This window comes from Geotrypetes seraphini, chromosome 1, assembly GCF_902459505.1.
Source record: "Geotrypetes seraphini chromosome 1, aGeoSer1.1, whole genome shotgun sequence".
In the NCBI taxonomy this organism is placed as follows: Eukaryota; Metazoa; Chordata; class Amphibia; order Gymnophiona; family Dermophiidae; genus Geotrypetes; species Geotrypetes seraphini.
Genome location: NC_047084.1, coordinates 462057135 through 462544721, shown reverse-complemented (window position 1 = coordinate 462544721; position 487587 = coordinate 462057135). Strand labels below are relative to the sequence as shown.

The window sequence follows — 487587 nt, the reverse complement described above, 5'->3', positions numbered from 1 at the left end:
CGAGGCATTCTTCACCCTCAGGGCGCCCGAGGTCGAAGCACCGGTCGGGCGTGCCTCGACCCCATCTCGCCGTTTGGCAAAGCGACCCCGGGACTCCCCCCTGAGGCGGGGCCGGTCCCCAGGGGTTTGCGCCGCAGGAGATCTCCGGGTCTTGGAGTTGTCTTTGTCCAACCCCCGGTTGTTTAAATCGCCTGCCCAGTCCGGGGCTCTGCGCCGGGAGGCCACAGCTTCGAGGGGGGCCCCTTCTCTTTCCCGAGGCGTATCGCCTTGGCGTCGGCAGACCTCGGTGCCTCGGGAGTCCTCGGGGTGTCCTGGGGCTCGGGGCAGGGCACTGATAGACTGCCTCATTACTCTCGGGAGGCTTCTCCCTCTTTTTCGGTCTCGTTTGATCACCCCCTTCGAGGGCCGGTCGGACAATCGCCCGTCTTCCTTCACCCGGTTTTCAGGACATGGGGAAGGTGCTCCATCTCGACCTCCAGTCTGACTCTAAGTACACCAAGGAGTTTTTGGAGGAGATGGACCTCCCTTGTCCTCCTCGGGAGTCTTTGCGGCTCCCTTTGAATCCGATGCTGCGGCAGGCGTTCTTCCGGAATTTGGAGACCCCATATGCGGTCCCGGCTATTCCGTTGAATATGGAGTCTAGATACCGGACCGTTCCCTGCCCGGGGTTTGAGAAGGCGCAACTTTCCCACCAGTCCCTGCTGGTGGAATCTTCTCTGAAGAAGTCTCATCCCTCCAGGGTCTCCGCGGCAGTCCCACCTGGCCGGGAGGGGAGGACGATGGATAAGTTTGGCAGAAGCCTTTACCAAAACTCCATGATGGCCAACCGGGTCTTAAATTATAATTCTACATTCACCTCGTATCTTAAGGTCCTGGTCAAGTCCTTGCCTGCTTTTCAGGGTGACTTGCCCGTCTCCCACCGGGCGGAGTTTGGGCAGCTGGTGGACACTCTTGCAGCTTCGTCTGCACATGTTCCATGTGGCTTACGATGCTTTCGAGCTTTCCTCTCGGGTCTCCGCCTTTGCGGTTGCCATGCGCCGTTTGGCGTGGCTCCGTATTGTTGATATGGACCCCAACCTTCAGGATCTATTGGCCAATCTTCCCTGTTTGGGGAATGAACTCTGATGACTCAATTGAGGCGGCCACTAAGCGCCTCTCGGAGCATGAGCGTTCCTGTGCATCTTTGGTGCGGCCCAAGCTGAAGCCCACGCCTCCTAAGGCTTATCAGCTGCCACCCCAGTGGTACCCGCAGAAGTCGTCCACCTCCTCGGCGCCAGCAGCTGCAGCGGGCTCCTAAACCTCAGACCCGGCTGTGTCTAAGCCCGCGCCGTCTTTTTGACTGGCTGAGCAGAAGGGGGCTGGCCTCCTCCGCCTTGAACCCCCACCCCTCTTCCTATCGGGGACCGTCTCCGAGCTTTCTACCAGCATTGAGCCCGCATTACCTCGGATGCTTGGGTCCTCACCGTAGTCAGAGAGGGGTATTCGCTGAACTTCAGGGAGTTAACCCCAGACAGTCCTCCCGGCGTGTCGCTTTCGAATTGAGCGTAGCTTCCTTTGCTCCTTCTGGAGGCTCAGGCTCTTCTTCGTCTTCGGGCGGAGGAGGTTCCCCCTTGTCAGCGGGGATGGGGGTTTTACTCCAGGTACTTCCTGGTCCCCAAAAAGACCGGGGACCTCCGTCCTATCTTGGACCTTCGGAAGCTGAACAAGTTCCTGGTTCAGGAAAAGTTCAGGATGCTCTCGCTTCCTGTTTTGTATCCGTTGATGGACGAGGGGGACTGGTTGTGTTCCCTCGATCTGAAAGAGGCCTATACTCATGTGCCTGTACATCCGGCCTGTCGCCGATTCCTTCGCTTTCAGGTCGGGGACCTGCATCTGCAGTACTGGGTCCTCCCATTCGGGCTTGCTTCCTCCCCCCGAGTCTTCACGAAGTGCCTCGTGGTGGTGGCGGCGGCTCTGCAGTCGAGGGGCCTTCAGGTCTTCTGCGCCTCGATGAAAGAGGGGGTTATTTCAGTGACCCGTCAGACTATTACCTTCCTTCAGAGTCTGGAGTTCAAGGTGAACTTCCCAAAGTCTCAGTTGTGCCCCTCTCAGTCCCTCTAATTTATCGGGGCTGTGCTGGACAAGGTTCGCCTCCAGTCCTTCTGCCTCCTCCTTTGCAGGCCACGCTCGTGCGGCTGAGCCAACAGGTTTCCCTGCAGACTTCGTACTCGACCAAGCAGATGATGGTCTTCTTGGGACACATGGCCTCCACTGTGCACGTCACACCGTTCGCGAGGCTGCATCTGAGGGTTCCTCAGTGGACTCTGGCCTCTCAGTGGCAACAGGATCAGGATCCCGCTTCTCATCTCATTGCGGTGACTCCTTCCTTGAAACGCTCACTCCATTGGTGGACCAGCTCTTCCAATCTTTCCAGAGGGTTGCTCTTTCTCGCTTATCCGCATCAGAAGGTTCTGACGACGGACTCCTCGGCGTATGCTTGGGGGGCACATCTCAATGGTCTGCGTATGCAGGGCCTTTGGTCAAGTGCGGACCGTCGTTGCCACATCAATTTGTTGGAGCTTCGGGCCATTTACAATGCCATGGTGGCCTTCCACCATTTGCTTCAGGATTGGGTGGTCCTGGTACGCACGGACAACCAGGTTGCGTTGTATTATGTCAACAAGCAGGGGGGGACGGGTTCCCTGTCTCTCTGCAAGGAGGCTCTTCGCCTTTGGAATTGGGCATCCCGCCACATCTTTCTTCTTGCAGTTTACATCCAGGGCGAACACAACTGCCTGGCGAACAAGTTAAGTCGCCTCCTGCAACTGCACGAATGGTCTCTCCATTCCCAGACTGCGTCAGGTGTTTCTTCGGTGGGGTCTCCGCAGATAGATCTCTTCACCTCGCCCCTCAATCACAAGTTACCTCTTTTCTGCTCGAGGCCGATGCGTTCCTTTTGGATTGGACGGGCAGGTTCCTGTATGCGTTTCCTTCCTTCCCGTTGATTCTGAGGACGCTTGTCCATCTCAAGTCTGCCTGCGCCTCCATGATTCTGATCGCTCCTTGGTAGCCTCGGCAGCTGTGGTTTTCCCTGCTTCTTCAACTCAGTGTCAGGGATCCTCTGCTTCTGCCTGTGTTTCCTTTTCTGCTGTCTCAGAGTCAGGGTTCGCTGTTGCATCCCAATCTGCAGTCTCTACATCTGACGGCTTGGTTCCTTTCCACCTGACTCCTTCCCTTGAGTTGTCCCAGTCAGTGAGGGATGTTCTGGAAGCTTCTCGGAAAGCTTCTACTAGGCAGTGTTATGCTCAGAAGTGGACTAGATTCACCACGTGGTGTGCTTCGAATCAGGTGGAACCTTTGTCTTCTTCTTTATCTTCGGTTTTGAATCATTTGCTTCATTTGTCTCGGTCTGGCCTCAAGACCAATTCTGTTCGTGTACATCTTAGTGCGATTGCCGCCTTCCATCGGCAGCTTGATGGGAAGTCGCTTTCTGTCCACCCCTTGGTTTCTTATTTTATGAGAGGTCTCTTGAATGTCCATCCTCCTCTCAAGCCTCCCCCTGGAGTTTGGGATCTCAATGTGGTTCTCGCTCAATTGATGAAACCCCCCTTTGAGCCCATGGATAAAGCTCATCTGAAGTTCCTTACTTGGAAGGTGATCTTCCTGCTTGCCCTCACGTCTGCTCGCAGGGTTAGTGAGCTGCAGGCTTTGGTTTCAGACCCACCTTTTACTGTTTTTCATGACAAGGTGATTCTGCGTACTCATCCCAATTTCTTGCTAAGGTGGTGTCAGATTTTCACCTTAATCAGTCTATTGTTCTTCCGGTGTTTTTTTCTAACCCCCATTCTCATCCTGGTGAGGTGGCGTTTCACTCTCTTGACTGTAAGAGGGCGTTGGCGATCTATCTCCAACGCACCCAGTCTCATCGGAAGGTTCCTCAGTTGTTCTTGTCTTTTGATCCTAATCGGTTGGGACATCCTGTTTCCAAGCGCACCTTGTCCAACTGGTTGGTTGCTTGTATTTCCTTCTGCTACGCTCAGGCTGGTCTCTCACTGCATGGTCGGGTCACGGGACATAAAGTCTGAGCAATGGCGGCTTCTGTCGCTTTCCTCAGGTCCATGCCAATTGAGGAGATCTGCAAGGCTGCCACTTGGTCTTCAGTTCATACCTTCACCTCTCACTACTGTCTGGACACTTTGTCCAGGAGCGACTGCCGGTTTGGCCAGTCGGTTTTGCATAATCTGTTTTCCTAAATTGCCAACTTCCTTCTGTCCCTTTTTTGGTTAGCTTGGAGGTCACCCACATGTAGAGAATATGCTGCCTGATTGTCCTGGGATAAAGCACAGTTACTTACCATAACAGGTGTTATCCAGGGACAGCAGGCAGATATTCTCGCAACCCTCCCATCTCCCCGGGGTTGGCTTCTTTGCTAGCTATCTGAACTGAAGACCATGAGGAGTGGATGCGCCCTCTAGTGGAGCGGGAAGGCACACACATGCGTGGTGCAGCACCAGCAAACTTGAAATCTTCAATCAAGTTTGCTTGAAAAGCTGTCCGCGTCGGGGCTTCTTGGATGACGTCACCCACATGTAGAGAATATCTGCCTGCCTGTCCCTGGATAACACCTGTTACGGTAAATAACTGTACTTTTTGTGGTTACACATTCAAAGCGGTTTACTCACACAGGCAGTCCCAGGGTTAAGAACATAAGAGTTGCCTCCGCTGAGGCAGACCATAGGTCCATCTCGCCCAGCGGTCCGCACCCACGGCGGCCCATCAGGCCCACTGCCTGAGCAGTGGTCCCTGACTAATTTTATAGCTTACCATTTAAATCTATCCCTATAATCTACCTCTATTTTTATCTATACCCTTCTATTCCTTTGGCCTCCAAGTACCTATCCAAGGCTTCTTTGAAGCCCTGTAGCGTGCTCCTGCTTATCACATCCTCCGGCAGCGCATTCCATGTATCCACCACCCTCTGTGTTAAGAAGAACTTCCTGGCGTTTGTTCTAAACCTCTCCCCTTTCAATTTCTCTGAGTGCCCCCTTGTACTTGTGGTCCCCCTTAATTTGAAAAATCTGTCCCTGTCTATTTTTTCTATACCTTTCATGATTTTGAAGGTTTCTATCATGTCTCCTCTAAGTCTCCGCTTTTCCAGGGAGAAGAGCCCCAGCTTTTTCAGTCTGTCAGTATATGAGAGATCCTCCATGCCCTTTATTAGTTTAGTTGCTCTTCTCTGGACTTTCTCAAGTACTGCCATGTCTTTCTTGAAGTACGGTGACCAGTACTGAACACAGTACTCCAGGTGCGGTCGCACCATTGCGCGATACAGTGGCAGGATGACTTCCTTCGTCCTGGTCGTGATACCCTTTTTAATGATACCCAACATTTTGTTTGCTTTCCTTGAGGCTGAGGCGCACTGCTCCGACGCCTTTAATGTTGTGTCCACCAATACTCCCAGGTCCCTTTCAAGGTTGCTCACCCCTAGCGGTGATCCCCCCATTTTGTAATTGAACATCGGGTTCTTTTTCCCTATATGCATGACCTTGCATTTCCCTATGTTGAAGCTCATTTGCCACTTTTTGGCCCATTGTTCTAGTGTTGTCAGATCCTTTTGGAGATCTTCGCAGTCCTCCATGTTATTTACCCTGCTATATAGCTTGGTGTCATCCGCAAATTTGATAACCTCACATTTTGTTCCTGCCTCCAGGTCGTTAAGTAGTTGCACTCCCCTAACACTATTCCTGCTATGTGTGACTGCGGTATTCTGTTAGCATGATATTTCTGTGTAGCATTCTGTAATAATTTAGCTTATTCAATTTTCTTGATAGTAGAGGGGATATATGTGAAGGGGAGGGGAGATATTGTTTCTTTTTATATTTTAATAAAATACATTCAACATAAAATCATAACAGGCTTGTGTGGATGGGATCAGATGGTTTGCGAGAGCTCGCTCGCAGAGACAGGGCGGAAATGGGGTTTTTTAATTTCAGTTCTAGTAGTTTGCCGGTCCACAAAATAATTTTTTTTATTTCTGCCGGTCCATAGGTGTAAAAAGGTTGAAGAACACTGCTCTAAGACACCCTGCCCCACAATTCTCCCTTTCTATTCCCTCCCCACCTCAGCATCTCTTTCCCTCACTTCCTCCATCCTATTTCCCAAGTTCATGCTTCCCTCCCTTTCTTCCATCCTTTGTCCGAAGTTTGTGCCCCCTCCCTTTCTTCTGTGTCCCAATGCGACCCTTCTTCTCCCTTCCTATTTCAACTCAAGTCTCTCCTCCCTTCCATGTCCCAATGTGCTCCTTGGCATCCCTCTGTTCTGCTTCCCAAATTTGTGCCTCCTGCGTTTACCTCCACTTGCCGGCTCCCTCCTCCCAGAAGCCTTCCCTCTGCAATCAGAGCGAAGGCTTCTGGATTAGCGGGCCACATGCACAAGCCACTGATTGCAAGATTTGGGGACATGCAGGAGCCGCTGCTTGCGGCTTTGATAACAGAAGTGCGGCAAGGGCATGTTGGAACACAGAAGAGAAGAAGTGGGTCACGTTTGGACAGGAAGGAAGGGGCATGTTGGCACAGGAAGGGAGAGGCAGTTCCCCGGTTCATAAGTACGAGTTTGACACAAGTCGAGCATTCTTACACTAGGGAATGCCTGTATACAGGTACTTATTTGCTATATGGGGCGATGGAGGTACCCAGTGTCACAAAGAGCAGCACTGGGATTGATCCCATCTTGGGGTGCTAAGACAGCAGCTTTACCATTAGGCCACTCCTCACCTTCAAGGTGGCCAGAGTTGAATCTAGCATTCTGTACAATTTCTAATTCTTTATGATTAAATGCTGGTGTCCTTAATTTGTCGTTCCCTGCCAATTTTGGGGCACAGACCAGAGGTCTGCTTGGCACCAGTCCTACTTCCCAACTACTAGGGTGCCAACTCTTCCCCCCCCCAGACCTGTTGCAGGCCTCTGCTGGGCCTGCCGTAAGTCCTAGTGGTCCAGTGGTGGGCTGTGACCGGAGGGATCCCACCTGTCTCCTATCCTGGCTGACTGTTACAACTTTTACCTTCCCTGTGTACTGTTAAAATTCTGGTGGTCCAGCAAAGGAGGGATCCCAGACGACTGCATACTTTTAAAATCCCCAGTGGTCCAATGGAGGGCTGGGACAAGAGGGATCCCATTCGCCTCCTGTCCTGGCCATCTGTGAAAACTTTTACCTCCCTAGCATACTTTTAAAATCCCCAGTGGTCTAGCGGTGAACCAGAGCAGGAGCGTTCTTCCCATGCAGAGCTGCTACTGATTAGTTGCCGTGAGTTCTCATGAGGCCTATGATAACTCATGGCAGCCAATCACTAGCGGTGCTGCACAGGGCAGGAGCGCAGGAAGACCGCTCCTGCTCCAATTCACTACTGAACCACTGGGAATCTTAAAGGTACGTAGGGGAAGCGCGGGAGGGAGGTAAAAGTTTTAACAGACGGCCGGGACAGGAGAGATCCTTCCTGTCCCGGCTCACTGCTGGACCACCAACTCTTACAGCAAGCCCGGTGGAGGTCTGCAAAGGCATCAGGAGGGAGAGGGGACAGGGTACAGAGCCTTACAGGGAGGGGGAAAGGGTGCAGAGCCAGGGAGGGAGGAGGGCTGGGTGCAGAGCAGAAATGGAGGTGGGGGAACAGTACACAGCCTGGCAGGGCACTTGAATATTAACCCAAACCGCCCCCGGTTTGTATTCGAGTCATTCTTTTTTCCTCCTTTTTGGGGGGGGATAAGGTTACCTAAGTTTATATTTGAGTCATCTTATATTCAAGCATATACTGTATATTTTTTTTAAGTCACAGTGCCAAAAGCCAGGCAGGTAATCTGTTCTGTATAATTCTTTTCTGCACTATAAATGTAGGAAAACATAAACACGCCAAAATAAACGCAGAAAGGAGGGCTGTACCAAATATTTGTATTTGGCCAAATAGCAATTTAAATTCAAAATACAAATAATCTGAGACTCTACTATGCTAAATCCTACAGAAATAAACACTTGATCTCTGATTTCATGTTGCTCCTTTTCTTATTGGTTAAAGCTCAATGCCCATTATTCATATTCAGTCCAATAGTAAGATATGCTATTCGTTACAGCTCTAGAAAGAAGTCAGAAAATAGTTTTATCATGTAAAAAATAGGTGTATAAGTAAATTCATATTATATTTACATTAACTTACAGCAGAATTTCTCATTGCCCCATGAGAACAGTGGTGGTGGTTGGGGCACTGTTCAACTGCAGAAGGCATCAACTCCTTTTTGTACACATATAGATAAAAAGTATTTACAGACCAATATCCTGAAGTTGTTTTTTTTTTGTATGTACATGAAGTCTTTAAATAAAATCAGGTGGTAGAACTAGGAGGAAAACTTTGTTACAGGTATATGAAACTTAAGAGACTATTCCACACTGAGGAATTTCCTCTTCTTAGCAGTGCGTGTGTAAGGGTGCCAGCGCCATTCCACCTCCGCTGTATTTTCATTTTCCAAAGTTCCCAGTTTAATCATATATACTGTAAGAAGCAAAAAACAAAATATTTTTTCTTTACTCCTACTAAAAAGAGTACACGCAATTATAATGTAATGTGTCACTGAAGATATCTACCACTCCCACTTTAACTTTTGAGGAAAAATTTCCAAACTGCTTATGCTTGTGTTGCTACAACATAAGAACAGAACAATAGCCATTCTGGATCAGACTTATGGTCCATGTAGCTCACTATCATGTTTACACAGTGGCCAATCCAGGTCACAAGTAACTGGCAGAAACCCAAATAGTAGATACATTTCATGCTACCGATCCCAGGGCAAGCAGTGGCTGCTCCATGTCTATCTCAATAGCAGACTATGGAATTTTCTAAACCTTTTTTTTTAATCCAGCTACGTTAACTTGTATGCATGGTGTAATTGTTATGTACATCATTGTGTAGCCCACCCAGAATTTTGGATGAAGTGGGACATACAGAATTTGTAATTAAGAACTCTTGAGAGAGCAGAGTTTCTCAACTTCAAGCCAAGTATTCCCCTAAGCCTAGCAAATACCAACCGAGTACTCCTGCCCCATAATAATAGTACTAATTGTAATGCAATTTCTTCCATCCATTTTTCAAGTACATAAAATATAATCTTAACCACAAAATTAAAACAACACAAAGTACACCACAGAGAGAAAATGTTAATTATCATTTATATTCTTTTTTTCAAAGAGGTCAACGCAGATAACTTTAAAATATGCAATGTCACCTCAGTAACAACTATAAAAAAATAGACAAATATAGTGCAAAATATAGACAGCAGATATAAATTCTCAAAACGGACATATTTTGATCACTAAATTGAAAATAAAATCATTTTTCCTACCTTTATTGTCTGCTGATTTCATGAGTCTCTGATTGCACTTCCTTCTGACTGCATCCAATGTTTCATTCTTTCTTTCTGCCTCCTGCATGCTTCCTCTCCTCCAGACCTCATTCCATTCCCCACCCAACATCTGTCACTCCATGAATCCAACTTTTCTTGCTCACTCCTCTGCCCCATTGGCAACAAGTTTCCCTCTCTCTCACACTCCATCTGTCTTGAGAGATCCAGGCATCTCTCCCACCTCCTCTACTGTCATATTCAACATTTCTCCTCTCATCCCCACTGCCCATCAGCACCATTTCTCCTATCACCCCTCTCCAACAGCATGCCACATCTCTCCCTCCATCACCATGTCCAACATTCCTCCCCCTTGCATCCTCTTCAATCTGTCCCTTTCCATCACCATATCCAACATTTCTCCCTCTCATCTTTCTATTCCTCATGCATCTCTACCTTACTCCTCTCTCTCTCTCTCCATACCCAATTTTCCTTTCTTCCTTTCCCCATGTGCACCATCTCTCACTCACACTCATGCCCAACAATTCTCCCTTTCTATTCCGTCCCCCATGTCCCAAGTTAGTGCCCCCTTCCTCTCTCCATTCTGTGTCCCATGTTCATGCCCCCCTTTCTTTCTGTGTCAAGTTTGTGCCCCCTTACTGCCTTTGTCCCAAAATTAAGTTGCACCACCAGGGATCCCTGCCTGCCCCCCTGAAGTTGACCCGTCCACAGAAGCCACTAGGGATCCCTGCCTGCCCCCGAAGCCGACCCTTCCAATGAAGCAGCTTGGGATTCCTGCCTGCCCCCCCTTCCCCGACCCATCCAAAGAAGCCACCAGGGATTCTTGGCTGCCTGTCTGTCCTACTGCACACACCCCCCAAAGCCGTCCCTGTTACTTTGTCGGAGCCAGACTCACTTTATCCTTTCCCAGCAGCAACTCCATGCAGGGACGGCACGTGCAGCCATTTACACGCTGCACATGGCTGGCCCACAGTCCTTCCCTCTGACATCAATTCTGACGGAGAGAAGGTTGCGGGTCAGCTACGCAGCATGCGAGTTGCTGCCTATGTCCCTGTATGGAGTTGCTGCTGGAAGAGGATGGAGCGAGTCTGACTCTGACAAAGTAACAGGGATGGCTGGGGTGGGGTTGTAGTGGACGTTCAGACAAGCAGAGAGGGATCACTGGCAGTGGGGAGGCAGGAAGGGATCCCCGGAAGCAGATTCAGCAGTGGTTGGGCAGGGAAGGATCCGTGGTGGCCAGGCTGTTGTACACCCCTCCCCTGGCCCCCAACAAGCAGCCCACATACTCCCAAGGGTATGCGAACCGCATGTTGAGAAACACTGGCAGAGTTTTGGTAAAGATAGCGACCAAATTTATCCATAGTACAACCCTCACGACCTGGTTGTGCAGATGTTTAAATGCTGGAGGTTTGTTTGAGGGTCAATTCCACAAGCAACGATTCATATTGAAGTTGCGGCTTGTCAAAACCAGGACAGGATTATTATTCTGCAGAGTGAATCAATCTTTCGTGGAGCTATGGTGACAGAAAGAGGAGTCTCCCAATTTTTTTATTTTTTTTTTTAAATGCCTCTTTGAGGAGACCATGTAAAGGCAACTTAAGAAGTTTCTTAGGAGGCTCATCGAAATCCAAGGTATCAAGGAGCTCTGCTTGGGCCTCAGAGTCAGCCTCTAATTTATATTCTGAAAATATTAGTAAAATATAGTATTTAAAATTGCCAAAACTCTAATGAGGTTTTCTGTGTATTCTTCCCATGGTTTCACAGGCTGCATAAAATTCAATGGTGGAATGGATGAGCTGTGGAATAAACCCCAGAACCCTTTTACTGGAGGTGTAGAGGTTGGGGGGAGGGTGACTAACAAGAACGTATGGGACAGGTCAAAGATCCATCAAGCCCATTATACTGTTTTCTGTGAGAGGGGCAACTGGTAATGAAGAAGGGATGAGAATCTATAAAACATTGGGAAGTAAGGTGTCTGATTCAAGTCTGATCATCTTAGAGCAGTGGATTTTAACTTCGTCCTTAGAGACCACCTGGCCAGTTGGGTTTTCAGGATATCCACAATGAATTTACATGTACTGTCTTCTTGGCATGCAAATCTCTTGTGCATATTCATTGTGGATACTCCAACACCACAATTAGCCAGGTGGTCACTGAGGATGGGGATTGTATTGAATTTACTCAGCTACAGATCCAATATGGGTTAGCTGAGGGGGATCTATTTCAGGTTATGCAGGTTCAGTATATATATATATATATATATATCTATCTCCAAAGGGAGTGATAGGGGAAGAAGTGACAGGCAGAAACACTTGGGAAAGTATTTGGGATTTTCTGCAGAACCCAGAAGGGGATCATTATGGTGCTGTATAATTTTTTGAGAGGTGGGACTTCATAAAATTTAATTATATGCATAAGTGGAAGCAAGATTTATGGAAGAACTTAGTAAATCTCTACAGGTAAGAGTGTTTACAGCTGATAAGATTTCTCCGTGTCCTGGTTAGTGAAAAAAAACTTATAAGGTGCTAACAAGATGGTATTTTATCCAAGACAAAATTAAGAAGATTTTCCTGGGATCGTTGGACAGGTGTCAGAGGCAATGTGGAAAGCCTGGCATATATTGGCATGTGTGGTGGGCTTGTCCAAAGATCCAGAAGTTTTGAACAGTTACAGACATAATTAAGAAATAAAAGAGTATGGGTGAGTATGCATCCCAAAATCTATTTACTGTGTTGGATAATGGGGAAGAGGGAGAAGCATGTTCAGAGAATTGGATTGGGGGATGGTTTTATTGTTTTATTTTTGTAAGGACTGGGGGTTTGGGATTACTATTTATGCTGTTTTATTTATGTAGAAGATTTTTATTGCATCACACCTTGAGTTCCCCCCCAAAATGCATATTATCAAGTGTGAATAAATACATAAATAAAACTTACACTTCATCTCAAACCTGGGCCCCACTTCAGACAGTTCTATGTTCCGGTGATCTGTTTTTTTATATACATGATGCCTACAATAAATACTGCAAATCAGAAATTAATGGATTCTGAAAGGGACTAAACAGCAATAATAAAAATACAATGTGCTATAAATACAATATGTGGCAGCTGCACTGGTATAAATATATACAGTGGTACATTGGATTACGAGCATAATCCGTTCCAGGAGCTCATGTGTAGATGCTTAAATGCTGGAGGTTTGTTTGAGGGTCAATTTCACAAGCAACGATTGATGTTGAAGTTGCAGCTTGTCAAAACCAGGACAGGATTATTATTCTGCAGAGTGAATCAATCTTTTGTGGAGCTATGGTGACGGAAAGAGGAGTCTCCCAATTTTTTTTTATTTTTTTTTTAAAGTGCCTCTTTGAGGAGACCATGTAAAGGCTCATGCTCAGATGCTCAAGGCCCAGCAGACGAGGAGGCCGATCTTCAGGCATCGGTACCAAGCACAGGACATGCCAGTGCCGATGCCCAGATGAGGGTAAGAAGCGTCGGGAGGGGTGCCGGATTGCGTCGGGGGGGCGCTCGTAAATCGAGCCATGCTCGGTTTCCGAGGCACCGATTTTGCAAATGTTTTGCTCGTCTTGCAAAACACTCGTAAACCGGTGCACTCGTACACCGAGGTACCACTGTATTTTGAATAATCAGGAAGACAATAAAAACTCACCTCTTCCCCTTACACTATAAGAGTGCGCCAATCTAAATTCCCCAGACCTTCTGACAAAGGGCCCGACTCTCCACTGTTTCGAGTCTCAAACTATGTTTTGTCCTATGTCCGACCATGCCATGTGTTATCATCCAGTGTTATACCACACTCTGTCACACTATTCACCGTCCTTGTCCTACTGTACTTTACTATACACCATATTTGCCATACTACAATCTCTCATGCCAAGATTTGCCAAATGTTTGCTGTTCCATGTCTTCTATGCTATGTTTTGTCATACATGGTTGCCTAACCAATTTTGCTAGTCAAGTCATACTATGTTAACCATGCTTTATAATACTATTTATCCTAGGACAAGCAGGCAGCATATTCTCACATGTGGGTGACATCTCCACGGAACCCGGTATGGACAGTGGTAAAAGTGTATTGCTACTTTTAGAATTTTAGAAAGTTTGCAACTGTCCACACCGTGCATGTGCAAGTGCCCTCCCACCCGATGCTGGCCTGCAGTACCTCAGTTCTTCGCTTTCTGCAGAGTGAAGAACTGAATGTTGCCTTCCCATCAACATATTTTCTTTCTTGGCTTTTTGCCACCTTTATTATATTATTTTACTATCTTCTTCGGTCTGTAAAAAAAAGAAGAAAAGTTGTTATATTCTTTTCCGTTTTACTTCAGTTGGGCCTTCAGCCCTCTGGTTTTCTACCTCGGCAGGTTTTTCTCTTTTCAGTCATCATTGAGTTTATCCTTGCCGTCAAGCTTTTTCTATCCATGTTGAAACCATCGAGTGGCTTTTGGTGTCAGCGCCCTATCTCAATCAGTAACCCGCATAGTTGGTGTTTGCAGTGTTTGGGCCCTGAACATCGGGTAGATACCTCTGCATGTTGTTCCATCTTACAAAAACGCATATTGAAAGCTCATCACATACTGCAGGAGAAGCTGTTTGGATCGACAATGGACTCTGGAGAGAGATCAGATCCTCCGGTACCGGTGGCACCACCATCGACATTGGATGGCATTCCAGCATCGGGGAAGCCTGTTAAGAAGCCATCCTCTTCCCAGCAAGCATTGCAGGCCTCTACAGCATCAAGTCCTTAGATGCAGGCCAAAGGTCGATGCTAACGCTCTCCTTCAGTGCAGGCTGCAAATTTTTCAGGAACTCCTCATTGAGTTTTTCCGAAGGGAGATCAGTGACATGTTCAAGTTGCACTCGACACCAATGCTCACATCAGCTCCATCAGTACTGGCCCAGCCTAAGCATAGCAATCCGAGGCCACAAGGTACCAATTCCAGGTCTACACCACGGCGCTAATCTACTTCACATTGGTGCTCTTCTAGTAGACATAGACGCATCAATCCCCCTCCTTGAAGTGTCCACATTCTTCATTGAGGTCTCGATGCTCTCCATCGAACCATAGACACTCTACGTTAAAGCATCATTGTTCTTAATCACATCGATCCTATGCTTCCAGCTACAAGAGATCTTCACATCATTCATCTTCATCGGATCGGTACTGAAGACATCAAGAAAGTTCTTCTTGCTGATCCCACCAGTTAACTGGGACTCGTGAAGTTGACTCTGATCTCTCTCGTTACCATTCTAACTCTGAATGTTAGTCTACTTTATCTGCTCCTGAATTATATGGTATTCCTTCAGATCCCTCTTCACCTCCTCCTAAAAGGTCTCCTCCTGGAGCACTTTCTGACTTAGTACAAACCATTATCCCAGGACAAGCAGGCAGCATATTCTCAACATATTGGTGATGTCATCCACAGACCCCGATGCGGACAGCTCACGAGCAGACTTGTTAGAAGAGCTTTCAGAAAGTTTGCGATTGCCGCACCACGCATGTGCGAGTGCCTTCTCGCCCGACGTAGAGTGTGCGTCTCCTCAGTTCTAAGTTTTCCACGGAGCCGAGAAGCCCTCGTTTCAAAGCTCTGTTTGAGAGCTAGTTCTAAACTCGTGCCTTCTCTCATCGCGGCTCGTGTATTTTATTTTACAGGGTCGCTGTGTTAATTTCGCGTTTGTTTAAAAAAAAAAAAAAAAAAGTTAAAGTTTTGTTGATTTTCTTTCGTCACGGCGGGGCTTACTCCGCGGCTTCAGCCTACGGGCTTCGATTTCGCCACGGCTGTGTTCCATTCCATGTCCAGGCCGGTCACAGGGTTCAAGAAGTATAGCGTGATCTCCATCACTGACCCACACAACTGGTGTGTACACTGTTTAGGAACTGACCATTGCCCGGAGTTGTGCAATCACTGTGCTACACTTAAGAAGCGAGCGCTTAAACGTCGTCCAGATTCCATCAGATCTTCCCCCAAGAGAATATCATTCCAACCCATCGCAGACCACCCTTCTTCAGGAAGCTCAAGTTCTGCTTCATCTCCGTGCCATCAAGGAAGTTCCTCTGGAACAGCAGAGCAGGGGGTTTTACTCTCGTTACTTCCTTGACCCAAAGAAGACGGGGGATCTGCGACCTATATTAGATCTCAGAGCACTCAACATATTTCTTGTCAGAGAGAAATTTTGGATGCTGTCTCTAGCATCCTTGCATTCCCTTCTAGATCACAATGATCGGTTATGCTTTCTGGATCTCAAAGAGGCTTACACTCACATTCCCATTCATCCAGCCTCTCGTAAGTTCCTCAGATTTCAGGTGGGAAATCATCATTTTCAGTACAGAGTGCTACCCTTCAGCCTGGCATCATCTCCTAGAGTTTTCACCAAGTGCCTAGTAGTAGTAGCAGCAGCTCTGCGTAACCATGGTCTTCAGGTTTTCCCGTACCTGGACGATTGGCTCAAAGATTCAACATCTCGGGGTTATTGTAGCGACCCAACAGACTACTTGGTTCCTCCAAAGTTTGAGATTCGAAATCACCTTTCCAAAAACCCAGCTACAGCCCTCTCAGACTCTACAGTTCATTGGAGCTGTACTGGACACTGCAACTCGGAGCATTCCTTCCTCAACAACGTCAGGATGCTCTCATTCAACTTTATCAAAAAGTATCATCCCTCACTTCACTCTTAGCGAGACACATGATGGCTCTTATCGGTCACATGGCCTCTACAGTTCATGTGACTCCTTTTGCCAGACTTAACCTCAGAATTCCTCAGTGGACCCTGGCATCTCAGTGGGCACAGGCTTTCGACCCATTTTCTCAGCACATTACAGTGACTCCTTCGTTGAGAGTCTCTCCACTGGTGGATGCTCTCTTCCAATCTCTCCAGAGGTTTACTGTTTCAAATGCACCCTCATTAGAAGATCCTTACGACAGATTCCTCGACCTACACTGGGGGGGGGGGCTCATCTCGATGGTCTCCATACTCAAGGCCATTGGTCCAGCACAGATCATCAGTGTCATATCAATCTGTTGGAACTCAGAGCGATCTTCAATGCTCTCAAAGCTTTTCAACATCTTCTTCACGATCGGGTAATCCCCATCCAAACAGACAACCAAGTCGCCATGTAGTATGTCAACAAGCAGGGAGGAACGGGATCGCTCTCCTTTTTTCAAGAAGCTCTGAAGGTTTGGGACTAGGCAATCCTCCACAACACCTTCCTGAAAGCTGTCTACATCCAAGGGGCGAAAAACTGTTGAATTGTCTTCTGCAACCTCATGAATGGATACTCAATTCCTCTCCTCTTCATCACCGAGCAGGAGAATGACACATCCATTCTCAGGACCCCTAAACATTTAGCTTTGAAACCGACGGTTGGGGTACAGGAAATGGCTGGAGATGCTGATTCCTGGCAGCTGGTGACCTCCTCCACAGGTAAGCATAGGAGACCCATCCCCCCTTCTTCAATTTCTTCATCCTCTTCTTTTTTATACCAACAGGGCAGTTTTACATCTACCCCCCACCTCACCCTGAAGAACAGATTCCAGATACTACAGGATGGGACTGCCAACGAGGAACAGGATGAGGTCCAACCCGAAGCTCCAGTTCCAAAGACTTATGATCATCCCCCCCCCGAAGAAGCGCAGAGTTGTGGTCATTGGGGACTCCATGCTGAGGGGCACCGAGGGACCAATCTGTAGACCAGATATACAGTCAAGGGAGGTATGCTGTCTGCCTGGAGCCAAGATCCGAGATGTCACCGCCTGTCTAGATAGACTACTCACGCCCCAGGACCACTTCCCCATGCTTCTTATCCACGTCGGAACGAACGACACAGCCAGGAACACCCCGGAGAATATAGCCATTGATTTTGGAGCCTTGGGTGAGAAGCTGAGGCAGACGGGAGCACAGGTGGTCTTCTCATCGATCCTCCCAGTTAGAGGCAAGGGAAGAGCCAGAGATGAGCGCATCCAGAGGACCAACGAGTGGCTACACAGATGGTGCAGGGAGATGAACTTCGGATTCCTGAACCATGGAGAGGCACTACAGGGACTTCAGGGACCAGACGGACTTCATATAACCAGCAGGGGTAAGAACGTCTTCGGACACCGACTAGCCCGTCTGCTTAGAAGGGCTTTAAACTAGGTAAGTTGGGGGAGGGTTCCTGTGCAGTAGGTAACTATCCTGAGGAGGAGAGTCACAGCTCCACTTCTGAGTCTGAGGTAAGTGCTCACTTTGCTAATAATACTAACAATACCAAGTCCGAGGTAAGTACTCATATTACAAATAATTCTGAGTCCGCAATAAATGCTCACATTGCAAACAATTCATTAGGGGGCAAAATAACTCGGACGGGAAACTCCCCACAGGGTCCTAGCAATCACAAAGCATGGAGAGCTATGTATGTCAATGCACACAGTTTAGGCAATAAAATCCTGGAACTGGAGACCGAGATAATAAATGCTGACCTAGATGTGGTGGCGATTTCCGAAAGTTGGTTCACGGACTCTCATGGGTGGGATATGGCTATACCGGGTTACAACTTACTTCGTCGAGACAGAGAGGGCAAGTTAGGAGGAGGGGTAGCACTATACACTAGGGAGGACATTAAAACTACGAGAATCACGGAGGTCAAGTACTCCGGAGAATCCCTCTGGGTAAACCTAGCCAGAGGCAAAGAAAAGTGTCTGTATCTTGGTGTAATTTATAGACCACCAAGACAGCTGGAAACAAAGACATAGAATTAATCCATGACATAGAGAATATCACTTTAAGGGGAGACACAGTACTGCTAGGGGACTTCAACATGCCGGATGCAGATTGGAACACGCTCACAGCGACAACCAGCGCCAGCAGAAGGCTATTATCCACCATTAAAGGAGCACAACTCAAACAACTGGTATCAGAGCCCACTAGGGCACAGGCGATATTGGACCTGGTACTCACCAACGGAGAAAGCATATCAGAGGTCTCGGTAGGCGATAAGTTAGCCTCCAGTGACCACAACATGATATGGTTCAACCTCAAGAAAGATTTCACTAGATCAAGCACGGCAACCAGAGTACTCAACTTTCGAGGCGCTGACTTCAAACACATGGGAGATTTCGTCCATCACACACTACAAATCCAAGCTGTGGCCAATAATGTGGAGGATATGTGGTCAACCTTGAAATCTACCCTACATGTAGCAACGAACCGATACATCACATCAGCAAGCAAATGGCGAAGAAACAATAGACCCCAATGGTTCACCGCAGAGATTTCAGATCTCTGTAAAGAAAAGAAATCAGCATTCATTTCTTACAAACATTCAGAGACAAGGGAGGCTAAATTGGAATACATGGCCAAATCTGCAGCGGTGAAAGCGGCAGTCAGAGAGGCCAAGCATCAAGCTGAGGTAAACCTAGCAAGGAACATTAAGAAGGGCGACAAATCCTTCTTCAGGTATATTAGTGACAGAAAAAGAAACACTGATGGGATAGTGCGCCTTAGGAAATCAGATGGGAAATATGTAGAATCAGATTCAGACAAAGCCGAACTACTAAATGAATATTTTTGCTCTGTTTTCACATGCGAGGCACCGGGGTCAGGTCCACAGTTGCAGGCAAAGCAAAGTTCAGAAGATCCGTTTCGGGATTTTGAGTTTACTTCTGGAGACGTCTACGAATTATCAAGACTCAAGGTGAACAAAGCAATGGGGCCGGACAATCTACATCCCAGGGTGCTCAGTGAGCTCAGGGACGTCCTAACGGAGCTGTTATCAATACTCTTCAATCTGTCCCTGAGCACGGGAATAGTGCCCTTGGACTGGAAAACAGCTAACGTCGTTCCTCTGCACAAAAAGGGTTGTAGGACAGAGGCTACGAATTACAGACCGGTAAGTCTCACATCGGTAGTGAGTAAACTCATGGAAACACTCATCAAACGCAAATTAGACATGATACTAGACGAGGAGGAACTACGCGATCCCCACCAACATGGATTCACCAAGGGTAGGTCCTGTCAATCCAATCTCATCAATTTCTTTGACTGGGTAACAAGGAAACTAGATATGGGAGAATCCCTGGACGTCGTGTACTTGGACTTCAGCAAAGCCTTTGATAGCGTCCCCCACCACAGGCTATTGGGCAAGATGAAATCAATGGGATTAGGTGAAACACTTACAGCATGGGTCCACGATTGGCTGAGTGGAAGAACTCAGAGGGTGGTGGTTAATGGTACCATCTCTAAAACGACGGAGGTGACCAGTGGGGTGCCGCAGGGCTCGGTCTTGGGCCCGATCCTTTTCAACATATTCGTAAGAGACATGACTCAGGGGCTTCAAGGTAAAATAGCATTATTCGCCGATGATGCCAAACTATGTAACATTGTGGGTAACGGCAGTCTGTCCGACAGCATGACGCAAGACCTGGTTTTATTGGAACTTTGGTCCTCGACCTGGCAGCTTAGCTTCAACGCTAACAAATGCAAGGTCATGCACCTGGGCAACAATAATCCGTGCAGAACGTACACATTAAATGGTGAAACCTTAGCAAGGACTACAGCAGAACGGGATTTGGGGGTGATCATCAGTGAAGACATGAAAATGGCCAATCAAGTGGAGAAGGCCTCATCCAGGGCTAGGCAAATGTTGGGTTGTATCCGGAGAAGCTTTGTTAGTCGGAAGCCCGACGTCCTAATGCCCTTGTACAGAACCATGGTGAGGCCTCATCTGGAGTACTGCGTACAATTCTGGAGGCCACATTACCGTAAAGATGTACTGAGAGTCGAGTCGGTACAGCGGATGGCCACCAGGATGGTCTCGGGGCTTAAAGATCTATCATACAAAGAAAGACTGAACGAATTGCAGCTATACTCTCTCGAAGAATGCAGGGAGAGAGGAGACATGATTGAGACGTTTAAGTATGTCACTGGTCGTATCGAGGGAGAATATGATATTTTCCTTCTTAAAGGACCCTCCGCCACAAGAGGACACCCGCTGAAAATAAAGGGCGGGAAGTTTCATGGCGACACCAGGAAATACTTCTTCACCGAAAGAGTGGTTGACAGCTGGAACAAGCTCCCAGTGCAGGTGATCGAGGCCAGCAGCGTGCCGGATTTTAAGAACAGATGGGATGCTCATGTCGGATCTCTAGGAGGGAAAGGTCATCAGAGAGCGATTAAATAGGGGGGGTGGGTCAGCGGTGTGGGCAGACTCGATGGGCCTCGGCCTTTTACTGCCGTCACTTTCTATGTTTCTATTTTTTCCCAGTGGGGGATTCCTCAGATAGATCTCTTTGCATCTCCTCACAACCACAAACTGCCTCAGTTCTGCTCCAGGATATATTCTCCTCATCGCCTCAAGGCAGATGCTTTTCTACTGGAATGGACGAATCTCTTCCTGTATGCATTCCCTCCATTCCCTCTCATTCTCAAAACTCTTGTCAAGTTGAAGAACGATCATGCCATCATGATTCTGATAGCTCCTCGGTGGTCGAGACAACCTTAGTACTCCCTTCTACTTCAACTCAGCAGCCTAGAATGTAGATTAGGCGATTAATCAAACTATATAATAAACTTGGAAACTTGGAGCCATACCTTCTACCAGTTTTTCCTTCTCTGCTTACAAAGAGTCAAGGATCTCTGCTTCATCCCAACCTGCAGTCTCTACACCTGACAGCTTGGTACCTCTCAACATAACTCCTCTTCAGTTTTCTCAACCTGTAAGAGACATTTTAGAGGCTTCTAGAAGCCTGCCACTAGACAATGCTACCACCAAAAATGGATTAGATTTTCTACATGGTGCATCTCTCATGACATGGAGCCTCGAGATACCTCCTTGGCTTTTGTCTTGGATTATCTTTTGCACTTGTCTACTTCTGGCCTCAAGCCTACATCCATTCAAGTCCATCTCAGTGCAATTGCTGCTTTTTATCAGCCTACTGAAGGGAAACCCCTCTCTGCTCATCTGGTGGTTTCCAAATTTTTGAAAGGACTTTTCAATGTCAAACCTCCTCTCAAACCGCCTCCAGTGGTTTGAGACCTCAATGTTGTTCTTGCTCAATTAATGAAGCTTCCATTTGAACCAATGTCTACGGCTCATCTGAAGTATCTCACTTGGAAAGTAGTGTTTCTCATTGCTCTCGAAGAGTCAGTGAGCTGCAAGCGTTAGTTGCTGATCCACCTTTCACTGTGTTCCATCATGACAAGGTGGTCCTCCGTACTCATCCTAAATTCTTACCTAAAGTGGTTTCAGAATTTCATCTCAACCAATCCATTGTTCTTCCAGTGTTTTTTCCAAAGCCTCATTCTCACTCTGGAGAATCAGCTCTTCATACTCTGGTCTGTAAACGTGCTTTGGCCTTCTACTTGGAACACACCAAACCACACAGAACTGCTCCTCAACTTTTTGTCTCCTTCGATCCAAGCAAGTTGGGACATCCAATTTCTAAGCGTACCATCTCCAACTGGATGGCTGCTTGTATATCTTTCTGCTATGCCCAGGCTGGACTGCATCTACAGAGTCGAGTCACAGCCCACAAAGTCAGAGTAATGGCGGCTTCAGTAGCTTTCCTCAGATCCACTCCTATTGAGGACATTTGCAAAGCTGCCACTTGGTCCTCGGTTCATACATTCACTTCTCATTATTGTCTGGATGTTTTCTCCAGACGGAATGGCCATTTTGGCCAGAGAGCATTACAAAATGTATTCTCTTAAATTGCCAACACTCCCACCATCCCATTCTGGTTAGCTTGGAGGTCACCCACATGTGAGAATAGGCTGCCTGCTTGTCCTGGGATAAAGCACAGTTACTTACCATAACAGTTGTTATCCAGGGACAGCAGGCAGCTATTCTCACAACCCACCCACCTCCCCTGGTTGGCTTCTCTGCTAGCTATCTGAACTGAGGAGACTCGCCCTGTGCTGTGCATTGTAGCAGACTCAAAACTTCTACGTTTCTCCAAGCAAGTCTGCTTGCGAGGCTGTCCACATCCGGGCTCCATGGACGATGCCACCCACATTTGAGAATAGCTGCCTGCTGTCCCTGGATAACAACTGTTACGGTAAGTAACTGTGCTTTCCTCTCACCTCCCCTGGTTGGCTTCTTAGCTTGCTTACGGAAATGAGGTACTGTGGGCCGGCATTGGGCAAGAGGGCAGATGCGAACTTTCTAAAATTCTTAGAGTGGCAATACACTTTTACCACTGTCCGTACCAGGCTCCATGGATGACGTCACCCACATTTGAGAATATCTGCCTGCTGTCCCCAGATAACATCTGTTACGGTAAGTAACTGCTGTTTACCGTGCTATGTTTTCCTAAACTACGCTCGCCATGCTATATCTCACCATACCATGTTTTGTCATATTATATTTTTACCATGCTTTGTTAACTTTGTTTGCCATCTTTGTCAGACTTGCCCCAGGTGATTCCACCAGGACAGAAAGGGAAAAATGCTCAAATTCCTGAATAAATTCATGTAAACCATTCTGAGCTCCCTTGGGATAACGGTATAGAAAATTAAATAAATAATCTTATTTCTGTATCAGTCATACCAAGCTGCCCCTGGTCTGGTAGTGTTCTAAACTTGCTCTGTTTTCTGTATTTCCTAAGATCTCTGCTGTGGGGGAAAGGAACCCCCCCATTTTACAATCACTGCATCTCAATTACAAAACCAAGAAACTGAGTAATTCAATATACAATGAATCATATGATCGATTGCCTGATATGTATGTATAATGTACTCTTGACTTTTGTGAACTGTAATGGTTATTACATGTTTTTTATTCTTCCTTGTGCTAAGTTCCAATAAAAATATTTGAACTGAAAAAAACCCCAAAACAACAAGAAACTATCACTTACCTGAAGGAAATAAAATCATTGTCATTTGCAAATGTGATTACGCGTTTGCTATCATCCTTGGGAACTGGGAATATATACTTCAGGATATTGGAAATCTTAAACATAAAAGTAAAGAGGAGGGAAAATCAAGTAAGTCCATTTCAAAGTTATATCAGTAAGTACAAGTTTGCAACAAAATAAAGTGTTTTAGCTGCAATCAGAACCAATAACACATGGGAATAAAATCAGGTTTCAACACCACAGCAAAGGCCACATTTCTCTTTCTATAGGATTGGTTAGGCACCTGAATAGCGCCAGCCCTTTTTTTTTTTTTTGGAGGGGGGGGGAATCAATAACCACCAATTCCCAAAGCAGACATGTACCTCCTTTCTTTGCTATGCTGAGTCAGGAGGAAATTATATTCTCCTAGGACAAGCAGCAGCATATTCTCATATATGGGTGATGTCATCCACAGAGCCCGGTATGGACAGTCTGAAAGTGAACTGTCACTTTAAATATTTTAAAATGCTTGCGACTATCCACACCGCACATTCGTGACTGTCTTCCTATACGACGAGGCTTGAGGTACCTCAGTTCTTTGTTTTCTGCAGAGCAAAGAAGTCTGTTTTTGACTGAACTCTTCAGTTGGCGTTGCTGTCTTGCTTCGCGTAATTTTCTTCCCTTTCATTTGTTTTAACTTTCCTTTCGTTAATATGTCAAAACCTTTCATGGGTTTTGAGAATGGCAGTTTGTGCTAGCGGTCTATTTCTGTAGCCGACCCTCATAACTGGTGTCTTCAGAGTTTAGACCCTGAACTCCACATCGGGGCTTGTACTCGGTGTTCCTCGAGTGGCCCTCCAAGATCACTGGACATTACTGTTTGTGACTTGTTCCTTTGGGGGTAGGTACTTCTACTACCTGCAACTATGGATGATCTGCAGGAATGCATCACTGAAGCTATAAACGTAATCACGCCGGATATGAATCGGAGAGTCTGGTCTGAGCTCGATTATCACATCGAGTTTACATAATCAACAGATGCCATATGAAACTTTATGAGTTGATGAAACTGTAACCATTTAAATTCAAGGAGTGTTTATGTGGGCACCCTGTACTTTTACATCCCGGCTGATGCTGCAACAAGCACTAAAATCAACAGCCTTTTTCTCTCTTTTTTGCTGACTCTTCCTCAATCATAAGAACATAAGAGTTGCCACTGCTGGGTCAGACCAGTGGTCCATCGTTCCCAGCAGTCCACTCACACAGCGGCCCTTAAGTCAAAGACAAGTGCTCTAAATGAGTCCAGCCTCACCTGCGTACGTTCCAGTTTAGCAGGAACTTGTCCAACTTTGTCTTGAATTCCTGGGAGGTATTTTTCCCTATAACAGACTCTGGAAGAGCTTTCCAGTTTTCTACCACTCTCTGGATGAAGAACTTCCTTACGTTTGTACGGAATCTATCCCCTTTCAATTTTAGAGAGTGCCCTCTCGTTCTCTCTACCTTGGAGAGGGTGAACAACCTGTCTTTATCTGCTAAGTCTATTCCCTTCAGTATCTTGAATGTTTCGATCATGTCCCCTCTCAGTCTCCCTCTTTTCAAGGAAGAAGAGGCCCAGTTTATCTAATCTCTCTCTGTATGGCAACTCCTCCAGCCTCTTAACCATTTTAGTCACTCTTCTCTGGACCCTTTCGAGTAGTACTGTCCCCTTCTTCATGTCCGGTGACCAGTGCTGGACGCAGTACTCCAGGTGAGGACGCACCACAGCCCGGTATAGCGGCATGATAACCTTCTCCGATCTGTTCACGATCCACTTCTTTATCATTCCTAGCATTGTTTGCCTTTTTCGCCACCGCACATTGCATGGATGGCTTCATCAACTTGTCGATCAGAACTCCTAAGTCTCTTTCCTGGGAGGTCTCTCCAAGTACTGCCCCGGACATCCTGTATTCATGCATGAGATTTTTGTTAGCGACATGCATCACTTTACACTTATCCATGTTGAACCTCATTTGCCATGTTGATGCCCATTTCTCGAGCTTGATTGTGTCACGTTGCAGATCTTCGTAATCCCCCTGTGTCTTCACTACTCTGAATAACTTCATATCGTCTGCAAATTTAATCACCTCACTCGTCGTACCAATGTCCAGATCATTTATAAAGATGTTGAAGAGCACGGCTCCAAGCACCAAGCCTTGCAGCACCCCACTGGTGAAACCCTTCCACCCCACTCTCTGTTTCCTATGCTCCAGCCAGTTTTTAATCCACGTGAGTATTTCACCCTCGATTCCATGGCTTGCAATTTTCTGAAGTAGTCGTTCATGTGGAACCTTGTCGAACACCTTCTGAAAATCCAGATATAAAATGTCGACTGGGTTGCCCTTGTCTATCTGCAGCAAGTTTGTCAACAAGTGCAGCAAGTTTGTCAACAAGATCTGCCTTTGCTGAAACCGTGCTGGCTGGTCCTCATCAGACCGTGTCCGTCAAGGTGATCAATGATGCAGTCCTTTATCAGCGCCTCTACCATCTTTCCCGGTACCGAGGTCAGACTCACCGGTCTGTAGTTTCCCGGATCTCCCCTCAAACCTTTTTTGAAGATCGGCGTAACATTTGCCACCTTCCGGAATCTTTCCCGATTTGATCGACACATTGGCTATTAGTTGAAGCAGTTCAGCTATAGTCCCTTTCATTTCCTTGGTGACCCTAGGATAGATGCCATCCGGTCCCGGGGATTTATCGCTCTTAAGCCTATCAATCTACCTGCATACCTCTTCTAGACTGACCGTCAACTCTGTCAGGGTCTCGTCTTCGTTTCCAGCATATAGACTGATGGGTTCTGGTATGCTGTGTAAATTCTGAGACGATCCAGGAGAGCTCCCTAAGCATATATGGATGAGTCTGTGATCAAAACTTTCTGATGTGGAGGCATTTGAAAGAGCAGCCCATTGGAAAGATTTGACAAATTTGTCTACCACTCAAGAGATTGAGGATGTGACTGCAATCTCCTGAGAGAATGGATTGAGAACTTGAGACTATTGAGATGCCAGGAACCACTGAGCTGTTCTGAGATGAATGTGAAGCGGGTAACTTGCACCGTAGACGCCATGTGACCTAATAAGATCATCACTGGACTGACAGCTGGATTGTAGATGATACACATAATTTCAAAGGGGAACAAATGTTTCTGACTTTGCTGAGGTAGGAACATCCTGAGTTGAATCGTGTCAAGCAGGGTCCCTATGAAGTATAGTGGTTGAGAGGGATTTCGAAAAGCTGACTTCAAACTCTAAATCAGGGGTGCCCAATACGTCGATCGCGATCGACCGGTAGATCGGGAAGGCAACGTGAGTCGATCACGGAGCCCATCCCGTGTTGCCGTCCCGATCTACCGGCTAATCAGCCTTCCTTTCCCAGACGTCAAAGAGGACGCCGCCGGGCATCCAGTTTAGTCTGTTTCTTTCATTTCGGTGTGTGTGTGTGGGGGGGGGGGGGGGGGGGCGGCGGCGGCAGCAGCAGCCTGAAAAAGAAATCATCCTGGCTGGGGTAGGTGTCATGTTCCGGAGCTTCTACAGCCTTCCTATCTGGCCCTCTCCCTTCTACTTGCATCTGGCCACAGCCCCTGCTCCACGGCTCTCTTAGGCAACTCAGCAGCAGTGATCGACACATGTTTCTGACGTTGGGGCCTACCCTTTGCAAGTCCCACTTGTTTCAACTTCCTTTTTCTACAAAAGCAGGACTCGCAGAGGGAAGGCCTCAATGTCTCTGGTGGTTTGAGATCTTACTGTTGTTTTCCCTAGCTGGATGTAGTCTCCATTTGAACCAATGTCTTCTCATTTTAAATATCTCACTTTGACAGTGGTATTTTTAATTTCCATTATTTCTGCATGTCATGTGAGTGAGCTTCAGATATTGGTGTGGGACCCACCCTTTACGGTATTCCACCATGTTAAGGTAGTCCTAAGCACCCATCCTAAATTCTTACCAAAAGTGGTCATATTTTCACTTCAATCAATAGCTTGTGTTTCCAGTTCTATCTCCAAAAACTCATTCTCATCCTGGTGCAACAGCTCTTCATACCTTGGTCTGCAAATGAGCCTTGGCTTATTACTTGCAAAGGACTCAGTCTCACAGAACATCTCCTCAATTGTTCATCTCCTTTGATCCTAACAGACTGGGCCACACTGTATCCAAAAGAACTATTTCCACATGATGGGCAGCCTGTATCTCATTTTGCTATGCTTAGGCTGAGCTGCAGCTCAGGGGTCATGTAACAGCACATAAGGTCTGAGCTATGGCAGCTTCAGTTGCATTTTTGTATTCCACTCCCATTGATGAAATCTTCAAAGCAGTTACTTGACCCTCAGTTCACCTCTAATTACTGTTTGGAATCTTTTTCCAGACAGGATGGTCACTTCGGCCAAACAGCGTTACAAAATTTATTCTCTTAATGACAACTCTCCCTCCATTCCATTGCAGTAAGTTAGAGAGTCCCATATGTGAGAATATGCGGCCTGCAGCAAGCAAATATTCTCACATCCCACCCATCTCCCCTGGTTGGCTTCTTAGCTTGCTTACGGAACTGAGGTACCTCGAGCCTCTCTAGGTGGGAAGGCAGTCACGCATCCGTAGTGCGGATAGTCACGAGCACTTTAAAAAATTTAAAGTGACAGTTCACTTTTAGACTGTCCGTATCGGGCTCCGTGGATGACGTCACCCATATGTCCCCAGATAACACCCATATGTCCCCGGATAACTGTTCTTTCTCTGCAGCTTTAGACCAAACATGCAGCACTTTTGACCCCTATGCAAAATCAGATCCAAACAGCAGTAGCCACTTGGAGGTGTCGACGTTCCATATTGATTTTTGAATAACAGATCAAGAAAATACTCTTTCTTCTTAATCAGACTGCTGCTCTCACCTGCCTACCAGCAAAGCAGGTTGGGGAGGGATAAGGGTGATCACTGGGATGTGTGTGCAAGATACAGAGGAGAGCATGAGATTGGAAGTGTACCTTATGGTGAAAAGATGTCATCTCAGATACTCTCTTATCCCTATGCTCCCATCAATATGCTGATCCACCTTGTTTACTTCCTTTTCAGCCTATCAGATTAGATTTGGTTTGGTTAGGTCCCTCTGCCAGAGACGGAGTTTATGCTTACAGCTGTAGTTTCTAACCTGGTCCTGGAGGCACGTCAGGTTTTCAGGATATCCACAATTAATATTTATGAGACAGATTTGCATGCATTGGAGGCAGTACATGAAAATCTGTCTCACAAACATTTATTGTGGATATCCTGAAAACCTGATTGGCTGTGGTGCCTCCAGCCTCCCATGTTTGGGAAGCACTAACTTACATAGAAATGTATCAACTCCTAAGCTACCACAGGATACTTGGGGCTATGGCAATTAAACAGATTTGCACCCACAGTATCTAACAACCCATGCATCACACAAACATCCCTTCCATACCCTCTTTCCTAAGCGTGATGTGAAGTTATGGAAAATGAGATGAGGATAAGCTTCTGACATGGTCCCAAGCTCTGGGATATCATGCCTCATCACCACGTTACACAAAGTGAAATAGGCTGTCGGTCCAAAGGGAAGATGACACACGATCAGTCCATCTGAAAGGGGAGAGAACACAGCTTATGAAAGATGTAAGGTATGTAAACAGCTGCATTCGGGTAAGGAAGGGAGAGGAGGGAGGAAATTTGCTGCTCAGGACTGCCACCTGCTTCTGCCACTTCGGAGCTTGAGAGAGGGAGGAGGGCTTTGCAGCTCAGGACCACTGAGGGAGGGAGGGAGGATTTGTGGCTCAGGAAGCTGCTGGTGTTTCAGGGGACTTTTTTCTTTTACATCAGTAATTTTTTTTGCTTGTTGTATGCGAGCTTGATTAACCGAAACACTACTGTTGCTGACCTGGCTTTCCTCTATGCTCATGGACAATCAGGAGATCACTAACATTGTTGGCTTTGCATGCCTGCACTAAAGCGCCCATCTCATGTTTTCCTCTATTCATGCGCTGAGCATTTGGGAACACCAACTTCATTTCCTATGAAAGAGGAAAGAATAGAAAAGGCAGTTAGTATCTTGATTAGCTTAGACTAGAATCCTTGGACTGCGAAGTACTTAATATGTATGGCAAAGATCCACAGTGCTTTTAGCTTTTGTGCAGATAGATGACTGTGATACAGATTCTTCCTCATTTAACCTGTTATCCCAGGACAAGCAGGCAGCATATTCTCACACATGGGTGAAGTTATCCATGGAGCCCCAGTAAGAACAGTATTAAAAGTGCAGTGTCACTTTAAGTTTTAAGAAACTTTGCGACTGCCTGCAATGTGCATGCACAAGTGCCTTCCCGCCTGATGTAGACTCGCAGTACCTTTGTTTTCTGCAGACTGAAGAATTACTTTTTTGACTGAACTCTGTTCAGTCTGCGTTGCCTTTCTGCACTCACGTCATTTTTCTATACTTTTTTCTTATCAGTATTTATTCTTTTACTAAAAAAAAGAAATGGAAAATTTAATTTTTAAAACATATATTTTCGTCTTTTTTCTTCAAACTTGGGCTTCGGCCTCAGATTTTTTCCTTGGTGGGGTCTCTCTCTCAGTTCTACATTAAGTACAATCTTGCTGATGAAATTCTTTTCCTACTATGGTTGAAACTGTCTATGGGTTTTGAGACGTGCTTTAGGTGCAGCAGCCCATTTCTATCACCGACTCTTATAGTTGGTGTCTACTGTGTTTGGGTCCTGAACACTGAGCAGAGTCTTCAGCTCAATGTTACACCTTACAACAGCACTCCGTCACATTCAACAGGACAAGCTCTTCGGCTCGGCCATGGATTGCCAAATCTTTGTAGCAGCTGACATTGAAAAATCCTGCATCGCATCAACATCGGAAGAATGAATCGCATCGGGGAAGCCAGCTCAGAAGCCATCCACTTCCCAGCAAGCATCGAGGGTCTCGACAGCTTTGAGTCTCTTGATGTAGACCAAACATTGACCCCAATGTTCTTAAGCTTTGCAGGATGTCTCTTCTTCATGGTGTGCATCCTCATCAAGGTCACCTGCTTTGAGGCAACCTGCTGCACCAAGGGTACTGGCTGTTGAGCCATCAGTACTGGTGCGTTCTCAGCAAGTGTTGCAGGTCTCTACGCTTGGAGTCTCTTGATGCAGACACCACCGTTCTCTAGCTTCGCAGGTTGTCTCTCTTTCACGGTGTGCATCCTTATCGAGGTCACCCACTTCGAGACAACCTGCTGCACCGATGTTACCGGCAGTTTAGCCATTGGTATTGGTGCATTATGATGTACATCTTCATCAAGGTTACCCAATTCGAGGAATGGATAAAAGTGCTCTTCGCCAACCCGACAGCATGTATTAAGGACAATGGAAGATATTCAGCTCCATTTCTGTTGGCTAGGGGGACGAGGCAGGGATGCCCCTTATCCCCATTTCTATTTGCGTTGGCGATAGAACCCTTAACTCAGAGGGTGAGGGACCAACCCAGAATTGTAGGAGTGAATGTGAATGGTACGGAGCATAAAAGGTGTTTGTTTGCAAATGATATTTTGTTTACATTAACTATGTACTATGCTACATTAACTGGGTACTATGCTAGAAGCGAATGGACAGGAGTTGGGGCATGTGGGCGTGTGTCTGGCTTTTGGGTGAATCTTTCTAAATCCGAGATTCTAAATGTTAATTTATCCTCAGGGCAGTCCTAGAATTGCAAACTCGCTTTCAATTTTGGTGGGCTTGGGGGTCAATGTGGTACTTGAGAGTATATTTGGGAGGAAAAGGAGTGAATGTTTGACCTTAATTATGGACCAGCGATTCAGAATGTGAAGCAGACCTTAGAGCAGTGGAGTAGGCTGTCCTCTTGGATGGGATGGTTCGAGGTGGTTAAAATGATGATCCTCCCTAAACTTTGGTTTCTATTTCAGGTCCTGCTGATCTGGGTGGATCCACAGTTCTTGGCAAATTACAAACCTTACTTTCTCATTATCCCAGGACAAGCAGGCATGATATTCTCACATGTGGGTGACGTCATCTACAGAGCCCCAGCGCGGACAGCTTTTCAAGCAAACTTGATTGAAGTTTCAAGTTTGCTATGCTGCACCACGCATGTGCATGCCTTCTTGCCCACTAGAGGGCGCATCCACACCTCGTGGTCCTCAGTTCAGTTTTTAACGCGGAGCCAGAAGCCCTGTGGAATTTGTGCTCTTCTATTTTAGCCTTCTGACACCGCGGCTGAGTGTTTCTTGGTCGCTGTGCTTACTTTGTTTTTTTATTTGTTTGTGTTTAGGTTTTCGTCGAAAAAAAAAAAAAAGATTTTTCGTTCGGCTCCGGGGGCTCCCGGTAGCCGCGGCCGCAGGACCTCGTTCGTTCCCGGCCGTTTTTTGTGTCCATGTCCCGTCCCTTGACGGGCTTTAAAAAGTGCACCCGGTGCGATCGACTCCTTTCGATCACCGATCCCCACCGGTGGTGCTTACTTTGTCTGGGTCCTGAGCACCCGACCGACTCCTGCACTCGGTGCTCTACTTTTCAGCAAAGGGCCCTCCGCCGCCGTCGCGCTCGTATGGCAGAGCTCTTTGCTGTGGACCCCATGGCGGGGAAGGCCTCGACGTCGGCCTCGGCTTCGGCCCCGGCCTTGACCTTGGCCTCGACTCCCTCGACCTCGCCCCGACAGCCTGCTTCGTCGAAGCCGGCGTCCTCGACCCCGAAGTCGACGGTGGGTAAGTCCTCACTTCCTTCTTCTCTTCCAGCCTCGAAGAAGCCATCCTCGGGCTCATCGACGGGGGCGGGTGGGTCTTCCTCGGCCCCGCCCCGAGCGTCGAAGTCGGGTGCCCCGCGGGAATACTCGAGACCGAGGTCGCCCTCGAGGGAGCACCCGCCGGCCCAGGATCTGCCGACTATGATGGGGGTTCCCGTCTTTCAAGACTTGCTCCGTGCGCTCATTGCCTCGGAACTGTCCGGTGCCCTCACGCACCTCCAGCCGTCTTCGGCCTCGTCGGCCCCGGCTTCGGCGGCCTCGGTCTCGGTTGACCAGTACCCTCGGTACCCTCGACTTCGGCCCCTGGGGTGGCTTCAGCCTCGACTCCGACCTTGCCCTCGACCTCGGTTGACCAGCCTGAGCGGAGCGTGCGGCCTCGGGACAAGGTGCGGAGGGTTCGGTGGATCTCTTCCTCTTCTTCCTTGTCGAGGTCCTCCTGGGGCTCCTCTCCCTCGGGTCGGCCTCGGGCGAAGCATCGGCCGAGGAAGCCCAAACGTCAACGGGGCTCTCCTCGACGCCGCGGTCGCTCCTCGCCGACCGAGGCTGAGACCCTGCGGGTCTCCGAGCTCCGCCTCGATAATCCGAGGCTTTTCCGTTCCTCCGAGGTGGAGTTTTCGAGGGACTCTTCGCCGAGACGGAAGGGGCATGCCTCGGTGCCTCATACCCCGGGGACTTCCCGCAGGGGTTCCTCGGGGCATGGGCGGTCCCCGACCCCGTCGAGGTCGCTGGGTGCGGCTTCTTGGGGTTCGGGGTCTGGCACCGGTAAGGAGCCTCGTTACTCCCGTGAGGCTTCCCCTTCTTTTTTGGCGACGCGGGCTTCTCGATCTCCCTCTCCGCCTTCGAAGCCCTCCTCCTTTTCCAGATTTGTGCTTGAGATGGGGAGGGCTTTGGACCTTGACCTTATGTCAGGCTCTCAATACACGAAGGAATTTTTGGAGGAGCAGGATTTGCCCTCTCCCCCAAAGGAGACTCCTCGTCTGCCTCTCAACAAGGTTCTACATCAGACCTTCCTGAGAAACTTGGACTCCCCTCTTACAGTCACAGCGGTTCCATCAAAGATGGAGTCGAAGTACCGTACGGTCCCTTGCAAAGGCTTTGACAAAGCACAGCTGTCCCACCAGTCGTTGCTGGTGGAGTCGGCGTTGAAGAAGTCTCAGCCTTCTAGGGTCTCTGCTGCGGTCCCCCCCGGGCGGGAGGGATGGACCCTGGACAAGTTTGGTCGTCGCCTCTATTCCAACTCCATGATGGCTGCCAGGGTCCTTAATTATGCATTTACCTTCTCATCCTATTTAAGGCAGATGGTGAAGGCGTTGCCCAGGTATTATGGGGTCATGCCGGATTCCCATAAGGGGGATTTTGGTACCTTTATGGCCAATTTGTCTCAGCTGCGTCTCTACCTTTTTCACGCAGTTTACGATGCGTTTGAGTTGGCCTCTCGTGTATCCGCCGTTGCGGTGGCGATGCGCCGTCTCGCATGGCTTCGTACCCTGGATATGGACCCGAACTTGCAAGAATGTCTGGCCAATCTTCCATGTGTGGGCTCCGAGTTGTTCGATGAGTCCTTGGAGGCGGCGACCAAACGCTTGTCTGAACATGAGCGCTCTATCGCCTCATTGGTCCGTCCTAAACCCCGGGCCCCGCCGCAGAAGCCGTTTAGACCTCCTCCGTGGCGATACCCACAGAAGTCGACGCCGGCTTTCTCGAGGCCTCCGCCCCGGCGTCCCCCTCAGCAAGGCAGAGCGTCCCAACCAAAGCCTCAGGCGCAAGGGGCGTCTAAACTGGCTCCGTCTTTTTGACGTGATGCTCGGTTGGGGGCGGGCCCCCTCCGCACTGTCGAAGGACCCCCTTCCTATCGGGGGCCGATTGCAGGCCTTTCTTCCGGCCTGGGCCGAGATCACGTCGGACGCTTGGGTGCTCCGGATCATCTCCGAGGGTTACTCGCTAAACTTCTTAGCCATGCCGCCAGAACATCCGCCGGGGGCTTCTCTTGGCTGTCGAGACCAGCTTCCTCTTCTCCTGTCGGAAGCCAGATCCTTGTTGAGCCTTCGGGCGGTGGAGCCCGTGCCCCCGAACCAAAGGGGACGGGGGTTTTACTCCCGTTACTTTTTGGTCCCGAAGAAGACAGGGGACTTACGCCCCATTCTGGACCTCCGGATGCTCAACAAGTTCCTTGTCCAGGAGAAGTTCCGTATGTTGTCCCTTCCAGTCCTGTACCCTCTGTTAGAATCGGGGGACTGGATGTGCTCCCTGGACCTGAAAGAAGCATATACTCATGTTCCGGTGCATCCCGCCTTCCGCAAGTTCCTCAGGTTCCAGGTGGGGGAGTTGCACCTCCAGTATCGGGTCCTCCCCTTTGGACTGGCTTTGTCCCCTCGAGTCTTCACGAAGTGTATGGTGGTGGTCGCGGCAGCCCTGAGATCTCGGGGACTGCAGGTGTTTCCCTACCTGGACGATTGGCTGATCAAGGCGTCCTCCAAGGAAGGGGTTATTTCAGCGACCCGACAGACTATCATCTTCCTTCAACGTCTGGGGTTCGAAGTGAACTTCCCCAAGTCTCAGTTGTGCCCGACTCAATCCCTTCAGTTTATCGGGGCCGTGCTGAACACGGTTCGTCTCCGTTCGTTCCTCCCCCCGCCACGGTTGGAGGTCCTGCTTCGATTGAGTCGCCAGGTTTCGTTGCTGCCCTCAGTTTCGGCGCAGCGCATGATGGTTCTGCTCGGCCACATGGCGTCGACGGTCCATGTCACTCCGTTCGCCCGTTTGCACCTGAGGCTTCCTCAGTGGACCTTGGCCTCCCAGTGGCGTCAGGATCGGGACCCAGTCTCCTCTCCTATAACTGTGACTCCTTCCTTGAGACGCTTGCTCCGTTGGTGGACCAACTCTTCCAATCTTTCCGGGGGTTTGCTCTTTCTCGTTCCTCCGCATCGCAAGGTCCTGACCACGGACTCTTCGGAGTACGCGTGGGGAGCTCATCTGGACGGTCTGCGGACTCAAGGTCTATGGTCGGCAGAGGACCGGAGTTGTCACATCAATGTTTTAGAACTTCGTGCCATTTTTCTGGCGGCTCGAGCATTCTGCCACCTGCTGCACGATCAGGTAGTCCTTGTGCAGACGGACAACCAGGTGGCCATGTATTATGTGAACAAACAAGGGGGAACAGGCTCTTGGTCCCTGTGCCGGGAAGCCCTGCGCCTTTGGGAATGGGCGGTCTCCCAGAACATCTTCCTGCGGGCGGTTTACATTCAGGGAGAGAAGAATTGTCTGGCCGACAAACTCAGTCGTCTTCTCCAGCCGCACGAGTGGTCGCTAAACTCCCGAGTTCTGCACGAGGTCTTCGACCGCTGGGGGACTCCTCAGGTGGATCTGTTTGCCTCCCCGGAGACTCGCAAACTGCCCCTCTATTGTTCTCGGATGTACTCCCCGGACCGTCTCGAGGCCGACGCCTTTCTTCTCGACTGGGGAGGGAGGTTCCTTTATGCGTTTCCTCCTTTCCCTCTGATCTTGAGGACGTTGGTTCATCTCAAGGCGTCCAGAGCCACTATGATTCTCATTGCGCCTCGTCAGCACTGGTTCTCCCTGCTCCTTCAACTCAGTGTCAGGGAGCCTCTGCTTCTACCTGTCTTTCCCTCTCTGCTGTCTCAGAGTCGGGGTTCGCTGTTGCATCCCAATCTTCAGTCTTTACATCTGACGGCTTGGTTCCTTTCCCCATGACTTCACAAGTTTCTCAGTCTGTGAGGGAGGTTCTGGAAGCCTCGCGCAAGGTCTCGACTAGGCTTTGTTATTCTCAGAAGTGGACCAGATTTTCTTCCTGGTGTTCCTCGAATCATCTGGATCCGAGTTCGGTTCCGGTGTCTTCGGTTCTGGAATATTTGTTGCATTTGTCCAAGTCTGGGCTGAAGACGACTTCCATTAGGGTGCATCTCAGTGCGATTGCTGCTTTCCATCGGCATCTCGAGGGTCGATCTCTCTCTCTTCATCCTCTGGTGATTCGTTTCATGAGGGGTCTAGTGAATGTTAATCCTCCTTTGAAACCTCCTCCTGTAGTTTGGGATCTTAATGTGGTTTTGGCTCAACTAATGAAGCCTCCCTTCGAGCCTATTGACAAATCTCATCTTAAGTTTCTCACTTGGAAGGTGATCTTTTTGCTTGCGCTCACGTCCGCTCGTCGGATTAGCGAGCTACAGGCTTTGGTTGTGGACCCGCCCTTTACTGTGTTCCATCATGACAAGGTGGTTCTTCGCACCCATCCTAAATTTTTACCTAAGGTTGTGTCTGATTTCCATCTCAATCAGTCCATTGTTCTTCCGGTGTTTTTTCCGAAGCCCCACTCTCATCCTGGGGAGGCGGCGCTTCACACGCTTGACTGTAAGAGAGCGTTGGCCTTTTATCTTCAACGCACCAAGTCTCATCGGAAGGTTCCTCAATTATTTTTGTCCTTTGATCCTAATCGGTTGGGATGTCCTGTTTCCAAGCGCACCTTGTCCAACTGGTTGGCTGCTTGTATTTCTTTTTGCTATGCTCAGGCTGGTCTCGCGCTTCATGGTCGGGTCACGGGACATAAGGTCCGAGCGATGGCAGCTTCTGTGGCGTTCCTCCGGTCTACTCCGGTGGAGGATATCTGCAAGGCTGCCCCTTGGTCTTCAGTTCATACTTTCACCTCCCACTACTGCCTGGATACGTTATCCAGGAGTGACGGCCGGTTTGGCCAGTCAGTTTTGCGTAATCTGTTTTCCTAAATTGCCATCCTCCCACCTGCCCTTTTTTGGTTGGCTTGGAGGTCACCCACATGTGAGAATATCATGCCTGCTTGTCCTGGGATAAAGCACAGTTACTTACCGTAACAGGTGTTATCCAGGGACAGCAGGCATATATTCTCACAACCCGCCCTCCTCCCCGGGGATGGCTTCTTTGCTGGCTATGGAACTGAGGACCACGAGGTGGGGATGCGCCCTCTAGTGGGCAAGAAGGCATGCACATGCGTGGTGCAGCATAGCAAACTTGAAACTTCAATCAAGTTTGCTTGAAAAGCTGTCCGCGCTGGGGCTCCGTAGATGATGTCACCCACATGTGAGAATATATGCCTGCTGTCCCTGGATAACACCTGTTACGGTAAGTAACTGTGCTTTTTATTTGGGGGGGTCCCCCCAGGGTATGTAGAGCTGCTATGTATTTGGGGAAAGCAGAAGTGGGGGTTGACAGTTCCTAATTTTAAGAAATACCATCAGGAGGTGCAGGAGTGGCAGACCCAAATGCCTAAACCCTAGGTGAGCTTTAATAGGCAAATTTTGGGATCCCGCTATTGCACTTGCCTTAGCTACTGCACTCACCTTAGCTACCTGGGGGGCCCAGGAGACAGTAGGTTAGGCAAGGGGGACCCAGTGGGTTGACACAGTCTGGCAACAAAGTAAGGGCCTGGCTTCCTGCATTCAGTAATCCAGTTCAGAAAAGGGCTATTAAAATGGGACAAGGTCTGCACCAAAAACAATGTGCGGTGAGGCTTAAGAGAGAAACAAGATACTATAGAGGTAGTCAAACACCCATTGAAGTATATAAATAAGGACATAAGGCTCCAAAGAGGTGAAGAAATATTTTATAATGCTAATTCTGACTCCACGTAATAGGGTAATCAATACATGCAATAGTCCTCCTATGTCTATAGCATTTATCAGGAAGTATTATGGGCAGATTCAATTATACTGATGGACAAATAACTTCTATTATCTTTTCATTCCAGGTTATGAAAAAGTAGAGACTAAGGAGAATAATAATTCACTCACCTTAGCAAACATTTTAAGTCGAGAGCTAGGCTCTCTAGAAGTAGTGATCATAACTTTAGGATCCTCAACACCAGCCCATCTGTATTCATCATCTACAAAGCTAGTGACACCTGCAGGAGAATAGAAATTAACATGAGTAAAAAGATCCTAACAGCTGCAACCAAGGCTCTCACCCATTCCCATCACCAAATTTATGGTCAGAAGGCTCTTTAGCACTAGCCTTCTCAGTTTTCCATTGCTTTATTTCCTAATCCACATCACAAATAAATTGATATCTCCATTAATATTACTGCCTTTGTAGGACCCTTTGCCCCAACTTGGGATTGAAAGCACTAAATTACAGTGCAAGGAGAGCTGTGGAAAATTCACCCAAAAAAAAAGACAGCTCTTTTCGTGAGCCAGAATTATAGGCAAGTAGCTTCAGGTTTCTCACCTTCACCACCTTCGTCATCATATTCAATTAGCTTCTGGAGAGAGAGTGCTTCCCGACGAATTTCTGTTGGAATGAGGCGATTTTCTAGAATGCAAACCAAAATGATAGTATGTAAATGTAGATGAAAAATAATATATTCCATAGATTGATGTTGAAGTCAATTTGGTGGAGGACTGATTTCATCCCTTAATTCTACATAATTGCTTTTCTTTATTAAATTTATTTTACCGACTTGTGCCCTGTAATTTCTTCTCCTTGCATCTACTTGAGTAAACTAACTACAAAACTATGGAGCTCATTTTTGAAACAAAAAAATGGCACAAAGAGGCAGATTGGCCATTATATCTACAGCTGTCATAGAGCCTGGTATACTCTGTCACTTTCACCTCTTTGGGGCTGGGAAGGGGTCAGTTACCACTGGGGGATTAAGAGGGAGGATCATGCCTTTATATCTCTTCAGTGGTCATCTGGCCAGTTTGGGCACCTTTTGGCACTTAGTTGTTATTGAAACAGGTCTAGCCAAGAAGTCCTATTTTTTTTTTGCCCTAAATATTTTTACAGTGTTTTATTGCACAAAAACATCCAAATCACCCACCCAAACATGCCCCCATGAGATGTAGATGAACTGCATAGAAAAAGTCTTAAAAATGAGTTTTGAAATGGCAATTTAGGCGTTTTGTGAAAAAAATATCTTCCCTCTTACAGCAGCAAGCAGGTCCCTAGAGTAGCATAGTGATCAGAGCAGTGAAATCCTGGCCCATATCTCACTAACAGGTACATTTGTGGTGGAAAGTACGAGTGCCCCAAAAGCCATAAAATACCTACTGAACTCACATATAGACAACACCTACAGGCAAAAAGATTACTGTAATGCTGTACAGTTGGTTACAGTACATTTTTGCTATTCCTGGAAGACTTACTATACGATATAAAAGGGTTATGATGTGAAGTTCAATCATTGCCCCACTGCTTTACTGGGATGTCTATGTGGCCAGTTTAGTAAGACTGCTGTTCCCAAACTTTTTTTTTTTTTTTTTTAAATGGTCCTTAAAGAAAGACTCACTGAGCACAAAAACAACTAAAATAGGGTAATTTTTGAACCAAAAAGATAAGACTTTTTCTGGTTCCAAAGTGACCATTTGGCTTTTTTTTTAACAACATCCTAAATCTGCTTTGGACATCATGCTGAAAATGCCCCTCCATGTGTATGTACTAGAATATATGTTATGCTTCCTTTTCATTTTGACTATAAATCCTGTTTAATGCATGCAGTCCCCTTTTTTGTTCATGTATGACTAGAAAGTTTAAAAATTGCACCGAAATTAAAATATAGAAAAAAAGGCCACACCATCTAGAGCTCTTTTTAGCTTTTCTTTCTTTTCTTCAATGGTACGCAGTTTCTCTTCCTGTGCTTTCTTATAGAGGTACTCCCTCCGCAGACGGGCCTCACGACGCAACTAAGGGTAAAACAATATGCCAGTTAAAAAAATAAAGACATGTCACACTGTGTCCATCAAGGTCTGTTTTCATCAGTAATCAATCTTGGTCACTAGAAAGCATGCGACATGCCATTTCTTGTAGCTCCTTCCTATGGATGCATGATAAAAGTCCAATCTTTTATGGACTTTTCCTCTAGGAATCTGTTCAAACCCCCTTTAGACACAGCTAGGCAAGATGACTCTACCATATCCTCTACTAGGAAACACCACCTCCTTTACCTACCCTCCACTCAATGGCCATGAGCTTAATAGGTAAGCAGTGGGCTGAGGACCTGGGGAACTGGGTTTGATTCCCACTGCAAACACCTTTACAACCTCCATTGCCCAGGTACATAACTCAGATTGTGCGCCCAGTAGGGACAGAAAAAGTATCTGCATAAAGTATATGTAAATCACTTTGTACCTTCAGAAAAGCAGTATAACAAATGCATGGCCCTTAATCCTTTACCTTGTGCAATTCATTTATGTATCTGCTGCCACACCAGACAATAGCGATGCATTTTCTACAATGCTCAATGGCATAGAGAGGCATACACACTAATACTGAATAATGACTGGCGGGTACCAATGACAATAAAAAGGGCACCTCTCCCTCTATACAAATGAATTAACTTGATCAATATTGGGAGTATTCAGCACCCACATAGGATGTGGTAACAGCGGTTAGCATAGCTGGGTTTAAAAAGGTCTGGAAAAGTTCATAGTCTGCCTTTATATATATATATATATATATATATAAAGTGATAAGTAGTACTATTTGGGTTTCTACCACATGCTTGTGATCTGGACTAGTCACTGCAGAAACAGGATACTGGGCTAGATGGACCATTGGTATGTCCCAGTATGGCTAGTGTTATGCTTTTATGTAGAGATACTGGCGTCAACATTGAGGATGTTTAGCATCTACCGAACTCGCTACAATAGGAGAGGAGTCAATGATGTTGGCTTGCAACTCTGACATCGGATTTAATGTAGCATAGATTAACCATCAACATTCAGTCATATTAAAAAAATTAGGACATCCCATGAAATATTCAGTTCTTTCTTAAGAAATGTTCACATATCGATGTCAAATATTTTTATTTATTTATCTCTGGAAAAGAAAATGATGTAATTGCAGGTAAACAACAAAAAATTTTCCTTGATTTACTCATGAAACAAAAGATATCCACAAAAATGTGTATTCTGAGGAATAAATTAGGACACTACGTCAGTGGTCTCAAACTTTCGGCCCGGGGGCCACATGCGGCGCGCCAGGTACTATTTTGAAGCCCTCGGTATGTTTATTATAATCATAAAAGTAAAATAAAACAGTTTCTTGACCATATATCTCTTTAGCTCTAAATGACAATATTATTATTAAGACTTAGCCAAAAGGAAAGATTTATAAACTATGAAGAGTTTTACCTCATGCAAAATTGTCATTTCTTTAATAAGACATTAACCCCCTCTTCTATGAAACCACGCTAGCATTTTTTAGTGCAAAGAGCTGTGCTGAACAGCCCGCGCTGCTCCTGACGTGCATAGAGTTCCTTTGAGCGTCGGGAGCAGTGCAGGCCATTCAGTGCGGCTCTCTGCGCTAAAAACTGCTAGCGCGGTTTCGTAGAAGAGGGGGTAACTATTTTTTCTGAGGCCATCCAAGTACCTAGAAATGCAAAATGTGGCCCTGCAAAGGGTTTGAGCTTGAGACCACTGCTTTATACCCTAATAGCTAGTGTTACCCCCTTTGGTTGAAATAACAGCAGTGAGACGCTTCTTGTAGCCATCTACCAGTCTCTGACATCGGTCTGAGGAAAGTTTGGCCCACTCCTCAAAGCAGATTCTTTCAGCTGTGAGCTGTTTGAGGGGTATCTTGTATGTACAGCCCAGTTCAAATCACTCCATAGAATTTCAATGGGATTAAGATCAGAGCTCTGACTCGGCCACTCCAGGATTCTCCATTTCTTAGTTTTCAGCCAGTCCTTGGGTTTACTGGTATGTTTTGGGTCATTGTCATGTTGCAGGGTCCAGTTCCACTTCAGCTTTAATTTTCTTACAGATGGTCTCACGTGTTCTTCAAGCACCCTCTAATACACGGTAGAAGTCATGGTGGATTCTATGATGATGAGTTGGCCAGGTCCTGCTGCAGCACAGCATCCCCAAACCATGACACTTCCACCTTCATGCTTCACAAATGGTATGAAGTTCTTTTCCTCGAATGCTATATTTGGTGTACACCAAACATGTCCTCTTTTCTGATGTCCAAACCAAAGAATTGCGGGACGCTGGTGAGAGCGAGCAACTCAAATTGTGTGGGAAAGTGGAAGCCGATATGCCCAGAAGAAACGGTTTTATACCGTGAAATGTTGGCTATTGCTTAAATATCACTTGTATCCTCACAGTACAAAGGCAGCTGTGTATCTCAGGCCTGCATTAGAACTGAACACATTTCTCCCTCTGTATTCACGGTTTCAGCATTCGCAGTTTCGATTATTCATGGTTTTTAGCTTGCTGGCTCCTCCCCCCCAAATTACATCAGCTTGCATAGCGAAATCGCTGATTCCAAGATTTACAGAGAAAATCGCTGATTCCCAGCACTTTCTTCACCATGTTTTGCCTCCCCTTCAGGAACAGGCCAGGTCTCCCACCATGTTATTCGCAGTTTCACCATATTCACGATGGTTTTTAATAGAAAACCACGAATAACATATGAATAAGTTATTTGCGTTTTTTCTGTATTCGCGGTTCTGTTAATCCTCTATCACAGCGAATACGGAGGGAGACGTGTAGTAGTAATGACACATTCTCCTCGGAAGTTTTTGCCAATCATGTGGGTGAGGTCTGAGCATTTATGCTCTACCAAGATAAAAACCTGAGGCTTTTCTTCCATTGAGATAGTGTTCTCAATCCAGAAAGTGGAGTATTTATATTTGTTTGTTATTTATTGACCCACTTCCACCATTTTAGATATATTAGTATCACTAAAAAAAATAAAGATTTGACATCGATATGTGAACATTTCTTAAGAAAGAACTGAATATTTCATGGGGGTGTCCTAATTTTTTCACATGACTGTGAGATAACATGAATCGCAGAAACAGCAGGATAGCTCTCAACCATTTACATCTTGAATTGGCGTGGGAGAGAGAAATATAGTCACCAGAAGAAAAAAGGGATGCTCTCACCCCATTTATAATGAAAAGCGAATCATGTATCTCAACTCTTTATAATTACAAAAGGGAAAAAAATCTAGACCCAGTACCATATTCTCCAAACAAAGATAATCCTAAAATAAAGGTGCCTATGAGAAAAGAAGCAGAAACTCACCATGCTGCTGCTTCACCTCTTCCTTACTATGTGTACTTCCGGCCTCACCCAACAAGCTCAGCACTCGTTGGCTAAATTCAGCCTATCAGCGCAGGCTTTATTCAGAGGGTGTTGCTAGTGCTTGCTTGAGGGAAAGGGTAAAGTAATAAATTGCATTACTGTATAAATTATTTTGGTAGATTTGGGGTTTTTGCGGGATAATTTATGCCTTTTCCTACTTGGGTTTTCAGCTGAGCATGTTGGCGCCGGTGCTCGGTACTTTCTTCTACTTCCCTTCCCACACATTCCTGCAGCTGGAGCCGGTTCTGGATTCCACTCTTTTTTTTTTTTTTCTCTCTCTCTCTCTCTCATCCACAAAGCTGCCAATTCCAGCCCATTCCAGGAGGGAGATCTTAAGCCGGGTTGTTTATTTATTTATTTATTTTTATATATACATAGCTTGTCAAGCTGTGGAAACGTGTCCGGGATCCACGAGGTACTGGATCTACGTTTTACCCAGACCCATTATTGTGTTAGTTGTATTTGCTTATTTTGGTCAGTACTTAACACGGTGCTAAAGAACTAATTCTCTTGCCCTTAACAAATATGTCGCTCCTGGTGGTTGGTTCCAAGCATCATGTGATCATTTTCTCTAGGCGAGAAGTGTTGTTGTTTTTTTTTTAATCCTGATTGGTCAAATGGTTCTCTTGTTCCCTCCCACCGCGGCAGCTTGCTGTTCCAGTGTAAAGAGAAGAGGGCGGGGCGTCCAGAGGAAGGTTCTTCCGCGTTGTAAAAAAAAAAAAAGGTCATATGACGGAGAGTTCTGAGCTGTAGGAAGAGCAGATTTGCCAAGGATAAAGAAGTAAAGGTAGGAGGAAAGACGTTGATGGCTGCAAGTGTACTACTTCTAGGAAAAAAGGGAATCTATGCGTGTCAAAGTCCACAGCGTACTGTTAATATTCTTCAGAAGGACCCTAGTTTCTGTAATGTTGCTTTTACATAGGAGATTCTAGCTGTTGTTTTGTTAAGCAGGCGAACAAACCAGTAAAAAGTTTAATAATACAAATAAATAGAAACGGAAATACTTCAAGGCCCTGTGAAAATTCTGCTAAAATATTGTATTGTAAACCGCATTGATGCTTTTGGTGGAGGGGGGTATATCAAATGAAATAAATCAAATCAACCCCTCCCCAGGATTGGTCTCCCACATGTCTCTTTGCACATCATGTCACAAGTCTAGAAAGGCAAAACATACAGCATTAGCATTTAGGTGCAGGAGCCTTGGCTATTGATCTAATAAGTGTAAATGCTGTCTCTAATAAGGGAGTGACCCAGATGTGGGGAGATGGCTGGAGAAGATGAAAAGGTGACTGTCGTGTGCCAAGAACTGGACCAATTGGTGCTTAAGTTGATGTCTAAGCTGGAGACCCTGCAGGAAAAGAGGCAGACTTTCAACAATCTTGTTGAGCAAGTGAGTATTGAAGGGGTCACCCAGGTGACTGATTCTGAGGAGATGAGCTTAGCAATGCAGACTTTACTGGTGACTTGAGAAAGGCTGTCAGTCTGACCTGGCTGGTACAAGTCCCATCATGCCATGATAGAGGAATGTGCCCAGAAATTCAGTTCCTGTGCCACTCTGCCATTATTCACTTGCCAATGACTTTGAGCTAGTCACATAACCTGTCTGTACTTTCATCTTATGTGCTACACTCTTATGAGGATGGAGTTTTGCTGTCATTTGTATGATCTGTTGCCTACCTAATATAAAGCAGGGTCAAGAATCCTTTTAGAAGGTGATACGTTACAATTCAGAAGCAGCTAGTTTAAAGTAGTGGCATAGTCATCGGTGGACAGGGGCCTAATCACTTTAGGCAGGCCCACCCAACAGTGTACTTTTCTGTGGAGCAATCCAGGCCATCTGAACAGCAGAGAAGTCAGCGGTGTGCTTCTAGTTACTATGAACTGAGCATGCATGGGGGGCTGCCAAGCTGAAAATGCACCACTGACTTTCCTACTGTTCAGACATCCTAGAGTGCTCCGCTTAGAGATCCCCACCAGCCAAGGTATTAATTTTCAACATGGGGAGGGGCAGGGACAGTGGTGAAGAAGAAATGTGTGGGCCCACCCAGAAATACACTCCTGGTTTTAAATAAGCTGGTGAACCATAATCAATGCTAAGCTTTTCTATATAGTAAATACATTATTATTGATTACAATTTGAAGGGAGAAAAAATCCAGTCATTTCAGTTCCTGTCCAGAAATCTTTTATGACGGAGCTGGTAAAATTTGAACAGTGATAAAGACCATGATTTGCCCCAAACAATTACTGGAGGTGATTGGCTTTGGCGAGTGTATAGAAGGCATTATTTTCCAAAGGTGTAAGGATGGTCTGAAGTGCGACGTTTATTGCCGCAAGCAATGCTTGAAGTCCTCCTGCAGCAGATGGTAGGGGGAGATGGTTCTGGCTCATTCTAAGACCTTATAGGCTATTGCATATTGTTGCTTATTCACAAGATCAACTTAATTATTAAATTTCTAAACATTGTCCTAAACATACAGTTTTTTCCAGTCTCCGTTGTACATCTGCTTAAGGTCTTTCTTTTCTCTTCTGCAACTACTTCTTGTTCTCTTGGTTTTAATTTTTATCCTCTTTCTTGCTTAGCTCAGCTTACACTGTTTCTCCCTCGAGATTCTTTCTTCCGTTCACCTCCCTATACTCTTTTCTGCCCCCCACCCCCATTCATTTTTTTTCCAGTCATAGTGTTCCCTCATGTGCATTTTGTCTGGGCCCTGCAGCTCATTTTCCCATATGAATAGCATAGTGCCAGCAATAAGCAAGATCTTGTTTTTTATCAGGACACCTTGGAGTTATAGGCCAACCAGATATGCAGGCCAGCAGTAGAGGAGGATGACTATGGGTGGGGCAAAAACAGGAGGCAAATTTGACCTTGTGTAATACCTTTCTCATTCAGAGGTGATCCTCTGATGCTGTGGCTTTGTAGCAATTTCTTGAGCAGTTGGACCCTGGCTACAATCGGAACTCAGAGTAGCTGAGGATGTTAAGTATACGCACTGAACAGCATATCCCCATCCCTAATCCACCCAATTCACACATTCAGCTGGAATGGATCACTTATGCTCCATCATCTCCCTGTTCATTTCTCACCTTCTCCCTGCCTCTCATCTCTCACTCTACCTTCACTTCACTCATACTTCCTCCCATTCATATTTCCTTTGTACAGTATTATCTCTTCTAAACCTTTCTTACTGCACCTTCCTCTCCCCAAAGGACATTTAGTCTTGAGTTTCCCTTCTTTCTCTCTAACATCTAGACCAGACTAAAGGTCGCCTTTCCTCATGCAGGTAACCAAATTTCTTCCTTCTCACCAATCAGACAGGTCTGAAACACACTCCTCCCCATGGCCTTGCTCTCTCATGGGTGCTGAATAGGGTCAACACCACTGAGTGTACACCCAGTAAAACTCACCTGGGGATGACATGGAATATTTTTGGCTATGAATTGAAATGTCATTTTACCCCCTCTCCTCCTTAAATCTTGATAAACTTTTGGACACTTACTACTTGGAATATTTGGCTTTATCTGTACTCTTGCTGATCCTGACAGCCTGTGTTTCCATGACAGGGATGGCTCTCTCTTTCTCAGAGCCGCTTTGCAATGGGGAACAAGTCTGTCTCTTCCTTGCAGTATGGGCATCAAATGACGCCATCTGTCCACGTCTGTACATGGTAAGAGATGCAGGATGAAGCAAGGGAGGTTTAAACTGGATTGCATTAACATTAAAATGTTGAGGAGGGAGTAGAGCAAAAAGGAAGCTTCTGTTAGCTGTCTTCAATAATAATCTACTGTATGATTGTATCAGCTACAGACAGAACACATCCTAAGCTTAGTATTCTACTGTCATTCTGCAGTAACCAATAGCACAAAGATGTGGGAATTTGTTTGAAAAGTGATTTCTAATCTGTAAACAGAGCAGGCTGAACAAAGTAAAAGACAAGAATACCTGGGAGTTATATTTGGAAGAATATTATAAGTTACATCTCTCACATTCTTGTCTGTGGTCTTTATGACACAGGAGTCAGTCCTGTCCATTTAGGATTGTTATGTAAAATCTGGCTGCTATGACCAAGAGCATAGGCTTTTAATGTAATTTTCACTAAGCTAGGGAGCGACTTAAGAGGACTTTTATAAGTGAGAGATATAGCTCACAGTACAGAGAATGTTTTTTGTTTATGGTCTGTACTTGTGGACTGCAGTCTGTGAATATATTCTGTAGAGTTCTGCTGTGTGATGCCTTCTGCTTATTCCTGCATAGTGCTTGTGAGAATGGAAGCTGGTCCTTTGAGGTGGGAAATACAGACAATGGAGAGAGAAAGTCTCCCACCAAGGGCCTGCTAGATCAACCAGAAGTGCAGGAGATTGGATTTAAAGAACAAGGTCAGTACAGAGCACTTAGGACAGAACTGGTAATGCTGCTTCTGTGCTTTTGTCACCTGGCGCTTTCAGGTAAATGCTGTCCCACAGAGGCTTACTAGACTTGGGTTAAGGGGGCAGAATTCAAGGGGTGGCAGTTTGTGGTTCCTTGCCTACCATCTTAGATGATTACGTTTATATGTCCCATTGAGGAAAGCAGTTTTGCAGTCCATGTAGGGGCGTTATCAGCTCAGTTACCACCACTGTCGCTTTCACTGCACAGCAGAGACTGTAACCCAAGGATCAGACCTTCCACCTTGGGTTACATCCAACCTTCCTTCTAGAAAGGTGGAGGAAGGGATGGACTCAAGAACACCCATCACAGGCATTGGAATGGTTTGATTGCTGGGGCCCTGACCTGACCAACTTTTCTGCCTGCTCTTCCAAATCTTCTATAAGTATGTGTTCTTCATCCTTGTAATGCCCCAAGTCTCTGGTTTAGTTCCTCTGTCTTTCCACCATGTTCGTTAAAGTGCATGCCTCTGCACAGATACAATGTGGTGCAGTTCAGTTTTTGACCACTGAACCGTGCAGCACATGGTGAAGTAGAGGAAGGAAAGAGATATCTGGCTGATCCATAGTAAGGGGAGCAGCTGCAATAGAAGCTACAGCTGGCAGTGAGGAAGAAAAGGGTGAGAAGGTAAAAAAGAAAGCAAATACTGGATTAGAGAGGTGGGGAAGAGAGACAGTAGGGTGTCAGAGACCAGTGCTGGGCTTGGGAGAGCATGGGGATGCAAGGATTGAGTGTGTAGGGGGACTCTGAATTGGTTTGGGAGAAGAAAGACTCTGAATTTGATTGGATGGGAAGGGGTAAAGTTAAGCGGAGACTCAGAAAGAGGAGCTTGGAGGCTGGGGATTCAAAGTAGACTTGGCAGATGAGTAGGTAGTGTAAGATTAATCAGAGAGTGTGAGGTTGAGAATAAAAGGAGGAGGGGTGAAAAGATGGTATTTAGGACCTGGAGTTTGAGGGGTGGAGAAGCAGTAGAAAGGAATGGAGAGAGAGACAGAAGAGAGAGTTGGATCTGTGAAGGGATTAGAGGCTAGAAATCCAAATTGGGAAGAAGATGACAGGTAATAGGAAGCTGGGTAGAGGAAAGAGATGAAGAAAAAAAATCCAGCTGGAAGCCAGGGAGGGGATGAGCAACAGAATGAAGTGGGCCTGGGGAGGAGGTGGTGAGTATAGAGGAATAATGAGGGAGAAAGACTGAGGAGGGAGAAACAGAAATGTGGAAATAGGAGGGCTGGATAGGTGATGAGAGCAAGATGGAAAGCAGGCATTTGAGATGAGAAAAGAGGGACACAAGCTGAGAGCAAAGGAAAAATCATGTAAAATCCTAGCTATGGGTGGATAAAAACAAAACAAAAAATGAGAGAGATCAATATTAGAGACAAGATATAGGGAAAGAAGAAAAGGCAATGGATGGGGGGGGAAGCAAACGGAAAGAAGACCTTGAAAGAAGTTAAGAGACAACGAACAGGAGGAAAATGTAAGAAAATGGGACTTATACAATTAAAACAAAATACAAAGAAATATTTTATTTATTTATTTCAATGTAGTAAGTGGCATATGTCATCTCTAGGAACTACCTCATATTTTTGTATAGAACATTTACAAGAAGGACTGACTTTAATTGTAGACATAAATTAAGAAAGCTGCTGGTGGAGCTGGCAGCAGAGTTTATCCCCAGAAAGGTGTTCCACTCTTCCAAGGACTACAGTACATGTCCACAGATACTCGTACAAAATGTCAAAGAATACCAACTAATATTTATTCTTGCTACTTATCCAGTTCTGCGACGACGGAAGGGCGACCTCTCAAGAAAAGATCCTCCTGTGTCCCGAGACATTCCCACAGAAAAACTCAAGTCCATGAGGCAAGGGGGAGGACCAGGTCCAGCCCAGGATCCTTTGAAATGGTTCGGTGTCCTGGTACCACAGAGCCTGAGGCAGGCTCAGAACAGCTTTAAGAAAGGTGACAACATAAGGGAGAGAGTGTACCCAGAGTAGTGTACACAGGAAGGTCAGGCTGGTAGTTGTAGAACAGGGGTTCTGAACCCATACTCTGATTATCAGGATGTCCGTGTGATAGATTTGCATAGAGTAGTGAAAGTATTTGCATGTTGTTGTAATTTGTTGGTGTCCTAAATATGTGACTGGCTGGTTGTGTCCTAAGGACTAGATGTTTAGATGGGAACTATTCTGTAATGACATATGGGTGTCCATACTATGTTGTAGATTCTAGCATAACTTGGAGTCACTGCATAATGTTTAGGTATCTGCAGTTATATCAGTCATAGACCTGGTGCAGGCATGTATAACTTTCAGTATGAGGTGTGTGTAAATGATACCCATGTGAATGCCCCATTGCACATCTCTACAGAATAATGCTTAAGTGTTTTGCTGTTTCTTAGGCACATAAGTACATGGCTCGTAAATGTGGGTGCCACCTTATAAGCTTGCCCTTTATATGTCAGTCCCTTCATCTCCTGACCCTTTTCTTGCAGGCCTCAGTCTGGCAGTGGATATTGCCACACTACAGAGCAGCATTGAAACCATCTATGAGCAGTATCGGGCCCTCCTGGAGAAGAAAAAGCAACTACTGTGTTCCCTAAGAGTTAAGCCAGGGGCGGTCTTACCTGGAGAGGAAGAAACTCAACTGCCTGGAGCTTAAGGACAGGAATTTGTGTTTTATGGCAAAAACTGAGCAATGAACTAGAAGTTTTAGAAAATAAATATTTTGTATTCATGGGTTATGGAGTATGAGACCTGATTTACAAGAGAATAAATTTGTGTTAAATGCTTCCAGGCATAGCTGTAAACTCAAAACTGAATGGAAGAAAGAGGCTACTGAAACAGCTTTTATTTTTTTTTTCCAGTTTCGGCCAAAGTTGAAATCAAAATTGAAAACTCAAGTTTGGTAGTGTGAATGTGAACCTTTGTGGACTGTCAGAGCTTACAGTCTGCATATCTTTGCTTAAATCCACAGAGGGGGCATAATGAAAAGAAACGTCTAAGTCTGTTTTGGCCTAAGTTGCAAGTCGTCCAAAGTCAGACACAGGAAAAGGTCCATTTTCGAAAAATATGTCCACCTTTTTTATTTTTTTTAAATCGTCCAACTATACGTCCAGATCGCTAAGTCATCCATCTTTATACCCCATTTTCGACCAAAAATTTGTCCAACTCAAAAATGCCTAGAAAAAGACCTTTTGGGCATGGGAGGGGCCAAAAAAGTAAGAACATAAGAAATGCCTCCGCTGGGTCAGACCTGAGGTCCATCGCGCCCAGCAGTCCGCTCACGCGGCGGCCCAACAGGTCCAGGACCTGTGCAGTAAATTTCTATCTATACCCCTCTATCCCCTTTTCCAGCAGGAATTTGTCCAATCCTTTCTTAAACCCCAGTACCGTACTCTGCCCTATAACGTCCTCTGGAATTGCATTCCAGGTGTCCACCACACGCTGTGTAAAGAAGAACTTCCTAGCATTTGTTTTGAATTTGTCCCCTCTCAACTTTTCCGAATGCCCTCTTGTTTTTTTATTTTCTGAAAGTTTGAAGAATCTGTCCCTCTCTATTCTCTCTATGCCCTTCATGATCTTGTAAGTCTCCATCATATCCCCTCTTAATCTTCTCTTTTCCAGGGAAAAGAGTCCCAGTTTTTCCAATCTCTCAGCGTATGAAAGGCTTTCCATCCCCTTAATCAGTCATGTCGCTCTCCTCTGAACTCTCTCGAGTAACGCCATATCCTTCTTAAGGTACGGTGACTAATACTGGATGCAGTACTCAAGATGTGGACGCACCATTGCCCGATACAGCGGCAGGATAACTTCTTTCGTTCTGGTTGTAATACCCTTCTTAATTATACCTAGCATTCTATTCGCTCTCTTAGCGGCAGCTGCGCACTGTGCCGTCGGCTTCATTGTCATGTCCACCATCACCCCCAAGTCCCTTTCTTGGGTACTCTCAGTCAATAACATCCCTCCCATCGTATAATTATACCTCGGGTTTTTGCTTCCCACATGCAATACTTTACACTTCTCAACATTGAATTTCATCTGCCATCTCTCTGCCCATTCCCCTAGTTTGTCCAGGTCTCTTTGCAATTCTTTGCAGTCCTCCTTTGTCCGAGCTCCACTAAATAGTTTGGTATCATCTGAAAATTTTATTATCTCACACTTCGTCCCTGTTTCTAGATCATTTATGAATATGTTAAGGAGCAGCGGCCCAAGCACCGAGCCCTGCGGAACACCACTCGTGACCTTTCTCCAGTCTGAGTAGTGGCCCTTCACCCCTACCCTCTGTTTCCTACCTTCTAACCAGTTTCTGATCCATCTATGCACGTCTCCGTCCACCCCATGGTTCCTCAGTTTCCGGAGTAGACGTTCATGAGGCACCTTGTCAAAGGCTTTCTGGAAATCTAGGTATATGATGTCTATGGGGTCTCCTCTGTCCATCTGTTTGTTAATTCCTTCGAAGAAGTGCAATAAGTTAGTCAGGCACGATCTCCCCCTGCAGAAACCATGTTGGCTGGTTATCAGAAGTTTGTTTCTTTCAAAATGTTCATCGATGTTTTCTTTTAGCAGTGCTTCCGCCATTTTCCCCGGAACCGAGGTCAGACTCACCGGTCTGTAGTTTCCCGGGTCAAACATGGCACCAGAGTACCTTACAGGACACTGCTGTGAACATCACAAAAAGGGTGCCACATAAACATCTCACTACAGCTACCTTATAGGTCATGGTGAGCCCCCCAAAACACCCTCAGAATCTACTAGACCCACCTATCTACCACTTTAATAGCCCTTATGGCTGCAGGAGCCACTTATATGGCAGTACAAAAGGGTTTTGGGGGGTGCACATGTTTCTTCATGAATGCAATGAATAGAGTGGCTTATGGGCCTGGGTCCTCCTCTCCATGGTTCACTAACCCACCCCCCAGACCACTTAAGCTACCTCTGTGCAGCTGTACTAGGCTTTCCAATGCCAGGCTGCAAGATGCTGATGTTCAGGAGGCAGATATGTAAAGTTGTTATTACGTTTTTTAGGGGGGGGATCAGTGATCACTTGGGCAGTGTGTGGGGGTCTGTACTTTGTGTCTGCAGTGCTTATTTGGTCACTTTGGATACCTTTTGTGGACTTAGACCTGGTTTTAGATAGCCTAAGTCACAATGTTTAAGTTCCGTCTAGGCAGTATTGTGAAACCTTTGGTTATACATGCAGTACGACTAAGTGTAAGACGGCCCAAATCCCGCCCTCGACACTTCTCCTGAAACGCCCCTTTTAGCTCTGGTCGTTCAGCAGCACTGTGAAGGCCTAAGTCGTTTTTAAATACATCTAAACCCCAGTTCGATTATCGGCACTTGGATGCCTTGTCTTTTAGATTGTCCAAGTACCGATTTAGGCGAGTTTTTAGACATTTTTCTATTTCAATTATGAGCCCCACAGTGTCCAAGCCAGAATATAGTTTAAATAATGAAAGCTGTATTTTTACCTCCAAGCAAAATAGCTTCTATACAATTGGACCACAGCTAATGAAAACTAGAACTAAAAGTCATGGTTCTTTTACAGTGACTGTCTATGTGCCACATACAGCGTGACAGCTGGTATCATAATTCCACAGAGAGGCTAATTCCTAAGGAATTTACCATCCCAAATTTACAGACTGAATTACTGCTGAAATTTTGTAACCAAAGCACGTATTTAGAGCACTGTATTTCAGTGGCATAGCCATGGTGCACCGGCTTTTCAAAGCATCTGTGCTTTCCAGCATTATTTCTGCCTCACTGAGAGAACTGAAGCTGGAAGTTCCTCCAACTCCTTCATCTCAGTGCTCAGTTATATGAGCAGCTCTGTTGCTCAGTGTGCTTTACCTTGCATCCAGACATCACTAAGTTGGTCACGGACCACTGGGAGTCTCCAGAGGGGTCCCTGTGGGTGGCTAAGGCTATGACCAAGCTTTATCCAATGGCTTTGGATTTCCAGCAGCTATTTTATCCCAGGACAAGCAGGCAGCATATTCTCACATGTGGGTGACGTCATCTACGGAGCCCCAGCGCAGACAGCTTTTCAAGCAAACTTGATTGAAGTTTCAAGTTTGCTACACTGCACCACGCATGTGCATGCCTTCTTGCCCACTAGAGGGCGCATCCCACCTCGTGGTCCTCAGTTCAGTTTTTTCCGCGGAGCCAGAAGCCCTGTGGAAATTGAGCTCCTATTTTTCTGCCTTCTGACACCGCGTCTGGGTTGTTTAGCTCGGTCGCTGTGCTTTATTTGTTGTTTTTTCCTTCGTGGCCGTCGTTTATCATAAAAAAAAAAAAAAAAAGGTTTATTTCTTCCGTTCGGCTCCGGGGGCTACCGGGAGCCGCGGGACATCGTTCGTTCCCAGCCACTTTCTTTTTCATGTCCCGTCCCTCGACGGGCTTTAAGAAATGCACCCGGTGTGAGCGGTTACTATCCATCACTGACCCCCACCGGTGGTGCTTGCTCTGCCTTGGACCCGAGCATCCGACTAATTCCTGCGATCGGTGTTCCACTCTTCAGGCCAGAGCGCTCCGTCGACGCCGCGCCAGGATGGCGGAGCTTTTCGCAGTTGACTCCGCACCCGGGAAGGCCTCGACGTCGGCCTCGGCCCCGACCTTGACCTCGGCCTCGGCGCCTTCGGCTTCGCCGCATCCCTCGACCTCGAAGCCGACGCCTGCGACCAAACCTGCCTCGGGTAAGTCCTCTTTTCCATCCCCGACTCCAGGGTCATCGAAGAAGCCAACCTCGAGCTCCTCTGCGGCGGGTGGGTCGTCCTCGGCCCCGCCCAGGACTCCGGCCACTAATGCCCCGAGGGAATACTCGAGACCGAGGTCGCCCTCCAGGGAGCATCCCCCGGCCTCGGACCTGCCTACCATGGTCGGGATCCCGGCGTTCCAGGACCTGCTCCGAGCATTGATTTCCTCGGAGCTGTCTGGCGCCCTCGAACAACTGCAGCGGGCTGCGACCTTGACTGCTTTGACCTCGGGGGCACCGACCTCGGCGACCTCGGTCTCGGCTCCCTCGGTCTCGGCTACCGGGGCACCACCGACCTCGGTCTCGACCTTGCCCTCGACCTCGGGGGCCCCGCCTGAGAGCAGCATTCGGCCCCGGGACAAGGTACGCAGAGTGAGACGGATTTCCTCCTCCTCCTCCTCGAGGTCCTCCCGGGGTTCCTCGCCCTCGGGCCGGCCTCGGGCGAGGCGTCGACCGAGGAAGCCGAAGCGTTCGCGAGGCTCTCCTCGGCGACGTGGTCGCTCCTCGCCGCTCGGGGGCGAGGCCTTGCGGGTTTCGGAGCTTCGTCTCGATAACCCGAGGCTTCTCCGTTCCCCGGCGAGAGGGGGATCTCGTGACTCCTCGCCGAGGAAAAGGGGGCGTGCTTCGGTCCCTCGGATGCCTGGGACGTCTCCCAGGGGTTCTTCGAGGCAGAGACGTTCCCCGACCCCCTCGAGACCATTAGATCTGGCCTCATGGGGCTTGGGGTCCGGTAGGGAGCCACGTTATTCTCACGAGGCGTCCCCCTTTTGTTCGGCGGAGAGGTCGAGAACTCCCTCCCCGCCTGCCAGGCCGTCCTCCTTCTCCAGCTTTGTGCAGGACATGGCGTGTGCCTTGGGCTTGGACCTCATGGCTGGGTCGCAATATACTAAAGAGTTCCTCGAGGAGCAGGACCTTCCTGCTCCCCCAAGGGAATCCCCTCGGCTGCCCCTGAATAAGGTCCTTCATCAGACCTTGCTTAAGAACCTGACTTCACCTCTTACAGTCGCAGCGGTGCCGTCTAAGATGGAGTCAAAGTACAGGACGATACCACCCAAGGGGTTTGAGAAGGCTGAACTCTCCCACCAGTCTCTACTGGTCGAGTCTGCGCTCAAAAAGACGCAACCCTCCCGGGTTTCTGCGGCGGTTCCGTCCGGCAGGGAGGGTCGGACCCTTGACAAGTTTGGTCGTCGCCTCTATGCCAATTCCTTCATGGCAACCAGGGCGTTGAATTATGCCTTTACCTTTTCCTCCTATCTGCGTGGCATGGTAAAGGATCTGCCCCAATATCGTGAGGCCTTGCCGGACTCCCGCAAGGAAGGGTTCGACAGGTTTATGTCCAACCTGTCTCAATTGCGTTTGTACCTTTTTCATGCGGTGTACGATACGTTTGAGCTGGTATCGAGGGTGTCGGCCTTTGCGGTAGCTATGCGCCGGTTGGCGTGGCTACGCACCCTCGATATGGACCCAAACCTGCAGGAACGCCTTGCGGACTTGCCTTGCGTGGGGTCCGAATTATTCGATGAATCCCTGGAGGCGGCGACCAAACGGCTCTCGGAACAGGAGCGCTCGTTAGCCTCCTTGGTCCGTCCGAAACCTCGAGCCACGCCGCAGAAACCCTTCCGGCCTCCCCCGAGGAGGTACCCTCAAAAGTCGACCCCGGCTTTTTCAAGGCCACCGCCTCGGCGCCCCCCTCGACAGGGCAGAGGGGGACAAACCAAAACTCCAGTGCAGGGTCCTGCCAAGCCAGCGCCGTCCTTTTGACGGGATAGGCGGAAGGGGCCGGCCCCCCTCCGCCATCGCGCCCGACCCCCTTCCCATAGGGGGTCGACTCCGGTCCTTTTATGCGGCCTGGACCGAGATAACATCCGACGCTTGGGTGCTCCGGACCGTCTCCGAGGGCTACTCTCTCAACTTTTGCTCTGCGCCGCCGGAACATTCACCGGGGGCTTGCCCATACAACCGGACCCAGCTCCCCATCCTCATGGCCGAGGCCAGGGCCTTGTTGAGGCTTCGGGCGGTGGAACCTGTACCCTCCGAACAGCGGGGGCGGGGGTTTTACTCCCGTTACTTTTTGGTCCCAAAGAAGACCGGGGACTTACGCCCCATTCTAGACCTCAGGAAGCTCAACAAGTTCCTGGTCCGGGAGAAGTTCCGGATGTTGTCACTTCCGGTATTATATCCTCTCTTGGAGGAAGGGGACTGGATGTGCTCCCTGGACCTGAAGGAAGCATACACCCATGTTCCGGTGCATCCCGCTTTCCGCAAATTCTTACGGTTCCAGGTGGGCGAGCTGCACCTGCAGTACAGAGTCCTCCCCTTCGGCCTGGCCTCGTCCCCTCGAGTCTTCACGAAGTGTATGGTGGTAGTCGCTGCAGCACTAAGGTCTCGGGGGTTTCAGGTCTTCCCTTACCTGGACGATTGGCTGATCAAGGCCCCAACCAGGGAGGGGGTTATCTCAGCGACCCTACAGTCTATCGCCTTCCTTCAACGACTAGGGTTCGAAGTGAACTTTCCCAAGTCCCAATTATGCCCGACCCTATCGCTTCAGTTTATAGGCGCAGTGCTGGACACTGTTCGCCTCCATTCATTCCTCCCTCCTCCGCGGTTGGAGGCTTTGGTTCGGTTGGGTCGTCTGATCCTTCAGCTGCCGATGGTGTCAGCTCAGCGCATGATGATGCTTCTGGGCCACATGGCTTCTACGGTCCACGTCACGCCGTTCGCCAGACTGCACATGAGAATTCCTCAGTGGACTCTGGCCTCTCAGTGGCGCCAGGAGTGCGATCCTGTCTCTTCTCGCATAACGGTGACTCCTTCTTTGAGACGCTCGCTCCGTTGGTGGACCGTCTCTTCGAATCTTTCCGGGGATTTGCTCTTTCTCGTCCCTCCGCATCGCAAGGTTCTGACCACGGACTCCTCGGAGTACGCGTGGGGGGCCCATCTCGACGGTCTGCGGACCCAGGGCCTGTGGTCGGTGGAGGACCGACGCTGTCACATCAATGTGTTGGAGCTTCGCGCCATTTTTCTGGCGGCTCGAGCTTTCTGCCACCTGCTCCGCGATCAGGTAGTCCTCGTGCGAACGGACAACCAGGTGGCCATGTATTATGTGAACAAGCAGGGTGGGACAGGCTCTTGGTCCCTTTGCCGGGAAGCTCTGCGCCTTTGGGAATGGGCGATCTCCCAGAACATCTTCCTACAGGCGGTCTATATCCAGGGGGAACAGAACTGCTTGGCAGACAAACTCAGTCGGCTTCTCCAGCCGCACGAGTGGTCACTCAACTCCAGAGTCCTGCGCGAGGTCTTCGACCGCTGGGGGACTCCACAAGTGGATCTGTTTGCTTCCCCGGAGACTCGCAAACTACCCCTGTATTGTTCTCGGATGTACTCCCCGGACCGCCTGGAAGCGGACGCCTTTCTTCTCGACTAGGGAGGGAGGTTCCTTTATGCGTTTCCTCCTTTTCCACTGATCTTGAGGACGTTGGTTCGTCTCAAATCATCCAGAGCCACTATGATTCTCATTGCGCCTCGGTGGCCTCGTCAACACTGGTTCTCCCTGCTTCTTCAACTCAGTGTCAGGGAGCCTCTGCTTCTGCCTGTGTTTCCCTCTCTGCTATCTCAGAGTCGGGGTTCGCTGTTGCATCCCAATCTTTAGTCGTTACACCTGACCGCTTGGTTCCTTTCCCCTTGACTTCGGTTCCGGTTTCTCAGTCGGTGCGGGAAGTTTTGGAAGCCTCGCACAAGGTCTCGACCAGGCTTTGTTATTCCCAGAAGTGGACCAGGTTTTCCTCCTGGTGTTCCTAGCGTCATCTGGATCCGGATTCGGTCCCGGTGTCTTCGGTACTGGACTATTTGTTACATTTGTCTAATTCCGGCCTGAAGACGACATCTGTCCGGGTACATCTCAGTGCCATTTCGGCTTTCCATCGGCACTTGGATGGACGTTCTCTTTCGCTTCATCCTCTGGTGACGCGTTTCATGAAGGGTCTAATCAATGTTTGTCCCCCTCTGAAGCCTCCTCCTGTCGTTTTGGATTTGAATGTTGTCTTAGCTCAACTGATGAAACCTCCCTTTGAGCCTATCGACAAGTCTCTCCTGAAATTTCTTACTTGGAAGGTGGTATTTCTGATTGCCCTCACATCTGCTCGACGGATTAGTGAGCTGCAAGCTTTGGTTGCAGATCCGCCTTTCACTGTGTTCCATCATGACAAGGTGGTTCTCCGCACCCATCCTAAATTTTTACCTAAAGTTGTGTCTGATTTCCACCTCAATCAGTCCATTGTTCTTCCTGTGTTCTTTCCTAAGCCCCACTCCCATCCTGGCGAGACGGCGCTCCACACGCTTGACTGTAAGAGGGCGTTGGCTTTTTATCTCCAACGTACCAGGTCTCATATGAAGGTTCCTCAATTGTTTTTGTCCTTTGATCCTAATCGTTTAGGACATCCTGTTTCCAAGCGCACCTTGTCCAACTGGTTGGCTGCTTGTATTTCTTTTTGCTACGCTCAGGCTGGTCTTACGCTCCCGGGTCGAGTCACGGGGCATAAGGTCCGGGCGATGGCAGCTTCGGTTGCTTTCCTCCGATCTACTCCTATGGAGGACATATGTAAAGCTGCCACTTGGTCTTCGGTTCATACGTTCACCTCCCACTACTGTCTGGACACTTTGTCCAGAAGCGACGGCCGGTTTGGCCAGTCGGTGTTACGTAATCTGTTTTCCTAAATTGCCATCCTCCCACCTGCCCTTTTTTTGGTTGGCTTGGAGGTCACCCACATGTGAGAATATGCTGCCTGCTTGTCCTGGGATAAAGCACAGTTACTTACCGTAACAGGTGTTATCCAGGGACAGCAGGCAGATATTCTCACAACCCGCCCGCCTCCCCAAGGATGGCTTCTTTGCTAGTTATGGAACTGAGGACCACGAGGTGGGATGCGCCCTCTAGTGGGCAAGAAGGCATGCACATGCGTGGTGCAGTGTAGCAAACTTGAAACTTCAATCAAGTTTGCTTGAAAAGCTGTCCGCGCTGGGGCTCCGTAGATGACGTCACCCACATGTGAGAATATCTGCCTGCTGTCCCTGGATAACACCTGTTACGGTAAGTAACTGTGCTTTTTCAGCTGGTGGTGCAGGTCACCAAACACACCGCTCTGTCTAGTGAAGGTGGCGTGATGTTAAAGGATTCACAAGACTGTAAAAAGGACTTGCTCCTCAAGAGGCAATGTGAAGTTTTAGCCTTGGGGATTAAAGCGGCAGCTGTGACTTCCTTTGTGGCACGTGCTTGCCACACAAGACTGTGTCAAGCATCAGTCCCAGAGGATGACGAGGGTCCCAAATGCTCCTAGCTGGGGTGAATTATATAGCAGGTGCTGTGTATGATCTCATCAGAGTTATGAGCAAGGCATCAGTCTATGTAATATCTGCTCAATGGATGCTCTGGATCAGACAATGGGCAGGAGATTCTGCCTCTAGTCTAAAGTCATGCTGAGCAGGCTTTCATTTAAGGGGCAAATGCTATTTGGCAAGGGTCTGGATGACCTAATGGCAAGCATTGTGGACCGTCACCCCAAGGCCTTACCAGACAGCAGACTCCAGATGGATTGGAGTAATTTTTGAGGTTCTCAAAAGATTCCATTCTTCTGCAGCAAGCCAAGTAACACACCAGTCCTTTTAGGGATCACGTAAGAGGCAGGAGATAGTAGGCCTCAGGCTCTTGCTTCTCCCCAGCCTCTAAAAAATTACACAAATACCAGGACAGGGGCTGAGCTCCCCCAGATAGGTCTTCGAGTCAGTCTGGCACAGATCTTTGGGTCTTGGAAGTTGTTTGGGGCAGTTACAAAATTGAGTTCAGTGCTTCCCTTCCAGACCACTTTGTAGATTCTCTGGCCAGCCAACTGAAGAGAACTCTCTAGAATCAGGACACTGGTGCAAAAGCTACTGGATCTTTGTGTCATAGAGCCGGTCCCAGGCACCAAATCAGGCTCAGGCGGAGAATCCATATACTTTTTAATACCAAGGAAAGGCTCAGAAGACTGGAGACTGATTCTAGACCTCAAGCTTTCAGTGCAGCTCTAAGATGCCACACTTCCACATGGAGACTGTTCAGTCAGTCATAATGGCAGTGATGCCAGGGGAATTCCTTGCTTCCCTCAACAGAAGCCTATCTCCAAATTCCTATTTTCCCTGCCCACAGGAAGTACTTGTAGTTCCACATACTTGACCAGCATTTTCAGTTCTCTGTGTTCCCTTTTGGTCTAGCAACGGTGCATCGCATCTTTGCCAAGGTGATGGTGGTGGTGGTGGCAGCGCACCTCCACAAGGATGTGATCCAAGTTGGCTTATCAGAGCTTCATCCAAGGAGGAAGGTGAATGAGCAGTTTCAAGAGTGGTACAACCCCTGCAAGACTTGGGACGGATTGTCAACTTCAAGAAGAGTGAACTGGAGCTCACTTAGCATCTGGAGTACCTGGGAGTCTTGTTCAACATGCCTTTGGGCCCGGTCTTTCTTCCAAATCCATGCAAACTAAAGCTCCAGAAGAAGATTTCAGATCTGCTCCAGAGACCATCTCCCATGGCATGGCACTACCTGCAAGTCTTGAGGTCAATGGCAACCGTCATAGAGGAGGTTCATTGGGTGAGAGCGCACATTAGACCTTTCCAAGACTCTCTCACTGGTCTCCTCAGACAGACTTGCTTCAGCAACCATGGTGGTAGCATAGAAAGGCTAAATGGCCCATCCATTCTGCCCATCCGCAGTAACCATTATCTCTTCCTCTCTCTAAGAAATCCTACATGCCAATTCCATGCTTTCTTGAATTCAAACACAGTCTCTGTCTCCACCACCTCTTCCGGTAGACTGTTCCACGCATCTACCACCCTTTTTGTAAAAAAAATATTTCCTTAGATTACTCCTGAGGCTATGACCTCTCATTCTAGAGCTTCCTTTCAAATGAAAGAGACTCGACTCATATGCATTTACACCACATAGGTATTTAAACGTCTCTGTCATATCTCCCCTCTCCCGCCTTTCCTTTAAGTCTAAAGTATACATATTGAGATCTTTGTCTGTCCCCTTATGACGAAGACCATGCACCATTTTAGTAGCCTTCCTCTGTACCGACTCCATACTTTTTATATCTTTTTGAAGGTGTGGTCTCCAGAATTGTACACAATATTCTAAATGAGGTCTCACCAGAGTCTTATACAGGGGCATCAATACCTCCTTTTCCCTACTGACCATACCTCTTCCTATGCACCCAATGAAAGAGCAGCATGCAGTGATGGCTGCATTCGGCTACCCTCTCCAGGAGCATGCCTCTTCATATTTCCTCCTGGCAGGCATTAGCAACCAATGCCAGTCTTTTTGGCTGGGGAAGGATCATTGCAGCGGTCACCTAGGGTTAATTATTGACTCACAACTGAAATATATAGAACATATTTCATCCAATTTAAGGTCAGGGTTTGGCCACAATTGGAAATGTATTAAATAAAGAAGCACTTCATGCACTTTTTTTTTTAATTCTTTATTTATACACTTTCAAATAAATCCATAAGAATCCACTTGTTACAGAAAACAGAATATATAAAAATAAATATGGTTATCATTTCAAAGTAGAAGAAAATAAAGTAGAAGCATTCTAATATAGATATCCCATAAATTTTTAGGTATTACAGTTCTATCATATTTTTAAACTCTTAAGAAGTCCTCAATACCTTTGGGAAAACAATAAGAAAAAGACAAGGAGATCTTATATTCCTAGGAATTAATACATAATAAAATGGCTTAACATGCTAATAAACAACCAGCCCTTTCCTTTTAGACTGCCCTACAGCATTTTCTTAGTGTCCAGAAAGCTACAAAGGTGTTCGGGAACAAAAAAATACATATTTGATACCAGTGTATCTAATTAAACATTTACAGGGGTAACTAAGTAAAAATGTAGCACCCAAACTTTTTACTTCTTCCCTCATAGCTAGAAATAACTTCCTGCAATATTGGGTAGACTTTGTCACATCAGGGAAGATCCAAATTTTTTGACCCAAAAAGAGACTTTAAGAATTCCGGAAAAAATTTCTTAATACAGCATTAAGGTCTTGTTCAAATACAAAGGATATTATCACTGTTCCATGATATTCGATTTCTTCTTGGGAATTTTCTAAAATGTCAGTTAAATTTAAAGCCATAGATTGTGGTCTTTCAACCTGGTTATCTCAAGAATTATCCAATTTCTTTGGAATTGAGTCCGAGGAAAACTTTAGATTTTCAGTCAAATAATTTTTGAACATATCAATAGAAACAGTAATTGCAGATTTAGGAAAATTCTTAAATTAAATCTTCTGTTGTAATTCTCAAGCTGCTCAATTTTTTTCTGAAAAAAGAGTCTATCCTTAACCAGTGTTCCCGATAAGGTTTGAATTGAGGCTATTTCCTTTTTAATGTTATCAAACTTTAAGTTAGTCTGTTTGTATGTTGTGAACTGAGGCTGAAAGATTTTACTTACAACTGAGAAATCACTAGTACATTTGGTAAAAGCAACTTCCAGCTTCTGGAGCACTTGCCAAATGCCGTCCAATGTTACCTGCGAAGAGCAGTTCTCCCCCGCTATTTGTAATGTTGGAGACTCAGGGTTCAGGTTGGCTTGAGGCCCCCCACTACGCGAGGGCATCAGGACATCGGCACTCACACTTTCAGTATCTGCCTGCACTAGATTAGGTGGCAAACGGGCTGCCGGGAGGACAACGAGATCTCAAGCCCCAAGCCTCTGGTGGCTCCCTCCATTGGCATTATAGCTGGGTTCCTTCCCCCTTCAATACTGGCCGGTGAGCTGGTCAAAAAGCGATCCATCGACGCTTGCCTGGGCATGGAGAGATCCGCTCGAAGAAAGCCCTTACGCTTACTATGGGGCATTATTGGTCGTCCCGAAACGGTAAGAATGCAGATTGTAAGGCACGCCGGAACTCGCAGTCAGACTGCTAACATGCCGCCGCTATATTGTTTCATCCTTTGATCTCACTTCATGCACTTTATCATGCATTGGTAACATCTCGTCTAGACTATTGCAACATCATCTATGCAGGTTTACCAAAGTAAACTTTGAAATGATTACAATCATTACAGAATACCACTGCCTGCTTTTTATGCAGAGCTAGAGTTTATAATCCAGTGTCCCTTTTGTTTAAGCAGCTACATTGGCTTCCTATCCATTATCATATTAAATGTAAGGGTCTGCTATTAACATTTCAAGCTCTGCGTGAGGGCATCCCAGACTATCTTTACCATTATACCCTATACTATCTCTTGAGTTCTTTGATCATTAAATGATCAGAGGTTGGTCCTTTCTCCATCTGCCCAGGCACGATGGGAGATTGCATATGTCCTATTTCTTAGCATCTAGTGCTTGTAATGGTTTTCCTTCCCATTTATGTCATGAAACATCCATGAAGCAGTTTAAGGTAAATTTGAAAACTCATTTATTTTCCTTAGCTTTTAATTTGTATTAATTAGAGTTTGGGGGGGGGGATTTTTATTTTATGCGATTGTTCTAGGAGTGTCTGAGCTTTTCTTTTAATTAAGGAGTTTTTTTTCCAGACTATTGATGTACACATTTTATTATTAAAGCACGAAAGGAATTGACCCCAAAATATCCACAGAGAAGAAAATCCAGAGAAAACCACATTTTATTATTATACATCGCTTAGATTTGGCTGTGCCATGATTTAGCAAATATATCAATTTTTTAAATAAAGATAAAAGGCCTCCTTAGGGGTTTGTTTGTTTTTTTAATCACCGGTTGCTTCTATGAGCATTGGTGCTTTTCCGCAGAAGCCAGCAATTAAAAACCCCTAACGTGGTTTGATAAAAGGGAGCCAAAGACAGAGAGGAAGTCTACGTGTCTGACACCAAGACTGAAAGGTTCCCACACATTTGACATTCTTGCATCAGTTCTTGAAGATATTCAAACTGAGTTTACCATCAAATGAAAAATTGTTAGAACATCAATGATTCCAACTTTGTGAAAGCCTTCTCTGCAGCGTCGTCATGATTTTGAAAATGAAGATGCAAGTGATAAATTAGACCACACTGCTTCTAATGTTGATGATAATGATGATGAAGTATTCTTCACAATATGGAGGTCAAGTGTTTCAGATAGGAATTCCTTTGATCAATATCTACAGATCCAGTTAAGAGACATCAGTACTATTGTAGCCTGGCCTGATTTGAAAGAACATTTTACTCAAATTGAGCAGACTTGCATGCAGTGGTGAAGTAAGGGGATGGGGGGCAGAGTGCCCTGGGTGCAATCCTGGTGGAGATGCTGGCACCTCTCCTTCTCTTAGCCACACCTCCCCCCGGGTCCTTCCCTGCCACACACCTGCCCCTTCCTCTGTTCCTCTTTTTCACTGGCATGAGCAGCGTCTCCATTCTGCTTTCCGTACCAGCCTTGGCTCTCCTTCTGATGTCACTTCCTGGGCATGGGACCAGGAAGTGATGTCAGAGGGAGATCCGAGGTCAGTGTGGGTAGCCGGTTGGAGATGCTGCTCGCACAAGCAAAGAAGAGGTATAAAGAAGGGAAGGGGGGGGGGGGTGGGGGGGGGGTGGAGAAGAAGGGAGGGGGCAGAAAAAAGGGTGGAGAATGCCACTGCTCTGGGCGTCTCCCACCCTCGCTATGCCACTGCTTACATGAGTAACAGTCATTTTCAAAATGCAATAAAATTGTTGGGATAAAAGCATTAACAACAGTTGCATTCATTGTAGTTACAATACTTTTACTTTTTACTCAAAAAGTATTATATCCTAAGGCCATAACTTTTTTACTTATACTTAAGTAAATTTTTTAATGTGTCCTTCTCTGTAGTTAAGTATTTAAAAAAAATACATGTATTTTTAATTTTACTGAAGTACTTTGAAGATCATTGTTGCCTGTATCTGCTTATCTATGCAGTGAAGGGCTGTAAGAGTCCAAGCCCTCCATTTTTGATTGTTTCTTTTATGTTGAGAGGGCGAGTGGGGAGGGGAGAGGGAGAGGAGTATTTATTATGTTAATATAAAATGTGAACATTATTTGAAGAAATGTACTTGATTTATATGTACAATAAACAATGACGGCAAGCAACAGTTTCTAAAAGGGTCTACAGTGTGGGATGGTCTACCTCAAGAGGGACAGATTCTTCAAACTTTCAAATAATAAAAGAACAAGAGGGCATTCGGAAAAGTTGAAAGGGGACAGATTCAAAATGAATGCTAGGAAGTTCTTCTTTACCCAGCGTGTGGTGGACACCTGGAATGCGCTTCCAGAGGATGTAATAGGGCAGAGTACGGTATTGAGGTTTAAGAAAGGATTGGACAATTTCCTGCTGGAAAAGGGGATAGAAGAGTATAAATAGAGGATCACTGCACAGGTCCTGGACCTGTTGGGCCGCTGCATGAGCAGACTGCTGGACATGATGGACCTCAGGTCTGACCCAGCAGAGGCATTGCTTATGTTCTTATGTTCTTAAAAGCTTGAAGTGTGATTTCAAGTGATCCCTCCTCCTGGACTAAATTTACATGACAGCTCCAGGTCTGAATGGAATTATTCTGCTGTTGTATTATGCACACTTCTCATGCCTTGCCTACACTCTGTATCCTCCCTCCTCACATTAATTCCAGCATAGAACAAAATTGACTTTTTGTCCTTAAAGGGTCATACTTCCCAATAAATAAATATAACGTGCCATCAGCCTCATTTTATTCATAATCAATACCAACCTAACCCATTTCCTACAATCTACCCATGCACTGATTAGTAAATTAAGCAGCGCTGCTTTCACTGGGCCACACTTAATAGTTTTGTGTCATTGTTACATGGGGGACTGCAGTTGCTATGTCTACTGAGCACCTTGGATCCTTCCTGAACTATACTCTTAAGTAGTGGGAAAATTAACAGGTGTTCCACAGTTTTAGACTTGTCATTTTGCAGGTCTCAGGTTTAACTGGCTTAGAGTTCTATGACAAACTACAGCACATTGAAGTCCTGCAGTACCAAATATGACCACTAGGTGCCACTGCAACTTTGCATTTACAGTATTGGCTTTGGCCATCAGGGGGATGAGATTTTTCAGCTATGTCACAGGATCTCATACTCAGTGGCTATAATTCCTGTTCCCCCTTCCCCCCCACCTCCCCAGTGAGATTTGGGTTGATTGTCTAGGTCTAGGAGCTGGGCTGATCACTATCAAGTCAGTACAGTATAGAGATCGAACCAAGGAGCAGCCACACTTTGAGAGAAAAATGTGAGAGAGACCCAATAATTAGATTTATTTATTTACTCACTCCTGGAGTTTATTAACTACCTTTACGGGGAGATTCACCCAAGGCAGTTCTGGGAGACGCAAAAGTGCAGAGGAGCTCCTTCGTAGTACTGTACATCCTCAAAGAGTGAGCAGGGAAACTGTCCCGTCATACCACGGCAACATTTGCTTTTTGCCTTGATTCCAGCAGGAGCTGTGATCCTTGCAACAGTAACGCTGACCTGGAGAGTTTTACAGAGGGCTTATGAGTTTGTGACAAAAGAGAAGTCAGTTCCAGAAGAGCTTGAAGCCCAAAGGTGCCAAAAGAAACCAACAGATCAAACAAAAATCTTTGTTATTATTTTAAATAAAAGGGTAGTAGTATACTTTTTGATACACAGGAGCCAGCTCTGTTGGTGCCTTGAGCACCCCCAATATTGAGCCAACTCATTGACTGTCAATGGAGGGGTAATTTCCTTTGGATTTTGAAAAGTTGGCTCCTATGCTTTAATATAATTATAACACATTTTGCTCAAGCTAGGCGCCTTCTATGAGAAACAAGCGTTTAGACTAGAGCAAGGACCCCTGACTCCACCCCCCTGTAAAAAAAAAAAAAAAAAAAAGAGAGAGAGAAAGGCTTCCCAGCAGCTGATTGAAACAGATAAGGATCCCAGACCCGCCAGGCGGAATGAAGGACTGCTACCGCCTCCTTCACCTTAAATCGCAGCAGCAGAATGTCAAGAGATCTAGTGCCATGACCAAGAAATGATGGAGGCACCGTGGTGGCAGCACAGGAGAGGAGTGGGGTGGGGGAGATGTGAAAAGGAGCAAAGGGAAAGGGAGAGGAAAGAATTGAGGGAGAGGGATCAGAGCATAAGAAATCATGCTAGGAGGAGGGAGATGGAAGAAAAAGAAGAGTGTAAGGCCATACAGAAGAGCATGGGGGCAGAACACCTTTAAACTAAGAATTACACAGGCACACTTCTTACCATACACCCCCCCCCCCCCCCACTGCAAATGCTCTCCCACAGCTATTAGCATCCCATAGCCACTGCTCCGAATAGCCCCCACACAGGCCCATAGTCCCTGCCATCTTACTCAGACACACACTGTCCCAGATACTGTATAGAGGAATTTGCAAATGTCAAAAAGAAAAACTGAGGAAGACGCAGAAAAAAAACCCCAACAATTGCTTCCTGATTTCTTAATTGTACAATTGTAATCATTTGACCTTGCAGAATGAATACCAACATTTTCCTACTAAAAGCAAACAATGTAAAAAAAATGAATGACCGTTCCCATACCGGGAGTCGAACCCGGGCCGCCTGGGTGAAAACCAGGAATCCTAACCGCTAGACCATATGGGAGAGCTGAGAGAAGCAAACTACATAGAGCTAGTGCATCTCGGGATATTATCAGCATGCCATCTAGTGGCAAATAGATTTTGTGAAATTGACTCCCCATTGAGGCTTTTGTTTACTTACTACTTAACATATTTGTAGTAATAATAATAATAACTGTTTATATACCGCAGGACTGTGAAGTTCTAAGCGGTTTACAATGATTAAAATGCTACAAATTAAGTAGAACTAGCAAAGTTGAAAACTAGTGACTAACAGCTCTAGTAGAGCTAAGTGAGACAGAGGAAGCACACAGAAGAGATAAAATACACAATAAACATACAACGTAAAAATACTTTAAGGATTTTAGTTCTAACTTCTTTAATTAGTAATGTTAAGATTTAACCTCACCTTCAAGAAGATGTTCTTATAAGCTACAGCACTGCTCACAGAGGATACCCTAAGTGGTAATTCTCTAAAGTTAGACACTTGGAAGAGGCGCACTAAACACAAATCCTATAACAGCAATGGGAAATATTTTTATTGAAGAAGCCAGGCAAAGAGAACAATCATCACACAATAAAAGAACTATAGAATCATAATAACAAAGATGCAACTTACTACAGCACATGACAGCCTTTAACAATACCAATAAGAGCAATCTGATGAAATCCCCCCCCCCCCCTCAAGCTCCAGGTTTTAATTTTTTATAGGCCCAGAAAGGAATCTTTCTTATATCCCTCATTTTGATGTGGAACTCTGTGCCTCAGGGGCCAGCTGTGGATCAGGCTGACAACCCCTTTTTGGGAACCTGTTCCAAGTACACATTAGGGCAGGGATGTCCAACCTGCGGCCCAAGGGTCGCATGTGGCCCTGTGAAGTATTTTGAGGGCGATGCAGTGTTTTCCTCTGCTGCCCCCGGGTGTTTACCGTCTTGCCGGCTCCCTCCTCTGTCTTGCTGCAGCATTTGCGCGTTTGTGCGGCCCCAGAAACATTTTTTTCGGCCAATGCGGCCCAGGGAAGCCATAAAGTTGGACACCCCTGCATTAAGGGATGGCTTTAGACCTGACTAGAACCCCTATGCTTTTCTCCCTCCTCCTCTTTAGCAGGGAATCAAAGCTCATGTTGGCCCAAGAGAAGGGTAACCCATCTGCTACATTTCTAGGCACTTCTACTTGTGGACTCATCTGGGGGAAGAAGACCAAGCTCCTTCCTAAACTCAGTTGGTTGATGGCTCATTGCAAACCTGGGTATGATTTTCTGCTGGGAATATTGTGGAGGGAGCACTCACAGACTGGGAAGGAGTAGGGAGAGTGAAATAATGATCGTACCTGATGTATTTATTTATTTAAACATTTATACCACATCTATAGCTAAGTTGTTTACAAAAAAAAAAAATAATAATAATAAATAGCATACATAAAAATATTTATTTATTTAATTTACTTGGTTACTTAGCCCATCCTTCCAAGAAGTTCAGAATGGGTAGTAAGACATTCAGAATAAATCACATAGAACTTCACGGTATTGCGGTATATAAACTATTATTATTATTATTATTATTATAAGCTTAGCAATGAAGTAAAAAATACAAATTAAAACAAAATACATAACCTAAAAATTAAGAATTTTTCAACAAAAGAAATACATAAAATCAGGATAAATAATACAATACATTCATTAAAAAAATGAAATTGAAACAAGTACATTTCTGCCACTGCAAACTAAGTTTTTCATCTAATGATGAAATTAAATTGAAAACAGATACGTTTTTTACTGCCTTAGGAAATGCAAGTATTTCATCCAATGATCTAACACCAAAAGGGAGCTGATTCTACAACTGTCATAAAGACAGAGTAGGATCGCTTAGCAGATTTTTCTAACAAAACAGTCCAGTTGGAGGAACACATAATTGCTTGCTTCTCATTCTGATTGAGAACGTAAAGAATGTGTTAGACTGGCAACTTCTCAGAAATATAATCAGGAATCATTTTATGAAATACTTTTGGCAACCACTCCATCATCACCTCAATTCGTACCGGTATTGTTGCCTTGTGGAAAAATGCCTCTGGGCCCTGGGCCTGCCACCTTAGGGAGCAACCCTTTAGAAGAACCTAGTCAAGAAGTTCCACAAAGAAACGCAGGATGCAAACCTCCACAAACTATGGAAATTAAAAACTATCAAAAAATATTTTGACCCTCTATCCTTCAGACTATTGGTGCAAGCATTGGTTCTAGCTATATTGGATTACTGCAATATTGTTTATCTAGATATGCCTAAACAAACAATGAGAAAATTGAGAATAGTACAGAATACGGCTGTCCGGCTGATATTCGGACTGAAGAAAAGAGATCATGTTAGCCCCTACTACATACACTGCTGCACTGGTTACCAGTATTATTCAAATTTTCTTGTATTTGTTTTAAGTTGATTTGGGGACTGGCCCCTACCTATCTTTTGTCTTATTTTGTGCTATATAACCCCACATGGAGAACCAGGAAATTGTAATTTATTTGCCTATCCAAAGATCACTGGTTGTAGACACAGGTCGTTTTTGGATAGGACTTTTATGTTTCAAGCAAGTAAACAGCAGTCTTGGTTTGGTAATTATATTAGTGTAGCTAAGATGACCTACGACACTTTTCGGAAAGAAATTAAAACTGTACTATTTGATAGATACAGTTCCTAAATAAAAATTACATTAATTGTAATAATTCTATTTTGAATATCCTTTAGAGATATACTGTACTGTTACTATTTGTATTTTGTACTTCACTGATTGTCCAGTCTCTCTTTCATGTAAACCGCTGAGAAGTCGTCAGATTGCGGCAGTATAGAAGAATAAAGTTATTATTATTGTTATTTGTGACAAAAACGACACAACGGGTGCTCACAGTGCCAGTACTGAAATGAAAACAAACCAGAATATCCCTGTTGCCCACCCACAACTCCAGTATCCACTGGAACAACCACATCCTCACCACCAGACTCACCAGTGAACAGATCACTGTCAGCATGCTCCTCCAGCACTCTGCTATCATCGTCTGGAGGTGCAGCATCACCCACACTAACAGCAGACTCACTGCCAGGAATAGGAGCCGGTACCTGATGACTCGCACTGCCAGAAGACACTCTGCCTCCCCGGGACTCCACAACTCTCTGATTTCATGCTCTCCCCTGAGGCACCCTTGGAGAGCTCTGAGATGTCCCAGGCACAGCAGCATCCATAAAATGCACAGGCCGCCGAACTTCGCGTTTACCAGCAACCGAGCTGTGGACCCTCCCCGAGACTACTTGCGAGGCACCATAAAAATAACAACGCAGGCAAGCGACTCAAAACAAAGGGCTCCTTTTACAAAGGTGTGCTAGCGTATTTAGTGCGCGCTAAGGCCCTAACGCACCTTTGTAAAAGGAGCCCAAAGTGTCCACGCACTCACGAATACCGCAAGAAGACCCGACAAATGGAAAAACATAGAAACAAACGTTGCTGGAAAATTAAGGTATTCCAAAATTCGCCTTCCCCTGCACCCAACAAATAGCGATTTTTCTCATAAACTAAAACCCGCCAATTTACCACCTTTTAAAACAGCAAGAACTCTGATTGGTCCCATGACATCTTTCAACCAATCAGAGCTCTGCACACCTACCTTTCTCCCTTCAATTTCTAACCTCTCTCCCCCCATCCTCTTCTCATCTACCTCTCCTCAATTATAAAATTTTGCTCAGCCAAGTTATGGCCCAGCATTCTAAAATACTGTGCCCCTATACTGGGAGAGACTGAAGGTCCATCAAGCCCAGTATCCTGTTTCCAACAGTGGCCAACTTAGGGTCCCAAGTACCTACTTAGATCCAAAGTACTAAACAGATTTTATGCTGCTTATCCTAGGGAAAAGCAGTGGATTTCCCCAAGCCATCTCAATAATGGCTTATGGACTTCTCTTTTAGGAAATGATCCAAACTTTTTTAAAACCCCGTTAAGCTAACTGATTTCATCACATTCTTTGGCAATGAATTCCAGAGTTAAATTACACGTTGTGTGAAGAAATATTTTCTCCAGTTTGTTTTAAATCTACTACTTAGCTTCATTGCATGCACTCTAGTCCTAGTATTTTTGGAAAGAGTGAACAAGTGACTCCACTCATTATTTTATAGACCTCTATCATGTCCTCCCTTAGCCGTTTCGTCTCCCTGCTGAAGATACCTAGTCGCTTAGCCTTTCCTCATAGGGAAGTCGTCCCATCCCTTTTATCATTTTTGATGCACTTCTCTGTACCTTTTCTAATTCCGCTATATCTTTTTTGAAATTTGGTGACCAGAACTGCACATAGTATTCGAGGTGCAGTTCTACCATAGAGTGATACAAGGGCATTATAACATTTTCATCTTTGTTTTCCATTCCTTTCCTGATCATTTCTAACATTCTGTTTGCTTTCCTAGCTGCCGCCACACATTGAACTGAAGGCTTCAAGTATCCTCAACAATGACACCTAGATCCTTTTCCTGAGCAGTGACTCCTAATATAGAACCCAGAATCATATAGCTATAGTTTGGGTTCCTCTTTCCCATACGCATCACTTTGCACTTGCCCACATTAAATGTCATCTGCTATTTTGATGCCCAGTCCTCCAATCTCACAAGGTCCTCCTGCAATTTTTCACAATCCTCTTGCAAGTTAACAACTGAACAACTTTGTGTCATCAGCTGGAAGACGAAAGGGTGGAGACATAAGTGTAATTTTTGTGGTCATTGCTCGGATCTGCACCCAGAGGCACCCAGAAGTGTATTAATTGATGTGATGTCATAGCTGTGTATTATGATGTCATATATCACATGACAGGGCAGGAAGAGAAAGAAAGGAAACCAAACCCAAGATATTTCCAAGGGGATCTGGGCTCTAGCATTCCAGTGCATCACTGTGGCCTCTGTGTGTCTGGACTTGCTCACTCTGACCTACAGCAAGCAGCAGAAGTGAGTGATGAGGTTAATGGAGGTAGGTGATATCACTGGGAGAGGGGGAGTCAATAGCCCACATTTGGGAGGAGATTATAAGAGTTGTAGGTGTTATAGAGATCTCTGAGAAAAGGGGGGTCCCTGAGTACTAAGAGGGATAATTTGTTGGTGAAGAGTGTATGGGTGTGTTTTGTGCTTTTGGAGGGAAAGGGGAATGTTGAGCGTGCTGGGTTGGGTGGGGGTGGAAGGTCATTAGGAATTGGAGGTCCCCATTTGTGGAAGAAAGATTGCCTGGAAGTGATGGAAAGGTCTATGTAGTACAATTTAAGAAGGTGAGAAAGATAATTCCTGGTACAGAAGGAAGTAGCATAATACTTATGGAGATTTCACGGTGGGGCCAGGATCGCCTGGGGTTAATACAATACCTCTGGCATGGGAATTGGGGATTCTGAGGGGCTGGAAGTTATTGAAGGTATCTTGAAGGGTGTGATGTCAGAGTGGGGTGTTTACAGAACATTAATAGATTCCCTTGGAATGATGAGGTCCTAAGGGGAAGATCAATCTAATTTCTGGCAATACTGATCCTTTGACTCTGCTTTATTCTCCAGGTGAAAAGATGAAACCAGGGGTTAATAGAGGAGGAACAGTGTGCCCTGGGGTCAGCCTAAAGCCACTCCCATAGCTGTTGACCAGTGGCACTCCCCTTTCACTACAACCTCCCCTCCCTCTCCATCCCCTTCCTATTTGTTAATATCTCCGTTCTTCCCAATTCAAGCTCCATGTCCACGTCTGATTCCAACATAGCTTTCGGGAAGCGAAAAGCTTTGCACCATGCCAGCAGCCAAGCATCAGGGTTCACCCTGCACTCACAAGAATCAAGGCGTTCAGTGAGTAAGACGCAAAGGGGTGGGAGGAGGCCAGGGCTGCCGAACATCAGAGCTTTACAAGGGGCACTGGACAAGTCTCAGAGAGTGTCCTGGATGAGGAGTGCGGAAAAGGAGTTTGAATGGGAGAGGGGTAGGTAGAAAGTGTGAGGGACTTCTTCAGGCAGAGGAAAAGAGCTGTCAGCAACTGTGAGAGCTTTCCATGATTATGGACAGAGCTGATGGTGGAGAGATACCCACTGAGAGGTAGATATACTTGTGTGTGTGCCTGAAGGCCCTATTCATTCTATCCAGTATCTTCTCTGTATCCCTGTCCTTCCCCTATGTTCACTATCTTTTCAGTGTTCCTATCTTACTCTGTCCAGCATCTCCCCCTGTGTCGCTGTCCCTTTCCCTTGTATCCAGCATCATTCCTTTGTGTCCCTATCTGTATGCCTCCTTTATGCCCATCTCTTTTTTTTTTTATATCCCTGTCCCTCCCCATGTCTACTTTCTCTTCCCTTCTTCCTGCAACCCAGAGCCCTGACCTTTCCCTCCATGGTCCAGCATCTCTTCTTCTCCTTGGTGCAGAGTCTCTTCTCTCTTTACCCTCTTTCCTTGGTCCAGGTGTGTCTGTGTCTGTCTCTCCTCCTCCCTCCTTGGACAAGGGTGGCTCTCACTATCCCTCCCGCCTTAATCCAGGGTAAACTTTTCTCTCTCTCCCTCCTTGGTCCAGGGTCTCTCTCTCCCCTTGGTCTACCCCTCATGGTCCACCAGTCCAGCATATGCCTATCCTCCCCTTCGCCTTTGGTTCAGGTCTCTCTCTTGCCTTTGCTCCCCTGCCTGCCATCACTCAATCTCCTCTCCCTCTAGCTCCTTCCACCAGCTCCTCCCTCCAGCTTCTCTCCCTCCAGCTCCTTCCCCCAGCATTGCTCAAGCTATTCCCTCCCACTAATGCTCAGTATTACTGCAAGTCCTGTTCTCACCCCATGTCAGGTCCAGCTTCACTGTAGCTCCTCATTCACCCACCTGCTGGTTCTCCTAAGGCTAGGGTTACCAGACGTCCAGCTTTCCCAGGACATGTCCTCCTTTTAAGGACAAGTCCGGGGGTCTGGACGGCTTTTCAAAACCTGGCACTTTGTCCGGGTTTTGAAAAGCTTTCCTCCACTTTGCAGCGGGCAGGAGGACATGATGATGTCATATACATGGGAACAAGAGCACGATGTCATTACGTCGACGTCCATGCATGCGCAGATGCTCTCAAGACACAGTCCCAATCTCGGGGAGGTCTGTGTGGGAGTAGGTTGAGGGTGGAATGGGGCAGAGCTGGAGACAGAAAAGGGCTGGGCTGGGGCGGAATGAGATGGGGGACAGGTGTCCTCTTTTTTAATAGGTTAGCACCTAAGTGAAAGCCAGCTATTTGGGGGGCATTCTGGGGGTATAGTTGACCAGTTAAATGCCGATATTAAGACTTAACTGGGACTACATAAAACAGTCATCTCTTTATGTGGCAACCCATAGCCGATTAAGTTCTGAATTAGAGGATGACATGTGGACACATTTTTTCCTGACCCCGCAGGAACTCAATTTCCCTGTCCCGTCCCGTGAGTTTTGTCGCTTTCCCTGTCCCTGCCTCAATCCTGTACGTTCTGCCTTAACCGTGCAAGCCTCGAACACTTATGATTTTAAAATGTTTGAGGCTTGTGCGGATGAGGATGTAGCTCGCAGGAACGGGGCAGGGACAGGGACAGAACTCACCAGGACGGGAAAATGAGTTCCCGCGGGGACGGGGAAAAATTTGTCCCCGTGTCATTCTCTGTTTTGAATTTCAACTTAACTGGCCAGATGTTAGCTGGCAGCACACACACCATTGAATTTCTGAGTTTAATGCCGCCAGTGGTTAGCAAAACGCTCACCGCTGCCGAGCATACATCCTTTGAATACTGAGACTTCTGTGCGCGCAGCTTCAGGGCAATTACTTTATTGCGCCGCACCATGGTTTTGATTGTCCTTGCAGTACCTCAATAGCTCACATGATAGTTTCACAGTGGGCCTCCAAAGTCCACAACCCACTACAGTTTCACTGGACCGCACACCTGACAGAATTTTGTCTCCCAACTGACGAGGTTCCTTGCTTTGGTAGGTGTGGGAGAGAGGCTGGCGGCTCCTTCCCCATGCTCGGCTCCCTGACTGGCTAAAGGACAATGACTTCCTGCTGCATGGGCACCGCCCTCCCCTGTCCTCCTTTCGAGCCTGTTTCCGCAGCATCTTCCGGCTGCATACTGAGACCGGGAACATCTGGACACATCTGATCGGTGAGTACCAGCTCTCTCCCCCATATGTGAACCAAAGAGGCAGTCTATGAGTCCCATTTCCCCCCCTTCTTCCATCGCTCTGTCCTCCAGTTTTCTTTTTACTGGCTGTTTGTAATCAGAGGCCTCTTCTACTTGCACCTCCGAATTAACTTTTGATGTGATTATTATTATCCAATCTCAACATCCGTGCTTTGCTCACTCGGATCGCCATTCAAGACTGATTGATGCCATGATTGTAATGGCTCTTATGCCATTCAACAAATAACATACAATTGGAAGGATTATAGAGGGTTAAATTACTGCTTTTGGTGGAGTTCAGTGTGTCATATGTATGAAATGGAAAAAACATTGGCAATTAAAAAAGGATATTTTAATATATTTAAAGATGTTTGGGGGCCATTAATAGATTATTATAGCAAATAGATTATTATAATAAATAAATTGTATTTAACCCCATTTATTATGTATGTGTGGAGGGTGGGGGGGGATTTAAAAGTGTTGGATATTTATAAAGATATATGTATGGGGTTGAGGGAGATAATTTTTGTGGTGTGAAATTTGTAATAATTTCAAGTGGAAATGTATATTATGAAGTGATTTATTGTACACTTGTTTGAAAATTTATAATGAATAAAGAAATTAAAAAAAAAAAATAAAAATTGGAAATCAGCCTCCTTGCTAGACTACACTTTCTGGTGGAACTCACTATGCCTTTACAATAAGTATGAATCTTATGCTTTTGAAAACCACTGTATTTCTAGACTGTCTTTACAAACCTTTCATTTTCCTTCTCCATGGAAATTCCTGGATCGTTTTATGCAATCTGGTTAGTTGACCACTCACCTGCCACCTGATGTCTCTTTCTTTCTGGTTCCCTATTCTTTCTTTCCTCTTTTCACATCTTATATTTAGCCTCATCGCTTATGACTCCGCTTGAAATTGTTTGGTTACAAGGGGCTATAATTGTACAGTGGAAGGTAATTGTTCTTCTTAGCTACCTTTTAGTTGAATGTACTTTCACTGTTTTTGTGGTTTATGTCCATTGTTATCATCCCCAAATTTTCAATAAAAATTTTGAACAAAAAAAAAAGTTGTGGGAAGTCTATCAACCTACAAGATGTTTGAGATCTGAAGGGGGGGAGGGAATGTTGCTCATCAATTTAAAAAAAAATGAGATTCGCTATGTAAAATCTAGAATATCTATTTTCTCAATTGCCGGTAAGAATCTCTGGAATTCAATTCCAGGTACAATGAGATTACGCAAAGATCTTTCAAGAAATTGCTAAAAACACAGTTGTTTGTGGACGCCTTTCTCTAACTCTGTGGTTATTATTTGTTTTAGATCTGAATAAGGAAATTTTGTGGGGGGGGAGACTGATTATTTGTTTACTGCATTTTACAATGTTTGTGTTTGAAATTGTGGATGCAAATGTTTTTGTACATCGCTTAGATTTAAGCGATTCAAAAAATTTTTAAAAAAATGAATGAATAAATAAATATTGGCCCCCACCCTTCATTGAAGACAGCTCCTTCAGGCTTTGGCCTGCCTGTATTTTCCTCATTTTGATCACTTCCTTCTTTTCCAGGCTTTCTCTTCTTCCTAATTCTGGGAATTTGTTACATGTTCAGACCCAACATAAATTTTGCTGCCCCCTTACAGGAGAAGATTGTCATTGGCATCTTTTTCCTAGGGGCCGCTCTATGCCTTGGCTTCTCCTCACTCTTCCATACCGTCTACTGCCACTCCCAAAATGTTTCCCGCATCTTCTCAAGGTAAGTAAGAGAGCTGCCTTTTTAAAACAAAAAATGTTGTACAGTACTTGTAAATCACTTAGATTTTCCTCTTGGTTTTATATTTGCGGTATATCAAATAAATTGAACTTGAATTTGTCTCTCTCTCTCTTGCACTCTGTCTCTTCCCTCCATCTGTGTGCTTCTGCCCCCCACCTCTGTGTTTCTGTATTTAACCCATGACCAAGGGCAAACTAGGCATACACCTGGGGCCCAAAGAGGGGTTTGCAGACCAACCAGTTCTCCCACCTGAGAATGGTAAACTTCTGACGGATGTAAGTTATTTGGTACAAGGGTGAGACTGCCAAGTAATTTTAATTAAGGGAGGCTAGCAGATGGCAGAACCTTTGAATGAGAAATACAAACAAGATTTCTAATTTTAGATTTTAACCAATAGACACTAATAAAACATTCCTAGTGCACAAAATGGCAAATCTAAAAAAAAAAAAGCCACTTTCCATAGTATTCTTTCACCCCTCTCCTTGCCTGCCTTGGATTGTTTATTCTGGGTTTGTGCTTTTTCCATGCTAAAAACTTTTCAGCTGCACAAATTATGTATTTGACTGTACTGGAAGAGATACCCAACAATGGGTAGAGATCATAAATGAAGATCCTCAGGGAGAGAGGGATATAGAAAATAATGACAGCCTGTATGTTTACCTAAAACCCAATACTGTATATGGTTAATTGTCTTCATCAATAGGACTCTCTGACTTTGTCAATGCCTTTAGCTAGATCCTAGATGGGGGGGAGGGAGGGATATGTACTTATTATATTAATTGATGGAATTAGGTGCTGTTTATTTTGTAAACTGTTTGATAAACTGTTGCACTTGATAGTGGTTATTAAAATGAATAAAAATTTTTTTTTTAAAAACACAAAAAACTAGATCCTAATAGCTTAAGAGAAATTTAGCACTTATTTGGAAAGCTTTCAGTAGTAAATCCAAAGCCTCACAAGAATCAGAATAAAACTGGGTTATGTCCACTCTCCATCCAAGGCAGCAGTGTTTCTTATGGGCTTAGCTATGGCCAAATGTATATCGGACCTGTACATCCTCATCAGCTGAGAATGTCTGTCAGGCATCACTCTTCAGGTTTCTCACAACTGAAAGCACACTACTTTGTAAGATTGAATATATTTCTCTGGATCTCTCTTAAACATGATAACGCAGAGATGGCAAAGGTGAACCATCCTAAAGAAATTTACAAACCCAGATAATGAGACTGAAGGCCAGTGAGTGAGATTTTGCAGATGGTGGGTCCAGGGGACAACTCCAGCAAGATTTAAGTGTATTATTGGTTTCTAAATGACAAAAGCAGTATAAAATACAGTACTACCATATTCGCTTTTCCTTGGAGCCTATGAAAGGATACCGACAGTGGGAGCAATATGGGAACATTTGCTGGGCTAAACTTGCTCTCCACTCTGGCTAAAAGCGAGAGCGTAGATTTCAGAGCACTTGTACCCTAGGTGCAGGGAAAAGAGATGGGACAAGGCAGTACATAGCAGAGTGAGCTCAGTGCACCGGCAAGCAAATCTAATGAGGGAGAGAAGGGGCTCGTTCCTGTGAGAGTGAGAGAGCACTCAAATGAGTGTGGCAGCGATGAGGTGTTGCTGAATGGAAGGGAAGAAAGAAAGGAAGAGATGGAGTGATGCTAGGTGGGTGGATAGAGCTGCCAAAGTTTTGATGAAGGAAAACCCGACACTTGCCCTCCTCCATGCTCCTCCCTTATCTCACCCCCATGCCCCATCTCAAGTCTTTTGCCATGCCCACTGTGGTACCCTGCAGCACCCTGCCCTTCTATAACCAACTGCCTGCACTAGATTTCCCATTTCTGAAGAAAAAACTTTACATAACAGAAACAAGAGATCTAATAAACAAACCCTGCATTTAAAAAAAAAAAAACCCACCCAAATACATTCCACACTATATAGAAAAAGCTGCACTAATGTCCGGGACTCAAACAGCACCAATCCTACCTATAAAAAGATAGTGCCCTAGAATACTAATATGCCAGTCCAAGTTCATCTGCTTTAGATCCCTACAAAGCAGAATACTTCACGGAAACTGCATGCTAGCATAATACCACATCTTCATCACATGCGCAAAACACTGGCAAACCAAGAGACCACACATCAATAGTAGAGATATGAAGGCATAAAACTGACCTGGAAACCTCAAAAAGTCAGACTCTATGTATACAGCAATACTAGAGATGATAGAAACTGATATGCAAGATATCAGAGATACACATTTGCTGAAGCTGACATTTTCCAATTAATAAAAGAATAAAATATTTTTCTACCTTTGTTGTCTGAGCATTTTTTTTCAATTTGCTTTGGTTCCAGTGTTTCTTTTCGGCTTTATTTTTAATCCTCTTGCCAGAATTTCCTGTCAACTTGACATGTCTCTCACTCCATATCCACCACCCATCTTTTTCTGTGTCTCTTATCTGTCCTATTCAGCATTTCTCCTCCTCTCCTACGCACATCCCACCCTGAGGCCAGCATCTCTCCTTTCCTCTGTCCCCGCCCCTTGCAGTCCAGTATTTTTATTTTTCACTCCTTCCATAGGTCCAGTTTCTCTTCCCCTCTTCTCCCAAACTCCCTGGTCTGCTCTCTCATTTCCTTCCATTTCCCACTTTCCCCAATGTGTGTCTAGCATCTCTCACCTGCTCTGGTCCAATTTTTCACTTCCCTCCACCTCCCTCCCTCAGAATCCAACATCTCTTCCCTTTCTTCCCCTCACCTCCTGATCTGGGGAGGGTTTGGCATCTTTCCCTCTCCCTCCCTTACCCTGTAGATCTGGCATCCATCCCAAATGTCTCTCCCTTTTCCCTCATCTTAAGGATCTAGCATCCCTCCCTCGTCCTCTGCCATGGATCGAGAATCTATCTCTCCCCTGGCAACTGTGGGTCCAGCAGCATCTCTCCTTCTTCTTGCTGTGGCCCTCTAGCAGCAGTGAACCGCAGGCAGCACAGAACACATGCAGCTTCCAGCTGCCACAGTCCTTCTCTGTTTGGTCCTGCCTTTTCTGATGTACCTTCCCATGAGTGGGCCAAGCAGAGAGAAGGAATGTGGCAGCTGGAAGCAGTGTGCATTCAACGCTGCCCGCGGTTCACTGCTGGTCAAGGATCGTGGCAAGAAGAAGGAGAGCTGCTGCCAGACTCACAGGAGCCAGAGGAAAGCTTTAGGACCTGCAGAAGGGAAGAAAAGAAGGAAGGGAGAGCAGTCAGGGGCAAAAAAGGAGCCCAAGGCAGCAAAAAAACCACCTTTTGCGTTGCTGGTTTCAAGGGTCTATTGGCAATTGGCCTGGCCATTGTAAAACCGGCCAGTTAGCAAACCTATGGGTGGAAGAGAAGGAAAGAAAATAGATGCTGAATGGAAAGAAGAGAGACTGAGAGAATGCTATTGAGGCCACAGATAAGTTAGGTAGGACCATAGTTCATGGTTCTTTGCATTTCTCATATCCAGTGAGTAAACATTTTCACTCAGACTCCCTGAGAATGGAAGTCATACTTATCTTTTATTAACAACAGATGGAAATCACTGCAAGCATACAGATGGATACAGCTGCTTTACACAGGAAAGCAAATAGCACAGTCAGGGAGATAATTATAGCTTGCAAATAATAATCAGCAGGAGTTGCATAAGACTGGCACAGGAGAGGGATCTTTGGTGTTCTGTCCTATTCCTAGGGAATTCTGGAGCAAGCCAGCTCACAACCACCAGCTCTGCAGTCCCAAGATCATGCACATGCTCTTAGTGTTGGTTAGAAAAGGTCTAAGAGTGTCCTTGCAGATTTTGTTGTAGGAAACCTACAAGACAGTCAAATCCTAAGGAAGAATCCCAAAGAACAAGCTCTCTCAATAGAGATCATACTTAGCTTCCCAGGAGGCAAGTGATTCTATAGCCAATCAGAAAAGTGCATAAATAGAGAAAAAAACCCCACCCCAAACCCTTATGTATAGCAGCTGCTCAGGCATTTCTGGGAAAAGAGTTGTTCTACATTGTTATGTCTTGTAGTGCCTGGCACAACTGATAAGGAACGGGCCCAAAATGTGTTACTAGCTTGAAATTAGATAAGGGAGGGCCTCCCTGTAACAAGAATATGGAGTTTTACAAGTGTCTGAAATAGACAGTGCTTCTAACAACTAGATAGGCCTCAGAAGCCTGAATCTCACTCCAAAATATGGCAAGAAGTTTCCATTGTGCATCACTCCATCTCTTGAGAATCAGGCTTATGAGGTCAGTAATAACAGTATATAAGATAAGAATGTATAACTTAAGTAGGATAATTGGCAAATACAAAATCCAAGACCAAAAAATTCTGTAATGTTTCTCCTCTTTTCTAGGTCATTTCTGTATGTATTTTTTTATAACTAATGCAACATCTTAAGCTACACAATTTCTATTCTGAATACCTTTGGTATACTTTATCCTATAACATATCTGTCACATATAGCATCTTTGTAGTTGCATGTATCGTATCTGCAGTAAAATTGAATACTTTATCCATAATGTTAGCATAAGCATTTCTGTCTGGCTACAATTAATTTCTACTCCCATTTATGGAAATAGAGCAAATCAAAACCACTAACATTAAGCTTTGTTAGGCATTTGCTATGTTGCAATGAGTATTATTCAGATGATATTCTTCCCATTCTTGGCCTCCCCATGCCTATCAAGTGGAAAGTAACCATTTCAGGCTTTAGTTCAGTTCAGGATGCTGGTCTTGCGTAGAAATTTGCACCCGTTGCATATGAACACACTGGCGTAGTAAGGGAGAGGGCGGAGGGGGAGGTCCACCCCGGGTGCGGTCATTGTAAAAGGCCCAGGCACCTGTTTTCCTCTCAGCGTGCACCCCTTCCTTTGTACCTCTTTAATTTTTCCAGGCGAGAGTGACAGCACGAACTTGCTGCCTGCTTCGTTGTCGCCGCTCTCTGACATCACTTCCGGGCCCCGCACCTAGGAGGTGACATCAGAAGGAGATCCGACGCCGGCATGTGCAGCAAGTTGGTGATATTGCTTGCACTGGGGATGTTACGTGGGCACGCGGCATTGGGGAGGCGGGGCAGAGAAGAGGGTGGGGAAGGGGGCCTCTCACCCTTGCTACGCCACTGCACGGAACAGTGGCATCTTATGGAGGGACCGCCCAGGTCACGATCCCAAAGGCAGGTTCGCAACTTCACAGTGTGGGAAGCTGTGAGCTAAGCACTCTCTGAAGCAGGGATCTGTGTGTACATTCGATGGTACAAACGTCACATCCACGCCAGTTATCCCGCCGGAGCTATTTAGTGGTGATTTTAAATAGCACCTGTCCACCTTCAATGCGGTGTCTTACACTATGTTCTTTTTCACAGGCTTGACTACTCTGGTATCACATTCCTCATTGTGGGAAGCTTCATCCCCTGGCTGTATTACGCTTTCTACTGCTACCCCCAGCCACGAATTTTCTACCTTGTGGCCATCTGTGTCCTGGGAGTAACAGCTATTGCCGTCTCGCAGTTTGAGCTATTCTCCTTGCCACAGTACAGAATTATCCGCTCAGGTGAAGGAAGGGATATGGGTGGAAAGTGCAGAGTCTATGCAGATGGGCTGAATATTCCTTTATGCTATCCTGCACTAGGACAAGTAGGGGCTGTGCAGAAGGACTGAGTGTCTCTCTAACTCATCCTGCCATCAGACAGCAGAGACTGTAGAAAAGGACTGAGTGTTCACGTAACTTTTTTTTTTTTTTTTTTGCTTCTCCTGTAGGGGTTTTTATTGGCCTGGGACTTACTGGCCTCATTCCTACCCTTCACATCATGATAACAGAGGGCTTCATTAAGGCAATCACCTATGGACAGGCAGGGTGGCTCTTCCTTATGGCGTTTCTCTACATCTTGGGAGTCTTTCTGTACACATCCCGCATCCCTGAGCGCCTTTTCCCAGGCTGGTGTGACATCTGGGTAAGTCCCTGGGCTCCGAGGCCATTCGCTGCCTCCTGCACAGTTACTCGGGGGGGGAAGGGATGAAATGACGCTTTTCTTTCTCTGCCCCTCACAGTTCCACTCCCACCAGATCTTCCACGTACTAGTGGTGGCGGCGGCTTTTGTGCATCTTCATTTGCTCTGGCGACTTCAGGCTTTCCGATCCTTGCAGGGCGGGAACTGTGTGGATAGGAACAGTTCGTTGCAGTGAGACAAGGCATACTGAAGGTGGCAGATGCCAGTCAGACAAGAATAACCACCAGATTACAGGGTGCAGGAACCCATCCCTCCCCCATCCTTTCTGTATCGCTCAGGAAGCCTAAACAGGGGCTTGCTGTAAATTGCTGGATGCCTCCTACCCTGTGTCTATGTCTTATTATAGTACCCGGGCAACACTGCCTATCATTAGTAGCTGAGGGCGTGGTGGTGGGGGGGGGGGAGAAGTTTAATGAAGGAGGCAAAGGTCAGAGTTCTACTTTCTCAGGCCTGTTTTGTTCCTGTGGCTGGGGTTCTCAAGTGCTAGGAAGTACAAACTAAAGGAAAGAAGACCTTCCTTGCTCTCTATTATCTTGCTCCCATCAGGGATGAATTACAGATGGCCTTTTTCATCATGCCTTTCCTCTCCAGCCCTCAGTGGGGAGCTGTCACACACAGTTGTATCTTAATGTGAGTTACTGTTGGCAGTGTTGTGCAAGCTACAAACACTACAAAAGCAAGACAGACTGGGCTGCTGCCCGCAACCTTTGAATCATTGATAACTGAATGACTCCTGGTGAAAATAAAAAAAAAATCATGCTTTACTTTAAAGGTAGGAGTGACAGAGATATTTGTGCTGTTAATAGCACACGATATCTTCTCTGTAAAGGGCAAATGGTGGATAACAAAACGTGCCAATAAGAAGGGTTGAAAACAAAAATAAAAAACTGAGGATACAGATGTTCTGGAGATAATTTATTATACACTGACATATAAAAACATGAAAATACAATGATAAAATACATTGGTAAAAATCCAACCAGACCCTACACGGTCCGTGTTTCGGCAAACACGCCTTCTTCAGAGGTTCTCTATATGGGTTTTTTTGCTACTTCAGCTTGTCTGCAGTGTTCTTTGCTCACAGGTTTAAAGACAATAGACTGTTTTCAGACCAGTTTGCAAACCATTGGACCCCTGAGGAAGGCGTGTTCGCCGAAACACGGACTGTGTAGGGTCCAGTTGGATTTTTACCACTGTACTTTTTTAACATTGTATTTTTAAAATTGAATTTTCATGGTTTTATATGTCAGTGTTTAATAAATTATCTCCAGAACATCTGTAGCCACAGTTTTTGGTTTTGTTTTCATCGGTGGATTGTTGTCACTGTGGATCATTGGGTCTCCCCATTTTTCTTTGTTGTGCACCAGATTTTTGTCCAGAGAAATCCAGACACTTGGCATCTCCCTGTTCTGTCCCTAGCTACGCCCTGTTCTGCTTCCAGCCCTGCCCCTTGGAAAGCCTCATCTTTCTTTCCCGACCTCCGGGCCACGTCTGGAGGGTCTCCAAGCATGCAAGGATGCGTGTGACGCCATCCGCACATGCTCAGAGGCCCTCCAGATGCAGTCGAGAGATTGGGTCTTTCCAAAACCCGGACAAACTGCTGGGTTTTGGGAAAGTCTGTCTGGGCATCCAGACAGTCCTTTAAAAAGAGGACATGTCTGGGTTTTCCCAGACATCTGGTAACCCTACCAATAAGGTTAACAGAAACATGGGGCCAGGCTGGTGCTGCCAGGTGGAGAGACCTAGGTATGATTTTGCTCACTGGGCTCTCCCAGTAATGGCAATGGTGAGAGGAAGCATTCACTGATCCTGAGGAGAGGGAGTCTCAGTCACCGCGCAAGAGCAACAACTGCCGACCAGGCTGTACTGTGGATTGGAGTCAATCGCTGTGACTTTGATAGCTGGGCTGGATGGAGAAGAGAAGAGGTTTACAATGGGGAGAATCCTCAGGAGGTTGTGACTGAAAGTTGCTGCTCCTGCTGCTGGGTAGGGGGCCCTGGTGCCCTGGTGGCCTGAAGTCTGCTGGAAGAGGGACTGGGGAGCATCAGCAACATGAGTATGAAAACTACGCTGCTGACAAAGAAGCAAAGTGGAAGTAAAAATAAGCACAGGCCAGCTCCTCTGAGCCACTGCAGGACTCAAGGCCCTGCTGTGTTGCCGCCTCTTCCTTCAGTATAAATTTTAATAGAGGAAGTCTGTGCCTAAGGAAGGGATTGAGACTAGGGTAGGAAGTCATGGAGCTTCAATCCTCCCTTCCCCATTACAGTACTCCCCCGAAATTTGCGGGGGTTCTGTTCTAGGAACCCCAGCAAATTTTGAAAAACCACAGGAGAGAGCAGCTGGATTGCCGGCGGGTGAAGAAAATCACTCGCGGTCTGCACCAACGTTGCCTCTTCCTGTAGTAAAGTCGGGTTACACCAATCGGGAGCTGCTTTGACACGCAGCTCCTGATTGGTGTAGCCCGACTTTACTACAGGAAGAGGCGGTCGGAGCAGACCACAAAATTGCAGGGGAACTCTGTACTCCATCCATAACTCTGTCCTATTCAAACTTATTTATTTCATTCGTTTTCTATCCCATTTTCCCCACAGAGCTCAGAACAGGTTACAGGCTAGAATGTAGCATATTCATTCTGTCATATTTTGTAAGTTGCCTTGAACATATTTAGGCATAGCACAACTCAGTAATACTGGATTAAATTAGATTACATAAGGTGTGCAAATTTATCTCATGCATATTTATTGGATAACTCAAATTCTTAAAACCAACTATTAGATATTTAATACAAACAAGTGTTATCTTAATCAATTCAATTTTAATATTATCTCCTACAATTCATTTCATCACAGTACAACTTATCAATACTTAATTTATTAATAAATATCACAATAATTTAGTCAGTGAACCTAATCCCCATCAACTCACACTCACTGCCCAACTTTCACACACATACTACAATCATTGTGATTACTTTTATCCAAAACTGGATCTGGGTTAGTTCATTAGTCCATGATCATCTAGTACAGGGGTGTCCAATTTGTGGCCCAGTGAAGTATTTTGTGCGGCCCCGGTCGAGGGTGATGAAGTGTTTTCCTCTGCTGCCCAGGGAAGCCAAAAGGTTGGACACCCCTGATCTAGTCAGAGAGGCTTCAAACTGAGAGTTACACAACAGTCTAGCACATGAGTCTCACAGTTTCTTCAACACAACCGGGAGGCCTCTCTGTCCATCATGAGGACAGAGAGGCCTGCCGGTTGTGTGTGAAAGTTGTGAAGTGAGTGTGAGTTGATGGGGATTAGGTTCACTGACTAAATTATTCTGATATTTATTAATAAACTAGCTTTATAGCCCGTTACATTAACGGGTGCTAGAATATGTGTGTGTCTGTCTTTATTTCTTTCTCTCTCTGTCTCCTTAGCTGCTTTCTGTATTTCTGTCTTTCTTTCTTTCACCCCTTGCGTGCTCCCCCTGACCATTCTCCCTTCTTTTTACCTCCCTGTGCCCACCATCACCCCTTCATTGCTCCCCTTATCCAGCAGCAGCTCTTCTCCCTTTGTTTTACCTCCCTCCTGTCCATCAGCACCTCTTCCTGCTCCCCCTATCCAGCAGTAGGCCTCCCTTCATTTCCCCCCTCCCCCCCCCCTCCCGTCCATCAGCACCTCTTCCTGCTCCCCCTGTCCACAGGAGTTAGTACAGGCCCGGTCTCTGCTGTTCTTCTTGGAGTTTGTTCTTTACTCGGATAGAGAGTCCTTGCCGCCCCCCCCTTCACTTCCCGCGGGCCCGACTACGAACCTGGTGATTCCAGCAGCGTGTGCAGCAGTCTTCACACGCTGCTTCGGGTCCTTCTACTGCCCTGATTTACTCTGGCACGTCCCTGATGACATCATCAGAGACGCGGCAGAGCAAATCAGGGCAGTAGAAGGGCCCGAAGCAGCGTGTGAAGACTGCTGCACACGCTGCTTGAATCGCCAGGTTTGTAGTCGGGTCCGCGGGAAGGGAAGGGGAGGGGGGGCGGCAAAGGACACGGACTCCTCTGGTCTGTCGCGGAGGGTGGCCCGGCTCCATTTCTCGTTTCGTCCCGGAGAGGGGGGGCAGGAGGCGCTCTTTGTGCCCCAGTCCCGGCTTGTGGAGGCGATCGTCGGCTGGCTGGGAGCAGGCTTGTGGAGGCGATCGTCAGCTGGTGACATAGTACGCGCATGCGCACTCGTGCCGCCACACCCCGACAGATCAGGGATCAGGGAACATGCGGCGCGAGTGCGCATGCGCGGCTAGCATTTTATTATTATAGATTAAGTATTGATAAGTTGTACTGTAATGAAATGAATTGTGGGAGATAATATTACAATTGACTTGATTAAGATAACACTTGTTTGTATTAAATATTTAATAGCTGGTTTTAAGAATTTGAGTTATCCAATAGGCAGCTATTTAATTAACTGAAAAAAAACCCAAGCTTAGGCTTTAGGTTATGCATATTTATTAAGGACAACCTCCATACCGGACTAGCTGAATGTGCCCCAAGGAATGGCTTGAGAAGCACTGATTTAGTATACAAAAATAGCAGAGAATTACATCAGTGGCATAGTAAGGGGGGCAGGGGGTGGGCCATCTGGTGTGCTGTCTTGGTGAAGGTGCTGGCACCTCTCCGTCCCCCCATGACACTCTCGTGCCCTCCCTTCCCCAACACCCTTCCCTCCGTACCTCTTTATATCTTTGCCAGCGCGAGCAACTACTCTGGCCTGCTGCTTGCGCTGGCCTGGTCTCTCTGAAATCACTTCTGGGTCGTGGAGCCAGGAAATGACATCATAGGGAAAGCCAGCGTCGGCGCAAGCAGCAGGCAGGAGAAGCTCCTTGTGCTGACAAAAATTTAAAGAGGTAGTGGAGTGAGAAGGGAGGGCGCATGTGTGGCGTGGGGGGCATGGAAAGAGCGGGAAGCAGAGAAGAGGGTTTGGGGGGGAACCACCGCCCTGGGTGCCTCCTACCCTCGTTATACCACTGAGCTACATCCTAATCCTGGAGGGAAGAGGCATTGAGAATAACCACAACAAGGTAAACACATCATATTTCAGAATCCCTAACATCGCTAAAAGCTCATGAGTTTAAGTTCTCAAGATGGATGCCACATTTCAACAAACAGTCTGAATTGTCCTGTATTAAAAGGAGATGCTGGTAAGAGGAAATGTAAAATAAAAATGAAGTGAAAATGAAATAACCCAGAGCAGGTCAGATCCAGTAAGTGGGTGTAAATAAATGTTCTTTTCTGGTGAGCCACAGCGAAAAGAGCTGGGTTTATCTTCACAGTTTTCTTTTGAGAGAGTACAAGTTTCCAAACCTCAACTATCAGATCTACCTGCTTCTATCTGCAGCAACCAAAATGTTCTTTTACTAGCAGACATGACAATATTCTTTGAATAATAGGTATCCTAAAGGCCAAAGGGGACCTGCGTAATGTTGCATACACACACACACACAGAGCAAGGCACAGGCCATGTTTCGGCTATATGGCCTGTGTCAGGAGACTGAAAGTATTCATAAGAACATAATAATTGCCATACTGGGACAGATCGAAGGTCCATCAAGTCCAGTATCCTGTTTCCAACAGTGGCCAACCCAGGTCCCAAGTACCTAGCTAGATCCCAAGTAGCAAAACATTTTATGCAGCTTATTCTAGGAATAAGCAGTGGATTTCCCTAAGCCATCTCAATAATGGCCTGTGACTTCTCTTGTAGGAAATTATCCAAACTCTGCTAAGCTAGCTGATTTCACTACATTTTCTGTCAAAGAATTCCAGAGTTTAATTACACATGCGATTAAATATTTTCTCCGGTTTGTTTTAAATCTACTACTACTGAACGACAGATCGCAGAGAGTTCTACTAGGAAAATCCTTATCTGAACCCAAACCACTCCACTGGAGTGCCTCAGGGAGCCTTACTATATCACCTCTCCTCTTCAACCTCTATGTCAAACCAGTACTGGACATAGCAGAAAAACACTGATTCAGAATCCACTCTTTCGCAGACGACCTACAACTCTACCTCGCCCTAAGCCGAGACACACAAATATATAACCTCCAGTCTTGTTTAATTAAAATAAAGACTTGGATGACCGGGAACAAGTTACAATTAAATGAATCCAAGATAGAACTTCTCTGGATCCACAAAGATCATTGCGTATAACCCCGTCTGTCCTTTCCTGGGGCACAAACACCCTTACACCCAAGTATAACGTCTGCAGCCTAGGAGTAAACTCTCGACTCAAACTAATCAATGACATCACATATCCAAACTAGTATGATCCTCCTACTACCTCCACCAGCTAAAAACCATATGTGCATTCTTCTCAGAACCCGAATTTGCCCAACTACTGTACACTTTTGTACTATCCCGCATAGACTATTGCAACACACTACTAGTGGGCCTGCCTATCAAAAAACTCTCCCGCCTCCAAAGGGTGCAAAATGCTGCAATCCGCCTCTTGAAAAACCTAGGCATCCATGACCATGTTACCCCTGCATGCAGTGGCTGTCCATTCAAAAGCACTGCACCTTCAAGGCCCTGGTCCTTGCTTTCACAACCTTCCATGAAACGATTCTGCACTACATGAAAACTAAACTGCAAATCTACTTCCCAAAGTGACCACCGAGGTCCCAAGGAGAAAAACGACTAACCATACCCCCTCGGCCACTACCTCAAAACTGAAACAGCCCGCAAACGCTCCTACTCACATTTCATACCCAGACTATGGCATACCATCCTCCCATTTGTTAGAACGCTAGATGGACTTTGGAGCTTCAAGAAGGCCGTGAAAACCTTCCTCTTTACAAACCCAGCACCATAAGGACATGCACCCAGAAATGCCATTCAGAGTCAACGCACCTTAGTGTGTATATGTTTTATTTTCATGTCTGTATTATAAATTATGCACTTCTGTCCAAGATGGCACTATTAATCGCTAAATTTTTATGATTGGGATTCAGATTAATCACTATTACACCCAACCTCCACCTATTTTACACTCTTCCCAGTGTATTATGAATCTTTAACATACTATTGTATCATCTTCAATATATAAACGAATTGCTTCTCGGCCTTTTGGCTAAGATCAAGTGTAGTATCTGTTCTTATCAGTTTAATAAACGAATGTGGCCTCAGGTACACCTCCTCCACCTTTGATATAGTCCTGTATTCGGTGGGGATATCTGTGTGTCATATCTGTCCTCACTGGCCTACAATCTTGCTGATGAATTTTGAGTAAGGTGGAGAACACAGCGGCTCTGGGAGATCCTTGAAAAAGCACCCCCTCAACCCGCCTGCAAACTTTTTATTATCTGTATCTTCAAGGAGGTAGGCATTTCCAATACATTCTGTTTGCTGAGAAATGCCTTTTCCTTCAAGCATGTGGCTCTTCTTCCCATCCACTTCCCTTTTAGTCAACAACTTAAGTAAAGAGGGAGAGTAGCAAAAAAAAAAAAAAGCAGAATGATGATGAGAGCTGCCCTAAAGGTCTCGAGGGGTTGCCTCTGGCTCCCTGACCTTGCATTGAAAGATTAAAGGAGACGAGACTTAATAAACTGCTTTTTCTGTGTGGTTTACACAATCAAAGCAATTTACATATTTTAGACGGGTACTTATTTTCTATCTGGAGCCAGTGGGGGCACTAGCACCTGTCCTCCCCTTCGCCCCCCCGCTCTTTCTTGATCCCCCCTGCCGTGCACTCCTTCCTTTAATTTTCCCAGCATGAGCAATATCGTGAACTTGCTGCCCCGTGTCGGTGTCTGCTCTCTCTGATGTTACTTCTGGGTCCTGCGCCTACGAAGTGACATCAGAGGGAGAGCGTAAATTCGTAATGCTGCTCGCGCTAGGCAAATTAAAAAGAGGTATGGGGGAAGGGAAGAGGGGGGCACGGGCGGGGGAGGGGCACCAAGGCCATGGGCACAACTCATCTTTGCTACATCACTGCCTGGAGCAATGAAGTGTTACAAGGTCACAAAGTCACAAGGAGCTGCAGTGGGAATTGAACGCTCATCCTCAGGATGCTGAGTAGAGAATGGCACGGGGACAAAATCTGTCCATGTCCCCGTGGGCACTGTCTCCTCCCTGTCCCCACAGGCTCCATCTCTGACCCTGCCCAATCCCCACAGAATCTGTCCTCATTTGCACAAGACTTATGATTTTATATTTAAATCTTTTTATTAAAGTATAAAAAGGGGCAATATTCTGTACAACTGTTTATAAATCACAAATAGAGCCTTCCATCACAATCTTTCCCAAAGATTCAGTTGCCTATGTTTGTATATCATCTTGGAAGGTAATTGGCTTGTCTTTCAGACATGGGTGTAGTAAACTGGGTAATGGATGAACAGGAAAATAAGTGTTTATTAAACGCTGGAAATGCTCCTTAATGCCGACAACGATGGATGAATCTGTTGCAGTAATAGTAAGATACTTGCGCAGCTCGGCACCCAATGGAAGGACATTGCAGATGACCGCAGACAAGCCGCGAATGATGTCATTTAACAGCACCATGTAAATGTAAAAGCAGCTTCTGCAGCTTTTTTTATTTATTTATAACTTTTCAAATTATTTAACAAGCATTTCATCTTGTACAGAAAATGCAATTAAGAAAACAATATTAATTACTTTCAATCATGAAAATAAACCAAAATTACAAAAGAAATATATTACTCAACTACTAGTCCTCAAAATTAGATCCAAGATTTAAAAATAGGAGTGAATAAAGTACAATATACCAATCAATTAAAGCAAATCACAATATCTATTGCTGAAAGAGAGCTAAATTACTTGGACCCAGATGTTTCTCCTTTTTCAAGGCGCTTCATAGAGAGGAAAGCCGTCAAGTGAGCTGGGTCAAAAAGATATATTTTAAAGTACGGTATCTAATTACACATTTACAAGGGTATCTAAGGAAAAATAAACTGCCTATCTGGATCACACCTGGTCTCAGTAATAAAAATTCCCTTCTTCTCTTTTGAGTCTCTCTCGAGACATCAGGGAAAATTTAAATATGGAAACCCAGGAAGTCTCTTGATCTGTTTTTGAAGAAGAGCTTAAGGATCCAGTCTTTATCTGGAGCCAAGGTTGCTGCGGATGGGCAGATTGGATGGGCCATTTGGCCTTTATCTGCCATCATGTTTCTATGAAGATCATGAGCATGGAAAATGATGAAAGATCTTGAAGGCGATAGAATAGACGTCATAAAGGATTTCAATCTCCTAGGCTCTTTTGTAAACAAAGAAGCAACTAACAGGGAAGAAATAGTCCGCAGAATAGCACTGGGTCACTCATCAATGAAGGCTTTCGACAAAGCATTCAAAGGCAAGGAGGTAACACTCCAAACAAAGATCAGGTTTGTCCATGCACTCATTTTCTCAGTGATCAGTTACGGATGCGAAAGCTGGACACTACGGAAACAAGACAGAAAGAAGATTGACTCATTTGAGACTTGGTGCTGGAGAAGGATTTTAGGCATGCTGTAGACCACCAGAAGAGCTGGTTAGACAGCAGTAGGACAAGTTTCAAGTTTATTATGGTTTGATATACCACTTTAGTACCAAAGCGGTTTACAATATAAAACAATTTAAAAACAAAAATAATTAAAACATGGGAAAGGACATATATATGCAGATTTGAATTGTCAAGACATGGCACAAGAGGAAAAAAGGGGAGGGTTTACAATTTATAAAATAAAAAATTTGGAAAGGTAATGGGATGCATACCACTGCCTACAATCAGGACACCGTTTATAGAATTTGCCCTTTAGCCTATATGCCTTTATCAAATAGGTGCTTACTGGTCCTCTCAACCTAGGTAGGGTTACCGGACGTCCGGATTTCCCCACCTATGTCCTCCTTTTGAGGACATGGCCAGGGGTCCGGACGGCTTTTCAAAACCCAGCATTAGGATTAGGGTGGGGATGGGCAGAACTGGGGGGGCTTGGGAGCAGGTCTAGGGATCTGGATTTTCCAATTGGAAAATCTGGCAACCCTAAACCTGGGTAACCTCTTATAAAACTATCTTCTATGTATCTGGGGTAAAATAAAGTGCTTCATACATCTGTCCGTAAGTACTGTGAATGTGTTTAATGAATTTCTGGCCCTATATGTAGGTGTCTGTGACATCACTATCAAACAAGTGCCTTTTTTTTCCTAGGTTTTACATATCTTTATTAAGTCACATGAAAGTACAACAAAGTCACTCAACAACTGATACAAGTTTCCTCAAAATTAAATTCAATTGTAGTTCTGCTTACAAATAAGCAAATACAGAAGAGGAAAAGGAGGAAGCCAAGCCTTTCTCAGGTTTCTTTTTCACAAGCATCATCTCAATTTATCATAAATCAAAGACTAGAACTATGAACACATATCTCTCTGTATTTTTTTTACGTTGTTACCGCATGGTATCCCCAAAACATTCTCAGTTTTGGACTACAGAGTAGACCAAGAAGGGACCGTCGACAACTCAGAACCAAAATTATGTGCTTGATCACAATAAGTCCTTGGGCTAAAGAGTTTTTCTCTGTATATCAAAAAATGAGTCAGCAATAAGTTATTAGAATAGCATATGCACAAGAAAGGACACTTTCTTTTAGTTATTTCTGGTTGTAGAAAAAAGTGATTTCTGTCTATCTCAGGGCAACAGCATTCATACTGAACTCCTGACAAAGGAAAATTATTATATAGCCGCTACCTGTAATTCCAGGTACTTCATTCAAACACAGCATCGTTTAGTCATGAAAAATATATGAGAGATTAAATACTTGTTTAATAGCTACACACATTTAGAAGGGTTTCTGAGAACTCACTCTTGCAATGGTGGTTGGAATGGAGAACAGAGTGTAGCAAGCAGGAAATGTTTCAGCGTACCTTCCTTTTGGCAGGAAGTGGTGGTTAGAGACGGAAACTTATATATATATATATATTTTGACTGCCAGCTAGCTGCAGCTGCTTCTCTCTTCCCCTCTCTGTTTCTTGCACTTTATTGTGAATTCTTCTGGTTCTGATAAGAGGGGTAGCCACACCATCTGGTTGGAATGGGGCCTACATAACTGAGCTGAAGCCATAGAAACAGGGTGATTCTCCTTTCCCCCAAGACACATACCGAACAATAGATGGCTGTCTGGGATGGGACTGGATGAAGAGGAGTTGATACAAAATGGAACAGGGGCCAGAATCTGGCCGAAGGGTGCAGGAAATAGAACACGGTGACTTTTACTGGTAAGAAAACCCTTCATACTTCTTTATGTGACTATTTCCATGTAGGGCCCAGTTACTTAGAAAAATGGGAAAAGAGTGTTGGTGGCCTAAAGTGCAAAACAGATGCTTTAAATATCCAAATTTGAAATACAGGTTTGAGAAAAGGTCCACCAGTTTTGGGTTCTGGGTGCCTCATTAATTTTTTAGGCTTACATGAAAGGTGACATGGCTATACCAGGCTCCCACGGAAAGGAGATTATCAGATATAGTTAGGGGGAGGTGAAATTAGTCCTAGTATTGGCTGTATACTTACTTTTGTTAAGCCCAAAAGGCTGCAACAGGAAATTGATGGCAGCTTCCCAGTCCCAAAACATCAGAAGTAATCAAAGCCAGCATTAGGAGGGGGTGCAGTTGCCCTTGGCCCCCATTTTACAGGAAGCCTAGGGTTACCAGATGTCCAGGGAAACCTGGGCATGTCCTCTTTTTGGAGGACTGTCCGAGTGACCAGATGGATTTTTAAAAAACAACTGCTCATCCCAATTTTCGAAAAGCGCTGAGCTCAGGGCTGCGTCTGGAAGGCCTCTAAGCATGCACGGATGGGACGCAACAACATCTCGCATATGACGTCTGATGACGTTTGAGCATATGTGGGACGTTTCATACATTTAGTGTTGCGAGCCTTATCCATCCATACATATACAAAGCTGATGAGATATTTGGGAAGGGTGTTACATTAACCTATTCAATTGCATGCAGGGGGTATATTATTAGGTCATTGGTCTGTGTTGGGGGTTAATGGGAGGGGCCCAAAAATTTGGGTAATGAAGGCCTTTATTGTAGGGGAAAAAAGCATCCTTCAGTGTTAGATGTAGCCTAGCTGCCCATCCTATTGGCAATGGAAGAACAAATTTCATGCACTTTTGCTGCTGGAACTTCAGGAATTACAGTTGACTTTTAAAGGGAAAAAACGATTTCTGTCCATTTGGGGGCCATATATACAAACACTGCATCTGAGAGTCAGAGGGCACATTTTGAATCAGTTGGGAGATCCTTAATTTTCTGTATCTTGAGGTTAGAGTCAATTGTCAACATAGGGATGGGTATATACAGTATACGTATCAAATTTTTTTTGTTTTAGTATTGCTCCGCTCCACATAGTCTTTCTACAATGTAGGAGGGGTAGGATAATTTCACTCTACAAGGAGTTCCTGGGGGGGGGAAGAAGGGGAGGGGTGATTTTTGGTGACGTAGGGAAAGGGGAGGGTAGAAAGGAGGGATGGGGTTGGGTGGGGGGGATGATTTGGTTATTTGGGGTTGTTTTAAATGTGGGACTAAATTTGATATTTTCTTGTATTTTGCTCCTGGATTTTACCCTTTCGAGGGTTTGGTGGGATTCTTGAAGACTGGGCATTCTGCTCCAGGTAGTAGACTATTTTATCGTATCCTCTGTTTTATTTCTGATTCAGCTGGTACCATAGGGTTCTGGCCTTTTCTTTTGGCATCTGAGTATGGTACCCTCAGTTAGAGAGTGGATTAATTTTACAGAGATAGGGAGGAGAGGGGGGAGTTGGACTGGGGTTCTGGGAAAGTTTACTGTATGCTAAGTCTGTCGATTTTGTATTGAACATGGTTGTTGTTCAAAAATATTTAAACGGTAAGATATATAGTATCACCTCATCACCAATTTGATCAATCCTGTCATTGACTTTAAAAATCCCTCCTACCTCCCAGACCTCTAGAAAGTCTACTTTGAAAGCCCTGGTGGTTCACTGGAGAACCGGGGCAGGAGCGATCTTCCTACACTCCTGCCCCATGCGAGACACTATCTAAAATGGCAAACCTCACGAGACCGTGGGAACTCATGAGAATTCGTGGCAGCCATTTTAGATAGCAGTTTGCACAGGGCAGGTGCATAGGAAGATCGCTCCTGCCCCAGTTCATCGCTGGACCACCAGGGCTTTCAAGGTAGGCTTTCTAGAGGTCTAGGAGGCAGGAAAGAGGTGGGATATTTTAGAGTCAACCAGAACAGGAGACGGGAGGGATCCCTCTTGTCCCGGCTCACTGCTGAACCACCAGAGCTTACAGCAGACCTGGGGGAGGCCTGCAACTGGCCAGGAGGGGGGGGAGCAGGTGGACACCAACTCAAATATAAACCGAGACCCCCATTTGACCCAAAAATCTCAGTTTATATTCGAGTATATACGGTACAAGTTTATAAGTTTATTAAAAATTTGATATCCTGCCAAATCAGGTTTCAAGGCGGTTGAGTGTTAAAATATTTTCTCTGATTTGTATTAGATTTACTACTTAGTATCTTCATTGCATTTCCTCTAGTCCATGTATTTTTGGAAAAAAATAAAAGTAATTCAACCAGGATTTTACAGATCTCTATTATACTGCATCTCCCCTCAGCTGTCTCTTTTCCATGCTGAAGAACCCGAGCCTCTTTAGCCTCTCCTCATAGGAGACTCATTCCTTCCCCTTTATCGTTTTAGTTGCCCTTCTCTTTACCTTTTCTTATTCCGCTATCTCTTTTGAGACGTCATGACCACAATGGCACATGATATTCGAGGTGCAGTAGCACAACGGAGAAGTGCAAAGCCTGTTATACAAATATTCTCTGTTTTATTCTCTATTCCTCTCCTAACAATTACTAATGCTCCGTTTGCTCTCTTGACTGTTGCTGCACACTAAGCACTTTTCAGTATATCATCGACGATGACACCTAGATCCTCTTCCTGGATGGTGACTCCTAATGCGGAATCTTACGCCATGTAGATAAAGTCTGGGTTCTTCTCCCCTACATGCGTCACTGTTTGGGGTGAATCTCTTCATAGAGGCAGTTAATAAATCCCACTAAATAAATGTTGCACTTGCTCACGTTAAATTTTATTTGCCATTTGAATGCACAATCTCCCAGTCTCATAAGGTCCTCTTGCAATTTCCCCAGTGGATCTTGTGATTTAGCAACTTTGAATAACTTTGTGTCAACAGCAACACCTTCTACTAAGATACACCAACAGATTTGGTGTGCTCCAGGGGTCTCAAAGTCCCTCCTTGAAGGCCGATATTCAGTGCATATTCATTGGGGAAATCCTGAAAACCCGACTGGATTGCGGCCCTCGAGGAGGGACTTTGAGATCCCTGGTGTGCGCTTACCAATTAGTGTGTGTAAAGTAGAGAATGACATGGGGGCAAATTTGTCCCATCCCCGCAGAAACTCAATATCCCCGTCCCCGTGAGTTTTGTCGCTGTCCCTGACCCATTTCTGTAAGCTCTGCTTTAACCGCACAAGCCTCGAACACTTATAATTTCAAAATGGTTGAGGCTTGCGCAGACGAGGACGAAGCTTGAATGAAAGGGGCAGGGACAGGAAAAGGACTCGTGAGGATGGGAAAAAAATTTGTCTCTGTGTCATTCTCTAGTGTAAAGTTCATGCAGCCCATAGGTATACAATAGGCTGCATGGTATTTTGCATGAGCCAATTATTAGCACATACTAAATCCATTCGTATACCTTGGTAAAAGGACTCCTTAATCAGTGGCATAGCGAGGGTGGGAGGCGCCCCTTGCCCCGCCTCACCCTCTTCTACGCCCCCCGCTCTTTTCCCTTCCCCCCCCCGCGCATGCTCCCATTCCTTTCCTTCATACCTGTTCAGTTTCCCCGGTGTGAGCAGCATCTCTAACAGCCTGCCCGTGCTGGTGTCGGCTCTCCCTCTGATGTCATTTCCTAGTCGTGGGACCAGGAAGTAACATCAGAAGGGAGAGCTGCTGCTATGCTGGCAAAGAGCTGGAGGTACAGTGGCGGGGAATTGAAGGTGTGTGCATGGCGGGGGAGGAGTGGGAAGGAGCGTAGGGTAGAGAGGAGGAGAGGTGTCTGGTGATCTCACCAAGACGGCACCCAGGAGAGTCTGTCTGCCCCCCCCCCTTACTACACTACTGTCCTTAATCATCTCACTTATTATTCCCTTTTCTAAAAAGCAGTGGTCCCAGCACAGACCCCTGGGGAACCCCATTTCCAACCCTTCTCCACTGAGAATACTGACCCACCGTACTTTCAGTTTTCTGCCTTTTAACCAATTCTAAATCCTCAATAGTACATTACCTCCCACATTACCGGATGCTAGGGACCACCTTGGGGGTTAGCGCCAAAGAAAAGGATCTAGGTTTCATCATAGACAATTCAATGAAATCTTCTGCCCAATGTGTGGCGGTGGCCGAAAAAGCAAATAGGATGCTAGGAATTATTAAAAAAGGGATGGGTAACAAGACTAAGAATGTTATAATGCCTCTGTATCGCTGCATGGTGCGACCTCTCCTGGAGTATTGCGTTCAATTCTGGTCTCCTTATCTCAAGAAAGATATAGCGGTGCTAGAAAAGGTTCAAAGAAGAGCAACCAAGATGGTATAGGGATGGAACTCCTCTCGTATGAGGAAAGACTAAAACAGTTAGGGCTCTTCAGCTTGGAAAAGAGACGGCTGAGGGGAGATATGATTGAAGTCTACAAAATCCTGAGTGGAGTAGAACGGGTACAAGTGGATCGATTTTTCACTCTGTCAAAAATGACAAAGACTAGGGGACACTTGATAAAGTTACAGGGAAATACTTTTAAAACCAATTGGAGGAAATTTTTTTTCACCCAGAAAATAGTTAAGTTCTGGAACGCGTTGCCAGAGGATGTGGTAAGAGCGGCTATCATAGCTGGTTTTAAGAAAGGTTTGGACAAGTTCCTGGAGGAAAAGTCCATAGTCTGTTATTGAGAAAGACACAGGGGAAGCCACTGCTTGCCCTTTATCGGTAGCATGGAATATTGCTACACCTTGGGTTTTGGCCAGGTACTGGTGAACTGGATTGGCCACTGTGGGAATAGGCTACTGGGCTTGATGGACCATTGGTCTGACCCAGTGAGGCTATTCTTATGTTCCTTGACTTTCTATCTTCCTCAAAGAGTCATGTAGGAGGTGCTTTGTGAAATGCTTTGTGAAAATCCAGATACACAATGTGATCTGGTTCACTTTATCCACATGTTTATTCATCTCTTGGGAAAAAATATATAGCAGATTGCTGAGACAAGATTTCTCTTATTAAAACTACTACTTATCGTTTCTGTAGCACTTCTAGACATAAGCAGCAAGATACATTAAATATTCAAGAGACAGTCCCTGCTCGGTAGAGCTTACAATCTAATTAAAACATGGACAAGTCGGGGGCCAGGGAGTTTCTCAGAGAGGGAATGATGAAACGGGCATGGGTGCTTTACAAGTGAGTGGGAGTTAGGAGTTAAAAGCCACGTTGGCTTTGTCCCTTTAATCCGTGTTTATGTATATGCTCAGCAGTTTTATCTTTATAATAGTCTCTACCATTTTGCCCAAGCTCACTAGACTAAAATTTCCCAGGCCACCTCTGGAACCCTTTTTAAAAATTGGTGTTATGTTGGCCATTCTTCAGTACCTTGCTTGATTTTAAAGATAAGTTAAATTACTAATAATAGATAACAATTTAATTTTTTGATTCTATTGGTACTCTGGAGTGTATACCATCCAGTCCTAATGATTTGTTATTCTTTAGTTTGTCTATTACAGATATTTGTTTCAGTTGCTCCTACTCCTTACTGTTAAACACTATTTTTGGTATGGGTATCTTCCTCATATCTAATTTATTCAATTTGCTTTATTTGTTCTCAGAGAGGTTTATATGAATTTATTCAGGTACTCAAGCATTTTTCCCTGTCTGTCCTGGTGGGCTCACAACTTATCTAATGTACCTGGGGCAATGGGGGGATTAAGTGACTTGCCCAGAGTCACAAGAAGCAATGTGGGTTTGAACCCCCAACCTCAGGGTGCTGAGGCTGTAGCTTTCACCACTGCACCACACTCTCCCACTCTCACTCTTCTTCAGTGAAGGCCAAAGCAAAGAATTAATTTAGTATCTCTGCTATAGCCTTATCCTCTGTGAGTGCTTCTTTTACCTCTCAATTTTCTAGAGGCCCAACTGGTTCTCATACCGGTATCTTGCTTCAAATGCATAATTTTTGTCTCTGTGGCAAGCTTCTTTTCAAAGTCTCTCTTTTTTTGTTTCTATCTATAGACTAGTAGGAAATAATGGAAACTCAGACGATTCGTTCCACAACCCCAAAACTTTAATACAAAATACTGTATGTACTTGTATTGCAAGACCTCGCTCATTTAGAACCACACTCCTGCAACACATGTATACTGTATGTACTCGTATTGCAAGACATTGCTTGTATATCAAGTTAAAATTTAATCAAATGTTTTGCTTGTCTTGCAAAACACATTAACTGCAATCCTAGGTTTTACTGTATTTTATATTCCACATGTCCTACAATTCTATGTGGATCACAAATTATTCAGGTACTCAAGCATTATTCCCTAACTGTCCTGACGGGCTCCCATTCTATCTAATGTACCTGGGGCACTGGGGGATTAAGTGGCTTGCCCAGAGTCACGAACCCACAACCTCAGGGTGCCAAGGCTGTAGCTCTAACCACAGCACCTCACACTCCCACGTTGCTGCTGAACCTGCTCATTTTCCTCTTTCACCCAGGATTATACGGTTTCCTGCTCATTCTTTTGTGGAAAGTTGATGATTTGTTTCTATCTACTTTGGTAGATGTGAATCTCTGATATCTTTCTATTTTGCTCAGTACAGGAGATTCGCATTCCTGTTTCAGTTTCTCCAATATAGCATTGCAACATTTGTTAATAAATTCCTAGGCATTGGAAGTGGCACCTTCTGGTACTATGATCTGAATTAAGCTCACATCTTTTCAGTAGTTAAGTGGAGTAAGAGCTGGGTGATAAATGCCTCTACAAAAAAAAAGGCCAGATGCTGTTTATTATAGGTAAGGTTTTGGATGTAATCGGTCTAAAGTGGTTTTGTATTTTAGGGCTCCGGTGCAGCGGGGAAGATCCTATACAGCTGAATCTCTATCTGATTCATCTGGGGTGAGTCCTTGGTAATATCTGATATTAGTTGATTTGAGGCATTGAGAACTTTGGGGGCAATTCTATAACTTGCCTTATTAAATAAATTCTGCCCCTAAAGTGCAAGTAGAGAGGTAGATCAGAGAAAGACACAAGCATCATTTAAAGATATCTTTTGTTACATGAGGATCTTCTTTTTATTTCTTGGGGGGGGGGGGGGGGAACCCCAGCAGCATAGAACACATCTTGTGCTTCCTCACCCATTGCAATTCTGCAGTAATTGTGCAAGGAAATGATAAGTCATATCTAAACTGAAACAGATCCAAGCTAGGAGTCACAGAGCAGAGACACCCTAAGGGATCATTATTACACAAGGGCTTGTATCTGCAGAAAGAGAGGGGATTGTGTTCTAAACTTTGACTTCTTCCTTCCCAGAAAAAGCGGAAACAGGAACCTACAGTGGGAGCAACGCCTCAGACAGGGTCACAGGATGAGAAAGTAAGTGTGGGGGCATCTATATATTTGTGTGCAAGTGTTACACAGGCAAAGATGGGTGTTATTTCCTCTTAAGCGTAAGACCGTTTGGAAAGAGGGAGAGAAGAGTCAGAGACACACAAAAACATCACAAGGACCAAAGGGAGCCTGCATGTCTCTTGACCCCTCCAGCCCTCACCTCAAAGTAGACTTAGTCCTCCAGTCCCTGAAGTGATGGCAGAGATTTATAGAGTACCGCTGGGTATGGACAACCCCCCTCAGAACTGCCAGCATTAACCTTGAATCCTCAAAGTGTAGTGCAGTGCTGAAAGGAAGTGCACATTCCTTTTCCTGATCATATAACTCCCTGTAGAGGAAGCAGCCTGGCACCAAGTGACAGTCATCAGTGAGAAGCCTGGGCAGTTCTGCTAGAGCAGTGATGGCAAACCTTTTAGAGACCGAGTGCCCAAACTGCAAGCCAAAACCCACTTATTTATCGCAAAGTGCCAACACAGCAATTTAACCTGAATACTGTGATTTTAGTTTAGGAAAAACAACTTGTACATTAACATCTTTTGGCCTTAAAAGAAAAACACAGTAACAGAGCTTTCAATGATACAAACACAAATTTATTTTTAAAAAATGAAGCATCCAATACAAATCTATCTCTATACCATAAATAGAAATGGATATTCCCTGAATCGACAATCTGCTCTCCTCTGCTATGCCACGCTGTGAGCTATGCTCCTCTCCAACCTAGCTCCTCTCCAACCCCACCACGGGAATCACCTTCACCACAGACTCAACAGGCTGCCGTCTGCGCCACATGTGAGCCGCCCAACTTACCCCAGCCAGAGGAGGGAGGAAGCGCTCCCATTGGACTGCTGGGCAGAGGGGCGGGTGATGTGAGAAATGTCCTCAGGCGCATGTGGAGAGGGGGAGGGGAGCAGCCCAGCCTTGCGTCCCTCTGGCTTTCTAGTAACGAACTCTGGTGAACTCTGTGCTGGGGGTGACGGCACGCGTGCCCACAGAGAGGGCTATAGGTTCGCTACCACCGTGCTAAAGAGTTTTCAGTTCAAGACTTGGTGCATGTTGGGATTTAGAGTTCTGATTTCTCACAGAAGAGCAAAACTGTGAGTTGCTATATTGGCACGGTATTGGAGGCTTACAAATATACAGTAGCTATAGCAAGTCTATACACCCATAACCATTTTTCACATGTTATTGTGCAGAACATCAGACTTGCATGCATTTAAAGCCTGGTCACTTTTTCTTAAGAAACATAAACACTTTCTGCATTTTAATTTGGACTATTTAATCCTTTAAGATATTCATATCGCAAGGACCTTAGGCCCTCTTTTACTAAGCCAGGCTAGAGGTTTTTATCACAGCCTGGAGTGCTGAATGCTCTGACACTGCTCTGACACTCATAGGAATTCTCTGAACATCAGAGCAGCATCTGAGCATTTAGCACTTTGGCCGCGGTATAAACCTCTATTGTGGCTTAGTAAAAGGGGGGGGGGGGTTAATCAGGACAAAAAAATACAATGAGACACAAAGCATAAAACAAATGATTATATAAACTCATTAGATGCCTTACCTCGGCACCAAACTCCTTCAACAAACACCGAACAGCAACACAACAGATTGGCCAGCCACAGTGAGCACTGGACAGTATGGCTCAGCGCCACAGTCATTATTCAGCATGCTGCCACACTCTTCTACTATATGACAACACAGAAAACTACTACTGCTACTATTAATCATTTCTATAGCACTGAAAGGCGTATGCAGCACTGTACATTTAACATATAATAGACGGTCCCTGCTCAGAAGAGCTTACAATCTAATTTGGACAGAACATATAGGGGTTTGGGAGTCACTTGTAGAGAGAATAATAGGATGGATAAAGGTAATTTTATGGTGAGTGGGAGTTAGGATTTGAAAGGACAACAGAAGAGCGGGACTTGGGTGTGATTGTATCTGATGATCTTAAGGTGGCCAACCAGGTTGAAAAGGTGACGGCGAAAGCTAGAAGGATGCTATGTTGCATAGGGAGAGGTATGGCCAGTAGGAAAAAGGAGGTATTGATGCCCCTGTATAAGACTTTGTGAGACCTCATTTAGAATATTGTGTATAATGCTGGAGGCTGCACCTTCAAAAAGATATAAAAAGAATGGAGTCAGTCCAGAGGAAGGCTACTAAAATGGTGCGTGGTTTTCTTCATAAGGTGTATGGGGACAGACTTAAAGATCTCAATCTGTATACTTTGGAGGAAAGGCGGGAGAGGGGCGATATGATAGAGATGTTCAAGAACCTACGTGATGTAAATGCGCATGAGTCGAGTCTCTTTCATTTGAAAGGAAGCTCTGGAAAGAGAGGGCAGAGGATGAAGTTAAGAGGTAATAGGCCCAGGAATAATCTAAGGGAATACTTTTTTACAGAAAGGGTGGTAGATGAGTAGAACAGTGGTGGAGACAGAGACTGTGTCTGAATTCAATAAAGCCTGGAATAGGCATGTGGGTTCTCTTAGAGAGCGGAAGAGATAATGGTTACTGCAGATTGGATGGGCCATTTGGCCTTTTTCTGCCATCATGTTTCTGTAAAAGGGACAGAATCTGGAATTGGCAGTAGAGGAGAAGGATAGGAGAGACTTGCTCGATGAATTCACAGGGTGGGGGAGCATGGAAGAGATAATTGTGGAGAGAATCTGAGGAGCTGCAGAGTGAATGCACTTCTAGGTCAGTAAGAGGAGTTTGAACTGTATTCAGAAATGGATAGGGAGCCAATGAAGAGACTTGAGGAGAGAGGTAATGTGAGTATAGCAGCTCACGCGGAATGTAAGTCGTGTGGAAGAACTTTGCATGGATTGAAGGGGAGAGAGAGTATTGAGCAGAAGACCTAACCACCTTATCCCACCACTTGGTCACCCACATAACCCAAATAACATCCCATGCTCACTCCTCTTCCCCCTCCCTTCCTCCCTCCGTAAACTCACAACCTGAAACAGGACTCCTACAGTCTAATAAACCCACTGTCTCAGAAGTGTCAAACAAGGGCACAGTCCAGATTTTCATCTTCCAAACTGTATTTGGTGACCATCGATGATGCAATCACATTAGCAATAACACTTTGTTCTAAAGAATCACCCTTGGTCCACCATTGAGAATCCAGAACCAGATCCCAACTCATCCCGAATTCATCTGAGGTGACAGTTGGTTATCCCAAAATTTTTGGAGTTCCTCCAGGCCCTCAAATGTCTTTGTAGACTTGGTAAGCGTAACCCGGAGCTTCACTGGGTAAAACATGCTGTAGCGAGCTTTCAATTGCTTGAGCTGCAGATGCATAGCCATAGATGTTTGCAGTGCTTCGACGTGGTCTAGTTAAAATCTGGCACCTATAATATCAAATGCTTGTCATATTTAATTGACAAAACAAAGAAAAAATTCTAGAGAGTGCTATACCACCTGTTAGTAAATGATTGATTTAATCACTTGTTTTCATTTAAGCACGTTTATTAACCACGAGCACACGAGTGTATCCCAATGATGGTGTGCAGCTAAATGGTGAGTGTTTGCTCACTTGAGAAAAGCCGATTTAGTTAAGCATTAAAGCTTTGGTAATATAGGGCTCATAATTGAATCAGAAATACAACTAAAAACCTGCCCAAGTCGGCACTTGGATGATCAAAAAGACAGGTCGCCCAAGTGCTGATAATTAAAAGGCTTTCTAGAAGTATCCACTGACTTTTTAGGCCTCTGAATCCCACTGTGCACCCAGAGCTGGGAGGGGCATTTTTGGAGGAGTGGTTAAGGCGGGATATGGGCCAACTTAGACTTAGTTGTACATAAGAACATAAGCAATGCCTCCGCTGGGTCAGACCTGAGGTCCATCGTGCCCAGCAGTCCACTCACGCGGCGGCCCAACAGGTCCAGGACCTGTGCAGTAATCCTCTATTTATATCCTTCTATCCTCTTTCCCATCAGGAAATTGGCCAATCCTTTCTTAAACCCCAGTACCGTATTCTGCCCTATTACATCCTCTGGAAGCACATTCCAGGTGTCCACCACACGTTGGGTAAAGAACTTCCTAGCATTCGTTTTGAATCTGTCCCCTTTCAACTTTTCCGAATGCCCTCTTGTTCTTTTATTTTTCGAAAGTTTGAAGAATCTGTCCCTCTCCACTCTCTCTATGCCCCTCATGATCTTGTAAGTCTCTATCATATCCCCTCTAAGTCTCCTCTTCTCCAGGTAAAAGAGCCCCAGTTTCTCCAATCTCTCAGCGTATGAAAGGTTTTCCATCCCCTTTTTCAGACGTGTCGCTCTCCTCTGAACCCTCTCGAGTAACGCCATATCCTTCTTACGGTACGGCGACCAATATTGGACGCAGTACTCCTTATGCGGACGCACCATAGCCCGATACAATGGCAGGATATCTTCTTTCGTTCTGGTAGTAATACCCTTCTTGATTATACCTAGCATTCTATTCGCTCTCTTAGCGGCCGCTGCGCACTGTGCCGTCGGTTTCATTGTCATGTCCACCATTACCCCCAAGTCCTTCTCTTGGGTACTCTCATTCAATAACATCCCTCCCATTGTATAGTTGTACCTCGGGTTTCTGCTTCCCACGTGCAATACTTTATATTTCTCAATGTTGAACGAGGCTGCCCAGACGGAACTTAAATGTTGTGACTTAGGCGATCTAAAACTAGGTCTAAGTGTCCGGAAGGTATCCAAAGTGACCAGATATCCACTGCAGGGACAAAGTACAGACCCTCCCCCCCCCACACACACACTCCCTTGTTTACTGAACCCCCCTCACACCGCCATAAAAATCGGAATAAAAATGTACATACCTGCCTTTGGAACATCAGCACCTGGCATAGGAAAACCTAGTAGAGCTGCATAGAGGTGGCTTAAGTAATCTAGGGCAGTGTTCTTTCAACCGCCGGTCCATGGACCAGTGCCGGTCTGCTGAAATTTCCTGCCGGTCCACAGGGCCGGCACTTGCATCGGGCCCCAGACAGTGCTCTTCAGCCTCCGGTCCATGGTGCGATCAATGCGGCGTTGTCTTCGGGATGGCTCCCCCTTCCTCAGTGCTGCAGTACACACAGCCATGGGCAGAGGCTCCTATGTGCATCCTGCGCCTGAACTGGAAGCCTTCTCTATGGCGTTTTTGGTCCTGTATTTGCATAGGGTTAACTCTGTTCTGGTAGGAATGAATATTGAGAAGCATATGTGTTGTTAATACGATTATATTGTGTGTGTGTATATATGAAAAATGAATGGAAAAAATGGTGTTACAATTAGTACTATTATGGGGGCGGGGTCTGGGGGCGGAGATTGGGCGGGGTCTGTCCCACGACTTAGCCCAGTGTTCTTCAACTGCCGGTCCGCTGACCGGTGCCAGGCCACAAAATAATTATTTTATTTCCGCCAGTCCATAGGTGTCAAAAGGTTAAAGAACACTGGTTTAGAGGAGTACCCAGGTCCATAAGCCACTCTAACCACTACATTAATGATGGAATATGTGAGCCCATCAAGCCCCCCCAAAAAAACCTGCTATACTGCCGTATAGGTGCCACCTGCAGCCATATGGGCTAATGGGGTTGTAGACAGGTGGGTATAGTGGGTTTTGGGGGGGCTCAACATTACTTATACGGGAGTTGTGGTGAGATGTTTATGTGGCACCCTTTTTGTGAAGTTCACAGCAGTGCTCTGTAAGGTGCCCCACTGCTTTCTTGCCATGACTGGATGGCCAGTCCATCACAATACTGGTCCCTCCCACATCCAAAAGGTCTTGTTTTGGGCGTTTGGGACTTGGACGAAATTTTGGTCGAGAATGTGGTATAAAGCCAGACGTCGTGGCGGTCTGGGAGATCAAATGCCTGGATGTACAATTAAAAAAAAAAAGTATACTTTGAGAATGGACATTTGTGCTCTGCTGACTTTGGGCGACTAGTACCTTACATCCAAATCGGACTTAGACGTATTTTTTCATTATGCCCCTCTATGTTACCTAGTCTCTTGAAGCTTATCACCTCACACTGAGGGTACACTTTACTAATTATAATAATTTGATTTGAAAGTGTATTAAATCGTTTTGGATCTAGTGGTTGTGTAGCACCCTGTCCTTGGTCCATTGGCAATCGCTGCTCTTTTAGTGATATTTAATTGACGAGCAAAGCCATGCAGCTTGCAGTATAGCCACTGCCTGAGGATATTACAAGATCTTCATGACCATAGGTCTAGTGTATCTTGATGATGGCACCTTATGGCCTCACTCCAATTATAATGGCTGATCAAATTGAAGATCTAAAAGATGCAACAGCCTCTGACTTCTTCTAGAAGACTAAGAATCCTTAATTGCTCCCTCGAGTTTGATTATTAAGGTCACCCAAATCCTTTTAAAGTATTGCAATCTTCATCACTGATCTCAATGAAGAACACATTTTAGGAAAATATTTGTTTCTTCAACAAATTGGGGTTAATCTTATTCTTTTTTTTTTTTTTTAAGTTTCAAGTTTAATTTTATTTTGATATATCACTTATCAATCTATTTTTTTTTTTTAATCTTTATTCATTTTTAAACTTATAATAAGTGTGATAACATATCCATACAAATAACCATAAATATATCACTTAATAATCAACAATGATACATATAATATTCTCTTATCTCCCCCCCTCCCCACCCTTATCTATCATTTAATCAATACTTATACAACATGTAACAATAAAAATACCCTCCCTCCCACCCCATAATTGAACTTGTAAATTTAAGGGAAAGAAGATTTTTCTAATCATTACAATACTTTGTTAATGGCTCCCCAATCTTATTCTAATAGAATGAACAACCATGAAACAGAATACAACCTTGCAATGTTTCTGACATGCATGGTTTGGCCGAAATGTGTACATGGAACCATGTCACGTGGCACTGATCTCAAAATCAATGGCAAAATAGGATATAAAATTGACTTTTTGTTTTTGAAAGAGAAGCTCAAAACATTTGTCAAACTGAACTAAGGGCTCCTTTTATCAAGCGCGTCGGACATTTCATCACACGCTAACCCCTGCGGCAACCTAAAATCCTAACGCCTCGTCAAAGGCAGTTTAATGCATGGTATTCCACGCGTTAAACCACTACCGCGCCTTTGTAAAAGGATCCCTAAGTCTTGATCTTTCTGCTCTCTCCATATCCTTGGGACAGCAAATGGTATGGTTGGCCATGAACTTTTGATCCAAGCTTTCAATGGTCAACAGGATTTTTTTTTCCCACAATGAGATTAGGTGTTTCTTACAGATTTTTGGATGCTGATTACAGAAACTACATCACACATTTTCTATAGCATATGGCTTTCCAAAAATTTGTTACATGTGCATCGACGCAACATTGCTAGTAAATGAACACTTGTTCAGTTTATTTAGCTTTATTTTTATGTATTGCCTCTAGGAGAAGTTGATAAATAGCTAGTTATTTCATGACCTGATGGTTAATTAACATCATAGAAATGCATTAACCATGAAGACATTTTCTGCTACGTTTATGGTGAATTCTGTCTGAAGGCACAATGAACAACCACTGATGAAGAAGGCCTGTGAATTCTATTTTGGATATAAAAGTGGGCAATCAAAACCAAACTTGGGCTCTCTGTATTTGTTGTGCATGAACTGAGCATGAATGGGAGTGCAGGTGTTGATGGCTGGAAACATGATCATCCAAAAATTGATAACACCCAATCTCATTATGCAAGAGAGTAAATGTTTCTCATGCGCAACAACCTGTTGCTCAGCCATGAAGGTATGATATAGCACTGTGTCTATTTACGGTTTAATATTCATAACTTCCTCTCAAATCTCTGCCATTGCATTGTGTTAGCTTTAATCAGATCCTTAAGCCACAGCAGTTCATTCGTGATTGCTTGAAGGAGGATATCAGGGCCTTCTGTGGAGAAGGTAGCTCTAATTTAACCCTCTTCATTCCCTGTATCATTTTCCCAGAGAAGTCTAACTTAGTGGATTTCATGCTATTGAGACCTCAAGCAGGGGTAAGGTTACTATATAGCTCCAGAAAAAGGAGGACAGATTGAGACATCAGGGGTTTACTTCCCTGTCATATGGTAACCCTAGGTAGGGGGCATCACCAATTTTCCAGATGATTCTGTCAGAGCTCCAGTTTCACAGAGATGCCAAGTTACCATTCCAGAAGGGGGACTTTTTTAGCCGGTTCTAGATTTCTGCCAACTTCATCCTGGTGTATTATGAGACCCGCTGCACTGATTTAAATGGCTATAATCATGCACTACAAATGCTTCACTGCTTTAGGTTGTAAGTTTAAACCCAGAACCAGCCAAGAAGTCTCCCTCTAAATTGGGCATCTTGGCAGCTCTAGTTTAAGGTGACCATATTGGTCCTGCCTCACTTGTGCTTTCCTTAGACTTAATACACGGGGCAACTGACTATCCACTCACTCCACACCTGGACTAGCTTGCTGCACATCCTGTTACTTACACCAGTTCTTCACATCTTGTCCAACTGTACATATGTTCATATGCAACATTCAGACACATCCTCATCAAATTCAGAATAAGGGATCACCAATTAGAAATAGAAATATGAAGACAAAATTTGTACTGACAACCCCACAAAGTTAAACGTGATGTGTACCGCTGCAACACTGCAGAAGTAAAACCATAAATGCATTTCTTTTTGCACTGAATACAATACAAAGATATCTAGGATGCCTGTTTCCCAAAGCTAACATATTACAGTTAATAAATTCAAATACCCTTTTCTACCTTTGTTGTCTGAAAATTTTAGCTTCTCATCATGCTGTTCCCAGTTTCTCTTTTCTGTTTTCCTTTCTGTCTTCTGGTAAATCTCTTTCCAATGGCTGCTGTCTATTTGTCTTTTCTCCACTTTTCTGTCTCCTCCTGCCATGTACCATTCCCTCACTATAAGTGTCTATGACATATTGATCTTTTCCCCCTTTTTTTCAGACTCTATCCACTCAAATTTCACTCTGTCACCCTATTTTTTATCCTTCAGTTTCATTTTATTTTTCACCTAATCAACCTTCCATTTCCTTCTCTTACCACCTACCTCTTTCGTCTACTTCCCATAACCACATTTCTTCTTTCTGTACTCACTGTCCTCCTCTCATTCATCTTACCACCTTCCCAGCATGTCCTCTTCTTTCTCTCCCTCCCTCTATTGTTGTAGCCTAATATCGTCTTCCTCCCTCCCCCCAACTTTGCAGTCTTATGTCTCTTTGTTTCTTCCCATCCACCTTTCAACATCTTCTTGTTCCACCCCTCTTCCATCCTGGTAGAACAACTCTTCCTCTCTCTCTGCCCCACCCCCCTATGATCTAGCATCTCTCCCTCTCTCTTTCCTGCTGTCCTTCTTCCCCCATGGTCCAGCACATCTCTCCCTCTTTTGTATCCCTTTCTGCCCCTTTCTCTTTTCTCTTCCTCCCTTCCCTCCAGCCCCAGGCTCAACATTTATTTCTCACTCTCTATTCCTTCCTGCTCTCTCATCCACTCTCTCTCCCTGTCTCCTTTCACTCCATCCCAGGGTCCAACATCTCTATCTCTCTTTTTCTTCCCTGTCTTCAGTTGTTAGCATTTCTCCCTCCCTTGCTCCCCTCTGCTCCTGGGTCCAACATCTCTCCCTCCCATTGTCTACCATCTCTATTTCCCTCCCCTCCACCCCTGGGCCTGTCATCTCTCCTTCCATTCCCCAGCCCCTGCCCATGGTCCAGCATCATCTCTTTCTGAAGCCCCCTCTTCAGTCTACCTTAAAACATGTCTTTCTTTATAGGACTCACCGGTAGTGCAGCAATTCATATACTGTGTCTGTGGCTGGCATTGGAATCTTCCGTCTACCGTGTCCTACTCCCTCTGACATATCTTCCTGTTTCCACATGGGAGGGAATGTGAGAGAAAAGCTCTCCAAATGCTCTAGGTGCTGGCATGGAGTTTGCTCTTCTCCCATCACCACCAGTATGACTTCTTACACTCCCAAATTAAACAAGGCAATCTATGGCAGGGAGAGAGTGAGTGAGGGAATCAGACAATCTAGGAATGTGAAAGCATTGCCTTCCCCGATCCCAGATATCTTTCCATTATCCATGATCTTCTCTTTCTCCTTCAGGATCCATCTCCTCCCCTCCCCACTTCACTCCTTGTCTTTTTCTGACCATCCTCTGTTCTTTGATTCCCAAACCCTTCTTCTATCTCCTACACCTGCTCTCCTACTTGAAATCTTTGTAAAAGGAGCCCTAAGATCTCTTGCCGCTTTATTGCTACAGAATTTGCAAACCTGAAAAATAAGCTTCAGGAAACCAGGGGTTGTGCCTGTATCTATCATCTCGCCTGAGAATGAGCTTGATCTGTGGGTTACCCATAGGCCTGTACTGTTTCTGTGGTACAGACAAAAGTGTAAACGCTAAATAGGTCAAACAGTGAAAATCACACAGCGGAGTCAATGTAATAAGCTGTGGTAAAGATTCAGAACAGAGGTAAAAAGTAAAAAAACCCACACCAAAATCTAGAGTACTTTTTACATTGAGAGCAATTAGTCATTCTCCTGGTTTGCATGTTGGCCAACCTATTCTTTAGCGCAATCAGAGGCAGCCTTTTTATTTGGGGGTGCCCAAGCTCTGCCCCAGACCCCACCCCCATAATAACAATACTAATTGTAATGCCATTTCTTCCATTCATTCTTCATATACACACAATATAATCTTATTAACAATAAATAATGGTAACCACAAAATTAAACTACACAAAGCACACTGAGACATCTGTATTCCTTAATGAAATGTTCTGAAAGGACTTTTTCCTCTCTGTCTCTCTTAAAGCAGCTAATACAACAAGCCTAATCAACCCCATTCTACCCCTATTTAAAATGGGGTTTTTGGGGTTTTTTTTAATCTTTATTCATTTCAAATCTTAAATCAAGTACAATATTGACATTTATCAATTAAGCATTCAAATACACTTGAAATCCTATAATTGATCATCATAATATAAAAATATTACCCCCTCCCTTATTTATTTATGAAAATGATTTGTTTCAATTATAATCAAAATGTATTTAAAATGTAATAAAAATCAAACACCCAGATTGTCACATAAAAAAAGCCTCTCCTTTCTCAGCCCCCAATGACTGCTGCTTTAATAGGAATTTCATCTACGAGGGTGGTTTGAAAAGTTTGGTAAAAAAGCAAGTAAACAACATAGTCTCCATTGAAGGCTATACACTTAGTCCAGGCGGTTTCCAGATTTTTTGTAAGCTATTTTTCCTATAATACGAAAAAACTCGCTGGACTACGAGATATGACAATTAAGTTCATGAACTTGCCACCGTGCACTTGCGTTGGCAGCACTGTAGAAACAGCTTGGTATGGTTAAATAACCTTGGTATATCAGTGTCTCACAGCTGAGTTCATGTCGACGTATGGCGGTGTCTTGCTGAGTGTCGTCCATTATTGTTGTTGCATGTTTTCGTGAGAATTTTGGAGCTTGAATTACAGCAATGAACAAACATTAAATTTTTTTGTTAAACTCGGCAAGAGTGGAAGTGAAATCAGGGACATGTTAGTCCAAATATATGGGGATAATGCCATGAAGAAAACGGCATTGTACAAATGGATTAAACGTTTTTCTGAGGGGAGATAAAGCGTCACTGATGAAGAGAGGTCAAGGCAGCCAGTAATAAGCAGAACTGACAAGAACATTGGAAAAATTCTTTGAATTGTGTGTCAAAATCATCGGCTGACTGTGAGAAGCTTAGCAGACCAGGTAAACATTGAAAGAAAAACAGGAAAATCTTAACTGAAAATCTTGGCATGAAAAAGGTGTGTAAAAAAAATGGTCCCTCATGGCTCTTGCATCACAACAATGCACCAGCTCACATGACACTCTCTGTGAGGGAGTTTTTAGCCAGAAAACAAACAACTGTATTGGAACACACTCCCTACTCAACTGATCTGGTCTCCAAAGATAAAGGAAATAGCCAAAGATAAAGGAAATAGTGAAAGGATGACATTAAGATGACATCAAGGGTAATACGATGACAGCTCTGATGGCCATTCCAGAAAAAGAGTTCCAAAATTGCTCTGAAGGGTGGACTAGGCGCTGGCATCGGTGCATAGCTTCCCAAAGGGAGTACTTTGAAGGTGATTGTAAGTGATATTCAACAATGAGGTATATAGCACTTTTTCTAGGATGAGTTCATGAACTTAATAGACATACATCATACTTAAGTGTAAAGCCCTCGATGGAGTCTACGTTGTTTAACTTGCTTTTTACCAAACTTTTCAAATTACCCTCATACTAATTTAACAATATTTAATTCAGCTATACCATTCCACATCTAATTAATTAAAAAATTGTACATGGCACCTGAAAAATGAAAGTGAAAATTGTCAAGCTACTAAAATAATTATTTTATTACTGATAGGCTATAAACAACATTTGAGACAGCTCCCCTCATGTTCTACAACCCCCTCCCTGATGCGTTCCTCTAGCCCCCCCCCCCCCCCCGGTTCTCCCGCCTACTCCCTGATGCTCTCCCAAGAAGCCATAGTGCAACGCTAGAGAAAAAAAATGATGCATGTTTCCCTGCACTATGTAAAATATAAAGGCCCCCTTTTATCAAGCTTCATTAGTTTTTTTAATCATAAGCCACTGCGGTAAAAGCTCCAATGCTCATAGATTTCTATGGAAGCAGTGTATGCAAATTTATTTCATGCATATTCATTGTAGATAACTTGAAAACCTGACTGGCAAGGGGGTACTCCAGGACTGAGTTGAGAAACACTAGTCTAGGGTATCAAATTTAAAAGGCACCAAATAACTTGGCAAGGAGAATCTTGCTCCTACTTACTTTAGGGCCATGTGGGGCACCGCTGCAGCACCATCCGCTGGATTTGAGTGCGATCTTGAGATGTGCGTGCAGCTTAATAGATTAACAATCTATTAACTCTTTTTTTTAATTATTATTTATTCATTTGTTACAATTTATATATATAACAAACTCAGGAAAATCTATTAACTCTTAATAATTGGAAGCTATTAATCAATATTAACAATCAATTTGCACCAATTAAGATTTGGACTTGCATCTGGCTGTGCGCTATTCTATAACACTGCTGCACAATTTAAAATTTATTGACTGGGATGTAATTCGTCTAGGACTTTATCTAATTAAATTTTCCTTTAGATCTCCTCTTTTTTAGTGTGTGTCTCTCCCCCTCCTTATTTAGGGCTAGATTCGCAAACCCCCGATTTCGTGTCAGATCCGTGCCCGATTTCATGCAGGCCGACAAATTCACAAAAGGCCTGCATGCAAATGGGGATGATCGTTAACACGCCCCCAACCAACTTCACGGATCGCTAGAGCCCTGACAGTAGTGACAGGAGAAGCAGCCTCCTGTCACTGCTGCCAGGGCTTCTGCTGGCTTTTAAAATTTTTTTTTAATTGGGCAGATATTTTGCGTGTTTTACACACGCAAAATATCAACCTAATTAAAAAAAAAAAAAAAAAATTAAACCCCCTCCTTCTCCCAAGTGCCCCATCCCCACTCCCTGACCTCATCTCCCCAAAAAACCTCAATGGCTGGAGGGAGGCCAACTTCCTCCTGCCACCCAAGGGACGCCCCCGTCTCCGGTCTCCCCCCCTGCCCCCTGCATCTTTAATGGAGCAGGAAGGGTGCTCAGTTAATAAATAGTAATACAGTACTCACAAATTTTCCTGTCAAAAGGCAGGAGAGGGCAGCTCCTGATTGGTGTAGCTCGACTTTACTACAGGAAGAGGCGAACCACAAATTTGCGGGGAAACACTGTAATACTAAAAAAAAACAAACCCCACTGCAGGCACAAATCCCATAGTACACACCCACAAGGAGTCATGTCCATGGGAGGGGCATGGGTGGATGAGACATGGGCTTTGGAACTGGCTTCCCCAAAGATAGGTGGTTGCTGGTCAGTTCCCACCCACCCATCCCCATCCCAGCGCTTAAATCTTTGGGCAGCCGCCGGGCAGCGCCAATGAGCAGGCCTGCCCTGGAATCCTTCATTCTACCTGCCTGAAGATTTAAAAGTTACAGTCCTAGGAGGAGATGGGTGGGGAGTTGGGAACTGGTGAGAGGTACTGCAGGATTCTGCTGGCTAGGGCGGAGCCTTTGGGCCCCCCAAACAAAATGGTGTTCCGCTGCCTATGGGATCAGAGATAACCTGAAACGTTGCACGGAGTGGTATAAAATTCCAGGGATGTGTGCTCAACTTACCTGCCAGAATTTATACCAGGTTTCATCTACATGCCAACCTATAAAGAGTGTCTTTTACAGAATAACACCGACTGCTGACTTTTTCCAGTGCCTAATTTTTGGCGCCATGTACTAAATCTGGCCCTATGGCCTTCCTCTCTTTCTCTCTGGCTCTCCAGCGTCTTTTTTGACTTCATCCCCCGGTTCTCTGGGACTTGCTCCCTCCACTGTGGCCCACCCTCTCCGCTGGGGCGGGCAGAGCGGAGAGAAAACACCGGGACTGGCAGCAGGGTAGCTCATTGAATTGCTACCTCTGCCTGGCAACTTTTACAGCACATTAAAGGTAGATGCTGAGGGGGGGGGGTGAATGGGAAATATGCTGATTGGGGGAGAAGGGTGAAAGGGTTAGATGATGGGAAAGGGTGCGACAGAGAGAGCGCAGCAAGATGCCGCTCCTTTAAGAGTGCCGCCTGAGGCTGCCACCTCAGTTGGCCTCATTATATGGCCACCCCTGAGTAGACTAGATGACAGAAAAAGTTGAGAGAGAGGATGCTTGCGGTGGAGCAGCAAGATGAATGTCACATGTTTATCTCCCAGTTGCTAAAAGGCCCTATGTGCGTGCTCGGTTAGGGTTACCAGACGTCCGGATTTCACTGGAAATGTCCTCCTTTTCGAGGACATGTCTAGGGGTCTGGATGGCTTTTCAAAACCCGGCACTTTCTCTGGGATTTGAAAAGCTTACCGTGAAAATTGTGTCAGGAAGAGGCATCCGGGAAAATCTGGTAACCTATGCTCGGTGCAAAGAGCTCCTAGCACTCAGGGAATGGTTCCGATCTCTTGAGACTAGAGTAGCAGATTTGGAGGAGCTGAGGGAGACAGAGAGGTAGGTAGAGGTCGCGGCGGGGATTTTAGGGCAGCAGGAGAGTGTGGGCTAGAGAATGACACGGGGAAAAAATTTGTCCCTGCTCCGCCCCGTCCCCATGAGCTAGTCCTTGTCCCATTCCCGTGAGCTCGGTCCCCGTCCCCGCAAGCTCAGCCCCTATCCCCACCCCGTCCCCACGAGCTTAGTCCCATCCCGTCCCCGCAAACCATCTGATCCCATCTGCACAAACCATCTCCCTTCTGTGTTCCTATTTTCCCCATGTCTAATATCTCCCCTCTGTATCTGTATACTCCCTCCTGTGTCCGGCATTGCCCCCCCAGTATCCATATACCATCCCCATGTATCTCCTCCTTTATGTCTCTGTCCCTATGCCACCGTGTACATAAAATTCCCCTCTGTTTCTGTTACCTTCCTGTGTCCAGATTTCCCCTCTCTTCCTCTTCCACACCAATGTGTCTCTCTTCTCTCCAATCCCATCTAGCTTTTCCTCTTTCTCCCTCTCCACCCTCCACCCCCGCTTCCAGCATCTGACTCACCTGCCTGTCCTCCCCTTTCTCAATATTTGTCTCCCTCTTCATCCACTTGGCCCAGCATCTCTTTCCCTTTTACTCTCTCCTTTCTACTGTGAGGGAACACGCGCAGTGACGGATTGTGTGGTCTAGAAGCCCCCCTCCCGCCCGATCACCACGTGTAACATATCTAAACTGCTTGTGTATTCATTCAACTGTTGTTACATGTTGGAGAACTTAAGGTAACGGTTATCCTAAATCCACAATTTTTGTGTTTGGGAATTTTTTTTTTTTTTTTTTACATTCTAACAGCCCACATATCATAAGTATGTAACACAAAATCCAAACATCTGTCTCTTCACTTGCTGCATAGTATTATTTTTTTTGCCCAAATCTTATAGTATCTACCCTCGCAAGCCACAAGTGTTCACGAAGAGGGAATGCCCCTTTCTGTACATATACATATCTCCCTCCCTTCCCTCACGTGCTGAATTTAAATTTTTCTTCTCCCAGCGCCACGCTTTCCAACAAGTTGCATACACAGCTGCTTCAGTTGAATCCTCCTCTAACCCAACTTCCTGTTTCCGGTTGCATCAGAGGAGGATTCAACTGAAGCAGCCGCACGTGCGACTTGTTGGAAAGCGTGCCACTGGGAGAAGAAAAATTAAATTTGGCACATAAGGTGAGGGGAAGGGAGGGAGATGGTGGGACGCGGCGATTGGGCGGGAGGAGGCTGCTGGACTGCACAATCTATGACTGCGCGTGTTCCCTTCACTGCAGAGACAACACCATTCACCGCTCCAAGGGCCGGTGAATGGCCTTGTCCCCATCCCAGCGGCAATCACTATTTTTTTGCTCCCAGTTTTGGTGGGTAACCCCCGGGTCCCTGCGGCTAGCTGCAGGTAACAGCCACCGTGTCATTCTCTAGTGTGGACATCTCTCCTGCTGCTGGGGGGGAGGGAAGGGGATGTTGTTGGTTGACAGTGGGAGAGATTGAACATCTCTCCTGCTATTGTTGTGTTTTTGGAGGGTTTTTTTTTTTCTTGATGTGTTTTTTCTGCGCACGTGCTCATTGCTATCACAAGCAATGGGCACAATCAAATTTAGCAAATTTTCGCTGCTGTCTGCTGACCTCATTTGCATGCGTGATTTTTTGAGAATGTCTCGCTTTTTAAGATTCGCTATCAAAACGGCTGCGTTAGCAGACTGTCGCTTTTTAACGTGAGTTTTTGAGAATCCTGGCCTCGGAACAACCTCCCAATTGACATCATGATGGAAACATTCTACAACAGATTCTGAAAAATAAAATTAAAAAACTATTTTCTTTGAAAATGTACACATACTGTACTACATGGGCTCTAGCTAGGTACTTGGGATCTGGGTTTGCTACTGTTGGAAAAAGGATACTGGCTTGATGGATCTTTGGTCTGTCCCAGTATGGCAATTCTTATATTCTTATTATTGAGATGGCTTGGGGAAATCCACTGCTTATTCTTAGAATAAATAGAATAAAATTTGTTTTACTACTTGGGGTTCTAGCTAGGTACTTGGGACCTGGGTGGGCCACTGGATGCAGGATACTGGGCTTGATGGACCTTTGATCTTTCCCAGCATGGTAATTCTTATGGTCTTATGTTAGTAGAATTTTAAAAAATACCATATGCAGAATTCCCTCAGGAGTAGTTTTAACTTTGGATATCTTAACTGGGGCATTGACAAATTTTAATTTAGCTCACGTTTTTTTGTAGCAGGTTAAGTACAATAAATATTTAACACCTGTTATATCAATGATCTCAAACACACGGCCTAGGGGCCACATGTGCCCCACCAGGTACTATTTTGAGGCCCTCCGTATGTTTATCATAATCACAAAAGTAAAATAAAACAGTTTCTTGATCATATGTCTCTTTAGCTATAAATTACAATATTATTCTTAAGACGTAGCCAAAAGGAAAGATTTATAAACTATAAAGAGTTTTACCTCATGCAAAATTGTAATCCGCTATAATAAAGCCCTTAGTGCGCCTGCGCAGTTGAAACTTCGTACGGCTGTGATCCCTGACCTGTGGCTCCATGTCACTGCATGCGCAGTAGGAGCTTTCGGCGGTTTGCGACACATGTGGCAGTTTCCCCAGCAACATTCCTGCCCCGATCTCCGACGCTGGCTGACTTCTGACGACGCCTCTCCTTCTCACCAGTGGACCAGCAGCGGCAGCAGCCACGGGGCATTTGCTAGGCCGGCCCACTTCGATAATGCGAAGCAGGCCGGCCTAGCAAAAACCCCTAGGCAGTGACGTACCTAGGGTATGTGGCACCCGGGGCCCATAATTTTTTGCCCCCCCCATGTAAAAAAATATTTTTGGTAATAACCATGAAATGGAATAAATGGTCAGAATAGAAACAGGCAGTGAAAATTTTATTTTATTGCAACCTCATATATGAAATCATTATTCCAAACATAACATACCATAAATTATGTCTGAATTGTCATGACATTAGAAGTACATATGGAGTAGTTGCAGGTGATGCTTGGGACATTTCTGATTGCGTTACTTGGGTTTTATGTGTTTTTTTGAATAGAAGGGTTTTTATTTCTTTTTTGAAGGTTTTGTAGTCTGTGGTCGAGGTGAATAGGTTGTAGAGTTGGGGGTCGAGTGTTGCAGCTCGAGTGGCTAGGAGGTTGTCGAACAGTTTTTTTCTTTTGACGTTTTTGGTTGGAGGGTGTGTGAATGGTGTGTGGGTTCTCCTATGTCTGGTTGAGGTGGATTGAACTAGTTGATTGTTCCAATAGGCTGGGCTATCTCCGTTCATTGCTTTAAATAGTAGGCAGGAAAATTTGAAATGTATTCTCGCTTGTATTGGGAGCCAGTGTGAGTCGTGGTATGCCTCTGTGATGTGGTCGAATTTCTTCAGTGAGTAGACCAGTCTTAGGGCTGTGTTTTGTATTGTTTGTAGTTGTTTTATCATGGTTGTGGAATCTTGACTGTTTTTCCTCCATTTTCTTTCTAGTTGTCTGCATTGTCTTTTTAGTAGGAGTAGTTCATTGCTCTGGGAGTTGGTAAGTCTGAGAGAGAAAGATGAATGTAGGCAAACTTGTTGGAGACAAAAGACTTTTCACAGGGTACATGAGAAAGAGAGGAGGAATAGGAATAAGATTGGAAAGGTGGCAATTTGAATCAGTGGGGTAAGAGTTAGGATTGGGACGGATAGCCCAAGCAGAGGAGAACAAACTAGAGAGAGAGAGTATGGAGAACAGAATGGAGATGGCTGAATGAAAAGACCAGTAAAAGCCATCACATTGTTTCAGATCAACTGTGAAAAATATGATCTACTGTTTGGTATTTACCAGCTACTTATGATGCAGACTGCCCAAGGAACTTGGTTTGACATAGCATGGCTTATCTTAAGAACATGTGAGGAAAGTGGATACTGGGAGGGGTGAAAGAAAGAGGAAGATAGGTAAAAAAATGAGACATTAAAAAGTTTGGGAACCTCTATTCTAGGGATCCTATACTGTTAGTATATCCATTTTTAATGGCCTGGCTTCTGAACACCGAAGTAAACTTATTTAGCTGAAGAAATTAGTTACCCCCCCCCATTCCACACACATTAATTCTCTTCCATTTTTGTTCCCATTATAAAAAAACACTGATAAGTTCCCAGAAAAAGAAATACATTAAAATAAGAAGTGAAAACAAAGGCCCCTACATTTGAGAACATAACATAAGAATAGCCTAACTGGGTCAGACCAATGGTCCATCATGCCCAGTAGCCCATTCTCATGGTAGCCAATCCAGGTCACTAGTACCTGATCAAAACCCAAAGAGTAGCAACATTTCATGCTACCGATCCAGGGCAAGCAGATGCTTCCCCCATGTCTTAATAACAGACTATGGACTTTTCCTCCAGGAATTTGTCCAAACCTTTCTTAAAAGCAGCAACGCTATCTGCTTTTACCATAACTTCTGGCCACTTCATTTTTAAGCTTAGAATAGATCTTTCCTTCCAAAGAGAGACCTTGCTAGATGTCAAATACAGAACAAGTTAACTTCACACGGACTTAGCTGTGCAGGAAATGTGAATCTCCTCATACACCCACCATATAGTGCAAAAATGTGCAAAGGTCTGTTTTTTTTCTTTTGATCACTACATAGCCTAATGCCACACAAGCAGTGCTGTTACAAATATATTCTGAAGGTTAATGCTAAGGTTAACAAAGTTTCCTTCCTTGGACCACAAGGAGATACTGACAAACCACTGGAAGAGATCCCAAAACCACTACTCAGGCACAACACCCAAAGACCCACTCAGTGTGTGAACCAGTTGAGTGGAGTGGACTAACTGGGGGGGGGGGGGTTGGAAATGGGCCCAGAGTTTGCTCAGCAGAATTTCCCAGACCACCTCTTCCTCTCAACACATTGACACGCTGCCGCCACCACCACCACTAGGAACACCTCACCGGGTAGGCCAGCAATGCTTATAAACTTTATAAAACACATTATTATATTTTCTTATAAAGCACATATTTTAACTGAACTCTCTGACATCCTCAGCCTTGCCATTCACAAAAACATAAGGAAGAAAAGTTCCCATTTCCTGCTGTTTCATGTCCCTGGCCTATACAATATTTTTCTTCTGCAGACCCTTCAAAAGTCTGACCAAATCCTCGTTTCACTTGCATTATAAAATACTGAGGATGCCATCTCTCCCCATCCCCAGGTCCTAAAGTCTAAGACAGTAGCGCAAAGTAGTGCTGCTCGATTTAGGAAAAAAAATTTCGATTCGATTCAGCCTAATGAATTGGTTTTTCGATTTGATTTTCCTGCCCAATTGGGTATTTTTTTCAAACATCCTGGTGGGTTTATTTTATAGCTTTTTCACCCCCTTTGGCTTCTCCTAACCACATTGGCGCTGTGGTGTAAATAAAATAAAAAAACAAAAAGGACTTTTCCTCTCTCTGTTAAATCCTAGCTCACGTTTGCGGTCTAACATCAGCTCTGGCAGGATACACTTTTCAAATCTGACATATTGTAATCATAAAACAGAAAATAAAATTATTTTTTCTACCTTTTGTTGTCTGGTCATTATTCAAATGTTGTTGGTCCCAGGCTCTTGTTGTCTTGCTTGGCAGGGTCTCCTTCTTTCTTCTTTTCTCCGTGCTAAACATCCATCTTCCATCTCTGACCTCCACTTCTGTTTCCCTTCCCTCCCCCGGAGGTCTGGCATCTTTCCTTTTTTTTCGTCTCCATCCACAGATTCACCTTTTCTCAACTACCGTTTCATCCAGCATCTCTCCCTCCTTCCCCACCACCCCATGGTCCACCATCTCTCCCTTTCTCTTCCCAACTATCCTCCTATCCAGTATCTCTATCCCCCTCCACACCATCCCTTGTGTCCAACTTCTCTCCCTTTATGTTCTTTCCCTCCCTAAATCCCATTATCCACCATCTTTCTCCCACTCCTCTGTTTTTAGACCCATTATTTCTTCCCCCCCAAAGTCCGGCATATGCACATATCTTTGAACCCCCCTTCCCTCCCTCCCTCCCTGTACTTCTACACCAGGACCCCCTCCCCTGGAGGTTTGTCCCCCCTGAAGGCCTGTCCCCCCCACCCCGAAAGACTGAACCTCACCCCTTGAAGGTCTGTGCCCCCTGAAGGCCTGCACCCCACCCCTGAAGGCCCGCACCTCCTCTCCGAAGGTCTGCACCCGCCCTGAAGGCCTACACCCCACCCCTGAAGGCCTGAACCCCCGAAGGTCTGTCCCCCATGAAGGCCTGCACCCTCCCTGAAAGCCTACACCCCACCCCTGAAGGCCTGCACCCCCCCGAAGGCCTGTACCTCCCTCCCAAAGGTCCGTCCCCCCCTGAAGGCCTGCACCCCCCCGAAGGACTGCACCTCCCCCCCGAAGGTCTGTCCACCCTGAAGGACTGCACCTGCCCTGAATGCCTACACCCCATCTCCGAAGGCCTGCACCCCCACCTGAAGGCCTGTCCCCCCTCTGAAGGACTGTCCCCCCTGAACCCCTGAAGGCCTGCACCATTCCTAAGGTCTGCACCCAAAGAACTGTCCCCCCCCAAAGGACTGTTGTCCCCCCCCCTAGGACTGTTTCCCCCCCGGGAAGGCCTGTGTGTTCCCCTCTGGCCTCCCTTTACCCGACTGCAGCAGAAAGCAATCTGCAGAAAGAATTGCGAGTACTTTAGCGATCCTTGCAGGTTGCCATAGGCCTCCGGAGTTGTCGTCCCTCTGCCGCAGTCCTGCCCCTTCTCTGACGTCAGAGGCAGGATCGAGGCAGAAGGAGACAACTCCGGAGGCCTATGGCAACCTGCAAGGATCGCTAAAGAACTTGCGATCCTTTTTGCAGGTTGTTTTCTGCTGCAGTCGGGTAAGCGAGGGTCGGGCCATGAGAAGGGAAGTTCCCGGGCCATGACTCCAAAGCCGGCAGCATCCCCTTCATTGATTGCACCCGGGACGGAACGCCCCCCGCTCGCCCGCCCTTTGGTACGCCGCTGCCCGGCCTAGTGGATGTTGGACAGTGAGTAGGTAAGGGAGAAGGGCTACTGCTGGTCAGGGGAAGCAGAGAAGGGGTGCTGCTGGATATGGGGGAGGTAAAAGTAAGGGAGAAGGGAAAACAGACAAGGGGCAGAAAGAAATGCCTAAGTCTACACATCTATTCTAGCACCCGTTAATGTAACGGGCTAAAAAACTAGTTTCTTTAACAAGACATTAACTATTTTTTTCTGAACCCCTCCAACTACCTACAAATCCAAAATGTGGCCCTGCAAAGAGTTTGATACCACTGTGTTTGATACCACTGTGTTATGTTAATTATCTAATAAACATACATTACCCTGCGACATATGTGCATTTCAGAGAAACATGCAGGGAGTAGCAGAGTACTGCAAAAGTTCAGATCCCAATACTGCCTTACACACATACTCTGTCGTCTCTGGTACCAATGTAAAAAAAAGGGGGGGAGGGCATCTCATTAGGAAGAAAAGAACACACATGCAGACTGTTACATGGCAAAAGAGATGTGTCTTTATTCAGAACAACAACACATATTTGTACATGCCCAATCACAAGCTAATAATGGGTGTATCTTATGAGGAAAGATAAGTTCTGTTTCTCATGAAAACAGGGAGGCGGGAGGGAAATTCTACAGCTTCCCCAAACATTTTATGTCAGCTACTACAGAGTAAATCAAAAGTAAAATATAGGACGTTAACCAGGAAGAACAGCAGTCACCCTCAAGATGTCGAAAATCAAACTTAACGACGGGGGCCCTTTAAATTCGTCCCTCCCCTCTCCGAAACTTCTGTGCATCGCCAAGGGCATAATCGTTTGCTAGAGGCGTGGTCAGAATCCCTCTGCCACCTATCCGCGGAGGAGAGCGCGTAGGGGCGGGGCCCTGGTTGGAGTAGGCGGAGCCCGGGCGATGCCGGCTCGGGAAGGGCGCACGTGGTTTGAAACTAGGACAGAAAAGCGCTTTGGCGCGACCCGGGCGGCCCTGGGGAAAAGCGAGCGGGAGCGTGGCGATGGTGGCCACGGGTCTCCTCGGGTTCCTGCTGCCGATGCGGAGCCGAAAGAAGGACGAGAAGGGGCACAGTAGCATGGGCGAGACGGGCGCTTGCACGGTGCATGAAGAGGTAAGAGCGTGCTCGCGGTGCTTTTCCCCGGAAGCCGCGGAAATCGTGGTCCCGCTTTGGTTCTGCCCGTACCCCGATAATGAAAGGAAACGCGATCTTGTAGGGAGTCGCCCGAGCTAAATGTGTGGCTTGTTCAGGGGGGGGGGGAGTTGTTGGCCGTTACGTGATAAGTAGTTTGCGAGCAAAATTCACAAGAGTTCTTTGGGCGAAAACGAGGACTTTTGCAAGTCCCATGCTGAGGTCTTTGACAGAATGCCGGCCCTTCGGGTATATGAGGAGCTGTTTAATTGTGCAGCTTCACTGGCTAAATTGTGTGGCTGTGCCAAACGCGATGACCTCAGCCTGGGTGACTAGGTCCACATGGTGAATAATAATAACTGCGTCCCCCTCCGCTTCCTCTCAGCGAACATCCCCTGGCTTTCATGCACGCCGAGGGACTTTTTTGTGTGTGTGCGCTTAGAAAATAGATTTATCAGTCTAGCTATCTTTTCTTCTGGCTCAAGGGTATGTAAGTGACATTGAAACGTTAGAGCACTCCAATTACTTAGATGTCCTCTGCAGATTTGGTAACTAAACTTAATACCCCTGCCTCGGAAGATCCAGTAAAATGCTTTAATTGGAGACATATTTTTATCTGTAAATTTTGAAAAACTCGATATTGTACAACAATAAAACATTATAATATGGCGCATATAATCAAGTAAAACCGTATTTTCTAGAAACATTAATCCCTTTTTTTTTGTAAAAATTTTATTATTTTAAAAACTACAACAGTGTAGTACATTTGATTGAATACAGCAAAATATTAGAGATTACACCATTTTATACAATTAGTTTATAGAACCATAATTTTACCCATCTACCAAGTATTAATAATACAAGACAACTTTATTTATTACATTGACATGAAGAATTAATATCAATTTCTCAATCCCAACTCTATCCTCCCCCTTCCAAAAAATAAAATAATCGGAGGGGCTGTTTTCCAAAGCCATTTGGTTTTGTTTGCTTTAACTGTAACAGCAGCAAGCTGTTTGCTCACTCCAAGAAGCTCATACAAGTTTCAAATTTAATTAAAATTTTATTGATCGCCTATCTTAATTCTAGACGATTTATACAAAATATATTAAAATAAAGGGGGGAATGCATGCTTTAAAATACTCAACAACAAAAAAATAAATTGCAAGGACAAAACAGACCAGCGAGAGACAAAAGGGAAAAGAGTGAACTACAATAAAGTCAAGAAAACAACATGAAAAAGGACAGAACAGGAGGGAGAGGAATTTGGTTCAGGGCTGCCTGTACAGGAAACAAAAACTTACATCAGTGCTCAAAGGCATCTCTATATAGGAAATATTTTAGAGCTCCTTTAAATTTATCTAAGTTGGATTTCCCCCCCCCCTAATATAAGGGGGTAAAGAGTTCCAGATGAGGGGAGCAGTAACTGAAAAATAAGTTGTACGGCGAGTGCAGAATGTCTTAAAGAGTGGGGAGGAAGAGTAAATTTTGGGAGGAAGATCAGAGAGCTCTTGAGGGAGCGTGAGGAATGAGTAATTTGTCATTAAAAGCTGGTTCTCTGGATTTATGTGTTTTGAACGTGAGTAAACCAATTTTGAAAGTAATTCTATGAGGGATGGGAAGCCAGTGGGACTTTTTAAGTAAAGGGGGTAACATAGTCATTTTTTTTTTTGAGTTGGTGGTGATTTTGATGGAAGTGTTTTGGATTAGCTGAAGTCTTCTAATTTCTTTATGTAGTATTCCTTTGTAAAGATAATTACAATAATAAATTTTAGAGATTACAAGTGAGTGAATTAAGATGTTTAGAGAAGAGGGCTCCAGGAAGTTAGAGAATGACACGGTGACAAAATTCATCACCGTTCCCGTCCCCGCGGATAACCGCGGGAAATAATCCCATGTCATTTTCTAGTGTGTTTCAACCTCAGTTCTTCTACACCAGCATTCTTCAAAGCAAAGCTTGTGGGTCAGTGGTTGTGGCCATTCATACTCTGATTCCTCCCTCCCTCTTTAAAGAATGACATGAAGATGGTTTCCCGCGGTTATCCGCAGGGACGGGAACGGTGATGAATTTTGTCACCGTGTCATTCTCTACTAGGGATCTAATTATTCGCAGTTTATAGATGCAGTTTCTGACTACTGCACATATCTGTTGGTGGAAGTTTAACTTATCAATGATTACACCCAAGATTTTGGTTGAACAGACCTCATTAATCGGAAAGTTAATGTCACTGTGATGACGACATGTGCTTGCGTGACATCATCACATCGACATCCATGAATGTGCAGAGGCCCTCCAAACAAGCCCTGAAATGCCAGTAGGGTGTGCCAGCAGGGAAGTCTAACAAATATCGACTGAGTTACCCCAACCATAGACCTCCCAAGCCCCCTTTACTAATTATAATGCAATTTTTTCCATTCATTTTTCATATGCATACAATATACACAGCAGATATAAATTCTCAAAACTGACGCATTTCTATCACTCTATTGAAAATAAAATAATTTCCCCTACCTTTGTTATGCGGCGACTTTATTTTTCTGTGCTTTTAACTATGTTTATCCCAGGACAAGCAGGCAGGCTATTCTCACATATGGGTGACGTCATCAGCGGAGCCTGGATGCGGAAACTTGCAAGCAGACTTGCTTGAAGAAACTCAAAGTTTTGAGTTGACCTCACCGCGCATGCGCGAGTGCCTTCCCGCCCAGCGTAGGGTGCGTCTCTTCAGTTCTCAGTTTTCCATGGAGCCGAAAAGTCCGTCTTTGACTCTGCGTTTAACTTCGTTCCTTCGTATCTTCTCTGAACCACGGTTTGTATCCCTCACGAATCGCTGTTCTTCCTTTATTTCTTTTATTTCTAGTTTAAAAAAAAACCCAACAATTCAATCTTCCGTCCGACTGCCAGGGCAGGCCGCTCGGCCGCAGTCCAAGGGCTTCGATTTTGCAGCGGTCGTTTTTCCTTCTATGTCCCGGCTTGTAACGGGCTTCAAGAAGTGTAGCCAGTGCCAGTGTGCGATTTCCCTTACGGACCCACACAGTTGGTGCGTCAAGTGCCTTGGGCCGGAACATCAACCGAAGTTGTGCAAGCGCTGTGCTACTCTTCAACCCTGAGCCCCTAAATGTCATCGTCTTTTGGTGGAGAAGCTTTTCGGGATGGATTCTTCCTCCAATCCCTCGACATTGAAGACAACCTCAGCCTCACTTTCGACCGAGACTCCGCCTGCTTCTACTGCTTCCACCTCGAGCCTCATCAGACCTCGTTTGCAGCGGCTCTCTCTTCGACGACATCTGCTGTATCTTCCCCTGTTGCCTCGGGTCAGATAGCTCAGCAGAAAGTTCCAGCGGTGGTGCTCAAAGTGCCTAAGACTTCCAAGTCGAAGCACATTTACACTGCCTCAGTGGAACTTCCAGCCAAGCAGGTGGTGCGGTTTCAGACGCGGATCCATCCTTGCCAGCTTCTTTCCAGACCATGTTGGAGAAGCAATTCATTCAGTTCCTTACTAATATGGGACCGAAGCTTCTTCCTCTCATCCAGCCTGGGCATTCTGCAGACTCCCGCGAGGTTGAGTCGCTTCCTTTGTCTCAGTCTGAGCTTGCACACTCTTTGCAGGGAGCAGAGTCTCTGCGAGTGTCTGGTCTGGCATCTAAGCATGTGAAGCAAGGAGCAGAATTTTTGCAAGTAACTCGGCAGGAATCCTCACACTATACAAGGAGCAGAGTCTTTGGGAGTGCATCGAGGTTCCTCCATCAAGCTTCTGGAGCTTTGATCTACAGCCTCCAGTCCTATCCATTCTTTGGTAGCATCGGCTGCTTCTGTTTCCGAGGTGAAGTCTCCTCGATCTTCGAGATCTGCTTCCAAGCACCGATCTTATCGATGATTGAGGCCTTCGAGGCTTACTTCCAGGCATAGTTCTTCTTCTAAAGACGTCCCTCTTCCACTAAGCTTCGATCTACTCCTACTTCAACTAGACCGCCGACTCCTCGATCGAGGTCTCCACTTCCACACCTCAAGAATGCAGCGGTTTCGATTGCTTCGTCCAAGTCTCCATATTCTTTTGATGCCTTTTTTCCTGCCGAAGCTTCATCTTCGACCCAGGCTGCTTTGACGTCCTCGAGTCCTGCTCGAGGCAAAGCATTGGCAGATCAGCTATGTTTTTCATCTTTTCTTCGTCAGATGGCTGTTGACTTGGATCTTCAATTAGATGCTGGTTCCAAATACTCTAAGGAGTACCTCGAAGTTATGCATCTACCTCAACCTCCGGCAGAATCACTTAAGCTTCCTCTTCACAAGCTTTTGTCTCAGACTTTTGCCAGATGCCTGGAGACTCCTTATACCATTTCAGCTGTTCCAGGCAAATTGGACTCTAGGTATAAAACTGTACATCGCAAAGGGTTTGACAACTCACAGTTATCTCATCAATCCCTGCTTGTGGAGTCCTCCTTAAAGAGGTCCAATCCTTCCAAGGTTTACGCCACTGTTCCTCCTGGAAGGGAAGGGAAAACTATGGACAAATTCGGACGTTGCATCTATCAAAATTCTATGATGTCCTCTAGAGTCCTCAATTATAACTTTCATTTTCACTTATTTTGAATTCCTCATAACTCTACCTAAATTTCTGAGTTATTTGGATACTCAAAAACACTTTGAATTTCAAGAAGTCATTGCTTCTTTATCACAACTCAGACTACATCTACTTCAGTCGTCTTAGGATGCCTTCAAGTTGTCTGCCCGGGCAGCTGCTTACTCTATAGCTATGCGTCACCTTGCCTGGCTTCGTACCATTGACATGGACCCTAATCTTCAGGACTGCTTGGCCAATATTCCTTGTGCAGTCAATGACCTCTTTGATGAATCTACCAAGAAATTGTCTGAACATGAAAAATCCTTTGCTTCTATTGTCAGACCTAAGCCAAAGCCAGCTCCTGCCAAAACTACACATCCTTCTCCTATATATCAGAGGCGTTTTGCTCCAAGGGCAGCTCCTTACAATCGCCCTCCTTCTAAGAAACAGCAGCCTCAGAAGCAACAAAAATCTCAGCCTTCTGCTGCACCTAAGGCTTTACAGCCTTTTTGATGCTCTCAAACAGAGCATAACCTCCATTGTTCTGTCTCTGACTTCTCTTCCCCCTATAGGAGGTCGTCTCCATCATTTTTACCACCGATGGATGACAGTTACATCCGACCTCTCGGTACTGACCATACTGACCATCATCAGAGAAGGATACTCTCTTCATTTCACTCAGGTTCCATCAGAGCTTCCTCCAAGAGAGTATCCTTCCAATCCTTCCCAGACCGCCCTTCTTCTTCAGGAAGCTCAAGCTCTGCTTTGTCTCCATGCCATCGAAACAGTTCCTCTGGAACAGGGTTTTTTACTCCCGTTACTTCCTTGTTCCGAAGAAGACGGGCGATCTGCGGCCCATTCTGGATCTCAGGACTCTCAACAAATTTTTGGTCAAAGAAAAATTTCGAATGTTGTCTCTGGCATCCCTTTATCCCCTTCTCGAGCAGAACAACCGGTTATGCTCTCTGGATCTCAAGGAGGCCTACTCATTCCCATTCATCCGGCCTCCCGTCAATATCTCAGATTTCGGGTGGGGAATCTGCATTATCAATACAGAGTGCTGCCCTTCGGCCTGGCTTCATCTCCCAGAGTGTTCACCAAGTGCCTGGTAGTGGTACCAGCAGCTCTAAGGAGCCATGGTCTTTAGGTATTTCCCTACCTCGACGACTGGCTCATCAAAGATTCAACATCTCAGGGGGTTATTGTAGCGACCCAACGGACTACCTGTTTCCTACAAAGTTTGGGATTCAAAATCAACTTTCCCAAATCCCAACTTCAGCCCTCACAGAATCTACAATTCATCGGAGCTGTTCTGGATACTGTCCAACTCAGAGCATTCCTTCCACAACAACGTCTGGAAGCTCTTCTTCAACTCTGTCATACAGTGTCTTCCCGCTCTTCTATCTCAGCGAGACACATGATGGTACTCCTGGGTCACATGGCCTCCACAGTACACGTGACTCCTTTTGCCAGACTTCACCTCAGAATTCCTCAGTGGACCCTGGCATCTCAATGGACGCAGGTTTGTGACCCACTTTCTCAACACATAAGTCCTTCATTGAAGCAGTCTCTCCATTGGTGGATGCTCTCTTCCAATCTCTCCAGAGGCTTGCTTATTTAAACGCCCCCGCATCAGAAGGTCCTCACGACAGATTCTTCGACCTACGCTTGGGGTGCTCATCTCGATGGTCTCCGTACACAAGGCCACTGGACCAGTACGGATCGTCAGTGTCATATCAATCTGTTGGAACTCAGAGTGATCCTCAAGGCTCTCAATGCTTTTCAACATCTTCTTCACGACCAAGTAGTCCTCATTCGGATGGACAACCAAGTCGCTATGTATTATGTCAACAAACAGGGAGGGACGGGATCTGCCTCCCTTTATCAAAAAGCTCTGAAGGTTTGTGACTGGGCAATTCACCACAACACCTTCCTCAAAGCTGTCTATATCCAAAGGGAGAAGAATTGCTTGGTGGACAACTTGAGTAGTCTTCTGCAACCTCATGAATGGACACTCCATTCCTCGCCTCTTCATCACATTTTTTCACAGTGGGGAATGCCTCAGATAGACCTCTTTGCAGCTCCCCACAACTACAGACTGCCTCAGTTCTGCTCCAGGATATACTCTCCTCATTGCCACGAGGCAGATGCTTTTCTTCTGGAATGGCCGAATCTCTTCCTATATGCATTCCCTCCATTCCCTCTCATTCTCACTCATTCTCAAGACTCTTGTCAAGTTAAAGAACGACTATGCCACCATTATTCCGATTGCTCCTCGGTGGCCGAGACAACCTTGGTACTCCCTTCTACTTCAACTCAGCAGCAGGGAGCCATACCGTCAACCAGTTTTTCCATCTCTGCTTACACAGAGTCAGGGATCTCTGCTTTATCCCAACCTGCAGTCTCTACACCTGACAACTTGGTACCTTTCAACATGCCTCCTCTTCAGTTTTCTCAATCTGTAAGAGACGTCGTAGAGGCTTCTAGGAAACCTACCACTAGACAATGCTATCACCAAAAATGGATTAGATTTTCTATGTGGTGTTTTTCTCATGATAAGGAGCCTGAACATTCCTCCATATCTTCTGTTTTGGATTATCTTTTGCACTTATCCACTTCTGGCCTCAAGTCTACATCGATCCGAGTCCATCTCAGTGCAATTGCGGCTTTCCATCAGCCTATTGAAGGGAAACCCCTCTCTGCTCATCTGGTGGTTTCCAGATTCATGAAAGGATTTTTCAATGTGAAGCCTTCTCTCAAAGTGCCTCCTGTGGTTTGGGACCTCAATGTTGTCCTTGCTCAACTGATGAAGCCTCCATTTGAACCAATTGACAAGGCTCATCTGAAGTATCTCACTTGGAAAGTGGTGTTTCTCATTGCCCTCACTTCTGCTCGAAGAGTCAGTGAGCTGCAAGCTTTAGTTGCTGATCCATCTTTCATGGTGTTTCATCATGACAAAGTGGTCCTTCACACTCATCCTAAATTCCTCTCTAAAGTGGTATCAGAATTTCATCTCAACCAATACATTGTTCTTCCAGTGTTCTTTCCAAAGCCTCATTCTCATCCTGGAGAAATAGCTCTTCATACTCTGGACTGTAAACGTGCTTTGGCCTTCTATTTGGAACACACCAAACCACACAGAACTGCTCCTCAACTTTTTATATCCTGTGATCCAAATAAGTTGGGACATCCTATCTAAGCGTACCATCTCCAATTGGATGGCTGCTTGTATCTCATTCTGCTATGCCCAGGCTGGATTACCCCTACACAGTAGAGTCACAACCCATAAAGTCAGAGCAATGGCAGCTTCAGTAGCTTTCCTCAGATCTACACCTATTGAGGAAATTTGCAAGGCTGCTACTTGGTCCTTGGTTCATACTTTCACTTCTCACTATTGTCTGGATACTTTCTCCAGACGGGATGGATAGTTTGGCCAAACAGTATTACAAAATTTATTCTCCTAAATTGCCAACATTCCCACCATCCCATTTTGGTTAGCTTGGAGGTCACCCATATGCGAGAATACCTGCCTGCTTGTCCTGGGATAAATGTAATGTAATTTATTTCTTATATACCGCTACATCCGTTAGGATAAGTGATATATATATATATATATATATAAGTGGATAAGAAGGCACTGGAAAGCACAGTTACTTACTGTAACAGGTGTTATCCAGGGACAGCAGGCAGCTATTCTCACAACCCACCCACCTCCCCTAGTTGGCTTCTCTGCTAGCTATCTGAACTGAGGAGACGTGCCCTACGCTGGGCGGGAAGGCACTCGCGCATGCGCGGTGTGGTCGACTCAAAATTTTGAGTTTCTTCAAGCAAGTCTGCTTGCGAGCTTCCGCTCCGGGCTCCGCTGATGACGTCACCCATATGTGAGAATAGCTGCCTGCTGTCCCTGGATAACACCTGTTACGGTAAGTAACTGTGCTTTCCAGTGCCTTCTTATCCACTTTCTGCCTTGCATCCATCTTTGGCATTAACTTAACATTCCATTTTTCTGCTTTCTTCTCAAAATCTACTTTTCCTTGTCTTGTCTTACCTTCCCTTCCTCTCTCCCCTTCCCTCACCGTTTCCATGGTTTGACATGTCTCTCCTTTCCTCCCAGTGGTTTGACATGTCTCTCTTCTTCTTCTACTACTACTACTACTACTACTACTACTACTACTACTACTACTACTACTACTGGTCTGGTATCTCTTCCCTTCAGTCATCTCTCCTCCCCCCACCCCCAGTGTAAGATTTTTCTCTCCCTTCCTCCTTTCTGGCCCCTGCAGTCCATCTCCTTTCTCTTTCTCCTTTCTGCCCCTGCTCCCAGTCCAACATTTCTCCCTCCTTTCCACCAGTCTAACATTTCTTTCTCTCTTCCTCCTGCATGCTTCTTCTCCTCCGGTCCTCCTTCCCTCCCCTAATCAACATCTCTTTCTCTTTCCCTTCATGAGTCCAACTTTTCACTCTGTCCTCTCCTCCTTCCCCCTGACATTTTTCCTTCCCTCCTTTCTGTCCTCCCCATCCATCTTGCCATTTCCACGAGTCCAACCCTTTCTGCCTCCTGCACACTTTTTCTCTCTCCTTGCCTCTTCCCTCGAGTGACATCCTTCCTTCCCACTCCCCAACCTATGTTCTTTCCCCATGCATCATTTCTCCCTCTCCTGCACCCCATATCCATTTCTCCCGTTCTCATCACTCTCGCTCCTGTAACAATTTTCCTTCCTTAACTCTCCCCAACCCCACTCACAGCTAATATGCTTTCTCCCCATCCACCATCTCACCCTCCCCTCCAGTGTGTAGCAGCTTTCCTTTCCCTCCTACCAGGTCCAGCAGCACCTCTTCTCTCCCCATGTCCAGCAATACTCCTTCTCCCTTCCCTTTCCCTCCTCCCTTGTCCAGCAGTACTTCTCCTGTCTCAAGTGGCAGCTTACTGTGTGCTTTTAACTGGGTCACACAGCTGCCGCTAAGATTAATTTAGATGCGGTTTCATCCCTGATCTTGGGGCTTTTGCTAGGTTGGCCTGTTGCATCATCGAAACGGGCCGGCCTAGCAAAGGCCCCGAGGCTCGGGGATGAAACTTCGTCTAAATTAATCCTAGCGGCAGCTGTGTGACCAAGTTAAAAGCACACTGAGATGCTGCTGCTGCTTGGGGGGAGAGGGGATGTGTGTGCAGAGAGAAACGTGATGGCGGGCAGGGGGGTACAGAGAGAAATGTGATGGTGGGCGGGTGGGTGCAGGAGGTGCCTACAGGAGGTGCCTCTTGCAGCGAGAGGCAAGTCAGCTGGCCGGTGCTTCTCTTGGCACACTTGGAATCTCAGGAGGCACACAGTTTGCGATACACTGATCTAATAGTTAAGCTGGCTCTGGCTGCTGTGGGCAGGTATGGGGCCCTTTTTTCAGAGCTGTGCATAGTGGTCTTGGTATTGGAAGAGCAGGACAGGATTAAGGTGCAACGGGCTTTAGAAATTCACACCTAAAAAAAAGATCTAACTGTTAAATTGTAATTGGTTTTGTAAGTTAATCTGAGGTAACCAGTACTGTATCCACTTCCTGCTTTTCGGGAAACAGCTGTTTTCCCCAACAACAGGTCTAGCAAAGAATAATTTTTTTTAAAAAAATGAGCTTTCCTGTCAGGAAAAGAGCGAACAGTTTTCCCCTTGGACAACCAGGCAGGATGTAGTGTCTAAAAATAAAATTGAACTGGGCTGTTATCTTCAAAAACCTTGGTCTTGAAAAAGATTTCATTGTGCCTTGAGATGTTAGGGATCCCCCTACACTGAGGGTATACAAAGGTGCTTCAGGCTGGATATACATTTGCTTTGAATTCATTCCTATCTCTGTTTTGCAGGAGCCAATCAACAAAAGGATTAAACCTGTTTCAAAGGTGGCAGTGGCAGCCAGCTCTGTACCTCCCTCCAAGGTGACGCCTCTGAAACGGCTTAGCCAGACCATCCAGGTACTAGGTTTGAATTATGTATATACGTACTTGCATATGTATAGTGTAGCCCAGAAATGCTAGAAAATTCTTGTCAGCCACAGTAGGAGGTAGTCTTTTCTGCTTGTCCTAATTTTTTTCTGTATTTTCACAGATTTGTGTTTTCATGCTGCAGAGGTTCCCTGTAGGGACAGCTCTTGCTAAGGGAGATTGCAGACTTTACTTGCAAAGTCTGTTTCCAGGGGGTTGGCTGCTTTGCAGTGTACCCACATGCACAGCCTACATTCACTGATCATGGCTCGGGGACCGTTCCCTTGGGAGCATGGCTTATCCCAGGTTTGTCCGCTAGTATATTTGAGTGCAGGCTGCATGACTCTTTGGCTCCATGGTGGTATGTCCAGGATTGGGGCTGACTGCATTCCTCCACCCATTTATGTGCATGGCATTTCTGGATGAGGTAGAGGTCTCCAACCAAGGCGTTGGGCCCGAGAGGCAGTCGGAAGACCGGTAGTCAAGGTTCCAAGGCTTTTTGAGGCAGATGATTCCCTGTAAGCTGTTTAAGATTCCATCTTGCAGCTGGTAGCGCACCGCATGGCACAGTAACAGGCTGATGGCCTGTGAGATCGATTTAGGTGGTGATCTACAGAATTGGGTTTTAAGAGGTTTGGGAGTTAGCCCTAGGCCCCCCACCCCAGAAATTCTAAATTACTGTTTTTTATTAATCGATTTTGATTTTCCTGGGCTGTTTTAGTAACAAAATCGTTCCCGTGGTGACAAACTTGGATTTTCCCGATTTGAAATAAAATAATAAAATCTTTTATCCTGAAATAAAATCTGCCTCAAAATTAATTTTTGCAAGATAATGTGTCAGAAGATGGTCTCCTCGGGGCAGGATACCTAGGATTCATGCCCTGTTTCCAGAGGATGGCTGTCTGGTGAGCATCTGTATGCTGCATAGCATGAGGGGGAAGAGTGGCGATGGCTTAGTCCCCCCCTTGCTCCTTTTGGGGGGAGGGGTGATTCTAATGCTTAGTCCGTCTGAGGACTATCCAAAAATTGGGCCGGGGGCTCCTGTGAAACACACCTGCAATTCCATGCCAAAAGCCTACAAATCTCCAAAGAGCTCCAAGAAGGGTTTAGAGGAGGCGACTGCCCTTCAAGGTCCAGGTTTTCCCCCGGAATTTGACTATGCTGTTTCTGGCTTTAGTCAATACTAATTTGCTTAACCTGCCTATCATGGTGTTTATGTTGGGGTGGGGGTAGGGGACCTTCTTCCAGGGCCATGCACGGTTGGGGGACAGTCCGCCCACAGGTGATTCAGATGATGTCCTCATACCTTTGCTTTCTCAAGAGAGGCTCTTCCACAGTGGTGAATTTGACGGCAGTCACAGATCTCAAGGACCCAGATCTGGGTGACTTTCCAGATCTTGAGGAGGTTCCCACTGTGTGGAGACAATTCCTATCAACGCAGGTGGTTTGAATAATCTCAGAATCCCTTCAGGAATTGGGAGGCTAGTCGGTCCTTGACAGCGCAGTGCTCTTTTGAGTAGCAAGAAGCCACAGTCTTCCTCTTTTCCTGAACATCCAAACATTGCAAAGATGCGCATGGATCACTAGGAGGTATCGGGAGATCCTCTGAGAGTGGCCATATCCACACTATCCGATGGCAGAGACCTTTATTCAGCATTTTTGGTTCTCCAAAGATGAACTCTTTGGTGGTGCAGGTCACAAAGTGTACTTCTCTCCCTAGTAAAGGCGGAATGGTATTGAGGAACACACAAGACTACAGGATTGATTTTGTGCAGAAACATTTTTTTAGATTCCATAGCCTCAAGTTTGAGAGCAGCCACAATGGCATCCTTTGTTGCTAGAACCTGTTACCCCCAAGCTGCATCGTGATCCTGACACCATTGTCTAGCGTTGACTATGTGACCGATGCCCCGTATGACTTAATCAGAGTGGTGAGCAAGTTGTCGGCTTACTTTCTCTCTGCATGCTGGATGTTGTGGATCAATCAGTGGTCTGGTGATTCTTTGTATGAAACGACCCTCAGTAAACTGCCCTTTAAAGAGCAATTATTGTTTGATAGAGATCTGAATGATCTAATGGTTAGTGTGCAGGACCGCAAGCCTCAGTCCTTGCTGTACAGCAGACCTCGGGGGACTGGAGCATTCTAGTTTTTGTCCTGCAGGTGATATAATCAGTTCTTCAATGGCCCCTCGGGTCAAATCTCGTATCAAAGTACCAAATAGGTTTGTGGAGCTAGGCAACTGCAGACTTCAGGAGCCTGCTTTACTTCCACCTCAAAGAAGCAGTTATGATGCCAGGCCCTTGACCATCCCTCCACAAAATTGGAGGAGAGGCTCTAGGCATTCCTGGAGGAGTGGCAGACATCGCCACAGATTGCAGGACATTCTACACTACAAGAAGGGTACAAGCTTGAGTTTTATCGGCCTCTTCCAGAATTTTTTGTAAACTCTCCAGCAGGGAGACCACACAAAGTGAACAAAGTCTGAGCCACTGTCCATAGATTGTTGGATATAGCAGTCATAGAGCTGGTTCCAGAGTCCAACTCTGGGCTCTGGCAGATACTCTATATACTTCAAGCCAAAGAAAGGCTCTGGAGATCAGTTCTGGATCTCAAAGCGATCAATTCGGTCCTCAAGATTCCTTGATTCAATCTAGTAACAATGTGGTTGGTAATCACCTAGGTAGCGCCAGGGGAATTTCTGGTCTCTATGGATTTGTCTGAGGCCTCCTTTCGTATTGCTGTTTTTTTCCAGAGCACAGAAGATAGTTGAAATTCCACGTATTGCAACAGCACTTCCAGTTTGCTGCCTTGCCTTTCTGGCTGGCGAGAGCACCTCAGACTTTCCCAAGGTGATGGTGATTGTGGCAGCCCACCTATAGAAACTCGGGATCCGAGTCCATCCATATCTGGACGATTTGCTCATCAGGGCTCAGTCAGAGTCCGAAGGACGCCAAGCAGTGCAACAGAGCATTCAGCTGCTGCAGAGACTAGGCTGGGAGGTCAACTTTTGGAAGAGTTAGCTCATTTCGACGTGAGACCTTGAATACTTGGAGGTCTGTTTTGTTATGGGAATTAACAAGGTGTTTCTTCCTGAGTTGTGCCAGGAGAAGCTTTGCCAGTTGCTAGTGCTTTTCTGGACATTCAAGCCCCAATAGCCTGGCAATACCTGCAGGTTCTGGAGTAGATGGTCACAGGGGCCGCACAGCTATAGATTTAGTTCCCTTGGCTTGGGTTCACTTGCACCCAATACAGGACTTGCTTATCTCCTGTTGGAGTCTGCAGAGATATCCGCTGCATGTGCAGCTCCTCGGGACCATGGAGGCTCCGCGCAGTCTAGCCTGGTGGTTGAATTCTCTATCCAGAGGAGTTTCTCTCTGGATCTCTATACCTGGATGATTTTGATGACAGATGTCCATTCTTATGGCTGGGGGGATGCTTTGTGCGGTCTGAGGACGTTGGTCCCCTTCTGAATAAAAGTGGTTGCTCAAATGCCTGGGACTTCAAGCGATCTCGCAGGCTCTTACATTTCGAGAATACACTCCAGAACAAGGCTTTTAGTCTTCTTGGACAATGCCACAGCAGTAGCCTATGTCAGTCGTCATGGGGGCACCAGAAGCATGGCCATGTGGTAGGAAGCTCAAATGTCCTTTTGCTGGGCAGAAAAGCATTTTCTGGTGTTTTCAGCGGCACAAGTAGCAGGAGTATACAACGGTCAAGTAGATTCTCTCATTTTCCAGGGGCATGGTCTGACGTCCTAGAGAGCCTTTCAATGTATAGTAGAGAGATGGAGATGGCCTGACATTTGGTCTGATGGTGTCGGTGTCCAACAGGCAGGCAACTCGTTTATTCCACAACTGTCACAAACCAGGAAGAGAAGGATTGGATGCCTTGGCTACGGGAGAGCCTTCTCCGTCTTTCCTCCGTGGCCCATAATAGGCCATCATCTTAGAAGAATCGAGACACACTGGGGTCAGGTAATTCTTGAGATGCCCCTGGCATGCCTTCTTGGTTCGTCTGCAGCTGGATCAGGGTCTCCAACTTCCCTGTCATTCATGCCTTGCAGGATCCGGACCACTTTTGAGTCTTGAGCATGCAGATTTCGTGTGCAGAAGCTACTCGGCAGGAGTGATAGCTACCTTCTTGCACAGCAAGAAGTCAACGGTTGCAGCTTTGCTAAGGTTTGGCAGTGTTTTCAACTTTGGTGCACTCGGAAGACTAAAGACCAAGTTCGACGTCAATCCTGATTGTACTTGCCTGTCCTCAAGTAGGCTTGGAAAAGGGCCTTGCATTCAGCTCCCTGTGAGTTCAGACAGCTAGACTTTTGTGCTTTGGTCCTAAGCCCTTGGGGGCTCTATGGCTACTCTTCCATTGTGGTCAGGTTTTTAAAGGGCATGTTCTCAGGTCGCTTGCAAGTTCGCCCTATGAACCGTTGGACCAGGCTTCTTTGATGGACCTCACTGTCCAGACGGTATTCTTGGTGGCCTTTACGTTGGCCCGCAGTGTTTCCAAACTTCAGGCTTTGTCCTACAGAAATCCTTTTCTTCGAATTATGGACTCAAGCATGATCCTGTGTACTGTCCCCTCCTTTCTTCTGAAGGTGGTCTTTAGTTTCCACAACAACTAGGATGTGCGGTTGCCAGCCTTTACACCCTTGGGTTCGAGCAAACATGACACGGTGTTGGAATCATTGGATGTGCGCAGGCTTTTGTTGAGGTACTTAGAGGTTACAAATGAGTTTCATTTGTCCGGTCATCTGTTTGCGCTGGTAGGTGCAGCCCATAAGGGCAGACCGACTTCGAAAGCCACAATTTCCAGATGGATCTGCATGGATATTTCATTTGCAGATATTGAAGCCAGACATCGGCTTCCTCTTTCGATAAAGGCTCACTCCACATGATGTGTTGCTTCTTCATGGATAGAATCTTCGGCGGTTTCCCCATTTTAGAGCTGACACTTGGTCTTCCTTGCAAATCTTTTACAGTTGAGTGGGATTCTGCCTTCGCATCTTCAGTTCTGGTAGCAGACTCATCAGTCCCACCCTGAATTTGAGGGACCAGGGTCACATCCCACTTGTCCAGGAATAGAGTGGGATTATACAAGAAGGAAAGATTAGGTTCTTTGCTAATCTTCTTTCTTGTAAATCCACACTCTATTCCTGGAACCCGCCCTGCGAGTTGGTGATTCACCAGTTCGCGACCATAGAATTACAGGGTTCTAAGTGACAATTTTCAGTATTTTTAACTCCGATGACTTCTGGGTTCTATCTGACATGTAGATGTTACAACACTCACGAGGATTTATTGCAACTTAACCATTCCTTCATTTCATAAGAAATTACATGGTTCTATGTACAGAAATTAGTCTATGCATGGGATTACAAGGTTCTAACTGCGAACCAACAGCAATGACTTAGAACCATGTAATTCTAAGGTCGCAAGTTGCCTGCCTCAATAAGTAAGTTGGAGTTCTGATTCTTTGACCAGCCTTTCCAAGATTAACCTCCATCATCATCGTGCATTTTATTCTGAGGATCTTTCGCTAATTTGCTGCACACCTAGTGCAGGCTGTCTCTCCTTGTTCAGATTTTATGGTTTATAACGTTTATGAAACCTGTTTGTTCATAATTTCTTATGCAGTTTTATGTTAACAAGCAGATTAGACTTTTCTCAAGGAGTATCCATGTACCCCTCCCCTTTTCTGTGTGCTATACAGGTATGATGTCTGCTTTTGTACCAACTGGAAGTCAGAGGGCAGTCCTGAGGTAAAAGGGGAGGATCAAAAATATAGAAATGAAGCTTCCTACAAGAGATCTCGCGAGATGGGATTGACTACCCACTTGTCCAGGAATAGTGTGTGGATATACAAGAAAGAAGATTAGCAAAGGTAAGAACCTAATCTTTCTTTAACCATCCTTTGTGGTTAGCAGCACATCAAAGTGGTGTACAGAGTAGAAAATAAGTGATGTAGATACTATACAGTTTTATATAATCCTTGCTTCTGTCACTGAATCCATGCATGATCTGATCCCAGCCTTATTCTTTGCTGCTTCTTTTTTTGGTTTCCAGAGGACCATCAGTCTACGGAGTGACAATCAGCTGTTCAGCTTTTCCCCCCGGTCCCGATCCCGGAACCCATCTGCTACCTCTAAGCGTCGCAACAGCAAATTGTGGAGCGAGACATTTGATCACGTCAGTGAGGAGCTCTCGGCCAAAGAGGTGAAAAGACAGGAGGTGAGAGAGTCTTGAAAGATCTGTTTGTGCCCTCTCTCCCTTCCTTATGCCTATTTTCAAGGTTGTTGCAGGTTTTCTATGATGAACTGCTCCCTTATTCCACAAGAGAAACTTTCCTTCTTCATCAGGTCAGTGTCTGAGGAACCAATGGCTCCTTTCTGTTCCTTTCTCTGCTACAGGTCATTTTTGAGCTGATGCAGGGAGAGCAGCAGCTGGTGGATGACCTTAATCTAGTGAAAAAGGTAAGTGTGAGATGATAGTGGCCTCTTCTGGTTGGGTGGTGGTAGCGCATGTTGTAAATTTTTAGGTGAGTCTTTTTTTGTCAACCCCTCAGGAATCTGGAATCCCCTGTGAGAACTGATTGGGAGAGAGAAAACACGAATGAAAACCCTAAATCAAGTGTATAGTGAGCATGTGATAAGCAAGGCTTTTTGAAACTGCTTTTAACTGCATGTTGCTGCTTTTCCACCCTTTCTCCAGAATTATTACGAGCCGATGTTAAAGCTAAGCATCATGTCATCAGAGGAGCTGAGTGAAATTTTTAGCACACTGGAGTCGCTCATCCCACTGCATGAAGGTATGAGGGGGAGACTGATGTGGTTCTTGTCGCTGGTTCTGCCAGTAACTAGATGTTTTAACTCTGCAGCTAGATTGATCACACTTACTTCTAGAACAATGGTCTCAAACTCAAACCCTTTGCAGGGTCACATTTTGGATTTTTAGGTACTTGGAGGGCCTCAGAAAAAATAGTTAATGTCTTATTAAAGAAATGACAATTTTGCATGAGGTAAAACTCTTTATAAATCTTTCCTTTTGGCTAAGTCTTAATAATAATAATATTGTCATTTATAGCTAAAGAGACATATGATCAAGAAACTGTTTTATCTTACTTTTGTGATTATGATAAACATACCGAGGGCCTCAAAATAGTACCTGGCGGGCCGCATGTGGTCCCCGGGCCATGAGTTTGAGACCACTGTTCTAGAATGACTCGTATAACACCAGTATTGAAGCAGTTGCACTGGTTACCAATACAACAGAGTCCAATTCAAAATTCTTTCCATAATTCATCAATTTTTGTACCAAGTCTCTCGTGTTTTTTCAAGAGGTTTTTTTTGGTTTTTTTTTTAAATCTATCAACCCAAAAGAAGTCTGAGATCAGAAAACAGTATGAAATTGTTTGGAAGGTAATATGTTAATCTCTCACATTGATTGGTGCAACTATGTTGTCTGTAGCAGGTGTAAAGCTATGGAATTTTGCCAGGAATTTTGCGTTTGTGTGCTGCTAGACTAAATTTTAAGAAAATGTTAAAAACCCTACTGTTTGTGAATGCTTTTTTGAGTTGAAATTTTATATTCAAGAGTATTGTTTTTTAACAGCTGAACTATGTATATTTGTTTAACATTTTGTGCTTGTTACTATGGAAACTGTATAGGTAATATATGCTATATAAATTTTGTAATAAATAATGGGATACAATTTTTTTTTCTGTTTTGCTCATTATCTCTCCTCCTTACAGATCTGCTGCGCCGTTTGCTGGGGATGAGGCAAGAAGATGGGACAGTTCATAAAGTGGGACCCACCCTACTGGACTGGGTAAGTGGTAGCAGTTAAAAAGAGAGAGACTCGGAAGTAACTTCAGAAAATACTTATTCCAGTGCAGTAAGTGAGATATTATAGACAGACGGGTTGTGGCCACATGGCCGCATGCCATCTGCAGAAGGAATCCACTCCAGATTTTTTTCTCTGTGCCTCTGCTGTACTTCACTGGGCTCCTTAGCTCCACCTACAGTTTTTCCCTTCTTCACTTGGGCCATCAGGAGTGTGTTTGTTCTGCTTTTTCCATTTTATTATTTTATTTATTGGTTTTCGTCCCTTTTTTCAGGGTTTTTTTGTTTATTTTTTTTGTGCTCAGAGTGATTATTTAACTCTGCCTGCACTGAGATCAGACTTTGGTCTGCAGCTGACAGGCCATTCCCTGGTGCTACCTGTCAGCCAGCCTGCATTTGCTTCACAGGAGCTCGGGGCCATCTCCATCTTTTGCCTTCTGCTGAACAAAGGTTTGTGCGCAGGCTGTTGAGCATCAGTAGGAGACTTGGTGGTGTCGAGGGTGCCAGCTCCCATGTTTTCACCTCTTCCCGTCCCTGAGCATGACCTTCGGTCCACATGGGTGGAGATGCGGTCAGACATAGGGTCTGACTGGCAGCCCCAAGATCAGCGTCAAAGAGCCTTTTCCATCATGAGGCAGGGATTCACTGATTCCAGCTACAGATGAGGCAGGCTGCAGCACATTTCTAGCACAGGTGACAGTGAGTAAAGGCTGTCACAGCCTTTGAGGTGAATTGGGGGAGATTTGAAAATCAAAGTTTTGAGGGTTTCTGTATATCCCTCTGTGTCCACCCACCTGAAAAATCCTATTTTTGGCATGGCTACTAGTTCTGTGTGCCTGGCTGTGGACCTTCAATAGCCTAAGAAATGCAAAGAAGTCGTCAAAAGGTGACTCTACGCCCCAGGAGCTAAAGGCTTTCTCAGAATTTATGAAACATTTATGGAATGAGTTTCACAGCAGGCGTTATTTGCACAGTCCCATTCTGCCTATGATGCATCTCTGTGGCTTTGCTTCTATGGGCATGTCCTCGTCTCAGTCAGCCGCTGTTCTTGCATTGCCTGATCCTGTACTGGATGATGATAAAAAGCTTGCTGACCCCTTATTTACAGGTGCAGCACTTTCTGGGATGGGGTCCAAGGACTGTATGCTGGCTCTGCAGATCCTTCTGGGTTTTTGGAACCTGGGGATGATTCCATGGTTCTGCGTTTATTTAAGTCTGCAGCTTTACCAGGTCTTATTTCAGAGTCTTTGCAAAAGTTGAAATTAGTCACTCGGACAGCTCTGTCCACTTCTTCCTCCTAGCTTTGTAATGTGCATTCACAGTCTTCTACCTTCCCCTAGAACCCTGATATGAGTGTTCTAATCTTGGAGCAGTATGACTCTCTGGAAGATGCTCTTAAGATAGCAAAAGCCATGTCTCGTTTTTATCCTCTGGCACAGGAGTGCCAGCAGCTTCTAGGTCAGCCTAAGGTGGCTTCTTTGTTTGCACAGGTGATTTAAGTGCACGCCTCTACCCATTGAAGGTGTGGTGCTTAAAGATATGCAGGACTGCTGTGTGGATGTGGTCCTCCAGAGACTCTTGATACAGCTGCTTTAGGCATAAATAAGCTGCTTCGGCGGCAGTGTTTGTCACATGTACTTGTCTCTTTCAGCTGTGCACGCTGGAGAGTGAGGCTGTGGATCCTCCTCAACTTCTTTTCGCTGGGTCAGACTCTGTTGCTGATGCATTGTATGACCTGCAGGTTTTGGCAAAGGTGTCGGTGTATTACATTTCCGCCCTCAGGATGTGCTGGATCAGACAATGAGCTGGTGATTCCACTTCCAAGGCTACTTTGGCTAGATTTCCCTTTAAGGGGCAGTTATTGTTTGGCAAGGGCCTAGATGACCTCATGAATTCTGTGGTGGACAGTCACCCTAAGATCCTGCCTAATAGCAGACCCAGGCCCTCTAGAGGTTCTGGTTACTATTTTTTGTGGCTCCCGACGTTCCCACCCATATGTGAGTGCCACATTGCATAGATTTTCCCAGGGCTCCCAGCAATGGTATGTCATTTACAGGCAATCCCAGTCCTCAGCCTCCCGTTCTGCCAAAAAGGCATAATGATGCCAGGCCGGGATATGCCCTTCTACAGATAGGGGGGCAGACTTTCAGCATTCCTGCCCACCTGGGTTCGCATTTCATCTGACCATTGGGTCTTGGATGTTATTTGGTCAAGCTACAAACTGGAATTTGTTGGCCTCTAATGGATTGGTTTGTGGACCCTCCCACTGGTCACCTGGACAAGGCGCTCAAGGTTCAAGCCACTATTCAACACTTGCTGGATAATCAAGCTATAGAGCCAGTGCCGCCTGAACTCTTGAGCTCAGGCAGATACTCTATATACTTTACTGTATCAAAGAAAGGCTCCGAAGATTGGAGGCCTATTCTGTATCTTCAGCATGTGAATGCAGCTTTCAGGCTTTCATGCTCACATGGAGATATTGTGATAAGTCATTGCAGCGGTGGCCCTGGGAGAGTTCATTGCCTTTCTGGATCTCACTGATGCTTACTTGCACATTCCAATATTTCCAGTCTACCGCAAATACTTGTGATTTCATGTTTTGGAAAATCATTACAAGTTCTCAAGCTCTGCCTTTTGGGCTGGCAACAGCTCTCCTTACCTTCACCAAGGTGATTGTGGTCATGGCAGCTTACTTACGGAAAAAGGGTCTTTAGTACACCCTTACTTGAACAATTGACTGATCAGGGCTCCTCATTGACCGAGGGTCGGTGCACGGTGGATCGGGTAATCCAGGTGCTGGAGGACCTGGGCTGGAATGTGAACTACAGAAAGAGAAATCTGATGCCCATGCTAGAGAATGACATGGGGAAAAAATTTGTCTCCGTCCTGTCCCCACAAGCTCGGTCCCCGTAAACCATCTGATCCCATCCACACAAGCCTCAAATAGTTTTATACTGAACTTATTATATTAAAGTATAAAAAAACAATATTCTGTATAATTGTCAATTTATAAATCAGCGTCTTCTCCCCACTCTCTCTTCCCCATTTCCCTTAAGTGTCCTCAGCCCACTCCCTTTCCACTTCTCTTCAGTGCATGCACATAAAAACAAGCAAGCAATTTTATATCATTTTCATTCTATTCATTCATAGAAATTAAAGTCTAAATAATGCCAGTCACATAACAAAAACATGATTTTACAACAATAATTCCCTGCACAGTCAAGCCTGCAAGGATTACTAGATGTCTTTCAGCAGCTCCCCTCCCTCCCTCCCCCTTACCTTCGTGGCCAAGTCAAAATGATCTATCAACAATAAAATAAAAAAAAGCACACTGTACGCAGAGAAAATGTTAATTATCATTTATATTCCGCGGGTTTTCAAAGAGGTCAAAGCAGATGACTTTATGCAGTGTCACCTCAGTAACAACTATACAAAAATAGACACATATACCCCCTCACTTTTTATTAAACTGCAATAGCGGTTTTTAGCACAGGGAGCTGCGCTGACTGCCCTGCGTTGCTCTCAATGCTCATAGGCTCCCTGCACTAAAAAACGCTATTGCGGTTTAGTAAAAGGGGGCCATAGTGCAAAATATAGATAGCAGATATAAATTCTCACATTTTGATCACTAAATAATTTTTCCTACCTTTGTTGTCTGGTAATTTAATCAGTCTCTGGTTGCACTTTAATCTTCTGACTGTGCATCCAATATTTCTTCCCTTCTTTCATAAGAACATAAGCAGTGCCTCTGCTGGGTCGGACCAGAGGTCCATCATGCCCAGCAGTCCGCTCACCCGGCGGCCCATCAGGTCCAGGACCTGTATAGTGATCCTCTATCTATACCCTTCTATCCCCTTTTCCTTCAGGAAATTATCTAATCCCTTCTTGAACCCCAATACCATACTCTGTCCTATCACACCCTCTGAAAGCGCATTCCAGGTGTCCACCACCCTTTGGGTGAAGAAGAACTTCCTAGCATTGGTTCTGAATCTGTACCCTTTTAATTTTTCCAAATGCCCTCTCGTTCTTGTAATTTTCGAAAGTTTGAAGAATCTGTCCCTCTTCACTTTCTCTATGCCTTTCATGATCTTGTAAGTCTATCATGTCCCCTCTAAGTCTCTGCTTTTCCAGAGAAAAGAGCCTCAGTTTCTCTAGTCAGCATATGAAAGGTTTTCCATACTCTTTATCCATCATGTCGCTCTTTTCTGAACCCTCTCGAGTATCGCCATATCCTTCTTAAGGTATGGCGACCAATATTGGACGCAGTACTTCAGATGCGGGCACACCATCACCCGATACAACGGCAGGATAACTTCTTTCGTTCTGGTTGTAATAATTTTCCTGATAATACCTAGCATTCTGTTCGCCTTCTTAGAGGCCGCTGCGCACTGTGCCGACGGCTTCATTGTCTTGTCCACCAGTACCCCCAAGTCCTTTTCTAGCTACTTTCACCCATTACCAGCCCTCCCATTGTATAGCTGTACATCGGGTTTCTGTTTCCTACATGCAAGACTTTACATTTCTCTACATTAAACTTCATCTGCCATCTTTTCGCCCACTCTCCCAGTTTGTTCAGGTCCCTTTGTAAATCTTCACAGTCCTCTTTAGTCCTAACCCCACTAAATAGTTTTGTGTCGTCTGCAAATTTTATAGCTTTGCACTTCGTCCCTGTTTCTAGATTGAACAGCAGCGGTCCGAGTACCGACCCCTGCGGAACACCACTCATGACCCTACTCCAATCAGAGTAGTGGCCCTTCACTCCCACCCTTTGCCTCCCCTGCCAACTAATTTCCGATCCATCTATGTACGTTTCCTTCTACCCCATTGTTCTTCAGTTTCCATAGTAGGTGTTCATGGGGTACCTTGTCAAAGGCTTTTTGGAAATCTAAGTATACAATGTCTGTGGGGTCCCCCTCGTCCATCCGTTTGTTAATTCCTTTGAAAAAGTGCAATAAGTTCGTTTGGCACGATCTTCCCTTGCAGAAGCCATGTTGGCTTGTTTTCATCAGTTTGTTCCTTTCTAGATGCTCATCGATGCTGTCTTATTGGCACTTCTGCCAACTTCCCTGGAACCAAAGTCAAACTTACCGGTCTGTAGTTCCCCGGGTTGCCTCACGATCCTTTTTTGAAGATGGGCATAACATTAGCTATCTTCCAATCCTTCGGGATCACGCCTGTTTTCAGGGATAGTTTGTAAACCTGCTGTAGTAGTTCCGCTATTTCCTACTTTAGTTCTTTCAATATCCTAGGGTGGATTCTGTCTGGGCCCGGAGATTTGTCAGTTTTTAGTCTATCTATCTGCTTGTGAACGTCTTCAAGGCTTACCTCCATGGATGTTAATTTATCTGCTTGATCTCCTTTGAAGATTTTTGTCCTTTTGTAAATACTGACGAAAAGAACATGTTTAGTCTATCCGCCACTTCTTTTTCCTCCTTCACCACTCCTTTCCTATCTCCGTCATCCAGCGGTTCCACCTCCTCCCTTGCTGGCTGCTTCCCTTTAACATATTTGAAGAACGGTTTGAAATTTCGTGCTTCCCTGGCTAGCCTCTCTTCATATTCTCTTTTTGCTCTTCTTAACCACAAGGTGACATTCTTTTTTGATGCTTCCTGTGCTCTTTCCAGTTCTCCCCGGTTTTGTCCTTTTTCCATTTCCGGAATGAATTTTTCTTATCTCCTATCGCTTTCTTTACTTCTTTAGTTATCCGCGCCAGATCTTTTGTTCGGCTCTTTTTGCATCCTTTTCTAAATCTGGGGATATACAGATTATCCCAGGACAAGCAGGCAGGTATTCTCACTAGTGGGTGATGTCATCCGACAGAGCCCCGATACGGACATCTTGCAAGCATGTCTTGCTTGAAGAAACTCAGAAGTTTCGAGATGCCCGCACTGCGCATGCGCCAGTGCCTTCCCGCCCGATGCTCTGGGCGTGTCTCCTCAGTTCTTTTTCTTCCGCAGAGCTGAGAAATCTATCTTCAATTTGCGCCCATTGAATCTCTTTTTTTGCCTTCTTTTTTGCCGTGGGTTGAGTTCTTTTGGCTCTCCTGTGCATTTCTTTCTTTTTTGATTTCTTTTTCAAAAAAAAAAAAATTTTTCCTTCCGATACCGGGTCGGCCGTGTGGCTGGGGCCCCGCACCTTCGACCTTGCGGCGGAGCTTTTCCGGCCTATATCCCGGCCGATCACCGGTTTTAAAAAGTGTAGCAAGTGCCAGCGCGCGATTTCGCTCACGGACCCTCATCGATGCTGCTTACAGTGTCTGGGACCGGATCACTTCCCGAAATCGTGCCGGCCTTGCTCCACTCTGACGGCGAGAGCGTTTAAGCGTCGCTGTCTGATGTGGGAGTCCATGTTCAAGATGGAAGCTTCATCGGATCCTGCAGCTTCGACATCGACAGGTGCTTCGACTCCTTCTGTGAAGCCCTCTGCCTCCCCGGCTGCTTCGGGCCTCCTGAAACCGGCGTCGTTCACACCGGTTTCGGCCCCGGCTTCGGCGCCGGAGCCTTCATCCGTCTCCTCGGAGCAGGTATCGACCCCGACAGTTCCTCCGGTGGTGCTCAAGGTGCTGAAGACTGGCAAGCAGAAGCACGTAGCACTCAAGGAGACCGTGCGGAAGGGCCCCCTTTTGGTGCGGATCCCTCCATATCGGCTTCGTTGCGGTCCATCCTGGAGGCTCAGTTCGTGGAGCTCATGCAGACCATGGGGCCTCGGCTGATTGCCACCATCCAGGGTGACCTTCCAGCTTCGGCTTCGAGGGGCGGACCGCCCCCTCAAGTTTAAGTTTAAGTTTCAAGTTTTCAAGTTTATTAGGTTGTTTGTTGAATCGCTTAATCAAATTTCTAAGCGATTTACAATAAAATATACACATATGAAAACGAAAACATTACATACAATTTATCAATTATAACAAAAACAAAGGGAAAGAGAGGGAGAAATACATTTTTTATAGTAAAGAAAGAACATACAGGGAAAACACATAAGGAAATTAAAAAATGAGTAAAAAATAATTAACTAGAGTAACACTGTATAATAAAATTTAATTAATTTAAAAATGCGTCTTTAAACAAAAAGGTTTTTAATTCGCTTTTAAATTTCCCAAACACTTTCTCCTCCTCCTCCTCCTCGCCGCACCTCGTTACTCGGCGAGGAGGAGCGGCGAGCGGTGTCCGGGTCTTCGAGGAGGTCCTCCGGTTCCAAAGGAGGTACAGCGCTAACGATTTCCTCGAGGAGAGCCTCCCTTAGTGATATGCCTCCCTTGGAGCCCATCCCCTTGAGGAAAGCCTCGTTTAGTGACCTGCCTCCCTTGGAACCGATTACTCCGCCCCATGACTCAGTGTGGTGCCCACCTTCGGGGCCACCCAGTCCTGGGCATAGCAGGAAGCAGGACGAGTTCTTCCGAACCCCCTATCAAACCTGGGCGTCGTCGGGGGAGCCTCCGACTCTGCCGCCTCTGCGATCGACGGCATCGAGTCCAATCTGCTCCTTGGAGGCGTCTGAGCCAGTTTCTCACAGACGGGCTCGATCCCCTTCCAGGCATTCTTCGAAGCCTTCCTCTTGACACTCGACCGTCTCGCCTCAAAAGAAATTGCCTCGGTTGGGGTATGCTGCTTCGACTAGGTCTCCTCCGGGCCCGGAGTTCGAGGACCCCGAGGTTTTCTACTCGTCCTGTTGCTCGCAGGCCTCTCTGGAGCCTGAAGCCTCTTCTTCTTCTAGTCCGTCTCGCAGACCGGCGACAGCAGACCAACTGTCCTTTTCATCGTTCCTCAGGCAGATGGCAGATGACATGGACATTACTCTCGATGCTGGGTCTCGATATTCCAAAGAGTACCTCGATACCATGCACTTGCCTCGTCCTCCGGCAGAGTCCTTGCGGCTTCCCCTGCACAAGCTCCTCGACCAGACCTTCATGCGATGCTTCGAGTCTCCTTACTCTATCCCTGCGGTCCCTGGCAAATTGGATGTGCGGTACCGCAAGGTGCATCATAAAGGCTTCGAGGGTCCTCAGCTTTCTCACCAGTCCCTCCTGGTCGAATCCTCGCTCAAGCGGTCTCATCCTGGCCAGGTCTATGCTTCAGTGCCTCCGGGCCGCGAGGGCAGAACCATGGATAAGTTTGGTCGACGCATCTATCAGAATTCGATGATGGCGTCTCGAGTCCTGAATTACAATTTCCACTTTGCAGCCTACTTGGAATTTTTTCTGCCTGTGCTTCGGAAGTTCACACCATACATTCGAATCCCAGGCTAGGTTTGAGTTTGAGGAAGTGGTTGCTTCGCTGTCCCAACTTCGGTTTCAGTTAATGCAATCTGCCTATGATGCGTTCGAGCTCTCCGCCCGAGCGGCAGCCTGCTCGGTGGCGATGCGCCGGTTGGCCTGGTTGCGGACCATTGATATGGACCCGAATCTTCAGGACCGCCTGGCAAACGTCCCGTGTGCTGGGGCGGATCTTTTTGACGAATCCATCGAGACTGTCACGAAGAAGTTGTCTGACCACGAAAAGTCCTTCCAATCTATCCTTCGGCCGAAGCCTAAGCCTCAGCAGTCTCGACCTTCTCGTCCACCGTTGATTTATCAGAGGCGTTATCAGCCGAGGCAAACTCCTCCTGCGAGGCAACCGACGAAGCGTCAGCCTCCCCAAAAGGGTCAGCCTAAGTCTCAATCGCCTGCTGTCCCTAAGACCACTCAGCCTTTTTGACTGTCTCGTCGAGGGCATAACCAACCTCGTTCTGCCTCCCCCTGTTTTTCCCATCGGAGGGCGCCTCCATCATTTTTATCATCGCTGGGAGGCCGTAACAACCGACCTCTGGGTCCTTACTATCATCAAGGAAGGATACTCTCTTCATTACCATCGGGTCCCTCCGGACCACCCTCCAAGAGAGTATCCTTCCAACTTGACTCAGACCGCCCTTCTTCTCCAGGAAGCTCAGGCTTTGCTCCGGCTTCGTGCCGTGGAGCCGGTCCCGACGGACCAACTGAACCAGGGGTTTTACTCCCGGTACTTCCTTGTTCCGAAGAAGACGGGCGACCTGCGACCCATTTTGGACCTCAGGGCCCTCAACAAATTCCTAGTCAAGGAGAGGTTTCGCATGCTGACACTTGCTTCTCTCTATCCTCTCCTCGAGCAGAACGACTGGTTATGCTCTCTGGATCTCAAGGAGGCCTACACTCACATTCCCGTTCATCCGGCCTCCCGCAAGTTCCTCAGATTTCGGGTGGGACATCTACATCTGCAGTATCGAGTGCTTCCATTCGGCCTGTCCTCATCTCCCAGAATCTTCATGAAGTTTCTGGTAGTGGTGGCCGCTGCACTCCGGAACAGGGGTCTTCAGGTATTTCCATACCTCGACGACTGGCTCATCAAGGCCCCGTCAGCTCCAAAGGTCATTTTGGCGACCTTGACCACGATCTGCTTCCTGCAGAGCCTAGGCTTTGAGATCAATTTTCCCAAATCTCATCTGCAGCCTACCCAGTCCCTTCCCTTCATCGGGGCGGTACTGGACACCATCCAGTTTCGAGCATTCCTTCCTCCTCAGCTCATGGATGCTCTTCTTTGTCTCTGCCAGTCTGTATCTTCTCGCCAGTCCATCTCAGCAAGACACATGATGGTCCTCCTGGGCCACATGGCCTCTACAGTTCATGTGACGCCCTTTGCCAGGCTCCATCTCAGAATTCCTCAGTGGACCCTAGCTTCTCAATGGACTCAAGTGTCAGACCTGTTGACTCGACACATCATAGTCACTCCTGCTCTTCGGCAGTCTCTACTTTGGTGGATGACCTCTTCGAATCTATCCAGAGGTTTGCTGTTTCACACTCCTCCTCATCAGAAGGTTCTCACTACCGATTCCTCGACCTATGCCTGGGGGGCTCATCTGGATGGGCTTCGCACTCAGGGATTCTGGACCTGTGCGGACCGACTCCATCAAATCAATCTTCTGGAGCTCAGAGCCATCTTCAATGCTCTTCAAGCTTTTCAACATCTGCTTCACGACATGGTGGTCCTCATTCGCACCGACAATCAGGTCGCCATGTATTATGTCAACAAGCAAGGGGGCACGGGCTCGGCCTCCCTCTGCCAGGAAGCTCTCAGAGTCTGGGATTGGGCGGTTCGCCACAACACCTTCCTCAAAGCTGTCTACATTCAGGGGAAGGACAATGTCTTGGCGGACAAACTTGAGTCGTCTTCTCCAGCCTCACGAATGGACACTCCACTCCAAGCCCCTTCATCAGATCTTTGCTCAGTGGGGAACGCCTCAGATAGACCTCTTTGCGGCTCCCCACAATTTCAAGCTGCCTCAGTTTTGCTCCAGGATCTACGCTCCTCATCGCCTCGAGGCAGATGCTTTTCTGCTGGATTGGGGGAATCGCTTTCTGTATGCGTTTCCGCCATTCCCTCTCATTCAAAAGACTCTGGTCAAGCTGAAGTCCGACCATGCCACCATGATTCTGATAGCTCCTCGGTGGCCCAGGCAACCTTGGTTCTCCCTTCTACTTCAACTCAGCAGCAGGGAACCGTACCTACTTCCAGTGTTTCCTTCACTGCTTACTCAGCATCAGGGGTCTCTGCTTCATCCCAACCTGCAGTCTCTCCACCTGACAGCTTGGTTCCTCTCAACGTAACTCCGCACCAGTTTTCCCAGGCGGTGAGGGATGTCTTGGAGGCTTCCAGGAAGCCTGCTACTCGTCAATGCTACTCCCAAAAATGGACTAGATTTTCTTCCTGGTGTATTTCCAATTCTAAGGAGCTTCAGCGAGCCTCCATATCCTCTGTTTTGGACTATCTTTTACATCTGTCTCAGTCTGGTCTCAAGTCGACATCTATACGAGTCCACCTGAGTGCTATTGCGGCTTTCCATCAGCCTCTACAAGGGAAACCTCTCTCTTCTCATCCTGTGGTTTCCAGATTTATGAAAGGACTTTTTCATGTCAATCCTCCTCTCAAACCGCCTCCAGTGGTTTGGGATCTAAATGTTGTCCTTTCTCAGCTTATGAAACCTCCTTTTGAGCCTCTGAGCAAGGCTCCACTAAAGTTTCTCACTTGGAAAGTGGTTTTTCTGGTGGCCCTCACATCTGCTCGCAGGGTCAGTGAGCTTCAGGCCTTGGTGGCGGACCCACCTTTCACAGTATTCCATCATGACAAGGTGGTCCTCCGCACTCACCCGAAATTCCTGCCTAAAGTGGTCTCTGAATTTCACCTCAACCAATCCATTGTGCTTCCAGTGTTCTTTCCAAAGCCTCATTCTCATCCTGGAGAATCAGCTCTTCACACTCTGGACTGTAAACATGCTTTGGCTTTCTACTTGGATCGCACCAAACCACACAGAACTGCTCCTCAACTTTTCGTCTCCTTTGATCCAAACAAGTTGGGACGACCTGTATCGAAGCGCACCATCTCCAACTGGATGGCGGCTTGTATCTCTTTCTGCTATGCCCAGGCTGGATTACCCCTTCCCTGTAAGGTCACAGCCCATAAGGTCAGAGCAATGGCAGCCTCTGTAGCCTTCCTCAGATCGACACCGATTGAGGAGATTTGTAGGGCTGCCACTTGGTCCTCGGTTCATACGTTCACCTCTCATTATTGTCTGGATACTTTCTCCAGACGGGATGGGCAGTTTGGCCAAACTGTGTTACATAATTTGTTCTCCTGAGTTGCCAACTCTCCCTCCATCCCATTGAGGTTAGCTTGGAGGTCACCCACTAGTGAGAATACCTGCCTGCTTGTCCTGGGATAAAGCAATGTTACTTACCGTAACAGTTGTTATCCAGGGACAGCAGGCAGCTATTCTCACGTCCCACCCACCTCCCCTGGGTTGGCTTCTCTGCTAGCTACCTGAACTGAGGAGACACGCCTGGAGCATCGGGCGGGAAGGCACTGGCGCATGCGCGGTGCGGGCATCTCGAAACTTCTGAGTTTCTTCAAGCAAGACATGCTTGCAAGATGTCCGTATCGGGGCTCTGTCGGATGACATCACCCACTAGTGAGAATAGCTGCCTGCTGTCCCTGGATAACAACTGTTACGGTAAGTAACATTGCTTTTTGCGCCTCGCTCATCATGTCCTTGAATAAAGACCAGGCTTACTCTACAGTCTGCGATTTCAGCCTCCTGTATGCTTCCTCTCCTCCAGACCTCATTCCCTCCCCCAACTTTTTCGTTTTTTTTCACCCTGCTCCCTTCTTTCTCTTTCCATGCCTTCTTTCTTTCTCTGTGCCCCCTTTCTTTCTCTTTCTCTCCGTGCCCCCTTTCTGTTTTTCTCTCTGTCTCCGTACCCTCCCCCAAGCACTGCCATAGGGGAACAGGCACCGCTGAGTTCTGAGCTCTTCCTGCTTCGCTTTCCTGTAAAGAGGATGCTGAAGCGCCGGGCTGACCACCCTTCCCCACCCGACATCAGTTCTAACGTTAGAATATAAGCACTGTCCCAAAGCCCCAAGTGTGCCCTTCTCTATGTGGTGAAATAGGCTCGGTAGAGGATCTTAAACTGAAGCTCTTGGAAATCTGCAAATTTAGTAAAGAAGTAGAGAGTCTGGAAATAGGCCAAAAATTGTGGCTCAGGGATACTCTGCCCCAAGTCCCAAGAGCATGCCTCAGAAAAGGATAATATGCCCACAGCCACAGCGGGAACAAGGGAATCCCCTGGAGGTCCCAGAGCGTCAGTCAGTCCTCCGTGGCCTGCAGAAACACAAAACCGGCCCAACATGGTAAGGTTGAAATGAAACACTACAATTCCCAGGGCGACCACTCAAGCTGGCATCTTCGCCAGCAAAGCCCTGGCCTCCTCCGCTGTAGTCAGATTGAAGGTCTTGCAGTCGTGCCAAACTCTAAGCTTAGCCGGGAACACCAGTACAAACTTAACTCCCCTGTTGTGCAGGTCCATGCAGAAAGTCATAAGCTTATGTTGAGCTGCGACCTGCACTGAGTAATCATTGAAGACCATCACCCGGGAGCCTTCATAGTCCAGGGTCCCTGCCCTGCGATAGGCCTAGAGGAGCAGTTCCTTTTCCTGCCAGTTGGCGTAGTGGGCTATGGCCGTCCACGCTCTCCCCTCCATCTGCGGGCAGGCCCAGTTTTTCTGGCAGCCAATCAGCCAGTGCCACCGACACGGACCGCGTGATGTCAGTAATTCAATCCCCTGCTGGGATTGTGAAGATAGTTGGTTCCACTGCCATCTTAGAGGGAGTAGTAGAAGGCTTATCCCGGGCACTGCGTGTAGATTTTATGGGCATACCCAACTCTGGTGCCGAACTTCAAAGACGCTCCCAGGAAGCAGAGGGTCTTCCCCAGCAGGTGAGCTATATAATACCCCATGGGATGCAGAAAAAGGCAGGTAATATTGCTGATTTTCTCTTCGTGGAGCAAGTGCTCTCCTCACACACGTCTAACTAGGCAGGCTGCATCACGTGACACCCCCCCCCCCCCCGGGTGAGATCCTTTCTAGAGCTGCTGCATTAACGGGGAATACCTCTTCCTTGAGTGCAGCCTGCCCGCACGGCACTTGGATATCACCGGCAGTTGCCTCCTTTCTCTGCCGGCGAGTGAACCGCGCTGTTAGACCAGGCGCAGAACGTGACCTGAATGGGGAAGAAGAAGGGTGCTACCCGGCCGACATCTCTGGCGTCTGGAACTGCCAAGCCTCTAGTGCAGATGACGCTAAATGGAAGTCTTGCTCCCCAGCTAAAGGAGACGCCCCTGACTCTGGGAGGAACGCCGACCTTGGTGAACCTCAGTGATGATCAGGTTTCTCTTAGCCCGATCCAGGGGCGAAGTCCTGCATAACCTGGAAGAAGCCCTGCAGAGAATGTGGCTAACCAGCTTATCCAGGACGTTGGTTTGCTGTCTATCCCTGGAGGAGCAGTGGAAGAACACCAGCACTGGAGCCCAGACATCGGCTCTCGAGACAGAGGCAGGAAACAATTCAACTTCTGTGAGTAACATTCAGTTTGGACAGTTGACAAAGCAAGCAGTAGTAAATTTAGATGAACTGTGGAGGGCTAATGAAATCATGGACTCTAACCTCCAAAAGGCGATGACTAAAGTACAGGCGGACTCTGTGTCTGTCAGTTTTCAGATAGAGGCCCATGAGAAAATGTTAAAAGAATAGGGAGATGAAATAAAAAAAAACATGAAGAACAAATTGTTCAAATAAAAAAGGTAGAAATGGAGATTATTAAAGAAAGATCTTTTATTTAAAAAAAATCTTGAATATATGGAAAATAGAGAAGAAACAACCTAAGATAATTAAAATTTCCTAAATCTCTAGTATTATCTCCACTTGAGATGGTGCATAGTTTCTTGAAGGATATCTCAATGATTCCGGAAGATAATTTACCACCTATTACTGCAGCTCAATCTAAATCTTCAGGGAAGAAACAGGACAGTTCAATTCCTGTTGATACAGAAAGAATGAACAGACTTTTTAGAGAATTCCTTGGAAATAGTCACGGAAAGGATTACTCTCTAGGTGACGTTTGCCTTGGAGCATGACAGAGACTTAAGGCCTCTTTTACAAAGCTGTGCTAGAGAACGAGAGCCAGAAGGCCTTGAGCATGTGCAGATGCTCAAGGCCCAGTTGGGGGAGAGGCACGATCTTCTGGCACCTCCTGTGGGTTGGTGCTGCGTGCCAGTGCTACATTGGGGGTAAGCATTCAGTTTGGGCGGACGGGGGATGCCGGTTCATGGGGGGGGATGTGGAAGCGCGCCAGTGGCCTCGGGGGTGGGAGGGTCTTTTGGGGAAGTGGTGGGGTGGAGCAGTGCTGGTGGCCGGGGGGAGGGAAGGGGAGGTGGAACCAATCAAGGGAGTTTCCCTTACTTCCTGTGGGGAAACTCGCTTTGATATGAGTATTTTGGTTTATGAGCATGCTTCTGGAACGAATTATGCTCGTAAACCAAGGTTCCACTATATATTTCTTCTGTTTTTCCTTACATTACTGTTGAGTAGTGTTAAGTTTATTAATTTTCTTGGATTTTTATTGCAAATCTATATTCAAGTATTAATGTGCTTGTTTAAAAATTTTGAAAAACTGAATAAATGAATTAAAAAAAGTCCCCTTCCTCAGGCAGTGGCGTAACAAAGGGGGGAGATGGGGGAGGGCAGGTCTGTCCCAGGTGCTCCTGGAGCAATTATTTGAAGGCACCAGCATCGTGTCTCTCACTTTTCTCTCTCTCTCTCTCCCCTCCCCTCCCCAAGGAATCCCATGGCAAGAGGAGGAGGAAGTGAACTGCTGCTCATTGGATCACTTCCTCATCTGCTGGCCCTAGACCTCCTGTTTATGTGAACTATAGAGCTGCATGGAGGCATGTACAGTTGACATAAACAGTTGAGTCTAGGGCTGGCAGAGGAACTGACTTGATGTTCAGAGTTTCACTTCCTCCTCCTTGTGTTGCTGCTGTCAGTGGAGTATGCCATGAGTATGAGAGGGGGCAGAGCAAGGTAAGACTCATTAATGTAGGGAGATCAAGATTGAGGGAGTGCCATGGGAAGGGTTGGGGAAGATACCATTATAGCTAGGGAGAGGGGAAGGGAAGAATGAGAGATGGGGGAATTGCATGTTGAAGATTTGTGTGTGGTGGAATTAGGGGCCTTACTGTGACAGAGAGAGATGGAACTGGGGAGGCTGGAGCTTGAGGAGGGAATTTCAGGCCTTAGGATGGGGTAAATCTGTGCAGAAATGCTACAAATAATGCAAAAGTCGGTGCAAAATTCCCCCAGTAGGTGGTATGTGGTACAAGAACAGAAGGTGATTGAGAGACTAGTGGAACACAGAGGGTCTGTGCTGAAAGGATTAAGCAAGGGAAGCAACCAGGCAGATTGGGTGTGCTAACAGTTCCTATGCTGGTGTCATTTTTTTTCTTTAGTTGCCAGGCCTACATGCCTATGAGCGCTACTGCTGCAATCAGGTGGCTGCTAAGGCTCTGCTTGACCACAAGAAGCAGAACAGACAGGTGGAGAACTTCCTGCGACTCTGCCAGGAGTCAGCGTTCAGCCGCCGCCTTGACCTCTGGAACTTCCTGGACCTGCCCCGGAGCCGACTGGTGAAGTACCCACTGCTGCTGAAGGAGATCCTGAAGCAGACGGGAACTGAACACCCAGACTGGGCCCACCTGCAAGGGGCAGTGAGTGTTGGAAGACTGTATCATGCGTTGTGGTGCAATATGGTGCTGGGGAGGAGGAGACTAGCAGTTGTGGAAAAGGGTTATGTGAACCCAAGTTGGGAATGAAAACACTATGCCAGCTATAAACCACACAGAGCAGCTCATTGTATTTCTTGTTTAATGGTTCAGAAGACTATATAGCCAAATCGAGGTGGCAGGTGCCTGTTCCTCGGATTTGGTGTTTCGGTGGAATATTTTGTGGACTGGAGCCATTTGCGTAGCTAGGGTGAGAGGTGCCCCTCCCCCGCCCTCTTCTCGGCTCTCCTACCCCATCTCACCCTGTACCTTTTTTTTATCTTCCTGGGCACGAGCAACATCGCCAACTCACTGCCCTGTCAGTTGTTCCTCTGACATCACTTCCTAGGCATGGGACCCAGAAGTGACAGAGGGAGAGCCGAAGCTGATGCGAGCAGCAGGTTGGTGTTGCTGCTCGCGCCAGTGAAGAGATAGAGGTATGGAGGGGGGTGGGGGGAGAATGAAGGTGTGTGAAGGAACGGGAAGGGTGCCAGCACCCTCATCAAGACTGTGCTTGGGGCGGACCGGTCTGCCCCCCTCCCCCTTACTACGCCACTGACTAGAGCAGGGGTGGGCAACTCCGGTCCTCGAGGGCCAGAATCCAGTCAGGTTTTCAGGATTTCCCCAGTGAATATGCATTGAAAGCAGTGCATGCAAATAGATCTCGTGCATATTCATTGGGGAAATCCTGAAAACCCGATTGGATTCCGACCCTCGAGGACTGGAGTTGCCCACCCCTGGACTTGGTGGTGGGGGGAGCAAAGTGCTGTAACATGAGGAGTGAAGGTTGCAGACATCAGTGTTTTCCTATTTTGCAGCACCTGAGTGTATCCTTTGCTACCTCCTTTCAGATTGCTCTCAGCCAAGATATTGTAGGACTGATCAACAGTAGGACTGGTGAGGCGGAATGTCAGTATTACAAGAAGAGACTCCTGTACCTCTATGACTCTCAACAGGACGCTGCCATCCCCTGCTCCCGCATACTCCTCTGCCACGGGGAGCTTAAGAATAGCAAAGGACAAGTGTGTATATTCTGACTCTGTTTCCCCCCTGACTCTGGCTATCTCTGCTGCTCCTGTGATAACTTCAGCTTTCATGGGATCTGGAACCTCCCTGTTAATAAATTAAAATGTTCTCCCTCTTTTTTTTTTCCCCTTTTTCCGTCAGAGACTCCATGTCTTTCTCTTTGAGGCTGTCTTGGTGGTAACACGGCCATTGACCCGAGAAGAGCAGCTCTATTACCAAGTGTATCGTCAGCCCATCCCTGTGCAGTACCTGGTATTGGAGGATCTGCCTGATGGGGAGGTGCGGCTAGGAGGCTCTATCCGAGGTGCCTTTATCACTGGCAATGAGCGAGGTATGGATGCCTGATGTCACACGGCCTGGGTTTTGGGATGGACTGATGTCATGGGTGGGAGAAGCAGGGAATTCTTGGACCTCACCACAGACAGGGAAGACGGCCTCTGTGTCTTATAGTCAGTGGCGTAATAAGGGGGGGGGCAGGCACCTGTCCTCTCCGCCCCCCCCTCCACTGTCACACTTGCACACCGCTTCCCTTCCCCTATACCTCTGTAGCTAGCGTTCCTGGCGCGAGCAGCAATCCTCAACCTGCTGTCACGCTAGCATTGGCTCTTCTTGACGGCACTTCTTGGACCTAGGAAGTGACGTCGGAGGAAAAACCGATGCTGGCGCAACAGCAGGTTGGGGTTTGCTATTCGGGCCAGGAATGTGAGAGAGGTACGGGGGAAGGGGTGTGGCAGGTGGGGGAGAGGCACCTCTCACCCTCACTACACTGCAACTTTTTAAAATAAACAAAAAAAAACCAACCCCCCAAGCATGTTAATAAACCCTAAAGGAGAATATCAAAGTACAACAGTCCCCGTATTAGTTTCACTGGGAGGCAGTCTAGGAGGATGCTGAAAAGTCTATCTTTTAGCAGTGTTGTACAGCGTGCCTATTTAGTAAATGATAGTACTGCTGCTCTTTACTGATGGGGCCACTGCCAGCCGTGTGTTGTAAGAACATAAGAACATAAGAAATGCCTCCGCTGGGTCAGACCCGAGGTCCATCGCGCCCAGCAGTCCGCTCACGCGGCGGCCCAACAGGTCCAGGACCTGTGCAGTAAATTTCTATCTATACCCCTCTATCCCCTTTTCCAGCAGGAATTTGTCCAAACCTTTCTTAAACCCCAGTACTGTACTCTGCCCTATAACGTCCTCTGGAATTGTATTCCAGGTGTCCACCACACGTTGTGTAAAGAAGAACTTCCTAGCATTAGTTTTGAATTTGCCTCCTTTCAACTTTTCCGAATGCCCTCTTGTTTTTTTATTTTCTGAAAGTTTGAAGAATCTGTCCCTCTCTACTCTCTCTATGCCCTTCATGATCTTGTAAGTCTCTATCATATCCCCTCTTAATCTTCTCTTTTCTAGGGAAAAGAGTCCCAGTTTTTCCAATTTGTCCTAGCTTTCTCCCCCCCCTCCCCACACTCACCGTCCATTCAGGCTGCTGTAAAATCCCACACAGCCTCTTTCTTAGGCTGGGTCCTATGGCAGCTTTCCCTTCTGTATCTTGTTGCATTTTGTAAATTGAAAGGATTTTTAAGCACAAGCTTGCCATTTCTTATACTGTTCTTAGGCCCAACAGCTTTTGTTTCTGTGGAAAGCAAAAGAATAAAGAAACTGGTGTTTCAGAGATTGAAAAGAACAGCTTGAATTCTGTTATGTCACTTATGGATTCAGTACGCTAGAAGTTCAATCCCTTCCCACAATCTTGGAGTTGCAGAAATCCAAACACTTTCCGGACCATGTGCTCTTCCTACCTTACAGAGAGAGTTAGAGCCCTCTACAGTTTCAATTTCTGCAAGCAATCCATGCAGAAGTCTTCTCTTCATCATTTTCTCAATTGTTTCACTTAAAAGTTCATCTTTTATCCCAGGACAAGCAGGCAGCATATTCTTAACGCATGGATGACGTCACCGACGGAGCCCCGGTACGGACACTTTTACTAGAAAGTTCTAGTTGGCCGCACCGCGCATGCGCGAGTGCCTTCCCGCCCGACGGAGGAGTGCGTGGTCCCCAGTTTCTTCGTTTCCGCGGAGCGAAGACGCATGTGTTTTCAACGGCCGTTGGAAAACTAATTTTTGCCTTCCCGCTCGCGTATTTTCTCACTTTTTTCTATTTTTCTTCTTCGGATTCCCTTTATTTTTGCTTTAAAAAAAAAAAAACCTCTTCGAGTTTTCCTTATTTTTTCAGGCCGGCCCCGGCGGGGCCTGTTGCCACCATTACAGGCCTCCGGATTCGATTTTGCGGAGGCCGTGTTTCCCTTCATGCCCTCTCAACCGGGCTTTAAGAAGTGCCAGCGGTGTGCACACCCGATCTCTCTCACTGACCCGCACAATTGGTGCCTGCAGTGCTTGGGTCCAGAGCATCGGGCTGACACCTGCACCCGCTGTGCTACGCTTAAAAAGCGCACTTTAAAAAATAGGCAGATCCAGCAAAATATTTTGCTCGGTACCGGATCTGCCATGGAACCTGCCGCGACGTCGACGGCACCTCAAAAGTCTGCACCGACTACGTCGACACCACCGGATCCTTCTTCGGGGTCGCTGGGCCCAGGTAAGCCGGCTAAGAAGCCTTCCACTTCTCTGGAACGCCCTCCTGCCACGGTTGCGACGCCGACCCTTCCGGCACCGCACCGACCCCGTAAACGCTCCGCTCCGATATCGGTGAGTGCCTCGTCATCGCCGGAGCATAGAGCGGCACCTATGGTACCGAAGAAGAAAAAAGCGGTACCGGTGCCCCCCCTGGATGACCGCATCGCGGCCATACTCCAATCCCAATTACAGGAACAGCTGCAGCAACAACTACAACAACTGCTGCCGGCGTTGCTGGCCCCACACCTTCCGGTACAGGACCGGTCCGAGCCTCGCACTGTCCCATCGGTGTCGACCCCCTCGGTACCGATTAATACCTCCATGCCGGTACTCTTGGCTGAACCGCCTACAGTGCATGCCCGTGCTGCTGCCGACCCTTCCTGGTCCCAGGAATGACATCGGTCTTCCTCACCCGGTACCGCCTCGGTACGCTCAGGCAAATCTCTCTCAAAGACCCGCCATACCGAGCCTTCCACACTGAAGTCCAGATGTGCACACCCCGACGTTAGAGACCCGGACTTATGGGAAGACTCCCCGCACGGTACCGAAGAGGACGCTTCGTCAACCGACAAAGAACCCTCCATGGCCGACACCGTTTCCAAACCGGAACAGTCCTCTTTCTCTAAATTCCTTAGGGAGATGTCAGCAGCTCTTTCTATCCCATTAGAGTCCGACTCTAAAAAGTCTCAGGCTTTCCTCGATGCCCTAGACGTTGAGCAACCTCCCAAGGAATTTTTGAAGTTGCCCGTCCACGACATCTTACGGGAAACTTTTTATAAAAACTGGGAGATTCCCCTCACTGTTCCAGGGTTTGACAAGCCTCAATTGCCCCACGAATCTCTCCTGGTGGAGTCCACCTTGAAAAAATCTCAGGGTTCCAGTGTATATGCTTCCACCCCTCCTGGCAGAGAGGGAAAAACTATGGATAAATTTGGTAAGCGCCTTTTCCAAAATTCAATGTTAGCAAATAGAGCAAACAATTACACCTTCCACTTCTCCTTCTACATGAAGCATCTGGTGCAACAACTCTCCTCCTTACAAAAATATCTTCCGGAACGTAAGGTCCCTCTCTTCCAGCAGCATATTTCCAGCCTCCTCCAACTTAGGAAGTTCATGGTTCGCTCCATATATGACTTGTTTGAGCTGACCTCTCGAGCATCTGCCATGGCTGTTGCTATGCACCGTTTGGCCTGGCTGAGAGTCTCTGACCTTGACGTTAATCACCAAGACCGCCTGGCTAACGCACCTTGTCTGGGTGACAACTCTTCGGGGAGTCATTAGACTCGACAACCCAGAAGCTCTCAGCACACGAGACCAGGTGGGACACTCTGGTCAAACCTAAAAAGAAGACTCCACCTGCTCGCCCCTACAGACAACAGTCTTCCTACCAGTGCAGGTTCTCGGCCAGACCTCTCAACCCGCCTCAGCAACAGTCTCGCCGTCCTCGTCACCAGCATCAACCTCAGGCTCGATCGCAGTCTCATCAGCCTGCCAAGCCTCTTCCTCCATCAAAACCATCTCAACCCTTTTGACTCTTTTCTCCAGGGCATAGCCAGTCTCCCACCGTCGCTACCTCTTCCTCAGCCTATCGGAGGACGTCTTCAGCTCTTCCTCAGCCGTTGGGAGGTCATCACTTCGGTCCAGTGGGTCTTCAACATCATTCGCCACGGCTACTCTCTCAACTTCCAGACTCTTCCACCAGACAATCCTCCCATCGAGTCTGCTTCTCACTCCTCCCAATCCCTCCTCCTCCTGAGGGAGGTCCAATCCCTCCTTCTTCTCAATGCCATCAAAGAGGTGCCTTCGGACCAAAGGGGTCAGGGATTCTACTCCCGCTACTTCCTGGTTCCCAAGAAAACAGGAGATCTCCGTCCCATCCTCGATCTCAGGGACCTCAACAAGTGTCTGGTCAAGGAGAAGTTCAGAATGCTCTCCCTTGCCACGCTTTACCCTCTTCTCTCTCAACACGACTGGCTATGTTCCCTAGACCTCAAAGAGGCCTACACTCACATCCCAATCAATCTGACTTCAAGTCGCTACTTCCGATTTCAGATACAACACCGTCACTACCAGTACAAAGTGCTCCCCTTTGGCCTCGCATCATCGCCCAGGGTGTTCACCAAGTGCCTTATTGTGGTGGCGGCCTTCCTTAGGTCTCACAACCTCCAGGTGTTCCCCTACTTGGACGATTGGTTGGTGAAAGCACCTACATCTCCACTTGTGCTACAAGCCACTCATCACACCATCTCTTTCCTCCATCTCCTGGGGTTCGAGATCAACTACCCCAAGTCGCATCTGCTTCCCTCACAGCGACTTCAGTTCATTGGAGCAGTTCTCGACACCAGGGCGTTTCTCCCCTCCGACTGACAACGGACCCTGCTCCACCTCTGTCGTCAGGTGCTCCTTCATCACTCCATCAAAGCCCGGCAGATGATGGTCCTCCTGGGTCACATGGCCTCGACGGTCCATGTGCTTCCTCTGGCGCGACTCCACCTCCGAACGCCTCAATGGACTCTTGCCAACCAATGGTCGCAAACCTCGGATCCTCTTTCTCATCCCATCTCTGTGACATCGTCTCTTCAGCAATCTCTTCAATGGTGGTTGAACTCCTCAAATCTTTCCAGGGGTCTACTCTTCCATCTACCCCCCTCACTCCATGACCATCACCACAGATGCCTCCCCCTATGCGTGGGGAGCTCACCTGGGAGATCTTCACACCCAGGGACTCTGGACCCCTCAGGAGCGTCAACATCACATCAATTTCCTGGAACTCAGAGCCATGTTCTATGCTCTCAAGGCCTTCCAGCACCTTCTCTACCCTCAGGTTCTTCTCCTGTGCACAGACAACCAAGTCGCCATGTACTATATAAACAAGCAAGGCGGCACCGGATCTCCCCTCCTCTGTCAGGAGGCCATCTGCATCTGGACCTGGGCCACGGCCCACAGTCTCTTCCTCAAGGCTGTCTATATCCAGGGCGAACAGAACTCCCTGGCCGTCAATCTCAGCCGCATCCTTCAACCTCACGAGTGGACTCTGGATCCTCCCACACTCCGCTCCATCTTTGCTCGGTGGGGCACTCCTCAGGTGGACCTCTTTGCAGCTCCTCACAACCATCAGCTGCCCCAGTTCTGTTTCAGACTCTTCTCTCCTCATCGTCTGGCCCCGGAAGCATTCCTGCTCGACTGGACGGATCGGTTCCTCTATGCCTTTCCTCCCCTTCCTCTGATGTTGCGGACGTTATCCAAACTACGCAGGGACAGAGCCACCATGATTCTCATCGCTCCTCGGTGGCCTCGCCAACACTGGTTCTCCCTCCTGCTCCAGCTCAGCTCCAGGGAGCCCATTCCTCTTCCTGTGTTTCCTACGTCAGTCTCTACTACATCCCAATCTGTCCTCGCTCCACCTGACAGCTTGGTTTCTCTCGGGCTGACCTCTCCAGAGAATCTGTCTCAGCCTGTCCGTTGTATTTTGGATGCCTCTAGGAAACCGGCCACCCCCCAATGTTACCATCAGAAGTGGACCCGGTTCTCCACTTGGTGTCTACTACATCATCACGATCCCACCTCATTGGCGGTGGAAACTGTATTGGACTATTTGCTCACTCTCTCCGACGCTGGCCTCAAGTCTACCTCAATTAGAGTCCACCTCAGTGCCATCACTGCGTTTCATGAGCTATCCTCGGAAAACCTCTCACGGCTCATCCCCTGGTTTCCCGGTTCATGAGAGGCCTCTTCAATGTCAAACCACCTCTGAAGCCTCCTCCAGTCGTCTGGGACCTGAATGTGGTTTTATCCGCCCTCATGAAACCTCCTTTTGAGCCTCTTGCCACAAATTCGCTCAAATTTCTTACGTGGAAGGTGCTTTTCCTCATTGCCATCACCTCTGCCAGGAGGGTTAGTGAGCTGCATGCACTGGTTGCCGACCCACCTTTCACTGTTTTTCACCATGACAAGGTGGTTCTGCGAACCCATCCTAAATTCCTTCCCAAGGTGGTCTCGGAATTTCACCTCAACCTCCATTGTGTTGCCTGTCTTTTTCCCTAAGCCCCATTCTCATCCTGGGGAACAGGCGTTGCACACGCTGGACTGTAAGCGTGCCCTTGCATACTACCTTGACTGTACCAGGGCTCACCGCTCGTCCTCTCAGCTCTTTTTGTCCTTCGACCCTAACCGTCTAGGTCGTCCTGTCTCTAAACGGATGCTTTCCAGCTGACTTGCTGCCTGCATTGCATTCTGTTATGCTTGGGCCGATCTTTCACTGGAAGGTGCTGTCACGGCCCACAAGGTCAGAGCTATGGCTGCTTCTGTGGCTTTCCTCCGTTCCACTCCCATCGAGGAAATCTGCAAGGCTGCCACTTGGTCCTCAGTTCACACGTTCACTACTCACTACTGTCTGGATACCTTCTCCAGACGGGATGGACACTTCGGCCAATCTGTGTTACATAATTTATTTTCCTAATGGCCAACCATCCCTCCTCCCTCTCTGTTAGCTTGGAGGTCACCCATGCGTTAAGAATATGCTGCCTGCTTGTCCTGGGATAAAGCACAGTTACTTATCATAACAGGTGTTATCCAGGGACAGCAGGCAGATATTCTTACGTCCCTCCCACCTCCCCGGGTTGGCTTTTTAGCTGGCTTAGCTTAACTGGGGACCACGCACTCCTCCGTCGGGCGGGAAGGCACTCGCGCATGCGCGGTGCGGCCAACTAGAACTTTCTAGTAAAAGTGTCCGTACCGGGGCTCTGTCGGTGACGTCACCCATGCGTTAAGAATATCTGCCTGCTGTCCCTGGATAACACCTGTTACGGTAAGTAACTGTGCTTTTTGGTGGCACTCATCTTTTTTGGTGGCTTGAATGCTGTGAGACGCCTCTGTCAGACGAAAGGACACAGTCCCACGGAGTCGGACTGCTGCTTCACAGAGAAACTTCAGTGGACCTGTGGAGCCAGCCCACTATGCGTCACCCTTCTTGGACTTGGGAGTTCGCTTGCCCTCTGACCTTGTCAAGAGTTTTAAGCACAGGCTGTACATATGTATCCTGAGTAAAAGTCCCTCTGGGTTTCAGGGCACAGGCTGCGTTTTCTGTCTCCTGTCACATTGAGTGGTTTCGTGGGGGCAGAGGTTACATTCGGAGTCCATCCGACTGGCAGTTCATAGATTTTCCAAGTTTGGTCATTTGGAGCAATTTCTGAGGTAGAAAATCCTTTCCTCCATTCAGCTGCAGTTTTAACAGCGCTGATAGGCAGGCACTGCACAGACTGTAAGTACATCTCCTATGGAAGCTTTGGGGGTGGCATGTGGAACGCGGTAAAACTAATTTTTCAGTTTCTAAGGGTAGAGTTCAGTTCTCCCAGCTCCCCAAACCTCAAATTGCCATAATTTAAAATTTTCGGTTCTTCTTTATTTGTGCCATTTTTGGCACAAATTTGCTGGTGGAGGCTATCTTGGATTTTTATTGATATTTTTTTTTTCCTGCCTTAAAATCCCTTGATTTTGTTAAAAAATCATTTGGGGTAAACTTCTCAGCCCTAATCTGTCGAATATGTGCATTGATTGTGACCATATGCTGGGGAGGGGGCGGGTACTTCGAGCTTCACCTCCTCCAGGTCCTCCAGGGCTGGGGAGCCGGCCTGTGTTCGTAGTTTCAGGAAAAAATTTCATTCAGCGTCCGTTCTGGAGTCTGGTGCCAAACATCTGTGTTCTGAGTTGGGGGACTCCTTTGGCACGGAGTGGGCACCCCGGCAGTGGCCACACGGTATGAATTTTCCCTGGACTTTATTTGGCTCCTTTAGAAAGCGTATGTTTCAGACCCAGCTTGTTTGTTGCAGCCGACGGGCGCGTTGTTTTCTTCTAAGCCGGTTGCACCAGTGGCAGAGATCCCTGTTCAGGAGCCCTCTTGTCCAGCTATGACGGCATTCAACTGCATTAGTTGCCATACAGATTTTATGCCTCTCCTTCTCCTGGTGCTGTTTCTTTTTTGGATCCCAAGCTTTATCCCCTGGCTACTGATATTCAGCAGTTTGGGGTTTTTTTTTTTTTTTTTTAATACAACCGCTGTGGCATTGGTTACCAGGCGTACAGCCCTCCCTAGTGATGGAGGAGTAGTGCTTATGCCCTTCCTATTGAAAAAGCCTTTTGAAGTGACGACTTCTGGTATCACGGTGGCAGCAGCTTCCTTTGTGGCTGGTAGGGCTAGTCTCAGTTAGGGCGCTGGTCTTTGACCAAAAGGGCCGCTGCATGAGCGGACTGCTGGGCATGATGGACCACTGGTCTGACCCAGCAGTGGCATCTCTTTATGTTCTTATGTGCTTGTCACACAAGTTTGCATATTACTGATGGCTGTTTCATGTGGGTGATCGTTGCACGCAGCAGGTTAGTTCTACATTGTTCTTCTGTGTTTCTTTTGTATTTGTGCCCGTTTATTGCTTATTTTCATGTTTTGCAGAGCATCCCACAACAAAAATTGTTTGTTACCAGGGAGGTTCCCCTGTGCCCTCTTATTTCTCATGTATTTGTTCTGCTATGTTGCTTAGCTTTGGGCCTGAACTGTAGGGGGCTCTAACTCTCTCTAAATTAGGAGGAGCACATGCCCAGAAAAGTGTTTGGATTTCTGCAACTCTTGGATTGTAGGAAGGGATTGAACATCTAGCATACTGAATCCTCTAGGGATTAACAGATTATCAAAGGTGAAAGTCCTGGGTTCAATTCCCAGACAAGCCCCCCAAATGTAAGGATGGTCGCACCCCCACAATGTTAGGTTGGTGGGGTTATGCGAGGCACGCTTACAAACACCAGGTCCTGAGTTCAATACCTTCACAGAAGATTCACCAGGAGTAGAATCAAATAAGAAAAACAGCCAGAGGTGATTGCATAAAGAGTATATTATAGAAATAGACTTAATATTATAGAAAAGCAAGATTTATAATGAGAGATATAAGTTTTACAATTACAGAGAATGCTTCTGTGCTCTTGTGAATGAGAGAGAGAGAAAGGGGGGTGGGGAGGTTGATGTCCCAAGATAGAGCAAAAAGAAGGGGTCCCAGGTAAAGCAAGAGAGAGGGATGATGGTCTAAGCTTCGGGTTCCAGAGATAGAGAGCAAGAGGAAGGGGGTGATACAAGAGGCGCCTTTATAGCTTAGAATCTTATTCTAAATATAGAATCTATTGAATTTCCCAGTATCTTTCTGTTTAGAATTTGTAAACTGTTTGAAACAATAGTTTCACTGACCACCTGGATCCATTGTATCTCTTAAGCTGTCCATCCTAAGCACTAGACATTAACACATCTTTTTAGCACCTCTTAGCTGTAAGTTCGTTTGTTACCTTTTAAGCATGATTTAATTAGGGCTGTTTGAAACAGTCTGCCTGGATGCTTTCTGTATGTGAATTCTGTGCATGAGCACTCGGGGTCTATCTGCATCCAAATCCCAGAGTCAGATTGATATAATTTCCCATAGGCCTTTGCTGACATTAGTTAGGGCAACCAAAAATGCTGATTGCTAGCAATAGCTATGCTGACACACCTTTGCTCTCCTTTTGTCCTGCAGCCAAGAACTTCTTTCGTGTCAGTTTCTGTGAGAGAGCACGAGGCCAGTCCCACACACTCCAGGCCAACGACTCCTTCAACAAGCAGCAGTGGCTCTCATGCTTACGTCAAGCCATAATGGCCTCCCAGGGAGAGGACTCGACAGGCTCCCTGACAGAACTAGCTGGACTTAGCATTCATTGCACTGACAGCACGATGGAGGAGGAATAACTGATCAGCCTACCTCTTCTCTATTGTGCCAGAACCTCACTGCTGCCCTTCGTCACAAGCAAAAAAACAACTTTTGCTGGCTGTCGGCCATGTTTTCTTGAAAGCTGTCTTCCTCTGACTCTTCTGTTCTGTATGTCCTGTGTGGAGGCACCTGTTTCCCACGCCTTTCAAGCAGCTGGGTTGTACCTTGACTGGATTTAGGGGTCGGGAAGACTTGTGCTAGTGGCACTGACCCTTTAATTTATTTTTGACTCTGAACAATGTGTCTAACTTCTTCAGAAAGTCCTCTTCACCATTCCTTGGTTATTGATGATATACTTTACAATTCTTTCTATACAGCAGTACTGCCATCTTCTCACTGCTTGTTTGCTAGTACCTAGTTTCCAGGGACTAGCTTAATGTTATGGTAGCTTTTGTACACGGATGGCTTTTCCTGTTCATGATGGGGTGAAAAGGGCTTTTGGATGTGCATGTAGTTGTATTGGAGGATAGTTAAAAGTGTAGCTTCACTTTATTTTTTGAGGCAAAAATGAATAAAGAAGTGGAATCGTTTTGTTTTTGAAGTTCAAATCCAAACTTAATCTTTCTGTCTCTGTGAAGTTCTCATTATCCCAGGACAAGCAGGCAGCATATTCTTAACGTATGGGTGACGTCACCGACGGAGTCCCGGTACGGACCTTTTTAACTAGAAAGTTCTAGTTGGCTGCATGCGCGTTTGCCTTCCCGCCCGACGGAGGAGTGCGTGGTCCCCAGTTTCTTTGTTTCCGCGGAGCGAAGAAGTCGCATGTTTTTCAACGGCCGTTGAAATTATTTAGTTTGCCTTCCCGCTCGCGTATTTTTTCCGAATTTCTTCTTTAGATTACTTTATTTTTCCTTAAAAAAAAAAAACTCGTCGAGTTTTCTTTATTTTTTCGAACCGGCCCCGGCGGGGCCTGTTGTCATCATACAGGCCTCCGGCTTTGATTTTGCGGAGGCTGTGTTTCCCTTCATGCCCCCTCAACCGGGTTTTAAGAAGTGCCACCGGTGTGCACGCCTGATCTCTCTCACAGACCCGCACAGTTGGTGCCTCCAGTGCCTGGGTCCAGAGCATCGGGCTGACACCTGCACCCGCTGTGCTACGCTTAAAAAGCGCACTTTGAAAAATAGGCAGATCCAGCAAAATATTTTGTTTGGTACCGGATCTGCCATGGAACCTGCCACGACGTCGACGGCACCCCAAAAGTCGGCACTGATGACATCGACACCACCGGACCCTTCCTCGGGGTCGTTGGGCCCAGGTAAGCTGGCTAAGAAGCCTTCCACTTCCCTCGAGCACCCTCCTGCCACGGTTGCGACACCGGCACCGCACCGGCCCCGCAAACGCTCCGCTCCGATTTCGGTGAGTGCCTCATCATCGGCCTCCTCATTGCTGGAGCGTAGAGAGGCACCTATGGTACCGAAGAAGAAAAAAGCGGTACCGGTGCCTCCCCTGGATGACCGCATTGCAGCCATACTCCAAACACAGTTACAGGAGCAGCTGCAACAACAACTCCAACAACTTGCCGGCGTTGCTGGCACCGCACCTTCCGGTACAGGACCGGTCCGAGCCTCGCACTGTCCCATCGGTGTCGACCCCCTCGGTTCCGATTAATACCTCCATGCCGGTGCTCTTGGCCGAAACACCTACAGTGCATACCCGTGCTGCTGCCGACCCTGTCCGGTCCCAGGAACGACATCGGTCTTCCTCACCCGGTACCGCCTTGGTGCGCTCAGGCAAATCTCTCTCAAAGACCCGCCATGCCGAGCCCTCCACGCCGATGTCCAAACGTACGCACCCCGACGTTAGGGACCCAGACTTGTGGGAAGACTCCCCTCACGGTACCGAAGAGGACGCTTCGTCAACCGACGAAGAACCCTCCATGACCGACACCGTCTCCAAACCAGAGCAATCCTCTTTCTCTAAATTCCTTAGGGAGATGTCAGCAGCTCTTTCCATCCCCTTAGAGTCCGACTCTAAGAAGTCTCAGGCTTTCCTCGATGCCGTAGACTTTGAGCAACCTCCCAAGGAATTTCTAAAGTTGCCCGTCCACGACATCTTGCGGGAAACTTTCTATAAGAACTGGGAGACTCCCCTCACTGTTCCCAGAGCCCCTCGTATATTGGATAGCTTGTATATTGTATATTGGATAGATTGGTTATCCCAATACCAGGGTTTGACAAACCTCAATTGCCCCACGAGTCCCTCCTGGTGGAATCTACTATGAAAAAATCTCAGGGTTCCAGTGTATATGCCTCCACCCCTCCTGGCAGAGAGGGAAAAACCATGGATAAATTTGGTAAGCGCCTTTTCCAAAATGCCATGCTAGCCAATAGAGCCAATAACTACACCTTCCACTTCTCCTTCTACATGAAGCATCTGGTGCAACAGCTCTCCTCCTTGTAGAAATATCTTCCTGAACGTAAGGTCCCTATGTTCCAGCAACAAATTTCCAGCCTCCTCCAACTCCGGAAATTTATGGTTCGCTCCATCTACGACTCATTTGAGCTGACCTCTCGCGCATCTGCCATGGCGGTGGCCATGCGCCGTTTGGCATGACTGAGAGTCTCTGACCTGGACATTAACCACCAGGACCGCCTGGCTAACGCACCTTGTCTGGGCGATGAACTCTTCGGAGAGTACCTGGACTCAACAACCCAGAAACTCTCAGCACATGAGACCAGGTGGGACACCCTGATCAAACCTAAAAAGAAGACTCCACCTACTCGTCCCTACAGACAACAGTCTTCTTACCAGCGTAGGTTCTCGGCCAGACCTCTCAACCCGCCTCAACAACAGTCTCGCCGTCCTCGCCACCAACATCAGACTCGGGCTCGCCCACAGACTCAACCTGCCAAGCCTCCTCCTTCATCTAAGCCGTCTCAACCCTTTTGACTCTTTTCTCCAGAGCATAGCCATTCTCCCACCATCGCTGCCTCTCCCTCAACCTATCGGAGGACGTCTTCAGCTTTTCCTCAGCCGTTGGGAGGTCATCACTTCGGACCAGTGGGTCCTCAACATCATTCGCCACGGCTACTCTCTCAACTTCCAGACTCTTCCACCAGACCATCCTCCCGTAGAGTCTGCTTCTCACTCCTCCCAAACCCCCCTCCTCCTGAGGGAGGTCCAATCCCTCCTTCTCCTCAATGCCATCGAAGAAGTACCTCCGGACCAAAGGAGTCAGGGATTCTACTCCGCTACTTCCTGGTTCCCAAAAAAACAGGAGACCTTCGTCCCATCCTCGATCTCAGGGACCTCAACAAGTGTCTAGTCAAGGAGAAGTTCAGAATGCTCTCCCTAGCCACGCTTTACCCTCTTCTCTCCCACCACGACTGGCTATGCTCCCTAGACCTCAAGGAGGCTTACACTCGCATCCCAATCCATCCGACTTCACGTCGCTATCTACGGTTCCAGATTCAGCACCATCACTATCAGTACAAAGTGCTACCCTTTGGCCTCGCATCATCGCCCAGAGTGTTCACCAAGTGCCTTATTGTGGTGGCGGCCTTCCTCAGGTCTCACGACCTTCAGGTGTTCCCCTACTTGGACGATTGGCTGGTGAAAGCATCTACGTCTCCGCTTGTACTACAAGCCACTCATCACACCATCTCGTTCCTCCATCTCTTGGGTTTCGAGATCAACTACCCCAAGTCGCATTTGCTTCCCACTCAGCGACTTCAGTTCATTGGAGCAGTTCTCGACACCACTCTAATGAGGTAATTTCTCCCCTCCGACTGCCATCGAACTCTGCTCCACCTCTGCCGTCAGGTGCTCCTTCATCACTCCATCCCAGCTCAACAGATGATGATCCTCCTGGGCCACATGGCCTCAATGGTCCATGTACTTCCTCTGGCGTGACTCCACCTCAGGACACCTCAGTGGACTCTGGCCAACCAATGGTCACAGACCACCGATCCTCTTTCTCATCCCATCTCTGTGACATCGTCTCTTCGGCAATCTCTTCAATGGTGGTTGAACTCCTCCAATCTTTCCAGGGGTCTACTCTTTCATCTACCCCCTCACTCCATGATCATATCCACAGATGCCTCCCCTTATGCGTGGGGAGCCCACCTAGGAGATCTTCGCACCCAGGGACTCTGGACCCCTCAGGAGCGTCAACATCATATCAATTTCCTGGAACTCAGAGCCATGTTCTATGCTCTCAAGGCTTTCCAGCACCTGCTCTACCCTCAGGTCCTTCTCCTATGCACAGACAATCAAGTCGCCATGTACTACATAAACAAGCAAGGCGGCACCGGATCTCCCCTCCTCTGTCAGGAGGCCATCCGCATCTGGACCTGGGCCACGGCCCACAGTCTCTTCCTCAAGGCTGTCTATATCCAGGGCGAACAGAATTCCCTGGCCTACAATCTCAGCCGCATCCTTCAACCTCACGAGTGGACTCTGGATCCTCCCACACTCCGCTCCATCTTTGCTCGCTGGGGCACTCCTCAGGTGGACCTCTTTGCAGCACCTCACAACCATCAGCTGCCCCAGTTCTGTTCCAGACTCTTCTCTCCTCATCGTCTGGCCCCGGATGCATTCCTGCTCGACTGGACGGATCGGTTCCTCTATGCCTTTCCTCCACTGCCTCTGATGTTGCGGACGTTATCCAAACTCCGCAGGGACAGGGCCACCATGATTCTCATCGCTCCTCGATGGCCTCGCCAACACTGGTTCTCCCTCCTGCTCCAGCTCAGCTCCAGGGAGCCCATTCCTCTTCCTGTGTTTCCTACTCTACTTACACAGCAGCATCAGTCTCTACTACATCCCAATCTGTCCTCGCTCCACCTGACAGCTTGGTTTCTCTCGGGCTGACCTCTCCAGAGAATCTGTCTCAGCCTGTCCGTCGTATTCTGGATGCTTCCAGGAAATCGACCACCCTCCAATGTTACCATCAGAAGTGGACCCGGTTCTCCTCTTGGTGTCTCCTTCATCACCACAATCCCACCTCATTGGCGATGGAAACTGTACTGGACTATTTGCTCTCTCTCTCTGACGCTGGCCTTAAGTCGACCTCAATCAGAGTCCACCTCAGCGCCATCACTGCGTTTCATGAGCCTACCCTCAGAAAACCTCTTACTGCTCATCCCCTGGTTTCCCGGTTCATGAGAGGCCTCTTCAATGTCAAACCACCTCTGAAGCCTCCTCCAGTCGTCTGGGACCTGAATGTGGTTCTATCAGCCCTCATGAAACCTCCATTTGAGCCTCTTGCCACAACTTCACTCAAATTTCTTACATGGAAGGTGCTTTTCCTCATTGCCATCACCTCTGCCAGGAGGGTTAGTGAGCTGCATGCACTGGTTGCCGACCCACCTTTCACTGATTTTCACCATGACAAGGTGGTTCTGCGTACCCATCCTAAATTTCTGCCTAAGGTGGTCTCGGACTTCCATCTCAACCAGTCCATTGTATTGCCTGTCTTCTTCCCTAAGCCCCATTCCCATCCTGGGGAACTGGCGTTACACACGCTGGATTGTAAGCGTGCCCTTGCATACTAACTTGACCATACCAGGGCTCACCGCTCGTCTCCTCAGCTCTTTCTGACCTTCGATCCTAACCGTCTAGGTCGTCCTGTCTCTAAACGGACGCTTTCCAACTGGCTTGCTGCCTGCATTGCGTTCTGTTATGCTCGGGCCGGTCTCTCACTGGAAGGTGCTGTCACGGCCCACAGGGTCAGAGCTATGGCTGCTTCTGTGGCTTTCCTCCGCTCCACGCCCATCGAGGAAATCTGCAAGGCTGCCACTTGGTCCTCAGTTCACACGTTCACTACTCACTACTGTCTGGATGCCTTCTCCAGACGGGATGGACACTTCGGCCAATCTGTGTTACATAATTTATTTTCCTAATGGCCAACCATCCCTCCTCCCTCTCTGTTAGCTTGGAGGTCACCCATACGTTAAGAATATGCTGCCTGCTTGTCCTGGGATAAAGCACAGTTACTTACCGTAACAGGTGTTATCCAGGGACAGCAGGCAGATATTCTTATGTCCCACCCCCCTCCCCGGGTTGGCTTCTTAGCTGGCTTATCTTAACTGGGGACCACGCACTCCTCCGTCGGGCGGGAAGGCACTCGCGCATGCGCGTGCGGCCAACTAGAACTTTCTAGTTAAAAAGGTCCGTACCGGGGCTCCGTCGGTGACGTCACCCATACGTTAAGAATATCTGCCTGCTGTCGCTGGATAACACCTGTTACGGTAAGTAACTGTGCTTTTTCTCTTGGTTTAATATCTTTGAGCTTTGTGCTATAGCTTGTAGCCTAAGCTGTAGTTTCTGGTTAATAGGTTGTGGGTCTCCAACACTTAATGCTAGCCAGTTTAGATTCTAAGTATTACATGATCCTTACACTTCATGTTAACCTGACTTGTGCCAGGATCCTGTCAGCATCTGTGCCTATAGACCAGGGATCTCAAAGTCCCTCCTTGAGGGCCGCAATCCAGAAGGATTTCCCCAATGAATATGCATTGAAAGCAGTGCATGCACATAGATCTCATGCATATTCATTGTGGAAATCCTGAAAACCTGACTGGATTGCGGCCCTCAAGGAGGGACTTTGAGACCCCTGCTATAGATTGACTTCACTGTTGTCCCCAAGTAGCCCTCCCTGCAAGCTGTCCTTTACTGCTTTGTACAGACTGCCCAAAAACCCCCCAACTATAACGGGTTACACACTTACTGGCTTTACAGCTGGAGACTAAATACAAACATGAAATAAAATTATATCGTTACAGTGGTGCCTCGCATAACGGCCGCCTCGCACAGCGAACGCTGCGCACAACGAACTTCTTGTCTTGATCCGTACAACGGACTTCGTTTCACACAACGAAGTCGCCCGAGCTGCATCGCTTAACTGGCGCTACATATTTTAAACCTCCCCCCGCCGCCACCGCATATTTTTAAACCTCCCCCCGCCGCCACCGCATATGTTTAAACCTCCCCCCGCCGCCACCGCATATGTTTAAACCTCCCCCCGCCGCCACCGCATATGTTTAAACCTCCCCCCGCCGCCACCGCATATGTTTAAACCTCCCCCCCGCCGCCTGGGCCTGCGCTGATCTCTGAATGGCTGCAGTCAGCTCTCGCGGGACTCACAAGAACTAACTGCAGCCATTCGGAGATCGGCATGGGCCCACACAGGCGTGCAGAGGAATTGCTCCTGATCTCTGCGCTTTTGGCCTGTACGCCACTGGCTGGGAAAGATGGGAGGAATTAAAAAAGGTACTGGGGAGTATGTGGGGGGTGATTATAATACACAGCAAGGATCAACAAAACCCCTGTCTCCCCTCCCCTTCACATATATCCCCTCTATATCATGCTAACAGCTCTAACAAGGTAAATTTATCTTTTTTTATGTCATCTTAGCATATTTTATGCTACAGAACGAATTATTTTTTTTTACATGTATTGTTATGGGAAAATGCGTTTCACATAACGAACTTTTCGCATAACAAACTTGCCCCTGGAACGAATTAAGTTCGTTGTGTGAGGCACCACTGTACATGGGATTTTTAGTGTGTTAACTAGATGGGTGTAACTGAACTCTTGCAATTTTAACAAATGACATCAGAATTGTAGCAGACAGCAACTGGTTTCAATTTGTCTCCCACTGTAGCAAATATTGAGTCATGTTTACACAAGTATACTACAGCTGCACTGCATTTTAGATAATTTTTCAACTTAATTGAGGAGGAATATATTAATGGAATTTGTTCTTTGTCAGACTTTTTTGGGAAAAAAGTTATCTTTAGATGGTTTTCTAAGGATGATATCATAGTACTAACTCCTAGACCAAAACATCACAACTTAGAAAGATACATATTGTCTGATTATAGGCCAGTAAGGTCCATACTGGCACTACCTGATTATGGAATAGCTAGAGTGTTCTCCAGCCTTTTTCATGTAAACAGCTGCAATATAACAGAGCTCTGAGGATCACACAGAGTTTTCAAGCTTACACATACTACTGATTTTGTAAACTGGCTTGACCTAACACTAATATCAATTCTACTGCACTTCCAAGGTTATATTTTAAAAACTCACTTATTTTATATTGTTAAAAGATGCAGCTGATATCATAACACTTAATATATTAAGTACAAACAATCTCGTAAGTGGGCAAGATTAAAATTAATACTGTTTGAGGGCTGTAACGGAGGTTTTTAGCCCTAGGATAGCATGTGCCCCCTGCTTGCTGGAGACCACTGATCTAGAACATCAGACTATTCTTTATAACTTGCAGTTGGGTTTCTGTAGTGGATAACATATGGAGAAGGTTTTGGGACCCTTATAATAATTTTATTCTTATATACTGCCAAAACCATATAGGGTCCTTTTGCTGCCATTTGACATGTCTTAAGTGTGGTTTAGCCATTGATCATGCTTTACTAATTAGGTTTGCTTGACTATTATGGAATAGGAAGGACAGTCTACAGATAATTCCAGGAATTTCTGGTAAATGGATTCGATTTGGTAAAAGAAAGTCATCTTGGAGTCCCCAATATGGAGTGCCACATGGTTTACCTATTTCACCAATTCTTTTTAATATGGTGCCTTTGGGTAAAAACTTTGGATTTTTTAATCTGTTCCATCTTTGCAGATGATTTCGTCAGGAATTGTACCTAGAATCAAACAAGGTCTCACTGTTGTGAGAAGATGTTAACATCTAATGGTACTGTTTATGTATTAATCACAGCAATGTCTAGACAGGTTTCACTGGTGGGGACAGGGATTTGGTACTGAACTGTTATTTCTGTTTTCCTCCTTCCCCTAAGATGCTGAGGTACTAATTAACCTGTGCACTAGAGTTTACTGTGGGTGTTTAAATTTTTTAAAATATTTTGAGTAATTTACTATGCAGTGACTCGTACATTTTGAATGTCTACTGGCCTACTTTAGCACATCAGCTTTATGCCGATTTTCCCATGCTGATCTTTCTGCCTGGGTCATGAGTAAAATTAATGTAGGTAAGTGAAGTGTAAACCTCGGTGCTAATGTGTAGTGCAGCTTAATGCATCTGCTTCAGGACATGTGTGCAATCTTCGATATAGAGCAGTGGTTTGAAACTCAAACCCTTTGCAGGGCCACATTTTGGATTTGTAGGTACTTGGAGGACCTCAGAAAAAAATAGTTAATGTCTTATTAAAGAAACTAGTATTTAAGCCCGTTACATTAACGGGTGCTAGACTTTTAACACAATGGGTCGCTGAGGCGTTTCTTTCTTTCTTTCTTACTTTGTTTTTTATCTCTTCCCTGGCCCCCTGTCAGTCTTTGTTTCTGTATCTTCTCCCTTCACGAGTGTGGGGCAGTTGTAGGTGTGCAAGTGCACTCCTTCCGGCCACAGACATACAGAACACGCAGGTAGGAGTGCGCATGCGCTGCTTAGGATTTTATGTAGTCATTAAGCCCATTCATTAACAGGTGCTAGAATATATGTCTGTCTGTCTCCCTCCTGCTGACTCTCTCTCCCTAGCCCCCTTTCTCTGTCTTTGTCTCCCTTCCTCCCGCTGTCATTTTTCCCCATTTCGCTGTGCAGCAGCATTTCCATCCCACTTCCCTCCTATCCCCCCCAAGTCCCTGTATAGCAGTAGCAGCATTTTCCCCTACCCCCCTTTCCCTTCTCTTACTGTGATCTGCTTGTCTCTTACCTGCTCTGTTCAGCTCCTCCCCCTTCTTTTACTGCCATTGTTCTGCTGATCTGGCCTGCTCCTGACTGCCCCACAGGGCCGTATGTTGTAGTCACACATGCGCACTTCTTCAGGCCATGGACATACAGAACACGCAAGTGGAAGTGCGCATGCACAGCGTAGGGTTTTATTATAGAGATGACAATTCTGCATGAGGTAAAACTCTTTATAGTTTATAAATCTTTCCTTTTGGCTAAGTCTTAATAATAATATTGTAATTTACAGCTAAAGAGACATATGATCAAGAAACTGTTTTATTTTACTTTTGTGATTATGATAAACATATCAAGGGCCTCAAAATAGTACCTGGCGGGCTGTGAGTTTGAGACTACTGATATAGAGTCTTTCAAATGTTCAGCTACAGCATACTCGCCATCTGCAGATGCATTGGCTGTTTTTTAATTTTAAAAAAATCCATAATTTGAGGAATAATACCAGTTTCAACTAACAATTATTTGAGTCTTCCTGTTGCTCAATGGAAAGAGGATACAAGAATAGATATGTATTGGTATACATTTACTATTCTAAATTGGCAACATTTCTGCAAGTTTTACATCATCTATGTAAAGACAAATTGTCAGTTGGACAGTTATCCTCCAACTATCATGAAAACTGCTCCATTTACCTTTAAAGCCAAGTTATGCAAATGGATTTTGTTAATGCTGATGAATGGTTTATTTCCAGAGGAGTTAGGTCAGATTTTGATTACACCCATCATAAAAAAAAATTCCACTGAATCTATAACCTTGACATCTAACTTTTGACCTATTGCAAATGGCCAATGTTTTTGTCTTCCCTTTGCAATGACTAGCACTACTCTCCTTCGTTATATCACCCCTGATGACTGGTGCTACCCCAGCCCCTGATGGATGCCACTACTATCTCTCACTCACTTGGCATTAATCCTTGCCCTTCTGGTGCTCTGTTCTGGGCCTATGAGGTGTTGGCTTCTTTGGACATCAGAATGGTGGGGAGGAGACAGAGAGAGAAAAATGGAAGTGTGGGGGGAGAGAGGGTATAGTGCATGATGCAGAGAGGAAGGACAGAGACAAGGCAAGTCAATGCTGGATAGTAGGGGCATGAGAGGCCTTTAAAACTTTAGAAAATGGTGGTTAGTCTCAGACTTTACCATGGTTAGCTGATGTGGATAACTGCCCAATAACACAATCAGTGCTTGACCATGGCTAAAGCTACTTAGGAAATGCAGAGCCTCAAATAAGGCAAAGCAGTAGGACCAATTGCTTCTCTGATTAATTTTATAATCTTAATGAAAAAAATTTAACCTTGATTTTAGTATTCAATGAAATAATGGAGAAAGCACAGTTACTTACCGTAACAGGTGTTATCCAGGGGCAGCAGGCAGATATTCTTAACGCATGGGTGATGTCACCGACAGAGCCCCAGTACGGACACTTTTAACTAGGAAGTTCTAGTTGGCCGCACTGCGCATGCGCGAGTGCCTTCCCGCCCAACGGAGGAGTGCATGGTCCCCAGTTAAGATAAGCCAGCTAAGAAGCCATCCCGGGGAGGTGGGTGGGACGTAAGAATATCTGCCTGCTGTCCCTGGATAACACCTGTTACGGTAAGTAACTGTGCTTTATCCCAGGACAAGCAGGCAGCATATTTTTAACGCATGGGTGACCTCCAAGCTAACAGAGAGGGAGGAGGGATGGTTGGCCATTAGGAAAATAAATTATGTAACACAGATTGGTCGAAGTGTCCATCCCGTCTGGAGAAGGCATCCAGACAGTAGTGGGTAGTGAACGTGTGAACTGAGGACCAAGTGGCAGCCTTGCAGATCTCCTCGATGGGCGTGGAGCAGAGGAAAGCCACAGAAGCAGCCATAGACCCTGTGGGCCGTGACAGCACCTTCCAGTGAGAGACCGGCCCGAGCATAACAGAACGCAATGCAGGCAGCAAGTCAGTTGGGAAGCGTCCGTTTAGAGACAGGACGACCTAGACGGTTAGGATCGAAGGTCAGAAAGAGCTGAGGAGACGAGCGGTGAGCCCTGGTACGGTCAAGTTAGTATGCAAGGGCACGCTTACAATCCAGCGTGTGTAACGCCTGTTCCCCAGGATGGGAATGGGGCTTAGGGAAGAGCTGAGGGGACGAGCGGTGAGCCCTGGTACGGTCAAGGTAGTATGCAAGGGCACGCTTACAGTCCAGCGTGTGCAACGCCTGTTCCCCAGGATGAGAATGGGGCTTAGGGAAAAAGACAGGCAACACAATGGACTGATTGAGGTGAAATTCCAAGACCACCTTGGGAAGAAATCTAGGATGGGTACGCAGAACCACCTTGTCATGGTGAAAAACAGTGAAAGGTGGGTCGGCAACCAGTGCATGTAGCTCACTAACCTTCCTGGCAGAGGTGATGGCAATGAGGAAAAGCACCTTCCACGTAAGAAATTTGAGCGAATTTGTGGCAAGAGGCTCAAAAGGAGGTTTCATGAGGGCTGATAAAATCACATTCAGGTCCCAGACGACTGAAGGAGGCTTCAGAGGTGGTTTGACATTGAAGAGGCCTCTCATGAACCGGGAAACCAGTGGATGAGCCGTGAGAGGTTTTCCGAGGATAGGCTCATGAAACGCAGTGATGGCACCGAGGTGGACTCTGATTGAGGTAGACTTGAGGCCAGCGTCGGACAGAGAGAGCAAATAGTCCAGAACAGTTTCCACCGCCAATGAGGTGGGATCGTGGTGATGCAGTAGACACCAAGAGGAGAACCGGGTCCACTTCTGATGGTAACATTGGAGGGTGGCCGGTTTCCTGGAGGCATCCAAAATACGACGGACAGGCTGAGACAGATTGTCTGGAGAGGTCAGCCCGAGAGAAACCAAGCTGTCAGGTGGAGCGAGGACAGATTGGGATGTAGTAGAGACTGATGCTGCTGTGTAAGTAGAGTAGGAAACACAGGAAGAGGAATGGGCTCCCTGGAGCTGAGCTGGAGCAGGAGGGAGAACCAGTGTTGGCGAGGCCACCGAGGGGCGATGAGAATCATGGTGGCTCTGTCCCTGCGGAGTTTGAATAATGTCCGTAACAGCAGAGGCAGTGGAGGAAAGGCATAGAGGAACCGATCCGTCCAGTTGAGCAGGAATGCATCCGGGGCCAGACGATGAGGGGAGAAGAGTCTGGAGCAGAACTGGGGCAGCTGATGGTTGTGAGGAGCTGCAAAGAGATCTACTTGAGGAGTACCCCACCGAGCAAAGATGGAGCGGAGCGTGGGAGGATCCAGCGTCCACTCGTGCGGTTAAAGGACGCGGCTGAGATTGTCGGCCAGGGAGTTCTGTTCGCCCTGGATATAGACAGCCTTGAGGAAGAGATTGCGGGCCGTGGCCCAGGTCCAGATGCGGATGGCCTCCTGACAGAAGAGGGGAGATCCGGTGCCGCCTTGCTTGTTTATGTAGTACATGGCGACTTGGTTGTCTGTGCACAGGAGAAGAACCTGAGGATCGAGAAGGTGCTGGAAGGCCTTGAGAGCATAGAACATGGCCCTGAGTTCCAGGAAATTGATGTGATGTCGACGCTCCTGATGGGTCCAGAGTCCCTGGGTGCGAAGATCTCCCAGGTGAGCTCCCCATGCATAGGGAGAGGCATCTGTGGTTAGGATCATGGAGTGAGGGGGTAAATGAAAGAGTAGACCCCTGGAAAGATTGGATGAGTTTAACCACCATTGAAGAGATTGCTGAAGAGACGATGTCACAGAGATGGGATGAGAAAGAGGATCCGTGGTCTGTGACCATTGGTTGGCTAGAGTCCATTGAGGTGTCCTGAGGTGAAGTCGCGCCAGAGGAAGTACATGGACCGTGGAGGCCATGTGGCCCAGGAGGACCATCATCTGCCGAGCTTGGATGGTTTGATGAAGGAGTACTTGACGACAGAGGCGGAGCAGAGTCCGTTGTCTGTCGGAGGGGAGAAACGCCCTCATCAGATTGGTGTCGAGAACTGCGCCAATGAATTGAAGTCGCTGTGTGGGAAGTAGGTGTGTCTTGAGGTAGTTGATCTCAAATCCCAGTAGATGGAGGAAAGAGATGGTGTGATGAGTGGCTTGTAGCACAAGCGGAGACGTAGGCGCTTTCACCAACCAATCGTCCAAGTAGGGGAACACCTGGAGGTCGTGAGACCTGAGGAAGGCCGCCACCACAATAAGGCACTTGGTGACCACCCTGGGTGATGATGCGAGGCCAAAGGGTAGCACTTTGTACTGATAGTGACGGTGCTGAATCTGGAACCGTAGGTAGTGACGTGAAGTCGGATTGATTGGGATGTGAGTGTAGGCCTCTTTGAGGTCCAGGGAACATAGCCAGTCGTGTTGAGAGAGAAGAGGGTAAAGCGTGGCAAGGGAGAGCATTCTGAACCTTTCCTTGACCAGACACTTGTTGAGGTCCCGGAGATCGAGGATGGGACGGAGGTCTCCTGTCTTCTTGGGAAACAGGAAGTAGCAGGAGTAGAATCCCTGACCCCTTTGGTCTGAGGGCACCTCTTCGATGGCATTGAGAAGAAGGAGGGATTGGACCTCCCTCAGGAGGAGTAGGGATTGGGAGGAGTGAGAAGCAAACTCTATGGGAGGATTGTCTGGTGGAAGAGTCTGGAAGTTGAGAGAGTAGCCGTGGCGAATGATGTTGAGGACCTATTGGTCCGATGTGATGACCTCCCAACGGCTGAGGAAGAGTTGGAGGCGACCTCCGATAGGCTGAGGAAGAGGCAATGACGGTGGGAGACTGGCTATGCCCTGGAGAAAAAAGTCAAAAGGGCTGAGATGGTTTTGACAGAGGGAGAGGCTTGGCAGATTAGTGAGACTGTGAGCGAGCCTGAGTTTGATGCTGTTGACGAGGTCGGCGAGGCTGCTGTTGAGGCGGGTTGAGAGGTCTGGCCAAGAACCTGCGTTGGTAGGAAGACTGCTGTTTGTAGGGGCGAGCAGGCGGAGTCTTCTTTTTAGGCTTCTCCAGGGTGTCCCACCTGGTCTCGTGAGCCGAGAGTTTCTGGGTTGTTGAGTCCAGGGACTCCCCGAAGAGTTCATCACCAAGACAAGGTGCGTTAGCCAGGCGGTCTTGGTGGTTAATGTCGAGGTCAGAAACTCTCAGCCATGGCAGACGCTCGAGAAGTCAGCTCAAATGAGTCATAAATGGAGCGCACCTGAATTTGCGGAGTTGGAGCAGACTGGAAATTTGTTGTTGAAAAAGAGGTACCTTACGTTCAGGGATGTATTTCTGTAAGGAGGAGAGTTGTTGCACCAGAAGGAGAAGTGAAAGGTGTAATTATTTGCCCTGTTGCCCTGTTGCCCTGTTGGCCAGCATTGCATTCTGGAAAAGGCGCATGCCAAACTTATCCATAGTTTTTCCCTCTCTGCCAGGAGGGGTGGAGACATAGACACTGGAGCCCTGAGTTTTCTTTAAGGTGGACTCCACCAGGAGAGATTCATGGGGCAATTGAGGCTTGTCAAACCCTGGGATGGGAATGACCTGATACAAGCTATCCAATTTGCGAGGGGCCCCAGGGATAATGAGGGGGGTTCTCCCAGTTCTTATAAAAAGTTTCCCGTAGGATGTCATGTACAGGTAACTTAATGAATTCTTTGGGAGGTTGCTCAAAGTCTAGGGCATCGAGAAAGGCCTGTGACTTTTTAGAGTCGGACTCTAAGGGAATGGAAAGAGCAGCTGACATCTACTGACATTCCTTCCTGAGGAATTTGGTGAACGAGGACTGTATCAGTCACTGAAGGTTCCTCGTCCGTCGAGGAAGCGTCTTCCTCGGTACCGTGTGGGGATTCTTCCCATAAGTCTGGGTCCCTGATGTCGGGGTGTGCACGGCGGGACATTGGTGTGGAGGGCTCGGCGTGGCGGGTTTTGGAGAGAGACTTGCCAGAGCGGACCGAGGCGGTACCGGGAGAGGAAGACCGGTGCCGTTCCTGGTACTGAGAAGGATCGGCATCGGAGCGGGTCTGTACCGCAGGCTGGGAAAGATGTGGCTCAGCCGAGAGGACCGGCATGGAAGTGTTGAGCAGTACCGAGGGGGTTGACACCGATGGGACAGTGTGAGGCTCGGACCGGTCCTGTACCGGAAGGTGCGGTGCCAGTAATGCCGGCAACAGTTGTTGGAGTTGTTGCTGCAGCTGCTCCTGTAACTGGGTTTGGAGTATGGCCGCAATGCGGTCGTCCAGGGGGGGCACCGGTACCGCTTTTTTCTTCTTCGGTACCATAGGTGCTGCTCTACGCTCCGGCGATGAGGAGGCCGATGACGAGGCACTTACCGATATCGGAGCAGAGCGTTTGCGGGGTCGGTGCGGTGCCGGGGTTGCCGGTGTCGCAACCGAGGCAGGAGGGCGCTCAAGGGAAGTGGAAGGCTTCTTAGCCGGCTTACCTCGGGCCAGCGACCCCGAAGAAGGATCCGGTGGAGTCGAAGTAGTCGGTGTTGACTTTTGCGGTGCCGTCAACGTCGCGGCAGATTCCATGGCAGATCCGGTACCGAACAGAATATTTTGCTGGATCTGCCTATTTTTTAATGTGTGCTTTTTAAGCGTAGCACAGCGGGTGCAGGTGTCAGCCCGATGCTCTGGACCCAAGCACTGCAGGCACCAATTGTGCGGGTCGGTGAGAGAGATCGGGCGTGCACACCACTGGCACTTCTTAAAGACCGGTTGAGGGGGCATGAAGGGAAACACGGCCTCCGCAAAATCAAAACCGGAGGCCTGTATGGTGGCAACAGGCCCCGCTGGGGCCGGCCCGAAAAAATAATGAAAACTCGACGAGTTTTGTTTTTTTTAAAAGGAAATTAAACGGGATCCGAAAGGAAAAATACTGAAAAAATGAAAAAAGTACACGAGCCGGAAGGCAGAACTAAGTTTTCAACAGCCGTTGAAACACATGCGACTTCTTTGCTCCGTGGAAACGAAGAAACTGGTTAAGTGTCCGTACCGGGGCTCCGTCGGTGACGTCACCCATGCGTTAAGAATATGCTGCCTGCTTATCCTGGGATAAAAGTAGATTTCATGAATATTTGTATCAAAGAGGCTTCCTAAACAGATACTGTGGATAATCTGTCATTAAATTATAAAAAGGAAGCTTTAAGCAGTCCTTAGGTACTTGCTCATAATCCGATGCATCAGAGTTCTGCCTTATGTTCAGACTGACTCCATTTTAACTGCTCACTGTACTAGTAGCTGAACTGATGAGTGCAAACTGCCATTATGTTAACGGACCCCTCAGTATCACAAGGATGACACTGACCTCACATTTGCTTTGACTGCTGCTTCTACCACTTGCCTGGAGATACTTCTTACCTAGGCCTCAAGGAGGTAGGCTTATTCAGGACTTGATAGCTAGTGTCCTTAAGAGAAATCACTCTTAAAAACCTCAAATTCCTATAGGGAAGCCCTGGAGCAGAGTTGCCCTGATGTCTCAGAACCTGTTGTTCAGAAGAGATCCCATCTTCAGGAAGCAGAGTAGTATATCTGAACTCATCTGCATCAGTTACTTCTTCCTCTGAATCCACAGTTTCAGTATCCACAGATTCAATTATTTGATTTTTTTTTTTGGTAAAAGGAAAAGCTGCATACCAGACCTTACCTGGTGGTCTAGCAGGTATTCAGGGCAGGAGTGATCTTCCTGTGCTCTGGCCCTGTGCAGATCACTCATACAAAATGGCTGCAGGGACTTCACATCATACTTTAGAAAGACAACAGGACCTCACAGCAGCCATTTTTTGTATGGGTGATCTGCATGGGACAGGAGCAAGATTGCTCCTGCCCCAAAGCCTACTAGACTACCAGGTAAGGCCTGGGATGCTGGGGGAGGATCAGAGCTGTTAAGCAAAGGAACCAGCGCACTGTGGTTTTCCAAATACAAATAATCACCACCTTCCAAGCCCACTGGAGGGTAGAGCTGTCAGTCAGAAGGTTGCACTTCTGTCCTATGACAGGGGTAGGGAACTCTGGTCCTCGAGAGCTGTATTCCAGTTGGGTTTTCAGGATTTCCCCAATGAATATGCATGAGATCTATTTTCATGCACTGCTTTCAATGCATATTCATTGGGGAAATCCTGAAAACCCAACTGGAATACAGCTCTCGAGGACCAGAGTTCCCTACCCCTGTCCTATGAGGTAGTTTGTTGAGTAAGAGCTAAGGAGATAAAAAATAGTTACACTTCTCCCTCTGAATCCGCAAGGCAAGGTCCGGGATGCCAGGGGAAGGTGAAGGGTGGGGCAGAGCTGGCCCAAATATTATTTGTAGATTTTCAATATTCAGCAGCCAGTTCTGCCCCTAGCCATGATTTCTGCTTACATCTGCTGGTAGAACATAACCCGCACAAACTACCAGGACTTTCCTTTATATTTCCCTTCTAACCAGGGGTAGAGAACTCCGGTCCTCAAGAGCCATATTCTAGTCAGGTTTTCAGGATTTCCCCAATGCATATTCATTGGAGAAATCCTGAAAACCTGACTGGACTATGGCTCTCAAGGACCAGAGTTCCCTACCCCTGTGACAGACCAAGAATCTATTCCTCAAGCATTAAAAATTCATATTACCAAGAAATGTGTTCTTGATACCAAAAAGTTTTGAGCACTAGTGAAGCTCTCAAGACTCTCAAAGTGTATAATTCTTTATCTGAACACTTATGCATGATCCCCACCCCCATGTCAGTTGGATATGCCACTAATTTAAAAAAAAAAAAAAAAGTCAATTCATACTATTAATATAATCTTTAGATTTATGTTATCTCCCTTTATTCCCTTCAGAGAAATGTCCTGTAATTCTTTTGAATCATGTCTTTTTGTTCATTCTGAACTGAATATCAGTTTGACAAATTCTTAAATGATTAAAGAGAAAAAAGTTTGGGCTAATCAGGTGGTGGAAGGAGATAAAAGTATTAGAACAAAAGAAACAGCACACCTAAAATACAGGTAGAACTAATTACTGCTTCATTTGGAAGATCAAGACCCAAACTGGACCATCCATTCCATTAAAAACAGGCAGCTACATTAAACATAGCATAAATATATTTTTCAAGTAGTCTACTTTACATTTTCATAAAGTATAATACTTTCTAGGAATTACTTCAAAGTCAAACTGCTTTTCCTTTCAAGAGATTTGTGATTTAATCATTCTTTAAATACCAGCAAATGGAACAGCAGCTCTTAAGTCGATAATTCTTGAGAACATTAAGCATCATCTTCTTCCCTCTGTGGTAGGAAATCCAAATCAAAAGGCAGTTGAGGCAAAAAGCTAATACCAAAGCCAGAGCAAATTACAGAAATGTTCATTTCCTTCAGTACTGTAAAATGAACAGAAAACACTTGAAGAATGACTTTTTAAAAAATTTTATTTAATTTTTTTGTAAATATCCTTTCCCCCCCTTAAATCAGTATCATTAAAGATTTGCTAGAAAAAAAGGCAGAATTAGTCCTTGAAAGGCAGGGGAAGAAAGGGAAGGCTGGGGTGGTGTCAAGTTCAGTACACCAGCCATTCTTTAGTTGCAGCTGGCCCAGGATATACGAATACTGTGGGTGGGGTGTTTTTTTGGCAGCTCTACAATTGTGGAACAACTGCTCCCTCCGCACCATGCTAGCCTTAGCATGACCTGAATAAGCTGGGATGAGATGACATACTGCTATACTATACACAATGACAAATCAAGTCCCAATATAAACCACAGATGTTTTAATTCAAAATGCAGTTGAGAGATCAGGCAGGCACAAGCCTAGGAAGAATGGAGATAAATCAAGAAGGAACCACAAAATACTCCAAAAAAAACATTAAAAAAAAAACCCCCCAACAAAAAAAACCGCTACACCTTCTGTCCTTTGATCAAACTTGAGCAAGCCCCACCATGACTAGCTGCACACTGGCAGGGGATTAAAAATGCTCATTCTATCTTTTCTGTATTAGTAAAAAAATACTTTAAGACTTTCAGGGGAGTCATCTTAAACATGGCCTCCTGCTCTCAGACCTTCCCAATGGATTGTGCTACAAAAGTGTGTTTATAGGATAACATCTTTAGAGCTGGCTAAATATATCTTTTTGCATTTTCTAGTCTTTAAACCAGCCTTAGGAGGGGCATATTTTATTTCCTTCCACTTTGCCCCTGACACAGAAAAGGCAATGATTTCAGGAACTTAAAAAGGAGAGGGGAAGAAACAGCAAATGCTGCTCAGACCCATTTTTTTTTTCCTGTACCCACACTTAGTCACCCCAGGTTGTTTTGGGGGTGGGGAAGGAAACAGGGACAACCTTCAGAATCTGAATTCAGAAGTACAAAAAAATCAACCCACACCCCATCTACCACCTCCAATCTTGCTTACTCCTATTGCCAAAAAACTTCTGAATCATTGGCAGAGCAAGCAAGGAGAGGGTGAGGACTAAGGGGAAGAACCAGAAGAGCGTGCAGCTGGGGAGGGGAGGAAAGATGGAAAAGTGCAATGCCCCTCAAAATGATAAATTTCCCCCCTTCCACCTAGGTCCCTCAAAGAAGCTGGCAAGTGTTTCTCTTGCGGCCACGCTTGGCTTGAAGGGCAGCCCGTGTAGCCATTTCAAAGACCTCTCGCACACCATCTTTGGTCTTTGCAGAGCACTCCAGGTATCCAAAGGCATTAATGCGATTGGCCATATCTCGTCCTTCCTCTGGTTTCACTGGTTCCTACAAAATTGAAATGGGAGAATGTTAAAAGCAAAAAGAGAAGAACAGAGCCGATAACTTTGGCAAGCAGCTATTCCAAGGTCATACAGCAGGTGTTCATTCCCCTATTCTGGGAGGGGGGGGGATTTGATCACACTGTTTTCAGATTACAATGAATATGCATGATATTGCATCCACCATCTCCGTTATATGCAAAATCCATGTGCATCTTCTAAATCAGTGTTTCCCAACTACAAGCTGATTACCCCTAAGTCCAACAAATTTCAACTGAGTACCCCCAAGCTCTGAGCAGCAGATTTTTTGAAATTGATATTTTTAAAACTTAAAACAGTTAACTAACTAGGCAACATACTGAACATAACAAATAAAGGTCACTGCAACTGTTTTACAGACCAAACCACAGTTGGCATCTATTATACAGTATAAACTGACTCATATAAACTATGTGGCCCCTTGACAGGTGGTATGTTTATTTATTTAAATGAGTAAAATGAAGAGATACATTCAGGGCCTATTTATATAGAGAGGAGAAAGTTCCCTACAAAAAGCTGCCCATAGTGACCAATCCAGTTTTCATCTTTTCTCTAGGAAAATATTTTTGGTCAACTATGGGCAAGTTCTCCACTTTTATGAAGTACTTTTGGTGGTGGTGTTTTTTTTTAATTGAAATTTATTAATGTATCCAAAAAAGTATACAGGATATGGGAATTTACACAAAAAATATAGAAATATTTCTTAATACAACTTAAATCAGTCATAGAAAATCAGAAATCCCATCAAGCTCACATCATTGAGGAGAATTACATTGCATAATAAATTTAGTGTGTGTGTGTGTATATATACATACATACATACATACATACACTATACTATATATATATAGTATAGTATACTATATATATATATAGTATACTATATATATATATATAGTATACTATATATATATATATATATATATATATATACACACACACTATATACTAAATTTATTATGCAATGTAATTCTTTCTCCTCAATGATGTGGGCTTGATGGGATTTCTGATTTTCTATGACTGATTTAAGTTGTATTAAGAAATATTTCTATATTTTTTTGTAAATTCCCATATCCTGTATACTATATAGCTTTATAAAGATAAAACAAAAATGTCCAAAATTGACCAAAGATATTTTCCTAGAGAAAAGATGAAACTGGATTGGTCACTATGGGCAGCTTTTGTAGAGAACTTTCTCCTCTTTATATAAATAGGTCCTGAATGTATCTGTTCATTTTACTCATTAAAAAAAAAAAAAAATAATAATATATATACTTTCCCTCACACACACAACAGGCAGTCTGTCGTCTCCTCTCTTGAGAGCTTGATTTTGCTGTCTCGAGATTGGGAGTTCCTAGATCAACAGGATCTTTATGCACCTGAACATCAGTTACTGCAAAATGTCCTAAAGCCCTGTTATAAGCTAGAACTATATTAAAATTTTGATATCACCAGAATAAGGCCAATATACTGTATAATTTAATTTAATTCTTTTATACCGCTAATAACCGTGAGGTTTCTAAGCGGTTTATCCCTCCACTGCATAAAACTTTGCACAAACTTGTGCAAAAACAGTGATAACTCCCAGGATTCAAAGAACCACCACCTTTGTGTGTGAAAAGATAGCACTATAAACATTACACCAGGCCCTAAAACCTAACACACCATTACACCACCTAGTGGGAAACAAGACACATGGGACTGCCATATGATCTCTAAACAGAAACATGCTAGAATATCACATCCTGGTGACACACAAGACAGACCCTAAACACATATGAAACAAGGGACCAAAGATCAGCAATATCAATATAAATGCAAAAAACTGAGCTCAAACTCAGTATGTATAGCAATACTAGTATGTAGAGCAAAACAAACTGAAAAGCAGTTACTTACTGCAACAGGTGTTACCCAGGGACAGCAGGCAGATATTCTCACATGTGGGTGATGTCATCCATGGAGCCCCGGCACGGACGGTCCAAAGTGCATTGCCACTTTAAGAACTTAAGAAAGTTTGCGACCGTTCGCAAGGCACATGTGCGAGTGCCTTCCTGCCCAACATAGGCGCGTGGCTCCTCAATTTAGGTAGCTAGCAAGGTAGCCAACCAGGGGAGGTGGGTGAGTTGTGAGAATATCTGCCTGCTATCCCTGGATAACACCTGTTACGGTAAGTAACTGTGCTTTATCCTAGGACAAGCAGGAAGCATATTTTCACATGTGGGCGACCTCCAAGCTAACTAGAATGGGATGGAGGGAGTGTTGGCCCATCCCATCTGGAAAACGATTCCACAGTAACACGAGATGAATGTATGAACCGAGGACCAAGTGGCAGCCTTGCAGACTTCCTCTATAGGAGTGGAACAGAGAAATGCTATTGAAGCTGCCATTGCTCTTAACTTTATGGGTTGTGACTCGACTCTCCAGTTGCAGCCCAGCTTGAGCATAACAGAATGAGATGCATGCAGCCAGCCAGTTAGATATAATTCTTTTGGAAATAGGATGCCCCAGCTTGTTAGGATCAAAGGAGACAAAAAGCTTTGCAAATAGTATGCTAATGCTCGTTTACAGTCCAAGATATGAAGAGCCGTCTATCCAGGATGAGAGTGAGGCTCTGGAAAAAATACTGGAAGCACAATCAATTGATGGAGATGAAATTCAAGACAACCTTTTATAGAAATTTCAGATTAGTGTGAAGTACAACTTTGTCATGATGGAACACTGTAAAAGGTGGATCTGCCACTAAGCTTGAAGTTCACTCACTCTTCTGGCAGATGTGAGAGAAATGAGAAAGACAACTTTCCAAGTAAGGTATTTAAGATGAGCCATAGACATTGGTTCAAATGAAGGCTTCATTAACCTAGCAAGAACCACATTGAAGTCCCATACTTGAGGTGGTTTGACATTAAAAAAGTCCTTTCATGAACCTGGAAATGAGGATGGGCAGTGATAGGGTTTCCATCCACAGACTGATAAAAGGCTGTGATTGCACGGAGATGGACTCTAACAGATGTAGATTTGAGCCTAGAGTAGATTTGAGCCTAGAATCAGACAAATGGAGAAGATAATCCAAAATTTGGGAAACTGAAATGGATTTCAGTTGCTTATGATGAAAAAGACACCATGAAGAAAACCTTGTCCACTTTTGATGATAACATTATTGATTGTTTTCTTACTCTTTGTGACTCTATACAGCGCTGTGTGCATCTGGTAGTGCTATAGAAATAATTAATAGTGGATGGCTTTCTGGAGGCTTCCAAGATAAGATGAACAGGCTGAGAGATATGAAGATCAGCAGAGCTTAGCCCAAGAGGTACCAAGCTGTCAGGTGTAGAGACTGAAGGTTGGGATACAGAATAGACCCTTGACTCTGCGTAAGTAGAGATGGAAAAATTTGTAGATTGGTTCCTTGGTACTGAATTGAAGTAGAAGGGAAAACAAGGGTTGTCTGGGCCACCGAGGAACTATCAGAATTATGGTGGCAGACTCCTGCTTGAGCTTGACAAGTGTCCCGAGAACAAGAGGAAAAAGTGGACACGTTTAAAGGAACTTGTTCGTCTTATCCAGAAGAAAGGCATCCGCTTCTAGGCGATGAGGTGAGAAGTGCCGGGAACAGAGTGGGGTAGCTTGTGATTGTGGAGAGACGCAAATAGATCTAATTGAGGTGTACCCCACTGAGAGAAAATAGAATGGCGAGTGGCTGAATTCAGAGTCCATTCGTGTGGTTGAAGAATGTGACTTGAGCTTGTCCGCCAGAGAATTCTTCTCCCCTTGAATGTAAACGGCTTTTAGAAAGATGTTGCGAGATGGTTTGGTATAGGTTCTGGATTTATATAAATGATATAGCTCCCCATCTGCAAGACTGTATATTAATAATAATTTATCAGAGTGTTTTAACTTGCAGAGGGGGGTTAGACAAGGCTGTCCATTATCTCCTTTGCTTTCTGATATTGTATTAGAACCCTTGCTATTAGCTATTCAACAAGCAAAGGGGATACAGGGTATTCTTCGTACATACTGGGAATATAAAGTCTCTGCATATGTGGATGATTTGCTGCTTTATTTGAGGAATTCAGAAACTTCCATTCCATGCTTGCTTGAATTGATAGAGAAATTTGGAAAATTTTCAGGATATACAAGATAAATTGGAGTAAATCAGAAATTCTGCCACTTAACGTACATTGTACTAAAGGATTATTTGACTCATTTTCCTTTGTATGGAAGGAAGATGGATTAAAGTATTTAGGAATTTGGATTAAAAGTACACTTGAAGACACAATAAAAGAGAATGAAAAACTTTTATTAAAGAAAGTAACAGAAATGTGTGAGCAATGGAATCCTTTACATCTTTCTTGGTGGGGGAGAGTTCAAACTATTAAAATGATGATATTGCCTGTGGTTTGTTACCAAATGAGTATGATCCCAGTTTTTTTCCAAGGGTACTTTTATAAAAAATTAAATGGTATTCTTACAAAATTTGTTTGGCTGGGCAAAAGACCTAGAATTGCTTTAGTATCTCTACAAAAATCAATTATGGAGGGTGGGGTAAATTTCCCAAATTTTTATAGGTATCATCAAGCCTATATTTTACGCCAGGGTATGTATTGGGTCCTCCCAGAGCTCATGGAAAATATCCCCGATTGGTTATATTTGGAATGGCGACTCATGCTCCCTTTACATTTATGTCATGTTCTCAGTATTAAAGATGCCTAGAATATGTAAAGATAATAGAATATTAATGGATACGTGGAAAACTTTGCATTATGTCAGCAATTTAACACCTAACCCAATACATAAGTCAACAAATCAATCCATTTGGCTTAACTCCAAGATTCAAATTGGCAGATTTAAAGTCGTCTGGAAGCATTGGATTATTGCAGATAAGGGTTTTAGATGATGTTATTTCGAATGGTAAACTGCTTGATTTTTCACAGTTGCAGCAAAAATATGGTCTTAATAAAACACAGTTTTAAATGGTTGCAAAATGAAGCAGCCCATTCAGGAGGGGTTCCCTGAATGGAAAAACCTTAGTAATCAATATAGTCTGGAATTCTTATGCTTTCAGGCGGACTTCTTGGGACTCCAAGTGGTATAAATTGATAACAGGATTTATAAATAAAAAACCAAAGACTGGCCTCAGAGATATTTAGAGCATTGAGATTAAACATCAAATTTCTGCATCTCAATGGCCACGAATTTGGTCTTGGAGGATGAGGTGTACAGGTGCATCTATGAGACAAACTTGGTTCTTTTTGTTGCATAAGAGCATTTTGGACCCCAGTTCGATAGCTCTAAGTCTAATAGATGCTGGCACTGTAAACTTGAAGTAGGGACTCTAGATCATTTATTATTCTATTGTCCCTTTATCATGGCCTTTTGGAAATCAATTTGGTCCCAAATTAATTATTTATTAGAGAATCATGTAGCACTATGATGACACGATTTTATTCGTTATGTCAATGAGAACAAAGAGTCAGATTTCGTCAAACAATAATAAACTCTTATTGATTATGACAGGAGTCGCCATTCAGCATATTACTAGTAATTGGAAAAACTGTAGTAGATTAAGTTACAACTTTTGGTGGAATTTATTGTGTCACATTTATAAAATGGAAAGCATAATTGCTATTCAAAATGGGAATTATAATAAATTTAAAAAGATCTGGGGGCCATTGACATCTTACTGTTATGAATAGATACCATTTTCTGTTGAAAGTTTATTTGCAAATGGGGGGAGGGGTGTTTTAAAAGTTACTGTAGGTTTATAGCCCCAGGTACGTTAGATAGATTGTGAGCCCACCGGGACAGAGAGGGAAAAATGCTTGAGTACCTGATTACTAAGGCTGAAAGCCGTTTTCTTCAAATCTTGTACCCCAGAATTCCAGTTTTTTACACAGTTCCTAAAATTCACAAAACTCTCAGATCCCTGCCTGGCAGATCCAATGTTTCTCTTAAAAACACATTATTGGAACCATTGTCTCAATTCTTGGATTATTTTCTCCAACCCTATGTGGGTAAAGCCAGATCTTACATCAAGACACCACGGACTTTCTATGCAAATTGCAAACTTTACAATTACCCACTTCTGAAGTTTGTCATAAGAACATAAGAATTGCCCCTGTCGGGTCAGACCGGAGGTCCATCGTGCCCAGCAGTCCGCTCACGCATCGGCCCCTCAGGTCCAGGATCTGATAGTGCTCATACCCTAAAACTGTCGTACGCTTTTCGCTTATGACCTGTAGAGTAACCTTCTATCTATACCCTGTAATCCCCTTCGCTTCCAGGAAGTCATCCAGCCCCATTTTGAAACCCAGTATTGTACTCTGTCCTATTACCTCATTTGGAAGCGTGTTCCAGGTGTCCACCACCCTCTGAGTGAAGAAAAACTTCCTTGCATTCGTTTTGATTCCGCAGATTTGGCGGGAGAGTTTATTAACTGTTCTGACTTCCCTTCGGGAGCCACTTGACTAACATGACTAGCTGTTGCTGTACAACTGGTATTGGGGGTCTCTCCTTTATGTTATGAGTTGACGGTTATGAAGTGCACTTATTTTACCAAGATTATAGAAGGCAGGGTTCTGATAGCCTCTAAGATGTGATCTGCTTTCCTGGAACCTGGAGGGTTTTAGGTCAGTGCAGTTTCTAGACGGTTGGGGATTGGGGGGGGTAAGGGAAGACAAAGGGGAGGGGGGTGGGTTAGGTAGGGACGGAGGGATTGGGGGATTTGCAGAGGTGAAATTGGGATCATCTATATTCTTTTATGTTTTTCCTTCCAGTGTATTCTCTAAGAGTGTTACAAATACATCCTTCTGTTTGGCATTACTACCTAGTTTACAGACTAATTCTCTCCGGTGTGGCTGGGAGCCGGGGGGGAATGGGTAGAAGGAATTGTGCAATGTATAATCTGAATGTTTTCACGTGAGTTCTAAATCTTTTCGCATTATATCCTGGAATGTTTGTGGGATTACCTCTCCTGTAAAGCGCAGTAAAATTCTGCAGCGTCTCCGGCATCACAAAGCTGATTTGGCCTGTCTTCAGGAGACCAGACTTTCGGATGCTGAACACGCTAAGCTCCTGCGCAGTTGGGTGGGACAGGTTTGTTATTCCTCCTCCTCTATTGGGAAGGCGGGTGTGGTTCTGTTAGTTAGAAGGGGATTTCCGGGGAAAGTAGAACAAATTTACCAGGATACTGTGGGGAGGATACTACTATGTAAGGTTACCATGTCAGGTTCTACATTTAACTTGCTCATGATTTATGCTCCCAATCAATATGATCACACATTTTTTACCACAGTGGCGGGGCTCGGTATTCGGGACCCTAATAACCCTTTGATACTTTTGGGTGATTTTAATCAGGTACTAGACCCTAGCGTTGATAGAACGGGTCCGGGTCCATCTCAATCCATTGGACCTACTAAGGGTATACCCTATTTATGTGATACTTTAGATCTTATTGACCCTTGGCGTACGTTACACCCAACAGACCGGGATTATACACATCAATCTCGCGCACACCACACATTCTCTCGCATAGATTACATATTGACATCGTCTGGTTATTTACCAAAAATACAGGCTTCGGAGGTGGGTCCTCTTTCTGTGTCTGACCACTGTCCTATTTGGCTTGACATATTGACTGGGGTTGACTCAGTGCCTGGGGGAACTTGGAGGTTTCCGTCCTATTTATTCAAAAATATACATTTTCAGAAATATCTTACACAGAAATGGGACGACTACCTGGCCTTCAATTCTCAACATCAGGAACAACCATTATTATTTTGGGAGGCGGCTAAATCCGTGCTTAGGGGGGATATCATTTCTTACGTTAGTGCACACAGGAAACGACTCTCTCAGGGAATCTTACATTTGGAGAGTGAATACAAACGTCTAAAGAGGGCTCATATAGCATATCCGTCTCAGCGGTCGCAGGAGGCTTTGGCGGCGTCACAGCATGCTTTAAATACTTTATTACATGAACGCACTCAACATTATTTTCATTATTGCAGGTTTAAATTTTACAGATTCGGGAATAGAGCAGGACGTTTGTTATCAACTCTGACCAAACCCAGTCGTCCAAATCGTCACATTTCCCGTATTCTACTCAGTTCGGGTAGGGAACTTACTACCACACCCGATATTGTGGATAGCTTTTTCCAGCACTACAAAGATTTTTATGCCTCTGGAGAAGGTCGGGGGGGGCCAGCAGTGGAGGACTATTTGATGGATGCAGGGGTGCCCAGATTAACATCTCCAGAACGTTTACAACTGAATCGTCCCATTCAGGGTAAGGAGTTACAGAGAGCGGTGAAACAGCTTAAGGGGGGCACGTCACCGGGTCCTGATGGTTTTTCCCCAGAGTTCTATAAACTTCTCTTTCCTTCTCTTTGCGGACCTCTGGAGGCATACTATAACACTGCTCTGGAAGGTGGCTCTTTCCCACAGGGGTCCAATCAAGCCTTTATAACTTTAATACCTAAGCCGGGCAAACCCGAGACGGATGTTGAATCATACAGACCAATATCTTTAATCAATGTGGATATCAAGATATTAGACAAAATATTAGCTAATAGACTGGCCCCATTGTTGTCTAGACTGATAGTTCCGGAACAAGTTGGTTTCGTACAACATCGTCACTCAGTTCTTAACGTTCGCAGATTACTCACAGCAATACAGTGTTCCAAAGACTCTGCTGCTCCGGGTATATTGGTGGGATTGGATGCAGCCAAGGCCTTTGATCAGGTTGATTGGGAGTACCTTTTTAATGTGTTAACATACATGGGCTTTGACGGGTGGTTCCTAGATATGATTCATTTGTTATATAAGGATCCCACGGCTTGTGTTTTGGTTAATGGTACACGTTCCCCAATATTCCCAATAGCACGTGGGACGAGACAGGGTAGCCCGCTATCCCCACTCCTTTTCTTATTGTATTTAGACCCCTTCCTGCGTACTATAATGCAGGATGACATATTAATAGGTCTACCGGAAGGGGATTCCCATCTACGAGTCCTAGCTTATGCTGATGACCTTTTACTAACGTTGGGATCTCCTGAGACTTCTCTCCATAGGGCCCTAGAGTTGTTGGATGAATTCAGTATGTACTCGGGAATGATGTTAAACAAATCAAAATCCATGGTACTGCCTTTGACCTTGGAGGTGTGGATGCAATGGCAGGGTACATTTCCCCTTGTTTGGGCGTCGGATCACCTTACATATTTGGGCATTATTATCTCATCTGATCCTGCAGAATTGTATACACTTAACATAAACCCTCTGGTTACTACCACGGTTCAAAAACTTGAGAACTGGAGGGTTTATCCACTCTCTTTAACGGGTAAAATAGCATTGTATAATATGGTTCTGGTGCCTCAATGGCTCTATGTATTTCAAATGATCCCTGTTTTATTGACTGCTCGGCATGAAAAACAACTTGGGAGAAGCTTACAACGCTTTCTGTGGAATGGGAAGAGAGCACGAATTACATTGTCTGGATTGGCACGTCCAAGAGACCGTGGTGGTTTTGGTCTCCATAGTCTCCTGCCTGCTGTCATGGGCGTGTCAGATGAGACACCTGAATGACTGGTTTAGGGGTACAAGCTATTTTTCGGCAACCTCTCAGGAACTATTACTTTGTTCCCCATATCATTTTAGTTATCTACTTCATGTATCTCATTTGCCACGGAAATCTAATTCTGCAAGAGACTTGTTTTTAATGCCTCTACGACGCCTATGGAAAATACTATGCCAGCAACTACATATTTCTTTCAAGGTGACTCCTTACTTGCCTCTGCGTGGCAATGGTGCCTTTACGGCGGGATTGGACCCGGTGTCCTCCACGGTATGGAACTCCCAACCTAATCAATATGTGTTTCAACTGGTCCATTCTTCAGGTGCCCTGAAGACGTTTGAGGAATTGCAGCGTGATAATGGTTGGCGATCCGCTGATTGGCTTTCTTACTTTCAACTATCCTCATATGTGACTTCGTTGCCACGTGAGGCTATCACCGACCGCAGTATGGAGTCCCTTTCGGAAGCGTTGAGTTTAACGGCTCAAGTACAGATTCCATTACGATTTCATCATCGTCACCTTCAGGAACAATTGGGCGAGCCCCCTTATGATACAATTGCTCTTAAATGGACACAGGAACTTTCCTGCGAGGTGACTTCCTGCATGATACGTAGGGGCACCCTTCGGGCGGCTCGGGTGACACATAGCATGACACTGTTTGAAATGGATTACAAATTTCTACATCGGCTCTACAGATCTACCTCCTACCAGTTTCGTGCAAAAATGTGTACGTCTGACAACTGCCTTAAATGTTCTCACTCTCCATCTACATTGGGACATCAGTTCTGGACATGTCCTAGGATTTTTACCTTTTGGCAACAGCTTTGTGCTCATATTCAAGCCATATGGAATTACAAATTTACATGGACTCCGGTGATGTTGTTTACATTGAATCAAATTCCTTTGTCTGCACCGAAGGGATTTCGTAGTTTCCTGTCTAGAGCGGTGTTGTTGGGGAAGAAGGCAATATTGCTCTACTGGATCTCTGCAGCGCCTCCGACCCTGTCTCAATGGAGAACATTGATGATTCATCAAGCCTCTATGGAGAGACTTTGCTTTACTTCATTGGACTCTATGCAGGGCAGATTATTTTGCACGCGCTGGACCCACTTTTGCGACACCTTAACACATAGAGCTCGCAGCAAATTATTGAACATCTGAGCTTATTGTGGGGAATACACTGGAATGGATTTTGAGTTTTTCTTATGGTTTGGTTCAGGTTGTGGGAAGGGGGGTGGAGGGGTGGGGGGGGGTTTCAGATGACAGGTGAAGTTGTGAAGTGTACTGGTACTCATTCTTTCCCATGTACACCTTGTATTCTGACTGTTTGTACATTATGTTGAAAATGCAATAAAATATAATATGAAAAAAAAAAAAAAATTAGCTGAAGAGTTTCAATAATAAACCATCTGCGTTGTTCAAACGTGTGACTGAATTGCAAACAATGTGGAATCATGGGAGCTGAAGTAGTGCAGTATAAAGTCTACTCTTGTGTTCTGAGACGGGTCTTGATGCATCTGAAAGTGCAGCTCACATATAACTTCTGACAAGGGCAAATAATAACGTGAACAGCCCAAGAAGTAGTACAAGAGGTTTATTGCTTTAAAGTATTTTATTGGTCTGAGGGTTACTTCAAGTAGTGCACTTTAAGGAAGTGTTACACATAGTGCAAGAGCCACAAGGATAATGACCACATCTGGAAGCTTCATGGGGTTGATCATTGGACTTCTTATAATTTAGCAGATTACCCCAATTTTTTGTTCTCTTATAAGCGATGCAAGGACCCCTATTGAAAATGGGATGAACAGACAATACATGCCAATGTTGGCGAATACTAGCTTCCACCTTCGCTGATTTATCAGAATGAGTTAATTCACAGACTTGTTTTTCCAAGGGGGCTCTAGGTTGATTTTGGAGAAGTAAAGCAGGATTTGCATAAAGAGCTCGATGATAGGCTCATTTTATGGTCCAGGCAGGATAATTACATGCATTGAACTTAGCTGTCAATATTTTGGCTTCTTTTTATATTCCTGTACACAGGAGATGGCACCGAAGACTGAGTACTGGTACCGGCATCCCTGGTATTGGTACACTCAAGCTGGGCCAGTACCGGCAGAGTTGGTGCCGGTGTTAAAAGATGAAACAGATGGCCATACTTTGCCCGAAAGAACTGTTGAAACTGTTCTTTCATAGTAGCTACCAGTACCTGTGGCATTGTCGCTGGTACCATCGGTGCCGCTACTTGCTCCCTAGAAGGCACTGGTACCTTTGGCTTTGATCGGACTCGCTCCAAAGAGGAGAAACCCCTAGATTTGGAAGTGAGTCGCAAAAATGGTCATCGTTTGGCCAGCATGATTGGACACAATGCCTTTGTGGCCGACCCCACCTGGAATACTGGTGACTTCCTTGCTGGCTTACCTGAAGGAACGAGTTGTGATTCTGGAGTAGAAGGTGGTGCCAAGGAAGGTCACGACGCCTTAGAGGACGGTGCCTTTACAAGCGACGTCACAGAACGCGGTGCCTTTGCTTCTAGTACCTTGAAAGTCGATGCCCGAAGAGTTGAAGGTGAAGACTGAACTTCCATTACAAAACCGAACAGTTGCTTTTAGTGAAGGCGGCAGCTTTTCAAGGTGGGGTTTTTCAAGATGGAACAGCACATGCACAAGTCGATGTGGTGTTCGGGTCCAAAGCACTGAATGCACCAACTGTGCTGCCGCACTTCTTAAATCCAGTTAACGGTCAGGAAATGAAATTAGGAAAGACCACCTTAGCCAAATCAAACTCAAGAGGCTGAGGAGGGAAAAAGCAGCCCTGCCATGAAGAACAAAAAACTGAAGAGTGAATTCATGAGTGGACAAGACCAAAGCAGCCTGTTTAAAGTGCTGCCGGCTTGATGCTGCTTAGGGAGGTAAGTAGGGCTTGCGGCAGGGTTCCGATGGGAGGAAGGGAAGTATAGGGATTTGGCTACACGGTGGGTGCAGTGCTTGCTCAAGGGTCCTGCTGCACAAGGGATGGATGGGAGGGAAGGATAGAAGCTGGGCAAGGGTCCTGCTGCACGAGGGATGGGAGGGAGGAAAGATGCTGCACGAGGGATGGAAAGAAAGGAAAGAGGAATAAATGGGATGAAGGAGAGGAAGGGAGAGATGATCATGTACATACTCCGAAAATAAGACCTAGTGTGTTTTTTTGGGTCTAAAATAAGACACTGCCTGTAGAGTGCTGTGTTTAATTTCAAGTGACTGAAGAAGATTTAGGATTGAAGTATTTTTTGAATTGAAATGAAATATATGAGATCAGTACCAGTAGGTGTTTGGGAGTTGTTTGTGGCCTATGAAGCCAAACTGAGGCTTTTTTTCTCCCACCCAGTGGATTTTTCTCTCAAACTTCAATGATATAGCAGTACACTCTGTTTGGTTATAGGCTTCTGTTTGTTATTTTGAGTAAGATATTAGTAAAAAGTTGGTGGTTGAAACTTACTCTTTCTCCTAAGTATAAAGGGGTAATTGAAGTCACCATTATACCGTTGCCCAATTCTCCAGCTTCCCTAATCTCTGAAAACATTTCTTCATGTCTGTTCATTTTGTCATGGGGGACGGTAGTATAACCCTACCTTTATATTCCTTCCCTTCACATATGGAATTTCTATCCTTATGGGATTCCACGCGGCTATCTATGTCATGCAGAATGTTTATTTTTGGATTAGATTCCTTCTTTAACATATAGCACAAACCCCTCCCCCCCACTCCAGTTTGATCCACTCTATCCTTGTGATATAATTTGTACCCAGGTAACAGTGTCCCATTGATTGTCCTCCTTCCACCAGGTCTCTGGGATGCCTATTATATCTACCTCATCATTCAGTGCTATATACTCTATTTTATTTTGCAGTCCAAGGTGTGAAGAAGTGCCTCTCCAGGATGTATATGCAGCTTTGGAAAGAAAACAGGCAGAACTATGGTTTGATTGAAGTGAAATTCTGACATGACTTTAGGAAGGAATTTTGGATGAGTTCAAAGACTACTCTGTTGTGGTAGAATCTTGTGTAGGGAGAATCCAATACAGTAGACTCAGCTAGCTATCTGGCATCCATGGGGATTGGTGGATGCGGATAGCTTTTTTTTGGTTTCTTGAGAGTTACTGTTAAAAAAAACAACAACAAAACTGTAGCAGCAGGCAGCCATTCCTGACAACACTCCTCCTTTCAGTCCCTGCAACAGAGCCGGTACTGACAACTCCCATCCTCCCTTTGGGCTCGAGGCAGTAGCAGCCAATCCTGACAACCCCCCTTCCCTCCCTCGGCCCTGAAGCAGCAGCAGCCAATTCCGACATCCCCCCACCTTACCAGGGCAGAAGCGGCAGCCAGTGAACAGAAGTGCCGTAAACAGGCTGCTTCCATCCAGCTCCGACAGGGCCTTTCTTCTGCTGCGTCAGAAGTGACGCAGCAAAGGCCCTGCTGGGGTGTGTAGTGGTTTGTCAGGATTGGCTGACGCTGCTGCTTCAGGGGAGGGCGGGTGGGGTTGTCAGGACAGCAGCCGCTTCAGGTGCTTGAGAGAAATTTGTGGCTGCCTGCTGCTTCAGGAGGGAGAGGAGTCGTTTGGAGGTTGTCTGATGAACACGGGAGAAGACAAGTTTTTTTTGCCGGTTAGCTGAGATTCTATTGTACAAGAGTCTGAAGATGAGGGCAATGAGGGCTTTGAGAAAAACAGCTTTCCAAGTGAGGAGTTTCAGAGAGCAAGATACAGGATGCTCAGAAGGAGACTTCATGAGAACAGACAGTACAATGTTAAGATCCCAAGCACCAGGTAGAGACTTCATATTCCACAAGAAACCACCTTTCATGAAACAAGCTACCAAGGGATGAATAGAAAGAGGGTTTTTTTGCCTAAGGGAGAGTGAAATGCATCGACAGCACAGATGTACACAAACCAAACTGTTTTTTATGACCAGAGGCAGACAGGTGGATAAGGCAGTCCAAGTATGGACAGACAGATAACGGGTTTCAGAGAAAGCAACGCACACCAGGCAAAAACTCCCATTCAGGTTCTCTCAACGCTTCAATAATAGACGATATTACAGCTGAGAAGGAGAAAGCATTGACTTGTTTGGTGAAAAAAAAGCATGCTGTTAGTGTTAGGGTGAAAGAGGAATCCTTGTTCTGCATTAGTAAGGTTGGAAATGGTTGTAACTTGCACAGTAGTTGTGTATACACTTCTTCCTCAATATTCACGGGGGTTAGAGGCAGAGCCGGCCTGTGAATATTAAAAATTAAAAAACCACAAATAATATTTGGGCCGGTTCTGACCCAACCCCTGCCTTCCCCCAGATCTTACCTTAAGCCCTCTGAGACTCCCCGGAACCATACCTGGTGGTCTAGCAGGCTTTCAGGGCAGGAGAGATCTTCCTAGGCTCCTGCCCTGTGCAGATCACTCATAGGAAATGGCTGCCGTGGGCTCCTGCAGTCTCGAGGGACTAGGGGAGCTCACGGCAGCCATTTCCTATGAGTGATCTGCACAGGGCAGGAGCATAGGAAGATCGTTCCTGCCCTGAAAGCCCGCTAGACTACCAGATAAGGCTCTGGGGAGTCTCAGGAGGCTTAAAAATAGCCCCCCAAAATTAACACTGGTTTCTGTACTGTATTATTCTATTTGCACTAAAGATTTAAACAGAAAGGTAACTGACTGCTAATACAGGTATGAAAACCACTAGGAGCTCTAACTACGGGTCCAAAATAGAGTACAGCAGGATTCATGAAGTGATCAAAGAGAGCAGAGAAATCCCATATGCTCATCTTCTAAAATAAGAGCACTTTTTAGCAGCAGCACCTCACCTGCTTCATCTTGGCCAACTCTCTGCGGGTGTGCTCATCATTCCTCAAGTCTTTCTTGTTCCCCACAAGGATGATAGGCACATTGGGGCAGAAGTGCTTCACCTCTGGGGTCCACTTCTCTGGGATGTTTTCTGAGAAAAGGGGTATAAAAGGAGAAAAGGCAACTAAGTCTGTTTCATTTCACTAGAATAGGGAAATATTCCCTCCAAGATAATATCTGTTTCCGATGCCCACCCCACACCACTATGATACTCACCTAGGCTGTCAGGACTGTCTATAGAGAAGCACATGAGAATGACATCCGTGTCGGGATATGACAGGGGTCGCAGGCGATCATAGTCCTCTTGTCCAGCTGTGTCCCAGAGGGCTAGTTCTACCTGTGAGAAAAACATGAGGTACATGGAAATTGTGAGGTACATGGAAACACTGCAGTCCAACAATTATGATCAAGATTAAAGTTAAATTCTAAATGTTTTTGCTATTTTTTTTTTTTTGGGGGGGAAGAAGGGACTTTCTCCCAATCAGTTAGATGTTTATATAATGCCTGCCTTTGCAGAGTAGTTATATGGTTTTTTTAAAAGCCTACCCAAACTTTTGGCTGCTCTTCCTTTCTCCCTTGTCATCTTCAAGAAGAGAAAATTTTTCCTGCATTGGAAAATTTGTATGGAAATTTTAATATATAAAATAAAAGCTATGGAATTTGTTGCCAGAGAATATGGTCCAGAACGGCAAAGCTAAGCTTGAAACTGTTTGGACAAATTGTCCATGAACTGTTGTTACAGTAGGTGCTATTGACTCTTGTTACAGATTACAGATCTAAAAAGGAGATCGGTTTTGTGCTAGTCCAGTAAGGTTCTCAAGCGCCATCCCCAAGGTTGTTTTCAACTTGTCCAGTCATCTGATTGTAGGTTGCTCTCTATCTGGTTCCTTCGATCTTCCCAAACATAATGTCCTTTTCAAATGATCTCTCTCTTCCGACAGTGTAGCCAAAATAAGACAGTTATAACATCATCATTTGGGCTTCGAGTGACATAGCTGTTTGATCTCTTCCAGAATCAATTTGTTAGCTTCTGGCAGTCCATGGCACACATAAAATCCTTCTCTAGCATCAAAGCTCAAATGAGTCAACCTTTCTGTCTTGTTTCTGTAGTGTCCAGCTTTCGCACCCGTAATTGACCACTAAGAAAATGAGTGTGTGGATAAGTCTGATTTTTGGAGTGTTATTTCCTTGCCTTTGAACACTTTGGGAGAGATATGGGAGAGAGAATAGATCAGAGCCAGACTTAGTACCGTATTTTTCCCATATATAAGCCGCGGCCTATACATGTGTTTTACATGGGGCACAGTCTAGTTATATGGGGCAGCCTATATAAAAATTTTTAATCATCCCCCCAACCTGATACCTTTTTTAGAGCCCCTGGACGGCGAATCTCAGCAGTGCAGGGCAGCTGCGATCTCTTCGGCATCTGGCCTGCCCCTGCACTGCTTGCTGAGTGACTGACGTCAGTTCTAGGAAGTCTCGTGAGAGTTGATGTCGGCCACTCAGCGGGTGATGCAGGGGCAGGCCGGATGACGAAGAGATCGCAGCTGCCCTGCACTGCTGGAGATTCGCTGTCCTTGGGGGGTGCCGAAAAAGGTACTAGGGGTGGGGGGGGGGAAGATTTTAAAAGGCAGAGGAAGATAAGCCACAGCTAAAACCATGGAGCAGCTTATCTTCTGTTTTTGAAACATAGGCCACCCTTTTCTGTGGCCTATACATGGGTGTGGCCTATTTGCAGGGAAATATGATAATTGGAAAGCCCTGTGTAGCCCAGGTGGTTTGGCCCCAAACTAAGACTGAGGTTTTATTGAGGCATCAGAATTAAATGCCTACTATTATCTTAGTGATTTACAAGTTTATTAATTGTATTTAATTTAAAACATTTATATCCCGCATATCAATATCTATGCAGGTTACAAAATATACGCACATAAATTAAAACGAACATGGTACTAATACTACTAATAAACCCATTAATACTCAGACAAAATAAATTCCTCAAAAATAAATAATTTACAAAACTAAAACAAGACCAAACTACATATCTTCTATCACAAAAGTAACAGAAACAGAGAAGTGTATTGGAGAAAGGACTTAATTTCATACAATGCATTTCAAACCAGGGTGGATCTATTTAAGTTTACATGAAAATTAAGAATCACTGAATCTTAATCGAAAAATGATTTCAGCCATACAGATACAGTATGTCTATTTTGAAAAAAAAAACCCTTCAAAGTGGGTTCCACCGAGACCAGTAGATCCCCCTAATTGAAGCATTCCATTCTGTGTCAAGAGATCAGTTTTGGAATCCAGAGAGACAACGTTTCTTCAACATGAATAAGGAAGAATATCAGGAGTTGGTCATCAAACAAGCAAACAAAGAAGGGGGCATAGTTATACTGAATAGATTATGTTCAAGAGATCAATAGACAATTGCAAGATAAACATTATTACTTGCCAGGCTATCAGCACTGCACCAGCGCACTTGAAGTCACTTTATTTTTGAAATTTTACTTTTATACAAGTTGTTTTTATGTGTTCTCATTTGTTTTACCCCTTACTTTTAGATCTCCTTGCCTCTCTCTGATCTGCCACCGTGAAGCAGCGGCTCGCTGGACTCTGCCCACTCTTCAGGTCTGCTCATGATCTTTAAATTCGGGGCATTTGAGGCGCGCGCTTAAGGAGCAGGTAATACTCCTTGGTGTGCTCCTTCATGCGCAAACTGAAGGCGCCTTCACCCTGAACACTGATTTTGATCCCATCTGTAAAATTGGCAGACAGCAAACTTTTAGAAGCCTACTTTTTTCTTTCTTACTATTATTTAGTTCGGTATACTCTGTTACAGTAGTTTCCCAATCTCCAATTTCTTAAAAGCCCATATCATGTCTTCCCAGTCCTCTTAACATCCCGGTTCTTTGGGGCCACCGCCCCATTAGTCATATAACATCCTCTCTTCGTCAACCTGTAATTACTGAAGTTCCTATCATTTCTCATTCTCTTTCTAACCATACCCCAAATACAACCATGAAATTAGGTCTCATTAATGTAAGATCTCTTAAAGGTAAATACCATCTCATAAAAGAAGCCATACACTCAGGATTTACACATCCTTTGTATTACTGAATCCTGGTTAACAGAGGGTGTAGAAGCCTATCTCTCATTCTGTTGTCCTCCTGGTTACTCTTATTTATTTAATCATCGTCATAAACGTAAAGGTGGTGGATTAGCCATCATCTACCGTGATAATTTAGTTAGTATCATAGACCACTCTTCTGGGAATGTGGCCATCGAATTCCTCCAAGTTAGGCTCAATATTAAACCAAAAATTTGACATCTTATTACTGTATATTCCTCCACCTATTGGCCAAAATAACCTAACTCTCCTTCAAAACCTAAATTTTGATTTCTGCTCTTCCTCAAATCATCCTTGGATCCTTGGTGACTTTAATATCCACTTCGATGAACTAGCTAAACCTATCACCAATGAAATTTTAACACATACCAATATTCTAAATCTTCAATCATTAGCTCAAGGCCCACACACTCTGCAGGACATACTCTAGACATGATTTTAATTCCAAAATCACAAACCTTTATTTACTCTGATATTCATGTTATACCAGTTCACTGGTCAGATGATCACCTATTTCAATCAAGAACCACTCTAAGCAAAAAAATAAAACATCCAAAAAATAAAACAGCCCAAAAAAATTTCATATTGTGACTATGCAAAATTGGAATTATCAAATATCTCCTCTTCATTCAATCCAAAAACACTAAACTTAAATGTTGACACATTAGAAGAACAGATCATCTGGAATTCAGCAATCCAATCTCTATTAGATAAAGAAGTACCTTTAATCACCAAAACTCTCTCTTCACGTAAAATACAAAATCCTTGGTTTTCAGATGAGCTTTTCTTGCTCAAAAGACAATTGAGATCTCTTGAGATTGAGATAAATTAAATAGATAATCCAGAACTGAAGACAAGGATGTAGACAGGCTCCTTATGATGATCGCACCAAGCAGAAAACCGAGTCCACTTCTGGTTGTAACATTTTCAGGTGGCAGGTTTTCTGAAAGAATCTAAAATGTCTCCGACAGATTGAGAAAACTGAAGATGTGAAGTTAGGTCAAGAGGAACCAAGCTGTCAGATGCAGAGACTGCAGGTTGGGATGAAGCAGAGATCCCTGACTGTGTAAAGCAGAGAAGGAAAAACTGGTAGAAGGTATGGCTCCCTGCTGCTGAGTTGAAGTAGAAGGGAGTACCAAGGTTGTCTCAGCCACCGAGGAGCTATCAGAATTATGGTGGCATGATCGTTCTTCAACTTGACCAGAGTCTTGAGAATGAGAGGGAATGGAGGGAATGCATACAGGAAGAGATTCGTCCATTCCAGAAGAAAAGCATCTGCCTCGAGGCAATGAGGACAGTATATCCTGGAGCATAACTGAGGCAGTTTGTAGTTGTGGGGAGCTGCAAAGGGGACTATTTGAGGCGTTCCCCACTGTGAAAAAATGTGATGAAGAGACGAGGAATGGAGTTAGAGAATGATACGGGGAAAAAAATCTGTCCCCGTCACCACCCCATCCCCTGCACCGCCCCGTCACTGTCGTTCCCTTCACCGCCGCGTCACCGCCACTGCCATCCCATTCACCGCCCCGTCACCGTCCCCCACTGCATCCATATAAGCCTTAGTACTGTAATATTTAGCTTATTCCTTTCTTATAAATCAAAGTTCCTGCTGCTGAACTAGAGAAAGATATTCAGCTGGCAGGGCTTTGTTTATAAATTTTTATCAACACAACTAATATACTACTTTATCCTAAAGCAAAAAATAAATAAATAAATAGAATTTTTTTTTTCTACCTTTGTTGTCTGGTTTCTGCTTTCCACATCTTCTCATTCAATTCTTTCCATCCACTGTGTCTTTTCTCTCTGCGTCTTCCATTTGCTGTTACTGTGCCTCTCCCTTCACCCCCCCCTCAATTGGTCTAGCACCCATCTTCTTCCCTCCGCTCCCCCATAGTCTGGCATTTGTCTTCTTCCCACTCTGTCTTCCACATTTCCCTTTAGGGTCTGTTTCTCTCCACCCTCCAATGTCTGTTCTATTCCTTTCCACCACCACCACCCTTCCCTCCCTCCTTTACCATCTGTTCCTTTCTACCACCCTTCAGCTCCTCTCGCATGGCCTATCTACCTTCCTTCCTCCCTCTTATTTTCGTGGCACGTTACAATGTAATTTGTGCAAGCCACTGGAGCCTGCGAGCTCGGTCCCTGTCCCATCCCCACAAACCATCTCGCTTCTGTGCTCCTATTTTCCCCATTTCTAATATCTCCCCTATGTATTTGCCATTGCCCCCCCCCCCCCCCGTGTCCATATACCATCCCCATGGCATGTCCCCTTTATGTCTCTGTCCCTATGCCCCATGCACATAATTTCCCCTCTTTCTGTTACTTTCCTGTGTCCAGATTTCCCCTATCTTCCTCTTCCATACCAGTGTGTGTCTTCTTTTCAACCCCATCTAGCTTTTTTCCCTCTTTCTTCCCCCCCCCTGCTTCTAGCATCTGGCTCACCTGCCTGTCCTTCCCTTTCTTTCCTGCTGTGGGTTTTTCTTTCCGTCTTCATCCCCTTGGCCCAGAATCCTTTTCCCTTTCACTCCCTCCTTCCAGTTTGAGCCGGGAATACGGGCGATCGCACGGTTCCCGCAGCCCCCAGCCACCTGCCCAATCGATCCTAGTGTTTAGCCAGCTCTCTCCCTTCTCCTCACCTTAGTTTGCAGGCTTTCTTTTTCGGCGACTTGCACGCGCGGCTGCTCAGTGTTCAATCTTCTGCTGCAACTTCCTGTTTCCGGTTGCGACAGAGCAGAAGATTCAACACTGAGCAGCCGCGGGTGCGCGGCTCTTTGATAGCGTGCAAGTCGCCGAAAAAGAAAACCTACAAACTAAGGTGAGGAGAAGGGAGAGAGCTAGCTAAATATTAGGATTGATTGGGCAGGCGGGTGGGGACTGCAGGGACCGCGCGATCCTTGATACCTCACTGCGGAGACAAGACCATTCACCACTCCATGGGGCGGTGAATGGCCATGTCCCCGTCCCTGCAGCCACTGCTAGTTTTCATTCCCCGTTTCGGCGGGTTACCCGCGGCTAAACGCGGCTAGCCGCGGGTAACCGCCACCGTGTCATTCTCTAATGGCGACCTGAGAAATCTGTGCAAGAAGCTTTGAAACCTGCAGTCCCTGGCACACTAGAAATAGAAAAGACAGTTCAGGAATCAATTCTATAGTGCTACCAGACACACACAGTGCTGCACAGAGGCACAAAGAATAAGAGAACTTCCAAACCTACATAGACTCACCCTTCAGAGACACTGAGAGACAAGAAGATACCCGTATGAAACACAGGGTACTCTCATGCCGCTGACATCACTGTGCAGCAATTTGCAGTAACGGCAAAAAAACGAGATTGGGCGGCTGAGCACAGGGCAGAATCTCTTTCTTAAGCACCATGAGGCATAACAGTACAGTTGCAATTAAAGTAGTTAAGTCTTTTCAAGCAGAGAGAGTGGGGAAACACACACACAAGGTATATCACCACAACAGTGGCAAAAGCTGTTGAAACACTCCTGACGCGTAGAACCCTGAAAACAGGGAAGCCATGGAATAGTGACCTAAGTCAGCTGCAAAGTAAACTCCGTGAACACTGCGGTGCTCCCGCAGACCCAAGAGCGTGCCTGTTTCATGCTGAAATGAGCTGGCTATCAACAATGCATTAAAAACCTACCCAGAGCCAACCATTAAAATATTTTTCCCACTGTCATGGTATAAAATGCTTAAAATGAACATTGAAGAGAAATAAATGAATGCTGTTTCGTTCTCAACTTAGGAAAATAAGCACACGCCTCTTGTGCTCAGTCAGGAACTGGCTATATGAAGAATACACCTGGAGCTGTCCAAATATTTACCTCCACCCAGCTGCGGGAACTGCCAAGTGAAGTCTGCCTCGGGGAGAAATCCCACTACCGCTGTGGCGCTGCTGCCAGAGTATGAAAACTAGCATGCACCTACAATACGCGGGAAGGCACTAGTTCCATCAACGGAGCTCTATCCATATACCCGAAGCCCTTTACTGAATAAACTTCATACAAATGTAAATTTACTTGTTAGTCACTAAACCATTTCCACAACTCTACAAAATATAGCGTTTGATAAAAAACATATTCCTTCTGTAGACTCACACCAAACCCGCAGCTCCACAACCAGAAACCATAAAAGAAGTGCAAATAAAACATATACTCACAACTTTGTTGATAGTACCGGGAGATGCCAGTTGCTCAGCACTATGAGGGCAGATTTGTTTAATAGTCACTGTGGTCTCTTTTTTTTTTTTTTTAAACAGTGAAGGGAAAGAAGAAGAAAAAAAAGAGACCCAGTCAGACCCTCTATCATTGGAGGGAGGGTGAGACAGGGACCTGGGGGGGGGGGCAGGTATAACCCCTAAAGCTGGCACCGTTCAGCCGGACACCCCTGTCTCACTGAAGAGAAACCTCAACAGGAGAAAATAGTTTTCCAATAACAGCCAGAATCCAGGAGCTAGTTGAATAGCGACCATCACCTGCTGGGAGATAGAGCATACTGAAGATGCAGGAGGTGTGCCAGAGCACTTCATACATATGTCAGCTGCATCCACTGCTTAGCACGCACACAAAGTTCACTTCTACTTTTTAAAAGTGCTCGAGACCAAAGAAAAAACTGCAGGTTAGAAAAAGAAATGAATATGCATGAGATCTATTTGCATGTACTTCTTTCAATGCATATTCATTGGGGAAATCCTGAAAACCCGACTAGAATACGGCTCTCGAGGAATGGAGTTCCCTACCCCTGTTCTAGAGGGACGATAAAGAAATACGGTATCTATATATTTTTCTTGCCTAAAGCTTAAGTTTCCTGAGATTTTTTTGTTGTTTTCTCATCGTTTTCAGAAAAACTCTTCAAGATGGACTTATTGAGTACTATAGCAGATGGAGTGCATGACTTTATAAAGCACAAATGTGATGAGAGGATATCAATAATACATCTGATATGATGTGAGAATACATATTCCCCCTGATTTCCCTTCTTATTGCCTATGTCACATCAAATGGTTTCTGATCTTTAAATGTAAAATTAGACAAAGGAAAGCCAAGTAAACCATTTTTAAATTATTTCTGAAACAAAGTTATCTAACACTCATATCATCCATGTGAAAAAAATAACTTTCCCCCTAAACTTGTTATACCTCCTTTCGCAGCAATAACTGCAACTAAACACTTGCTATAATTTGAAATATCTTTCACATCACTGTTGAATAATCTTAGCCCTCTCTTCTTTGCAGAATTACTTTAATTCAGACACAATCATAGCTTCTGATGCTTGAACTGCTCATTTCAGGTCCTACCACAGCAGGTTTCCCCTCTAAGCACCAACTCCCGTACACTGGATAAATCACTTGAAGTCTGTTCTCTGCCTCCATCTGCTGATAGGGAGGAATAACAACTTAAATACCGTATTTGCCGGCGTATAAGACGACTGGGCGTATAAGACGACCCCCCAACTTTTACAGTTAAAATATAGAGTTTGTTATATACTCGCCATATAAGACTACCCCTTCTTCCGCACACCTTCTGCACAACAAATAAAACTTAAAAGAACATCAGAATTTATTTCAACAATTTTAATTAATTCACTAAAGCTGAATAGAACAATAAACCCATGGGAGCTGCCATGCTATTTGTTTTCTAAACTGTTAACCAAACTGAAACTGTCAATGATAGAAGGAAGATAACACATAGAGGGAGAGAGCAAGTGCCGGGCAAGTCCCTAGCAAGTTTGCTGGCATGACAGTTTCCCTTTAAAAGCCTTCAAAAGCCTCCTGTTCGCCCCCGCAACTTCCTTAAGGGCTAGACTCCACACACGGCCGCATGTGCGAGAGACGTAGTAAAGAGAAAAGGGGTGGGGCCAGAGCGCCGCTGCTTCCCGCTGCACAGGATGAAGGAGCTGGCACCCTTGTCACACTGATGTCCCGCCATGGCCCCGCTGATGTCCCGGCAGGTTTACTAGTACCGTAAGCACCGTAAGGAGGTAAGGAAGGAGATGTTAGGGCATGTAAAGTAAGGGCATGTAAACCAGTGTTCTTCAACCTTTTTACACCCGTGGACCGGCAGAAATAAAAGAATTATTTTGTGGACCGGCAAACTACTAAGACCGAAATTTTAAAAAACACATTTTCGCCCCATCTCCGCAAGCTCGGTCCCCACAAACCATCTGATCCCATCTGCACAAGCCTCAGTTATGATTTTATATTGAACGTATTTTATTAAAGTATAAAAAGAAACAATATTCTGTACAATTGTCATTTTATAAATATTCAGAACAAGGACCAACAAAACCCCTGTCTCCCCTCCCCTTCACATATATCCCCTCTACTATCAAGAAAACTGAACAAGCCAAATTATTACAGAATGCTACACAGAAATATCATGCTAACAGAATACTGCAGTCACACATGACAGGAATAGTGTTAGGCTTTGCAGTCCACAGTTATGTCTCTAGCAGGATATATATTTCAAATCTGATATATTGTAATGACAAAATAGAAATAAAATGATTTTTTTCTACCTTTTGTGGTCTCTGCTTTCATCTTCTTTCCACTCTTCCTTCCAGCATCTGCCCATTCCATCCACTGTCTGGCCTCTCCCCCTTCCATATGTATCTGACTTCTTTCTATGCCCCTCTCCCCTTTCCATCCAGCCTGTGCCTCCTCTCTCCTTTTTACATCATTCATTCCAGCTTCACTGCTTTCTTCATTTTTATCTCTCCTACACCAGATCTAGCATCTTTATCCCTCTCTCATTTCTCTGCTGACCCCATTTCCAGCATCAATCTCTCTCTACTTTCTCATTCCTGTCTCTCCCCTTTCCCTCCTCTAATCTCCCTGCCAGCTGTTTCCTTCCTTTTTACCTTCTCCCTTCCCTCCTCCCCCCTATCCAACAGTAGCTCTCTTCCCAACTCTTTCCCTCTTCCCCTCCCAGCAGCATCTCTCTTTCTACCTCTCTCCAGGTGCAGTAGCAGCTCTCCCTTTATCCATCAGCTTCCCAGCCTCCAACAGTGGCTTCCTCTCCTTCCAGCAGCTCTCAGTACTTGCCTGCAGCAGTGATTTCCTTAGGCAGCCTTGGGTCCGTTGCCGCCTCTGAGGAAAGGGGAAGTTGCCAAAGTGAATCACTGCCCTGGTAAGTACAGAGCTGCTAGGAGAGGAGACAGCCACTGTTGAAGGCTCCCCATGATCTTACTCCTGCTGTGCCCTGCACATTCGCGACCCCCCCCCCCAAGCCGGCAAAAACAGCTTTGCACCGCAGGCCCAGCCGCCCAAGACGAGTCGGAGGCCCCTACCCGCCGCATCCTGCACGTGGGCAGACTCAGCACAAACGCTGCTGATGGCCCCAATCGACACGCTGACCTCCCCGCGCACGCTGACCATCTTCTCTCTGCCTGCACTTTCCCCGCGGCCCTCTTCGGCGACTCAGCAGGGGCAGCGATCAAGACAGGCTGCAAACGTCGGGACCTTCCCTCTCTGAGTCCCGCCTATTTTGTTTCAACTTCCTGTTTCCGCATAGGCGAGACTCACAGAGGGAATGACCGCCTGTCTTGATCGCCCGAGGCTGGGAGGAACAGAAGATTTCTGCAAACACCATTGGGGCAGAAAATTTAACGGGTCCATCTCGCCGGTCCTGTGCGAACCGGCAGGAATTTTCTGCGGACCGGCACCGGTCCGCGGACCGGCGGTTGAAGAACTGTGATGTAAACAGTACCCGGCATATAAGACGACCCCCGACTTTGGGGAGGATTTTAAGGTACTGAAAAGTCGTCTTATACGCCGGCAAATACGGTAGTTCAGAATTGTAAAGCCAAGATGCTAAGGAATGAGGAAAAAGAGTGCGGCAGATTGTCAAAGGACTAGAATGCTCAGTCCTATTATGCCTCTCAACAAAACAAATTAGCTCACCTGTTTTGAGTCCACTTCAATATCTGCCACATAGTTCTCAAAAACTGTGGGGACATAGACCTCTGGGAACTGATCTTTGCTGAAGACTATGAGCAAGCAAGTCTTCCCACAGGCACCATCACCAACAATCACCAGCTTTTTACGAATTGCAGCCATACCTGAAAGCAAAGAAAAGCACAACTGAGAGATATAAAGGATAGTTGCCTTTTGATTAAGTTGCTCTTCCCTTTTAGTCATTACTACAATTCATATACTGTTCTAAACCTTGTTTTCTAAGTTAGATTATGAACATTTCCAAGAGAGGTTTTCAGTGTTCTCTCTCTGTAGGTTACTAGAAGTACCTTACGAGTAGGATCCTTACGAGGGTCGAGTTAAGGAACTAGGTCATTAGTACTCAGACTTAATGGGGTGGGTCAGTAGAGTGGGCAGACTTGATGGGCTATAGCCCTTTTCTGCCGTCATCTTTCTATGTTTCTACCATCCCATATCCAACAGTATTGTATGAAAGAGAAGAGTCTCCTCATTCAGCAATACATATGAAAGGAAACCCTGAAGCTCAATGAATCAAGCTTTGCAAGCAGGATATGAATAGTTTGTGCCCGTGTTAACTGTTCAAACTATGCTCAGTTGAGCACAGTGGCGGCTGTGGAGCATATATAAAAGGCAAAGAGACAGTGCTCTAAAAAACATGTTCCCGTTTACATGTCCTGTTCTTAGCCCCATTCCATACTGGAAGAAAATTACTGTGGACTCTGCTTCTTATTGACGGGTACCTGTTCTACTGTGTTCAAATAAAAGTGCAAAGCCCAAACTCTACCCCGTTCAACACCAGCTCAACCCATGCAAACATAAGTCAGTACAGAATTGTTAGGGGGAAGGGCAAGATTCTAAAAGGATAAGATGTTATAACATGAGGCTGGATGAGATCAGACAAAACACAAGAAATTTACATACAAGGAAAATGTTGGGGGGGGGGGGGGAGGGCGGAATCGACCAGACGCTGAGATCGGGCTCTCTCTGCTTTTGAAAATTTTAGCGTTAAAAAAATTCCCTACAAGAGGAAAGGGAGCATTAAGACGCCAGCGCTCCCAGTTCGTCAGTAGACAATCGAGCAGTTGTTGCCTGGTATCTGCATTAAACTAGGCAAAGTAACTCCAGTGGTGGGAGAGAGCAAAGGCGGCTTTACTCCACACGGGAATGAGATCTCACTTTTGCCTCCATTCACCGAACCACCTCCCTGTCGGGCTGACTCTACTGCTTTGGCAGTGGGAATGGAAAGTGTTGCCGAAGTTGCACACGGAGTTCCTATGGGGGAAGCGCCCAGAGCAGATGAGCTCCTGCTGACGGCGACCAACATTGGGAAGCTTATCCCCTCTGGTGAGTAGCCGCGAGACAAAACTCCTCCAAGGAAAAAACCTCTGGACCGAGTCCAAGAAGTAGCTATCGCTCTGGCAGAATGGTCATGAAGTTCTTTCGCCAACCGCTTCCCTGCCATCAAGCAAGCATAAAGAATGTCTTCCTGGAACCATCGAGCGATGGAGGCTTTGGACACCGCCATACGTTTGAGGCGTCCCTTGAAGAATACAAAAAGGTGATCTAAACCAGTGGTTCCCAACCCTGTCCTGGAGGAACACCAGGCCAATTGGGTTTTCAGGATAGCCCTAATGAATATGCATGAAGCAAATTTGCATGCCTATCACTTCCATCATATGCAAATCTCTCTCATGCATATTCATTAGGGCTAGCCTGAAAACCCGATTGGCCTGGTGTTTCTCCAGGACAGGGTTGGGAATCACTGATCTAAACAACTAAAAGTTGTTAGAAACCTAGCTCACGGAGAACGCTACGCACTTTCAAAAACATGCAGTGAATAAAAGCACATCTCCCCATTTCTGCTCCCAGGAAGAAGGAAGGAAAAGTGAGTGTCATAATAGAAAGGATGACACCTCCTTAGAAAGAAATTGTAGTACCGTCTGAACTGACACCCCAGATTTTGTAATTCAGAAATAGGAATCCCTGCCAAACAAGACCTGCAACTCGGAAAACCGCCGAGCTGAAGCCATGGCCACAAGAAACCCTTTGTTCAACGGCAAAGACCTATAGTCTCAAAAGACAATGATGAAATGAAGCCTTCGGTAAACTGCGAAGAAGTACCTTAAGACTGTACTCCGGACAGGGCTTTCTAAGAGGTGTACGAATATACCGTACTCCGTTTAGGAACTGAACAACATGAAGCTGAGAAGTAAGCGAAGAGCAATATACCTAGCCCTTGTAACAAGCTAAGAATAGAACTTGAAGCTGAAGGGAATTGAACTGTTCCCTTGGCAATACACTCGTGCCCTTGGCAATACACTCGTGCCAAAAAGCACAGTTACTTACCGTAACAGGTGTTATCCAGGGACAGCAGGCAGATATTCTTAACACATGGGTGACGTCACCGACGGAGCCCTCGGTACGGACCTTTTTAACTAGAAGTTTCTAGTTGGCCGCACCGCGCGTGCGCGAGTGCCTTCCCGCCCGACGGAGGAGTGCGTGGTCCCCAGTTAGGATAAGCCAGCTAAGAAGCCAACCCGGGGAGGTGGGTGGGACGTAAGAATATCTGCCTGCTGTCCCTGGATAACACCTGTTACGGTAAGTAACTGTGCTTTATCCCAGGACAAGCAGGCAGCATATTCTTAACACATGGGTGACCTCCAAGCTAACAAAGAGGGAGGGGGGATGGTTGGCCATCATGAAAATAAATTTTGTAACACCGATTGGCCGAAGTGACCATCCCGTCTGGAAAAGGCATCCAGACAGTAGTGAGTAGTGAACGTGTGAACTGAGGACCAAGTGGCAGCCTTGCAGATTTCCTCGATGGGCGTGGAACGGAGGAAAGCTACAGAAGCAGCCATAGCTCGGACTCTGTGGGCCGTGACAGTACCTTCCAGTGAGAGACCGGCCCGAGCATAGCAGAATGCAATACAGGCAGCAAGCCAATTCGAAAGTGTCCGTTTGGAGACAGGGCGACCCAAACGGTTGGGATCGAAAGACAAAAACAGCTGAGGGGATGCACGGTGAGCTCTGGTACGATCAAGGTAGTAAGCAAGGGCACGCTTACAGTCCAGCGTGTGCAGCGCCTGTTCCCCAGGGTGCGAGTGAGGCTTAGGGAAGAAGACGGGCAGCACAATGGACTGGTTGAGGTGAAAAGCCGAGACCACCTTGGGAAGGAATTTAGGGTGGGTACGCAGAACAACCTTGTCATGGTGAAAAACAGTGAACGGTGGGTCAGCAACCAGTGCATGCAGTTCGCTAACTCTCCTGGCAGAGGTGATGGCAATTAGGAAAAGTACCTTCCAGGTAAGAAGCCTGAGCGAAGTTGTGGCAAGAGGCTCAAACGGAGGCTTCATGAGTGCTGAGAGAATTACATTCAGGTCCCAGACGACAGGAGGAGGCTTGAGAGGCGGCTTGATATTGAAGAGCCCTCTCATAAATCTGGAAACCAGAGGATGAGCCGTGAGGGGTTTTCCGAGGATAGGCTCATGAAACGCAGTGATGGCACTGAGGTGGACTCTGATGGAGGTAGTTTTGAGGCCAGCGTTGGACAGCGAGAGCAAATATTCCAATACAGTTTCCACCGCTAAGGAGGTGGGTTCCTGATGATGCCGGAGACACCACGAGGAGAATCTGGTCCATTTCTGATGGTAACATTGGAGGGTGGCCGGTTTCCTGGAGGCGTCCAAGACGAGGCGGACCGGCTGAGATAGATTCTCCGGGGAGGTCAGCCCGAGAGAAACCAAGCTGTCAGGTGGAGCGAAGACAGATTGGGATGCAGTAGAGACTGATGCTGCTGTGTAAGCAGAGTAGGAAACACAGGAAGAGGAATGGGCTCCCTGGAGCTGAGTTGGAGCAGGAGGGAGAACCAGTGTTGCCGAGGCCACCGAGGGGCGATGAGAATCATGGTGGCGTTGTCCCTGGGGAGCTTGGACAAGGTCCGCAACATCAGAGGAAGTGGAGGGAAGGCATACAGGAACCGGTCCCTCCAATCGAGCAGGAATGCATCCGGGGACAGACGGTGAGGAGAGAAGAGTCTGGAACAGAAGAGGGGCAGTTGATGATTGTGAGGTGCTGCAAAGAGGTCCACCTGCGGCGTGCCCCATCGAGCAAAGATGGAGAGCAGAGTCAGAGGGTCTAACGTCCACTCGTGAGGTTGAAGGATGCGGCTGAGATTGTCGGCCAGGGAGTTCTGTTCGCCCTGGATATATACCGCCCTGAGAAAGAGATTGCGGTCTGTGGCCCAGGTCCAGATGCGCAGAGCCTCCAAACAAAGGGGGCGAGATCCGGTGCCGCCTTGTTTGTTTATGTAGTACATGGCGACTTGATTGTCTGTGCACAGGAGGAGGACTTGAGGACAGAGGAGATGTTGGAAAGCCTTGAGGGCGTAGAACATGGCTCTGAGTTCCAGGAAATTTATGTGATGACGACGCTCCTATGGGGTCCAAAGTCCCTGGGTGCGTAGATCTCCCAGGTGAGCTCCCCACGCATAGGGGGATGCATCCGTGGTGATGATCATAGAGTGAGGGGGTAGATGAAAAAGAAGACCCCTGGAAAGATTTGAGGAGTTCAACCACCATTGGAGAGATTGCTGAAGAGATGATGTCACAGAGATGGGATGAGAAAGAAGATCCGTAGTCTGTGACCATTGGTTGGCGAGGGTCCACTGAGGTGTGCGAAGGTGGAGACGTGCCAGAGGAAGGACATGCACCGTCGAGGCCATGTGACCCAGGAGGACCATCATCTGACGGGCAGGAATGGAGGGATGCAGAAGCACCTGACGACAGAGATGGAGCAGGGTCCGCTGACGATCGGAGGGAAGAAAAGCCCTCATTAGTGTGGTGTCCAGAACTGCTCCAATGAACTGAAGTCGCTGGGTGGGAAGCAGATGCGACTTGGGGTAATTGATCTCGAACCCCAGGAGGTGGAGGAGAGAGATGGTGTGATGAGTAGCCTGTAGCACAAGTTGAGACGTAGGTGCTTTCACCAACCAATCGTCCAAATAGGGGAACACCTGGAGGTTGTGAGACCTGAGAAAGGCCGCCACTACTATAAGGCACTTGGTGAAGACCCTGGGTGAGGAAGCGAGGCCGAACGGTAGCACCTTGTACTGATAGTGGTGGTGCAGCACCTGGAACCGCAGGTAGCGGCAGAATTCTGATTGATGGAGATGTGAGTGTAGGCCTCTTTGAGGTCCAGGGAACATAGCCAGTCGTGTTGAGCAAGAAGAGGGTAGAGCGTGGCAAGGGAGAGCATTCTGAACTTCTCCTTGACCAGACACTTGTTGAGGTCCCTGAGATCGAGAATGGGACGGAGGTCTCCCGTCTTTTTGGGTACCAGGAAGTAGCGGGAGTAGAATCCCTGACCCCTTTGATCTGGAGGTACTTCTTCGATGGCATTGAGAAGGAGGAGGGATTGAACCTCCCTCAGGAGGAGGGGTTTTGAGATGAGTGTGAAGCAGACTCTACGGGAAGATTGTCCGGTGGAAGAGTCTGGAAGTTGAGAGAGTAGCCGTGGCGGATGATGTTGAGGACCCATTGGTCCGATGTGATGGCCTCCCAACGGCTGGAGAATATGGTGAGACGACCTCCGATTGGTTGTGGAAGAGGTAGCGAAGGTGGATGACTGGCTATGCCCTGGAGAGAAGAGTCAAAAGGGCTGGGATTGCTTAGCAGGCTGAAGAGGCTTGGAGGGTTGAGTGGCCTGAGAACGAGCCTGGGCATGGTGCTGCTGTTGACGGGGCCACCGAGGTTGTTGAGGAGGCGGATTGAGTGGCCTGGCTGAGAACCTGCGCTGATAAGATGACTGAGGTCGATAAGGTCGGGCAGGCGGAGCCTTCTTTTTTGGTTTGATCAGGGTGTCCCACCTTGTTTCATGGGCGGAGAGTTTCTGGGTGGTGGAATCCAGTGACTCTCCAAAAAGTTCATCCCCGAGACAGGGGGCTAGACGGTCCTGGTGGTTGATGTCCAGGTCGGAGACTCTCAGCCAGGCCAAGCGGCGCATGGCAACGGCCATGGCAGAGGCACGGGAGGTGAGCTCGAATGAGTCGTATATCGAGCGGACCATAAACTTGCGTAGCTGGAGAAGGCCAGAGATGTGCTGTTGGAACAGTGGGACCTTGCGCTCCGGCAGGTACTTTTGAAGGGCAGACAGCTGTTGGACTAAATGTTTCATATAGAACGAAAAATGAAACGAATAGTTGTTCGCCCTGTTGGCCAGCATGGCATTCTGGTAGAGCCTCTTGCCAAACTTGTCCATGGTCTTACCCTCTCTGCCAGGAGGGGTAGAGGCATAGACACTGGAGCCCTGAGTCTTTTTCAAGGTGGATTCAACAAGAAGGGACTCATGGGGCAATTGAGATTTGTCAAACCCTGGAATAGGGATGACTCGATAGAGGTTGTCCAGCTTACGTGGAGCCCCCGGTACCGTAAGGGGATTCTCTAAGTTTTTGTAAAAGGTCTCCCGTAGGATGTCATGCACGGGGAGCTTGAGGAACTCTTTAGGAGGCTGTTCGAAATCTAAAGCCTCCAGGAAGGCTTGAGACTTCTTTGAGTCAGATTCTAAAGGAAGGGACAGGGCTGCAGACATTTCCCTCAGAAATTTAGAAAACGAGGACTGCTCCGGTTTGGAGGTGGCATCGGGTGCCGACGGGTACTCCTCAGATGAGGAGGGATCCTCCTCGGTACCGAGAGGGGTTTCCTCCCATAAGTCAGGGTCCCGGACCTCTGGTGCATGTCGAGACACCGGGGTGGAAGGTGAGGTATGGCGGGTCTTGGATAAAGATTTCCCAGAACGCACCGAAACGGTACCAGGAGAGGAAGACCGGCGTCGATCCCGGTCCCAGGAAGAATGACGCACTGCTTGGTGCCGAGGAGGATCCGATGTGGTATGGGAGTGCACCACTGGATGGGCATGAAGCTGCTCAGCCGAAAGAATCGGCATGGAAGTATTGATGGGTACCGCAGGGGTGGATACCGGGGGCTCGGTACGGGGCTCGGGCCGGTCTGGTACCGGAAGGAGCGGTGCCAGGATAGTGGGCAACAGGTGTTTGAGCTGCTGCTGCAATTGTTCCTGGAGTTGAGCCTTTAAGATGGCCGAGATACAGTCATCTAGGGGTGGCATCGGAACCGCTTTCTTTTTCTTCGGTTCCTTAGATGCCGCTCCACGCCCCGGCGATGAGGAGGCCGATGACGAGGCACTCACCGAGATCGGGGCGGAGCGCTTGCGGGACCGGTGCGATGCCGGCAAGGTTGGCGTCGCCACCGTAGTTGGAGGGCGCTCAAGGGAAGAGGAAGGCTTCTTAGCCGGCTTACCTGGCGCCAGAGACGCCGATGTGGGGTCGGGCGGTGTCGAGGTAGACGGGGCCGATTTCTGAGGTACCGATGTCAATGTCGAGGAGTCCATCGCCGACCCGGTGCCGAAGAGGAGAGTTTGTTGAATTCTTCGGTTTTTAAGGGTTCTCTTTTGAAGAGTGGCACAGCGGGTGCAGGAGTCCGCCCGATGCTCCGGACCCAAACACTGCAAACACCAATTGTGTGGGTCAGTGAGGGAGATCGGGCGTGCACACCGCTGGCACTTTTTAAAACCGACCTGCGGGGGCATGAAGGGGAAAACGGCCTCCGCAAAATCGAACCCCGAGGCCTGTATAATGGCAACAGGCCCCGCCGGGGCAAAACGAAAAAAGGGGAAAAAAAGCAAAGTTTTTTTTTTTTTTTTTTACAAAGCAAAGAAAAAAGAAACCCGAAGGCAAAGGAAGATAAAAATTGGAAAAAAGCGCGAGCGGGAAGGCAAAAAGTGGTTTCAACGGCCGTTGAAAAAACACACGCGTCTTCTTCGCTCCGCGGAAACGAAGAAACTGGGGACCACGCACTCCTCCGTCGGGCGGGAAGGCACTCGCGCACGCGCGGTGCGGCCAACTAGAAACTTCTAGTTAAAAAGGTCCGTACCGAGGGCTCCGTCGGTGACGTCACCCATGTGTTAAGAATATGCTGCCTGCTTGTCCTGGGATAAAAAGAACTCTGGAAGGGTGCAAATGTTGAGAAGTACCCAAGAAAGGAAAAACCTCCAAAAGGAAGCAGAAGCCACAGGTGAAGACATCTGAATCGCCTGGATAAGAGAAGAAACAACCTGCTAAGCTTAACCCTTACACGTCAGCCATGACTTTTCAAAAGCTAGGTCGTAATACCAAAGTAGTATGAATATCCATGTTGATCGGACCCTAGGTGAGCAAATCCAGAGATACCAGGAAACTCAACAGTCCAGCTGTCGAAAGACTCATCAGATCCGCATAGCAAGGATGGCGTAGCCAATCCAGAGATTCTACAAATACTGTGCCCTGAAAGCAAGCTTGACATGGCAAATCCAAGCCATCATCAGCCAGGGGAAAAACACTGAAAAAAAGAGAAACCGGAGGCAAGAAAGAAGCCACGTTGCTACCCCCTCTGACTCCCACTCCCTGTGCCCGAAGAAGCTAAGAAGCTTAGAATATTGAGATTAGGCCATGAGGTCTAATTCCAGGAGATCTCACTTCCATAAAAAGAGCTGGAACACCTGAGCCAAAATTCTCAATATCCAGGATGTAGAAGATTTCACTATTACTAACATTTATACTTTCTAGAGCGTACACAGCGCAGTACACTGTAACATACAATAAATGGGCCATGCTCAGATTTTGCGGAAAGTCTATTCAAACTTTTCCTGACCCATAAAATTATCTGCTAACAGAAGAGGAAGATGGGGGTCCACCCATTGAAGTAGAACCACAACTTTACCCGCCAAATGAGTACATCATCTACTGCCCAGGCTGTAGAGAAATACCCCATCATAATACTGACTGAAAAGACCTTCAGCGACATTTAGGAAGAATGGTCTGAAGATCCAGAAATGGTAGCCTGACCATGCTCCAGAGTAGAAGAATGAACAAGTACTGAGCCGCCTCTTAAGACCAGACTCCTGGAGCTGAGGATGGAAGGCAATGAGCCCCCCAACCCGACAGCACGGGATGTTTGGTGACCATGAGCTAGTCCAGCAAAGACTGAGGAATGCCTTTGAAAAGAGAAATCTCGCTGAGCCACCAAATCATACAGAGCGATGCTTGAGGAGCCCACCAAATAATTGGAGCCCTGAGATACCGGGAACCAATGGAACAAAAGCAACTGCTGAAGCGTTATAATGGGAAAGCAAGCCGAAGTTCCCAGTGGAGTCAGCAACATGGATCCTAGAACCTGTACAGAATCCCATACTCTTGGTCATGGTGACCGAAGAAGAATACAAACCTGAGACTATGACCCATCGCCCTAGTCTCTGGGAAGAAACACATTTCTCTCCTATATGAATAAAAACATCTCCCCAATATACCTATAAATAGTACAGGAGAAAAGAGCGCTGTGCAAATTCAATGATTCACATCTAAAGAACTAAGGAAAAGAAACCACCCTTTTCGTGTCAGTCAAATAGCCCGACTGGAAGACGTCCGAATCAAGCAGTCAGTCAAGACGAAAGTAGGTGAATCGCCTGGTAGCGCCAAAACAGTACCACTGCCCACATTTTTTTAATGTTCATGAAGCCTTGGGTAGACGAAATGGCATGTGCCAAAACCGAAAGCGCTGCTCCAAGAGAGGCAAGCAAACCTAGTGCCGATTCAGAGTCTATAGTGAAAATGTAAGTATTCTCCCAGTTTTACTGCAGAAGTGTATAACCCTGAGAAACTAATTCAGCAGAATGGAATCCAGTCTGCCCAATGCCCCCATCTTGGGCACCATGCAGTAAGTGGAACCCAACGTTCCTTAGTTCCTGAAGAACTACAAGAACTGCCCCGAGGACCAGTAACACTTAGGGAAACACAAAACATAGAAACTCCAAGAACGAACCGGAAACCTGAGGAAGATGCAAAGTTGCAAGCATCCTGAAAAATGTTCACAGCCCCCTGACCTGACATTATAGCGTCTTCCCCCTCGTGAGAAAGCCTGACGAGTCATTGGAAGAAGTCAAGATCCCCTCAGAATGAAGTGCAGAAGGTCAGGGAACGGCAGGATGAGAACTGTAGGATCTGTAAGAAGAAAGAAGCTCTCCTAGGAAAAATCAAGTTTTGCAATGTAAAGAGGAGTATACTGGAGTATACAGTATACTGGAGTATACATGAAAACAGTACTAACTCCATGCAACATGAGCGAAATACGTATGTCCTTTAAAGTGAATACGTACTAGACACAATCAAGATGCTGCATCTACCGCCCCGTGGAAAACAGCAGCATCCTAACAGGTATCAGACAAAGCACACATTGCTAATGAGAGCTTCAGGGATGAGGCTAACAGCCACATAGTGTGCGCTCCTCTGCGGATTTGATAGAATAGGTAACTGGCTCCTGGTTAGAAGGAGCTGCATAGCCCTTCCTGTCTGGTCGGGGGGGGGGGAGGGGGGGTCCGTCTAGCATGTGCCATGAGAAGATGACGACAGGAGAAACCAGCGTGATAAGCATAGAAATCTGAAGTCCAGGCCCCCTCAGAAATAGAGGAAGAGAGTCCAGGCCGCAGGAAGATGCTAAGCGTCATTACGCCCATAGAGACAGCCCGAACTTGGAAAATGTTTGTACTACCTTTAGGCATAAATATCCTTTGCCACTTCCAGACACATGCAGCGCAGCACAGAGGATAGTTACCAACAGACAAAGGGTCAATCTGCAGGGACCTCAAGAGAGACAATGAGATACCTGTGTGAAATACAGGGCACTATCTTACTGCTGATCTCACTGTGCCGTGATTTGCCGTATGTCGACCCAGTCTGGAGACAAACCGAGACTGGGTGACCTAGAACAGGTCAGAGTCTCTCTGGTAATCCCCTTGAGTGTTAACCCCAGAGTCCGATTAAACTAGCAGCTTCATTCAAGTGAATACAGCAGGAACACAGACATAGACATATAAATCTGCCCAAGCTTGTCCCAAAGCTGGCGAAACACGAACTTGTCTGAACTGGAAAGGAGAGAAGCCGTAGCATACCCTGACCAAAGTCAGCTGGAAATAAACTACCGGAACTCTGCAGCTCTCCCGCCATCGCCAGAGACTCAAGTGCGTGCCTGATTCTCGCCAACACGTGGCCGCTGCATCAACGTTTCTAGAAACAGTCGGATTCAAGCCCCACAAAATTTACCCTGCTCCGGCCTGCATAAAAAGAAAATCAGACCCGGGGAATAACTAGAAGAACAGTGCGGTGCTTGCCACAGCACCGGAAAAAAACATGTCCCATCTCATGCGCGCTGCTATAAATCGGCACCTGCACAATTGGCTGCACATGGCCGCGACAAACACAGACGAAAGAGAGCCTCGGAATAAACAGGACTAGTACTGCTGCACTGAAACCAAACGAGGAGAACAAGTACGAGCATGAAATCACACTGCTACTGCCGCGCTGTAACCAACAAGGAAACCAAGCGTGTGCATGCAAAGGGCGGGAAAGTCCCAGCTCCCTCAACAGATTTCTAGTCATAAAAAAAAACAAAACAAAAAAAAACAAAACTTAGCCTCAATAACATATCCATTCCTTAAACATACGTTGACCGAACCCACAGTACTAAGACTCCCAAACAGAACCTGAAGTTCAAACAGTAAAAAAACACATACATACTCATAAGCTTGTTGCTAGGGCCGGTTGAAGTCAGTAAGAGCTGGTTATGCAGCACTAACAGGGCAGAATATAGCAACTGTGGTCTCCTTTTTTTTTTTTTTTTTTTTTTTTAACAGAGAAGGGAAAGAAGAAAAAAAAAAATTGAGACCCAGTCAGACCCTCTAGCAATGGAGGGAGGGTGAGGCAGGGACCTGGGGGGGCCCAGGTGTAACCCCTAAAGCCGGCACTGTTCAGCCGGACACCCCTGTCTCACTGAAGAGAAACCTCAACAGGAGAAATAAAATTGGCATCTCACTGAGATCAACAGGAGAAAATAATTTTCCAGTCACAGCCAGAATTCAGGAGCTAGTTGAATAGCGACCATCACCTGCTGGGAGATAAAGCATACTGAAGATACAGGAGGAGTGCCAGGCAATAGGACCACCTGTTAATCAGTTTCTCTATCTCCGCCTGCTGGTAGATGTGTGCTATCCCATTGGTCTCTGGATTCATCTGCTGCTGTTGCTAAGGAAAAGGATACTCTTGACTTAATTTCCTCCCAAGAAAGATCACTCTCTCGTCATGGATCTTACCTCCCAGAACTCTGCTATCAACAATGTATGCAGGCAGAGAGTCCCTTGGTTGGACCATTACCTTGGTGAATTTACATTACCCATCTTCATGTCTTATATACCAGAAAAAGTTCAGCACAAAATAACTGCAACTTAAAGAAAATTAGTTCAAACCTATTTTAGACTCTAGCACTAAAGTGGTTACCTTGCTCTCCGAGAGAAGGCCCTGTAGATGGTAGCTGGATTAACTAGAGAACAACTGAGGTATTCTTGATTATATGATTTGAAAATCAATAAATATATTTAAACATAACTAGAGAACAACTTCTGAGAGCACAAATTTAACACTCGTTCTCTTATTACTAAATCTATTACTCATGTTAGAAATTCTCCCTGATTTACACCATCTCAGAGAACTCAAGCAAACATGTAGGAAACTCGAGCATAAATGGAAGAAATCTAATTTAGACTTAGATAAACTTAATTGTAGGCTCGCTATAAGAAAATATAATTCTGAGCTGAAAAAGGCAAGAAAAAACTACTATGCCGGTAAAATTGCCAATTCTAATCACCAAAATGGTACTCTATTTATACTCTGGTGTACATTAAAAAGTCATGACCATAAATCTCTTCAGGTTTCACCACCTTCTGCAGATCCTCTTGCTCTTTTTATTGAAGATAAAATCGTTACTATTTGGAATTCTCTCTCTGGTGGACTTTGGTCTTTTCTCAAATTTCAAGGGTAGTTTAATGCCGATGCTAGCAGATCGTTTCTGGCACTCATTTGACTTGGTATCCGAGTCCCGAGTCTTAAAACTATGCGCAAAATTGATGAGATGTAAATGCACCCTTGATCCTTTTTCCTCTTATCTTTTTGCTAATATTCCACCTCAAGCAATCAACTGGCTGACTACATTACTAAATTATGCTTTAGAAACAGATATTTTTTCCAATGACATGGGTATAAAAACCCTCTTGAAAAAAAACTAAACCTAGATCCAACTCACTTTCCACTATAGACCGATTGCAAATATACCTCTAACTAAACGTATGGAATCAATTATTGCCAGCCCACTCAAATTACTTGGAGAAGTCTTCCATTCTTTTACCTTTCCAGCATGGGTTCTGCCTGAATTTCAGCATAGTAACCCTTTTGGTCTCTCTCCTTTCTAAGATACAGCAGTTACAATCTTGAAGAAACATGCTATCTTACTTCAGTTTGATTTGTCTGCAGCTTTTGACGTAGTCAATTATAATATTCTGCATTATATGCTCTTACGACACTGGCCTTGATCAGACAGTCTTGGACTGGTTCGATAAATTTCTATCCTCCCGTTCTTACTCAGTTAATATGGAAGGATCTAATTCAAAATCTTGGAGAGCCCTTTGTGGTGTTTCCCAGGGCTCCCCATTGTCTCCAATCTTATTTAACATCTTCATGAGTACTCTGAAATACTATGACTTGAATATTCGGGAAACTATTAACGTACGCTGGTGATATCTTCATATTACTTGAGGTCAACACACATCTTGTTAATCTAACACCCAATATTATCCATTGCATTGCTAAGCTTCACTCCTGGGCAATGATGGTCCAGATGAAATTGAATGCTGCTACTTTTATGGATCAGTCCAAAGTTAGATTCTCTTCCCTCAGCTGTGACCTTAGACTCAGGAGAATCTCTGAAAATTGAGTTTTCCTCGCTAATATTGGGTATTATTATTGATTCATCTCTTACATTTAAGGATCTGCTAGATTCTCTTGTTAAAAGAAGAAATTAGGTTCTTACTTGCTAATTTACTTTCTTTTAGCCTCTCCAGACCGGCATAGGGTAATCTTACAAGCAGGTTATATCTCATCATGACCAGCAGGTAGAGGCGGACAAAACTTTGGAATGGTACTTAATAGGTTACTCCCCCTAATTACCTCAGTTTGCCGAATAGCCAAGCAGAACTAAGAACTGTAAACAGAAATAAGACTCCGAACAGGAGTAACAATTAATATATCTGAATGCTGTTAGAAAATGCAAAGGAGTGATCCCAGCAAGAGAATGTCCCCACAGCTCGCCAGCCGAGCCACAGCCGCTGTTCTTCAATTCTCCCCGGCCCTAGAAAAATACTACCGTATTTTCACGCAAATAACACGCACCCGTATAAAACGCGCACACGTGTATAGCGCGCAGAAATCACGATAAGCACAAAAACTTTGGTATAACGCGCTCACGATTATACCGCGCATGCTGCCCGACTCTCCGTTCACCCCCTGACTTCCGTGCACTGCCCCGCCTCTCCGTGCGCTGTCCCGACTCTCCGTTCACCCCCCCTGACTTCCGTGCACTGCCCCGCCTCTCCGTGCGCTATCCCGACTCTCCGTTCACCCCCCCTGACTTCCGTGCACTGCCCCGCCTCTCCGTGCGCTGTCCCGACTCTCCGTTCACCCCCCCTGACTTCCGTGCACTGCCCTGACTTTCCGTGCGCTGTCCCGACTCTCCGTTCACCCCCCCTGACTTCCGTGCACTGCCCCGCCTCTCCGTGCGCTGTCCCGACTCTCCGTTCACCCCCCCCTGACTTCCGTGCACTGCCCCGCCTTTCCGTGCGCTGTCCCGACTCTCCGTTCACCCCCCCCCTGACTTCCATGCACTGCCCTGACTTTCCGTGCGCTGTCCCGACTCTCCGTTCACCCCCCCTGACTTCCGTGCACTGCCCTGACTTTCCGTGCGCTGTCCCGACTCTCCGTTCACCCCCCCCCCCGACGTCCGATTCATCCCCCCCCCCCCGGCAGGACCATTCGCACCCCCACCCCGAAGGACCGCCGACTCCCCGACAATATCGGGCCAGGAGGGAGCCCAAACCCTCCTGGCCACGGCGACCCCCTACCCCCACCCCGCACTACATTACGGGCAGGAGGGATCCCAGGCCCTCCTGCCCTCGACGCAAACCCCCCTCCCCCCCAACGACCGCCCCCCCCAAGAACCTCCGACCGCCCCCCCAGCCGACCCGCGACCCCCCTGGCGACCCCCACGACGCCCCCACCCCCCTTCCCCGTACCTTTGGTAGTTGGGCCAGAAGGGAGCCCAAACCCTCCTGGCCACGGCGACCCCCTAACCCCACCCCGCACTACATTACGGGCAGGAGGGATCCCAGGCCCTCCTGCCCTCGACGCAAACCCCCCCCCCCCCCCAACGACCGCCCCCCCCAAGAACCTCCGACCGCCCCCCCAGCCGACCCGCGACCCCCCTGGCGACCCCCACGACCCCCCCACCCCCCTTCCCCGTACCTTTGGTAGTTGGCCGGACAGACGGGAGCCAAACCCGCCTGTCCGGCAGGCAGCCAACGAAGGAATGAGGCCGGATTGGCCCATCCGTCCTAAAGCTCCGCCTACTGGTGGGGCCTAAGGCGCGTGGGCCAATCAGAATAGGCCCTGGAGCCTTAGGTCCCACCTGGGGGCGCGGCCTGAGACACATGGTCGGGTTTGGCCCATGTGCCTCAGGCCGCGCCCCCAGGTGGGACCTAAGGCTCCAGGGCCTATTCTGATTGGCCCACGCGCCTTAGGCCCCACCAGTAGGCGGAGCTTTAGGACGGATGGGCCAATCCGGCCTCATTCCTTCGTTGGCTGCCTGCCGGACAGGCGGGTTTGGCTCCCGTCTGTCCGGCCAACTTCCAAAGGTACGGGGAAGGGGGGTGGGGGGGTCGTGGGGGTCGGCCAGGGGGGTCGCGGGTCGGCTGGGGGGGCGGTCGGAGGTTCTTGGGGGGGGGACGGTCGTTGGGGGGGAGGGGGGTTTGCGTCGAGGGCAGGAGGGCCTGGGATCCCTCCTGCCCGTAATGTAGTGCGGGGTGGGGTTAGGGGGTCGCCGTGGCCAGGAGGGTTTGGGCTCCCTTCTGGCCCGATATTGTCGGGAAGTCGGCGGTCCTTCGGGGTGGGGGTGCGAGTGGTCCTGCCGGGGGGGGGGGGGGATGTATCAGACGTCGGGGAGTCGGCCGGGCAAGAGGGCTTGGGCTCCCTCTTGCTCCGATCGTGGATGCGGGTGCGGGTGGGAGCGCGTGCGAGTGGTCGTTCGGGGTGGGGGTGCGAGTGGTCCTGCTGGGGGGGTGAATCGGGCGTCGGGCGGGGTGGGAACTATGTTTTAAAACTTTCGTATACCGCGCTCACGCATATAACGCGCGAGGGGTATGCGCGGTAGGTAAAAACGCGTATAACGCGCGCGTTATATGCGTGAAAATACGGTAATACCCGCAGAAAAAACAAAATCTGCATGCACAACACCCACAAGAACAACATGACAATAGACAGGGTGGGGGTCCAATGCCGGTCTGGAGAAGCTAAAAGAAAGTAAATTAGCAGGTAAGAACCTAATTTCTCCTTCTTTAGCAACTCTCCAGACCGGCATAGGTTAATCTTACAAGCGGAATGTACCAAAGCAGTCCCCATCATGGACTCCTCCCTGAAGGGCTGACATGAGAACACGCTCAACGAACACTGTGTCGCAATGTGCCGGAAAATCTACATGGTAGCGTCTGACAAAGGAATGAAAGGAAAACCAAACAGCAGCCTTACAAATGTCCACTGGAGACACTAGCGAAGACTCAGGCCAAGAAGCCGTCTGACCCTGAGTGGAATGAGCTTCCATAAATTCCAGAACAGGCTTTTTCTGAAGATATGCTGAGGTAATAGTCTCCTTGATCCAATGCGCAATGGTAACCTTGGAAGCGCCATCCCTCTTATGAGGGCCCGCTAAAAGAACAAAGAGACGATCTGACTTTCTAATCTCCTGGGTCTTTTGGATATAAGAAGAAGAACCCGAAAAACATCCAACTTCTGCAACTGATTCTGCTTTGTATATCCATCCCGAGAACCCAACACTGGGAGGACCACTGACTGACTGACATGGAAAGGAGAAACTACTTTAGGCAGAAAGGAAGGAACAGTCCGCAAAATAACCCGCACCCTAGTAAACTCCAGGAACGGAGACCTACAAGAGAAAGCCTGCAACTCAGAAACACGTCTAGCAGAAGTGATTGCCACTAAAAAGACCGCTTTAAGAGTAGGGTCCTTCAATGTGCATGCCCCCAAAGGCTCAAAGGGTGGGTGCACCAGACAAAATTAAGATCCCAAGAAGGAACAGACAGTCTAACGGAAGGCTCGAGCAACTTGGCCACCCGCAAAAAATGATCCAGAATGGCAATCAAACACTGACCTTTTAACAAGCCACAAAAGGCTGCCAGCTAAGCCCAGAGAGACCAAGCCAGGCCCCTTTCCAAGCCAAATCAGAGGTCAGGTATGCAGCAGCCCCATGCCCAGGGCGGTACCTGTGGAAATCTCACAGACACCCCCGAGCAGTGCTACCCCGAACAGCTTGGCAAGCATGGTCTTCAGGCAGGCGGAGAACTTTAGAGTCCATCGGAGTTTGAACTAACTTGTCCAAAATCTCTGTAAACAACAAGGACCCCCGAAAATTTAGTGAGTTTAGTGTTGAACGCCGCATCTGCCGACCAAGCCCGAAGCCAGAAGGTCCAACGTGCACCCACACTGAAACCTATGGATTTGGCAGACATCCGCAAGAAGTCCTAGAAGGCATCAGAGGAAAGAGGCAGCCATCTCAATCTTTGCCACCTCCTGAAGCACAAAGGACCAGGATCAGACTCACTGTCAAGGACCTGCTTGGCCCACCGAAACATGGCACCAGCCACCAGTCCCCCACAAATAGCTGCCTGGACCCCCAAGGCGGACACATCAAAATTCTGTTTAAGAATAGTCTCCAACTTACGTTCCTCAGAATCCCATAAAACAGAACCGCAATAGCTGAGACCACTGCGTCCACCACTGGCGACTTTAAGGTAGCCCCATCCCCCACCGGGATGGGATACAAACAAGTCAAGGAGTGCACAAACCAAAAAGGCACCTCCGGCGAAGTCCACTGCGCCAGGATAATATCCAGAAAAAACGGATGTATCGGACAAGAGCGGGAAGCAGAGGAGATCCCCCCCAAAAAAGAGGGTTCTCCACACTCGGGAGGCGACGCCTCCTCAAAGCGCAACACCAAGGAGGATTTGCTGAATCAGATCTGGAAGTTCGCCCCTCTGAAAAAGGTGCACCACAAATGCCTCCTCGCTGGTAGAAAAAAATCAATTCCCCGGTACCAGCGGCTGTCCCCTCAAGAAGATCCTTTGCACTAAACATATTAAAATGGACCGCCTATAAAGATAGGTCAATAAATCATCTTACTAGTTCTCGCTATGACAGACAATCGGTGAATCAGCATTTACCAGGGTGGGTTCCAGAAACAGAGTGTGGCGTTACCAGAAAGAATATTAAAGGTAAGAACCTAATCTTTCATTCTTGTACAATCCCACTCTATTCCTGGACTAGTGGGACTCAGAGAAGTCCCGAAGGAGTCAGGTTGGGACTAAATGAGCCTGCTGCCAAACCGGAGGCATCAAAATCAGACACCTGCATCATCGCCTAGCAATCCTATAAGACCTGGTGAAAGCATGCAAAGAGGCAGGCAGGCAGTAGTCCTGCAAATCTCTTCCAAAGAGATTGCCAATGATTCTGGCCAAGAAAAGGAAAGTCCTCTATTAGAATGAGTCCTCACCAAAAAGGGGGGCTTCGTACTGGCCGCTACTGAAGCAGAGGAAATAGCTATACAGAACCATCTGGAAATAGAGTAGGCCGGCTTCCAAAGCACATTATGGTCTCGGGGCTAAAGGGTCTCCCGTACGAAGAAAGTGAGCAAATTGCAGCTCTACACTCGAAGAGCGTAGGGAGAGGGGAGACATGATTGAGATATTTAAATACATCACAGGACGGGTCGAGGTGGAAGATGAAGTCTTTCTTCTCAAGGGACCCTCGACAAGAGGACATCCGCTCAAACTCAGGGGAGGGAAGTTTCGTGGAGACGCCAGAAAGTACTTCTTCACGGAGAGAGTGATTGAGCATTGGAACAAGCTTCCAGTGCAGGTGGTCGAGGCACGCAGCATCCCAGACTTCAAGAACAAATGGGATACCTATGTGGGATCCCTACGAGGGTCAAGCCAAGGGATAGGGTCACTAGGGTATGGACTTGAATGAGCAGGTCAGTAGAGTGACAGTATAATTACAATTATACTTTAGGGGGTCAGTAGACTTAAGAGGGTGGGCAAATGGTGTGGGCAGACTTGATGGGCTGTAGCCCTTATCTGCCGTCATCTTTCTATGTTTCTATTATGGGCAGAACCCTCCAGCACAAACAGATAGTCCGAGACACTGAAGTCATTTGTCACCTCCAGATACTTCAAAGGGAGCCTGTGCACATTCAGGGACCACCCCACCCCATTCCTTGAACCAGAGGAAGAGGCAGGAAGCCGGACCTCCTGGGCCACATGGAAGATAGAAACCACTTGTAGAAGAAATGAGGGAACAGTGCGTAGACACGCCAGAATCAGAAATATGCAAAAAGGGAGCCTGGCAGGAAAGAGCCTGAAGTTTGGAAACCCTACAGGTAGAGGGAATGGCCACCAGAAAAAAAAACCCCCAGAAATGATCATGAGATCCATTAAGGTTCCAGAAGTTCATAAGTTTCAAGTTTATTATGTATTGATATACCGCTTTACTTAGCAAAGCGTTTTACATCTTTAGTGTTAAAAAATTAATTAAAAAGTCAGGGGAATGGACAAACTGATAGTAACTATTAAGACCAAAATTGAAACAAAGGGAGAAAGGGTAGAGATACAATATTAAAAATAAAAGGAAAAGGTACAGGAAAAACTCATCAGGGAAGTTGGGTCTTCTGGAACAAGCCTCTTTGATTGTTTTATTTATTTATTATCAATCATAAATCTCATAAGCGTCTTTGAAGAGAAAAGTTTTAAGATTAGTTTTTAAACTAGTTTCTTGACGTAGGGTTAGAGGAAGGGCGTTCCATAGTGTTGACACAGCTACCGAATAAATGGTTTTTCATATTGTATCGTAAAACAGCCGTCGTATTGAGGGGATAGTCAGTCAGAAGATGTTGCTGAGATGATCTCAGTGATCTTGAGGATTCGTAAGGAATTAAGAGCCTTTCAATGAACATGGGGGAGTGATTGAGTTGAATTTTAAATGCTAATAAGAGTTTTGAATGAGATGTGATAGGTAACCAATGAGCTTTTTTAAGAAGAGGGGAAACATTGTCAAATTTTTTTGCCTTAAAGATAGCTGTATTTTGAATTATCTGTAATCTCCTGATCTGTTTTCGGATGATTCCCTGTTAGAGGGAATTTCAGTAGTCTAAGGTGGAAATGACCAAGGAATGGATAAGGATATTGAGAGATTTGGAGTCTAGAAGAAATGAAATAGAACATATCATCCTTAAAGAAACATTTTTGCACTACAGAGCTGATTTGGGCTAAAGAGTGGAAGACCAGGTTGAGATGTCAAACCTGGACATGACAGCCATGGGGGGAGAGGAGGGGCCCACAGCCTCAGTGTGCCCCACAGAAAACAGACACCCAGCACAGCCGACACCCAGCACAGTAAGCAACCGACACCTCTCAGACTCTGACAAGGCCTTGATAAGCCAGTTGTCTAAACACAGGTGAACAAGAACTTCTAGGGTGTGCAGATGAACTGATGCCGCAACCACCACCACTCTAGGTCGAGGTCCTGGTCCAACCTGAAGGGCAGTGCTACAAACCAATAATGCTGCTACAGAATGTAGAACCTCAGGAATATCCTGTAGTCTGGAAACATGGAGATTGACTTCCATCAGATCCAGGGATGTCAAAAAGTTCCCCCAGAACCACCGAGGCACTCATTGAATGTACGGTCTTCATCTGGAAACAAGGCACCCCCAGCACTGCTCCCAGGATTACTGACACGATGAAGCATATTGAGAAACTGCCACAGCCTGAGTCTTGCTCTAGAACAGGCTCTATGGCTCCAATGTCTAGCACCTGCCGAGACTGGCCTCCACCTGGGCCACCTTTACAAGCCGCCCTGCCAGGAAAACCAGGAAAAAAAAAATCTGCCAGGGGATGACAAAACCCAAGCTTGTAGCTATCCTGAAGGATCTTCAGGACCCAGTGGCCCAAGGTGATGGCCTACCATTCCGTTAAGGAGCCAAGGGCCATCCTCCGATTTGCAGAGGGCAGCCAAAGGCCTGGAGTCAAAAGTGCTTAATAGAGGGCGCTGTCAGACAGCTCCCTGTGGACTGGCACTGGGAACTACCGAACCTCTGCCTGGCAGGCTACGAAGAGGGCTGCCCAGAGAAGGCCTGACAGGAACGACTAAAGGGATAAGGACTTGGGCCTTTGGCCCTGCACATTAGCCATAAGGTCATCCAGACCTGTGTCAAACAGAAATTACCCTTAGAAAAGCAACAGGACTACTGCCGGAACCACACCATCTGACGCACCAAAATGGCAGAGGCCGAAAGCTTGCTAAATCCTTTGAGCATATCGTACAGGGCATCTGCTAGTTAGTCCACCCCTGAGATCAGGAAGGCAAGATTCTGGACCACAAAAGTGGCAGGATAATGGTGGAGTAGAAAATGGCAAGATCTGGCACACAGAGGAGGTGGCTGTTGCAATCATGGCAGCCACTGAGTCAAATAAAGCACGCGAAGAGAAAATCCTCTCAGCGGTCCTGAACATCCTTTTCAGCACCATCCACCACTGGGGAGGAATGGCAGCCTGTGCCACTGAGCAATCAACTGTCGGGGACGCAAAGCGCTGGTTAAAATTTAAAATAAAAGTGCCCATCAAGCAGAGCCAAGACATGGCCCCGACACATTCTAAGGGGCCCACATATCACTGAGTATCCCCACCACTCAGACGAGAACATTCCGCAGTGACAGACTGCCCAACCTCCAGCTTCAACTCCTGGAGGGACCAAGATAAAATCCACCAGATGTGCAGGCTTAAAGAGCTCCACACCGTGGGAACCTCCCCCAGAATCGGAGAGAGGGGAAATCTAGGTCTTGAAGATCCGCAAGGCCTGCAACATCTCCCCTGAGGTAGTGCCCGCCTGTGTAAGCAAAGGCATGGACAGGGTGTCCCAATCGAGCATGGAAACAGCTGGTGCATTAGCATGGACTCCTGCGGGGGAGCATGGCACAATCCCTGTGTCCTGGGAAGCAGGGGTCCTCACAGCCAAAGAGGATGCCTGCAGAGAGGTGGCTGGCATAAAGACTATTGGTAATAAGCCTGATTCCACATGTTGAAAAAAATGCGGGGAAAAATCCATCATCCAGGGCAGGAGCCACCTCCTGCGGTCCCTACTCAAAAATCTTGGGGGGACTTGTAAGCTTTGGTCACTGAATCATGGTTGTGTTGCACCAGAATGGCAATTGCAGGGCCTGCTTTCAACCTTTTTCACGTGCCTCCAGGCAGGAACAGCACTAGGACCCCATTCAGAGGTCGAGGGTACTTGGGCCAATAAAATTTCACCTCCCTCCCTGCAACGCACGTGGAACACAGCTGCTTGCCGAATGGCATTCCACAGCAAATAGTGCATGAGTTCACCTAATCATGCCCTGGAGGAGTCCATCTGAGCATTTTTATTTTAAAAACGAAGCTTGCAGAGGCTAACTTTTAAATCAGATTGGGAAAATCCAAGATGACTACCGCAGATGCTATTTTTAGCATAAAATAGCCGAGAAAAGCACAGGAGCTATCTAAAAATGGCAATTTTATGATTTTAGGGGGGAAGGCACACTCCCAAGCCATATATCACTCCCTTTTAAAGGCCCCCCCCAATAAATCGCTGATTCAGACTGTCAGCTTTTTACTCACTGTGCTACGTTCTGCCTTGAACTGCTACAAGAGAAGCTGAATGCTTATAGGGATACAAGTACTTCAAGCATAGGGAGATCCTCTGCCTCAAAAAGCATGCAAACTGGAATGCTGATCTGACTGCTCCACTGGCCTGGCATACATGGCCGGGGACCTCCGTCACCCTCAGACACGCTGTGCACACGCCTGGTGGAGGAATGTAGTCGGCCCTGGGAATGTCTGCAAAGAGCCACACAGTTTGCACTTGACCCACTAGCAGATGAACCTAGGGTGAGCAAGCTCCCAATGAAACAGTCCCCAAGCCCCGATTCGAAGTGTAGGCTGTCCAGAGGTATGCTGACAAGCAGCCAATCCCCTGAAACAGACTTTGCGTAGTCTACGATTCCTATAGCCAGAGCTGCCCCTGTGGGGAACTCACAAAGGTGGAATCCACAAACAAAACTGGCTTTAAATAAAAATAAACACGAGCAGAGAAAACAAGCTCCTAGTCTGACTTGTAGGAAAGAAACTGGATTCGGGGGGAGGGGGGATAGCAGTCCTGAGGTAAGAGAGAGGGGCTCAAGACTCTGCTTAATGAGGCTCCCTACAAGCTGTCTGGCAACCAAAGCAAAATAACCCACTAGTCCAGGAACACAGTGGGATTGTACAAGAACAATGTTTTATCAACATACTTGTACAGCAGTATATGTAATGAAAGATTAAAATCTCGATTAGCTCTTCAAATAGTATAAACCTACACAATCAGGCCCTTGTCTGTGAGCTAAAGGATAATCAATAATGGATTTTGGAGAGAATGAAAAAGTTCAGTTTAAAAAGGAATCTTGATTATTATATATGCAAGGACAAGGAAAGAATGTCAAACACGTGAGCAACAGAACATATGTTTAGTCCTAAGGAGTAAGTGATGCTAAACATACCCTCCCATCAATGTGAAATCAGCCACATTTTCCCTTTTAACATTTCCTCAGAAGCCCACAAAAATTAATCACATTTAGAAATATTTTAAATGTTTCTGTACTTAGTAGTAAATTGTGCATGTAACTGGAATAGTACAACAAAAATACACTTATTACTATCATTTCCCCTGCCCCCTAAAAAAAATAGGATTTACATTTGCTGTCAAAATACTGGAAAAGCATACTTGAACATGCAGGATGTTCTTGTTGAAAATCTGGCAGGGCCTGAGAACATTTACCATAAAAATTTAGACGCTACTGCTCACTTTTACCCATCCCTCCAATTCTGTCCCCAGTTTAAAAGCTTTTAGCTATTCCGATTTACTAAGGTTCTTTTACCTATTCTGTGTCTATGGACAAAACCTTTAGTAAAAACAGTCCCTTAAGGTGCCTCTGCAAAATCACTGGCAGAAGCCAGCAATTTCTCTACCTAAAGCATACTGTCAGCTGTGTAACACCAGCCTTGATAGGTGAAGCAAAAAGGAAAATGCCTCCGTTTACATCTCACCATGGCCTGAGCCCCCACGAGTCTCATATATATTATATACAGTAGTCTGTTCTTGTTATTCACGGTAGTATGGTTCCTGAAAATGTTTACGATCCGCGAAATCGCAAATAACGAAATGCTGGCTCTATGGGAAAATAGAAGAGGTTCCAGCAATATACATTGTGCCTCAAATCATGGAACGTGAACAATGGATCCTACTGGGAAATAGGGTTAGGCTTCTGCATAGGATAGCACTTGGAGTACCTGTAATTCCCTCTCCAGACCCTTGGGGGCCATATCTGGAAGCAAACACCTGATCGTGAGATGAAAGTAAAAACAAAGAAAGCTTTTTTTAAACCAGCCCACAAATACATTGGCACAAATGGGGTATATTGGTAGTAATTGATGCAACTGCGGATGCGCAAACTGCCTAACACTAACAGACTGTCTAACACTTCAAAATCTAAGTGTTCCAAAGCTTGTGCAGATGAGGACAGAGCTCAACGATGGAGCAGGGACAGAACTCACAGGGATGGGACAGGGACAAATTCGTCCCTGTATCATTTTCTAATGCATACCCCACCCCTTCACCACGTTCATATATACATAATACACACTCCCATCTTCACTATGCCTCTTTCTGGATCTTGCTTCCTAACAGTCACTCCCAGGCAACTGATCTGCTCCAGTATCTGCCCTATTTGTAGAGCTGCTTCAGTGCAGAGAAGTTCAGACTGGTCTCAAAGTTTATTTATTTATCTGAAGTCCAGTGAGATGTCCCAAACTTTCTGCAGTGTGTGGCTCAAAACAGGGCTGGCTTAACTTAGGACCAGGTAAGGCTCTGGCTTAGGGTGCTGGCACCAAACATCCAGGGACGCAACATCACCAGCTCATAAGTTAAGCCGAGATGTGACCTAAACACTCTCCTCCTCCAATGCTGATGCCCAGTCCTTACAGAATACGGCTTCATAGGCCAGCTGCCACAAGGAGGAGGGCAAGTGCCAGAATCAATATCAGTGTCAGAGGAAGGAGGTCCCTACTTCCTTTTGACACTGCTGCTGATACTGACCCTCACCCTCCCTCCTCATACATTTTGTCAAGAGCAGGTAGTAGCATCAGAGGAGATAACTAGAGGGAGGAGGGGAGATCAGGGCATGGGTGACAAAACAGAAGCATGCTCAGGGCACCCTAATATTTTGAGACAGCCCTGGGCTCAAACTTACATTCAGCCCAATGGTGATGCAGACCTATGAGATACACTATTTGTGAAGCAGCTTTACAAAACACAACATTTGGGGACATTGAATCCTAGATGCAATTTCAAGGCAACGTGACCACCTGGGATTTGTTGAGCACTATTCTATATCATACTATTTTACCTCAATTGCCTATAGTTTCTGAAGTTGTTAAATGAATTTAATACCACAGTCACTTTTTTTTTTAAGCAAACCTTTTGTGATTAACACTTTAAATTTTGTTTAATTCATATCACTTTGTTTCTGACTAATAATAAGTCCACCTTGGTACTAAAGCAGTGGTCTCAAACTCAAACCCTTTGCAGGGCCACATTTTGGATTTGTAGGTACTTGGAGGGCCTCAGAAAAAAAATAGTTAATGTCTTATTAAAGAAATGACAATTTGGAATGAGGTAAAACTTTATAGTTTATAAATCGTTCCTTTTGGCTAAGTCTTAAAAATAATATTGTCATTTATAGCTAGAGGCATATGATCAAGAAACTATTTTATTTTACTTTTGTGTTTATGATAAACATACCAAGGGCCACAAAATAGTACCTGGTGGGCCGCATGTGGCCGGCCATGAGTTTGAGACCACTGTTCTAAAGCAACATACAAACCAAATGGCCCATAGATTGTTTGAAAAATATATTCCACTCAAGCTTTCTTGGGTCAAAAAAGTCTGTCCTTATCTTATTAGAATAACCAGAAAAGATCTTTCATCATATCAGAATGTATAAAAGCATTAAGTTTCAGAGTGCCTTATTTTGGGTACCTGGTGTACAGAATTATCATTAATTTTTACCATCTCATACCCAGGGTTCAAGTCCCACTGCAGATCCTTGTGACCTTTAAGACAACTCTCCATCGCTTAAGAGAACTAAATCGGAACAAAAATACCAAGCCAATGGAGAGTTTAAAATTACTATATTATAGGGCAGGCTTGATGGACCGTTCAGAACTTTATATGCTGTCATTTACTATGTTTAATTTCTGTTGGTTACTAATCCTGGCGCCCTCCAACCTCTCGATAAACTAGTTCTTCCGTGACCCTCCCTTTACCTCCCTTTGAGTTCTAGCCCTTTCTTTTCCTATGCAGCCTAGAGGCGGACAGCACAGCGGAAGTCCTCCGGAGACTCATGTACAAATTTTAGACTGCCAGGATTTCCTCCAAGTCTAATTATACCTACAGAAATTTTTCTCGCCACCAACAATGCACACACCCAGCTCAGGAGAGAAGCGCCTTATCCACAGCGAGAACACAAACAAAAGGGAGAGGCAGCAGGATCCCGATGAGAAGGTGAAGAGCCCGACCACAAAACCCGAGCTAAAGCAGCCAGTGAAGGCCGGTGTGTTCAGCACCAGAAAAGAAGCGGCACGGACGGCACAGCTAAGACCCTCGGAAATACAGCCCAAAACTCCGGGAAAGAGGGGAGCGGAGGCCAGACCACGCCCTGACCACAGGAAGGAAGACGAACACACGCCCTAAAGGCCGAGGGGGGTCCTCCAAGCAGACCGCAGCAAATTACCACCAATCACAGCAATCCCCTAAGGCCGGAAAACTCAGACCCGACCAATCACAACGGGCAAAGAGAGGAGACACACCGGTACACGCATGCGCGCTCAGAGGGAATGAAAACTATCTATCGCCAATAGGAACGCTTCCCTTCCTTACCGTCAGGAACCGTAGGCAATTTCACAAGGCGATAAGAACCGCCCTACTCCTACCCGCGCGCACGTGCAAAACAAACAAAAGTGGGAAGAGGGGGGGGGGGGGTGTCGCGCGCTCCTCAAAATTAACGACTATGGTAGCGCATGCGTAGTCACACCAAGAACAGGAAGCGCCTGCCAGCTTCCCTACCTACAATATTAACCGCCACGGTACTTTTAAAGAAAACGCTAAAATTCTCACCTATAATACTCGAGTACTGAGAAATCCAAAACACCTCGTCTTTGATTATCGTCTCTCTTTCTCTACCTCACGTCACTCGAGTTCCCTCTTTCAATCGCCCTTTTTCTTTCCTTCCTGAACAGCTACAATCCACCTCCTTTTCCTCTCTGCGGACTTCAGGCGCGCCACGGCTCCACAAACCAATCAGAAAGCATTTCATACGCCGACTGACGACATCGAAAACCAATAGGGACTTGAGGAGAGAAGGCGATTCCCGGATGTAAGACACAGCTGCAAGGGGGCGGGCCCATCTGCGGAAATAGCTGTATATATGACGTAGGAGGGTTTTTTTTCTCTCTCTCGATAAACGTTTTATTGATTTTTGCTGACAGGTTTCGTTAGTTGGTTACCTTTACTTATGTCTTAACTCAAAATATGTTTTATTTTTACATACATGTATAAACGATTTTCTTTAACAAAGTAGCAGAATATAGACCAATAGGAATGTAAATCCACGTGCCTGTTAAATACAATACTAAACAAAAAGAAAGCATCGCAGTTTTAAGGCCAATATGAGTCCCTTAGTGAGAGTTAGTTAATACCAGCTAACGAAAAAAACTCCCTTTTGCCCCATGGTGAGGGTTGGTTTAATAACAAAACAAAGGGGCAAGACAAGTCCACAGCGGAAGTACCCCCCCCCCCCCCCCAAATAAATAAATAATAGGGAACAAAGCCTGTATAAAGATAAAGTACCTGGAAGATGACAGAAAAAATGAGGGGAAAAAAAAATTTCCTCCAGTGCAATAGGCGAGACCCTATGGCCACATGCTATTTGCAGGAGGAAACCGGCTTTTCTTTTTTATTCATAATTCAACACAATGATTATTGAATAAAACAAAGCGTCTTATCACATTAAAAATTATAAACAAATTGAGTAATTCCAAGCATCATCACAAATTATAATTTTTAAGACTCTTAAATTCAGAAGACAATTCACATATCAGAAGGAATAATAAACGACAAATTTAAATTTCAATAAGAATTATAGTAGTGGCTCTGAAGGAATCACTCTGGGACTGGTTTTCCTGAGTGTTGAACTTAGTTTTCTCTTTAATAAAATACTGAATTATGTTTAGCTGCAGACCTAACTTATCTCATGTCCTAGCCTGCCTGCACTGGGTGTTTTAGCACAGGCATACACAATATTGAATTCCGCCCTCCTGGACATGTAACAGAAAGACTGCAGGGCTTAAATAAATGATCTGCTAGTGACAGCTTAGGACCAATGATTGTTAAGAAAAGTCACACGTGAAAAGTTTTTTCTAGAATTCAGTTGTATAGCCAGAAAAATGAGTAAATATCTCTCTGGTTTCGGGACTTCTGAAGCTGCCAACTTGGTGCTCGGGAGTCGCATTTATGCTGAATATACCCTGGTGCTTTCTTCAAGTCTCTAATTATTGTGTCTGAGTGACCGTTCATCTCAACCTCATTTATTTCATATGGACTAGCTCACTTGACTCCCTGCATTACTACCCCCTTTCCTTCTAGAAAACATTGTAATTGGGAGTGTTCATAAAAAATCATGAATTTTGATCTAAATAGATCATACATTTACAGGGATACCATAATTGGAATTTTGCACCCAATGCTTTCACATTTTCTTGAATCTCCAGGAATCTTTTCCTTCTTGTTTGTGTGGATCTTGCAACATCCGGAAATATGGAAATTTTGTTATTCAAAAAAGGAGACTTCTTTAAGCCTAAAAAAAAGGCGAAGAAGTGCTTCCTTATCTTGTTGGAATCTAAATGTTACAAGAAACGTTGTACCCAACTTCCTCATGAGAATTTGCCAATATATTGGAAAGGTCCAGTGGACTTAAGGATGCTGCTTGAGGCAGTTTAGAGGGGGAAGATTTTTTTTTTTAACAGCAACAGGCAAAAAAATATATATATTTTGTGAAGAGGCGGAAGCCGAGGAGACAAAATCAAGATGGTGACGAGAGTGGATGCCTGAAAGAGACGCTCTGCTAAATCACCCTTATCGGCATTGCTGAACAATCCCCATATTTGAATATGAGGAAGAGGAAGGGAGCTCCTCGTACTAACCCTCCAGTAATAGCGGCGACCCCACAACGGCTGATTCAGACGACTATAGAGGGAGCTTTTTTGCGATCAGGTGAACTTGCTATTGCTACTTTGGGGGAGAGCCCGAGTTCTTCAGGCAAACTCAGCTTACAGGAACAGCTAGTGCTAAGCCCAGAGCAAAGGTCAGCTCCACCCCAACCAGGAAGGAAGCCAGTGGAGGGAGTGTCTGATGAGTCGAAGCCCAGACAGATTTTGGACCTCAGTGTTGGAGGGCCAGCTATACCAACCTCACCAGGGGATGGAGCGTCAGGAGAAACACATCAATTACCCCACACCAGGGCAGAGGTGAGAGGTCCTACTGGTGGGTCTAACATCAATTTTGGGGTTTTGGAGAGACCTGATAACATCGATTTGGAAGCTTCATGGCAGGCCATTTCAGTTATGGATGCAAATCTTAAGCTATCCTTTTCTAATTTAAACACAGATTATGAGACTATTTCTTCCAAGGTAGAGCAGCAGGGTTTGGCTCTAAAAAAAAGCAACTGAGAAATTGGAAAAACAGGAAGAAAAATTGTCAGAAATAAAAGCTTTAGAAACTGAGTTGGTTAAAGAAAAAACTAATATTTCAAGAAAAATGGTAAACTTTGAAAATCAATTGAGGAGAAATAATTTGATTCCTGAATTTCCCTAAATGTCCCTTGATTGCACCTGTGGAGATGGCAAGGAAATAAATACTTTAAGGAAATTTTGGCTATTCCATCAGAATTCTTGTAACCTATGACAATTCTTATGTAAAGTTACAATTCTTGTAACTTCCTGGTAAATCTTATGTAATCCGCCTTGAACTGCAAGGTAATGGCAGAATAGAAATCACTAATGTAATATAATGTAAAATTTGCCTCCTATTGTGAGAGCTATCTTCAATTAAAGAAACCTGTGGTGGTATTAACTCCTAATGGGAATCAAGGAGAAAATGGGACAGATTTCAATTTAACAAATCTATATATATAAAATAGGAGGTATGTATGTGTGTATGTATGTATGTGCCACGATCACGCAAAAACGGCTTGACCGATTTGAACGAAACTTGGTATGCTGATCCCTCACTACCTGGGATGATATGTTCTGGGGGTCTCTCGGCCCACCTGCACACGTGGGCGGAGTTACAAACATAACATCAGATTTCACCCATTCATGTCAATGGAAAAATAGTAAAAAGCTGCCATTCTCACCGTACTTCAAAAACGGCTTGACCGATTTCAACGAAACTTGGTATGCATATCCCTCACTACCTGGGGTGATATGTTCTGGGGGTCTCGCGGCCCACCTGCACACGTGGGCGGAGCTGCAAACAGAAAATCAGATTTCACCCATTCATGTCAATGGAAAAAATGTAAACAGCTGCCATTCTCACAGTAAATCAAAACCGGCTTTACCGATTTGAACGAAACTTGGTATGCTGATCCCTCACTACCTGGGGTGATATGTTCTGGGGGTCTCGCGGCCCACCTGCACATGTGGGCGGAGCTACAAACATAAAATCAGATTTCACCCATTCATGTCAATGGAAAAAATGTAAAAAGCTGCCATTCTCTCAGTAATTCCAACTACCTGGGGTGATATGTTCTGGGAGTCTCTCGGCCCACCTGCACACGTGGGCGGAGCTACAAACAGAACATCAGATTTCACCCATTCATGTCAATGGAAAAAAAGTAAAAAGCTGCCATTCTCACAGTACTTCAAAAACGGCTTGACCGATTTGAACGAAACTTGGTATGCAGATCCCTCACTACCTGGGGTGATATGTTCTGGGGGTCTCGCGGCCCACCTGCACACGTGGGCGGAGCTACAAACAGAAAATCAGATTTCACCCATTCACGTCAATGGAAAAATTGTACACAGCTGCCATTCTCACAGTACATAATAAATGGCTTGACCGATTTGATCGAAACTTGGTATGCAGATCCCTCACTACCTGGGGTGATATGTTCTGGGGGTCTCTTCACCCAAGAATTTATATGTTCTTGCTCCTGGAGGTGAAACTAAAAATGTTGTTTATAATCAAGTTTTGTGTTTGTTGTATTGTATTCATTTTGTCAAATATTTCGCATTATAATTTGATTATTGTACTTTTTATAAAGCTGTAAAAATATAATTTCATTCACCACTATAAAGTATCTTTATTTGAATCCATTTACTGTGTTATTGCTATAATTAAATACCCGTGCAACGTCGGGTCATCAGCTAGTTTCCTATAGAACTCTTTGGAGGTTATTACAGAGAGAAAAACATTGCTGTTAACGCTTGCTTTGGAAAGTGATAGGGAGTATATACTACAAATGTATTTCCATCATATAAATGATCAGTTCTTGGGTTCTAATGTTTGTGTATTTCCAGATTTATCTCAGAAATCCCAAAGGCGGAGGAAGGAATTCTTGGCATTGCAGCCAAGAATCCTCAACTTGGGAGGTATTTCTATTAAAGTTTCCTGTAAAATGTTTTATTACATATTAAAATAAGAATTACCTGTTTTTTGAACCCAAGGAACTGTTAGAATTGATAGAATCAAAAGAACAAAGTGTATCTGTAGCTCATGAAGTGTAACCTGACATAAACCGGCTGTAGGATATGCAGAGTATTGCCATTCTTTCGTTAGTTTTTAAATTTACACAGATTTTATTTTTTCCTAATCTAATCTAATCCTTAGGTTTGTATACCGCATTATCTCCACATTCGTAGAGCTCGACGCGGTTTACAGTAGGAGAAATAGGAAGGAACTACAACAGAGGGTTAGAGGTAGAAGTGTGAAGAAAATTTAGAGGACTTGGGATGCCAAGATATAAGAGTTTCCTTGATTCCTAAATTGGAGGGAGGACTTACATTTTTTGAGAAAAATCAGGTTTTCAGATGTTTGCGGAAAACTTGGAGAGAGCTCAAGTTCCGAAGAGGGGAGGTAAGGTTGTTCCAGAGCTCAGTGATTTTGAAGTGGAGGGAGGTCCCTAGCTTTCCTGTGTGGGAAATGCCTTTTAGCGAGGGGAAGGATAGTTTTAATTTGTGGGAGGATCTGGTGGTATTAGGGTTTGAGGAATTCCAAGAAAGAGGGATAAAGGGAGGGAGGATACCATATAGGATTTTGAAAGTTAAACAGGTGCATTTATAGTGGATCCTGGCGATTATCGGAAGCCAGTGGAGCTTGGCCAGGAGCGGGGAGACATGGTCAAATTTACTTTTAGCGAAGATGAGCTTGGCCGCGGCATTCTGAATCCGTTGGAGTCTGTCAAGGTTTTTCTTAGTTAGGCTTAAGTAGATAGAGTTGCATAGTCCAATCTGGAGAGGATGATGGATTGGACAAGGAGGGTAAAATGTTTTTGATGGAAGCAGGATCTAACTTTCCTCAGCATGTGAAGGCTGAAAAAGCATTTTTTTTACCAAGGATTGGAGGTGGTCATTGAAGGACAATGTGGAATCAATGATGATGCCCAAGACCTTGCTCGAGAACTCAAGCTGCAGAGAGGAGCCGGTGGGTAGGTGATCTAGTTTTGGACCGAGCCAAAGAAGTCTTGTTTTGGACTCATTCAATTTCATTTGCACAGTGTGGGCCCAGGATTGTAGGTTCATTATACAAGAGGATATGTTCTTAGACAGGTCGGTGAGGTTCGAATCGGTCTCGAGGATGTCGTCTGCATAAGTGTAAATTGTTTCAAGGGGGGATAGGTGGAGGAGTTTTAGGGAGGACATATAGATGTTGAAAAGGATAGGGGATAGTGGAGAGCCTTGCGGGACTCCACAATTCGGTTTCCAGGGGGAGGATGAGGTGCCATTCATGTTAACAATGTAAGAACGAGAGCGGAGGAATTTAGAGAACCAACCTAGGACTGTGGAGTTGATACCTATCTCAGAGAGTTGGTAAACAAGAATATCCTGTTGATTTCATCTATAATTGTGGACTAAATACTTGAATTACTTATATTTTACTTCTGTATTTCTGTTCTATGGAATTATTGATCTTTTTCAAGTTTGCATACTTGATGTAATAAAAACAATGTTATATAAATAATTAAAAAAAAAAAAAGAGGCAGAAGCCCAGTATCAGAGTCACAAGAATCCTTCAAGAATTTATAAAATGTTTCTTTAGGAGACATTGTCAATGTTTTAGGAAAATTCAAGAGTCTTAAATTCAGTTGCTTGGTATACTTCTCAAAGTTCTCAACTTTCCTTAATAGGACTAATTTATTCTGCACAATAGAGCTACAAGTAGATTGTATACAGTACTCCCCCAAACTTTGCGGGGGTTCTCAAATGCAGTTTAGGAGCTGATCAAAGGCAGGAGAGGGCAGCTGGGGTGCTAGCGAGTGCTGAAAATCATTCTCAGTATTTTCCAACCGCCTCGTCCTGGTACTAAAGTCAGACTACCCCAATCAGGAGCTACTTTGACACTCCAGATAGCGTGTCAAAGCAGTTCCTGATTGGTGTAGCCTGACTTTAGTACCAGGAAGAGGCGATTGGAAAATACCATGAATTACTGAATCTGCGATTTGCGAACCACAAAGTTCTAAGCAACTGACTTTCTCCTTGGGTCTTTAATTCCTCTTCAAATTTTTCTATCTTTAATGTTTGATTCTGAACAAGTAGAGAGATTCCCAGGCATACCTTGTGGCGGAAATCCAACGCGGTCCAAATTGAATCTAAGGTAATCTCAGGAGGTCTCACGAGGGTCTGGATAGTTGGAACTTCCCCTCTCTCCGCTGAGATTCCAGTAGCCGCCCTCATTGCTGATTTTCTGGCCGCAGATTCCAGCATGCCCGATAGTTCTGAGGGCAGTGTTGAGTCCGTTGCTGACATTCCCCTCTCGGCTGCAAGGGAGGTGCTGGTCCCACGAGGCTAAATGAAATCTCACTCCTAGGTCCAACGCTTCCTTCACGTCTAGCTCAGCAGGAGCGCCCTGAGGCGAGGATGAGATGAAGCCTGTGAAGTTATAAAATTTGCGGATGACACCAAACTCTGCAGCAGGGTTAGAACCGCTGAGGAATGCAAAGACCTACAAAGGGACCTAAACAAACTGGAAGAGTGGGCAAATAAATGGCAAATGCGATTTAATATTGAAAAATGCAAGGTCATGCATATAGGGAAAAAGAACCCGATGTTCAGCTACAAAATGAGGGCATCGGTGCTAGGGGAAAGCAACCTTGAAAAGGACTTGGGTGTGTTAGTGGATATAATAATGAAATGAACGGCACAATATGCAGCAGCCTCAAAGAAAGCAAATAGAATGTTGGGTATTATTAAGAAGGGTATCACAACCAGGACGAAGGAAGTCATCATGCCGCTGTATCGGGCGATGGTGCGCCCGCACCTGTAGTACTGTGTCCAGTATTGGTCGCCATACCTCAAGAAGGACATGGCAATGCTTGAGAAGGTCCAGAGAAGAGCGACGAAAATGATAAAAGGTATGGAAAACCTTCCATACGAAGACAGGTTAGAAAGGCTGGGGCTCTTCTCCCTGGAAAAGCGGAGACTCAGAGGAGACATGATAGTGACTTTCAAGATCATGAAAGGCATCGAGAAGGTAGACAGGGCCAGATTCTTCAGACTATTGGAGACCACAAGTACAAGGGGGCACTCGGAGAAGCTGAAAGGGGACAGGTTTAGAACCAATGCTAGGAAATTCTTTTTCACTCAGAGGGTGGTGGACACCTGGAACGCGCTGCCAGAGGTTGTGATAGGACAGAGTACACTACGGGGTTTTAAAGAAGGATTGGATAAATTCCTGAAAGATAGGGGGATTGAGGGATACAGATAGAGGTAGAGATGGGATATAGAGAGAGTATAGATAGAGACCAAGGGGGATTTAAGATCACTGTACAGGTCATGGGCCTGATGGGCCGCAGCGGGTGCGGACTGCTGGGCGCGATGGACCTCTGGTCTGACCCAGCAGAGGCAACTTCTTATGTTCTTATTACACCCTGCCGCATTAAGGTAGGTTCAGGCTGTTGGGTTGAAACAGCCACTCTACCTCTTCTTTTCAGCATGACAAATTAAAGCTCAAACAAGCAACAAAAGCAGAAAATATTTTCTGCGGTAGGAGCGAAACTCAGTGTCCTTTCACTAAGGCGCCAGATTTTCTCTCGTCACACCTATTGTTAAGCAGGGGTCGAGCACAGGTTGTTAGGCACCCTTAGGAGGCTCGGCAGTGTCTTGCAGAGTGCTGGCTGCATCTACTCACCTCCGCCCGTTCCAGTGCATGTCTGTCGGTCCGCAGGGGTAGAGGTGCAGTCAGGCATAGGTTCTAACTGGCAGCCCGAAGATCAGCAGTGCAGAGGCATTCTTAATACAACCAGTAATTTCCTGATCTAACTACTTTAAGAGAGCTGAGCAGACTGCAGCACAATTCCACACACAGGTCACACAGCCTGAGGTGAATCAGGGGTTCTTTGAAAAGTGGTATTTTCAAGGTTTCTACATGTTTCCCTGTATTCCCCCATCTTAAAAATTTCAAAATTGACGTTTTTTAAAAATTTGGTTAGGGTTACCAGATATCTGGATTTCCACGGATATGTCCTCTTTTGAGGACAAGTATGGGGGTCTGGACGGCTTTTCAAAACCCAGCACTTTGTCCGGTTTTTGAAAAGCCTCCTTCAAAATCGCCATCGGACAGGAGAGCAACGCAATTACATCACATGCACATGTGTGCCATCATCATATCGCATGCCATCCTGCCTGATCAGAGCAGGCAGTAGGGGGTGTAGCTGGGGCGGGGATGGGGGCGGGTCTAAGGGGTCTGGAGTTTCCAAACAGAAAATCTGGTAATCCTAAATTAGGTGTGAAAAATATATAGCAAATTTCACAGCAGCAGCTGCCATCTTTATTGTCAGTACTTGGCACAGATACTAATTTAGTGCGCCTGATTGCAGTTAAGTCATCAAAGGATGATTCAGTGCTCTAGGAGGCAAATGCTCTCTGAATTTATGAAATATTTGTGAAATGAGTTTCAAAGCCAGCTTACAGGCATGCATGCTAGCTTGCATTGCATACATGCAAAGACTCAGGTTTTGTCTACGTGTTAATCAGGCCCTTGCCTAAGTGCTGAGTTGGAGGGTGATCATGGGTTAAAGCACGAGATAAAGGGAGGGTGATCATTATGTAAAAGCATGTACCTTTGTATCCACCAATGTAAAAGCATGTACCTTTGTATCAATCATTAGATTTGTAAATGAGGGAGTTACTATGTCATGTGCATAGAAGCGTAATAAAAGGGACTCGGAGCTAGCCACTTGCAGCGCCTCCTTCCCGACTCGCATCCTATGTGTGTTCATTGTGTTCCATCCCTACATTTAAATTGATTCACAAGATGCCCTCCCTTCCCCCCCCCCCCGAAGTTCCCATAGCAAATAAGGAAGGTACTCAGTCGTGCCTTTATCTGTCCATGTTTTTAAAGTAGCTGAGTGGAGAAAAATCAGTTACTTTCTGTAACAGGTGTTATCCAGGGACAGCAGGCAGATATTTTCACATGTGGGGTGATATCATCCATGGAGCCCTGGTACGGACAGCATTAAAAGTGTAGTGCCATCAAGTTTTTAGAAACTTTGCAACTACCCGCACCGTGCATGTGCAAGTGTGTTCCTGCCCGACGTAGGCTCACAATTCCTCAGCTCCATACGCAAGCTAAGAAGCTAATCAGGGAAGGTGGGTGAATAGTGAGAATATCTGCCTGCTGTCCCTGGATAACACCTGTTATGATAAGTAACTATGCTTTATCCCAGGACAAGCAGGCAGCATATTCTTACACATGGGACTCCCAAGCTTACTATAATGGGATGGAGGGAGAGCTGGCCATTAAAATAAATTTTGCAAAACTACTAGGCCAAGGTGACCATCCCAACTGGAATAGGATTCCAGACAGTAATGAGATGCGAATGGGTGAACTGAGGACAGAGTAGCAGCTTTACAGATCTCATTAATGGGAGTGGAATGTAAGAAAGCAACTGAAGGTGTCATAGCTCGGCTCTTATGTGCAGTTAAACAACCCCCAAGTTGTATCCCAGCCTGAGCATAGCAGAAGGTAATACAAGCCGCCAACCATGAAGAAATAGTTCTCTTGGATACAGGCCATCCCAACCTGTTTGGACATCTCAATTGTTCATCTCCTTTGATCTTATGTGGTTTAGTCCACTGTAAGTAATAAACCAAAGCTCATTTGCAGTCCAAAGTATGATGAAACCTTCTCTCCAGAGTGAGAATAAAGCTTGGGAAAAAACACTGGAAACACGATGGATTGATTCAAATGAAATTCAGTGACTATTTTTGGTAGGAGTTTTGGATGGGTGTGAAACACTACTTTATCATAGTGTAATACTGTAAAATGTGAGTTTGCCACCAACGCTTGGAGCTCACTCACTCGATGAGCAGAAGTAATGGAGATCAGAAATACTATTTTCCAAATGAGAGGGAAGGTTGGTTAGGAGGGAACTTCCAGGCTGTGAAACAGAGACTGCGGAGATTGGGATGCAGTAATTGACCGTTGTGCTGAGACAGAAGAGAAAATCCAGGAGCAGTGAATACCATATTTGTCTGGGCCACTTGAGTGCAATGAGAATGAGTTTGGCCTTGTCCATGATAACTTTCTGAAGCACCCTGGAAATGAGAGGAAACAGTGGGAAAGCATAGAGAATATTGTGCTCACATGTAATGGAAAAAACATCCCTTGCCAGTGCTCATGGAGCTAGGCCTAGAAAGCAAAAGATGTGGCATTGTGCACTGATTTTAGAAGCAAATAGATCCACATGGAGAGTCCCCCATTGTTGGAAAATGTGTTAGGACAGCAGGAGGGTCGGGTTTCCTGCTGAGGGAGTCTGCCAGGATCACCTACGCTCTTCAACCTCTTTATTTCCTCCCTTGGAGCCACTTTAGATAACTTAAATGTTACATCCTTCAGCTACGCAGACGATATTACCATACTCCTCCCCTTCGACCCATCAGAGCCCACCACTACAGCAAAACTGGAAATAAACCTAGATGCAGTGAAAAAATGGATGGTAGACCACAAACTGAAACTAAACTCAGATAAAACAAAATTCCTTCTGCTCGAAAAGGCCAAAACTCCCACCATTACAGAACTGAAAATTAAAAACACCAAATACCCAATATAGCCCGAACTCAAACTCCTAGGAGTAACGATAGACAGATGCTGCACAATGCAGTCCCAAATCATTAAAACATCCCAGAAAGCTTTTTTTAATTATGAGAAATCTACGTAAAATAAGAAAATTCTTCGACCCAGCACAATTCAGGCTAATTGTCCAATCCCTAGTCTTAGGTCTACTGGACTATTGCAATTCCCTCTATCTACCTTGTCCTGCCAACATGATAAAACAACTTCAGACTATACAAAACACTGCCCTCAGACTGATCTACTCCCTGAGAAAATATGATCACATTACAACTGCCTTCCTAGACTCTCACTGGCTACCTATGCAAGCACGAATTCAATTCAAATTCTACTGTCTATTATTCAAAGCATTAAACGGCTCCGCCCCCCCCTATCTAAACAACTGCCTAAACCAGATCCTCACCTCAAGACAAAGAAGAACTCCAAACCCTTTTGCCTTCCCTCCACTCAAGGGCACTCAGTGCAAAAAGATGTTTGATAACCTTCTGGCGACGCAAACAGCAAAACTTAACCACTCCATCTCCAACCTGTTGACGGCGACGGGCGACTTCAAAACTTTTTGAAAAGAAATCAAAACCCTACTTTTCAAAAAATTGATCCAGATATCGTAACCCAACCCTTCCCCCTCCTCCTAGATAAATTCTCCCCCAAAACACCAACCAAGTATTCAGATTCCTGAAATGTAACGTAATCTATTTGTTATATCACACAGTAACGTACAGTCAATTTAATATCCAATTTGCAAGTTCTTCCGGAATTAATCCAGGTACCTCTCCTCCCTTGTAACCAAAAAAAAAAACCAAACCCCAAAACTGTTGTAACTTCACTGGAAATGTCCAGTTAGCTCTTTTGTAATCCGCCTTGAACTGCAAGGTATAGGCGGAATAGAAGTCCCTAATGTAATGTAATATTGTATTCCCCTGGAATATAGACTGCATGAAGATCTACTTGAAGAGACAGGGTGTAGTTCCAAAGACGGTAGGCTTCCCTGCAGAGTTTGAGGGCTCCCAAGCCCCCCCTGCTTGTTTATATAAAACATGGCCACTTGATTGTCCGTCTGTGAATTTCTTTGGGAAATCCAGACAGAATTCTTGAAGAGCATAAAAAACTGTTCAGAGCTCTAAATGATTGATATGCAGGGACTTTTTGTTTGTTGACCAGTCTTGAGACTGTTGAGATGTGCCATCCGCCCCCCTCACAGCCTTGACTGGAAGCATTGGTGGTTATGGTAAGACAAGGCGGCGGAAGCTGGAATGGATATACTGCCTGCAGGAAGGTGGAATGAATCCACCAAAGGAGGGAATCCTTGATGTTTGAAGGCAGAGGAATCAGCGTTGACAGCGAGTGGAAGCATTGATTCCAGTGCAACTTCAGGCAACTTTTTTTTTTTTTGACAGACTTCCAGATTCCGGTTCTTTATTTTGTTGTTGGGATCTCAATTTTTTATATATATAGTTTTTAAGTATTCTGAGAATGTGACCGTACAGGAGCGGCTGAGGAAAAAACTGACAGGAAGGGAGGAGGCCTAGGGCTTCCTGCACATGCTCAGTAAGCTTAAAGCCAACTTTAGCTAGGGCAGGACACCAACACACCAGTCAGAGATTTTACCAACTGTGTCTGCATATCCCCTGCTTGTCTCTGGAGGAATCGATGATTCCTTTCGGCATCTGGCTCTGGATCACAGCACAACTTGGAGTGACATGTGCTACGTAAGATGCTGTTGCCTCCTCAAATTGTTTCCTGAGAACAAAATCCAGTTTGCAGTTCTGGATATCTTTCAACAGCACTCCACCTTCACTGGGGAGGGAGGTACGCTTGCTTACCTGCACCACCAAGGAATTCACCTTTGATGTAATAAAAATTGGTTAAATTCAGCATCCCTTGGATAAAGCTTTACCATGAGCCTAGCCCCCCAAAGGGGCCCCTCTGGGACCTCCCAATGGTCTGTTAACATTTTAGTAATGTCCTGATGTGAGAGAAAGCATGTGGTCTGAGCCTTAGTGCTGCTCATATGTGAGCACTGCATAGCTGAAGTCTGTGGCGTCTCTCTCTTTAATTCTTGGAGATTAATTATCTCTAAAAGCACTGAGGGCTTAAATAGCCTATACACAGTCAGATCATCTCCAAGATTGAGTCTTCAGCCATTCAGAATCCAGTTCTTCCAGATATGATGCAGAATCCACTGCTACAAAGACCCAGATTGAGAAAGTAAAGGCATGGAAACTTAATCCATATCATCCCAGTCCTCCTTCAACTGAACCCCCATCTCCTGTGCATGGCCCTGCTGAGGGGGAACTGCACCCTGGTGCCAGCATTCCCTCAAACCCTGCAGGTTACCTAAGGCCACTGTTAAACAAATATGCTTCATACAGCATATTGATGATTTCTGGAGCAAGATTGTGCCCAGGATGCCCAGAGGTCCTTTGTGGAGTTTTGCAGCAGGTGCGTAGTTGTGCTTCGCCCGGGACGCACTTTTTCTTTCCTGACTAACCAGGACTTTTGACTGGAACTCAATTCATCTGGGATCCCATACCCCCAAAGAACTACAGAAGGCTAAGCCCAAGGCTCCCCGTCCTCCCATATGTACTGTGCAGCATGTGGGACATGGACAATCCAGTGCAAATCTGGCATGAATCCATGGTATCTTGGCCTGAGGAGCCTATCCTACCTAATTTTAAGCCAAATTGAGATGATTTGAAGCAGATAAAGATTTTTATTTTAAAATTAGGAAATCCAAGATGACAGCAATTTTAGCACCAAAAATGGCCCATGGGAGCTACACTAGGAGTTAAAATATTCTGAAATTAGATTTGTAGAGGACACTATCTCTAGCACCAGAACTCCCCCCACAAATACTTTTAAGGACTTTCAGAGGCTTATTGGCAGAAGGCCTCTGAAGATTTTTCATCATTGGTACAGGTGGCTCGTTTGGGTAAGGTAGGCGCAATGGGAGCTGTGGAGGAGATGCAGACCCATGGCGGATGTTACCACAAACACTTTACCTGTGGGGGGAGGAGGCTGCTGGCTGGCTCCAGAGCTGGAGCTGAAGGACAGTGCTGGATCTGGCCTGGAGACTGGGGAGAAGAGAGCTGTTGGACCAATGGGAGGGGGTTTAGATGGAAGGGAGAGAGGTGTTGGATCCTTGGGGAGGGTTGAGGGAAGGGAGAGATCCTGGACTGCGGGGTGCTGGAGAGAAGGGTAAGCTATGTGTGAAATCCATGGGAAAAGTGCTGAGGGGAGAGAGATGCTAGACGTGCAGGGAGGAGAAAGAAGGGAAAGATACTGAACCAAGGTGATGAAGTGAGTGAAATATTTAGCAAAGTGGAGGGGGAGAGGGGAGGAAAGAGAGCAAGAGACACATTGGTGTAAGAGAGGAAAAACTGGACACGGACACATATGAAAAGAGGGGAGATGGTGGGCATGTCTGGGAGTGTAAGGACAGGGACTTAAAGGGGAATGCTGCATGGGAGTGGTATATGGATAGTCACTGGGGCAATGCCAGACATAGGAGGGTATCTGGACACAGAGGGAAGATGGCTATACATGAAGGAAATAGGAACACAGAAGAGAGATGTTGGACTGGGGGAGGGCATAGGGACATGGAAAAATTATGTTCTTACCTTTTAATTTTCTTTCCTTTAGACGCAGCAGATGAATCCACAGACCAATGGGATAGCACACGTCTACCATCAGGCGGAGATAGAGAAACTGATTAACAGGTGGTCCTATTGGCTGGCACTCCTCCTGTATCTTCAGTATAGCTCCTTGCCCAAGCATCCGTAACCATCAATAGGCATAGCATGTAAAAAACTTCTTTCCCATAACAAATCTCAAAAGGCAATCATATAAAATACAACCATCAATAAGAACAAACTTCGAAAGTTGCAAAAGAAAAAACCAACAGACAATATCCAGAAAGGGTTGGGCTCTGGATTCATCTGCTGCGTCTAAAGGAAAGAAAATTAACAGGTAAGAACATAATTTTTCCTTCCTTAGCAACAGCAGCAGATGAGTCCAGAGACCAATGTGATGTAGCTAAGCAATCCTCAATCTGGGTGGGAAGCAAACACCGCCTCTGCAACAACCGAAGCACTAAACGGATCTACCGCATGCGCCCCCACATCCAAACGGTAATTCTGAGACAAAGCACTCTCAGAAGACCAAGTACCCACGAGATAAAACTCCTCCAAGGAAAAAACCTCTGGAACGAGTCCAAGAAGTAGCCATCGCTCTGGCTGAATGGTCATGAAGTTCTTACGCCAACTGCTTCCCTGCCATCAAGCAAGCGTAAAGAATGTCCTCCTGGACCCATCGAGCGATGGAGGCTTTGGACGTCGCCATACGTTTGAGGCGTCCCTTGAAGAGTACAAAAAGGTGATCTAAACAACTAAAAGTTGTTAGAAACCTAGCACGAGGAGAACGCTACGCACTTTAAAAAAAAATGCATTGAATAAAAGCACGTCTCCCCATTTCTCCTCCCAGGAAGGAAGGAAAAGTGAGTGTGTCATAAAAGACAGGATGACACTTCCTTAGAAAGAAATTGTGGTACCGTCCGAACTGACACCCCAGATTTTGTAAATTAGAAATAGGAATCCCTGCCGAAAAAGGCCTGCAACTCAGAAAACCGCCGAGCTGAAGCCATGGCCACAAAAACCCCCGTGTTTAACGGCACAGCCTTTTAGAGTCTCAAAAGACAAGGATGAAATGAAGCCTTCGGTAAACTGCGAAGAAGTATCTTAAGACTATACTCCGGACAGGGCTTTCTAAGAGGTGTACGAATATTCCGTACTCCGTTTAGGAACTGAACTACATGAAGCTGAGAAGTAAGCGAAGAGCAAGATACCTAGCCCTTGTAACAAGCTAAGAATGGGACTTGAAGCTGAAGGGAATGGAACGTTAAGCCCTTGGCAATACACTTGTGCCAAAAAAGAACTCTGGAAGGGTGCAAATGTTGAGAAGTACCCAAGAAAGGAAAAACCTCCAAAAGGAAGCACAAGCCACAGGTGAAGACGTCTGTATTGCTTGGATAAGAGAAGAAACAACCTGCTTCGCATAACCCTTACACGTCGGCCATGACTTTTCAAAAGCTAGGTCGTAATACCAAAATAGTAAGAATATCCATGTTGATCGGACCCTAGGGAAGCAAATCCGGAGATACCAGGAAACTCAACAGTCCGGCTGTCGAAAGACTCATCAGATCCGCATAGCAAGGATGGCGCAGCCAATCCAGAGATTCTACAAATACTGTGCTCTGAAAGCGAGCTTGAGATGGCAAATCCAAGCTATCATCAGCCAGGGGAAAACACTGAAAAAAGAGAAACCAGAGGCAAGAAAGAAGCCACGTTGCTTCCCCCTCTGACTCCCACTCCCTGTGCCTGCCGAAGAAGCTAGAAAGCTTAGAATTTCGAGACGAGGCCATGAGGTCTAGTTCCAGGAGATCTCACATCCATACAAAGAGCTGGAACGCCTGAGCCAAAATTTTCAATATCCAGGATGTAGAAGATTTCACTAACATTTACACTTTCTAGAGCGTACACAGTAACATACAATAAATGGGCCATGCTCAGATTTCGCGGAGAGAAAGTCTATCCAAACTTTTTTCCTCACCAGTAAAATGATTTGCCAACAGAAGAGGAAGATGAGGGTCCACCCATTGAAGTAGAACCACAACTTTACCCGCCAAATGAGTACATCACCTATTGCCCAGGCTGTAGAGAAATACCCCCATCATAACACTAACTGAAAAGACCTTCAGCGTCTTTAGGAAGAATGGTCTGAAGCTCCAGAAATGGTAGCCTGACCATGCTCCAGAGTAGAAGAATCAACAAGTACTGAGTTGGCTCTTAAGACCAGACTCCTGGAGCTGAGGATGGAAGGCTCCGTGCCCCCCAACCCGACAGCCCGGGATGTTTGGTGACCATGAGCTAGTCCAGCAAAGACTGAGGCATGCCTTTGAAAAGAGAAATCTTGCTGAGCCACCAAATAATACAAAGCGATGCTTGAGGAGCCTACCAAATAATTGGAGCCCTGAGATACCGGGAACCACCGGAACAAAAGCAACTGCTGAAGCGTTATAATGGGAAAGCAAGCCGAAGTTCCCAGTGGAGTCAGCAACATGGATCCTAGAACCTGTACAGAACCCCATACTCTGGGTCATGGTGACCGAACAATGCAAACCTGAGACTGTGACCCATCGCCCTAGTCTCTGGGAAGAAATACATTTCTCTCCCATATGAATAAAAACATCTCTCCGATATATCTATAAATAGTACAGGAGAAAAGAGCGCTGTGCAAATTCAAAGATTCACGTCCAAAGAACTGAGGTAAAGAAACCACCCTTTTCGTGTCAGTCAAATGGCCCGACTGGAAGACGTCCGAATCAAGCAGTCAGTCAAGAAGAAAGTAGGTGAATCGCCTGGTAGTGCCAAAATGGTACCACTGCCCACATTTTCTAAAATGTTCATGAAGCCTTGGGTAGGCGAAATGGCATGTGCCAAAACCGAAAGCGTTGCTCCAAGAGAGGCAAGCAAACCTAGTGCCGATTCGGAGTCCATAGTGAAAATGTAAATATTCTCCCAGTTTTTCTGCAGAAATGTGTAACACTGAGAAACTAATTCAGCAGAATGGGATCCAGCCTGCCCAATGACCCCGTCTTGGGCACCATGCAGTAAGTGGAACAACGTCCCTTAATTCCTGAAGAACTACAAGAACTGCCCTGAGGACCAGTAACACTTAAAAGGGAAACACAAAACATAGAGAGTCTAAGAACGAACCAGAAACCTGAGGAGGATGCAAAGTTGCAAGCATCCGGAAAAATGTTCACAGTCCCTTGACCTGACATTATAGCGTCTTCCCCCTCATGAGAATGCCTGAAGAGTCATTGGAAAAAGTCAAGATCCCCTCAGAATGAAGAGCATAAGGTCAGGGAACTGCAAGATGAGAACTGTAGGATCTGTAAGAAGAAAGACTCCTACGAAAAAATCAAGGCTCACAATGTAAAGAGGAGTATACTGGAACCATGAAAACAGTACTAACTCCATGCAACGTGAACAAAATAAGTATGTCCTTTAAAGTGAATGCGCATTAGACACAATCAAGATACTGCATCTACCGCCCCGTGGAAAACAACAGCATCCTAACAAGTATCAGACAAAGCTCACATCGCTAATGAGAGCTTCAGGGATGAGGCTAACAGCCACATAGCGCGTGCTCCTCCGCGGGTTTGATAGAATAGGTAACTGGCTCCTGGTTAGAATGAGCTGAACAGCCCTTCCTGTCTGGTCAGGGGGTCCATCTAGCATGTGCCATGAGAAAAATGGCGACAGGAGAAACCAGTGTGATAAGCATGGAAATCTGAAGTCCAGGCCCCCTCAGAAATAGAGAAAGAGAGTCCTGGCCGCAGGAAGATGCGAAGTGTCATTATGCCCATAGAGACAGCCCGAACTTGGAAACTGTTAATACTACCTTTAGGCATATATATCCTATGCCACTACTAGACACATGCAGCGCAGCACAGAGGCCCAAATAAAAAGGACATCTACCAACAGACAAAGGCTCAATCTGCAGGGACATCAAGAGAGACAATGAGATACCTGTGTGAAATACAGGGCACTATCTTACTGCTGATCTCACTCTGCCATGATTTGCTGTATGTCAACCCAGTCCGGAGACAAACCGAGACTGGGTGACCTAGCACAGGTCAGTCTCTCTGGCAATCCCCTTGAGTACAAACCCCAGAGTCCGATTAAACAAGTAGCTTCCTTCAAGTGAATACAACAGGAATACAGACATAGACATAAATCTGCCCAAGCTTGTCCCAAAGCTGGAGAAACACGTACAACTTGTCTGAACCGGAAAGGAGAGAAGCCGCGGCATACCCTGACCAAAGTCAACTGGAAATAAACTACCGGAACGCTGCAGCTCTCCCGCCATCGCCGGAGACCCAAGCGTGCGCCTGATTCTCGCCGACACATGGCCGCTGCATCAACACTCCTAGAAACATAGTCGGATTCAAACCCTGCAAAATTTACCCTGCTGCGGCCTGCATAGAAAGAAAAACAGACTCGGGGGAATAACTAGAAGAACAATTTGGTGCTTCCCACAGCGCCGGAAAAAACATGTCCCATCTCCTGCGCGCTGCTATAAATCGGCATCTGCACAATCTGATGCACATGGCCGTGACAAACACCGACGAAAGAGAGCCTCGGAATAAACAGGACTACTACTGCTGCACTGAAACCCGAGGAGAACAAGTGCGAGCATGAAATCGCACCGCTACTGCCACGCTGTAACCAACAAGGAAACCAAGCGCGTGTATGCAAAGGGCGGGAAAGTCCGGACTTTCTCAACGGATTTCTAGTCATAAAACTTAGCCTCAATAAAATATCCATTCCTTAAATGTACGTTGACCGAACCCACAGTACTAAGACTCCCAAACAGAACCTGAAGTTCAAACAACAGTAAAAAACACATACATACTTACAAACTTGCTGTTAGGGCCGGTTGAAGCCAGTAAGAGCTGGTTGTGCAGCACTAACAGGGCAGAATGTAGCAACTGTGGTCTCTTTTTTTTTTTAACAGGGAAGGGAAAGAAGAGAAACTGAGACCCAGTCAGACCCTCTATCATTAGAGGGAGGGTGAGGAAGGACCTGGGGGGGCCCAGATGTAACCCCTAAAGCCGGCACCATTCACCCCTCTCTCACTGAAGAGAAACCTCAACAGGAGAAATAGAATGGCAGTCTCACTGAAGAGAAACCTCAACAGGAGAAAATAATTTTCCAGTCACAGCCAGAATTCAGGAGCTAGTTGAATAGCGACCATTTCCTGCTGGGAGATAGAGAATATTGAAGATACAGGAGGATTGCCAGCCAATAGGACCACCTGTTAATCAGTTTCTCTATCTTCGCCTGCTGGTAGATGTGTGCTATTCCATTGGTCTCTGGATTCATCTGCTGCTGTTGCTAAGGAAAGAGAATTAACAGTGGACACGGAGAGGATAGGATAGGGACACATATTAGTGTTGATGAAGGCAGGGAGATGGGCTCGGAGGAAATATTAGAAAGGGAAATATATGAGAAAGGAGGTGCTGAACATGGGGAAAAAACATACACAGATGGAAGGTGAATGGTAAGCATGCGGAAATGTCAAATAGTCAGGAGTTCCTGGTGAGTAGACATAAAGAAAGAGAAACCAGAGCCTGAAACCAGTGTGATTTGAAGAATAAAATGACCAGACAACAAAAGGTAGAAAAAATAATTTATTTTATATTTTGTGATTAAAATATATCAGATTTGAAATATGTATCCTGCTAGAGCTGGTGTTGGACATAACTGGGGACTGCAAAACCCAGGCCATGTTTCTTTAGCTTCCAGCTGGCTTGGAGCTCTCTCTGGCCAGGGGACAGTTGCCCTAGTTACACTTCCCTAACACTATTCCTGCCATGTGCGACTGAAGTATTCTGTTAGCTTGATTTTTCTATGTAGCATTTTGTAGTAAATTGGCTTGTTCAGTTTTCTCAATAGTGGAGGGGATATTTGTGAGGGGGAGGGGAGTCACGGGTTTTATTGATCCTTGCTCTGTATTGTGATTTGTAAATGACAATCATACAGAATACTTTCTTTTTATACTTTAATAAAATAAGTTCAATATAAAATCATAACTATTCGAGGCTTGTGTGGATGGAATCAGATAGTTTGTGGAGATGGGGTGGGGACAGAGCTTGCGGGGATGGGGGACAGATTTTTCCCCTGCATCATTCTCTAGTCTGAACTCTCCCACAATCTGAGATGTCCTGAAAGTGGGTGCCGCTGCAGCACCAGAAAGATTGTATTTAAACCCCTAAACAAAGAGGGAACCAGTTTTGACCTCACTGGTTTCCTAGAAGATTCTGGATCTGTAGTGACTAAAGCAACTCTTATTGCAACTTTCGCTTCGGAATATAACAGAAATTGGATTCTTCAATTGTATTTCCATTTTAAGGATGTTAAATTTCTGGGGCATTCAGTGATGATTTTTCCTGACCTTTGTAGAGTCACACATTTGAGAAGAAAGGCATTTTTAGTGTTTGAATCTCAAGTGTTGGCTCTCAAAGGGACCTTTTCCTTCAATTTCCATATAAATGTATTGTTAAGATTTTGGAGAAAACTTATGTTTTTCAAGACCCAGTACATTTAAAGAATTTCTTAGAATCAAGGCAGCCTCCAGTGCCTATAACTGTATCCACCCCTTTAGATATTTAATTTGAATGACACGGATGTAAAATGGTTTACCGCCTTAGTCCAATTAAGAATTTTCCTGTGAATTTCTTTAATACCCTGAAAAGATTTCCCATCAATCTTGCTTCCTCCTGCCCTTTTTTTATTTCTTAATTTCCTGAGGTTAAGAGGCTTGCTATGTTATTTATCATTCAGGGGGAAAAAATGTTTCATTGTAAGAAACAATTTTAACAGTTAAGCTTGTAAATTGTGAAAATTGAAAAAACAAAACAAAACCCCTAAAAAACATGAATTAAAGAAAAAATGAACACGAGCTTCTACCATCTCTCATGTAGAGAGACAAACTGAGGAATTATGGGACAACCAATGTAATGGGAGGCAGAGCGAAAAAATGCTGAGGTTCTCTACACAAAACTTGCAGGAAGGGATTGACCACCCAAGAGTTCAGGAATGATGCACCTATTGCACTAAAACAAATATTTTTCTGTGCAAAAAAACATTAGCCAGCCAATCGGATGTTTTCACACAGATGGGAGCTTTAAACCAGACCTCTCATTTTACTATGATAGCTACTACTGTACTTCTAGATACTGTGTTATAAGCGTATTCAATTAGAGAAAGGAGAAAGGAAAGTGTAACGTATCCTTGGGAAGGTTAGACACAATCTAATCAATCACTGTTCAACCAGACAATCATTATTAGCAGATAATATTGATCAGCAGTTATATAGCCTAGGTGGTACACATTGAGAAGAGGTACAGAGAAGATCAGCTCCATATCTGTGTTCCCTTTGTGGAGGTGGAATATGTTAAAGGTATATAATTTCCTCTGAGTGGCAGATTTATTTTGCTTACAACCAGCTGGACAGAAGGGAAATAAAATTAATCTACCTGCCTTTAAAATTGTCCCCTCCTGCATACAGGATAGCAGGGATGTCTCAATATAATGAGACATCACTATTGCTCATTCTATATCAAGTTTCCAAGTTCATAAAAAACAGACCTAAACAGTTTACAATTATCAGAATATCACACAGCAGTGTAGGGAATAATGATGCACTTTCCCAATTTATTGCATAAAGGGACTTCACCTTCTGAGCTTTCTATTCCACTATCACTACAAAGAGTTTATGAACCTAAGTGATTTAATTAGTAAACCAAATACACACAAAGCACATCTGAAGGAGCTTTTATTACTTAAGCGTGATACCACCAAAAAAGCATGCAGTTTCCTCATTTATATCTTTTGAATGAGAAAAAGTAAGGTATAGCCAGTAAACAAAGTTAATGTGACGTAGGAATCGGAGCAGACACACCCAAATGGATGTTTGAAACTCTACCTCCACTCTTGGGGCATTATGTCATGTAAAAGAAATAAAATTAGCCAAAAAAAGCAAACATCAGGATGCTGGAAACATTTATTTTTCGTTATTCAGTGGACTAAGTGCTTCCATTTATTCAAGAATTTCAAGTTCTGTTGGTTTTTTTTCCTTTCATTTTTGAACACAGTATAAAGAAAACACTTGTCTACAGGGTCAGCAGTTGCAATTTCTGTTTTCCTAACAGAGATTCTCTCTCTTCCTACTCTTTCTCACCTCCCAGGAAACTGGCCTGCATTCTTACACAGGAAAAGCCTTATCTCCTTCCCCAATACACTGGAACCAAGGAAAAGAAAACCTCTTCACACACACAACCAACAAGAAATTGGACATGTGAAATCACTACTGCTGTGTGAGAGTTTGGATAGACAGTACTGCAATTTTAGGGATGAGGTAATTTTAAGCCAGTTACATAATACAAAAACACAAGGGTAAGTTAACCCCTCAACCCCTCTACAGCAACAAAGTTTGGGAAATTCAGCAGCAGAAACCTCATACACAGAATTCTTCTATGATCCTGTTTTGATTAAAAGCTTGACATCACCAACTCAAGCTCCTGGTGTCCTCCCCATGGCCTGAAGCTTTATAGGAGGGTTCTTTCCAGGAAAAGTCCTCTCTAAAAAGGTACAGTGAGAAGAGTGAGGCCTCATAAAAAAGGATAGGGGAGGAGAGGACTAGGACCACCTAGAGACAGCCAAGAACAGTTCATGTCTGGTCACAAAGCATAGACCTGTTCTAGAGCAAACTGGTACACAGTCAATGACATCAGCTTCTTTGCACTCTAAGCAATTTCATCCATACAAAACGGTTTCTGTCTTTGAGAACTCTGAGGATGCCATGCTGTAATGTTGGAAATTATAGTGAGATTTTCAAACTGGCAAAAAGGAGTGTATAAACAAATCTGAAAACTTCTTTTTTAATTACCCAACATATTTGTTCTCTTCCCATGAAGTTAACATTAGAAACCTGGAGCTGTGACGAGGTCTAGTTAAATATGTATTAAAAAAAAAATTACAGCATGTTTTGTATCCCCTTAACCGTGTACAGACAGTGCAAGGTTTGTTCTCTGGTCTCATGAGTGGCCATTGCACGGCCCTCCCTCTCCTCTTCCTCCAACAGTCCATCCCTGGGATCATATGCAGTTCCTAGCGAATGGTGTAGCGCACATACGGCACCTCCACATCTTCATTATTCTCATCATTGCAGCAGAGCTCAAAAACCAGCGCTTTGACATGTTTACCAATCTTCTTCTTTGAGACCTTGGTGACAATTTCTGTCATGCTGAACAGCAGGCAGTCAAAGAACAGAGAAAAAGGGGAAAAATAGCCCTAAATTACTACATGTACAGAAAGAAGGCAAGTGAAGTAAAGCACACATATTCAACAGGCTTATGGATATGTGAAAAAGGACCAGTCCAAGATGCAGAACCAAAGATACATACGGTTGCTCAAGACGTTCTTTCAGCTTTGCTGCAGGCATGAAGAAGGAATAGAGCATGGAGACGCCCTGGGACAGCATGGTGATCTCCAATTTGTGTTCTTTCTAGCAACAGACATGCAAAAGACTGAGTAGATGCCACAAACCACTTATTTCCCACTCTAAACACTGCCATGGGCATCAAACTACCACACAGTTATCTTACAATGCATAATTTTATGTAGTGAGGCTTTAGGTTTTTTTTTCAACTTCTCAGAAATCTGATAGCCAATGCAAATTCCTGACTACCACTATTTGCATTCTCTTGAAATTTCCATCCCTTCTAACTTGAGCTCTTTACCAACACTAACCCCAAATCTACATCTCCTCCATGACCAGGAGGAGGTGCCCAACAAGAAAATTATGCTCAGATTGGAATCCTGTACTATCATTAGGTTTTGCCCCTTAAGATGGTTTCCAGTGAATTTCTCACTCAACTGATAAAGAGCCCTTAGGTGTTCTTAGAGCACAGGTGTCGAAGTCGGTCCTCGAGGGCCGCAATCCAGTCGGGTTTTCAGAATTTCCCCAATGAATATGCATTGAAAGCAGTGCATGCACATAGATCTCATGCATATTCATTGGGGAAATCTTGAAAACCCGACTGGATTGCGGCCCTCGAGGATCGACTTTGACACCCCTGTCTTAGAGTGTTCTTGCCCTGGGGGTTGACTTAATCGTGTAGGAAAACTAATATCTTTGCCTCCCTCACCTTGAAGTAATCCAGAAACTGTTTCAGAGTCATCTCCTCCCCATTGTCTTGGATCCCCTTCATCTCAAAGCGATCCCAGAGTGTCCATTCATTCTCATAATACTGGAAGAGGAACAAAAGAATATGAATGGCCACATTCTCAATGAAGAAAACCAGACCCTCACCAAAGGCAACTCAAAACTATAAGCAGAGCAGCATTTTCCTATGTATTAGCATATTAAGGCATGCATGTCATAAGCAAACAGCTAAAGTGGGGACATAAAGATGCCTCTCCTGGGTAAAAAATGTGAAAACAGTCAAGTCTGCAAATCTAATCTAATCTAATCCTTAGGTTTGTATGAACAATGACCCAACACAGCTAGTGTCTCAACACCACACAGTGTCTTCCTCAGGTGTAAAATCAACCAGAATTCAAAATGCAGAGAGGAGAGGTGCTACCAAAGAAACATGATGGCGGATAAAAGGCCAAATGGCACATACAGTCCCATGCAGTAACCATTATCCCTTTCTGGCATTTTGAATCCTGCTTGATTTTTCTCCTGAGGAAGACACTGTGTGATGTCCAAGTCCTCATCGGGTGAAACTGCATCAGCGAGGGAAAAATCCTCATCCCACAAAACCCGCAGATGCTTAGACGGAGGCAGGGGGCTGGATGGGGACAGATGGTGAAGGGAGAGACCCGCCTGAAGAACCGGAGACCTCCAGGGAAAAAGTAGAACCCCCCAGCCACCTGCAAGTAAGCCTTGTACATGGCTAAGACAAAATCAGGGGAAAACCCCTGGTGGCAAAAAGTCATGCATTGCAGGTGCAGAACACACACCTAAGACATGTTCCTATCTCTCAAAAATAGGAGGGAGGTCACCTGAGGCCACAGGCAAATGGCGGAGCTTTTCACCAAAACTGACAAAAAGCCCGCTGAACTGGGAGAGGGAATGCTTTCATGGTATAGCTCGCTGCATAGCGGGCTAGGCCAAGGACTTAAGGCATAATGTCTGTTTGAGGGGTACACTTAGACCTTTATTTTATTTCTCTGTGGAGTTCTTGTATGGTTTTGTTAGCTATATTGTGGTGGCAAAGAGGCCTGAATGGGCTCCTCCGCTAAAACAGAACTGCAGGCAGCATCAGCTGTAGCGGTAAGGGAATTCCCAGTACTATGGATAGTAAAGGAAAGCTGAGTTCCCTGACTGCCAGATGGGGAAATCCCTGTGTGGGCTGTAGGAGAAGCCTGGGCTTCCCCTCTGCTACAGCCAATGAGTAGTACATGCGTGAAGGGGAACCCTGCTTGCTAGCACCCGAAGTCAATAAGGATTCCCCCTTGCAGTGGCTGGCCACTTTATGCACACGTCGGCCGCATCAACCACTCATTAGGTACACAATTAGCATGTTTTCAGTCTCTTTAAAGTGCTCATTGTAAACCACTAGGGAAGAAAAAAAAAAAAAAAAAAAGAAAGTGCCGGTTAGCAATAAAAAACAATTAAGCTCAATTAAAAGCTTCCTTTCAGATTCGCACTGCCTCAGGACTTTTTTTTTTAAACTAAAAAAAAAAAACTGACAAAGGAACAGACCTCACAGGCTCTCAAAGCTGTAAAATTTGCCTGATTGTGGCAAGGTGAACAGCTGAGGCACCTCTAAACAAAAATTGGGGAGGTGGGGTAAAATGGGGAGGAGGGCCTTGGCCACCTGAGTGTGGCACCCGTGAGGTCAGACTGACCCCCGAAAGGGTCCTCCAAGCTTTATCAGGACAGCAAAAAAAAAAAAAAAAAAAAAAAGGACAATAAAGGCCACTAATCAGATCCAACAGGTCCTAACAAGAGGAAAGACTGCACAGGCTTACTACCTTCACTTGCTGGAGACTGAGAACAGAATGATTGTAGATGGGACTGCACAGCCTACTTCTACTACTGCCAAAAGTCAATGTGTTCTCAGTCTCCACCTACTTGCAGAGGAGCATAAACCATCCATCTGTGCCAGTCTGGAGGGATGATATAGGAGGAAGCATTTACTGCCTTCCCTCAAGAAATCTTATTACAATGCTCTGTAAAGTAATGTAACTGATCAGAAGTCAGTGTCCTGTGTTAAGACCAGTTCTAGAAGCTCAGAATTTAATGAGGCCTGGTGCTATCCTACCTCTGAACAATAACCTGGTAGACAGACTGTTACTAATGATTCCCTGAGTACTGACTAAAATAAATATTACATTTGGTAGTGCTTGTATCCCTGTTCTTTTTTCCTTATCTGTTGGTGACTATAAAAATGTAGTATCCTGTGATTTCTTCTCTCTCTTTTTTTTTTTTTTAATTCTTTATTTAATTTTACATCTTACAAGTGTATCAATAAGTTAACAATTGAAATTAAATACATCACTTGAATTTCTGTCATATTAACAATAATACATAAAATTTAACCCCTTCCCACCCAATCCTCCCTCAATATATGCAATTAAATATATCCTATGAAATATTTTTTTACTGATCCAAATAATTAATAAAATTCAAAATCCCCTCCCATCCCTTCATTTATATTGTATTTATAATGGAAAAATGATATCTATTCATTACAATAATTTGTCAATGGCCCCCATATCTCTTTAAATTTTTTATAATTCCCTTTTTGTATGGCTATTGTTCTCTCCATCTTATAAATGTGACACAATGAGTTCCACCAAAAACTGTAATTAAGCCTGCTACAATTTTTCCAATTATGCGCGATATGTTGTATGGCGACTCCTGTCATAATCAATAAAAGCTTATTATTGTTTGATGAAATTTGGCTCTTTGTTCTTAGACATTCCAAATAGAATTGTGTCATACGACAAAGCCACAGGATTCTCTAATAAACAATTTATTTGTGTCCAGATTGATTTCCAAAAGGTCAAGATAAGGGGACAATAGTATAACAAATGATCTAATGTCCCAATCTCAAGATTACAATGCCAGCATCTATTAGACTTAGAGGTATTTAACTTCTGTAATCTAACTGGGGTCCAAAATTCTCTATGTAAAATGAAAAACCAAGTTTGTCTCATAGATGTGGACACTGTACATCTCATTCTCCAAGACCAAATTCGTGGCCATTGAGATGCAGTAATTTGATGCTTGATCTCAATGTTCCAAATGTCCCTAAGTCCAGTTTTAGGTTTTTTATTTACAAATCCGTTTATCAATTTATACCACTGTGCGACCTGGTGTCCCAAGAAGTCCATCTGAAAGCATAAAAATTCTAAACTATATTGCGTATTAAGATTTTTCCATTCAGGGAACCCTGCCTGAATGGCCCGCTTCAGTTGCAACCATCTAAAGCAGGGGTAGGGAACTCCGGTCCTCGAGAGCCGTATTCCAGTCGGGTTTTCAGGATTTCACCAATGAATATGCATTGAAAGCAGTGCATGCAAATAGATCCCATGCATATTCATTGGGGAAATCCTGAAAACCCGAATGGAATACGGCTCTCGAGGACCGGAGTTCCCTACCCCTGATCTAAAGCTTTGTGATTTATTAAGACCATATTTATGTTGCAGCTGTAAAAAATCAAGCAGTTTACCATTTGAAACAACATCACCTAAAATCCATATACTTGCTATCATCCAATGCTTCCAGATGACCTTAAATCCGCCAATTTGAATCTTGAAGTTTAACCATATAGTTTGATTTGTTGATTTATAGATTGGAATAGATGTTAAATTACTAACATATCTTAGAGTTTTCCATGTATCCATAAATATTGTTTTCTTTATACAATCTAATCATTTTAATGCTAAGAACATGACAAACGTAGAGGGAACATGAGTCGTCATTCCAACCACAATCAGTCTGGGGTATTATCAATGAGCTCTGGGAGGACCCAATACATACCCTGGCACAAAATATAGGCTTGATAATACCTATAGAAATTTGGAAAATTTACCCAACCCTCCGCAATTGGTTTTTGTAAAGATACTAAAGCAATTCTAGGAGTTTTACCCAGCCAAAGAAATTTTGTAAGAATACTATTTAACTTTTTATAAAAGGACCCCTTAAAAAAAACTGGCAACATTCCCATCTGTTAACAAACCAAAGGCAATATATCATCATTTTAATAGTTTGAACTCTCCCCCACCAAGACAGATGTAATGGATTCCATTGCTCGCACATTTCTATTACCTTCTGCAATAAAAATTTTTCATTCTCTTTCATTGTGTCTTCAAGCGTATTTTTTATCCAAATTCCTAAGTATTTTAATCCACCTTCCTTCCATACAAAAGAAAATTAATCAAACAAGCCTTTTGTACAATACACGTTTAGTGGAAGAACTTCAGATTTACTCCAATTTATCTTATACCCTGAAAATTTTCCAAATTTCTCAATCAATTCAAGTAAGCATGGAATGGTTGTTTCTGGATTTCTCAAATGAAGCAATATATCATCTTCATAAGCAGAGACTTTGTATTCTCGATCTGAATAAGGAATACCCTGTATCTCCTTTACTTGCTGAATAGCTAATAACAAGGGTTCCAAAACAATATAAAAAAGCAAAGGAGGTAACCCCCCTCCGCAAATTGAAGCGTTTTGAAAAATTATTATTAATATACAATTTTGCAACAGGGGAGCTATACAATGTTTGTATCATTTGTATAAATCCTGAACCAATTCCAAACCATTCCATAGCTTGATACATGAAGGTCCATTCCACTCGATCAAAAGCTTTCTCTGCATCCAAGGACACAGAAAAAGCCGGATCTTTCATGGCTTTTGTTAAATTTAACATATGAAAAGCCAATCTTGTATTATTAGATGAGTGTCTCCTAGCAACAAATCCAGTTTGGTGCATTTCAATAATAAAAGGGAGAGCCTTGGCCAAGCATAAAGCCAATGTCTTAGCCAAAAGTTTTCCATCTACATTGATTAATGAGATAGGCCTGTAATCTGAAACCAATGTGGGATCTTTATTTGGCTTTGGCAAAACTATAGTCAATGATTCTGCTATAGTACCTGTAATGCAACCCTTAGTCAGTTTAGACTCATATAAATTTAATAGATGAGGTAATAGGTTAACTTGAAATGATTTATAAAATTCTACTGTGAAACCATCACCACTTGGAGCGGATTCAACTCTAAGAGACTTCAACGCTGATCCTAATTCTTTTAATGATATAGGCTCCTCTAAACTTCTTTTAATATGTTCAGGAACTTTCGGACCATTAATTAATTTCAAAAATTCTAATCCATCCTTTCTTCTATTATCATAAGGCTCAGAAGAGTATAAGTCTTTATAAAAATTTAGAAATTGATTTAAAATATCTCCAATTTGAGTATGTGTATCATCTTTCTCATCTTTTATTGCAATCATTTTTGTTTTTCTTTACTTTGCTTTAAAATAATTTGCTAATAATCTTCCTGCCTTATTTGAGTTTTCATAATACAGAGTCTGCTGGGAAAACAAATTTTTCCTTACTAATTTTGAAGAGATTTCATTATATTTACCTTTAGATTTTAATAGAGCCTGCAGAGCACTTTTCTCCCATTTATCAATCAATTTAGACTCTAGATTCTTAATTTCTTTTTCCAAATTAGAAAATTGTTTTTTAAGTTGTTTCCTAATATATGCTGAATATGATATAATATTACTTCTCATGATCGCCTTAAAGGCATCCCATAAAATTTCCATGGAGGTTTCTTCCAACGTATTAATTTGAAAGAATTCATTCATTTTTAATTGAAACTCTTCAAGGAATTTTGAATCCGCAATCAATGTATTATCAAATCTCCATACAGATCTACTATTTTTTTGTTCAGGAATCTTAAATTCAATCCATACACCACCATGATCAGACAAAATTATTGGATCTACGGAGGCTTGTGTCACCTGTTGTACTAATTTATTTGAAACAAAAATATAGTCTATTCTTGAAAAAGATTTATGGACTTGTGAGCAAAAAGAAAATTCACGATCATCAAAATGAAGTATCCGCTATATATCTTTCAAATCACAAGATTGTACTAAATTATCTAACCCTAATGATTTCATAACTTTGCTTGGTTTTTTATCCATTAATGGATCCATGACAGCATTGAAATCTCCAGCCACCACTAAGCTAGAAGCAGCCAGTGGGAGAATCAGTAGTAATGTTCTAAAAAATTCCGCTTGATTCGGATTAGGGGCATACACATTAAACAGTGCCAGGGCAGTATTTCCCATGCTCATTTTCACATACAACCATCTAACCAAAGGATCAAAATCGATCATTTGAAAATTAGCTGTGCATTTCTTATTTATTAATATAGCAACTCCTGCTTTTTTTCCCAGATGCCAGGGCAATAAAAACACTGTTTCACCCAACCCCTTCCAACATTTTTGACTCTGCCGCTGATAGATGAGTCTCTTGTATATAATATATGTCAGCATTCTGTTTCAAAAAGGCAAGCATTTTTTCCTTTTTATTTGATGGTTAAGGCCATTAACATTTAATGAAAAAATTTTAAGCTCCATTATATATTCTTATTTCTAAATACTTATACCAATGAAAATAATCAGATTTAATTAATTTGGAATGAACAGACACCATTTCCAATAATCTAAAACTTTGCATATATAATACCCCCCTCCCTATTTTTCCCTTCCTCGCTTTCCCCCCCTCCCCAGTTCCTCATTAAAAGTGAAAACTTGGTGACACACATATTAGACCAGGCATTGAGAAACCCCCGTAGACTACTTTTAAATCATTTCTTAAAAATAAGTCACATAAAAACATTTATAATAATTTCTAATAAATCACTTAACTTATTCTAGCTCTTATTTATTATATTACATTAATTAACTAAAAATTTTGTCAACTTCCTATATGTCATTAAAAACTTTTATAAAATTTCATCTTCTATCTTGCCATTTCCAAATTCATTAAATATCTAACTAAACAATGAATCATTATATATTCCGATTAAACACCTAAGTAGTATCATAAGATCATTAATTATATATTTGAATCAGTTATAATCCTTAACCATCTGAAAGCAGTTACTTACCGTAACAGTTGTTATCCAGGGACAGCAGGCAGATATTCTCACACATGGGTGACGTCACCGACGGAGCACCGCAGTGGACAGCCTCAAAAGCAGACTTGCTTGAAGATCTTTAAGAACTTCCGAGTGCTGCATCGTGCATGCGCGCATGCCTTCCAGCCTGAACTAGGGGGCGCATCTCCTGTGAGGATCCTCAGTTCAGATACCTAGCTAAGAAACCAACCAGGGGAGGTGGGTGGGTTGTGAGAATATCTGCCTGCTGTCCCTGGATAACAACTGTTACGGTAAGTATCTGTGCTTTATCCCAGGACAAGCAGGTAGCATATTCTCACACATGGGTGACCTCCAAGCTAAGCAGAAGGGGATGGAGGGAGAATTGGCAATTTAAGAAAAAAGATTTTGCAAAACAGACTGGCCAAAATGGCCATCCCTTCTGGATAAGGTATCCAGACAGTAATGAGAGGTGAATGTATGAACCGAGGACCAAGTGCAGCTTTGCAGATTTCCTCAATAGGAGTTGATCTGAGGAAAGCTACAGATGCTGCCATAGCTCGAACTTTATGGCCCGTGACTCGACCTTGCAGAGGTAGACCAGCCTGAGCATAGCAGAAAGAGATACAAGCAGCTATCCAGTCCCAACCTATTCGGATCAAAAGAGATGAAAAGTTGAGGAGCTGTTCTGTGAGGTTGAGTGCGTTGCAAGTAGAAAGCCAAAGCACGCTTGCAGTCCAAAGTATGAAGCGCCACTTCTCCAGGGTGAGAATGAGGTTTAGGAAAAAACATTGGCAGAACAATAAACTGATTGATGTGAAAGTCTGAAACCACTTTAGGCAAAAATTTTGAAAGAGTACGGAGGACCACCTTGTCATGGTGGAAAACTGTGAAAGGTGGGTCAGCAACCAAAGCTTGCAACTCACTGACTCTTCGAGCAGACGTGAGCGCAATGAGGAAAACCGCCTTCCAAGTGAGATATTTGAGATGAGCTTTATCAAGCGGTTCAAATGGAGGTTTCATTAGTTGAGCTAAAACCACGTTGAGATCCCAAACCACTGGAGGCGGTTTAAGTGGAGGATGAACATTAAAGAGTCCCTTCATCTTCCAATGTACACTCTTCATGGTGTGTGCGGGGGGAGAGGGGGGAGTTTGGTTGATGATCCTCTTGTTTTGTCTTTGTATGTTATCTATTTATATGATGCATATTTGTTTGGTACTGTGCACCTTCGAGGTGCCTTGCTATTCTGTTCTTGTTGTTTGCATCAATAAAAATTGTTTGAACCTAAAGAGTCCCTTCATAAATCGGGAAACTACTGGATGCGCAGAGAGAGGTTTCCCATTGAGAGGCTGATGAAAAGCAGCAATAGCACTAAGATGGACTCGGATAGATGTAGACTGAAGTTCAGATTGCGATATGTGAAGTAAACCGAAGCCAAGGGTGAAGACATAGGCTCCATCCGACGTGTGGAACACCAAGCTAAAAATCTAGTCCATTTCTGGCCGTAACACTGTCGAGTGGACGGCTTTCTGGAAGCAATCAAAATGTCTTGAACAGACTGAGAAAAATGCGAGGAGTCTATCAGGCAGAAAGGAACCAAGCTGTTAAGTGTAGAGACTTCAGATTAAGATGAAGCAAAGAGCCTTGACTCTGAGTAAGCAGAGAGGGAAAAATCGGTAGAAGCAGAGGCTCCCTGGCGCTGAGTTGAAGCAGAAACATAAAAGATAACGGCAGAAAAGGGCTACAGCAAATCAAGTCTGCCCACTCTGCTTACCCATCCCCTGTCTATGCCCTAATGACCCAATTTTCTTATCTTGACCCTCGTAGGGACCCCACATTGGTATCCCATTTATTCTTAAAGTCTGGCACGCTGTCTGCCTCGATCACCTGCACTGGAAGCTTGTTCCAATGATCAATCACTCTCTCTGTGAAGAAATACTTTCTGGTGTCACCATGAAATTTTCCGCCCCTGAGTTTGAGCGGGTGCCCTCTTGTGGCCGAGAGTCCCTTGAGAAAGAAAATATCATCTTCCACTTCGACACGTCCCGTGAGGTACTTAAATGTTCGATCATGTCTCCCCTCTCCCTATGTTCCTCGAGAGTGTAGAGCTGCAATTTGTTCAGTCTCTCTTCATACGAGAGACCCTTGAGCCCCGAGATCATCCTGGTGGCCGTCCGCTGAACCGATTCAATTCTGCGCACATCTTTACTGTAATGTGGCCTCCAGAATTGCACACAGTACTCCAGATGAGGTCTCACCATGGCCCTGTACAACGGCATTATGATTTCAGGCTTTCGGCTGACGAAACTTCTATTGATACAACCCAATATCTGCCTTGCCTTAGATGAAGCCTTCTCCACTTGATTGGCAGTTTTCATGTCTGCACTGATGATTACTCCTAAATCTCGTTCTGCTGAAGTCCTAGTTAAAGTTTCTCCGTTCAAGAAGTACGTCCTGCATGGATTCCCGACCTTACATTTCTTAGCATTGAAGCCTAGCTGCCAGGTTGAGGACCAACTTTCCAATGTCCTGCACCATATAATTCTGTAAACTGCATTCACTTACTATATTACATAGTTTGGCGTCATCGGCGAATAGTGTTATTTTACCCTGAAGCCCTTGAGTCAGATCCCCTATGAATATGTTGAAAAGGAGTAGACCCAGGACCGAGCCCTGCGGCACTCCACTGGTCACCTCCGATGTTTTAGAGAGGGTACCATTAACTACCACCCTCTAAGTCTGCCACTCAGCCATTCATTGACCCATGCAGTTAGTGTCTCTCCTAACCCCATCGATTCCATCTTGCTTAGCAGCCTGCGGTGTGGGACACTGTCAAAAGCTTTACTGAAGTCCAGGTACACGATGTCCAAAGACTCTCCCAAGTACAACTTTCTTGTTACCCAGTCAAAGAAGCTGATGAGATTGGATTGGCAGGACCTACCCTTGGTTAATCCATGCTGACTGGGATCCCGAAGATTCCCTTCATTCAAGATCGTGTCCAATTTGCTTTTAATTAGTGTTTCTATGAGTTTGCACACTATTGATGTGAGACTCACCGGTCTATAATTCGCAGCCTCTGCCCTGCAACCCTTTTTATGCAGAGGAACGACATTAGCTAATTTCCAGTCCAGGGGAACTTTCTCCTTACTTAGGGAGAGATTGAATAGCTCAGCCAACGGTTTCGCCAGGACATCGCTCAATTCTCTGAGCACTCTTGGGTGCAAATTGTCTGGTCCCATGGCTTTGTTCACCTTGAGTCTTGCCAGTTCACTGTAAACTTCACCTGGTGTGAATTCAAAATTCTGAAACGAGTCTTCTGTGCTTTGTGTTGCCTTCAACTGCGGATCGTGTCCCGGTGCTTCACAGGTGAAGACTGAGCAGAAGTATTCATTCAGTAGTTCGGCTTTATTGGAATCTGCTTCCACGTAACTTCCGTCCGGTCTTCTAAGGCGTACTATCCCCACCTGTGTTCCTTTTTCTGTCACTGAAGGGCACCCTTCCCCACCACCATTACCTCTTCAAATCTTCACCGGCAGCAACCAGCGTTACCTATGTGCTGCTTGCACCAGCCTTGTCCCTCGCGCTGATGTTCATGGCCAAGAAAGCACAGTTACTTACCGTAACAGGTGTTATCCAGGGACAGCAGGCAGATATTCTTGACTGATGGGTGACGGCACCGACGGAGCCCCGGTACGGACACTTTTAGAGTGATTGCACTCTAAGAACTTGGAAAGTTCTAGAGACCGCACCGCGCATGCGCGAGTGCCTTCCCGCCCGACCCCGACGCGCGGTCCCTCAGTTAAGATAAGCCAGCTAAGAAGCCAACCCGGGGAGGTGGGTGGGACGCAAGAATATCTGCCTGCTGTCCCTGGATAACACCTGTTACGGTAAGTAACTGTGCTTTATCCCAGGACAAGCAGGCAGCATATTCTTGACTGATGGGTGACCTCTAAGCTAACAAAACGAGGGATGGAGGGAAGGTTGGCCATTAGGAAAACAAATTTTGCAAAACAGATTGGCCGAAATGTCCATCCCGTCTGGAGAAAGCATCCAGACAATAATGAGATGTAAAAGTATGGACTGAGGACCACGTAGCAGCTTTGCAGATTTCCTCAATGGGCGTGGAACGGAGGAAAGCTACAGATGCTGCCATAGCTCTAATTCTATGTGCCGTGACAGAACCTTCCAGTGTCAGTCCGGACTGAGCATAGCAGAATGAAATGCACGCAGCAAGCCAATTAGATAGCGTACGTTTAGAAACAGGACGTCCCAATTTATTTGGATCAAAGGACAAAAAAAGTTGGGGAGATGATCTGTGGGGCTTAGTACGGTCTAAATAGTAAGCTAAAGCCCGCTTACAGTCCAAAGTATGAAGAGCCTGTTCCCCGGAATGAGAGTGAGGTTTAGGGAAAAAAACAGGTAGTACAATAGATTGGTTGAGATGGAACTCAGAAACAACCTTAGGGAGAAACTTTGGATGTGTACGTAGAACCACCTTGTCGTGATGAAAGACAGTGAAAGGTGGATCAGAAACTAGTGCATGTAGCTCACTGACCCTCCTGGCAGAGGTGAGAGCAATAAGAAAAAGTACCTTCCAAGTGAGAAACTTGAAAGAGGCAGTAGCCAAGGGTTCAAATGGAGGCTTCATCAAGGCGGAGAGAACCACGTTCAGATCCCAGATCACCGGAGGTGCTTTGAGAGGTGGTTTCAGATTGAAAAGACCTCGCATGAATCTGGAGACCAGGGGATGAGCTGAAAGGAGTTTCCCCTGGACTGGCTCATGAAAAGCCGTAATGGCACTGAGATGAACTCTGATGGAAGTAGACTTGAGACCAGAAGTAGACAGAGAAAGCAGATAATCCAATAGAGGTTCCACAGCAAGAGACCTGGGGTCATGATGATGGAGGAGACACCAAGAAGAAAACCTCGTCCACTTTTGATGGTAACATTGTAGAGTGGCTGGTTTCCTGGAGGCGTCCAGGATGGAGCGAACAGGCTGAGATAACAAAGAATCAGTTGAAGTCAGCCCGAGAGATACCAAGCTGTCAGGTGTAGAGATTGCAGGTTGGGATGGAGGAGGGTTTCCTGATCTTGTGTAAGCAGAGATGGAAACAGTGGAAGTAGAAATGGATCCCTGGAACTGAGTTGAAGTAGAAGGGAGAACCAATGCTGTCTGGGCCACCGTGGTGCAATCAGGATCATGGTGGCTCGTTCCCTCTTTAGTTTGAACAAGGTCCGAAGCATGAGAGGCAGAGGAGGGAAAGCATAAAGGAACAGATTGGACCAATCCAGAAGAAACGCATCCGCTGCCAGACGGTGAGGAGAGTAAAGTCTGGAGCAAAATTGGGGCAACTGATGATTGTGAGGAGCTGCAAAAAGGTCCACCTGAGGAGTGCCCCATTGTGCAAAGATGGACTGAAGAGTCGATGGGTCGAGAGTCCATTCGTGGGGTTGGAGAACTCTGCTGAGCTTGTCTGCTAAGTAGTTCTGTTGACCCTGAATATAAATTGCTTTCAGGAATAAGCGGCGCGAGGATGCCCAAGACCAGATTCTCTGGGCTTCCTGGCATAAGAGGCGAGAGCCCGTTCCCCCCTGCTTGTTGATGTAGTACATAGCTACCTGGTTGTCTGTGCAAATTAGAAGGACTTGAGGAAATAGAAGGTGTTGGAAGGCCTTGAGGGCATAGAACATTGCCCTGAGTTCCAGGAAATTGATGTGATGCTTCTTTTCCTGAGGAGTCCAAAGGCCCTGAGTTTGGAACTCGTTCAGATGAGCTCCCCATGCATAAGGGGAGGCGTCGGTGGTGATGATCAGATGATGAGGAGGCAGATGGAACAGAAGGCCCCTGGAGAGATTTGAGGATATCAACCACCATTGCAGAGACTGACGAAGAGACGATGTCACAGATATGTGTCGTGAGCAAGAGTCTGTCGCTTGAGACCACTGGAGAGCCAGGGTCCATTGAGGAGTGCGCAGGTGAAGCCGTGCCAGGGGTGTGACATGAACTGTGGAGGCCATGTGACCCAAGAGAATCATCATCTGCTTTGCAGAAATGGAGTGCTGGGACAGCACCTGCTGACAGAGCGATTGGAGGTTGTGAAGACGGTTGTCCGGCAAGAAGGCTCTCATCTGGACCGTGTCCAGTACCGCTCCAATGAATTGAAGTCTCTGCGTAGGAAGAAGGTGAGACTTGGGTATATTGATTTCGAACCCCAGGAGTTGTAGAAAAAAGATGGTCTGGTTGGTGGCCAGAAGAACAGTCTGAGATGAAATGGCCTTGATTAACCAATCGTCCAGGTAGGGAAAAACCTGAAGGTGGTGGGAGCGTAGAAACGCTGCCACCACTACCAGACATTTTGTGAACACTCTTGGAGAGGAGGCAAGACCGAAGGGGAGCACTCTGTATTGGTAATGACAGTGATTTATCATGAAGCGAAGGTACTGTCTGGAGGCCGGATGAATTGGAATGTGAGTGTAGGCCTCTTTGAGATCGAGAGAGCATAGCCAGTCGTTGTGATCGAGGAGAGGATAAAGCGTAGCTAGAGATAGCATCTTGAATTTTTCTTTGACCAAACATTTGTTGAGATCTCGCAGATCTAGAATTGGTCTGAGGTCTCCTGTTTTCTTGGGGACTAGAAAATACCGGGAGTAGAATCCTTGCCCTCTTTGGTCCAGAGGAACTTCCTCTATGGCGTTTAGAAGTAGGAGGGACTGAACCTCCTGACAAAGGAGGGCAGATTGAGGAGTGTGCAAAGCAGACTCTTTTGGTAGACTTTGGCCCGGAAGGGTGTGAAAGTTGAGAGAGTAGCCGTGGCGGATGATGTTGAGGACCCACTGGTCCGAGGTGATAACTTCCCACCGGCTGAGAAAGAAAGACAGTCGTCCTCCTATCGGTTGAGGGAGGAGAGGAGATGGTTGAACGCTGGCTATGCCCTCGAGGATCAAGTCAAAAGGGCTGAGTCGATTTTTGTGGAGGAGGCTGCTTAGCTGGTTGTTGCTGCTGAGGTCTAGGTGTTTGCCGCTGCTGTTGACGCTGCCTCCTAGGTTGCTGAGTGGAAGGCTGCAAGGGGCGAGCCACAAAACGCCGCTGATAGGCCGTTTGCTGTCTGAATGGCCGTGAAGGTGGAGGTTTCTTCTTGGTCTTAAGAAGGGTATCCCAGCGGGTTTCATGAGCCGAGAGCTTCTGGGTCGTTGAGTCCATAGAATCTCCGAACAGCTCATCCCCTAAACATGGGGCATTAGCCAACCGGTCTTGATGATTAACATCAAGCTCAGAGACTCTGAGCCAAGCCAAACGGCGCATGGCTACAGATATGGCTGTTGCTCGAGAGGTAAGCTCAAAAGTGTCATATATAGACCTTACCATGAATTTCCTAAGCTGGAAAAGAGCTGAAGAGCACTGATGGAAAGCCTCACGATTCCCCACAGGAAGGTACTGCTCAAAGGAAGCCATGGTGGTAAGGAGATGCTTTAAATAAAACGAAAAATGAAAAGCATAGTTACCAGAACGATTAGCAAGCATCGCATTCTGGTAAAGTCGCTTACCAAATTTGTCCATGGCTTTACCCTCTCTGCCAGGAGGGACAGAGGCATAGACACTAGCTCCTAATGACTTCTTGAGGGTGGATTCTACAAGAAGAGACTCATGAGAGAGCTGTGGTTTATCAAAACCAGGAATAGGGATTACTTTATAAAGGGAATCCAATTTGCGAGGGGCTCCCGGGATGGTAAGAGGAGTCTCCAGATTCTTGTAAAAGGTCTCCCTCAGGATGTCATGTAAAGGGAGTTTCAAGAATTCCTTTGGAGGCTGGTCAAAATCAAGAGCGTCCAAAAAAGCTTTGGACTTTTTAGACTCAGCCTCCAAAGGAATGGAAAGAGATTCACACATATCTCTTAAAAAAGAAGAGAAAGAGGTGGAATCAGGTTTGGAGGAAATATCCTGCAGAACAGGCTCGTCCTCCTCTGAAGAACACTCCCCTTCTGACTGAAGAGGTTCTTCAGAGTTGCCCCACAGATCAGGGTCTCGAACATGGGGACCACGGTCCCGAGACTCAGGGGTGGATGGTTCTCGGTGTCGGGACTTCTGTACCGACTTACCCGACCTCACCGACGCGGTACCGGGCGATGTTATCGGTCGCACCGGAGCCGATGTCTGCACCGACTGGTGATGAGACCTAGGCTCCGGTGCGAGGACAGGCATCGATGCCGATGAGGTCAAGTGTACCGGTACCGAAGGAGTGGATGGTGACAATAGTGGCTGTTCCACGATCGGTACCGGTTGCTCAGTGGGGACCGATACCGGAGGGCTCGGTGTCAGGAGAGCTGGAAGGAGTTGTTTGAGCTGTTCCTTCAGCTGTACCTGCAAGATGGCCGCAATGCGATCATCGAGGGAGGGCACCGGTACCGCTTTTTTCTTCTGCGGTACCTGCGGTGCCGCTCGACGCCCCGGAGATGAGGAGCCCGATGTCGAGGGACTCACCTCAATAGGGGCGGAGCGCTTCCGCTGGCGCCTCACGGTCGGCAGGATTGGACTCTCTGCAATGGAGACCGGAGGACGTTCCAGCGGGGAAGGCTTCTTAGCCGGCTTACCTGCATGCTGCGACGCCGACGCGGTATCGCGTGGCGTCGATGAGGTGGGTGCCGACGAAACAGGTACCGAGACCGGCGCCGAAGACGCGGGGTCGGACATGTCGGTGCCGAAAAGCAGTCTCTGCTGTATCTCTCGATTTTTGAGAGTCCGCTTTTTCAAAGTGGCACAGCGGGTGCAGGTAGAGGCCTGATGTTCCGGACCCAGACACTGAAGGCACCAGTTGTGCGGGTCTGTAAGGGAAATAGGCCGTGCACACCGCTGGCACTTCTTGAACCCGGGCTGGGGGGGCATGAACGTAAAAACGGCTTCTGCCAAATCGAAGGCCGAGGCCTCGATGATGGCAGTAGGCCCCGCCGGGTCAAATCAAGAAACTTGACAAAAATAATAGAAATTTTTTTTTTTTTTTTTTTAAAAGAAAGAAAAACGGAAGGGCAAAAAGAACCCGAAAAAGTTTACGCGAGCGGGAAGGCGAATGAAAAAATATTTCAACAGCCGTTGAAAATGCGACTTCTTAGCTCCGCGGAAACTAAGAAACTGAGGGACCGCGCGTCGGGGTCGGGCGGGAAGGCACTCGCGCATGCGCGGTGCGGTCTCTAGAACTTTCCAAGTTCTTAGAGTGCAATCACTCTAAAAGTGTCCGTACCGGGGCTCCGTCGGTGCCGTCACCCATCAGTCAAGAATATGCTGCCTGCTTGTCCTGGGATAAATACTGTTTTTAGCGGGGGGGAGACAGGAGAGGGTGGCCGGAGAAGCAGGAGAGAGCAGCTGGAGCGCCAGTGAGTGAAGGAAATCACTCGCGGTATACTCCGACCGCCTTGTCCTGCACTAAAGTCGGGCCTCACCAATCAGGAGAAGGGTATAGATAGAGTATTACTATACAGGTCCTGGACCTGATGGGCTGCCGCGTGAGCGGACTGCTGGGCATGGACCTCTGGTCTGACCCAGCAGAGGCACTGCTTATGTTCTTATGTTAATATATCTGAAGAAGGATTTGTCCCCCTTTTTAATGTTTTTTGCCAGAATTTCTTCCACTCGAAGTTTTGCCTCCCTGCCATTTTGACCGTTGTGCCACCGAGGAGCTATCAGAATCATGGTGGCATGGTCCATCTTGAGTTTGACAAGAGTCTTTAGAATCAGCGGAAATGGAGGGAAGGCAGAGAACTGACCCGTCCAATCCAAAAGGAAAGCGTCTGCCTCCAGCCGGTGGAGAGAGTACATCCGAGAGCAAAACCGAGGCAGCTTGTGGTTGAGGGGGGACGCAAAAAGGTCTACCTGTGGAGTCCCCCATCGAGTAAATACTTGACGCAGCATGAATGAATTGAGTGTCCATTCGTGAGGTTGCAGAAGACGACTCAAGTTGTCCGCTAGACAGTTGTGTTGACTCTGAATGTAGACAGCTCTGAGAAAGATGTTCCGATGAATCGCCCAATGCCACAGATTCAGAGCCTCTTGACACAGGGAGTGAGAGCCCGTACCCCCCTGTTTGTTGACATAATACATGGCCACCTGGTTGTCCGTCCGGATCAGTACCACCTGGTCGCGAAGGTGGTGTTGAAAAGCTTTGAGAGCATTGAAGATCGCTCTGAGTTCCAACAGATTGATATAACAAAGTCGGTCCGCCGTAGTCCACAGACCCTGGGTACGGAGGCCGTCTACATGGGCCCCCCAAGCGTAGGGGGACGAGTCTGTTGTGAGAACCTTGCTATGAGGGAGAATGTGGAACAGCAAACCTCTGGAAAGATTGGAAGAGAGCATCCACCAGTGGAGAGACCGCTTCAACAAAGGAGTTATTGCAATCTGTCGGGAAGACGGGTCTGTCGCTTGTTGCCACTGAGATGCCAGGGTCCACTGATGAATGCGAAGATGAAGTCTGGCAAAAGGAGTCACACGAACCATAGAAGCCATGTGGCCGAGCAGAACCATCATTTGTCTTGCAGAAATCGACGGAAGGCGAGATACCTGATGACAAAGGCGAAGGAGGGCATCTCAATGTGTTGGAGGTAGAAATGCTATTAGCTGGACAGTGTCTAGAGTGGCCCCGATGAACTGAAGAGACTGAGACGGGGTCAACTGGGATTTGGGAAAGTTAATTTCGAACCCCAGACTCTGGAGAAACACAATAGTCTGTTGGGTTGCTGCAATAACCCCTTGAGAAGAGGGAGCTTTGATAAGCCAGTTGTCCAGGTACGGAAAAACCTGAAGACCCTGAAAACGAAGAGCAGCCGCCACTACCACCAGACATTTCGTAAAAACTCTGGGGGAGGAGGTGAGTCTGAAAGGAATAACTCTGTACTGTAGATGAAGATTCCCCACCTTGAATCGAAGGTATTGATGAGGCCGGATGAATGGGGATATGAGTGTAAGCCTCTTTGAGATCCAGCGAGCACATCCAATCTCCCTGATCCATTAGGGAGTACAAGGTTGGCAATGAGAGCATGCAAAATTTCTCTTTTACCAGAAATTTGTTGAGGGCCCTGAGATCCAGAATGGGTCGCAAATCCCCCGTCTTCTTTGGAACCAGAAAGTAACGGGAATAAAAACCCCGGTTCCACTGGGAAAGAGGGATCTCCTTGACAGCTCGAAGGCGAATGAGCGCCTGAGCTTCCTGGAGAAGGGGAAGTTGCGAGGACCTGGAAAGACACTCTCCTGGAGGGCGATCTGGAGGAACCTGAAGCAGGCGCAGAGAGTATCCCTCTCGGAGAATGGTCAGAACCCAGAGATCCGAAGAGATGTGTTCCCACTGGGAGTAAAAATGGGAAAGACGACCTCCAATGGGTAGAAGAGAATTTGGATACAGGGAGGTTGGAATGCTCAAGCTGGGAACGTCAAAAAGACTGAGCTGGCTTGGTGGCCGCAGGAGTTTGAGCCTTCTGCTGACACTGATGTTGCTGAGGGCGTCTAGGAGGAGGTCTGGAGAAAGCCGGTGTTGCTTTCTGGGGATAACGACATTGTGGTTGTTTATAAGCCTGAGCAGGAGTCTTGGACTTGGGTTGAATCAGAGAAGCAAAAGAGCGCTCATGTTCTGAGAGGCGCTTGGTGGCAGCCTCAATGGAGTCATCGAAGAGTTCATTCCCCTGACAGGGCAAGTTTGCAAGGCGTTCCTGCAGATTTGGATCCATGGCAGACAAACCCAGGGCTACGGATTGCGGAGCCTGAGACTCTGGCAGCTTCTTAGGCACGGCATCTGAAAAAGAGGCAGGAGACTTACCCACAGGAGCAGACTTCAAGGAAGGAGCCGATGAGGCCTTCAAGCCCGAAGACGACGAGGTCTTTGACGTTGAGGCCGATGCCGGAGTGGCACCCCCAAAGTCGAGGCCTTCGAGACCGAAGTTGTCCCTGAGGTCGAGGCCGAGGTCTTGTCGGGCTCCATAACTCCAAAAAGCTGGACAAATCGGTCACAACGACGGCGGCGATGACTGGACCCTAAACAAACCATACACCGACTATGAGGATCGGTGATGGAAATTGTCCGGCCACACTGGTAACAACATTTAAACCCGGTTAGAGGCCGGGATATAGAAAAAATAAAGTCCGTACCGAGGAAGGTATAGGGTTGGGCCTAGGCCCAAAGCCCCCGCACCCGACGGCGAACAACAAAGAAAAGTCAAGTCTTTTTTTTAAATCTAAATATAAAGGACACGCGAACACAGCGACCAAATCAAAAATCAAGCCGTGGTGAAGAGAAGGCACAACGCTGCAGAGCTAAGACGAACAGGTCTTCTCGGCTCTGCGGAAAACGTTGAACTGAGGATCCTCACAGGAGATGCGCCTAGTTCAGGCGGGAAGGTACGCGCGCATGCACGATGCAGCACTCGGAAGCTCTTAAAGATCTTCAAGCAAGTCTGCTTTCGAGGCTGTCTGCTGCGGGGCTCCGTCGGTGACGTCACCCATGTGTGAGAATATGTTGCCTGCTTGTCCTGGGATAATAACAGCTTCTTATAATTTAATACTTAAATTTAGTTTAAATTTATTGAATTTTCATGAACCAACTCATCTTTCTAATGAACTGTTATAGCCCTGTGTTTCTGACTAATTTCAGAAGCCAGCATTTTTATTCAGTCTGTAAATGTAGATTTTGGGAACTGTGAGAACTCTAGATTAGAGAATGACACGAGGACAAATTTGTCCCTGTCCCTGCAGGAACTTAATTTCCCCGTCCCGTCCCCATGAGTTTTGTCACTTTCCCTATCCCTTCCCTATTCCTGTAAGCTCAGTTTTAACCGCACAAGCCTCAAACACTTAGGATTTTAAAGTGTTTGATGCTTGTGCATATGAGGATGGAGCTTGCAGGAATAGGACAGGGACAGGAAAAGAACTCGTGGGGAAGGGACGGTAAAATAAGTTCCTGCAGGGACAGGGAAAAATTTGTCCTCGTGACATTCTCTATTCTGGATTTTATGATGGTCTTAGGGTCCCTCAAAACCACCCATGAACAGCCTGTAGGGTGAGATACTTGCCCAGAGGCAAGTAAGAACCCAACTGGTAGATGAGCGTTTATTGTAGGGACACATGTTTATGTGCAACCAGGGTTTACAGCAGTGCTTGACAAGATCCTTCAGGGTTTACAGCAGTGCTAGACAAGATCCTTCAAGTGATCATAGGCAGAGCTCGAAATCTAAGGTACTAGGTTCAAGTTCAAGTTTCAAGTTTTCAAGTTTATTTAGATTTGATGGTTCGCTTAATAAATTCTAAGCGAATTACATTACAGTTAAATTGGGGTAGAACAATTAATTAAAAAAAAACAAAAAAGAATCAGGGACAATACAGACTAACAATGCTGACAAAACTGGAATAATTAGGAAAGAACATAAGGGAATAAAAGTTACAAATCTGTTGTTTCCCTGCTGGGAAAAGAAGAAAACGGTGAAGGATGGGAAAAAAAACACTAGGGATGGGGTGTAAAAAGAATAAAGACTGTTCACTTTTATTATTTTAAGTTATCTTGGAAAATATTCCTTTTTTAAAGATTAAAAGAAGCTTTGAAAAGAAATGTTTTTAGATTGGTTTTAAATAGGGTGAGGTCTTTGATGTTTCTGATATATAGAGGGAGAGTATTCCAAATAAGCGGTGCTTTGACTGAAAAAATTTCATGGCGTCTAGTTCCTATTATTTTTAATGAGGGGAACCATGAGTAGCTCTTGAGTATTAGATCGAAGAAGGCGGTTTGAAACGTGTGGAATTAATAGACGATTAATAAACTGAGGTTCATTAGAAATTAATGTTTTGAATACTAATAATGCGATTTTATATGTTATTCTTTGATTTATAGGTAGCCAATGAGATTCTATTAAATCATGGGTCACCATGATGCCAAAATTTCCTGTTGATGTTCTGAATTTCATCCCCCTTCCCCCCGCCCCTCCAATTTTTGTTTGTTTGTGGAACTGCCTCAAATGGTGTTTCCCGCTTTTACACTGCAGTTTAGCTCTCTGTAAGCTTAAGCTACAGTAGTGTATTAGTTCATCAAATCTTTGCTATTTCAAATCTCATGAGACTTGAAACTGAGATCAGCCCAAATTCTTTACTGCATGGCCCAAGCTTACAAATAATGCTGACTTGCAGCAGGGGGGACGACGACTAGGAAGTGTTGTGTTTCTTCTACAAACACAACCTTCAAGTTGAGGAGAATAGGTGGCAGTTTCAGATAGAGATTGGATGAAGGCTGGCAGAGGGTGGGTATAAGTGAGAGAGACCGATGGGAATCTAGGCTACAGTGATAATGAAACATGAGGCAACTGCCTCTTTGCTTCACCTATCAAGAGTGTGCTGTTGCAAATATGACAGCATGCTTTGGAAAGTGAGACTACTGGCTTCTTCAGAGATTTGCAGAGGCACCTTAAACAACTTATTTGAGTTTCTTTGCCCACACACAAAATAGGAAAAGAGCCTTAAATTTCTAAAAGATCTACTGCTGATCTGGGAGGAGATTCTACTCCCCACACCTAAACTGCATTGGGGTGATGGAGGGGTGGAAAAGGAGAAAGTAGGTTCTTACTTGCTAATTTTCAGTTAGCTTGTAGACTGGTATAGTTCTTACGAATGGGTTATATGCCTCACTGCTACCAGCAGGTGGAGACTGAGCACAAACTTGTATATCAGGCTAGCTTCCCCCCTAGCAATCCAGTCTGCCGAATAGCCAAGCAGAACCAAGGAAAGACTTCAACTGAAAACATTATAACACACTACGAACAGGAGTGTACAAAACAACAAACACTGATAAACTACTGTTGGAACATGTGTAGAACTTAATCCTGGTATAGAAAACATCCCTACAGCTCAACAGCTAAGCCAGCTGAGCCATAGCCGCTGTTCTTACATCTCCCTAGAAAAAAACCTGCAGAAAAAAACAAAATCTTCACACAAGCAAAACAAAAACCCGCAATCACCGCACAAAGACAGATAGCTTGTAGACCGGTATAGTCCCCCACCCTAACAGAAAGAAAATTAGCAGGTAGGTCAGTAAAATGCAGGACCAGTATATCAAATCTTAAATAAACATAGGAACCTAATTTCTCCTTCTGTATCGCTTGGTAGACCGGTATAGTCCTTACGAATGGGACGTACCAAAGCAGTACCCATTAAGGGTGGGACCCCTGAAGGGCCGACACCAGAACATGTTCACCGAATACCACGTCCCAATGTGCTTGAACATTCACACGGTAGTGTCTTGCAAAGGAATGCAGAGAAGACCAAACTGCAGCCTTGCAAATATCCACTGGAGACACTAGAGAAGATTCAGCATAAGAAGCTGCCTGACCTCTAGTGGAAAGAGCCTTAAGAAATTCTGGAACAGGCTTCTTCTTCAGAAGATAAGCGGTAGCAATAGTCTCCTTGATCCAGCGTGCAATAAAAACCAGAAGCGCCATCCCCCTTACGAGGACCCGCTAGAAGGACAAAGAGTTGATCTGATTTTCTGATCTTCTGGGTCCTTTGCATATAAGAGCGACGGACCTAACTCACATCCAACTTGCACAGCTGTCTCTGCTTGGAAGAGCTCTCCCGGCTACACAACAATAACATCTTGCTTCTCTAGGCAAAAATCCTCATCCCTAGAGACCCTTGTGTTTGGATGAGAGAGTTGGGGGGGGGGGACCGCCGCTGTGTGGGGGCCACACCAGGGAAGACGTCGAGGGCAACTCCCCCCCCCCGAGTGGACACATAATCTCAAGCTGCCAACATATAAGCTTTACAAAGTGCTAACATAAATTCAGGGAGAAAGACCTCCGGCGGCCCCAAGGGACTCCCTGCCCCAGCAGGGGACCCTGCCATACCTTGCCCTTGTATTTCCAGAACAGGGGAAATGTCACCTGAGGTAACTGAGATGTAAGGAGGAGGTTCCCGCCAAAATTGGAGCTCCTGTGGCCTGCCACGTCTGAAAAGCCTGGGACTTTCCTGACACCGAGGCCGAGGAACCGACCGACGCAAAAAGGGAATCCCCAGCCGTTCCGGCGGCAAGGGAATCCTTTTCTCCCTGACTGTCGGTGGCTGGGGAAACCTCCGCGTGGGTGTCAGGGGAAGCCCGGGCTTCCCCTTGATCCGAAGCTGACTTGCGAGGCACATGCGGCGGGGTGCCCTGGCCGCCAGCATCTGCTGCTGACAAGGTTACTCCACCGCTCTGGCCTGCACAATGCTTGCACAGGCCAGCAAGTACCTCACGTCTGGAGCACAATGAGCATTTTTTCCCTTTAAAAATGCTCATTGTTCTGAAAACCGTCCTAGCTGAAAGAAAAGTGCCAGTTAGATGAGAAAATACAGTAAAAAGGCAGTTTTTTTTAAAGGGAAATGATCCCTTTAGACCGGCACACCTCAGGATTTTTTTTTTTTTTTTTAACAGAACAGACTCCACGGCTCTCAAAGCTGGAGGGCTGACGAACCAGGGGATCAAGCCGCCGGCTGAGGCACCTCTTCAAAAATATGGGGAGGTGGAGGAATATGGGGGTGAGGGACCCAGCACGAGACCTGCTTTGTTTAACACCCCTGAGGTCAGACGGAGCCCCAAACAGGACCTGTGCAAGCTCTATCCTGCACAAAAAGGAGAACCCAGGAGTCCAAAAACAAAGTTCCAACAGTACTAAGAGGGGAGCTGATCTAGTTTTATCACCTGCTATAGAGACTGAGACTGAATGGATTGCTAGTGGGGGAAGCTAGCCTGATATACAAGTTTGTGCTCAGTCTCCACCTGCTGGTAGCAGTGAAGCATATAACCCATTCATAAAGACTATACCGGTCTACCAAGCGATACAGAAGGAGAAGTTTGAGAGGTATTTGTCCTGGTTTTTAGACTTAATGAAAATTTGTTGAGGCCTACATTAAGACAGTGTGTGGTAAGGCTATAAAGCCTGGGCATAAGTCACTGATAATGCTGCTCCTCCAGCCATGCTGCTCACTGCCCCTGCTCCTCCTTCCTGCCAGTTCTAACCTCAGAGCAGCTTCTAAATTTGCCAGATTGCCACCATCAGCTGCATAACCATCCATTCTGACACTGGTGCAAGTTGCCTTTGTTCACTTCAAAGATGTGCATTCAATATTAAGCTTATGAGTGAAAAGTGTCTTTATGCTTACCAGATTGAACACTGGCAGGTTGGTAAGCATGCATTATAATCCTGAAAAATTCCGATGAAAATACACTTATTGGCCTTATTTGGCCCACTACCATAATTTGTCTACTTCTGACCTATCAGGACTAGCAGGCCACAGCAGCAAAATAAAAGAGCGGATCAAAGGCTCTAAAAAAAAGAGTCCAATATGTATGGTATAGAATAAACATGTAACAGTGCTTCTCACCTTGTGCCTAGGGGCAGCAATAGGCTCTGAGAAGCCAAAGAAAGGAAGTGCCAGATTCAGAAAACCATTCTTGTAGGAATCTAGTTTCTTTTGGCCTTGTACAATCTTGTACAGTTCCAGACAAACGAGACCCACGACAGCAGCTGTTGTGGTAGCAATGGCTGGAATAATCTTGCCAGCGATCAGCTTACTCTGAAAATGAAGAGGAAAAATTAAGTCTAAAATTGCTTAGAGCAGGACTAGTCCTCTCTGCTCACCAACAGTGTTCTATGCATTATGTGCCTATAGCTTGCAAATTAATATCCATACAAATACCAACCATATGATACACATTTATTTAATTAAAAAAATTTCTTACTCACTACATCTACAATTCTGAGCGAGTTACAAGTAAACACTCATCTATCATAATAAAACGCAAAGCGCGCAAGCGCACTCCTACCTGAGTGTTCTGTGGTCGGCAGGGGTGCACATGCACGCTTACAACGACCCCACACTTGCGGATCCCAAGGTGATGTTGTGCGGTCTGGCCGGCTCCCTTACACTCTACGCCCGAAGTTTATTTTTAAGTTCAAAGCCGCCGCTGCAGCTCCTCTCACGAGCCGCACTTGCGTCAGAGAAGGCTTCCAATGCAGGTGGGGATCATGAGAAGAGCCACCGCAGCAACTTTAAAATTATTATTATTATTTTTTTTTTTTAATTCTTTAGTATTCATTTTATCAAGTGTACATCAAGTGTACAGTAAATATCAAACAATTATAGAACAACATCACTTGAAAATCTACAATATCATAAAACACGAAGATTTAACCCCCACCCCCCTCCCAAATTCAAATATAACTAAAATATACCACATGAAAATAATATTTTATGTCATTCATATAAATATTGTTAGTGGAAAACCAAAAGTCCCCCCTCCCCACCCCAAATCCACTAATGACTTGAAACTTGGAAAATTGTAAATTATTCCCCATTATTACTAAATAAGCAATACAATCAGAACCCTTTCCCCATTCCCCTCTCTATTATTTATGGTGTACCGTATTTTCGCGGATATAACGCGCGCGTTATACGTGATTTTACGTACCGCGCATACCCCTCGCGCGTTATATGCCTGAGCGCGGTATACAAAAGTTTTTAAACATAGTTCCCACCCCGCCCGACGCCCGATTCACCCCCCCAGCAGGACCGCTCGCACCCCCACCCCGAACGACCGCTCGCACGCGCTCCCACCCGCACCCACGATCGGAGCAAGAGGGAGCCCAAGCCCTCTTGCCCGGCCGACTCCCCGACGTCCGATACATCCCCCCCCGGCAGGACCACTCGCACCCTCACCCCGAAGGACCGCCGACTCCCCAACAATATCGGGCCAGGAGGGAGCCCAAACCCTCCTGGCCACGGCGTCCCCCTAACCCCACCCCGCACTACATTACGGGCAGGAGGGATCCCAGGCCCTCCTGCCCTCGACGCAAACCCCCCTCCCCCCCAGCCGACCCGCGACCCCCCTGGCCGACCCCCACGACCCCCCCACCCCCCTTCCCCGTACCTTTGGAAGTTGGCCGGACAGACGGGAGCCAAACCCGCCTGTCCGGCAGGCAGCCAACGAAGGAATGAGGCCGGATTGGCCCATCCGTCCTAAAGCTCCGCCTACTGGTGGGGCCTAAGGCGCGTGGGCCAATCAGAATAGGCCCTGGAGCCTTAGGTCCCACCTGGGGGCGCGGCCTGAGACACATGGTCGGGTTTGGCCCATGTGCCTCAGGCCGCGCCCCCAGGTGGGACCTAAGGCTCCAGGGCCTATTCTGATTGGCCCACGCGCCTTAGGCCCCACCAGTAGGCGGAGCTTTAGGACGGATGGGCCAATCCGGCCTCATTCCTTCGTTGGCTGCCTGCCGGACAGGCGGGTTTGGCTCCCGTCTGTCCGGCCAACTTCCAAAGGTACGGGGAAGGGGGGTGGGGGGGTCGTGGGGGTCGGCCAGGGGGGTCGCGGGTCGGCTGGGGGGGAGGGGGGTTTGCGTCGAGGGCAGGAGGGCCTGGGATCCCTCCTGCCTGTAATGTAGTGCGGGGTGGGGTTAGGGGGTCGCCGTGGCCAGGAGGGTTTGGGCTCCCTTCTGGCCCAACTACACAAAGGTACGGGGAAGGCGGGTGGGGGTGTCGTGGGAGTCGGCCAGGGGGGTCAAGGGTCGGCTGGGGGACGGGCAGAGGTTCTTGGGGGGGGGGGGCGGTCGTTGGGGGGAGGGGGTTTGCGTCGAGGGCAGGAGGGCCTGGGATCCCTCCTGCCCGTAATGTAGTGCGGGGTGGGGTTAGGGGGTCGCCGTGGCCAGGAGGGTTTGGGCTCCCTCCTGGCCCGATATTGTTGGGGAGTCGGCGGTCCTTCGGGGTGAGGGTGCGAGTGGTCCTGCCGGGGGGGGGATGTATCGGACGTCGGGGGGGGCATCAGGCTTTCAGGATGGGGACAGACCTTCAAGGGGGGACAGGACTTCAAGGGAGGACAGTGCACGGAAGTCAGGGGGGGTGAGGAGAGTCGGGACAGCGCACGGAAAGTCAGGGCGGGCGAAAGGAGAGTCGGGCAGCATGCGCGTTATATGCCTGAGCGCGGTATAGAAAAGTTTTTGTACATATCATCGTGATTTCTGCGCGCTATACCCCTGTGCGCGTTTTACAATGGTGCGCGTTATATCCGCGAAAATACGGTATATGTTAATAAAAAAAAAAATGGTGTTTAATCATTACAAAAAGATGTCAATGGCTCCCATATTTTAATAAAAGTTTTATATTTTCCATTCTGTACAGCTAATGATCTTTCCATTTTAAACATGTGACATAATGAATTCCACCAAAAGTTGAAATTAAGTCTACTGCAATCCTTCCAATTGTTAGTGATATGTTGAATGGCGACTCCAGTCATGATTAATAAAAGTTTATTATTAAATGAAGATATCTGACTCTTTTTTCTCATAGAAGTTCCAAATAATACCTTATCATAAGATAGTGCTACATGATTTTCCAGTAAACAATTTACTTGATCCCATATAGAATTCCAAAAGGCTAAGACATAGGGACAATAAAACAAAAGATGATCTAAAGTCCCTATTGCAAGATTACAATGCCAGCATCTATTAGACTTTGAACTATTCAACTTCTGTAATCTAACTGGGGTCCATAATGCTCTATGCAAAAGAAAAAACCATGTTTGTCTCATGGATGCTGACATTGTACATTTCATTCTCCAAGACCAAATCTGTGGCCATTGAGAAGCCGAAATCTGATGCTTAATCTCAATGCTCCAAATATCACTAAGGCCATTTTTAGGTTTCTTTTTAACTAAATCATTAATAGTTTTATACCACTGTGCGGCCTGGTGTCCCAGAAAGTCTACCTGAAAGCATGAGAATTCTAAACTATATTGAGTATTAAGACTTTTCCATTCAGGGAACCCTACCTGAATGGCCTGCTTCAATTGCAACCATCTAAAACTTTGCGATTTATTGAGCCCAAATTTATGTTGCAATTGTGTAAAATCAAGCAGTTTACCATTTAGAATAACATCATTTAACGTCCATATTCCTGCAATTATCCAATGCTTCCAGATGATCTTAAAACCGCCAATTTGAATCTTGGGGTTTAGCCAAATGGTTTGATTTGTTGACTTGCTGAAAGGAATAGCAGTTAAGTTATTGACAAATCGTAATGTTTTCCAAGTGTCCATTAAAATTCTATTTTCCTTATATAATCTGGGCATCTTGATACTAAGAACATGACTAAAATGTAAAGGAAACATGAGTTGCCATTCTAAATATAACCACTCTGGAATGTACTCAATGAGCTCCGGGAGGACCCAATACATACCTTGACGTAAAATATAGGCCTGATGATACCTATAAAAATTTGGAAAATTTACCCCACCCTCTTTAATTGGCTTTTGTAAAGATACTAGAGCAATTCTGGGAATTTTACCAAGCCAAATAAATTTAGTAAGTAACAAATTCAATTTTTTATAAAAAGACCCCTGAAAAAACACTGGTATCATTCCCATTTGATAACATACCACAGGCAATATCATCATTTTAACCATTTGCACTCTCACACAATTCCAATGCTCACACAATTCCAATTCTGTTACTTTTTTTAGTAACAGCTTTTCATTCTCCTTAACCGTGTCATCTAAGGTGGTTTTGATCCAAATTCCTAAATATTTTAAACCATCTTTCCATACGAATGAGAATGTATCAAACATATTTTTTGTACAGTGTACATTAAGTAGAAGAATTTCAGATTTGCTCCAATTTATTTAATACCCTGAGAATATTCCAAAATTTCCTATCAATTCTAGCAGGCAAGGAATGGTTGTGCCAGGATTTCTCAAATACAATAATATATCATCTGCATATGCAGAGAGTTTATATTTCCACTCATTACGAGGAATACCCTGTATCCCCTTTGCCTGTTGAATAGCAATCAATAAGGGTTCTAAGACAATGTCAAAATGCAAAGGAGGCAATAGACAACCTTGTCTAACTCCCCTCTGCAAATAAAATCGATCTGATAAATTATTATTAATATATAATCTTGCCTTAGGGGAGCTGTACAAAATTTGAATCATTTGAATAAAACCTGAACCTATACCAAACCAATCCATTGCCTGGTACATGAATGTCCATTCTACTCTATATCAAATGCCTTTTCCGCATCTAAAGATACAAAAGCCGGTTCATTCATGTTTTTAGTTAAATTTAGTGTATGAAAAGCCAATCTTGTATTACTAGAAGAATGTCTGTTCACAAGGATCCCAGTTTGATGTACATCAATTATGAAAGGGAGAGCGTTAGCCAATCTTACTGCCAATATTTTAGATAATCATTTTCCATCTACATTAATTAAAGATATAGGCCTGTAATTTGATACCAAAGTGGGATCTTTATTTGGCTTAGGCAAAACAATAGTCAATGATTCTGCCATAGTACCTGTAATACAATCCTTATTTAGTTGAAAATGATATCAATTTAATAATTGGGGTAATAAAAAATTTTGAAATGCTTTATAAAATTCTACTGTAAAACCATCCCCACCTGGAGCGGATCCAACTCTAAGAGACTTCAATGCTGTTTCTAATTCTTTTAATGATATAGACTCTTCTAAACTTTTTTTTATATGATCAGGAAGTTTTGGACCCTCAATAAAATTTAAAAATTCCAAACCATTTTGCACTTTATTAGCATAAGACTCAGAAGAATACAAATCCTTATAAAACTTAAGAAACTGATTTAAAATATTTCTATTCTGAGAATGTGTAATTCCATTATCATCTTTAATAGCTATTATTTTTGTTTTCCTCTTCTTTACTTTAAGATAATTTGCAAGTAATCTTCCTGCCTTATTCGAACTACCATAATACAAAGTTTGCTGTGTAAACAAATCTTTCCTTGCTAATCTTGAAGAAATTTCATTATATTTACCTTTTGCCTTTAGCAGAGCTTGCAATATATCATGTTGCCAATTATCTACTAATTTGGATTCCATCAATTTAATTTCTTTTTCCAAATCAAAAAACTGTTTAGCCAATTGGTTTTTTTTATAGGCAGAATATGAAATGATATTACCTCTCATAGTGGCTTTAAAAGCATCCCACAATATTTCTGTACTAACATCTTCAGAAGTATTTATTTGGAAGAACTCTGAAATCTTTAATTTAAATTCTTAAAGAAAAGCTGAATCCGCAACCAAAGTATTATCAAATCTCCATATTGATCTACTGCAATCTTTGTCTACAAACTCAAATTTAATCTACACCCCTCCATGATCAGATAATATAATTGGATCAATGGAAACTTGTGTAACTTGCTGTACCAACGAGCTTGAAACCAACATATATATAGGGGGGCGTGGCTTGGGAGTGCACGAGAATGGACGGTTAAGGCAGAGGCTCCGTATATACAGACATTAATGACTTAAACTACCAAAATAAAAATTTCATTTGAAGTGTAAAACGAAGAAAATTAACAACGTGATGGCTTCAGGAAAACAAAATAAATCCGAAATGGTGGCCTCTAATACCGGCAGTGTCAAAAGATCTAAGACGGAGCCGGTAACACCGTCAAAATGTCCGTTGTCAAGGGATAAGAGCGACATCAATTTTTGGAAAGAAATACAAGAAATAAAGGAAATTCTTTTAAAAAACGCAAAAAAACTAGATGAGATACAGGAAGAAGTAACGACTTTAAATAAAAGAACAGAAGTGCTAGAGATCAAAACAACGAAGTTGGAAATGCGAATGGACAGTTTTGAAGCTGAAAAAAGGCAATATAAACTGGACAGAGATAAAATCTTTGCACTCACCAGGAAGGTGGAGGATTGCCAGAATCGCATGAGGCGGAGTAATCTGAGACTTTTGGGCATACCGGAAGGGGTGGAGAAAAACAACCCGGTCTCATTTGTTGAAAACTTTTTGATGAAAGTCCTGCCCCTCAAATCCAAATACCCGATAGAAGTTGAACGTGCACATTGCATACCAATGAGAAGACCTGATACTTTAAAAGGTCCTCGCCCCATAATTTTCAAGTTGTTAAGGCACCAACAAGTTTTAGAGGTGTTACGAATGGCTAAGGAACATGCGAATTTAAAATGTCAGGATGCCAAAGTACACATCGTTCCTGACTTTGCTAAAACAACGGCAGATAAAAGGAAAAAATTTCTAGACATGAGGCCAAAGTTGAGAGACATCGGAGCTAGATTTGGGCTGATATACCCTGCGATTATGAAAATAACTATTGACAATAAAACTATGAGCTTTGATGAGCCTGTGAAGTTGGAAATGTATCTAAATCAAAGGGAACAGCCGATGTCAGTTTAATTGGGCTTATTCACTTCATGGAATTGGAAATGATTTTCTTTCTTTGTTTTTCTTTGATTTTATTTGTTATTCATCTTTCATATATTTGAGAATCTTCTAATTGACAGTTTGGCTCTGTTTTATTTTGAATGGTAACGGTGAAATGGAATGCTGTTGCAGCTGGCAGTTTGTTTCTCTGTGAGCCTTTATTATCTTTTTCTCAAATGATGACTGCTAAAGCTGAGACTATTTTTTCCTTTGCTTTTACATATCTTGAAAAGATATTATTAGAAAACTCTGATATATGTTATTTTACTATTATTTATGAAAATAAGACACTAATGTGTAGAGCTTATAGTGGCAGATTTAATGCCATAGGTTATTATGAGTTAATGGAGGTTATGATAAGAGTTTTGAAAGAATGATTTCTGTGGTAGGAAGTTTTCAAGGGACTCTAACTTTGGGTTTGGCAGGATCCTTTGAGAATATTAAAAAAAAAAATATATATATATATTTATATATATATATATTATTAATATTTAATTTATATTTATGGGTTTCTTAAAAGTCTAATTCTTTTAGCAGATATATAGAGCTTGAGATTCTCTTTTGTTATTTAAACTGGGAGTGGAAGATCTTTATTTAGTTTTCTTATTTTGATTTTCAATATTTCAAGAATATTACATTTATTATATGTGAAAGTACATATGATTATTATATACAATATTGTTTTATAATTGAGGTCTGTATAGAGCTTTTATTTTTGCTTTGCTTGGTCTTGTATGTGCAGTTCCAGGTTTTATCAGTCTATATTAAGGGTGGGAGAGGGAGGGATGGGAAGGGGTTTAAGGGGATTTGAGGATTGGGGTAGGGATGTTGTAGTGTGGGATATAAATGAAAATGGTGTTTCTTCATTTCAACTGATTTCAGTTCTTTTGTTTATATATAATAAATGGAAGAGCTTCTGTAAAAGTTATTTGGATTGATGGAGATTAAAATCTTTTCGCTCAATGTTAATGGCCTTAATCATCCAGTAAAAAGGAAAAAAATGTTAACATTTTTAAAAAGGCAACAGGCTGATGTGTATTACATTCAAGAGACACATTTGTCAGTGGTAGAATCCAGGAAACTAGAGGATAATTGGGTGAAACACTGCTTCTTCGCGCCTGCAGTGGGGAAAAAGGCAGGAGTGGCTATATTAGTTAATAAAAAATGTTTAGCTTCATTTAAAATGATGGATTTTGACCCTTTAGGAAGATGGATAAAAGTAGAAATGAGCATGGGAAATAATACTTTGACTTTACTTAATATCTATGCCCCGAATTCGAATCAAAATGATTTTTTTACAAATATACAAAAATTAATACTCCCACTGGCTGCTTCTAATTTAGTAGTAGCTGGAGATTTTAATGCTGTTATGGATCCTTTTTTGGATAAAAAGCCAAGCAAAAATATAAAATCATTAGGGCTAGATAATTTAGTGAATGCTTGTAATTTGAAAGATATATGGCGTATTCTTCATTTTAATGATCAGGAATTCTCTTTTTGCTCACCAGTTCATAAATCTTTTTCAAGAATTGATTACATTTTGGTATCAAATTCCATGGTGCAACAAGTGACACAAGCTTCCATTGATCCAATTATTCTGTCTGATCATGGAGGGGTGTGGATTACATTTACACTAGATAATATTGAATATAATAGATCATTATGGAGGTTTGATAATGCATTGGTTTCGGATTCAACTTTTCTTGAAGAGATGAAGTTAAAAATTTTGGATTTTTTCCAAATAAATACTTCAGCAGATATTAATGCGGAAATTTTATGGGACGCGTTTAAAGCAACTATAAGAGGTAATATTATTTCTTATTCTGCTTATATTAAGAAACAACTGGTTAAACAATTTTCAGATTTAGAAAAAGAAATTAAATTGCTGGAGTCCAAATTAGTTGATAAATGGAATCACAATACTTTGCAAGCTTTATTAAAGGCTAAGGGTAAATATAATGAAATTTCTTCAAGAATGGCAAGGAAAGATTTGTTTTCTTTGCAAACTTTGTATTATGGAAAATCTAATAAGGCAGGAAGTTTACTTGCAAATTATCTTAAAGCAAAGAAGAAAAGAATAAAAATAATTGCAATAAAAGATGAGAAAGGAAATATGAATAATCAAATTAGTAATATTTTAAATCAATTTCTGGTCTTTTACAAAGAATTGTACACTTCTGAGTCTTCTGTTGATAAAGTTCAAAAAGGCATGGAATTTTTAAATATTCTTGAGAGTCCAAAACTTCCTGATCATATAAAAAGAAGTTTTGAAGAACCTATATCATTAAAAGAATTAGAAACAGCGTTGAAGTCTCTTAGAGTTGGATCCGCTCCAGGTGGGGATGGTTTTACTGTGGAATTCTATAAAACATTTCAAAATTCTTTATTACCCTATTTACTAAATTTATATCAGTTTCAACTTAATAAAGGTTGTATTAAAAGTACTATGGCAGAATCTGTGGTGATTGTTTTGCCAAAGCCAAATAAAGATCCCACTTTGGTTTCAAATTACAGGCCAATTTCATTAATTAATGTGGATGGAAAATTATTGGTTAAGACTCTGGCATTAAGATTGGCAAAGGCTCTCCCTTACATAATTGATGTACATCAAACGGGATTCATTGGAATCAGACATTCTTCTAACAATACAAGATTGGCATTTCATACTTTAAATTTAACTAAAATGATGAATGAACCAGCTTTTGCTTTATCTTTAGATGCAGAGAAAGCTTTTGACAGGGTAGAATGGTCATTCATGTATCAGGCTTTGGATTGGTTTGGTATAGGTCCTGGTTTTGTTCAAATGATTAAAACTCTGTATAGCTCCCCTATGGCAAGATTATACATTAATAATAATTTATCAGAATGTTTTAAATAGAGGAGTTAGATAGGGATGTCCATTATCTCCTTTGCTGTTTGATATTGTTTTAGAACCCTTATTGATAGCTATTAACCAGGCAAAGGGGATACAGGGTATTCCTCTGAAAGAATGGGAATACAAATTATCTGCTTATGCGGATGATATTTTATTATATTTGCGCAATCCAGGTTCAACCATTCCATGTTTGTTAGAATTGATTGAAAGGTTTGGAAAGTTTTCAGGATACAAAATTAATTGGGGTAAATCTGAAATTCTTTCACTTAATGTACATTGCATAAAAACTATGTTTGATTCATTTCCTTTTGTTTGGAAGGAAGACGGATTAAAATATTTAGGAATTTGGATAAAAAATTCAGTGGATGATACAGTAAAAGAAAATGAAAAACTTTTATTAAAAAAGGTTTCGGAGTTATGTGAACAATGGAATCCATTACATATATCTTGGTGGGGGAGAGTTCAGACTGTAAAAATGATGGTCTTGCCTGTGGTTTATTATCAAATGTGTATAATTCCGGTGTTTTTTCAAATTTCTTTTTATAAAAAATTGAATTTGATAATTATTAAGTTTATTTGGCTTGGCAAAACTCCTAGAATTGCTTTGGTATCTTTACAGAAATCAATTAAGGAGGGTGGGGTAAATTTGCCAAATTTTTATAGGTACCATCAGGCCTATATTTTACGTCAAAGTATGTATTGGGTCCTCCCAGAGCTCATTGAGTACACTCCAGATTGGTTATATTTGGAATGGCGACTCCTGTGTCCTTTATATCTTTCTCACATTCTCAGTATCAAGATGCCCAGATTATATAAAGAAAATAGAATTTTATTAGATACTTGGAAAACTGTGAGGTATGTCAGCAATTTAACTGAAAATCCTATTAATAAATCAACAAATCAATCTATATGGCTAAACTCCAGGATTCAAATAGGCGGATCTAAGATTGTATGGAAGCATTGGTTAAATGCAGGAATACGAACTTTAAATGATGTTATTTCAAATGGAAATCTGCTTGAGTTTACACAACTGCAACATAAATTTGGGCTGAATAAATCACAATTTTATCGTTGGTTGCAATTGAAGCAGGCCATTCAGGCAGGGTTCCCTGAATGGAAAAATCTTAATTCTCAATATAACATGGAATTTTTATGCTTCCAGGCAAGCTTCCTGGGTCACCAGGCCGCGCAATGGTATAAAGTTATTAGTGAATTAGTTAATAAAAAACCTAAAAATGGACTTAGGGATATTTGGAGCATTGAGATTAAGCATCAAATTTCAGCATCTCAATGGCCACAAATTTGGTCTTGGAGAATAAGATGTACACTGTCAGCATCTATGAGACAAACTTGGTTTTTTCTTTTGCATAGAGCATTTTGGACCCCAGTTAGATTACAAAAGTTGAATGGTTCATTGTCTAATAGATGCTGGCATTGTAAGCTTGATGTAGGGACTTTGGATCATCTTTTATTTTTTTGTCCCTATATTTAGCCTTTTAGAATTCGATTTGGGATCAAATAAATTCTTTATTAGAAAATCCTGTAGCATTAACTTATGATACTGTAATATTTGGCATTTCTATGAGAAAAAAGAGTCAGATATCGGCAAGTAATAACAAACTTTTCTTGATTATGACAGGAGTTGCCATGCAACATATTACTAACAATTGGAAAGATCACAGCAGACTTAATTTTAATTTCTGGTGGAATTCACTGTCATCTTTATAAAATGGAACGTTCAATAGCAATACAAAATGGAAATTATAACAGGTTTAATAAAATATGGGAGCCATTAGCATTGTTTTGTAATGAATAAACACCATTTGTTTAACATAAGTTAGTAAGGGAGGGGAAGGGGGAGGGATTCTATAATTGAAGAAATACTTAAAAGTAATAAGGAAAAAGGTTAAATGAATTAAGATAAAGAGTATTGAAAGAGAGGGTGGGGGAGGGGTTTATATATATATATATATATATATATATATATATATATATATATATATATATACATACACACAATTATTATCTTGATGGATTTATCAAGTGTTGTTGTTGAACCTATGTATCACTTTTTATTGTACACTTGTTGAATGATTAAAAATGAATAAAGAATTAAAAAAAAAAAAGAAACCAACATATAATCAATTCTTGAAAAAGACTTATGAACTTGTGAGCAAAAAGAAAATTCCTGATCATTAAAATGAAGTATTCGCCATATATCTTTTAAGTCACAAGATTGTACCAAATTATCTAATCCTAATGATTTTATATTTTTGCTTGGCTTTTTATCCATAACCGGATCCATTACAGCATTAAAGTCTTCAGCTATTACTAAATTAGAAGCAGCCAGTGGGAGCAATAATCATTGTAAATTATTGAAATATTCATTTTGGTTCGAATTAGGGGCATAGACATTAAATAAAGTCAAGGTATTATTCCCCATTCTCATTTCTACCTTAATCCACCTTCCTAAGGGATCATAATCTATCATTTGAAATGAAGCTGAGCAACTACTACTTGTTAAAATGGCTACACTGCCTTCTTACCTACTGCAGGGGCAAAAAAACAATGTTTAACCCAGCCACCTTTGAGTTTAATAGATTCTAGAGCTGACAGATGCGTCTCCTGAATATAATATATATCCGCCTGTTGTTTTTTCAAAAAAGTTGAACATTTTTTTCCTTTTCACTGGATGATTGAGGCCATTGACATTAAGTGAGAAGATTTTAACCTCCATTATCTGAAAATATTATAATACTAGTCTTATAGCCCGTTACATTAACGGGTGCTAGAATATATGTGTGTGTGTCTGTCTTTATTTATTTTTCTCTCTCCTTAGCGCTTTCTGTATTCTACTCCCCGTCCATTATCCCTTCCTTTTACCTCCCCTGTGTCCTCCACTATCCCATCACTGCTCACCTTATCCAGCAGCAGCTCTTCTCCTTTTGTTTTACCTCCCCCCTGTCCATCACCACCTCCTTCAAAGCCCATTACATTAACAGGCTTTGAATATATGCCTGTCTTTCTTTCTGTCTCTCTGGCCCCATCTGTCATTGTTTCTCTCTGCCTCAGCACTGTGAGGTTCTAGAGAATGACACGGTGACAGAATCCGTCACTGCCACCGTCCCCACACATAACCGTGGGAAACCATCCCATGCCATTCTTTGGTGTTTATCTCAACTTCAGTCCTTTTACACCAGCATTCTTCAATGCAAGGCTTGAGGGTCAGTGGTTGTGTCCATTCATACTCTTGATTCTTCCCTCTCTCCTGAAAGAATGCAGATGGTTTATAGTGGTTATCCGCAGGGATGAGGACAAATTCTGTCACCGTATCATTCTCTAGAACCTCACAGTGCTGAGGCAGCAGCTTTAACCACATCAAATCTGGTACCTTTCCATTATATTTCCAGAGAATAGTTTTGCCCCCAGTTATCCAGTCACTGGTCTGTTTTTCTTCCCCCAACCTAACTAAAGCAAATTAGCTCTGACATTCCTGCAACTGAGGTATATGACTCCTGCCATTGAAAGGCAATTTTTCAAAAACAGATTGATCTGACAAAAGTTAACACCAGCCTTTTTGTGAGGGGGGAGGAGTTGGGGGGGGGGGGTGATCACTTGGATAACCAAGTCTACTTCTACCTTTGTAGTTACCCTGGAAGACTGTTTAAAGCATCTTAAATAAAGTAAAACCCACAGGCAAAGCCAGGATCTCTCTTTGTTAACAGGCCACTTCGGTGTGTTTGTAGAGTGCTAGGAAGCCTCTGTGGCCCTTCAAAATACCGCTGTCAACAATTTGAAGGTGGGCTGTCTAGGACCTCCACAGGGCTCCTTCACCGCGGGGGAAGTGTCTCCGGGTGGGGTATTTGGTCTAACACGCCTTACCGTCACTCCGTACTTGAGCGTGATGCCCTGCAGCGTATCGCCGTCGCCCACCCGGTGCGCCACATAGCTCTCGGCCAGAGGCACCGTCACGCTAGCTGTACTGCCGTAGGAGCGCGTCTTAGTGCGGGCCAGGCTCTGGGAGAGCTCGCGCAGACCTCCATCAAGGAAAAACAGCACTACTGGCCAAAGTTTATTTTAAAGTTTAAAGCCGCTGTGGCAGCTCCTCGCATTATCACTGCCTACGTCGGAAGCCTCATGAGAAGAGCCGCCGCAGTAGCTTTAAACTTTAAAATAAACTTTGGCCAGTAGTGCTGTTTTTCCTTGATGAAGGTCTGCGCGAGCAGGGAGGCGGTGTGGGGCTGACTCGGGCTCGGTGCCTTCCGCTGTTGCAGGAGCGGAGCGGGCTTCTGGAGGCGATCAGCGGGTGGCTGCAGTCCCGTGCTGAAGTTTGGAGACGGTGACACGACAGCGTCCTCTATCCCAACTCTCTGGCAGACGCGGTAAGAGCTGAGAGGGCCGGTGGAATAAATATTTAGCCTCCCCCCCTCCAGCGCGGTCTCAGAACTGGTTCGGTGTCATCCGCCTCGGGGGAGGGAGAGAGATAGTTTCACGCACATGCGCACTTCCTATGAGTCGCTACAGCTCACGGAAAACCGGCGCACGCATAGGAAGTGTGCATGCGCGGCTTACCGTTTTATTATATTAGATATCTCATCCAATCATGAAATAAAAAGTTATGAAATATTAGATAAAAAACACCACTTTCCCAAATATCTCTGTTTGTATAATACACCTAGTACCAACATCATGTATTGTGATCCCACCCAACCCTCCCCCACCCACCCTATAAACCGACATTGAAAGCTTGGAACTGCACATATAAGATCAGGCAAAACATGACAATTCCATACAGACCCCAAGTAAAAAACAATTGTTTATGAATATAATTAAATAAAAATTTGACAAATTTAGAAGATAGTCATCAGACCATCAAACGAGAAATATGATTAATACAACATATTTCAGAAGCATATTATATTAATCAACTCTTCTTTAGTGTTATATACTAATTCAATTAAGAAAATAACCCCCTGAATATTATGACATTTTATCATTCATCTCAAATATCCTTAGGAAATCATTAAAATAACAGTTTAAAACATACCTTTAGAATATCCCAATCAACACTCGACATACCCATTCATACAAATATTAACTTACTTTCTGAAGATAATAAAAATCAAATTGCAAAATTTCCTATATCTTTAATTATCCTGTTGAAGAAATAATGTTAATAACAACTTTAAACTCCGGCAATGGACTAAGGGAGCCGGCCAGACTGCGGGAAGGGGGGATGGGGAGGGGGAAATGCTACTGCACAGGGACGCGGAAGAGGAGGGAAATACCGCTGCTGCACAGAGAAGTGGAGTGGGAGGGAAAGCTGCTGTAGTTTCTGCACAGGGAAGAGGGGGTAGGGATATGCTGCTGCACAGGGAAATGGAGGGGGAGGGAATGCTGCTGCGGCTGCTGCACAGGGAAGGGGGAGGGAAATGCTGCTGCTGCATAGGGGCAGGGAGAGACAGATAGAAAGAAAGACAGACAGACAGCGGGAGGGAGAAAGAAAGAAAGAAAGAAAGATAGACAGTGGTAGGGAATCAGAAAGAAAGGAAGAAAGACACAGGGACAGGGAGAGAGACAAAAAAAAAGACAGACAGACAAAGGCGGCTAGGGAGAGAGACAGACAGAAAGAGACAGGGTTAGGGAGAGAGACAGAAAGAGACAGGGTTAGGGAGAGAGACAGAAAGAAAGAAAGACAGACATATATTCTAGCACCAGTTAATGTAACAGGCTTAAAGACTAGCAATTTAAATAAACAGACAAAAAACATCAACACAAAAAAAAATCACATACATTAAGCTATCGAAAAAAAAAATCTAAAACCAGCCTCAATACAACAAGCCTAGTAGCTGACAGCCATGTAATGATGTCCTTTCAACCGTCTCACTTACATAAGAAATGTCTCTGAAACAGCACAGTTTTAACTTACTTCCTAAAATTTAGGAAAATGATGCTCTCTATACATCCTGAGGCAATGAATTCCACAGTAAAACTCCTTGTATTGTTCAACATAGAACGAAGAAATCGAGAAAGTTTCACCTATTTCAATGAGGGAACTTCCAAAGAGAACTTTTTCTCAGAGTGCAATGTGCGTATCGGCCAATACAATTTCAAAAGATCACTAAACTTTACCGGCTTCTTTGTATGCCACAACTTAAAAATCAGAATACTTTAAACTCAATGTGCGCAGCAATGGGTAACAAATGGAGACTTACTAGAAAGCACAATTATTTACCATAACAGTTGTTATCCAGGGACAGTAGGCAGCTATTCTCACATGTAGGTGACGTCATCCAAGGAGCCCGGATGCGGACAGCCTCGCAAGCAGACTTGCTTGTAGAAACGTAGAAGTTTCGAGTCTGCTGCACCGCGCATTCGTGAGTGCCTTCCTGCTCAGCACAGGGCGAGTCTCCTCAGTTCAGATAGTTAGCAGAGAAGCCAACCAGGGGAGGTGGGCGGGTTGTGAGAATAGCTGCCTGCTGTCCCTGGATAACAACTGTTACGGTAAGTAACTGTGCTTTATCCCAGGACAAGCAGGCAGCCTATTCTCACATATGGGTGACTTCCAAGCTAACCAGAATGGGATGGTGGGAGTGTTGCCAACTTAGGAGAATAAATTTTGTAATTATCTGGCCAAAATGGCCATACCGTCTGGAGAAAACATCCAGACAACAGTGATAGGTGAAAGTATGAACCGAGGACAGGGTGGCAGCTTTGCAAATTTCCTCAATAGGAGTGGATCTGAGGAAAGCTACTGAAGCCGCCATTGCTCTGACTTTGTGGGCTCTATAGATGAAGTCCAGCCTGGGCATAGCAGAAAGATATATAAGCAGCCATCCAGTTGGAGATGGTACGCTTAGAAATTGGATGTCCCAACTTGTTTGGATTGATGGACACAAAACGTTGAGGAGCAGTTCTGTGTGGTTTGGTGCGTTCCAAATAGAAGGCCAAAGCATGTTTACAGTCCAGAATGTGAAGAGCAGATTCTTCAGGATAATGAGGTCTTGGAAAGTACAATAGATTGGTTGAGATGAAATTCTGAAACCACTTTAGGTAAGAATTTAGGATGAGTACGGAGGACCACCTTGTCATGATGGAAAACTGTGAAAGGTGGATCAGCAACTAAAGCTTGCAGCTCACTGACTCTGAGCAGATGTGAGGGCAATAAGAAACACCACTTTATTGTGTAATATTGTGTACTTGAAGTAAGATGAAAAATGAATAAAGAATTTGAAGAAAAAAAAAGAAACACCACTTTCCAAGTGAGATACTTCAGATGAGTTGTAGACATTGGTTCAAATGGGGGCTTCATCAATCGAGCAAGAACAACATTGAGATCCCAAACCACTGGAGGTGGTTTGAGAGGCGTTTGATACTGAAAAGTCCTTTCATAAATTTGAAAACCACCGGATGAGCAGAGAAGGATTTCCCTTCAACAGGCTGATGGAAAGCAGCAATTGCACTGAGATGGACTCAAATGGATGTAGACTTGAGGCCAGAAGTAGACAAGTGCAAAAGATAATCCCAGACAGTATCTCGAGGCTCCATGTCATGAGAAATGCACCACATAGAAAATCTAGTCAATTTTTGGTGGTAGCATTGTCTAGTGGTAGACTTTCTAGAAGCCTCTAAAATGTCTCTTACAGGTTGAGAAAACTAAAGAGGAGTTATGTTGACAGGTACCAAGCTATCAGGTGCAGAGACTGCAGATTGGGATGAATCAGAAATCCAGGACTCTGTGTAAGCAGAGATGGAAAAACTGGTAGAGGGTATGGCTCCCTGCTGCTGAGTTGAAGTATAAGGGAGTACCAAGGTTGTCTCAGCCACCGAGGAGCTATCAGAATCATGGTGGCATGATCATTCTTCAACTTAACAAGAGTTTTGAGAATGAGTGGAAATGGAGGGAATGCATACATGAAGAGATTCGTCCATTCCAATAGAAATGCATCTGCTTCGAGGCAATGAGGAGAATATATCCTGGAGCAGAACTGAAGCAGTTTGTGGTTGTGGGGAGATGCAAAGAGATCTATCTGAGGAGTTCCCCACTGAGAAAAAATGTGATGAAGAGGCGAGGAACTGAGTGTTCATTTGTGAGGTTGCAGAAGACGACTCAATTTGTCTGCCAAACAGTTTTTCACCCCTTGGATGTAAACAGCTTTCAAGAAGGTATTGTGGAGGATTGCCAGTCCCAAACCTTCAGAGCTTCTTGACAAAGGGAGAGAGATCCCGTTCCCCCCTGCTTGTTGACATAGTACATTGTGACTTGATTGTCCATTTGGATGAGGACTACCTGGTCATGAAGAAGATGTTGAAAAGCTGTGAGAGCATTGAAGATCGCTCTGAGTTCCAACAGACTGATATGACACTGATGATCCATGCTGTAGCAGTGGCCTTGAGTATGGAGACCGTCGAGATGAGTTCCCAAGCGTAGGTCGAAGAATCTGTCATGAGGACCTTCTGATGAGGTGGCGTCTGAAACAGTAAACCTCTGGAGAGATTGGAAGAGAGCACCTACCAGTGGAGAGACTGTCTCAACAAAGGAGTGATTGTAATGTGTCAAGATAGTGGATCACAAGCCTGCGTCCACTGAAATGCCAGGGTCCAGTGAGGAATTCGAAGGTGAAGTCTGGTAAAAGGAGTCGCGTATACTGTGGAGGCCATGTGACTTAGTAGTACCATCATGTGTCTTGCTGAGCGTGAAGATATTTTGTGACAGAGCTGAATAAGGGCATCCAGACGTTGTTGAGGAAGGAATGCTCCGAGTTGGATAGTGGCCAGAATAGCTCCGATGAATTGTAGATTCTGAGAGGGCTGGAGTTGGGATTTGGGAAAGTTGATTTCGAATCCCAAGCTTTGTAGGAACCACGTAGTCCGTTGGGTCACTACAATAATCCCTTGAGATGTTGAATCTTTGATGAGCCAGTCGTCTAGGTAGGGAAACACCTGAAAACCATGGTTCCTTAGAGCTGCTGCTACCACTATGAGGTACTTGGTGAACACTCCGGGAGATGATGCCAGGCCAAAGGGTAGCACTCTATATTGAAAATGCAGATTCCCCACTCAAAATCTGAAGTACTGATGGGAGGCCGGTTAAATGGGAATGCGAGTATAAGCCTCCTTGAGATCTAGAGAACATAACCTATCGTTCTGATCTTGAAGGGGATAAAGGGATGCCAGGGACAGCATGCAAAATTTTTCTTTGACTAAAAATTTGTTGAGAGCCCCAAGATCCAGAATGGGCCACAGATCGCCCGTCTTCTTCTGAACTAGGAAGTAACGGGAGTAAAACCCCCCTACTCTGCTGTTCCAATGGAACTTCCTTGATGGCACGGAGATAAGAACATAAGAACATAAGCAGTGCCTCCGCCGGGTCAGACCATAGGTCCATCCTGCCCAGCAGTCCGCTCCCGCAGCAGCCCAAACAGGTCACGACCTGTCTGAATCACCAGAAGGGGCTCCCTTGCCACCTTGGTTTCTCATTGAAGTCCTATCTTCCCATCGAAGTCCTAACCCTCCGGTCTTGCACATGCACGACCTGATTGGGTTTCTATACTTATTACCTGGTTAGCTTTCTATACTTGTGTTACATCCCAGCACCTCTCTCAGTATCCCACGATCCCTTTATCCCTCAGAAATCCGTCCAATCCCTGTTTGAATCCCTGTACCGTACTCTGCCTGATCACTTCCTCCGGTAGCGCATTCCAAGTGTCCACGACCCTTTGTGTGAAAAAAAAACTTCCTTGCATTTGTTTTGAACCTATCTCCCTTCAGTTTCTCCGAATGCACCCTCGTACCTGTTGTCCCCTTCAGCCTGAAGAATCTGTCCCTATCCACCCTCTCTATGCCCCTCATGATCTTGAAGGTCTCTATCATATCTCCCCTGAGCCTCCTTTTTTCCAGAGAGAAGAGCCCCAGCCTATCCAACCTCTCGGCGTATGGGCAGTGTTCCAGCCCTCTTACCAGTTTCGTTGCTCTCCTTTGGACTCTCTCAAGTACTGCCATGTCCTTCTTGAGGTACGGCGACCAATATTGAACGCAGTATTCCAGATGTGGACGCACCATCGCTCGATACAATGGCATGATGACTTCCCGCGTCCTGGTTGTTATGCCCCTCTTTATGATGCCCAGCATCCTGTTGGCTTTTTTCGAGGCTGCTGCGCACTGTGCAGATGGCTTCAGTGATGCATCCACCAGCACACCCAAGTCTCTCTCAAGACTGCTGTCTCCCAACAATGCCCCCCCCAATTTGTAGTTGAACAACGGGTTCTTTTTCCCTATATGCATGACCTTGCATTTTTCCACGTTAAAGCGCATTTGCCATTTGTTTGCCCAGCCAGTTTGTCCAGGTCCCTTTGTAGGTCCTCACACTCCTCCCTGGACCCAACTCTGCCGCACAGTTTGGTATCGTCTGCAAATTTTATAACCTCGCACTTTGCCTCCTTTTCCAGGTCATTGATAAATATGTTGAAGAGTAACGGCCCCAGCACCGATCCCTGTGGCACACCGCTCGTGACTCCCCGCCAGTCAGAATATTGTCCCTTTACTCCGACCCTCTGCAGTCTACCCGACAACCAGTGCTCGATCCATCTGTGCACATCCCCTCCCACCCCGTGGTTCCACAGCTTCCTAAGCAGCCTTTCATGTGGCACCTTGTCGAAAGCCTTTTGAAAATCGAGGTAAATGTCTATAGGTTCCCCATTGTCCACCCGACTGCTTATTCCCTCGAAGAAGTACAGAAGGTTCGTTAAGCATGACCTTCCCTTACAGAATCCATGCTGATTTGTTCTCAGTAGGCCATTTCTCTCGATGTGCTCGCAAATACTGTCCTTGATCATAGCTTCCACCATCTTCCCTATAATTGAAGTCAGGCTCACCGGCCTGTAGTTCCTGGGGTCACCCCTCGATCCCTTCTTGAAGATAGGTGTGACATTCGCCAATTTCCAGTCCTCTAGTACCTCTCCAGTTTTCAAGGATAGGTTGCAAACATGCTGGATTGTGCCCGCTATTTCTTGTCTTAGCTCCTTTAGAACCCTTGGGTGGATCCCGTCTGGGCCCGGCGATTTGCCGCATTTTAACCTGTCTATCTGTTTGAGGACATCCTCCTTACTTACCTCTATGTGTTCCAATTTTTCAGCCTGTTCCCCACTCATGAGCTCCTCTGAGTCCGGTATATTAGATGTGTCTTCTCTCGTGAAAACCGACGAGAAGAACGTGTTCAACCTCTCAGCTACCTCTTTATCCTCTTTAATCACTCCCTTCCTATCCCCATCGTCCAACGGCCCCACCTCCTCTCTCGCTGGTCGCTTCTCCTTTACGTAACTGAAGAATGCCTTGAAGTTTTTCGCCTCCCTGGCCAGCCTCTCTTCGTATTTCCCTTTTGCTTTTCTAACCTCTCGGTGGCATTCCTTTTGGCATTTCCTGTGCGCCTGGTGATTTTCCTCCGTTGGGTCCTTTTTCCATCTCCGGAAGGATACTTTTTTATCATTTATTGCCCTCTTTACTTCTGTTGAGATCCAAACCGGGTCCTTTGACCGCTTGTCCTTGCCGCCTTTCCTGAAACTGGGGACGTACATTCTTTGTGCTTCCTGCAGGGTGTCCCTGAATAGGGTCCAGGCGCTTCCTACAGTCTCCATCCTAAGGATGTTTCTGAGCTTCCTCCCCACCATTTCCCTCATAGCAACATAGTTCCCTTTCCTGAAGTTGAGCGCAGTTGTTGCGGTCCTCCTTACTGTGGGTGTCCCCCTTTCTAAAGTGAATCTGATCGCGTTGTGGTCACTGTTGCCTAGTGGTCCTCCCACTTCTACCCCTCTTGCAGGCCCCCCTAATCCGTTAAGGATGAGGTCAAGAGTAGCACTCCCTCGCGTCGGTTCCCTGACTAGTTGCTCCATGAAGCAGTCCCTCACAGCTTCTACAAATCCTGTTTCCCTAGTGCAGTTGGAGTGACCCATACTCCAGTCAATCCCCGGGTAGTTGAAGTCCCCCATCACTGTTACACTTCCAGTCCTGCATTCTTGTCTCAGTTCAGCTTCCAAGTCGTGTCCGACTCCTTCCGGCGTACCAGGTGGGCGATAGTACAGCCCCAGTTTTATGCCTGCACCCTTGTTTCCCGGCAATTTGACCCATAGCGATTCCAGCCCCTCTGCCTTCGTTGCCATATCCATCCCGACCGAGTGGATAGAGTCCTTTATATATAGTGCTCTGCCTCCCCCCTTCTTGTGTGTCCTGTCCCTCCTGTAGAGCTTGTACCCCGGCAGCGCCACATCCCATTGATTTTCCTCTGTCCACCATGTTTCTGTAATTCCAATTATATCCAGGTCTTCCCCCTTGGCCACGACCTCTAGTTCACCTATCTTGGCCATGAGGCTTCTTGCATTTGCGTACAAGCACTGCAGGTCCCGTCGTTTTCCCTCCACCTCTGTATTTACCTGGGCCGCCTCCCCTTGAACTTCGGGCAGTTCTCCTGTTCCCTGTGCTTCTGCTTTGCCCTCAGCCTTTACCCTCGTAGCTTTCGGTTTCCCCACATTCCCGCCACCCCACTTCCCCGCTTTTCCTCTGGGTTTTCTAGCCCTACCGGCCCCCTCCTGGGCTATCATCCCTTGAGCCTCCGTTTGATCCCCCTCGCCTTGTGGCACCCCTATATTGCCCTCAGCTTTCGCCCTCGTGCCACCTAGTCCCCTTGTGTCTCCATGCCCCTTAGTCTCCTCCCAGCAAGCTCCCTTTACCTGATGTTTCCCTCGCTGTCTTATCATAAGATCCACCGGTCTCTCTACTTCCTCCTTGCAGTCAGCCCGTTCAGCATCTGTTCTGGATACTGTTGTCCGAAGCGTCAACATCAGATCAGCTGTCGGCTTTCCCCCTCTCCTCAGTTTAAAGCCCTCTCGATCTCCTTCCTCACATTGGCTGCCAGTAGTCTAGTTCCCGCTGTGCTCAGGTGCAGGCCGTTCCGCCGGTAGAGCTTACTCTTTCCCCAGAAGGACGTCCAGTTCCTCACAAAGTGGAAGCCCTCCTCCTGGCACCATCTCCTCAACCATGCATTCACAGCCTGGAGGTCTGCCTGCCTCTTTGCATCTGCTCTCGGTACAGGCAGGATCTCTGAGAATGCTATCCTCCGGGTACTCCGCTTCAGCTTTCGTCCCAGGACCCTGAACTGGTCAGTCAGTGTGGCCATGCTGAAGTTCCTCCAGCTCACATCATTCGTTCCGACGTGGATTATCACCGCAGTCTCCTCTGTCTCTGCTCCGTCCAGGATCCTCTCGATCCTATCAGTGACGTCTCGTGTCTTGGCCCCTGGGAGACAAGTCACCAGCCGGTCCTCCCTTCCTCCAGCTATGTGACTATCAACCTCTCTCAAGATCGAGTCTCCCACCACAATAGCAGACTTCCCTCCTCTGTCTCAGGTCCGTGTCCTCGGTGTAGTGCGGTGTCTCTCCCTCGGGGTCCCGGTGAGTCACGGTCTCCTCCTCTTGCGTGGTTCCTCCGCTAGGTCCTTCCCCGGTGTCGCCTTGTGGATCCTGGGTCTCGTCTGCCGACATCCGTCTGTGCAGCTGCTGGTCCTGTTCCTCCACCTTCCTCCTATAGGCCTCCTTGATGAATCTCTCGAGGTCCCTCACCTGGTCCACAATGGGGCCTGCTCCGTCTGTGTCCTTGGTTGACCAGCTCGTCTCCTCTGTGTTGCGCAGTCCCTCCAGTCCCTGGACCCTGACCCTCAATCTGCTGACCTCCATCCTCAGGCTTTCCAGTTCCTGACACCGACTGCATATGTACTCCCGCCTTCCCAAGGGGAGGTAGTCGTACATATTACACTCTGTGCAGTATACCGGAAAGTACCTCTGGGATCCTGGGTCCTCCATCGCTCTCGTGAAGTGCTGGTGTGCTCCTGCTGTGGGTAAGAGAGAGAGATGAAGCAGAGCTTGAGAAGAAGGGTGGTCTGGGATGGATTGGAAGGATACTCTGGTGGAATCTGAGAGAAATGAAGAGCGTATCCTTCCCTGATTATTGACAACACCCAGAGGTCGGATTTAATGGTCTCCCATCGATGGTGAAAATGATGGTGACGACCTCCTTTGGGGGGAAGGGAGGACAGAGGCAGAACGATGGAGGTCAAAAAAGGCTGAGCAGCCTTAGGTGTAGCAGAAGGTTGAGGTTTCTGTTGCTTCTGCTGTTGCTGTTTCTTGGCGGGTGCTCAAGTATAAGGAGCTACCCTTGGAGGATAACGCCTCTGGAAAGTCAAGAAGGCTTTGCAGGAGCTGGCTTAGGCTTTGGTCTGACAATGGAAGCAAAAGATTTTTCATTCTCAGACAACTTCTTGGTGGCGGCCTCTATGGACTCACAAGGAATATTAGCCAGACGATCTAGGGTCCATATCAATGATGCGAAGCCAGGCCAGGCGGCACATCGCTACTGAGAAAGAAGTGACCCTGAAAGAAAGTTCAAAAACATCATAAGATGACTGGAGAAGATGTAGTCGGAGTTGTGCCAAGGTAGCACCAAGCTCTAGAAACTCCACATGTCTATGTTCATCCAAGTTCTTCATGAAACTTGAAAGACAATCAATCAAAAATTTTAAATAAGTCGTGAAGATGAAATTGTAATTTAGGACTCTATGGAATTCTGGTAAAGGCGACGGCCAAACTTGCCCATGGTCTTGCTCTTTCTTCCAGGAGGTACTGTGGCATATAATCTGGAAGGATGGGTCCTCTTTAATGAAGATTCCACAAGAAGGGATTGATGAGATAACTGTGAATTTTCAAATCCTTCGCAATGTAGTGTTCTATACCTCGACTCCAATTTATCTGGAACAGCAGGTATAGCATAAGGAGTCTCTAAATTTCTTTTGAAAGTTTGAGACAAAAGCCTATTAAGAGGAAGCTTGAGGGATTCCGCAAGAGGCTGAGGCAGATGCATTTCCTCTAAATACTCCTTAGAATATTTAGAACCAGCATCCAATTTAATTTCCATATCGTCAGCCATTTGATGAAGAAAGGAGGAAAAACATAATTGATCTACTAGAGCCTGGCCTTGAGCAGGACTTGATGACCTTGAAGCACTTCGAATGGAGAAGGAAGGCAAAGCCGCTCTAGAGTACTGGTAACCCAAAGAATACACAGACTTGGAGGATGCATTGGAATCAGCTGAGTCCTTGGGATCTGGAATCGGAGACCTCTATCGAGGAGTTGGAGGCCTCGAAGAGCTGGAAGATCTGGATTGAGACCTGAACGAGGAAGGATTTTCTGCGCAAGATGACCTGCGCCTCAATGGATGCCTCGATGAGGGCCTCGATCTATGACGAAGAGTGCTGCCTGGAAGTAGGTCTTGGTCAAGATCGAGGAGAGGTCGCCCTATGCCTGGAGACGGGCAGTGCCGCTGGTGAATGAATAGGGCTAGAAGCTGTAGATCGAAACCCCATAGATTCAGTGGTTTGGATTGAGGAATCTCGAAGCACTCCCAAAGACTCGGCTCCTTGTATGGAGTGTGAGGATTCCTGTCGAGGCACTCGCAAAGACTCGACTCCTTGCATAGAGTGTGTAGATTCCAGACCAGTCACTCACAAAGACTCACCTCCTTGCATAGAGTGTGTAGACACAGCTCGAGGCACAGGCTGGACTGCAGGAAACAGAGTCGAGGCAGGCATGTATTTGGTCAGTAACTGAACAAATTGCTGCTCTAATATGGTCTGGAGAGAAGCCTGCAATTGTGGATCCGAGTCTGGAACTGGACCACTTGCTGAGGCTTTAGGCTCCGAGGTGGCAGTAGAAGCATGCTTTGGCTTGGACTGATGCTTGGATAACTTGAGGACCACCGTAGGAACCTTCTGCTTAGGTATCTGACCCGAGGGAAGCTCAGGGGAAAATAAAGCAGGTGTACATGAGGCCAAAGACGAACCAAACGAGGAAGGTCTAATGAGATTCAAGGTCAGAGTCGTCGAAACAGGAGGACCCCCGGCTGAACTCTGGACCAAGTCAGGAGCCGAGGTCGAGGGTGTAGCAGGAGAGTCCATCCTGAACAGCTTTTCCACTTGAACTCGACGATGTGTAAGGGCTTGAGGTTGAAGAGTAGCACAGCACGGGCATGACTTTGGACTATGGTCAGGACCGAGACACTTAAGACACCAGCGGTGTGGGTCAGTGAGGAAAATTGCACGCTGGCACTGGCTACACTTCTTGAAGCCTGTTACTGGCTGGGACACAGAAGAGAAGATAGCTGCTGCGAAATCGAAGCCCACAGGCTGCGGGCGAGCGACCTGCCCCGCCAGTCGACGAAAAAAATAATTATTTTTTTTAAAACAGAAAATAAAGAAATAAACACAGCGATTCGTAAAAGAACTAAGACAAACCATGGTGAAGAGAAGGCACAAAGCAACAAAGTTTCACGAAGAGCGTCAAAGACAGACTTCGCGGCTCCGTGGAAAACTGAGAACTGAGGAGACTCGCCCTGTGCAGGGCAGGAAGGCACTCGCGCATGCACGGTGCGTCAGACTCAAAACTTCTACGTTTGTACAAGTAAGTCTACTTGCGAGGTTGTCCGCCTCCAGGCTCCATGGATGACGTTACCCACCTGTGAGAATAGGCTGCCTGCTTGTCCTGGGATAAAATAGTGTTACCAACATTACCTTAATGGAAATAAATTTATACAATAGGGAAAGCAGTTCAATGATAACTGCCTGTGAGCTTATCTAAAATTCAATTCCACAATAGAAGAATGGCTTAGAGACCATAGCTCTGTGAATCTCAAAAATCTTGAGGAACTAGACCAGCATGTAATCATATGCAAGTGCCTAGCACAAACAACTCCTATAGCACAATATCGTTACTAAAAACATGTGGTCCTCTATCTCAATTGGCTTTCATGTCTATCAGGATAAGGAAATTCTGATGCAGCTTCCTTAATGGTCTCAAGGATGAAGCCAATAATACAGTATTTAAGGATTAAATGGTAACATTAAAACCCATCCCATAATCCAAGCATCCTCCTGCTCTCAGGAAAGGTCTATGAGCCACCACCCATGTGGTCTATGAACTATCACCCACAGATGGATGCTGACTGATGTGCATCAAACTAAAACAGAAAACCACACACACAGCACTCCTAGAAAAAGGATGTGGTGCACAGGAAATCCAATAAGGTCTGAGTTCTCCTTACCTTATGCCTATCAGCTGGGGGGATATCATAATTCTCAGCCCGCAGATTTGAGGCAGCCACTATGAAATCCATATGAGAGTTCGTGTCGTCATCCTAGGGTGAGTAAAATGCAATAATAATATGAAAGGGAGATTTTAACAAGTGGCCCGACTTCTCCCATACTTCCCTTTACCTTAGCTTTCCCATGCACATTCTACTTGTACCTTCTCAAAGTGTAGAGAAAACATTTTGAAGCCAGCCAACATTTCTGGACTCGGGAGGGCATTCTTCAATTCTTCTAACCGACTGTCATCTGGCAAGACAAAAAAAAAAAAAAAAAGCTTTAACCCTTTATTTGGCATTGTTGCTCAGCAGCAGCATGTGTCTTCTATGGCTCTTATGGGAGATCTGCATCTCTAAATGCCCGTTTACTTGGCACTTTTGCTCTAGTTTAACATAAAGTTATAAAGCAGCTGTTTCACCATCTGCCAATTAAAGGGTTAATGACGCAAGGTGGCTATAAAGAAAAATATTCCCCATTGCCTCAGTTCTGGCCTTTTGACCTCCACCTAACCTGAAATAAATTGTAAAGAGTAAACTCTAAACAGAACCCCAAAGAGAAGAAAGTGGTGCAACACCCTTCAAGGAACTATGATTCAAGTTATGCAACCAACATATTACAGCACTTCACAACCATTCATACCAGAAGTTACTAACCTGTAGCAGGTGTTTTCAAAGGATAGCAGAAAAATGAAAGATTAGGTCCTTACCTGAATAATCTTTCTGTTAATCTTTTCAGGAGCCCTTACGTTAGGTGATCAATCCATTCCTGTGAACTGGGTTTTGCAGAAGTGTGTTACTCACAACTTTCATCACCTCCCACATTACCAGTAGAGTGTAGTGCCCTCTTCAGTTATGTTCCAAAGCATTCTATCTCCACTGGAATAGAATACATAGAAGGAAGGGTACGTGGAACTTCCCCACAGACATCATACAATTCTGTTTTGCTAAGCAACTCAAAAAAAAGAACAATTATCAACAGGAATTTATAGCATAACAGCAATAGTGAAGCAACCCAATAAGTACTAACATCAAAGGAACCCAACACCAGACGGTAATGCCAAGCAGTAGGAACTAGAGAGTTGCGGGGGACAGAAATCCCACCTGTCCCCGCCAAAATCCCACCCGTCCCCACCCGTCCCCGTGAGGAATCCCTCCGTCCCCACCCGTCCCCGTGAGGAATCCCTCCGTCCCCACCCGTCCCCGCGAGGAGTCCCCTCCGTCCCCACCCGTCCCTGTGAGAAATCCCCTCCGTCCCCACCCATCCCCGCGAGGAATCCCCTCCGTCACCATCCTTCCCTATAAACTTCAGAAATAGTTATTTTATTTAATTATGCTACTGAATTAAAGGCTCTGGTAGAGACCCATTTACAAATAAGCAAAGAGACTTTATTAATTTGGAAATATTAATTGGGAAGAATACATACTTTGTAAATGGGTTTCTACCAGAACCTCTAATGTAAATATAAAATATAAATACTCAGCTGATGAGAACCCACAAACTATCAGCTGAGGACTTCCTTTGCAGTTGGCCGGGGGTCCCTTTTGCCAAGCTTAGCAGGCAGCAGTAGCGTCCCTGAGTCACAGATGCTGGCACCTCAGTGGCTCATGGATGCTGCCAGCGACTGCTGCGTTTGGTGGAGGGGAGTTCTGGCCATCTCTAGAGGAGGTCCTCTGCTGGCGGTGCTTGGGGATCCCCACCAGTCACAGCAAGGGTCAACAAGTACTTCAACACTGTAGAAATAAAACCAGAAATGCATTTCCTTTTCTTTTGAACACAAAACAAAGACATCTGCCATATACATTTCCCAAAGCTAACATATTTTAGTCAATAAATTCCATTTTTTACCTTCGTTGTCTGGAGACTTATTTTTCCATAAAGTTGGTCCCAGTTTCTTTTTTCCGCTTTCCCATCTTCTCTAAATTCTTCTGTTGCTGTCCATTGATTTCCCCTACCATGGTCCAGCATTTATCTCTTTCTCATCTTTCATGCCTGCCCACCAGCCCCATGCCCAACATTTCTCCTTCTATCACCCCTCTCCAACACTATGCCACATCTCTCCCTCCATTCCCTTCACCACTGTCCAATATTCCTCCCTCTTGCATCCCTTTCAATCTGTCCCATTGTTCCCTTGCCACATTTCTCACTCTCATCTTTTTCTTCCCTATCACATTCTGTACCTTCCTCCCTACGACCAAAAATTCTCCTCTTTCTTCCATTTGCCTTGTGTGTGCCGTGAGGGAGGTCTGGTGCCCCAGAGTAAGAGCAGGGGTGCCCACACTTTATGGGCTTGCGAGCTACTTTATAAAGACTAAGTAAAAATGATCTACCAACAATAAAATTTAAAAAAACCACAAAGCACAATGAAAGGCAGAGAAAATGTTAATTATTCATATTCTGGGTTTTTTCAAAGAGGTCACGGCAGATGACTCTATGCAATGTCACCTCGGTAACAAAATATAAAAATAGACAAATACACCCCCTCCCTTTTTACTAAACCACAATAGTAGGTTTTAGCACAGGGAGTTACGCTGAATGCCTCGCGCTGCTCTCAATGCTCATAGGCTTCCTGCACTAAAAAACGATATTGCGGTTTAGTAAAAGGGAGCCATAGTGCAAAATATAGACAGCAGATATAAATTCTCAAAACAGACACATTTTGATCACTAAATTGAAAATAAAATCATTTTTCCTACCTTTGCTGTTTGGTGATTTCATGAGTCTCTGGTTGCACTTTCTTCTTCTGACTGTGCATCCAATCTTTCTTCCTTTCTTTCAGCCTCCTGTATGTTTCCTCTCCTCCAGACCTCATTCTCTCCCCCAACTTTTTCTTTCTGTCTCCCTGTTCCCCCTTCTTTCTGTCTCCCTGTCTGCCCCTTTTCTTTCTTTCTCCGTGCCCTCCCCCAAGCCACTCGGTTTGCTGCCACCGCCATCGGGGAATAGCCCCCAAGCCACTGCTGTCCCAAGCTTTCCCTGCAGAAGCGACGCACTGACCAGCATTCCGCTCCCTGATGTCAATTCTGACATAGGAGAGGAAGTTCCGGGCCAACAAGGCATTTCTCCTCATTCCATCCAGCCTGAGCCCCATCTCTCCTTGATCCAGCATTTCCCTTCTGTGTTTGTCAGAATTACCATTCCACCTATTTTCCAGCATCACCCTTCTTTGTGTCCATCTCACCTATATCCCTATCTCACCACTTTTTCAGAATCTTCATTTGTCTCTGTCCTTGTCTTTACCCCATGTTCACCATTTGCCCTTTCAATGTCTTTATCCCCCCCCCCCCCACTTTTTCAGCATTACTTCTATGTCTCTATTTCACCTCCTCTTCATGTCCCCTCTGTATCTCTATCCTTATTCAGTAGGTCCTGCTTACCCTTTCTCTTCTTTGTGTCACTATCTCCATTTTCAGCTTTCCCCCCCCCCTTTTCCTTTGTTACTGCACCCTGTAGCTAGAATCTTTCCACCCTCCCTCCACTCCGGCCCAGCCCAGTATGAAATATTTCCTTTTGTTTTCCTCCTCTCTCTCTTTCTCTCTCTCTTCTCCTCCCTCACCCACGAGTCCTGCATCTGGCCCTCTCCCTTCTACCTGCACCTGGCAACACCCCCCTGCTCTGCAGCTCTCTTCAGCAACTCGTCAGCAGCGGTGATCAAGACAAGTTGCCGACATCGAGGTCTTCCCTCTACGAGTCCCGTCTTTGTGGAAAAAGGAAGTTGAAACAAGCGGGACTCGCAGAGGGTAGGCCCCGACATCAGAAGCTTGTGTCGATCGCTGCTGCTGAGTTGCCGAAGAGAGCCACGGAGCAGGGGGTGTGGCCGGAAGCAAGTAGAAGGGAGAGGGAGATAGGAAGGCTGTAGAAGCTCCGGAGAATGACACCGACCCCGGCCAGGATGATTTCTTTTTCAGGCGTGCAGCTTACAAGTCCGGCGTCACGGCGGGAAATAGCCATGCTGAGCAGTGAGCTCAGCAGTACACAGATGAAAGCCTTGCTTGCTGATTGGTCCGGCGGCACGGCGGGGCGGGGCCGCCGGACCAATCAGCAAGCAAGGCTTTCATCTGTGTACGTGCTGAGCTCACTGCTCAGCATGGCTATTTCCTGCCGCGACGCCGGACTTGTAAGCTGCACGCCTACATCGCCAGAATTTAGGTAGGCTGTTTTCATCCCCGTGGGAGTCCCGTGGGCCAGGAGGCGTCCCCGTGGGAGTCCCGTGGGTCAGGGGGGCATCCCCGTGGGAGTCCCGTGGGCCAGGGGGCGTCCCCGTGGGAGTCCCGTGGGCCAGGGGGGGAACCCGCAGGATCCCCGCGGTATCCCCGTTCCCGTGCAGACCTCTAGTAGGAACTGGCATCGCTAAGAGATCCAAGATGTGTTGCTTGAGTTTGTTTGTGTAGCTCAGGAAGAAAAACGTGACCCTGAGCTGTGTCGAAGTGGATGCCCAGATTCTCTAAAATCTGGGTTGGTTCTAAATTGCTTTTCTTGAAGTAGACTACCCAGCCTAACCACTGGAGTAGATCCAATACATGTCGCACTGCTTGTTTGCAGTACAGTTTGGACAGAGCTCTGAATAGCCAATTGTCCAGACAGGGTTAACATAAGAACATAAGCAATGCCTCCACTGGGTCAGACCTGAGATCCATCGTGCCCAGCAGTCCGCTCATGCGGCAGCCCAACAGGTCCAGGACCTGTGCAGTAATCCTTTATCTATACCCCTCTATCCCTTTTTTTAGCAGGAGATTGTCTAATCCTTTCTTGAACCACAGTACCGTACTCTGCCCTATTACGCCCTCTGGAAGCACATTCCAGGTGTCCACCGCATGCTGGGTAAAGAAAAACTTCCTAGCATTCGTTTTGAATCTGTCCCCTTTCAACTTTTCCGAATGCCCTCTTGTTCTTTTATGTTTTGAAAGTTTGAAGAATCTGTCCCTCTCTACGCCCTTCATAATCTTGTAGGTCTCTATCATGTCTCCTCTGAGTCTCCGCTTTTCCAGGGAGAAGAGCCCCAGTCTCTCCAGCCTTTCAGTGTATGAAAGGTTTTCTATGCCCTTAATCATTCGTGTCGCTCTCCTCTGGACCCTCTCAAGTATTGCCATATCCTTCTTAAGGTATGGTGACCAATATTGGACACAGTACTCCAGGTGCGGGCGCACCATTGCCCGATACAACGGCAGGATGACTTCTTTCGTTCTTGTTGTAATACCCTTCTTGATAGTACCCAACATTCTGTTCGCTTTCTTTGAGGCTGCCGCACATTGCGCCGTTGGTTTCATTGTTGTATCCACCAACACTCCCAAGTCCTTTTCGAGGTTACTTTCCCCCAGAGCCAACCCCCCCCATTTTGTAGCTAAACATCGGGTTCTTTTTCCTTATATGCATGACCTTGCATTTCTCTATATTGAAGTTCATCTGCCATTTATTCGCCCACTCCTCCAATATTGTCAGGTCTCTTTGCAGTTCTTCACATTCCCCTATAGTTTTAACCCTGCTACAGAGTTTAGTGTCATCTGCAAACTTTATAACTTCGCACTTTGTCTCCACTTCCAGGTCATTTATAAACACATTGAATAGCAGCGGCCCGAGCACAGACCCCTGAGGGACACCAGCCAGTGTTCCCGCTAAGCTGCGCTGGCGTGCGCTGGCGCACAAAATATTACATCGCAGCGCACAAGTTTCACGTCACAGCGCACACTCGAGCGGAGGTGAGAGGAAGAGGCGGCGGTCTGCCCTGATCGCCTAAGATGCAGCAGCGGCGGCATCCCCGTAATTTACGGGGATCATGAAAGGAGCAGCCGCTGCTGCATCTTAGGCGATCAGGGCAGACCGCCGCCGCTTCCTCTCACCTCCGCTCGAGTGTGCGCTGTGACGTGAAACTTGTGCGCTGCGATGTAATATTTTGTGCGCCAGCGCACGCCAGCGCAGCTTAGCGGGAACACTGGAACACCACTCGTTACCCTTCTCCAGCCTGAGTAGTGGCCCTTCATTGCAACCCTCTGCTTTCTGCCTGCCAACCAGTGTTTAACCCATCTATGTACGTCCCCTCCCACCCCGTGGTTCCACAGTTTCTTAAGTAGCCGCTCATGAGGTACTTTGTCAAAGGCTTTTTGAAAGTCAAGATATATGATATCAATGGGATCCCCTTTGTCCATCTGGCTGTTTATCCCTTCAAAGAAGTATAGTAAGTTCATTTGACATGATCTTCCTTTGCAGAAGCCATGTTGGCTCGCTTTCATTAGCCCATTTCTTTCTATATGCTCACAGATACTGTCTTTTATCATTGCTTCTACCATCTTGCCTGGCACTGAAGTCAAACTCACCGGTCTGTAGTTTCCTGGATCTCCTCTCGATCCTTTTTTGAAGATAGGTGTAACATTTGCTATTTTCCAATCCTCTGGGATCACCCCTGTTGCCAAGGACAGGTTGCAAACTCTTTGGAGTATTTCTGCTATTTCGGTTTTCAGTTCCTTTAATACCCTTGGGTGGATCCCATCCGGGCCTGGGGACTTGTCGGTTTTCAATCTGTCTATCTGCCAGAGTACATCTTTGAGGCTTACTTCTAGTGTCGAAAGCCTTTCTTTCTTTGGATTCCGCTATATTGGATGTGTCCTCGCTTGTGAAAACTGACGAGAAGAACATGTTTAATCTGTCAGCCACCTCCTTTCCCCCCCTTATCGCTCCTTTTATGTCTCCATCATCTAACGGTCCCACTGCTTCCCTCGCCGGTTGCTTCCCTTTAATATATCTAAAGAAAGATTTGAAATTTCGTGTTTCCTTGGCCAGTCTCTCTTCATATTCTCTTTTTTCTTTCTTGACCACTCGGTGACATTCTTTTTGGTGTTCCCTGTGCTCCTTCCTGTTTTCCTCAGTTTTGTCCTTTTTCCACTTCCGGAATGATAGTTTCTTGTCCTGTATCGCTGCCCTCACTGCATTGCTTATCCACACCGGGTCTTTTGTTCGATTCTTTTTGAACCCTTTTCTAAATCTGGGGATGTACAGGTTCTGTGCTTCTTGTATCATGTCCTTGAACAGGGACCAAGCTTGCTCCACGGTCTTTGCTATTCCCGAGCCTTCCCTGAGTTTCTTTCTTACCATTGCTCTCATAGCATCGTAGTTCCCCAAGTTGAGCGTTTTTGCTGTGGTTCTCTTCCCTTTTGATGTTCCTACTTCTAGTTTGTACTGGATCATGTTATGATCGCTGTTTTCTAGTGGTCCTATTACTTCCACTTCCTTTGCAGGTCCCCCCAGCCCGTTGAGTAGTAGGTCTAGAGTCGCATTCCCTCTCGTTGGTTCCTTGACGAGCTGTTCCATGAAGCAGTCCCGCACAGCCTCTAGGAATTCCATTTCCCTTGCGTTGTTTGAGTTTCCGATATTCCAGTTTATCCCAGGGTAGTTGAAGTCCCCCATTAGAGAATGACACGGTGACGGTTTACCCGCGGCCACCGCATTTAAGCCGCGGGTCACCGCCGAAAACGGGGAAGAAAACTAGCAGTCGCTGCGGTGACGGGGACAAGGCCATTCACCGACCGCGGAAACGGTGAACAGGTTTGTCCCCGCGGGCCAATGTACCCCCTTCTAGGAACCGCTATTTACCGCCCGACGCCCGATTCACCCCCCCAGCAGGACCGCTCGCACCCCCACCCCGAACGACCGCTCGCACGCGCTCCCACCCGCACCCGCGATCGGAGCAAGAGGGAGCCCAAGCCCTCTTGCCCGGCCGACTCCCCGACGTCCGTTACATCCCCCCCCCCGGCAGGACCACTCGCACCCCCACCCCGAAGGACCGCCGACTTCCCGACAATATCGGGCCAGAAGGGAGCCCAAACCCTCCTGGCCACGGCGACCCCCTAACCCCACCCCGCACTACATTACGGGCAGGAGGGATCCCAGGCCCTCCTGCCCTCGACGCAAACCCCCCTCCCCCCCAACGACCGCCCCCCCCAAGAACCTCCGACCGCCCCCCCAGCCGACCCGCGACCCCCCTGGCGACCCCCACGACCCCCCCACCCCCCTTCCCCGTACCTTTGGTAGTTGGCCGGACAGACGGGAGCCAAACCCGCCTGTCCGGCAGGCAGCCAAAGAAGGAATGAGGCCGGATTGGCCCATCCATCCTAAAGCTCCGCCTACTGGTGGGGCCTAAGGCGCGTGGGCCAATCAGAATAGGCCCTGGAGCCTTAGGTCCCACCTGGGGGCGCGGCCTGAGGCACATGGGCCCAACCCGACCATGTGCCTTAGGCCGCGCCCCCAGGTGGGACCTAAGGCTCCAGGGCCTATTCTGATTGGCCCACGCGCCTTAGGCCCCACCAGTAGGCGGAGCTTTAGGATGGATGGGCCAATCCGGCCTCATTCCTTCGTTGGCTGCCTGCCGGACAGGCGGTTTTGGCTCCCGTCTGTCCGGCCAACTACCAAAGGTACGGGGAAGGGGGGTGGGGGGGGGTCGTGGGGGTCGCCAGGGGGGTCGCGGGTCGGCTGGGGGGGGCGGTCGTTGGGGGGAGGGGGGTTTGCGTCGAGGGCAGGAGGGCCTGGGATCCCTCCTGCCCGTAATGTAGTGCGGGGTGGGGTTAGGGGGTCGCCGTGGCCAGGAGGATTTGGGCTCCCTCCTGGCCCGATATTGTTGGGGAGTCGGCGGTCCTTCGGGGGGAGGGATGTATCGGACGTCGGGGGGGGGGGCATCAGGCTTTCAGGATGGGGACAGACCTTCAAGGGGGGACAGTGCAGGGAAGTCAGGGAATTTATATTAATTAATTTTTTCTCTGCGTGTTTTGTTTTTGTATAGTTATTAACTAATATTTAACTAAGTTTTAAAGTTTTAAAGAATGTTTCCTTTATACGTAAATAAAGAAAAGTGAATGGGATTGCAGTGGCGGTGACGGGGCGGTGAATGGGGTAGCAGTGGCGGTGACGGGGCGGTGAAGAGGATGGTGAGACGGGGACGGGGCGGTGACGGGGATGGTGAGACGGGGACGGGGCGGTGACGGGGATGGTGAGACGGGGACGGGGCGGTGACGGGGACCAATTTTTTCACCGTGTCATTCTCTATCCCCCATTACCATGACATTTCTGTTCTTGCATTCCCGCCTTAGTTCCGCTTCCAGCTCTTTGTCTTTTGCTTCTGTTTGTCCAGGTGGATGATAGTACAGTCCCAATTTGACGTCAGGCCCATTTCTGCCTGGTAATCTAACCCATAATGATTCTAATCCGTCTGTCTCTGGTGCCGTATCCATTTTGGTCGAGTGAATGGTGTCCTTTATAAATAGTGCTATTCTTCCACCCTTTTTTTGTGTCCTGTCTTTTCGATAGAGTTTGTAACCTGGTAGTACTATGTCCCATTTGTTTTCCTCGTTCCACCATGTTTCTGTGATTCCGGTTGTATCTGGATTTCTATCTTTTAGAGATGAGCCAAAAGTATCATGATTATCTTGGTCTTGGTGAAAGTGTGTGTGTGTGTGCGATTACTGCCAAACCTAATGGGGGAGCCGAAAACTGAAAATGTTCCTGAAGTACATGAAAATTTTGTGGCCCGGAAAGATTGGAATATGTAGATATGCCTCTGTCAGATCCAGAGAAACAAGAAACTCCCCCTGAAGCCACTGCCACAGTGACTGAATGGGCCATTTCCATGTGGAAGCATGGGATCCTTAGAAATACATTGATGGCCTTGAGATCCAAGATGGGTCGCCAGTCTTCTGCCTTTCTTGGGCACAATGAAGTATCTGGAGTATCTGCCTTAGCCCAATTCATCGTATTCTATGATCCAAATAACTAAGAGCCTTTGAAGTGTGGCTCAGACCTTGGCTTCTTTGTCTAGCTGGAGAATTGAGGAACAAATCTGCAGGACAATGATAAAACTTAATTTTGTGACTCAATCGTATGATGTTCAGCGCCCACTAGTATGAGTAAATTTTCTCCCGCTCCCTCTGACAGACTCCCTCAAATGTGTGCAGGTGCAGCTGCCAACTTGGTATCATTGGGACTTTTTGGAGGGTGGGTTGACGCGAGACTCTGAAGATTGCAGGCATCTGGAATTACTAAATCGCTGTCTGTAATCTTGGAAGGATCTCTGGGTGGATGAACTGGGGTTATACAGCACAGTTACTTACCGTAACAGTTGTTATATCCAGGGACAGCAGGCAGCTATTCTCACATATGGGTGACGTCATAGACGGAGCCCAGATGCAGAAGCCTCGCAACCAGACTTGCTTGTAGAAACTCAGAAGTTTTGAGACAGCCGCACTGCGCATGCGTGAGTGCCTTCACGACCAACACGACTCTTGGAAAGGTTGACAACCCAGCCCAGAGACTGCAGGAACTCCACCACCCGAGCCGTGAACCGAGTGCACTCCTGGAAAGACTTTTCTTGAATCAACCAGTCGTCCAGATAAGGATGAACCAGAATATCCTCCTTGCACAAAGCCGCCACTACGACGACCATAACCTTGGTGAACGTCCTCGGGGCAATGGCCAGACCAAATGGAAGCACACATAACTGATAGTGCTGACCCAAGATTGCAAAACAAAGGAAGCACTGATGGGAAGCCCGGATTGTAAATTGCAAGTAGGCTTCCGTCAGATCAAGAGAAGCCAGATACTCCTCCAGCTGAACTGCTAGAACAAACTGCAATGTCTCCATGCGAAAAGAAGGAACCATGAGAGCCCGGTTGACCCCTTTCAAATCCAAGATGGGCCAATAGGTCCCCTCTTTCTTCAGCACCACAAAGTAAATCGAGTACCTATCGGTGCAACACTGCTGAGGGGCACTATAACCACTTTAGCAATCTTTGAAGGGTCTGGCGAAAAGCCTGCTTCTATTACGCCACCTGAGAAGGAGAAGCTAGAAAATGATATGGCAAAAAGTGAGCAAACTCAAGAGTAAAGAATGACAAGGAGAAAAAATTAGTCCCCCGCACTGCCCCATTCCCGCGACCACCGACCCCGCCCCGTCCCCATGACTACTATCCCCGCAGCATCCATACAAACCTCAGTACTGCACTATTTAGCTTATTCCTTCCTTATAAATCAAAGTTCTGGCTGCTGAACTAGAGAAAGATGTTCAACTGGCAGGGCTTTGTTTATAAATTTTTATAAACACAACTAATATACTATATCCTAAAGCAAAATAAATAAATAAATAAATAAATAGAAATTCTTTTTCTACCTTTGTCGTCTGGTTTCTGCTTCCCTCATTTTCTCATTCAATTCCTTCCATCCACTATCTGTCTTCTCTCTGCATCTTCCATTTGCTCTGTTACTGTGCCTCTCCCTTCACCCCCCCTAATTGGTCTGGCACCCATCTTCTTCCCTCCGCTCCCCTGTAGTCTGGCATCTCTGTCTTCTTCCCTTCCAGCGTCTTCTCCCCACTCTCTCTTCCCCATTCCTTTCAGCGTCTTCTCGCCACTCTCTCTTCCCCATTCCTTTCTGCGCCTTCTCCTCACTCTCTCTTCCCCACTTCCCTTCAGTGTCTTCCCCCACTCTGTCTTCCCCATTTCCCTTCAGCGTCTTCACCCCCACTATCTGTTCCCCATTTTCTTTCAGCGTCTGTACCTCTCCACCCCCCTTCAGTGTCTGCTCCTTTCCTTCACCACCTTCCCTCTTGCCACCTCATCGCCCTTCGGCACCCCTCGCACGGCCCCCTCCCTCCTTCCTACCTACCCAAATCTATCTATCCCCCTCCCCTTTACCTTCACGAAGCGTTTTGAGTAACTTCTTCAAAGCTGTCAGAGACTGCAAGCAGTAGCGTGCGTGCGTGGGTGGAAGCTTCTCTTCTGATGCAATCGGAAGTTGTCAGAGGAGAAGCTTCCACCCACACACGCTACTGCTTGCAGACTCAGACAGCTTTGTGAAGAAGTTACTCAAAACACGCCGCAAAGGTAAGGGGGAGGGAGGGAGATAGACCGATAGATTTGGGTAGGAAAGAGGGGGCCATGCGCGATTGGTGACCACGTGTGTTCCCTCCCTAAACTGCGGGGACAAAGCCATTCACCACTCCATGGAGTGGTGGATGGCCTTGTCCCCATACCCACAGTGAGCACTTTTTCCCCCTCACCGTTTCGGCGGGCTACCCGTGGGTAACAACCACCGTGTCATTCTCTACTCCAGAGCATAACCGTCCCAAATCACCTCCAGGACCCACTGTTCGGATGTGATTACTGCCCACGCAGGTGGGCGCCCACCAGAACCAGAGGGTGGCCGGCAAGGAGTCATTGCACTGAGCGGGCAGCTGAGGAACTGTTGGAGGAATTCCCAGCCCCCTGAAAGGACTGCATGCGCTGAAATGGCCCTAGGAGGACCCAGAGGCCGGAAAGGAAGTGGCCCCTCGATCAGTGCCGAGCCGACAGAAATCACGCCTGTGCCAGTGGTCTAGCTCCATCTTCAGGCAAGTGAGGCACCTTAAAATCAGTTAGAGTCTAAACCAACTTGTCCAAATCCTCTCCAAACAAGAAAGACCCCCTGAAGGGGAATTTCATTAGCTTAGCCTTGGAAGTCGTATCCACCGACCATGTTCGAAGCCACAAGATACGATGTGCAGCCACCTGAAAAGTCTTAGACTTGGTCAAAGCTCACCACAGTTTATACATGGCATCCGAGTGATAAGAAGCACCCATCTCAATTTTGGCTACTTCCTGTTCTACTAAGGCCCAGTTATCAGACTCTTGGTCAAGGACTCGCTCGGCCCACTGAAAACAAGCCCAAGCAACCAGCCTGCCACACATCGCCACCTGGACCACTAGGGCAGAAACATCAAAACTCTGTTTAAAGAGGGACTCCACCTTATACTCCTCAGGGTTCCTCAAAGCAGATTCGCCTTCCACAGGCACAGTATGCCACTTCGAGATAGCAGAGACCATCGGGTCCACCACAGACAGACAACTTTCAAGGTGTCCTGATACCCTCCCGGGATGGGATACAGGCGGGCCAAGGAATGCGCAAAGCGAAAAGAAGCTTCGCTATCTGCCACTAAACAAGCACAATATCCCAAATATCCTAATGCACAGGGAAAGAGCGGTAAACAGAGCGGATCCCCCAAAGCAAGCTGTCCACCACATGTGGGGGCTCAGACACGGTGTCCTCAAACTGTAACACAGAGGAGACCTGAAGAATAAGCTTATGAAGCTCGTCCCACTGAAAAATGCGTACCAAGGACGCATCCTCGTCAGCAGATGGGAGCGTAAACCCGCTGCTGATGGAATCCGCTCCCCCGAGAAGATCCTGGTTGTCACCCCAAAGGTCCAGGTCCTCAACCACCAACTCATGCTCCTCCTGAGAAAAATCATTGTCCCAAGAGATCCTTGGCCACTTGGACAAGAGAGGAGTAGAGGGGGACAAAACGGGTTCTGTGTGGGGCCGAACCATAGAGGACATCGAGGGCAAACCACACCCCCCTCCAGATCCCCGTGGCAGGACTTCCGTCTTAAGCAAATAAGCCTTACATAGGGCTAAAACAAAATTGGTGAAACACCCCTGGAAGGCCCAAGGGACTCCCTGCCATAGCAGGGGACCCAGCTGAAACCTGCCCCTGTCTCTCCAATACAGAGGGAAGGTCACTTGAGGCTACAGAAAAAATGGAGGTGATTCCTGCCAAAATTGGAGCTCCAGAGGCCTGTAGCGTCTGGGAAGCCTGAACCGTCCCAGCCACTAAAGTAGGCAAGCTGGCAGCAGAAGGGAGTGCCCAGCCACTTCAGCGGTAAGGGAATTCTTTTTACGCTGACCGTCGGCGGTTGGGAAACCTCCCGCATGGTTGTCGGGGGAAGCCCGGGCTTCCCCATGATCAGCTGCTTACTCACGAGGCACTTGCGGCAGGGTTCCATGGCTGCCAGCAGCCGATGCCAACAAGGATCTCCCACAGATCTTGCACAGGTCAGCTGCGAGTGCCTTGTGTCTGTAGCACAATGAGCACTTTTTCCCTTGCAAAGTGGTTATTGTGCAATACGCAACCTAGCTGTAAAGTAAGTGCCGGTTAGCAGAAAAATACAGAAAATTTAGAGGGAAAGAGCCCTTTAGATCGGCACAGCCTCAGGATTAGGGGTTTTGGGTTTTTTCAGAACACACTCCACTGGTTCTCAAAGCTGGAGGCCTGACCGATATTAGTGGCCAGGCTACCAGCTGAGGCACCTCTGCAAAAACTTGGGAAGGTGCAGGAAATGGGGGGGAGGGACCCTGCTTGAGACCCACCGGGTTTGATACCCCCAAGGTCGGACGGACCCTCATCAGGACCCGTCCAAGCTCCGTCCGGCACCAAAAAGGGGAACAAGAGTCCTAAAACAAATTACAACAGCCCTAACAGGGGGAGCCTTTAGATTCCTATCTCATCTGCTTGGAGACTGAGAAAGACTGGGTTGAAGGGGGAGCCTCAGTTAATATACTACAACTAAAGTTTTTGGTCTCAGTCTCCACCTGCTTGTCATAGTGAGATATAACCCATCAGTAAAGAACTGTATCGATCTAGAGGGCGATAAAGAATAGTGATTACTGTGTCAGGATCATAAGAGCTTAAAAATATAAGCACAAAAGGATTACACTAAGTATTTAATTTGCCACATGGCAACAAGAACATAAAAGAGTTAAAAAGCTAAATATGGATCTGACAAAAAAATTCAACATTTCCCCCTCAACCACAGACAGGTGCTTACCAATGGAAGCATTAGAGTTCTGTAACTCTTGATCTGAAATATGGATTTTGACTCCAGATTTGGGAGTGAATTCTGGCACGCTCACACCATGGACAATCCCCACTACTGCAGCTCTGTCTCTGGATCCAACAATGCCATACGACTGGGCAAATAAATTGGCGGCGGCTATGATATAATCCAGATGAAGGGCCTGGAGTGAAAAAGAAGTTAGACTGAGCCCCAGTCAAGCCATTGGATCCCCCAAATATATATAATGTTTTCTCCCATCACCTCCCCCCTTGCCTGTACCTCTTACCAAGCTATCATCAAAGACCAATGGGTGGGGACATCTCTTGGGACCTGACCAGAAAGGAGCACCAGAAGTTGTCAGCTACAATAGCAAAAAGTGGTTTTGTTTATTTTGGAACAAACAGGCAAGTTACCCTACAAACCATTCTATCTCAGCTTTAGCAGCTATGTCACTTGGTAGAAGTCCCCAGTAAAAACAGTGAAAAGAAAGCCAATTAAGTTGTTTAGCAATGACAGTAAAAGACTGACAATTTTAGGAAGCTCAGGGTAAAACAACTGTTTAATAACTTATGCAAGCAGTCATTTGAATGGCCCTGTCTTTGGGTGCTTTGCAGAGTAATGTTCACCTACCTGGTCTGGAGGGAAGTTATGTAATAGTTGACGGATGTTGTTTGAGTACTGGGTGTGCCAGTGGCGGCAGGCCCAGGCCACACAGTCCTGCCAGGATGTGGGACGCTCTGTCACCAAGCTCTTGTAGATGGCCTCAATGACCTCTAATGGCTGTGAGCCAGGGAGTTTCAGAGTTCGCTCCATGAACTTTGAATCTCTGAATAAAGCATAATAAACCATACATCACTCTCACAAACCAAGTTACCAGTTCCTTTTCCCAAATTCTCCATACTTCTCAGGACACAACATCTTCTGGAGCAAGTCTGGCCAGATGAGCATGCAAGGGGAAACACCGCAGATAACACGCATGTCAGACTCTTACTTACGATAAATATTGATTGACATTCTCAGCTGGCTGCTTGAAAAGACCTTCAAATTCATCCCTGGCCCACTGCAGAGAAAAAAGGAAAAAAATTGCTCAAAGTGGAGATGGTACAGTATCCCAACCTTTGAAATGGCTACTCCCTTGTAGAAAACAGAGATCCTTAAAACACAAAGGATGTTAGACACACCTAAAATGTGGGAGCCACTAAAAGTGGGAGGTAGTAACAATACCATCACAAGACTGTATTAGCTTACTTTATTTAAATAATGAAATAGATCTACAGAAATGTATGTTACACTGTTGTGTTAAGCATATGCAACCCAATTATGATCCAACAAAATTTACTCTAGTTACAAGATTTATGCCCTGCATTCTCTCACTATTTGAATCTGTTTACAAACATAATAAAAATACACATTAAATATTACAAATGAAAAAAAATATATATAAAAAATTTATTTGAAGCATTGAGATTAAGCATCAAATTAATGCATCTCAGTGGCCACGTATTTGGTCCTGGAGGTTAAAGTGTACAATGTCTGCTTCTATGAGGCAAACATGGTTTTTCCTGTTGCATAGAGCACTCTGGACCCCTGTTCGTTTATAAAAATTGGATTGCTCTAGGTCTAATAGATGTTGGCATTGTAACCTTGATGCTGGAACTTTAGATCACTTGTTGTTTTATTGTCCATTCATTAAAAATTTTTGGATCTCTATTTGGGATCAAATAAATCATTTAATGGAAAATTATGTAGCATTATCATATGACACAGTTTTATTTGGCATGCTGATGAGAGCTAAGCCTCAAATATCTGCTAATAATAATAATAATAATAAATCTATATCTGCTAATAATATCTATATCTGCTAAAATAATATCTGCTAATAATAACAATAATAATAATTTTATTTCTTATATAATAAATTTAAGGATGTGTGGGGACCATTATTAAATTATAGTAATGAATAAGTTACACTTTTCCCAATCTTAATACACATGTGGATTTGGGAGGGGGGAATTCTTGTTTTCCATTAAGAATATATAGATGATTGTCGTAATATATGATTTTCATGTGGTATATATTAGTTTGGGAGGGGGTGGGGGTTAAATCTTCTTGGTGTATGATATTGAAAATCTTTCAAGTGATGTTGTATTATATTTGGTTGATATTTACTGTACACTTGATGTAAGTTTAAAAATGAATAAAGAAATAAAAAAATAATAAGCTTTTGATGATATTGACAGGAGTTGCCATTCAACAAATAACGTATAACTGGAAAGATTGTACAAGGTTGAATTATTGTTTCTGGTGGTATTCAGTATGTCATGTGTTTAAAATGGAAAGAGCGTTGGCAGTTCAAAAAGGTTACTATAATAAATTTAAGGATGTGTGGGGGCCATTTTTAAATTATTATAATGAATAATTTACATTTTTCCCAATTTTAATTTTTACATGTGGATCGGGGGGGTTTGGATTTCTATTTTTTTTTTTATTTCTTTATTCAGTTTTGTATATCACAAGTGCATCAATAAAATCCATATGAATGATAAGATATTATATTCATGTGGTATATTTTTTGTTGTATATGGAAGTGGGAGGGGGTGGGGTTATATCTTTTTGTTGTATGATATGGTAGATTTTCAAGTGATATTGTATTCTAATTGTTTGATATTTACTGTACACTTGTGAATTATAAAATGAATAAAGAATTTAATAAAAAAAAAAAAAAAAAGAAATCCCACTAATCACAAAATGCTGGGGGATCAGGACCCATGGAAAGGACAAATTAGGTTCTTACCTGCTAATTTTCTTTCTTTTAGACTCTCCAGACATACATTTCACTGATGGGTAATATAGCTCATCATGACCACCATGTGGAGACTGAGACAAAACTTTTGGCTGTAGTACTAATAGCTGTGATTCCCTCTAAATAACCAGTCTGCCGAAAAGCCAAGCAGAAATAAGTGCTAATTATAACAGTATTGCTCCGAATAGGAGTAACAACTAACGTAGAGCAATACTGTTGGAAAATGCATAGAGAAAACCCCTTCAGCAAAGGTACCCACAGCTCACCAGCTGAGCCAAAGCCGCTGTTCTTTTCGATCTCCCCAACCCTAGAAAACTACTAGAACCCGCAAAAAAATCCCACTCTTCATGTGAATCCCAAAAGAACAGACAGATAGAAAGGGTGGGGACTGTACTGGGCTGGAGAGTATAAAAGATAGAAAATTAGCAGATAAGAACCTAATTTCTCCTTCTTTAGCATCTCTCCAGACCGGTACTCCTGGAGGGCCGCCACAGAGCACGCTCACCGAACACTTTGTCCTGACGCACCTGAACATTCACATGGTAGTATCGCACAAAAGAATGCAAAGAAGACCAAACCACAGCTTTACACATATCCACTGGAGGCACAAGAGAAGACTCAGGCCAAGTAGCTCCCTGACCCCAAGTAGAATGAGCCTTGAGGAATTCCAAAACAGGTTTCTTCTGAAGAAGATAAGCGGAAACAATAGTCTCCTTAATCCAGCACGCAATGTTAGCCTTGGAAGCGCTGTCATCCTTAAGAGAACCTGCTAATCTGACTTCCGGAACTCCTGGGTCTGCTGTACATAAGAGCGAAGGACTCGACAGACATCCAATTTGCACAACTGCCTCTGTTTCGAAGAGCCGTCCCGGCTACCCAAGACCAGGAGGACCACAGATTGACTGACATGAAAAGGCAAGACCACCTTCGTCAAAGAGGAAGGAATAGGCTTCAGCACAACCCGCTCCCTAGAAAACTCCAGGAAGGGAGGCCTACAAGAGAAAACCTGCAGCTCAGAAACGCATCTCGCAGAAGTAATAGTCACCAGAAAAAAATGCTTTGAGAGTAAGGTCTTTCAACGAGCAGGAACCCAGAGGCTCAAAGGGAGGGCGCACTATCACGGACAGACTAGATCGAGATCCCAAGTTGGAACCGAAGGTCGCACTGGAGGCCGAAGCAATTTAGCCGCCCTTTAAAAGCGAACTACGTCTGGAAAAGAAGTTAATTGCTTACCCTGCAGCAAACTGTGAAATGCAGACAAATCTGCAAGCTGAACCCAGCGACAAGACCAGGCTAGGCCCCTATCCAGACCTTCCTGCAAGAACTCCAAGATGTGAGGCAAGGAAGCATAAAAAGAAACCACTCCACACACAGCACACCACTCTTCAAAAATACACCAAACACACACATAAGCTCGAGAAGTGGAAAGCCTCTGGGACCCCAAGAGTGGAGATCACTTTATCTGAATAACCTTTCTTACCTAGGCGTACCCTCTCAAGAGCCAAGCCGTAAGACAAAAGGGACCCGGATCAAACATTGGAATAGGGCCCTGAGTCAGGTCGGGCGAGAGGGGCAGCAAAAGAGGATCTGCCACGAGATGACAAACCAGATCCGTATACCACAGGCACCTGGGCCAGTCCACAGCCATCAAGATCACCCAGCTGGGGTGCCGAGCAATGCAAAGAAGGACTCTGTCCACCCTCGGCCATGGAGGAAATAAGTACAGGAGGTCCGCCACTGGCCAAGGCTGTACCAGTGCATCCAGCCCCTTGGCCTGAACATTCTTGCGCCGATTAAAGAATCGTGGCGCTTTGGCATTGACACTCATGGCCATCAAGTCCATGACCGGCGGACCCCAAGTCTGCACAATCAACGCGAAGGCTGTGAGACCGAGACACTACTCTCCGGGATCTAGCACATGATGACTGAGGAAGTCTGCCTGGACTCCTGCTATCTGGGAAGCCGAGATGTCCAGAAGATGAGTCTCTACTCAAACCATGAGTAGAGCAGCCTCCTGTGTCACCAGACGACTCCTGGCTCCCCCCTGACGATTGACATAAGCCACTGCTGTGGCACTGTCTGAGAGAACCCGAACAGACTTGCCTGTCAACAACTTCTGGAACGCTAGCAATGCCAGCTGGATGGCTCTGGTCTCCAGAACATTGATCAACCAAGATGCCTCAGAAGATTGTTAGAAGATTGGTTGCCCTTTATGGCATTTCACCTCTGCTTGTGAAGATTTTGAAAATGCTCTCTGTCCTCTTGGTTTGAGACTTTTGGGATTATTCAACTTATCATACTGTTTACTGACAGCACGTTTGCACTTGCACCTGCACTATGTGGTATGAAGGTTGGATTTGAACTCTAATCTGTTTGGGATGTTGGTCTTTTGACTTTTTCCTTTCTGGATGGCCCACAATCAGCTTGCTTGCTTTATTCCTCGTGGACATTGTTCCAGGAAGACTTTTGAACTCTCAAGCTAAGTGATTTATGAACTTTTGAACACAGCTACATTTATATATCATTGTATGATCTTTTGTGTGGCTTTTTCCAGCTTGGTTTGATAGTACCTGTTATATGTTGTTATATTTTATCTGGTTGCTTGGTTTGTTTGCAGTGTTTGTATGGTGTTTTATGTATGTTATTCCATAAAAAATTTTGTGATACTTTTGCAAATTTTAAATTAATAAATATGTACAATATTTCTAACTTTGTAATTTGAGTACATTGCTTTGATATTATAGTATTTTTCTGTGGCATATACCCTTTAGGAATTTTTTTTTTCCCCTTATCTTTGAGATTGTCCAAGAAGACACAAACTGCCTGATTCTGGAGAAGACACTCAAAGTGCAGGACATTCAGTCAAATTGCCTGAAGTTCCAGGCGAGTGATCAATCCCTTTCTCTTGGATGAGGACCACCTGCACTGGACCAGGCTCTCTGAGCCATAAAGGCATCTCAGTCGAACAGGCTGGCATCCGTTGTCAGGATCACCCATACGGAGATCTGGAGGAAATGACCCCGGGACAGAGAAGGATGACTCAACCCCCAGGCTAGTCTGATCCGAGCCTCTGCCATCCAAGGGAACCAGCATGCAACGGATCCTGCTGTGGACTCCACGGGAAATAAGCACATCCTGTGGTGGACTCAAGTGGGCCCTCACCCAGGGAACCACATCTATGGTCACAACCATGGACCTCAGACCTGCCAGGCTGTCAAGACTGGAGTCCCCAGGTATTCCCATATCAGTTGGCGAGAGAAGCATAAACACCCTGTTCTGTCCTGTGGCAAAGAGGACCCTCAGGTATTCCAAGTCCTGCATCGGCATGATGTGGCTTTCAAAAATTGATCACCCAGCCTAGGCACTGAAGCAGCTGAACGACCTGGCGTAATGCTCGATGTCCTTCAAACTCTGACTGTGCTCTGATGAGCCAGTCGTCCAGGTATGGGTGATCCTGAATCCCGGAGTTTGCACAGGTGAGCTGTCACTACCACCATTACCTTGGTGAATGTCCTGGGCGCCATCGTCAACCCAAAGACTGCAAACTGGAAATACCGCTGCTGAGCATGGAACTTCATATCTCCTGTGGTCTGGAAAACTATGGATCCGAAGATAGGCCTTCCTCAGGTCCAGGAAAGCCAAAAATTTCCTCAAAGCCACCAAGGTAATTACAACCCCCACCGTTTCCATCCTGAAATAGGGGAACTTTAGGGACCGCATTGACCGCTTTCATGTCCAGAAGTGGCCTCCAGTCTACGGAGTCTCTCTTTGGCATGAAGTACATTGAGTATCTGCTGAAGCCCCAGTAGTGCTCCAGAACGGGCTCCATGGCCACAATTTATTAAAAAAATTTATTACTTGCAACCATCCAACAATTCTGTATGCGTTACAATCCAACATATATAATTAAAACAATGTCACAAACTACAAAAAGACATAAAAACAAATCATTTTATAAACTATAACAAAACAATATTTTTCATAACACAAGTCATTTATCAAAACAGACAAATGACACAAAAAAAAGATTCACTTAATTCCTACACAATCATTTACCAAAACATTTCTGGAAAAGCAAATTTTTAACCAATTTCCTGAAGTAAACTGCTAGCATTCTTTAAATCCAATGGTAATGCATTCCTGCTGAGTTAATGAACAATGCCAACCAACTTTATCTGTTTTAAAGACTGATCTTATCTTCAGATCATAAAGCACAAGGATGATATCTGTAGAAGAAAGTTAAGCAGAGTTGGACATTTGTCCTTCAACAGCTTAAAGATTACACTGAACTTCCAAAAAGGGAATTACGAAGGGATGAGACTCATGGTGGGGAAGAAGATTAAGAGGATAAACACTGTAAAAACACTAGCGCAAGCATGGTCCCTCTTTAACCCTTTCAGGACCAAGGGACATATTTGTCCCATAACTTTAAAATCCTATAAATTTTGATTGGGATAGTCTACAGTTCTAAATTTGATATGTACGGATTCCATATGATACTGCCTTTATGTAAACAAACTGGTTCCGACATTCATTCATTAGCGTCGTTGCCAGATTGACGAGAAGATTCACTTGCCACACTGTCCATAAGCCAGAAGTGTGATTTTTTAAAAAAAAAATAATATTTCACAAAAAAAAATCAATTTTTTGGCATCTGCAAGCCCTTTTTACCATAAAAATGTCGTCAAAACCACAAAAATTGACCTACGATCCTTATGATCCTGAAAGGGTTAAGGACATGCTCACCGAGGCGCAAAAATCTATATATACCGCGTATCAACAAGGGATCCAAGAGGAAAAAGAACCAGCGTGGCTCACTGTAGCAGTGAAGGAAGCTATCAGAGACAAGACAACTTGGCTTAAGGAATGGAAAAAGTCGAAAACTGAAAAAGCACAAACATCATCAATGCAGGTGCCTTAAGACAGTAAAAGGAGCCAAAAGAGACTACAAGGAGAAAATAGCCAAGGAGGCGAAAAACTTCAAGCCGTTCTTTCGATATATTAAGGGGAAATGACCTGCGAAGGAAGCGGTGGGACCGCTGGATGACCAAGGAATAAAGGGAGCGCTAAAGGAAGACAAAGCAATCGTCAACAAACTGAACACATTTTTTGCGTCTGTATTTACCGAAGAGGATATACACAGCATACCGGAAACCATCAGGCTATATGCTGGAAGCGAAAAATGGAAACTTACAGGGTTAACGATCAGTCTAGAAGAGGTTTGCAGGCAGATTGATAGGCTTAAGAGCGATAAATCCCCGGGACCGTATGGTATCCACCCGAGGGTCATCAAGGAATTGAAAGGGACTATAGCTGAACTGCTTCAGCTAATAGGCAATCTGTCAATCAAATTGGGAAAGATTCCAGAGGACTGGAAGGTGGCGAATGTTATGCCGATCTTCAAAAAAAGTTAGAGGGGAGACCCGGGAAACTACAGACCGCTGAGTCTGACCTCAGTACCGGGAAAGATGGTAGAGGCGCTGATAAAGGACCGCATCATTGATCACCTTGACGGACAATGTCTGATGAGGACCAGCCAGCACAGTTTCAGCAAAGGCAGATTTTGTTTGACAAACTTGCTGCACTTCTTCGAGGGAGTAAACAGGCAGATAGACAAGGGCAACCCGGTCGACAATGTATATCTGGATTTTCAGAAGGCGTTTGACAAGGTTCCGCATGAACGACTACTTCAGAAAACTGCGAGCCATGGAATCGAGGGTGAACTATGTGGATTAAAAACTGGCTGGAGCATAGGAAATAGAGAGTGGGGGTAAATGGACAATACTCGGACTGGAAAAACGCCACTAGTGGGTTGCTGCAAGGCTCGGTGCTTGGACCCGTGCTCTTCAACATCTTTATAAACAATCTGGACATAGGTACAATGAGTGAGGTGATTAAATTTTCAGACGATACAAAGTTATTCAGAGTAGTGAAGACACAGGGGGATTGCGAAGATCTGCAATGTGACATAATCAGGCTCGATGAGGTTCAACGTGGATAAGTGTAAAGTGATGCATGTCAGTAACAAAAATCTCAGGTACGAATATACAGGATGTCCGGGCGGTACTTGGAGAGACCTCCCAGGAAAGAGACTTGGGAGTTCTTTTTTTTTTTTTTAATTCTTTATTCATTTTCAAACTTTCAACAAGTGTACAAGCATTAAATAAACAACATTGAAGTACAACACTTGCAACTCTTGGGAGTTCTGATCGACAAGTCGATGAAGCCATCCATGCAATGTGCGGTGGCGGCAGCAAAAAGGGTGAACAGAATGCTAGGAATGATAAAGAAGGGGATCACACCCTCACCTGGAGTACTGCATCCAGCACTGGTTGCCGCACATGAAGAAGGACACGGTACTACTCAAAAGGGTCCAGAGAAGAGCGACTAAGATGGTTAAGGGGCTGGAGGAGTTGCCATACAGCAAAAGATTAGAGAAACTCGGCCTCTTCTCCCTCGAATAGAGGAGATTGAGAGGGTACATGATCAAAACATTCAAGGTACTGAAGGGAATAGACTTAGTAGATAAAGACAAGTTATTTACCCTCTCCAAGGTATGCAGAATGAGATGGAACTCTCTAAAATTGAAAGGGGATAGATTCCGTATGAATGTAAGGAAGTTCTTCTTCACCCAGAGAGTGGTAGAAAACTGGAACGCTCTTCCGGAGTCTGTCATAGGAGAAAACATCCTCCAGGGATTCAAGACAAAGTTAGACAAGTTCCAGCTGAACCGGAACGCACGCAGGTAGGGCTAGTCTCAGGGCACTGATCTTTGACCGGAGGGCCGCCGCGTGAGCGGACTGCTGGGCACGATGGGCCACTGGTCTGACCCAGCAGCGGCAATTCTTATGTTCTTAACCATTTTAAAACTCTATGCGATAAGCAATAGGCAGCCAATGAAAATCACACAAGATAGGTGTAATGTGGTCAAACTTAGATGCTCCCACTATCACTAGAGCTGCTAGATTTTGAGCCAACTATAATGCTTGAATTATGTACTTTGGCAGGCCCAAATAAATGTCCAGCAATCTTTGGACCATTGCCTCCACCTGGACCATCTTCTCCAGCTTTCCCGCAAGGGAGTCCAGAAGAAAAACTCTACCAGGAGATGATAAAACTCGAGCTTATAGTTGTCTAGAAGAACTTAATGGACCCAAAAGTCCAAGGTGATGGCTGTCCACTTTGCCAGACAGGCCAAGAGGGCCCCTCTCCCCTCCAATCTGTGGAGGAGCAGCCAGAGGCCTGGCATCAGAACTGTTCCTTAGAGGCCACAATCGGACGGCTCCCCGCTGATAGCTGGCGCTGGGAACCACTGAATCTCTGTTTGACTGATTGAGAAGAATGCTGCCCTGAGGAGCCACCCACAGTACTGACAAACATTTGAGGGGACAAAAGCTAGGGCACCCTGATCCCCCTGGAGGGTCGGGGCCCATTATCTGGCAAGGCCTTGGGTTTATGGTCCAGCACACTAGTCATAAGGGCATCCAAACCTTTGACAAACAGCAACTGCCCTCTGAAAAGGCAATCTGCTCAAAGTCGCTTTAGAGGATGTCCACTGATGGATCCACAAAATCTTATGTACCCAAAAGAATAGGCAGAGTTTGCTAAAACTTTTGAAAATGTTGTACAAGGCATCTGCCATGTAATTTACCCAGGAGATCAGAAAGGCAAGATCCTGGATCATGCTAGTGTCAGAATCATGGCAGAACTTTGAATGACAAGCTCAGAAAAAGCAGTCGCTACCTGCAGCCTTGCAACCACTAAAGCAAAGAGGCATTTGAGGACAAAATCCACTCGGTGGCGCTGATCCTCCTTCAGCAATAACCCATCATCACTGGGGAGAGAAGTGTGTTTAGTAACCTGCACCACTGAGCAATCAACTTTCAGAGACGCAAAGCACTGGTTAAAGGCATCCGCCATCTGGTAGAGCCAGGACATGGCTCTGGCACATTTTAAGAGACCCTCTCAGGCAGCTCTCAAGAGTCCGTGAACATCTTAACTATGTCTAGATGATCAGGGAAGGAGGCAGGCTGTGGGTTATGCTACTCATAAAAGAGCAGTGTGAAGAAACAGACTGACCAATCTCCAACTTCAACTCCAAGAGGGACTCAGATCAAAATCAGCCAGGTTTGCAGCTTTGAAAAATTTCCTTACCGTAGGATCCTTATCCAGATCCATGTTCCCACCCGGATCCTGATGATCCACAAGCACTGCAATATCCCCCCCCCTTCCCGTGGTAGTCGTGCCAGGCTGTGTGACCAAAGGCATGTCAGGGCGTCTAGGTCATCCACGTTATTCATTGGTGCAACAACTTGGGACACCTCAGAGTGACTGAGTTCATTACTCATGTCCTGGGAAGGGGTGATCCCTGTAGCCGATGTGGAAGGCACCTTTTTCCTTTGAAAAATAAGTGTGAGATGTCAATAAATTCTGGAAAAAAAACTATTGTCCAAGGCAGGAGCCGGCTCCTGTGGATCCTTCTTAGAACTTTTGAAGGACCTGTAAGCTTTGGATAATGAATCGTAGCAGCAAGGGATCCACTTTTGACTTTTTAGGGTGCCCTCAGCTGGAAAGAGCAGCAGGACCTCCCCTTCAGGGGTTGAGAGAACTTGGTTTGATGAGATTTGGCCCCTCCTCTCATGCCGCAGAGCATGTGGAATACATCCGCTCACCGGACAGCCATTCACTACAAATAGATAATGAATCCAAAGAATCCTGACCTGGTTCCAAAACTTCCTGATCATATAAAAAGAAGATTAGATGAGCCTATATCATTAAAAGAAGTAGAAACTGCATTGAAGTCTCTTAGAGTTGGATCCGCTCCAGGTGGGGATGGTTTTACAGTAGAATTTTATAAAACATTTCAAAATGCGTTACTCCCTCATTTATTAAATTTATATCAATATCAACTAAATAAAGGTTGTTTTACAGGTACTATGGCAGAATCTTTAACTATTGTTTTACCTAAGCCAAATAGAGATCCTACTTTGGTATCAAACTATAGGCCGATATCTTTAATTAATGTAGATGGAAAATTACTGGCTAAAACTTTGGCTATGAGATTGGCTAAGGCTCTCCCTTATATAATTGATGTACATCAAACTGGATTCATTGCGAATAGACATTCTTCTAGTAACACAAGAGTGACATTCCACACTTTAAATCTAACTAAAAATATGAATGATCCGGCTTTTGCCATATCTTTAGATGCAGAAAAAGCATTTGACAGAGTGGAATGGGATTTCATGTATCAAGCATTGGAATGGTTTGGTATAGGTTCAGGATTTATTCAAATGGTTCAGACTTTGTATAACTCCCCTATGGCAAGATTATATATCAATAATAAAATGTCAGATCGTTTTCATTTACATAGGAGTTAGACAGGGTTGTCCACTATCTCCTTTGCTTTTTGATATAGTATTAGAACCCCTATTATTAGCTATTAATCAAGCAAGGGGGATACAGGGTATTCCTCGTAACGATTGGGAATATAAGTTCTCTGCTTATGCAGACGATATTTTATTATATTTGAGAAATCCTGTTTCCTCCATTCCTTGTTTGTTAGACTTGATAGACAAGTTCGGTAAATTTTCAGGATATAAAATAAATTGGAATAAGTCTGAACTTCTTCCACTCAATGTACATTGTTTAAAAAGTATGTTTGAGTCCTTTTCTTTCGTTTGGAAGGATGATGGTTTAAAATATTTAGGAATATGGATTAAAAATACAGTAGATGAGACTGTAAAAGAAAATGAAAAAAGGCTGTTAAAAAAGGTTACGGAATTATGTGAGCATTGGAATCCATTACATTTATCTTGGTGGGGGAGAGTTCAAACGGTTAAAATGATGATTCTACCTGTAGTTTGCTATCAAATGGGTATGATACCAGTATTTTTTCATGGATCTTTTTATAAAAAATTGAACTCGATTATTATAAAATTTATTTGGCTTGGTAAAACTCCTAGAATTGCTATAGCATCTTTGCAAAGACCAATTAAGGAAGGCGGGGTAAATTTTCCAAACTTTTATAGGTACCATCAAGCCTATGTTTTACGTCAAGGTATGTATTGGGTCCTCCCGGATCTCATTGAGTATACTCCTGATTGGTTATATTTGGAATGGCGACTCGTGTTTCCTTTACATCTTTCTCATGTGCTCAGTATCAAGATGCCCAGATTGTACAAAGAAAATAGAATTCTAATGGATACTTGGAAAACATTACGGTTTGTCAGTAATTTAACAGCAATTACTATTAATAATTCAATGAATCAATCCATGTCTAAACTCCAAGATTCAAATTGGCGGTTTTAAGATCGTCTGGAAACATTGGATAATTGCAGGTATCAGAACTTTAAATGATGTAATTACTAATGGTAAGCTGCTGGATTTTACACAATTGCAACATAAATTTTGGCTTCACAAATCGCAATTTTTTCGTTGGTTGCAATTGAAGCAGGCCATTCAGGCAGGGTTCTCTGAATGGAAAAATTTGAATAATCAACCTAACATAGAATTTTTATGTTTTCAGGCGGACTTTCTGGGACATCAGGCCGCACACTGGTATAAAACTATTAGTGAATTGGTTAAAAAAAAACCTAAAAATACTCTTAGGAATATTTGGAGCATTGAGATTAAGCATGATATTTCAGCATCTCAATGGCCACAAATTTGGTCTTGGAGAATGAGATGTACAATGTCAGCGTCTATGAAACAAACTTGGTTTTTTTTGTTACATAGAGCTTTTTGGACCCCAGTTAGATTGCAAAAGTTAAATAGTTCTTTGTCTAATAGATGCTGGCATTGTAATCTGGATATAGGGACTTTAGATCATCTTTTGTTCTATTGTTACCATATCTTAGCCTTTTGGAACTCAATCTGGGATCAAGTAAATTGTTTATTGGAAAATCACGTAGCATTAACTTATGATACTGTATTTTTGGTATGTCTATGAGAAAAAAGAGAGTCAGATATCAATGTGTAATAACAAACTTTTATTGATTTTGACCGGAGTAGCCATTCAACATATTACTAATAACTGGAAAGACCATAGTAGGCTCAATTTTAAATTTTGGTGGAATTCAGTTTGCCACATATACAGAATGGAAAGATCAATAGTGGTGCAAAATGGAAATTATAAAAACTTCATTAAAATTTGGGAACCATTAACGTCTTTTTGTCATGATTGATGCCATTTTCCTAATATTTCTATATTTAATATGTAAGATAAGGGTGAGGTGGGGGGAGGGTTTCTATTATATGAAAAATAAAAATTACTAAAAGGATTTCAGGATGGGAGAGGGAGGGTTATATTTACAACTATAAGTTACAATGATAAGATGTACAAGTGGTTAAATCTATGTTATTGTGTTGCAATTTTTGTACACTTGATGAAAGTTTTAAAATGAATAAAGAATTATAAAAAAAAAGAATCCTGACCTGGGGAGTCCTTCTAAGTGTTTTTCTTGCAAAAACTAAGCTTGTAGAGGCAAAAAATAACTTTAAATTGAGATTGGGAAAATCTAAAATGGCCATCGTAGGTGTAATTTTCAGAAATAAATAGCCAGGGCCAGGGAAAGGGAAAGGAACCACCAGAACAGTGATTTGGGGATTTTAGGGGTGGAGGGTGCTAACTCCCAAACTGCCTAAAATCCACTTCTGAAAACCCCCCTAAAATCGCACAGGCCCTGTACTGTGCCATGAGGTGCTGGAAACTGCAGGAAAGGAAGCTAAAACAGCTTACAGGGATATTCTCTGCCTCAACAAGCATGCAAACTGGACTGCTGGTCTTCTGATTGCCCTCCCAGGCCGACACCAATGGTGTGAAAGCTCTGCCACCATCGGATATCCCTTTGGAAGTGACCTGGCAGAGGGACACTCTCGGCTCGGATCCTGGACATACCTCCAATGAGCCACACAGCCTGCACTCAAATCCGCTAGCGGACAAACCTGGGGTGAGCAAGCTCCAGCGGTCCGAGCCCAAATCCGAAAGTTCATGTTGTCCAGAGGGTGCACTGCCAGGCAGCCAACCTCCTGGAAACAGATTCCGCAAAGTCTGCGATCTCCTGCTGGCAAAGCTGTCTTCACAGGTGCGAATTGCAAACAAAAAGACTGAATTTAAACAAAAATAAACACATCAGAAAAGGATGGCTCCTACTGTATAGCTTGTAGAAATGCAACCTGATTCCTGAGGGCAGTCCTGAAGTAAGAGAGGAGGGACTGAAAACATTATGTAAATGAGGCGTCTTACAGGCTGTGTGACGACCATAGATGTATAACCCACTTGTCCAGGAATACAGGGGCACTGTAAAATAATTAGCTTTGTTTTCTGTTTCATGGGGGAAGGAGGTGTTCATTTCTTTTTTTAAATTCTTTATTCATTTTACATCTTACAACAAGTGTATCATAAAATAACATTTATACTTATACAATATCACTTGATTCTCTATCAATTTAACTTAAATCATAATATTTAAACCCTCCCTCCCAACCCTACTAATTCATATATAGTACATATATCATATAATATATTATATATTCTGTCCTATTAATCTAATCATTAAATATCAAATCAGAAATCCCACCCCCCCTTACTTTGCAATTATACCTATTAGGGAAAAAATGATAATCCAATAATTATTCATTACAATATTCTATTAATGGCCTCCAAACCTCCTGAAAGTTATTAAAATTACCTTTCTGCAAGGCTAACATTCTTTCCATCTTGTACATATGACATAATGAATTCCACCAAAAACTATAATTTAATCTATTCCAATTTTTCCAATTAAATGTAATCTGCTGAATTCATTTTATCTCTTACATCAAGTGCATAAATAATTGATATATTGAATTGTATGCTTCACTTGAATTTCTTATCATTTCAACTTCCATATATAAGATTTAATCCTTCCCTCCCACTCCTCCCACAATATATCCATTCAAATATATTATATAAAAATTCTTGTCCAATGAACCAAAATTTAATCAAATTCAGACACCCCTCCCCCCACCCACACTTGTTATAATGGAAAAATAGTATTTATTCATTGCAATATTTTGTCAATGGCCCCCAGATCCCTTTAAATTTATTATAATTTCCTTTTTGTACCGCAATTGTTCTTTCCATTTTATAAATTTGACACTTGTGCGAATCCTTACTCATTTCTTACTCAGTGTTGCAGAGTACTTAGAGATTTAACATGCCATTTTCCAACAATGGGATGAGTTTTCACAAAAATGATAATTGCAGGAAAGCGTAAATTTGGAATTACTGAGCTATGTTTGATTCAGTTTCTGTCAAAAAAGTGTATCTGTAATTCTTGTGCATATTTTTTTTTATGCAGGTAATCATATAAAGTTTTATAAGAGAGGAAAAAAGTGGGGACACATGACTGTGATTAACCTTGTCATGCAGTCTTAAATGTTGGATAAACCAACTTCTTGTTTAGTTCAATCTTGTGTCAATTCCTTCCCCCAACTTTCCTTAAATTCCTTCCCACGCCAAAGCATTCCGAGAGAAAACAATTGTTAAAACTTAACTTATAACTGAGCAGGCTGTGTCACTCAGTATGAACACTGCAGTGCTTACTAACTAGCAAAATACTTACCTGCAATGTGTGCTCTATAGCGTTGGGAAAGTTTTTCAAAGTGCAAATGGGAATGGATTTTTCGGGGGGGTCCTGGCTGGAGCTGTATGACTCTGTCAGAAAGGGGATGACCACCTGTACATTGCCCTTGGTTCCTAAAGTGCCCGATTCCAGTAGTGGAGTTCGGTAATATACGCAGCGTCGGTCCATATACATCCCTTGAGAAGACAGAGCAGAGAAAAGACAGCATTTCACTTTCACCAAGTTAGAAAACTTCTCTCTAGGATCCTCAAACTGGTAATGCCTTAGCAACAACGAATCAGAACATGGAAAACTATTCATAGCTCTTTTTACACAAGTGTAAAATTTGTTCTTAATACTCCATCACTCACTAGCATCCACATTGTCAAGTGCATTAGTGACGCCATCCAGGCCCTCGAAGAACTCATCATCATAGATTTTCTCAGTCTCAGGCCCCACTCTGTTCTGATGACCTGTGATGTGAATACTTGGGTTCATCTGTTTCACAGCCTCAGCTGCTGTCTCAGATTTCATTTTCTAAAGGGGGTAGGGAGTGGGATGGTAGAGGTAATCAAAGGTCAAATTAAAGGGGAAGAGGCGGCAACAAACAATTTAGAGATTTACCTAGTGGAGTAGTCCCCAACCTTTTTTGCACCAGGGACCGGTTTCATGCAAGACAGTTTTTCCATGGACCGGGGGGGATTCAAGCACATAATTAGATTATATGTTATGCACTTTATTATATCCAAAAACAACATCCAATATTATTCAGCACTACCTACAGTACCTAAAGAAAAAGGAGAAAAGACCTGTGTCTAATAGGGGTTCCCAAAAACTTCCCACATAGACAAGCCAATCTCAAAATCACCACTTTGAGACCAGCAGACACATCCTCAGTCAAAAACTCCAAGATAAGTGGAATTATATTATTAAATAAGAGTCTTTCAATATCATCACATCTGAAAATGTAGTATTCCAAATGTTCTTTGACGTAGTGCTGCGATGTGAAAGCAGGAAAAACCTACAGTGGAGCATAAGCATACATCACAGCAGCTAAACAGTCATCACCGCTGGCATAATGTTGTGTCTTTAAACCTGTTACATTAACGGGTGCTAGAGCAGATGTCTGTCTGTTTGTTTTCTTTGTCTCTCTCTCATTGGACGCTGTCTGTCTGTCATTCGTTCTGTCTGTGGCTCTCCCTGGCCCCCTTTGTCTGTCTGTCTTTCTCCGTGGCCCCCTTCTGTTTCCCCCCAAAGCAAACCAAGATTGCTCCCTGCCCCCCAGCACACCCCTCCCCCCCTAAAGCAAAGCAAGTTTGTTCCCTGGCCCCCCTTTCCCTCTCCCCCACCCAACTTCCTTGTGCAGCAGCAGCAGCAGCATTTCCCTCCCCTCCCCCACCCCACTACCCTGTGCAGCAGCAGCATTTCCCTCCCACCCTTCCCTGTGTAGCTGCAGCATTTCCCTCTCCCCTCCATTTCCCTGTGCAGCATTTCCCTCCCCTCCCCATTTCTCTGTACAGCAGCGTGTTTGTTTCTGGCCGGCTCCCTTACCCTTTCAGCGCACAACATCCAACCTTCCTCTTCCCCGGACCCGATCTCCACGCTCCCGCCCCTGTACCGCGGAACACATGAAGCGTCCAGCAGGTCGGGCAGTGCCCCGCGCTGCCACCTCAGCCAGCGACCAGGTGCGGTACCACGGGGTCGGCAGCCCGCGGTCGTCGCTGGGCGCCATTGAAAGAGCTGCACAGTCACCGCACGCGCCGTGAGGACTGGCACAGAAGCACACCTCACTGCGCCAGGAATCACAAAGTTTCAAGAGCGCATGCGCGCTCTAGGGTTTTATTATTATAGATGTAACATTTTATTTATATATTTATATATATATACACACACACACACACACAAAGTCAAACCTCGGTTTGCGAGTAACCCGGTTTGTGAATGTTTTGCAAGACGAGCAAAACATTCTAGCAAAACTTGTCTCGCAAACCGAGTGTTGACTCGATTTGCGAGCACCCCCCCTCCCGATAACCGGCATTGCTGCGTGCCGGTGCCATACGGGGGGGGGGGAGGTGTAAGTTTAAGTTGTTCGGGCGGGGGGTGCCGGTTCGCATGAAGGGGGGGGTCTTTGCGAGTCGGGGAGCAGCGCCGCTGGCTTCAGGGGGGAGGGGAGGAACATATCAAAGCGAGTTTCCATTATTTCCTATGGGGAAACTCGCTTTGATATACAAGTATTTTGGTTTACGAGCATGCTTCTGGAATGAATTATGCTCGTAAACCAAGGTTCCACTATATAAAATGTTACATTATGCACTTTATTTCTATTATTATTATTATTACATTTTAATAAATATACCAGGCATGTCCCACTTCGAACGGGTCATATCTACTTTTTCCGGCCAAAGGTGCCGGTAGTCTACCACCATGAAAATTAAGTTTCAAATTAAATTTAAACCCAATAAAGTTGGAGGATTCCCCCACCCCATTTTTAATGAACCTTTTGCCATTTACGTTGATGTGTTCAGGTGTTAAGCAAATTAAGCAAAAACAAAACAGAGAGACGAAGATCCAGTAAGAACTGCTGGTTGTGTGTACATGATTATTACAACTGGCTAAAGAAAATAAAAATTTACGATGTCAAGATGCACGTATACACATTGTACCGGATTTTGCCAGAGAAACTGCCTTAAAAAGAAAACAACTACTGGATTTAAGACCTCAATTAAGAGCACTAGGAGCAAGATATGGACTTCTATATCCAGCGATTATGAAAGTAACTTTGGAAATAAAACACAAAACTTCACAGATTACAAGAAATTAGCAGAATATATAGAACAATGTGAACAACCAATGACTTCTTAAATAAAACGCTGAGTAAGTTTATCAAGATTGATATTTTTTTTTTTCAAATGAATGTGTTTATATTTCATATTATTTTAAATCATTACTGAAAATAGACTTTGAAAAAAAACAGTTTGAATTAACTGATTCGAATATATAGAATCTTCCAACTTACTTTTAAAAATGAGAAAGATCGGTGACACGAGCACAGAACTTGGCTCGGTGAGAGCGTGGATGAGTGGCTGACATGGGGGAGGGGCGGAATGTTGACTAGGATTGAGTCGGATTTCAAATAGACTGAGAGGATTGCGAGGTGAATGTCTCCCTGCCATATAGTCCCTCAGAGACACAGAAATACCCGAGGTATGATGGTTGCTATGACACTGCCAAACACGAAGAAGCATGCATTTACAGGAAATCTCTATTCAACCAATGAACTACACCGGAAATGGAAAAAAAAAAAAAAAAGGTTGTTTTCACGTCATCACGTCTACGGAGGAAGAAGAGGAAACTTGAAGAAAAAAAAAAAAAAAGGCATTCATACCAACGGAACTATACGGAATGAAAATATATTTAATATTAGATATAAAATATAGAATGAAATAAACTGTATTTACAAAGAAAATAATAATAACTTCATAGTAAGAATATGTTTTATGATTCAGATATAAGCTGAATCCATTCTCTATAAGATACAGTTCTTTACCGGATATAGAGAAAAAGGTTTATGGATAGGAATCATTAAAGTTTTCAATTGACCTATTAAAATAGGAATAAGAATGAGTAAGAGAATGGGTTATGATAGATTTTAATTTTTTTTTTTTTTTTTCCACAATTTTTACCTTTTAATTTTAGATGAATGTATCTCATAGAATAGAAATTATAATGAATGAGATGAATGATTAAAGTTATAAAAGATAAAATGTTTGCTTAAAGTATTCTAATAATCTTATCCTTTTTATAAATTCAAAATATCTTATATATATTTAATTTAGCTGAACATAACAAAATTTGGATAAATAAATAAAAGTATTCATATAAATAAGAAAACAAAGATATATAAATTGTTGAATTTTAATAGTAGTATTTATATTATTACTATGGAGCTTGTGATATTAAAGTATTTTATAGCTTGTAAGGAGTGATGTTAAACCTGATCTAATTTTGCGTTTCCAAGTATTCGTATATGTATGGGGTGGGGAGGGAGGAAATAGGGGGTATTAAATTTCAAGGGTCTGTGTACAATAGGTAATTCTTTATTTTATCTTATATGTGGGAAAAAAAAGATTAAAAAAAATATTGAAGATTGGGATGTTACATTACAAATTATATTAATGCATAATGGGTCTTAAGATAATATCTTTAAACGTTAATGGTCTCAATCACCCGATTAAAAGAAAAAAAGCATTATTATTTTAAAAAAGACAGAACGCTGATATATGCTGCATACAAGAGACCCATCTTTCAAATAACGAATCTATAAAGCTAAAAGGTGATTGGGTCAAACAATGTTACTTTTCTTCAGCAATAGGAAAAAAAGCTGGTGTTGCTATATTAATAAATAAAAAATGTTCTGCTTCATTTAAATTTAAGGCAGCTGATCCTCTTGGAAGATGGATATATGTGGAAATGGACATGGGAAATACCATCATGACGCTCTTCAATATATATGCCCCTAATTCGAACCAGAATGAATTTTTTAAAACTCTGCAACAATTAATTCTTCCACTTGCTACTTCAAATCTAGTAGTAGCAGGGGATTTCAATGCTGTTATGGATCCACTGATGGATAAAAGTCCGAGAAGATTTATAAAATCATTAGGCCTTGATAATTTGGTACAATCTTGTGATTTAAAAGATATTTGGCGTATTCTTCATTTTGATGGTCGGGAATTTTCGTTTTGCTCACAGGTTCATAATTCTTTTTCTAGAATAGATTACATTTTTGTTTCTAATCAATTAGTACATCAAGTCACACAGGCTGTCATTGATCCAATTATACTATCTGATCATGCCGGAGTGTGGATTGAAATTAAAATAATAGATCAGAATGGAAATAGACCTATATGGAGATTAAATAATACATTGCTCACAGATACTGATTTTTGTGAAAATCTTTTAGAAAAAATAAAAGATTATTTTCAAATTAATGATACAGAAGAAATTTCAATAGAGACTTTGTGGGATGCTTTTAAAGCATATATTAGAGGACAAATTATTTCTTATTCAGCATTGCAAATAAAAAAAGAAAAAAAACAATTTACAGATTTGGAAAAAGTGGTGAAGTCTCTAGAATCAAAATTAATTGAAAAATGGGATTATTTGACACAACAAGAACTTTTAAAAGCTAAAGGTAAATATAATGAAATTTCTTCAAAAATTATTAGAAAAGATTTATTTGTACAGCAAGCTTTGTATTATGGAAATTCGAATAAGGCAGGAAGAATGCTAGCAAATTATCTTAAAGCGAAAAAAAGAAAAACAAAAATAATTGCTATTCAAAATGAGAATGGTGAAATTTTATCTCAAATTGATCCCATTATAAAACAATTTTTAAAATATTATAAAGATTTGTATTCTTCTGAGCCTTATTCGAAAAAGGAAAAGGATGGTTTAGATTTTTTAAAGTTAATAAAAGGACCAAATATTCCTGAACATATAAAACGAAGTTTAGAAGAACCAATATCCTTAAAAGAATTAGATACAGCTTTGAAATCCCTTAGGGTTGGATCCGCTCCAGGTGGAGATGGTTATACAGTGGAGTTTTATAAATCATTTCAAAACATTATAATGCCCTATTTATTAAAACTATATCAGACACAACTAAATAAAGGTTGTATTACAGGTACTATGGCTGAATCAATAACTATAGTTTTACCTAAGCCAAATAAAGATCCCACTTTGGTTTCAAATTATAGACCAATTTCTTTAATAAATGTGGATGGAAAAATTTTAACTAAGGCATTAGCATTAAGATTGGCTAAAGCTCTCCCTTTCATTATAGATATGCATCAGACAGGTTTCGTTGCTCAAAGACACTCATCTCATAATACTAGACTGGCACATCACATGTTATATTTGACAAAATCCATTAATGACCCAGCATTCTCTATTTCATTAGATGCTGAAAAAGCTTTTGATAGAGTGGAATGGATCTTCATGTTTCAGGCAATGGAATGGTTTGGAATAGGATCCGGATTTATACAAATAATAAAAGCATTGTATAGCTCCCCTGCTGCTAGATTATATATCAATAACAATTTTTCAGAAAGATTTATTCTACAAAGGGGGGTTAGACAAGGATGCCCACTATCTCCTTTGCTTTTTGATATCGTTTTAGAACCCTTATTATTAGCTATAGAACAGGTAAGGGAGATACAGGGTATTCCGCATTCAGATAGAGAATATAAGTTATCAGCATATGCGGATGATATTTTACTTTATTTGAGAAATCCGGAAACAACTATTCCAAATTTGCTTGAATTAATTGAAAAATTTGGAAAATTTTCAGGTTATAAAATAAACTGGAATAAATCAGAAGTGCTTCCACTCAATGTACATTGTACAAAAAGTTTATTTGACTCATTTTCTTTTATTTGGAAAGAAGAAGGATTAAAATACTTAGGAATTTGGATTACAAAAACTGTGGATGAGACTATGAAAATTAATGAAAAAAATTTATTACAAAAAGTGTCAGAAATGTGTGAACAATGGAATCCTTTATGCATATCTTGGTGGGGGAGAATACAAACTGTAAAAATGATGATATTACCAGTAGTTTGTTACCAAATGGGTATGATACCAATTTTTTTTCAGGGGTCATTTTACAAAAAATTGGATAAGATGTTAACAAAATTTATTTGGCTTGGAAAAAACCCCAGAATTGCTCTAGTATCTTTACAAAGACCAATTGCGGAGGGAGGGGTAAATTTTCCAAATTTTTATAGGTACCATCAAGCCTATATTATGCGTCAGGGTATGTATTGGATCCTCCCAGAGCCCATTGAACATATACCAGATTGGTTCTGGTTAGAATGGAGATTAATGTTTCCTTTACGTCTGAGTCATGTTATCAGTATTCAAATGCCAAGGTTATATAAGGATCACAAAATATTTGTTGATACTTGGAAAACTATAAGATATATAAGTAATCTAACTCCTATTCCAATAACTAAATCAACGACTCAAACAATATGGCTCAATCCAAAGATCAAAGTTGGCGGTTTTAAAATTATCTGGAAACATTGGATGATTGCTGAAATTCGGATTTTAGAAGATGTAATAAATAAAGGTAAACTGCTTGAATTTTCACAATTGCAAAATAAATTCGGTTTGAATAAATCACAATATTTCAGATGGATGCAATTGAAGTAGGCCATTCAGGTAGGGTTCCCTGAATGGAAAAATCTTAATAACTATCATAGTATGGAATTCTTATGTTTTCAGATAGATTCCATGGGTCACCAGGCCGCAATGTGGTATAAATTAATATCTGGATTCGTACATAAAAAGAAAAAAAATGGTCTTAAAGATATTTGGAGCATTGAGATTAAGCATCAGATTAATGCATATCAATGGCCACGACTTTGGTCTTGGAGGTTAAAATGCACATTGTCAGCTTCTATGAGACAAACTTGGTTTTTTATTTTACATAGAGCTTTATGGACCCCTACACGTTTACATAGAATAGATAGCTCTAAGTCTAATAGATGCTGGCATTGTCATCTTGAAGCAGGGACATTAGATCATCTTTTATTCTATTGTCCATTCATATTAATATTTTGGAAATCAATTTGGCCTCAAATTAATAGGATGTTAGAAAATCCGGTAGCCTTGACATATGATACGATTTTGTTTGGTACTGCAATGAGAGCTCGAAGTCAAATTTCATCAAATAACAATAAACTTTTATTTATATTGACTGGAGTAGCAGTACAGCAAATTACACATAATTGGAAAAATTATGACAGATTGAACTATAATTTTTGGTGGAACTCAGTTTGCCATATATATAAGATGGAGCGTACATTTGCAACACAAAAAGGATATATGGATAAGTTTAAGAAGATTTGGGGACCATTAACAGATTTTTGCAATGACTGATTTTAATTTTTTCCCATAATAAGATAATGGTTAAAGAAGGGAGGGAGGGAAGGGGTAAAGAATTTATTCTCTTTATTATACATTATAAAAAATATATCATAATGAATGAATGATAGTCTTATGAGAAATTAATGTGATAAAGGGAGGGAAAAGGGTTCATAATTAAATAATAATTGATAAAATCATTACAATATATATGTTATATAAATTCATAAGAAAAATAATATAAAATATGGTTTATATAAAATACATTATAGAGATATCAAGTGTATTGTTAAGATAAATGTATGGAAAATGTATAACACTTGTTGACATGTGAAAAAATCAATAAAAAATTTAAAACTCTATTATTACATCTTTATCAGTTGGTGAAAAAGAGAGTGAAGAATGTTAAAAATTCATCAAAGGAACTGCTGAAACTCGTATTCCCAGAAGTCTATGGGACAGGATGTACGTCTTAAAAAAAAAAAAAAGTTACACCAATGAACCAGAAAATCTCAGGATGTCATGGAAACAACGTACAATGTATTGCCATCGGGTGAAGAGGAATGAAGAAAATACTGAGGATCAGAACACTAGTTGGAAGGATTAAAGACGACGTAAGAAAATGAGAAATTACAGGTGGGGATGGGGTGGGAAATGTATATCATATGGAATTAGGAATATTGATAAAAAGGGGATATTTATTTTATATTACAAGAATATTTGAATGTAAATACAAGTGATATATGAAAGTTGTTTGTATTATGTTTAATTCACTTGTTGTAAGAAGTCAAAAATGAATAAATAAAAAAAAAAAAGTAATAATTACATTGCATATCAATGAATACATGAGAAAAGTCTGGATTGTGGAGGGATAGTGATGTGCACACGGATTGTGTGTATTTCCGTGGTGGTGTTTTCATGAGGGGAGAGCTCTGCCTTGAAAACTCTTTGGATATTTATCTATGTATTCCTGATATGTTACTAGTATACCGGAAGTGTATAGAGAGAAAATAGGTTCTTACTAGAATATAGGAGATCTTAAAGGAAATATGCTTTATAAAGTATATACATGTAATATGAGTTATGGAAGAAAAGATTGAGAGAGATCTATTATGAAGAAATAGATCTTTTGAAAGAAGATAGTGTAGGAATAATTAGTATATTTTTTTTTTTTTGTATGATCAAAGCCAACAGAGGGTACAGTTTGAAGGAATATAAAAGTGATTGAATTGATTGAAATACAGTATTCAAATATATTTTATTGAGCTCAACAAAACAAGGAGCTTTCCTCTGATAACTCTAGAGGGTTAATTAAGGAAAAATAAGGTCATAGTGTATGATAGATTTAAGTAATGGTTTATATATATTATGATCTTCTTTTTTCTCACATGCTTTAATCCATCATTTTACATGGTAAAGCAATACAAATATGATCCTGTAACTATAAAGATTAATAAGAGTTGCTGGATATTATTAAATATTCAATGGCCGAAATATTTAGAAGGGGTATTAAAAAGATTAGACTTAATAAAATAATTTTAATGTGTTTCTAATATAATTATAAATCTATGAAATAAGGAGATAAGATATGTGTTGAAGAATTGAATTTGACAGTGGAGCTACTCTTTTTAAATATGGAGAGGATTTAAACTGGGAAAAGAAATATAATATTAAGTGTTATTTAAGTTTGATTATTATTTAATTTGTGACTTATTTAGAATATTTAATAGGTCTTTTTGGAGTGCATTATTACCTGAACTAATATGCGTGTTGCCAAGTTTACACAAGTACTACTTAATTGGGGGAGGGTGGGAATGGGAGGGGATGGGGTGGGGGTTAGGGGGAATGAAGGATCTAAGGGGAATGAATTATTAAGTAATAAGGGGATATGTCTTCAAAATATGCTGATGTCTGATCATGATATTTATTATAGAGTTATTTGTCAAAATTTATTCACAAGTTTAGATGGATATTAAAATTTTCTCTTTAAACGTCAATGGTCTAAATCATCCAATCAAGAGAAAGAAAATGTTAGCTTTTCTACATAAACAGAATGCAGATGTATATTTCATTCAAGAGACACATCTTTCAGTGGTTGAATCTAAGAAGTTGATGGGAGGTTGGGTATCTAAATGTTTGTTCGCACCTGCTGTGGGGAAAAAAGCTGGGGTAGCTATTCTTGTAAACAGGAAATGTAGTGCTGACTTTCAATTAATAGATTCTGATCCTTTAGGAAGATGGGTACATGTTAAAATGGTTCTGGGAAATACAGCCCTGGATTTATTTAATTTGTATGCTCCTAATTCGAATCAAATGGAGTTCTTCAAAAAAATTCAACAAATATTATTACCACTGGCTGCTACTAATTTAGTGGTAGCTGGAGATTTTAATGCTGTAATGGATCAGATTATGGATAAAAGGCCAAGTAAAATTATTAAGTCGTTAGGATTAGACAATTTAGTACAATCTTGTAATTTAGCTGATATATGGCGTATTCTTCATTTTAATGATCTGGAATTTTCATTTTGTTCTCAAATCCATAAGTCTTTTTCACGAATAGATTATATCTTTGTTTCTAATAATATCGCTCAACGTGTGACGAAGGCAGTTATTGATCCTATTGTAATTTCGGATCATGGTGGTGTGTGGATTGACTTACATAATGATGACCCACAGTTTATTCTAAATCAATTTGGAGATTTGATAATGCTTTGCTTGTGGACTCGAACTTTCTGGAAGATTTTAAATTAAAAATGAATGAATTTTTTCAAATTAATAATTCGGATGATATAAATATTGAGATATTATGGGATGCTTTTAAAGCAACAATGAGAGGAAATATTATTTCTTATTCAGCATTTTAAAAAAATAACTTAAAAAACAATTTGTTGATTTGGAAAAAGAAATTAAAATATTAGAAAACAAATTAATTGAGAAATGGGAACAAGCTATTTTGCAAAAACTATTAAAAGCAAAAGCTAAATATAATGAGATTTCTTCTCAATTTGTGAGGAAAGATATGTTCTCTCAGCAAGCTCAGTATTATGGTAATTCAAACAAGGCTGGGAGGTTGCTAGCAAATTTTCTTAAAGCAAAAAAAAGGAAATCTAAGATTGTTGCAATTAAAGATATGCAGGGCAATACACACACCAACACTAAAGATATTTTAATACAGTTTCTTGATTTTTATAAAGATTTATATTCTTCTGAATCTTATGAAAATAAAGAACAAGATGGGTTAGATTTTTTGAATTCACTTAATGGACCAAATGTTCCGGATCATATAAAAAGAAGTTTAAAGGATCCTATATCTTTAAAAGAAGTAGAATCAGCATTGAAGTCTCTTAGAGTTGGATCCGCTCCAGGTGGAGATGGATATACTGTTGAATTTTATAAATCATTTCAAAATGTTCTTTTACCACATCTATTAAATTTGTATCAGTACCAAATGAATAATGGGAGTATATCAGGTACTATGGCTGATTATGTAATCATTGTCTTGCCAAAACCAAACAGGGATCCTACTTTGGTTTCAAATTACAGGCCTATCTCTTTGCTAAATGTAGATGGTAAATTGATTGCTAAAGTATTAGCATCAAGATTGACAAAAGCTCTTCCTTTTATTATTGATACTCACCAAACAGGATTCATTGCTAAAAGACATTCTTCAAATAATACTAGATTAGCATTTCACTCTTTAAATTTAGCAAAAAATATTAATAATCCAGCTTTTCTAGTGTCTTTAGATGCAGAAAAAGCATTTGATAGAGTGGAATGGAGTTTTATGTATCAAGCTTTGGAATGGTTTGGTATAGGCCCCGGTTTTATTAAAATGATTCAGACATTGTATAGCTCTCCTGGTGCACGATTATATATTAATAATAATTTATCGGATAGATTTAACTTGCTAAGGGGGGTTAGACAAGGATGTCCTTTATCCCCCTTACTTTTTGACGCTGTTCTTGAACCCTTATTAATTGCAATTAATCAAACTAAGGGAATAAAAGGAATCTCATACTCTAATTGGGAATTTAAACTTTCTGCATATGCAGATGATATTTTACTTTATTTGAGAGAACCGGGGAATACCATTCCATGTTTACTTAATCTACTAGAGAAGTTTGGAAAATTTTCTGGATATAAAATTAATTGGAGTAAATCTGAAGTTCTTCCAATTAATGTTCATTGTACCAAAGGATTATTTGACTCATATTCATTTATATGGAAAGATGAAGGATTAAAATACTTAGGAATTATTATCAAAAATACAATTGATGACAGTGAAAGAAAATGAAAAACTTTTATTAAGAAAGATAACAGAAATGTGTGAGCAATGGAATCCTTTACATCTCTCTTGGTGTGGAAGAGTTCAAACAATTAAAATGATGATATTGCCTGTGGTTTGTTATCAAATGAGTATGATACCAATATTTTTTCAGGGGTCATTTTATAAAAAGTTAAACAATGTTCTTACAAAATTCGTTTGGTTTGGTAAAAGACCCAGAATTGCTTTAGCATCACTACAAAAAACAATTATGAAGGAAGGGGTAAATTTTCCAAATTTTTATAGGTACCATCAAGCCTATATTCTAAGACAGGGTATGTATTGGATCCTCCCAGATCTCATGGAAAATATACCTGATTGGTTATATTTAGAATGGCGGCTCCTGTTCCCATTACATTTAGAACATGTAGTTAAGCACAGTTACTTACCGTAACAGGTGTTATCCAGGGACAGCAGGCAGATATTCTTGACTGATGGGTGACGGCACCGACGGAGCCCCGGTACGGACAATTTTAGAGTGATTGCACTCTAAGAACTTGGAAAGTTCTAGCAGGCCGCACCGCGCACGCACGAGTGCTTTCCCGCCCGACGGAGGCGCGCGGTCCCCAGTTAGGATAAGCCAGCTAAGAAACCAACCCGGGGAGGTGGGTGGGACGCAAGAATATCTGCCTGCTGTCCCTGGATAACACCTGTTACGGTAAGTAACTGTGCTTTATCCCAGGACAAGCAGGCAGCATATTCTTGACTGATGGGTGACCTCCAAGCTAACAAAAAGAGGGATGGTGGGAAGGTTGGCCATTAGGAAAACAAATTTTGCAAAACAGATTGGCCGAAGTGACCATCCCGTCTAGAGAATGCTTCCAGACAATAGTGAGATGTAAAAGTATGAACTGAGGACCAAGTGGCAGCCTTGCAGATTTCCTCAATAGGAGTGGAACGGAGGAAAGCTACAGATGCTGCCATAGCTCTAATTCTATGGGCCGTGACAGAACCTTCCAGAGTCAGTCCGGTCTGAGCATAACAGAAAGAAATGCACGCTGCGAGCCAATTGGACAGCGTATGTTTAGAAACAGGATGTCCCAATTTATTCGGATCAAAGGACAGAAAGAGTTGAGGGAATGATCTGTGGGGCTTAGTACGGTCTAAGTAGTAAGCTAAAGCCCGCTTACAGTCCAAAGTATGCAAAGCCTGTTCTCCAGAGTGAGAGTGAGGTTTCGGAAAGAAAACAGGCAGAACAATGGATTGGTTGAGATGGAATTCAGAGACAACCTTAGGGAGAAACTTTGGATGTGTACGCAGAACCACCTTGTCATGATGAAAGACGGTAAAGGGTGGGTCTGCTACTAGTGCATGGAGCTCACTGACCCTCCTGGCAGAGGTGAGAGCAATCAGGAAGAGAACCTTCCAAGTGAGAAATTTGAAAGAAGCCGTGGCCAAAGGTTCAAACGGAGGTTTCATTAAGGCTGAAAGAACCACGTTAAGATCCCAGATCACAGGAGGAGGTTTAAGAGGTGGTTTCACATTGAAAAGTCCTTGCATGAATCTGGAGACCAAGGGATGAGCTGAAAGGAGTTTCCCATGGACTGGCTCATGAAAAGCAGCAATAGCACTGAGGTGGACTCTGATGGAAGTAGACTTGAGACCAGAATCAGACAAAGAAAGAAGATAATCCAACACGGTCTCCACAGCAAGGGACGTAGGATTATGATGATGAAGAAGACACCAGGAAGAAAACCGTGTCCACTTCTGATGGTAACATTGCAGAGTGGCCGGTTTCCTGGAGGCATCCAGAACAGAACGAACGGGCAGAGATAAAAGAGTATCATTTGAAGTTACCCGAGAGATACCAGGCTGTCAGGTGCAGAGACTGGAGGTTGGGATGCAGAAGGGTCTCCTGATGTTGTGTGAGCAGAGAAGGAAATTGTGGAAGTAGAATAGGTTCCCTGGAACTGAGTTGAAGTAGAAGGGAGAACCAATGTTGCCTGGGCCACCGTGGCGCAATCAGAATCATGGTGGCCTGTTCCCTCTGGAGCTTGAACAAGGTCCTGAGCATGAGAGGCAGAGGAGGGAAAGCATACAGGAAGAGATTGGACCAATCCAGGAGAAATGCATCCGCTGCCAGACGGTGAGGAGAGTAGAGTCTGGAGCAGAAGTGGGGCAGCTGATGATTGTGAGGAGCTGCAAAGAGGTCTATCTGAGGAGTGCCCCACTGAGCGAAGATGGACTGCAGAGTAAAAGGATCGAGTGTCCACTCGTGAGGCTGGAGAATTCTGCTGAGCTTGTCCGCTAAGGAATTCTGTTCTCCCTGAATGTAGACAGCTTTTAGGAATAGGTGGTGATCTGTGGCCCAAGCCCAAATCTTCTGGGCTTCCTGGCACAAGAGGCGAGAGCCTGTCCCACCCTGCTTGTTGATGTAGTACATCGCAACTTGATTGTCTGTGCACAGTAGAAGGACCTGAGGAAAGAGAAGATGCTGGAAGGCCTTGAGGGCATAAAACATCGCTCTGAGTTCCAGGAAGTTGATGTGATGTTTCATTTCCTGGGCTGTCCAAAGTCCTTGAGTTTGGAATTCGTTCAAATGAGCTCCCCAGGCATAAGGGGAGGCGTCGGTGGTGATGACAAGTTGATGAGGAAGTAGATGGAACAAAAGAACTCTGGAGAGATTTGAGGATATCAACCACCATTGTAGAGACTGATGAAGAGAGGATGTCACAGATATGTGTCGTGAGCAAGGATCCGTCGCTTGGGACCACTGGGTCGCTAGGGTCCATTGAGGAGTGCGTAGGTGGAGACGTGCGAAAGGTGTGACATGAACTGTGGAGGCCATGTGACCCAAGAGTATCATCATTTGCTTGGCAGAGATGGAACGTTGATGAAGCACCTGCTGACACAGAGATTGGAGAGTGTGAAGACGGTTGGACGGCAGAAAAGCTCTCATGAGGACTGTGTCCAGCACCGCTCCAATGAATTGAAGTCTCTGAGTGGGGATAATATGAGATTTGGGTAGATTGATCTCGAACCCCAGAAGTTGTAGAAACATGATGGTCTGGTTGGTAGCCTGGAGTACTATCTGAGAAGAATTGGCCTTTATCAATCAATCGTCCAGGTAAGGAAACACCTGAAGGTGGTGGGAACGTAGAAAGGCAGCCACCACAATTAGACATTTGGTGAACACTCTTGGAGAGGAGGCCAGACCGAAGGGTAGCGCCTTGTATTAGTAATGACAATGGTTGATCATGAAGCGGAGGTACTGTCTGGAGGCCAAATTGACCGGTATGTAAGTGTATGCTTCTTTGAGATCTAGGGAACATAGCCAGTCGCCTTGATTGAGAAGAGGATAAAGAGTAGCTAGAGAAAGCATCTTGAATTTCTCTTTTACCAAGCATTTGTTGAGATCGCGAAGATCTAAAATGGGTCTGAGATCTCCTGTCTTTTTGGGAACTAGAAAGTAACGGGAGTAAAATCCCTGCCCCTTTTGATCCAGAGGAACCTCCTCTATGGCGTTCAGAAGAAGGAGGGAAGACTGAGAAGTGTTCAAAGCAGACTCTCTTGGCAGACTTTGGGCAGGAAGAGTCTGGAAATTGAGAGAGTAGCCGTGGCGGATGATGTTGAGGACCCACTGATCCAAGGTGATGATTTCCCAACGGCTTATGAAATGAGTAAGGTGTCCTCCTATGGGATGCTGAAGATGGGCAGAAGGAGGGAGACTGGCTATGTCCTGGAGAACCAAGTCAAAAGGGTTGAGTTGATTTCTGTGAAGGGGGAGGTTTCACCTGCTGTTGCTGCTGTGCTGGTCTAGCAGCTTGCCTCTGTTGTTGCCTCTGACGCCTGGGTTGCTGCTGGGTCTGAGGTAAAGGACGAGCCACAAATCTACGTTGATAGGCCGATTGTTGGCGAAAAGGCCTAGTAGGTGGGGTCTTCTTCTTTGTCTTAAGGAGCGTGTCCCATCGAGTCTCATGAGCTGAGAGTTTCTGAGTAGTGGAGTCCATGGATTCTCCAAACAGCTCATCCCCCAAACAAGGTGCATTGGCCAGTCGATCTTGATGATTGACATCAAGTTCTGAAACTCTGAGCCAGGCCAGTCGCCGCATAGCTACCGACATAGCCGTGGCCCTAGAGGTCAGCTCAAAGGTGTCATAGATTGATCTGACCATGAACTTGCGCAGTTGTAAGAGCGATGAAGAAGTTTGGCGAAAGGCAGATTTTTTACGGTCAGGGAGATATTTCTCAAAAGATGATAAAGTCTGAATGAGATGCTTAAGGTAAAAAGAAAAATGGAAAGCATAGTTCCCTGATCTATTTGCTAGCATCGCATTTTGATACAACCTCTTGCCAAACTTATCCATGGCCTTACCTTCTCTGCCAGGAGGGACAGAAGCGTATACACTAGCCCCCATGGATTTCTTTAAAGTAGATTCCACCAGTAAGGACTCATGGGGGAGTTGCGGCTTATCAAAGCCTGGAATAGGTATGACCTTATATAAGGAGTCCAGTTTGCGGGGAGCTCCTGGGATGGTCAAGGGTGTCTCTAGATTTTTGTAAAATGTCTCTCTTAATATGTCATGGAGAGGAAGTTTGAGAAATTCCCTTGGAGGCTGATCAAAATCCAGAGCATCAAGAAATGCCTTGGATTTTTTGGATTCAGCCTCCAAGGGAATAGAGAGAGATTCACACATCTCTTTGAGAAAAGAGGTAAAAGAAGTTGCATCAGGTTTAGAGGATGGATCCAAAACAGAAGGATCCTCTTCTCCTGATGAACACTCTCCCTCTGAGAGAAGAGGGTCCTCCAAATCGCCCCACAGATCAGGGTCCCGCACTTGAAAACTGCGGTCCCGGGATTCCGGTGTGGAGGGTTCTAGTGTCGAGTTTTATGCATCGACTTCCCAGACCTCTGTGAAACGGTACCGGGAGATGTTATAGGCTGTGTCGGCGCCGATGTTTGAACAGCCTGGTGTAAGGATCTCGGTTCCGGCGCTAAGACTGGCATAGATACCGAGGAAGTGGTATGCATCGGTACCGACAAGGTGGATGCCGACAAAGGAGGCTGCTCCACTGTCGGTACCGGAGGCTCAGACCAGACCGGGACTGGAAGGCTCGGTGTCAGAAGGGCAGGTAACAGCTGCTGTAGTTGTTCTTTAAGCTGTACTTGCAGGACGGCGGCAATGCGCTCGTCCAGTGAAGGCACCGGTACCACTTTTTTCTTCTGCGGTACCTTGGGTGCCGCTCTACACTCCGAAGAGGAACCCGATGTCGAGGGGCTTACCTCAATCGGAGCGGAGCGCTTCCGCGGGCGCCTCGAGGTCGGAAGGATTGGGCTCGCTGCCACTGAGACCGGAGGGCTTTCCAGCGGGGAAGGCTTCTTAGCCGGCTTACCTGAAGGGTGCGACGCTGGCGCGGTGTCGACGAGGCAGGTGCCGACTGCGTCGGGGTCGAAGTGGGGACCGGTGCCGCCGAATCCGACATCTCGGTACCAAACAATAATCGCTGTTGGATTTGTCGATTTTTTAAAGTTCTCTTTTTAAGAGTGGCACAGCGGGTGCAAGTAGACGCTCGATGGTCAGGACCAAGACACTGTAGATACCAGTTGTGCGGGTCTGTGAGTGAAATTGGTCGAGCGCACCGCTGGCACTTCTTAAACCCAGGTTGAGGGGGCATGAATGTAAAAACGGCTTCAGCCAAATCGAAGGCCGAGGCCTCGATGGTGGCAACAGGCCCCGCTGGGGCGAAACCGAAAAAATGAAAGAAAAACAAATTAAGTTTGTTTTTTTTTTAACAAAGAAAAGAAAATAAAATGAGGGAAACAATATTTCCCAACGAGTTTACACGAGCGGGAAGGCGAAAATAGAAAAAAGTTTTCAACAGCCGTTGAAACGTGCGTCTTCTTAGCTCCGCGGAAACTAAGAAACTGGGGACCGCGCGCCTCCGTCGGGCGGGAAAGCACTCGCGCGTGCGCGGTGCGGCCTGCTAGAACTTTCCAAGTTCTTAGAGTGCAACCACTCTAAAATTGTCCGTACCGGGGCTCCGTCGGTGCCGTCACCCATCAGTCAAGAATATGCTGCCTGCTTGTCCTGGGATAAATATAAAATTGCCTAGGAAATACAAAGATAATAGAATTTTACTTGATACTTGGAAGACAATAAGATATATTAGTAATTTATCACCAGATCCAATTTCTAAATCATTAAATCAATCCATTTGGGTAAACTCCAGGATCAAAATTGGCGGATTTAAAATCGTCTGGAAGCAATGGATAATTTCAGGCATACGGACATTGAATGATCTTATTTTAGATGGATCACTGCTTAGCTTTTCACAATTGCAACATAAGTTTGGCTTAAACAAAACACAATATTTTAAATGGTGGCAATTGAAGCAGGCTATTCAGGTAGGGTTCCCTGAATGGAAGGGTCTTAATACTCAATATAGTTTGCAGATCCTTTGCTTTCAGGCGGATTTTTTGGGACACCAAGCCACAAAATGGTATAAATTATTATATGGATTTTTAAATAAAAAAAAGAAAACTGGCCTTAGGGATATTTGGAGTATTGAGATTGGACAGACAATTTCTGCATCTCAATGGCCACGATTTTGGTCTTGGAGATTAAGGTCTACAAGGTCAGCATCTATGAGTCAAACGTGGTTATTTTTGTTACATCGAGTTTTTTGGACCCTTACACGTTTACAAAAGTTAGATAACACTAGATCCAATAGATGCTGGCATTGTAGATTAGAAGTTGGGACGTTAGATCATTTAATTTTTTTCTGTCCCTGTGTAATTGCTTTTTGGAAACTAATTTGGCCCCAAATTAATAAATTATTAGAAAATCATGTAGGACTCTCTTATGACACTATATTATTTGGTACAGCAATGAGAGTTCAGAGTCCGATTTCTGCAAATAATAACAAGTTATTATTAATATTGACAGGGGTCGCCATGCAACAAATTACTCAAAATTGGAAAGATTATACTAAGTTAAATTATACATTTTGGTGGAATTCAGTTTGCCACATATATAAGATGGAAAAGATGATAGCGTTACAACAAGGGAATTTTCATAGTTTTAAAAAAATATGGGGACCATTGACTATTTACTCTAATGATCAGATATCTTAAGCACATGGGTAGTTTATATTTGGGTTGGGATGGGGAATATGTAATGTATCATATGGAATGGGAATATTGATAAAGAGGGGGGTATTTATTTTATCTTATAAGAATATTTGATTGTAAGTACAAGTCATTTGTGAAAATTGTTTTATTATTTATAACTCACTTGATGTAAGAATAAAAAATGAATAAAGAGTTATAAAAAAAAAAAGATCAACAGGAACCAAAGACCTCTGGATAATGTGCAATACAAGGACTGGAGATGCCAAAACCATACATGCAGTTTTCAAGTAAAAATAAGAATTCATCATACTAGCACCAATAATCAAATACCACCAAACAATCATTAAAAAACTCAAATGCCTGTCCAACAAACTAGCTAAGATCAAATATCGCCAAACAAGTTCAAATACCACCACACGTGATTTAATAAATTTTGAACACATTGTAGAATCAACGCAAAGGCTAGGCAAAATAAAATTGCAGAAGCAAGCAAAAGTCACAGTGGTTTGAACCAATTCCAAGGCAAGGCATAGGCAAGTTAGAACAAAATTGGGGGGAGTTGGGAATAATTTATACATAATATGTTAAAATATGCTATATAATATGTGTGTTTATTCTTACTGAAAATGTGATAAAGGGTGGGTGGTTGGGGGGGTGTTATATCACTAGAATATTATGTGTAGAGATTAATGTGCTATTGTGAAATAACTTGTATAGAATATTCTTTTGTGCACTTGCTGTTCAATTTGAAAATGAATAAAGAACGTTAAAAAAAAAAAATTTGGAAAAGCCCGCCAAAATAACCAAATTCTTTACACTTTGTTGTGTCTTCCTGAAAACGTTTAATGAAAGTGAACTATAAAGCAACCAATGACTAGCACACAACACAATACGGTAAGTATATTCAGGTAAAGCCCGGGCAAATGGATATCACCTGGTATATAAAACACACATCTCTAAGGTGCGTTGGGGTGAGGGCAGGAATGGGTGATTCTGAGAGGCAGGAGACCAGGTATGATGCCGGGCCTGTGGTGTATCGTCGCAGGGTGCGGGCAGCGGCCCTTTGGAGTACCCACAAAAACAACAAGCGCCCCCAATACATCCAAAGGCAAGATTATTGCAGGCAGGGAAAAAGCAAAGGATCAGCAGCGGCGGCAAGCCCTCGGCAGATGACCTGCCAGCACGATTTCTCTCCTAACGACGGGGTGAGCTGCTGGAGAGTTGGAGCCAAGTGGGGCTGGCGATCTAACTCTGACCCCTCGTGATCTACAGGAAGATCGTGATATATCTGTTGGACATGCCTGATATATACAATATATTACTACACCTTACAATAATGCAGAATCAAAGGGAGCCCTGAGCAAGTTATCCTGCAAATAGACGGTCCCATCCCTATATCCAATTTTTCTCTTTCTCCATTTCCCCATGTGCACCATCTCTTTCCCTCTCAGACACCCATGCTCAACAATTCTCCCTTTCTATTCCCTCCCCCACCTCAGCATCTCTTTCCCTCACTTCCTCCATTTTTCCATCTTATGTTCCAAGTTCATGCTCCACTCCCTCCATCCCTTCTGAGTCCCATGTTCATGCCCCCTCCCTTCTTTCAATCCTTTGTCCTAAGTTTGTACTTCTTCCCTTCCTTCTGTGTCCCAATGCACCTCCTCTTTCACGTCCTAATACGACCCTCTTCATCCTTCCTGCCCTCTATTCTGTGTTTCAAGTTCATGCCTCCCTCCCACGGGTGTTTACCTGTTCTGGTTATCTCCTTCCTCCCAGCCGCACTTCTCTTCACAAAGCTGTGGCTGACCGGATGCATAGAGGGAAGGCAGCGTGTAGGAGCCGCTGCTTGCAGCTTTGTGAAGAGAAGTGCAGCTAGGAGCAGGAATTGAGCTAAAACCCTGGGACTGCCTGTAATTTAAGTAAAATGCAAATTTCTATGCAGCCCAGTTCGGTACAGCCCAGCTTGGTACTGGTCCATGGCCTGGTGGTTTGGGACCCCTAATCTAGTGCATACCTATTCATCATGCTTACCGTGACATCCCAGGGTCGAAAGAGGAACTGACGGTTCAAGTTGGACTTCTCAATGGTGTCCATGTCTGTCACTGTAATGTTGCCACCTTCTCCAGCTGCTAAACCGATCATGGCAAAATTTTTTAGCAGTTCACAGCCAATAGCACCTGCACCAACCTAAAGAGTTAATTTGATGTATTATCAGGGAAGAACCCTTAGAGATTAGCAAAGCAAGACATGAAGAAATGTGGCACAGCTTCAAAGAAATTAAATGAGAACTACCAAGAAATATTTCTGCTTCCCCAGCTTCTCTTGCAGATCTGAGCCAAAGACTGCAATCTGACCATCATATCGACAGTTCCTCTGCAGAGGAAAAAAATAAAAATAAATGAAATCAAAACTGGTAAGACAAAGGGTTTGGGGAATACAGGGCTCAACTCATCTAACCAAAATTAGCCAGAGTAACTCACATACCGGACTGCACTTCTCTTCTGTTAACAGCAAGTCCTTGTTCTCCTCAGGCAGACACTCCAAGGCATCAAAGTAAAGCCACTGCATGATGGGCATGAACTTGCCAGAACAGGCCTGTGACATAAACCAGCATTAGCCAGAGATACTACTCTACCTTGGTAATAATACCAAACTCTGCCAACAACTGTGTGCAAGTGTGTCATTATCTTCCCAGAACTAAGACTGAGTAATTTCTAATGAAGTCATTGGATGTCCAACACCTCTGGTCTTACCTTCATAGCCTCCTGTGCTGCCAGGCCCCCAATAAAGGCATTGACTGGTGCCAGATCACCAGCCGCCATGAATGCCAGATTCTTCACTAATGCTTCCTTCAGTTCCTCCTGCTGTAACCTAGCAGGTGCTGCCTCATTCACAGCTTTTGTCAAAACAAGCACTTCACTGGCATCAGCCTGGGCGAACAAAGAAATCTGCTTTAATTTTTTAAAATTTACTTTTTAATTAATACAGTTTTGGTACTTTTAATAATGCTATCACTTGCCCAAACACTCCCTACACACATTCATTAAACAACAATCATTTAATAAAAATGATTTAAAAAAAACAAACAAACCAAAAAACCAACAATCATTATGCCATTAATGGAACCTTTAATATATATTGATATACAATAAACAGACCTTACTTGAGCCCCTTCCCTTGTTTAAAAGCAGACTGAAAACCCACCTTTTCAATATAGCTTTCAATCCTTAACCCTACTTCTCTGCCCTCCAACCCAGCCTCGTAAGGGGATGGCACTTCCAAGGCTACCATTGTACGTTTGATCAAAGAGACTATTGCGTTCTCATATCTTCTTCAGAAAAAGCCTGTTCCAGAATTTCTCAAGGCTCATTCCACTCAGGGTCAGGCGACGTCTTAGGCTGAGTCTTCGCTAGTGCCTCTGGTGGACATTTGTAAGGCTGCTTTGGGTCTTCCTTGTATTCCTTTGTCAGACACTACCGTGTGGACGTTCAGGCATGTCGGGACGCGGTGTTCGGTGAGCGTGTTCTGGCGTCGGCTCTTTGGGGGTCCCACCCACGATGGAGACTGCTTTGGTACGTCCCGCTTGTAAGATACCTATACCGGTCTGGAGAGTTGCTAAAGAAGGAAAAATTGGATTCTTACCTGACAATTTACTTTCTTTTAGCCTCTCCAGACTGATATAGGACCCCAACATGTCTATTGTCGTGTTGTTCTTGTGGCTGTTGTGCGTGCAGTTTTTGTTTTTTTCTGTGAGTTCTAGTATTTTTCTAGGGCCAGGGAGAATTGAAGAACAGCGGCTGTGGCTCAGCTGGCGAGTTGTGGGGACATTTTTGTGTGGATCTCCCCTTTGCATTTTCCAACAGCATTTGGGTATATTAGTTGTTACTCCTGTTCAGAGTCTTGTTTGTTTCTGTTTCAAGTTCTTAGTTCTGCTTGGCTATTCGGCAGATTGATAGGAATAGGGAAAGGCACCTATTATGTACTATTCCACAGTTTTGTTTCAATCTCCATCTGCTAGTCATGATTATATATATACCTGCTTGTAAGATACCTATATTGGTCTGAAGAATTGCTAAAGAAAGGGATATTTGTGAGGGGGAGGAGAGGGGAGACAGGGGTTTTGTTGATCCTTGCTCTGTATTATTTGTGATTTATAAAATGACAATTGTACAGAATATTGTTTCTTTTTATATTTTAATAAAATAAGTTCAGTATAAAATCTTAACTATTCAAGGCTTGTGCATATAGGATCAGATGGTTTGCGGGATGGGGCGGGGGCAGGAACTGAGTTCGTGGGGATGGGGACAAATTTTTCCCCCGCGTCATTCTCTAGCCGAGATGTCCAGGAGGCAAGCCTCCACCCATTCTTTGAGAAGTGCTGTCTCCTGTGCTACCAGATGACTCTTGGTTACCCCCCATTATATGGCATTGTCGGAGAGAACCCAAACAGCTTTGCCTTCCAGGAAGGACTGGAAGGCCACAAGCATCAATCGAATGGCTCTGGTCGCAAGAACGTTGATTAACCATGAGGCTTCCTCCGGCAACCAGCTGCCCTAAGCTGAATGACGGACACTGGACTACTCAGCCGAAGAGACTGGAAACTGTGAGAACCGTCCACTGAGGTTGATCCAGATTCACCCCCTGGATCAGCGTGTGGGACTGAAGCCACAAGCGCAGATTGTGATGAACTACCCTGTGAAGAGGAACTGGAGTGTCCAATTTGTGAACCTGCAGGGACCATCTCTTAAGAAGCGCAGACTGGAGGGGGCATAAGTGAACGCGCACACACTGAACCACCTCCAAGGAGGCCGCCATCAACCCCAAGACCTGAAGAAACTCCTGCGCCTGGGGTCAACGAGAACCCACAAGGGAGCAAATCTGCGAAGGCAACTTCTGTACCTGGGCTTCGGGAAAGAACACCTTCCCCAGACTGGTGTCAAAAAGATCTCTGAGGTACTTCAAGCGTTGATAGGAAGCCAACAGACTCTTGGAAAAGTTGACTACCCAGCCCAACAACTGCAGCAAATTGCACAACACCCAGGAGCTCTCCTGGAAGGACTTTGCATGAAACAACCAATCGTCCAGATAAGGATGAACCAAAATGCCCTCCTTGCGCATAGCTGCTGCCACCACTAACAATCTTGGTGAAGGTATGCAGAGCAGAGGCCAGGCCAAACGGAAACACACAGAACTGATCATGCTTTCCCAAAATTGTAAAGCAAAGGAACTCCTGATGAGAGTCCCAAATCAGAATATGAAGGTAGGCCTCCGTCAGGTTGAGAGAAGTCAGAAACTGCCCGGGCTGAACCGCTAAGATCACAGACTTTAGGGTCTCCATACGAAAAGAAGGGATCCAGAGCACCCGGTTCACACCCTTAAGATCCAAGATGGGATGAAAAAACACCTCTTTCTTGGGCACCACAAAGTAAATGGGAGGCCCGAATTGGAATCTCTTGACGGGGCACAGAAACTACTTCCTCAAGCTCCACCAACTTCTAAAGAGTCTGATGAAATACCCACCCTCTTCCAAGGGGAAGAGAGAAAAATATCTGGCAAGGGACTGTTGAACTTGAGAGCATACCCATTTCGAATCATTTCCAGGACCCACTGATCTCAAGTGACCTCAATTCACCCCCCCGTAAAACTCCCGTAACGGCTCCAATCTGAACCGGGGGAGGACCCAAACACCATCATTGTGTGGGTCGAGAGGAGGAGGAATCCTGTCCACTCTGCCATGCTCCCCAAAAGAACTGCATGCACTGGAAAAACCGATCCCTAGAGGAAGAATGTAGGGATTGAACACAGCAAACACACACACACAGAATAAGAGTCAGGTGAAGGCGTTGCCGTGGCAAGCTCCGAGCTCCTTTTATTATGCTTCTATGCTGACATAATAGTAACTCCCTCAATTACTTGTCTAATGATTGGTGGATACAATGTCACATGCATTTACACACGTAGACAAAACCTGAGTCTTTGCACTTATTCAATGCCTGTCAGCTGATGTCCTATTCCAAATAAGGACTGCTTACTTAAGATAAGGGTTAATTTGTGACAGGTAAAGGTGAAGAGAGAATGATTCAGCATTCTTTCACTGGGGCTTAGAAATCAGTGTGCTGACCTCGTCCTGTTTCAGAATGGCGTCCCAGAAGAAATCCTGCCATGCTAATACCAACAGACTGATGTTTCCCTTATTCAAGAATGACTTTATGTGCACTGCTACCTCTTGCAATCCACTTGTATGCCTCTATATTTCAGGGATCATCTGAAACTGTTTTGCTAAGGCAATTCTCAAGCTCCTCCTGCTTTTCTCCAAGTTGTCTTGCCAGATTATCCTTGAGCTTAAACTGGACTACCCCCACCTCTTTTTCCAGCTTGTGCTCCAACTTCTTAACTCAATCTCCCAAGTTCACAAACTCTGTTCTCAACTTCCTTATTAAGCCCACAAATTCCAGCTTACTTGCTGCTATTTTGCTGCTGAGATTCCCAAACCCAAAGTCCTCTCTGGTAAGCTGTGCCTCCATTCGAGAAGCATGCATGCATTATATGCCTCTGGCTGTCGTTCCTCTGACACCATCTGGCTCTTGACCACAATTTTACTGCTCCTCCCTTGCTTATGAAGGCATAGATCACTCTGGGAAGTCATTCAAAAACAGGTACAAAAATTTTCCCTTTACTCTACACCACAGAACTCATCCTTTATGTCTGGCTAGGCAGCTTAACATTTCTTCTTCCTCCTTAAATTTATCTTTAATGCTATAAACTTCTAACCCAATTGATCATTTGCTGCTTCAGCAGTAGTCTCTCCCAATACCTCATTCCATGGCTTTGGAAGACGTCCATGCCTCTTGTGAAATTCATGAAGGCCTTGGAAGGCCACATGCAACTGTGCAGGATAATCAAACTTGGCAAAATCAGTTATAAGAAACTCTGGCTCAGCTAAGGCATCTTTAATGGATTTCTAAAATGAAAGGGAAATAAAAAAAGATAGAATCAGCGAAATAGAGAACAAATTAAAAAGTGGTTTTCAAAAGGACTTGGTGTCTCAGACATTTTGAAACTAGGAAGAAGAAACAAGTCACATACAAAGCTGATTTTCTTGGGCATTTTCACTTGACTGACAATACCCCCGCGGATGTAGTCAGAGAATGAAGTGGTGTCACAGATGCTGAAAGTATATGGCCCTGAAGAGATAAAAATTATATATCAGAGCTGAAAGCAACCTCAGGAGATACCCAGGACTTATTGAATCTAAAGTAACTACACAGAATATTTGAGAAAACAATCATTTGTTTACAAAACCTACACCTTAAATATGGTTTATGTTTTTTATTTATAACCCACTTTATATAAAGTAGGTTCCGAAAACACATATCCCAGGACAAGCAGGCAGCACATTCTCTACATGTGGGTAACGTCATCCACGGAGCCCCGTCGCAGACAGCTTTTCAAACAAACTTGATTGAAGATCTTAAAGTTTGCTAGTGCTGCACCGCGCATGCTTGTGCCTTCCCGCTCAGCTAGAGGGTGCATCTCCTCAACGTGGTCCTCAGTTTTTAGTTTTCCGCAGAGCCAGAAAGCCCTGTCTCTCTTCTCTGCGAATCTAAGTGCCTTTCTTGCACTGCGGCTTCTTTTATTGTTTTCATTGGAAGTCGCTGTGCCCAGCATCTTTTCTGTTTTACCCAAAAAAAAACGAACAACTTCATTACATCAATCGCGACCGAGGGATCCCGTTTTTTTCTGTGGCCGCGGCCTTTTTTCCCTGCTTTATGTCCCAGCCTCGTACTGGTTTCAAGAAGTGTACGCAGTGCGGTCGGGTGATCTTGATCACAGATCTGCACCGTTGGTGTATACTTTGTCTAGGTGTTGATCACCCTACAGACTCTTGCCCTCGTTGTGCCACTCTCCAACCTTGGGCTTTTCGTCTACGACGGGCCAAGATTTTGGAACTTTTCACCATGGATAAAGCCTCGACCCCGGTCTCAACCTCAGCCTCGATCTTGACGTCGGCCTCGAAGACCTTGGTCCCGAGCATGTCTCCCTCGACTTTGAAGGCCTCGGCTGCTCCGGCTTCTAAGACCTCGGCCTCGGGTAAGTCTCCTTTTCCTCCTTCAGGTTCAGCTCAAATACCGAAGAAGCCGTCCTCGGAGTTTCTGGCCACCTAGGCAGTGAGTAGTCCTGACGGCCTCTGCAAGACCTCCTCCTAAGTGTGCCTCCACATTACGGGAATACTCTACATCGAGGTCACCCTCGTTGGAGCGCACTGCTGCACCAGTTCGTCCAACTCCTTTGTTCTCGGTGCTGATGTTCGAGGATATACTTAAGGCTATCTTAACCTCGCAGATCTCCTCTGCTTTGGCTCAGCTTGCCCCGGCCTCGACCTCGCTCGTTGTTGACCAGCCTGAGCGTCGCGCCGAGGACCCTCGAGGCAGGGTGTGCCAGTCCCGCCGCTTGTCCTCGAGTGACTCCTCCCCCACCGCCCGAAGCACCGGCCTAAACGTCCTTCTTCCTCGAGGCAGCGGTCACCAAACGGCCCAGGGATTCTCCTCCAAGTCGGGGTAGGTCCCCAGGTCCTTGCACGACGGGGTCCATCAAACCGTCGGGCTTCGTACTGTCTGACCCTCGTCTTCGCTGATCTCCCATGCCGTCTCGGTCTCCGAGCCGAGGGGCTTCGAGGTCGAAGAATCCATCCTCCCTGCCGCGTCGGAAGGTCTCTTCTTCCTGGGGCTCACTGGGGCGGGCTCCCCGGGTCCTCGCCTTCCGGGCTCCCTAAGTGCAGGCTGTCGTCGACTCCCTCTTGTTCTCTCAGCGGGGCCTCATCGACGTCCATGCTTGTGGACACTGATTTCCGGCGCAGTACTCGAGGGAAGCTTCCCCCTCGTTCTCTGCTGCCCTGAAGTCCCGCTCGGCTTCGCCCCTTGAAGGGCATTCTGCAGGCAAGCCTTCCTCCTTCACCAGGTTCGTGCTGGACATGGGCAAGGCGCTGCAACTCGACCTCCAGTCAGAATCCAGGTATACCCGGGAATATTTGGAGGAGATGGAGCTTCCTTATCCACTGAAGGAATCCCTTCGCCTCCCCCTGAATCCGATCTTGCAGCAGACTTTCTTCCGGAATTTGGAGACATCGTACGCCATTCCAGCCATTCCGTCCAAGATGGAATCCAGGTACCGGACGGTCCCATGTAAGGGGTTTGAAAAGACTCAGCTCTCCCACCAGTCCTTGGTGGTAGAGTCTTCTTTAAAGAAGTCTAATCTTTCCAAGGTCTACGCAGCTGTCCCGCCGGGCCGGGAAGGCCGGACTATGGACAAGTTTGGCAGGCGCCTGTACCAAAATTCGATGATGGCGAACAGGGTTCTGAATTACAATTTTACTTTTACATCCTATCTCAAACAGTGCATCAAATCCATGCCCTCTTTTCAGGATGATTTGGCTTTCCATCACCGGTCCGAATTTCGCCGGCTGCTGGATACGCTGTCGCAGATTCGCTTTTATATGTTTCAGGCGACCTATGATGCATTTGAACTCTCGAGGGTCTCCGCCTTTGTGGTAGCCATGCGCCGCCTAGCTTGGCTCCGCATAGTTGACGTGGACCCAAATCTACAGGACCGTCTGGCGAATCTCCCGTGCTTGGGCAACAAGCTCTTTGACGACTCCATCAAGGCGGCCACTATAAGCCTCTCCGAGCATGAACGCTCCTTCACCTCCTTGGTCAGACCAAGGCAAAGTCTGCTCCTCCTAAGTCGTACAATTTGCCTCCCTGGCACCAACCCCAGAAGTCCACGCCGGCTTTTTCCAGGCCGCCACCTCAGTGTCAGCAGCAGCAGAGGGCCCCTCAAAAGCCTCATATCCCTGCAGCGACTAAGCCTGCGCCGTCCTTTTGACTATCCCTTTTGGAGAGGGCTGGCTCCCTCCGTCCTAGAGCCTTCTCCTCTGCCTATTGGGCCACCTCAGTGCCTTTTGATGCCGCTGGGAACTGATTACTTCGGACAACTAGGTCCTCACCGTCATCAGAGAGGGGTATTCCCTTCATTTCTGGATGCCGCCTCTGGACCTGCCCCCAAGAGAGTATCATTAAAGTAGGTTGCAACTCCCCCTTCTTCTCCAGGATGCTCATGCCCTCGTTCGCCTCCGGGCGGTGGAGGAGGTCCCTTTGTGTCAGCAGGGCACTGAGTTCTACTCATTGTACTTTCTAGTCCCCAAAAAGACCGGGGACCTGCGCCCTATCCTGGACCTCCGGGTGCTGAACAAGTTCCTGGTCAAGGAGAAGTTCCATATGCTCTCTCTTCCCACGTTGTATCTCCTGATGGACGAAGGGGACTGGTTGTGCTCACTGGACCTGAAAGAGGCCTACATTTACATCCCGATCCACCCGGCCTCTCGCAGGTTCCTTTGCTTTCAGTTGTGAGACCTTCACCTGCAGTATCGGATCCTCCCATTCGAGCTCGCTTCGTCTCCACGGGTCTTCACGAAGTGCCTCGTGGTGGTGGTGGCGGCCCTGCAGTCACAGGGTCTTCAAGTGTTCCCGTACCTCGACGACTGGTTCATCAAGGCACTGTCACGGCAGGAGGTTATTTCAGCGACCCAACAGGCTATTATGTTCCTTCAGCATCTAGGCTTCGAGGTCAACTTCCCTAAGTCCCAGTTGTGCCCCTCTCAGTCTCTGCAGTTCATAGGGGTGGTGCTGGACATGGTTCGTCTCCGCTCATTTCTGCCTCAGCCGGACGCCCTCATTCACCTGTGCCAGCAGGTCTCCTTTCAGTCCATGGCCTCGGCAAAACAGATGATGATCCTGTTGGGACACATGGCCTCCACCATTCATGTGACTCCTTTTGCCAGACTTCACCTCTAAGTGCCTCAGTGGCCCATGGCGTCCCAGTGGAGACAGGATCGGGATCCCTCATCTCAGCACAATGCGGTGACTCCCTCCTTGAAGCATTCGCTCCGCTGGTGGGCGCTCTCTTCCAATCTTTCCAGAGGTTTTCTCTTTCTTGCGCCCCGCCGCAGAAGGTCCTAACAACGGACTCCTCCACGTATGCCTGGGGGGCTCACCTCGATGGCCTTCGGACTCAGGGTCTTTGGTCGAGAGCCGACCGTCGTTGCCACATCAACCTGCTGGAGCTTTGGGCCATTTTCAATGCTTTGGTTGCCTTTCGGCATTTGCTTCAGGATCGCGTGGTCCTGGTTCGCATGGACAACCAGGTGGCGATGTATTATGTGAACAAGCAGGGGGGTACGGGTTCCCTTGTCTCTTTGCCGGGAGGCTCTTTGGCTCTGGGAGTGGGCGATAGGCCACAAAATCTTTCTTCGAGCGATCTACATCCAAGGCGAGCAAAACTTCCTGGCGGACAGGTTGAGTTGCCTTCTCCAGCCGCACGAATGGTTGCTCCATTCCTCGACTCTGCGTCAGGTGTTTGCTTGATGGGGGACGCTGCAGATAGATCTATTTGCCTCGCCCCTCAACCACAAGTTGCCTCGCTTCTGCTCCTGGATTTACTCCTCGGATCGTCTCGAGGCGGATGCTTTCCTTCTGGATTGGACGGGATGGTTCCTCTACGTGTTCCCTCCATTTCCTCTGATTCTGAAGACTCTAGTTCAACTCAAGTCGGTCCGCACCACCATGATTTTGATAGCTCCTCAGTGGCCCAGACAGCCGTGATTCTCCCTTCTCCTCGAACTCAGTGCCAGGGAGCCTCTGCTTCTGCCTGTATTTCCTTCTCTGCTTGCTGTCTCAGAGCCGGGGTTCGCTGCTGCATCCCAATCTGCTGTCTCTACACTTAACAGCGTGGTTCCTTTCCACCTAACTCCCTCCTTCGGTTTTTCTCAGTCGGTGTGGGATGTCCTCGAAGCTTCTCGGAAGAGTTCCACTAGACAATGCTACTCCCAAAAATGGACTAGGTTTGCTGCGTGGTGTGCTACGCATCGCGTGGAGCCACTGTCTGCCTCTTTGTCCTCCGTGCTGGACTATCTGCTGTACTTAAGAACATAAGCAGTGCCTCCGCCGGGTCAGACCATAGGTCCATCCTGCCCGGCAGTCCGCTCCCGCGGCGGCCCAAACAGGTCACGACCTATCTGAATCACCAGAAGGGGCTCCCTTGCCACCTTGGTTTCTCATTGAAGTCCTATCTTCCCATCGAAGTCCTAACCCTCCGGTCTTGCACATGCACGACCTGGTTGGGTTTCTATACTTATTACCTGGTTAGCTTTCTATACTTGTGTTACATCCCAGCTCCTCCCTCAATATCCCACGATCCCTTTATCCCTCAGGAATCCGTCCAATCCCTGTTTGAATCCCTGTACCGTACTCTGCCTGATCACTTCCTCCGGTAGCGCATTCCAAGTGTCCACGACCCTTTGGGTGAAAAAAAACTTCCTTGCATTTGTTTTGAACCTATCTCCCTTCAGTTTCTCCGAATGCCCCCTCGTACTTGTTGTCCCCTTCAGTCTGAAGAATCTGTCCCTATCCACCCTCTCTATGCCCCTCATGATCTTGAAGGTCTCTATTATAACTCCCCTGAGCCTCCTTTTTTCCAGAGAGAAGAGCCCCAGCCTATCCAACCTCTCGGCGTATGGGTAGTGTTCCAGCCCTTTTACCAGTTTCGTTGCTCTCCTTTGGACTCTCTCAAGTACCTCCATGTCCTTCTTGAGGTGCGGCGACCAATACTGAACGCAGTATTCCAGATGTGAACGCACCATCGCTCGATACAATGGCATGATGACTTCCCACGTCCTGGTTGTTATGCCCCTCTTTATGATGCCCAGCATCCTGTTGGCTTTTTTCGAGGCTGCTGCGCACTGTGCAGATGGCTTCAGTGATGCATCCACCAGCACACCCAAGTCTTTCTCAAGTCTGCTGTCTCCCAACAATGCCCCCCCCCAATTTGTAGTTGAACAACGGGTTCTTTTTCCCTATATGCATGACCTTGCATTTTTCCACGTTAAAGCGCATTTGCCATTTGTTTGCCCAGTCTTCCAGCTTGTCCAGGTCCCTTTGCAGGTCCTCACACTCCTCCCTGGACCTAACTCTGCCGCACAGTTTGGTATCGTCTGCAAATTTTATAACCTCACATTTTGCCTCCTTTTCCAGGTCATTGATAAATATGTTGAAGAGTAACGGCCCCAGCACCGATCCCTGTGGCACACCGCTTGTGACTCCCCGCCAGTCAGAATATTGGCCCTTCACTCCGACCCTCTGCAGTCTACCTGACAACCAGTGCTTGATCCATCTGTGCACATACCATCCCACCCCATGGTTCCACAGCTTCCTAAGCAGCCTTTCATGTGGCACCTTGTCGAAAGCCTTTTGAAAATCGAGGTAAATGATGTCTATGGGTTCCCCATTGTCCACCCGACTGCTTATTCCCTCAAAGAAGTACAGAAGGTTCGTTAGGCATGACCTTCCCTTACAGAATCCGTGCTGGCTTGTTCTCAGTAAGCCATTCCTCTCGATGTGCTCGCAAATGCCGTCTTTGATCATAGCTTCCACCATCTTCCCTATAATTGAAGTCAGGCTCACCGGCCTGTAGTTCCTGGGGTCACCCCTCAATCCCTTCTTGAAGATAGGTGTGACATTCGCCAATTTCCAGTCCTTTGGTACCTCATCAGTTTTCAAGGATAGGTTGCAAACATGCTGGATTGTGCCCGCTATTTCTTGTCTTAGTTCCTTCAGAACCCTTGGGTGGATCCCATCCGGGCCCGGTGATTTACCGCATTTTAACCTGTCTATCTGTTTGAGGACATCCTCCTTACTTACCTCTATGTGCTCCAATTTTTCGGCCTGTTCCCCACTCATGAGCTCCTCTGAGTCCGGTATATTAGATGTGTCTTCGCTCATGAAAACCGACGAGAAGAACGTGTTCAACTTCTCAGCTACCTCTTTATCCTCTTTAATCACTCCCTTCCTATCCCCATCGTCCAACGGCCCCACCTCCTCTCTCGCTGGTCGCTTCCCCTTTACGTAACTGAAGAATGCCTTGAAGTTTTTCGCCTCCCTGGCCAGCCCCTCTTCGTATTCCCCTTTCGCTTTTCTAACCTCTCGGTGGCATTCCTTTTGGCATTTCCTGTGCGCCTGGTGATTTTCCTCCGTTGGGTCCTTTTTCCATCTCCGGAAGGATACTTTTTTGTCATTTATTGCCCTCTTTACTTCAGTTGACATCCAAACCGGGTCCTTTGATCGCTTGTTCTTGCAGCCTTTCCTGAAACTGGGGACGTACATTCTTTGTGCTTCCTGCAGGGTGTCCCTGAATAGGGTCCAGGCGCTTCCCACAGTCTCCATCCTAAAGATGTTTCTGAGCTTCCTCCCCACCATTTCCCTCATAGCAACATAGTTCCCTTTCTTGAAGTTGAGCTCAGTTGTTGCGGTCCTCCTTACTATGGGTGTCCCCCTTTCTAATGTGAATCTGATCACGTTGTGATCACTGTTGCCTAGTGGTCCTCCCACTTCTACCCCTCTTGCAGGCTCCCCTAATCCGTTTAGGATGAGGTCAAGAGTAGCACCCCCTCGCGTCGGTTCTTTGACTAGTTGCTCCATGAAGCAGTCCCTCACAGCTTCTACAAATCCTGTTTCCCTAGTGCAGTTGGAGTGACCCATACTCCAGTCTATTCCCGGGTAGTTGAAGTCCCCCATCACTGTTACACTTCCAGTCCTGCATTCCTGTCTCAGTTCCGCTTCCAAGTCGTGTCCGACTCCTTCTGGCGTACTAGGTGGGCGATAGTACAGCCCCAGTTTTATGCCTGCACCCTTGTTTCCCGGCAATTTGACCCATAGCGATTCCAGCCCCTCTGCCTTCGTTGCCATATCCATCCCGACCGAGTGGATAGAGTCCTTTATATATAGTGCTATGCCTCCCCCCTTTTTGTGTGTCCTGTCCCTCCTGTAGAGCTTGTACCCCGGCAGCGCCACATCCCATTGATTTTCCTCTGTCCACCAGGTTTCTGCAATTCCAATTATATCTAGGTCCTCCCCCTTGGCCACGACTTCTAGTTCACCCATCTTGGCCATGAGGCTTCTTGCATTTGCGTATAAGCACCGCAGGTCCCGTAGGTCCCGTCGTTTTTCCTCCACCTCTGCATTTACCTGGGCCGCCTGCCCTTGGATTTCGGGCAGTTCTCCCGTTCCCTGTGTTTCTGCTTTGCCCTCAGCCTTTACCCTCTTAGCTTTCAGCTTCCCCACATTCCCGCCACCCCACTTCCCCGCTTTTCCTCTCGTTCTGGTCTCAAATCGACTTCTGTTCGAGTCCACCTCAGTGCCATTGCTGCCTTTCATCAGCCGATTGATGGGAATTCGCTCTCGGTCCATCCGGTAGTTTCCTGATTTATGAAGGGCCTTTTCAATGTCCATCCTCCACTCAAGCCCCCCCTGTGGTTTGGGATCTTAATTTGGTTCTGGCTCAATTGATGAAACCTCTGTTTGAACCCATTGATAAGACTCATCTGAAGTATCTCATTTGGAAGGTGGTGTTTCTGATTGCCCTCACGTCTGCTCGCAGAGTCAGTGAGCTGCAAGCTCTGGTTGTGGACCCGCCTTTTACTGTTTTTCATCATGATAAGGTGGTCCTTCGTACTCATCCTAAGTTCTTGTCTAAGGTGGTTTCGGATTTCCACCTCAACCAGTCCATTGTAATTCCGGTGTTTTTCTCTAAGCCCCATTCTCATCCTGGAGAGGTGGTGCTTCACACTCTTGACTGTAAGATGGCGTTGACTTTTTATCTCCAATGCACCCAGTCTCATCGGATGGCTCCTCAACTCTTCATATCTTTTGATCCTAATCGTTTGGGGCGTCTGTTTCTAAGCGTACCTTGTCTAACTGGTTGGCTGCTTGTATTTCCTTCTGCTATGCTCAGGCTGGTCTCCCGCTGCAGGGTCGGGTCACGGGGCATAAAGTCCGAGCGATGGTGGCGTTTGTCGCTTTTCTCAGGTCCACGCCTATTGAGGAGATCTGCAAGGCCGCCACTTGGTCCTCGGTTCATACATTCACCTCTCACTACTGTCTGGATACTTTCTCCAGGCGCAACGTCCAGTTCGGCCAGTTGGTTTTACGTAATCTGTTCTCCTAAATTGCCAACTCTCCCACCGTCCCATCCTGGTTAGCTTGGAGGTCACCCACATGTAGAGAATATGCTGCCTGCTTGTCCTGGGATAAAGCACAGTTACTTACCGTAACAGGTGTTATCCAGGGACAGCAGGCTTCTTTGCTAGCTATTTGAACTGAGGACCACGTTGAGGAGACGTGCCCTCTAACTGAGCGGGAAGGCACACGCATGTGCGGTGCAGCACTAGCAAACTTTAAGATCTTCAATCACCCACATATAGAGAATATCTGTCTGCTGTCCCTGGATAACACCTGTTAGGGTAAGTAACTGTGCTACACAGACACACACATTAAAAATACATAACCATACAAATACAATACCATCTTAACATCCCAGACACATAAAATAAACAGCAAAAATCTAATCACTATATCCTCTTATAGATTATTAACTCCATTACATTTTTTCCCACCACAACCTCTTTATATTATAAACTATACAAACAAGTTTCAAAACATTCCATTTTCATTTTCCTCAACACCCATATTTCATGTGGCAAAACAAATGGTGTTTTAGAAAACATTTAAACACGCTCAAACTCCCTTGTTGCTGTACATAGCCCGGGACTTTACTCCATTCTGGTGGACATACGCATGAAAAGGCTGCAGCTCTCATGGTTTGCATTCTCAACTCTTTTCTAGTTGGTAGAAATAAATATAATATGGGCAAAGAGTGGTGTGATTCTGTAAAAGGATTGAGGATTTCCAATATCAAGACTCTGATTATTAATATTACCCAACCTCATTTGCACAGGATCCCAAAACATTCCACAGAATCGGACACTGCTCTTTTGTCCAAGCTGCGAGGGCAATAATTTGCCAATTTATTTGCAACATTGTTCTCTGAGCCTCTTAAGATCAGCATTGTAGAAGACCCAACAGGTCTCCTTATGGACCACTCTTCAAGGGAAAAACCCCAGACCTGTCCATAGTCCTTAAAGGCAGGAAATTGATCCAATGAAGTTTTTCCTGGGCAAACCAAAGACCCCCAACTGTGAAATTCATTTACATTGGCTTCATGGTTTAGTCTGGATGCATTTGTGGTATAAGAGGAATTTTGAAAGGGATTCCTTTTTGCTAATCTAAACTGATCCATTTAATATGTCAGAGTCCCCGTAGAGGTTTTATAATACCCCAGACCATGTAAAGCTTAGTAAACTGAGCCTACTAGACACATCTCAGGTTAAGATATGTACAGGGACTGTCAAGGCCCTGTGGTCCTACACCTTCAACATGTCCTAAACTGATATCTGTTGACTCAAGAGAACCCAATGAACACCAAGGCTATGGTTCTTGCTGCCTGAGTGGTATCTAGCAGCACTCCTAATAATTCAAGTCATTTTCCGGTGCGAGTTTGTTTTCTTAGAAGCACATGATTTATTTCTGCATTTGAATTTGACACAGTTTATGGTACTCCAAGACTCCTGAGCCAGGCTTTTCAGCCAAAACATGACCCACGTTGAGTCAGGTCACTTTTTGTCTTGCATGATCGTTATTAAATTCCCATTGTTTTGAAGACTGGAGGAGGGTCACGACTGGAGGAGGGTCACGAGTGGTGTCCCGCAGGGCTCGGTGCTCGTGCCGCTACTATTTAATATCTTCATAAATGATCTAGAAACAGGGACGAAGTGCGAGATAATAAAATTTGCGGACGACACTAAACTATTTAATGGAGCTCGGACTACAGAGGAATGTGAAGAATTGCAAAGGGACTTGAACAAACTAGAAGATTGGGCGACGAGATGGCAGATGAAGTTCAACGTTGAGAAATGTAAGGTATTACATGTGGGGAGCAGAAACTCGAGGTACAACTATACAATGGGAGGGATATTATTGAATAAGAGTACCCAGGAAAGGGACTTGGGGGTATTGGTGGACATGACAATGAAGCCGACGGCACAGTGTGCAGCGGCCGCTAAGAGAGCGAATAGAATGCTTGGTATAATCAAAAAGGGTATTACAGCCAGAACGAAAGAGGTTATCCTGCCGTTGTATCGGGCAATGGTGCGCCCGCATTTGGAGTACTGCGTCCAATATTGGTCGCCGTACCTTAAGAAGGATATGACGTTAGTCGAGAAAGTTCAGAGGAGAGCGACGCGTCTGATAAAAGGGATGGAAAACCTGTCATATACTGAGAGATTGGAGAAGCTGGGTCTCTTTTCTCTGGAGAAGAGGAGACTTAGAGGGGATATGATAGAGACTTATAAGATCATGAAGGGCATAGAGAGAGTAGAGAGGGACAGATTCTTCAAACTTTCGAATAATAAAAGAACAAGAGGGCACTCGGAAAAGTTGATAGGAGACAGATTCAAAACAAATACTAGGAAGTTCTTTTTTACCCAACGTGTGGTGGACACCTGGAATGCGCTTCCAGAGGACGTAATTGGGCAGAGTACGGTACTGGGGTTCAAGAAAGGATTAGACAAATTCCTACTGGAAAAGAGGATAGAGGGGTATAGATAGATTACTGCACAGGTCCTGGACCTGCTGGGCCACCGCGTGAGCGGACTGCTGGGCACGATGGACCTAGGGTCTGACCCAGCAGAGGCATTTCTTATGTTCTTATGTAAGACCTGGACTGTTCTGTTCTTTTTGGATTGTTAGTTTATGACAAATTCTTGTGACACCAGCACACAAATCGTTATGCCCATGGATCTTTGCACTATTTCCAGAGTTAGAATCTTGCAAAACCAATCCTATAGACAGTGGAATACACTCACTTCTCATGTGCAGAGCCTTTCATGGCTTGACATTTTGTTAACACACATAAAATTAATATCAGGTCAAAGAGCAGGACTTAAGAATGGTTGTTTCTCTATTACAAATGTGAGACATTTCTAATATCTTTAGGTGGAATGTGCATTTTCTTCAAAAACGGAAGGGGGAGATTTATTTTTTTTAGAAAAAAAGGTATTTATGGTGTCGAGAAAGCACAGTTACTTACTGTAACAGGTGTTATCCAGGGACAGCAGGCAGATATTCTCTATATGTGGGTGACGTCATCTACCAAACCCCCTTCGCGGACAGCTTTTCAAGCAAACTTGATTGAAGATCTAAAAATTTGCTAGTGCTGCCCACGCATGCGTGTGCCTTCCTTCTCCACTAGAGGGCGCATCCCCTCCTCGTGGTCTTCAGTTCAGATAGCTAGGAAAGAAGCCAACCTCGGAGAGGTGGGAGGGTTGCGAGAATATCTGCCTGCTGTCCCTGGATAACACCTGTTAAGGTAAGTAACTGTGCTTTATCCCAGGACAAGCAAAGCAGGCAGCATATTCTCTACATGTGGGTGACCTCCAAGCTAACCAAAAAAGGGACAGAGGGAAAGTTGGCAATTTATAAAAACAGATTATGCAAAACCGACTGGCCAAACTGGCCGTCGCGCCTGGAAATGGCATCCAGACAGTAGTGAGAGGTGAAGGTATGAACTGAAGACCAAGTGGCAGCCTTGCAGATCTCCTCAATTGGCGTGGCCCTGAGGAAAGCGACAGACGTCGCCATCGCTCGGACTCTACCTTGCAGCGAGAGACCAGCCTGAGCGTAGCAAAAAGAAATACAAGCAGCCACCCAGTTGGATAAGGTGCGCTTGGAAACAGGACGGCCCACCCGATTAGGATCAAAAGAGACGAAAAGCTGAGGAGCCATCCGATGAGACTCGGTGCGACGCAGGTAAAAGGCCAACACCGTTTTACAATCAAGAGTGTGAAGCGCCACCTCCCCAGGATGAGAGTGGGGCTTCGGAAAAAACAGCAGAACAATGGACTGGTTGAGGTGGAAATCTGAAACCACCTTAGGCAAGAACTTAGGATGAGTACGAAGGACCACCTTGTCATGATGAAATACAGTAAAAGGCGGGTCCGCAACCAGAGCTTGCAGCTCACTGACTCTGCGAGCAGATGTGAGAGCAACCAGGAACACTACCTTCCAAGTGAGATACTTCAGATGAGCCTTATCCATAGACTCAAACGGAGGTTTCATCAATTCAGCCAGAACCACATTAAGATCCCAAATCACCTGAGGGGGCTTGAGGGGAGATGAACATTGAAGAGACCCTTCATAAAGCGGGAAACCACCGAATGGACAGAGAGCAGCTTTCCATCAAGCAGCTGATGAAAGGCAGCAATGGCAATGAGGTGGACTTGAATAGATGTCGATTTGAGGCCAGACCGAGACAAGTGGAACAAATAATCCAGCACGGAAAACAAGGAGGCCGAGGGCGGATCCAAGCGGTATTCAGCACACTACGCGGCAATCCTGGTCCATTTCTGAGAATAGCATTGTCGAGTGGAGCTCTTCCTGGAGGCCTCGAGAACATCCCTCACTGACTGAGAGAAACGAAGGAGGGAGGCACGTGGAGAGGAACCAAGCTGTTAAGTGTAGAGACTGCAGATTGGGATGCAACAGCGAACCCCGACTCTGAGACAGCAGAGAAGGAAACACAGGTAGAAGCAGAGGCTTCCTGACACTGAGCTGGAGGAGAAGGGAGAACCACAGCTGCCGGGGCCACCGAGGAGCTATCAGGATCATGGTGGCGCTGACCAACTTGAGATGCACCAGTGTTCTGAGAATCAGAGGAAAGGGAGGAAACGCATAGAAGAACCTGCCCGTCCAATCGAGAAGGAAAGCATCCGCCTCGAGACGATCCGGAGAGAACGTCCTCGAGCAGAATCGAGGCAACTTGTGATTGAGGGGCGAAGCAAACAGATCTACCTGTGGCGTTCCCCACTCAACAAATATCTGTCGCAGAGTTTGAGAATGGAGCGACCATTCGTGTGGCTGAAGGCGACTCAACTTGTCCGCCAGACAATTCTGCGCGCTGTGGTAAGCAGACTATGCCTGCTAGGAATGTCCCAAGAGCAGTGCACAAGTCAGGTTTAGGCTCCACACAATTACCTACTTTTAAAACCCAATTTCAGTCAGTGAATGAGTTTCCTTCTGTGTCCTGTAGAGGGAGTAGGAGGGAAGAACTGCAGGATTCCCATCCCCCACACAAGCCTAGGGTGATTAACAAGAAATCACTTCCTCCTGAGGGTTTGGGGCGGGGCTGCAGACTCCTTAACCTGAAATCCCAGTTCCTTGAGAATCAAAAGCAGCAGGGACTTTAGAGGACAGGTTCCAGCGCTCAGGGCTGAGAGCTCTGAATGTCAGCCAAACTCCAGAAGCTATGGAGCTAACAGAGGCTGGTGAGGACATGTCTCTTAATCTACTGCAGGAGCCTCAGGATATGGAACTGGAAGCCAATGCTGAGTCAATTATTGAATTGCCTGGTGAAGATATGGAGATATGCTGTGTGAGAGGCAAGTGACTGACTTGCATGTTTTTTGAAAGTTTGTTTTGTTAATGGCTTGCCTGTGCTGGCTACTTTAAGTCAGCTGAAGAACAAGAGAAATTATCTTTTGAACTTTGTAAAGAACTGTATTGTTGGAACTTGTTTTCCTTTTTTCTTTGGGAGAAGTGAACTGTTCCCAGTTCCAGACAGGGGGGTTAGCCCCGTGTTCATAGTGGTGGGATAGAGGGCCAATTTTCATGGCAGATTAACACCACACGGAGCACTCTGTCTGGCCAGCACTCTGATGCTGAGGAAGCCAGTGTAATTACACTGACTTATTTGGAATTGATATAACTCTGAAGATTGTGTATTTTGAGTTTTTCTTTTCTTTTGGATACATGCTGATGGACTATGAGTTTGTGAACTTTGGCAACTTAGTTAGTTTTGCCTTATGGACATTGCTTCTGAGTTATGAACAGAATCATCCTGACAAAAGCTTGATATTTATTTTTACTTTAAGAATTAAAGCTCAAGTTTATTTTGAGAAGAACTTACCTGGTGTGATGGTGTCCTTATCTAAACGCTATATTATTTTCCTTGTGCTGCCTGCAGCGGCTCACAAGAGATTTTTCTTGTACCGGTGGCCCAAGACACCTTGCCCTGAGGCTGCCGGTTACAGCGCCCTGGATATATACCGCCCGAAGAAAGATGTTGTGACGCAACGCCCACTGCCAAAGATGAAGGGCTTCCCTGCAAAGCGACAGGGAACCCGTACCCCCCCTGCTTGTTCACATAATACATCGCTACCTGGTTATCTGTATGCACCAGGACCATGCAATCCTGCAGCAAATGATGAAAAGCCACCACGGCATTGTAAATGGCCCTGAGCTCCAGCAGGTTGATTTGGCAGCGCCTGTCCGCACTCGACCAAAGACCCTGAGTCCGAAGTCCGTCGAGGTGCGCTCCCCAAGCGTACGCCGAGAAGTCCGTCATCAGAACCTTCTGATGCGGGGGTACAAGAAAGAGCAAACCTCTGGACAGATTGGAAGAGCTGGCCCATCAACGGAGCAAGCGTTTCAAGGAGGAAGTCACCGCAATGTGCTAAGAAGCGGGATCCCAATCCTGCCGCCACTGAGACGCCAGAGTCCACTGAGGAACCCGAAGATGCAACCGGGCAAAAGGCGTAACGTGAACGATGGAGGCCATGTGCCCCAGGAGGATCATCATCTGCTTGACCGAGACCGAAGCCCGCTGAGACACCAGCCGACTCAGTCGCAGGAGGACAACCTGCCGAGGCGAAGGCAGAAACAACCGGAGGCGGACCGTGTCGAGCACTGCCCCGATAAACTGCAGGGACTAAGAGGGGCACAACTGTGACTTGGGGAAGTTGATCTCGAACCCCAGACGCTGCAGGAAGATAATAGTCTGATGGGTCGCTGAAATAACCCCCTCCCTCGACGGGGCTTTGATAAGCCAATCGTCGAGGTACGGGAAGACCTGAAGGCCCTGCGACTGGAGAGCCGCCGCGACCACCACGACGCACTTCGTGAAGACCCGTGGGGACAAAGCAAGCCCGAAAGGGAAGACCCGATACTGTAAGTGGAGGTCTCCCACCTGAAAGCGGAGAAACCATCAAGAAGCCGGATGTATCGGAATGTGAGTGTAGGCTTCCTTCAGGTCCAGGGAACACAACCAGTCCCCCTTGTCCATCAAGGGATACAAAATGGGAAGCGAAACCATGTAGAACTTTTCCCGAACCAGGAACTTGTTTTTTTTTTTGTTTTAAACAATAAAACACGACAAAAATCAGCGATTAAGATCAAATAAAACCAAAACCGTGGACTTAGAAGGCACAAGTGAAGAAAACTTTGCGCAGAGAGTCGAAGATGGACTTCTCGGCTTCGCGGAAAAGTAAGAACTGAGGAGACACGCCCTGGTCTGGGCAGGAAGGCACTCGCACATGCGCGGTGCGGGCGACTCAAAACTTCGGGTTTTTCTTCAAAGAAGCATCCACATCAGGGCTCCGTTGGATCACGTCACCCATTAGTGAGAATACCTGCCTGCTTGTCCTGGGATAAACACTGTTATAAAGGGTCAACAGTTTACATAAACTGTTAACCTTCTCCTATTGGAAGGTTGTCATGTACTGTTATTAGAAATGTAATAATTTTCTTCAAGAGGAAGTCAAAAACCCTGTCCTTTCTATATACATAACATCTATTCCTTAGCATCCTCACTAGTCCAGAACTTATGGGGTGCTGTATTTATCAACTAGCACTTGGAGATAGAGATCAGTGAAATATGGTCTGCCCCGAGGCACTGTGCAACTCCAGCTCTCAATGTTTTTCTATCTCCAGCAAGTAGAAGGTGGATTTTTGTGCAGCTCCTTGGCTATTTGCAAACACTCCTGGACCAGTTACTTAACTGGTTTCCAGTACAACTGAATTAATTGCTGGACTACTTTTGACTTTAAGAGATATAGCCAGAGATCCATCTCTTCTTCCTTCTTGTGGCCAACTGAATTAAAAATAGAATAATAAGGAGGAATGGTAAGTCTGAGAAAGCATCTCTGGTAAGAATATTGCTGCTAAATGCTTCTCTTTTAGCTAAACCTGGGAAGCCTGGAATGGAACTACTTTAATCTATTACCTAGCATTACTATAAACAATATATCTGAGCTCTGGTTTTTATTATTGATATTCTGCCAGTTTACTGCTGGCAGAAATGGAACCACAGCAGCCCCCACGGACGGAGTAAAGCTCTGCTCCCGGTGCAGAGCTCATCAAACTGCCTTGGGGCAGTATTTCTCTTGCTATTCTTCTGCTCCGTTGAACCCAGAACAGAGACATTAGGAACCTCAATACAACTAGGAGACTTTTCATTAACTTCTGAGCTGACTTGTGATTCCCTCATAGAAACTATGGGAACAGCAGCCATTTTATCTTCCCATGCTTCCTCAGCCTCTGCAGATCTGGTCATTATTTACCATCAGTTCCTCAATCAGCAGATTTTCATACTGCCTTAGTATAATGGACTCTAGATCCATCTGCACTTCAGGAGGCCAATTCTCCCTTTTCTTCAAATCTTTGTTCTGTTAGTGCCCCAAGCTTATACAATGAAGAGGGTTCAGATTTATTAGGATAGATAATCCATGGTTAGAACTTCTCAGGTGGCTTCAGCTTAAGTTTTTAAGACTGAAACAGTTAAAATTAAAAAAAGAGACTGAAAACCCGAAACCCTCATTTCACCTGCCGCCTTTGTGCAAGCACCTTTGATGGCTTCAAGATCCTCTTACTTGAGAAAACCTTTAGAGAGGGGGAGGTCCATGTGAATGATCCCATAATAATAATTAGACATTTCACAGAGAAACTCCCAACACTATCATTAAATCACTTGTTATTTCTTCTAAATCTGAAATAATAATCTGCTCCAGGAGATTACATTCTGAATGGAATTAAACTCTCTTACTGCAGCTGAATGGAATTCTGCTGACACAGAGTTTGAGTTGGCCATGCCATTTCTAAGGCTTAGGGCTAGATTCACTAAGCACACAGATCCAATCCGATTCATGGGAGATCCGATCTGTGGCCGGGCAGCGATTCACTATCTTGTTTGCATGCAAATGATTTTCACGTAAGGGGAGGGAGGGGGGTTATAATTGATTAATAGTTGACATACTTATTACTTAAGTATTATATGCTGTTTTTAAAAATTATAATAAGAGAGTATATAATGAAATATTATATTTACAGTAAGGTATGAAAGAATGTCAAGTGTATACTTAATGAATTTGTATGAATTTAGATTGTAAACTTGTTATATGAAAAATGAATAAAAAACTTAAAACCAAAACAAATGATTTTTACGGAGGTGCAAATCATTTGCATGCAAATGCTGACTCACAACCGATTGAGTCGGAGCAAAGCCCTGACAGTAGTGACAGGAGAAGCAGCCTCCTGTCACTGCTGTCAGGGCTTCTGCCAGCTTTTAAATTTTTTTAATTGGGCAGATATTTTAAATTCGGGCTGATATTTTGCGTGTTTTACACACGCAAAATATCAGCCCGAATTTAAAAAAAAAAATTAAACCCCCCCTTCCTTCTCCCCAAGTGCCCCGTCCCCCCTCCCCCACTCAAAAATGTGCCCCACCGCCATTATGGCAGAAGGGTTCCTATTCCGTCCTGCTATCGGTCCCACTCCCAACTCCCCCCCCAAAAAAAGACAGGAGGAATGCTCACTCCCTCCTGCTACCCACCAGACGCCCCCTCCCTGTTTCCCTCTCCTCCCCATACCTTTAACGGAGGAGGGGTGCTCAATGCCTTCCATGACGATTCTGAGGCCTTAGGCCCCGCCTGATTGGTCTCTGATTATTGCAGTTCTTCCCATTTTTTCCCTCTTGTTCCTGTTTCTCTAAAGGTTGTATATTATTTGTCTTACTAACTCTCCATGAGGTCTATTTTTGTAAGTTTTAACCTACACTTCTGTAATTTTTGTAAAAAAATTTTTTTATTTTTTTTTAAATTTGGATACCGCTTAGAAATTTGATTGAGTGGTATAAAAAGTTTTAATAAACTTGAAACTGTGACCTGTGCTGGAAATCTGCTGCAGCCTGCCTCAGCTTCAAAGGTAGCTGGATCTGGGAGAAGAAATCACTACCTCACACGGACCACTTCTGCAGTGCTGAATCTTTGGACTGCCAGCAAGACCAGTGTCTGACAACCTCAAATCCCAGCGGGCATGAAAGGGAGGTGTTGAAACATAGCCAGCAACCTGTGGGACCCCACTGAGCCCCCTACAGATGTTTGACAGCCTGCGTTCAAGCCCCTGCAATACAGTAAGCAAGGAAAGCTACAAGGGGAATGGACCTCAAGCTCCAAAAATTTTCTTCAGGCTGGCCAACAGGTACCACAGATGGATTTGCCTGTCAGCTGCAGACCTCAGTCTGCTTCTCCTCCACGCAGGCAGAGCTGGACCTTCAATTAGGGGAGCTCTTAGCACCAAATTCAGTCAAAATGCCATGAAAGATTTTTTTAAAACATGGTTTTTTCTTTTTCAGAGCTTTTTGGACCCCTGTTAGATTGCAAAAGTTGAATAGTTCTTTGTCTAATAGATGTTGGTATTTTAATCTTGAGGTAGGGACTTTGGATCATCTTTTGTTTTATTGTCCCTATATTTTGGCCTTTTGGAAATCAATCTGGGTTCAAATAAATTGTTTATTGGAAAATCATGTAGCGTTATCTTATGATACTGTGATATTTGGCATGTCTATGAGGAAAGAGTCAGATATCATCATGTTAACAATAAACTTTAATTGATTATGACAGGAGTTGCCATTCAACATATTACTAATAACTGGAAAGACCACAGTAGGCTTAGTTTTAATTTTTGGTGGAACTCATTATATCATCTGTATAAAATGGAAAGATTAACAGCGGTACAAAAAGGAAATTATAGAAACTTTATTAAAATTTGGGAGCCATTAGCATTGTATTGTCAAGATTAAATACCATGTTTTCTGTGAATGATACAACATTTTATAGTAGAAGGGGGTGGGATGGTACTGGAGAGTTATTTGGAAAATTAATATCAGGGAGGGAGGGAAGGAAGAGGGGAGGAGAGATTATTATTTATATAAAGACATTGCTGATAAGATTTTCAAGTGATTTTTTAATTTATTGCTATGTGTATTGTACACTTGTTGAAAGATGAAAAAATGAATAAAGAATTAAAAAAAAAAAAAAAAGAAAGAAAGAAATAAAAAGAGCAGAACAGAAAAACCGAAGGGCATTATCCTATGATACTGTGATATTTGGTATGGAAATGAGGGCAAAAAGTCAGATTTCTGTGAATAATAATAAATTACTACTTATAATGACGGGTGTTGCCATTCAGCAAATTACATATAACTGGAAGGATTGGAGGAGATTAAATTATAACTTCTGGTGGAACTCTTTATGCCATATTTATAAAATGGAAAGGTTTATTGCATTGCAACGGGGATACTTTAAGAAGTTTCAGGATGTGTGGAAACCATTAACAAAGTATTGCAAAGATTAATTTGAAATTGTTTCCCTTATTCTTATCGATTTAAGGGGTAAGGAGGGGGGAATTTTATTATTACATGTTTTATATGATGATGGAATATGTTTTTATGTAATATATCAATGATTGTTTGTAAGTGAGGAAGTAATTGTTAATCTGAATGAATATTTTTAACACATAATGTATTTTTGAAAATGAATAAAGAATATTAAAAAAAAAATAAAAAAAATGAGAAACCGAAGGGTGCAGCAGAGTCCTCCAGTGAAGGAGGGATTAAAAAGCTGGATTGGATTTTTTTTGCACGGCTCACAAGCACTGGGATATTATCCTTCTGTCCAGAATGACGCACCTATTTCATTAGAAGCTAGTATCAATCCCAAACACAGAACTATCTTCTGGATTTGAAATTTAGTTCCTAAACTGTCTCAGGCAGTCCTGGGCCCGTCCCTTTTTAACATATTCATAAGGGACTTGACCCGAGGGCTTCAGGGTAAAGTAACACTATTCGCAGATGACGCCAAACTATGTAATATAGTGAGTAAAAGCAATCTACAGGATAGTATGACGCAGGATCTGCTTACGTTGGAAAACTGGTCCTCGACATGGCAGCTGGGCTTCAACTCTAAGAAATGTAAGGTCATGCATCTCGGCAGCGGTAATCCATGCAGAACTTACACCTTAAATGGAGAAACACTAGCTACGACTTCAGAAGAACGAGACTTGGGAGTAATCATCAGTGCAGACATGAAGGCTGCCAAACAAGTAGAGAAGGCCTCATCCAAGGCAAGGCAAATGATGGGATGTATCAATAGAAGCTTCGTCAGCCGCAAACCTGAAGTCATAATGCCACTGTACAGAACCATGGTGAGACCTCATCTAGAATACTATGTGCAATTCTGGAGGCCACATTACTGTAAAGACGTGCTTAGAGTTGAGTCGATTCAGCGGATGGCCACTAGGATGATCTCGGGGCTCAAAGGTCTCTCGTATGAAGAAAGACTAAACAAATTGCAGCTCTACACTCTAGAGGAACGCAGGGAAAGGGGGGACATGATTGAGACATTTAAATACATCACAGGACGTGTCTAAGGGGAAGACGACATCTTCTTTCCCAGAGGACCCTCGGTCACAAGGGGACACCCGCTCAAACTCAGAGGAGGGAAATTTAATGGTGACACCAGGAAGTATTTCTTCACAGAAAGAGTAGTAGATCACTGGAACAAGCTTCCAGTACAGGTGATCAAGGCCACCAGCATGCTTGACTTTAAGAATAAATGGGACATCCACGTGGGATCCTTACGAGGGTCGAGATAAGGAACTAGGACATTAGCACCCAGACCTAATGGGGGGGGTCAGTAGAGTGGGCAGACTTGATGGGCTATAGCCCTTTTCTGCCGTCATCTTTCTATGTTTCTATGTTCCAGTTAAATTCTACCAGTTCACCAGAACTTCTCCCATTATTTGATCAACCTACTACAGATGTTTTTTTCATGTTTAATTTGATAGTCTTAAATTACAGCAGATGAAGCTCATTTTTTATCCAACCCCCACTGAAGATGGAGAACCATTTATCAAGCTTATGAAACGCTTTCTTCTTTTTTTTTTTAACACACACAAAAAAATAATGTCTTAAGATTCAGGGATGCTCTTAGCAATGTACCCATTGGAATAAGAGAAGTAGAAAAGAGAAAGAGTTGTCTATTATCCTCACCCAGAACTTTGATCTCCACAGGTTCACCATTATTTAGTTCATTCATTCCCTGGATTTCTGTGAATGTAACAAAGTCGCCATTTTCAAAGCCATGACGTGCCTCATCAAGACAGGTCACCACACCAGGGTTATCCTGAGTGGGGGGAAAAAAAAAACAGACAATGATTAATAACCAACACAGTTTTACTGCAAAATGTAGCTGCATCCCCATAACCAGGTAGGCTTAACTGAATCATTAGAATATCAGGCAATACGTGAAGATTAAGCTAGGGGCGGGATTAAGAGAATATGTTGGAGGCCACAGCCAGTGGAACAGTACCACTGATTTTGAGGGCTAGAGGAAAACAGAAGTACTTCACCTTTGTGATCATGGAGATCATAGCGCTGAGGCACTGCTCTCCATTAGTGTCAGTAACTACCATCTCTTCTCCAAAGTCACAGAATAGCTGACTGCAAAATTTGAAAAACCAAAAGGTGGTCATACAAAAAACAATCAATGCAGTAACCATGAATAAATGCAGAAGGGCTGAAGGTAAATCTTTTGTTTCATCCTGAGCACCTTCTCACTCCCCCAAACAGCTGCAGTGCAACAAACTTCCATCATATCCTCACCTTTATTTTTATTTTTTATAGATTTATTTATTCAATTTTTTAGCCCTTCCTCCCAAAGTTGCTCAAAACAGATTACAAATCAGGTACTCAAGCATTTTCCCTATCTGTGCCGGAGGGCTCACTAATCTTATGTACCTGGGGAATTGGAGGATTAAGTGACTTGCCCAGGATCACAAGAAACACTTCTCTTACTCAGTTATGCTAGAAAGGAGCAGTGCCAACCCTTCATTGAGGGAAATAATGGGATGGACACAGATGAACAATGCTGGTACTGATGAACAATTACTGATAGTAAGAAACATTCTACCCTTTGTACAATAGTTCCTTTGTTCATAGGTATATTAGACAAAAACATGTTTTAACAAAGCAAACTGCTTCCATTCACTTATAGGCAAGTGAAGGAAGGCTGTAGAGGAAGCGAAGACCCAACCTACCCAAACAAGCCTTTGGTGTCTGCCACGATTAATTTGATGCCCCTGTTGTGGCACAGCTCACCCACGCGCAGTTGCTCCTCCAAGGAGGAGCTGGTCAACACTACCACCTGCATGGGGGGGAGAGGTGAAGATACTTAGGAGCCAATAGACAAAAACGCTATCTCACTGTCTATGCTACATATCATCAAGCAAAAAAAACCAGGATCCTCCTACTCTCTCTGAAGTAACACATTCTCCATGACGTCAACCTTTACAGCATAAGTTTCTCAAATATATTTAAAATTCTTTAAGCTGCACTGTCTATGAGCTACTAAGTTAGGAACCTCATATATAGCAGCTGATATGATCTCAGTGATTGACAGGTCAACAGCATACCACTACAGTTAAGGTAGCTTGATGTTATGACTCCCAACATAACAATCACAACTGTAAAGAAAAGTGATAATTTACAACACATACCAAACAGTTCAAAACAAGATATTTTATAGTGGGCAGTATTATCTGACGTATACCATTGAATAAACCATAATCAGTACAAGATCTGAAGCTTGGAAGGATGCAGGTATGATGAAACCACTCACAGCGATCAGAGATACACATCTTCCATTTAAAAACTACCACCCCCACTGTTTTCCCTCTAAAGATTCTGCCTCTAAGAGACAAACCTGGAAGTTGGAGAGAAACTCCTCTGTCAGCGGGCACGTGAAAGCAGTCACTGGCACATAGGTATTAAGTTCCGCAAGGCGGGGGTGCGAGATCTCTGCTCTGTTTTTGCCCACATCCTCTTCCCGGAGGTAAAACTGAGGGATAAAAAGCAGGGAAGGAATAATCAGTCTAGCAGAGTAACTGCAGGAAGTTGGGGAAGTTAAGGAGACCACCCATCTTACCTGAGATGACAGATCAGTCCACTTGGCATTCTCCTGGTCATGAATGGTGACTGATTTAACTCCTCCCAATATGATGTTCTTGGCTATCTCCACACCTAAGCCACGCATGCCCGAAATCAAGACATTAGAGTTTTGCATCCGTTTCATGGCCTCATGGCCCAACACATACCTAAACATGATGAAAGAAAAGAAGAAAAAAAAAAAAGAGCTTAGAGAAGGAAAACACCTGATGTCTTAGGAGCAGCACAGCCTACAAAATGTAGTGGAATGGGAAGGCTGCCTCTATCAGCTCAGTAGCCTTAGCTTCACAACCAAAACCCTTCAGCAATCACAGCAGTGTGGAATTATTATTTAAATCCATAAATCAAAACAGCTACACAGTTGCTTGTTACCAGGAGTATCCATTCTACATCTCCCTTCCCACCCATAATGACTGGGATGAGGCCAGCTTGGCTGACTGGAATTTGTTTTCCCAGTTTTCATTCAAGTGTTGCACTGTGATGCTTCATACTCACAGCTGCCGGGAATACAGGCCCTCGTCAATCTCTGTATCATTTCCATTGCGGGCCATGCCCTAAAAGAAAGGGGATCAAGTCAAGATCATAGATGAAAAATCTGCTCGCCCACTTCCCCAGGACAGTTCAAGCTTTCTGACTATTTACAGCCTAATTCCTTCAGAGATATTGTTGGGTCAGCAACAATTATCTCTGCACTGAAACTTGTTCTCTTTCAGAACCAAAGTACATCCTCTCTACACCTCAGCAGATAGGATATATATAAAAAGAGATTAGGTCTTTACCTTGCTTATATCTTTTCTAGTAGATAGGTGTGTGATTCTGGACAGTAGGGTATTCTCCCCTTGTTTGCAGGTCATGCAGAAGGAATTCACTCCAGTTTTTCAATTCCTTCTTCTCCAGAGGGCTTTGCTGCCCCCCTTCAGTTTGTACCAAACAAGGCGATAGTCCCATATAGAAAACACATAAGAAGGGTGGGGGGGGGGCCTACAGGGAGACTCCCCAAACAGCAGCTCTGAAAATATAACATTCATAATACTATCTTGTAGACAACTGAATATTTTTCTAAAGTGTGTAGAATCCTCAGAGGGCTCACTTTCCTTTATTTAGAGTTAAAAGAAGGATAATATGAGCCAGTTTTTTGTGCAAACTTAGCAGTAATAAAAAGAGGATGCATAAGAACTTATCTTATTATTAAAGTGCATTGCAGGAGGACACCGGGATGCCATGAGGAGGCAAATCTGTGACTGCAATTCGCTTACCCCGGCCTCTGGGAGTAAAACCTTGCCCAAGGAGGTGTCGAACAGAACCCCAAGATACTCCAGGAGTTGAGGGGGCCAACTGACTCTTGGAAAAGTTGACAACCCATCCTAGTGACTGCAGGAACTCCACAACCCGAGCCGTGACTCGGGTGCTCTCCTGGAAAGACTTTGCTCGGATCAACCAGTAGTCCAGATAGGGATGAACCAGAATGCCCTCCTTGTGCAAAGCCACCACCACAACCACCATAACCTTGGTGAACGTCCTCGGGGCCATGGACAGACCAAATGGAAGTGCACAAAACTGCGCTGATGAGAGGCCCAGATTGGAACATGCAAGTAGGCCTCCGTCAGATTGAAAGAAGTCAGATGCACTTCTCCCTCCGAATCCGCAGTTTCAGTATCCGCAGATTTGGTTATTCGTGATTTTTTTATTAAAAAAAAAAAAAAAAAAAGAGCTAGTTCTGGACCTTCCCCACCTCCCTCCTGGCATCCCAGACCTTACCTGGTGGTCTAGCGGACTTTCGGGGCAGAAGCAATCTTCCTACGCTCCTGCCCCTTGCAGATCACTCATAGAAAATGGCTGCTGTGAGTTCCCGTCATAGGCTCGAGAGACTACGGGAACTCATGGCAGTCATTTGCTATGAGTGATCTGCACGGGGCAGGAGTGTAGGAAGATAGCTCCTGTCCCAAAAGCCCGCTAGACCACCAGGTAAGGTCTGGGATGCCAGGAGGGAGGCAGGAAGGTCCAGAATGAGGAGGGGGTAGGTCATAGCCATCTGAAAAGTTATTTGCGTTTTTTCACACTTCGTGTCCGGCTCTGCACCTAACCCCCATGGATACGGAGGGAGAAGTGTACTCCCCCAGCTGAACTTCCAAGTCTCCATGTACAAAGATGGAACCGCAGGGTCTCCATGCAAAAAGATGGAACTATGAGAGCCCTGTTGACCCCTTTCAAATCTAAGATGGGCCGAAAGGTCCCCTCTTTCGTGGGCACCACAAAGTAAATTGAGTACCTGCCAGTGCAACACTCCTGAGAGGGCAATGGAACCGCTGCTTTGAGATCTAGCAATCTTTGATGGGTCTGGCGAAAGGCCTGCTTCTTCCACACCACCTGAGAAGGAGAAGCTAGAAAATGATCTGGCAAGGAGTGAGCAAATCCAGAGCATAACCATCCCAAATCACCTCCAGGACCCACTGATCAGAAGTGATCTCTTCCCACTGTGAAAAGAACTCACGCAGATGGGCACCCACTGGAACCAGAGGGGACGCCAACAAAGAGTCATTGGGCAGGACAGGCAGTGGAGGAATTCCCAGTCCCCCCGGCGGGCCCCCCAAAAGGACTGCATGCGCTGAATGAAACGGCTCCGGGAGGACCCAGAGGCTGGAAAGGAAGTGGTCCCTCGACCAGGGCGGAGCCAGCAGAAATCATGCACGTGCCTCCGAGCAGTGCCACCCCACGCCAGTGATCCAGCTCCGTCTTCAGGCAAGCGAGGCACCTTAGAACCAGTTAGGGTCTGAACCAACTTGTCCAAATCCTCTCCAAACAAGAAAGACCCCCTAAAGCAGTGGTCTCAAACTCAAACCCTTTGCGGGGCCACATTTTGGATTTGTAGGTACTTGGAGGGCCGCAGAAAAAAATAGTTAATGTCTTATTAAACAAATGACAATTTTGCATGAGGTTAAACTCTTTATAGTTTATAAAACTTTCCTTTAACAGTTTTACCTTATGCAAAATTGTCATTTCTTTAATAAGACATTAACTATTTTTTCTGCGGCCCTCCAAGTACTCTATTTTTTCTGCAGCACTCACATTTAAAGTTTAATATCTTTTCTTTCTCAAAACTGGCACATTTCTATTACTAAATTGAAAATAAAATCATTTTCCTACCTTGTTTGGTAATTTCATCAGTCTCTGGTTGCACTTTATTCGTCTGACTGTGCATCCAATACTTCTTCCCTTCTTTCAGCCTCCTGAATGCTTCCTCTCCTCCAGACCTCATTCCCTCCCCCAACTTTTTCTTTCTTTTTCTATGTCTGTCTTTCTCTGATTCCTTGTCCCATTTTTTGCTTTGTTTCTGGCTCCTTGTCCCCCCCCCTTCTTTCTTTTTTCCTTCCTGCCCTCCCCCATGCCACCCCCGCCGGGGAATAGGCGGCTGCTGCTGCTGCCATCGGGAACAGGAAGAGATCTCCATGGGGCCGACCAATTCTCGCCGCCCGACGTCAATTCTAACGTCGGAAAGGTCGTTCCGGGCAGCCAGGCAGCGATTGGCTAGCCAGAACGTCCTCTCGACGTCAGAATTGAGGTCGGGCGGCGAGAGAAGCAGGGAGATGAAAGAGCATGGTGCCGGCGGTAAGAAGGGAAGGGAAGCAGTTGGGCACCCCTGCTCTAGAGGAGCCGCGAGCCGCACTAGGAAGAACAGTGGAGGGTGACCAGCTGTGCGGACCGCCCCTCCCTTGGTACGCCACTGGAGCAGCAGCGTGTCTAGCCGGCTCATTCCATTCAAAGCCGTGGGTGGTGGCTCCTTGCGAGATCCGCGCCTGCGTCTGAAGCCTCTCTGATGTTGTGATGTCAGAGAGGCTTCCGATGCAGGAGCGAATAGCGCAAGGAGCCGCCAACCCACGGCTTTGAACAGAACGAACTGGCCAGACCCGCTGCTGCTCCAAAAGGAAGGAATTATCCAGTCCAGACTGCGGGCCGCAAAAAAAACTTAGAGCCACATGTGGCCCGCGTGTTTGAGACCGCTGCCCTAAAGGGAATTTTGTCAGCTTAGCCTTGGATGTCGTATCCACAACCATGCCCAAAGCCACAGGGTACGACGTGCAGCAACCCCGAGCACTATGGACTTGGCCTAAGCTCGCAAAAGGTCATACATGGCATCTGAGAGATAAGAAGCGCCCATCTCAATCTTGGCAACTTCCTACTCTACTAAGTCCCAGTTATCAGACTCCAGGTGAAGCACACGCTCAGCGTAGCAAAAAGCCCAAGCAACCAGACCGCCACACATCACCGCCTGAACCGCCAGGGCAGTAACCTCAAAACTCTGCTTAAGGAGGGACTCCACCTTACACTCCTCAGGGTCCCTTAACGCAGAGCCACCATCAACAGGCACAGTATGTCGCTTCACGATGGACAAGACCACCGCGTCCACCACCGGCGACTTTAAGGTGTCCCGATCTCCTGCCGGGATGGGATACAGGCAGCCCATAGAATGCGCAAAGCGAAAAGGGGCCTCCGGCATCTGCCTCTATGCGAGCACTATATCACAAATATCCGGATGCATAGGAAAAGAGCGGGAAGCTGAGCGGATCTCTCAAAGTAAGGGGTCCACCACACATGGGGGGGCTCCTTGGTTTCCTCAAAAAGTAACACAGAGGAAACCTGAGTAATAAGCTCGTGAAGCTCATCCCGCTGAAAAAATGTGTACCATGGAAACATCCTCGCTAGCAGATGGAAGCATAAACCCGCCCAAGAGGGTCCTGGTGATCATCCCAAAGGTCCAGGTCCTCATCAACCAACACGTGCTCCTCCTGATAAAAATCATCGTCCCAAGGGACCTGTGGCCTCTTGGGCGAGAGAGGAAGGAGACAAAACAGGCACTGTATCGCAGAAGACATTGAGGGCAACCCCCCTTCCCCAGACCCCTGGAGCAAAAGCAGAACCTCCAGCCGCAGTCAAATAAGCCTTACATAGGGCTAAAACGAATTCTAGGGGAAAACCCCCTGGAGGCCCCATGGGACTCCCTGCCATAGCAGGGGATCCAGATGAAACCTGCCCCTGTCTCTCCAATACAGCGGGAGGTCACCTGAGGCTACAGAAATAATGGAAGTGCTTCCCACCAAAAACAGAGCTTAAACTGCCAAAATCAGAGCTCCAGAGGCCTGTAGTGTCCCAGCCGCTAAAACAGGAGAACCGGCAGCAGCGGTAAGGGAATCCTTTTTGCCCTTATCATCGGCGGCTGCCTCACGTCTGGAGCACAATGAGCAGGCAGAGTACGGTACAAGGATTCAAACAGGGATTGGACGGATTCCTGAGGGATAGGGGGATCGTGGGATACTGAGAGAGGTGCTGAGATGTAACACAGGTATAGAAAGCTAACCAGGTAATAAGTATAGAAATCCAACCAGGTCGTGCATGTGCAAGACCGGAGGGTTAGGACTTCGATGGGAAGATAGGACTCAATGGGAAACCAAGGTGGCAAGGGGGCCCCTTCTGGTGACTCAGACAGGCCGTGACCTGTTCGGGCCGCCGCGGGAGCGGACTGCTGGGCGGGATGGACCTATGGTCTGACCCGGCGGAGGCACTGCTTATGTTCTTATGTTCTTATGTAATATGCGACCTAGCTGAAAAGAAGTGCTGGTTAGATGAAAAAAAATACAGTAAAATACAGCAAATTTAAAGGAAAAGAGCCCTTTAGACCGGTACAGCCTCAGGATTTTTTTTCCAAACAGACTCCACTGGCTCTCTAAGCTGGAAGCCTGACTGGTATCGGTGGCCCAGCTGCCGGCTGAGGCACCTCTACAAAAACTCCATCCGGCACCAGAAAGGGGACCAAGAATCCTAAACAAATTCCAACAGCTCTAACAGGGGGGGGAGCCTTAAATTTTCCTAATCTCACCTGCTTGGAAACTGAGAAAGACTGGGTTAAGAGGAGGAGCCTCAGGTAATATACAACCACCATGATTTTGGTCTCAGTTTCCACCTGCTGGTTATAGTGAAATATTACCCATCAATATAGAACTGTACCAGTCTAGAGGGCAATACAATCTTTACATTGCATCCCTCGACACCTGCCTGGACAAATTAGGCTTAACCTCCTATAGTTATGCAGACAACATCACCATTCTCCTTCCTTTTGACCAATTCAACGTCCTCCATGACAGACACACTACACAGGACACTTGAAACAGTAGCAACATGGATGAAAAATCACAAACTGAAACTGAACCCAGACAAGACTAAATTCATTCTCCTCAAAAATAAAAAACCCCAACCATAACAAATCTAGTAATAAACTCAATCGCATAACCCATACAATCCACTCTAAAACTTCTAGGAATGACGATAGACAGATGCTGTACCATGCAACCACAAATCAACAAAACAATACAAAAATCGGGAGTGTGGCTTAGTAGCGCACAAAGATGGAGGTGTAGCCGCAGCGCTCCTCAAACCAGGCACAAGTCAGAATATTCTTCAAGTTAATCGGAGCTTTTTCTTCCCCAAAAACACAACCAGCTGACGCCATCAAAGGTGCCTCTCCCTAAAGAAGCCGTGGAAATTTCGGACAAAATGGATGTAATGGCAGAGCTGCAAAGTATAAAACAAATGCTTCAGAAAAATGCGGGCAGAATAATTAAGGTGAAAGAGGAAGTAGTGAATTTAACTATGCAAATGGAGATCGCAAACCAGGGAGTTTCACAGTTAGATATAAGAATGGAATAGACGGAGCTTAATGCACAGCAGTGTAAGAAAGACAGACAAACTATACAAAAAATGAGAAAACAGCTTGAGGACTATGAAAATAGGGGAAGAAGAAAGAACGTGAGAATTTTAGGTTTGGTGGAAGGCTTGGATACTATTCAGTTTTTAGAAGGCCTTTTACCTAAGTTGTTGCAGTTAAACTCAAAAAGCCCGTTGGAAATCGAACGGGCTCACAGGATTCCAACAAGGCGATCAGCAAACCAAGTAGGCCCAAGACCATTAATTTTTAGATTACTATGCTTTCAGCAGGCCCTTGAGATATTGAATTTGGCAAAAGCTGATAGAAATTTGAAAACAAGGGTTCTAAATTGACATTAGTGCTGGATTTTGCAAAACGACGGCAAACACCCGTAAGCAGTTCCTTATGTTAAGGCCACAAATGAGAGAAAAAGAGATCACATATGGTCTATACCAACGGTCTCAAACTCAAACCCTTTGCAGGGCCACATTTTGGATTTGTAGATACTTGGAGGGCCGCAGAAAAAATAATTAATGTCTTATTAAAGAAATGACAACTTTGCATGAGTTAAAACTCGTTATAGTTTATAAATCTTTTCTTTATTGCTTCTGATAATTTCAGCTATACACAGCTGAAAGGAGTGCAACATGGAGAAAGTGAAGTTTAGATAGTTTTTCACTTTCTGCATGTTGCATTGCTTTCAGCTGTGTATAGCTGAAATTATCAGAAGCAATTAAAGAAAGATTTATAAACTATAAAAAGGTTTTACCTCATGCAAAATTGTGATTTAAATTCTAATCTAAAGTATCAAGTGCAAGAGACAAGATTGTGGTGTACTCCTCTAGGCTTTTTTGTAGAGGGGAGAATCAATATTCGACTTGCGCCTGGAAAACTTGTGCCTTAAGTGTCCAGTGGTTGTGTTCGCAACCGCCTTCAGCTCTCAACTCCTCCAGCACCAGACACAACCACCATCTTACATCAAGCAGTCACCGCCAGGAGAGATGCCAAATTTTGCAAGAGTTCACAAGATTACATACACATGCACAAGCTGCACTGCTTCCAATAGTTACCTTACGTTCTGGAATGTTGCCTGCCTCACTGCCGTAACCTCACGCAAGCGCTTTCCTGTGTCTGTACGTGATTGTCCTCTCCACTCCACCTCACAATCATGTATAGACGCAGGAAAGCGCTTGCGTGAAGTTACAGCAGTGAGGCGGGCAATGTTCCAGAACAATGGTAACCAAGGGCCTCAAAATAGTACCTGGTGGGCCGCATGTGGCCCCTGGGCCATGAGTTTGAGACCACTGGTCTATACTATCTAGCAACGATGAGTTACAAGTGGAAATAAAACATTACAATTTGATGATCCTGAAAAACAAAGATTTTTTTTTTGTCATAAACGGAGCCAATATCTATAAAGATTTGATAAGAGGTTTCAGAATTTAGAAATAATAATACTGAATTTGGCTTTATTAATTGGGAGAAAAAAAGGGATTTTATTATTCTGACAGAAAAGATGAAAAGTAATTCATGAATTGAGCACTTGTTGGTTCTGAATGGTCTTGGTCATTCCCAATCACTTCTTCACTTATTTGCATCAGTATTTAGGATGGAGGAGTATGGATATAAGGATCTTACTGCTGATTTGGTCATTACATAAACTGGAGTTCAAGTCATGTTGTACATAATTCAGAAGAACCTGAAGATCTACAAGATGAGCTACAGCTATAGCCAGCGTTTCATTCCTGGAGACTGTCTTAGGAAAACATGTTCATGCTTTGGAAAAAGTGAATAAAAAACGCATTTTCAAACTTGGACAATGCAGATGCAGTTGCTAAAAACATGATTTTGAGAAGATCCTGAACAGGAACATAGTTATATTATGAATTCGGAGGACTTTACAAATGTGTCTGTTGGGCCCAACGGAATGGAAGTTATTTCGTCTGAAATATAAAAGAGATCTTTAAATGCCTATTATCTGATTTTGAGTCATATGGGCTTGTATATTATTGTTTGTGTTATGTTGTCCATAGACATGCTTTTATTGCAGATTCAGATATTAGTTTAGGAGGTCAGTGTGTATGGAGTTACTATCAAATTTATTTTTGTAGGGTTTTTAATTGCATAAATATGAATGAAGATTGTATTACATCAGAGGTTTTGGAAAAAAACAGAAAAAAGTTAGAATTGGATAAATTGACATTCATGAGTGATTAAATTCAAATTTTTAAATATGGTATTAGTAAGGATAAAACTATATGATAAATTTTTGTGCTCTAATAGAAATGGTTATTTTAATTGCAGTAAGTAACAATAGATGATCTTTATTACTTACTAGTCATTAAGCCCGTTACATTAATGGGTGCTAGAATATATGTCTGTCTGTCTTTCTCCCTCCCGCTGTGTCTCTCTCACTCCCTGGCCCCCTTTCTCTGTCTATCTTTCTGTCCCTCTCCCTGTGTCTTTCTTCCTTTCTTTCTGTCTCCCTCCCTCCCGCTGTCTGTCTGTCATTATTTCCCTCCTTTTCCCTGTGCAGCAGCATGTTCACCCCATTTCTCTGTGCAGCAGCAACAGCATTTCCCTCCTCCCCCCCCCCACTTTCCTTTGCAGAAGCAGCAGCGGTATTTCCCTTCCCCTCCAAGTCCCGTTGAAGTAGTAGCAGCATTTTCCCCCACCCCCCATTCCCTTCTCTTACCGCAAGCTGTCCTGCTCCGTTCGGCCCCTCCCTTCTCTTAACGCGAGCATGTTGGGTCTGACTCCCAGGTTTTGGCTGATGCAAAGATAAGTGCATATAAATTTTAAATGAGCTGCAGAAGAATATTTAAGATTATTTATAAAAATATTAAAAAACATTTAAAAATTATTTACACAGAATATAAGAATGCGGAATAGCTAATGATGAATGGCACCACGTAATTCTTCCCGCAGTTAGAAAAGCTACAGCGGTGGAGTGGTGGGACTGAGGCTTCCTCATTTATTTATTTATTAACTTATAAGAGGGTACAATATCCAGGTCCACACGTTTAAACTAATATAGTAGTGGCAGGGGATTTTAACGCTGTTATGGATCCACTGATAGATAAACAACCTAGTAAGGTTATGAAGTCATTAGGTTTAGAAAATCTTGTACAATCTTGTGGTTTGAAAGATATATGGCGGATCTTTCATTTTAATGAACGGGAATTTTCTTTTTGCTCCCATGTTCATAAATCATTTTCATGAATAGATTATATTTTTGTTTCAGATCAATCAGTTCAGCAGGTAACAAGAGCAGTCATAGACCCAATCATTTTGTCAGACCATGGTGGAGTTTGGATTGAGTTTCAATTTGCTGAACAGGATAGTAGACCTGTGTGGAGATTTAATAATACATTGCTTGCAGACTCAAACTTTCTTGAAGAATTTCAGTTAAAAATGAATGAATATTTCCAGTTCAATGCCTCAGAGGAAATCTCCTTAGAAACCTTGTGGGATGCTTTCAAAGCAACCATGATGGGGCAAATTATTTCATATTCAGCATGTTAGGAAACAGCTGAAAAGGGAATTTTCTAATTTGGAACAAGAAATTAAAGTTTTAGAGCTAGAATTGGCTGAAAAATGGGAACAAGTTACTCTGAAGGCCCTATTAAAAGCTAAGGGCTCCTTTTATCAAGCCGCGGTAGCAGTTTAATGCGATAATACCGCGCGCTAAACCGCCGGCCGTGCTAGCCACTACCGCCTCCCTTGAGCAGGCGGTAATTTTTATGCCAGCGTGAGGTTAACACGTGATGAAAAGTCGTGTGCATTAACCCCGCTAGCGCGGCTTGATAAAAGGAGCCCTAAATGTAAGTACAATGAGATTTCTTCGCAGTTGGTCAGGAAAGATTTGTTTTCTCAGCAGGCCTTGTATTATGGAAACTCGAATAAAGCGGGAAGATTATTGGCAAATTATCTCAAAGCAAAGAAAATAAAGTTAAAAATTGTTGCGGTCAAATATAAGAAGATGGATACCCATTCTCAAATTGGAACTATTTTAAAACAATTCTTGAACTTTTATAAAGCTTTATATTCTTCTGAGCTTTATTCAAATAAGGAATTAGAAGGTTTAGAATTTTTAAAGTTAATCAAGGGACCAAAAATTCCCCAAGTATATAAAAGGAAGTCTTGAGGAGCCTATATCGCTAAAAGAATTACAAACAGCATTGAAATCTCTTAGAGTTGGATCCGCTCCAGGTGGTGATGGTTTCACTGTAGAGTTCTATAAATCATTCCAAATTACCCTATTACCACATCTCTTAAAATTATATCAGGCTCAACTGACTAAAGGTTGCATTACAGATACTATGGTAGAATCTTTAACTATAGTTTTGCCAAAGCCAAATAAAGATCCTATGTTGGTTTCAAATTACAGACCTATTTCTTTGATGTAGAAGGTAAACTTCTGGCTAAGTTATTGGCTTTACACTTAGCCAAGGCTCTCCCTCATATCACTGGTATGCACCAAACGGGATTCGTTGCTCAGAGACATTCTTCTAACAATACCAGGCTGGCTTTTCATATGTTAAATTTAACAAAAGCCATGGAAGATTCTGCCTTCTCTGTATCCTTAGATGCAGAGAAGGCATTTGATCGTGTGGAATGGACCTTCATGTATCAAGCAATGGATTGGTTTGGTATAGGTTCGGGATTTATACAAATGATTCAAACTTTGTATAGCTCCCCTGCTGCTAGATTGTATATTAATAATAATAATTTCTAAGAGCGTTTCTGTTTGCAGTGGGGAGTTAGACAAGGGTGTCCTTTGTCTCCTTTGCTTTTTGATATTTATTGGAACCCTTGTTGTTAGCTATTCAACAGGCGGAGGAGATTCGAGGTATTCCTTATGCAGGTCAAGAATACAAAGTCTCTGCATATGCAGATGATGTTTTGCTTCATTTGAGAAACCCTGAAAGCACAGTTACTTACCGTAACAGGTGTTATCCAGGGACAGCAGGCATATATTCTCACATGTGGGTGACGTCATCTACGGAGCCCCGGCGCGGACAGCTTTTCAAGCAAACTTGCTAGAAGTTTCAAGTTTGCACACTGCACCACGCATGTGCGTGCCTTCTGCCCACTAGAGGGCGCATCCCACCTCGTGGTCCTCAGTTCCATAACTAGCTTAGAAGCCATCCCCGGGGAGGTGGGCGGGTTGTGAGAATATATGCCTGCTGTCCCTGGATAACACCTGTTACGGTAAGTAACTGTGCTTTATCCCAGGACAAGCAGGCATGATATTCTCACATGTGGGTGACCTCCAAGCCAAACCAAAAAGGGCAGGTGGGAGGATGGCAATTTTAAGAAAACAGATTTTGTAAAACTGACTGGCCAAACCGGCCGTCACTCCTGGACAGAGTGTCCAGACAGTAGTGAGAGGTGAATGTATGAACCGAAGACCAAGTGGCAGCCTTACATATGTCTTCCATCGGGGTGGAACGGAGGAAGGCTATCGAAGCTGCCATTGCTCGGACCTTGTGCCCCGTGACTCGACCCGGGGGAGGAAGGCCAGCCTGAGTATAGCAAAGGGAGATGCACGCCGCCAACCAGTTAGACAGAGTGCGCTTGGAAACTGGGTGCCCTAATCGATTGGGATCGAAGGACAAGAATAATTGCGGGACCTTCCGATGGGACTTGGTGCGTTGAAGGTAAAATGCCAACGCCCTCTTACAGTCAAGCGTGTGAAGCGCCGTCTCGCCAGGATGGGAGTGGGGCTTAGGGAAGAACACAGGAAGGACAATGGACTGATTGAGGTGGAAATCAGAAACAACCTTCGGGACAAACTTAGGATGGGTGCGGAGGACCACCTTGTCATGATGGAATACGGTGAAGGGTGGGTCCGCAACCAAGGCTTGTAGTTCCCCAATCCGCCTAGCGGAGGTGAGGGCAATCAGAAACACCACCTTCCAAGTCAGAAATTTCAAGAGGGACTTGTTGAGTGGCTCAAAGGGTGGTTTCATCAGTTGAGCTAAAACCACATTCAAATTCCATACGACTGGGGGAGGTTTGAGCGGGGGACAAACCCTGAGTAATCCTTTCATGAAGCGTGTCACCAAGGGATGGAGAGACAGAGGGCGTCCATCCAGGTGTTGGTGGAAGGCGGAAATCGCACTAAGATGGACACGCACCGAAGTGGTTTTCAGGCCAGAGCGCGACAAATGGAATAAGTAGTCCAGAACCGAGGGTACCGGGGCCGATACCGGGTCCAGGAGGAAAGAAGAGCACCAGGTGGAAAACCTGGTCCATTTCTGCGAATAGCAAAGCCTCGTCGAGATCTTGCGGGAGGCTTCCAGCACTTCCCTCGCTGATTGAGACAGGTCCGGAGGGGTCAGGGAACAAGAAACCAAGCTGTCAGGTGCAATGACTGCAGATTGGGATGTAACATGGATCCTTGATTCTGAGATAGCAGAGAAGGACCGACAGGCAGAAGAAGGGGTTCCCTGGCGCTGAGTTGGAGCAGTAGGGAGAACCAGTTCTGACGCGGCCACCGAGGAGCTATGAGAATCATCGTGGCCGTGGACGATCTGAGGTGTACCAACGTTCGCATGATCAGAGGGAAAGGAGGGAATGCATAGAGGAACTTCCCGTCCCAATCGAGAAGGAAGGCATCCGCCTCCAGACGATCCCGCGAGTACATCCGAGAACAATATAGTGGTAGTTTGTGTGCCTCCGGAGAGGCGAACAGATCTACCTGTGGCGTTCCCCAGCGAGCGAAGACCTCGTGCAGAACTGCTGAGTGTAGAGTCCACTCGTGGGGTTGCAGGAGTCGACTGAGTTTGTCCGCCAGACAATTCAGTTCCCCCTGGATGTAGACCGCCCGGAGGAAGATGTTCCGGGAGGCCGCCCACTCCCAGAGGCGAAGGGCCTCGGAGCAGAGGGGCCACGACCCCGTTCCCCCCTGTTTGTTCACATAGTACATTGCTACTTGGTTGTCCGTGCGGACGAGGACCACCTGGTCCTGTACTACGTGAACGAAGGCTCGAAGTGCTAGGAAGATGGCCCGAAGCTCTAGCACGTTGATGTGACAGCGACGGTCCTCCGCCGACCACAGGCCCTGTGTGCGAAGACCGTCGAGGTGGGCTCCCCACGCGTAGTCCGAGGAGTCCGTGGTCAGAACCTTGCGAAATGGGGGAGTGCGAAACATTAGTCCCGTGGACAGATTTGAAGAGTCTGTCCACCAACTTAGCGATTTCCGCAAAAGCGGAGTCACCGAAATGAGGCGCGACTCCGGATCGCACTCCTGGCGCCATTGTGATGCGAGTGTATACTGAGGGATCCTCAGATGCAGCCTCGCAAATGGCGTGACGTGTACCGTCGAGGCCATATGGCCGAGCAGCATCATCATGCGCTTGGCCGACACCCTTGGTAGTTGAGAGACCTGGCGGCTCATCCGTACCAAGACTTCCAACCGTTGGGTCGGAAGGTAGGAGCGCAGGCGCACCGTGTCCAGCACCGCACCTATGAATTGAAGAGACTGAGCCGGCCTCAACTGAGACTTTGGAAAGTTTATCTCGAATCCGAGGGTTTGCAGGAAGGCAATAGACTGTCGGGTCGCTGAGATAACCTCCTCCCTGGTCGGGGCTTTGATGAGCCAGTCGTCCAGGTAAGGGAACACGTGGAGCCCGCGAGACCTCAGGGCTGCCGCCACTACTACCATGCACTTCGTGAATACTCGTGGGGACGCGGCCAGGCCGAAGGGCAGGACTCTGTACTGGAGGTGTAGGTCTCCCACCTGGAATCGTAAGAATTTTCGGCAGGTGGGGTGCACCGGGACATGGGTATATGCTTCCTTCAAGTCGAGGGAGCACATCCAGTCCCCTTCCTCCAAGAGAGGATACAAGACCGGGAGAGATAGCATTCGAAATTTCTCCCTGGCCAGGCATTTGTTGAGCTTCCTGAGGTCGAGTATGGGGCGCATGTCCCCGGTCTTTTTTGGGACCAAAAAGTAACGGGAGTAAAATCCCGTCCCCCACTGGTCCTTGGGGACCGGCTCGACCGCCCGAAGCTTCAGGAGAGCTTTGGCTTCGGTCAGAAGGGTCGGTAGTTGCGACCGGTTGCACCAGGCTAAACTTGGGGGACTGTCCGGTGGTGAGGACACAAAATTGAGCGAGTAGCCTTCGGAGACGATCCGGAGCACCCAAGCGTCTGAGGTAATCGCGGTCCATGCCTTCCGGAAGGACCGAAGACGCCCCCCGATAGGAAGGGGTTCTGGTGAAGGTGCGGAGGGGAACCCGCCCCGTCCGCTCAGCCCGTCAAAAGGAAGGCGCGGGCTTAGAAGGGCCCTGCGCCGGGGCTTGGGTTTGTCCCCCTCTGCCTCGTTGAGACGAACGTCTCGGAGGCGGTCTTGAGAAGGACGGGGTCGACTTCTGGGGGTACCGGCGCGGCGGAGGCCGGAAAGGTTTCTGTGGCGGGGGCCTAGGTTTGGGGCGGACCAGGGATGCTAAAGAGCGTTCCTGTTCCGACAACCGTTTGGTCGCCGCCTCCAAAGACTCGTCAAATAACTCGGACCCCACACAGGGCAGGTCTGCAAGACGTTCCTGCAGGTTTGGGTCCATGTCGAGGGTGCGAAGCCAGGCCAAGCGGCGCATGGCCACTGCGAGGGCCGACACCCTCGAAACCAGCTCAAAGGTGTCGTACACTGAATGGAAAAGGTACAACCGCAATTGAGACAGGTTGGACATAAACTTATCGAATCCTGCTCTTTTGGAGTCCGGTAACGAGTTCCGATATTGAGGAAGGTCCTTCACCATCCCACGCAAGTAGGAGGAAAAGGTGAAGGAGTAATTTAGAACTCTGGTGGCCATCAGAGTGTTTGAATAGAGGCGACGGCCAAACTTGTCCAGGGTCCGCCCCTCCCTGCCGGGTGGAACCGCCGCAGAAACCCGTGAGGGCTGTGATTTTTTAAGGGCAGATTCCACCAGGAGGGACTGGTGGGAGAGCTGCGCCTTATCAAACCCTTTCGGGGGAATCGTCCTATACTTTGATTCCATTTTTGACGGGACAGACGTGCCTGTAAGAGGGCTCGACAAGTTCTTCAGCCAGGTCTGCAGGAGGACACTGTTGAGAGGGAGTCTAGGTACCTCTCTAGGGGGAGTGGGAAGGTCCTGTTCCTCTAGAAATTCCTTGGAATATTTGGAACCTACCATCAGGTCAATCCCCAGGGCTTGGGCCATGTCCTGGACAAAAGATGAGAAGGAGGACGGCCTAGCCTGGGGGGACGGGGTTCTCGACCGTCCCACCGAGGAGCGGGGGGAGGCCTCATGGGAATACTGAGGATTCCTAACCGATCCTGAATCCCAGGATCCTCTCTCCACGGCCCTCGAGGGGGAGGGTGAAATCATCCTCCTAGGGGAGTCCCTGGGGGAGGATCCCGGGGTCCGTGGGGTCCTCTCCCGTTTCCTCGGCGAGGCGGCGCGGGAAGACTTTCCCCGAGGTGAGCGGAGGAGCCTCGGATTATCGAGGCGCAACTCCGACACCTGCAGCGCCTCGCCCCCGAACGACGAGGAACGATCGCGCCGAGGCGAGCCCCGGGGTCGCTTAGGCTTCCTCGATCGGCGCCTCGTCCGAGGTCGCCTCGAGGGCGAGGCGTCCGGGGAAGATCCCGAAGCCGAGGAGGAAAGTCGGCGCACTCTGCGGAACTTTTCTTTTGGGCGGACACTGCGCTCAGGAGGCTCCCCCGAGGTCGAGGTCCGGGGCGGGGCCGAGACCGAGGTGGACGGGGCCGCAATACCCGAGACCGAGGTCGCCGAGGCCGGGGCTCCCGAGGTCGAGGGAGCCGAGACCGGGGCCTCCGAGGCCGAGGGCGCCCCGGCCGAGGTCGACGTCGCCGGGCCCGCAGCACGCTGCAGCACTTCCAGGGCTCCCGACAGCTCCGATGAGATCAAGGCTCGAAGGAGATCCTGGAAGGCCGGAATCCCCACGAAGGTGGGGAGTTCCGAGTCCGGGGCACACTCCCTGGAGGGCGACCTCGGTCTCGAGTATTCCCTCGGGGTGTGCGGAGTCGAGGTCCGATGCGGGGCCGGGGTCGACCCACCCGCTTTGGCCTGACTCGAGGATGGCTTCTTTGCTGAAGGGGATGGAACAGAGGACTTACCCGAAGCTGGCTTCGATGACGACGGCTTCGAAGATGAGGGCCGAGGCGACGCCGAGGCCCCCGAGGACGCCGAGGCCGAGGTCAAGGCCGGGGCCGAAGCCGGGGCCGACGTCGAGGCCTTGGGCGGCGCGTCGACGGCGAACAATTCCGCCATTCTGGCCTTACGGCGACGGAGGGCCCTGTTCTGGAAGGTAGCACAGCGATCACACGAGGCTGTTGGATGTTCGGGCCCAAGACAGACAATGCACCACCGGTGAGGGTCGGTGATGGAGAGTAGTCTCTCACACCGGCTGCATTTCTTGAATCCCGTAACAGGACGGGACATCGACGAGAAAAAGAAGAAGGCCGGGAACGACCGACGTTCCCCGGCTCAGGCTTCCGGGAGCCCCCGGAGCCCAACGAAAAACAATTATTATTTTTTTTTTTTTTTTTTTTTTTTTGTAAGACGGACGAAAAATAAAGCAGCACCGCGATTAATCCGATCAATAAACAAACTAAACGCGGCAGCTAGAAGGCAAAAACACTGGAGCTCAGATCCACAGGGCTTTCTTGCTCCGCGGAAAAATTTGAACTGAGGACCACGAGGTGGGATGCGCCCTCTAGTGGGCAGAAGGCACGCACATGCGTGGTGCAGTGTGCAAACTTGAAACTTCTAGCAAGTTTGCTTGAAAAGCTGTCCGCGCCGGGGCTCCGTAGATGACGTCACCCACATGTGAGAATATCATGCCTGCTTGTCCTGGGATAAACAACCATTCCACATTTATTGGATTTGATTGAGAAATTTGGGAAATTTTCAGGATATAAGATAAATTGGAGTAAATCAGAGGTTCTTCCGCTTAATGTACATTGTACAAAAAGTTATTTGATTCATTCCCCTTTCTATGGAAGGAAGAGGGTTTAAAATATTTAGGTATTTGGATAAAAAATACGCTGGAAGAGACAATGAAAGTAAATGAAAAATCTTTATTGCTTTTTTTTTTTAATCTTTATTCATTTTCATATCTTACAACAAGTGTATAATAATCAATCAGAAAAATTTTTAACAAATCACTTGACAATCTTACTTATAATCATTAAAATATAAAAGAATCCCTTCCCACCCACCCATTTATTAATAATAAAACAATTAGCAATTATTATCTTTCCCAATCCCACCCCACCTATATCTTATATAATACCAAGGTGTTTAAGATGTCTGATCATTAGAATAAGTAATCAATGGCCCCCAAATCTTTTTAAAATTATGATAATTTCCTTGCTGTATGGCAAGCACCCTCTCCATTTTGTAAATATGACATACTGGATTCCACCAAAAGGTATAATTAAGTTTAGTATAATCTTTCCAGTTTCCAGTAATCTGTTGAATGGCAACCCCGGTCAATATTAATAAAAGTTTATTATTATTTGCTGAAATTGGGCTTTTAAATCTCATAGATATACAAAATAGTATAGTATCATATGAAAGGGCAACATGATTTTCTAACAATGAATTAATTTGGGACCAAATTAACTTCCTAAAGGCATTTATATAGAGACAGAAAAAAATTAAATGATCTAAAGTCCCAGCTTCTAAACTACAATGCCAGCATCTATTGGACCTAGAGCTATCCAACTTCTGTAAACGAACTGGGGTCCAAAAAGCTCTATGCAACAAAAAGAACCAGGTCTGTCTCATAGATGCTGACCTTGTAGTTTTTATTCTCCAAGACCAAAAATGTGGCCATTGAGAGGCAGAAATTTGGTGCCCAATCTCAATGCTCCAAATATCCCTAAGAACAGTTTTTTGTTTTTTATTTAAATACCCATACAACAATTTATACCACTGTGCAGCTTAGTGACTCAAGAAATCCGCCTGAAAGCATAGGAATTCCAAACTATACTGAGAGTTAAGAACTTTCCATTCAGGAAATCCCTCCTGAATAGCCTGCTTCAATTGCAACCACTTAAAATTTTGTGATTTATTTAAACCATATTTATGTTGCAATTGTGAAAAACTAAGCAGTGACCCATTCAGAATAACATCATTTAAAGTCCGTATACCTGCAATAATCCAATGCTTCCAAACGATTTTAAATCCGCCAATTTTGATCTTGGAGTTTACCCAAATGGATTGGATCTTTATTGCTAAAGGTCACAGAAATGTGTGAGCAATGCCCTTACATCTGTCTTGGTGGGAAAGAGTTCAAACTGTTAAAATGATGATTTTGGTTTGTTATCAAATGTGTATGTTACCAGTTTTTTTTCTGGGGTCTTTTTATAAAAAAATTAAATAGTATACTGATGAAATTTATTTAGCTGGGTAAAGTTGCAACAATTGCTTTAGTATCTTTACAAAAAACAATTGCTGCGGGTGAGGTCGGGTTTGGCCCATGTGCCTCAGGCCGCGCCCCCAGGTGGGACCTAAGGCTCCAGGGCCTATTCTGATTGGCCCACGCGCCTTAGGCCCCACCAGTAGGCGGAGCTTTAGGACGGATGGGCCAATCCGGCCTCATTCCTTCGTTGGCTGCCTGCCGGACAGGCGGGTTTGGCTCCCGTCTGTCCGGCCAACTTCCAAAGGTACGGGGAAGGGGGGTGGGGGGGTCGGGGGGGGTCGGCCAGGGGGGTCGCGGGTCGGCTGGGGGGGGCGGTCGGAGGTTCTTGGGGGGGGGGGGGGGCGGTCGTTGGAGGGAGGGGGGTTTGCGTCGAGGGCAGGAGGGCCTGGGATCCCTCCTGCCCGTAATGTAGTGCGGGGTGGGGTTAGGGGGTCGCCGTGGCCAGGAGGGTTTGGGCTCCCTCCTGGCCCGATATTGTTGGGGAGTCGGCGGTCCTTCGGGGTGAGGGTGCGAGTGGTCCTGCCGGGGGGGGGGGGATGTATCGGACGTCGGGGAGTCGGCCGGGCAAGAGGGCTTGGGCTCCCTCTTGCTCCGATCGTGGATGCGGGTGCGGGTGGGAGCGCGTGCGAGCGGTCGTTCGGGGTGGGGGTGCAAGCGGTCCTGCTGGGGGGGTGAATCGGGCGTCGGGCGGGGTGGGAACTATGTTTAAAAACTTTTGTATACCGCGCTCAGGCATATAACGCGCGAGGGGTATGCGCGGTACGTAAAATCAAGTATAACGCGCGCGTTATATCCGCGAAAATACGGTACTTACCGTAACAGGTGTTATCCAGGGACAGCAGGCAGATACTCTCTATATGTGGGTGACATCACCAACAGAGCCCCCTAGCGGGGGCAGACTTGCTGTAAGACCTGCGCGCGAGCCACTCCCACCCTAATTATGGCATGCGTCTCCTCAGCTCAGATAGCAAGCAAAGAAGCCAACCATGGGGAGGTGGGTGGGTTGCGAGAATATCTGCCTGCTGTCCCTGGATAACACCTGTTACGGTAAGTAACTCTGCTTTATCCCAGGACAAGCAGGCAGCATATTCTCTACATGTGGGTGACCTCCAAGCTAACCATAATGGGGTGGAGGGAAAGTTGGCAATTTAGGAGAACAGATGCTGCAAAACAGAATGGCCGAAGCGGCCGTCACGCCTGGAGAAAGCTTCCAGACAGTAATGCGAGGTGAACGTATGAACTGAGGACCAAGTGGCAGCTTTACAGATTTCCTCGATAGGAGTCGAACGGAGGAAATCAACAGACGCCGCCATCGCTCTGACCTTGTGGCCCATGACTCGACCCGGCAGGGAGAAACCAGCCTGAGCGTAACAGAAAGAGGTACAAGCGGCCAACCAGTTAGAAATGGTCCACTTAGAAACAGAGCGACCCAAACGATTGAGATCGAAAGAGATTAACAGCTGGGGAGCAATATGGTGAGGAGCAGTGCGCCTCAAGTAGAAGGCCAGTGCACGCTTACAATCAAGAGAATGCAGAGCCGCTTCTCCAGGGTGAGAATGGGGCTTCGGAAAAAATACATGAAGAATAATGGATTGGTTGATATGAAAATCAGAAACAATTTTGGGCAAGAATTTAGGATGGATGAGGAGGACCACCTTATCAATGATAGAAGACAGTGAATGGTGGGTCCGCAACCAAAGCTTGAAGCTCACTGTCCCGACGGGCAGAAGTAAGAGCAATAAGGAACACAACCTTCCAAGTAAGATACTTCAAGTGAGCCTGGGCTAGCAGTTCGAACGGGGGTTTCATCAAATGTGCAAGGACCACATTAAGATCCCAAACCACCGGAGGAGGTTTAAGGGGCGGATGAAAGTGGAAAAGTCCTTTCATGAAGTGGGAAACCACAGGATGAACCGAGATAGGCTTCCCGTCAATCGGCTGATGAAAAGCAGCAATGGCACTAAGGTGGACTCCAACCAAAGAGGACTGGAGTCCAACGCCAGATAAGTGTAAAAGATAATCCAGGACAGCAGGCTAGGAGGCAGACAGAGGCTCCAGCTGTCGAGGAAGAAAAGCGGGTCCACTTCTGATGGTAACATTGGCGAGTGGACTCCTTCCGAGACGCTTCCAGAACATCCAGGACAGGCTGGGAGAGCTGGAACAAGGGAATTAAGTCTCGAGGAACCAAGCCGTTAAGTGCAGAGACTGGAGGTTGGGATGAAGCAGAGAACCCTGACTCTGCATAAGCAGAGAAGGAAAAATAGGCAGAGGAAGAGGCTCCCTGGAACTGAGTTGCAACAGAAGGGAGAACCAAGGTTGTCGGGGCCACCGAGGAGCTATCAGAATCATGGTGGCACGAGAAGACTTGAGGTTGACGAGAGTCTTCAGAATCAAAGGGAATGGAGGGAACGCGTTCGTCCAATCCAGAAGGAAGGCATCCGCTTCGATCCTGAGAGGGTGTAAACCCTGGAGCAGAAGCGGGGTAACTGTGATTGAGGGGGGACGCGAACAGATCGACATCCGGAGTCCCCCAACGAGCAAACACCTGATGCAGGGTCACGGAGTGGAGAGACCACTCGTGAGGCTGCAGAAGACGACTTAACCTGTCCGCCAAACAGTTCCGCTGGCTCTGAATGTAGACAGCACGAATATGTTGCGGCGGACGGCCCAATCCCAGAGCCGCAGCGCCTCCTGGCACAGGGACTTGGACCCCGTGCCCCCCTGCTTGTTGATATAATACATGGCGACCTGGTTGTCTGTGCAAACCAGCACCACTCGGTCGCGGAGCAGGTGACAAAAAGCTTTCAGAGCGAGGAAAATCGCACGAAGCTCCAGAAGATTGATGTGACAAAGGCAGTCGGCATGGGACCAAAGGCCCTGGGTGCGCAGATCGTCTAGATGAGCCCCCCCAAGCATAGGTCGACAAGTCCGTCGTAAGGACCTTCTGTGGAGGAGGAGCACGGAACAGAAAACCTCTGGAAAGATTGGAAGAGAGCATCCACCAACAGAGAGACTTCCTCAACAAAGGAGTCACGACAATGCGTTGAGAGAGAGGATCCCGAACCTGGTTCTACTGGGATGCCAGAGTCTACTGAGGAATACGGAGGTGAAGCCTGGCAAAAGGAGTCACGTGAACCGTGGAGGCCATGTGACCTAGGAGGACCATCATGAGCCGAGCCGAGGGCAGATGGGTCACCAATCGGCACAAATGGATAAGGGCCTCCTGATGAGGCCGAGGCAAGAAGGAGCGGAGACGCACTGTGTCCAGGATCGTTCCGATGAACTCAAGAGACTGGGACGGGCAGAGGTGGGACTTGGGAAAGTTCACCTTGAAGCCGAGACTCTGAAGGAGCAAGATTGTCTGTTCTGTCGCTCGCAGGACTTCAGTGTGAGAGGACGCTTTGATTAACCAGTCGTTGAGGTAGGGAAACACCTGCAGGCCACGGAGGTGCAGGGCTGCAGCTACCACAACCAGACATTTCGTGAAGATCCTCGGAGAGGCCACCAGGCCGAAGGGAAGAACACGATACTGGAGAGGGAGATCCCCCACCCGGAATCTCAAATACCGGCGAGAGGCTGGGTATATTAGAATGTGCGTGTATGCCTCCTTGAGGTCCAGAGAGCACAGCCAATCCCCCTCGTCCAAGAGGGGATACAACATGGGAAGGGTGAGCATTCTGAACCGTTCCTGCACTAGAAACCTGTTCAGAGCACGGGGGTCCAGGATCAGACGCAGATCCCCCGTCTTCTTGGGCATCAGAAAGTACCGGGAGTAAAATCCAGAGGTCCACTATGCCTTGGAAATCTCCTCGACCGTCCGAAGGTGAAGAAGGGCCTGAGCTTCCTGCAGAAGGAGAGGAAGCTGAGACTGAGCAGAAGGAAACTCTCTTGGAGGCAGGTCCGGGGGTACGCGACTGAAGTGGAGGGAGTACCCCTCCTTGATGATAGACAGCACCCAACTGTCGGTGGTAAGATTTTCCCACTGGGCAAAGAAATGATGGAGACGACCCCCGATGGGGAAGGGGGAAGGCTCCATGAGGAAGGGAGTCCGAAGGCTCGGACTGGAATTGTCAAAAAGATGGCCCGGTCTTCGCCGGGGCCAACAGCTGAGTCTTAGGCTGTTTCGAAGGAAGCCTAGAGAAAGCAGGAGTGGATTTCTGTGGATACCTCCGGAGAGGGATTTTATATTGGCGAGCCGGAGGGGCCTTAGGTTTAAGTTTTACCAGAGACACAAAGGACCGCTCGTGGTCCGAGAGGCGCTTCGTGGCTGCCTTGATGGACTCATCAGAGCTCATGAACCACACACGGGAGATTGGCAAGATGATCCTGTAGATTCAGATCCATATCCACAAGCCAGAGCCAAGCGAGGCGACGCATAGCGATTGCAAAGGCTGTGACTCTCGAGGACAATTCAAAAGCGTCGTAAGAGGCCTGAAACATATACAGGCGGAGCTGGGAGAAGGTCTCCACAAGGAGACGAAACTCCTGATGCCGAGGCTCTGGCATTACCTCCCGGAACGAGCGGAGGGCATCAATACAGAACTGAAGGTAGGACATGAAGAAGAAACTGTAGTTAAGGACACGGTTCACCATCATCGAGTTCTGATAAAGACGGCGACCAAATTTGTCCATCGTACGGCCCTCCCTGCCAGGGGGGACAGCAACATAGACCTTCGAGGGATTAGACTTCTTCAAGGAAAACTCAACCACCAAGGATTGGTGGGAAAGCTGAGCACCCTCAAACCCTTTAACCGGGGTAGTCCGGTAACAGGACTCCAACTTGGAGGGGATAGCAGTGACAGCATATGGTGTCTCCAGGTTCCAGAGAAACGTCTGCCGAAGAACCAGATGCAACGGTAGGCGAAGTGCCTCACGAGGCATATTGTCAACTCCCAGTTCCGCCAGGTATTCCTGGGTAAAGCGGGAGACTGACTGAAGACCCAAGTTCAGAACTCTGCCCATGTCACAGATGAAACGAGAAAAGGAGGAGGTCCAAGAAGAGGATTCATCTTCCGGAGGAGACTCCGACCGAGATCGGGGCGCAGCCGAGAAAGAGGAAGAAACCTCCCTGGAATAGTAAGCCGGAGCATCAGAGTCCCGTGAATGGGAGACTGAAGAGGTTCGACTAAGGCATGCAGGGGGCGTTGAAGAACAGCCCCATGCCAAATAGACTGGGGAAGACCCAGAGTCCAAGGAAATCGCTGAGAAAGCTTCGAAGAAGATGGGGTATAGGAAAAATCCCCAATAGGCTTCGAAGCAGGCCCCTTCGAAGCTGGCAAGCTTCTCGATGGGGAGCAAACACTAGAGTCCAATTCGAGAACAAGCATGTGTGTAGACGGTCTCGAGGTCTGAGACCTGCCCCGACAGGGAAGGGAAGACCGGGGCCTTTTAGAAGAGGCAAGCCTCACCCCAGTAGTGGGGGAAACACGGGCCCCCGGCAGGGACCCCCGAAAAGTCCTCGGCGCCACAGGGGAGGAAGAATCGCTCGAGAGAACCTGACAAATCTTGCGGGTGACGCCTCGAGAAACGAGGGGACGCTCAGGCTGGACAGACCGCGACTGGGTCGAGACTGAAGCCACAGGCGTCAAGGTCGGAACTAGTTGGCTCACCACCGAGGAAAACTGCGTGGCAATAATAGCCTTAAGCATGTCCTCGAACATAGGCACCGAGACCAAAGGAAGGTGGGTCAGAGGTGCAGCAGTGCGCTCCTTCGGGGACGACCTCGAGGAAGAGTATTCCCTACGTGAGGAGGCACGCTTAGAGTGATGTCTCAAAGGCGCCGATGAGGCAGCGCTGACATAAGACTCAGAGGAAGGCTTCTTTGCCGGCACACCTGAGGAGGAAAGAGGAGACTTACCCAAGGCCGAAGTAGTAGAAGAGGTCGAGGCCGGAGCCTTCGAGGCCGACGGGGACTTGGAGGCTGAGGCATCCAACGAGGGAGCTGAGGCCGGGGACTTGGAGGCCGAGGCGCCTAACGAGGGTGCCAAGGCCGAGCTCGAGGCCTGCCCCGCAGCATCCATGGGGCCAAAGAGTTGGAGAATTTTGGCCACCCTTCAACGAAGAGCCCACAGTTGTAGAGAAGCACAACGGGGACACAACTCAGTGCGGTGCTCTGCACACAGGCACTCAACACACCAACGGTGGGGATTGGTGATGGGGATAACCCGGTTACACTGAGTACAGTTTTTAAATCCGAAACGAGGCCGGGACATAAGAAAAAGTACGGCTGCGGCCCCATGAGGCCAGGCGGCCAGGGGAGGACCGGGAACCAGGTCAAAAATATACGAACTGGAAAAAAAAAAAAAAAATTAAAATAAAGACGCGAGCACAGCGACTTAAACGAAAATAATAAAGAAAGCCATGGTACAAGAGGGACAACGAGATTCCGCGCAGCAAGGGAGCAGTGCTTCTGGCTCCACGGAAAACATTGAACTGAGGAGACGCATGCCCTAAGTAGGGCGGGAGGGGCACGGGCCAGTCACAAGCCTGAAGGTCTTCGAGCAAGTCTGCTTGCGAAAACGTCAGCTAGGGTGCTCCATTGGTGACGTCACCCACATGTAGAGAATATGCTGCCTGCTTGCCTGGGATAAAAAATAATTATTTCATGGACCGGCAAACTACTAAGACTAAAATTTCGAAAAACCATCTCCGCCTCATCCCCGTGAGCTTGGTCCCGCAAACCATCTGATCCCATCCGTACAAGCCTCAAATAGTTATGATTTTATATAGAACGTATTTTATTAAAGTATAAAAAGAAACAATATTCTGTATAATTGTCATTTTATAAATACAAATAATACAGAGCAAGGATCAACAAAACCCCCGTCTCCCCTCCCCTTCACATGTATCCTCTCTACTATCAAGAAAACTGATTAAGCCAAATTATTACAGAATGGTACACAGAAATATCATGCTAACAGAATACTGCAAACACACGACAGGAATAGTGTTAGGGGAGTGCAACAAGAGCAACTGCCCCCTGGTCAGAGAGATCCCCCAGTTATGTCAAACACCAGCTCTAGCAGGATACATATTTCAAATCTGATATATTCGAATCACAAGATAGAAATAAAATTGTTTCTACTTTTTGTCGTTTCTGGTTTCTGCTTTCATCGTCTTTTCACTCTCTTCCATACAGCTTCTGCCCTCTGTCTCTTCAATCCAGCATCTCCCCCTTCCATATGGTATCTGCCTTCTTTCTATGTCCCTCTCTCCTTTTTACATGATTCATTCTGCTCTCATTTTTATCTCTCCTACACCAGATCTAGCATCTTTGTCCCTCTCTCCTTATTTCTCATCTGACCCCCCTTCCCAACATCAATCTCTATCTACTTTCTCATTCCTCTGGTTTCTCCCCTTTTCCTCATCTGATCTCCTTCCCCTCCTCTAATCTCCCTGCCAGCTGTTTCCTTCCTATTTTCCTTCCTCCCCTGTCCAGCAGTACCCCTTCCCCTCCGTCATCCCCTGTCCAGGAGTACCCCTTCTCCCTTCCCTCTCCTCCTTCTCTCTCCAGCAAATGTTTTCTCTCTTTAGCCTAGCGGCAGCTCTGTATGCTTTTAACTTCGGCACACAGCTGCCCTTAAGCAGTAGTTTAGCCGCAGTTTCATGAGGCAGTCTCGGGGCCTTTGGTAGGCCGGCCCATTTCGCATCATCGAAGAGGGCCGGCCTAGCAAAGGCCCCAAGGCCTCCTCATGAAACCGCGGCTAAACTACTGCTTAAGAGCAGCTGTGTGCCAAAGTTAAAAGCATACAGAGCTGCTGCTGCTGGTCTGGAGGTGCAGAGACATACGCGGCAGGAGACCCGGCAAAGGCAGGAGGCAGCAGTCCCAGCATATGCGACGGCAACAGGAAGTTGCAAGTCAACTGACGTCGGCACCACAGCCTCTCTTCCTGCCTAGTGTGCAGTTTGTGAAGACCCGAATCCTTCACGAACTAGCAAGAATTTTTTTGCAGACCGGCGGTTGAAGAACAATGCAACATACTCTATCTCCCCTGCCCCGCAACCATGATAAAACAACTAAACAGTTCAAAACACAACGCTAAGACTTATCTATTCACTGAGGAAACACAACCACATCACGGTGGTATACCTCGACTCACACTGGCTCCCAATACAAGCAAGAGTACAATTCAAATTCTACTGCCTACTATTTAAAACCATAAATGGAGACAGCCCAGCCTACCTAAACAATCGCCTAATCCAAACTACTTCAACCAGACATAGAAGAACCCACAAACCGTTCACGCATCCCCCAATTAGAGACATCAAACGAAAAAAAAAACTCTACGATGGCCTTCTAGCCACACAAGCAGCAAAACTAGACTACCAACTCTCCAATTTACTGATAATGACCCCAGACTACAAATCATTCAGAAAAGAAATAAAAACCATGCTAATCAAGAAATCCTTGAAGACAAACTAACACCGTAAGACTCATCCCAATTCTCTGAAGCAACTCGCTCTACTCTTCAATTCCTCTGGAAATGGCCAGATAACTCCTTTTGTAATCCGCCTTGAACCGCAAGGTAATGGCTGAATAGAAATCACTAATGTAATGTAATATTGTCTTATTTGAGCAGGCAGAGCACGGGAAGAAAAAGGAAATAATAAGAGGCATGCAACCCATCCTCCGAAAGAGGAAAGAGTATGAAGGTAAGAACAGCAATGTGTAGGACGGACCTAAAAAAAGGAGACAACTTCAGAATGGCAGGCGAATCCAAGTATAGGTGAGAAAGACGCTAGAAGGACTCAAGGAGAAAAGTAGAAGGGCAATAAAAAAAAAATGGCACATAGTAGTGCCAAATAAAAACATCTCAGAAAACCATTTGTTTCCTCCTGAGGAGATAGGAAATGAGGGGGAAAACCAAAAATTGGAAAAAGAAAAGAAAGGATGGTTCCCGTTGAATAGACCAATGTTGTAGGATGAAACTGGGAACAAAAGCATAGAAAGGAGAGAAATTTTGTACTATGGGCATTAGCAGAGAACTGAAAAGAAAGACCATCTTACTGAAGCTTAAGTCATATATGAACAGTTCTACCAGGAGGCTGTGTGAGAGCTCTGGAATATCTTGTAAAGAGAACAGAGCCAATGGAAGAAAACAGAGGAGAAGTAATTCTCACAATACATGCTGAAAATGAAATAAAGGGGAATCAGTTGAGAAGGGGCTGAATAAACAGTGAAAGGTAGATAGAAACCATTAAATGCTCCTGTTGAAGCATTAACATTAAATTAAGCTGAAAATTAAGAGAACAGAATATGCAAATTTTAGATAAGAACCTGACTACAAGCTGTACTGAGTGAAACAGATTACAGAGCTCAGATATCAGAATGTTAATGAAGAGGAATAGGACCTTTTCCCATTCAAAGAATTGGTAGGAAAGGTGCAATGAAGAGAGCAACCAAGAATGTGAACGCAATCAGAAACCAGCCAGAAAGAAATGTAGTCCAATGGAAGCAAAGTTCAGAGGGACCGGATGACTGGGAAAAAGTGTTATAAAGATAATCAGGCAGAAAAAGCATAACCTTTGGGATGGGAAAGATAGGCAAGTATCAGAAGTGACTTGGAACCTGAATCTCGGAGGTTTGGTCCCAATACCACAACTGTATGTCTGAGTGACATTTTAGAAACGGAAAGAGGTACAAGAGAAACCCTACATGACTTGTGCATGGAAACAGGGGAAACTCAAGGCCCAAACTCACAACCCAAGGTGCCGAGGTTGGAGTCCCCAGCAGTGCACTATACTGTCAAGTGATTGTGCGTTAGGTGGTTCACAAATGGTTGTGTAGAAGCGAGAGAGGAGGTCAAGGCCACGAGAGAATGGAGAAGCATTAAAAAGTTAGAAAAACCTGACAATCCTAAGGGAAATTTGCAATGCTACTAGGAATGAGGCACACATGGGAGCACATTTCCATTGGATAAGTTGAATGCTTAAACCACTTTGCCATTAATGGCTATGGTGAAAGGAGAATGTGGATATATCCAAATGTAAAAGATATAAATAATGGCGGTGGAACATGAAGTACACTAGTGGAAAGAAAGTATGTTGTGTTTGAAGAATAGTACCATGGAAATTAAAATCCAACATAGCAGTCATTGGAAATTTGAAAAAGAAGTGCATAGGAAAAACTATCGGGGCAGTGAAATATTAAATGACTTGCCCAGAGTCACAAGGAGCTGCACTGAGCACTGAACTCAGAACCTCAGGGAGTTGAGGCAGCTGCTCTAAGCACTAGACCACTCTTCCACTGAATGCATGGCATAAGCATATGAGAGGACATTCATATGTCAAGAGAAAAGGCCAGAGGTCCAAAGAGCCATGATAGGGGAAAAAAACTTCAGTACCCTAGAGCAGAGTTTCTCAACTTCTTCAAGCCAAGTACCCCCTAAGCCTAACAAATACCAACGGAGTACCCACGCCCAAACTCCGCCCCTGACTCCACCCCCATAATAGTACTAATTGTAATGCAATTTCTTCCATCTATTTTTCATACACACACAATATAATCTTAATACATAATGGTAACCACAAAATAAATTAAAAAAAAAAACACAAAGCACACTAAGTAGAGAAAATGTTAAATTATCTATTATATTCATTTTTTTCCTAGAGGTCAAGGCAGATGACTTTAAAATATGCAATGTCACCTCAGTAACAACTATAGAAAAATAGACAAATATAGTGCAGCATGGGTTCAGCCAAGGGAGATCTTGCCTCACCAATTTGCATGCCTTCTTTGAAGGTGTGAATAGACATGTTGACAATGGTGAGTCGGTTGATATAATGTATCTAGATTTTCAAGAAAGCTTTTGATAATGTTCCTCACGAGAGGCTCCTGAGAAAATTAAAGTGTCATGGGATAGGTGGCAAAGTTCAGTTGTGGATTAGGAATTGGTTATCGGATAGAAAACAGAGGGTAGGGTTAAATGATTATTTTTCTCAATGGAGGAGAGTAAACAATGGAGTGCCGCAGGGGTCTGTACTGGGACCGGTGCTATTTAACTTATTTATAAATGATATGGAAATAGGAATGATGAGGAGGTGATTAAATTTACAGATGACACTAAACTGTTCAAAGTTGTTAAAACGCATGCGGATTGTGAAAAATTGCAGGCGGACCTTAGGAAACTGGAAGACTGGCAGATGAAATGTCTAAATGGCAGATGAAGTGTCTAAATGGCAGATGAAATTTCATGTGGACAAATACAAAGTGATGCACATTGGGAAAAATAACCTGAATCACAGCTACCGGATGCTAGGGTCCACTTTGGGGGGTTAGTACCCAAGAAAAGGATCTGGGTATCATCTTAGACAATACGATGAAACCTTCCGCCCAATGTGTTATGGCAGCCAAAAAAGCAAACAGGATGCTAAGAATTATTAAAAAAGGGATGATTAACAAGACTAAGAATGTCTCCCCTCCCCTCCACCATATGCAGGATTTCTCCCTCTTGTCCCTTTCTATCTATTTGTTGCATCTTTCTTTTCATCTCCTCCACCCCATGTCCAACAATTTGTCCTCCCTCCCATCCCCCTGTGCAGCAGCTTTCCATCCCTCCCTCACATCCCCCTGTGCAGCACTTCCTGACCGACCCCACCACCATGAGACCTGACATACTTTCGGGCCTCCTAAAGCAGCAGCAGCGGTGGCAGAGGTAAACTGGCAGAGGCAACAAGGGGGCATCCGTGGAAAATCAGGGGTGGGAAACTGCACGGGGACACCAGGAAGTTCTTTTTCACTGAAAGGGTGGTTGATCGCTGGAATAGTCTTCCACTAGAGGTTATTGAGGCCAGCAGCGTGCCTGATTTTAAGGTCAATTGGGATAGACACGTGGGTTCTATTCACAGAGAAAGGTAGAGGGTGGGTCATTGAGGTGGGCAGACTAGATGGGCCGTGGCCCTTATCTGCCGTCTGTTTCTATGTTTCATGGCAGAGGGAAGGTCATGGCAGGGCAGGCCAGGAGCAGCCTGTTCAGAGCGAGTCCAATTTTTTTTTTTTGCAGGATAAATTGATTCAATGAAGTCAATCGGCGAATCGATTTGAATCGGTGTAATCGGGAAGCATTATGAAACAGCTCTACAAAGTTTTCTGCAGGCTGGACAAACAGATCTTCAAGAGATTAACCTGCCGGATGCAGACCCAAGTTTGCTTCTCCTCCTCGCTGGGGAGCTCTGGTGCACAGAGAGCCACAAAAACCATGAAAAATATCAAAAATAAACATACAGAGCAGATCAGAAAGACACCTTCCAGTTCAGGTGTAGAAGAAAAAACTGAAGACGGAAGAGGAGTTGAAAATCTGGAGTGGATGCCATCTGCACAACTCGCATGGGGAGAGTACTCTATTTGCCAGAATGACACACAATGCACTAGAAGTTACATTTATGGAATTGAGAGCCTTACACATGGGCAGAATTAGTGTAAATCTATTTTTCATTTAACATGCTTACATAAAATCTGAACAGCACTGAATGAACTCTGGGTTGATCTGCCTAGTACTTACGTTAGTAGGGGCTACAGTTAGGTCAGTTCGTATGGAATTGGCAGTAGAGCAGTTAGAACCCGTTTTCGTCTCGGATCCGGACACGCGGCGCTTCTTGGACAGCGGCGAGCTGGACATCTGATAAAGAGAGGAGGGTTAGAAACACAGAACTACCTTGAGTATAGTCACTCTCTTTGTATCTCAGATTCAAACTAACTTTGGGCTGAAATTGGTCTGTCACAGTCTATAATCTGTGTTCAAAAAGATCCTTAAAAAGTATTATATCTCTCTTTTTATTTTTATGTTTAATTACAATAAAGTATTACACTTGAAACAGAAAAATGCAAGCCAGATAGAAATTAAACATAGTTAAGAACATAAGAATAGCCTTACTGGGTCAGACCAATGGTCTATTTTGCTCAGTATCCTGTCTTCATGGAGGCCAAGCCAGGTCACAAGTACCTAGCAAAAACTCAAATAGTATCAACATTCCATGCTCCAATCCAGGGCAAGCAGTGACTTCCCCCATGTCTATCTCAATAGCAGAATATATGGACTTTTCCTCCAGGAACTTGACCAAACCCCCCCCCCCTCCTCTTTTTTTTTTTTTTTTTAACCTGCTACATTAACTGCTCTTACCACATCCTCAGGCAATGCGTTCCAGAGCTTAACTATTCTCTGATTGAAAAATGATTTCCTCCCTTGGGTTTTAAAAGTATCTCCCAGTAACTTGACATTGAGTGTTCCCTAGTCTTTGAAATTTTTGAGGTAAAAGAAGAAATTAATAATTCACATTAAAGACATATCAATAGGACTAAACATTAAGCAATCTCAAAAATTAAGAAATAATAATGGGGGAACTAAGAAAAAAAAGGTACAGGTGGAGTCTCTTCAAGTGGTAAAAATATTAGGAAGTTTATTCCAGAAGCTTAATAATTACCGATTTGAAAAAAATATTTTCATGTAAGATTCACATATAGTATGGAAGAAGATAATATTGGAACTGGAGTTGTCTTCACTCCAAAAAATTCTTTATAAGCTCCGGGAAAGTAAAGGTCTATTTTATACCCTTTAATTTAATAACACGTTTACAAGGAAATTGTAAGAAATATGTACTGCACAGGCACAGAACCTAAGGTTTTAAAGCCAAGATAACTTTTTTCCTTATTTGAGTACCGTATTTTCGCGGATATAACGCGCGCGTTATACGTGATTTTACGTACCGCGCATACCCCTCGCGCGTTATATACCTGAGCGCGGTATGCAAAAGTTTTTAAACATAGTTCCCACCCCGCCCGACGCCCGATTCACCCCCCCAGCAGGACCGCTCGCACCCCCACCCCGAACGACCGCTCGCACGCGCTCCCACCCGCACCCGCATCCACGATCGGAGCAAGAGGGAGCCCAAGCCCTCTTGCCCGGCCGACTCCCCGACGTCCGATACATCCCCCCCCCCTGGCAGGACCACTCGCACCCCCACCCCGAAGGACCGCCGACTTCCCGACAATATCGGGCCAGGAGGGAGCCCAAACCCTCCTGGCCACGGCGACCCCCTAACCCCACCCCGCACTACATTACGGGCAGGAGGGATCCCAGGCCCTCCTGCCCTCGACGCAAACCCCCCTCCCCCCCAACGACCGCCCCCCCCAAGAACCTCCGACCGCCCCCCCAGCCGACCCGCGACCCCCCTGGCGACCCCCACGACCCCCCCACCCCCCTTCCCCGTACCTTTGGTAGTTGGCCGGACAGACGGGAGCCAAACCCGCCTGTCCGGCAGGCAGCCAAAGAAGGAATGAGGCCGGATTGGCCCATCCATCCTAAAGCTCCGCCTACTGGTGGGGCCTAAGGCGCGTGGGCCAATCAGAATAGGCCCTGGAGCCTTAGGTCCCACCTGGGGGCGCGGCCTGAGGCACATGGTCGGGTTTGGCCCATGTGCCTCAGGCCGCGCCCCCAGGTGGGACCTAAGGCTCCAGGGCCTATTCTGATTGGCCCACGCGCCTTAGGCCCCACCAGTAGGCGGAGCTTTAGGACGGATGGGCCAATCCGGCCTCATTCCTTCGTTGGCTGCCTGCCGGACAGGCGGGTTTGGCTCCTGTCTGTCCGGCCAACTTCCAAAGGTACGGGGAAGGGGGGTGGGGGGGTCGTGGGGGTCGGCCAGGGGGGTCGCGGGTCGGCTGGGGGGTCGGTCGGAGGTTCTTGGGGGGGGGCGGTCGTTGGAGGGAGGGGGGTTTGCGTCGAGGGCAGGAGGGCCTGGGATCCCTCCTGCCCGTAATGTAGTGCGGGGTGGGGGTAGGGGGTCGCCGTGGCCAGGAGGGTTTGGGCTCCCTTCTGGCCCAACTACACAAAGTACGGGGAAGGGGGGTGGGGGGGTCGTGGGGGTCGGCCAGGGGGGTCGCGGGTCGGCTGGGGGACGGGCGGAGGTTCTTGGGGGGGGGGGCGGTCGTTGGGGGGAGGGGGTTTGCGTCGAGGGCAGGAGGGCCTGGGATCCCTCCTGCCCGTAATGTAGTGCGGGGTGGGGTTAGGGGGTCGCCGTGGCCAGGAGGGTTTGGGCTCCCGCCTGGCCCGATATTGTTGGGAGTCGGCGGTCCTTCGGGGTGAGGGTGCGAGTGGTCCTGCCGGGGGGGGGGGGGGGTGTATCGGACGTCGGGGGGGGCATCAGGCTTTCAGGATGGGGACAGACCTTCAAGGGGGGACAGGACTTCAAGGGGGGACAGTGCACGGAAAGTCAGGGGGGGTGAACGGAGAGTCGGGACAGCGCACGGAAAGTCAGGGCAGTGCACGGAAGTCAGGGGGGGTGAACGGAGAGTCGGGACAGCGCACGGAAAGTCAGGGCGGGCGAAAGGAGCGTCGGGCATCATGCGCGTTATATGCCTGAGCGCGGTATAGAAAAGTTTTTGTACATATCATCTTGATTTCTGCGCGCTATACCCCTGTGCGCGTTTTACACTGGTGCGCGTTATATCCGCGAAAATACGGTAATCCTTGAAAGATCAGGAAGCACATTCATTTTTTGTCCCAGAAAGCAGTTACCGTAACAGATCTTATTCGGGGACAGCAGGCAGATATTCTGGCATGTGGGTGACTTCATCCACGGAGTCCGGTACGGACAATGTAAAAGTGTATTGTCACGTTAAGTTTTAGAAACTAAGACTGCCCAAACCGTGTATACGCAAGTGCCTTTCCGCAGACGCCAGCTCACAAGGTCATCAGTTCTATGCCCAAGTGAAGAAGCCAACCAGGGGAGGTGGGTGGGATGTGAGAATATCTGCTTGCTGTCCCCAGATAACACCTGTAAAGGTAATAATTGAGCTTTATCCCAGGATAAGCAGGCAGCATATTCTCACATTTGTAACTCCCTAGCTTATGAAATGGGATGGAGGAAGTGCTGGCCTCAAAAACACCAACAGGAAGGTCTCCGCTCAAAAGGCATATATATTGTCCTATTCAAGCAGGTGGAGCAAGGGAAGAAGAAGAGAATAATAAGAGGCATACAACCCGTCCTCCGAAAGAGTAAAGGGTAAAAAGATAAGAACAGCAACGTGTTTGGTGGCTCTAAAAAAGGAAAAGACCTCAGAATGGCAGGCGAGTCCAACTATAGGTGAGAAAGATGCCAGAAGGACTCGATGAAAAAAGTAGAAAGGGCTATAGAAAAAATGGCACATAGTAGTGCCAGGTGAAAAAAATCCCAGAAAGCTATTTGTTTCCTCTTGAGAAGACAGGAGATGAGAGAGAAAGCCAAAAACTGGTAAAAGAAAAGAAAGGATGGCTCCCGCTGAATAGAATAAATGTTGTAGGATGAAACTAGGAACAAAAGCGTAGAAGAGAGAGAAATTCCGTACTATGGGTGTTAACAGAGAACTGAAAAGAAAAACTATCTTGTAAACTGAAGATTAAGTCATATAGAAACATAGAAACATAGAAAGATGATGGCAGAAAAGGGCTATAGCCCATCAAGTCTGCCCACTCCACTGTCCCACCCCATTAAGTCAGAGTGCTGCTCGACCCACGTAGAGATCCCACATGGATGTCCCATTTATTCTTAAAGTCGAGCACGCTAGTGGCCTCGATCACCTGCACCGGTAGTTTGTTCCAGTGATCCACCACCCTTTCTGTAAAGAAATACTTCCTGGTGTCACCACCAAATCTCCCTCCTCTGAGTTTGAGCGGGTGCCCCCCTTGTGACTGAAGGTCCCTTAGGAAAGAATATGTCGTTTTTCACCTCGACACGACCTGTGACGTACTTAAATGTCTCAATCATGTCACCCCTCTCCCTGCGCTCCTCTAGAGAGTAGAGCTACAATTTGCCCAGTCTTTCTTCGTATGAGAGACCCTTTAATCCGGAGACCATCCTAGTGGCCATTCGCTGGACTGACTCAGCTCGAAGTACATCTTCACGGTAATGTGGCCTCCAGAATTGCACACAGTACTCCAGATGAGGTCTCACCATGGCTCTGTACAGTGGCATTATGACTTCAGGTTTACGGCTGACGAAGCTTCTATTGATACATCCCATCATTCACCTTGCCTTGGATGAGGCCTTCTCTACTTATTTGGCAGCCTTCATGTCTGCACTGATGATTACTCCCAAGTCCCGTTCTTCTGAGGTCGTAGCTAGTGTTTCTCCATTCAAGGTGTATGTTCTGCATGGATTTCTGCTGCCGAGATGCATCACCTTACACTGCTTTGCGTTGAAGCCCAGCTGCCATGTTGAGGACCAGTTTTCCAACTTGATCAGATCCTGCGCCATACCATCCGTGAGATCGCTTTCACCTACTATATTACACAGTTTGGCGTCATCGGCAAACAGTGCTACTTTTCCCTGAAGCCCTCGGGTCAAGTCCCTTATGAATATGTTAAAAAGGGATGGTCCCAGGACTGAGCCCTGCGGTACTCCGCTAGTCACCTCCGATGTCTTAGAGAGGATGCCATTGACCACCACCCTCTGAAGTCTTCCACTCAGCCAGTCATTGACCCATGCCGTTAGTTTCTCACCTAACCCCATCGATTTCATCTTGTTTAATAGTCTACGGTGTGGGACACTGTCAAACGCTTTACTGAAATCCAAGTACACTATGTCCAGAGACTCTCCCGAGTCTAGCTTTCCTGTCACCCAGTCAAAGAAGCTGATAAGATTGGATTGGCATGACCTGCCCCTAGTGAATGCATGTTGACAGGGATCCCTCAGATTCCCCTCATCCAATATCGTGTCTAATTTCCCTTTAAGTAGAGTTTCCATGAGTTTTACACACTATTGATGTGAGACTTACTGGTCTGTAATTTGCAGCCTCCGCTCTGCAACCCTTTTTGTGCAGAGGAACAACATTGGCAGTTTTCCAGTCCAGGGGGACTCTCCCCGTACTTAGGGAGAGATTAAAGAGCATGGCTAACGGTTCCGCCAAAGCATTGCATAGCTCTCTGAGCACTCTTGGGTGCAGATTGTCCGGTCCCATGGCTTTGTTCAAGTTTATTAAAATTTTTGATTAATCGCTTAATCTTACTTCAAAGCGATGAACAAAAACAATTACAATTACAATTTTAAAAATAAAACATTAATTTAAACATAACATTAAAGTAAACTAGACTATATCAAACTTAACAAAACACGAGTAAGAGGAAGAGGGGATTTGAACTACAAAATATTATAGAAAAGGAGGTCAGGCAAAAACACAAGGTAGGGAATTAAAATGAATGGTCAAATACAGCATTAATGAATTCAGAGTAAGACTTATTAATCAAAAGCGTCTTTGAAAAGGAATGTTTTTAAATTGGTCTTGAATTTATCAATATTATGTTCTTCTCTTAAATAAATTGGCAGAGAGTTCCAGATTTGTGGGGCAGTAACTGAGAAGATAAATTGTCTTCTGGTATTAATGATCTTTAGAGATGGAATTGTCAGTAAATGCTGTTCGTTTTGACCGTTTCACCTTGAGTCTTGACAGTTCTCTATAAACATCAGCTGGTGTGAACTCAAACTTTTGAAATGGGTCATCCAGGCTTTGCTTTGTATCCAGCCGAGGCCCGTGCCCTGGTGCCTCGCAGGTAAAGACTGAACAGAAGTAATCATTCAGTAGTTTGGCTTTATCGGAGTCAGTTTCCACATAATTCCCGTCTGGCGTTCTAAGGCGTACTAACCCATTTGTGTTCTTTTTCCTATTGCTAATGTATCTGAAGAAGGATTTGTCCCCTTTCTTGATGTTCTTCGCTAGAGTTTCTTCCATAAGAAGTTTAGCCTCCCTGACTGCCTCCCTGACTGCTGTTTTGACCGTCTTGTAATTTTGGCCTCGATGCCCCTATTTTACCTTTAGCTTCAGACTCTGCTCAGTACCAAACCATTCTGCTTTGTGTTATTTACCTGCATCGAGACTCTGTACTGCAGCTATGTTTATTTAGGTATCATTTATTTAGGTATGTTTATTTAGGTATGTTTATTTAGGTATCATCATTGCTGCTTCCATGTCTCCCTCAATACCGGCCTGACCTTAGCAGAATACAATCCTGTCCTGGTTTTGATAATCACAATGGTCAGTCTTTGCTGGTTAAATCCACTCTTGAAAGGCACTCTTGAAAGGCACTGCACTACCAGGACGTGATGGCTGGACTATGGATAAGTTTTGACGCTGCCTCTGTCTGACCTACGCTGACAAATGAGTTCTCGATTTCAACTACTCTGTCCTCTACCTCAGACAGATCGTACAGAACTTGGCTGGTTTCGAGAAGTATATTACATTTCATCGCATGCCAGAATTTCCAGACGTCAAGAATCCACTAGGGCTCTAAACTCTTTTAAAGTTGAACAATCCTGTACATCAGAGGTGTACCAATACCAAACTAAAGGAAAAACGAAAAAACTACTACTCCAAACTCATCAGCACCGAAAAACCAGATACAAGAATACTTTTTGACATCTTAAGAAATCTCACCGATACCAAACCATTTCTCGCCACCCAAGGAAACCAAACTCCCACAGCCACCCAATTAGCGGATCACTTCAAACACAAAATCATCACAACCAGATCCACATTCAACAATTCAAGAATCAACATAGAAGAAATACGAATCAATCCCAAAACAGATGAAGCAATCCCAGCAGACAGGATATGGACAAACTTCCCAAAGATACAATGGTCAGACTTGAACAGGCTTTACAAAAAATACAGCAAATCCTCATGTGACTTGAACAATTGTCCCTCATACTTACTAGCAACAGCTTCCACCAAATTTAAAGCTAGCCTCACACTATGGCTTCAAACAACACTAAGTGAAGGTCATTTCCCACCGGAATTAGGAGAAATCATAATTACACCTATCCTAAAAGATCCCAAAGGTCCTATAGATAATCCTGCAAACTATAGACCAATCGCTTCAATCCCTCTATACATTAAAATAACAGAAGGCCTTGTCGCACAACACCTCTCCAACTACCTTGAAGACCATCACATACTACATCCATCACAATCTGGATTCAGATCCAACCATAGCACAGAAACTCTACTGGTATCACTATTAGACATTGCCCGACAACACCTCAGCAAAGGAAACAAGCTGCTTCTCATTCAACTCGATCTTTCTGCGGCATTCGACCTAGTTGACCATCACACACTACTCCAGATATTAGACGCAATAGGAATTTCAGGTAATGTTCACAAATGGTTCCAAAGCTTCCTCAAAACACGAACTTACAAAGTCAAATCAAAAGAGCACATATCCGACCCATGGTCAAACCCATGTGGAGTACCACAAGGATCACCATTATCACCCATATTATTTAACCTCTTCATAGCATCCCTAGGCATAACCCTAGACGCCCTAAACACAGTATCATTCAGCTACGCAGATGATATAACTATCCTCCTCCCCTTTAATATTCAAGACCCCTTATCCACAAACCACCTGAAAATGATAATGGAAACGGTAGAAAAATGGATGTCAAGACATAAACTAAAACTGAACTCGGAAAAAACTAAATTCCTACTACTGGAAAGGGAAAAAAAAACCATCTCTCACAGAACTAGAAGTAAACACAATCAAGTACCCAATGCAAAGCACACTCAAAATCCTGGGAATCCTACTAGACAGAAATTGCACAATGCAGTCTCAAATCCACAAAATCATCCAAAGAGCATTCTACACAATACGTAACCTAAGAAAAATAAGAAAATTCTTCAACAAAGATCAATACAAGATATTAGTACAATCCCTAGTACTGAGTATTGTAGATTACTGTAACAGCCTATACCTATCATGCCCAAATTACATGATAATACAATTACAGACAGTTCAGAACACAGCCCTCAGAATCATCTACTCACTAGGCAAATACGACCACATCACCAAAGCATACTTAGACTCACACTGACTACCAATAAAAGCAAGATCTCAGTTCAAATTCTACTGTCTACTATACAAGGTAATACATGGAACAGCACCCAGCTACCTAAACAACAGACTACACCGTAACCTCTCACACAGATTAAGGAGAACCCAGAGCCTATTCACTCACCCCCCTCTCAAAGGAACACGACGAAAGAAACTATATGACAGCCTTTTAGCGACACAGGCAGCAAAGATCGATACTACCATCACCAATCTACTGACCAAATCAATAGACATTAAAGCATTCCGAAAAGAAATCAAAACTCATCTCTTCAAAAAACACTTCCCATCATCATAACCTCATAAAAGTATTAGAAAATGCTCTCATGACTACCCAAACACCACCACCAGCAACACCCGAATCCGGACAGTATTATCTCTACTCGTCTAAACAACAGAATCCGGACAATATTATCTCTATTCGTCTAAACAACCTATCACTATCTACTATCTACTACCAATTTATCCTGGAAAAGTCCAGAACAACAATTGTAACTTAACGCATTCTTGTTTATATGTACTGCAATGCTACTGGAAATGTCCAGTCTTCTAACTTGTAATCCGCTTAGAACCGCAAGGCACAAGCGGAATAGAAATCACTAATGTAATGTAATGTAATGTAATGTTTCTTCATAAAGAGCCTACTAATCATGAAACAACACCTCTTCTGCTTTTTTCTGTCTCTGCTTCCAACGCAAATCCATCCAGGGTGCAGAGCTTGGAAAGATGGATCTTCTGTTCTACCTATCATAACAACTTGGTTTCTTGTAAGTTTCTGAACAGAGGGCTCCACTTGAGGTGTGGACTAAAATCTCCTCAAAAAAATGCAGTTCTTGCTCTGGTTCAGATTTCATATGCGCAGAGAAAGCTTGACCCATTTGTCTTATGAACATGGAAAAGGAAAGGCTCTCCGGAGGCAACATATGTCTATGTGGAGTATCAGACTAAAGTTCATAGGCCTCTGGGGCAGAATATTGTGGGTCAGAGAAATCTGAAGGAATAGATTGGAGTCCTTGTATTGTAAATGGCATGGTACCAGTGACACTGATGACAGCGCCATGATGGACTTCTTAGTGCTGGAGTTGCATCACGGAGACTGAGATGCAGTACCGTGAGGCCTCAGTGCCATGCTCGGGCTAGGCCGGTACTGGAGTGCAGCAGTTAGCTTTGATTGGCCTCGGAGCATTGCTGCTAACTTTTGTTGAAGCAGCTCTTGCAGTTGATCCTAATTATAGGTTGCAGTACCATGGACAGTGCCGATGACAGAGGGTGTTACAGCGTTGTGACCCTGATGCCTCAGAGATGACACTTCCGGTAATAATGGAGAGTGAGACTACTATTGACACCTATTTGGCATGCATCGACTTACTTGATACTATAGATGCAGGCATGGTTTGGCATATACCATTTTCAGGGCTATAGATGCTAGCATTGATTAGCAAGGTGAGGCATGGGAATCCTTCTTAGCCTGTTTCTTGATGGTGTCAGCCAACACCAAATGATGCGGCGACTGCTGATGTCGACACAGTGTCGACATTGGGTGTTGAGGACATCTGTGATAAATCATAGGTCCAATAAATCATAGGTCCAAACATTTTCTCTGTTGTAGACATTGAGGCCCTGATTCTCTAAAGTGCATCCCGATTTTAGGCGTCCTACAGCTGTCTAATCAGCCAATCGGGATGCACATTTTAAAAAAAAAAATGCTCCCCAGGCAAGCCTGAAGGCACCTCTGGGAGCCTAGGGAGACCCACAAGATGCCTAAGCTCGTCTAAGGGCCTTAGGCGGACCTTAGGCTGAACCTAGGCGGCCCTACGCGTCTCCCTAGTAGAGAAGCTTAAAATGTAGGCCAGCAAAATGCTGGCCTACATTTTAAGTAGACGCGGCTGCTATACTTATCGTGGCAAGGGATCTCTCGGCCGCTATAAGTATAGCGGGCCGCGGCCCCCTGACCAGGAGGGTGCCCAAGCCCTCTGCCTGAAGACGCACCCCCCCCTGACACTACCGACCGCCCCCCCCGACATTACCGATCCCCCCCCCGACAATATCGATAGCTGGCAGGAGGGTGCCCAATCCCTCCTGCCCGAAGACGCACCCCCCGGCGCTAACCCCCCCCAAACCTCCACTCCACCAAACCTGTTCTTAGAAGGGTCTTGCACGTCTTGAGCCGGCAGGTACGCCTCGTCGAAATGAAGCGGGCCCGCCCCTTCCCGTCCCATCCCGCCGAAGCCTAAGGCCTGATTGGCCCAGGCTCTAGAAGCCTGGACCAATCAGCCCTTAGGCATAGCGGGTCCGCCCATCCCCACTTAATCTAAGGCCTGATTGGCGGGATGGGCCGGGAAGGGGCGGACCCGCTTCATTTCGACGAGGCGTGCCTGCCGGCTCAAGACGTGCAAGACCCTTCTAAGAACAGGTTTGGTGGAGTGGAGGTTTGGGGGGTTAGCGCCGGGGGGGGTGTGCGTCTTCGGGCAGGAGGGATTGGGCACCCTCCTGCCAGCTATCGATATTGTCGGGGGGGATCAGTAATGTCGGGGGGGGTCGGTAGTGTCGGGGGGGGAGGTGCGTCTACGGGCAGAGGGTTTGGGCACCCTCCTGGTCAGGGGGCCGTGGCCCGCTATACTTATAGCGGCAGAGAGATCCCTTGCCGCGATAAGTGTAGCGGGCTGTTTCTAATCTAACCCGTTTCTCTAACCCGCGTCTGTAACATGGACGCCGGTTACAGAATCGGGGTTTAGTTTAGGCCGATTCTGAATAGGACGCCTCTCCCGGGCGTCCTATTCAGAATCAGGGCCTAGGTGTCTTGCGGGCCTCGCCTTCAATATAGGCGGCCTGCCTGGGGAGCATTTTTTTAAAAAAAACGTGCATCCCGATTGGCTGATTAGACAGCTGTAGGACGCCTACAGCTGCCTAAAATCGGGACGCACTTTTAGAGAATCAGGCCCTGAGCTTTCAAATAATGATTTTATAACTTTGAACAACATTGACAAGAGTCTACCCAGTGCCTAGGACCAAAGCACCGAAGACACCAATTGTGTGGATCAGTGACTTATATTGCCCTATTGCACCAAGAACATCTTTCAAAATCAGCAGAAGGCTTTGACATAGAGGGAAAAACCAGCGACGTGAGATCGAAGGAAACAAGTTTTTCTCTGATGGTTGAGTAAATCCACGATCAAAAAAAGGAAGAGTCAATGCTGCCAGCCGGAAAACCGGCTAAAGGAAGGCTGAAGTAAATATTTTGAAAAAAACTTAAAATAAAGTAATATCAAAGAAATAAAAATTAATAAAGAAAATTGATAAGAGAAGGCACAAAAAAGGGAAAAAAATAGCGCAATTGGAGAGACTCCGACGACACACGTCTTCTTAGCTCCATGAAAAACTAAAAACTGATGTTCCTGCAAGCTGATATCAGGCAGGAAGGCACTTGCGCATGTGCGGTACAGGCCATCTAAAGACTTTTGAAGAGTTAAAGTGACACTACACTTTTAGACAGTCTGTACTGGGCTCCATGGATGATGTCACCCATCTATAAGAATATTCTGCCTTATCCTGGGATAATTAAGACTGTGGGGACAGGGAGGGGATGATAATGATTTTTTCCCCCCGTATCACTCTCTACTCTACAGATTGAATCTCCAGAAGCCATTTTACTGTCTCTCGGACATCGACCGCCTTCTCTAGTTTTCCTGGCTGGAAAATTTACAAAGAAATCCCAAAACAGATTAGAGAAATCGAGTTTGTAGCTCTCTGGAATAGAGTCCAACAGGCATTGTCCAAACAAATTTTCATCCTGGCCTCCCTAATCTCTCAGATTCTCCCTCCTATTCGGGGTAGCTCATGCTCTGGCCTGACGTTATTGGGACTTCTAAGGAGTGGCGGCTGACAAGAAACCTAACGTCTGAGCTCTTCTGAAGCCCTCAAACTTCTGTCTAGATCTCTGAGCAGAGTAGCCTGCTGATGACTGGTGAGACGGTCTGTAACCACAAAAGGAACTAAGACTTAATCCCCCTGGAGCCACGTGGTCTACTGTCTGGCAATGACTCAGAACAATGATCTGCCACACTGGCCATAAGGGTGTCCTACCATTTGCCAAGGAATATTTTGTTCATTGAAAATAAGCCTGCCGAAATCAGGTTTAGAGGCAGAATATTCCATCGATTGTCTGATCCAGAGTTTTCTGCAGGCGGAGATAAAATAAGCAGACACTTTGCTCACGACCATAAACACATAATATAATGTCTGCTACATAATCAACCCAGAAAAATACCACCAGGGGGTATATGTTCTCTTCTGGAGCCTGGCGCAGTATCATGTACCACAAAGGAAGTCTCCATCACTCTGAAACCCAAAGCTAAAGCTTCAAACTGTTTGAGGATTAAGTCCACCCTACGATCCTGTGCATCCTTTAGAATTATTCTACCTTCATTAGGAGTGACATATGCTTCGCAACTTGTGCTACCAGCGAATCAACTCCAGGTGGCACAAATAAGCCATCGGGTACAGTTTTGTCATGGCTCTGGCAAACATCAAGGGGTCCTCTGGCAGCTCCATCAGCATCATGGTGATCGCTGGATGAGACTAGGTCTTAGAACTGCTCATAAGAGAAATTTGAGTCATGGAAGCCTGAGGAAGTTCTAAACTTAACTCCTTCAGAGATGCTATACCAACTTCCAGGGGAACGCACCCCAAGCTATCCTGTTAGTGCAGGCTGGCTATGTAGGTGCTCTGCGAAAGGGTTGCCACACTGCTCCCCCCCAAGCAAAAGCTTTCTGAACTAGAGGCTGTATCTTCTCCCAGGCAGAGCTGTCCCAACAAACCTGGGAACCTCTTGGACACTGTGAAGCCTCGAACTTTAGATTGAAAACCCCAAAATAGTAACACTTGCAGAGCAGCAGGAAAGACACCTTTTCAACTTACTTGCAAAAGGAAAAACTGAGACGGGAAATACCTACTGACAAGGAGGTGGAGCTGAAAAGCTGAAAACAATTCCTTCTACAAAAACTCACATATAGAGGTGAATACAGTGGCTGCTGTGATTGGTTGAAGCCCCCGAGAATACTTTTAAGCATTGGAGGCTGAGCTGCCGTGCTAGTAAGACTGTCTACAACCAGTCACTTCCATGGCAAACTTGAGCATTTCTCCCTCATTGTGAACCCCTAAGTCTTTGCTGACAAACATCTAAAGATTATGTTTCTTACCTCTGCTAATCTTCTTTCTTGTAAACCTCCTCTGGAGGCTGAATGGTAATGTAATCAATTCCTTCCAGCCCTGAATTGTAGGGGACTCAAAATCAATGATTAACCCCTCCTCTGGTCATCCTCTGTGACACTCCTCTGGAATCTCAGTCAGTACACAAGCCAAGTATATCTATAACAAAAACAGGAAACAAAACAAGAGCGAGATGGGGGGGGGGGAGACTCCCCGCTGCATATCAATTCTGCTCATGAGAAACAATTGCAAAACCATTAATGCCTAAGGCCAACATAGCATAAACAGTAAATTTGAACAAGAAACAATTTGGAACAGTACAAATTGGCATAAAGGAGACACAGCCTGAGGGGTCAGAAGGGGGCAACCACCCGGGCAACCGCAAAGGAGGCCTCTTCCTCCCAGCCCCCCCCCCTGCAAAAAACAGACTACATCCAGGTCGGACGCTATAGAACCCCTGAGAGCAGCGGGACCCAAGCACGAGAAACCCGCAATCTGAACACGAAGCGAAGAAACCGCAAGCCCTTTCCTGATGCCAGCTTGCAATAAGTCCAGCCTGGGCCACGGGATCCACCTGAACCCGCTCACACCAAGCCTGAAAACGCTTCCAGGTTTTCGTATAGGCTGACACCATGGATTTCCGCTTACTCTGGAGGAACATAGCAATGACCGCAGACGAATAGACCCTAGCTGTCAGTGCTGCGCGCTCACGAGCCAAGCCATAAGACCAAAACAGTCCGGATCTTGGAGCGCTATGGGGCCCTGCGTCAGTAGCTGCTGATGGCAGGGAAGCCGCAGACCCCTTCTCTATGCTCAACTGCACCAGGTCTGCGTACCACGGGTCTTCTGAGCCAGTCCGGGGCCACCCTGCTCACGTGAGAAGCCACCCGGCGCAGCATGCGCCCTATCATAGGCCATGGGGGGAAGACATAGAGAAGCGCCCCCGGAGGCCAAGGCTGTACCAGGGCATCCAACCTTTCATTGCTGACCTCTCTGTGGCGGCTGAAGAATCTGTCCGCCTTCCAGTTCCCAGAGGATGCCATCAGATCGAAGGTTGGATGGCCCTATTGTTGAACTATGGACTCAAACACTTGCCTGTACAGAGACCACTCTCCCGGGTCCAGAGTCTGCCGACTCAAAGTCTGCCTGAACGTTGTCTACACCCACTTGAGTGGCCACCAGATGCTTTTCCGCCCAAAAAAAGAGTATCTGAGCTTCCAGGCTCAGCAGAGGACTCTTCGTGCCACTCTGTCGGTTAACACAGGCTACTGCCATCACATTGTCTGAGAATACTCGAACCGCGTGACAAAGGAGGCACCTCTGAAAACGCAACAGAACCGGGTGGATTGCCTGCAACTCCAGGCAATTTATCAACCATCTGCTCTCCAAGGAAGTCTTTCGTCCCTGCGCCGGGGCAGACTTGCAAACTGCCCCCCAGCCGGAAAGACTCGCATCTGTGGACAGAGTCACTCAATCCAAAACCCTCAAGAGGAAGCCCTCTGTTCAGGGTCACTGGATTCAACCACCACTGCATGCTGCTGCAGGCTGCTGCCGTCCAAGGAAGCGGTGCACTCAAAAAATCCCGCTGGGGATTCCACAGAGTCAAGAGAAACTGCTGAAGAGATCGAAGATGCACTCTGGCCCACAGGATCACATCTATAGACGCCACCATGAGACCTAGTATCTGCTGATACTGCCAGGCCGTAGAAGCCGGAACCTTTAACATGGCCTGAATGGAACTCCGTACCTTGATCTTCCTGGGATCCAGCAGAAACACCTGTTTCCTGGCCATGTGAAACCGGATTCCCTACCGTACCTTGATCTTCCTGGGATCCAGCAGAAACACCTGTTTCCTGGCCATGTGAAACTGGACTCCCAGGTACTCAAATTCCTGCGTCGGCTCGCAGTGGCTCTTCTTCAGGTTGCTTACCCTGCCAAGGCATTCCAGCAGTTGCACCACTGGAGGAATTGCTCTGCTGCCCTCTATCACCAAGGAGGCTCTGATCAGCTGGGCGTTCATGTATGGATGGACGAGGACACCCTGCATTTGAAGGTGTGCAGTCACTACCACCCTTACCTAGGTGAAGGGTCTGGGCGCGGAGGCCTGATCAGACAATGCCGCAAACTGGAAGTGCCGCCCCAGCACGTGGAACTGTAGAAACCTGTGTTTCTGAAAAAATGGGAATGTAAAGGTATGCTTCCGTGAGATCCAGTGAAGCCAAGAATTCCCCACTACAACCGAGTACACCGTTTCCATCCAGAAACGCGGAACTCGCAGGAGTGCATTCACTGCCATTAGATGCAGAATAGGTCTCCAATCTTCTGAGCCTTTCTTTGGAACGATGAAACATATTGAGTAACTCCCAGAGCCCAAGTCATGCTCTCGGACAGGCTCTATTGTTGCCAGAACTAGTAGCCTGTGAACAGTGGCTTGCACGTGCCGGGCTCTCTCTAGCTGTCCTGTGGGCGAAGCCAGGAAGAAATCTGACAGGGGTCGGTAAAACTCCAATCTGAGCCCTTCTCTAAGAATCTCTAGGACCCACCGGTCCGAAGTCCCTCTCTGCCACCCTGTCCTGAAGGATTACATATTCAGGAGCATGACGGAGCTTGGAGAAACATGTGCAGGTGATAAAAGAGGTGGCCGTTGTAGCTCTCACCCCTGCCGCCGTGAAATCGAAAAAGCGCTTAAGGAAGAAATCCACTTGCCTATCCTGAACATCCTTCAGGACCACCCTTCCATTAGAGGGAATGGAAGCGCGCTAAGTGATCTGCGCCATAGCTGAATCTACTTATGGTGGAGCCAAGCATTTGATGAGCTCCAGGGCCATGGGAAACAATCTCGCCATAGCCTTAGCACACTTGAGGGGACTCCTCCAGGGACTCCCAGATTCTAGAAAGGATCCTAGTCAAATACGGAGGGTCCAGAAAGGAAGCGGTCAGCGGGTGCTGATCCCTCAGTAAGGAACATTCCACCTGTTCTGTAGATCCGAATTCAGGTTCAACTCTCTCAGGGACTCAGGAATAATATCATTCAGGCGGCTACACTGAAAGAGCCTGCATACAGCCGGGTCGCCCCCAAGATTATGGGACCCACTCTCAGCAGGATCACGAAGATCTGCGAGATTGGCCACATCAGCAGATACTGCCGAGTAAACCTGTAACAGCAAAGGTATAGAAACCGGAGTAGAAGCGAAGGTGGGAACCTCCCGCTTGCTCTCCGGGGTCCCTGAGAGAGAACATAGAGACATGCTAGAATTCAGTGGCTGGGAAGATTCCATCTGTCACACTGGATTCAGAGCTGAATAAACAGGCATGGACTTTATAAAATAAAAAAATCTGATACATCCTCTGAACCAATACTGGGGGGAAAAATTTCCCTGCGGCCATAACCACTCTATGTTCATCTGATCTAGAATGCTTAGCTGTCATATGGGACTTGGCTCCAGAATTGCGCTTTCGTTTTGCCAATGCATCAGCTTTACTGGGTCATCAGACGCACCCTTTGCATCTCCGGTAGTATTAGCAGTGAGGGGGGGGGTGTTATCTCCAAAGGAGGGATTAGCGGAATCCGTGCATACTTCGGCCCCCTTGCATGCTGCGGCATGTGTAGAAACCGGCTGCAAAACCAACAGCCATCCGCTGCAAATGAGGCATGAATCCATACCAACATGTCCTGAGGAGGCCATCAGAGAAATTTAGAGCGAAAATGAAGCTCCTATGTGCAAAAAATATACTTTTGAAAAGTTTAAAGAAAATCCAAGATGGCCACCGTGCGTGCCGATTTTGCCTTAAAACTGTCCGGGAAAAACACAGGGAACCCGGGAAAATAGTGATTTTGCATTTTTACAGGTTGGGGGTAGGGCATGCAGGGAAAACACCCCCAAAACACTTTTGAAGAAACCCCCCCCCAAATCACCAATACAAACATGCATACTGTGGCTGTGCTGCAATGAACAGAAGTGGCAGGCAAGCTATGCAAGCAAGCATGGAGATCTACTGCCTCAGAAAGCTGGGAAAACTGGATTTCAAGTTTTCCGACTGCCTCACCTGCCCGGTCACCCTAGTCAGTGACTACTTGGACCTCCAGAATAATTCAGGGCAGGCAAGCAGTCCAGTTCCGATCCCAGGCACACCTCCACAGAACCGCACAGCCTGCACTCAATCCCTTAGCAGACGAACCCGGGAAGAGTTAGTTCCCAATCCTGGAAACCAGATCTGACCAGAAGGCTGTCCAGGGAACTTACTGCAGCGGCAGGGAACCCTCCAGAAGCAGACAATGTTAGATACAAAATCTGAGATCTCCTGCCGAAGGATGTCCCCGCAGCACTAGGGCAAGACCTGTGCCAAATATAAATTTACTTTACTAGAATTAAGAAAAAAAATAAAACACTAGCAGAAGAGATGAGCTCCTAAACAGGGCTTGTAAGAAACTAACTAGATTCCAGGATACTGTCACGGAGGATGACCAGAGGAGGAGGGGTTAATCATTGGTTTTGAGCTCCCTACAATTCAGGGCTGGAACGGATTGATTACCCTACCATTCAACCTCCAGAGGGATTCTACAAGAATCTGTATTATGTAAATACCTTGGCTCCTGACTACTTCCTCAACTTTTGTCTCTCTCATATTGTCAAATTGTTACTCTATATCCAATTAAGTTTTGAACCCCAGCAATGCCAAGGCGCTTTAGCTAACAGGTCATACATACCTCTTCTCTTAGGATAATGCATTTAGTTGTCCCATTCACTTAAAATTCTGGAAGCAACTACTGAAACTCACCTTTAACAACTGATGCAGTCTATTGCTTAAGCTTTAATAAGCTGGAGGATAAAAATCAGGATTTATCTGTTTAATGAGGCTCTTTCATAGCCTGAAATCATGCACTTAGCTTGCCTGGACTACTGCAACTCCCTTTACAATAGGGTGCAGCACCTGAAATCATGCAATTAGCTGCCTGGACTACTGCAACTCCCTTTACAACAGAGTGTAACAGTCAGCTTTTAAACACTTCCAATTAGTCTAACATACAATTTTTATGTGGTCACAAGCCCTAGCATTATGAAGACGACTAGTCCCCTCTTTTCATCTCATGTCACTGGCTAACAGTTATAGTGTTAAAATTTTAAATACTGGTAATTACTTTTAAAACTATACAATCAGGTCTGCCCTCTTTTTTTAAAAGTGTTAATTCACCAGGCCTCTCATTTTCTCTACTCAATTATTGACAAATTTCTTTTGATTCCTTCTCCTTACCGTGCTAGGCTTTCATCTACATATGACGCTGCATGCTATATTCTTGCCTATCTTCAATGGAATTCTTTGCCCAAGTATGTCTGATATGAGGCCTCTCTTACTAGTTTCAGGACAGACCCAACAGCTTTTTTTCTTTGAACAGGTGTTTGGCTAGTAGCTGGTGTACATACTGCAGCCAAGTGGTGGACTAGTACTACAACAGGCTTTTCTCTCCCTTTTCTTTTTGTCTTAAACCCCTGTGATAATCATTTGAATTGCAGTATAATCAAAACTGGCAACATACATAAATATATTCTTTAAAATCAATTTCAAATTGCTTTGATATGTCCACTGTATAAATCTAAAAACAGACAGCATCAGAAATGATAAAGTACAATGAGCAAATATAAAACATTATATATCTCATATATCTGAGCACAAGACCTCAGGTAGACCTAGCTCAGAAGGGTGGGCCAAGTGCACTTAATGTATAAATGTGTCTGGGTAAAAAGTAGATACCATGGAAAACTTGGTAACAGATATCACACTGAGACGTGTAAAGTGGGAACATGGACAACAAAAATACAGCATGAACTGCTGAAGAGCAGATCTGCATCAAAACAGCACAAACTCACAGTAGCAAACTAGCTACAGAAAATTAAATCTGTGCTTTTTTACACTACACATTCTACCAAAATATTGTTACACATCAGCTGGCACAAAAAACCGAAATGCTATTTTCTTTCCTCGAGGAAAAAAAAAGAGAAAGGACACAATGTTAAATAAGTAATCAACAATAAAAAAAAATGCCATGGATTACCATACTATTCATTCAGATCACACCAGCTGTGCAATTTAACCCTTTAGGAAATGCACAGCCCTAAGCTACATGACCTAGGATCGAGTTTACAGCATCTAGATTACCCAAGATTTTCTGAAAGAATGAATGGCAAGTAACTACAGTAATAAAGCTAAATGAAAGAAAATAAGGCGATCCCTTTTTTAGATTAGCTAACCATACATTTTAGAACAAGCTTTTGAAGGCAAAACCTTCTTTTTTCCGCTGGAGTTTCCCAACCTAAAAATAAATGAACTATAACTTTTCCAATGTATTAAGTGTATAGTTATAAAGATCAGGCGATTAATTCTGAAGCAACACTAGGACAGAACAAGTTTTAGAGAATTAGAGATGATTTAAGAGAAGTCTAAACAGAAGGAAGTTAAACAAAATAGCAGGTCTGAAAATCCCCACATCTGCAAAAGTTAGCCAGCTAATCATGTACCGTGGGCCTTGTCTGAAAAGAAAAGATTGGATTGCATCTCAAGCTCTCTTTTAGTTCTGTTTTTTTCTGGGATTACAGACCTCAAATCTGCGGTACAACCCTCCCTCCCCAACAGTAAAATAATGCTTAAGAACTGCGGCCTATGTGATGCCTGGTTTGTTTTTCCCCTCTCCTCCCGTCAACCTTCCGACCCTTCTCACCAATGCCGCTTCAGCGGAGCCCGCTCTTTATGCCTTGTTCCCTGTGTCTGCGATCGCTTTCCCGGGCCTTGCTTCCGGCTCCGCTTTGCCGAGTCACCGCCCGGCTACTACCCAACAAACAAAAGATGGCCGCCAGAACTCCAACAAGCAGCACCGGCGCTGCTACTGCAGCGTCACTCTATTTATGCAAAGCATGAAACCAATTCGGCCAACCACCTTCCAAATGGGACGGGGCTAAAGAGAAGAGCCTGAATGCCTACCGGTTACACCCTCTCTGACGCTAGAAGTCTAGAGGGAGGCGTGATTGCTAGAGAGAGCTTGCTTTCACAATTGGTTTTAATTGCTAGTACCGCCGCCGACCTAGAAAAGCTGGAAGAAGAAAGGAGAACAATACAGGCTGGGAAAAGATGGTATGATGCTGGATTGGGAAGGTGAAAAAGACAGCGCGACGTTGGAAAGGGGTGGGGCGGGAAAAACAAGAGAGGAGAGGGTGTATGGCAAAAGGAGAGTAGCCACAGTCAATGTAAGACAGGAATGAGAGGGAAAAAAAGGGATCTTGAAAAAAGATAGTAAGAATGAAGTTACTCTACTCCTAATCATCACTTCTATAGCCTGTACATTTTGACATTTATAGATAGTCCCTGTTCAAAAGAGCTTACAATCTAACTTGGACAGACAGACATTCCATTTAGGGTTGGAGATAGGGAATTAGGAGTTGAAAGCACTCTCAAAGAGGTGGGCTGTTAACTGCCCAGGAGCACAGAGAAAAAGAAAAAAAATAGAAAAGATGGAGAGGAGATTGATGTAAAAGTACATAAGAACATAAGAAGTTGCCTCCACCGGGATCAGACCAGAGGTCCATCACGCCCAGCGGTCCGCACCCGCGGCGGCCCATCAGGTCCATGACCTGTCAAGTGTTCCCTGCCTCATCCTAAAAAAACTATCATTATTTCTATCCATATCCCTCAATCCCCTTATCCTTCAGGAATTTATTCAAACCTTCTTTGAATCCCTGTAGTGTCTTCTGCCCCTTTCGTCCAAGTAAAGAAGAGAGGAGATACATAAGAAACCAGAAAGACCTAAGAGAAAACTGAACATTAGTCAGAAATTGGGACCTATGTAATTAGAAAAATTACATAATCAGATATCAATGGTAGAAAAAAAATATTTAAGTAAGGATGGAGTCCACTTTAAAAAGGTAACTAAATAAAAAAATGGAATGTAAGGCGATACCTTTTTGTCAGCCTAAATACATTTTGACCAGCTAGTTTTAATAAAAATGTATTAAATTAGTGCAATAAAAGATTATCACCTTATTTTTCATCTTTATTTTGCACAATACAGCACATCATGCATCACTGTTTCTCTTGCTCTGGTGTTGCAGGCAGGATCTGTTTTACTTTTTTTATATACCTATTTCCCCATGTATAGGCCACAGGAAATGCCAATGTAGGTTTAAAAACACTTAGATAAGCTGCCCCATGTTACAAGCTACGGCTTGTCTAAGAGTTTTTTTAAACCTACATTGGCCTATACAATGGGGCGACCTATACATCTCCCCCCTCCTTCGATAAATACCTCTGAAGATATCTCCGCTGGCAGGCGCTGCCTCCTCCAATCACTCTGTGGAGGGCAGGGGCGAAGTTTGCAATCTCAAGCCTCAACCTGCACCGCTTCCTGATTGGCTGCCATCAATTCTCGTGATGGCAGCCATTCAGAAGCAGTGCAGGGCAAGGCTTCTCCCTCTCCCTCTCTGTCTTCCCCATGGCCTTTCAGCGTCCTTCTCCACCCCCCCTCCGTCTTCCCCATGTCCTTTCAGCGTCCTTCTCCACCCCTTTGTCATCCCCATGTGCTTTCAGAGTCCTTCCCCCCCCGCCCTTCCCATGGCCTTTCAGCGTCCTTCTCCACCCCTTTGTCTTCCCCATCTGCTTTCAGTGTCCTTCTCCCTCCTCTGTCTTCCACAAGTGCTTTCAGAGTCCTTCCCCCCCCTCCGGCCCGTCTTCCCCATGGCCTTTCAGCGTCCTTCTCCACCCCTTTGTCTTCTGCAGTGCTTTCAGCATCCTTCTCCCCCTCCTTCTCTCCCGCCCCGGGTGCAGCACAGCCGGCCAGGTCCCTTTACTTTTGTGGCGCTTCCCCGACCGACCGACCGACAACAGCCCCGGTCCGACAAACCTCCCTGCCCTTAACCGCGAATCTAAATTACCTTCTTACAGCTGCTGTAAGAAGGTAATTTAGATTCGCGGCTACAGGGCAAGGAGGATTGTCAGACCGGGGCTGTTGTCAGTCGGTCAGTCGGGGAAGTGCTACAAAGTAAGGGGACCTGGCCGGCTGTGCTGCATCCGGGGCGGACTGCCCCCTCCCTTGGTAGCCACTCGAACCGCAAGGCTACTCTCCGTCTCCTTACCTGCCCTGCCTGCAGCACAGAGCCGAACGGAAGTCTTCCCGACGTCAGGGCTTAAACAAAGCTCTAACAAAGCCCTCCCTCCCTCCGACGTCAGCGCTGACGTCGGGAAGACTTCCGTTTGGCTCTGTGGTGCAAGCAGAGCAGGTAGAGAAAAGAAGAGCCACGCGACTGAGTACATCCAGCCCCGCAGGAACCCCGCGACCCTCGGAGGCGTCCCCACGGGATCCCCGCGACCCTAGGGGGCGTCCCCACGGGATCCCCGTGACCCGAAGGGGGAACCTGCGGGTCCCGCTGGATTCCAGTCATCCCCGTTCCCATGCAGCTCTCTACTCCAAGCTAACCAGAATGGGATGGTGGGTGTGTTGGCAATTTAGGAGAATAAATTTTGTAATACTGTTTGGCCAAACTGTCCATCCCGTCTGGAGAAAGTATCCAGACAATAGTGAGAAGTGAAGGTATGAACCGAGGACCAAGTAGCAGCCTTGCAAATTTCCTCAATAGGTGTAGATCTGAGCAAAGCTACTGAAGCTGCTATTGCTCTGACTTTATGGGCTGTGACTTTACTGTGAAGGGGTAATCCAGCCTGGGCACAGCAGAATGAGATACAAGCCACCATCCAGTTAGAGATGGTGCGCTTAGAAATTGGATGTCCCAACTTATTGGGGTCGAAAGAAACAAAAAGTTGAGGAGCAGTTCTGTGTGGTTTGGTACGTTCCAAGTAGAAGGCCAAAGCACGTTTACAGTCCAGAGTGTGAAGAGCTGATTCTCCAGGGTGAGAATGAGTCTTAGGAAAAAATACTGGAAGGACAATGGATTGGTTGAGATGAAATTCTGAGACCACTTTAGGTAGGAATTTCGGATGAGTATGAAGAATCACTTTGTCATGATGGAACACCATGAATGGTGGGTCAGTGACTAAAGCTTGCAGCTCACTAACTTGTCGAGCAGAAGTGAGAGCAATGAGAAATACCACTTTCCAAGTGAGATACTTTAGATGAGCCTTATCCATTGGTTCAAATGGAGGCTTCATGAGTTGAGTAAGGACAACATTGAGGTCCCAAACCACAGGAGGTGGTTTGACATTGAAAAGTCCTTTCATGAATCTGGAAACCACCGGATGAGCAGAGAGGGGTTTCCCTTCAATAGGCTGATGGAAATCCGCAATTGTACTGAGATGGACTCGGATAGATGTAGACTTGAGGCCAGAATTGGATAAGTGCAAAAGATAGTCCAAAACAGAAGATATGGAGGAATGCTGAGGCTCCTTATGATGAAAAAAACACCATGTAGAAAATCTAGTCCATTTCTGGTGATAGCATTGTCTAGTTGTAAGCTTTCTAGAAGCCTCTAAAACGTCTCTTACAGATTGAGAAAACTGAAGAGATTTTATGTTGAGAGGTACCAGGCTGTCAGGTGTAGAGACTGCAGGTTGGGATGAAGCAGAGATCCCTGACTGTGTAAGCAGAGATGGAAAAACTGGTAGAAGGTATGGCTCCCTGCTGCTGAGTTGAAGTAGAAGGGAGTACCAGGGTTGTCTCGGCTACCGAGGAGTGATTAGAATCATGGTGGCATGATCGTTCTTCAACTTGACCAGAGTCTTGAGAATGAGAGGGAATGGAGGGAATGCGTAGAGGAAGAGATTCGTCCATTCCATAAGAAAAGCATCTGCCTCAAGGCGGTGAGGGGAGTATATCCTGGAGCAGAATTGAGGCAGTTTGTAGTTGAAGGGAGCTGCAAAGAGGTCTATCTGAGGGGTTCCCCACTGTGAAGAAATGTGATGAAGAGGCGAGGAATGGAGTGTCCATTCGTGAGGTTGCAGGAGATGACTCAAGTTGTCTGCAAAACAATTCTTCGCCCCTTGAATGTAGACTGCTTTGAGGAAGGTGTTGTGGCAGATTGCCCAGTCCCAAACTTCCAGAGCTTCTTGACAAAGGGAGGCAGACCCTGTCCCTCCCTGTTTGTTGACATAATATATGGCGACCTGGTTGTCCGTACGGCGAGGACTACTGTGTCGTGAAGTAGATGTTGAAAAGCATGGAGAGCTCTGAGGATTGCTCTGAGTTCCAACTGATTGATATGACACTGACTATCCGTACTGGTCCAGAGGCCTTGAGTACGGAGACCATCGAGATGAGTGCCCCAAGCTTAAGTCGATGAGTCTGTCGTGAGGACCTTCTGATGAGCGGGCGTTTGAAAAAGCAAACCTCTGGAGAGATTGGAAGAGAGAACCACCAACGGAGAGACTGCTTCAAAGGAGTGACTGTGATGTGTCGAGAAAGAGGATCGCAAACCTGCGTCCATTGAGATGCCAGGATCCACTGAGGAATTCTGAGGTGAAGTCTGGCAAAAGGAGTCACGTGTACTGTGGAGGCCATGTGACCCAGAAGTACCATCATGTGTCTCGCTGAGATGGAAGAGCGGGAAGACACTGGGTGACAGAGTTGAAGAAGAGTTTCCAGACGTTGTTGTGGAAGGAATGCTCTGAGTTGGACAGTGTCCAGAACAGCTCCAATGAATTGTAGATTCTGTGAGGGCTGAAGTTGAGATTTGGGAAAGTTGATTTTGAATCCCAAACTTTGTAGGAACCAGGTAGTCCGTTGGGTCGTTACAATAACCCCTTGAGATGTGGAATCTTTGATGAGCCAGTCGTCGAGGTAAGGAAATACTTGAAGACCATGATTCCTTAGAGCTGCCGCTACCACTACCAGGCACTTGGTGAACACTCTGGGAGACGAGGCCAGGCCGAAAGGTAGTACTCTGTATTGATAGTGCAGATTCCCCACCCGAAATCTGAGGTATTGATGGGAGGCCGGATGAATGGGAATATGAGTGTAGGCCTCCTTGAGATCCAGAGAGCATAACCAGTCGTTCTGCTCGAGAAGGGGATAAAAGGATGCCAGGGACAACATTCAAAACTTTTCTTTGACTAGAAATTTGTTGAGAGCCCTGAGATCCAGAATGGGCCGCAGATCACCTGTCTTCTTCGGAACAAGGAAGTAACGGGAGTAAAACCCCATTTTGCAGTTCCAAGGGAACTGGTTCGATGGCATGGAGATGAAGCAGAGCTTGAGCTTCCTGAAGAAGGGCAGTCTGGGATGAATTGGAAGGATACCCTCTTGGAGGAAGCTCTGGTGGAATCTGAGTGAAATGGAGAGAGTATCCTTTCCTGATGATGGTAAGCACCCAGAGATCAGATGTAATTAATGTCCATCGGTTATAAAAATGATGGGAGATGACCTCCTAAAGGGGGAAAAAGAGACAGAGACAGAACGGTGGAGGTTATGCTCTGTTGTAAACAGTCAAAAAGGCTGAGAAGCCTTAGGTGCAGCAGAAGGTTGGGATTTCTGTTGCTTCTGAGGTTGCTGTTTTTTCAGAGGAGGGCGAGTATAAGGAGCTGGCTTTGGAGCAAAACGCCTTTGATAGATAACAGCAGGGCGTGCAGGCTTGGCAGATGCTGGCTTTGGTTTAGGTCTGACGATTGAAGCAAATGATTTTTCATGATAAGATAATTTTTTAGTGGCTGCCTCGATTGACTCGTCAAAGAGGTTGTTGCCTTGACAAGGAAGATTAGCTAAGCGGTCTTGAAGGTACGAAGCCATGCAAGACGACGCATAGCCATAGAGCAAGCAGCTGCTCTGGCAGATAACTCAAAGGCATCGTAAGATGATTGCAGGAGATGGAGACGTAACTGAGAGAAAGAAGCAATGACTTCTTGAAACTCAAAATGCATGTGGTTATCCATATAAGCCAAAAACTTCGGTAGAAGAGAAAGAAGAAATTCAAAATAAGTGATGAAATAAAAATTATAATTGAGGACTTTAGAGGACATCACAGCATTCTGGTAGATGCGACGTCCAATTTTTCCATAGTTTTCCCCTCCCTTCCAGACCTTGGAAGGATGGGATCTCTTCAAGGAAGATTCAACAAGCAGGGATTGATGAGATAACTGTGAGTTGTCAAATCCCTTGTGAAGCACAGTCTTATACCTCGAGTCCAATTTTCTTGGAACTGCTGGTATGGAAAAGGGAGTCTTCATGCATCGAGCAAAAGTCTGGTTCAAAGCTTATGAAGCGGAAGCTTGCGACACTCTGCCAGAGGCTGAGGAAGACGCATGACTTCTAGATATTCCTTAGAATTTTTGGAGCCAGTATCCAATTGTACATCCAAGTCTACAGCCATCTGTCGCAGGAAAGACGAGAAAGATAGCTGATCTGTGAACAAAGTTGAACGCAGAGAGTCAAAGATGGACTTCTCGGCTCCGCGGAAAACTAAGAACTGAGGAGACGCGCCCTGTGCTGGGTGGGAAGGCACTCGCGCATGCGCAGTGCGGGCAACTCGAAACTTCGAGTTTCTTCAAGCAAGTCTGCTTGTGAGACGTCCGCATCGGGGCTCTGTCGGATGACGTCACCCATATGTGAGAATACCTACCTGCTTGTCCTGGGATAAACTATCTATCCTGTGCCCCTTCTCTCCTTTCTACACGATTGATTTCAGCTCTGTCACCTCTCCATTTTTCACTCTCTGTCACTACCCCCTCCCCATCCATGCTCCGACATCTCCTCCTTCCTTTTCCCTTGGTCTGGCATACCTTCCTCCTTCCTTCCATGCCCTGGCATCTCTTCTTCCCTCCAAGCCCTGGCATCTCCTTTCATTCCCTCCCTCATCTTCCTTCTCCCTCCAGTTGGGTACAGCAACACTCTTCCCAATTCTCTCCCCTCTGCTCCCTTTCTTCCTTCTGTCACCCAAGGCCTGGTGTCCTGAACTTCATCGGGCAGCAGCAGCATTCACAATTCACTGATGTTGCCGGCTTCAGGCCTTCCTCTCTGTCGGGTTCTGTCTTCATGAAAACAGGAAGTAGGCAGGACCCGGCAGAGGAAGGCCTGAAGCCAGCAACAGCAGCGAATTGTAAACGCTGCTGCTGCCCGAAGAAGGTAATGGCACCAGGCCTTGGAGCACCTGAGGCAGACCGTTTCTCCCCCCTCCCAGCCGAACCCCCGCTGACCCTCCTATCTCTCCCTCCTATGCGAACCATGCTGACCCTCCCAGCGAGATGACCGAGCAGCAAACCTCCCTCCAGCAGCGTTGGCAGCCACAGCACGCTAAACAGGCTGCTTCGCGGGTTTCTCCTGCCGGTGAAGCATCACTGATGACGTCATCAGTGACGCGGCAGAGGGACTCACCGGCAGGAGAAAGCCACAAAGCAGCCTGTTTAGCGTGCTGCGGCTACCAACGCTACTGGAGAGAGGATTGCTGCTTGGTCATGTTGCTGGGAGGGTTGGCAGGGTTCACATGGGAGGGAGAGATAGGAGGGTCAGCGCGGCCCAAGTGATGATGCTGCTGCCACCAAATCCAGGCTGCGATCCCCTGTCCCGTTGTCCCTACTCACATCTTCAGGACGCCCTCTATGAAAACGGGACATTTTGGTGTCCCGAAGCTGTGAGTGGGGACAATGGGACAGGGGATCTGAAAAAGGGACTATCCCATTCAAAACGGGACGTATGGTCACCTTAGCTATAAAGTCCTAGATTTCAAACGTACGGACTTTAATAAAATGGAAGAGTACCTGAAGAAAGAGCTGTTAGGACATAAGAGAAGTGGTAAAACAGTGGTCTAAGCTGAAAGGAGCAATAACAATGGCTACGGACCTTTATGTGAAGAAAATAATAAAAACAAGAGAAAAAGGAATCCGATATGGTTCTCCAAACTAGTGGCGGAGAAAATAAAGGCAAAAAAGTTGGCGTTCCTGAAATATTAAAAAACCTAAGAGGAGTATAGAAAGGACTACCAGGTGAAACTGAAAGAAGTCAAGAGAGAGATGCATATGGCTAAAAATGTTAAAAAGGGAGACAAAATTTTTTTCAGATATATTAGTGAAAGGAGGAAGATGAAAAATGGAATTGCTAAACTAAAAGATGCTAGGAACCAATATGTGGAGAGAGATAAGGAAAAAGCAAACGTGCTAAACCAATACTTCTGTGTTCATGGAAGAAAATCCCAGAGATGGAACGAGATTGTCTGGCAAAGCTACACAAAAAAATGGAGTAGATTCTGCACTGTTCATGGAGGAAAGTGTTTGAGCAACTTGAAAAACAGAAAATGGACAAAGCGATGGGACCGGACAGGATCCATCCCAGGATACTGAGGGAGCTCAGAGAGGTTCTGGTGGGTCCTATTAAAGACTTGTTCAACAAATCTCTGGAGACGGGAGTGGTTCCTGGGGATTGGAGAAGAGCAGACGTGATCCCTATTTATAAAAGTGGTCCCAGAGATGAAGCGGGAAACTACAGGCCAGTAAGCCTCACTTTGGTTGTTGGAAAAATAATGGAAGTGTTGCTGAAAGAAAGGATAGTGAACTTCCTAGAATCTAAGAGCAGCATAGAAAAAACTAAATCAACAATACAAACTAAAACTAAAAAAAAAAAAAAAAAGAAAGATACTACACAAACCAAATAGGCATAGAAGCCCAAGACACAAAAAAACTATTCCAATTACTAAAAGAACTCACAGACACCAAACCCTACCTAGCCAAAAATGATAACCCTCCTCCCTTCAGCCACCCTTTTAGCTGAATACTTTAAAAACAAAATTACAACTGCAAGGACAAACTTTGCAGGAACCCCAACCCACCTAGAAGAGATCACAATGCCCCCCACAAAAAAAGAATCAGCTGCAGCAGATAGAATCTGGTCCCACTTCTCCACAGTACAATAGTCCGACTTTTAAAAAACTCTATAAAAAAATACGGCCACGCTGCTTGCGACCTCAACCAATGCCCTCCATACCTATTAAAAACCTCCAGTCTAAAATTCTACACTCTCCTCATGCAATGGATACAAAATATGTTCACAGATGGCCTTTTCCCACAAGACCTCTCCGAAATCATCGTCACCCCGATCTTAAAAGACCTAAAATGAGCAACAGATTAACCATCCAACTACAGACCCATAGCCTCAATTCCACTATGGAAGGCCTCGTAGCTAAATTCCAACGACCTAGAAAACCACAATTTGCTCCACCCTACACAGTATGGATTCAGAACCAACTTCAGCACTGAGACACTACTAGGCTCCCTTCTGGACACAGCTAGACAACACCTCAGCACAGGCAAAAAAATACTGATTATTCAACTAGATCTCACTGCAGCATTTGACCTGGTAGACCACGACATCCTGCTACAAATACTAGATATAATAGGAATCGCAGGCAAAGTATACACATGGTTTCAAGGATTCCTACAATCCAGGACCTACAGAGTAAAGACAAACAAAGAAAATTCTTCAACAGAAAACAATTTCAGCTCATGGTCCAGTCCCTAGTCCTAGGTCTCCTTGACTACTGCAACATCCTATATCTCCCCTGCCCTGCAACAATGATAAAACAACTACAAACAGTACAAAACACAGCCCTGAGACTAATCTATTCACTAAGAAAACACAACCAAGGCATACCTCGACTTACACTGGCTCCCAATTCAAGCAAGAATACTATTTAAATTCTACTTTCTATTATTTAAATCCATAAATGGTGACAGCCCAGCCTACTTGAACAACCGCCTAATCCAAACTACCACAACCAGACACAGGAGAACCCAGACACCATTCACACAGGCAGCAAAACTAGACCACCAACTCTCCAATCTACTAATCGCGACCCCAGACTACAAAACTTTCAGAAAAGAAATAAAAACCCTGCTATTCAAGAAAACCAACTAACACCGTATGAAACATTTCAATCTTCTGAAGCAACCCGCTCTACTCTGTAATACCTCTGGATATGTCCAGAAATCCTCTTCTGTAATCCGCCTTGAACCGCAAGGTAATGGCGGAATAAAAATCACTAAAGTAACGTACACTCAGGATCCGAGGCAACATGGCTTTACTAAAGGTAAATCGTGCCAAACAAACCTGATGGAATTTTTTGATTGGGTGACTGGAGAACTGGATCGAGGACATATGCTAGATTTAGATTTCAGCAAAGCCTTTGACACGGTTCCTCATAGGAGGCTCTTGAACATACTTGTAGGGCTGAAGTTAGAATCCAAAGTGATGAACTGGATTAGAAACTGACTGTCGGACAGATGCCAGAGGGTGGTGGTTAATGGAAGTCACTCGGAGGAAGGAAAGGTGAGTAGTGGAGTCCCTCAGGGTTCGGTGCTGGGGCCGATCCTGTTCAATATATTTGTGAGTGACATTTGCAGATGATACCAAGATTTGTAACAGCATAGACACTGTGGAGGGAGTGGAAAACATGAAAAAGGATCTGCAAAAGTTAGAGGAATGGTCTAATATCTGGCAACTAAAATTCAATGCAAAGAAATGCAGAGTAATAAATTTGAGGAATAGGAAGGAACTGTATATGCTGGGAGGTGAGAGGCTGAGAGGTAGAGGGACCTTGGGGTGATAATGTCCAAAGATCTAAAGGCAAAAAAACAGTGTGACAAGGCGGTGGCTGCTACCAGAAGGATGCTGGGCTGTATAAAGAGGTGTGTAACCAGTAGAAGAAGGTGTTGATGCCCCTGTACAGGTTGTTGGTGAGGCCCCACTTGGAGTATTGTGTTCAGTTTTGGAGACCATATCTAGCAAAGGACATAAGACTTGAAGCGATACAGAGGAGGGCGACAAAAATGATAGGAGGTTTGCACCAAAAGATGTATGAGGAGAGACTGGAAGCCCTGAATATGTATACCCTAAAGGAAAGGAAGGATGGGAGATATGATTCAGATGTTTAAGTACTTGAAAGGTATTAACATAGAACAAAATCTTTTCAAGAGAAAGGAAAATGGTAAAACCAGAGGGCATAATTTGAGGCTGAGGGGTGGGAAACTCAAGAGCAATGTAAGGAAATTCTTCTTTACCGAGAGGGTGGTGGATGCCTGGAATGCGCTACCGAGAGAGGTAGTGAAGAAGAAAACGGTAACAGAGCTCAAAAAAAGCAAGAGATGAACACAGAGGATCTAGAATTAGAAAATAGTAGTAAATATTGAAGAGCTAAGGCCAGTACTGGGCAGACTTGCATGGTCTGTGGCTGTATATGGCCATTTGATGGAGGATGAGCTGGGGAGGGCTTCAATGGCTAGGAGGGTGTAGATGACGGAGACTTCAGTTGTTGGAACCTAGCACAGTACTGGGCAGAGCTTTGGATTCTTGCCCAGAAATAGCTAAGAAGAAGAAAAAAAAATAATAAATTTAATCAGGTTGGGCAGACTGGATGGACCATTTGGGTCTTTATCTGCCGTCACCTACTATGTTACTATGTATAAGGCCTATCTTTAGGCTCCATGTTTGTAAAGGGCCCAGTTTTCTATTTAAGATACAATATAGCCCAAAAGTTATTTATCATAAGGATTAGTTTTTCATTATGTAGTATGAGGCTGTATATTCATGCAATGTTTACATTTTTTGGTAAATGAATTCCATTAATCCATTCATAATGTCACAAGTGTGATTTAAATTGACCCTCCTCCAAACTGAACAAAATGTTGATGTTCCCTAGGATCTCAAATTAAACCATGCTAACTTTTTCCGCTGGATTGCTGTTGGTTCAAGGCTTGCAGGCTGCTGAACAAAGGTCACCTTCACAATGGCACCACGCTCTGCATAACACAAAACAGCCACATAGTCCATGCGCTGTAGGGGACAGAATTTTTTTTGGATTAATATAACCCCTGGTACTAAGTTTATGTGCAAAGTTTGGAACCCAACAAGAGCTTGCCTCCATAAGAACATAAGAAGTTGCCTCCACTGGGTCAGACCAGAGGTCCATCCTGCCCAGCGGTCTGCTCCCGCAGCGGCCCATCAGGTCCGCGACCTGTGAAGTGGTTACTGACCACTTCTATAACCTACCTCAAGTTCTATCTGTACCCCTCTATCCCCTTATCCTCCAGGAACCTATCCAAACCTTCCTTGAACCCCTGCTCCCTTTTTAGAAGCCAGCAAACTACAGTATATTAAAAATGTTACAATAAGAAATTCAAAGCTTAACTTCTCATTGCTCCTGACCTATACTTTGATTCAGGCCAGAACTGGACCAGAAGTTATGACCTATGATATACATCAAGGACAGGGATCAACAACCATTTTAAAGCAAAAAGCCATTTTATCCTAAACGTATGACTCAAAATTTACAAAATACCACAATGGGTAAAGAAGGATGTTTGAGCTATTCCAGTTCTCTCTCTTCCCTCCAACTCCTTGCAGGTCTCTATACCTTTCCTCCCTCCCTCCCTCTCTTCCCCCCAACCCACAGCCCAGGCTCTCTCCCCTGGCCTAGGCCCTGAACCTTTAATCACCCTCTCAACCCCACAATTCCCCCTCCCTCCAAGGGCCTATTTAAGAACCAGGCCCCAGCAGAGAGGTCTTCAGGGAGGTGCATAGTCCACTTGTGGCAGCTCAACCATACAATGCTCTCTGCCCCCTCCACCATGTATAGGTAGGCACTCCGCTCCCCCCCAAAGCCTACTGAGGTACCTGGTGGTCCAGCAGGGGTCTTGTAGCAGGAGCACAGTCTTCATTCTGCTGCCTTCTAAAATGGCTGCCACGACCTTTCATGGCTATTTGCGGCATTTCTTGTAGTACCATGAGAGGTCGTTGCAGCCATTTTAGAAGGCAATCGCAAAGAGGCAGGAAAGAGAGGGCTGCTCTCCTGCCACAAAGGCCAACGTTGGACCACCAGGTACTTCAGAAAGTCTGAGGGGCCTATCTATAGAAGAGCCGCAGCCAAATGTTAAAAGAACCACAGTTTGCCAACCCCTGGTCTAGGATTTGCCTTAGGAGGCTTTGCAGCCAATTGGAAGCAAATATATAATCACATAAAGACATGTCACTTTTTATGCAAATTGTTGCCATTGTTTTCAATACAAATGTCTCTTTGTATAGTTGTTATTTTTCTTTTTTGTGTCATTTAAAGAGCATCTTTTTTTACCACCTTGTTTCATCTTGGAGCCAGCCTTGCACTAGGCAGAATTAAGGCCCTAATGACATACATTATTTGCATACATAGATACACTGTTATACAGAACCATCTTTGGCACCCTATTGTGTAACAGGTAAATGAACTAGAGATATGACACTTTACAATGCAACTAAGCTTATGCTTACCGTGCTTTTTAGCTTAACACATCTTGCTCTGCCATGTACTTTTAGAAATGAATCCTCAAAATAGACATTAAAGTGTGCTGTGTTATCTAGTGCATGCAAGCCTAGACATGCAAAAAAAATCATCTTTGCAAGAAACTGTGATGTCATATCGAAATCTCATGTTAGCAGTGTGTTCAGGCAGAGGAACATGCCCTGGCCTGCGACACCACTATGCCTTTGATGGTACACTGGCTGTCTTGATAGATAAATCAGACTGGGCCAGGACCTATCCATTTTATGAAACTATGACTTAGGTATCCTATTTTCATCTGTTCCATTCTATAAAATAATTATTTTCTATTGTTTAACAGCAGTCACTTGTGTTTTTTTGTTGTGTTCTTGTAAGTTTTCCTTGATTTGTTTCATATTTATTAATCTCAAAATTATCTTTAAGTGTCAGAAAATACTTCAAAACAAAGGCTTTCCAAATTGCAGTGCAATCCCTAATCCTACCGACTAGACTACTGTAATGTAACACCAGTTCTTTGCTCTAAAGTGTTGCTATTGCATCTACAGCTAGTTAAAAATACAGCAGTAAGACTCATCTACGGACTATGGAAATTGGAACACCTACAGCCCTATTATATGAAACTACATTGGATGCCCATAACCACAAGAATCAATTTAAATTAGGCATCACTGCCTTGAAGATCCTGAGAGGGAATGCTCGCGACTACATAACAGAGTTGGCCACCTACTCCAGGGTGCCTCCAACTGATATTCCACCACAAATCTTTTCTACTTAAAATTCCCAGCATGCAACATTATAAAGTATACTAGGTAAATTACCTTATCCATCTAATCCAATATCAATTAGCAAAATGATGGAACCAACTACCCCTTACACTACGATCTTGTGATCACTATCTCAGGTTCAGAAAACTTTTAAAAGAAACATAGCAACATGATGGCAGATAAAGGCCAAATGGCCCATCTAGTCTGCCCATCCACAGTAACCATTATCTCTTCCTCTCTCTGAGAGATCCCACGCACCTATCCCAGGCCCTTTTGAATTCTGTCTCCACCACCTCTTCTGGGAGACTGTTCCATGCATCTACCACCCTCTCTGTAAAAAAGTATTTCCTTACATTACTCCGGAACCTATCACCTCAACTTCATCCTAAGCCCTCTCCTTACAGAGTTTCCTTAAAGAGACTCGACTCATGCGCATTTACATTACGCAGGTAAACAAACGTCTCTATCATATCGCCCCTCTCCCGCCTTTCCTCCAAAGTATACAGATTGAATCTTTAAGTCTGTCCCCATATGCCTTATGATGAAGACCACATACCATTTTAGTAGCCTTCCACTGGACAGACTCCACCCTTTTTATATCTTTTTGAAGTGGCAGTCTCCAGAATTGTACACAATATTCTAAATGAGGTATCACCAAAGTTTACAGGGGCAGCAATACCTCCTTTTTCCTACTAGCCATACCTCGCCCTATGCAACTTAGCATCCTTCTAGCTTTCGCCGTCACCTTTCCAACCTGTTTGGCCACCTTAATTAAGATCATCACATACAAACACACCCAAGTCCCACTCTGTCGTGCACATAAGCTCTTCACTCCCTAATCTGTACCGTTTCCTCAGTTTTTGAAGCCCAAATGCATGACCTTGCATTTCTTAGCATTAAATTTTAGCTGCCAAATTTCAGACCATTCTTCAAGCTTTGCCAGGTTTTTCTTCATGTTATTCAAATCATCCAGCGTGTCTACTCTGTTGCAGAGTTTGATATCATCTGCAAAGAGGCAAATCGTACCCGACAACCCTAGGAAGTTTGATCATGTAACACCCCTTTTAAAAGATGCGCACTGGCTTCCAGTTACCCATCGGATAACATACAAACTATGCATACTCACTTTCAAATCTCTCCTTAATAAAACCCCAGCATTCATTTATAAATTATTAATTCCATATTCTCCAAATAGAATCTGAGATCCAACGAACAGAACTTACTAACTATTCCATCTCTTAAGGTTATTAATACAAGACGGCAATTCATTTTCTCTGTTACCGCACCTCAGATGTGGAACGCCCTTCCAATTTATTTAAGGGAAGAGCAGAATCTTGAGAAATTCAAAAGTAATTTAAAAACATTTCTCGACTAGAGAGTGCGGGTCTGGAAGTTGAAATGCGATTCCTGCCAGCTAATCTGAATATTGCACTGCGGGCACTCGGGCAGGCCCTGAGTGCCATCAGTCTGTCCTGGATGGGGCTGGGCACCTGGGGCAGTCTATTGTTATGCACTGTACATTTTCTACATTTGATCTCCCTGCCTCTGCCCTATAGCTAATACCCTGAAAATAGTATTATGGAATGTATCAGGCATTTCCTCCCCCATAAAAAGAACGAAAATTTTAATACAGTTAAAGCGTCACAAAGTTGATATCGCATGTCTGCAGGAAACCCACCTGACGGATATGGAACACCAGAAACTGAAGAGGTCATGGGTGGCTGCAGTTTACGCAGCCTCTTCTACACAAAAACGAGCGGGGGTAGCGATTTTAATTCGTAAGACCTTACCGCACACTATGCAAGTGGTAGACGCTGACCCTCAGGGCAGATATATTCTGCTACAGGTGACAATAGGTATATATTCCTTCTATCTAATGAATGTCTATGCACCTAATACCTACGATCATGCTTTCTTTGAAGGTATTACACATTTACTCTTAGAGCAGGTCACGGATCCGGTCTTTTTGGCGGGAGACTTTAATCAAGTCATGGACCCGAGTTGTGATCGCTCTATGCCAGGACACAATTCTAGTCAGTCCCAAAATAGAGGCCTGCCCTATCTTTGTGCAACACTCGATTTAGTCGACCCTTGGAGACTATTACATACCACAGAACGAGATTATACGCATCGCTCCAGAGCGCACAATACGCAATCTAGAATAGATTACATTCTTACTACGAGTAGAGCGTTCCTGAATGTAGATGCTGCAGTCATAGGACCGGCGGTAATTTCTGATCATGCGATGATTTGGATTGATGTGAATGTAGGCTTGGGCATACGGGGCCCTGTGATTCCGGACTCTCAGTTTTTTGACATGGCATTGGACTCCGGGGGTGGGGAGGGTTGGGAAGGGGGGGGGATGTTGCATTGTTCTTTCTTGGACTAAGTTACTGATTGTATTGTTTGTTTGCTGTTGGAACAATAAAAATCATTTGAACATAAAAACATTTCTCTTTAAAGATGCTTTTGGTAATTAACTAAACTCTCCGCAGCTAAGATTATTTTTACTGCATTATATTATATTGTCTTTCTGTTGCCCATTTTGTATTTTTCCCTTTTTGTTCTACTTTTCTATATTGATTTTGTATTTCATCTCCCCCCTTTCCTTGTGTAAATAAGTTTGTAAAGTTAAACTTTTAATCCCGAATGTCATTATGTATTGTTTTGTAATGTATTGTCTCCCATTAATTGTAATTTTAATTTGTTCATCGCTTAGAAATATGATTAAGCGATTAATCAAAACAATTATTAAACTTGAAACTTCAGCAATATCGTTTATAAAAACGTTAAAAAGAATAGGCCCAAGAACAGAACCTTGAGGCACACCACTGGTAACATCCCTTTCCTCAGAGCAATCTCCATTGATCACTACCCTCTGTTGCCTTATACTCAACCAGTTCTTGACCCAGCCCGTCACTTTGGGACCCATCCTGAGGGCACTCAGTTTATTTATTAGACATCTGTGTGGAACACTGTCAAAGGCTTTGCTAAAATCTAAATACACCACATCTAGCGCACATCCTCTATCCAATTCTATGGTCACCCAGTCAAAGAAATTGATCAGATTTATCTGACAAGACCTACCTCTAGTGAATCCATGTTGCCTCCGGTCCTGTAATCCACTGGATTCCAGAAACTTGACCATTCTCTATTTTAAAAGTATTTCCATTAATTTGCTTACCACAGAAGTCAGACTTACTGACCTGTAAATCCCAACTTCTTCCTTACTTCCACTTTTGTGGAGAGGGACCACATCTGCCCTTCGCCAGTCCTCTGATACCACTCCTGACTCTAGAGACTCGTTGAAAAGGTCAGTCAGCGGAGCTACCAGAACTTCCCTAAGTTCCTTCAGCACCCTAGGAAGTACACCATCCAGCCCCATTGCTTCGTCTACCTTTATTTTAGTTAGCTCCTCACGAACACAACCCTCTGAAATCGATCAGGGTCTATTACTCCTCCATCCCTATGCACATTTGTCTTCTGCGGGCCCGCTCCTGAAGCTTCAGCCGTGAACACAGAACAGAAATAAGGGCAGGTGATAAACAAACAAATGGTTATGTTTTATCTTAAAGAGGTTAACAATGAATTAGGTCCTTGTAGTATTGGGATTTATGATGGTTCTGAATGCCACAAGCCATCAGGTTGTTATTCTCACCAAAGTGGCTTAAAGTCCATCTATGATTTCTCTCCAGAAGATCAAGAATTACTAAAAAGACACTCTGGACTTTCAAGTTTATCTGTGGAATCTAGTACATGCATGATCAGTGACTGATTGTGCCAAGACACAATGGCCATGCACTACTAAATAATGACACGAGGATAAATTTTTCCCCATCCCCGTGGGAACTCATTTTCCCATCCAATCCCCGTGAGTTCTTTTCCTGTCCCTGCCCCATTCCTGCAAGCACCATCCTCAATCTGCACAAGCCTCAAACACTTTAAAATCATAAGTGGTTGAGGCTTGTGCGGTTAAGGCAGAGCTTACAGGAATGGGGCAGAGACAGTGACAAAACTCGTGAGGATGGGACAGATAAATTGAGTTTCTGTGGGAATGGAGAAAAATTTGTCCCTGTGTCATTCTCTACCATGCACATCTTTTTGAGAAAGCTCTGAGTATTTGGAGGACATTTTATGTGTTTTTTTAGAGCATATTCAATACTTCAGAGATAGTTCTGCTGCTCAATACAAAATCTTCAAAACTGTCAATTATCTTTACAATCATAATAATAACATGTCACCAGCCATTGAAAAATCAACCTTTGATGGGATTGGAGGAACTATAAAGCACAGTTACTTACCGTAGCAGGTGTTATCCAGGGACAGCAGGCAGATATTCTTGACTGATGGGCGACGGCACTGACGGAGCCCCGGTACGGACAATTTTAGAGTGATTGCACTCTAAGAACTTTGAAAGTTCTAGTAGGCCGCACCGCGAACGCGCGAGTGCCTTCCCGCCCGACAGAGGCGCGCGGTCCCCAGTTAGGATAAGCCAGCTAAGAAGCCAACCCGGGGAGGTGGGAGGGACGCAAGAATATCTGCCTGCTGTCCCTGGATAACACCTGTTACGGTAAGTAACTATGCTTTATCCCAGGACAAGCAGGCAGCATATTCTTGACTGATGGGTGACCTCCAAGCTAACAAAAAGAGGGATGGAGGGAAGGTTGGCCATTAGGAAAATAAATTTTGTAAAACAGATTGGCCGAAGTGTCCATCCCATCTGGAGAATGCATCCAGACAATAATGTAATGTAAAAGTGTGAACTGAGGACCAAGTAGCAGCCTTGCAGATTTCCTCAATGGAAGTAGATCGGAGGAAAGCTACAGATGCTGCCATAGCTCTAACTTTGTGGCCCGTGACAGAACCTTCCAGTGTCAGGCCCAACTGAGCATAACAGAAAGAAACGCAAGCAGCAAGCCAATTGGAGAGAGTGCGTTTAGATACAGGATGACCCAACTTGTTAGGATCAAAGGACAAAAATAGTTGAGGAGATGATCTGTGGGGCTTAGTACGTTCAAGATAGTAAGCCAGAGCACGTTTACAGTCCAAGGTATGCAAAGCCTGTTCACCTGGATGAGAATGAGGCTTTGGAAAAAATACAGGCAGGACTATGGACTGGTTAAGATGAAAGTCAGACACAACCTTAGGAAGAAATTTGGGGTGTGTACAGAGAACCACCTTATCATGGTGAAAAACAGTGAAAGGTGGATCGGCCACTAGTGCATGCAGTTCACTGACCCTCCTGGCAGAAGTGAGAGCTATAAGGAAGACCACTTTCCAGGTAAGAAATTTGAAATGCGCAGTGGCCAAAGGTTCAAAAGGAGGCTTCATTAAAGCGGAAAGAACCACATTGAGATCCCAGACCACAGGAGGAGGCTTGAGAGGTGGTTTCACATTGAAAAGGCCCCTCATGAACCGAGAAACCAAAGGATGAGCCGAGAGGGGTTTTCCATGAATTGGCTCATGAAAGGCAGCAATGGCACTAAGGTGAACTCTGATAGAAGTAGATTTAAGACCAGAGTCAGACAAGGAAAGAAGATAGTCCAACACCAGTCCCACTGCTAGAGACATGGGATCATGGTGATGTAAGAGGCACCAGGAAGAAAACCGAGACCACTTCTGTTGATAACATTGGAGCGTGGCCGGTTTCCTGGAAGCATCAATGATAGAGCAGACAGGCTGAGAAAGAAGTGAGTGAGCCGAAGTCAGCCCGAGAGATACCAAGCTGTCAGGTGCAGAGACTGTAGAGAAAGCAGAGAAGGAAACAGTGGAAGAGGTATGGGTTCCCTGGAACTGAGTTGAAGTAGAAGGGAGAACCAATGTTGCCTGGGCCACCGTGGAGCGATGAGAATCATGGTGGCTTGTTCCCTCTTGAGCTTGAACAGTGTTCGCAGCATGAGCGGTAGAGGGGGAAAAGCATATAGGAAGAGACTGGTCCAATCCAGGAGAAATGCATCGGGTGCCAGACGGTGAGGAGAGTAGAGTCTGGAGCAAAACATGGGCAGCTGATGGTTGTGGGGAGCTGCAAAAAGGTCCACTTGAGGAGTGCCCCATTGAGCGAAAATGGACTGAAGAGTCGAGGGATCGAGAGTCCATTCGTGAGGTTGGAGAATTCTGCTGAGATTGTCCGCTAAGGAATTCTGTTCCCCTTGAATGTAGACAGCCTTCAGGAATAAGTGACGAGCTGTCGCCCAAGACCAAATCCATTGTGCTTCCTGACACAACAGGCGAGAGCCCGTTCCTCCCTGTTTGTTGATGTAGTACATTGCAACTTGATTGTCTGTGCAAATGAGTAGTACTTGAGGAAAGAGAAGATGTTGAAACGCCTTGAGGGCATAGAACATCGCTCGGAGTTCCAGGAAATTGATGTGGTGTTTCTTTTCCTGGGCAGTCCAAAATCCCTGAGTTTGGAATTCGTTCAAGTGAGCTCCCCAGGCGTAGGGGGAGGAATCTGTGGTAATGACTAGTTGATGAGGAGGTAGATGGAACAGCAGACCTCTGGATAGATTTGAAGATGTGAACCACCAAAGAAGTGACTGTCGAAGAGACGAGGTCACAGATATGTGTTGTGAACAAGGATCCGTCGCTTGGGACCATTGGTTCGCTAAGGTCCATTGAGGAGTACGCAGGTGGAGACGTGCGAAGGGTGTGACATGTACTGTCTAAGCCATGTGCCCCAATAGCACCATCATGTGATTCGCAGAAATGGTAATCTGTTGAAACACCTGCTGACAGAGATGGAGTATGGCGTGAAGGCGGTTGGATGGAAGAAACGCCCTCATCAGAACAGTGTCCAGAACGGCTCCAATAAATTGAAGTCGCTGGGTCAGAATGAGGTGAGACTTGGGTAGATTGATTTCGAACCCTAATAGTCGAAGGAAGTGAATGGTCTGATTGGTGGCAAGCAGAACCGCCTGAGGGGAATGAGCTTTGATCAACCAATTGTCTAGATAAGGGAAGACTTGAAAGTTGTGAGAGCGGAGATAGGCCGCTACCACAATCAGACATTTGGTGAATACCCTGGGAGAGGAGGCCAGGCTGAAGGGTAGCACTTTGTATTGATAATGATGTTGATTGATGAGAAAGCGCAGATATTGCCTGGACGTCAGATGGATAGGAATATGTGTGTAAGCCTCTTTGAGATCGAGGGAGCATAGCCAGTCGCCCTGAGCGAGAAGAGGGTAGAGGGTGGCAAGAGAGAGCATTTTGAACTTCTCCTTGACCAAACATTTGTTGAGATCTCTGAGATCTAAGATGGGTCTGAGGTCTCCGGTCTTTTTGGGAACTAGAAAGTACCGGGAGTAAAATCCCTGACCTCGCTGATCTTGAGGAACTTCTTCGAAGGCATTGAGAAGAAGGAGGGATTGAACCTCTTGAGCGAGAAGGAGGGACTGAGACTTGTTGGAAGCAGACTCTTTTGGCAGGCCTAACGGCGGGGGAGTCTGAAAATTGAGGGAGTAGCCATGGGCTATGATCGAGAGCACCCACTGGTCGGTGGTGATTACCTCCCATCGAGAGTGAAAAATGGTTAATCGACCTCCTATGGGCTGTGGAAGAGGACAGGAGGGAGGGAGACTGGCAATGCCCAGGAGAAGGGAGTCAAAAGGGCTGAGTCGGCTTAGTCTGAGTGACAGGCTTTATGGTAGGCGGCTGTTGCTGACGTGCTTGTTGGTGCTGTTGCCGCTGCCTCCGAGGTTGTGGAGGTTGAGGCTGAACTGGCCGAGCAGAAAACCGCCTCTGATATGATGGCTGCTGTCTAAATGGACGAGGAGGAGGAGGCTTCTTTTTATTTTTCAGCAAAGTATCCCACCTCGTCTCATGGGCAGAGAGCTTTTGAGTGGTGGTATCCATAGATTCTCCAAAGAGCTCATCACCCAGGCAGGGAGCATTGGCAAGGCGGTCCTGGTGGTTCACATCAAGGTCGGAGACTCGGAGCCATGCCAATCGTCTCATCGCTACAGACATAGCCGTGGCTCGGGATGTGAGTTCAAAAGTATCATAGATGGACCGGACCATGAACTTCCTGAGTTGTAGGAGACTGGACGTGCATTGTTGGAATGCAGGAAGCTTACGGTCAGGAAGATACTTTTGAAAAGAAGAGACTTGCTGAATCAAATGTTTCAGGTAAAAAGAGAAGTGAAACGCATAATTACCTGAACGGTTGGCCAGCATTGCATTTTGGTAAAGTCTTTTACCAAATTTATCCATGGCCTTGCCCTCTCTGCCAGGAGGGACAGAGGCATATACACTAGAGCCTGCCGATTTTTTGAGGGTGGACTCCACCAGCAGAGATTCATGGGGCAGCTGGGGTTTGTCAAATCCTGGAATAGGAATCACCTTGTAAAGCGATTCCAGCTTCCTAGGGGCTCCTGGAACGGTGAGAGGAGTTTCTAAATTTTTGTAAAAAGTTTCCCTCAAGATGTCATGGAGGGGTAACTTTTTTTTAGAGTCAGACTCTAGAGGGATGGAAAGGGTGTCCGACATCTCCTTAAGAAACTTGGTGAAGGACGAGTGCTCTGGCTTACCAGCAGGATCCTGCACCGATGTAACATCCTCCTCCGAGGAATAATCTGCCTCGGTACCGAGGGGGTCATCAGAATCATCCCACAAATCAGGGTCCCGTACCGATGACAGACGGCCCTGAGAAAGTGGGGTAGAAGGTTCGGTATGCTTGGTTTTGCGTACCGATTTACCAGACCTCATGGACACCGTACCGGGTGACTGTACAGCAGTACGGGTGTCAGAGAACGGCACCGGCTCCGAAGTCGAGTAAGCAGTGCGTCGAAGAGACTTCGGTTCCGCCGAGAGAACAGGCATAGAAACAGATTTTTGCGGTGCCGACAACGTCGATGCCGACAAAACAGGCTGTTCGACGATCGGCACCGAATGCTCAGTAGGTACCGACACTGGAAGGCTTGGAGTCAGCAGAGCCGGGAGCAAGTGTTGTAACTGCTCCTTAAGCTGGACCTGAAGGATGAATGCTATTCTCTCATCCAGAGACGGTCCCGATGGCACCGGTACCGCTTTATTCTTGCTCGGTACCTGCGGTGCAGCTCGACGCTCAGGCAAAGTCGATGCCGATGAAGAGGCAGTGACTTCAATAGGAGCGGAGCGTTTGCGAGGCCGGCGCGCAGTCTGCAGGACTTGGCTAACTGCTTGTTCGACTGGCGGGCTAAGGACAGTAGGGGATGGCTTCTTAGCCGGCTTACCTACAGGGTGCGACACCGAGGATGGATCTTGCGGTGTCGCAGTCACCGGTGCCGATTTGGAGGAAGATGACGGTGTCGATGCTGGGGGAACTTCCATGGCGGCACCGAAAAGAATTCGCTGTTGAATTTGGCGATTCTTTAGAGTTCTCTTTTGGAGAGAACTGCAGCGGGTGCACGTTTCTGCCGTATGGTCCGGACCCAGACACTGAAGGCACCACTTGTGCGGGTCGGAAAGGGAAATAGGACGTGCACACCGCTGACACTTCTTAAAACCCGGTGAAGGGGGCATGAAGGGAAAAACGGCCGTAGCAAAATCGTAGCCCGAGGCTTCGATGGTGCCAGCAGGCCCCACCGGGGCTGACCGGAAAAAAGTCGAAAAAAATGGACTTTTTTTTTTTTTTTAAAAATAAAAGAAAGAAACGATAAGGTGAATAAATCACGACAAGAAAATAACGCGCGAGCGGGAAGGCGAGAAAAATTTGAAAAAATTTTCCAACAGCAGTTGGAACACGCGTCTTCTTAGCTCCGCGGAAACTAAGAAACTGGGGACCGCGCGCCTCTGTCGGGCGGGAAGGCACTCGCACGTGCGTGGTGCGGCCTACTAGAACTTTCAAAGTTCTTAGAGTGCAATCACTCTAAAATTGTCCGTACCGGGGCTCCGTCGGTGCCGTCACCCATCAGTCAAGAATATGCTGCCTGCTTGTCCTGGGATAAAACGTTTAGCTGCCCATGCTAGCTTACAACGCCCTCCCCTCAAGAACCACATTTTGATATCAAAGGATCTGTTTGACATTTGCAACAAAGTGTCCCTGATATCACATTTTTCTTTATCCCAGAGGACATTGAATCAATCAGATCCGTTCAGGATGAGAGGTTTAGCAAAGGTCATACGGTTGCTGGGACAAGAGAAAATCAATTTAAGCCCATTGATGCAACTAAAATATGCATTAGCAAAATTTCAAATGACACCACCTCACTCACTGCAAGTGTTCTGGAACATGAATATTTTCCTGCCCTTCAAGTATCCAGCCTCCAACTTGGTCAGCTTGCATTTATGACAATTCTTGGATTGGCCACATATGTGAGATCTCAACTGAGGAACATGATGGTTTTGCACCCCCAAAGTCCTGCCATGTTATTTTATTGACCACCCCTTAGACACACATGTTGGGTTCCAGAATGAATATTAAGACTTGCAAACTTTAACTGCTTTGGGGCTGGGAAGATCAGAGGGAGTTTGACATTTTTTTCCAGGTTTTGTCGAGATTGATACTAAGGACCTTACTCAAGGAACATAAGAGTGCCTTACCGTGGATGTAGTTGATCTGCGACCCCCATAGAACAGGGATATGGGATAGAGTCGATTCAAAGCCATCAGTAATGGGAGCTTGCAGGAATGGGGCAGGGACAGGAAAAGAACTTGCCAGGACGGTACAGGAAAACTAGTTCCTGCGGGGACAGGGAAACATATGTCCCTGTGTCATTCTCTATTTTAAACTTCCCATCAATGGTTGGCAAAATGGCTTGTGAATAAATGTATACTTCCTGCCTGATGAAGTTGTGTATGCGTCAAGGGTAGCAATAATATGCTGTTCCTTTCGCTCTAAGACTCATTTGGTTTATTCATACCTGGAAAAAGAACACCCTGATATTCTTGCCCTTGTAGAAACTTAGCTGTCTCTTGGTGATAAGGCTTTTTTACAGCAGTCTTGTCCCTCTGGTTACAGATTTTTTTTTTGCCATCGTAAACGCTGCAGGGGCGACAGCTTGGCGTTTTTGCTTTCCCCTAAAATCACTGCACTGATTCAGGATAAAAGTATCTCTCACTCAGTAGCTCTGAACATCTCACTCTAAAAATAACTTATCCATCCCCAATGACATTACTTCTTTTACATTATCTACAATCTGCCACCAGTCACACGCTCTTCACTGATGGCCCTGCAGGAACTCATCAGTTTTTATCTCACATCAACTTCACCTTTGCTCATCTTAGGTGACCTAAATATACACTGTGATGTTCAACTTGATCCTTTAACAAAGAATTTCTGTACTTTTCTTCATGACTCTTCTCTTCTTCAAATTGTGAGAGGTCCAACACATTCTGTTGGTCACCTCTTAGATATTGTCCTAATCATCTCCAAGAATTCTGCTCCTGACTTCTCTATTCTAGTTGTTCTGCCGATTCCTTGGTCAAACCATGCACTTCTGGAATTCACATACGGTATTAACTCAGAAATTTTACCTATTTCAGACTCTTCAGTAAGACAAGTTAGGAAACTCAAGACTTAACTCCTGAAATATTCTTTAGTCATTGTGAATCCTTTCCTGATAACTACACCTCTCACTCATTGGCTAACCAAATTAACATCTGGAATAAGACTCTCAGGTCTGCTCTCGATGACTCTGCTCCTCTCTGTCTAGTTTCTACTAAACATGGTAATTCTCAGCCTTGGTATCACACAGGTATGATTATTTTGCGCTGCCAGCTTTGAAGCTCTGAACACACTTGGAACTTTAAAAATACCACAATACATTATTCACATATGCTGCATAAACGTAGTTACGTTTCTGACATTTTCATACGCGACTTAAATTCATCGTATCTCTATCGGTTGTTGAATTCTCTTTCCAAACCATCCACTTCTAACTCTTCAGCAGCTATTAGCGCTGAAGAATTTGCAAACGGATTTCATGATAAAATTACTGGTCTTCAAGACTCCCTAATGCCAATTCTTCCTCCACCTGTTTTCTCTACAGGTGACAATTTTGCGACAACTAGCCCCGAGAATGGTGCTCTCTCAAATGCTTTCATTCTACAACTTCACAATCTGTAGTGCCAGTTGCATCACTTACCTCTTTTAACCCTCAATCAGATACTTCTTTGAAGAAACTAATAAACACTTGACATATATATCACCTCCAACTGATCCTGCGCCTGCATCACTTTTATCACAACTTATTAACCACTATTATCAATGGTCAATACTAGTCTCTCCACAGGTGACTTTCCTTTAGATTGGAAAAATGCTGTAGTAACTCCTCTCTTGAAGACACATAGTTCGGACCCAAACACTGTGTCTAACTTAGGCCAATCTCCAATCTGCCTTTTGTTTCTAAGATTGTGGAAAATGCAGTTGCATCTCAACTATCGAACTTCCTAACAAAAACAAATGCATTACACCCTCGCCAGATGGGATTTTTCATTCAAACTGAGCGAATAGAATGCTAGGTATAATCAAGAAGGGTATTATAACCAGAACGAAAGAAGTTATCCTGCCGTTTTATCGGGCGATGGTGCATCCGCATCTGGAGTACTGCGTCCAATATTGGTCACCGTACCTTAAGAAGAATAAGGCGTTACTCAAGAGGGTTCAGAGGAGAGCAACACGTCTGATAAAAGGGATGGAAAACCTTTCATACGCTGAGAGATCGGAGAAACTGGGTCTCTTTTCCCTGGAGAAGAGGAGACTAGAGGTCTGCACGGGAACGGGGATCCCGCAGGGATCCCCCCTGGCCCATGGGACTCCCACGGGGACGAAAACAGGTTTCCATTTACTGAGGCCTACCTAAATTCTGGCGATGCAGGCATGCAGCTGAGAGACAAGTCCGGCGCCGCAGCAGAAACAGCCATGCTGAGCAGTGAGCTCAGCAAGTATACAGCTGAAAGCCTTGCTTGCTGATTGATCCGGCGGCATGGGATCAGCAAGCAAGGCTCTCAGCTATGTACGTGCTGCTTGTTTGCTCTATGGCTGCAGGTCTCCTTTCTCTGGGGCACCAAACCTTCCTCATACAAAGGCCAGGAATGCAGAATTGGTTCCGTTCTCAGTAGGGGATGCCTCGGTAGGCTGGACTGCATCACGGCACCAGCTCACTGCTCAGCCACGGGGAACCCAGATTTTGTCCTGTTCTGGGTGAAGGACACTTGGGGGGAGGGGAGAGGGAGCTTGTTTGCGCAATCGTGATGGCTCACCACTCTGCCGGCAAAAGCACAGAGTCTGTCCCATTCTAGGGGAAGAAAACCTATCAGGGACCTGGCTGCACCACAATACTGGCTTCTAGAAAGCACAATGGACTGGGGGGGTCTAGCAATGTGTGGCACCATTTGGACCATGTAGACTTGCACGGCCATTCTGATGCTGACCCGAGGTCCCTTTCTCTCCAGCATCTTCCCTCTCCTCCATTTCCATCCAGCATATGCCCCCTCTCTCTCTCCTTTCCATCCAGCATCTGCCCCTCTCTCTCCTGCTTCTGCCTAGCATCTGATTTGTCTCCTCTCTTCCTCCTTTCTACCCCCCTGTCATCCCATCCATCATCCACCCTTCTTTCTCCCCCTTCCATCCAGCATCTCCCCTTCTTTCCCCCCTTTCAGCCCAGCATCTGCTTCATTTCTCTTTCTCCCCCTTCTATTCAGTGTCTGCCCCATCTTTCTCTTTCCTCCCTTCCATCCGCATCCTCCCTTCCATTCAATGTCTTCCTCCCCTCTCCTTTTCTTTACATCCATCATCTGTCTTTTTCTCTCTCCCCAGGCATTCCAGCTTGTCTTATCTTTCCCCTTTCATCCAGTGTGTCTGATCCCTCCCCTTTCTATCTACAGTCTGTCTCCTCTCACCTCCTACATCCAGTATCTATTCCCTCCCACCTGACACCTCAGCCGCCACCAGACCAGATGTCAGCTCTGACTTTGGGGGAAGACTTCTGGGTCGGCTACATATGGCGTGCTGCAGGCTGCCTCCAACCCCTGCTGTTATCTGGACTCGAATGAAGGGGTGGGAGAGAGTGCATTTTTGGACACAGAAGGCATGAACTGGGGAGAAAGGAAGGGAGGGAAAGAGATGCTGAGGTGGGGGAGGGAATAGAAAGGGAGAATTGGGTGTGGGTGTGTCAGTGAGCGGGAAAGAGAGATGGTTGTGTACACACGGGGAATGGAAGAAAGAGGAGAATTTTTGGTCGTAGGGAGGGAGGTACAGAATATGATAGGGAAGAATAAGATGAGTGAGAAATGTGGTGGCAAGGGAACGGTGGGACAAATTGAAAGGGATGCAAGAGGGAGGAATGTTGGACAGTGGTGAAGGGAATGGAGGGAGAGAAGTGGAGAGGGGTGATAGAAGGAGAAATGTTGGGCATGGGGCTGGTGGGCAGGCACGAAAGATGAGAAAGGGATAAATGCTGGACCATGGTAGGAGGAACCAATAGACAGCAACAGAAGAATTTACAGAAGATGGGAAAGCGGAAAAAAGAAACTGGGACCAACTTTATGGAAAACTCCAGTCTCCAGACAACAAAGGTAAAAAACGGAATTTATTGACTAAAATATGTTAGCTTTGGGAAATGTATATAGCAGATGTCTTTGTATTGTGTTCAAAAGAAAAGGAAATGCATTTCTGGTATTATTTCTACAGTACTGAAGTACTTGCTGACCCTTGCTGTGACTGGTGGGGATCCCCAAGCACCGCCAGCAGAGGACCTCCTCTAGAGACGGCCAGAACTCCCCTCCACCAAAGCACAGCAGTCGCTAGCAACATCCATGAGCCACTGAGGAGAATCTACGGGATCCCCGTCAACATGGATTTACTAAGGGGAGATCCTGCCAGTCCAACCTGATCAGCTTCTTTGACTGGGTGACGAGGAAGCTGGATATTGGGGAGTCCCTGGACATCGTATACCTGGACTTCAGTAAAGCATTCGATAGCGTACCACACCGCAGGTTACTGAGCAAGATGAATTCTATAGGATTGGGCGACACATTGACGAAATGGGTTGGGAACTGGCTTGGAGGTAGGCTTCAGAGGGTAGTGGTGAACGGCACCCCCTCCAAAATGATGGAGGTAATCAGTGGAGTGCCGCAGGGCTCGGTCCTGGGCCCAATCCTATTCAACATCTTTATAAGAGACTTGGCAGAAGGGCTGCGAGGTAAAATAACATTATTCGCCGATGACGCCAAACTAAGCAATGTAGTGGGCAAAAGCACAACAGACATAAATTCAATGTCCGACAACATGATGCACGACCTACTCCTACTGGAGCACTGGTCTAGGTCCTGGCAACTCAGCTTCAATGCCAAAAAATGCAAAGTCATGCACCTGGGCAGCCAAAATCCATGCAAGACTTACACCCTTAATGGCGAGATCCTAACAAGAACTGAAGCAGAATGAGACTTAGGGGTGATCGTCAATGAGAACATGAAGACTGCCAATCAAGTGGAGCAAGCTTCATCCAAGGCAAGGCAAATCATAGGTTGCATACACAGGAGTTTCGTCAGCCCGTAAGCCTGAAGTCATTATGCCATTGTATAGATCCATGGTGAGGCCCCACCTGGAATACTGTGTGCAATTCTAGAGGCCGCATTACTGTAAGGATGTGCTGAGACTGGAGTCGGTCCAGAGAATGGCCACCCGAATGGTCTCGGGACTCAAGGATCTCCCGTACGAGGAATGGCTGGATAAGTTGCAGCTGTACTCACTTGAGGAACGCAGAGAGAGGGGTAACATGATCGAGACATTCAAGTATCTCACGGGGCGCATCGAGGTGAAAGAAGATATCTTCTTTTTCAAGGATCCCGCGGCAACAAGGGGGCATCCGTGGAAAATCAGGGGTGGGAAACTGCACGGGGACACCGGGGAATTCTTTTTCACTGAAAGGGTGGTTGATTGCTGGAATAGTCTTCCACTTCAGGTTATTGAGGCCAGCAGCGTGCCTGATTTTAAGGCCAAATGGGATAGACACGTGGGATCTATTCACAGAGAAAGGTAGGGGAGGGTCATTGGGGTGGGCAGACTAGATGGGCCGTGGCCCTTATCTGCCGTCTATTTCTATGTTTCTATGTTACTGCTGCCTGCCAAGCTTGGCAAAAGGGATCCCCGGCCAACTGCAAAGGAAGTTCTCAGCTGACGGCTTGGGGGTTCTCATCAGCTGAATATTTATATTTACATTAGAGGCTCTGGTAGAAACCCATTTACAAAGTATGCATTCTTCCCAATTAATATTTCCAAATTAATAGTCTCTTTGCTTATTTGTAAATGGGTCTCTACCAGAGCCTTTAATTCAGTAGCATAATTAAATGAAATAACTATTTCTGAAGTTTATAGGGACGAGCGGGAACAGAGGGGATTCCTTGCAGGGATGGGTGGGATTTCTGTACCCACACAACTCTCTAGAAGAGACTTAGAGGGGATATGATAGAGATTTACAAAATCATGAAGGGCATAGAGAAAGTAGAGAGGGACAGATTCTTCAAACTTTCAAAAAATAAAAGAACAAGAGAGCATTCGGAAAAGTTGAAAGGGGACAGATTAGAAACGAATGCTAGGAAGTTCTTCTTTACCAACGTGTGGTAGACACCTGGAATGCGCTTCCAGAGGACGTAATAGGGCAGAGTACGGTACTGGGGTTTAAGAAAGGATTGGACAATTTCCTACTGGAAAAGATAGAGGGGTATAGATAGAGGATTACTGCACAGGTCCTGGACCTGTTGGGCCACCGTGTGAGTGGACTGCTGGGCACGATGGACCTCAGGTCTGACACAGCGGAGGCATTGCTTATGTTCTTATGTTCTCTCCTTGGATTGCTAAATCATATAAGACAGATACTGGACAGTTGCTCTGCTCTCTTTAGATATGTCAGCAGCCTTTGACCTGGTGGATCATAAAATCTTGCTGCAACGCTTAGAAGATCTTCAAGTTACTGGTCTTGCTCTTCAATGGTTTAAGTCAATGGTGCCCACACTTTTTTGGTTTGCGAGCTACTTTTAAAATGACCAAGTCAAAAAGATCTACCAACATTAAAATTTTAAAAAACACAAAGCACACTGTACGCAGAAGAAATGTTAATTATCATTTGTATTCGGGTTTTTTTTTTTCAGAGGTCAAGGCAGATGACTTTAAAATATGCAATGTCACCTCAGTAACTATACAAAAATACACAAATATATCCCCTCCCCTTTTACTAAACCGCAATAGCGGTTTTTAGCGCAGGAAGCTGTGCTGAATGCCCTGCGCTGCTCTCTATGTTCATAGGCTCCCTGCGCTAAAAAATACTATTGCGGTTTAGTAAAAGGGGGCCATAGTGCAAAATATAGACAGCAGATATAAATTCTCAAAACGGACACATTTTGATCACTAAATTGAAAATAAAATCACTTTTCCTACCTTTTTGTCTGGTGATTTCATTAGTCTCTGGTTGCACTTCCTTCTTCTGTAAAGCTAATATTTATTTATTTCTGGCTTTCTTTCTCTCTCTCCCTGCCCCCCTCTTTATTTCTGGCTTTCTTTCTCTCTCCCCCTGCCCCCCCAAGCCATCATGCCAATTTTTCCAGTTCCCTGATTTCTCCCTGCTGCTTCCCCGAGCCAGGCCTGGCACGTATAAGCACCGGGCCCACAAGACTTCACCTCCGACGTCAATTCTAACATCGGGGAGGAAGTTCCAGGCCAGCCAGGCAACGATTGGCTGGCCCAGAATTTCTTCTCCTACGAAAGAG

The 487587-nt window shown here is 45.6% G+C and overlaps 5 protein-coding genes, 2 non-coding genes and 1 pseudogene across 15 annotated transcripts; 4 read left to right on the top strand and 4 right to left on the bottom strand.

Annotated features, from left to right (window-relative positions):
* Positions 1-7900: 7900 nt before the first annotated feature.
* IMP4 (IMP U3 small nucleolar ribonucleoprotein 4) lies at positions 7901-43574 on the bottom strand. Its single transcript, XM_033923179.1, has 9 exons — positions 42996-43574; positions 39539-39647; positions 38191-38274; positions 37758-37867; positions 29120-29252; positions 28670-28824; positions 23224-23318; positions 12317-12390; positions 7901-8515 (listed from the first exon to the last, which is right to left on the bottom strand). The coding sequence occupies exons 1-9, from the start codon at positions 42996-42998 to the stop codon at positions 8403-8405; spliced, it is 876 nt and encodes a 291-aa protein (XP_033779070.1). The 5' UTR covers positions 42999-43574; the 3' UTR covers positions 7901-8402.
* CCDC115 (coiled-coil domain containing 115) lies at positions 43032-50219 on the top strand. 2 transcript variants are annotated; one of them, XM_033923199.1, is made up of 6 exons: positions 43032-43132; positions 44298-44445; positions 46618-46721; positions 47309-47430; positions 49256-49438; positions 49971-50219. In XM_033923199.1, exons 2-6 carry the CDS (start codon positions 44320-44322, stop codon positions 50135-50137), a joined length of 702 nt encoding a protein of 233 aa, XP_033779090.1. In that variant the 5' UTR covers positions 43032-43132; positions 44298-44319; the 3' UTR covers positions 50138-50219. The 2 variants fall into 2 exon arrangements, with proteins under 2 accessions (XP_033779090.1, XP_033779082.1); XM_033923191.1 differs by lacking the exon at positions 43032-43132 and adding an exon at positions 43704-43842.
* Positions 50220-67785: 17566 nt separating this feature from the next.
* TRNAE-UUC lies at positions 67786-67857 on the bottom strand. The gene has a single exon. It is a non-coding gene; the product is annotated as a tRNA-Glu (tRNA).
* A 4804-nt stretch (positions 67858-72661) lies between these two features.
* LOC117368240 lies at positions 72662-84665 on the top strand (annotated as a pseudogene).
* A 6171-nt stretch (positions 84666-90836) lies between these two features.
* Positions 90837-91029, top strand: LOC117352772. Its single transcript, XR_004537832.1, has one exon. It is a non-coding gene; the product is annotated as a U2 spliceosomal RNA (small nuclear RNA).
* Positions 91030-94897: 3868 nt separating this feature from the next.
* On the top strand, positions 94898-172223 carry LOC117349569 (rho guanine nucleotide exchange factor 3-like). Of its 3 annotated transcripts, XM_033923152.1 has the most exons (12): positions 94906-94994; positions 101884-101941; positions 102356-102418; positions 136132-136239; positions 142315-142479; positions 142659-142721; positions 142960-143056; positions 144000-144076; positions 159934-160191; positions 161097-161267; positions 161413-161602; positions 171445-172223. In XM_033923152.1, the coding sequence occupies exons 1-12, from the start codon at positions 94933-94935 to the stop codon at positions 171651-171653; spliced, it is 1521 nt and encodes a 506-aa protein (XP_033779043.1). In that variant the 5' UTR covers positions 94906-94932; the 3' UTR covers positions 171654-172223. The 3 variants fall into 3 exon arrangements, with proteins under 3 accessions (XP_033779060.1, XP_033779043.1, XP_033779052.1); XM_033923169.1 differs by lacking the exon at positions 171445-172223 and having other exon boundaries at positions 94898-94994; positions 161413-161616; XM_033923161.1 differs by lacking the exons at positions 94906-94994; positions 101884-101941; positions 102356-102418 and adding an exon at positions 125420-125709.
* Positions 172224-190651: 18428 nt separating this feature from the next.
* Positions 190652-246240, bottom strand: LOC117349547 (rho-related GTP-binding protein RhoA-A). 5 transcript variants are annotated; one of them, XM_033923123.1, is made up of 5 exons: positions 246096-246240; positions 218486-218643; positions 207664-207784; positions 207408-207538; positions 190652-191983 (listed from the first exon to the last, which is right to left on the bottom strand). In XM_033923123.1, the coding sequence occupies exons 2-5, from the start codon at positions 218639-218641 to the stop codon at positions 191810-191812; spliced, it is 582 nt and encodes a 193-aa protein (XP_033779014.1). In that variant the 5' UTR covers positions 218642-218643; positions 246096-246240; the 3' UTR covers positions 190652-191809. The 5 variants fall into 5 exon arrangements, with proteins under 5 accessions (XP_033779014.1, XP_033778995.1, XP_033779030.1 ...); XM_033923104.1 differs by having other exon boundaries at positions 246030-246238; XM_033923139.1 differs by lacking the exon at positions 246096-246240 and adding an exon at positions 245793-245817.
* A 22631-nt stretch (positions 246241-268871) lies between these two features.
* Positions 268872-455795, bottom strand: UBA1 (ubiquitin like modifier activating enzyme 1). Of its 2 annotated transcripts, XM_033923071.1 has the most exons (26): positions 455632-455795; positions 435357-435473; positions 404235-404293; positions 403720-403888; positions 403498-403632; positions 402833-402939; positions 402146-402236; positions 401787-401919; positions 379770-379867; positions 379498-379644; positions 375437-375613; positions 375168-375278; positions 374976-375056; positions 374715-374870; positions 353730-353895; positions 353359-353555; positions 337944-338008; positions 337579-337774; positions 337235-337309; positions 336940-337129; positions 322488-322576; positions 322285-322377; positions 295397-295588; positions 271036-271137; positions 270292-270392; positions 268872-270131 (listed from the first exon to the last, which is right to left on the bottom strand). In XM_033923071.1, the coding sequence occupies exons 2-26, from the start codon at positions 435471-435473 to the stop codon at positions 269996-269998; spliced, it is 3183 nt and encodes a 1060-aa protein (XP_033778962.1). In that variant the 5' UTR covers positions 455632-455795; the 3' UTR covers positions 268872-269995. The 2 variants fall into 2 exon arrangements, with proteins under 2 accessions (XP_033778962.1, XP_033778952.1); XM_033923061.1 differs by lacking the exons at positions 435357-435473; positions 455632-455795 and adding an exon at positions 406009-406182.
* Positions 455796-487587: the final 31792 nt, after the last annotated feature.

Bases quoted from the DNA above. Each gene is read 5' to 3' on its own strand.
- IMP4 (XM_033923179.1), bottom strand. The intron at 28,825-29,119 runs GTCAGCAACAGT...CTCCCCTTTCAG, and splicing joins TGAGCATAGAGGAAAGCCAG to ATGGACTGATCGTGTGTCAT. The intron at 8,516-12,316 runs GTAAGTTTTATT...TGCTTCTTACAG, and splicing joins GCCCAGGTTTGAGATGAAGT to TATATATGATTAAACTGGGA.
- CCDC115 (XM_033923199.1), top strand. From the start codon at position 44,320: ATGGCTGGAGAAGATGAAAAGGTGACTGTCGTGTGCCAAGAACTGGAC. The intron at 46,722-47,308 runs GTAAGAGATGCA...ATTCCTGCATAG, and splicing joins TCTGTCCACGTCTGTACATG to TGCTTGTGAGAATGGAAGCT. The intron at 49,439-49,970 runs GTGACAACATAA...CTTTTCTTGCAG, and splicing joins TCAGAACAGCTTTAAGAAAG to GCCTCAGTCTGGCAGTGGAT.
- LOC117349569 (XM_033923152.1), top strand. From the start codon at position 94,933: ATGGAACAGGGGCCAGAATCTGGCCGAAGGGTGCAGGAAATAGAACAC. The intron at 101,942-102,355 runs GTGAGTCCTTGG...CTTCCTTCCCAG, and splicing joins CTCTATCTGATTCATCTGGG to AAAAAGCGGAAACAGGAACC. The intron at 161,603-171,444 runs GTATGGATGCCT...TTTGTCCTGCAG, and splicing joins TATCACTGGCAATGAGCGAG to CCAAGAACTTCTTTCGTGTC.
- LOC117349547 (XM_033923123.1), bottom strand. From the start codon at position 218,641: ATGGCTGCAATTCGTAAAAAGCTGGTGATTGTTGGTGATGGTGCCTGT. The intron at 207,785-218,485 runs GTGAGCTAATTT...TTTTTCTCACAG, and splicing joins TTGAAGTGGACTCAAAACAG to GTAGAACTAGCCCTCTGGGA. The intron at 191,984-207,407 runs GTGAGGTGCTGC...TCAATTTTGTAG, and splicing joins AGTTGGCCAAGATGAAGCAG to GAACCAGTGAAACCAGAGGA.
- UBA1 (XM_033923061.1), bottom strand. From the start codon at position 406,167: ATGGTTATGCTCTGGATTTGCTCACTCCTTGCCAGATCATTTTCTAGC. The intron at 401,920-402,145 runs GTGAAGTACTTC...CCCCCCACTCAG, and splicing joins TGATCTCCATGATCACAAAG to GATAACCCTGGTGTGGTGAC. The intron at 322,577-336,939 runs GTAAGCACCTGT...TTGTCTTGCCAG, and splicing joins GAACTCTAATGCTTCCATTG to ATGACAGTCGGTTAGAAGAA.